The sequence below is a fragment of the Hyla sarda genome, chromosome 6, assembly GCF_029499605.1.
Source record: "Hyla sarda isolate aHylSar1 chromosome 6, aHylSar1.hap1, whole genome shotgun sequence".
Lineage (NCBI taxonomy): Eukaryota > Metazoa > Chordata > Amphibia > Anura > Hylidae > Hyla > Hyla sarda.
The window spans coordinates 202,476,610-202,927,458 of NC_079194.1; the positions used below are offsets into that span (position 1 = coordinate 202,476,610).

Genomic DNA, 450,849 nt, shown 5'->3' on the forward strand with positions numbered 1-450,849 from the left:
TGCTTTTGCTAAAATTGTGATATTAGTCTCAGTGTGTATCTCACGTAGTTAGATTCCAGGCCACAACACTCGTTCTAGTTTAAGCAATACTACAAGACTAGGGCTGGCATTTATCATTGTGTTTACCCTTTTTTACGGTTTATATTTAGTACTATTTTGGCCCTTTTTGCAACTTTTGGTTTACACATTTCTGATGATTTTGAGTTGGAATACACTGACTTCGGCAATACGCATGATATGGACGGGTTTTATGAACTGTGCCTTTTTGTGAAAAGGCGCAAAACCGCTGAAAAGCCTCTAAAGCTACACCCGCCCAGACACCGCTTAGCTTTTTGGTGTATGTGAAGACTGAAATTTCAGAAAATGTGACCTGCACTAAATTTATCAAATGCTCTGCATCCATTTAACTCCTTGGGGACGAAGGGCGTATGCATACGCCCTCACGTCCCGTCACTTAAGGACGGAGGGCGTATCCATACACCCTCCGCATTTCCGATCACCGCCGCTCACCGGGCGGTGATCGGACCGGGATGACTGCTGATATCTATCAGCAGGCATCCCGTGGCAATGCCTAGGCGGCTCCTGAGACCCCCCCATGTCAGCTATCGCGGCAAATCGTTGGTCAATTCAGACCAGCGATTTGCCCGCGATCCGGGCCAATCGGCTCTCTTGTGACCCGATTGCATGGAAAATAAGAATGATATCCTAAAGGACAGGAGCAAGGTGGCAGTGTTGCCACCCCCTCCTATCCCCTGCCATTGGTCGGTCAGGCTGACCACCAATGGCAGGAGAGCGGCGGGGGGGGGGGGTTAGAGTTAATTTCCCCCGCTCTGCCCACCAATCGAAGTCAGGGCAGAGCGGGGGGAACACGGGTGGCGAGGGGGAAACATGTCCCGGCTTACCTGGACCGGCGGAGGCATCCTGGACCAGCGGCAGCGGTGTAGGAGGAGCGGCCGGAAAGTGCGGCGGAGAAGGCTCCATCGAAGATCGCGGTAAGTGATCTTCTCTGTGGCCTTCTAAAAGCTGCAAAACTACAACTCCCAGCATGCCCACACAGCCAAGGCTGTCTGGGCATGCTGGGAGTTGTAGTTTTGCAACATCTGGAGGGTCACAGTTTGGAGACCACTGTGTAGTGGTCTCTAAACTGTGGTCCTCCAGATGTTGCAAAACTACAACTTTCGGCATGCACTGACTGTCTGGGCATGCCGGGAGTTGTAGTTTTGCAACATCTGAAGTGGCACAGTTTGGAGACCACTATATGGTGGTCTCCAATCTGTAGCCCTCCAGATGTTGCAAAACTACAACTCCCAGCATGACCAGACAATGGGGGATGCTGGGCATGTAGTTCTGCAATATCTGGCCCTTCATATGTTTCAGAACCACAACTCCAGCATGCCTGGACAGTCTGGGCATGCTTGGAGTTGTAGTTTTGCAACATCTGGAGGGCTACAGTTTGGAAACCACTACTTAGCGGTTCACAGTTCTTCCCCAGTTGTTGCATAACTACAACTCCTAGCATACCCAGACTGTCCAGGCATGCTGGGAGTTGTAGTTCTGCAACATCTGAAGGGCCAGATATTGCAGAACTACATGCCCAGCATCCTTGACTGTCTGGCCAAGCTGGGAATTGTAGTTTTGCAACAGCTGTAGGCTCACTGATTGGGAAGCACTGAGCTAGAGTCTGTTTCCTAACTCAGTGATTCCAACCAGTGTGCCTCAAGCTGTTGCAAAACTACAACTCCCAGAATGCACTGACAGACTGTACATGCTGGGAGTTGTAGTTTTGCAACAGCTGGAGGCACATTGGTTAGAATCACTAGCTAGAGTCTTTTTCCCCAACAGTGTGCCTACAGTTGTTGTAAAACTACAACTCCCAGCATGTACGGTCTGTCAGTGCATTCTGGCAGTTGTAATTTTGCCACAGCTGAAGGTTTGGGGCATCCCCCCTCATGTGAATTTACAGGGTACATTCACACGGGCAGGTTTACAGTGGGTTTCCTTCTACAAACTCCCAGCGGAAAAGTTACTGTGAACCCCTGCCTGTGTGAATGTACACTAAAAACACAACACTACACTAAAATATAATAAAAAGTAAAACACTACATATACACCCCCTTACACCTTACCCCCCCCCCCCCCCAATAAAAATGAAAAACGTCTCATACGGCAGTGTTTCCTAAACGGAGCCTCCAGCTGTTGAAAAACCACAACTCCCAGTATTGCCGGACAGCCATAGACTGTCCTGGCAGGCTGGGAGTCTTGCAACAGCGGGAGGCACCCTGTTTTGGAAACAATGCTGTAGGGTTTTACTGTAGGTAACCGGGTCCGCCCTTATTGCAAATTCCTTATTTAGGCCTCAAATGCGCATGGTGATCTCTCACTTCAGAGCCCTGTCGTATTTCAAGGCAACAGTTTAGGGCCACATATGGGGTATTTCCGTACTCGGGAGAAATTGCACTACAAATTTTGGGGGGATTTTTCTCCTTTTACCCCTTATGAAAAGGTAAAGTTGGGGGCCAAACCAGCATGTTAGTGTACAAAAATTAAGAAATTTTACACTAACATGCTGGTGTTGCCCCATACTTTTTATTTTCAAAAGAGGGGAAAATGACCCCCAAAATTTGTAATAAAAGGAGAAAATGACCCCCAAAATTTGTAACACAATTTCTTCTGAGTATGGAAATACCCCATATGTGTATGTAAAATGCTCTGCGGACGAACTACATGGCTCAGAAGTGAGAGAGCGCCATGTACATCTGAGGCTTAAATTGGCGATTTGCACAGGGGTGGCTGATCTGACATGAACGCAAAAAAAAAACCCACCCAAATGTGACCCCATTTTGGAAACTAAACCCCTCACGGAACGTAACAAGGGGTATAGTGAGCCTTAACACCCTTCAGGTCTTTGACAAATTTTTGTTAAACTTGGACATGAAAATTTAAAATGTTTTTTTTTTTCATGAAATGCTGGCGTTACCCCAAAATGTTCATTTTCACATGGGGTAATACGAAAAAAGCCCCCCAAAATTTGTAACCCCATTTCTTCTGAGTATATAAATACCCCATACGTGGAAGTTAAGTGCTCTTTGGGTGAACTACAATGCTCAGAAGAGAAGGAGTGCCATTGGTCTTTTTGAGAGAGAATTAGGCTGGAATGGAAGGCTGTGTGTGTTTTCAAAGACCCCATGGTGCCAGAACAGTGGACCCCCTCCACATGTGACCCCATTTTGGAAACTACACCCCTCATGGAATGTAACAAGGGGTACAGTGACCATTTACGCCCCACAGGTGTCTGACAGATTTTTTGAACAATCGTCCGTAAAAATAAAAAAATTTTATTTTTCATTTGCACAGCCCACTGTTCCAAAGATCTGTCAAATGCCTGTGGGGTGTAAATGCTCACTGCACCCCTTATTAAGTTTTGTGAGGGGTGTAGTTTCCAAAATAGTATGCAATGTGTTTTTTTTTTTGTTTTGTTTTTTTTACTCTTCTAGCATCATGGGGGCTTCCTAAATGCGAAATGCCCCCCAAAAACCATTTCAGCAAAATTCGCTCTCCAAAAGCCCAATGTTGCTCCTTCCCTTCTGAGCCCTCTAGTGCACCCACAGAGCACTTTACATACACATGAGGTATTTCCTTACTCGAGACAAATGGGGTTACAAATTTTGTGGGGCATTTTCTCCTATTACTCCTTGTGAAAATGAAAAGTTTTGGGTAACACCAGCATTTCAGTGTTAAAATTAAAATTTTTCATTTTCACGTCCCACTTTAACAAAAGTTCGTCAATCACTTGTGGTATGTTAAGGCTCACTGGACCCCTCGTTACGTGCCTTGAGGGGTGTAGTTTCCAAAATAGTATGCCATGTGTTTTTTTGTAGAGAAACTATAGAAAAAAAGAGGGAACAGAAAAAAAGCGCAGTGATGAGAGTAAATGTGAAGAAAAGCAGTTCTGGAGTGCTGCCACGTCACCTTCCCCGTCTTAGGATGATCCTAGGCAGTCTTGGGAATAGAGGGAACTGTGGTGTGCATTGCAGCAGAAAATGCCGGTGCGTTCAGGCGCTCTCCTCGCAAGTGTAGATCAATCCAGGGTCGGATGCAAATCAAATCCAGAATGGGAAATGATATATAGGCAAAAGGATTTTATTTATCATAAAAGAATAAAAATGAGGATAATGAAAAAGGCCGTAACATGGGGGGGTGGGACAACGCGTTTCGAAGGGCGTGATCCCTTCTTCGTCAGGTCCAATGGTTATGCAGATGGAGATGTCGTCATTTTTACTGGTGAGTAAAAGACCGTGAAAATTATACACAGGTGTTGCGGAACAGTAAATCTCTTAAAATGACATATCCTCAGTTCTAAAACAGTAGAAAATTAATAAAAATACAAAGGATTTTAACAAAACAGTTTGATGTTATAAAAAAACAATGAATAAAATATGCGATTGTATTTATAAAATTGTGCATAAATTCAATACTACAGTTCCTGATAGCCCTCTCTTCGTGCAGAACCTCGGTGTACTGGTATGCTAGGGAAAATGCGGACTCTGTTCAGTGCAACAGAATGGGACCTGTCCATTCTTAGCATGGGAGACTCCGGGAGGAAAAACAGAAAAAGCTGTATATCTATGTTGCACACATTCCAGATGGTATAAAACTATTTATATTTTTATGTATGATTATTTGTATTTTTGATATTTATATTTTTGGTATCGTATCTCAAGCAAAGCAAAGGGAATTTAGTATTATCTTAGTTTCATGCGCTGGCCAGATTTAGCGAATCAATTCGATCGCTTCATTAAGCCCGTGAGGTTGTAACGTTTGGAGATGGTAGATCCAATACATTTCCTTTTTTGCCAGAGCTTACAAATGGTTCCCACAATTTTCGGGGATATGGTCTATAGGTAAAATGGTTATGCTATCTTCGGTTCCTCCATGTTTTGTCGACAGGTGCCTGGAGAGACTATGGCACATGTAGTTCTTTTTGATATTACATCTATGTTGATTTAATCTAATGTGTAACTGTTGTGATGTCCGGCCCACATACTGTTTTTCACAGATACAGGTAACAAGATAAATGACAAATTTGATCTGACAGGTCATGTGGAACTTAATAGGAAATTTTTCTTTTGTGTACGAGCTAAAAAACTCTATACTTCCATCTTCGATTTTCCGACAGCAGTGGCATCTTCTCTTGCCGCATTTATAAACCCCTTTCTTATGTGAAGATTCTATTGTATTAACTTTTTTGTAGGTTTGTCTCTTCAATTTACTTGGAGCGATGATATTTTTTAAAGAAGGCACTCTCCTGAAGGTAAGTCCTGGATGGGATGGTATAATGTCCTTCAGGTATGGGTCACTTTTCAAAAGGTTCCAATGTTTGTTCAGGATGTTTTTTTATTTTATGGTGACCCATAGAGTAAGTAGTGATAAAATTGATATTATAATTGGCCTTCACTTTTTCTTCTATAGATTGAACATCTAGAAGTCCGTCAACAACTGGAAGCGAGCCGGGACCAGGCGACAGGCACTCCTCCTGGGTAAGTCCTCGTGCTTTATTATATGCATGATTTATAAGTGTTTTTGGGTAGCCCTTGGCTATAAAACGATTTTTTAGAATTATAGATTGTTTGGAAAAGGTACTTTACACAGAGCACTTTACATATACATATGAGGTATTTCCTTACTCGAGAGAAATGGGGTTACAAATTTTGTGGGGCATTTTCTCCTATTACTCCTTGTGAAAATGAAAAGTTTTGGGTAACACCAGCATTTCAGTGTTATAATTAAAATTTTTCATTTTCACGTCCCACTTTAACAAAAGTTCGTCAATCACTTGTTGTATGTTGAGGCTCACTGGACCCTTTGTTACGTGCCTTGAGGGGTGTAGTTTCCAAAATAGTATTTTGGGGGGCATTTTCTCCCATTACCCTTTGTAAAAATGGTTAATTTGGGGGGAAAAAACTTCACAAATTTTTTTTTTCATTTACACATCCGACTTTAGCGAAAAGTCGTCAAACACCTGTGGGATGTTAAGGCACACTGGACCCCTTGTTATGTGCCTTGAGGCGTGTAGTGTAGTTTCCAAAATAGTATGCCATGTGTTTTTTTTTTGCTGTTCTGGCACCATAGGGGCTTCCTAAATGTGACATGCCACCCAAAAACCATTTCAGAAAAATTCACTCTCCAAAATCCCATTGTCGCTCCTTCCCTTCTGAGCCCTCTATTGCACCCGCCGAACACTTGACGTACACATATGAGGTATTTTCTTACTCAAGAGAAATTGGGTTACACATTTTGGGGGGCTTTTTCTCCTATTACCACTTGTCAAAGTTCAAAAACTGAGTCTACAAGAACACGCGAGTGTAAAAAATGAAGATTTTGCATTTTCTCTTTCACTTTGCTGCTATTCCTGTGAAACACCTAAAAGGTTAACAAACTTTCTGAATGTCATTTTGAATACTTTGAGGGGTGCAGTTTTTATAATGCGGTCGTTTATGGGGAATTTCTAATATGAAGGCCCTTCAAATCCACTTCAAAACTGAACTGGTCCCTGAAAAATTCCGATTTTGAAAATTTTGTGAAAAATTTGAAAATTGCTGCTGAACTTTGAAGCCCTCTGATGTCTTCCAAAAGTAAAAACATGTCAACTTTATGATGCAAACATAAAGTAGACATATTGTATTTGTGAAGCAATATATAATTTATTTGGAATGTCTATTTTCCTTACATGCAGAGAGCTTCAAAGTTAGAAAAATGCTAAATTTTAAATCTTTTCATCAAATTTTTCATCAAAAAATTTACCACTAACATGAAGTAGAATATGTCACAAAAAAAAAAAAAAAAACAATCTCGGAATCAGAATGAAAAGTAAAAGCATCCCAGAGTTATTAATGCTTAAAGTGACAGTGGTCAGAATTGCAAAAAATGCTCCCGTCCTTAGGGTTATAATGGGCTCCGTCCCCAAGAAGTTAAAGGGGCACTCCACCCGTAGACATCTTATCCCCTATCCAAAGGATAGGGGATAAGATGTCAGATCGCCGGGGTCCCGCTGAGTCCATCTCGACCACCGGGACGGAAGATCGTGATGTCACGACTCCGCCCCCGTGTGACATCACACCCCGCCCCTCAATGCAAGTCTATGGGAGGGGCGGAGTCGTGATGTCATGATCTTCCATCCCGGTAGTCGAGATGGACTCAGCCTGAGGACCTCCAGCGGTTCCTGGAAGCCGCTGCAGGTGGGTGCTGCATGGTAGATCCAGGGGGTCCCCAGCAGCGGGACCCCGGCGATCTGACATCTTATCCCCTATCCTTTGGATAGGGGATAAGATGTCTAGGGGTGGAGTACCCCTTTAATAAATTTGGTGCTCCTACACATTACCAGCACACACAAAAAGGTGTCGAAAAATGCTTCACTTACACCTACAATGATAAATGCCGGCCTATGTCTTGTATAAGCAACATCCCAACACAGGCTCTAGTATAAGCAACACCATAGCAAAACACATACTATCAAAAACACTACTCCATAGGATATAGTGTCAGTAACACAATAACACAAAATCTGTTATCAGAAACAACACAATACAGGGCAATAATACTTCCAGTCTGGAGACACATGGGCTAGTGTGTTAGTCAGATATGATCAGAAATTCCATAATATACTTTCACAAGCTAGAAAAAATGTATTCATTCTGGTTGACTATCGATGGAGGCATATAGAAATCTATGGGCCAATACAATTATTTGTAATTTATTTGTGTAGTACAAATTATAGACCTTCAGTGCCCATAATATGGCTCTAGAGCATTGTATGACTCCAAGATTCTAGATTCACATTTTTTTCCCCATTTTCTGGCCTTGTGTTATCTGAGAGGGCAGTTTTATGACCTTGGAGCAGAGATTGTGGTGCATTTCAGTGAAAGGCAGCTCTTTGTCCATGTGCTCCACCCCAGCCTGGAGCAGATTAGTCTAATTGCAAACCACCCAAAATTGTTTTTTAGAAAAAGGGTTGAGCGTCTTAGGTAGATGACTTCCATTATGAGACACAGGCAGTGCTAGGCCTGTGGGAGCTGCAGCCAGGAGGAGACCCAAATCTGGTGAGACATGTGACATGTGATGTTGAGCACTAGGCTTAGAAAAAGATAGCTAGAGGCACTGTTGACGCTGTTAATATATAGTTCAGTTAGAGCTGTTTGACTTTGTGAATAAAGAATATAGCTGGCTGAGACCAGTATAAAGAAAAAAACATTGCTGTGTTGGAATGCAGTTTCTGGTGTGCCAGCCATCTTGGACTCAGGAGAAGTCAGAGGTTGCTTCTGCTTGACATACTTTACCAGAGAATACTAAAACTGCAGATGCTGACACAAATACAGTCTTGGGCAACAAGATAAAAGAATTCATAATATAGTGCTCATTCTGCAGCTTTGTATCCCCTCTCCACCAGTGTATAGAACCATATGATCACCTGTTCTTCATCACACTAGTGCACTGTATGTACCATGGACAACAGAGCTTGTAGCAGGGAAGAGAAGTAGCAGATAAGTGGTTAGTCTTATTTATGTGTGTGTGTGTGTGTGTGTGTGTGTGTGTGTGTATGTATGTATGTATATATATCTTACAGTGAAATCTCCCTTAGTGGATACCTCCCAATAGCGGACAGTTTTTAATTCCCCGGCACAGTCCCGTAAGACTTAATGTATTTGCACCCACCGAACAGGGGAATTCCCAATAGCAGACGCAGACCCACCCAATAGGGGACAAAACACTATTGGGTGGGTCTGCGTCTGCTATTGGGAATTCCCCTGTTCGGTGGGTGCAAATACATTAAGTCTTACGGGACTGTGCCGGGGAATTAAAAACTGTCCCGGCTATTGTGCCGGCCCTCACTTGCACACAGGGCTACTGTCAGGGGGTACAGCCAATACCCCAGAAAGGGGCCCGTGCCCCCCGCTGCATCCCCTGCAGAAGCCACAGCACCGAAGCAGGGAACCAATGTTTAAACAGTGGTCTTCTGCTTCTGTACCTTCACCAGCCACATCATTCATCCTCCTCCTTCCCTGATTCCCCCTTGCCACTTTATTCCCCCTGTGCCAAATCATTCCCCCCCCTTTATTACCCCCTGTGCCACATCATTTCCTCTTGATCCCCCTGTGCTATTTAATTCCCCCTTTATAGCCCTCCTTGCATTGAATTCCCCCCATTTATGCATGTGTATATATATATATATATATATATATATATATATTTGTAGACAAAACACTTCCATTAGGGGACAAAACAATCCCAATAGGGGACAACCAGGCTATTGAGCCGGCCCTCACTTGTACACAGGGCTACTGTCAGGGGGTACAGCCAATACCCCAGAAAGGGGCCCATGCCCCCCGCTGCACCCTCCTGCAGAAGCCACAGCACAGAAGCAGGGAACCAATGTTTAAACAGTGGTCTTCTGCTTCTGTACGTCCGCCAGCCACATCATTCATCCTCCTCCTTCCCCGATTCCCCCTTGCCACTTTATTCCCCCTGTGCCAAATCATCCCCCCCCCTTTATTACCCCTTGTGCCACATCATTTCCTCTTGATCCCCCCTTTGCTATTTAATTCCCCCTTTATAGCCCTCTTTGCAAATTCATAACCCCCTCTTTACCACCCCATGTGCCACATCATAAGGGGGGGGGGGGGATTGATTTACACAGAGGGTAATGAAGGGGGAATGAAATGGCATGGGGAGGGAGGATCAAGGGGAAATGATGTAGCACAGGGGGTAAGGGGGGTAATTTGGCACAATGCACGGGGGAATAAGATGGCACAGGGTATAATAGGGGGGATGAAATTATATACTACAGGGGGGGTGAGAGATAAGGGGAGTTTAAACGACACTGGGAGATTCTACTGTAATATTGCTTTTTATTGTGTTTTATAGGTAATTACACTCTGGAGTGAGTACAACACAGTATTCCGTCATTTAGGACGAATTATGAGCTTTTTCCCCATTAAGGGACATCTCTTCTTTATTCCCTGTGAGTGCTTTTTGGGAGATTCTACTGTTATATATATATATATATATATATATATATAAAACCAATAGTCCCGTTACTTAATATTCTATGTTGTATTTGCATCATAACAGGTCTGGACTGTACAAATTCCTCCTATACTTTGGAGGGCTCTATACAAATACATCAAGCAAAAAATAAAGCTTCAAACTCCAATTAAGAAATATACAAATGTTCTTCATCTTCATTTTTAAAATAAAACATGAGGTATAACAAACAATGACACTCCAATTAAACCACTCAGTGGGGTACTGAAAATACTACAATGTAAATTATAATGATGATAATGCAGTGTACACAGGACAATATATTTTGTATAAATGACTGCAGACTAGACATGTACACTGTGGGTAATAACCCATCTCTTGTCCACCTATAATCTACACAGCAACATGTACTCAATAACTGAGCAAGCATAGCATAGCATAATATTGCCCAGCATTTTGAAATCTTGTGTTCACTCACCTATGTTGGATTGTTGTCTGAACCCCTACAGCTACTGTTTCGGAAGGAACAAAGGGGGTGGACAGGGGTGGCAGAGGGTGCATTACCTTAATTAAGATGAGCTGAGCCGTCCTTCTGCGGGGGGCCAGGAAGAATCGGTGGACCGAGAAGAATCAGGCGTGCTGGGAAGATAATCCTGGGGGCCGGCGGGAGGATAGGCGGTCCGGTCCGAGGGGCTGGCGCACCATCCCCTGCATTTATCCCCTTCCTGGCCTGTGACTCACTCACGCTGTGTGCGCAGTGCGCATGTACACGCAATGCGCATGCAGGCTTCCCTTCCCCTCTGTGCCGCCTGATTCACACGCGCAGGCTGGGGTGGAATACCTGGCAGTTATCCCCGGTTGGGAATCACTGGTGTAGTTAGTGGCCCAAGTGCCGAGGGATTTGTTTGGCTTTGTTTGGTTATACCTGCAACCTAATAAACCTGGTGAGGAGCCAGTTCTTCACAAGGCAGCTGCTGTGGTGTGGTTACCCCTGCATGAAAAACGTGTCCTGAACGAAGTTGGGACAATCCCTGAGATAAAACCCCAATATATAATCTCACCATAACTATATATACAGTACAGAACAAAAGTTTGAACACACCTTCTCATTCAGAGTTTTCTTTATTTTCATGACTATGAAAATTGTAGATTCACACTGAAGGCATCAAAACTATGAATTAACACATGTGAAATTCTATACATAACAAAAAAGTGTGAAAATATGCCATCATCTAGGTTCTAGCCACCTTTTGCTTTTATTACTGCTTTGCACACTCTTGGCATTCTCTTAATGAGCTTTAAGAGGTAGTCACCTGAAATGGTCTTCCAACAGTCTTGAAGGAGTTCCCAGAGATGCTTAGCACTTGTTGGCCTTTTTTGCTTTCACTCTTCGGTCTAGCTCACCCCAAACCATCTCGATTGGGTTCAGGTCTGGTGACTGTGGAGGCCAGGTCATCTGGCACAGCACCCCATCACTTTCCTTCTTGGTCAAATAGCTCTTAGGCTGGGTTCACACCACGTTTTCTTAAATACGGTTCCCGTATACGGTTTGGAGGAGGGGGCGGGGCTTAATCGCGGCGCCCGCACTCAGCCGTATTCGGGAACCGTATTTAATACAAGTCTATGAGCCGACCGGAGTGAACCACAGCCTCCGGTCGGCTTCGTTTTCGGCCGTATGCGGTTTCCCGACCGCAGGCAAAAACGTGGTCGACCACGTTTTTGCCTGCGGTCGGGAAACCGCATACGGCCGAAAACGGTAGGGCTTATTTATTTACGGTATGTAAATTGAACAACATACATTGCCCCCCAACTCCCCTCCCCCCGCTGGTTTATCAGCCCAGTGCTGCACCCCACATCAGGGGACTAATCGTACCGTATGTCACCCGCGAGCGCTGCTTCTCTCCCCCCCAGCCAAATAATTATCAGCCGCTGCGCTGTACTTTGTATTCCTGTGCCCGGGCTGCTAATATTAAAAAACAAACTTTAACTTATTTGCGTCCTCCATTCCCCCGTTGCTAAGGAGCCAGCCTCATGGTCCCTCCGCTGTTCTTGCTGCTTCCTGGGGATGGGAACGTTACAGAGCCTTCAGCCTATCACCGGCCGCAGCAATGTCCCGCCTCTGCCGATGATAGGCTGAGCCCACTGTCATGTGAGAAGCCGGCCAGCTCCTTACATGACAGTAGGCTCAGCCTATCATCGGCAGAGGCGGGACATCGCTGGGGCCGGTGATAGGCTGAAGGCTCTGAGATGTCCCAACACCAGGAAGCAGCAAGAGCAGCAAGAGCAGCGGAGAACAGTGAGGCTGGTTCCTTAGCAACGGGGGAACGGAGGACGAAGTTAAGTTAATTAATTAAGTTAAGTTAATATTGCAGCCCACCCCGATAATCCAGCTAGGGCTTATTTTCGGGGTAGGGTGTATAAAGGTAAGGAGGAAAAAACGAAAGTGCAAAAATGGAAAAACCCTGAGTCCTTAAGGGATTAAACTTTTTGCACCATTTCACACCAACCCGGACCACACTTGGTGTGAAGCTACTTGCACCTCTTTCATAAATGTAGGGGAAGTAAAAATCATGTACAGTACACCCAGGCAAATGTGGATAAAAAGAACTTGACTTACCCCAATTTATCCCAAGTAGTGTGCTTCCAGCAATATAGCAACACATAAACCAGTGTTTCCCAACCAGGGTGCCTTTGGCTGTCCAGGCATGCTGGGAGCCGTAGTTTTGCAACATCTGGAGGCACCCTGGTTGGGAAACACTGACATAAGCAGTGCCCATCGGCTCTCACCCTCTCTGATGTTCCTCTTGCCCAGATAGCCTTTAGTGCCGGCCACTAGTTCACATGCATAGTTTTTCCGAAAGCAATAATCCAGCAGAAGAAAACTTCAGAAAAACAGGAAGGAACATCTTTAAAAACATGTACATCAAAGGACACAAGAACTATAAACTGACACGTTTCAGTCAATGCATGACCTTAACCCCTTAAGGACGCAGGGCGTATGCATACTCCCCCGTTTCCGAGTCCTTAAGGACTCAGGGCATATGGATACGCCCTGCATTCTTCCGGCCCCTGCCACTCGCCGGGTGGGGACCGGACCGGGATGCCTGCTGATATCGTTCAGCAGGCATCCCGGCATATCGCCCAGGGGGGTCCTGAGGTCCCCCCCATATCGGCGATCTCAGCAAATCGCTGGTCAATTCAGACCAGCGATTTTCTGTGATTCCGTTCCCCGACGCTCACCGGGCGGGCGGGTATCGGAGCCGGATGCCTGCTGAAATCATTGAGCAGGCATCCCAGCAGTGTGCCGAGGGGGATCCTGAGGATCCCCCATATCGGTGATTGCAGCAGCTCGTCGGTAAACACTAACCAGCGGTCTGCTGCGCTTCCGGGCCATCTGGGTCACGTGTGACCAGATGACCCGGAAAATGATGATGATGGGTGCTGCAATATACACCACCAATCATCATCCATAACATACTGGGGGGGCGGCACTGTTGCTATCCCCCACTACAGCAGTGATTGGGTGGCCGCAGTGACCGCACCAATCACTGCAGTATGGGGAGGGGGGAGGAGGGTGCAGGAGCACGCAGCTCCGCTCTGCCCACCATTTTCTTCTGAACTGGCTCCGTACTGCAATCTCCCCCCTCATACACTAAAAAGTGTTCAAAAGTGCCCCCTTTCTGTGGCCCCTTGGCACAGAAACAGTCAGGGAAAGCTGTAGATTAGGTAGGGACAGTTAGGGGTTAAAAAAAAAGATTTTTTTTTTGGCGCAATGTCTGTAGGTGTCCGTGGGACCGTAGCACCTTTAGCTGCGTGACCCAGGCCCTACAGGGTCACTGCCGTCTGCCCCCAGCTTTTTTTTTTTGGGGGGGGGGGGGCGCAGACCTTTTTTTTTTCAGCGTACTATCTGTTGGTGTCCGCAGGTCCGCAGCACCTTTACCTGCGTGACTCCAGCCCTACAGAGTCGCTGCGGTCTGCCCCCAGCGTTTTTTGGGGGTGCAGACCTTTTTTTTTTTTTTTTGCTAAATGTGTGGCCGGGCCCTCTTAGCTATAAAAGAGCGGTCCGCCACAGTTAGCTAAAGCTACCCGCCGCTGATCAGTCCCGTAGTACTGATCAGCGTTTATTTTGTGGTGAAGGCGCTTTTTCGGGATAAAGTATCTTTTTTTATTTTTATTTTTTGCACCTATAGGCGGCCCGTGCCACCAGTAACAGGCCTGTGCTGTGTGGACGGACCGTACCTGTGTGTGCGGCCTGCCCCACCGCTGTCAGTGATTTATCACTGATCAGCGTTTTTTTGGGGGGGTTCAAGCGGGTGCATTTTGTCGGGGTTAAGCGTTTTTTTATTTTACTTTTTGGGTTTTTTGTGTGGGGGTCTGTGTACGTGCCACCAGCCACTGTTCTGGGCTGAGTGGCCAGACCCTCCACTGACTTCTGTGCCCCCTGCCGCCACCAAGCGCTAATCAGTGTGCACACCACTGATTAGGTGAACGCTTTTTTTTTTTGGCGCAGGGTTTTTTGCACTAGAAGTCTTTTCTTTTTAAGTTTCTTTTTCTTTTCTTTTTTAGTTTAGTTTTATTTTATATTTTGATATTTCTGTTCTTAGGGCGGGTTAGTTAGGTTAGGGCAGGTTAGGGAGGTAGTATCGCACCACACCACACGCAGCACACACACCAATAAAGTCCCCCCACCCCACATTTATAAATTTCACCCCCCCATTAGAGTAGGGAAATGGCCAACAGGGAGCTTTCAGCGGAGGAGGCATATGCCATACTTGCCTCCGACTCTGAAAGTGTCTCAGAGGACGAGGAAGATCCCACCTTCCTTATTTCCTCGTCCTCCTCATCATCTTCTAATGATGAGCCACCAAGGCGGCGGAGATGCCGCCAAGCGAGGCCGCAAACCTCCTCTGCTCCTGACCCTGTGCCCGATGCTGGTATGAGTCCCCCTGGCGCTCATACTAGTCAAGCTCCCAGCCAAGTTCACTGGTGCCCCATACCGGCGAACTTGTCTGGACTCAGCCAGCGGACCACGAGCCCGTGATTCCTGAGTTTGTTGGCGACTCAGGAATCAAGATTGACATTGACGGGTCCACTGAAATGGACTATTTCAGTTTTTTTTTCAATGACGACTTTGTCAATCTGATGGTTAACCAGATGAACCTGTACGCCCAACAGTTCGTCGCCGCAAACCCGGGCTCATATTTAGCTAGACCCAATGGATGGTACGCCGTCAATGCGGCCGAAATGAGGACCTTTTGGGGCCTTGTGCTGCATATGGGTCTAGTTAAAAAAAACAGTGTCCGGCAATTCTGGAGTGGGGACGCCCTTTACCAGACCCCGCTCTACAGTATGGCCATGACACGTCCCCGGTTTGAGGCCATTCGGAAATGTTTGCATTATGCTGATAATGCGGCATGTTCGAGGCCAAATTTTGGGAGGCCTATGTCCCGGGGCGGGAGGCCGCTATTGATGAGTCTCTCATCAGCTTTAAGGGGAGACTCAGCTTTTGGCAATACATCCCTACCAAGCGAGCGCGGTATGGCGTGAAGATGTATACATTTTGCGAGAGTACCTCAGGGTACACTTGCAGGTTCATAGTGTATGAGGGACGAGATTTCCGTTTTGAACACCCAGAATGTCCCCCCACTCTGGGTGTTACCGGGAAAATCATTTGGGGCCTTTTGCACCCATTGCTAGATAAAGGTTACCACCTTTATGTGAATAATTTTTATACTAGTATCCCTCTCTTCACATCCCTCGCCACCAGATCCACATAAAAACCTGTTGCTGGTCAGGTATAAGGACAAGAGGGATGTCCTTATGCTCACCACTATTCATGGGAACGGTAGCACCCCTGTCCCTGTGCGAGGTACCGCAGGACCGGTCCTCAAGCCCGATTGTATTCTGGACTACAATCGGTATATGGGGGGAGTTGATCTTTCTGATCAAGTCCTCAAGCCATATGATGCCATGCGGAAAACACGGGTATGGTACAAAAAAGTTACGGTCTACATGGTACAGGTTGCCATATATAACTCTTTTGTACTGTCCCAGTACGCTGGCAACACAGAGACATTCCTGCAGTTTCAAGAGGTAGTTCTAAAGGCCCTCATCTTTGGTGACCGCCAAGGAGCGGGTCAGAGCACCTCTGGAACTTCAGTGCCCTGGATCGTCCCCAGCCAACACTTTCCAGGTGAGGTCCCCCACACTGGAAAGAATAGACGATCCCAGAAAAAATGCAGAGTGTGTCACAGGAGGGGGATTCGGAAGGACACCACCACTCAGTGTGACACTTGCCCCGATCATCTGGGCCTCTGCATTAAAAACTGCTTCAGGGAGTATCACACTTCCATGGAGCACTACATTTTTTATCCTTTTCCCTAATTTTAAGTCCCCAGAATTCGACTCCAATGTACCAGTCCAGAGTACATTGTCCTCCAAATTTTAAAACCAAACACCCCCCCCCCCCCCCCAAAAAAAAAAATAAATAAATAAATAAATCCCAATAGCCCTGATAAACAGGGTCATGGGACACAGAGTTAACAGCATTGAGGGTTTGCAGTTGCCTCAAATGCGCAGCGCTCTCTCCTCACCTGAGCGGGGTGCGCATTTGAGGTAACAGAATAGGGACGGCCACACATATCACATTCCCAGAATGATGATTCAGAGCATAGGGTTTGGGGCGGGCATCATTTTTACTTTCGGCTATACTCTGGGTCATCATTCTGGGAATTGGCATATCAGTACTAAAATTGCAATTTTCATCCCCCCCCAATAGTACACTTCATCCATTCCTGGAAAATAAATTTAGGGAACACCCGGCTGTTCGAAATCTCCACTTCACCCCTATACACCTTCCCTAGGGGGTGTACTGTTTGTAATGTTCTCACATGTGGGTGTTCCTTTCTTATATTTTCCTCTGAATGTATGTAACTGTTAGGTCCGTAACAAACATCGGCCTCAAATGTGAAGAGTTCTCACTCATGATCTCTGTCGTAGTTCCAGGCGACAATTCGGAGTCACATGTTAGTTGTTCCCAGAAAGATGAAGCAGAGTATAGGTTGAAAATTGCAATTTTCAAAAGCTACCATTCATCCATTCCTGGAAAATAAATTTAGGAAACACCCGTACGTTCAAAATATCCTCTTTACCCCTATACCCACTCCTCAGGGTGGGTACTTTCTGTAATGGTGTCACATGTGGGTGTTTCATTTTTGTATTTTCCTCTGAATGTATGTAACAGTCAGCTACTGATAGTAGCAAATTCCAGTATCGCTCTCTGCACCGACCAATTCCACTGCATCTTCGCACGGACACGCCGGTCCCGCCCTCGGCCTTGTGCAACTATAGAAGAAAAGGATTGTCCAGCACTGGGCTTGCAGATAAAAGCTTGTTCTTTATTTGAAAAATTCACAGAAATCACTTGACAGAGGACAACGTCTGACGCGTTTCACACGTGAGTGCTCAATCGTAGCACTACTATTAAGCACTCACGTGCAAAACGCGTCAGACGTTGTCCTCTGTCAAGTGATTTCTGTGAATTTTTCAAATAAAGAACAAGCTTTTATCCGCAAGCCCAGCGCTGGACAATCCTTTTCTTCTATAGTCAGCTACTGATATGCCATAGGCCTCAAATGCAAACAGACCTCTATGCCTTCTGAGCCTTGTTGTGCACCTGCCCCAACACATTACCCCATATGTGGATGTATTTCCATAGTCAGGAGAAAAAGCCCTCCAAAATTTGTAACCCAATCTCTCCAAATACCCCTTGTGAAAATGTAAAAAATTGGGTAACCCCAGCATTTTAGTGTAAAAAATACAATTTTTCATTTTACGGCCCACTGTTCATAAAACCTGTGAGGTGTAAGTACTCACTGTACCCCTTGTTATCTTCCTTGAGGGGTGTAGTTTCAAAATTGTGGTCACTTGCCAGGGTTTTTTTTTTTTTAGATTTTATGTCAGAACCTCAACCATTGCAGTTCAAAGCACCACTTTAGGCATCAAATCTCATTAGTGCTGTCTCACTCCTAAGCCCTGTTTTGCACCCGCATAGTGCTTTACCGCCATATATGGGGTATATCCTTATTCTGTAGAAATTGGGCTACAAATTTTGTGGAGCTTTTTTTCTCTTACTCCTTGTGAAACTAAAAAAATTTGGTTAATATCAGCAACTTAGTATTAAAAATCAATTTTTTCACTTTTACGGCCCACTGTTCAAACAACCTGTGAGGTGTAAGTACTCACTGTAACTCTTGTTACATTCCTGGAAGGGTCTAGTTTCCAAAATGGTTTCACATGTGGGGGGTTTCTGCTGTTCTGGCTCCATGGGAGGTTTGAAAATGCACATGACCCCCGACTTCAATTTCAACAAAATTCTCTCTCAAAAAGACTAATGGCGCTCCTTCTGTTCTGAGACCTGTAGTGTGCCAGCAGAACACTTAACATCCACATATGGGGCATTTTCTTAATCGGGAGAAATTGGGCTTCAAATTTCGGGGTCCATTTTCTCCAATTACACTTTGTGAAAATGAAAAATTTGGGGTAACACCATCATTTTAGTGTTAAAAATCGAATTTTCCATTTTCACGTCCAACTTCAACGCAAAGTCGTCAAACACCTGTGAGGTGTTAAGGGTCACTATATCCCTTGTTACGTTCCTTGAGGGGTGTAGTTTCCAAAATAGCATGCCATGTTTTTTTTTTTTTGCTGTTCTGGCACCATGGGGGCTTCCTAAATGCAACATGGCCCCCCAAAACCATGACAGCAAAATTTGTTTTAAAAAATCCCACAGTTGCTCTTTCCCTCTTGAGTCATGTTGTGAGCCAGCAGAGCACTTTATGTCAACATATGAGGTACTTCCATATTCGAGAGAAATTGGGCTACAAATTTTGGGGGGCTTTTTCACCTAATACCACTTTTAAAAATGAAAAAAATGGGGCTACAAGAACATGTTAGTGTAAAAAATGCAGATTTAGATTTTTCTCCTCCACTTTGCTGCTATTCTTGTGAAACACCTAAAGGGTTAACACACTTTTTGAATGTCATTTTGAATCCTTTGAGGGGTGTAGTTTCTATAATGGGGTATTTCTCACAGAAAGGCCCCTCAAATCCACTTCAAACTTAACTGGTCACTGAAAAATTCAGATTTTGAAATTTTTGTGAAAATTTTGAAAATTGCTGCTCTACTTTGAAGCCCTCTAATGTCTTCAAAAAGTAAAAACATGTCAACTTTATGATTTCAAGACAAAGTAGACATATTGTATATGTGAATCAATATAAAATGTATTTTAAATATCCATTTTCCTTACAAGCAGAGCGTTTCAAAGTTAGAAAAATGCGTAATTTTCAATTTTTTTCATCAAATTTTGGAATTGTTCACAAAGAAATGATGCAAGTATTGACAAAAATTTACCACTAACATAAAGTAGAATATGTCACGAAAAAACAATCTCGGAATCAGAATAATCGGTAAAAGCATCTTAGAGTTATTAATGCTTAAAGTGACAGTGGTCAGAATTGCAAAAAAGGGCTCAGTCCTTAAAGGACAACTGTATTGGTACACTTTTATATATGCCTGTGCACGGGCCTCAAAAATAAATAAAATAAACTCATACATACCTTACTACGAGCCCCCGTTGGTCCGGCACAGGCCTCACGGTCCGGCAGTGCTGACGTCATTCCACTTCCTAGGGATGGGGACGCTGCAGAGCCGTCGGCGTATCACTGGCCGTAGCGATGTCCCACCCGGTCGGTGATAGGCTGAGCCCACTGTCATGTAAGAAGCCGGCCCAGGCAGGGGCGGGACATAGCTACGGCCGGTGATACGCCGACGGCTCTGCGGCGTCCCCGTCCCCAGGAAGTGGAATGACGTCAGCACTGCCGGACCATGAGGCCTGTGCCGGACCAACGGGGGGGGGGGGGGGGGGGGGGGGGGGCGTAGGAAGGTATGTATGAGTATATTTTGTTTATTTTTGAGGCCCAGGCATGGGCATATATAAAAGTGTACCACTACAGTTGTCCTTTAAGGTGAAAAAGGGCTCAGTCCTTAAGGGGTTAATCATGATTAAGGTCACGAATTGACCAAAATGCGTCGGATTAGAGTTATTTTGTCCATGAATGTACTTTTTTTTTTTTTTTTTACAGAAGTTGTACTGAAGTTTCCTTCTGATGGATTATTACTTTTGGAAAAACTATGCAAGTGTGCCTCCAGCAGTTGCAAAACTACAACTGCCAGCATGTCCGGGCATGCTCAGAGTTGTACTTTTGCAACAGCTAGAGGACACTGGTGTCAACCACCGTTTTAGGTCCGGTAGAAAACCGCATACGGGTAAAAATGAGCCGACCGGTTCACTCTGGTCGGCTCATTGAAATGAATTACATATGGGACCGCATAGGGCAGGGATACAGGAGTGCAAGTTTTTAGCTCCCCCCAGCCGTATGCGGTCCCGTATAGGGAAAGACGTGATATGAACCCGGCCTAAATCAAGTTCTTTTTACCCTCATTTGTCCATTCACACCACGTTTTTGCAATTCAGTTCCAGTATACGTTTTCAATGTGAAAACCGTACGGAATCGTATTGAAAACCGTATGCATTGACTCTCCATTGAAAACCGTATGCCAAAAGATGCATCAGGTTGTGTCCGTCTTGCACCCTGTACAGTTTTGTCAGTTTTTTTCCCGTACCCAAAACTGTAGTCTACCATGGTTTTTGGTCCAGGTGAAAAACTGTATTAAACCGTATATGTTTTCTTAACATGGGAGTCAATGGGAACCGTACAGAACGGTATGTGCATATGGTTCCATCCGGTTTTCACCATACGGTTTTTGACTTTGCATAGTTTTTTTTCTTGGAATTTCAAACAAGTGAAACTTTATTCTAAATGGAGTGAAAAGTTAAAAAAGTATATGTTTTTTTCTTTAAAAAACAGATGCAACCGGACATCATTTTTCAAACCTTATATGGTTTTTAACTGTATACGGGTTGAAATTTGTACACACGTTTTGATACAGTTTAGTCTGGTTTTGAGGAATCTGTTTTTCATCAGAAACCTGATACGGGAACTGTATTGCAAAAACGTGGTGTGAGTGCACCCTAAAAGTGTACTTGCCTTTGGCTGTTCGGGCATGCTGGGAGTTGTAGTTGTACAACAGCTGGAGGCACCCTGGTTGGGAAACACTGATTTACAGAGACAATGATAAATTCTCTCCAAAGAAGATGTCGGATTTCCAGCACAAACGTGATGTCAGGTGACCCCGGTGTCCGGTACAGAGCAGTGTATTACCACCAGGTCAGGACAGTGCACCCCGGTTACACCGGCAGCTCCTCCTGATCCCTGACAGCTCGCATCACATGACGCGGGCAGGACGGTGGGCGGGGCCTCTCTTGAATCCAGAGCGCGCTCCTTCCCCCCTCCCGTGTCTGGCCGCTCCCGCGGACGCGCGCCCAGTGACGTCAGAGCGGCAGCGGAGAGACAGAGCCGGGAGATAGCGGGAGGGATACACCGAAAGCGACAGACTGACGGACGGACGGTGAGAAGCGGCGCTACACCTACCGGGAACTACTCCCTGCCGCCCTCCAGCCGGTTCTAGGAAACAAACCCACCTCCTCCTTCCCCCCCTCCCTTATCAACCGCCGGGAAAAAGGACCCGGGACCCCTCCGCCCCGCTCCCGCCGGACCCGGGACCCCCCGAGCAGTCATGGGCTGCACCCTGAGCGCGGAGGAGAGAGCTGCGCTGGAGAGAAGCAAACAGATCGAGAAGAATCTGAAGGAGGACGGGATCAGCGCGGCCAAGGATGTGAAGCTGCTGCTGCTGGGTGAGCCCCCCGTGCTGTGTGTGAGCCCCCTGTCATGTGTCAGCCATACATCCCTGCACACTATACAATGGAGTGCTCCCCCATCCCCTGCCCCCCCCCCCCTGATGTGCATGGACCCCTATGCCTGTGTGAATGTGGCTCTATGGCATCCTCTGTCACATCCATCAAGATGGTGACAGCTGTGTGTAATTCATGTGTCTGGGGAGGAGTGTGGTCACTGCTGTGTCTATGTCTGTGCTGGCCTCCATCTATTCATCCTGATGGAAAGTCTTTTTTCCTCTCTGACCCTACAGGGGCCGGGGAATCTGGGAAGAGCACCATTGTGAAGCAGATGAAGTAAGTTGCCTCCCCCTTCTCCTCCCCCTCTAATGCTGTGTGAGCCGCCATGTTTGTGCCTGGCCCTGTGCACTGATTGCAGGGAGCTGTTCACAGCCTGCGGTGCTGAATCTAGTAGTGAGTGCTCGTAGTGCTGGGTCGCTGGGATTTGGGGCCTCCCCTGGCAGCCATCGGTGCCCTGTATCTTCTTGTACATGTCACATGCATCTGATCCCCTATATGTAGAGATCGTCCATGACAGGGATCTCCCAGGGAGCCAGACTCCAGCGCCATCATTGTGAGCCCATTGTGGTCAGCAGGGGGAGACAGTGCGGCTGTGTGATAGGTGGGTGGGTACAGGGAAGGGGGGCTCTGTTGGCTTTTACTTGGAGATCGCCCTGAATACTGGCATCTGATCCCATGGTTAGGATATTGGTGTAGTTTGGTTATATATAATGGCACTGACAGGTTAATTCTAGTATAGCAGCTGCAGTGAATTCACTGTACTGGCCTAGTTAGCATTACATAAGCCATGTGTATATACCAGACCTGTTTGGATGTATGGCAGATACACCTCACATATATATATATATATATATATATATATATATATATATATATATATATATATATATTCCACTATAAGAGCAGTGTGCATCCCCCTTGTGCTACTGCATTGGAATTGCATGATAGGATCCTGTAGGGTGGTATCTTTTGGGTTATCAGAAGGACCATGTCTCTATCTATACCAGTGATCTTCAACCTGCAGACCTCCAGATGTTGCAAAACTACAACTCCCAGCATGCCCGGACAGCTGTTGGCTGTCCGGGCATGCTGGGAGTTGTAGTTTTCCAACATCTGGAGGTCTGCAGGTTGAAGACCACTGATCTCTACATTCATGTGTCTGGGTACTCTGCTGATCTAGAATGGTGTGGCTGAAGCTTTATCCCTGTAATCTAGGGAATGTGTGGCTAGCTCTGACATCTGGATCCCAGTGATCTGTGTCCTATATGTTGCTGGGTCCCAGTGACCTGGTTTCTATATATGACTGGTTCTATCAGCTGGATCTCTTTGATATGGGTTCTATGTGTGACTGGATCCCCGTGATCTGGGTTCTATGTGTGACTGGCTCAGACATCTGCATCCCTGTGATCTAGGTTCTATCTGTAGCTGGCTCTGATAGCTGGATCCCTGTTATCTGGGTCCTATATGTTACTGGCTCTGATTGCTGGATGCCTGTGATCTGGGTTCTATCAGAGCCAGTAACATATAGGACCCAGATCACAGGGATCCAGCTATCAATCAGAGCCAGTAACATATGGGACCCAGATCACAGGGATCCAGCTATCAGAACCAGTAACATATAGGCCCCAGATCACAGGGATCCAGCTATCAGAACCAGTAACATATAGGCCCCAGATCACAGGGATCCAGCTATCAGAACCAGTAACATATAGGCCCCAGATCACAGGGATCCAGCTATCAGAACCAGTAACATATAGGCCCCAGATCACAGGGATCCAGCTATCAGAACCAGTAACATATAGGCCCCAGATCACAGGGATCCAGCTATCAGAGCCAGTAACATATAGAACCCAGATCACAGGGATCCAGCTATCAGAACCAGTAACATATAGAACCCAGATCACAGGGATCCAGCAATCTGTGGCTAGCTCTAAGATGGATCCATGTGATCTGGGTTTTATGTGGGGCTCTCCCTGACAGCTGGATCCCTGGGATCTGGGTTTTATGTGGGGCTCTCCCTGACAGCTGGATCCATGTGATCTGGGTTTTATGTGTGGCTCTCCCTGACAGCTGGATCCAGGTGATCTGGATTTTATGTGGGGCTCTCCCCGACAGCTGGATCCAGGGGATCTGGGTTTTATGTGTGGCTCTCCCTGACAGCTGGATCCAGGTGATCTGGATTTTATGTGTGGCTTTCCCTGACAGCTGGATCCAGGTGATCTGGGTTTTATGTGTGGCTCTCCGACAGCTGGATCCAGGTGATCTGGGTTTTATGTGGGGCTCTCCCTGACAGCTGGATCCCTGTGATCTGGGGACTGTGTGGCTCTCCCTGACAGCTGGATCCAGGTGATCTGGGGACTGTGTGTGGCTCTCCCTGACAGCTGGATCCAGGTGATCTGGGGACTGTGTGGCTCTCCCTGACAGCTGGATCCAGGTGATCTGGGGACTGTGTGTGGCTCTCCCTGACAGCTGGATCCAGGTGATCTGGGGACTGTGTGGCTCTCCCTGACAGCTGGATCCAGGTGATCTGGATTTTATGTGGGGCTCTCCCTGACAGCTGGATCCAGGTGATCTGGGTTTTATGTGTGGCTCTCCGACAGCTGGATCCAGGTGATCTGGGTTTTATGTGGGGCTCTCCCTGACAGCTGGATCCCTGTGATCTGGGGACTGTGTGGCTCTCCCTGACAGCTGGATCCAGGTGATCTGGGGACTGTGTGTGGCTCTCCCTGACAGCTGGATCCAGGTGATCTGGGGACTGTGTGGCTCTCCCTGACAGCTGGATCCAGGTGATCTGGGGACTGTGTGTGGCTCTCCCTGACAGCTGGATCCAGGTGATCTGGGGACTGTGTGGCTCTCCCTGACAGCTGGATCCAGGTGATCTGGGGACTGTGTGGCTCTCCCTGACAGCTGGATCCCTGTGATCTGGGGACTGTGTAGCTGCTCGGTGATCCGATGGCCTTATTAAAGATGGCCGCCCGATGGATGTGGTTGTAGCCCTCGCCTGTCTGTAGGATAATGGTGGTGCTGCAGAGGCGGCTGAATGTAGTGGGGTGAAGTGCCGCTCCGGTGTGAAGCCGTGCTGTGTGGTCGGGGCCGATCGATGTCCGCTCCGGTCGGTTGTACAATGAATATAAAAGCCCATATAGCAGGATAATCGCTGCTGACTGCCCTCCTCCCCTCATGTATTTCTATTATATCTGGATCCGTTCTCCGGCGTTTTGCCGTGTCCCCGGTTCCCACGCTCCTTACACTCGCCGTATTGAAGCGGTTCAGGAGGTGGACAGCGCCCAAGCGGGATTCGGAAGGATTGTGGGTGGAGTGTGCACGGCTCGGCGGCTTTCGTGCAGTTCCGAGGAGGCTCCGGCTATTTCCGGAGGAGATCGGAAATCCCCGGCAGAGAAGTGTTCTCCGTCCTCCGTGTTACCTAAGAGGCGCCGGTAATTGTGTCATCTATCAGAGCGTTTGACAGCTGTCAGGGGCCGAGATTACAGCTGGGCCGGGGCTCAGGAGACCTTCTGTTTGTTCTGGCTATGTATATTGTTACTGTGCATTATCTCCTGGATTATTATTATCTTGGTTATTGCATTGGATTGTTATTAAAATACTAGGGAGGACCTCTCTCTCTGTACATCGGGATTAGTATGTGCACTTACCTAATCGGTGGGTGCAGGGCAGTAAACTGTCCCATAAAGAGGCATGGTGGGGCCCTGACATATGTGGGGGATCCCCTCTCCATCACCCCTCATAACAAAGTCTTGGTGACTCCTTAAATCAGGACTTGACCCATTTGTCTTGAATCCAGGAGCCAGTAAAACAGTTAAGAGCCACATTTTTTTTTATTTTTTATTTTTTCAAACAGCACAATTTTTTTTTAAAATAATTTTCTTTATAATTTTTTTTATGAGATGTTATGTGACCCCCCCCCCCAAAAAAAAATAAAAAAATAATAGCATTTAATTTTTTTTTTTTTCATTTATGTTATTGACTACGCAATATCAGGAATGGGGTAATTTAATAGTTTGGAAAATTCAGCATGCTGCGATACCAAGTATGTTTTTGGGTGATTTGAATTTTTATTGGGGGGAAAACATTTTAAAGGAAAACTGTCAGCTTGTTCACCCACATTAAACCCAATACACTGGGTGTGGGTGACCAGGATTCCATAGGGGGGTCACTTACTTAAATTGCTTCAGTAGGCTCTGAGATATCAGCTTCTGAAGTTCCCATTCTGTATTCAGGGAACTGCGCAGTGGGGGCAGGGCTTCTGTCTCCTCCCAATCCCACCTTTGCTATCTGAATATTCATAGTCTTCAACTCCACGTCCTAGTGATGTGGAGTCACCAGTCACATGAGGTTTAGTGTGGGTGAACAGGCTGACAGTTTTCCTCTAAAATTATAAAAAAAAAATATATATATATATATATATATGTGTGTATATATATTTTTATTTTTTTATTGCATGTTTAGAGCACTGCATAAGCATTACTTTGACCTATGAGATCAGCGCTCTATTGCTACAGCCTGCCTGAGTCAGGCTCTATCAGCTACCAGCTGACGGTCTACACTGACCGATGCCTAGTAAGGCCTTGGGCTGGGCTGAGAACTGATCAGCACCCTGTGGGCATGCGATCAGAACGCCTGGTATGCAATAGAGCGATGTCTGATGCCAGTCCTTACCGTCAGCTGCAGATAGCATGCCCTTGGCGTGTCCTTCTTCCCTCACCTGAATCATGATGTAAATGTGCGTCAGGGGTCAAGAAGGGGTTAATGAAAGGGCTGACAAAAACCTAGGTGCCAGGATGAAATTCTCAATTGATGTGATGTCCTGGTGCCTGGGATTTGTCCAGCCTTGCCTTAGAACTCCCAGAGAATAAGTTATGCTTACATTTTACATGTATGTAGGAATTCTCAGGTCTTCACCTTGATTTTCCCATTAATCCTTCTTGGCACTGCCAGTTAGCTGAGCATGCCCACTATATAGCAATTGGGACCCATAAATGGCCCCATAGGGGACAATCTTTAGTGACGTTTATTCCTGCAACTGTTCTTGTAGGACTTCCTCTAATGCATTTCAATCAGTAACTTTGCAGATAGACTTTATTAAAAATGTCTTATAGTTTTGTGTATATAGCCCCTATGCCAGTGGGGCTATATACACACCACCCTAGCACAACACGGGCTACAGGACGTCATACATTAATTGTTTTGTGGACCTGAGGAAGGCACATGCTAGTGCCGAAACGCGTTGTCCTATTGCTTTGAACCTTAATAAACTGTCCTGTGCTACAGTGGCGTCCTGAATCCTTTTCTCAATAGCAGTAGCGCTTGTTCATAACTCTCTTTTTCCTGTTTCCATCGTTTCCGTACCTTTTGCAAATTTCGAGCTGCACAACTGCCCCGACCGCCTTTCACTCCACCCACTTCCCAGGTGAGGTGCTGTCGATGCTGATAACCCCAGCAGGACATCACATTACTTTGGGTGCAGTGTTTTTTTTTTGCTGTCCAACCACTTCCCCACTATACCTGAGAGAGCGCCCCTACTTTTTTTTTTTTTACTTCTTTCTCACACTAGTTGTTACTTGTGTTCTGCTAACTTGTTGGCATTCATGAAATGGATGTGAAGTGACATCCCTCCCTCCGAGCTGGGTGTACGAGCCGCCGTGGGCACAGATCATTCAGGAGGTGCCGCTTATCTCTGGGGTATCTCATTACTCGCCCTCCTTTCTCTCCGCTCTCACACGATGGGGTTTGCATGCAATTATTCATCCATTTTTAAGCCTCAAATAGGAGATGCGAAAAGCAATTTTGCCTTTGACTTGCAGGTGCTCTGTAATACACTAAGGTTTGCCATCCAGGCTCTTCAATATTAATAGACGTAGTCTGCCTGCAGCCTGATTACTATGCCTTGTAAGTAAAAAGGGCATATAAATGGAGTATGTACTGCCAGATTATACTGCTCAATAGCTAGTAGAGTCATCACAAGAACAGATTTAGTCTTAGCAGATCTAGCCTTTCATCTGCTGTAAATCATTGACAGAATTCATTGATCTGCATGTGCCAACATTGCGCCCCTAGGCACTGCCCTTACTTGTATAATGACATCTGTGGGCATTGTGCAGGAAACGGGTGTGCGGAATTACGCAATGTACACTTCTGGTAGAGCCATTGATGCATTGATGCCATTTTCCTTCTGTAATATGTTGGACTTCCCTTGTCCTTGCTATTTAGTGAAATACATTAATGACAGAAGCTGCTTTCTAATGTTACTTTCATCTTGAGATGACAAGAGTCCCTGCTATATAGTAAAGTATCCTCCTTCCTCTGCCATTTCCTTCCCATGTGTTTTGGTATGGTTGGTATGTAGAATCATTTCCTATATATGTGTATGTTTTCCTTCTTGTGTTCTGATAGGGGTTCCCACTGGGATCCTAACAAATGATCTTTTAGATAAAATCCTGTAATAGGAACAATTTTCCTAAGAACGTGTTTAATGAAGCCAATTATCCCTATGGTGAACCAAGTAGTTAATGACATGGACCTTTGTGAATAAAGGCCTCTTAAGGATTCAGGATCAAGCTTTTTCATAGAATAAGTAGCTTTGTTACTCTTGGTAACCAATAAGAAATAAGCAATCTGTTTTATTTTATATAAAGGGGCTATATGTGGTCTAGACCATGTTTCCTCCATATGTGATTCCAGATCAATAGCAGTGAAATAAGGTTCCAGCCTACAGAACATCTGTCTGCAGACTGTACAGACAACAGGGGCTTCTTTGTATGTGAATGGAATGGTGACAATAGGCCATCTTCCACTGTGCAGTTAAGAATGTTACACCTTGAGAAAATGGCAAAGTCTTTATGCTGGTGTGAGAATAAGTGCTGAAATGGCCAGGGATGGAGAAGGCTTTCAATACAAGGGATTAAAGGGGTTTTACCCCAAAGATACATGGATCGAAAATGATGCATTATGAAAAATGAAGCATATTTTCAAGCATATCTAATAATGTACTGTTTGAGAGATATATACACTTACTAATCCCCGATGTGCCTTTTTTGTGTTGCCCTTGGTTACGACTGTCTTAGAGCCTGCACAGAGACGGTCAGGCATGCTTGGTTCACCTGTATATTGCGTGTTAGTCTCTACTGTTTATGCAATCATGGAGAATTGTGGGAAAATGTGGGCTATATTTCCTGGCAACAGCAGGGTCACAGTTCAGAGAGGAAACCAAGAAGTGATCATGGTGGATCAGAACAGTACAGGGATGTAGGCCATTTTAAAGGACAACTGTAGTGGTACACTTTTATATATGCCCATGCACTGGCCTCAAAAATAAACTCATACATACCTTCCAACGAGCCCCCATTGGTCCGGCACAGGCCTCACGGTCCGGCAGTGCTGATGTCATTCCACTTCCTGGGGACGGGGACGTAGCAGAGCCGTTGGCGTATCACCGGCCGCAGCGATGTCCCGCCCCGGCCTGTGATAGGCTGAGCCCACTGTCATGTAAGAAGCCGGCCAGAGCTCCTTACATGACAGTGGGCTCAACCTATCATCGACCGGGGCGGGACATCGCTGCGGCCGGTGATACGCCGACGGCTCTGTGGTGTCCCCGTCCCCAGGAAGTGGAATGACGTCAGCACTGCCGGACCGTGAGGCCTGTGCCGGACCAACGGGGGCTCGTAGGAAGGTATGTATGAGTTTATTTTGTTTGTTTTTGAGGCCCGGGCACGGGCATATGAAAAAGTGTACCACTACAGTTGTCCTTTAACTAAAACAGTATGTGTTCTCCTATCTATAATATATAATGTGTGGTACACAGCTGATTTTACCAACTTTGCTTCATGGAAAAACTCCTTTAGGGTGCATTCACACTGGGCAATTTAATCTGAATCTCCGCTCACAGAATTCAGCGGGTGGGGATTCAGTTTAGCAGCCACTTCTATAATTCTTCAGCGGTAGGACCGCGCAGCCATATGCCATCACCATTGATGGCTATGCAGAGCCTGCATGTTCCTTCCTTGCGCGAAACAATTTCAGCGAGCTGAAATTGCTCAGTGTGAACAGGTCTCATGGAAGACCCATTCACACTGATGTTAAAGTTCACCTCTTGTAATTCCTTTGTGGAATTATGTACTGTGAACGTACACTTAGGGTACGTTCACACGGGCGTATTTCTTTTCAAACTTGCAGTGTATTTCCTGCTGCAAGTTTGAAAAGGGGCAGGGTCTCCGCAGGCTATCCGCAGCAAATTTTCGGCAGCGAAATCTCCGCTGCTGAAAATCCACCACTGACCCCATTAAAGTTAATAGGGTCTACAGCGGATTTTCAACAGTAGAAACTCTGCTGCCAAAAATCTGCTGGGGATAGCCTGCAGAGACCCTGCCCCTTTTCAAACTCACAGCAGGAAATACACTGCAAGTTTGAAAAGAGGTACGCCAGTGTGAACGTACCCTTAGCGTAGGGTCACACGTGCCCTATGTTGCTGGCCATTTTCTGCAGCTGATTTTGCTTTCCATTGACTCTACTGGGTAGGAAAATATGCAGCTGCAAATACGCAACAAAATACAGCATGTGTGATTAGGGGTGTGAATCGCCAAGAATTTGGCGATTCGATTCGAATCGCGATACCAGTGTGGCGATTCGATATATCGCGATATATCGCGATACCGTCTAGGTGACGATACATCGCGATATATCGCCCACCTGGGAGCATTCATAGATCCCAATAGACGCCGCTGTCAGCTTTGACAGCGGCGATCTAGTACTCCGGCGTGCACTTTTCTCATGTTATCCCGTCCGGGCTGCAAAATAAAATAAAACGCACTTTATCTTACCTGCCAACGAGCCCGCGGAGCTCCGGTACAGTCCGGTACAGGTGTTCGGTCCCCGGGCTGTATTCTTCTTACTTCCTGTTAGTCCGGCACGTCACATGGAGCTTCAGCCTATCACCAGCCGCAGCGATGTCCCGCCTCCGCTGGTGATAGGCTGAAGCTCCATGTGACGTGCCGGACTAACAGGAAGTAAGAAGAATACAGCCCGGGGACCGAACACCTGTACCAGACTGTACCGGAGCTCCGCGGGCTCGTTGGCAGGTAAGATAAAGTGCGTTTTATTAAAAATTCCACATCCCTAAAAGAATCGATTCAAAAATATCTTGAATCGATTCTGTATCGGCAAATGAAAAATCGCGATTATCGCGAGAATCGATTTTTTCTTACATCCCTATGTGTGATCCTACGCTTAGGCTGCGTTCACACGACAGAAAATTGCGCATGTAATTGCGCATGAATTTCCCATGCCGAATTCATATTAACTTTATTGCGCATTAACTTTAATGTGATTCTGCAATTTCATTCACACAGCAGAATCAGGGTGTGAAGAAAAAAAAAAAAAAACTACTTGTCCAAAAACGAAGCACAATCTACTTGTCCCTCATGGCAATCCACTTGTCCTGGTACAAAATTTTTTTTTTTTTACCAGCAATACCAAATTTTGGTTTTTGTCATTTTTTTCTAATTAAAAAAAATTGCTAAACTTTTTAGAATAGTTTTTTTTAAATTGCCATTTTCTGACCCCTATAACATTATTATTTTTCTGTAAACTGGGCTGTGTGAGGGCTCATTTTATGTGCCATAATCTGCTGTTTGGTGTTGATCAGACTTTTAAATCACTTTTAACTTTTTTTTTCTTCTGGGATATGATGTTATAAAAAAAAAAAAAAACGCAATTCTATGGTTTGGTATGTTTTTACGTTAATGCCATAGACCTACTGGATAAATAATGTTATTTTATTTTTGTTATATTTACATTTTTTTAATATGGACATTGGCAAAAGGGGGGCGATGTGAACTTTAATATAGAAGGGGTTAAAGTGTGTGTGTTTGAAACTTTTGTTTATTTTTTTAAACTTTATTATTAGTCCCTTAGGGGAATTTAAAAATGAATCATTAGATTCCTCATACAGATCAATGAAGTTCCATAGAACTCCATTGATCTGTGTGCTCTGTGCTCATTTGGTTGAGCCTACACCAGGCTCAATATAAGTCTGGTCTTATATTTTTCCGCACTTTGGCTGTGGAATCCTATTAAAGTCAATGGGGCTGACTTTCGGCCTAATTTGTGCGGAATGCATGCAGATTACACATGGAATCTGCGCAAAAGTTGACTGTTTATTTAAATAAAGTCTATATTTTACTGAGCTGCGGAATCATGCATAATCTGTTCAGAAATGCCACACCGATTTTGCAAATGATAAAAAAATAAAAAATAAAACCCTGCGGAATTCTGCACAGAACCCATGCGGATGCAGAATTCATAGAGATATACCGATTTTCCGTCGGGTGAACGGGGTCTTCGGTTACGTTCACACGTACAGGATCTGCTGCATATTTTCTGCAGCTGATTTTGTTGTAATGGGTAGCAAAAATATGCAGCAGATCCTGTACGTGTAAACGTACCCTTTAAAGGGGTACTCCCCACCCCCCCCTAGACATCTTATCCCCTATCCAAAGGGACGCCGCCATGCCCCCTCCCATAGACTTGCATTGAGGGGGTCGGGTGTGACGTCACAAAGGGGCGGAGCCGTAACATCACAATACTCCGGCCCCTGTATCGTGAGTCATCAGGCACGGAGCGATCTTTGCTCCGTGCAGCTAATGACAAGTGGGTGCTGCAGTAGAGATTGCTGGGGTCCCCAGTGGCAAGACACCCGTGATCAGACATCTTATCCCCTATCCTTTGCTTTGGATAGGGGATAAGATATCTAGAGGCGGAGTACCCCTTTAAGGTAAACTGACAGGCTGTTCACCCACACTAAACCCAATACACTAGGGTTATATACTGGGTTATAGTGCAGGTAAACAGATGAAAAATGAACTATTACTTAAATTGGTTCCGCAGTTTTAAAGATATGGCCCCCGTTGCTAGAATGCCAATTAGGTTTAGTGCACAATTGAGGCGGGAGGCAACATGCCGAGCTTACCTGCTTCCTTTCTGTTTGCTGCGCTATGCCCGCCCATCTTATGCATTCATTATTCTTCATTCTCACTTCAGAGTAAAGATTAGCCAGTGGCGCATGCACTCTGCAAAAACACCAGCGTGCTCACACGTGCCGCAAGCTTTCACATCACTAGGACATGAGTGAAGAAAAATTATTATGCACAAGATGGGTGGAAATAAAATGGCAAAAGAAGAAAGGCCAATTGGGTTTGGCATTTTATAAATCCCTATTGACTTTCAGCCAACATCTGGCCGTAGCGTATTTTTTCGGCGAATAAACAGTGCCGTATTTGTGGTGTTTTTTTGGGCATTTTTAAAAACTCTGGCATTAAACCCAATACACAGGTTTATAGTGTGGGTGAGCTGAGTTAAAGGGGTTATCCAGGAAAAAACTTTTTTTATATATTAACTGGCTCCAGAAAGTTAAAGGGGTTGTGCGCTGCTCTGGCTTTCGGAGCTCCGCACGCAGCGTCTGGAAGTTCATTACTCCGAACACTGTGTGCGGGCTTCCGTTTTCGCGGCCGCCGGGCGTGACGTCACGCCCGACCCCTCTACCAAAGTCTATGGGAAGGGGGCGTGACAGCGGTCGCGCCCGCTTCCCATAGACTTTCGTTAAGGGGGCGGGCGTGACGTCACGAGGGGGCCGGGCGTGACGTCACGCCCGGCGGCCGCGAACATGGAAGCCCGCACACAGCGTTCGGAGTAATGAACTTCCGGACACTGCGTGCAGAGCTCCGAAAGCCAGGGAAGCGCACAACCCCTTTAAACAGATTTGTAAATTGGCAAAGTAAGAGATTGTCAGCTCACCCGGTCACCGCACGGCAGAATAGTCCTCCAAGATTAGAAGAAAGCAGGTAAATGCCAGCGGATAAGAAACTTCACCTTTATTTTCATAGCATTAAAAGCATGGACATGGAGAGACTTCAGTAAGACAAATGAATAAAAACCTTGGAATAAGCGCCAAGCATGACGCATTTCAGGTCATGTGACCTTTCATCAGATGCAGACTGAAGTCTCTCCATGTCCATGCTTTTAATGCGATAAAAATAAAGGTGACGTTTCTTATCCACTGGCATTTACCTGCTTTCTTCAGATTTGTAAATTACTTCTATTAAAAAATCTTAATCCTTTCAGTACTTATGAGCTTCTGAAGTTAAGGTTGTTCTTTTCTGTCTAAGTGCTCTCTGACACGTGTCTTGGGAACCCGCCCAGTTTAGAAGAGGTTTGCTATGGGGATTTGCTTCTAAACTGGACGGTTCCTGAGACACGTGTCATCAGAGAGCACTTAGACAGAAAAGAACAACCTTAACTTCAGAAGCTCATAAGTACTGAAAGGATTAAGATTTTTTAATAGAAGTAATTTTCAAATCTGTTTAACTTTCTGGAGCCAGTTGATAACCCGAATTCATGGTCCGATTCCAGAGATACATGCTATATTAACCCCTGTTGCTAATTTCGGAGGACAACTGTGGATGAACTGGATTTTTTTCCTTTTAATAAAATGGCATAGAGCGCTGTGGGGGAGTGTTTTTTTTTTTTTAAATAAAATATTTTTTTCAATGTGTCGTGTTTTTTTTATTTTTTTTAATTGAATTTTCAGACCTAGTAGTGGAAGCCATCTTATAGACAGAATCCATTACTAAGCTGGGGCTTAGCGTTAGCCCCAAAAACAGCTAGTGCTAACCCCCAATTATTACCCCGGTACCCACCGGGGTAACAGGGGTGCCGGGAAGAGCCGATACCAACAGGCCCAGATTGTGAAAAATGGCGCTCCTGGGCCTAGGTGGTAACAGGCTGGCGTTATTTAGGGTGGGGAGGGCCAGTAACAATGGTCCTCGCCCACTCTGGTAATGTCAGGCTGTTGCTGCTTGGTTGGGATCTGGCTGAGAATAAAAATACGGGGAACCTTATGCATTCTCTTTTTTTTTTTTTCATAAATAAATACATTTAAAAAAACGCATAGGGTTCCGGTATTTTTATTCACAGCCAGATACCAACCATGCAGCAACAGCCTGGGCTAGGACCATTGTTACTGGCCCTCTTCAGCCTAAATAACGCCAGCTTGTTGCCGCCTAGGCCCAGGAGCGCCATTTTTGATACTGCGGACCTGTTTGTACCTGCTCTTCCTGGCACCCCTGTGGCGGTGGGTACCGGGGTAACACTAGCTGTTTTTGGGGCTAACGCTAAGCCCCAGCTTAGTAATGGATTCCGTCAATAAGATGGCTTCCACTAATAAGCCTGAAAATTCTAGAAAAAAAAAAAAACACATTGGAAAAATAATTTTATTTAAAAAAAACACTCCCCCCACAGCCCTTGTTAGCCATTTTATTAAAAGGAAAAAAATCCAGTTTATCCGCAGTAGTCCTCCGAATCCGCCGTAATCCTCTGCATACACTGATCTGAAACGAGAAGGAAAAAGAAACACAAAAAATGGGTTAGGACATTTTTGGCGCTCTCCGCTGGGGAGAGCCCCCATAATGCAATGTCTTCCCAAACAGAGAGCCTCCAATTATTGAAAAACTACAACTCCCAGCATGCCCAGACAGCCTTTGAGTGTCTGGGCATGCTGGGAGTTGTAGTTTAGCGACAGCTGGATTCTCCCGGTCTGGGAAGACACTGGCAGAAGGTCTGTTCACAGTATACAAAATGTACAATGTGAACAGAGCCTCAGACTTACCACTCTTCCTCTGGTCTGTAGCTCTGCCCCCTAATGCTGTCATCACTAGGGTGCGGAGCTGCAGGGACCAGGAGTGTGGGAGGTAAGCAGACCTTGTCTTCTGTATACACTATATACAGCTATCTATAGATAGCTGTATATCCTGTATACCGCCCAAAGGGGCTATAGGAGCAGGGAGTCCTGTCAGTCTGGTGACAGGATTCCCGGCTCCTGTATAGTATACATGAGTACACTATGCACTCCTATATACTATACGGCTGGGGAGGTGAGTAGTGATGCTCTGCACCCTGTATACGCTATACATCACTCCCCACTTCCTTACACTCTGTGGACCGGGCGCTCAGCATCCTACCCACTGAGTGGTACCTGAAGACAGTGAGAAAACTGCCACAGGGGACAAAACTGTCTGTTTCCGCACACCAGGAAAAATGCCAATGTTTTTGCTGGTGGGAAAAAACCTTATTTGAATCCTAGCCTTCTACTATTACCTCTACAAGTCCGGTCTGGCTTTGGATCTGATGACTCAATCTGACAGCTGCCAGTTGAGGTCATCAGACCCTTGATGGGATGTGGACTGGTGGCTATATTACTCTATCCTAAAATCACCTTAGGTTGGATTAGGTTCGATTTTTGTGGTTTTGCAGCTGTTGTTTTTTATTTTCCTAACAAAACAAAATCCATCCAGAGTTTCAGAATGTGGCCAGCGTCAACTGAATCAATCGGGATTAGAATCGTGCGGACATTGCCACCTCCATGTTTGCTGAGCAGATTCCGAGTCATTCTTTTGGCAGTAGAATTTCAGTGGCGGTATGAAATGCTGTAATGTCCTTACTAACATATCAGGGCTTCAGGGGTTGACTCTTGGCCCATACATGTGATTCTATCCATGGTGTCAGGGAGTGTTTTCCAACCAGTGTGTCTCCTGCTTTTGCAAAGGTACAACTCCCAGAATTGGGTTTGACTGATATCTATTAGCTCCAAGTGCTTAAAGGGGTTATCCACCATAAGGTGAATTTAGGACGTACCTGGCAGACAGTAATGGACATGCTTAGGAAGGATCTGTGCTTGTCTTGAGGCTAAATGGCTATGTTGTGAGATTACCATAACACTGTGGCTAGTTTTTTGTGAACTGATATTTCCTGTCTTGACTTTTCTTTTTTTTTTTTTTTTTACTACAAATCCCACAATTCAATTTTCCTCCCTTCCACACATCAGCCACCCCACCCATTGAAACATAAATGAGCTGCATCCATCAAAAGACCTGTGGTTTTCACTTACAGCTGTTGCATTAGTTGCAGATTGATCCCTCCACCCATTGAAGCAGACAGGCTCCCTGTCATCAGCTGACTAGTGAGTCAGGTCTCGGCCGCATTGCAAGCTGGGAAAAATCTGAGACAACAGTCATTTTGTATGCTGTTAAAAATAAATAGTGGGGTGAAAATCACATAAGAATTGTGAGAAAACCATCACACACAGGTACAGACACTATATTATGAACTACACTAACTTTACAGCCCCTGTAGCATAGTCAAATAAAAAAAATTCCTGGAATACCCCTTTAATTTAGCTGAAGCTACCTGCAATAGCTGTTTGGCCTACAGATATCTTGGCTGTTTTACCTATACACATGACATTTGGCTTGACTGAATATTCATGTGTTCTGAATGGAGAACAGAGGGGTGACTTGCCAGACAGCTCTGTTGGCAGCTTATCCAACATGTCCTGGTCATTGACCTGGGGAGAGTTGGAAACCCTCCATGTTAGTGTAAGCTTCCATATAGGCAGGCGCTGCTGCTGAATTGGCATGGCCATTTCACTGGTAACCCCTGTGATACTCCAGGACCTGCACTGATTGTCTAGTATTACCTCTGTACAGTACACTGCAGGACTGCTTATTGTTCTGCTCTTTAGCTGAGGACAACTCAATGTTATATGTATTATATAGACACATTTGGTATTGTCGCATGCAAAATGTCTGAACTATTAAAATATAACGTTAAAGGGGTAAAGGGATGCTGCCTCCAAGACGGGGGTGTGACGCCACGCCACCTAGTGATGTCACACCACGCCCCCTCCATCCATGTCTATGGGTGGGGAATAGACATGGTTGGAGGGGGCGTGCTGTGACATCACTAGGGGGCGTGTCCGTGACGTCACACCCCCGTCTCAGAGGCAGCGCCTGGCACAGAAAGCCGGGGGCTGCACCAGATTGCGGCTTGACCCCTGTGACCATGCATTTTATCCTTTGGATACCACTTTTAATGATAATGTACGGTTGACTTAAAATTGCAGATTTTTGGTCATTTCACATACCAGAAAAAAAAAGGAATAAAAAGTGATGATATCCTCACGTGGTACGAATAAAAACTACAGATTACAGCTCGAAGAAAGAGCCCTCATACAGCAGTATGACTATTTGGTGACTTAAGAACCAGTTGCTGGGTTTCCGTACAGGTTTGGTCTTCTGGTACAATGTAGTCGGCTCAGAAATGGTTGTCCTAGCATGAATTGGTGTTGTAAGTCGCCTGTGTTCATATTGCACCTGAAAGAGACCGTTTGCTTGGTATGACACTGGGCATGTTCTGTATTTCGCAGCGCAGGTCCACCTTGTAGATGACGTGGTGTTGGGTGATCCTACTTCCATCAATCCTCTAGTGATCTACAGTGACAATTAAACCCTGTAAGTGCAATCTGTGCAATTATCTAGTGACAAGCCTGAACACGAGCCGGGATCAATGCTAACAGAATCAGCCCATTTGTGGAAAGGAGCATTCTCGTAAAATACTTTGAGACAACTCCACCAGCTGCCCGGATTTCAGGAGCATTTACTGGGGAGGGGGGTTCCTAAGCACAGCGCCATGAGTCACCCTAATGTTATTATTGGCACATAATGCTGAGTGTGCTTAGCCTGAGCCTGGCAGGTTGTACTGGGCGGTGCAACGTCCCTGAGCACCGCCACATCAAAGTGTATTATTTAGGTTTGCCTGGAGGGACAACAGTACTTTGAAAAACAATGTGTTTCTGTGCCTGTAGGGAAAGGGTTAATAACTGGTGTTTGTGACAGTAAGGGGAAGTTCCATTGATTTGTGTTCAGGATGTAGTTTAGCGTAAAGTGTTGAGGACTTCGATCACGCACAATACTGTCATGTTACTATGCTTCAATCTATTGCTGGCCAGTCAGGAGGGTGTGCGATTGATGAAGCTGTTGGCAGTAGATCGGGCTCTAGAAGGTGCCGTATATTAACTATAGATGGCCTGGCAAGGATGAAGAATGATATTATTAGAGGGAATTCTGAGTTACAGAATTTTAACAATTCTGCCCCCTAAGAAGAAATGTTTAGCCCCTGGAGATAAGCAGGTCCTCCCTTATTATTAGATAATTAGATTGCCAGGTGAGCCCAATTTAAGGAAAAACTACTAAAGGTGGGTGTTCCACATTATTAAGCAGACACCATTTTCAAGCAATATGGGGAAGAAAAAGGATCTCTCTGAAAACATTAGATATTTCACGAAAACTTAAGCAAGATCATTGCACTATTAAGAGATTTGTGGCTGATTCAGAGCACAGATGGGTTTGTGCAGATAAAGCCGAATTGAGGAAGATTTCTGCCAGATCCATGCATCGGATCAAGAAACAGGGAGGTGGAACTTGTATCACCCGACACCCGGGACATGAAGTTGATTTCTTCAGGCATTTAGCCCTGCTTTGGGCAAACAGCGCTAAATGCTGGAAGAATGCACACACGTCGGCACACACTGCTACTGTACCTATATCTCCCTGCTGTAGCCTATAACGAGCCTTCCTGGAGGGGTGCTGCGATTGGTGATGTCATGGCATCCGCAGCGTAGGACGCCGGGACGCTAAAGTCCTGCGTGGCGTGTGTGATGACGTCACCTATTGCTCGCATCCCCGCAAGAAAGGCTCGTTATAGGCTGCAGCAGGGAAACGTAAGTACTGTAGAGAGAAATAGCCGATAATTTATAGCGGAATATCGGTATAAATTATCGGCTATCGGTCTTAACCGCCACAGATTATCGTTATCGGCCCTAAAAAATCGATATCGGTCGATCCCTGGTGTCTGTACCTGTGACGGTTTTCTCACAATTCTTATGTAATTTTCACCCCAATATTTATTTTTAACAGCATACAAAACGACTGTTGTCTCAGATTTTTCCCAGGTTGCAATGCGGCCGTGGCCTGATTCTCTAGTCAGTTGATGACGGGAGCCTGTCTGCTTCAATGGGTGGAGGGATCGCTTGGTGGTAGAGAAATCAATCTGCAACTAATACAACAGCTGTAGGCACCCTGATTGAAAACCACAGGTCTTTTGAATGGATGCAGCTCATTTATGTTTCAATGGGTGGGGTGGCTGATGTGTGGGAGGGAGGAAAATGGAATTCTGGGATTTGTAGGCAAATAAGAAAACTCAAACAGGAAATACCAGTTCACAAAAAGCTAGCCACAGTGATATGGTAATCTCACAACTTAGCCATTTAGCCGCAAGACAAGCCCAGATCCTTCCTAAGCATGTCCATTACTGTCTGGCAGGTATACACTAAAATCACCCTATGGTGGATAACCCCTTTAAGATAAACAATCTGGATCAAGCATCTACTAGCACAGAGAAGGAACAAGCCAGCACATACGAGACTAAGAGCATGGAGAAACACAAGGAAGCACATAGAACTGACACTGATAAGCCTTTGACGGTGGTGCTCAGCCACAACAAGAATCCGGTAGTATAAAGAATAATGCAATAGACGGCCCTCACCAGGCAGGGGTAGATTTATTGACAACAGAGAAACATCTCACAGGTAGCAGGCAGGGGAGCATTGGTGGAAGACGGTGCTAGCCAGGTAGCCCTGTCCTCCACCATTGCTCCCCCGCCTGCTACCTGTGAGATGTTTCTCTGTTGTCAATAAATCTACCCCTGCCTGGTGAGTGCCGTCTATTGCATTATTCTTTATACTACCGGATCTAGCATGTTTAGTAGCTGGGTAAACATATAACCCTGCCCACATTAACTATTTTCCAGTAATCAACTACTGTTACGTGCCCTAATGTGCCTTATTAAATTACTATTATTTCTGTTTTGCGTTCTGAGAAATTTTTCTTCTTGCGGCCGCGTTTACGTGACATTGGGAGGCCCTCAGCTGTATCACTGGGCTCCACAGTCACTTCAGTGTTGGTAATCTCCTCTGTGATAGCTTCATTTTCCAATGATTGGAGCACCTCACAGGCTGCCGAGGTGGAAGGTCGGGCCTTTTTTCTGGACGTGCAGGGAGCGGTCATGTCTCACTCATGTCAACAGACAGCAGGACTGACTGAACCCGCAAAAGTTTTGAGGTAAACAATGCGAAAATCCGGGAATCTGCAGAAAGGTCTTAATAGAGTGTAAGCTAGAGCTTTTCCCGCCTGTGCAAAGCGGCGGGGAGTTCATCATCTACAGTACACAATTATGATAAATTTCACGCTGCAATAGAAAATATTTGACAGAAAAAACGGCGGTAAAAGAAAAGAGTAGGGTACACTTTGAATGATACATCTCCCCTACTGTGCGTAATAATTTGGAACAGTGCATTTAGTTTATGTTTAAAGGGGTACTCCGGTGGTTAATTTTTTTGACTATATGGCATCTTCTCTGTAAGTTTTTGTTTTTTTGTAATATACATGTGTTATATGTTTTGGCAGCATGTGTGTGTTTTTCTTACATGTTTGTTGGGCAGTAAGTTCTGTAGTTCAGAGGGTTTTCTTTTACTGTTGTCCACAGTTCTGAGTCTGTTGTGGACAAGATGTCACAGATTTTTTTTCCCCCTCTGTCTGCATGAGAGGAATAAGCCACGCCCCCTCATCTCATCCAGCTGAGTACACAGCTCCTCCCCTCCCCCCTGCTCTGTATTCTAAGGACGCAGGTCTGCACAGGAGAAGAAACACTGAGAAGATGAGTGTTATCTGAAGGGGAGGATGAGAAGGTGCAGGGGCTGGGGATGTATGGACTGCAGGGGAATAAATCTCATACTGGGAATGATCTCTATATGTAAAGGGGGAGGGGGGGACTCCTGAATGACACATGCTGGGAGTTGTAGTCCCTTTTGTGTGTGTATGACAGTGTATCCCAACCAGGGCTGATTATATTAGTGTGCTGTGTATAAGGGGGCTGACCCGGGAAAATAGTAGAATGGGTAAAGAGCGGAACAAACAAACAAGCAAAAAAAAGGAGCCGCCCCAAACCAGCAAGGCATGTGGCATGCTGGGATTTGTAGTTTTCAGCACAGCAAGAAACAGGAAATAGTGGGGGATAAAAAGACAACAAAGAACAGAAATAGAGTAGGCTAAACAACAAGAATAGAAATGAAACAAAACAAATAGGGTAAGTCAAAAACAGAAAAACACGTTGACCACCGGAGTACCCCTTTTAAAAACAATACTGTTAACATTAGGAGGTTTGTTCAATAAAATTTGAATTGTACTCTTAATAGTTGATAACATGATAATTATGGTGACTTTTTTTATTTACATCAATTATTTAGGTAAATGAGAAAATATATTTTGCATATTAATTTGGAACAGGGTGTAAAAGAGGACAATTTAGGCCTTCCCCCTAGAATGGTTAGTTGTGTGGCACTGCCAGGGCATAGGAACCCCTACGAATCAGGGGGGTGGACAGCATTTAAGTGGGTGTAGCAATGTTAGGGGGGAGTTACAAAAGGGAGGGGACAAAGGGGTGGGGCCATTCAATGTTGCATGATTCTATTAAAGGAAAACAGTCCTCTTCTTCACCCACCGATGAGGGGTCACCACCAAGACCGATGAGGGGTCACTGATTCCTATACGAACCTGCACTCCGGAGATCTGTCCCTACAAAGATCTGCTTCCATTTTCCGTTAATTGCGTGCTGGAGGCGTGGCCCGCTGGCTTAATTTGCATATTCATTGTCGCGGGGCATGTAAGCGCTGCGCCAACTGAGCGGTAACGTGACCCGAGACAATGAATATGCAAAATGAGTCGGCGGCCCGCCTCCAGCATGCAATTCACGGAAGATGGAAGCACATCTTCAGAGGGACAGATCTCCGAAGTGCAGGTACATATTGTGGATCGACCGATATCGGTATCGGCCCTAAAAAAAAACGATAATCGGTGAAGGTTAGGGCCGATAGCCGATAACTTATACCAATTTTCTGGTATAAGTTATCGGCTATTTATCCCCCCGCGGGCGGGCGCTTTAAATCAATGCACTGCAATGGCTTTTGCGGTGCCCTAGACCGCCGCCGCCACCCGTTTCTCTCCCCCTGCCTGTCCGGGGGTCCTGAGACCTATCACCGCCACCGCTCCCCCTGCCGCACCGCGCTGCGCCTAGGGGTGCCTCCAGCTGTTGCAAAACTACTACAAAAAAACTTGTAGTTTTGCAACAGCTGGAGGGCCTCAACAGCTGGAGGGCCTACTGTAGGTAGAGTATATTATACAGACCCCTGTCCATCCCAGAATCCTGACTCCCCTTCCCAGTTGCTGTAGGGACCGTCCGGGGAGGGTGGTCCGGGCCCTCCATCCTTCCTGTAGTGTCCAGCGGCATTCTGGGTGGAGGGTGAACCGGTCCGGGCTGTCCTTCTTCTCCGGGGGTCCTCTTCTCCACTCCGGGCAGGCTCCGGCCTAGTAACACTGCATAGACGCCGCTGCGCAGCGACGCACCTGACGTCACGGCGTAGCGGCGTCTATGCAGCGTACTAGGCCGGAGCCTGCCCGGAGTGGAGAAGAGGACCCCCGGAGAAGGACAGCCTGGACCGGTTCACCCTCCACCCGGAATGCCGCCGGACACTACAGGAAGGATGGATGGCCCGGACCACCCCCCATTACGGGTAAGTTTAATTTTTTTTTATTGACTCGGAGGATGAGGGAGGGGCCCGACCGGTATAGCGGTATGGGCAAAAATCCATACCGTGGGAGAAAAAAAATGGTATCCGGTTCATACCGGTATACTGCCCAGCACTACGGTGGGGGGTGCGACGCGGTGCGGTGGGTTGGGGGGCGGTCGCGGTGCAGCGGGGGGGGGGGGGGGTCTGCCGCGGTGCGGTGGGGGCGGTGCGGGGGGTGGGGCATTATCGGCTTATCGGCAAGGTAATTGCCGATACGGATAATGCCCAAAATCGTGGTTATTGGCCGATAATATCGGCCATACCAATAATCGGTCGATCCCTAGTACATATAGGAGTCAGCAACCCCTCATCGATCCTGTTCATCCACACTATAACCCAGTGTATTGGGTTTAGTGTGGGTGAACAGGATGACCGTTTTCCTTTAAAATTGAGCTTTAAGCTCCTCATTACAGGTACCATTGAGGAGCAGTGAATTCAGAAGACTGCAATTCAGGCAGAACTGTGGGAGGTAGGCTGTGTGTGTGAGGTCAGGGTGAGGGGCTCTTTATAGCCTGTGTAGGCGTCAATAAGTCAGCCATTGCTTATTTTGTCCTGATCCCAAGTTATATCCTGTATTATACTTCAGAGCTGCACTCACTATTCTGCTGGTGAGGTCACTGTGTACATACCTTACATTACTTATCCTGTACTGATCATGAGTTATATCTTAATAATTGAACTGTACTGTATCTGGTACAATCAATTAGTATCTCCTATCAGTACTGCACTATGTAGTCACCCAGAGTACGCAGGTCTTGAGCCGGGTGGGCATACTGTTTCGGTGCACCAGCACTTTACTGCTGGTGCACACTGACAGCCGGTGATCCTCCGACCATGACAGCGGCTCCAGCATTGTGACTGTGAGGCAGAAGTTTGGATGTGGCTCCTGCTCCACATCTGGCAGTTGCTGGGCTTATAAAATCTTCTCCCATTACTGTCTATACAGGGAGAGGTCATCACAACGTGCCAGGAATACAAATAGATGAGGCTCCTGTCTCCCTGCCTGATCAGAGTCCCCCCCGGATCGCTCTGTACCCCCAGACCCCTCTGTCCTCTTTAGATCCCTCTGTATCCCAGACCCCTCTGTCTATTCTGTCTGCCAGGACCTTCCTAATGATGTCATCGCAGGTCTTGGCAGATAGAATGTAAGTTCCTCTGCTGTCTATGGGCTTTGTGCAGCCTGGACAACTTTAGGTCCACATTCACACAACTGCATTTTGCAGTGAATTGTGTAAAACTGTGATTTTTTGCTCTGATTTTGCGCAAACTGCAGCCAAACTGACCGCAATTTATGTAAAATTTGGTAGTGTAAGTGTGGACCTAAAGCTGTCCAGGAGGCCCCCTTTGGATTGCCCAGGTTAAACTCCCCCCTAACACCTACCTTGCGCTTAATACTGGACACATTCTAAAGTCTCCTGTCTCTGCAAGCTTCTCCTCTTTGGCGTGTAGGGAGCGCCTAGCATGCACTTGGCTCTTAAAGTGGCAGCGGCTGTTGGGGGGGGATCCCTTCATCATTGGTTCCCCCTAAATAAATCCCCCCCCCCCGGTGCAAACCCTTGTGGGTATTGAGCACAGCTTGATCTGACTCTGCTCAAGTCTTCCTTGTTTCCTAGTATGGTTGGGCTTAGAGGGTCATGGACATAGATGAAGTGATATACAGGCTCCATCCCTGCCTCCATCTTTGTATTCATTCCTGTTTAGCATAAGACGTAGTGAAGGAGTGATTATTTTCCTGTGAGAAGACACCATGCTATAGTTTGATGGTATTGCGGTAACTCGGACTGGCTTCCATGGTGGTGCATTAGTGTTACGCTCTGTAATTGGAATAAGTGTGTGCATTAGAGTATGAAATCCAGGGCGGGGTATTTAGTGAGGATGCACTAATGCAGTATAATACTTGCTGATAAAGCTTTTGTGTATTACATCCAAATTGTCATAGCAGTTAGTGTATTTTGTAATGCACACTCATTGTAAGCGGATTACTGAGCATTCTCTGGATGACAGTGCGGCTGCATATGTGCACTATGTGTATGCTGTTGGTATAATGCAGAATTATTACTTGCTTTATGATCTTTTATTTAATGGAAATGTAGCTGTAAAGCAGACCAAGGATTTCAGTCCTACCGTCATTTCACTATGTATCTTTGGATTCCACAATGGCAGCTCAATGGTTTACCAGCCCTTAATACCATAGATACCTGTTGACTCTAATGGTTGTTAATCAGATCAAAGGCTATGTCGACACTGCAGAATTTCCTTGCTAAATTCTGCCGTAATTTACTGTCTATTGATTTGAGTTGGATCCGGCATTCAGACAGTAGAATTCTCGTGGCCAGCTTTTGGCAAAACAAAAAAACAAAAAAAACACCAGTCTTATATTTTGCGGATTCCTATTGAAGTCAATGGGTCTTGAATTTTGGCGGATATATGTTCTGAGAACACAGGAATTTCGGTAAAGTTCCGCTATTCTGTGGAATTTCTGTGGAATTACGGAAATTCCTCCATGTGAACCTACCCAAAGGGGTTGTCTCACCTTGTTGCTTCAGTTTCCATTCAGCTCCTGTCTGTCTTCGGCCGCAGGAGGTAGTCAGAAAAGCCAGACGCAGCCAGAACAGGGTAATTATGCAATTGACTGAGTTTAGCAAATGGTTTTGCTCAGTGAGCTACTCTGTTTATGTAACTCTGAGTTATCTAAACAGCAGAGCTCCTGGGGCTACATACCTGTTATACTACAATACACATTAAAGGGAAACTGACACCCACGATCAGACATCTTATCCCCTATCGTGACGTCACGGCTCCGCACCCTCATGACGTCACGCCCAGCTCACTCTATACAAGCCAATAGACTTGCATTGAGGGAGTGGGGCATGACGTCACGAGGGGGCGGGCCATGACATCACAATACCCCGGCCCCTGTATCACCAGTCATCAGCCACGGAGCGATCTTCACTCCGTGCAGCTCCTTTATATAAGGGATAAGATGCCTGGGGGCGGAGTACCCCTTTAAAGGGGTACTCCGGTGGAAAAAAAAAATTCAAATCAACTCGTGCCAGAAAGTTAAACAGATTTGTAAATTACTTATTTGAAAAAATCTTAATCTATTCAGTACTTATCTGCTGCTGTATGCTCCACAGGAAGTTCTGAAGTTCTTTTCAGTCTGACCACAGTGCTCTCTGCTGACTCTTCTGTCCATTTCAGGGACAGTCCAGAGCAGGAGAGGTTTGCTATGGGGATTTGCTCCTACTCTGGACAGTTCCTGACATGGACAGAGGTGTCAGTAGAGAGAGAGCACTGTGGTCAGACAAACAAGAACTCAACTTCCTCAGTAGTATACTGTACAGCAGCTTATAAGTACTGGAAGGATTAAGATTTTTTAATAGAAGTAATTCACAAATCTGTTTAACTTTCTAGAGCTAGTTGATTTGCAAAAAGTTGTTTTCCACTGGAGTACCCTTTTAAGTAAATAAAGCTTGTTTTTAGTGTTTTTAAAACCAGAAGAAACAGAAATAAAAGGTACCATTGTATCCTGAATTCAACATAGTACTATCAGCACCTAGTAATTCTGGATGCAGGGTTAACAGAAAACTTTTTTTTTTTTAAATGAACTGGTGCCAGAAAGTTAGGCAAATTTGTAAATTACTTTGATTAAACATTGTTTTATCCTTTCAGTACTTATTAGCAGCTGTATGCTACATAGATCAAATTAGACCAAAAGGGGACTAAAGAGGCCAAGAAACACAACTAATTACCTAACCCCAAGGCCGTAGCCTGGGGTGCAATACACCTCTAAGTAGTACCCCCTAAAACATAACTTTTATTGTATATCCAAATAAAATAAAATTTAATATAAACCCAGTGAGATCAATGTTAAAAATGGGATGTCAGGTAGGTTAGTGTTTGTACGATCTGAGCATCATTGCTCAACTATAAGGGGTTCTGCAGTAGCCCAATACGCCTACTCTGACATCAACTAAAAACGCTAGATTGCCGCCTCTACATGTTTCGCCGTCCCCACGGCGTTTTCAAGAGGCAAACTAGTGGCAACAACTAGTGCCACTAGTTTGCCTCTTGAAAACGCCGTGGGGACGGCGAAACATGTAGAGGCGGCAATCTAGCGTTTTTAGTTGATGTCAGAGTAGGCGTATTGGGCTACTGCAGAACCCCTTATAGTTGAGCAATGATGCTCAGATCGTACAAACACTAACTTACCTGACATCCCATTTTTAACATTGATCTCACTGGGTTTATATTAAATTTTATTTTATTTGGATATACAATAAAAGTTATGTTTTAGGGGGTACTACTTAGAGGTGTATTGCACCCCAGGCTACGGCCTTGGGGTTAGGTAATTAGTTGTATGCTACATAGGAAATAATTTGCTTTTTGAATTTCTTTGTTTTGCCCACAGTGCTCTCTGCTGACACGTCTGTCCGTGTCAGGAACTGTTCAGAGCAGCATAAGTTTGCTATGAGGATTTTCTCCTGCTCTGGACAGTTCCTGATACAGGCATCAGGTGTCAGCAGAGAGCACTGTGGATAAGACAAAAAAGAAATTCAAAAAGAAAAGAATTTCCTCTGTAGCAAACAGCTGCTTAAATGTACTGGAAGGATAAAGATCTCTTAATAGAAGTAATTTACAAATCTGTTTAACTTTCTGGCACCAGTTGATTAAAAGAAATGTTTTCCACCGGAGTACCCCTTTTAAGGTTAGAAGGGTCCTCCTAATGGGACTTGCAAGGATCAGCTGCAATCTGTGGGGAAAGCTGGCAGGAAGTATTCGGTTCCCCTGTAGCGCTATCTCCAGGGAAATTAAGCGTTACAAAGTGTCTATTGGAATAAATAGGCTGTTTGTGTCATTTCGAGATAGACTAAGCTCTACGCAGCAATAGTTACACTTTGGAGGCATTCATCGCTCTGACAAATGGGGACCTGAAGGCTTATTTCACACCAGTGAAAGTCAGAAGTGGATCCAGTAGGAAGGAGAAGGAGAAATCCTTCCTTTATATGTCCTATTCCTTTTGAATACACTTCTGGCTTTGGCTCAAATACTGCAGTGGCAGATATCCCCAAAAAATGCCCAAAAAGAACCTGTGTGGAAACCTGGCCTAATACAGGGGTCTGATCACCTCAACTGACGGCGTCAGAGGTCCTTACAATGCTTGCTATGTTGGTCAGACAGTTCGAGATCCCCCCCCCCCCGCTCCATTGCTAAGTGATCTATAGGCGACCTCTTCAAAATGGTTGTAGTTTTACACATATATTTGCTTAGATGATAGGTTACAGCACCAGACTGCCAAAAATGCTACAATGCATGACGACTGTAGGCACCTAATTCTTACCTTTCGGTGTCCTCATAAAATTCACCTAAAACTAGTTAAAAGAAGAACATGGCAACTGGTCAAGTGTACTGCCATTTCTTTTTTTTTCTATCTTTTTTTTCTTATTTCAACTAAGTTTTTATTGAAAAATGTTTCAGAAATATAAATCCAAAGGAAAGAAAAAGAGCATACAAATAATATCATGAAGGGCCGAGACCCAAAAACCGCCAGCATGTCATGGAGAGGATAAGTGACAATAAGGAGGACCACCGAAGGCAAAAAACACCATATGCATGTGAATAAAGGCCTCCGATACCGGGGTGCTAATAAAATAAAGATAACCATAACATTAAAGGGGTATCCCGGGCAAAAATATTTTATCCCCTATCTAGCGGATAAGGTGTCTGATTGCGCTGCTCAGACCCCCGCGATCTCCCTGCAGCACACGCATTCTATGCGGGTGCTGAATCTCCAGTTTCGGAAACCTCCAGGTTTCTGGGACTGGGGACGTGACGTCACTCCACACCCCCTCCATTCATGTCTATGGGAGGGGGCGTGGCGACAGTCACGCCCCCTCCCATAGACATGAATGGAGGGGGCATGGTGTGACGTCACATCCCCAGCCCCGGAAACCTGGAGGTTTCGGAAACTGGAGATTCAGCACCCCCCGCGATCAGACACCTTATCCCCTATCCTTTGGATAGGGGCTAAAATATTTTTGCCCGGAATACCCCTTTAACTGCAAAGATAATTAAGGAAGTGTAAGTACGCCTACCCACAAATACAAGCTGTGGGCCCAGAGGGCCTCAAACACAGGGAGGGGGGGAGGGAGAGCAGGGAAGGGGGAAACAAAATTGGACCACAAGACAAACACAGAACAAGCCACAAGACATGAGGAGGTGAGAGGGGAAGAGAGAGGGGTGTGCTGCCATATAATCCTTCTTTTTCTTGCACTGACCTTTCTATGAGGCCAGATCTATGCAGATGTGTACAGTACATAAGCCTGCTATTACTTGTCTTAGGTTTTCTAAATTTAACCTTAGCTGCAAAAAACAAAGCAATGTAATTCCTAATAAGGAATTCCAGAAAATGTGACATTTATATTGAAGGAAAGTGCTGTGTTCTCCTCCGTAATGTTCATCTAACTGTACATTGCCATTATCTGCACTTTGTCAACCTCTTTGGGACATACATAGTATTTTGGTCAGTATTTTTAGCCAAACCCTGTGTGTGTGTAAATGTTTCCATTATAGTCTTTCTTTGTGTTGATTCCTCTTCTGGTTTTGGCTAAAAATACAGTCCAAAAATACATTATGTCAGCCAAGCTTGGAAATGATGTGGATTCTCCGCAGTGTAAAATCTTCAGTATTTCTGCATGTAAAATCCAATGCAAAACGTGGGCTGGGTTCATGTGCGCAAACCGTGAAAATGAGATGCAAGACATTTATGTACACAGGCCCCATTGACTTTAATGGCCCAAACTTAGTCAGCTAGTAACTATGTTTTGGACATTTCCCAAATTTATATGTGTAAAAGTGGAGCACACCATGCATTTTGAGTCTGTAAATACGTGTGTGGGAAATAACCTGAACTTGGCATGCAGCTGATTTAAAGGGGTACTCTATTGGAAACTATTTTTTTTTTCAAATGAACTGGTGCCAGAAAGTTAAACAGATTTGTAAATTACTTCTATTTAAAAACCTTAATCCTTCCAGTACTTATCAGCTGCTGTATACTACAGAGGAAGTTTAGTGGGTTTAGTGTGGGAGAACAAACTGTTAGATTATCTTTAACAAGCCCAGGATCCCTGTCCCCAGCACGTGTTCCAGTTATTCTTTATGGGAGCGCTGAGGAGACCCTGAGTGCTGTGTTAGGGCTTCTCTGGTCCTCCCATAGAAAAGAAATGAATGGAGCCCGTGCCGTCCCCAGCATTTACTCCTCTGAGAGAACTGGGGACCCTTTCAGGAGATCGTGGGGAGTCCCAGTCGTCAGACCCTCCGCAATCAGACGCTTATCCCTTATCCTGTGGATAAGGGGATTAGTTATTTTACGCTGCACAACACCTTTAAAGGGGTATTCCAGGAAAAAACTTTTTTTTATATATCAACTGGCTCCAGATAGTTAAACAGATTTGTAAATTATTTCTATTAAAAAATACTAATCCTTTCAGTGCTTATGAGCTTCTGAAGTTGAGTTGTTCTTTTCTGACTAAGTGCTCTCTGATGACACGTGTCTCGGGAACCACCCAGTTTAGAAGAGGTTTGCTATGGGAATTTGCTTCTAAACTGGGCAGTTCCAGAGACACGTGTCATCAGAGAGCACTTAGACAGAAAAGAACAACCTTAACTTCAGAAGTTCATAAGTACTAAAAGGATTAAGATTTTTTAATAGAAGTAATTTACAATTATGTTTAACTTTCTGGAGCCAGTTGATATATATAAAAAAAAGTTTTTTCCTGGATAACCCCTTTAAGTAAATGGGCCAGTCAAGGGTGCGCCACTGTGTTTGTCAGAATACCTTCTTAAAGGTAACAACCAAACATGTTGTGAATGGGGCCATAGATTGGCCCACAATCTGTGGTCACATGTTGATATGTTTAAAAAAAAAAAAATAAAATCAGCACAATATATTTGTATCATGACTGGAAGAAAGTCCCAAATTTCCGAAGCTGGGATCAATTCCAAGCATTAACAAAATATGTTTATGTGAAACACTATGGTCAATTAAACCCGATCAATACAACCAACTAGGGGCTGAATGGCAAAAATCAATGGACAAAACCTTCTCCCCATTTACAGAAGATATGACTGATGCAATGCTATAGGAAAACATCATGGGTGACACAGTTTTACTGTAAATGTTATTACAGGGGTCTTCCTTATTTTAGTAGACTGGGGCAGTTTCTTTCTGGGAACTATAGTTTCTGTCCCATTTGTAGTAGGCCTTGTTCTAGTAGCTGTGTTATCTTTTATAGAAAACTATGCCCTAATTGCTGCAGATCATGATATGCACCCCAACCGCTGCATGCTTTCTGCAGGTGTTAGGCTAAGTTTCCACTTTATTTTTTTTTCTGGCAGTTTTTGGGATATCTGCCACTGCAGTTTTTGAGCCAAAGCCAGAAGTGTATTCAAAAGGAATAGGACATATAAAGGAAGGACTTACCGTATTTTTCGCCATATAAGACGCACTTTTAAAAGTCAGTTCGTCTTATACGGTGAATACACCCCTATCACGGCGGTCCCTGCGGCCATCAACGGCCGGGACCCGCGGCTAATACAGGACATCACCGATCGCGGTGATGCCCTGTATTAACCCTTCAGACGCGGTGATCAAAGCTGACCGCCGCATCTGAAGGAAAAGTGACACTAACCCGGCTGTTCAGTCGGGCTGTTCGGGACCGCTGCGATTTCACCGCGGTGGTCCCGAACAGCCCGACTGACTAGCCGGGTTAGTGCTTACAGGACACCGGGAGGGACCTTGCCTGCCTCCTCGGTGTCTTCTCCGTTCAGGGATCCCCTGTATGGCCGGCGCTCTCCTTCCTCGTCATCACGTCGTCGCGTACGTGCGTCGGCATGCGTAACGACGTGATGACGGCGACTGAGAGCGAGGATACCCGGCCGGCAGCAGAGACGTTCCGGAGCGACGGGGACACGGCGACAGCGATGGAGCGACATCCAGGGAGTGGTGACGGGTCCGGAGCGGCGGGGACACGTGAGTATTACCTCCTATGCAGTGGTCTTCAATCTGCGGACCTCCAGATGTTGCAAAACTACAACTCCCAGCATGCCCGGACAGCCAACGGCTGTACGGGCATGCTGGGAGTTATAGTTTTGCAACATCTGGAGGTCCGCAGGTTGAAGACCACTATTGGGTTCAAAATCTTTAATTTTTTAGATTTTGCACCTAAAAATAGGGTGCGTCTTATACGCCGGTGAGTCCTATAGGGCGAAAAATACGGTATACTTCTCCCTTATGGAGCCACTTCTGACTTTCCAAAAACTGCCAGAAAAAAACCCCAAGTGGAAACTTATCCTTATTCTGTAGTCAGTTCTTGAAGTTGAATTGTTGGAAGCAGAAATATGAGTGATTTTAGACTATTTCCAATACAGCAGGTCTAATGGGATAGTAGTTACCAAAGTCTGAGGAACAACTACTAGTAAAGTGGTGACAGGGTAAAGAGCACACAAGGCTTATTGATGAGAGTAAAGGCTAGTCCTTCTGGTCTGCTCTATGGTAGCACAAAACTCCAAAAAAGCTAATTCTGGCTATGATAGAAAGATGTCAGAACATACAGTGCATCAGAGCTGCAGACTGGTCAGTGACCCTGCTATCCTTCTTTACTATGTCCAATTGTATATAGTGACCATGATGCTCTGTGTAATGTACAGATAATGAAGAGTTTTTTTTTTTTTTTTTTATACTGTTGTGGCCTTAAAGGGGTACTCCGGTGGAAAAATATTTTTTTTTTCTTTTTTAAATCAACTGGTGCCAGAAAGTTAAACATATTTGTAAATTACTTCTATTAAAAAAATCTTAATCCTTCCAGTACTTATTAGCTGCTGAATGCTACAGAGGAAATTCCTTTCTTTTTGGAACACTGATGACATCACGACCACAGTGCTCTCTGCTGACATCTCTGTCTATTTTAGCAGCCGTGCATAGCAGATGTATGCTAAGGGCAGCATGGTGGCTCTGTGATTAGCACTGCTGCCTTGCAGTGCTGGGGCCTTGGGTTCAAATCCCACTAAGGACAACAATAAATAAATAAAGACTTATTATTATTATAATAACGTCAGCAGAGAGCAGTGTGTTTGTGATGTCATCAGAGAGCATTCCAAAAATAGAAAATAATTTCCTCTGTAGTATTCAGCAGCTAATAAATACAGGAAGGATTAAGATTTTTTAATTGAAGTAATTTACAAATATGTTTAACTTTCTGGCACCAGTTGATTTAAAAAAGAAAAAAAAAAGTTTTTCCACCGTAGTACCCCTTTAATGCGAGCAGTTAAACTGACAGTTGTTAATGGCATAGCACTGATCAGTATATGCAATCAGAAGATTGCATGGTATAGAAAAAAAAAAGCTACAAAAATAAAGTGTAAAAAAAATTGTTAATAAAAGTTAATTACCCCCTCCCCTATTAAAAGTTTAAATCACCCCCCTTTTCCCATTTTTTAAATAAAATCATGCCATAAAAAATGTGGTACCGCCGCGGGCGTAAATGTCCGACCTATTAAAATATAAGGTTAACTAAACCGCATGGTCGATGACGTACACGTGAGAAAATACCAAATTCCAAAATTGTGCATTTTTAAGATGACAATTTTAAACATGCTAATTTTGATTTTAAACATGCTAATGTTTTTAGGATTTTTTTTAAAGTAGTGAAATTAAATAAAACCTACATAAATTGGGTATCCTTGTAACCGTATGGACCTACAGAATAAAGATAAGGTGTCATTTTTACTGAAAAGTGCACTGCGTAGAAACGGAAGCCCCAAAAAGTAGCAAAATGGTGTTTTTGTTTTCTTTTTTTTTTGTTTTGTTTCACCACAGATTATGTTAGAAAATAAGTGATGACAGTACATCACTGTGTGTTAATGCTCTAATACCAGACCCCCACTCCGTGGCTGGCAATGTCAGCTTGTAGGCGTTCCATGCTGTTACCTCATCTTGTAGGAGTGATGTGATGACTGAAAGTGCTGGTTACATATCTACACTTCAGTCAGTGGGTCCACAAATGGTCATTTACTTCAAATAGTAGCACACCATAATTCTCCAAGGGAATCTGTAGCTGTTGCAAAACTACAACTCCCAGCATGCCCGGACAGCCTTTGGCTGTCCGGGCATGCTGGGAGTTGTAGTTTTGCAACAGCTGGAGGCACCTTGGTTGGGAAACACTCATATAGCAAGTCTGGTGTCACACACACTCGGTGTTTTGCCACTGCAGTTTTTTTTTTTTTTTGGGAAAAGCCAAAAGTGGATCCGTCAGTAAGGAGATGTAGAGCCTGGGTTCTCAACCCGTGGTACGCGTACCCCTAGGGGTACGCCACGGGTTGAGCGGGGGCACGCCAAAGTGCTGACAAATACCGGCCATGTATTGGCTGCGTCATTGACGGGGAGACGCGTGACCTCCCCTGACTTTGCGCAGAGGTGCCGCACAGCGCAGGAGGACGTCACACGAAGGAGCAGGCAACGGGAGCGCAGGAGGCCCAATAAAGTTAAAAAAAAGTGTATGGGATGGGGGGAGGGCATTAAGATGGGGGGGGGGGGGTTGTGTATGGGACGGAGCACAAGGCATTAAGATGGAGGGGGAGAGGGATAATGGCTGGTGGAGGAGGGGATGGGGAGAAATAAAGCACAATGCAAGGGGGTTAATATGGAGGGGGGAATAATGTTTTAAGGGGATCAAAGGGAGGGGGTTGATTATCCCCCCCCCCCCATCCATCTTAATCCCCTTGTGCCATAAATCCCCCCTCCCTCTGATCCCCTTTTGCCATATCGGATAATAATGGCACAAGGGGATAAAGATGGAGGGGGAATAATAGCACAAGGGGATTAAGTATCGCTTTAGTAAGGAAGTAAGGACACTCTTTTTGTCTGCGGGAACCCCTCATGCGTAGGTTCTGCTGGAGGGAGTACCCGCAGAAGTACTTTCAGCCTTTGGGGGGTACAGTCGCCAAAAAGGTTGAGAGGTTGTTCTTTTATAGTCCCTGTTCCTTTTCACTTTTCAGTTTACTCCCGGCTTTGATTCAAAGACAGAGTGAAAGATTTAATAGATTTAAATGAGTACTCTGCCCTTAGACATCTTAGTTAACTCCTATTCTGAACCTTAAAGGGGTATTCCAGGAAAAAACGTGTATATATATATATATATATATATATATATATATATATATATATATCAACCGGCTCCAGAAAGTTAAACAGATTTGTAAATTACTTCTATTAAAAAAAATCTTAATCCTTCCAATAATTATCAGCTGCTGAAGTTGAGTTGTTCTTTTCTGTCTGGCAACAGTGCTCTCTGCTGACACCTCTGCTTGTCTTGGGAACTGCACAGAGTAAACGAGGTTTGCTATGAGGATTTGCTTTTACTCTGGACAGTTCCCGAGACAGGTGTCATCAGAGAGCACCTAGACAGAAAAGAACAACTCGACTTCAGCAGCACATAAGTACTGAAAGGATTAAGATTTTTTTTATAGAAGTAATTTATTATAACCGTAATCTGTTTAACTCTCTGGAGCCAGTTTATATATATAAAAAAGGTAGTTTTTTCCTGGGTAACCCCTTTAATTCATTATATTCACCATACTCTCTTTGTATAGATGTATATGGGGATGGAAAAAAATAGCTGTTGGATCAATGAGTATTTGAGAGCAAACGAAAGGATCCCAAGGTAGGCCAAACGCAACAATTTTAGCACAGCCAGCCTACTATCTTATGTGTATTGGGCCCATTATACACCAAAAAGAGAAACAAGTAGGATATTATTCCTACAAACACCCGTAGGTGCAGTGCTATAGCAATACGTGTACCCCAAATGTCAACACTAACACCCAAAGTTTTTAATACGCAAGTCTTGCCAATATGTGTACAGACCCCAACATATGTTTCGCTCAAAACATGGTTTGAATGAAACATATGTTGGGGTCTGTACACATATTGGTAAGACTTGTGTATTTTGTAATGGATGCCGGGACATTTTCATTATTCTTTTCTGTTGTTGGTAGTTTTATCTTTGTATTAATATGTACTGTGCACTTTTATTAGGAATTGATTTGACTACTATTACCTCCTAAATCACATGAATTGTTATGATACATTTCTTGGTCCGTATATGATTATACTTATGTCACCTTTTTCTTATCAGTAGTATATTTCCAGTGGTGATTCGTGTTCTAGTGCCTATTGATGTATAATAAAAACTTACTTTATTCAAAACTTTGGTTATTAGTATTCCCATTTGGGGTGCATGTATTGGGCCCACCAAACTCTGCACAACAGATGATCTTGGGGAAAAGAAGCATCAGGTGTTGTATTTCCATGCCCAATCCGGTTGTTTCCCCTAGAGGTAAGCTGCTGCCAGAGGTGTCTTGCGTATGGACGAACTGGGAAATGTAGGCGGCTGCTGTTTTTTTTTATTGTTAGCAGGGTACAGTGCATTGTGGGAGTGCAGGTGATAGTAATGGAGTTACTTATTAAGATTGTAGGGATTCCCAATGATCCTAAGATTGAGAGACTCTCATTCCCATTAATTGGTGAGGTAGAAGTAGGTCATCTGTGGAAAGTGTAAAACCAGCCGAGTATGGACACTTTTTTGTTCCATGTCTCTTTTTCTTTTCTGCTAGTCCATGGTCCACACAGCTGTAGTAAACCTAATGGTGGCATTATATGCCAGTGATGGTAACCACCATAGTCATATAGGGCTTGTCTGGTTTAGGCAACTTCTGTTTAAATATCTGTTGTTGCATATTTTTGTAGTGAAGGGAAACTTTTATATTACAAATGGCCTATTTGTTTCAAGGAGCGTAAATGCTGATCATGGGTGGGGAGCACTCATAGTTTAAAGGATAACTGTCAGTAAACTCCCCCATACTAACCAGAGGTGCGGGGGACACTGATCAATATGTTGCCTACCATGCCCGGTCAGCCCCGCTGTTCGCCCGTTATCTTCATTCTTCTGGATATGCAAATGAGCTGCATATCCAGGATTAATATTCATAAGCCGGGCGGTGCGGCGGACAAGTGGCGCTGACGTCAGAGTGCCCGAAGGTGTCTTGTAACCCCGCCCGTGCCAGATAGCAGCTCATTTGCATATCCAAAAGAATGAAGATAACGGGCAAACGGCGGGGCGGATCTGGGCATGGTAGGCATCATATTGATCAGCGTCCCCCGCACTACCAGACAGTACCTCTGGTTAGTGCGGGGGGAGTTTACTGACAGTTTAACTTTTGCCCCTTCTCTGTAGGGGTGTAAATTTACACGAAGCTTCCACTGTACATAAGCACCGGTCAATAGAGACTGGGCCTTGTTACATCTTCACTTTACTCAGAAAACCCTTTATCAGGAAAAAGAAAACCATACATTTTCAAAAGAAACCTCCAAATTTACTAATGTTTCCACATTAAGGCTAAGTTCACACTACGGAATTTCCGCCTGCAATTCCGCTTTGAAATTGCAGGCGGAAATTCCACTTACTAAAATGTACTGTGTAGTGAATGGTTTTCCAATCACAAATTCACACTTCAGAATTTGTGAAGCGGAATTTGGGAATGGAAAATCTGCTTGAAAATTTCCGCCTGAAGAATGGTGTTGCTTGTTTTTCAGGTGGAAATACTCACGGAATATATTGCAGTCTATTGGAGACTGCAGTGTCCGCGCGATCCTATCACTGATTCAGTTGGCGCTGGCCGCACACGGAATCTCCGGGGGCGGAAATTTTCTGCCTGGAGATTCCGCAGTGTGAACCTAGTCTAAATGTTCTTATGGTGAAGAATGCTTGTCGCCCCTTTAGACTAAACCTTTTTTTCTCCAGACGGAGCGAGTGCCCCCTTGTCCTTTTTAGGTTTTACCTGGAACAGTTTATCTCCATATTTCTTAAGTTGATATTTGGTATTGAGCCTTTCAGGACATCTTTTGGGTTAATAAATGGTATTGTTGTTACCGGAGCAGGTTGTTTCTATCCACATTATGAGACTCGCGTATCGCCAGACAATAATAACCACAGCAGTCCACTCATTGTTAGTCATGTTGTGCTGATGAAGACCGATTATAATCAGTTCAATAAGAATATACAATGATGTTACACGCACACTCACACACACGCACACACACACACTAACACACACACTTAAAGGGGTTGTCTAGTATTATATTTGTTTGTTTATAAAAGTTGCTAGGAGTTTTGACAGGGCCCAGTAGGGTTGGGCGGTATGGCCAAATATGTGTATCGCGGTATTTTTGTAACGGCATATAATGGTATCTTCGCCCCCCCAAAATGTCATTATTAGCCCAGATCTGCGTTGTCCCCATTGGGGTAAATACTCACATCACCCGCAAGCGCTGCCCTCCTCGTCCTCCTGTTTGTTGCGGCCGCCGGCGCTGACACTCTATACGGTATCCCTATGCCAAGGCTGCAAAAGGTAAACAAAAATAAACTTTTAACGCATGTTCCTACATTGGCCTTATGCTCTTCCTGGGGACGTGAACGTCGGACAGCCGTCAGCCTATCACAGGTGGCAGCGATGTTCCGCCTTCGGCAGGTGATAGTCTGAGCCCACTGTCATGTAAGAAGCCGGCTTCTTACATGACAGTGCGCTCAACCTTTCACTGGCCGAGGCGGAACATCGCTGCTGACGGTGATAGGCTGACGGCTGTCCGACGTTCCCGTCTCAAGGAAGCAGGTCCGGACGGACGGGGAAGGTGCGTTAAAGTTTATTTTGTTTACCTTTTGCAGCCCGGGCATAGGGATACAGTATAGAGCAGTGGTCTTCAACCTGCGGACCTCCATATGTTGCAAAACTACAACTCCCAGCATGCCCGGACAGCCGTTGGCTGTCCGGGCATGCTGGGAGTTGTAGTTTTGCAACATCTGGAGGTTGAAGACCACTGGTATAGAGTGTCAGCGCTGGCGGCCGCAACAAACAGGAGGATGAGGAGGGCAGCATGCAGTAATTTTTCCGCCACGATGTCCCGTCGCTGTATAACGTCCGTAATGAATTACGGGCATATATGGGTGCAAACGGGCAGTTACAAAACCCCATAGGCTGTAATGTGATTTAGTCGCGGCCGTCAGGGGTTTTGTAACGGACGGTTTTCCCCGATATAGTGACGGAACTTCTGACGGAAGTTCCTAAACGGAACACTAATATAGTGTGAAAGGAGCCTAAGTGGAGATACTGAGCTTGGCTTCGCTAGGTCAAGGCAACTAAATGTATTGCATGGACCACCACATATTTTAGCATGCATGTGAGATAGTTGTTGACTAAACGCTCATTTAGCCATCAGCTATCTTGCCTGATTGCCCTACACATATGTACACTCCGCTTGGCTGTGCATGCATTTAATGGGGAAAAAGTTGAGAAACGCTCAGCTGGTCATCTGTGGAGAACAGATGGATCGGACAGTGGAAATACAACAGAGCTATCCTTAAAGGGGTTATCCAGAAATTGAAAAACAGAGCTGATTTCTTTCAAAACCTTCTTCCTGTCTGTCTCCAGATTGGATGTGGTTCTGCAGCTTAGTTCTATTGAAGTGAATGGAGCCAAGTTGTAATACAACACACAACCTGGAGACAGACAGACAATTTTTCAAAGAAATTAGCTGTGTTTTTCTATTTCGGGATAACCCCTTTAAGTTGAGAGACCAAACACATTAGATGGTGGGCTAGTCGTGCCCAAATCGGTGGCTTTGGCTGACATGTATCTAATATGTATGGCCAGCATTACTTTTGAACAGCACTTTGCTCTGTCTTTACTGGTAAAGTAATCCCTATATTTATGAATCGTCCTTTCAGATCTCCTTGATGTTTTTATACATAAGCAATAAATTTGTCTTTCTCCTCCCCATACTCTTCAGAATGTCTTTGTTTTCAGACACATTTGGAATTCATTAGGAATTAAAGGAGAGATGAAGGGTGTCGACTTCACGTTTGCAGTGTCCAGACATGGACATTTGACATTCACAATGTTCTTTACAGGCGATGAAAGTTTATAGTAATAAAAGATGATCATAGGCCGTGCAGCTGATTGTCTATTCTAACACCGCGCTCTTCATTGCTCTTCTGGTTTGTTTTATTGGGATTATTGTGTTGTGGTTTCATACTTGGCTTACACTTCACCTATGTCATTCATAAGTTATTATTCCTGGTGAACATGGCTTGAATGGATTTAAAGGGGTCCCTTCTGAATGCTTGGAAGGGGCGTTGTCACGTCACAGCCACGCCCCTTGCGAAGTCACACCACGCCCCTTCAATGCAAGGCTATGGGAGGGGGCGTGGCAGTTGCGAAGGGCGTGGCCGTGACGTCATGACCCCTGCCGTCCGCACCCATCGTTCTAAAAGAACGCTGAGTGCTGCACAGAGATCGTGGGGGTCCCAGCTGCAGGACCCCTGCGATCAGACATCTTATCCCCTATCCTTTGGCCCTATCCATTCTGACCTGGCTATTTAGGGTAACTGCAACCGGCCACAATATTGCTGCAGATCCCTGCAAAGCTGGGTGGCCGAGAATAAAAATAGTATTCTGACATTTGCTTTGGCATACTCATTGACTTCAATACATTTGTTTCCTGAATGTGGACTTTTTTTTGTGGGATTGAAAATATAGGCTACTACATAGTAAAAACACATAATAAGATTGGGGTATATGTAACGGGCAGGAATGATAGTCATTTTGGGCAGCTCTGTTTTGTGCCTCTGCCATATACCCATTCACATCAAGATATTTTGACTGTAAACTTGGGCATGAAACAAAAATCTATGTAATTTATGTTTCCTTTTGTCATCCAGTGCAGTTCTTATATTCTTCAGCTGGGGAACATGTGAGATGGTATAAAACTGTATCATTATTCCCTAATACATCTTCTGGGTATCGTAAAATGATCCATTTCATATCCATTCACAAGTTACGGTTCTCTTTTGTCTAGATGTGCGGTGTGGCTTTATGCCAGAGTGTACGGTTTCCATAAGAGGCATTATCACAATGTGAATCCGTCATAATGACCATAATGTCAAATTAGAGCCAAAATACTCAGAATATGGATTTGCCGGAAGTCCCATAGACTTGCATGGGACTTTCGGCAAATTTGTACCTTGACTGCTTTAGCAGCGGGCAAGTTTAGAGATTTGAAGTTGTCAGAAAATTTTAACAAGTATCTTGCCACTAGACCAGTGTTCCCCCAACCAGGGTGCCTTCAGTTGTTGCAAAACTACAACTCCCAGCATGCCCGCACAGCCTTTGGCTGTGCGGGCATGCAGGGAGTTGTAGTTTTGCAACAACTGAAGGCACCCTGGTTGGGGGAACACTGCACTGGACCAAATTGGAGTAATGCTTTAGGGTGCGTCCACACGGCCGTCTGTCCCCGTTTTTTGTTTTTTTTTTTATCCCCATTTCGGTTCTGTTCTTGCAGGCTGTAAACGGATTCAAAACGGTTTAAAAAATAAAAATCCCATTCATGTCAATGGGATTTTTTTCCAATCCGTTTACATCCGTTTGCACCCATCTGCACTCCTTTCTGTTTTTTTTGGACGGCAAAAAAAACGGCACATGCAGTATTTTTTCTTACGTCAAAAAAAAGGAAGAAAAAAGCGGATACAGTAAATTTAACATTGAAGTCTATGGAAAAAGGATGAACTTTTAAGGTCATCCGTTTGCATCCGTTTCAATCAGTTTTTTTGATCCGTTTTTACTTTTTGAGCATGCTCAGAACAAAGAAAAATATATTTTTTTGTTTATCAACTGAACAAAAACAGATACAAACGGATAACATGTTTTTTTTTAAGTCCGTTTTAAATTTTTACGGGAGAAGAACGGAACGGGTCTAGACAGCCGTGTGAACGCAGCCTTAAAGCGTTACTCCGCTCCCCAGCGTCCGCAATATTCCACCTCACGCCAGAACATTGAGTTCCTGGACGCTGTGTGCGGGCTTCCGTGTTCAGGCCCGAACCCTTGTGACATCACGGCCTGCCCCATCAATGAGTCAGTCACGCCCCCTCCCATAGACTTGCATTGAGGGGGCGGGACGCGACGTCATATGACGGGGCGTGACGTAACGAGGGGGCAGGCGTGAACACGGAAGCCCCGCACACAGCGTCCAGGAATTCAATGTTCCGGTGTGAGGTGGAATTTTGCGGACGCAGGGGAGCGGAGTAACCCTTCAAAGGAGTTGTCTGCTTTTTCTTGGGAGGGTCCCTTACAGGTGGGTCCAAATACAGGTGCAAATCTTTCTATTATAGTTTCTTTGCAGGAGATTTATCAAAACCTGTCCAGTGGAAAAGTTGCTGAGTTGCCCATAGCAACCAATCAGATTTCTTCTTTCATTTTTCACAGGCCTTTTCAAAAAATGAAAGAAGCGATCTGATTGGTTGCTATGGGCAACTCAGCAACTTTTCCTCAGGACAGGTTTTGATAAATCTCCCCCTTTGTGTCAGTCCCACTGTGTGTAACATGGCCTGTGTCAGTATTGTTTTCACAAATGAAAATGTCCAAGGTTACGTTGTTCATGAACTGTTCACTTGCTCAGTGTGGTGATTTCACAGAAGACCTATTTATGGTCAGCTACTGGGCGTAGGCCTAAAACTGGTAATGCTTATTGGAATAAAGCTAGCCATGCATATTAGAATAATGTTGGTCGACCCTACTGACTATGGCCATCATTTACTATTGCAAACCCCACATGTTTTGTCGGGTTGTGCGCCAGATTCTGTCTGCGCCAGAATTGAAAAAAACTCTGCATGTTGCTAAGAAAACCCCAAAAAGGGGCATGACCATCGGGAAAAGGGGGCGTGGTTTCCAAAAAGGGCGTGTTCCTGACATTTTCACAAAAAAACTACATATTTACTAAGGTTTCCTCATAAAATGTGGTGGATTTGAGCTGAGGAAAACCAGACAGATCAGAGCATGTGTAAAAAAAGCAAAGTGTAGGGAAAGTGGAAAATGTAGGGGAACTTTAGTAAATACCGTGGAAAATAAATTGTAGGGAATTAAAACCCACAAAGAAACCTACACAACACTCTTAGTAAATAAGGGCCTATATATGTGTATGGGGGCCCCTCAGTCCTGATTGCAAATGTCAAGAGAAGGATCCTCATACCTGTTTCTTTTGTTGTAGAGCGAGAGAACCTGAAAACATGCATGCTTGGTGCCTTTGTAGCAGGTTTCATCTAAAATACTAGCCAAAATAGCGCCTAAACACATGGAAATATACTGTTCAATTACCAGCTATAGCTCCTGGATGAAAAGGTCCTTGTGGTTATGTGATACTTCTCTGCAAGGGGATAGACTGTCCGCATCCTACGGAAAACCCATTCTTATTAGTAGGTGATCATACCAGAAGGTATTTCAGACCTGGACAAATGTTAGTAGTCAATGTGATGCTAGAGCTTATGTTTTTGTGAATGGGAAATTTGTGCTAAAAAAGTTGTGGTAAAATAGAAAAAATTACCTATCGGATATACTCGAGTATAAGCCGAGTTTTTCAGCACTTCGTGCTTATACTCGGCTTATACTCAAGTGAACTCTCCGCCTGTAAATCCCTTCTCAGTGGTCTTCAACCTGCGGACCTCCAGATGTTGCAAAACTACAACTCCCAGCATGCTCGGACAGCCATTGTCTGTCCGGGCATGCTGGGAATTGTAGTTTTGAAACATCTGGAGGTCTGCAGGTTGAAGACCACTGCTTCCTTCGTCATCATCCAGATCCCCCTTTAGTTTTCTACTCGCCTCCCCTCGGTGGGAAGGAAGGGTGAGCTGGTCTGGGCCATCTTTGCTGCAGGGACCGTCCGGTGGGGAGGGTTAGTCGTTCACCGGGAGATCCTCTTCTCCGGGCTGGCCCCGGATTAGTGACGTTGCCTTGACGACGACGCACAGGGACGTCATTGCGCAGCAGACGTCCCTGCGCATGATCGTCCCTGTGCGTCGTCGTCAAGGCAACGTTACTAGTCCGAGATTGACAGGCGGTGATGACGGGGGTGAAAATGACAGGGTGTTGATAACGGGGGTCTGGATGATGACATGGGAATGATGTATTTCCCACCCTAGGCTTATAGTCGCGTCAATAACTTTTCCTGGGTTTTTGGGGTGAAATTAAGGGCCTCGGCTTATATTCGGGTTGGCTTATACTCGAGTATATAGTATTTATTTCCAGTAATTTCTCATCCAAGAAAAAGTCTTGTAGTGGTTCAACTACTGTCCCCTAAGATTTCTAGTATATTTTTTCAGCCCTGCTATTCCATATATTATAATCCTCAGGGATATATTTTTATGTCATCCCTATGTCCCAGTTAAAGGGGTACTCCGGTGGAAAACCTTATTAAATTGACTGGTGCCAGAAAGTTTAAAGGGGTATTCCAGGCCAAAACTTTTTTTTATATATCAACTGGCTCCGGAAAGTTAAACAGATTTGTAAATTACTTCTTTAAAAAAATCTTAATCCTTCCAATAGTTATTAGCTTCTGAAGTTGAGTTGCTGTTTTCTGTCTAACTGCTTTCTGATGACTCACGTCTCGGGAGCTGTGCAGTTCCTATGGGGATATTCTCCCATCATGCACAGCTCCCGGGACGTGACATCATCATTGAGCAGTTAGACAGAAAACTTCAGAAGCTAATAACTATTGGAAGGATTAAGATTTTTTAATAGAAGTAATTTACAAATCAGTTTAACTTTCCGGAGCCAGTTGATATATATAAAAAAAGTTTTGGCCTGGATTACCCCTTTAACAGTTTTGTTAATTACTTCTATTCAAAATTCTTAATCCTTCCAGTACTCATTAGCAGCTGTATACTACAGAGGAAATTCTTTTCTTTTTGGATTTCTTTTCTGTCACGACCACAGTGCTCTCTGCTGACACCTCTGTCCATTTATGGAACTGTCCAGAGCAGCATATGCTTGCTATAGGGATTTTCTCCTGCTCTGAACAGTTCCTGACATGGACAGAGGTGTCAGGAGAGAGCACTGTGGTCGTGACAGAAAATAAATCCAAAAAGAAAGGAATTTCCTCTGTAGTATACAGCCGCTAATAAGTATTGGAAGGATGAAGATTTTTTAATAGAAGTAATTTACAAATCTGTTTAACTTTCTGGCACCACTTGATTAAAAAAAAAAAAAAAATATATATATATATAATATATATTCCCACCGGAGTACCCTTTTAAGTGTTTGCTAAAACCTCTCCAAAAGACCACCTCTTTATAAAACAAAAAACAACAGAGCGCTTCTGTGTGCGATCTTCCAGACCAAGTAGGATTATGTGGGTGAGTGAGGAACGCACTCACCTGGTCGGGTTGTGCATATTCCAGGCACAACGCTGATGTGGGCTTAATGTAACAACTGCTGCGGCTTCCCACGCTGGATCCACCGGCGTGTAAGAGACAGTGAAGGAGGAGGAAATCGGAAGCTGAGATTGCGCTGTTGCAGAAAAGGTTCAAGGATACTGATAGAAGTCTTAATTTCTTTTATTCTATTCACACAACGCGTTTCTGGATATTAATAATCCTTTCTTCAGGCGTGAAGAAAGGATTATTAATATCCAGAAACACGTTGTGTGAATAGAATAAAAGAAATTAAGACTTCTACCAGTATCCTTGAACCTTTTCTGCAACAGCGCGATCTCAGCTTCCGATTTCCTCCTCCTTCACTGTCTCTTTATAAAGACCACCCCCTTTTCCACACTTTTCCACCTTTTTATTCACCTTTTATTCGAGAAGAGCACCCCTATGGAAGACAAATTTTTGATGGAATTTTGGGTGGTCGTCTTAAAGAGGTTTCACTGTATTCTTCATGCATTTGAAACAAAATGAATGACCTTTTTTTTTTCCGTTGTATGCCCCATCTGATTTCCATTGACGGTTCTTGCCCTGACATGCGATAAATGGATTTCCTCTTTTTCAAGCTGCACTGATTTGCTTTTATCTGGCTTTTCTTATCAGGCTTGTCTTGCACAATGAATTGGAGTCATTACCTAAACCAATTTGGCGTGAGTGGACTACCTGCCTCATGGCCTGATAACAGGCAGATTGCTTAGGTTGGCTTCCATTCATTGGCTGTCCAGACGATCTGTCAGCCGCGAATCACGAACTAAAAGGAACTGTTCTCTATTCTTTGTAATTCTTCTTTACTTACATGTTTTATGACTTGTATACCTTAAAGGGATTGTCCACTTTGGTTTGACCTTATAAGAGTTCCCTGAGGGTAAGTTTATCATATGGTTTCTAGCTGCTGGTATCCCGAGGGATCCACTGAGGTCTGTGGGGAAAACCTGCCGTAAGTTTCCTTATTCCCTGCAGTGCCACCATAAGGAAAATAAAGCATTGCACGGTCTCCATCTAAAACAATGGGCTAATATTATTGATAATGTGAGGATCTTCTTGACACAGAGGTTTATGAACCAAAATTCAAGTTGGCTATTATAAAAAAAACAACATCAAAGACTAGAATTTGCTCATATATTTATTCATATTTCAATGATTTAACTTATATTTCCAATTCTATCTTGTTCTCCTACAAGAGATTTCTAAATTGACAACCAGGATTGACACCATTATTCTGACTAATAGATTTTTCCAGATAATTTTTCTACTTCGAGGTGGAAATGTTCTTTAATCGTATAACACATTCATAGGTGTGTAACCGTGTCTCGCTCTTAAAATGGATGTCTAGCCCTTTGTTCCTTTCAGCAGCTGCCCTTTCTAAAGAAGACACTTGATGAAAAGATTAGGACAAACTGTTATCTAAGTGTAAGGCAGCATCCATAAAAGGTACGACGGTCTACAAGGAATCTACGAGCTGCTCGGAGACGTTGTAACCGCCAGTTGATATCCCGTAGTTTTAGAGCAACACTTAATCAGCCAGATACTGTGTATAGGATTGTGTGCGGAGAGTCCTGTCATATGCTGATAAGTGGAGTGTGAATGAAGAGAGGTGGGTTTGCTCCACAATCCACCACAACTTTTCACCGTGTATAAATACTCCTTTCATACTGTGTCTTCAGCGTCCAAAGTTTTCGTCAAAAAGGATTTCCCATTGGAAACCTCATACACCCTGTTCTAAATTATTATGCAAATGATATTTTTCTCATTTACCTAAATAGTTGATGTAAATAACAGTCAGCATAATTTTTATGTTATCAACTATTAAAGGAAAATGGGGACCCGTTCACCCGCACTATAACCCGATACACTGGGTTATAGTGCGGGTGAACAGAAGACCAATGCAGGGTCTCGGACTGCTATACCTATCTGCAGTCCGGAGCCCCAATCCCCTGAAGGTCTCCCTCTACCAGCGCTGACTTGCGCTATGAGGCAGGCCCGCCGGCTGGATTTAAATATTCCTAAGCACTGGTCACGTGAGCGCTCGTGCCTACTGCCTCAAAGTGCAAGTCAGCGCTGGAAGAGGGGGCCCTTCGGGGAATCGGGTCGCTGGACTGCAGGTAGGTATAGCAGTCCGAGACCCCGCATTGGTCTTCTGTTCACCCGCACTATAACGTCATGCCCACCCCCGATATGTCAGTGCTGGGACCGCTGTGTGATTGACACACAGGTCCCAGCGCATGTGCCCTTCAGCTCACCTTTTTTGGCTGGTTATTATACTCGTGCCCATTATCTACTTTCTTCTCTCTGGTGGAGACGTTCGCACAAGCAGGACAGTTCCTGAAACTAGGGGCAGAGAGGAAGCGCCCTCTCTGCACCCAGCACTGCGCGGGCACATTGAGGAGGAAGACGGCGGCGAGAGTGAGCACTCGCTGGGGGAGTTAGCTCTTGCTTAGATGACACGCAGCGGCGCGCACGTTAGATGAGCTGAAGGGCGCATGTGCTGGGACCTGTGCGTCAATCACACAGCGGTCCCATCGCTGACATACAGGGGGTGGGCATGGCGGCGGGGCATCACATACCTCGCGCCACACCTATCCGACTGTCAGTGGCTTTGATCAAAAGCATTTTTGGGGGTCATTAAAGCCTGCAAATATTAGGTAAAAACATTGCTATACACACCACCTGCACACAGTACAAAGACATTTGCGCTTTATATAATAAAAAAAAAAAAAAAAAAAAAAAAAGGTTTCCCATCGGAGTACCCCTTAAAGTATCATGTGCATAATAATTTGGAACAGGGTGTATGTCTAAACAGACTTAAAGGGCAACTGTAGTGGTACACTTTTACATATGCCCGTTCCTCAAAAATAAACAAAATAAACTCATACATACCTTCCTACGAGCCCCTGTTGGTCCGGCAGTTCTGACGTCATTCCACTTCCTGGGGACGGGGACGCCGCAGAGCCGTCGGCGTATCACCGGTCGTAGCGATGTCCCGCCCCGGCTGGTGATAGGCTGAGCCCACTGTCATGTAAGGAGCTCTGGCCGGCTTCTTACATGACAGTGGGCTCAGCCTATCACACACCGACGGCTCTGCGGCGTCCCCGTCCCCAGGAAGTGGAATGACGTCAGCACTGCCGGACCGTGAGGCCTGTGCCGGACCAACAGGGGCTCGTAGGAAGGTATGTATAAGTTTATTTTGTTTATTTTTTAGGCCCGGGCACAGGCATATATAAAAGTGTACCACTACAGTTGTCCTTCAACTTACTGGCATCCTTTATCCATAGACTTCCAAACAAAAGGGGTAAATCATGCATTATTCTCTTGATGCCTTCGTATGTAAAAGTGCAGTGTTCTGGGATGTGACTTAAAACAAAAATGGCGATAATGAAGTAAAATGGATAAACAGAGGCAAAAGGACGCTCTGTTGACCTCCTTTGGATGATTTGAGGCATATGGCTCCCTTTAATGTTTGTATGAAGAGATTTCCTGGTACGTACGGCAAAGCAAATGACTGTGCTACCATCTCCATAGAGCTGCTGCAGGGTACCGTTTGAGAGATCGCAGGGGCCCATACGTTGGACCTCTGTGTTCACTTAAACAACTATACCCAAAAGAGCAGGTAAGGGGCCCTTAAACTACAAAACACCAAACCTCAGGCCGTAGCCTGGGGTGAAAAGCAACCCCTCATAATACTACCTCTAAAATGTAACTTTTATTTCATTATTAAAATGGTAAACACACCCTAATGAAAAACCAAGTACTGTAATAGAGTATGTATAATGTGTCACTTATTGAGTACAGTGTTCACTCCCTATTGTCACAGGTTGCACGGTACTGCAGTATACTGCTTATAAGCTCTATTACAGTGTTATATATATAAAAAAATATGTCATGCCCTGATAAGTACTGGAAGGCTTTAGATTTTTAAATAGAAGTAATTTGCAAATCCGTATAACTTTCTGCCACCAGTTGTAGAGAAAACAATTTATTTTTTAATACCCCTTTAATTTTTGACCGACATTCTCTAAGTATTAGGTAATGGTACAGCTATAAATGCAGAATTAAAGCAGACGTGCTTCAGATTTTACCTTTAGCAAAGGGAATAATCCACCGCAAGCTTGTGGCAAATTAGCATTTTAGTCTGGGTGTACTGTGCTGCCGCCATATATGAGGCCTCTAGGCCAGTGTTTCCCAACCAGGGTGACTCCAGCTGTTGCAAAACTACAATTCTGAGCATGCTGGGAGTTGTAGTTTTACAACAGCTGGTGGCATCCTCATTGGAAAACACTGCTCTAGGCGGTATTCCGGTGGCAAATTTTTTAAATTTTTAAATCAACTGGTGCCAGAAAGTTAAACAGATTTGTAAATTACTTCTATAAAAAATCTTAACCCTTCCAGGACTTATCAGCTGCTGTATAATACAGAGGAAGTTCTTTTCTTTTAGAACAGTGCTCTCTGCTGACACCTCTGTTCATGTCAGGAATTATCCAGAGCAGCATATGTTTGCTATGGGGAATTGTTCCTGCTCTGGACAGGTCTCAGCAGAGAGCACCGTGGTCAGACAGAAAAGAAATTCAAAAAGAAAAGAACTTCCTCTATATTATACAGCAGCTGATAAGTACTGGAAGGATTAGGATTTTTTAATAGAAGTGATTTACAAATCTTTTTCTCTATTTTCTTTTTCTCTACTTTTTGTTTTAATTTACAAATCTGATTAACTTTCTGGCACCAGTTTTCCACCGGAGTACCCCTTTAAATGGTCACTCATTAAACGAATTTTTGCTATTGCACTCCTTATGGTAAATATAAAAAAATATTTCTAATATACTTCGTTTAAAAAAAAAAAAAGAAAAAAAAATGAAGTTTTCTGTTTCACTTGTGCTTAAAAAAGCTCAAGAGCACATTTCCCCCCATCTCATACACAGACTTTGGACTGAAGCCCAAACACAGGAAGTGCAGCCTGGAGTGCTGAGGGGGTGTCCAGCCTCATCCAATCATAGCTCCTCTCACACTTAACTGCCATATGCTGTTGGTTGGACACACATCCTCAGCACTCCAGGCTGCACTTCCTGTGTTTGGGCTTCGGTCCAAAGTCTGTGTATGAGATGGGGGAAATGTGCTCTTGAGCTTTTTTAAGCACAAATAAAACATAGAAAACGTCTTTTTATTTAAACAAAGTATATTAGAAATATTTTTTATTTTCCATAAGGAGTGCAATAGCAAACATTTTTTTAATGAGTGCCCATTTAAAGGAGTACTTCGGGATATGAAAACATATCCTCTGTCCCCCGGCAGTCAGTGGCAAGGGGGCGTGTCCGACCACCGCATGATGCGGCAGCCAACACGCCCCCTCAAAACATTTCTATGGGAGGGCCGGATCGCTGCATTCAGCAGTCTCCGTCTCTGCCATAGAGATGTATTCAGGGGCGGGGCGGCCGCCACGTCTTGCGGTGGTCGAAGCGCACTATTTCGGCAAAGAGCCTAGGGCCCTGTATGGGAGATCATGGGGGGGGGGGGGGGTTGTCAGCGCGGTGGCACACCCTGCGAACTGGATAGGGTATAAGTTTTCATATCCCGGAGTACTCCTTTACTCCTGCTTGTCCATTAGTAGTAAGCAGTGCCATTGAAGAAGCTATCCCTATTTTTTACATTCAGAATTTTTCATCCCCCTTTCCTCCTGCATTCTAAATCTGTCCAGATACCATTGGTCTTTCAGTAGCATCTTCCTCGTCTACACATCAGCTCCCATAAGCATCAATTGGCCAAGCGTGTGCCGGCAGCCGGCAGAGCTATGTGTAATTTGTACTTCTCACCAGGGCACCACAATTGCAGGCTCAGGGCATAAATCATTATTTTCCTCCATGTCACGATGGGCAGACCTGCTGATTAGAGGCTTTGGCAGTCGGCTGCTTTTCTTGCTTTTATATTATCATGATTGCTCAATAAAACTGCAGTAAAAATGTAGATCATTTCCACATTAGGAATACATTGATTTGTGAGTTAAATTTCTTGCTGATGCAGCAAACATCAGCTCAGGTCCAGCGGGTGAAACCACAGAGCCGGCCAGAGATGTTGTTAATATTCATAGCTGAACAGGAGTCCATGGCGCTGCCCGTATAACGCTCCGCTGACTGAGTGCTCTGTGCTGTAATACCGTACAGACTTTGTACTGGTTTAACAGCTGACAGATTATTCTTACTAAGGCCCTTCACTAAATAACAAATCTTGCAAGTCACGGCCTGGAACCATTCATTCATGATAGTATTTAGGCTACGTGTACACAAAACAGGAGAAGATGTCAGCAACAAACAGTCGCTTCTATGACTATCCTCCTGTTATTTACTTAAAGGGGTATTCCCATCTCTTCATTTACATGTGAATATGCCCCAAATTAAAGAACAATAAACACACTAATAGGGAATTTCTGCTTCATTTCCCAGTGTTAATGTCTTCCCAATTTCTGTCAGGGTAAAACTAGTGCTTTAAAACATGCAGAATTGGGGGGGGGGGGGGGGGGGTGGAACTAGCTCTTCAATTTTGAGCCAAAGTCAGAGGTTTTTTCAAAAGGAATGGGAAATATAAAGAGGGACTTAGGGTGCGTTCACACGTTGGAATTCGAGGAGGAATTCGAGCAGAAAAAATTACGTCCGAAAAATCGAAATTTCATTCCGCGCGGAATGCGCACGGAAATGGGAGCAGAATTACTCGCGGAAAGGGGGAAGAAGGAAGGGGAGGGCTTGTGGGAGGGCCAAATCTGCCATTTTATGATTGTGCTAGTCAGAAATTAGTTTCTTAATAATTAATATCATAGTTTCGCTCATTTTTAACAGATTTTGGAAAGACAGCACTTTGCTCTGCTTCTATCTTGTCCTAAAATGGCTGACGAGTAAAAAAAAAAAAAAGGGTGGAGTGTGGGGTGGAGATTGGGTGTCATCCTTTTTCCATGGGCTGTCTCTTCTACATTTTTCCGCGCGCATTCCGCGTGGAAACTATCTCAGGCGTAAATTTTTTTCCCATTGACTTCAATTGAATTCTGCTAGCGGATTCTGCTTGAAGAATGAACATGCTCTTTCTTCAAGCGGAACGGAATTCAGCGTCGGAATTCCACTAGCGGAATTAATGCTGTGTGAACAGGACAGCAGAAATTACATTGAAGTCAATGGCAGAGGAGATGGCAATTCTTTTGGAGCGGATAATTCAAGAGGAATTACTCGAGTAAATTCCTCTTGAATTCCGACATGTGAACGGGCCCTTACACTTCTCCTTCCTGCTGTTCCACTTCTGACTTTGGCTCAAAAACTGCAGTGACTGTTTACAATAAAAACACACCAAATATGCCAGAAAAAAACTATGTGAAAACCTAGCCTTACTAGGGCCTTATGATAGAAAGGGTAGGGTTGGGTGAGCAGAGCTGGTATACACATAAAAATAGACAAGCGGTGATATTAGGTCGGTATATGTCCATGTATATTAGTTTTCATATAGTAAACTCTTTGCTGCTTCCTTTGAAGACTTTCTGCACACCTTTTTACCCAGATCCCTATAATTGTGTATTGTTCGGGTCATGTTGGGTCAGAGATATACTGTCTCTGGGATGACGGGAATAGCCTAATATGACACTTGACGATCTTGGTCAGTTTTCTATTTAGTGAATGGCATAGTAATGTGCGTGTGGGACTCTGGGCTTCCGTTCTTATGATTTGAGGGGATCCCAGCTGTCAGGCCCCCAACAATCACACATTTATAACCTATCCGGTAGATAGTTGACTATTGTTTGTGGACAATTTTTCTAAGGCTAGGTTTACATTGTTTATATATATATATATATATATATATATATATATATATATATATATATACCGTATATAAAAACTATGTGTGTGTGTGTGTTAAACAGATACTAAAAATGGAATCTGTTGTATGACATACATCAGAATCTATTTCCTATTGGAATACAGACGATCACACAAAATTCTAGGAGGGTGGTCTTCTTAAACGATGCACGATAAATGTAATGGTGAAAATCTGTCACAAAAAATCTGATCTGAATAAGGCTGCATTCACATGTGCAATTTTTAGCTGCAGATTTGCTGCTGCAGATTTTTTTGCCCATTGACATCAATGGGTAATAAAATCTGCAACCGCAAATCTGCAGCCGAAAATATGCACGTGTAAACGCACCCTAAGGGTTTTCCGCGGCGTATTTGAAAGGGGGCCCACTTTCAAATACGCAGCGGAAAACCCGCAAAAAAATCCGCTCGTGTGAACGTGCCGTAATTTGGTTCATATTTGCTACTGCGTATTTTCTTTCTCAATGAAGTCAATGGGTAGGAAAATCAACTGCGTATTTTGCTAGCCATTGACTTCAATGGGAAAGAAAATGCGCAGTAAAATACGCCATGTGTGAACGTGTCCTAATGCTGGGTTCACACAGGATAAAGGGGTTAGCCAGTAATAGAAAAAACAGAGTTTATTTATTTCAAAAAGAGCTCCATGGGGGAGATTTATCAAACCCTGTCCAGAGGAAAAGTTGCTGAGTTGCCTCTAGCAACCAATCAGATCGCTTCTTTCATTTTTAAAAAGGCCTCTGAAGAATGAAGGAAGCGATCTGATTGGTTGCTATGGACAACTCAGCAACTTTTCCTCTGGACAGGTTTTGATGTCTTTCCCCAGGTTGTGTGTGGTATTACAACTTTGCTCTATTCACTTCAATGGAACTGAGCTGCAGAAACCACATGCAACCTGGAGACAGATGGGGAGTGCTTAAAAAAAAAATAAGCTCTGTTGTTGTATTCCTGGTTGACCCCTTTAAATTTTATTAGAAGGTATTGTATTCTGCGTGGGGAGGTTCCCACAAAATGCAGGCACATTTTATTTTGTGAACACTTTTTAAAGATTACGGATGCATTTTGGGGTAAATAAAAAAATAAATAAAAAAAACGACCAATTTTACGGAGTATGAACCCAGGCTTAGGGGGTGGTCTTCTCAAAGATGTAGGGAGAGATTTATCAAAACCTGTCCAGAGGAAAAGTTGCCCAGTTGCCGATAGCAACCAATCAGCTCCCTTCTTAAATTTTTAACAAGGCCTCTGGAAAATAAAAGAAGCCATCTGGTTGCTATGGGCATGTTTGAAATGTTTCACTGTTTCTGACACAGTAGCCCAAACTCCGATGTTATCTCCCATTTATGTATAGGTTTCTATCCTTTTTAGGGGTGTCAAAATATGTATGTTAAATGTAAATCCAAAATGCACTTTAAACACTGCCTAAGGGGTAATACTGTATATTATTTTATGTTTTAGTTCTTATTTATTTATTTACTGTTTAGATATTTATGTTTATGTACAGTGCATTTAGAAAGTTTTCAGACATTTACTTTTTCACTAACATTAGTGTTATTATCTTCTTAAGCTCTGTCAGGTTGGATGGGGACCATCGGTGGAAGCCATATTTTGGGCTCTCCAGAGATATTTGATGGCTATGTGCATAATTTTCTTGTTGTAAGGTGAATGGTATGCCCAGTAGGTCCATTGCACTCTGGATCAGGTTTTCATTAAGAATATTTGTGTTTTCTCCTTTTAGCTTTCCCTCAACCCTATTAGCTACCAAACAACACCCACAGCTTAATGCTGCCACCACCATACTTCACTGTTGGAATGATATTTGGCAGGTTCTTTTAAGTCTATTTTTACTGAGGAGAGGCTTCTTTCTGACCACTATGCCATAAAGCCCAGATTGGTGGAGGCTGCAATGATTGTTGACCATCTGGAAGTTTCTCCCATCTGCCCACAGGATCTTTTTAAGTCCACCAGAATGAACATGGTCACCTTTCTTAGGGCTCGTTCACATACAGTCATGGCCGTAAATGTTGGCACTCCTGAAATTTTTCTAGAAAATGAAGTATTTCTCACAGAAAAGGATTGCAGTAACACATGTTTTGCTATACACATGTTTATTCCCTTTGTGTGTGTTGGAACTAAACCAAAAAAGGGAGGGAAAAGAGCAAATTGGACATAATGTCACACCAAACTCCAAAAATGAGCTGGACAAAATTGGCACCCTTTCAAAATTGTGGATGAATAAGATTGTTTCAAGCATGTGATGCTCCTTTAAATGCACTTGAGGCAAGTAACAGGTGTGGGCAATATAAAAATCACACCTGAAAGCAGATAAAAAGGAGAGAAGGTCAGTTAGTCTTTGCATTGTGTGTCTGTCTGTGCCACACTAAGCATGGACAACAGAAAGAGGAGAAGAGAACTGTCTGAGGACTTGAGAACCAAAATTGTGGAAAAATATCAACAATCTCAAGGTTACAAGTCTATGTCCAGAGATCTAGATTTGCCTTTGTCCACAGTGCGCAACATTATCAAGAAGTTTGCCACCCATGACACTGTAGCTAATCTCCCTGGGTGTGGACGGAAGAGAAAAATTTATGAAAGGTGTCAACGCAAGATAGTCTAAATGGTGGATAAGCAGCCCCAAACAAGTTCCAAAGATATTCAAGCTGTCCTGCAGGCTCAGGGAGCATCAGTGTCAGCGCAAACTATCCGTTGACATTTAAATGAAATGAAACGCTATGGCAGGAGACCCAGGAGGACCCCACTGTTGACACAGAGACATAAAAAGGCAAGACTACATTTTGCCAAAATGAACTTGAGTAAGCCAAAATCCTTCTGGGAAAACATCTTGTGCACAGATGAGACCAAAATAGAGGTTTTTCGTAAAGCACATCATTCTACTGTTTACCAAAAAAGGAATGGGCCTACAAAGAAAAAAAAAACACAGTACCTACAACAAAATATGCTAGAGGTTCAATTATTTTTTGGGGTTGTTATGTTGCCTCTGGCACTGGGTGCCTTGAATGTGTGCAAGGCTCATGAAATCTGAGGATTACCAATGGATTTTGGTACTGTACAGCCCAGTGTCAGAAAGCTGTGTTTGCGTCTGAGATCTTGGGTCTTCCAGCAGGACAATGACCCCAAACATACGTCAAAAAGCACCCAGAAATGGATGGCAACAAAGTGCAGGAGAGTTCTGAAGTGGCCAGCAATGAGTCCAGATCTAAATCCCATTGAACACCTGTGGTTCTTAAAATTGCTGTTGGGAAAAGGCATCCTTCCAATAGGAGAGACCTGGAGCAGTTTGCAAAGGAAGAGTGGTCCAACATTCCAGATAAGAGGTCTAAGAAGCTTATTGATGGTTATAGGAAGCGACTGATTTAAGTTATTTTTCCAAAGGGCGTGCAACTAAATATTACGTTAAGGGTGCCAATAATTTTGTCCAGACCATTTTTGGAGTTTGGTGTGACATTATGTCTAATTTGCTTTTTTTTTCCTCCCTTTTTTGGTAACGTTCCAATTCACACAAAGGGAATAAACGTGTATAGAAAAACATGTTACTGCAATCCTTTTCTGCGAGAAATACTTCATTTTCTAGAAAAATGTCAGGGGTGCCAACATTTATGGCCATGACTGTATGTACATTGTCAGTTATCTTTTCCCTCCAAGACTTGCTAAAAAGCACCGAAGGGAAACTGATTCTAGAAATCCCATTCATTTGAGTGGACAGTTCACATTTATCCGGCATCTCAATCGGACACTGGATGGTTGGACTCGACGGACCAACACCGAACAGGGGAGCGTAGCTTGCTGCATTCCCCTGTCCTGTGTTCAGAAACAATGGACACCGGGTACTACACAACTGATGACAACTGATGCAACTCATCAGTTGTGGCATCAGTCGCATCCAGATTTAAGCTGGGTTCGTTTATGTCGGACATATGTGAACCCAGCTTGACCAAGGCCCCTCTCTCCTGAATAGTTTGGTGGGGTGTCTTGGTGGTTCCAAACTACTTCTGTTTAAGAATGATGTAGGCCACTATGCTTTTAAAGGGGTACTCTGCAGCCTCTTCGTTCTGAATATTTTGTTCCGAACACTTGGAATGGGGGTCGTGACTTCTCGATCACGCCCCCTCTTGACGTCACACCACACCCTCAATGCAAGCTTATGAGAGCGGGCATGGAAAAAATGCTTACATTTTGTTTTCACATTCTCATTATGCGAAATTAAGTGCAGATGGGGACATATATATATTTTTTTCATTTTAGCACATGACCTCAACATAACAAAATGTGAAAAAAGTGAAAGGGTCTGAAGACTTTCTGAATGCATTGTAGCTACATGTATCAAAACAAAAAATGCCAAAAATAAAATAGTTTCATTGTTCTTCTCAAAAATCTTATAAATTGCATCATTACAATGATGGGCATTTGCATTAATGCTTATTGCTCAGTCAAATGTAAAATCTGAACAGACTCTGAAAGCACTGAAGAAGAATGCTCCAATGTCTTGAATTGACTTAATAATTGCCTATTGTTGGCTTGCTGCAGCGATCACGTTCCCTGTAGATCAGCAGAGCTCCGTGCTGCTGCACATCACATCCTGACTTGTCTGCTGCCTCTTTTTTTTCTTTCCCTTTGTCTGGATGTTGGGTGTGTCTCTCCTTTGTCCCTTCATAGATACAGTTTGTTCTTATCTGGTATATCTCAATGAAAGGATGGCGCTGAGGGGCACAGATGGTGTCTACATGATACTGACCGGCCCCTGTGGCCGCTACGGGGTGACCCTGTTAGCCCTCAGCCTTTTGTTGGCGGCTGCACTCTTGTATGGTCCTAGGTGGTTTAGTAGATGTAGGAACAAATAGAAAATGAATAATTATAATCCTTGAATTAAATACATTCGAAATGGAAATGTATTTTCACAGCTAGATCGTGTCCATGTCCGGTTATGACCTGCCATGGTGACTTGACTATGACCACCGCATCACAACCTTAGTTGACCGGCCAACTCCTCCTGTGAGTAACAACATACCTAAGATGCCCGCCATGTCAGTTGCCAAGAAAAACATCTTTCAGTCTTAGCACTGTGGGACAGCTCTTCCGTCCAACTACGAAATAACTGAGGCTATGTTCCCAAACAGAAAAAAAGGCTCAAAAATGGCTTTAAAAAACAGCCACATATAGACCAAAATCCATTTGGTCAGTTTTTTTAGTATGATAAGTACGAGTACAGATACTTGTTTTTTTTTTTTTTTTTTTCAAGTTACTTGCCAATACCAATTACTGATACTTTTTTCAATGTCATGTGACAGGGTTTTTCTTTTTTTTCTTATAAAGGGTACTCCAGTGGAAAACCATTTTGGGCCCTTTTTTTGTTTCCAAAATACTATGTGTGTGAACAAGGTCTCTTAGGTGGGACAAGCTGTCACTCAAAGCTGAGATGATGGGCTGTGGAAGAGCAATGTGATCACAGTTCTGGGCACTTAGCATAAGTACAGTGATCCCTCAACTTACAATGGCCTCAACATACAATAGTTTCAACATACAATGGTCTTTTCTGGACCATTGTAACTTGAAACCCGACTCAACATACAATGCTATGGAATCTTCGAAACGTGTTGATAGCTGGAAGAACCGACCAATCAGAATGGATATTTCACTGGTAAAACCCCTGTATTCCTGAAGTGCATGCACTGACTGGTGTCTGGTAGCGCCCCCTACAGTACAGGGAGGTATTACATGTTCTGTACTCTTTACCTGTATTACTGGAGTGTATGCACTGACTGGTGTCTGGTAGCGCCTCCTACAGTACAGGGAGGCATTACATGTTCTGTACTCTTTACCTGTATTACTGGAGTGTATGCACTGACTGGTGTCTGGTAGTGCCTCCTACAGTACAGGGAGGCATTACATGTTCTGTACTCTTTACCTGTATTACTGAAGTGTATGCAGTGACTGGTGTCTGGTAGCGCCTCCTACAGTACAGGGAGGTATTACATGTTCTGTACTCTTTACCTGTGCCAGAGTTAGCTGCTCCTTTGGACACCAGGTGAGGGTGGCTCCATTTTTCTTTCTTCCTTTTTTAAAGGAGTAGTCCAGTGGTGACTCAGTGGTTTACAACTTATCCCCTATCTTAAGGATAGGGGATAAGTTGCAGATCGCGGGGGGTCCGACCCCTGGGGCCCCCGCGATCTCCTGTACGGAGCCCCGACAGCCCGCGGGAAGGGGGCGTGTCGACCTCCGCACGAAGCGGCGGCCGACACGCCCCCTCCATACAACTCTATGGCAGAGCCGAAGCGCTGCCTTCGGCAATCTCCGGCTCTGCCATTGAGATGTATTGAGGGGGCGTGTCGGCCGCCGCCTCGTGCGGGGGTCGACACCCGCTATCTCGGCGGAGAGCTGGGGCCCCGTACAGAGAGATCGCGGGGGGCCCCAGCGGTCGGACCCCCCTCGATCTCAAACTTATCCCCTATCCTTAGGATAGGGGATAAATTTTTCACCACTGGACTACCCCTTTAAGGACATTGCGTGTACTGTACAGGACCCTGAAGAAGCTTCTTTCCTCTACATAGACCAGTGGTTCCCTAAAAGGGTGCCTCCAGCTGTTGCAAAACTATAACTACCAGCATGCCCGTACAGCCGAAGGCTGTCCGGGCATGCTGGGAGTTGTAGTTCTGCAACAGCTGGAGGAACCCTGGTTGGGAAACACTGACATAGACAGTGATTACAGCTCCCAGCAGATCTTTCTTACTTTCATATGTAAGGATTTGCTTTATCTGTATTAGTTATCTACTTATTTATCTTTAATCCTCCCTTTTTCCTATTTTTGGATGACATTTTGGGAGCTTCAGAACCAATTACCAGGTTTCCATAGAGTTTATGGTCTCAACATACAATGGTCGTCCTGGAACCAATTAATATTGTAACTTGAGGGACCACTGTATATAAAAAATCCCGGCACTCACAAAGTCTGCAGAAGCATTGTTAAAATTTATTTCCTGTCATGGAATCAAAACAGGACACATTTCGGCGGGACCTGACCCTCTACGAGCACCGCCACCAACGGAAATGCCGATCAACTGGGCACTTAGCATGACGAGGCAGCTTCCTGGGCACTTAGCATGACGAGGCAGCTTCCTGGGCACTTAGCATGACGAGGCAGCTTCCTGGGCACTTAGCATGACGAGGCAGCTTCCTGGGCACTTAGCATGACGAGGCAGCTTCCTGGGCACTTAGCATGACGAGGCAGCTTCCTGGGCACTTAGCATGACGAGGCAGCTTCCTGGGCACTTAGCATGACGAGGCAGCTTCCTGGGCACTTGAGAGGGTGATGCTTGGGACACGAAGACATCTGCAGTATAGACTGATGGGGTCGGCCTGTCTAAAGCCTATAGTCAATGTTATTAATATTTTTTTATTTAAGCTTTTTACTAGTTTCTTGAATCCTAGGGCTATGTAGAACAGCATGTCCTTGCATAGTTTCTGTTTACAGCTTTTTATTTCCTGTAAGACAGATCTGTGAACTATTCATTACGGTACATGTAGTAGTTGGGTAATACGCAGTATGTGTTATTTTCATCACAGTACTCTGGCCAGTACTTCCATAAGCATGCCTGTTTGTAATATGAAAGCTTCCGCACTTGCTAACATCAAAATAGATGTTTGCCATGGAGCTTTTCTACTTAATCTTGGACATGTGTCTTTATTTATTTGCACACATGGCACATATTACACAGACTGTTGCTTAAAGGACCACAAAACCCCCAATTTATGATAGCAGACAGCTTGCTAAAATGAATTAAAGGGATATTCCGAGCAAAAACATTTTATCCCCTATCCAAAGGATAGGGGATAAGATGTCTGATCGCGGGGGGCCCCGCTGCTGAGACCCTCCGCGATCTCCCTGCAGCACCAGCATTCTATGCGAGTGCTGAATCTCCAGTTTCTGAAACCTCCGGGTTTCCGGGACTGGGGATGTGACGTCACGCCACGCCCCCCTCCATTCATGTCTATGGGAGGGGGCATGACGGCCGTCACGCCCCCTCCCATAGACATGAATGGAGGGGGCGTGGCGTGACGTCACGTCCCCAGTCCCGGAAACCCAGAGGTTTACGAAACTAGAGATTTAGCAGGGAGATCGACGGGGGTCTCAGCAGCAGGGGATAGGGGGATAAAATGTTTTTGCCCGGAATACCCCTTTAAGTGTAAAGCCCAGGCCACAAGGCAATATGCAGTGTGGCATGTAGAAAGGCAATGAGTCACATCACACTTTACCTATCTCTGCACTAGAAATCCATATTGGTATAAAATGCTTCTTTTATTGACACCATTGGTACCCGTAAGGATTCATGCATACGTCCACAAGTCCACAATCGAAGCTTGATTGACACAGAATTTTACAGTGAAAGGAAGCATTGAAAATTAGTCCCATTGACCTTTCAGGGTGGATTCTGCCTTGAGATGGAAAGTCCTAGATAAAAAACTGGGAAAAAGTTTTTATTTTTTATTCCAATGCCATTTTTTCCTGAACAAAAGTTGAAAAAATTCAATATAATCCATATGGAATATGGATTATATTAATAATAATAATAATAAGTAATCTGTTTATAACATAATATTCGAGCTGTATACAATTTATACCTTCATAAAAAAAACACCTGAGAATCCTTACAAGTTCTCCAGTCTCACGTGAAGACAAGCAAATCCTGGAATACAATTTAAATACTGATAATGCATTTTTTAAAGAAGAGCAATATACATTTCTGCCTCTAGGGGAGCTGCAGGGAAAATGTTTGTTTAGTTTGGTGGTGGCTGGGCTCCATCTTGTTGGGATCGGGGTAGTTTATAGTTTCTGTCCTCTCAGATTATACAGAATGTGATTCCTATTAATGTTCTAGATAATGTTCTTTCCCATCACAGATGATGTTTGCCTCTTTTCTGACTAGTAAATTTGGTTTTATTACACCCTTCTCAGTAAAATGGTGAGACCAACATCCAGCATTGCAACAATTTTCGAAGTGTAAAACTACTTCACTCTTCTCTTTTTTTTTTCAGACCATTTCAGATTTCCCCCCAATAATAAACGTGTTTTTTTTTTTCCCATGGCTTCAAAATTTCCGAAAAATTTTTAATCTCTAAATTCTGTCAAAAGAATTAACATGTTCATTCTTTAAGTGGAATCTGGATCAGTGTGCATGTCACATAAGTGATGAGTATATCTAACCTTCTCTTTTATTCTGAAGATCACTCATTTCCCCTCAGAATGGATGTAAAAGGTTCTGTTATGTCAAAGTACCACAGAACTCTAGTTGGACAATATTGCCATAAGCTTTATTCACACAATGCTCTTTTTTGATGTTCTAAAACATTTGAAAAAATAGGCCATGAACTATAACAAGACATAAATGGAGGTGTATATTCTTGGCTGTTATGTTACCTCTTAAAGGGGTACTCCACTGCTCAGTGTTTGGAACACTGGAGCTTGTGATGCTATAGCCCTGCCCCATCATTATGTCATTCCCCGCACCCTCAATGCAAGTCTATGGGAGACATAGACTTGCATTGAGGGGGCGGGGCGTGACATCATGAGGGGGCGGGGAATGACATAATTTTGGGGCGGGGCTATGGCATCACAAGCTCCAATGTTCCAAACACTGAGCAGCAGAGTACCCCTTTAGGGTGCGTTCCCACCTGGCGTATATGCTGCGTATTCCTCGCTCACTATACACACAGGGCTTTCCGGCAGCAGCCCTATGTGTGTAGTGAGTTTTGGAGGCGGGGCCGTGTGACGGCGTGACTCTGACGCGTGGCTCTGCCTCCAAAACTCACTACACGCATAGGGCTGCTGCCGGAAAGCCTTGTGCGTATAGTGAGCGAGGAATACGCTGCGTATTTCCCGCTGATGCCGTAAATTTTGTGCAGCGTCAAATACGCTGCGCATACGCCGTGTGGGAACGCACCCTTAAGAGGTAACATAACAGCCAACAATATACACCTCCATTTATGTCTTGTTATAGTTCATGGCCAGCTCCAGCATTCAGAACAGTTTGTTCCAAACGCTGAGCAGCGGAGTACCCCTTTAAGCCTGTTCACCCACACTAAACCCAATACACTGGATTATAGTGTGGGTAAACAGTAGTCCGTTGAGGAATCACTGACTAAAATACGTACCTCCAGAGGTCTGTCCCACCGAAGCTACTCTGCTATATTCTGGGAATTGTGCAGGCCCATCGGCTCAGTTTGCATATTTATGTTCTGTGACTCCATGTCCTATTGACGTGGAGTCGCTGGTCACATGACTGCATGCGCCGACCCCTCATCGCACTCCTGTTGACCCACGCTATAACCAAGTGTATTGGGTTTAGTGTGGGACCGGTTTCCTTTAATTTTCGTCTTGAGCGACCGTGACTGTTGTTTCTTTCTTACTAACATTTGCTGTATTTTTTGTACAACAACAAAACCTAATTCTCTATTTTAGTACGGTCTCTTACTGCCAGTGTATAGATACAGCAACAAACACGGTTCTGTAAGGTTTTATATTATAAAAACCTTATATCGTCGCCATATTTATAAACTGTGATGTTAATGCAATGTAAGAAATGAAACCTGATTAAACAATAATTGAGACTTGGAATCCTTGATGTTCTTCTAGTTCTACTCAAACTTTCCTACATTGATAGATAGCTTGGGAATAATCTTGCCCGGCTGGTTGTCTGGATCTGTGGTGGTCACCTTTCTATCGGGGTGTACAGTGATCCCTCAACTTACAATGGCCTCAACATACAATAGTTTCAACATACAATGATCTTTTCTGGACTATTGTAACTTGAAACCAGACTCTACATACAATGCTATGGAATCTGCGAAACGTGTCAATGGCTGGAAGAACCGACCAATCAGAATGGATATTTCACTGGTAAAACCCCTGACTGGTGTCTGGTAGCGCCCTACAGTACAGGGAGATATTACATGTTCTGTACTCTTTATCTGTATTACTGAAGTGTATGCACTGACTGGTGTCTGGTAGCGCCCTACAGTACAGGGAGGTATTACATGTTCTGTACTCTTTATCTGTATTACTGAAGTGTATGCACTGACTGGTGTCTGGTAGCGCCCTACAGTACAGGGAGGTATTACATGTTCTGTACTCTTTACCTGTACCAGGGTTAGCTTCTCCTTTGGGCATCAGGTGAGGGCGGCTCCATTTTCCTTTTTTTTTTTTAGGACATTGCGTGTTCTGTACAGGACCCTGAAGAAGCTCCTGTCCTCTACAAAGACCAGTGTTTCCCAAAGAGGTTGCCTCCAGCTGTTGCAAAGCTACAACTCCCAGCATGCCCGGACAGCCGAAGGCTGTCCGGGCATGCTGGGAGTTGTAGTTTTGCAACAGCTGGAGGCCCCTGGTTGGGAAACACTGAAATAGACCGTGATTTACAGCTCCCAGCAGATCTTTCTTACTTTTATATGTAAGAATTTGCTTTATCTGTATTAGTTATCTATTTATTTTTCTTTAATCCTCACTTTTTCCTATTTTTGGATGACATTTTGGTGGCTTCAGAACCAATTACCAGGTTTCCATAGAGTTATGGTCTCAACATACGATGGTCGTCCCAGAACCAATTAGTATTGTAACTTGAGGGAGCACTGTATGGTCTGAATGGAGTGCCCCCACAGGCTGTAGTCATGTACTGATCACATCGTAATATCCTTTCCTAAGACAAAGACTCCTTCCCCACTTACATAAGTACCATTTCCTATAGACGGAGTTATCCCTGCCCGACACTGGATTTATCCCCCTGTGTTGTCACATCTCCTCTGTAAATGAATGACCTTAGTCAGTCCTGTTAGTGTATGATAACAATTGTATCGGCTGACCAGGGTAATATTAGGAATTTCCAGGACAGACTTGTAGAATATAGCGGCTCTCGTGTCATGTGAAAGGCGATCCAGGGCTGGATTAGAACAGACTCTTGTTGGGATTGTCTCTGTGCAATATGTCTGCACTGACCTATTTTCCTCCTTCCCTTCCTCTCTCCAGAGCTATGGGAGGGGAATGTCCGTGCTAATGGCCATGTTAACCCCTTAAGCGCTGGGGACGGCAGGTTCCTGGCAAAGCAGATTGGCTTCTGTCCTTCTGGCTGGTGTGGGCTTAACAGATCGCAAACGAATTATCCAGAATTTCTTTTGGCCGGGGTATTAGGAGAACAGCAGGGAAACTCATGTTTTAACATGCCACAGACGCATTCCAGGGAATGTCCGTCTTACTGCTGTCAAGCATCCAGGTCACCCTGTAACACAAAGGGATTGTCTACGAGCATTGAGGTTATTGTATTCGGAGATGTCAGGTTCTAGCTGTTACATACAATGGAGGGAAACGCTAAAATGTAGGAGAAGTGTATGTCTGATGCCCATAGGCCATGTAATGCGTCCTACTGTTTTTATTGAAGCAGAAGAAGCCCAGATGTAACCGTTCAGAGCCCATAATAGGGAATTACTGGGGGAGATAGAAAAGCATCACACAGTGTACATGGTGAATAGCATCTAACATTTTCTAAAATCATAATGGATCCGCCCAGTTATCCACACAGTTTTGTCATAGGCCCGATTCACACTGTGTCTTTGACGTGTAATTTAGGGTACCTATATACAGATGTAATGTGCCATAAGGGGGTTGGGGACTTTTGTTGATTTTCAGTGTACATTATGTGATGTATCCCTCCCTACTATGTATAATGTTATGTACCATGCTTACTCTCTCTGTCATGCATCTCGGGGTGTCACACCCCTACTTTGTAATTGATATTGTTATTTGAAAAAATGTATTTAAAAAAAATGTTTGTTTAAAAAAGCAAAAGACAAAAAAAATGACACATTCCATCGATTTTAGTTGAACACATGCGCCATAATTTACATTTAACATGTCAGCATGTATGAGAAAAACAATAAAGCAACATGTTCATTCTTTGTGTGTATTAGGGTATGTTTATACAGTATAACTTTTGCGGTTATATTTTATACACGCGTTTTTATATCGAATCATCAAAAGTAAAATACGTTGGTAAATTTTACACTTTGTGAACTAGGGATCGACTGATATCGTTTTTTAGGGCCGATACCGATAATCGGTGGAGGTTAGGGCCGATAGCCGATAACTTATACCGATATTCCGGTATAAGTTATCGGCTATTTATCCCCCTGCGACACCGCAGCAGATCATTGATTTAAGGCGGGCGCTTTAAATCAATGCACTGCAGTGGCTTTTGCGGTGCCATAGGCCGCCGCCGCCACCACCCGCTTCTCTCCCCCTACCTGGATGGTCCGGGCCATCCATCCTTCCTGTAGTGTCCGGGGGCGTTTCGGGTGAAGGGTGAACCGGTCCGGGCTGTCCTTCTTCTCCGGCAGTCATCTTCTCCACTCCGGGCAGGCTCTGGCCTAGTATGCTGCATAGATGCCGCTGCGCAGTGACGCCCGTGCGCAGCGACGCACCTGACGTCACGGCGTAGCGGCGTCTATGCAGCTACCAGGCCGGAGCCTGCCCGGAGTGGAGAAGATGACTGCCGGAGAAGAAGGACAGCCCGGACCGGTTCACCCTTCACCCGGAACGCCCCCGGACACTACAGGAAAGATGGATGTCCCGGACCACCCCCATTACGGGTAAGTTTATTCCTTTTTTTTTATTGACTCGGAGGGTGGGGGAGGGGCCCGACCGGTATAGCGGTATGGGCAAAAATCCATACCGGTATACCGCCCAGCACTACGGTAGGGGGTGCGATGCGGTGCGGTGGGTCTGTGGGGCAGTTGCGGTGCGGCGGGTCGGGGGGGGGGGGGGGGGGTGCGGGGGCGGGGCATTATCGGCTTATCGGCAAGGTAATTGCCGATACCGATAATGCCCAAAATCGTGATTATCGGCCGATAATATCGTCCATACCGATAATCGGTCGATCCCTATTGTGAACATACCCTTACGCTGCAAAGCTTCCATTACAATCAGTCAAAGCTCTAAAAAAAAAAAAAAATGCTCTTAATGCTCATGAAATGGGCACCAAAAATGTCTGCTAATGTAAAAGGGAAAAAAATGCTTTGGCGTATGAGCTACAGTACTAAAAACATTTTACTGACATGGTTAGATCCAGAGCTCCCAACCTTGCAGCTATTCTTTGGGAATTCTTTTTTTTAGTGGACTGGGTCAATGCCACCTTACAAAAAATAGCAGAGTTCAGTATTTCTTTGGTTTATGAAAACCCATAATACAAATCAAACTCCATAAATAAACAAGAATAAATGAATGCTTCCAAAACATCACATAGTACGTAAAACCATCTAATGCAATGTCTTCAGTGGACTGAAGTGCATAGTCTAGTCTGGATTTGGTTGCTCTGCATCTTCTCAATATCCCTCTTATTCCTGTCTATTCCCTTGTACCTTTTAAGGGGTACTCTGGTGCTCCAGTGTTCTCAACATTTTGTTCAGAATGCTCGGAACTGGAGGCCGTGATCTTTACATCACGGCCACACCCTTCTTTATGTCACGTCAAGCCCCCTCCATTCATGTCTATGAGAGGGGGCATGCTGGCCTGCAGACCCCCTCCCATAGACATGAATGGAGGGGATGTGGCGTGACATCACGAAGGGTGTGGTCGTGGCGTCACAACCACTGCAGCAGGGACCCAGCGTTTGTTTAGAACGCCGGGTGCTGCAGGAGATCGCAGGGGCCCCTTTGGGTAACAACGATCGCCATAAATGTACGTCCTGGTGCATTGGTTCTTAACTCACCAGGATGTACATTTACGTCCTAAGCATAACCGCGAGCATCGGAGCGATGACCGTATCATGCGCGGCAGGTCCCGGCTGCTGATCGCAGCCAGGGACCCGCCCGTAATGGCGGACAGCCGTGGGATTAACCCCTAAGATGCCGTGATCAATACAGATCACGGCATCTGCAGCATCGCGGTCACTTAAATGCATGATCGGATCGTCCGCAGCGCTGCCGCGGCGATCCGATCATCCTGCACGGCAGCCGGAGGTCCCCTCACCTGCCTCCGCTGCCTTCCAGGAGTCTTCTGCTCTGGTCTGCCTTCCCGCAGACCAGAGCAGAAGATGACTGATAACCCTGATCAGTGCTATGTCCTATACATAGCACTGAACAGGATTAGCAATCAAGTGATTGCTATATATAGTCCCCTATGGGGACTATTAGGCTAGGTTCACACTGCAGAATTTATGGGCAGAATTTCTGCCGGAGAATGAGCAGGGGGCGCTAGGACCGAGCACACTGCATTGCTGCTCCCATAGACTGCAATGCATTTCTGGGTGGATCTTTTGGGAGATCTGCTCAGAAATGCATTGCCATCTATGGGGACGGCAATGTAGTCCACGCGGTCCTAGTGCAGCCAACTCGATCTCCGGCAGAAATTAGGCCCAGAAATTCCACAGTGTGAACCTAGCCTTAAAGTGTAAAAAGAAAAGTAAAAAAGTAAAAAAAATAAAGTAAAAAAAATTTGAAAAACCCCCTCCCCCAATAAAAACGTAAATTGTCCCATTTTCCCTATTTCACCCTCAAAAAGTGTTAAAAAATATATTTTATATACATATTTGGTCTCGCCGCGTGCGTAAATATCCCTACTATTAAAATAAAATGTTAATGATACCGTACGGTGAACGGCATGAACATAAAAAAAAAAGTCCAAAAGAAATGATTTTTTATAACATTTTATTCCCAAAAAAATTTATAAAAAATTGATTAAAAGTTCTATATAAGCAAATATGGTATCAATAAAAAGTTGAGCCCTCATACCGCCGCTTATATGGAAAATGAAAAAGTTATAGGTCTTCAAAATAGGGGGATTTTAAACCTACTAGTTTGGTTAAAAAGTTTGCGATTTTTTTTAAGCGCAACAGTAACAGAAAAGTATGTTATCATGGATATAATTTTAATTGTATTGACCCAAAGAATAAAGAACACACGTCATTTTTACCGTAAATTGTACGGCGTGAAAACAAAACGTTCCAAAATTAGCAAAATTGTGGTTTTCTTTTTAATTTCACCACACAAATAGTATTTTTTTGGTTACGCCATACATTTAATGGTAAAGTGAGTGATGGCATTACAACGGACAACTGGTCGCACAAAAAACAAGCCCTCGTAATAGTCTGTGGATGGAAATATAAAAGAGTTATGATTTTTTGAAGGCGAGGAGGAAAAAACAAAAACCTAAAAATGTAATTGTCTGCGTCCTTAAGGCCCAAATGGGCTGCGTCCTTAAGGGGTTAAATGTCGCCCAAATCCTTAAGAACCTTTCTGAAAAAAGTAATGCTATTTAGACTAGAAAATGACATATACAGTAGAATATCCCAACAGCGGACACTCACGGGGAATAAAAAAGTGTCCGCTATTGAGAGATGTCCCAAAAAAGTCTCAAAAATCTTTCTAAATGACGGAATACTGTACTGTACTTACTCCAGAGTGTAATTACCTATAAAACATGATAAAAAGCAATAATACAGTAGAATCTCCCAGTGCTGTTTAATTACCCCTTTTCCCTCCCCCTGTTTCATTTCATCCCCCTTTATAACCTGTGCCACCTTATTCCCTCCCTGTGCATTGTGCCAAATTATCCCCCCCCCCCTTACCCCCGGTGCCACATAATTTCCCCTTGATCCCCCTGCACCATTTTATTCCCCCTTTATTACTCTGTGTAAATTCATCACATCCTCTTTATGAAGTGGCACAGGGGATAAAGGGAGAATTAAATGGCACGGGGGGGAGATGTGGCACAGGGGGTGGTAAAGAGGGGGGGATCAATTGGCACAGGGGGTAAAAAAGTGGGTGGAGGATAATTTGGCACAGGGGAAATAAAGTGCCACCGGAGGATCAGGGAAGGAGTGGGGTGTATGATGTGGCCGACAGACGTACAGAAGCAGGAGACCACTGTTTAGACAGCAATCTTCTGCTTCTGTGCTGGGGCTTCTGCAGGGGGGTGCACCCCTTACTGTGGGGTGTTGGCTGTACCCCCTGACGGCAATCCTGTGCACGTAAACCTGGTTGTCCCCTATTGGGAGTGTTTTGTTCCCTATTGGGAGTGTTTTGTCCCCTATTGGGAGTGTTTTGTCCCCTATTGGGAGTGTGTTGTCCCCTATTGGGAGTGTGTTGTCCCCTATTGGGAGTGTGTTGTCCCCTATTGGGAGTGTTTTGTTCCCTATTGGGAGTGTGTTGTCCCCTATTGGGAGTGTTTTGTTCCCTATTGGGAGTGTTTTGTCCCCTATTGGGAGTGTGTTGTCCCCTATTGGGAGTGTTTTGTCCCCTATTGGGAGTGTGTTGTCCCCTATTGGGAGTGTGTTGTCCCCTATTGGGAGTGTTTTGTTCCCTATTGGGAGTGTTTTGTTCCCTATTGGGAGTGTGTTGTCCCCTATTGGGAGTGTTTTGTTCCCTATTGGGAGTGTTTTGTCCCCTATTGGGAGTGTGTTGTCCCCTATTGGGAGTGTTTTGTCCCCTAATGGGAGTGTTTTGTCCCCTAATGGGAGTGTTTTATCCCATATTGTGTGTGTCCGCATCAGCTATTGGGAGTGTGCCCTATTTGGAGGGTGCAAATACATTGTCTTATGGGACTCTGCTGGGGAATTAAAAACTGTCTGCTACTGGGAGGTGTCTGCTAAGGGAGATTTCACTGTACAACGTCCACAAAACAAAAAGTTAATCTCAACCCTTAGAGATAAATTGGGGTAGAATTATCAAAACTTGCACAGAGGAGCAGTTGCCCATAGCAACCAGATTGTTCTGCTCCCCTGTTCCTCGGCAGAAGGTGTGATAAATCTCTGCCAAACTGACTATGTTTTTTCACAGCTAACCCTCAAACTACATGCGAAAAAAAGAAATGCTCTTAAAGGGGTTATCCAGGATTAGAAAAAACCTAGCTGCTGGCTTCTAGAAAGAGCACGGCACCTTTCCTCGGCTTGTGTGTGGGATTACAACTCGCCTCTATTCACTATACTAAAATTGATCCTCACTACCACTCACAACTTGGGGAAAAGAGTGCCACTGTTTCTGGAAGTAAGGAGCTAATCCGGGGTAGACCCCTTTAAAACTCACCCATCCTGCAAAGAAACTACTAAATCAATCCATGCTTATGGCTGGAGATGTCTTTTGGACTGTGAATAGTCCTCTTCCTGCACTTGTATTCAAAACTTTGTTAAATGAATGTAAAATGTAACAAAAAAAAACAAAACCTTTTTGAAAAAGGAGCATATAGTCCAACCTTTCTATAGTTTTTTTTTTATGGGGCTAAATGCCCCTTATGTATTTTTTTTTCCATCGAAGAGTTTAGCAATAGTTCCCTGTTTTATCCAGTGAGTTTAAATTCTTGACTGATGGGATAGCTGCATCCGTTTTTCTCATGGCCCCATGGGATAGGAAAATCCACTTCCTGGGTACTTTGGGGCATATCCTCATCTGTTCCATGATAACCCAGTGGCTTTAGTAGCTTTCATTCCCAATTGCCCAAGTGGTAATAACAGCTGCATCCTCTGTTGATTCAGAGCAGATAACAGCAACTTATCCCTGGTGGCCTAGTGGTAATTGCAACATCTGTTCCCTTGTGATCCAGTGCTATAGCAACCTCTACTCCTTGGTGACTTTCTAGCTCTCTTATGAACCTGCAGTGTATAGAATAGTGCCCCCGCCCACGTCTTCTATGGCCTCTTTTCTGTCTTATTATACACTGTCACAGGGGAGCCTGGGTGCTACCATTGTAAAATAATGTTCATTTAGATATCTAAAAAAGCAGCAAAGTCTGCAATTTGTGCAGACAAAGTCTAGAGGATCTACCTGGAGTCTAGGGGCAGGTACATGTGGTGCAGAAAGGAAGAAGCCACGATTTCTTTGCCTGGTCATTATTCAGATGCCTGACAAATATTAGTCAGTACCATGCTTACTTCATTTAATACACAGACATGTTGGCTTCATACCTGACTGTGACCTGTATTAAAGTGTATATTGCGTTGGCTAATATTCACATGTCTCTCTCTGATGCAAGAATTGGTCATTCACTCGGAATGAGTGGTAGCTGGCATACTGAAGCAAAAGCTTGGCGAGGCCCTTGTCCTACTTCTGTGTGGTAGCATTCATGAAAGCAGCCTTTATGGCCCAACATCTTCTGGACACAGCTTTGAGGTATGCCAGTAGATCACATACTACATGGTCGCCATTGAGCTAAGACAATGTATACTGTCCTCTTGTACCCTCAGAAATGTTTATGACCACAACTGTTCAGTATCTTGTTCTTTGGAATAAGGAATTACTAAAACTTATGTATCCCTGGGCTTAACAGTAGGTGTTGGTTTGTCAGTAGGCTTAAAGGGATACTCCACTGGAAAACTTTTTTTTTTTTCTTAAATCAACTGGTGCCAGAAAGTTAAACAGATTTGTAAATTATACAATACAAAATAGCAGAAACTGAGAGGGCACTCTAAAGTGTTACTGCACCTGAAGCACAACTGTTGCATAACATCAGTGGCCCATGTTAAGTCTCCTGCGGGGTGCACATATGAAGAAGATGAAGTATCAACAAATATAACAACAAAGGCATGTACGTGCACTCACTGCTCAGCGGAGACAGCTCGGCTTGAAGGTCCGGTCTACGGAAGGCTGGGTCACAGCATCGGTGCAGGTAAGTGGGTGCTCGGAGGCTACGCCGGCTGTTTCACACACGTATGCGTGCTTCTTCCGGCCTCTTGAGGCCGGAAGAAGCACGCATACACGTGTGAAACAGCCGGCGTAGCCTCCGAGCGCCCACTTACCTGCACCGATGCTGTGACCCAGCCTTCCGTAGACCGCACCTTCAAGCCGAGCTGTCTCCGCTGAGCAGTGAGTGCACGTACGTGCCTTTGTTGTTAGATTTGTAAATTACTTCTATTAAAAAATCTTAATCTTTCCAGTACTTATTAGCTTCTGTTATGCTCCACAGGAAGTTATTTTCTTTTTGAATTTCCTTTCTGCCTGACCACAGTGCTCTCTGCTGACACCTCTGTCCATTTTAGGAACTGTCAAGAGCAAAATTGGTTTTCTATGGGGATTTGCTCCTACTTTGGACAGTTTCCTAAAATGGACAGAGGTGTCAGCAGAGAGCACTGTGGTGAGGCAGAAAGGAAATTCAAAAAGAAAAGAACTTCCTGTGGATCATAACAGTAGCTGATAAGTACTGGAAGGATTAAGATTTTTTTAATAGAAGTAATTAACAAATCTGTTTAACTTTCTGGCACCTGTTGATTTAAAAAAAAAAAGTTTTCCAGTGAGTACCCCTTTAAAGTAATTATGGGTAGGCATCGGTGCTATCCAAATAAATACCTCTATCTATTTGGTGTGTTGTCTTGGTGGATGTGTTTTGAATTAGGGTATAAATGATGGCTGTGTTTTTGTAACAGATAAGGTCAAAGTACCCTCTTCTTGAGAGAGAATCCATCACGTTTTACATGTACCACATAATCATATGAACGGTAATTTAGTGGTATAGAAGAGAATGTTCAAATAGAGCGCCATGTTCACCAATGGTTAGACTTGATTCCTCAGTAAGTCCTTTGCACTCTTTGCCAATGTCAATGTATGTTCCCACAGCACTAATGCTGCATTTGAGTTTGACGTTGATAAAATACCTACCATGGTCTGCTGTTGCACTGCAGTTGTAGTTACTTTTGTATTGTCATATTAGACATCAGTTGTTATCCGTGCCAATCCTGCCCTCTGCGTTGAACTTGTGCAGTCATACCACTTGGGCATGTGCATTATTGTTTTATGAGACACCTGTCTGACTGTACCTGGGGAGCATTCATACAGATTCCCAAGGTCCCTCTCTTTATCATGGGATGTGCCATTAGGGATCTTTATCTTCCCATGAGAGGCTCAGAAGTTGCCTGAGCCCAGGGTACAAATGATCTTGAGGGACAATAAGATGACATCAACAACACATGCCTAGTCTTGCTGTTTCTGTACAAAAAGATCATGGAGAGGTGGTCGGTGTCTTTCTGTTTTCTTTACATGTATTTGTTTGAAATTGAGTATTTAAGGATAACACATGGATAATAAATCCATAGGCTACAGACATGCATCCTACATCTTCTACCAGATGTATAGCAAGGTCGGCCCTATGGGCTAAACGAAAACATCAAGGGGATTGCCCTTGGCTTCATCCATACCTCTCTTGTAAAGTCTGACATGTCTTTAGAATGTCCTTCTGTGGGACACGTATTACATTTCCACTATTTGTTCTACCGAATAAATCAGCCAAGACTGGATTAAGCATGGTTACTATTCTTGTAGCTACACAAACCTGACATTGAGTAGGTCTTCCATAGGTGTATGTTTCCCTTACAGAATATTCTTGATATGGCAGCCAAAAATACACCAAAATATTCATTTTAAAGCCCAATATCAAAACTGGAACAACAGTACAGGGTGGGCCATTTATATGGATACACCTTAATAAAATGGTAATGGTTGGTTATATTAACTTCCTGTTTGTGGCACATTAGTATATGTGAGGGGGGGAAACTTTTCAAGATGGGTAGTGACCATGGCGGCCATTTTGAATCCAACTTTTGTTTTTCAATAGGAAGAGGGTCATGTGACACATCAAACCTATTGGGAATTTCACAAGAAAAAACAATTATGTGCTTGGTTTTAATGTAACTTTATTCTTTCATGAGTTATTTACAAGTTTCTGACCACTTATAAAATGTGTTCAATGTGCTGCCCATTGTGTTGGATTGTCAATGCAACCCTCTTCTCCCACTCTTCACACACTGATAGCAACACCGCAGGAGAAATGCTAGCACAGGCTTCCAATATCCGTATACACTGCTATATACAACTATATACACCGCAGGAGAAATGCTAGCACAGGCTTCCAGTATCCGTATACACTGCTATATACAACTATATACACCGCAGGAGAAATGTTAGCACAGGCTTCCAGTATCCGTAGTTTCAGGTGCTGCAGAATGGGCAAAAGAAAAAATTGGAACAGGACCCTCAGTTTACGCAGAAGATTTTGTTCAGTGATGAGGAAAACTGTTATGTGAATGGTGAAGTTAACAAACAAAACCACCGCTATTGGTCTGACACTAACCCACATTGGATAGATTCCTCCAAGACTGTTGGAACGCAAAAATTGATGGTATGGTGTGGTATATGGGGTACAAAGATAGTGGGGCCATTCATCAATGGAAACCTCAAGGCCACTGGATATGCGAAATTGCTACTTGATGATGTGTTTCCCTCTTTATGCACTGAAGCTGGCACGTTCCCTAAGTTTTTCCAGCAAGACGGCGCACCACCACATTATGGGTATCAGGTCCGAGCATTCCTAGATGAACAGTTTCCTGGAAAGTAGATTGGTCATCGTGGGTCAGTTGAATGGCCCCCAAGGTCTCCCGATCTGACCCCCTTAGACTTTTATCTTTGGGGTCATCTGAAGGCAATTGTCTATGCTGTGAAGATATGAGATGTGCAGCACCTGAAACTACGGATACTGGAAGCCTGTGCTAGCATTTCTCCTGCGGTGTATATAGTTGTATATAGCAGTGTATATGGATACTGGAAGCCTGTGCTAGCATTTCTCCTGCAGTGTATATAGTATTATATAGTAGTGTATACGGATACTGGAAGCCTGTGCTAGCATTTCTCCTGCGGTGTTGCTATCAGTGTGTGAAGAGTGGGAGAAGAGGGTTGCATTGACAATCCAACACAATGGGCAGCACATTGAACACATTTTATAAGTGGTCAGAAACTTGTAAATAACTCATGAAAGAATAAACCTATGTTAAAACCAAGTACATAATTGTTTTTCTTGTGAAATTCCCCATAAATTTGATGTGTCACATGACCCTCTTCCTATTGAAAAAACAAAAGTTGGATTCAAAATGTCCGACTTCAAAATGGCCGCCATGGTCACCACCCATCTTGAAAAGTTTCCCCCCTCACATATACTAAAGTGCCACAAACAGGAAGTTAATATCACCAACCATTCCCATTTTATTAAGGTGTATCCATATAAATGGCCCACCCTCTAGAATGGCAATGCCAACTGGGCTGAACCTACCTGGGCACCTATTGAGCTGGGTATACCCCCTGGGCACTTGAACCACATTTGCATGTAAACAAAAAGGCTTATATCTCGGAGATGGAGAGGACTATTCAAATGAAAAAAGGTTTACCCAAATCATGATGACTAGCCCTTTCTAGCCATTGTTTTTTCTGATGGCAGGCCTGCTTGGAAACATTTGATCCAGTGACATACCTGTTTAACACAATGAGTGCTGGCTAGTTATAAAGGGGGAGCTGCATGAGCAACCTTGCACTACACCAGTCTTGTATATAACGTGTCCATATTATTCATGTTATATTTCTTTCTATGGTGTCACCCATTCTCTAAATACAACTTCCCCAATGATCAGCTGATCTAACCTATGTCTAGCGTATGTAGCGCTGTGTATGGAGAAGACAAGCACATTGGTTATGTCACTTGGGTCCGTGGTAACTTTAGGATCATTTATAGAAGTGAAGGAACAATTGTTAAGCATGAGAACACCATTTAGTTTTTAGCATCTCTTGGTCCTGTTCTTGACGACGTGTGATGATGTTACAGCTGAAATGAATCGAGCTTTCCTGCACCCTGGCACAATGCCACACAGTGCTTCTGTTATCCTTCTGTAGGCCGTTGGCGTGTTGGTGATAATCACATGCCATAAACTGCCTGAATCCTAAAAGCTCCCATATAATGGCTGCCTGGAAGCTTTGTGGTCTGCTCCACTCGCTTAATGTCTCTTAGTATTACCGAGAAACTCTGAAATCAGCCTCCCAGCGCTGACCAAATCTGTTCCTCTTTATAGATTTCTTTTTATGGGAGGAAGGCATTAAACACTTTTACTACCTCGCACAATCAAAACAATGAGCTGCCCGCATGAGAGGCTTTTATATCTGGAAGTCTGGGAGCGCCTCGGCCTACGTGTCTTTACCGATCTCTGTGTTTACACGGGGTTCCACAACGTAATGTGACGCCATGCTTCCTAGGAGGGAGTTATAGGGAATTGATCACCTGTATATTTTTTACTATTTCTTTACCAAATACTCATACATATTATTTTCTGAATGTAGATTTTTTTAAATCTATTTTCTGGACATGATTAGGGGGTCAGCCATCTTGCCTGAAGTGTATAAAGCTCTTTAATACACACTAGTATTCATAATTCAACCACTATTAAAATTAATACGCATTACAGTATATTTTCACCTTTTTAGCCTATTTCTTTACGTCTCTGCCGCTCTAGTCTCACTTTCTCTGGGTGGTTTCTTATATACGCTTTTACAATTGATTTAGACAATGTTTAAAATACAATAATGGTAAGTTAACATAAAAACGTAATTTAAAGAGAACCTGTTAGTTTATGCTAAATATAGCTACAGAGAGGCGGTGGTCTGATACTTATTCTAATACCTGCTGGGCAAGGAGTCATGGATATTCATGAGGGGCCACTAGGCCGGCCCATGGATCACTTGTCACACCCACACATTAATGATTGACAGGTTTCTCCCTATTAGTACACTCTCGTACATGCAGTTCTAGCGTCAGATCATTCCCGGTTGGTCCTAGGGTCGTCACTTTAAGCAGCGGCTAGGCACAGCCCGTGGTTATCTGCTCTAGTGGCCGATCCTAACAATAGCGATTGACTGATAATGGTGTCCTGTACCTAAACAAGTGGCTACTTAAAGTGACAACTCTAGGACCAGCCTGCAATGATCCTTAACATAGTGCTAGCTACAGCTGACCGGGCCATCATTAGTGGCTGAGCAGAGCCAATTGCATTATGGGTGGAGCTATTGGCCTTGTGGGTAGGGCTACATCATGCCTATAACCATGTTATGTTCCCCCAGTGACTAATGTAGCAGATGCCCTTTAAACAATAGGTCATTTTCTGTTTACACTTTAATTTTAAAAGCTGAAAATAAAAATCTTACAAGGTTCTGGCTGCTGTTCCCATCAGTACCCACTGATCAAATACTGATAGCCCATTCGAAGGATATGTTCACATGGACAAAAAGGGGCCAAAAATGTTGCACGTTTCCCACCTCCCATTAAAGGGGTATTGTGTTTCTTCTTTTTTTTTTTTTTTAAATATCAACTGGCTCCAAAAAGTTAAACATATTTGTAAATTGCTTCTATTAAAAAAATCTTAATTCTTCCAGTAGTTATCAGCTGCTGAAGTTGAGTTGTTCTTTTCTGCCTCACAACAGTGCTCTCTGATGACAATTCTGCTTGTCTCAGGAACTGACCAGATTAGAAGAAAATCCCCATAGAAAACCTCTAACGCTTTGTACAGTTCCTGAGACAAGCAGAGGTGTCAGCAGAGAGCACTGTTGTCAGAAAGAAAAGAACAACCCAACTTCAGCAGCTGATAACTACTGGAAGTATTAAGATTTTTTAATAGAAGTAATTTACAAATTTGTTTAACTTTCTGGAGCCAGTTGATATAAAAAAAATATATGTATAATAATTGTGTGGAATACCCCTTTAACTTAGGGGGAGAATGGGGAATGTTCAAAAAAGCATGTGATTTTCAAAAACCAGTGCTGAGAAAAGAAGTTGTCGCTTCTCAAGGCAGTACTGCTGGGAGTTGACTTTTAAATCAATGGAAGCTTGAAAAAAATGGCTGGAAAAACGACATCAGAATGTCTAAATTCTATCAATAAGGTGTCCTAACATACACTGCAGCTAAGGCTTCAGTAGACCAGATGTAATCTACCAGGTGAAAGTTGGGTATATGGATTAAGCTGGTATATGTATTATTAAGGTGCTTCTCTATCCTTCAACTAAAACACATATATGGACATTTATCAATGGGTTTAGTCAGGTTTTCTTTACTATAATTGTCGCAAAATTGTCGCAACTGCGACTACGCAATTTTTCGTGCGACATTTTGACTGGAAAGCGAGAAAAGCAAGTTTTCCAAAAATTAAAACTATGTAGTAATAATTTTAAAATGGACTACGGGTAGTCAGGTATTTATTAACTGCGACAGTCGCAACTGCGCAAAAAAAAGTCGCAACAGGGTTAAAAATTGACTAAATTTACTCCAGCTCAAACATGGAGCAGAAAAAGCTACTACCAAAGTAAAAAAAGGAAAAATTGCTTACGTGAAAGAAAATTATCAACAGGCTGAAAGCAGTTGATAAATAAGTCATACATAAGCAAAAAAAATTGTAAGGAAAAAATTACAAAAAAAAAGAATACATAAGCAAAGATTGATAAATGTCCCTCATAGTAATGTAAAGTACACCAGAGGTACTGCAAAGTATGTCTGATCTATTGTAAGGCTGTGTAGTGGTCATGCAGCAGTGCCAATGCAGTTCATTGTGATGGTGTTCAGATGCGTAACTGGAGATCATGATGTGACCAAACCTTAAAGAGGTCAAGCAATGGGAAATGTTATAAAAAACAAAACAAAAACAAAAGAAAACCTAAAAACTCACCATTGCTTACTTATTAACACATTGACAGGCTACGGCATACTATACATCTGGTATCCAAATCCTTCTCGTTGAATTACATTATAGTTTGTAATGGCGAATACGCTGGCACCAGAGCTGTACAAGTGGCATCACTTGCAGGTTTTGGCTGTATTCTAAAGCCATCATGCACTAAAATGGCTGGGATTGAGATATCTCTGATCACTGTTGTTTCACCACTTAGATTCAGAAGCAGGGCCGATAGGATTTCTGCTGGCATTACTCTGACGGGCATAATACAGAACTATATGAATTGTAGTGTATTATATAAGAGCTAAAGCAATTGTGTGGTATAATCCTCCGAGAACAGTGGTCTTCAAGCTATTGACAGCCACTATCGCTCCGGGCTTGCTGGGAGTTGACGTTTTGAAACCTTTGGAGGTCCACAGTTTGGAGACCCCAGTCTTAGTAGAACTAAGCAAACATGTTTGAATATATTAAATAAGAGAATAAAACAGCACAATATTTATTTTTCCTCATTTATGCTTTATTATTCAAAAAAAAAAAAAAAAAAAGTAGACATAATTGTTATTGCAGCATTCTATTTAACCTGCTTACACTGTAAAGCAATTTTTTTTCTGTCCCCCCCCCCTTTCATTCTGCATCTCAAAAAAAAAAAGTTGAATAATTTTAAAAAGTAGAACTCCACCCCGCAACCCCCAATAATAAATAACTTTAATCGACCCTTTTTCTGTCTAAAGTAAGCTCCAAAACATGTTGGTATTGCCACTTGCTGATATGACCAAAGTATTAAAATATAACATTATAACAGTAAATGGGGAAAATAATGCCCACCATCAGAATTGCTGATTTTTGATCACATCACGTAAAAAAAAAAAATCAAAAAGTCCTGTTTATACCATACTGATGCATAGGAAAACATCACAGCACTGCACAAAAAACAAGTCCGCACACAGCTGTTCACAGGATTTGAAAATAAATAAAATAGTTATAATGATTTCAAAATATAAAAAAATATATATAAATTGGGTGTTGCTGTAATCGTGGTGACTCAAAATGAAGTGTCTATTTGACCTCAAAGTGAACGTGTAAAAATAAAACTGCTGCAAATGTTTTTCATCTTCAAATTTTTCTTTCAACTTCATACCATATTATTTTTCTTTGGTTTCACAGTACATTTTATGGTTAAAGGGGTACTCCACAGTTTTTTTTTTTTTTTTTTTTTATAAATCAACTGGTGCCAGAAAGTTTAAACAGATTTGTAAACTACCACTATTAAAAAAACTTAATCCTTCCAGTACTTATCAGCTGCTGTATGATCCACAGGAAGTTCTTTCCTTTTTGAATTTCCTTTCTGCCTGACCACCGTTCTCTCTGCTGACACCTCTGTCCATTTTAGGAACTGTCCAGAGCAGGAGAAAAACCCCATAGATAATCTATCTTACTCTGGACAGTTCCTAAAATGGACAGAGGTGTCAGCAGAAAGGAAATAAAATAAAAAAAAGAACTTCCTGTGGATCATAACAGTAGCAGATAAGTACTGGGAGGAGGAAGCTTTAAGAGAAGTCATTTGCAATTTTTTTTTTACTTTCTGGCACTAGTTGATTAAAAAAAAAAATGTTTTCCAGTGGCGTACCCCTTTAAATGAAGGGTGTCTGTCAGTACAAAGTACAATTAATACAACAAGAAAAAAAAATGAATTGTGGTCCGGTAGATGGAAAGATAAGTGTTTAGAAGGTGAGGAGGGTTAATAGGGAAGGAATGGTTATTCTTTTATACTCTGACATTTCCTGTTGATAGAGTAAATTTGCTCCATCCCCGCTGAGGTCACCAGTTGTCTCCGGTCAGTGTGCTGTGCTCCTGGATTCTTACAGGCCACGTTGTTGGGTGTGATGGTAGGAAATTGGGTAATGACTCTAAAGCTATTGAATGTTTCCTGAAAGCCAGTCTCTCTTTCTTGTCTAACAATATATTTGTGGTTTTGAAAAATCTATACAGAAAAAGCGTCTTGCAGGGAGTCTGTAAATGATGAGGCAGAACATTAAACAGTTCGAGTGGTTTAGCCCAGTTCTTTTCAGCATTTCACTGATGGTTTTGTAATCTGGTGCTTGGCTGAATGTCAACTATCTTATTTGCAAAAAAAGAAAGTTTCCATTATGACCTAAGATGGTAGAGAACTGCTTGGCTCATGAAATATAAAACAAATGTTGACCTGGCCTGAGGTCTAGTGTAAAGAACTGGTGACAGCAGTGGAGGAGCTACAGTCCTCCTCCTTTTGGTGGAGGGAGTCATTCATACACTTATGTCAGCGACCTGTATTTTAAAAGGGTTATCCAGGAAAAAACTTTTTTTTATATATCAACTGGCTCCAGAAAGTTATACAGATTTGTAAATTACTTCTATAAAAAAAAAAAATCTTTCAGTACTTATGAGCTTCTGAAGTTGAGTTGTTCTTTTCTGACTAAGTGCTCTCTGATGACACGTGTCTCAGGAACTGCCCAGTTTAGAAGAGGTTTGCTATGGGGATTTGCTTCTAAACTGGGCGGATCCTGAGACACGTGTCATCAGAGAGGACTTAGACAGAAAAGAACAACCTTAACTTCAGAAGCTCAAAAATACTGAAAGGATTAAGATTTTTTAATAGAAGTAATTTACAAATCTGTTTCACTTTCTGGAGCCAGTTGAGATATATATATATATATATATATAATAAAGTTTTTTCCTGGATAACCCCTTTAACCCATCTTGGAGAAGGCTGATTTTCTCAAACCTTGCGGCTTCAGTTCTGCAGACTGATGCGGAAGTTTCTGTATAATATGTTTTAATGAGAAAACATTGCACTAGAGAATCTAATCTGCCTGTACTATATATATCGATGAATAAAAATAGCCCTGCGGAATTCCTCAAAGTGCGAGTTGGATAAAGCCACCACGTGCCAGCGGATCTTCTGTCTGCAACTGCATTTATGCCTGATGCTTCACGGACGTACCTAGAAGACACCTTATATAACTTATTATTTAATGCTACATTTCTTAAAGAACTGTGAATAAGCAGACAGTTGGCATCGCCCGTAAAATATCGTTTTATCTTTTTGCTGTTGTCCTGTTGAAAGCCTGACGATATTCAGATGGGATACAGTCAACAGGAAGGAAGGGGTTACAGCTGATGCCAGTCATGGGAAATAGAGGAACAGCCATTAGCATAGTCCTCCCCTTTACACACGGCCTGGGATGGTATTTATTTTGAGACACATTCCACAATATGAATGATTATGGCTTCTACAATGCACTGGCAGAAAAGTTTCCTTACAGCAGTGTTTGAGATGTGCTTGTTTTTTCCTCAGTTATATTTGCATATCTAGTACAATGCCAACACTAACCCTCCCGTAGGTAATTACCCCTGTATGTAGGACTGACCACGCCTCTTTACGCCAACAGCACTTATTTATGTATTTCGCTTTGTAGGGCTGGGCGGTATACCGGTTCATACAGAATACCAACATTTTTGTGCTACACGATATGAACTTTTCCCATACCGCAATACCGGTTTGGCCCCTCCCCCTCGGGAATTAATGAATTATCAGCGCTGCGCTGTCCCCACATCAGGGAACTAATCATATGTGATCCGCGAGCGCTGTTCTGCTCCTCTCCCCCCCCCCCCAATGAATTATTAGCCCAGCGCTACGCTGTCCCCATCGGGGTACTACTCACATATGTCACCCGCAAGCGCTGCCCTCCTTGTCCACCTGTTTGTTGCGCCCGCCGGCGCTGACACTCTATACCAGTGGTCTTCAACCTCCAGATGTTGCAAAACTACCACTCCCAGCATGCCCGGACAGCCAACGGCTGTCCGGGCATGCTGGGAGTTGTAGTTTTGCAACATCTGGAGGTCCGCAGGTTGAAGTCCACTGCTCTATACTGTATCCCTATGCCCGGGCTGCAAAAGGTAAACAATATAAACTTTAACTCACCTTCCCCGTCCGTCCGGACCTGCTTCCTGGAGACGTGAACGTCGGAAAGCCATCAGCCTATCACCTGCCGCAGTGATGTTCCGCCTTGGCCGGTGATAGGTTGAGCGCACTGTCATGTAAGAAGCCGGCTTCTTACATGACAGTGGGCTCATCCTATCACCGGCCTAGGCGGAACATCACTGCCACCTGTGATAGGCTGACGGCTGTCCGACGTTCACTTCTTCAGGAAGAGCGTAAGGCCGACGTAGGAACATGTGTTAAAATGTGTTTTTGTTTACCTTTTGCAGCCCGGGCATAGGGATACAGTATAGAGTGTCAGCGCCGGCGCAACAAACAGGAGGATGGAGGAGGGCAGCGCTTGCGGGTGACGTGCGGGTTGCGGGTCAGCGCAGCGCTGGGCTGATAATTCATTTTGGTGGTGGGGGAAATACTGTTACATACCGTGGAACCGCCATAAGTTACAAAAATGCCACGATACACATATTTGGCCATACTGCCCAGCCCTAGCGCTTTGTCTGTGGCCCGTTCTATGTAAAAATGTAGATTCACGGCTGTGTGCTGGCTGGACAGCTTCTTTGTCCATGAGGTATACACTATATCCACTGTGCCTGCACTCCCCACTTGAGCACAGTGTAATGCTATTGAGGAAGGAGAGAGTATCATCTTGTGCTCCTCCATAGGACACATTCTTATGGACTGGGAAGCTGTCCAGCCAACACATGGATGTAGGAGAATAGGGCTACATTCTTACAGAGAACAGGGCTGCAGGCGGCCATTGGCTTTGCAGCACACCGGTTGAGAAACGCAGATCTAGGCGCCAGGACAAAATTCTTAGACGCCATGGTAACCTGGTGCCTCAGATTTAATGAGCCCTGACTTAAAGTCATGGTAAAGTCTGTACACTACAAAACAGCTATCTGTTGCTATTAATATGGGAATACTTTGCAGGTGCTTTAATGTGCTGGTAACAGTTGTGGTTTCAGGTTCTATGGAGTTGCTGAACATCCAGCTACTATGGAGGAGATTTATCAAAACCTGTCCAGAGGAAAAGTTACTGAGTTGCCCATAGCAACCAATCAGATCGCTTCTTTCATTTTTCAGAGGCCTTTTCAAAAATTAAAGTGATCATATTGGTTGCTATGGGCAACTCAGCAACTTTTCCTCTGGGTAGGTTTTGATAAATCTCCTCCTATATTTTTTCACACTTTGACTCCAGCTCGGACTCCAGACTATCGTGACTTTCGTCACCTATGGAAATTTATTTTTTTTTTAAAGGGGTTTCCTGGACATTCAAAAGGTTTTACACTTGATTAGGGATACTGTTAGACTAAGGAAACAAACCATACATGTTTTTGGCACTGTTTCTCCCATTACTATCTTCCGTCACATAATAGTGGCCGTTAATAACAGGCGATAACTGGTTAAAAGGATAATGTAAAAATCCCATAGACTATAATATAGTATATGGCCGTTTAGGATTTTGTAAGGCTGCATTCCCATCTCGTTTTTGCACTACAGGTGCCGGATCCAGCTGGGGGAGGGGCAAACCGGGCTCTCCCGTACCCCCAGCTGGACCAGCGCTGAAATCCATTCACTTTAATGAGCCGACCGGAGTCAAACGGTGACTCCGGTCGGCTCATTTTTGACCCGTATGCGGTTTCCTGACCGGACCTAAAACCGTAGTTAGTATACTACGGTTTTAGGTCCGGTCACAAAACTGGATACGGGTCAAAAATGAGCCAACCGGAGTCACTGTTTGACTCCGGTCGGCTCATTAAAGTGAATGGAGTTCAGCGCTGGTCCGGCTGGGGTACGGGAGAGCCCGGTTTGCCCCTCCCCCAGCTGGATCCGGCACCTGTAGTGTAAAAACGAGATGGGAATGCAGCCTTACTGCCGTTTTACAGCCGATTTTCAGACGGAACTTTGAACGGATCTTTAAAACGGAGTAATTTTGTAGTGTGAAATGATCCTTATTCTTCCATTGCCAGCAAGCTGCAAAAAATACCTGTTGATGTACAAATAGCATGTTAGGTTGGCAGCTATGTGCTTGTTGTGACAACATCTTCATTTTCATGAATGGAAGATCTGAGCTCCTTGGTTGAGTAGGGAAAGTTCTATACCTATTTTAGAGCGGCTTGCTTATTAACAGCGGCAGTGTGCAGGTATCCAGACGTTGCAAAGGCCGCAGTAGATGAAGCTTTACTTTATAGCTGCCTTATGGCATACCATATATCACGGGTCTGGGCACTGGTGTGTAACATATAGAAATAGACCTTTTGTTTTGGGAAATAGCTATGAGGAAGAGAAGTGATGGTTCAGCAGGATTCATGCTGCCTCTGTTCCCAGGCAATCATTTCACATTGTCTTATTTTAGTGCAGTAATTCAGCTTTCAATTCATTGGCTACAATGTTGCTGGCTCTGAATAAGGAGTCTTATGAATTAAAATCTTGTAAAGGCTACAATAAAAAAATATATATGAAAACTGCTTTGTCCAGTGGAATATGTGGCAGGAATAGAACCAGTGTTATATAGTGCTAGTCATGTGGGGTTTTATTTGCAGAAATAGGGAATAAGTATTTACTCTATTTCATTATGTTGGAGCCCGTTGCACAGATATGTGTTATTGTTTGCTGATCTGCGGGTGTCAAGTTATAGAACAGAAATAGCTGAGCATGTTGATACATATCTACAATGTTTCAATAAAGCTCCTCATAAATTCATTTAATCCTCTTCTCGTCCTGTGCTTAGGAGTCCAGTGGGCGGACCTACTTGGTGATTGAGAGCATTTCCTGTTTGAGTAGGCATATAGAGATAGCTGTCAGTCACTGAGTAGGACTACCCATTGGAAGTGGCAGGGCCAGCAATTTCCCAAGATTTATTTATTTATTATTAATAAAGACAGAAAATAGTACATATTGTAGAACAAATCTATGGAAGCAGCTCTAAATACAGTATATGTGTTGCATTTCACAAAAAAAAATCTCTGACTAGTATAAAGACGTTTTACAAAAGGAACCAGAAAAGAATGTTGGGCATAAAAAAAATAAAAAAAAATTGTATTGCCCTAAAAGCAATTTCAAAGTGAAATTTTTCCACTGTATTCAGCTCGGAAATTCCGCCATGTGAACATGGATGGCCTAAACCTTTCCTTGCTTTACTGCTGCTGTTTATTTCCTTTCTACTTGTAGAACCTTGCAAATTCAGTATACCACTAACCCCTTCTCCCTACGCTAGTAGTGTACTGTTCAAATTGTCAGTGCCAGCCTGTTTAGTAACCCTTTCCTTGCTGCCCTGCTGTTTCTTTTATGTCTGCTTACACAACCTGTGTAAAAAAACATAGCCCCCTTTTTTTTTTTAATGAAATAAGTAATTTCATTGGTTGCTATGGGCAACTGGTCCATTTTACCTCTACAGAGGTTTTGATAAATCTTCTCATAGTGCTTTTCAAGCCTGTTCAGTTCATTTGTACTAGCACTATGTGATGACATAGTTAAGAGTGTGTAATGTGGCTGGCTAGAGAAGTAAGGGTGGAATTAACTGTGTGTGTACTACTGGCAAACAGCACAGCTCTGGTCCTGCTCCTTGAAATGGAGAGAATGAGTAATAGCTGTGCATCATGGAGGGTGTTCAGTAAAAACAGTGAGAACACAAAAATCACTTTGTCATCTCTAAAGGAGGGTCAATCTAAAACAATAGATTTGCTTTAAAGGGTTTGTCCAGCAATAGCCGAACAGATAATTTCTTCCAAAAACAGCAGCACACCTGTCCACAGATTGTGTGTGTGTGTTTGATATTACTACTTAGCTCCATTTACTTAGTAGAACTGAGCTGCAAAACCACACCCAATCTGCAGACAAAATGTGGTTCAGTTTTGTGAAAAAATCAGCTCTGGTTTTTCTAATGCTGGAGTACCCCTTTAAAGGGGTTCACCGCCCCTAGACATCTTATCCCCTATCCAAAGTATAGGTGATAAGATGTCTGATTGTGGGAACCACCACAATCTCCTTGCTGCACCTGGTGTTAGTTTAGAGCATCGGGTGCAGCGCCGTAGGCTCGTGATGTCACGGCCACGCCCCCTCAATGCAAGTCTATGGGAGGGGGCATGAAGGATGTCACACCCCATCCCATAGACTTGCATTGAGGGGGCGTGACCGTAACGTCACGAGCCTCCGCATTGCCAGTCATCCGGCACAGAGCGAAGTTCGCTCTGTGCACCGTATGTCTGGGGTGCCGCAGCCAAGATTGCGGGGGTCCTCACACGCGATCAGACGTCTTATTCCCTATTCTTTGGATAGGGGATAAGATGTCTAGATGTCGCCTTTAATATGCATCCATACTAATGTGAGATGAAGCATGCATTCCCCAACTGATACAAATACTAAAGTAATCACAAATGTCATAAAAAGCTAATGAGGATTCCATGCTGCAGCTTTCTTATTCCTTACACAGCAGCTTTTGCCATACAGTTAGTTTGCTGTACCCTGAGCTCCCCCCGCCCCAAAGTCAGTCTTTCATTTGTCCCAATAAATGCGAGTCACAAATGCAGTAAATCTATCCTATTGATCCGGTATTTGGATCACAGATACTGTTCTTCATTCCATCATTCGTCCGTCCAGTGATGCCCCTGAAAAAGCCTTGGAGAACCTCATTTGTGTCACATTTGCATGATGCAGACTAGAAGTGAGGCATTTTAGATTACTGGATTAACATTTAGATTACAGCAGTGTATGTTAATCGTTGTTTAATTATCTGAGATGCAGAATGATGAGGTGCAGGTGCCCATATACATTTCCAAGGGTGCATGTGGAATTTTGCTTGTATTGTGGAGGCTCTGGCTAGAACCTTCCTGGTGACAGATGATTGGGAAAGCTTATCTATGACTTTTCTGTAACAAAAACTAAAAGCCTATAAACCCAGCTACCTTCTTACAGCGAGATTTCTATCCATGTCTGCTTAATCCAGCTCCCAATTTCTGGCTGTATGCTATTCAAGCCCTATCAATCCTCTAAAGCCTTTTCCTCTATCAATCCCTCCCAGTTCTGCTATTATGCTCGGCCTATTGCCATCACCGCCATCCTTTGCTGGTCTTGTCCCACCCCCAGCTGTGAAGTATATCTATTGACAACCTCCTCTGTACACAGTATTCATTGTCATCACATCAAGGCCAGAAGATACTCTCTGGACTGAAAAGAATCAACATGACTAGCAGGATTCCACTTTTTTTTTAACATTTCAAAAATACCCAGATAATGGCTTTTCCTGCGCTATTGCTGACTTGTGAGCTTTTATTACAAAGGCGCTTTAAACTGGTTCTATCCCCCTAGACATCTTATCCCCTAGCCAAAGGATAGGGGATAAGATGTCTGATCGCGGGGGACCCTCGCAATCTCTGCTGCGGCACCCCAGACATACGGTGCACGGAGCGAATGTCACTCCGTCCGGATGACTGGCAATGCGGAGCGGAGGCTCGTGATGTCACAGCCTTGCCCCCTCAATGCAAGTCTATGGGAGGGGGCGTGACGGCCGTCACACCCCCTCCCATAGACTTGCATTGAGGGGGCTTGGCCGTGACATCACGAGCCTCTGACGCTGCACCCAGTGCTCTAAACGAACGCCAGGTGCAGCAGGGAGCTAGCGGGGTCCACCAGCGTTGGGACCCCTGCGATCAGACATCTTATCCCCTATCCTTTGTACAGGGGATAAGATGTCTAGGGGTGGAGTACCTCTTTAACTTGGTACCATGGTCTTCCAAGAGCTGTTGAATATGACACTAGTAAAGTTTGCTGCGTAGATGTCATTTGACTATTAGTAATATGTTAGTGCTAGACAAGATTGTTTGACTGTCAGTATGGCTGCATTCTCACCTCGTTTTTATGTTACGGGTGTCGGATCCGTCTGGGGGAGGGGCAACCCGGGCTCTCCTGTACCCCAGCCGGACCAGCGCTGAAATCCATTTACTTTAATGAGCTGACCGGAGTCAAACGGTGACTCGGCTCATTTTTGACCCATATCCAATTTTGTGACCGGACCTAAAACCGTAGTACAAGGGGGCATTTTTGCAGATGGACCCACTGGTCAAATTAATATATGCGACTGTTCCCTTTAATACTGCGGCCTCTCATTTAGCAGTCCAAACATAGAGATGATAGACAAACTCTGCAGTACAGTATCATCTACACTCATTCTTTATACCCTTAGTGTGTTAAAAACACTAAATTGAGAACCTAGACTATACAGAGTACATATTTATTGGTCTGGGGGGGGGGGTTGCTTTGTTCTAGGCTGGGATTATGGACATGGTGATGGAACTGTGCAATCTGATGACGCTGGTCAGACTACCAGTCCTCCCATGGTTAGTTATAGCTTCCAGTGGTCCTCACAAGTCTTTCACTCAGCCTGTTGTCCATGTCGCCCCTGTAAGCACCGAGCATCCTATGGCCTGTCACTGGAGGAGAAGACATTTGTCCGTCACTTGCCTGCAGTCTTCCTGTCTGAGCATTGTCTTAACTCCACATATGAATGTATGATTTCTATTGCTTCTCTAAATACTTATAAATCAAAGATTGACGTTTTAAGTGGTTTCAGAGCACTTACACCATGGCCATTAATCCATATTTCTAAAACCTCTTAACCCATAACGTTGATAGACTTAGCTTCCGGTAATCTGAGCATCTTCATTCAAGCACTTGGTATAATGGGGTGTCTGCCACAATTAATAATTCATACATAGCTTTATTATGGCTGCTGCAGAGGCAGCGCTCTGACTTCCTCTCATTTCATTGGAAGCCTTTTTATTGCTAGTTTGTCTACATCACTGAAACCTATACAGAAAACAAATCGGATATTATATGTCTGCTTTTGATAAAGTTCTTATAGTAAACCAATCTTTTACTATAATAGGTAATCTACCCTGTTCCTGCATGCCAGTGTTTTATACGTACAGTATATCGCATTAGGTTACTAAATCGTACTATGCTAGTTTGTATATTCTTGTTTATTAAAATGGGTTTTGTAATTTTGCAGAATTATCCACGAAGATGGCTTCTCAGGGGAAGATGTCAAGCAGTACAAGCCTGTGGTTTATAGTAACACTATCCAATCCCTGGCAGCCATTGTTCGTGCCATGGATACCTTGGGTATAGAGTATGGTGATAAGGAGCGAAGGGTAAGTTTTCTAATTTAATTCTGATTTAATTCCAATCTCCCTATTTATGTTAAAGGCCATCAACCTTTAGTTTATGATAAGTAACTTCAGTCTCCTTTAAAGACTACTTACATAATTTTTTTTGGAAAGATGTAAACTTATATCTTTGTTTAGTGTGTTAAATTTATTTCAAAAGTTTTTGTGCTTTTCAATGTAAAATAGACTCTGCAATTGGCAAACGTAAAAACTGAACTTCTAATTTTGGCTGTTAACAATTGGCTTTCACATTATTATGTATTTTGAAAAATGTATTTTGACCATCGAAAATAATTTTGCTGGACAAACTACTGGTAACTTTTGGCAATGTCGATTGCTCTAGGATCGGCAGTTATGTCCAGGCTTACTACTTATTAAGAGCAACCATTCTGGTTCTCTATAAACTATTACATACCATTTTAAAAGGTTTTGCCACATATATCATCCCAATTAAGCTTTTTTTTTTTTTTGTAACCTTGAGATCTAACATGAAAGGGAATAGTTAGGTGGGCAGATGTATCAATATGTCTGATAGTTAGTTATTCTCTGTTGCCTGTAACAACCAATCGGAGGTTAGCTTTTATTTTACCAGAGCAATATGGGAAATGAAAGCTGAGTTCTGATTGGTTGCTATGGACAGCAAAGAGAATCTCGCTATAAGACATTGTGATAAATCTCCCCTATGATGTATATTAACCACTCAGGTAGCCTGTCAGTTTACATAAGATGAAGAGAAGTAGATTTGGCATAGGGAATGAGGTGCTTGTGTATTGCTTTTAAACTGCAACCATAGGGAAAGAGAGCAACAAGAGGGTCAGAGTTATAGGATCCAGGGATCTGGATACCGTAAAAAGTTTTTTTTTTCCTTTACATTTTTAATTAGAAAATAAAAAGAAGTGATTTTATAGGGGGGTCCCTAGTTCAGGGAATAAGTCCCGAAGGGGCAATAGCCCTGAGGGGAAATAGGTGTTGATTGGTTATTAACCCTGGGAACCCCTTAGGATAATTATTGATGCTAGACAAATGTGCCAAAAACTAATCCAATTTATAGAAGATGCCAACTTAAAGGGGTACTCCGGGGAACTAAACTCATGGCTCATCCTTTCACTCTATTTGTATAAATATTCATTAGCTATATAGAGCATTTTCAGCTGTCACTTACATGCAGGGAGTGAGAGAAAGACATCATATTCTTCTCAGCACATAATGTTGCTCTTTTCCTTCTGTAGATCTTATTACTGACTGCTGCCATTCAGAGCATAGCATGATTTATTGCTGGGGGGAAGGATCATTTGAAAGAAAAGACAGTGTGTGCTGCTAACAACACAGCATGCACACTCATAGTAAAAGTAATTGGCTGGCAGCCATTACACAGAGCAGCAGCGACTGCTGGGTGTTGTAATCTGGGCTGCAAGCAAGGAAAATTTATATTTAGGAGACAACAAGGGGCCACAGGAGCTGGCAAAAATTACATGAATAACTACAGGGGACACAGAACAGCTATTGTGGTGGCATTGGGGCATTTTTGTTTTCTTAACTTCCCCAGAGTACCTCTTTAATCTAGATTGTTAAAAAGATGCACACCCTAGGACGCTGTCATAAATCTGGTGCATTCCTAGGGCCCTTTTACACGGCGATTACCATCAAAACTCCCTGTTTAATAGGGCCAGGAAATGCTTGTTCATCGGCCAATTGCAGGGTTTAAAAATCGTTGTTTGGCAGTTGCATGTTGCCCTCTGTAATAGGGCACGTGTGGCCGACAAATAACTTTTTAAAGGGTCACACAAATGATCTACCGATCTCGCCTGATACCGAGCTGGGTAATAGATCTTGTTTACTGAGCCTTAGACTGTCTAGTCTAAGCTTACACTGTCTGAGATTTACACAATTTTACTCTATTCCCCCACTGTATCAGAATCCATTACTCTCTCTATCCTGGTAAAAATAAAACAGAATAATTGGAGGTGCAAACTTTAGGTAGTTGTTTTTTAAACATTTTTGCTGTACAGTTCTGGTCTAAGCAGTCATATATATTATCTGTCATTATCATCCATTTCTAATAATAGAAATCCGCTCTCCATGAATAAACTGGATTTCCTAGGGACCACTGATATTTAAGATCTATTCTCCTTTCTACCGTTTATGGTTGTAATAACATAATAAAAGCAAGATATTTTTCTTTTATAGCGTTTATGGACTTTTTTTTTATTTTTATTGTGCCCCCTACTCTTGTCCTAACCTCAACGAATTTTCACAGGCACTCAGACCTCAGCCATTATAATGGATCTCCAGAAAAACATAAACCCATTCACTTTCTGTCTGATTTATCATTTGTTGGCCAAGACATGACCTCAATGTGTACCTTGCTCCCGATAGTTTCTTATGATGAAGTAGAATCCCTGATCCCATGGTATCCATTCTGCAATGAGATTTTCTAGACTTTATGGCACATTACCTCGGTTTACCTGCTCATAAATCCTATTCTTTCCTTCCTACTTGTGCTCTATATTTCACAATTCACCATGTGTAGAACAATTTCACAGCAGCTGTTGGCAGAGTTTTTATTCTTAGTCCTCTGGTAATCTCAAAGATTGCTAAATATATTCAGCTTGAGCTCCTATATTTATACACTGAGTTAATGTGAAAATAAGGCCCAACCATCTCAACAGAGAGACACACAAAAGGCTCATTTGGGGTTTAGAAAAAGAGCAATAAAGCTTTTGTTATGGCAAGTGGGTGAAATGATGTGGAAACCTGATAGACCTTTCAGCTGATATCTGCTATTTAACATTCTGTAAGGTGATACGTCTCGACATCCCACATTACTGTATTTGTGTTTTAGGCATAAATGTGAAACAATGCACAAAACCATTCTTTAGATGCTCTTCAAAAACACAAATTGCTATTATCTATATAGAAGAAATGGTTTAGGGCTTCAGTCATCCTGTATTTTACAGCCATAAATGTCAGAAAGGCAAATGGTCACCACTATTGCCTAACCTCTGTGCAGCCGGATGTGTGGCAGAGAATCTAGAATTACAATCAGTAGCTGTTATAATAAAATTAGAAGAGCATTTACAAGCCAATAGTCTGGCTTTGCATCTATAGTGCTGTCCTCTGGCTCGATTTCCGTATTAGCAACCGCTATATAATTCCTTGTCTAAACTTATCTACCCACAAAGTTGTAACTTCTGTTTCCATTGTTTTGGTGAAGTTAGGCAAAAATATTATTTAGTCTGTCTGAAACTCCTCTCAAATACTTTATTTTAATGGCTGCTTCAGAGCAAAGAAATGGAATGTAGGAATTGCATGAATGTAACGTAATAATATTGTAGCAGTGTAATTTGCTTTATCCCACGTCAGTTACATACAAATGTTTGGAACCCTTTTATTTTGGGCACCTAGGTCATGTGATCCCTAGTACTTGCACTTCTCTGTAGATAGGAAGTAACCTCTGTGTGTTGGAATTTCTTTTGGGTGCATTTACACGTACAGGATCTGCTGCATATTTTTGCAGCTTATGCAGCTGATTTTGCTACCATTGAAGTTAATGGGTAACAAAATTAACTGCACAAAATATACAGCAGATCCTGTGTATGTGATCCCTCCTGGCTGCAATCCGATACTTTCCCTCCTAGCTCTGCCCTGTTTCTCTGTATGCACCTTCTATACATGGAGTGCTGCTGCCCTAAGAGACCAGAAGTGCAGTGATATAGTAGGTAAGTCCATACAATGATTAGCTGCAGAGTCGCGCTTACACTGCCTGCCTCTGCTGTGTACTATGTGCAAAATCTCCAGTGTAGTTTAACCCCTTAACGACACCGTTAATGTATGTAAATGTACGTCCTGGTGAGCTGGTACTTAACGTACCAGGACGTACATTTACGTACTAAGCATAACCGCGAGCATCGGAGTGATGCCCGGATCATGCTCGGCAGGTTTCGGCTGCTGATCGCAGCCAGGGACCCGCCGGTAATGGCGGACATCCGTGATCCCGCGGATGTCCGCCATTAACCCCTCAGATGCCATTATCAATACAGATCACAGCATCTCACTAAAATGGAGGATCGCCCGCAGTGTTGCTGCGGCGATCCGATCCTCCAGCACAGCAGACGGAGGTCCCCTCACCTGCCTCAGCGGCCTTCCCGAGGTCTTCTGCTCTGATCTGCCTTCCCGCAGACCAGAGCAGAAGAGGACCGATAACACTGATCAGTGCTATGTCCTATACATAGCACTGAACAGTATTAGCAATCAAATGATTGCTATAAATAGTCCCCTATGGGGACTATTAAAGTGTAAAAATAAAAGTAAGAAAAATTTGAAAAATCCCCTCCCCCAATAAAAAACGTAAATTGTCCCATTTTCCCTATTTCACCCTCAAAAAGTGTTAAAAAAATATTTTATATACATATTTGGTATCACCGCTTGCTTAAATATCTGAACTATTAAAATAAAATGTTAATGATACCGTACGATGAACGGCGTGAAAGTAAAAAAAAAGTCCAAAATAGCTGCTTTTTTATAACATTTTATTCCCAAAAAAATGTATACAAGCAAATATGGTATCAATAAAAAGTACAGATCACGGCGCAAAAAATGAGCCCTCATACCGCCGCTTATACGGAAAAATGAAAAAGTTATAGGTCTTCAAAATAGGGGGATTTTAAATGTACTAATTTGGTTGCGATTTTTTTTAAGCACAACATTAATAGAAAAGTATGTTATCATGGGTATCATTTTAGTCATATTGACACAAAGAATAAAGAACACGTCATTTTTACAGTAAATTGCGGGTTTCTTTTTAATTTCCCCCACACAAATAGTATTTTTTTGGTTGCGCCATACATTTTATGGTAAAGTGAGTGATGGCATTACAACGGACAACTGGTTGCGCAAAAAACAAGCCCTTATACTAGTCAGTGGATCAAAATATAAAAGAGTTATGATTTTTTGAAGGCGAGGAGGAAAAAACAAAAACGTAAAAATAAAATTGGCCCAAATGGAGTCCTTAGGGGATTAATCCTGCCTTTACTGCCTCCTGCTTGTAAGTGCTTACAGGAAGAAACCTATCCCAACCAGAAGCAGGCTAAACATACTGTAGCTGTAATACTTAGGATACACTAAGGCTCTGTATTGTGAGTTGGGGACAGAAGTTTTATTCCACTCATCTGTCACTTGCTGCCCTTAGTTATCAGAATGAAGCATGTACAATGTAATGAGCCCCGCCCCCTCTGTATATGCAAAGCCAGAAGCTTTCTGTAGACTGCATTAAGGGGACCAAATAAGAGGGAAGAAGGAATCAAGATGGCAGACTACCTATTAATGACACATTGTCTAAAATGAATTACTCTTTGTTCAAAGCCTATATAGCTCTATATAGATCTTCTGCCATCTAGCGCAGTATTGTTAATGTCATTGGTTCTGTATACACAACAGTCCTATTCATCTTTAATGCAGCAAAAATGTAGATGATTTATTAATCACAATAATATATCTCTGTTTCTGTGATGTTGCACAAGAAGCTAGCTCTATTTAACTGGTTTTCATAATTTAATACTACAATGTACCCACTCACTATGAAAAAGAAAATGCACATTAAGAAGCATAACTTGAAGGCCTCAATGCTAAGACACCATTGACATCGTGTTTCGGGTCTGTGCCGCTGCTGCATGTCAGGATCTTATTAAAAAGCTATTCTAACATATAGTAACATAGTACATAAGGTTGAAAAAAGACCAGAGTCCATCAAGTTCAACCTATATCCCTAATGAGTCCCTACTGAGTTGATCCAGAGGAAGGCAAAAAACCCTCATACTAGAGGTAAAGAATTCCTTCCCGACTCCAAATATGGCAATCAGAATAAATCCCTGGATCAACGTTCTGTTCCTATAGATCTAGTATACATAACCAGCGATGTTATTATTCTCAAAAAATGCATCCAGACCCTTTTTGAATTCTTTTACAGAGTTAACCATGACCACCTCCTCAGGCAGAGAATTCCACAGTCTCACCGCTCTTACAGTAAAGAACCCCTGTCTGTGCTGGTGTAGAAACCTTCTTTCTTCTAGACGTAGAGGATGCCCCCTTGTTATAGATACAGTCCTGGGTATAAATAGATCATGGGAGAGATCTCTGTACTGTCCCCTGATATATTTATACCTAGTTATTAGGTCTCCCCTAAGCCTTCTTTTTTCTAAACTAAATAACCCTAATTCTGATAATCTTTCTGGATACTGTAGTCCTCCCATTCCCGTATTACTCTGCTTGCCCGTCTTTGAACCCTCTCCAGCTCCACTATATCTTTATTGTACACTGGTGCCCAGTACTGTACACAGTATTCTATGTGTGGTCTGACTAGTGATTTGTACAGCGGTAGAATGATATCCTTGTCATGGGCATCTATGCTCCTTTTGATGCACCCCATGATTTTATTTGCCTCTGCAGCAGCTGTCTGACACTGGTCACTACAGCTAAATTTACTAAAACTCCTAAGTCCTTTTCCACATCAGTTGTCCCAAGTGTTCTCCCATTAAATACATAATCCCAGCCCGGATTTTTCCTCCCCATGTGCATTACCTTACATTTATCAGTGTTGAACCTCATCTGCCACTTCCCAGCCCAAACCTCCAACCTACCCAGATCCACTGTCCTCTATAGTGTTTACTGCTTTACAGAGTTTAGTATCATCTGCATCTGCTACTTTACTATACAACCCCTCTACAAGGTCATTAACCCCTACAGGACCCATGACGTACCGGTACGTCATGAGTCAGCACCCGTTCTATAACACGTGGCCCCCCATCATAGCTGGTCGGGCGCGGCCTCTAACAACGGCCGGGACCCATGGCTAATAGCACGTGGCACTGATCGTGGTGCCGCACGCTTTTAACCCTTTAGATGCAGCGTTCAACTTTGTCTAAAGTGAAAGTAAATCATTGCCGGTTAGCTCAGGGGGCTGTTCAGGATGTCGGCGGTGAAATCGCAGCATCCCGAACAGCTGTGACACAGCAGGAGGGTCCCTTACCTTGCTTCCTGGTGTCGGATCGCCGAATGACTGCTCAGTGCCTGAGATCCAGGCATGAGCAGTCAAGCGGAAGAATCATCGATCAGTGGTTTCCTATGAGAAACCACTGATCAATGTAAAAGATCAGTGTGTGCAGTGTTATAGCTCCCTATGGGAGCTATAACATTGCAAAAAAAAAAAAAAAGGAGTGAATAAAGATAATTTAACCCCTTCCCTAATAAAAGTTTGAATCACCCCCCTTATATAAACATATGTGGTATCGCCACGTGCGGAAATGTCCGAATTATAAAAATATATCGTTAATTAAACTGCACGATCAATGGCGTACGCACAAAAAAATTCCAAAGCCCAAAATAGTGTCTTTTTGGTCACTTTTTATATCATGAAAAAATTAAGTCCTATGAATACAGAAATGGTACCACTAAAAACGTCAGATCACGGTGCAAAGTTATAGGGGGTCAGAAGATGACAATTTTAAACGTATACATTTTCCTGAATGTAGTTATGATTTTTTTCCAGAAGTAGGACAAAATCAAACCTATAAAAAATAGGGTATCATTTTAATTGTATGGACCTACAGAATAAAGAGAAGGTGTCATTTTCACCGAACAAATGTACTGTGTAGTAACAGAAGCCTCCAAAATTTACAAAATTGCTTTTTTCCCCAATTTTGTCTCACATTTATTTATTTTTTTCCGTTTCGCTGTAGATTTATGGGTAAAATGACTGATGTCATTACAAAGTAGAATTGGTGGCGCAAAAATTAAGCCATCATATGGATTTTTAGGTGCAAAATTGAAAGAGTTATGATTTTTTTTAAAGGTAAGGAGGAAAAAAAAAATACAAAAACTGAAAAACCCCTGGTCCTTAAGGGGTTAATGAATATATTAAATAGGACCCAATACTGACCCCTGTGGTACCCCACTAGTAACAGTCACCCAATCAGAATAAGTACCATTAATAACCACCCTCTGTTTCCTATCACTGAGCCAGTTTCTTACCCACTTACACACATTCTTACCCAGCCCAATCCTTCTCATTTGATGCACCAACCTTTTATGTGGCACTGTATCAAATGCTTTGGAAAAATCCAGATATTCGACATCCAGCGATTCCCCCTAGTCCAGTCTGGAGCTCACCTCCTCATAAAAGCTGATCAGGTAAGTTTGACAGGACCGATCCCTCATAAAGCCATGCTGATATGGAGTCATACATTTATTTTTATCAAGATATTCCAAAATGGCATCTCTTAGAAAACCCTCAAACAATTTACATACAACAGAGGTTAAACTAACAGGCCTATAATTCCCTATAACAGGCCTATAATTCCTTTTTAAATATTGGTACCAAAAGGTGACCCCGGGAATTATAGACCTGTTAGTTTAACATCTGTTTAACGTGGTGAACTCATCTACCCCCCCGTAAACTTGTTGAAGGAATTAACCGTCACCGTATCATATGGCAGAGAGCTCTATATAGTATCTCTGCTCTTACTGTAAATAATCTGTCCCTGTTGATGATAAAATAAATTTTTCCTCTAAATGCAGAGCATGGGCAGTTGTGGTGGTTGCAGACCTAGCTGTTAAAAGACCTTTGTACTGTCCATTTATATATTTTACCATGTTTGGTCCGCTAAATGCCAGTGTATTATACAACATCTTTGTGTCGTTCTTATAAAACATATACCATAGCAGACCAGACATAGTAATTAGCAAATCATTTTGAATCCATTAAACCTTTTTGGGCACACTGTAGTATATGTCAGAATACTTATTTGACAGTATTCCAATGTATGCTAGTGAAGCCTAACGTGAATGTGTCCTAAATATGTCATTATAATAAATTATAATACTGAATTCCTCATATAGGCCAAGAGGATCTATTCAGCACCCTCAGATTTAAGAGCCGAGGTGCAGTCTCAACCTCTGCACCCCCATAGTTGTGCTGCTGCATGCTTTTCATAATGTTGTGCCTATGATTTTGTATGCTTTTCTACCAGCTAGCTCGTAAGTGTAAATGGCTCATTACCTTCTATGAAAGATAGTGCTACATTTTATAGCTAATCATTGTTATTTATACAAGAACATACAGTCTGTGCTTCATTCACTAAGGCTGTGTGACTGACAAGAAAAAGGGTGCTTTGGGATCTTTTACCATCTAAGGCCACCATGTCCTAAATTCATTCTTTTGTACACTACTGTCCCCCCCCCCCCCTTTTAGATTATAGACATAAACATGAATTTATCAAAACCTGTCCAAAAATTGCTGAGTTGCCCATAGTAACCAATCAGATCGCTTCTTTCATTTTGCAGAGTTCTTGCTAAAAATAAAATAAGTGATCTGATTGGTTGCTATAGGTAACTGGGCAACTTTTCCTCTGGACAGGTTTTGATAAATCCCCCCCCCAAAGAAATTAAAAACCGGCAATTAGTAGATTCCGACTGACCTTATTCGGCACGAAAACTGGGATTGAGCACAAGGGGCATCATTCTGAAAGGTGGGGGCCGATGCTTCTGGGTAGGGAAATAATTGTGCTGAAGTCTTGCATCCGAGAACATTTGTTTATACTTTTTTTTTGTTAAATTTTACATTTGAACTAATTTATACAATCCTACAGTGACAAAGTATATTGATGGCAAGTATGTGACCAAGTTGTCATTTTGATAACGCCTTATCATGTTTATCAGTGTTGTCCATAAAAAAATGATTCCCTGAAAACATTCAGTTTTGAAGTGAGAAATATGCCTATACTGGGGGCTTAAGGGTGTGTTCTGGTATAGTTCTGTATAGTTAGTATAGTGCCTGTACCTGTGTCTGATGGCTGGTCTCGCAAATTCTTATGTGATCATTGCCCCAGATGTTCATTTTTAGCAGCATACAAAATAAGTGTTGCCTCAGGCCTTTCCCAGGTTGCTGAAAGGTAGCATATCTGTGCTTCAATGGGTGGAGCGACTACTGGGTGGGAGGGAGATCATTCTCTGCAGGGCATTGTAGTGTTAAGCACAGCTTGCATGGAAGCTGTGTTATAGTGGGTGAGGTGGTTGATGTGTGAGAGGTAGATGAGTCTCCGCCCACCTAGAAGCAAGGGATCCTGGGGCTTTTAGTTGGAGGTAGAGCACAAAAAACAGGAAATAGCCAGTTCACACAAACAAGCCGGCAGCGTGACGGGAAACATAGGGCATGGTCACTTACCACCAAACACAAACACAGATCCTTTGTATTCATGTCCATTACTGGCTGACAGGTAATTGGTAAAATCACCTTATGTTGGATAAATAAATAAAGAGCACTTTAATAAAGTAAGAGTTTATGCTTAAAGGAAATCTGTCATCAGTGTCACCTGCACTAACCTGTGATACTATTCGGTATCTTCAGCTTGACTTGGAGCATGGGCGGAGTTAGTGACGTCACCACTGCTGTTCTCTGCTGAGTCCCACTGCTAGCAAACAGCAGCAGTGACGTCACTAAGTTCGGTCAATGCTCCAAGTGGGGCCCGGAGCTGAAAATAAGGAAGAGGATAGCCGGAGAACCACAGCACGAACAGGACCAGGTAAGTATCATTGTCATCAGTGTCACCTGCACTACCTTTCTGTACTGACATGTTAGTACAGGTGACACTGATGACAGATTTCCTAATATCTGTTGATGACGCAGGGCGTACAGGTACGACCTGAATCCTGAGTCCTTCAGGACACAGGGGGTACCTGTACGCCCTGATCCCGTTAACTGGGTTTAACCCCTTAAGGACTCAGCGTTTTTCCGTTTTTGCATTTTAATTTTTTCCTCATCACCTTCTAAAAATCATAACGCTTTCAATTTTGCACATAAAATTCCATATGTGGCTTATTTTTTGCGCCACCAATTCTACTTTGCAGTGATATTAGTCATTTATCCAAAGAATCCACGGTGAAATGGGAAAAAAAAATCATTGTGCGACAAAATTGAAGAAAAAATTTCATTTTGTAACTTTTGGGGGCTTCCGTTTCTACGCGATGCATTTTTCGGTAAAAATGACACCTTATCATTATTCTGTAGGTCCATACGGTTAAAATGATACCCTACTTATATAGGTTTGATTTTGTTGCAGAAAAATTCTGAGCCCTATAACTTTTTTATTTTTCCGCATACGGGCAGGTATGAGGACTCATTTTTTTGCGCCGTGTTCTGAAGTTTTTATCGGTACCATTTTTGCATTGATCGGATTTTTTATTTTTTTTATGGTATAAAAAGTGACCAAAAATACGCTATTTTGGACTTTGGAATTTTTTTGCATGTACGCCATTGACGTGCGGTTTAACCCCTTATGGACCACAGGTTTTTCCGTTTTTGCACTTTTGTTTTTTCCTCCTCACCTTTTAAAAATCATAACCCTTTCAATTTTGCACCTAAAAATCCATATGATGGCTTATTTTTTGCGCCACCAATTCTACTTTGCAGTGACATCAGTCATTTTACCCAAAAATCTACAGCAAAACGGAAAAAAAAATCAATGTGCTACGAAATTGAAGAAAAAATGCCATTTTGTAACTTTTGGGGGCTTCCATTTCTACGCAGTACATAACAGACTGATAGTGACGTCACAACAGTACCCAGTGTGGGTCAATCTAACGCGTTTCGAAAATGACAATTTCCTTCCTCAGAGATGGTAGCCATAGGTATTCACTGTCGGTTCCAGCAATCCTTCTTATGATGCACAGGTGAGTGTGTTATTAACGTCCATTATTAGTATTTGATTCGTCCGTCAGTACACTGACGAGAATGTCCGCTATTATCTATGTTACATTGGGCGGTGGTTTGTGTCTAATACGTCCGTTAATAGAATGGATGATTTGTTCTTTGCAGGCATTCATTTGCATTAGTATTGTGTTGTACTTAAGAATGTTGGCAGGCTATGTTCTTAACAGGTTTTATTCTGATTTATCAGGTACCTAGAGACGACCGTGCAAAAAAAGAGCCCTTATATAGCCCCATATACGAAAAAATAAAAAAGTTATAGGGGTCAGAAGATGCCAATTTTAAACATACTAATTTTGGTGCATGTAGTTAATAATTTTTTAAAGTATTAAAATAAAATAAAACTCATATAACTTGGGTATCCTTGTAACCGTATGGATGTACAGAATAAAGATAATGTGTCATTTTTACCAAAAAGTGCCCTCTGTAGAAATGGGAGCCCCCAAAATTTACAAAATGGCGTTTTTTATTTTATTTCACCCCACAAATCATTCTTTTTGTTTTGCCGCAAATTATATTATTAAATAAGGGATGTAATTACAAAGTACAATTGGTGATGCAAAAAAACAAGACCGTATATGGGTCTGTAGCTGCAAAATTGAAGGGGAAGGGAATGCCAAACCGAAAATTTGCTGCATCCTTAAAGGAGTAGTCCAGTCCTGAAAAAACGCAGGATAGGGGATAAGTTTCAGATCACGGGGGTCCAACCGCTGGGGCCCTCCGCCGGGGCCCTGTACGAGAGATTGTGGGGGTCCCAGCGGTCGGACCCCCCGTGATCTGAAACTTATCCCCTATCCTTAGGATAGAGGATAAGTTTTTCAGGACTGGACTACTCCTTTAAGGTGAAAATGAGTCCTTAAAGGGGTACTCCACTGGAATACAAACATTTTTTTTTTAAATCAACTGGTGCCAGAAAGTTAAACAGATTTGTTAATTATTTCTATTTAAAAATATGAATCCTTCCAGTACTTATCAGCTTCTGTATGCTCCACAGGAAGTTATTTTCTTTTTGAATTTCCTTTCTGTCTGACCACAATGCTCTCTGCTGACACTTCTGTCCATTTTAGGAACTGTCCAGAGCAGGAGCAAAGCCCCATAGCAAACATATCCTGCTCCAGACAGTTTCTAAAATGGACTGAGGTGTCAGCAGGGAGCATTGTGGTCAGACAGAAAGGAAATTCAAAAAGAAAAGAACTTCCTGTGGAGCATATAGCAGCTGATAAGTACTAGAAGGATTAGGATTTTTAAATAGAAGTAATTTACAGATCTGTTTAACTTTCTTGCACCAGTTGATTATACAAAACTGTTTTCCAGGGGAGTACCCCTTTAAGGGGTTAATGTAGGATTGATGCTCCTTACACTCTACCTCATCAATCTTTTGGGGTATTTGAGGTGCAGGATATTTTTAAACAAATAGGATGTCCAATGCAAAGTAGTTTTACAGTTTTTAGGAAGAGGCTGAACAAATCCTGGGAGCCAAACAGTCAGAGCATCCATAGGTTTACTCTTGGCATCTAATCTTTTATGTAACTTCTTTTGATGCTTATGCAATGTTCTGTTTTTTTTGTCTACTAAATTAATTCAACTAGTCACCAGAATGGGCTAACAATGGTTTAAAGGGGTACTCTGCCCCTTGACATCTTATCCCCTATCCAAAGGATAGGGATAAGATATCAGATCGCCACGGTGCCGCTGCTGGGGATCCCCGGGATCCCTGCTGCGGCACTGCGCTATCATTGCTGCATAGAGCGAGTTCGCTCTGCACGTAATGACGGGCAATACAGGGGCCGGAGCATCGTTACGTCATGGCTCCGCCCCTCGTTACTTCACGGCCTGCCCCTTTCAATACAAGTCTATGGGAGGGGGATGGTGGTCGACACGCCCCCTCCCATAGACTTGCACGAGGGGACGAGCCATGACATCACGCTGCTCCGTCCCCTGTATCGCCCGTCATTACGCACAGAGCGAACTCGCTCTGTGCTGTAATGATAGCGCGGTGCTGCAGCGGGGATCCCAGGGCTCCCCAGCAGCGGGACCACGGCGATCTGACATCTTATCCCCTATCCTTTGGATAGGGGATAAGATGTCTAGGGGCGGAGTACCCCTTTAACCCCTTAACAACATAGGACATATACATTTACGTCCTGTACATGACGCCAGCACCAGAGCGGTGCTTGCTTCATGCATGGCAGGTCCCTGCTGCTATCAGCAGCCAGGGACCCACAGTAATGGCGGACATCAGTGATAGCGATGATGTCCGCCATTAACCCCTCAGATGCTGTGATCAATACTGATGCAGGCTTTGAAATGGATAATCCGATTCTCCTCTTTTCCATTTTACCCCAAAAAGCGTTAAAAAAAATTAACCTATTTGGTAATAATGCATGTGTAAGTGTCAGAACTGTCAGGTGCAAAATTGCTGCTTTTTTGTCACATCACATACCTAAAAAAAATATAAAAAGCAATTAAAAAGTCACAACTTTTCAAAGTACAATTCATATGCCTTCATATGGGTCTGTGGAGGGAAATATAAAAAGTGAATGTAAACATAAAATTGTCTGTGTCCTTTAAGAGGTTAAAGTGTGCAGTCGGAATATAAATATAATAGTACAAAACAAATGTTTTTTGGGTGGTGGTCACTATAGAACAATAGACTGTTGAGGGAATTTGCCGAGTTTAGTAGTGTTTGTCATTGAGAGAGAAGACGTATCATTTGACGCTGATGTTCTATCACTCAGCAGTTACTTTTAGCTTTTGCTTGAGGATAATTCAAGGCGTAGGTCACATGAAAGCTTTCCACTTATCTAGTAGCAATCACATACAGATAAAAAGATATTTCCTGTATGCTATTATTCTTTTTAATACATATTGTTCCTTTTGATTATATCACTTACGGTACTAATTATCTCTAGGACACCTTGTAATAAGAACAGGATTGAGAATTGACAAAGAGAAATGCTAGATCAGGGTAAACTTCATGCCCAGACTATTTACAACCCTACCATGTGTGTAAATTCTGAGCTTTTACTCTATGAAATGATCATTTGTTGTTACCAACCAAAAGACGAACTCGAAATATTTTGCAGAGCACATCCAAGTGTAGAACAATGGGAAAACCTGTTGAGTACTTTGCCACATACAAAACAGGAACTTGGTAAATGCCAGCAGATCCTGTTTTGACAAAAATAATCTTTCCTATAATGGTATATCCTGCTTTTTTCCTGCCTGTTTAGCCTTTTGCCCAATAAATAATTAAATAATGAATATTACCTTGGGACATTTTTTCTTTCTTTAAGGCGTGTTCCTGATGAGAACCTGAGACCTGTGCCTGCATAGGGAATCTTACCGCGGGTGCTTGCTGTAGGTTGTTATGGAACATGTGCTGGATTTTCAAACAGGGCTCAGAATGAACCCATATTTTGTTCAATGTGGGATAGAGCAAGAGGCATACCAAGTGGCAGCACTTCAGCAGCTTGGCACTAGAGACCTGTGCAGGACTCTCTTTTTTTTAATGCCGCTTCAATGTGTGTTCCGCTCCAGCAACAGGTGTCCAATCCCGCCTGCTTCTGCAAACATTTTGTCACAGCTTTTATAAATAGTACCCCCAATGCCATTTAATTCCCCCTCATGCCATTTCTTCACACCCGTTAATATGACTGAGCCTAAGCAGAAAATACCGAGAAATATCAAGGTAGAAAACTAAAAAAATAATAAAAATAAAGGCAGAGGGTGGTTTATCATGATGGGGGCAGTGAACTGGGAGGATTATAAAATGTATCAAGTTCATGAGGTGACATCTTCGGTTATAAATGGATGCATGTGATGGGGGAAATATCCTGTTAAAGATCTTCTGATGTAGGCTTGATCACATTTGATAAGGTCCATTGTAAGTAAGGGTCTGGTTACAGTAACTGGGTGACACTAACCACAGGAAGCACATGTACAAAGACTTAGTTGATAAGGCAATATATCTTAATATTACTGTGACTAGCACTTCTCTTTTCTTATATATATGACAATACAAAGACCATGTGGTAAACTATTGGTCTGTTAAAGGGTTACTCTGCTCACCAGCGTCCGGAACATTGAGTTCCTGAACGCTGTGTGCGGGCTTCCGTGTTCACAGCTGCCCCCTCATGCCATCACGCCCCCTCCCATAGACTTGCATTTAGGGGGCGGGACATGACGTCACATGACTGGGTGTGAGGTCAAGAGGGGGCGGGCGTGAACATGGAAGCCCGCACACAGCGTTTAGGAACTCAATGTTCCGGACGCTGGGGAGCGGAGTAACCCTATAAGACCAATAGCTGTGATTAAAGGGGGATCCTGTCCATAGGTGCAGCATGCCCAGTTAGGACATACAAGATGCCTGGATTAGATTTCCTATTTCTGCACCAGTAAAACTTTATCAGCTGAATGTTAGTTTCCATTTTCAGGTAGAAAATAAATTGCCCGAGCTTCCTGTCATTCTAGATTGACATAAGTTTTTAGGATAATGTCCGTATAAAATCTAATATAGGTCAGAGGCTGAGCTTTTTTTTTTTTTTTTTTTTTGCAGCAACTCAATGAAAATGTAGGGAAATCTCCATAGTCTAAGATGCCATTGGCAGTGTCAGGGTCCGGACTGGCGGCTGGTGAGGACACTGGAGGTGGATCCTCTGTGCCAGAGAGGCGATGACGCGGGTCGTACTGTGGAATCAGTTCTAAGCAGTTACTGGTGTTCACCAGAGCCCGCCGCAAAGCGGGATGAACTACCAGGTCGTGTTCCCCAGTAGCGACTTGACCCCTCTGGCAGCTGAGACTGGCGCGGTACACAAGGACTAAACAGAGGCAAGGTCAGACGTAGAAGAAGGTCAGGTCAGGGCAGGCAGTGAGGTTCGTAGTTAGGGGCAACAGCAGGAGGTCTAGGTACACAGGCTTGGGAACACACTATAACGCTTTCACAGGGCACAAGGCAACAAGATCCGGCAAGGAAGGAAGGGGAAGTGAGTATTTATGTGTAGGGAGGTGATTACACTGATTGGGCCAGGCACCAATTAGCGGTGCGCTGGCCCTTTAAATCTTAGAACATCGGCGCGCGTGCCCCGGGACGAGACAGCCAGAGGAGGAGGGTGAGTAGAACGGGGCGCGATCCGCGAGCGGGTCTGACCCGCGACGCGGATCGCGTCCCCGCCAGCATGAACACAGCAGCGCTCGTGGTCAGAGACAGAGACCGGAGCGCTGTTAGCAGAACGCCGCGAGCGCTCCGGGGAAGCCGCGGGACCCGGAGCGCTCGGCGTTACAGGCAGCACCATATAAACAGAGAAATATGCCACGAGTAAGGGTACATTCGTATTTAAGTAGAAAATAGTGTCCATGTGTGATCCATTTATTTATATATTTATGTGTGTGTGCAGTTAATTCCCTGGCAGAGTCCCATAAGATTTAATGTATTTGCACCCTCCAAATAGGGGACATTTCCAATAGCGGATGAGGACACACCCGATAGGGGACAAAACACTCCCAATAGGGGACAAAACATTCCCGATAGGGGACAACCAGGCTTATGTGCCGGCCCATACCTTGTACACAGGGCCGCTGTCGGGGGGTATAGCAAATACCCCAGTAAGGGGCCCATGCCTACACTGAACCCCTGCAGAAGCCCCATCACAGAAGCAGAAGACCGCGGTTTAAATAGTGGTCTCCTGCTACGGGACGTCCGCCGGCCACATCATTTGCCCCCCTCTGCCATTTCATTCCCCCTTTATTAACCTCTGTGCAAATTTATCACCCCCTCTTTACCATCCCCTGTGCCATTTCTCTCCCCCCACCATTTTATTCCCCCTTCATCCCCCTGTGCCACTTTATAAAGAGGGGGTGATGAATTTACTCAGAGGGTGATAAAGGAGGAAATAAATGGCACAGGGGGATCAACTGTAAATTATGTGGCACAGGGGGTAAGGGGGGGGGGTAATTTGGCACAAAGCACAGGGGAATAAGGTAGCACAGGTTATATAAAGGGGGGGGGGGGATGAAATGGTACAGGGGGTTGATAAGGGTGATTAAACAGCACTGGGAGGTTCTACTGTAGTTCTACATGTTTTATAGGTAATTACACTCTGGAGTAAGTACAGTACAGTAATCTGTCATTTAGAAAGTTATTGAGCCTTTTTTCCCAACAGGGGACATCTCTCAATAGCGGACACTTTTTTATATTCCCCGTGAGTGTTCGCTATTGGTAGATTCTACTGTAATACTGTATGTTTGTCAGTGTATCTTTTACACTTGAAATTGAATGGTTATATAGCGAAAAATAAATTGTAGATCTGATGGGCTTGTGTCCAGGGAAAAGCAGCCTGATCTCATATGACACTGTTCGGTTCAGCATATACAGTACTGTATTAGGCTATGTTCACAGGGTTATATAAACTGTCTGGAAAAACTGCCTCCAAAACAGCTTGCAAATCAGCATAGTTTTTACAAGTGATTTTCAAAAGTACAGATGTTTCTCCCCCAAGCACTTATTGACTTTAATGTGAGCTTCCAAGCAGAACTGCTCTGTAAAAGTAAGGATACATTCATACTACGGATACTCCTCCCGGAGACATTCTGAGCAGCGATTCCTTCTTCAGGCAGCGCAGCCAAAATCCATTGGCGTTGGGACCGTAAGGACCTGCGCTGTCACCATTGATGGCAATGCAGTCCACACAATATTCCACTGAAAGAATAAACAATTTAATTCTTTCTTCGGTTTCTGAGAAAATTCTACAGTGTGATTGGGTCAAAGGAAAACCCATTTACACCAATGTTTTCTTCATGCAGTGGAATTGCATTTGGAAATCCCTGAGTGTGAACATACCCTTACATGTCACCACTGTTCTCATACTGTTTGATCATTCTGCAGTGAAGTACATGGAAGCTGGAAACTGCTTTTTTTGAAGGTGTTACATTGTATTTTAAACAACTTTTAGACCAATCTATGTTATTTTGGTAACATTTTTGAGGAAAAAAGGAGCGCCCTTGTGTGATACCCAGGTAAAATGTGGTAACGCTTAATGTGAATTAGCGCTTACCAAGTGTGGTTGTACTCCAGCCAAGTACAACCATTTTGAGAGCGTATGTAGTAATAGGATCTCAGCAGCCGCCCCGCTTCACATAACCACAGATACAGTACAGATTTCCTCCAAAAAGGCAGAGATCATGAAGGCGCTGGAGATCAGGTAAAATGCAACTTTTTCTTTATTCCCACAATGCAGCGCGTTTCGCGGATGTTCCGCTTCATCAGGCGTGCCTGATGAAGCGGAACTTCCGTGAAACGCGTTGCATTGTGCGAATAAAGAAAAAGTTGCATTTTACCTGATCTCCAGCGCCTTCATGATCTCTGCCTTTTTTTAGGAAATCTGTACATTTTTGAGGAGGGTGGGTGTAGAATAATATTCTGGATGGCTGGTATATTACATAGAAGCACTTAATCTGTATATACCAGAAGATGGGACTTGGACCCCTCTATTTTAATAATAAAATTCTTGAAAACGGAGAGCATGAAAATTAAATTATTTTCCCTTTAGCATCGCACATTGGCAACTGCTAATGCACTTCTATTTTTATCTGGTTGAAATGGGATGACCGTTGAATATTCCATCACTGCAGAAATAAGTCCAGGGATCGGACATTTAGAATACGTACCGATGGACTGCGCTTTATCATTCAGAGACCGTGCTCAGATTATGGTTCTCCTCTTAGAGAGTGTCTTCTTCCTTACGTGAGACAGGAAAACAAGCCAAGGTTTTATTGCATTTGGGCATGAGAATTAAATAGCCCACATGGAATTACTTCCTTGTTGTTATACCTTATTTATATATTCCAATATCATATGTAATGCTTTACAAGGTTTCCAAGCAGAGCGGAGCTAGTCATATGGCACAGTTCAACACCATATTCTGATTTGTTAGTGATCTTACATAAAACTGAAGGTAAATCCGGGACCATTTACAGTATAACGAAACCCAAAGAGTTAAATATTAAGTTGTGTTCCCACACCTTATTTTAATCTGTAATTTTAGGTCCTCAAAACAGCTGTTTTCTTTTTATTAGTACAGTAACCCCCTGACATGCGATGGCCCCGACATATGAACAAATCGACATACGATGGCCTCTCAGAGGCTATCACATGTCGATGTCAGCATCAACATACGATGCTTTTATATGTCGGGGCCATCACATTAACTGCTATCCGACAGCGCAAAATGCTTAAGCTGCTGTCGGATAGCAGTTTAAATGGTCACTCTGATTAAAACTAATTTTTGCTATTGCACTCCTTATGGTAAATGAAAAATATTTCTAATATACTTTGTTTAAAAAAATGAAGTTTTCTATGTTTTATTTGTGCTTAAAAAAGCTCAAGAGCACATTTCCCCCCAACTCATACACAGACTTTGGACCAGAGTCCAAACACAGGAAGTGCCGCCTGGAGTGCTGAGGGGGGGGGGGGGGGGGGGGTTGGGTGTCCAACCAACAGCATATGGCAGTTATGTGTGAGAGGAGCTATGATTTGATGAGGCTGGACCCCCCCCCCCCCCTCAGCACTCCAGGCTGCACTTCCTGTGTTTGGGCTTCGGTCCAAAGTCTGTGTATGAGATGGGGGAAAATGTGCTCTTGAGCTTTTTTAAGCACAAATAAAACATAGAAAACTTTTTTTTTTTTTTTTTAAACAAAGTATATTAGAAATATTTTTCATTTACCATAAGGAGTGCAATAGCAAAGATTAGTTTTAATGAGAGTGACCCTTTAAGCATCCCGGACAGGTTCACTTACCTATCCCTGCTGCTCCGGGTCCACTTCGCGATCCTCCGGCATCTTCTGCATCTTCTCTGGGGTCCGGGCCTCACTTTCTGGCTTCGTTATTACGTTGCTGCGCACGCCGTCCCGGCGCAGCAACGTAATAACGTCACCAGAAAGCGAGGCCCGGACACCTGAGAAGATGCGGAAGAAGCCGGAGGATCCCGAAGAAAACGCCAGAACAGCGGGACAGCATCGGGAGCCCCTGGGACAGCATCGGGAGCAGTGAAGACGCGGTTGAGAGGCGGGGACAGGTGAGTATTAAATGCACTTTTTACATTGCACGAATCCCTCAACATACGATGGATTCGACAAACGAGGGGCGTTTGGAACGAATTACCATCGTATGTTGAGGGACCACTGTAAATGGCTGAACTTACAGATATATTTTTATTTATGTTGTTTACTTTTTTGGGATGCTTTTGGCTTTTTTCCCCCCACTTCTGTTGGGGACACTTTATGCAAAAGGCCTGTCTAAAGTGAACAAGCCCTTTAAACATTGAACATCCATTCCAAGTTCTACTTTTTCAAGTATATTATTATACGTATGTATGTATGTGGGGGAAATATGTGAAGTGCTTATAATGTGCATGGTCATGAAATCATCCTATGAGTACTGTATATTTATATCTACAGTGATCCCTCAACTTACATGGCCTCAACATACAATAGTTTCAACATACAATGGTCTTTTCTGGACCATTGTAACTTGAAACCAGACTCAACATACAATGCTACAAACAGCCCAGATCTGTGATACCTGTCAATGGCTGGAAGATCTGACCAATCAGAATGGGAATTCACTGGTAAAACCCTTGTATTACTGAAGCGTATGCGCCCCCCTACAGTACAGGGAGGTATTACATGTTCTGTACACTTTACCTGTACCAGGGATACCTGCTCCTTTGGACACCAGGTGAGGGCGACTCCATGTTACTTTTTTAGGACATTGTGTGTACTGTACAGGACCCCGAAGAAGCTCCTGTCCTCTGGCTGTCCGGCCTTTGGCTGTCCGGGCATGCTGGGAGTTGTAGTTTTGCAACAGCTGGAGGCTCCCTGCTTGGGAAACACTGACATAGACAGCGATTACAGCTCCCAGCAGATCTTTCTTACTTTTATATGTAAGGACTTGCTTTATCTATATTAGTTAGCTACTTATTTTTCTTTAATCCTCACTTTTTCCTATTTTGGGATGACATTTTTGTGCCTTTAGAACCAATTACCAGGTTTCCATAGAGTTCTGGTCTCAACATACAATGGTTGTCCTGGAGCCAATTAATATTGTAACTTGAGGGACCACTGTATATATATTTTGTTTGTCACATGCACAATGCATAGAGACCAAGAAGACCTCTTATCCCTCAGGGAAACATTCAACAGTCCTGGATTTCTGATCATACAGTTTCTATTGTTAGTTACTGATACTGTCCTTTAGATCATTACTTGGTGACAAAATCTGTCTAGAAGATATTCTATACAACAGTTAGAGCAGGTACAACATACTCAGTTATGACCTTCATTCCTTGAAGTATACCAAGACTCCTTCTAACAAGTATCTTGTGTTTGACGTTTGGGATCAAAGGGCGAATGGAACAGCTGGGTGAGCTTTTTGTAACCTGTATATTTCCAATATGTCCTCTGCGCCATAGGGAGGGGGGTATATGAACTGAATGTGGCAATGACATCACATCCTCTTCACCTTAACATTTCTCCATTTCTTGGTCAGATGGGCTTCGAGATTCCCAGCTGTGTCTGGTAATGAGGTGTCATTCTGAGGACTGAGCCAACATTGGGTTGCACGCTTTATTAGATTTCTCTTAAGCTTTCCTTATGCCAGTCTCTTCTATGTTTGGGAATAAAAATGTACCAGATACTAAAGTCATCTACCGTATATACTCAAGTATAAGCCGAGTTTTTCGTGCTGAAACCCCCCCTCGGCTTATACTCGAGTGAACTCTCCGCCTGTCAGTCCCTTCCAGTGGTCTTCAATCTGCGGACCTCCAGATGTTGCAAAACTACAACTCCCAGCATGCCCGGACAGCCTTCGTCCACTGCGGCCTTCGTCATCATCCAGAACCCCCTTTAGTTTTCTACTCGCCTCCCTTTGGTGGGATGGAAGGGTGAGGGTCCGGGCCATCTATGCTGCAGGGACCGTCCGGTGGGGACGGTTAGTCGTTCCTCGCTGTCCATTTTCACCAGGAGGCCATCTTCTCCGCTCTGGGCCGGCCCCGGACTAGTGACGTTGCCTTGACGAAGACGCACAGGGACGTCCGTGCGCAGCAGACGTACCTGCGTATGAACGTCCCTGTGCGTCGTCGTCAAGGCAACGTCACTAGTCCGGAACGACTAACGACGGAACTGGGAGTTGTAGTTTTGAAACATCTGGAGGTCCGTAGGTTGGAGACCACTGCCGGGCCTTCATCATCATTCAGACCCCCCTTTAGTTTTCTACTCGCCTCCCCTCGGTGGGAAGGAAGGGTGAGCTGGTCCAGGCCATTTATGCTGCAGGGACCGTCCGGTGGGGAGGGTTAGTCGTTCCGGGCTGTCCATTTTCACCGGGAGGCCCTCTTCTCCGCTTCGGGCCAGCCCCGGACTAGTGACGTTGCCTTGACGACGACGCACAGGGACATCCCTGCGCAGCCGATGGCTGTCCGGGCATGCTGGGAGTTGTAGTTCTGCAACATCTGGAGGTCCGCAGGTTGAAGACCACTGATTGAAGGGATTTACAGGCGGTGATGATGAAGGGGGGGATGATGACTGGGGGTCTGGATGATGACGGTGGTCTGGATGATGACAGGGGGGGGTGATGTATTTCCCACCCTAGGCTTATAGTCGAGTCAATAACTTTTCTTGGGTTTTTGGGGGTGAAATTAGGGGCCTCGGCTTATATTCGGGTCGGCTTATACTCGAGTATATACAGTATAACATCTCAAGCAGCCATGCACAACTCGGCTGTGTTGTGGTGTAGTTCACATACTTATACTTACTGATATTGTTTTGACATGCGAACAATCGTGAAGGCTTTTTTTTTTTTTTTTTTTTTTTTTAATAAGATCTGTATTATCAGGTATAGTTCGTGTTCCATATAGCTAAGAAAATCTCTGGATTGTAAAGCTTTTCTATTTTATTGCAAAGGTTTTTATTCTTTGTAATTCCCAGTTGAATTGTACATAACTCATGGCAGATTTCTCATATAGCCGTTTTTATCTGTTGCCTGTAGCAGTATATCCTCTTCTCCCTCTGTAGACCTTCAGCTCATGGTCATGTTCACGTTCTCTACTTGCACCTCCTATTCTCATGATTTTCATGTTCATATGCCTCCCTCCTCCCCAGCTGTCATGCCTGAATCCTCCTTGTCACAGTGCCATCTGCCAGATGAGCTCTACGTTGTCTTAGGTGAAGACGAGGAGATGTTTGCTCCCCTGCTTGTGCCCCCAGTAGGGGAAGGTACATATGTGCCCTGTCTCTCGCTAGGAGGGGCTTCTTTATAAAGAGGAGATGTCTGCTGGGATCCGCATAAGCAACTTACACATGCTAAAATTGGGGCACGTCCTTAGGTAAAAGGAGGGATCTGTCAGTGATGGTCATCCAGGCAGTGTTTTTGTTTAACCTCTTGAGGGCTGGTATAAGATGAAGTAGGTGGATCACTTTAGATTCCCATACTTATTTGGTTACCTCCTCTGTGACCTTGTGTTGGGTCCGAGAGTGTGCGGTGTCTCCTCACTGAATCATTATCAGCCATCTGCGTTTTAATCACTAGTCAAAACCCATTAGGTCAAAGCACGCCTGATGCTCCAATGTTGAAGCAGTTAAACCGTTCATAACTGTTGTAGGTGCAGACTCCTCCATTTGTAGCCCTTATGTAAACTCCTAGTCACGGCCCAGTATCTCCTCCTGTCAAGAATAAATGTAAATTGTTGGAGGTGCAGGAAGGAACAAGGTTCACTTATTCATATCTGGTGGGCTTGCCCACAAATACAGTTATTTTGGAAGGAAATCTATATTTTGTTAAATACCATATTGGGGAAGCAAATAAAATGGGGCCCTGCAGTAGCTCTTCTAAATATAGGATTGGAAGTTTTTTCCATATAAAGTTAGAATAATAAGCTTCCATTTATTATCAGTGGTCCGCACTGCAATGACTAGAAATTGGAAGTTATCTTAAATTCCAAATATAACAGAAATCTTGAATTCCTTAAGACCCGTGTGTACAATGGAAAGGCTGAGATTGGACAAAATTGAAAGTTCAGTATCACAGGATATTAATGGTAACATATGGGACTTCTGGATAAAGAAAATAGCCGAGATAAGAGAACAAAAATTTGTTTCATAATATGAAAGAATCGTGTGAGTGTTTAAAGATCGGAATGACTGGGTAGATTCTCGGATCACCCTTATGCTTCCCTGTTTCACCACTTAAGCGGTATATGAATGGTGGCTGGAAGGAGATAGATGCCGTGATTAAGTAGTAGAAGGTTACATTAGTGTTTTTGTTTTCCTCCCCTTCCTCTTCTTCTTTAATTCTTTGTCTTCTTGTGTGCCCCCTCCCCCTTTAGCTTTTTGAGTTGTTTCGAGGACTATATGGTATTAATCCATCTATAAGCTGTGTTTGTCCCCTTATATGTTTTCTTTAAAATAATTTTTTAATATATATATATATATATATATATATATATATATATATATATATATATAGCGAAAATAAGTTAAATAACAGCTTCTTCTGTATGTTTTACTATGCAATAAACTAAATTTTTAATTATTTAATAAATCATCTTTAATATTTTCAAGAATGAAGTGTAAAGGAAATTAAGCCCTAAACCGGAATCATAGACACTGGACAATATAGATGCCCTATTTCTATACAAGTGCAATAAGGACAGGTAGATCTGGAGCTTGCTCTCTAACAATCTCCAAAAGATGGAATCTAGAAGCACTTAACCAGGTTACATTCGAAAGACTGATATGCACAGCCCGATTCTGCTATAGGCACATGGTAGCTCGTCTGATGTGTACATCTGCAAGTCAAGGAAGTCTCCTGTTTCCTTACAGATCTGCAAATTTCCTTCTGTCCAAACAGACATTTGCAAGTGGTAAAGACTTGGTTAATAGTTGTGGTGTGCAGATCAGTGGATACCACAAGTTGAGATTAAGATCTTTGGTGCCAGTGGCTTTTGACCAGCCCTGTGAATGTACTAGTAAGTGTAGGCATCCCCACTTACCTCTGGACCACTTAGTGAATGTACAGTAGCAGGGACTCATTCAACAAAAGTCCCTGCTCCTGTATGTACTTCATCACTATGGGCGTAGGGCACCATGGAAGGTTCATGTATCTGGTCACTCACTAAACAGCAAAGCATACTCATGCTGCTCAGTTACTATTTACTGGGCCAGGTACAGAGAACTGAGTGATGAGGAATACAGTGTATGCGTGACCCACTCATCATACAGCTGCAAGGATTTTGTCATTAACTTAAAACAGATCACCCAAAATTTGGATTTGGCTGAACTTCATTTTTTCAAAATTGATAATTAATTTGATCAGGTAAGAATCCATTTGCCCACCTCTAGCTTACATATAGTTATTGAACTAAGCTAACTTAGGCTTCATTTGGATATATAGCTCCGTTCCCGATTTTGCACTGTACTCACAACCCCACCTGTATCCTACTAGTTTTCTTAAAACCAGGCCGGATGTATCTATCTTAGACAATTGACTGTATGACATTTTGCACTCTATACATCCCATTAGTTAAAAAAATAAAATGGACTGGGTCCATTTAAGCTCCCTTGGGATACCCACTTTACTGCTATTGTGTATGTATATTTTAGATATATGTATTGGGCTATAATGTATGAAGCACTCTCAGACTGAATCGATAACACAATCAATGCAATAATAAAACAATGGCCATAAAGGTAATAGGGCCCTGAGGGAAGATGTTATCTGCCATATGTATTTTAGATCCATTATTATTCACTGTATGCTTCTTTCAGTCATTATTATGGCACTTCTATCTTCCGTGTGCATCCATACTTTTCAAATGTGATGTAGTCCAAAGCAGCACATAAAGCTTTCATTTAGTGGGTTAAGGGAACAATTTTTGAACCAAGTATAGAAGTCCAAATAGAATCATCTTATTTATGTACATTTAATCTGAATAGGAACAACATTACATGTCCTTCATTTTTTTTTTACAAGCCCATATACACAGTATGGCCAAAAGTATCTCGTCAGCTGAAAAGTTCAGTAGAGTTAAGGTTCAGAGATCTGGGTAGATCAGTCAGGTTATCCAAATCTATATTGGGGGGTATATATCATTTCGATATCTTGTGCTTTGCATACGTTGCTAGAATGTTTTTTCTAGTGTGTGATTCATCATTGCTTCGATACCTTTTCTATTTTGTAGGAAGGGCAATGTTTGCTATGACTTTTTTAAAAATGACCAACATTTATTTTGGGGCGACATTTTTTTTTGCGCAGTTAAAAACTTGCAATTTATTACCGTATATACTCGAGTATAAGCTGAATTTTTCAGCACTATTTTTTTTGCTGAAAACGCCCCCCTCAGCTTATACTCGAGTGAACTCTCTGCCTGTCAATCCCTTCAGGGCCTTCGTCATCATCCAGACCCCCCTTTAGTTTTCTACTCGCCTCCCCTCAGTGGAAAGGAAGGGTGAGCTGGTCTGGGCCATCTATGCTGCAGTCACCGTCTGGTGGGAAGGGTTAGTCGTTTCAGGCTGTCCATCTTCACCGGGAGGCCCTCTTCTCTGGGCCGGGCTCGGACTAGTGACATTGCCTTGACCCCTTGGGACGTCCGTGCGCAGCAGATGTCCGTGATGTCCCTGCGCATGAACATCCCTGTGCGTCATCGTCAAGGCAACGTCACTAGTCCAGGGCCGACCCGGAGCGGAGAAGAGGGCCTCCCGGTGAAGATGGACAGCCCGTAACGACTAACCCTTCCCACCAGACTGTCCCTGCAGCATAGATGGCCCGGACCAGCTCACCCTTCCTTCCCACCGAGGGGAGGTGAGTAGAAAACTAAAGGGGGGGGGGGGGTCTGGATGATGACGAAAGCTGCAGTGGTCTTCAACCTGCGGACCTCCAGATGTGTCAAAACTACAACTCCCAGCATGCCCGGACAGCCAAAGGCTGTCCGGGCATGCTGGGAGTTGTAGTTTTGTAACATCTGGAGGTCCGCAGGTTGAAGACTGCTGATGAAGGGATTGACAGGCAGTGATGATGAAAGGGGGGGTGGGAATGATGACGAGGGGGGGATGATGACAGGGTGTTAATGACGGGGGTCTGGATGATGACAGGGGGGGGGGATGATAACATGGGGGGGGATGATGTATTTCCCACCCTAGGCTTATAGTCGAGTCAATAACTTCTTTCTGGGGTGAAATTAGGGGCCTTGGCTTATATTCAGGTCTGCTTATACTCGAGTATATACGATACATAGTGCAATGTAAACCATAGAGATGTGTACACCACATGTCAAGCCTTTATGTAATACAATATCTAAAGCGATGCAGCTGGCATTACTGCTTCCATTTACTATAAGTAGGCACAGAAATGACTGTATTGCGCATGTGCTGCCTTATAGTTTATCTGGTAACGAAGATACCACTAACTGCAGATGTATAATGCCTGCGCAGGTTAATGGCAATGCAGGGACATGACTGTCTTGGGGTCTATTCAAATGGGGGCTATTTACTATTAATACCCTCTATATTCAGCCCAATGTTTTTACTTGAATATAATAGCGCTTACAGCTGATCAAGGCACCACCCGAATGTCAAGTATTTGATAAAATGACTTGTTACAAGGTTGGCATCACATGGCACTGCCACACTGAAAGTCACTGGGCACTAGAGTACTTCTACAACCGTTTTTCTGTCTATAATTCATTTGTGAAGGACCTTGTGTTAGTACAGGGTATGGATGAAAAAAACGAAACCCACTAAGATAAAAAGCATGGACACCTATTGTTGGCCGTGCGGTGAACTGTACTAGAATCATCAGCTGAATTACATTGAGTATTTAGAGTGCTTCATGAATAATTTTATGGCCCTACCCCAGTTCTTTGTTAAGCAATCGCCCAAATATTCAGCATGGGGTTTAGCAGGGACTTTAAATGGTAAATTTGATCATAAGGGTTGTTCACACTGTGGATTTTTCATGCTGCACATTCTAGCTCCATTTAATGGGGATAATCTGCATTTGTCTTCCAAACATATCACTGCTCTTTTTTTCCACATTGTACCATAGCATGGATTCCTATCGAAATGTATTCAACATGGATATCGCCGCAATTCCAAGGCAGAATAGTGATGAAATTAACATAAAATAATCAATGTTGTCTGAACATACCTTAAAATTCTTCTCCTCTTGTTTATTCCCTAGTAATTCCACGGAACTTACTAGAGGAATAAGTAATAACTTAGATGTTGCTTTGTTTTTCATGCAGAAATTGGTGATTTCATGGTCTGGAGACATTCATTGACTGGCTTACTTTAAGGTTTCCGTAGACACGTGTGCTACAGTGACCTAAATCTACACTTGAAAGGGTTATACAGGAAAAACTTTTATATATTTCTGGCTCCAGAAAGTTAAACAGATTTGTAAATTACTTCTAATAAAAAATCTTAATCCTTTCAGTACTTATGAGCTTCTGAAGTTGAGTTGATTTTTTCTGTCTAAGTGCTCTCTGATGACACGTGTCTCGAGAACTGTCCAGAGTAGAAGCCAATCCCCATAGCAAACCTCTTGTACACTGTGCAGTTCCCGAAACAAGCAGAAATGTCAGCAGAGAGCACTGTTGTCAGACAGAAAAGAACAACTCAACTTCAGCAGCTGATAATTATTGGAAGGATTAAGATTTTTCAACAGAATTAATTTACAAATCTGCTTTCTGTAGCCAGTTGAGATATATATATATATATATATATATATATATATATATATATATATATATATATTAATTCCTGGATACCCCTTTAACACATAAAGGATATTATTTTGTAGCCTAATTTACTATCCTAATTGTATAAATAAACAGGACCTATACATTAAAAGACCTAATTTTAAAGGGGTACTCCATGGAAAACAAATGTAATCAACTGGTGCCAGAAAGTTAAACAGATTTATAAACTTCTTCTATTTAAAAATGATAATTCTTTCAGTACTTATCAGTTGCTATAAACTACAGAGGAAGTTCTTTTATTTTTGGATTTCTTTTCTGTCTGAACACAGTGCTCTCTGCGGACACCTCTGTTCGTCGAACTGTCCAGAGAGCACTGTGGTCAGACAGAAAAGAAATCCAAAATTAAAAGAACTTCCTCTGTAGTTTACAGCAGCTGATAAATATTGGAAGGCTTAGCATTTTTAAATAGAAGTAATTTATAAATCCGTTTAACAGAAAAGAACTACACAACTTCCTCTGGAGCATACAGCAGCTGATAAGTACTGGAGGGATTAAGATTTAAGATGTAAGTCATTTACAAATCTGTTTAACTTTCTGGCACCAGTTAATTTAAACATTTTCACTGGAGTACCCCTTTAAAGAATAACATTTTAGGATGCCTCAATAATGCTAAAGTATTTTCAGCAATATTTATCCTTAAATTGGATTAAACTGCTCAATTTACACCAATACGCCTAGGTAGTAGGGGTGTGAATCGCCAAGAATTTGGCGATTCGATTCGAATCGCGATACCAGTGTGGCGATTCGATATATCGCGATACCGTCTAGGTGACGATACATCGCGATATATCCCGATACATCGCCCACCTGGGAGCATTCATAGATCCCAATAGACGCCGCTGTCAGCTTTGACAGCGGCGATCTAGTACTCCGGTGCTCACTTTTCTCATGTTATCCCGTCCGGGCTGCAAAATAAAATAAAACGCACTTTATCTTACCTGCCAACGAGCCCCCGGAGCTCCGGTACAGGTGTTCGGTCCCCGGGCTGTATTCTTCTTACTTCCTCTTAGTCCGGCACGTCACATGGAGCTTCAGCCTATCACTGGCCGCAGCGATGTCCCGCCTCCGCTGGTGATAGGCTGAAGCTCCATGTGACGTGCCGGACTAAGAGGAAGTAAGAAGAATACAGCCCGGGGACCCAACACCTGTACCGGAGCTCCGGGGGCTCGTTGGCAGGTAAGATAAAGTGCGTTTTATTTTATTTTGCAGCCCGGACGGGATAACATGAGAAAAGTGCGCATCGGATACTCCTTTAATAGCCAGCCGCGGCGATTGCCGCATGCTGGCTATTAGCGGCGGCCCCCGGCTACTGAAATCAGCCGGGGGTCGCATAGTACGGAGTGGGCACGAGTCGGAGCCCGCTCCATACACCCAGAGCGCCACCGTGTCAGATCCGGCCTGCCCGGCTCCACAAATGTGGAACTTTTATCTCCTGATGCCCAGGACATGCTGTTCCAGGCGTCCGCAGATAAAAATTCCACATCCCTAAAAGAATCGATTCAAAAATATTTTGAATCGATTCTGTATCGGCAAATGAAAAAATCGCGATTATCGCGAGAATCGATTTTTTCTTACATCCTTACTAGGTAGTAGCTTCCTACTCTTAGAGCCCATTCACACTGCAGAATGTTCCTATTGACAGCAATGCGGTCCATGTTCATTCTTTCAGCGGAGCCCTGGAATCAGAATTTTCCCCACATCATATAGCATAAACGGAATATCGTGACATCATGGCTCCGCCCCCTTGTGATTTCATGCCACGCCCCCTCAATGCCAGACTTGCATTGAGGGAGCGGAGCCGTGGCGTAACGAGGGGCGGAGCCTTGACGTCACCATACTCCGTCCTCTGCACCGCCCGTTATCAGCCACAGCGTGATCCTCGCTCTGTGCAGCTGAAAAACGGGGGTGCTGCCGGAGAGATCGCGGGGGTCCCCAGCGGTGGGATCCCCGCGATCTAACATCTTATCCCCTATCCTTTTGATAGGGGATAAGATGTTTAGCGCCGGAGTACCCCTTTAAGGATTCAGAAAATTTTCATTTTTGCGTTTTAGTTTTCCTCCTTTCTTTTTAAAATCCATAACTTTTATTTTTCCACTTACAGACCCATATGAGGGCTTGTTTTTTGCGCAACGATTTGTACTTTGTAATGACACCTTACATTTTAACATATAAATTTCCACCCAAAAATAATTATTTTTTGGTTTTACGGTACATTTTAAGAAAACTGCAGTTTTGCAACTTTTGAAGGGGTTTGGTTTTTACTTAGTGCACTTCATGGTAAAATTGACACGTTATCTTTATTCTGTAGGTTAGTGGGATTAAAACGATCCCATTCCCAATTTATATATTTTTTCTATTATTGTACAGTGATCCCTCAACATACAACGGTAATTTGTTCCAAATGAACCATCGTTACTTGAATTTATCGTATATTGAGGGATCCGTGCGATAATAATAGACAAAGTTATACTCGCGTGTCCCCGTAGCTCCGGACCGTCACCCCTGCCCTGGATAGTCGCTCTCCATCACTGACGTCGTGTCGCCGCGCAAGCTGCTCCTATTGGATGACGGGAAGGCTCGCGGGTCACATGATTGGGGGGGAGGTTGAGAAATACCGTTAGGCACAATGTGGAGCCGCCATAAGTTACAAAAATACCGTGATACACATATTTGGTCATACCGTCCAGCTCTAGGGGTACGGAGGAGCGAGCGTGATGGGTAAGCACATTGGCACTTTAGGACATCTGTTTGCACTTTATACTTAATGGTAGCTTTGGCACTTTATATGACACAGAGCTTAGGACGGCTTGTGTTAATAATAGTATAGTGTTAGTAGGTGAGCTTGACTATTTGTTATAGCTCAGCCAGTTTGCATTGTGCAGTGTAGCATAAAGGTGCTCCCGAAAATAAGTTAATGGTCACATATATGCTCCTCTGTTTTTGCTCGACCTTATTTAGGGTCCAGAATTTGAGAGCTGATTTTATTATGATTATTAATAAAGTATATAGATTTTTATACAATTAAGCAGTGTGGTGTATACTATTTTAGTATTTGAGTTACTGCTGCATATTGCAGGATCAGTAGACACCATGGAGCTATGATGGCAATTGATGGTATAAGGTGTCAGGGCATTCCTGTGTTTTTGTTGCTTTTAGTAAAGGTCTATAGGATGATAAAGAAAGCATATGCTTTACCCTTTCTTTAAGGTCACATTTGAATGGAATATGTTTGCACCAAGTTGTTTATTAGGACTAATACAGGGTGCATTTATTCTGTATTTTGTTTTCTTCCCAGCTTCCCTTTGTACATGTTTTGTGCTTTTATCCTATTGTTTTAGGTTCTAGAGACTCCATTCGAGATGGACTCAAGATGTGTGGATAACCCTGATATTATTACTCACCGAACATTACTCCAGGTAGACATAGTGCCACAGTCTGCCCCTAATTTTAAAGCATCTTTTTTTTAATTCTTGACAGTCGTAGAATTCCTCTCTTTCTACAGATCAGAAGATATCCAGCATTTTATTGGTGCTTCTGTACAGAAGGCTTCCTTTTAAACCTCTGCGTATCCAGACACGGAGGATTAAGGAGGTTTAACAAGATTTGCCTAGAGTAAAAGGTTTACCCACAGTGCTTGTTTTCTGAGCAGGGAGATCTCCCCACCCCATTCTTGGCATCTGACATAGTTGCCGTTTCTCTTGGCCAATGAGCAACAAGCTTCATTGTACCCTTTCCAAATACAGATTCGATATAAGAAGTTGGCAAGGAGTCCATACTTTTTAGATTAGAAGGAAAGACAACATTCTTAGGAGTTCTGCATGGAAAATGGCTTCTTCTTAATGTTTGCAAGGCCCTATGGAAAGTCAGTGAGGTAACCAAGTAACCAAATCACTAAATAATAGGACACATTTTTCATATGATATGACAATAATCACATGATTTTTTAAAGAGACAATTACATTTTGCTGGGCATGTGTCCCACAAATAGCACTCATTATTCAATGGACCAGGAATGTAGGTTATTCTATTATAAAAAAAACAAGAAGTCAGATGCATTATTTATTACCTTCCATTAAATGCCCATTATTGTTAGCAGGTAGAAGAGAATGCACTGTAACACTGGATCATATTTAGTATAATGTGCACAAATAAGACAGAAAATGATAACCAAACTCTTCTGGTAATTTGATGTTATTTGTCCACAAACCCAGCGTCTGCTTCCTTATTGTGGCCACAGAATTTTTCCCGACTAATAGCATGACAGTGAAAGCTTCCTGTCCTATTATTATTGTCCTATATTTTTTTTTTTGGAAACTAAAAACTTCCATAAGCATTAATAGATAAGAAGATAAATGGGCACCAACAGCATGTTTCTAGGCACACTGCCTATATGACTCCTGGGATTTGTCTAACCTTGTCTTGGAGCACTACCTAAGGCATGGCTGCAGCTGATAAAAGTGTAGGGTATAACATTAATAATCTACAAAAAGGTTGCGTAAGTCTATTTATACTTTTACATTACATATCTTGATACAGGCTGTGCTTGAGGCACATGTAGTGAAAATGTTGCACTGTAGAATTTTTTCGTGTGAAAATGGAGCTATGTTACACAGTTTTAAACCTGTAGCTTGTTAGGGGTTACCCAGAAAGAAAACTTTTTTTGCTAAGTTGCATGGGCTGCTTTAAAATGAAAGGGTCCGTCTGTGACATCATCCAGTCTCCCACTTGTCCCTCCTATTTCCAAGATGGACTCTTCTGTGCAGTGATGGCCCGCTAAGCCAATCAGTAACTGAGACTCGACACTGCAGTGGACAGTGATTGGCTGAGGAGATGAGCGGGATGACGGCACAGTGGGAGCTGCAGTGGACCCTTAAGTATGTCTTTTTTTTGTTTGTTTTATAACAGCTCAAGCAAAATAGAATTTAGATTAAGATAACTCCTTTATTTTCGGTTGCTGATTTTTTACAAGAGCTTTTACCACTTTTAGGATATGTTCTATAAGTCATAAAAGTGCCCAAAAATACTTGGTTTAATTTTACAGCTATAATTGTTACGGACATAACATTTAGTATCTACACCTTTTTTTTAAATCTATTTATGTGCGAAAATTCAGCTTTAATATAGCTGTGTTTTTACATCTAATTTAGGGCGTATTTTGGGACAAAAATATCCTGACAAAATAGCCTTATTGGGATAAAACTTTTGATCTAGACCAAAAAGTCTAAACATACCACACAAAAAGGAAAAAAAAATAAAAATTATGAAAATGAAACGGTTTACCGAGCATTATACAGTGATGGCCTGTCCTTAGTATAGACCAAACATGTCTGTTTGGTGGAGTGCGAACTCCTGGCACTCCCGATGATTAGCTGTTCACCGAGTCTGCAACTGTGGCACATAAACATACAAACTACGGGGTCAGGAGCCGTACGCTGTTCATTGTGTATTCGTTTCCAGGTTACTGCAGTACAGCTTTTATTCACTACAGTTCTGGATTCATTTATTGTGGAAGTGCTGGAGCCGCAGCTCACCCAAACAGCTGATCGGAAGTGGTCCAGGGCATTGGCACCGTATTAATAAATCATAGATGGCCTATCCTGAGAATAGGCTATCGATTTATAATGCCCTGAAACCTCCTTTAAGTGTACGTTCAGAAGGGTGTATTTCTTGTCAAACTTGCAGCGGATTTCCCACTTCAAGTTTGAAAAGGGGTCTCCACACGCTACCTGCAGCAGATTTTCGCCAGTGGAATCTCCGCTGATGAAAATTTGCCGCAGACCCCATTGATGTCAATAGGGTCTGCGGCAGATTTTCAACAGCGGAGATTCCACTGACGAAAGTCTGCTGCGGGTGCTCGCAGCGGCAAATCAGTTTGAAAAGAAATACGCCCTTCAGCAGATACGGCATGTCATACCTGTGGATTGTACTGAAGGCTTGTGGTGGAATCTTCTGCATATGCACCTACATTTTAGTGTACTTTTGAATTGAAAACCAGTGTAGGGTTGTATTTGCATCATGTTCATGGATTTCTGTGTTATTCAGATGAATAGGACCGGTGATGACATTTTTGCAGTCAATCTGTTCTGTATGATTTCACCCTTCTGCTTGTGCGCACTGGGAGAGGAATTTGTAAAGGTCTGTACCTGATGCGGATCGACCAAAAGTAGTACATTTATGTGCAAATGCCCTGTACCTAAATTTAGCAAATGGCATGTGCTTGGAATTCTACACCGACCGTAGTTTACTTAAAGGAAAACTGTCACCAGTGGTACTGGCTGGTAGTGTGGGTGGCACTGATTAAAATAATGCCTATCACAAGTGGATCCATTGCTCTGTTATTCTTCGTTTTGTGATTATGCTATGGCTAGGTTCACATTGCCATTGAGCTCTGATAATGGGAGCTCTGTCGGCAATTCTGTAGAAACGACAGGAGTATAACAGAGAATAAAAATAGTGTATGCACTATTCTTTTTTTGCTCCGCTAAACTCTGGGAAATTACTGTATTCATTAAGTCAATGGGATCCACTGTGACCCGGTGAAGTCATCAGTGCTCCAACTCGTTTTGGGGGGCTATCGGCGCAAAAAAAAAAGCTGAACAGACTCAGAACAGGACGAAGCACATCATCAAATGTGAACCCAGCCTAATTAGCATCTTGGGGCATGGGCAGGGTTATGATCTCTCCTTCAGGCACACTGACATCAGCGATGTTGATTCAGCGCTTGGCCCTCTCATAAATATTTATATCATCCCTCTGCTGGCCCCTAGTGCGCATGCACCACTTCTTGGGTACACCTGGAAGCAGCTGCCATCTTGGACCTTGGGTATGAAACAGAGCAGGGAGGCAAAGGATGATATGAATATTTATGATACGAGAGATCATAACCCCGCCCATCCCCAAAGATGCTCATTAGCATAATTAGAAAAAGAAGAATAACAGAGTGACGGATCCACGTGTGGTAGGCAGAATTTTTATTTGTGTCAGCTGCACTACCAGCCAGTACCACTGGTTATTGCGGGTGACACTCGCCAGCACGTGAAATGTCTTAGTAGGTTTTCACCTGATTTATTTTTTTTTTTTTTAAACATGGATTCCAAATGGATTTCGACATGGATTTTACATCAAAATCTTCATGAAATCACATTGATTTCAGGGAAAAAAAATGTATATGCTTAAAGAACTTACATAGCAGTTTTTCCAATTAAAGCCAAAGGAATCTTGAAAATCCATTAAAAAACACATTAAAACTACAATAGTTTTTAAGCATCTATGTGGCTTTTCTTGCCAAACCATCTGAAATGTTATACTTTACGGAACTCACTCACCGCGGGTAAACAGCTGCAGGCCCGAGGTCCGGGATCATCGCGGCATAGACGGAGACGGTAAGGGGCGCTCAGAGGCTACACCGGCTGTTTCGGACGTAGGAACGTCCTTCTTCCGGCCTCCAGGAGGCCGGAAGAAGGACGTTCCTACGTCCGAAACAGCTGGCATAGCCTCTGAGCGCCCCTTACCGTCTCCGTCTATGCCGCGGTGATCCCGGACCTTGGGCTTGCAGCTGTTTATCCACGGTGAGTGCACGCTACTCTCTTTCATTGTATAATTTACAAATCTGTTTAACTTTCCGGAGCCAGTTGATATATAAAAAAAAGTTTTGGCCTGGAATACCCCTTTAAGGAGGCCTAGTAAGAAATGTCTGACCACAATGCTTACGGTAATAACTAGAAAACAGTAGGGATTGTGGCCAGACACCATCTTTACACATTTGGGGAGCAGAAACCTTGAGGTTAGTATATAATGTGTGACATGAGATTAACACGTACATCTGCCTCTTCAGATTGTCTGGATTAATATGTGTGTAATTGAAGTGATTGCATGTTTTTCCATAAATGATAGATAAATTGTGAATCTTTCATTGACAAGGACGTGTTCGAGATTAGAACCATTTACAAGTCAATTAGCCATGTTTTTATATAGGTCTTGTATGTGTCTCTATTTTGCATCAGTATAACATCATGTCTGTGCATAAATCTTAAAGGGGTACTCCACTGCCCCAACGTTTGGAACATTTTGTTCCGAACGTTGGGTGCGGGGGTTGTGACGTCACGGCCACTACTCCTGAGGGACCTCTACTCCTTATTGTTTACTGCTTTACCTGTAAGTAGTAGGTCTACAGTCTTCTATGTAAAATACGTTGACTGCACAACTACTTGGCTAGCTTTTCTGCATATAGCTTTTCGTAGAAATCTGAACCAGGTATGTGCACCCATAAATGTTCATGGTAAACAGAGGCATTTCTTGAAGTGCTTTTTTTTTATCTTATAAAGTCATAGCATATTGCTAGGATTGCTTATGATCAGTGGGGTAGCCCGATCTCACGGATCCTCACTAATGCTGAGAATGTAGATGGACAAATTGCTGAACCAGCTTTCCCTGCGCTTCTATTACACCTGGCCACCCAGCAATGCAGAGAACTGCAGCTGGCATCATTGACGTAAATGCAGATGAAGAAGAGTGAATGAGATGCAACGTTATACCAGTGCTGCATCTCCTTCATTCTCAAGAACCATGGGGGCTCCACATTTCGACCCCCCCCCCCATCAAGCATAAAGTGGTTGCACATCTTGTGCTCTGACACAGTTATTGAGCCTTAATATCCAGAAGAAGACAACATTATTTAGAACAGTCCCTTATTTTATTATAGAATGATTCACAGATCACTATGGATATGTCCTATGTGTCAATGAGAATAATAAAGTTTGCCAAGCAATAAAGATTGGACATAGGCATGTTCTATATAGATGCAGGTGCGTCTCAGAATCTCTTCCTTTGGGGGGCCCAAGGGCGTGTTGAAAATGCCTTTCACATGGCTCAATGTTCATGCAGGCAGGGATGGGTTGTTTATGCAGACCTTCACTTTCATCATTGTCGGCTGCACATCCCCCATTTGCACCTGGCAAAGTGCCATATATTAACAGTGATTGATTGTAGCCCTTTACATGGGTCAGCTATTGGGAGCAAACATTCCTGAAAAATGTCATTTTAATCTAATATTTGGCCCATATAAAAGGCCCTCAAGTATTTTTATAGAAGTAGTATTATTATTATTATCGGACTCGACGATTACAATAGTGACAGAAAATCCCTTTAAACTGAACCTACATTAAGAACATTCATGTTGGACCATATCTAGATAAATTATGCTGGTGCTTAACATTCTAGAAATTACTTCAGGGATCAGAGATTTGGCTCATTAAAGGGGTACTCCGTCCCTTGACACCTTATCCCCTATCCAAAGGATAGGATAGGGGATAAGATGTCTGATCGCGAGGGTCCCGCTGCTGGGGACCCCCGCGGTCTCTTTGCTGCATCTGGCGTTTGTTTAAAGCATTGGGTGAAGTGCCGGAGGCTCATGACATCATGGCCGCGCCCCGCTCGTTACGTCACAGCCATGCCCCCTCAATGCAAGTCTATGGGAGGGGGGCATGGCCATGAAGTAATGAGCGGGGTGCGGCCGTGACATCACGAGCCTCCATCCCGCATAGCCAGTCATCCGGCACGGAGCGAAGTTCGCTCCGTGCACCGGATGTCTGGGGTGCCGCAGCTGAGATCGTGCAGGGCCTTTTGGATTGGGGATTGGATGGCTAGGGGTCGAGTACCCCTTTAAGGCCTCCTTACTCCCTGAGGAAGCTTGTTGCGAAACAACGTTGTAGGGGTGGCGTTCTGTATTAGGGTAAGATGTCCGCTGTATGCCCTTGTGATGTGAGATGGGTGATTAATATTTGAGTCATTTACCAGGACCTTGGTGATTGCTGAACATTGGTGTATGGTTTAATCCCGGTTCCTGGGACTCTTTACTCTTTCACCCTTTTATCACTCTCATAATTGCATACTCTATTTTGTTCCGTGGTGCGGTCATATTTTTTCTCCCTGGGCATTGTGCAATACGGGATTTACATCTATATAGTTATCCTGAGTGTATATGTTTACATATGTTGGTATTTAATTGCTAGTATATTTTTGTACAGCCTATACCTTTTACATGTATATACACCCGGATGGGGGTCACTTCATTATCTCCCATTTCTTATTGATGTTCTGTAGCCCAGTTTTGCTTCTGTCCCTCATCCAGACGCCTTAGTAGTCTGTCCATTGTCGTTCCTTTTAAATTCTGTTTTTAAAAATCAGTCACTAATAATAAAGACTATATACTTTTTTCACTATTTTATGTCTCTGTGTAATTTTCTTGGGTATTACTTGTATTTCTCTGTATACCAGAGACAAGGTTGGACCATAGGTCAGTATTTTGTGCCCATCTTTTTTTGGTTATTATTCTTCTAAGGAATACGATGAATACATTGTAGTGTGTTTACTATAAGCAGAAGAAACACCAGGAAACGCACTTTTCCTCAAAGCGTTATGTCTTGCACCATCTTTACACTAAATCTTTTGACCCAATCTTGTAATAAAGAGATATATGTAGGAGCCAAATCTTCAAGTTATATCAGCAACTTTTGGTTTAATCAAATTTTAGTTGGTATTTGAAGCGTACACTAAATTGTAAACAACTTTACGTCTTATGAAGAATTTGAAATATGTAACAGGGAAGCCTGAAATAGGGAATCCTGATATTTCTGACTGTCATTTGCGGCTCATGCTAGGGGTGCTTCCCTTCGTTTTCCCTAAGAGTGGAGATTTGGTTAAGCACCAGATGACCTCTTGGGCACGGTAGGAAGGTTAATCACCAAAGTAAAATGACTAAAATTAATTACAAAAGGAGCGTATGCTGATTAATCTAGAGACCTTACATCTGTTCCACAAGTCTGACACCCCTCGGGCAGCATGTTTATCCACAAGACCAACTGATCGCAGTCTGTGAATTGTGTTCCTTCCAACATGTATTTTCTCCTATATTGCAGAATTTGGAGCTTTTTTACATTTGAGGGATGATTTTTATTTATTTATTTATTTGTATCCAAAATGATTTTAATTGGTTATATGATTTCTTACACATGGCACAGTCTCAAAAAAAAAATATATATATATATATATATATATATATTTTTTTTTTTTTTAAAGAAATCCTTTTAGTTGTTTTTTTCCTCACCAGTGGAATTACATAATAGGGAATACAGCTGGATTAAATAACACCAGAGTATTAATAGAGGGCATCTCCCAAAAGCTAAAACTTACTACTAAATCTGTCTAATAGCAAGTCTCTCTCATGCCATAAAAGCTGCACCACTTCACCAGTCCTGTCAACCCTCACAAAAATCAGTGTTAAATTATTGCTAGTTGCTTGTAATTAGCATAAGTGATTGGCGTGCCAGGGTGGGGACGTTGGAGAAACCGCTAATTATGGTTATTATCTGTTTTTTATTTAGCGCCAACATACTATGCAGCTCCTAGAAAAGAATACATCACTCCACATCATCGCCTACCCCGGTGGAGCTTACAATCTAAATTTTGACACCCAGCTGCTACTCATTAGTCTAACTTTGGCAAATTCCCATTATCCCATCTGCTTTGTTCGTAATCTAAGGAAGCAAAACCCAAAGTGTACTGTTCCCAATGGTACCCATGATGCTGGGGTACAACAATGCTGACCTCTTCCTCATGAGCTGGGTTAGCCATTGGCTGCTAAGAGCCGTTTCTTGATCTATACTTGTCAACACGACAGAATAAACTTTGTCTAAGGACAGATCTTAAAGGGGTACTCCGCCCCTAGACGACATCTTATCCCCTATCCAAAGTATAGGGGATAAAGATGTCTGATCGTGGGGGTCCCGCCGGATGACTGGCGTTGCGTGGCGGGGGCTCGTGATGTCATGGCCACGCCCAGCTTCCATAGACTTGCACTGAGGGGGCGTGGCCGTTTAGTTATGATCCTCCGGCACTGCACCTGACGCTCTATATGAACGATGAGGAAGCAGGGAGATCGTGGTCAGTTAGGGGATAAGATGTCTAGGGGCAGAGTATCCCTTTAAGTGAAAGCTGTCACAGGGTCTTGTGTTTTATTTTGGATATAATAAAATAGAAAGGTTATAATAATACCTATTGGGGAAAAAAATTAACAAATCATGTCTTGCTATGAAAGAACTCCCTTTAAAGTTTTTGATGAAAATAATAAACTATTGCCAAAAAATAATATCATAAGGGTTGGATGCCAGCCTAGCTGTTTGGTGTTCTGTTCTAAAGATCCTGTTAGGCCCCTTTCACACTACAGGTATCATCCTGCTTTTTTACTGCCGTTGTTATTTTACAATAATGGATAAAAAAATTAAAAAAAACAGATGCAATAACTGATGTACATAATTCGTTATCTTTAACCCCTTAAGGACCGGGGTTTTTTCCGTTTTTGCATTTTCTTTTTTGCTTTCCTTTAAAAAATCATAACTTTCAATTTTGCACCTAAAAATTTTTTGCGCCACCAATTCTACTTTGTAATGACATCAGTCATTTTACCCAAAAATCTACGGTGAAACGGAAAAAAAAATCATTGTGGGACAAAATTGGAAATAAAAAACACTGCTTTGTAAATTTTGGGGGCTTCCGTTTCTACGTAGTACATTTTTCGGTAAAAATGACACCTTATCTTTATTCTGTAGGTCCATACGATTAAAATGACCCCCTACTTATATAGGTTTGATTTTGTCGGACTTCTGGAAAAAATCATAACTTCATGCAGGAAAATTAATACGTTTAAAATTGTCATTTCTGACCCCTATAACTTTTTTATTTTTCCGCTTATGGGGCGGTATGAGGGCTCATTTTTTGCGCCGTGATCTGAAGTTTTTAACGGTAACATTTTTGCATTGATAGGACTTATTGATCGCTTTTTATTCATTTTTTCATGATATAAAAAGTGACCAAAAATGCACTATTTTGGACTTTGGAATTTTTTTGCACGTACACCATTGACCGTGCGGTTTAATTGACGATATATTTTTATAATTCGGACATTTCCTAACACGGTGTTACCATATATGTTTATTTTTATTTACACAGTTTTTTTTTTTTTATGGGAAAATGGGGGTGATTCAAACTTTTAATAGGGAAGGGGTTAAATGATCTTTATTCACTTTTTTTTTTTCCACTTTTTTTTGCGGTGTTATAGCTCCCATAGGGACCTATAACACTGCACACACTGATCTTTTACATTGATCACTGGTTTCTCATAAGAAACCAGTGATCGATGATTCTGCCGCTTTACTGCTCATGCCTGGATCTCAGGCACTGAGCAGTCATTCGGCGATCGGACAGCGAGGAGGCAGGAAGGGGCCCTCCCGCTGTCCTGTCAGCTGTTCGGGATGCCGCGATTTCGCCGCGGCTATCCCGAACAGCCCACTGAGCTAACCGGCATACTTTAACTTTAGGCACGGTGTTCAACTTTGAACGCTGTGTCTAAAGGGTTAATAGCGCGCGGCACCTCGATCACACCTTAAGGACACATGACGTACTGGAACGTCATGTGTCCGCTCCCGATCTATAACGCAGGGCCACGGCGTGGCCCCGCGTCATAGCGGGTCGGGCCCGGCCTCTAACAACGGCCGGGACCCGTGGCTAATAGCGCGCGGCATTGATCGAGGTGCCGCGCGCTATTGGCCACGGGTCCCGGCCGGGCCCGACCCGCTATGACGCGGGGCCATGCTGTTACCCTGCGTTATAGATCGGGAGCGAACACATGACATTCCAGTACGTCATGTGTCCTTAAGGGGTTAATGGTTTTTTTTCTTCAAAAACCGATGTTCTTCACCAGTTATTACCAGTTACATCCATTTTTTTTTTTTTTTTTAAATCAGGGTTTTTAACCCTTTTTTTTTTTTTTTTGTAGAGCTGTTCTGAGCATGCTCAGTACAAAAAACGGATGTTAAAAACCCTGACAATAACTCATAAAGGATGTATTATTTTTTTTTTTTTTTGCCAGACCAAAAATCAGTGCATGCCAAAAATTTGTGCATGCACCGTCTTTTGTGCTGGCAAAAATAAGTGACATTAGTAAAAACAGACATGCCTGATACACAATATGATGTTCAAAATATACTGTTGACATGAATGGGATTTTTTGACGCCCGTTTTCAGGACTTTTTGCCGGGAGTAATAATGAAGTTTTTTTTACAGGATGATACCTGTAGTGTTAAAGGGGCCTTAGAGCATAAGCAACCGTATCTTGTTGGCTAGAGTCCCCATATGGTAAATAAAGTAGCGTGTTTGTTACCATTAATTTAGCAGACCCACCTCAGCCAGAAGTTTAGTTCTATTTCTATTGTACATGGTGCCTTAGTGAGTCTCTTCTTCTTGCCCAAAATTTAGCTCCCGCGATCAGGCATCTTATCCTCTATCCTTTGGATAGGGGAAAAGATGTGTAAGCACCGGAGAACCCCTTTAATGGTAGGACTCGTGGCCAACAACAGTTTAAGTTGTAGATCACAAAATATTGCAAAAAGCATGACAAATCTACTCCTGCTCCTACATGCTATTTTGGCTTAGAAATATGGTGATATTAAATTGTCTTTAAGAGATATGTGTGCGTCTCAATAAATCTGGCACTTTGTACACCAGCCTACTTCGGTTGTAAGATTACCGTATGAAACACCAGTGTTCGTCTTCATTTTCTCTGGCTCCAATTACCAAAACTGCTGCTCTCACTGATCGCTTCTCCAGCATAAGTGACGTAGTATGATGTGATTTTAATTCTTCTTCTAGTTCCCTAGCAACTGACTGTCTTTACACTGGCTCCCGTGGGTTTAACTCAGAATAGCAGTCTTATCCAGTGATGGCATGTGGATGCAGGTCTTCAGGCCTCCTTCCTAGATTCTTCTTTTGCATTATATGCATTGCTCCGGATTTTACTGATGAACTTGTCCTTCTTATTTTCCTTCCTGACTGTTGTGATGTGGTAGCTTTGGAAGGCATTGGGAAATATAAAAGAACATAATGTCTGGTGTTTTATTGTACTTAAAGGGGTATTCCAGGAATTTTTTTTATTTGACTATACTACAGGGGCTGTAAAGTTAGTGTAGTTCATATTATAGTGTCTGTACCTGTGTGTTACGGTTTTCTCACAATTCTTCTGTGATTTTCACCCCAATATTTATTTTTACCAGCATACAAAATGGCTGTTGTCTCAGATTTTTCCCAGCTTGCAGTGTGTCTGAGACCTGACTCACTAGTCAGCTGATGACAGGGAGCCTGTCTACTTCAATGGGTGAAATGATCGCCTGGTGGGAGAGAGATCAATCTGCAACTAATGCAGCAGCTGTAGGCACCCTGATTGAAAACCACAGGTCTTTTGAATGGATGCAGCTCATTTATGTTTAAATGGGTGGGGTGGCTGATGTGTGGGAGAGAGGAAAATAGAATTCTGGGATTTGTAGGCAAAGAAGAAAAGTCAAACAGGAAATACCAGTTCACAAAAAGCTAGCCACAGTATTATGGTAATCTCACAACATAGCCATTTAGCCCCAAGACAAGCACAGATCCTTCCTAAGCATGTCCATTACTGTCTGCCAAGTACGTACTAAAATCTCCTTATGGTGGATAGCCCCTTTAAGCTGACATTAATGGTGCTATTTGTTGGGCTTCTAAAACCACATGTTTTACCGATCCCTCCTACATATGGATGAGGTGGTAACCAGTAAATTGTAACGTTGTGGCTTTGATGTGTCAGAGTCAATAATGAAATGACTAGGGGAAGTGGATCGTGCCTACTTCATCAGCCCAGATCTTCCAGGACTCTCTTGGTAGGATATGGTAAGTGATAGTGGCAGACTGTTTGTTCTTCATGGTCCAAATCATAGTTTTCAGGCGTTGGGTGGAGTAAACCTCTAATACTCAGATGTTTGGTTTCTAAGAGCATGTAATGTTCAGCCTATAACATTTGAATGCGTCTCCAAAGGACATATAAAACTGTTTTGTTATGGGAGGGATCCTTTTATGTGCTGGATCTCCATCCTTTTTCTAGCAATTCTAAACCCACAAATCTGTTCATTGTACATAATATTTGCAGAATGTCTCCCTCCCCTCAATTGCAAATGTTTTGGAGCCAATTTGAGGGATATCCCTGTGCAGGTTGACAATGGGCAAACACAGGCTGAAACCTTGTTTTAAGACCCATAGTAACCGCGTTGGCTGTCAGTGCGATACTCCTGCCCTTGATCCTGAAGAGGAAATGAAGGAGGGTTTACATATTATCATTTAACATACTGCAGTTTGATTGAAAATGTTATTATGTAGCATTTTGTAGCGACCAAGACAAGGCAAACTACAGAAAGGGTTGCGGAGTGTCCTTGAAGTGACTGAGGAGAGGCTTGGAGCAGCAAGATTTTCACTGACTCCTAGAAATAAAGGTTTGATTGGCATCGGAGCACTGGACCTTAAGGGATCATTCTACAGCTCCAAGATCAATTACACAACCTTGCTGTGCACACAGAACAGAACTGCCGCCTAAACAAATCTCTACATTACTTCTACATTGTAGTGTATTCTGTGAGGACTTGTGAAATGTACCCGTCATCGGCAAATAGTTTCGTTATCAGGTTTAAAACATTTTTCCCAAAAAATCTCAACACACCAGCACTTTTCATTTACCATGTGTCATTTCAGTAGGTTCTTACACAAGGAGATTTTAATTCTCCCCCGTAAATGATGCCACTTTTGTGTTTGGTTTTGGAGCTGATCCCCATTTAGGTGAATAGGCTGGGCAGCAATACCAGATACAACCTATAAACAAGAGGTGCAGTGTTTTTGGAAAAAAAGAAAATACTGCAATTTGTTTTTCTAATTCTGAATACCCCTTTAAATGTTCCTTGCTTCACACTAGAACACATTGTCTGTCTGACTGCATTTTCCAACTTTAGAACCTAGTAATATGTAACACCCTGCACCACGTGTTCCAAGATTTGGAAGTGGTCAGAAAGTGCTGAAAAATAGATTTTTACTTGGTGATGTGTAAACTTTGCAATACTAACCACTGTGTCATTCACAGAGAATTATTATGTGCCCGTCAAACAGGGCAGCCATTCATCTGCCAGTGTACTCAATGTCCTCTCCTGGGGCCTCCAGGCTAGTACAAGATTCTCACTCTTATGCCAAGTATGCATCCTGACAACATCCTTGTTTGGTTGTGCAGGATATGCCTCACCCTCTGAAGACCCACTAGGGTGCCTCTGTCACGTCAGCTCTAAAGGGGGCACTTTTTCTTAAAACGCTAAACAAAGGGGTACATCCTCCTTTAATGCCAGCGTGGATAGCATCCTGTCATTTTCTGTTATCCCTCCCTTTTGTCTTCAGGAGGTTTGGATTTCGTATATTTCTTTGTGTACTGTATAAGGTGGTGGTCTGTAATGGTGTTATTCTTCTTAGTGTCAAATGTTGAACATACTTTATGCTACTGAGATGGCTCCAAATGAAAGCCTTAGTAGCCAAGTGCCTGGTTGTGTGGTATTGTTGTGCTACAGCTTGTGGTGATAACAGTCTGTTATGGTCTTTCACTGCGCCTATTCTCCATCTTTCCCAGCCAATATACCCTGCTCATCTCTGTCCTATTTTGTCTTTTAGCTCTGCACTCGCAAGTTCAGTAAATGGGAAATTCTGTATGTGGTAAGGTGATATACATAGCCTGGTGCCCAAGCTGCCCCGACCACAGGGCAGTTCTTAGTTCCAGATATTAGTCATTAGGTCCATCCTGTAAATCCCTCTACCCTCCCTGCTTCTCACCCACGCATATGTTGTAGTCTAGCCGTCCATGTTCATAAATGTTTGTGTATGATAAAAACTAATAGGAACAGGTCATTAGGTGCGGCATCCTCATCAGTCTCCAACCAACTGAGCGAATGCATAGTGACGTGCGCCCGGGTGAGTCGTCCTGGCCTCAGAGAGCAGAGGCACTGCCTTTTGTGTTTTCATTCAAGGCCCCATTTCGGGGTTCATAATAGTAGTCTTCAGGGTTGTATAATGGTTGCAATGATGAGGCCAAACTCTGAATTTTTCTTTTATAGTGAAGGAGTTTACCTGTTCGGAAAACTCACTTAAAGGGGTACTCCAGTGGAAAACTTTTTTCAAGTCAACTGATGCCAGAAAGTTAAACAGATTTGTAAATTACTTCTATTAAAAATGTTTAGTACTTATTAGCGGCTGTATACTACAGAGGAAATTCTTTTCTTTTTGGTTTTCTTTTCTGTCACAACCACAGTGCTCTCTGCGGACACCACTGTCGATGTCAGAAACTTTCCAGAGCAGGCGTAAATCCCCATAGCAAACATGCTGCTCTGGACAGTTCCTAAAATGGAGAGAGGTGTCAGCAGAGAGAATGGAGGTTGTGACAGAAAAGAAATCCCAAAATAAAATGATTTCCTCTGTAGTATACAGCCACTAATAAGTACTGGAAGGATTAAGAATTTTTAATGGAAGTAATTTACAAATCTGTTTGACTTTCTGGCACCAGTTGATAAAAAAAAAAAAAAGTTTCCACTGGAGTACCCCTTTAAATTCAGTTTAGTTTAGCAAAGCCTGCTGAATGGAATTTGGGCAGAAGTTCTGTTTTCTCAGATTACAGAATTCTGTCGAAATTTAAGCCCTATTGACTTCTGCTAAATATACAGTCTTGGCAGTAAATGTAGGTACCCCTGAAATTTTTCTAGAAAATGAAATATTTCTCACAGAAAAGGATTGCAGTAGCACATGTTTTGCTATACACATTCATTCCTTTTGTGTGTATTGGAACTAAACCAAAAAAGGGAGGAAAAAAAGCAAATTGGGCATAATGTCACACCAAACTCCAAAAATCATCTGGACAAAATTATTGGCACCCTTTTAAAATTGTGGAAAAATAAGATTGTTTTTAAGCATTTGATGCTCCTTTAAACTCACCTGGGGCAAGTAACAGGTGTGGGCAATATAAAAATCACAACTGAAAGCAGATAAAAAGGAGAGAAGTTCACTTAGTCTTTGCATTGTGTGTCTGTGTTGTGCCTCACTAAGCATAGCCAACAGAAAGAGGAGAAGAGAACTGTCTGAGGACTTGAGAACCAAAATTGTGGAAAAATATCAACAATCTCAAGGTTACAAGTTCATCTCCAGAGATCTAGATTTGCATTTGTCCACAGTGCGCAACATTATCAAGAAGTTTGCAACCCATGCCACTGTAGCTAATCTCCCTGGGCGTGGACGGAAGAGAAAAATTGATTAATGGTGTCAACGCAAGATAGTCCGGATGGTGGATAAGCAGCCCCAAACAAGTTCCAAAGGTATTCAAGCTGTCCTGCAGGCTTAGGGAGAATCAGTGTCAGCACAAACTATCCGTCGACTTTTAAATAAAATGAAACGCTATAGCAGGAGACCCAGGAGGACCCTACTGCTGACACAGAAACATAAGAAAGCAATACTACATTTTGCCAAAATTAACTTGAGTAAGCCAAAATCCTTCTGGCAAAACATCTTGTGCACAGATGAGACCAAGATAGAGCTTTTTGGTAGAGCACATAATTCTACTGTTTACCGAAAATGGAATGGGGCCTACAAAGAACACAGTACCTACGGTGAAATATGGTGGAGGTTCAATGATGTTTTGGGGTTGTTTCGCTGCCTCTGGCACTGGGTGCCTTGAATGTGTGTAAGGCGTCATGAAATCTGAGGATTACCAACAGATTTTGGGTCACACTACAGCCCAGTGTCAGAAAGCTGGGTTTATGTCCGAGATCTTGGGTCTTCCAGCAGGACAATGACCCCAAACATATGAAGCACCCAGAAATGGATGGCAACAAAGCGCTGGAGAGTTCTGAAGTGGACAGCAATGAGTCCAGATCTAAATCCCATTGAACACCGTGGAGAGATCTTAAAATTGCTCTTGGGAAAAGGTGCCCTTCCAATAAGAGAGACCTGGAGCAGTTTGCAAAGGAAGAGTGGTCCAACATTCTGGCTGAGAGGTGTAAGAAGCTTATTGATGGCTATAGGAAGCCACTGATTTCAGTTATTTTTTTCAAAGGGTGTGCAACCAAATATTAAGTTAAGGGTGCCAATAATTTTGTCCAGACCATTTTTGGAGTTTGGTGTGACACGAAGTCTAATTAGCTTTTTTCCCTCCCTTTTTTGATTTAGTTCTGTGGTGTCCCGGTGCCGGATTGCATCCGTTACCTTGTGGTGGGGTCCCCAGGGTCAGAGTCCCTAGGTACCGGTGGGGTCCTCATCAATAGTTAGCCCCTTGTCACCCCTTTAATAGTTAAAATTATTCAAATTCAATGTGTAAATATGTTACCTTGTTGTGGTGTCGCAGGACCTGCGGGTCACGTGATGCGTTCCAAAAACTAGGGATCGACCGATATCGTTTTTTTAAGGGCCTATACCGATAATCGGTGGAGGTTAGGGCCGATAGCCGATAACTTATACCGATATTCCGGTATAAGTTATCGGCTATTTATCCCCCCGCGACACCGCTGCAGATCATTGATTTAAAGTGGGCGATTTAAATCAATGCACTGCAGTGGCTTTTGCGGTGCCATATGCCGCCGCCTCCACCTGCTTCTCTCCCCCTACCGGTCAGGGTGGTCCGGGCCATCCTTCCTTCCTGTAGTGTCCGGCGGCATTCCGGGTGGAGGGTGAACCGGTCCGGGCTGTACTTCTTCTCCGGGGGTCCTCTTCTCCACTCCGGGCAGGCTCCGGCCTAGTAACGCAGCATAGACGCCGCTGCGCAGTGACGCCCGTGCGCAGCAACGCACCTGACGTCACGGCGTAGCGGCGTCTATGCAGCGTACTAGGCCGGAGCCTGTCCGAAGTGGAGAAGAGGACCCCCGGAGAAGAAGGACAGCCCGGACCGGTTCACCCTCCACCCGGGATGCCGCCGGACACTACACAAAGGATGGATGGCCCGGACCACCCCCATTACGGGTAAGTTTAATTTTTTTTATTGACTCGGAGGGTGGGGAGGGGCCTGACCGGTATAGCGGTATGGGCAAAAATCCATACAGTGGGATAAAAAAAAAACGGTATCCGTTTCATACCGGTATACCGCCCAGCACTACGGTGGGGGGTGCGACGCGGTGCGTTGGGTTGGGGGGGGGGGCGGTCGCGGTGTGGGGGGCGGGGCATTATCGGCTTATCGGCAAGGTAATTGCCGATACCGATAATGCCCAAAATCGTGATTATCGGTATGGCCGATATTATCAGCCGATAATCGGTTGATCCCTACCAAAAACTCTATGGTTTTCTGGTTCAAGGACCTTTGGAGGAAGTCAGGTGATCGTCCACCATGCATTGTAATGGTGAGTGACAGCTGACACGGACCAATCCAAAACGGCCCTGCCCATATAAGGGAGCGGCGGCCATTAATCTCTACAGGAATTCATTAATAAACCAGGATTTTTCATAGGGTAGATATTGGGCCAATATATCAAAAGTCAAGTAGCTATACGTTTATATTAATGTGACCCTTGGATGTGTTTTTTTTTTTTTTTTGCCTTATTACAAGGCTTATTTACACAAAATCAGGGCTAATTCAATAGAATATGAACCAATGATCCAGAACCAGTTCTTGTGAACAACCTTCCCGAGCAGTAACCCTGAAGTAGATGAATAGAATGTCCAATGGCTTAGTTCACACTGACTCGGTAGTGTAGCGTTTAAGAGGTTATCCAGGAATATAAAAACAGCTAATTTCTTCAAAAATTTGCACCACACCTGTCCTCAGGTTGTGTGTGGTATTACAACTTGGCTCGTACGCGTCAATGGAACAGAGCTGCAGGACAACAAACAACCTGAGGACAGGTGTGGTGCTGTTTTTGGAAGACATCAGTTCTGTTTTTCTGATCGCGGATAACTCCTTTAACTAAAGAGAGGAAAATGTTTAAAAATAAGAAAAACATTTTTTTTTGTCTTTTAAATCCTTTGCCTTGCCAGTGCTGCTGCTGTTCTAGTCCTGCAGCCGTGAAGTCCATATGGCTTCCACAGTCAGTCACTGGCTCAAATGTCTTGTATCATAGCATCTCTACTAAGGCCAGTGATTGGCTGCAGCAGTCATGTGGATGTGCCACACCACCACTGCCTCTAGATCGCTAAAGATCCAGTGCTGGACCATTTTGCTCATATAGTGCAGCACAGGCTATTAGAGAATAGAGTAGGGGCTCTTGTGTATGCCTCATGTATACCTACCTATTTAAGATAATGTGGCATGCATGGGTTGTCTGACACCTTGATTCCTATTTCCCCTCATGTAGTCTGTATTTTCCATGGCGTCTCTGGCTTTGAAGAGACAGAAAATGTGAAGTCTTAGCATTGCACTTGCTCTCCTCCGAGTTATATGTAAGTGTAGCATTGATAGTTTAGTGACACAGATCTCTGTCCCCTAACTCACACTATAAAGGATCATACAACTGCAGTCACTTTCCTTGTAGAAGGTTGGAGTGCTTACACACAGGAGAGCAGTGTCAGGCTACATCACACAGGACACACTACAGAATATACAAACAGTGGGATCAGGAAAGGTGTAGACCTCAGTCTATGGACTTGCCTACTACTGTACATCACAGCACCCCCTTTTTTTCTCGGCAGATATATGATCTTCAGCAGCAGCAGCGTACAAAATGGAGGGGACCAATCAAGATCTGTGCAGAGGAATAGTGGATCAGTTGCCCAAAGCAACCAATCGGATTACTTTTTTCCATCTAAAAAAAAAAAACGATCTAATTGGTTGCTGTAGGTAATTGGTCAACTTTTCCTCTGCACAGGTTTTGATAAATCTCCCCAATAGAGATCAACAGGAAGGGTATATCTGGGTAGGGAGGGGTCTGATGATGTAATCCTGTACTTCACAAGAAGTCAGTAACACTTAGGCCCCCTTCAGTTGTCTGGCAGGGTTTCCCTCTGGTGTGAACCAGAGGGAAACTGATTTTGGAACTGATCCTATTCATTTGAATGGGACAGTTCACAATCATCTGGAGTCTCAGTTTGGTCGCTGGATGGTCGGACACACAGGACGGCATCGGACAGATGCTACACAACTGATGTACGTTGTCATCAATTGCATCAAGATTTAGGCTGAGTTCACCTATACCAGACACATGTGAACCCAGCCTTACTCCTCTACACATTAGATAGAACGTGTTAATTTTTGGTGGTGTGAGTGCAGGTTACATGATCTAGTGAAATGTATGGATGCAGCTGAGCTGAGATGAAACAAATTACACTACAGAAATACAACCATAGTGAACAGTGCTGACATTAGGAGATATGTGATTTTGGGTGCCTTGATGCCGCTCCTGAATGAAACGCTGTACATTACATTTTAAAGCCTGATGGGACAGGGCAATCCTACAACCACATAGGTAGATATGGTAGCCAAATTGGAACCCATTGCAAATATTGGCATGATCCCAGCCAATGCTAAGCAGTGTTCTCACACAGTAAAACGGATATCAGCAGTTGCCAGTCAGTTCAGTGACATAGGACAGATACAGCAATAAAGCCTGCTGCAGATATCAGCATTTCTCTATGCACTAGCTTATCATTGTCATAAGATGTAACCAGTATTCCCACACCATTACAATCTGATGGTTGTGGCATTGGTAGGGGGAGTCTGGTGACCGGGACCCTCACAATGCAGAGAAAGGTGCAGAAGTGGCCATGCATGTGAAAGTACTCTACTCTAAAATAATCGCTGCAATACTCGGTACACCTCTGACCCCCCATATAACTGCAGAGAACAGGCTGGGAATGAACCTTGCATCGGATACATCCAGTATTTCATCTAAGTTGCTGGAACACACCCTTCTTGTGGTTTGCATTTGATGCTGTTTTTCTCTGCCTCATTCCTCCTTGCTTTTTTATTTTTTTTTTCCCCCCCTCCCTTCTTCCCTTTCCTATTCATTTTTCACACATATCTTCCGCTGGGCTCGGGCGGCTGGGAGATGAAAAAGAAATGTTGCCATGGTAACGAAGCTCATTAATGGAGCTCCTCTTGTGTCTCCACCCACAGTGCTTTCTGGGGTGGAGGACAGAGAGGCCTGCTATTCAGCCACTGTGATTCAGAGGGGCCAGTCAGAACCCGCAGTCCTCAAACCCATTATATCCATATCATTTTATGCTACAGCTATATGCCCAGGAATTCCCAGATAGATGACTTCCCATATGTGGCTAAGTGTGGTCTGTACGTAATGGAGATGTAAGCTGGGAGCTTTAAATTACCTCTGATTCTTAAGAACTCACATGCTTAAATAAGGCATAACTAAACAACCAGATGAAGAGCAGTGAGACGACGCTGCCTCTAGTGGAGAACATTTTTATTGTTCTTACCCAGTGACCTGCCTGGATATAGATGACGCCTGCAGCACAGACGCTGCCCTGTGCAGAGCTGCATGCTGCAACAGGCACATCCTAGCTGGTATTTTGACGTTTCCCTGTTTATTTCTAATATTTTTCAATTCATGACTAGTTTCAAGATTTCTGCTTGCATTCAATGAATTGAGAGGGGAAAAACAGCTTGGATCTCATGACCTGTTAAAGGGGTATGCCAGTGGAAATATATCTTTTTTTTAAATCAACTGGTGGCAAAAAGTAAAACAGATTTGTAAATTACTTCTATTTAAAAATCTTAATCCTTCCAGTATTTATAAGTTGCTGTATGCTCCACAGGGAGCTCTATAGTTCTTTTCAGTCTGACCACAGTGCTCTCTGTTGACACCTCTGTCCATTTTAGGAACTGTACAGAGCAGGAACAAATCCTCATAGCAAACCTCTCCTGCTCCGGACAGTTTCTGACACTGACAGAGGTGTCAGCAGAGAGCACTGTGGTCAGACAGAAAAGAACAGCTCAACTTCCCATGGAGTATACAGGAGCTGGTAAGTACTGGTATTTAATTAAGGATTTAAGATTTGTATATGGAAGTAATTTACAGATCTGTTTACGGCATCAGTTGATTAGAAAAAAAAAAAGTGTTTTCCACTGGAGTACCCCTTTAAGTGTTCCTCATGTCTAGCATAAGCTTTGCAGTTAGAAATGATCAGGACAGCTTTTGGAGCCCTTGAGACCAGGAAGAGAATGAAACATAAAATATATATCACATATTTCAACAGTTTATTATGTTTCCTCATACTTAACATTTTTTCACCTTCTGATTCCTCAAAGATGTTGTTTGAGACTTTCTTCCCAGAAACAGCACCACTCTTGTCCTTGGACTGTGTCTGATATTGCAGCTCAGTGTTGTTCAAATCACTGGGCCGAAGCTACAATATCAGAGATAACCCATGGACAAGAGTCATGCTACTTCTAGGAAAATAAACGTTTCTTGTTTTCCTGGACAAGTCCCCTAAATACAGACCAGGCAAATAATCAGTATGTTTTACGGGGTCCAATTTCCAGACAAGTACCTGCAGTAAGGGAGGGGATATCCTTACATCCTTACTCTACACAGGGAATAAGGCACATTTTCACTTTACAGATCAGATCCATATGCCGGAGCAGACTTACTAGAATAAGTTCTCTTTCAGGCTGGGTTCACATCACGTTTTGTCCCATACGGGACCGCATACGGCAGGGGCAGCTGAAAACTTGCGCTCCCATATGCCTTCTTATGCGGTCCCATATGTAATTCATTTCAATGAGTTGACCGGAGTGAAACGCTGACTCCGGTCGGCTCATTTTTGCCCCGTATGTGGTTTTCCCACCGCACCTAAAATCATGGTTGACTACGATTTTAGGTCCGGTGGAAAACCGCATACGGGGCAAACATGAGCCGACCGGAGTCAGCCTTTCACTCCGGTCAGCTCATTGAAATGAATTACATACGGGACCGCATACGGGAGCACAAGTTTTCAGCTACCCCTGCCGTATGCGGTCCCGTATGGGACAAAACGTGATGTGAACCCAGCCTTAGGGGGACTTGCTTGTTTCCTGCTTTGCTCATGTATAAGCCACATTTTACAGAATCCCTCTAGTGCAGTGTTTCCCAACCAGGGTGCCTACAGGTGCAAAACCACAACTCCCAGAGGAAAACATTTTCTTGGTATGTAGTGTAGATGTGAACTCTCTTGGTATGTAGTGTAGTTGGGAACTCTCTTAGTATGTAGTGTAGTTGGGAACTCTCTTTGTATATAGTGTAGTTGGGATCTCTCTTGGTATGTAGTGTAGTTGGGAACTCTCTTGGTATGTAGTGTAGTTGGGAACTCTCTTGGTATGTAGTGTAGTTGGGAACTCTTGGTATGTAGTGTAGTTGGGAGCTCTCTTGGTATGTAGTGTAGATGGAAACTCTCTTGGTATGAAGTATAGTTGGGAACTCTTTTGGTATGTAGTGTAGTTGGGAACTCTCTTGGTATGTAGTGTAGTTGGGAGCTCTTGGTATGTAGTGTAGTTGGGGACTCTCTTGGTATGTAGTGTAGATGGGAACTCTCTTGGTATGTAGTGTAGTTGGGAACTCTCTTGGTTTGTAGTGTAGTTGGGAACTCTCTTGGCATTTGACTCTTTGTCTGAGAACAATGGATCATGGAGCCCTACGCTCTTAAATGGTCAATGAAGGCTACAAGTACTTTTTATTAACCATTAGGAAATGTGAGTACTATGTGGACTATTACACCACCTACCACAGGTGCTAAGCATGTGGGGCTTCATGGAAGAACACTTATGTGAACTTGTGGCTTCCTATGGAGATGATCCCTTATCTATTATTCTGTACTGATGTCTTAGCCTCGGTCACTCCCCTTCACTTTTGTCTCTCTTTCTTTGCATTACTCTTGCCCTCTATGAATATTATTCTTAACATTGTAATGGATTCATTGAGCTTTTATAAGATCAGTCAAATGGGTCTGCTTTTCCCTAGAAACACCACCTCTCTTGATCATGGTTTGTGAACTGTATTGCAGCTTATGTAAGTAACTGGAGCTAAACTTCAAAGCCTATAAAGAAGGGTGCGATTTTTTTTTTCTAGGAAAAAGCTGACTCTTTCACTGATCTTGAACAGTCCCTCTAAGTCTTCAATTTTAGTTTTCTATATGTTTCCAAGATCAAAGTAGTGTTAAGTAATAAAATAAAACAATGAATGAAGAACATCCCAGTTTGTATAATTCACAGTGAGGTGAGCTGTTTGTTATGGATTGCTTTAGACTAGTGCTTTCTATCAGCAGATCTGGCACTTTTAATACTTTCCATAAGGCCCTCCACAGAGGAGCGTATGGCATGCGCATTTTACCGTTCGTATAGTGGGCACACATTCCGGACTGACCGCGGGTCTGATGACCCCAATTGACAGCTGTTACAGACACTCCTCTATGGGGAGCCTAAAATGAATCTCCCTTGTGCTGTTTTATCCAAGTTCCTTCAGTTCATACCGTCTCACATTCTCTGTTGTATCTTTGTTTTTTCTGAGCTTTTCATTAAATGGACCCCATATTTGAAGAGGCTGGCAGACAGATGGCGGAGGCACATTCTGAGACACAGAATGATGACCCACAGGGGACAGGAAGCTGGAGATGAGGCCCAGTGCAAGACATATATTTCAAATGTAAATGATGCCCACTGTGCTCAGGGAGGGGGATTTGTGTTAAAGGTTATACCCAGCATGGAATCTGCCCCGCAGAGAGGAGAATTTGAGCTGTGCTGCTTACTCTCAATTAATTGGACTCTGGGATCTAATGATGCCACTCATTGAGGTATCAGCACTGGGAATTGGGGCTGGCGTTACGTCACTTAACTCACATCGCTGCCACACAGGTCCTACCTGTTGGATACAACATGATGTATTAATACTGGGCCCACAATCAATGTATACGGAAATGCATACATTTAAAGGGATTGTCTATTTATGTGATCCCACTGTACGACACTCTGATCTGGTCAACAGTAAGGTCCATTAAACCTTTTCCTCTCTGTAAGATACTTAATTCTTATGAAATTTGGGGGTACCTCTTGTTTACCAGCTGTATAGTATATTGGGCTAAATGGGCATGGCATTTTCAAGCATATCAGGTTCCCTGTACTTCATATCTTAAATCTTATTCAATATATGATATTTTTTCCTTTTGTAAGACATTTAAGGCTTGATTCACATAGTGTTTTGGTCCTTGTTTTTGAGCTTATTATTTTGTCACCAAAAAATTGCTATGCCAAACCTGTTTTAGAAAAATTGGAACAGAGTTCTTTATTAAAAATGTAAATAAACGCATAAAAAACATATAAAAAGATAATGAGCACCCGCCTTCCCCATACACAAGGAAACGGGGCAAAGTGGATACACGTAATTAGTGGACTGAGCCAACACTGCAAAAAGTGTGGGCTGTGCAGGAATACAGGGTTGGTAAGAGTTAGAGATGAGAGAGTCTCCTAGGACTGTATCCACCTTTTCCAGCCCACCGGAGCACCGGAAAGCTGAACTACCGTAATTTATGCAGGCTAAGTCGGCAACCGCCGAGCCACGAGGTTTGTATCGAATCGCTGTAACTTCGCTCATGTCTTGTAACAGTACAGAAAATCGTGGTGAAAATCGATATAAGGCATATACATTCATAAGTATAATAGTCTGTATACAGCATAAACAACACCTGAAAGAAAAAAAGAAAGCGGTCAGCCATATGTTATTTACCATCCACAGAGGCGTGTGACCCCTACGATTGTTTTGTTCACACTGAACTTTGTCAGGGGGCGTCAGGGTCCACATAGCTTATTATTTAGCCAAAACCAGAAGATGAACCAACATAAAGAAAAACTTTAATGGAAGATTTGCACATTGTTTTCCTGTGTTTTTGACCCACTCCAGTTTCTGGCCAAAATCAGCTCCAAAATGAGGACCAAATACAGAACCCAGCTTAGATATTCTTCTTCCACTTTAGGGTTTAGCTAAGGACAGACTTGGCATTAAGATTGCCAGCCCATCACATGCATGAAAAAATTGGGTCATTTGGAGCCTGGCTATGAAAGACAGTCTGTGAAAAATGAGGTCACTTGGGATCTGTTGTTACAGTGATGTAAACAGGTAGACATTGTGGACAGGTCCCTGATGATCACATTTTTCAGCGGATGTCCGGATACCACATTACTTGGTGCTAGTATAGCATGAGCTCTGTCATTTTACTTTTTAAGTGACAAGTGGTTAAACTATAGAATGAAGTAGAATTACTATCAAGTAGTGCCAGGTGTCCAGCTAGAGGGTGTCCGATGTCATGGTCAGAAAATATTTTAGGTGAAGAGCTGGTTGACGTTCATTGCTTTATATCTGAACATGGGTAATTTGGTAAGCGAAAACAGCTAAGAAAAATAGTAAACATCGGGATATCTGGATTAAACATGGGTATTTATGTATTTATAGCAAAAGAGTAGCAGAATAGCATATCCTTAGATCACAACTAATGAAAGGGTAGGGTCATAGACAGATTTAATGTAACAGCATATTTGTAGGCTATGATATCATTGCCCCTGTGGCCTCCAGCTTCCCAATTCAACCTGCAGCATGGAAGTTTGCTTGTTTTTAGGTTGTTACCATGTTACTTATATTGAATAATAACTTCTTCATAGTGTGTGTATATATATATACAAAAAACCTAGCCTTGTGGAAGCCTAGCCTTAGGGCCAAGTGTTTAGTGTTGTAAACGGGACCTGGCTCTTTTTGATCCTTCTACCTACCTGCATTTTAGGTAATAGTGCTTGTCTAAAAGAAAGAAAGAGACCTTTTTTTTTGTATAAACATTCCTTCTATGGAATTGTGAACCCAGTGTTAGGCCTTTTGTCACTGCCTGACTTTTAGTGACATATAATCTAAGGGGACTTGAGCGTCACATACAATGTACCAGGTGGTTGTCACACAGTGGGACTGCAGTATTGAGAGCTGTCGCACTGTGCTCAAAGTATTAGTTGTCAGTTTTAATCACATAGAAAACATGTGGTTAATGTAAGATCTGTATTTAATATACTTTGTTATATTCAGGTACTTGGCATAATTTTAGTGAAGATATTTATGAGATTTAGTGTGGATAGTCCTTACCCCTAACACATGAGCTCGGTCTTTTGGCCTAGCTCTCCCATGATATGTAACAGTATAAGGTATGAACAAGTATCTTTGTTCCACAGTTTGCATGGCCCTTGACCAGTATGGCCTCCAGAATGACCACATTCCTTGTGTAGTGAACCATAGCTTACGCTCTCATTTGTTTAGAGTATAAATATCTGTTTGACTGGAGATTTAGTTTATCAGATACAACGTTACTTCTCGAATTCCGTGCGGTTACAATATTTTCCGAGCGTATTGCTTTACAGCCAATTCATTTGGAAAATTATGCGCAATTATCTGACCTCCGTGGAATCCTCATACACTTTCCAGCTTGGTTTTCCCAGCTGAGTTTTGATAAGTGATCCACATTTTTCATGCTGCAACTCTTACAAACATGTTTACATGAGAAAGATTTAATGATGGAAAAACCTTAGAATGGTTTGTTGCCGGTCAATTATACATTTTCCAGGCTATGTTAATATGGCAGTTTAGTTTGGTCACAAGCTATGTTGCATTCCGTCATGGTTACAGCGTGTTTGCTGCTTGCTATAGATGGTTACCCCACACTCTTCTAGATTTATATGCTATAGATTTTTTCCCCTTGTGGTGGGTCCATGGGTTTTATATCACTGGTTGTTTTATTTCATTCTGTTTTTATGTTCTAGGCTGATGCCAAGATGGTCTGTGATGTAGTGAGTCGCATGGAAGACACAGAACCTTTCTCTCCTGAGCTCCTTTCAGCCATGATGAGACTGTGGGCAGATTCTGGAATCCAGGAGTGCTTCAACCGATCCAGGGAATATCAACTAAACGACTCTGCTAAATAGTACGTGATCTGTTCTGCTTGTGCTTTTCATGAGAAATGATCCAGCTATACTATAAGCAATCTCCCTCCCTTCATTGTTCCTTATAGGAGGTCATGTGTTGAGTTCCTTATAAACACAACCTGTGGTTGGTAGTTTATTTTTTCTTCTTCTTTTTATAAAGGAGATATGAATTCTAAGCTTAGGATGTGAGGGTACGAATCGGAGTGGTATATATCAGGATTGGGGGTGGAAAAATGAGCCTGAGGATGCATGAATCAGGCTTGGGGAGCGTGAATATGAGGTTGAGGAGGCATAAATTATTAGGAGGTATGAATATAAGGCTGAAGGGTCTGAATGTGGCTTGGGAAGTGTGAAAATAAGGATGAGTGAGTGCGCATCAGGCTGGGGTGTAAATATGAGGCTGAGAGGGCATGAATTTGGCTTAGAGGGTGTAAATATGATGCTGAGGGGGCATAAATCGGACTCGGATGGTGTAAATATGAGGCTGAGGGGGTATGATTCAGGCTTGTAGGGTTTAAATATGAGTCTTAAAGGGAACCAATCATCAGATTTTACCCTATATAAAGCTTGGCAAAGCGTTATATAGGGTAAAATCTTTATTTTCGCCATCCCCGGGGGATGCTGCTGCCCCCACGGATGGTGAAGATATGAAGTTATAAACTAGTCACCTCCGCGGCCGTAAGTAGTCACCTGGGCGGAGAGCTCTTCTCACCTACTCCGGTTCTTCGGCCGGAAGCGACGCCCCCTCCGCTTGATTGATGGGCCGCGTCATTGTTCCGCTCACTGAACAGACGGAGCAGCGGAGGGGGGCGTCGCTTCCGGCCGAAGAACGGGAGTAGGTGAGAAGAGCTCCCCGCCCAGGTGACTACTTACGGCGGCGGTGACTAGTTTATAACTTCATATCTTCACCATCCCTGGGGGCAGCAGCATCCCCCGGGAATGGCGAAAATAAAGATTTTACCCTATATAACGCTTTGCCAAGCGTTATATAGGGTAAAATCTGATGATTGGTTCCCTTTAAGTGTCATGAAACAGGCTAACACCCCCTTGAGGCTAGCTGTCACAACCCTTTTTAAAATCGTTTCCGCCCAGCTGACTATTCAGGGTAAAGTACAAAATGTCAGATGAAGATTTATTTATTTTTCTTGTGCACAAATCATTGCTTTGCATTTTGTGATTAATCGTTGCTTTATATTCATTGCTTTGCATCTTATGATTATTTTTAGGATTTTTAGGTTTTGTATAGGGCAGAAACCACCCCACAGTAAATGGGCCTTTAGAACACACAATATTATGTATGTGTAAGCATGAAAGAACAAGTAATTTACTTCAGGGAAGTTACATTTTCTGACGTGGTACAGACCAGGCTTATAAAAGTTGCTTTGAAGAAATGAAAAAATCGAGGTATTTGAATACGGAGGACATAATTTATTGTAAATGCACAGGAATGGAACCCTGCTGTAATCCTTGAAGATAACAGCGCCTCCATCATCCAACCACTCCCCTCAACACCACCCACGACTCTGAATCATCCTGCTACCCCTGCCCCCTCTTTCCTCCATTCTCCGGTCCTTTCCTCTTCACTTCCATTACCAGTACAGGCAGGGGTTACTAAGCTCGCAGCATTCACCATGATTGGGGGGAGGGGGCTCACTTTCCCATACTCCCCCTCCTGCGATACAAATAACATGGAGAAAGGCAATGGCTGCCCAGCTGCAGTATTTCCATGTTAGAGGCTGCCCCATTGCTCCGAGCCAATCCCTCAGCATCTCCATAAATCCCTGGTTTCCATAACAACCCTGAGATCTCTCGGTGGCTGTGCTGCTGAGAGATGAAGATCATATGAAAAGATGTGAATCTGTGTGCACATATGTTGGCGAGCTGTATCTCGTGTCATCAGCCTTTTACCTTCCATGTACATACAGATGATGCATGTTTTGGATCTGGCTTTCTATGTAGGACGTGTCCTCTAATTTAGGTAAAATAGAAGCTAAGCACTGTAGTAGAATAATAAATTCCCGGAAGCTTATGGTTGGGGGACCCCCCTCCCGAATTTCAGAAGGTTACAAAATAACAAAATGAAGCAGTGCTTAGCTTTTATATAGCACCAACGTATTCCACAACCCTTTTCAATACTCATTACATGGTACCAAACTAAGCTTTCACACATTAGGAGTTGATTGACTACATACATGTTGTATGTATCCACCAACTTGCCCAAAATGGATACTTTGAGACCCCCTCTAGTAAAGTATTGGACATCCTTTTTCCTTTAGAACTGCAGCAGTCTATTATGGCATAAATCTCACTACATCAGTGGTCTCCAAACTGTGGACCTCCAGCTGTTGCAAAACTACAACTCCCAGCATGCCCGGACAGCCAACGGCTGTCCGGGCATCCTGGGAGTTGTAGTTTTGCAACATCTGGAGGGGCATAATTTAGAGACCACCACAATACGTATTCAAAGCTTTCTGCAGAAAAGAGAAAAGCTTCTTGTAGTTGCCATATATTAGGTGCAGGAACTGACATGGCCTGCATAGCCTGTTTTACCTCATACCAAGGAGGCTATGGAGCCTTAAAGGGGTACTCCAGTAGTAAACACTTTTTTTTTTATCAACTGGTACCAGAAAGTTAAACAGATTTGTAAATTACTTCTATAAAAAAATCTTAATACTTCCAGTACTTATCAACTGCTGTATACTACGGAGGAAGTTCTTTTCTTTTTGAATTTCTTTTCTGTCTGTCCACAGTGCTCTCTGCTGACACCTCTAATAGCGCGCGGCATTGATCGTGGTGCCGCGCGCTATTAACCCTTTAGACGCGGCGTTCAAAGTTGAACACCACATCTAAAGTGAAAATGAAAGCATGCCGGTTAGCTCAGGGAGCTGTTCGGGATAGCCGCGGCGAAATCGCGGCATTCCCGAACAGCTTACAGGACAGCCGGAGGGTCCCTACCTGCCTCCTCGCTGTCCGATCACCGAATGACTGCTCAGTGCCTGAGATCCAGGTATGAGCAGTCAAGCGGCAGAATCATCGATCAGTGGTTTCCTATAAGAAACCAGTGATCAATGTAATAGATCAGTGTATGCAGTGTTATAGGTCCCTATGGGAGCTATAACACTGCAAAAAAAAAGTGAATAAAGATCATTTAATTCCTCCCCTATTAAAAGTTTGAATCACCCCCCTTTTCCCATAAAAAAAACCCAGTGTAAATAAAAATAAACATATATGGTATCACAGAGTGTGGAAATGTCCGAATTATAAAAATATATCGTTAATTAAACCGCACGGTCAATGGCGTACGCGCAAAAAAATTCAAAAGTCCAAAATAGTGCATTTTTGGTCACTTTTTATATCATGAAAAAATGTACAATCAATAAGTCCTATCAATGCAAAAATGGTACCGTTAAAAACTTCAGATCACGGTGCAAAAAATGAGTCCTCGTACCTCCCCATGCGCGGTAAAATAAAACAGTTATAGGGGTCAGAAAATGACAATTTTAAACGTATACATTTTCCTGCATGTAGTTATGATTTTTTCCAGAAGTACGACAAATTCAAACCTATATAAGTAGGGTATCATTTTAATCGTATGGACCTACAGAATAAAGATAAGGTGTCATTTTTACCGAAAAATATACTACGTAGAAACGGAAGCCCCCAAAAATTACAAAACTGCGTTTTTTCTTCTTCAATTTTGTCTCACAATTATTATTTTTTTCTGTTTTCTGTTTTTTGGGCAAAATTACTTTTGCGCAAAAAATAATCCATCATATGGATTTTTAGCTGCAAAATCGAAAGAGTTATGATTTTTTTAAAGGCAAGGAGTAAAAAACTAAATTGCAAAAACGGAAAAAAAAACGGGTCCTTAAGGGGTTAATAGAAGTAATTTACAAATCGGTTTACCTATCTGACACCAGTTGATTAAAAATAAAAAAATAAATGCTTTCCACCGGAGTACCCCTTTAAGATCTAGGGACTGTAAAGGCCAGGGAAGCAAGGGAAAACTTGCTGCCATGTTCCTAGATGTAATCCAGGTCTATTTATACCCCCTTTGTGACCTGGTACACTAAACATTTGGGCCTAGATTTATCAAACTGTGTGAGAGAAAAACTGGAGAGATTTTCCCACAGCAACCAATCACAGCTCAGATAATGAGCTGAGGTAAAGTGAAACCTGAGCTGTGATTGGTTGCTGTGGGAAAAACTCTCCAGTTTTTCTCTCACACAGTTTTATAAATCTAGGCCTAAATGTTTAGTGTATGTACTGACAGACCAATAACTTATTGTTAGGCTGGGTTCACACTGGGTCCAGCCATATGTTTGACCCATCAAAGCATATACTGTGATGCATTGCAGCGGACGGATGTAGCAGCCTGTACACATTTATTTTGCCGTACACTATTGAGTATAGTAAATATGAGCAGGAAGTGGCTTAAACATAGCCATTTGGTGACTATGTTCGGGCCAATAAAGTGAATAGGGCCTGATGCAGTGTGCCACAGTATACATTGCATCCCTGTTTGGACAGAATCCGACTTATAGCTGCATATAACACTGAGTGAACTTAGCCTTAGTGAAATGTGTGGCAAAACAGTGCCCTTTTGGCATATGTTTGGCCCTGTACCTTGGTATTCCTCATCCACTACATTTTTTATACGAGGGACTTCTACATAAAAGCATAGCTTATTGTGTACCCAAAGGGCTTTGTGAACCTAGCCGGAGCCATATTTATTAGGCACATTATTTCCCCCCTGATATTTCCTCACTTGGAATTTTCATATACCTCCTCTACATCTTTGGTATGTACTATTATATTACTGATAAGGAACAATGACCCTGTGGTCCATAGCAGCGAATCAGATTCTTGAATTCTTAGTGGCTGCTTTGGGCAACATGACCATCTTGCACTTGTTGTGGTATTTCTTATAGAGCTGCAACGATTAATCAATAAAATCGATTACATTCGATAACTGGATTCGTTGTCGACGAATCCCGTTATCGAATAATCGTCCGATGCGTTGTCCGCAGCCAGGAGGCTGCTGCAGTCAGGCGCGAGTCCCAAAAATCCTGCAGCAGCCTCAGTGACAGTGAGTCACTGTGGAAATTGTATCGACCGACACCGGGGACATGCAGTTTCAGGTTCCGGGCACGTGAATTCTTCAGGCACTTAGCCCTGCTTCGGGCAAGCAGGGCAAAATGCCTGAGGAATTTACATATAACGGGGCAATCTGTTTTGCCCTGTAACTAAACTCCTATAGGCTGCAGCTGTGCACTGCAGCCTATAGCGAACCGTGCAGAACGACAGCGTCCCAGCATAGGCGCGTGCGATCACATCACTCATCGCGCGCCCCTCCGAGGATGTGGTCCAGTACCAACAATGACCGCCGAGCCCCTGAACACATGGGGGCGGAATACAGGTAGCAGGGGATCAGAGAGGAGGGGAGGTTTGGTAATAATGTGGTACAGGAGAGGAGAGGGGGTTGGGATGAAATATCATGGCACAGGGGGCATCAGAGGAGGGGTATAATGACACAGGGGGCATCAGAGGGGGTGAATATAATGACACAGGAGTCATTAGAGGGGGTATAATGGCACAGGGGGCATCAGAGGGAGATAATATAATGGCCCTACTTAATAGTGTGTTCAGTGCACACTGCTTTACCCATGGGGTATGTGCAGAGCATTGCTCCTTTTGTGCCTGTAGTACAGATGCAAGGGTGCAATGCTCTGCACATACCCCCATGGGTAAAGCAGTGTGTATGTAGTACATATACACTCTGTACACATGGGAGTATGTGCATCCTAGTGTTTGTAGTACTACAGACATGGGTCGGGTGCAATGCTCTGCAGACTGCACATACTCTGATGTGTATAGGAGTGCTATAACAAGTAGGAAAAAAATGTAAATAAACCGTTCCACCAATAAAAATTAGCTCCCATTTTTCCTATTGCTGTACAAAAAAAGTTTAAAAAAAATAAAAAAAATGTTTACAAATCTGATACTGCCGCACGGCTAACTGTCTGAACTATTAAAATTAAATGTTAGTAAATCATTAACATTTTATTTTAATAGTTCGATAGTTACCCATGTGGCAATATCAAATTTATGCTAAATTTCCGTACAGGATCATTAATAATGATCCTGTACAGCAACCGACGTAAACGTAAAAAAAATAAAAAAAAATAAATAAATAAAAATAATTGCTGCTGTTTGGTCACATCACATGTTAGAAACTTTTAATATGGCCATTGTACATAATTTTTCAAGTAGAATCAGCTGAACCTCTTTTTTTTTTCTTTGGAATTTTGAATTTTTTTCCAATTAATTGATGAAATAATAGACAACTAATCGATTGTTAAAATTGTTAGCTGCAGCCCTAATTTCTTTTTTTTTTCTTTCTATACCATGAAATGTTATATTCTCCTTGTATAAAGTAGTTGCTGTCCGAGGGCTGTTCTCTATAACCCATGGTGTTTGTCATATATTTTTCACACATATATATAGCTCATTAGCAGCTTTGTCATGTTATTTATAGGAGTTATATCTCTTTATTAGATAAGAGCTCTTATAAGTGAATATTCAGGAAATCTATCATTGCAATATATATTACATATGCGCAGATGTAGCAGAGCTGAGTTTTTCGTTAGTGTATAAAGATAACACAGTCCTAGGGGAACTGACTGACAGAACATTATATGTATATGATATATTACAGCACAATGGCCCAGATTTACTGTGCCAGAATTGGGGCTCACAGCAACTGAGACGCAATAAAATATGTATAATGTGCCATAAAGAACAGTATAATATGCCATGCTCAATAAGGAAAAAGACATAGTGGAAAATAGGTGTGTTTTCACCTAAAAGGGGCATTGCTGAAAGGAAAAACTGTCAGCAAGTTCACCCAAACTAAACCCAATACATTGGGTTATAATGTGGGTGAACAGCAGTCTGTAACATGCTCGCTTACTTAGTAAAGTTTTGTTTTGGCCGAGTTTACGTCCTCTAAAGTGTCCGCCATCCATCCCGTTTCTGTGTGCAGCAGGCGGGTCCCCCGCCAGCAATCTTTGTGTTCCGGAGGCAGACGCCTAAAGCCCGCCCCCCTTGTTGCATATTCATTTTTGGTGAATACATACGCACATGACAATTTTCTGTTTCTAAACAATAGTTTAATTTATATATATTTCTCATTTCACTTCACCAACTTAGACTATTGTGTTCTGATCCATCACATAAAATTCAGATTAACAAAACATTGAACTTAAGGCTGTAATGTACCAAAATACGAAAAAAGTCAAAGGAGTGAATACTTTTGTAAGGCACTGTACATAGAGGTAGCACAGCTGAATCCAACATTGGGCACATTGGTCCATATACACTAGGGATCGACCGATATCGTTTTTTTAGGGCCGATACCGATAATCTGTGGCCTTTCAGGCCGATAACTTATACCGATATTCCAGTATAAGTTATCAGCTATTTCTCCAGCCCCGAAGAAGCCGCTGCAGATCATTGATTTAAAACGGGCGCTTTAAATCAATGAACTGCAGCGGCTTTGGCTGAATCAGAGACCACTGCCGCCACCCGCTTCTCTCCCCCTGCCTGTCCGGGGGTCATCCCAACCACCGCCGCCGCCCCCCCAGCCATCCCCCACCTACCCCCGCACCGCACGCCACCCCACCGCCGCCCCCATTGCCTCCCCTATCCCCGGTTTTATAATTACCTGTTCCCGGGGTCCGCGTTACTTCTGGCTCCCATCCTGAGCTGTCACTGTGCACACTGACGGTGACGTCACGTTGAGGACGTCACTGCGCTGCGCAGCGCACAGCGTAACGCAGGATGCAGCAGGAGCCACCTGTGTGTGTGTAATCAAGTCCCCGTATAAATCAGGGCTGTGGAGTCGGTAGATAAATGTTCCGACTCCACAGTTTTTTGTACCTCAGATTCCTCTGTATTAATATGCGAATGTATTTATAAACACAGTTGAATCCAAGAAGCTGTTCCACCAAGTTCTTCGAAGCTCTTCTAGCAGAGAGAGGTAGTTCGGCAGAAGCTGCTTCCTTCTCCTTTTTGTGTGCTGATCTGCTGCTGAAGATAGGGCAGTGGGAGGATCCAGGAAGGGGCATTTATTATAAAACATGATTTCCTTAGTAGAATCCCATAGTCATGTTTAAAGTTTAAAGGGCTACTCCGCCCCTAGACATCGTATCCCCTATCCAAAGGATTGGGGATAAGATGTCAGATCACCGGGGTCCTGCTGCTGGGGACCCCCGATATCGCCGCTGCGGCACCCCGATATCATTACTGCACAGAGCGAGTTCGCTCTGTGTGTAATGACGGGCGATACAGGGGACGGAGCAGCGTGACGTCATAGCCCGCCCCCTTAATGCAAGTCTATGGCAGGGGGCGTGATGACTGCCACGCCCCCCATAGACTTGTATTGAGGGGGCGGGCCGTGACATCACGAGGGGCGGAGCCGTGACGCAGTGATGCTCCTGCCCCTGTATTGCCCGTCATTACGCGCAGAGCAAACTCGCACTGTGCAGTAATGATAGCACGGTGCCGCAGCAGCGATCCCGGAGGTCCCCAGCAGCGGGACCCCGGCGATCTGACATCTTATCCCCTATCCTTTTGGATAGGGGATAAGATGTCTAGGGGCGGAGTACCCCTTTAAGCTAACAATCGGAGTTTACACGTTTTTATAGCCTTAGCTGAATGGCAGCAGTTTTTCCAATGGTTTACAGCTTCAGTCTTGAACTATTGACATTCCATTCCCTTTACTTATACAAGTGTCTCCAATCCTGCAAAAAACATATTTACTTAATCCCTTATCAGTGAGAGGCTAGGTTACCCATGGGTTCCCTGTAACAGCAGAACACAACACTATGGAAAGTATAAGTATTGCCGCTCCTAATTGTGCGTTGCGTGCCATATAGTGAAGCACATGAAAAGCATGCTTCTTCATGCATGCATTGGTCTTTATTCTTACAGTAGAGAAGTCATTAATTATAACTTTTTGTGAATTGTGACATTTAAACTTGCTTTTTTTTATTCCAATCTAAATTTAGTAGGAGTCTGAGTCGGTGCATTGTTTGCCGACTCCGACTCCAGGTACCCAAAATTTAGTCTGACTCTTCGACTCCAACTCCGCAGCCCTGGTATAAATGCACCTGCACTATGATAGTCTCAGAAGTCCATTTAAAGCACAGAGAGCATCATGAAGAACAAGGAACACACCACGCAGGTCCGAGATACTGTTGTGGAGAAGTTTAAAGCCGAATTTGGATACAAAAAGATTTCACAAGCTTTAAACATCCCAAGGAGCACTGTGCAAGTGATAATATTGAAATGGAAGGAGTATCAGACCACTGCAAATCTACGAAGACCTGGCCATCCCTCTAAACTTTCAGCTGATACAAGGAGAAGACTGATCAGAGATGCAGCCAAGAGGCCCATGATCACTTTGGATGAACTGCAGAGATCTACAGCTGAGGTGGGAGACTGTCCATAGGACAACAATCAGTCGTATACTGCACAAATCTGGCCTTTATGGAAGAGTGGCAAGAAGAAAGCCATTTCTTAAAGATATCCCTAAAAAGTGTCATTTAAAGTTTTCCACAAGCCACCTGGGAGACACACCAAACATGTGGAAGAAGGTGCTCTGGTCAGATGAAACCAAAATTAAACTTTTTGGCAACAATGCAAAACGTTATGTTTGGCGTAAAAGCAACACAGCTCATCACCCTGAACACACCATCCCCACTGTCAAACATGGTGGTGGCAGCATCATGGTTTGGGCCTGCTTTTCTTCAGCAGGGACAGGGAAGATGGTTAACATTGATGGGAAGTTGGATGGAGCCAAATACAGGACCATTCTGGAAGAAAACCTGATAGAGTCTGCAAAAGACCTGAGACTGGGACGGAGATTTATCTTCCAACAAGACAATGATCCAAACATAAAGCAAAATCTACAATGGAATGGTTCACAAATAAACATATCCAGGTGTTAGAATGGCCAAGTCAAAGTCCAGACCTGAATCCAATGGAGAATCTGTGGAAAGAACTGAAAACTGCTGTTCACAAACGCTCTCCATCCAACCTCACTGAGCTCGAGCTGTTTTGCAAGGAGGAATGGGCAAAAATTTCAGTCTCTCGATGTGCAAAACTGATAGACATACCCCAAGCGACTTACAGCTGTAATCGCAGCAAAATTTGGCACTACAAAGTATTAACTTAAGGGGGCTGAATAATTTTGCACGCCCAATTTTTCAGTTTTTTATTTGTTAAAGTTTGAAATATCCAATAAATTTCATTCCACTTCATGATTGTCTCCCACTTGTTGATTCTTCACAAACAATGTGTTTTATATCTTTATGTTTGAAGCCTGAAATGTGGCAAACGGTCTAAAAGTTCAAGGGGGCCGAATACTTTCACTATGCACTGTAAATACTCCTGTTCACCCACACTATAACCCAATGTATTGGGTTTAGTGTCGGTGAACTTGCTTACAGTTTTCCTTTAAAATGTGCCACTATGAGCCAGAGATGTGCCAACATTTTGTCGCACAGGTTTGGCTTAAAGTAAGTCAACTAATAGTTGGTCTAAACTTAGACAATACATGCACCAGATTTACAAAACCACCTCAACCACATAAATTTGGTGCATTTATAAACTGTCTAGTCTACTTTTACACTGTGTAAAAATTGGACAGTTTTAGTGTATATGGACCAATGTGCCCAATGTTAGATTCAGCTGTGCTACCTCGATGTACAGTGCCTTACAAAAGTATTCATCCCCTTGAATTTTTTCGTATTTTGGTACATTACAGCCTCAAGTTCAATGTTTTGTTAATCTGAATTGTATGTGATGGATCAGAACACAAAAGTCTTAGTTGGTGAAGTGAAATAAGAAAAATATATAAATTAAACTATTGTTTAGAACTAGAAACCAGAAAATTGTCATGTGCGTATGTATTCACCTCCTTTGTTAGGAAGCTCATAAAAAGCTCTGGTGCAACCAATTACCTTCAGAAATCACATAATTTTGGAAATGATGTCTACTTGTGTGCAATCTAAGTGTCACATGATCTGTCATTACATATACACACCTTTTTTGAAAGGCCCCAGAGGCTGCAACACTTAAGCAAGAGGCATCAGTAACCAAACACTGCCATGAAGACCAAGGAACTCTCCAAACAAGTGAGGGACAATGTTGTTGAGTACAAGTCAGGGTTAGGCTATAATAAAATATCCAAATCTTTGACGATCCCCAGGAGCACCATCAAATCTATCATAACCAAATGGAAAGAACATGGCACAACAGCAATCCTGCCAAGAGATGGCTGCCCACCAAAATTCACGGACCGGGCAAGGAGGGCATTAATGAGAGAGGCAGCACAGAGACCTAAGGTAACCCTGGAGGAGCTGCAGAGTTCCACAGCAGAGACTGGAGTATCTGTACAATAAGCCGTACGCTCCATAGAGTTGGGCTTTGTGGCCAGAAGAAAGCCATTACTTTCAGCTAAAAACAAAAAGGCATGTTGTGAGTTTGCCAAAAGGCATGTGGGAGCCTCCCAAAATGTATGGAGGAAGGTGCTCTGGTCTGATGAGACTAAAATTGAACTTTTCGGCCATCAAAGAAAACGCTATGTCTGACGCAAACCCAACAAATCACATGACCCAAAGAACACGACAGTGAAACGTGGTGGCAGCATCATGCTGTGGGGATGTTTTTTAGCAGCCAGAACTGGAAAACTGGTCAGAGTTGAGGGAAAGATGGATGGTGCTAAATACAGGGATATTCTTGAGCAAAACCTGTACCACTCTGCATGATTTGAGGCTAGGATGGAGGTTCACCTTCCATCAGGACAATGACCCCAAAACACACTGCTAAAGCAACACTTGAGTGGTTTAAGTGGAAGCATGTAAATGTGTTGGAAGGGCCTAGTCAAAGCCCAGATCTCAATCCAATTGAAAATCTGTGGTCAGACTTATAGATTGCTGTTCACAAGCGCAAACCATCCAACTTGAAGGAGCTGGAGCAGTTTTGCAAGGAGTAATGGGCAAAAATCCAAGTGGTAAGATGTGGCAAGCTCATAGAGGCTTATCCAAAGAGGGCTGTGATTGCTGCAAACGGTGGCTCTACAAAGTATTGACTTTAGGCACATTGACTTTTTCAGTTATTTTGTCCTATTTGTTGTTTGCTTCACAATTAAAAAAAAAAAAAAAAAAAAAAACATCTTCAAAGTTGTGGGTTTGTTCTGTAAATTAAAGGACATCTGCACTAAAATACAACTTATCCCCTTCTGCCGCGTCTCTCCTGTGCAGTGTGACGTCTTGGCCGGGAAGCCTCCTCCATGTATCTCTATGGGAGAGGCGGGGAGGCAGTATTCGTGCCTCCCCACCTCTCCCATAGAACTGTATGGGGAGGGGGGCGTACCGTCGACCTCAGAGGTCGACGCTACGTGCATTAGCTGCTCGCATAGAGCTGCAATGCGGGAGCCCCATTTGGTAGATCGCGGGGGGCCCCAGCGGTTGGACTCCCAGCAATCAGACATTTAGCCCCTATCCTGTGGAAAGGGGATAGGTTTATTTTGCTGCAGACGTCCTTTAAATGTTCAAAATCCTCAAACAATCCATGTTAATTTCAGGTTGTGAGGTACCAAAATTAGAAAAAATTCAGGGTGGGGGGGGGGAATACTTTTGCAAGGCACTGTACATACTGTGTAATGCTTTATAATGCTAGGGTTACACAGACAACAGTAAGGCACACAGTACTCTAACAATGTTCTAGCCTGCAGTGCTTTAAATAAGGCATTGTTCACATTGCATTCAAGCCTTTTGTTAGAAGGCATACCGCTGGAAGAATTCCAAGCATACCCTGAGCCTCCAATGGACGGCTTTGACATATACCACTATATAGGTGTGCAGTGGCATGTAAAAATCCCTACAATCTATGATCTTTTTTTTTTTTTCAATAATTACCCATTTTGTTATGAGTGTCATACCGCCAATCCTGCCATTACAAGTGTCATCCTCATCTTACTGACACTTGACAAGTAGATTGTAAATGGAAGAATTTTTCTGCCTCTGACCTTGTGTTCATATCACAATTGACATGAATGCAGCTACAAGGGCAATTCTTTCAGCAGCCAGCAAGCTACCAACTGCAAGCAATATCTTCTTAAAATCAGGCTCAGGGAGTATTTAGACTTAAATGTGGAATGGAACATGCATGCACATAAGTGCCTGGCCATCAGATTTTGTGCTGTCATACTAGACACAGACAGGAGTGGTACTGTTTCTGGACAGAAAAATGCAGGTAGTAGTGGTGTCGTAGTTCATTCCTGTGAGTACTTCTAAACTGTGCCAAAACCTAAGTGTATTAGCAGTAATAGAATGCATGTGAGCGCTATGTCTGAATATACAATTATATAGTTTATTTGATTATGCTTTAAACTAGAACATGTCCACACACTATAGAGTCATCATAAAGTAGTACTCACTAGGTAGTACATACATGTAGATAGAAGGAGCTAGGACGGCACCAAACGGGAGAAATGAGACAATCTAGGTGCAACAAGGTAAAAGACACAGCTGAGCTTGTTGCCTGGAGACTGGCCGGGTGGCGGTGCTAGGAGAAACGAAAAGGACAGCTAGCAATATGGTATGTACGGAGGAGAAAAAAAGCATATCCGCACTCACCACCGGGTTCGGCGTCAGACGTTCCTAAGTGGGAGACTCTACGGGATCAGAGAGACGACATAGCTGTGTGTGCTCAGAGGCGATAACCAGCTATTTCGCGCCTCGAAGGCCAGACGAAGCACAAGTGCGCGAAATAGCCGGTTATCGCCTCTGAGCACACACAGCGATGTCGTCTCTCTGATCCCGTGGAGTCCCCCACTTAGGAACGTCTGATGCCGAACCCGGTGGTGAGTGCGGCTATGCTTTTTTCTCCTCCGTACATACGACTCACTAGGTAGTTCTGGCACCAGTTTCCCACGAATGCATCATTTTTTAGAAATATATATGCATTAGGGCATCGCGATTTGGGGAAAATGTGCGATTATGGGGGTAAAAATATTGTGATTTCGATATGCGATTGAGATATAATAAACAGATGGTGAAACCCTTCCCCCCCATTTCCGTCCAATCGCCTCCATTTCATGCCAAATCTCCCCCCATTTCATAAAGCCATTTCACTTATTTTATCATAGTTATTCTCCTCATACTATGAGGGGAATGGCTGTATGAAATTAGGGGGGGAAAGGGCTTTATAACATGAGGGGAATGTGCTATAAGAGGGGGGTGTCTATAGGAGGGGAATGGGTTATAGGAGGGGAATATATCCATTCCCATGATTTCATATAACCCTTTACCCTCCTATAGACATTCCCATTCTGTTATATAGCCATTCCCCTCCTATAGCCATGAAATGGGGAGAAATTTATTTAACTCCTCCTCCATTTCATGTCATGACCGGCCTGTGGACACACTGTCCGGCGTTCTGTTGCTCCCTCCCATGCAGCTGCCATGACAACACCATAGAGCGCTGGGAGGAAATCACTTTAAATCACTTCCTCCCAGCACTAGGCACTGTTGGGAGGAGCAACGTTCCTCACCCTCGAGCAATCAGCTGGTACGCCGGAGCCGCATCACAAGAGTTGGGACACGGAAAGACGGGGCAAATTTCCACCGCTACCGTCACCAGAGCTGTCGGACTTGCCGGAGCCGGTGTGCCCGTGGTCGACTGTAATAATCACATTATTTACAATTATCGCAATTTGATATAGTTTGTGATATATCGTGCAGGCCTAATATGTATATATAAAATAGACAGAAAAATTGCACCAAAACTATTTGTACACTTTTTAAAGGAGTTATTCAGGAATAGAAAAACAGCAATTTTTTCCAAAAACAGCATCACCCTTGTCTCCAGGTTATGTGTGGTATTACACTTGGCTCCATTCATCATAATTTAACTGAGCTGCAATACCACACAGAACCTGAGGACAGGCGTGGTGTTGTTTTTACATTTTTTCTAATCCTGGATAACCCCTTTTAATATGAATAGTGTAGTTTATCCAGCACATTAAAAGAACACAGCAATGGAGTGACAATAGATCTGTCATTTGTCACAATTCAGTATGCAATTGTGGTATAGTTTAATCTGTGATTCTTGCATGCGGCTGCAAGGAAATATTTCGAAATATATTAACATGCTGAAAAATGTAGGCCCAAGGAGTTACATGAGTGTCTAGCTCTACTACATCCGTATGCAGTGCATCTCCCTGTAAGGCTGGGTTCACACTACGGTTTGTATTTACGGTTCCCGTATATGGCTGGGAGGAGGGGGGCGGGGCTTAGTCACGGCACCCGCACTCAGCCGTATTCGGGAACCGTATTTAATGCATGTCTATGAGCCGACCGGAGTGAACCGCAGCCTCCGGTCGACTGCTTTTTCGGCCGTATGCGGTTTCCCGACCGCAGGCAAAAACGTGGTCGACCGCGTTTTTGCCTACGGTCGGGAAACCGCATACGGCCAAAAACGCAGCCGACCAGAGGCTGCGGTTCACTCCGGTCGGCTCATAGACATGCATTAAATACGGTTCCCGAATACGGCTGAGTGCGGGCCCCGCGATTAAGCCCCGCCCCCTCCTCCCAGCCGTATACGGGAACCGTAAATACAAACCGTAGTGTGAACCTAGCCTAAGACAGCTTTGCTTGTTTCTATGGCTAGGAGCAGTAACAGCCATCTGGAGATGGTTCTGAAAATTATTTGTGTGGAAGAGAATTTGAATATGGACAATTCCAAGCTGAGGAAACATGCTTTTGTCTCGCCAAACGTTTTTCTCTGTGGTGTATTAGTGATATCTGTTCTGTTACATATTTAGAATATATTGATGTGTGATGCAAAGTAAAAAGGCTAATTTAATGCACTAATGTTCTGTCCACTGGACCTTTATGTACCAATGCTAGTATAACTATAAAGCATATCCTAAAATGTACTTTTATCATTGTAGCTACCTAGACAGCTTAGATCGGATCGGGGCACCAGACTACCAACCTACAGAGCAAGACATTCTGCGAACCAGAGTGAAGACCACTGGCATTGTAGAAACCCACTTCACCTTCAAAAACCTTCACTTCAGGTTAGTGGTGTGCACCGAGACATAAAATTCTATGATACAACAGTTTGTCAGTGGTTGATCACACCTTCAGGCCATGTTCAAATATAGCTGTATTTTCAGTTTTTTTGCCACAGCTAAAACGTGGCTACTTACTGTACGTTCAGAACACTGTGGCAAAAAACATGCCACTACTGAGGCACAACTGAAAAAAAAGTGAGCACTGCCTTAGTCAAGAAAAATCTGTACCTCACCCTACGGTAAGCTGCTCTTAAAGGCTACATTTTGGTATTCTGTTTCCTCACTTACAATATCACAGCAGTGATCCCTCTTCTTCCAAGTAGACATTCCGAGAAAAATACATTTCCAAGACGTACAAGATAGCCAATATGGTGCTACTGCCAGCGGAGAAACCCACCCAAATATACTGGAATATTACAACTTCTAAAGTATGATTAAACTGAATTCTAACATGCGTCAGCCACACAGACATGTCATTTGATTGGGATAAAGCCTAGTCTGGTCAATCCCTCTTTCCCCAATGTCAGGTGTTGATGGAGGATCTGCTGATAACCATAGACATGAGATTTCTGGCTGCTAACACCAAAATCAGAATAAAGTGGTTTGTCAATAAAAGATAATCATCAGTGTGTCCTACACTAACCTGTTGGTACAGTGCTGGTTACACTGATAAAAATTATACTTGCCTATGCCCAATCTGTCGCTCCATTAACTCATTATGGTTCTTATTTGGGCGGCGCTCCAGGAACACTCTGATATGTCAGCTGCCTCTTTATCAAGTCTGCATGCAGCCAGGCCAAGTAATAACGCAGCAGCGGTGGCATCAACGTGCTTCTGGAGCACCACCCATGCACCAAGCCTGCTGCCAAAATAAGGAGGAAACAGGTGGAGTGACAGATCAAGAAGTGGCAAGTATGATTTTCATCAGCATCACCCGCACTAGCAGCCTGTACCAACAGGTTAGTGTGGGTGACACAAATGAGATTCCCTTTAAGTGTGCACTGTCACGTCCAAAAACATTTGACATATTAATAGTTTTGGTTAGTGGGGTGTCATTTTATTAGTTAGTGGGGTGTCTGTGTTCAAACCACCACCGATTGCTAAAACAATCTGGCAGAATTGCACGCTAAGCACGTTCTCTCCCGGTTCTGTCTGTGCGGCTGTGACATACTCTTATGGGAAGTCTTGTGGCTCATCTCCTCATGGACGCATTCAGCAGCATGATTCTCCCCACTTGTTTTAGCGATCGGTGGAGTCTATGCACCCAGACGCCCACCAATGAAAATGTTTGACATGTCTTTTGAGCATTTAAAAAGTTTTTGGAAAGGACAGGTACATTTTAAAAGACCTTTCTATATGCTGTTCTGTTGAAGTCAAAGTAATACAATATTTAAAGAATGAATCATGCCTAGTTCTATGGAGGTCTACAACATGTACAGTTGACTGACATTAATTATGTGTACGTGGCTAGCCAATGATTTAATGGAAATTCACAGCTGGTTCACCCTAATAGCAGACTTCACTTAATGGAAACGGGACCCAATACCAAGCATGCTGGTTCCTGTTCCATTGTGCAAACAGATCCACAGATCCAGAATAAAGCTGCTGATCTGGGTAAGGCCTGGTTCACACCATGATTTTACCATCCGATTAACAGACAGTAAAATCGGACAAAATCTGATTACCTGAAATCGTATACAATCGTATTTAAAACATTTTTGGTATGTGATTTAAAAATCGTATCTAAAAATCGTACAGCTTTCACCCGATTTTTCACAAAAAATCTGATCATGTTTGGAAAATTATATGTATGTCAACGTCAATAAAGTTTATTTAAAACTGCTACTGCGCATGTGTCAAAAGAAATCGTGTGAGATAAATCTGATGGAATCGCACAGTCACATGATTCAATACGATTTACATAGGCCATAATAATTAAAAAAATCGGACACAATTTCAATCCGATTTTGAATCTGGGTGAAAAATCGTGGTCAACCACAATTTTACCCCCGATCTAAAATCGTGCAAAAACGGATGCAGATGAAAATTGATGCACGTGTTGGATGGAATGGAAGTCAATGGATACGACTTGGCATGCAGATTTGTACAATTTGAAGGTAAAAAATCGTGAGGAAAAGTAGGATGGTAAAATCGAGATGTGAATGCACCCTTAATGATATCTTGTTGAAATCCTCCTCTATATCCATGTTTATTGGGTTTAGTGCAGGTGAAACAGCTGTCTGTTTCCCTTTAAAGCTGCCATATTTCCGCCGGACCTGCACCAAATCCCATTCATTTGAATGAGCAGAACGGAATCAGATTTTGGAACAGTATCAGTTTTATTGCCAGACTAAAAACCATGGCAGACCATGGTTTTCATTCTGGCAACAATACCGTATACGGTCCAAAAATGAGCTGACCGGAGTCACTATCTGACTCCGTCCGGCTCATTCAAGTGAATGGGGTGCGGTGGGGATGTGGCAGCGGACGTTTTTTTAAAGAAAATCTGTCATCAGTATCACCCGCACTAACCTGTCATACAGGCTTGTAGTGCGGGTGATACTGATCAAAATTATACTGACGGCGTCCCAAACCGCCATGCCGTTCCACCATAATTCCTCTTTTTCGGTATATGCAAATAAGGTTGTTAGGGCATGGGCGGAGCTACGAACTGAGCTTCAGTCATTCTGACGTCATCTTCTCCAGGAGCCAATTTCAGCCGAACGCCGTTTCTGGTGTACCCAGGAAACGGTGCATGCACTGTACAGTAACAAATCTGCGCGAGCAGGGAGAGGGATTAGGAATATGGATGGAGCGCCCGTCCGGTGAAGATGACATCAGAGTGCCTGGAGCTTGGTGAGTAGCTCCACCCATGCCCCAAGAACCTAATTTGTATATACAGAAAAAGAGGAATTACTGCGGAACGGTGTGAGGATTCGGGGCGCCGTAAACACCATTTTGATCAGTATCACCTGCACTACAAGCCTGTATGACAGGATAGTGTGGGTGAGGACAGACAGATTTGACAGATTTCCTTTAAATTCTCCCACCATATCCTTGGTGTGAATGCACCATAAGTCATATGTGACTATGAATGTACAGTCTGAGTGCATGGGACCTTACAATGAAGAGCGGCGATAGGCTATGGCTACATGGTGACATATGTTGTGTGTGTGAGTTTATGTAAAATTGTGGGATACTACAATGCTATATTTAGGTAACAATATCTCCTATAGTCTTAAAGCCCAAGTCCTACCATTTTACTGTTTAAGGTTTCTTGCACAGATGTTGCCATGTGGCCTTTTAGTCTTTCAAGGTGGTTAGTAGAAATAATTAAAAAGAAAACATTTTTAAATCTTTGAGGGTCTATTCGCACATACAGTATCCTCTGCATATTTGATGCTGCAGATTTGAAGCTGTGTTTAGTCATATAGTTTACAATGAGCTCTACAGCATAAAATATGCACAGGATACTGTCCTCGTGAATACACCCCACCACATGGCACTATGCACAGGGAGATCCCGGGCCTTGTTCTCTTATCTCCTTAAAGGGCAAAAACTATTTATCCCCTATCAAAAGGATAGGGGATAAGATTTCTAATCGTGGGGGGCCCGCTGCTGAGACCCCCCCCGCGATCTCCCTGAAATCTCCAGTTTTGGAATGCTCCAGGACTGGGGACGTGACGTCACGCCATGCCCCCTCCATTCATGTCTATGGGAGGGGGTGTGACGGCCGTCACGCCCCCTTCCATAGACATGAATGGAGGGGGTGTGGCGTGACGTCACGTCCCCAGTCCCGGAAACCCGGAGGTTTCCGAAACTGGAGATTCAGCACCCGCATAGAATGTGGGTGCTGCAGGGAGATCACGGGGGTTCTCAGCTGTGGGCCCCCCACAATTAGACATCTTATCCCCTTTCCATTGGATAGGGAATAAAATGTTTTCGGAATACCCCTTTAAGACAACTGAAATTGTTGAAATTCACAGAGGTTTTAATAATTTCCACTTTGTCATAATTGGTGCATTTGCAAACTAAAGGCGACTCCTTTCAAGCAGGATTTCTGCTATCAGACATTGTTATAAGTGTCATTAGATGGATGTAATCTTCTTTGCCTGACACATTAACTGATGCTAATGTCCTCTTTAAATGTCTTCTAAATAATCTTCACTTCAGCACATTGTAGGAAAAAAAAACTTCAGAGGATAGATTAATGCAACAATCATAGAACAAAGTATGATGTGTGATTCTTGTCCTTCACTGGACATAAGCACTTGTGCCCTCTAGTGGCCAAAAGGCTTATAGAAAAATGTATTCTTGTTTTTTAATGGATTTTTAGGGATATAACATACATATGCAAAATATCATTAGGGTGTGTCATAATGGTGTGACTTGTGGGGTCCGACCACTAGTACCTCGGCTGAGCAGTTGCCATACTTCAACAAGTACTGCAGCGCCCAGCAAAGTGATCATCCATGTTAATGCAACAGTGCCTGGTTCCTGCTACTCAGTTCCATTCAAGAGTATTATAAATATTATTATTATTATGGATTTTATTTAATAGATTACAATCCTGCATTTGGCAGTCAGAATCTATGGAATGAACAGTATCTAAGGGAATTTCAGGCTAACATAATGGAAGATCCATGTGACTCTAGATGAGGTAACTGGGATCCTGTTGATCTCCTAGGCTGTTTGATGTCGGGGGACAGCGATCAGAACGGAAGAAGTGGATTCACTGTTTTGAAGATGTGACAGCGATCATCTTTTGTGTGGCCCTGAGTGGGTACGATCAGGTTCTTCATGAAGATGAGACTACGGTGAGTGTTAGAATTAACATGACTTCCTGCTGATTTTTGCCCCTAAAATTGTTCACTGCTGTAAATCTAATGAATTTGTGTTGGCGCAGCATTTATTGGAATCAGGGGAAATTGCAAGATCGTTGCGAAGTATTAAGTTGTCTACATATTTCTTGTATGTCTGTTGTTGTTTCCTCTCCTGTTCGTGTACCTATAGTTTTTACACTTCTGCCGGTGCATACATGTGTGGTGGTCATCTCCTATGTTTGATTATTGCAATGCAATCCGCATAACCTCTGATTTACCAATGTGTTGTCATTGACCAAATTAATTTATTAAAGTATTTCCTAACAGGGTGGTGGGGAAGGGAAATTCTCTTTTCAATTATTGTTTGTTTTTTGTTTGTTTGTTTTTCAAATTTCCTGGTAAGTCTCTGAGCAAGTTGTAAAGTAAGTGCAAAAAACGTGTTCAAGCTGACGTTCCCAACCACCACAATTCTTTGCATTTTATATGCCTTGGGGTCCATTTCTGAGTCTATTGATTCAAGACACTTACAGAGCCAAGCTTATGTTGTAAACTACCTGGATTTCTATATAAAGATGTACTCCCTCTGTTTTGCAATCATGTATAATAATTAGATCTAATAATGCAGGGTTTATCAGGTTCACTTGTCATGGACTTCTTATCCTTCCTGCTTCTTCAGGCACTGACTTTTTTTATAGATTTCCTGCACTAGTGATTATATGCTCACTAACATTGTGTATAATCCAAAAACCACTGTTAGGTCTACAAAGGGTCTGTAACTTTGTGACACCATCAGCATCTTGGATCTACTAATAGAGGTAGCCTGGGTTCCTTGAATGGGACCTCAGGGCTATTTATTTTGGTGAACCCTGTAAGTTCACTTGGTATTGTTTTCATGGCTACATTAAAAAGGTTAAGGCCAAAGAGATGTTGCCTTGTTCTCACTGCAGTCACTTTATCCTCTATTAGAGTCCTAGCAAGACCCTCATCAATTTTTAAGAGAAAAACAGAGCTGCGCCTACTATAAAAATATATACAGTGGTCCCTCATGTTACAATATTAATTGGTTCCGGGACGACCATTGTATGTTGAAACCATTGTAGGTTGAGACCATAACTCTATGTAAACCTGGTTAAGTGGTTCTAAAGGCACCAAAATGTCATCCAAAAATAGGAAAAAGTGAGAATTAAAGAAAAATAAGTAGATAACTAATATAGATACAGCAAATCCTTACATATATAACTAGGAAAGATCTGCTGGGAGCTGTAAATCACTGTCTATGTCAGTGTTTCCCAAGCAGGGAGCCTCCAGCTGTTGCAAAACTACAACTCCCAGCATGCCCGGACAGCCAAAGGCTGTCCGGGCATGCTGGGAGTTGTAGTTTTGCAACAGCTGGAGGCTCCCTGCTTGGGAAACACTGGTCTTTGTAGAGGACAGATGCTTCTTCAGGGTCCTGTACAGTACACGCAATTTCCTAAAAAAGTAATGGAGTCGCCCTCACCTGGTGTCCGAAGGAGCAGCTAACCCTGGCACAGGTAAAGTGTACAGAACATGTAATACCTCCCTGTACTGTAGAGGGTGCTACCAGACACCAGTCAGTGCATACGCTTCAGTAATACAGGGGTTTTACCTATGAATGCCCATTCTGATTGGTCAGATCTTCCGGCCATTGACAGGTATCACAGATCTGGACTGTCTGTACATTGTATGTTGAGTCTGGTTTCAAGTTACAATGGTCCAGAAAAGACCATTGTATGTTGAAACTATTGTAAGTTGAGGGATCACTGAAGTAAAATGACTTTACTTTAAGAATGACCATAACCTAATAAATTTATATACAGGACAACACTAGCTATAGGTAGAAGGACATTAAATAGTCATTTGAAAATGGCCGGTTGCTTAGAGAGAAGAGAAAAGGGTTTTGTATTCCCTCGAAGGACTATGCAAATCCCTCAAATGGAATAGTGGATGGGCCCTGCATACTGATCTGTGTGAATCTGCAGTGGCACTTGTGATATGTGACAGAATAAAGAGGAATTTGGGAGTGAACACAGAGCAGTATGTGGCTGAACTCCAATTCTGGATCTGATTCATACAGTTTAACCTTTTCTTCTTCTTTTCCCTCTGCATGGATCTCGTGGGCCCAGGGCAGCTAATAGGTTTTATTACTTTGTCTTGTCGGGACAAAAATGCTAATGAATTTGGTCGTAATACTTTCCCATGGTCTGTACACTCTGTACTGAACTCATGTTAGGGTTGATGTCAAACAAGTAAGTCTTTACAAAGCTTGAAAATACCCAAAACAAAATACTATTACTTAGGCCTCACATCACATTTGGGGCTCCATCCATTTGGAATGCAACCGAAAAGTTATTCTGCCATGTACAGCAGAGGACCTGCTGGGCACCCATAGTCCACTAGATACTGCATTTAGTCTGGTTTATGAATGTATATTTTTGTTAATGGGACTCAAAAGTGTAGTAGTGTTATCTATTGAGTTCTACCTACAAAACATATATGTGTGGGAAACGGACCAGATGTAGTTACCACATGTACCAGTTCAATCACTAACACAAAGTTATCATACCATACATACTGTACCTCCAAAAATACATGCTATATTATACTGTGTATTATTTTAACACTTACTATAGAATAGGTGGAAAATAGTTCCTGGAGGTTCTGAGTCTCTGAGTTTTTTTTTTGTCACCCACATGTCTGTGGTTGAGAAGGTTTGGGGGAGCTAAAACATGGAAATAAATGTATTTGGTGGGAACCCCCCTTTAAGCCAGAATTTAACACATCTATATTAATAATTCTTGAGGAACTTTGTTGGTCTCCTGGTATAACCTGATGCCAGATTGTCCTGCTGCCGAGGCACCCAGAAGAAGTTAGCCGTCATTTGTTAGGGAACCTGCCAGGCAATTTGCAATTCCCCTGCAGCGCCACCACAGGGGGAAAAAACAATTACTCCGTGTTTTTTTTTTTTTTTTTTTTAATGGTTGGATTGCTCCTGTAATGCATGAACATGTCAGGTTCTCCAGAGAGAGACACTCTTTTACAATTTGCTTTTTTCCTCCCTTTTTTGGTTTAGTTCCAATACACACAAAGGGAATAAATGTGTGTAGCAAAATATATGTTACTGCCATCCTTTTCTGTGAGAAATACTTCATTTTCTTGAAAAATTTCCGGGATCAAAACATTCACGGCCATGACTGTATATTTCTGGCTCTTAGATGAGGGCCCCCATTATATGGTATTTGTACATGGAGCTTTTTAATTACACATCCACTTACAGGCAGTAACATAGGTCAGGTAAAACGTATCATTCTTTGCGAGCATTTTAATAGTTCAGTATTTAGTAGCTGTGTGCGTCTCAGACCTTTTTCTCTACATATAAGTCTATGCCAAGAAAAGGTCAGATCTCCCTGGACAGCCGGGGAGCGGAGTGCAATATCACCCACTTCCCCAGCTAATAACTCATGATCACAGCAGTTCTGAGGAGTGAGACAAGTGCGATCAACAACTTTTGACATGTCTGAGCGGCATGTCAAAAGTAGTTTTTCATGACTGTATTAAGAAATTATAAATTTTCACTTATCAACAAAATACTTGCTAAGTATCTAGCCAGTCTAATGACTTTCCCCACACCACCGAGAACACTGTTCTAACTACACTGCTCCAAAAAATAAAGGGAACACTTAAACACCACAATGTAACTCCAAGTCAATTACACTTCTGTGAAATCACACTCTCCACTCAGGAAGCAACACTGATTGACCATCAATTTCACCTGCTGTTGTGCAAATGGAACAGACAACAGGTGGAAATTATAGGCATTTAGCAAGACACCCCCAGTAAAGGAGTGGTTCTGCAGGTGGTGACCACAGACCACACTCAGTTCCTATTCTTCCTGGCTGATGTTTTGGTCACTTTTTAATGCTGGCGGTGCTTTCACTCTAGTGGTAGCATGAGACGGAGTCTACAACCCACACAAGTGGCTCAGGTAGTGCAGCTCATCCAGGATGGCACATCAATGCAAGCTGTGGCAAGAAAGTTTGCTGTGTCTGTCAGCGTAGTGTCCAGAGCATGGAGGCGCTACTAGGAGACAGGCCAGTACATCAGGAGACATGGAGGAGGCCATAGGAGGGCAACAACCCAGAAGCAGAACCGCTACATCCGCCTTGTGCAAGGAGGAGCAGGGGGAGCACTGACAGAGCCCTGCAAAATGACCTCCAGCAGGCAAAAAATGTGCATGTGTCCACTCAAATGGTCAAAAACAGACTCCATGAGGGTAGTATGAGGGCCCGACGTCCACAGTTGGGGGTTGTGCTTACAGCCCAACACCGTGCAGGACGTTTGGCATTTGCCAGAGAACACCAAGATTGGCAAATTTGCCACTGGCACCCTGTGCTCTTCCCAGATGAAAGCAGGTTCACACTGAGCACATGTGACAGACATGACAGAATCTGGAGACGCTGTGGAGAATGTTCTGCTGCCTGCAACATCCTCCAGAGTGACCGGTTTGGAGGTGGGTCAGTAATGGTGTGGGGGGGCCGCACAGCCCTCCACGTGCTTACCAGAGGTAGCCTGACTGCCATTAGGTACCGAGATGACATCCTCAGACCCCTTGTGAGACCATATGCTGGTGCGGTTGGCCCTGGGTTCCTCCAAGAGAAAGGCATTGATGCTATGGACTGGCCCACCTATTCCCCAGATTCCGATTGAGCACATCTGGGACATCATGTCTCGCTCCATCCACCAACGCCACGTTGCACCACAGACTGTCTAGGAGTTGGCTGATGCTTTAGTCCAGGTCTGGGAGGACATCCCTCAGGAGACCATCCACCACCTCATCAGGAGCATGCCCAGGCGTTGTAGGGAGGTCATACGGGCACTTGAAGGCCACACACACTACTGAGCCTCATTTTTACTTGTTTTAAGGGCATTATATCACAGTTGGATCAGCCTGTAGTGTGGTTTTCCACTTACATTTTGAGTGTGACTCCATATCCAGATCTCCATGGGATGATACATTTGATTTCCATTGATAATTTTTATTTGATTTTGTGGTCAGCACATTCAACTATGTGAAGACGAAAGTATTTCATACAATTAGTTCATTCATTCAGATCTAGGATGTGTTATCTTTGTGTTCCCTTTGTTTTTTGAGCAGTGTATCTTTGGCAGTCCCATAGTAGGTTAATAGAGTGTCAGCACACATGCTTGACCACTGCCTGCTACATTTACTATAGGAATAAGAAACAGTAGCAGGAATTTAAAGGGGTTAACCAGTTATCCCCTATCCACATCCAACTTATTTTCTGTCTGACTGCTGGGACTCCTGTGTGATCTCCAGAATGGGGAGAATGAATAAAAATCTATGCCATTTGGTAAAAAGCCTTAAGATGGACCGGTATGTATCTGGAAACAGCCATGCAAATGACCACTTAATAGTTTGTGTAGCCGTTCACTTCATAAGTTTTTAATCTGTCACTCAGTCATGCATGTTGTGTATGTAATATGAAGAATTACCCTGTAATAACTTGTATTGATAATGTTTTCATGATTAGTTTTTTTTTTTTTATCAATGCCAGAGGCTTGTTTTGTAGATGGTGTTCTTTGTATATCACAGGAGTTATATAAAAGTTTTAAGAGGAAAGAATGTGGGTTTTTCTCTGACACAGATCCCTTCTGCCTTCCTCTTGTCCTATTTACTGTTTCTTGGTAATGTTGACTTGCACCTTCCCTATTGTCAAGTGTTGTGCAGCAACTTGGCTGAGAAGTAAACAGGTCCTTTCGTCACTAACCGCACGCCGTAACTGTTCCCAGTGTGGCCTGCCGTCTGGTGTTAACCTCATGACTTTTTGGTTGCTTCGTGCCTCTGCTCACTTGCTTTCTGTTCTCGTGGTCCTGCTGGGGAGTAACTCGCACAGCCTGCACGGTTCTCTTTCTCCAAACACCTCTGCGTCTTCAGCACTTTTCTTCCTCTGCCGTCCAGTCCTTTCTAACACCGCTACCTATCCTGCAGACATTGAGAGACCCTTCAGATTCAGCAGGTATGAAGCTTCATGTTTAGATAGCAGTACATTGTACACAGTTGGGAGTGCCCTGTCCTGAAGGACCTTGTCTTGTGCTTATAGTCTGATTCCGCTTCTTGCTCTGGCATTAGTTCTATGAGCTCTTACTATAAATCTATGCTCAATCTACCATTCTGGTCATACCTTGTATATTCTCTTACCTATAGATCTATAATAAGAATCCTAAGACAAGGTTTTTGCCAGGTCACTCGACACCTGTCCAAGTTTCCATTAATATCAGGGCCTCAAATGTTCTGAATTAATGTTATCTTGCAGTAGTAAGGATCTACCTGGCCACTTTTTCCTTTAGGGTAGGGTCACACGTAACTGATCCGCGGCGTATTTTACGCTGCAGATCTGCCGGTGACCCGCCCCATTTTGTGCCTCCAGCTGTTGTCACGGAGCAGCCGCAATGTCTGAGTGCACTGCGCATTTGCAGTGTACACAGACATCGAGGCTGCTCCACGATGCCTGAGTGGACTTGGCGACTCGCAGGTCTCCTGTTTGGCTGCTCGTAGCGGCAGATTACCACTGTGAGCAGGCCAGGGGCAGAGCGAGATTGGGGAACGGGGGGTGGCAAAAGCTGCAGGCAAAAAAATGGGTCGAGTCGCCAGTGGATCCGCAGCGTAAAATACGTTGCATATCCGTTATGTGTGGCCCTATCCTTAGAAATCTACCACTGTTTTGCAATGCATGATGCATGCACTGATCCAGAAGAAACCCATCCCTATAACATTACATGTCATCCTCTATACTGCCCCTGTGGCTTTGTCATTATACACCTTCACTCGTGTTAGGAATATAAAATGATAGATGGTGAAATATGGAAGCGTAGAGCACAAAAAGGTAGCACATAGTTGTATAGAAGGTTTTGTAGAGCCAGAATATGTAAGTGTGAATAGCTGCAGTGTAATAGGCATAGAAAGAGACTTACAAGGCAGTATGGCTGGAGAGCAGAGTTAGCGAAATGGCTGAAAGCTTAATGTTGACGGATAAGGAAAAGAATATGAAACGAGGAGCCACAGAAGTATTAAAGAAAGCATGGTAAGGATCTAACACAAGATAGCTGCATGTCTATGATGGGATGGACCAAGTACATTGTGTGAATGATGGTAAGCGGCAGTGTGACTGGCCTAAAATAACACCACTGCAAATAGAGGAGTGGTCACAAGAGTGCAAGAGTACACCCAGAGCAGCATGAGTGGAGCACAAGATGACTTCAAGACCGCCAAACAGTACACACAGTGTAGAAAAAGCATGACTGAGTCCATACTAAGCATGAGCATGCAAACAGATATGGAGAGGGAAGAGACATTAGAGTAGAAGGGGGATGGACAGTGTGGGGCTGGGTATAGGTGCTGATGACACTACATTGCATGTGCTTAAAATATGAGTTTCTGCAGAGGAGCACATACATCATATTGTGCAGCTATAGCTGTCATGTCTGTGTGCACCTTGTGTACTCAGGGCAGACGCGTTCTGAGCCTGTGTGACATGCAGCTCTTATTTGTGTTACAGAACAGAATGCATGAATCCCTCAAACTGTTTGACTCCATCTGTAACAACAAGTGGTTCACTGACACTTCCATCATCCTGTTCCTGAATAAGAAAGATATCTTCCAGGACAAAATCCGAAAATCTCCACTTACTATCTGCTTTCCGGAATACACAGGTACACATACTGCCACAGTATAGACAGCATACGTCACATTATTCCTCCTGGCCAATGATGAATCTAGGTCACATGTAGGTTGTAGCCATAACTTTATGCTTTATGCTAAGAATGCTTTTTGTAGGTGGAAAATGACTTGTCAGCATTCTTCTACACATCGGCTCTGCCAATCATTTCTTTGTACCGACCTTACTGAAGAGCAAAACTTTAGTACAGTGGGGTGATCTAATGAATTTTAAGATTCATTTAATCTTGTGCAGTACTGGCCCCAGTGGCACAATTTTAAAAAAAAAAGTAATCCAAAATACAGCCAAAGACGTTACATAGTCAGATCTTTCCATGGGTTTAAAAACGACATGCCATCCTGCAATGTAGCAGGTACCCCTGCTTAGTTCCTTGGCCAGCTCTATGTGTATGTTGCCACGCACAGTGTGCTTCCTATCTACACAACCTTAAGCTTGACAAGCAAAGAGCATGTTTACCCAGATCACAATGGGTCAGCTTAGCCCAGTGGGCCTAGTTTTTCATGTGCTGACACTGCTCAGGTTTAGTGTAGATTCCTACCAGATAATGGTTAGGTAGCACAAGAATATTAACATTTTTGTTTCTGACCTAAGATACACTTTATGGAGAAAAAAATTGAGCCCCATGAACTAAGTAATATAGCAATATAAGCATCTGCTGTATAAGTTATAAGTTTATAAATGAGCTGAAGTTTCCTTTGGGCCAAGGTGATTTGACTCTATATGTTTGTACACATTGAAGACATATACAGTACTTCTGTATATTCTGTGTCTCCCAAACACCCCTCTGTCACATCTGTAGGGTTAGATATGCACAGTATGTTTTTCTCTCTTCTATTGCTGAATATGTATGATGGAACATATGTATGAAGAAACCTGCTGCTCTCTCCTCTCTTGCAGGTCCTAATTCATTTACTGAGGGTGTAGCCCACATTCAGCATCAATACGAAAGCCGGAACAAGTCTCCGAACAAGGAGATATACACGCACACCACCTGCGCTACTGACACCAACAATATCCAGTTTGTGTTTGATGCTGTTACAGATGTCATCATTGCCAATAACCTGCGTGGTTGTGGCTTGTACTGATCTGCTGTTCCTATGAAATGATTGCCTAGTGGGCACCTGTATGGAGATTATCTTTCCCTTCCTTGACCCAAACACGTTATGGACACCTCCAGTGGCACCTTGTGCTTTTTGACTATTAGTGCCATATACTTACATGCCTTAGATGACTATGCCCTAAACACTGTTGCTCAGGGCATGTACTTCACACCCACCGTGTGCAGCTTAGATACCTATTCACTTGTTTATCTAAGCATACGTTGTGCCTTATTTTTAAATGCTCTTCATTCAAGATGACTCTGTTTAAAGGCTTGTTTACATGAACTTCTGCCCAGATCTGAATACGGAGTACAGATGTCTTCAGAGATTATCTCCTATGATGTTCTTGAATGACTTAACTGATCATCCATACACTTTATTGCTCCATCAGTATGGTGTAAACAATAGTATTGAGGATCAGAGTAATACGGTGCTCTGTAACCTCTTCATGTAAATGTGCCTTTACAGTGCCTAGTATTCAACAATTTTATTCACCTATTTATATATTGTGAGGGTACAATGCCTACATGTGCCTCAGTAGTCTCTCCAACAATGATCTCCATATCGCATCAAACACCCTTTCTGAATATCCAGTTTCCTTTTAAATGAAGTGCCAAATTCTAGGTTGGATTCTGCTCTATCAATTCCTAGGTTCTTGCTCCAGCAAGCGGTGATCTAAGAAATTTAGTGGTTCGTATCGATACCTGCGCTTGCACAAATCCCCATCCCTTTTCCTCCACATCTACAGGGGAGTAGATTGGGACAGTGGATTGATGCTCCCGCCAATCTCCTACTGCTGCCAATTCTAAATTTATTATAACTTTATTTTTTAATTTGTGCGGAATTCCATGACACTTGTGAAATTCTGGCCATGTGTATGTTAATAAAGTTTTAAAACACTGCAATATAAAGAGTTTGATCTGTGTCTAATATTCGCGTCCCTGAGTGTTACCCGGTACTGAATGAATATTCTGCATATATTTGTTTTCTTCAACTGTAAGTACAAGACAGATGATTGTTCAGCATTTGTATGTGTTGGGGTGGGGGTGTAGTTTGTGACTTGTAATGTTTTATCTTCTATTTTATTACTTTTTGTGAATGATTGTAAAACAAGTGTACTAACCTTGGACTACACAGCTACTAAAGCCACCTATAGTCAGGCAGTGTGGCATAGTGACTGCACTATGGTATCATGTCATAGCTGCAACTATACCACAAGCTCTGGTAATAAAGTATAGCAGTGGGTGCAACAATGCTGGGACACATAGCTTGTGTGTTTTTTTTTCACTTTTCAGGTTATTCATAAACCTCAAATAGGTCCTAACAGAAAACCAACACCAGAAAGAACGCTTGTATTATATACCTTCCCCATGCTCTGTACGGAGTATAACAAAGTATCCAGTTAAATGGCAGTGCTCATTTTAAGGACACCTATCAGGTCCCCTAAACCCTTCCCAGTACCTTGTAGATATAGGGCACACCATTCAGACCATGTGCCCATACACTTCCCCTAATGCTGCACTAGAGAAAAGACAACTTTAATCCGCCAGGTAATTAGTCACGATGCCCCACCCTTCCTCCCAGCCACTCATTCTTGATGAACCCACCAACTTGTCACTATGACAGACCTAAGAAAACCAATTGACTCCAGAAAGTTAAACAGATTTGTAAATTACTTCTATAAAAAAAATCTTTATCCTACCAGTACTTTTCAGCTGCTAAAGTTGAGTTTTTCTTTTCTGTCTGTCTTTTCTGTCTGTCTCAGGAACTGTCCAGAGGACAGTTCCTGAGACAGACAGAGGTGTCAGCAGAGAGCACTGTGGTGAGACAGAAAAGAACAACAACTTCAGCAGCTGATAAGTACTGGTAAGATTAAGATTTTCTGGAGCCAGTTGATTAAAAAATATATATTTTTCACTGGAATACCCCTTTAAGTGCATGTCATGATTTCTTTTTAAAGCTGCTGACTTTCATGACTACATGACTGGGGTCATGTAATATAGCCGCTCATTGTCCACAACCAAGAAGTGCTCAGTAGCCCTTTTTGTTATTTTGTTGTTTGTTACATACAGTTACAATGACTCACATCGTCCTACTTAGGCTGCGTTCACACGGCTGTCTAGACCCGTTACGTTCTTCTCCCTTCAAAAATAAAAACGGACTTAAAAAAAAAAAAAGGACAATAACAGATGCATACGGATGTTATCCGTTTGTATCCATTTGTATCCGTTATTGTTCAGTTAATAAACAACATTTTTTTTGTTCTGAGCATGCTCAGCAGTAAAAACGGATTGAAAAAACAGATGCAAACGGATGACATTAAAGGCTCATTCGTTTTCCATACACTTCAATGTTAAATTTACTGTATCCCTTTTTTCTTCCGTTTTTTTTGACGGGAGAAAAAATACTTCAAGCACAGTCTTTTCCCGTTTCATGCTACCTGAACCCCAAGTCATCAGGGTGGTCCCCTGTGGCTTCTCACTGGCCCACCAGCCTTGATTGATCGCTCTCTCTCTTTGGATTTAGGTAGCGATCTATCAATAAATGCTGGTGGGGTGGGGAGTAGCCACCAGGGACCAGCTCTATGACTAGTGGTCCAGTCAGCAAATAATGTAAAGTTGCCTTTAAAAGAAAAGACTTGTTAGACACCTTGTATTTGCCATTTATTGCCCAGTATTAGCTCAGACTTGGTTAATTGGGCGTATCTGCATTTGCTGCAAAATAGTAGTAGCTGGGCAGATGATCAAGATGCTGAGATGCAGAATGCTGCATATTGATCCATCAGCAGTGTCTTGGCACCCATAGTGATCTACATGATCCGTCCGAAGTAGACTAGTATAAACTGCAGCTCTCGCTATAGGACTTCATACTATTTCAGGGGGATATGACATTTGACTCCTCTCTCGTGGTGCAAATTGATCTATGTTTGACTGGATTATACCAACAAAAAACTCTTAAAGTTCTAAAAACCACAAAAAATAAAACACATAACTCTGCAGATACCACCATAATGTATTCAGTCTTAATATCTACTGTTCTTGGCAGGTTTTATGCTTCAGTGTAGCTTACTAAAGACTGCATACTGCTGCCATATTGGACTATTACTGTTTGTTCATGTGTTTTTTATTTTATTAAACTTCACTGTTTTACAATGCATACAATAGATTATTTTACTGTAGAAAGTTCACTTGCCCAGTATGACTGTATTGGGCGCTGAGCTGTTCACTATTATAGCTAGAACCACCGATAATGATATAATTGCTTTTGCATGTTGTCTGCTGTGGCTTTTATCTGCTGTATTATTATTATGTTAACATTTACTATTAACTATTCAATATTTTTTTTCATATTTAGGTAACTCTTACTTTCTGGTGTTATTTTTGTGTTGCTTAGTCAACTCGTAAAGAAATCTTAGAGACTTTGGGGGAATTTAAGACCAGAAAGTATGTGAAAGTATGTTTTACTGCTATTACTAGTATCACATCATTAGTTACACATTATTATGTATACATATACATTAGTATGATATGTTTCAGTTAGCGCTTAGTGGACCACTTGGACCTTATGTACACTTAATGCAAGATTCTTGGAGGAAACTTTAGACTTTAATAATCAGGTTTTCCTTTTTTCTTTGTTTTACACTGGTAACCGTTCCTCTTTCCTCAGCCTAACTCCTTTTCTCCTTTTCTTTCTGTCTTCCACCTCCTGTCTCTCCTCCCTCCTTGCTGCAGAACCGAATGCACGAGTCGCTAATGCTCTTTGACTCCATTTGTAACAACAAGTTCTTCATTGACACATCGATCATCCTCTTCCTCAACAAGAAGGACCTGTTTGCTGAGAAGATCAAGAAATCCCCTCTGACTATCTGCTTCCCAGAGTACACAGGTGAGAACTGTGCCCTGTTTTTGAAAGACGGGTGGGGGGGGGGATATTGTAATAAATTAAATAATCATAAAGAATTGACTGTGAGTAGCTTGTAAATGAAAAACTTCACCCAACTTGTTCACAAAAAGGGGCACGGCTTAGTACATGCAAACTTTATTTCACACAATTTTAGATGCAAATTTCACGGAATCCAAGATCATAAAACCTTGCATTTTCTGTTGCATAGCTTACTCTTTTTTGGCATAGATTGTGGCACAGTTAGGCTAGGCTCACACTGCGGAATGTCCGCCTGGAGAGTCCGAGTGCGGCCAGCGCCAACTGAATCAGTGGGCGCTAGGACCGTTCAGACACTGCAGTCTCCAATAGACTGCAATGTGTTCTGCGAGTATTTCCGCCTGAAGAATGAGCAACCCCATTCTTCAGGCAGAAATTTGCGGATTTTCCTTTCACAAATTCCGCTTTACAAATTCAGAAGTGTGAATTTGTGAACGGAAACCCATACACTACACTATACATTTTAGAAAGCGGAATTTCTGCCTGCAATTTCAAAGCGGAATTGCAGGCGGAAATTCTGTAGTGCCTAGCCTTATACATAACAAACAATATGCCATCCCCCAAAACACCTCTGACATTTTAAAGGGGTATTCCAGGATTTTTGGTTATTAAAATGTAATAAAGGTACAAAGTTACTAATATACTTCACTTACCTATTTTTGGTGGCTGGTATGAAATTTCTTTGTCATTCTTTATTTTCTGCAGCCTACACAAGTCAGGTGCTAATAGGGGATTGGCTGCTTTGTCTGTTGTGTGTGAAGCCAGCCTCCTGATATTACCGATGCACATGTGCGTGCATTTATCATCACATAGATCCACAGCTTTGTGCTGTGCTGCAATGGGTGGGGGACTGATCTGTAGGAGGGAAATAAGTCACTTCCTACCTTGAAACTAAAGGATTGTACACAGGACATGGCCATTTACCACCAACACAAGCATAGATCCTTGGTAAGCATGTCCATTACTGTATGACAATTCCCAAAAACAAGCCAGCAGCATGATGAGGGACACAGGACATGGCCATTTACCACCAACACAAGCACAGATCCTTGGCAAACATGTCCATTACTGTATGACATTTAATTACTAGAGTCACCTTATGTAGAATAACCCTGTTAGGTACAAAAAATGAATAACAGTAAGGGTAGGTTGAAGAGGAATTATTTTGTCAGGGTAATCTTGTCATTTTTACTATTTTTCTCCCTCCAGAATTTTCATGAAATTTTCACGTGAAACTCATTATGTCAGTAAAAAAATCCCATTGACTTCAGTGGACTTTAAGCCACAGATTCCACCTGAAGAATGAACATGTTCATTTCTCAGGTGGAATAGAATTCAGCATGGGAATTCTGCTAGCAGAAATTCCTCAGTGTGAAAAGGGGCAGCAAAAAGCCCATAGAAGTCAAGAGAACCCTTATTTTGAGGATAAGTTGGAGCGGAATAAGTGAGCAGAATTACTAGAGTAAATTCATCTCCAATTCCTCAGTGTGAACATACCCTAATATTACTTTTCACCCAAATTGTTTATTTTTGTTTTCAAAATCTCTTCCTTTGAAAAATTTTTTTTTTTAACCAGTCCTGATAATCCCAGTTTCTGATTCGCTTGATCCACCAGAATAGGTGCATGTCTTTTTTTTTTTCTTGCCACAAATATGTGATACCTCAGTATGAGCTGCTAGGTGGGTCCCACTAGTTGATGCCTCTTCACCATCTAATTCTTGAGGAGTTTTATTACTACTGGCCACTTCATTCAGATTTTTAAGTAATCTTCCATCTGGCCATATCGCAGGCACTTGTAATTCCATTTTTTTTATATATCCCATTTTGCTTCTATGCAAGGGTTTTTCAGATACCTCAGGTTCTGCTTAGTTTGGAGACAACAATTAGACAGGAAAATGCTATTTAACAAAGATGTCTAACCAAAGATTAAAGCGATATGGCAGCTGGCTGTCAGATTTTGTGGCCATTTTTTACAGCTATAACCTCGTCCTTTTTCTCGCCCTGTTCTTGGTATAACAAGAATTGTCTGGTGTCTTGTGTAGTCCACATTGAGGTGACATGCTGAATGAAGGTCCTTTTTATAAAAAATTTTCTGCTTTACTGCAGCCTCTGTGTGGTTGTAAGTAATCTGGCCGTGTGTCCATATGGAAAAATAATCTGCTCTATTAGTATACACTTAAAGCGGTATTGCTATTTGTAAAGACTTTATGACATGTTTTAGTGTTGCACATGAGGCAAACCTGAGTACGGGTGGCCTCACCATGCTGTTTACGTAGTGTGTTAACTTTATTATATGGGTCTTTCAAAGTTGTGACAAAACCATATGTATTTTTCTTTTTGATGAAAAACTGACAATACAGTTTATTAGGCCATGGCAGGCTTGAGGGCCTTTGCCATGCCAACCGCAGGTATAACAGGGTTAACTCTAATCCTGGAATTTGACGTAGGGGCCAGACTGTTGATCACATCTGGGCTCCCATGGTTATAGCACAGCCCTTGCAATCAGAATGATGTTAACATAGTAACATAGTTCATAAGGATGAAAAAAGAGTCCATCAAGTTCAACCTATAACCCTAATGAATCCCTACTGAGTTGATCCAGAGGAAGGCAAAAAACACTCATACTCGAGGTAAAAATTCCTTCCCGACTCCAAATATGGCATCAGAATAAATCCCTGGATCAAAGTTCTGTCCCTATAAATCAAGTATCTTTAACCTGTAATGTTGTTATTCTCCAAGAATCCAAGAGTTCACCATGACCACCTCCTCAGGCAGAGAATTCCACAGTCTCACTGCTCTTACAGTAAAGAACCCCCATCTGTGCTGGTGTAGAAACCTTCTTTCCTCTAAACATAGAGGATGCCCCCTTGTTATAGATACAGTCCTGGGTATAAATAGATTATGGGAGAGATCTCTGTACAGTCCCCTGATATATTTATACATAGTTATTTGGTCTCCCCTAAACCTTTTTTTTTCTAAACTAAATAACCCCAAATCTGATAATCTTTCTGGGTACTGTAGTCCTCCCATTCCCTGCATTATTCTGGTTGCCCGTCTTTGCACCCTCTCCAGCTCCACTATATCTTTCTTGTACACTGGTGCCCAGTACTGTACACAGTATTCCATGTTTGGTCTGACTAGTGATTTGTACAGCGGTAGAATTATTTCCTTGTCGTGGGCATCTATGCCCCTATTGATGCACCCCATGATTTTATTTGCCTTGGCAGCAGCTGCCCAACACTGGTCACTACAGCTAAATTTACTGTTAACTAAGACTCCCAAGTCCTTTTCCACATCAGTTGTCCCATGTGTTCTTCCATTTAATACATAATCCCAGCCCAGATTTTTCCTCCCCATGTGCATTACCTTACATTTATCAGTGTTGAACCTCATCTGGCACTTCCCAGCCCAAACCTCCAACCTATCCAGATCCACTTGTAACAGTTCACTTTCCTCTATTGTGTTAACCACTTAACAGAGTTTATTATCATCTGTAAAGATTGCTACTTTATTATTCAACCCCTCTACAAGGTCATTAATGAATATATTAAATAGAACAGAACCCAAGACTAACGCCCGTGGTACCCCACTAGTAACAGTCTCCCAATCAGAATAAGTACCATTAATAACCACCCTCTGTTTCTTATCACTGAGCCAGTTACTTACCCACTTACACACATTCTCCCCCAGTCCAAGCATTCTCATTTTATGCACCAATCTTTTAAGTGGCACCATCAAATGCTTTAGAAAAATCCAGATATACGACATCCAGCGATTTCCCCCTGGTCCAGTCTGCAGCTCGCCGCCTCATAAAAGCTGATCAGGTTAGTACTTAAGGACCCAGGGCGTACCTGTACGCCCGTGGGAATTTCGGTCCCCGGACCGGGATGTCTGCTGAAATTATTCAGCAGGCATCCCGTGACAATGCCCAGGTGGGGTCCTGAGACCCCCTGTGTCGGCGATCCCCGCAAATCGCTGGTCAATTCAGACTGCTAATCTGCGGCAATTCTGAGTCATGCGGGTCTCCGGTGACCCGGAAAATAAGGGAGATCGAGGCTGTCCAAGACACCCACGATCCCCCTGAAGGGATAGGAGTAAGGTGTCAGAAGCGACCGACCAATAGCAGATCGGGGGGGGGGGGTGTTTAGAATTTGGTTCCCCCTTTCTGCCCACCCACAGTAGTCCGGGTAGAACGGGGGAACTGTCCTGTGACCGGCGCCGGAGGTCACTTACCATCGGCGGCAGCGGGCGGTGATGACGTGCGGCTGGCTCACTGGTGCAGACTACGGAAGCCAGTGAGTTGCCTAGCAACACCTGGAGGGCTACAGTTTGGAGACCACTATACAGTGGTCTCTAAATTGTAGCCCTCCAGATGTTGCAAAATTAAAACTCCCAGCATGCCCAGACAGCTGTTTGGGCATGCTGGGATTGGTTGTTTTGCAACAGCTGGAGGTCTACAGTTTGGAGATCTCTGTGCAGTGGTCTCTAAACCGAGGCCCTCTAGATCTTGCAAAACTACAACTCCCAGCATGCCCACACAGCAGTTTGCTGTCTGGGCATGCTGGGATTTGTAGTTTTGCAACACCTGGAGGGCCACATTTTGAAGATCACTGTGCTGTGGTTTCTAAACCATGGCCCTCTAAATCTTGCAAAACTACTACTCCCAGCATGCATAAACAGCAAACGACGGTCACTCCGTGCTGGGAGTTGTAGTTATACAACAGCTGGAAGTACGCAACTACATCTCCCAGCATGCCCTTTGGCGATCAGCACATGCTGGGAGTTGTAGTTTTGCAACAGCTGGAGGCACACCGGTTGGAAAATACTGGGTTAAATAACAGAACTTAACTGAAGGTTTTCCAACCAGTGTGCCTCCAGCTGTTACAAAAGTACAACTCCCAGAATGCACGATCTGTCAGTGCATGCTGGGAGTTGTAGTTTTAGAATAGAGGTCCGCAGTATTGTAAATACCCTACGGTAGGTATGATGCTCAAATATGCTTCCCAGCAATTATAGAAAAAATATAATAGGGAATGAAACCCATAGGAAGTGCTCTTAAAACATAGCCTTTACTAGTTTAGTTTAAAATACACTAATTTTGTGACCCATTAAAAAAATTGATAAAATTAGATTTGCGCAATGTACCAATATACATATAACCCAAGTGGAACAGCTATAGAGGTGTACAGTTACTCATCCGGTCTTGTATCCTAGACCAATAATACGAGATACAAAAAACAATAATAAATAGATAATCTTAGATGTTGCTTATTATTTATTGTAGTTTTGCAGCAGCTGGAGGTTTAATCCCCCCATGTGAATTTAGAGGGTACATTCACACGGGCGGGTTTACAGTGAGTTTTTTGCATCAAGTTTGAGCTCTGGCAAATTTTCCGCTGCAGCACAAATTCCTAGGTGGAAACTCACCGTAAACCCCCCGCCTGTGTGAATGTACCCTAAAAACACTACACTAACACATAATAAAGGGTAAAACACTACATATACACCCCCTTACACTGTCTCTCCCCCCAATAATAATGGAAAACGTATCGTACGGCAGTGTTTCCAAAACGGAGCCTCCAGCATTTCCGGACAGCCACTGACTGTTAAGGCATGCTAGGAGTTTAGCAACAGCTGGAGGCGCCCTGTTTGGGTATCACTAGCGTAGAATACTCCTATGTCCACCCCTATGCAATCCCTTATTTAGTCCTCCAATGCACATGGCGCTCTCACTTCGGATCCCTCTTGTATTTCAAGGAAACAGTTTTCCGTACTCGGGAGCAATTGCTTTACAAATTTTGGTGGGCTTTTTATCCTTTTACTCCTTATGTAAAGGAAAAGTTGGGGTCTACGCCAGCCTGCTAAAACATTTTTTTTACACTAACATGCTGTTGTTGCCCCATAATTTTTATTTTCACAAGAGGTAAAAGGATAAAAAGTCCCCCAAAATTTGTAACGCAATTTCTCCTGATTATGGAAATACCCCATATGTGGGGCGTAAAATGCTCTGCGGTCGCACAACACGGCTCAGGAGTGAGAGCGCACTATGTACATTTGAGGCCTAAATTGGTGATTTGCACAGGGGTGGCTGATTTTACAGCGGTTCTGACATAAACACAAAACAACTATAAATACCCACGTGTGACCCCATTTTGGAAACTACACCCCTCACGGAACGTCACAAGGTGTATAGTGAGCCTTAACACCCCACATGTGTTTGACGAATTTTTGTTGAAGTTGGATGGGAGGAAAATGAAAAAAAAATTAAAAAATTTGTTTACTAAAATGCTTTTTATTTTCACAAGGGAAAATAGGGAAAAAAAAGGCCCTCAAAATTTGTAATCCCATTTCTTCTGAGTAAGAACATACCCCATATGTGGATGTAAAGTGCTCTGCGGGAAAACTACAATGCCCAGAGGAGAGGGAGCACCATTGGGCTTTTTTAGAAAAAAATTATCTGGAATCGAAGGCCATGTGTGTTTACAAAGCCCCCATGGTGCCAGAACAATGGATCCCCCCCCCCCCCACATGTGTACCCATTTTCGAAACGACACCCCTCACGAAATGTAATAAGGGGTACAGTGAGCATTAACACCCCACAGGTGTCTGACAGATTTTTAGAACAGTGGTCTGTGAAAATGTAATTTTTTCATTTGCTTAGCCCACTGTTCCAAAGATCTGTCAAACGCCATTGGGGTGTAAATGCTCACTGCAGCCCTTATTAAATTCTGTGAGGGGTGTAGTTTCCAAAATGGGGTCACATGTGGGGGGTCCACAGGTTCTGGCACCACAGGGGGCTTTGTAAACGCACAAGGCCCCCTACTTCTATTCCAACCAAATTCTCTCTCTAAAAGCTCAATGGCGCTCCTACTCTTCTGAGCATTGTAGTGCCCCAGAAGAGCACTTGACGTCCACACATGGGTATATCCATACTCAGAAAAGATGGGGTTACAAATTTTGGGGTGCATTTCTCATATTACCCTTAAAATTTGGTGAAAAAACAGCATTATAGTGAAAAAAAAATATTTTTTTTCATTTACACATCCGACTTTAATGAAAAGTCGTTAAACACCTGTGGGGTGTTAAGGCTCACTGTACCCCTTATCTTCCTTGAGGGGTGTAGTTTCCAAAAGTATTATGCCATGTGGGTGTTTTTTTTTTGCTGTTCTGGTGCCATAGGGGCTTCCTAAATTTGACATGCCCCCCTAAAACCATTTCAGCTAAATTTTCTTTCAAAAAGCCAAATGTGACTCCTTCTCTTCCGAGCATTGTAGTGCGCCAGCAGTGCACTTGACGTCCACAAATGGGGTATTCCCATACTCAGAAGAGATGGGGTGACAGATTTTTGGGGACATTTTCTCCTATTAACCCTTGTAAAAATGTAAAATTTGGGGAAAAAACTGCATTTTAGTGAAAAATAAAAAATAAAATTTCATTTACACATCCAAATTTAACAAAAAGTCATCAAACACCTGCTCACTGTACCCCTTGTTACGTTCCTTGAGGGATGTAGTTTCCAAAATAGTATGCCATGTGTTTTTTTTTATTTTTTTTTTGCTGCTCTGGCACCATAGGGGCTTCCTAAATGTAACATGCCCCCCAAAAACCATTTGAGAAAAACTCACTCTCCACAATCCCATTGTCGCTCCTTCCCTTCTGAGCCCTCTAGTGCGCCCGCCGTACACTTGACATACACATATGAGGTATTTCCTTACTCAAGAGAAATTGGGTTACAAATTTTAGGGTAATTTCTCTCCTTTTACCCCTTGTAAAAAATTCAAAAACTGGGTCTACAAGAACATGCGAGTGTAATAAGTTGAAGATTTTGAAAATTTTCCTTCACTTAGATGCTATTCCGGAATCAGAATGAAAGGTAAAAGCATCCCAGAGTTATTAATACTTAAAGTGACAGTGGTCAGATGTGCAAAAAATGCCCGGGTCCTTAAGGTGAAAATGGGCTGGGTCCTTAAGGGGTTAAATATTGGCACCACATTTGCCATGCGCCAGTCCTGGATAACAGTCCTTGTTACTATAGAGTCCCTGAATATTAAAAATAGGGGTCTTTCTATTACACTAATTCCTTTGGAACACGGGGGTGAATGCCATCTGGACCTGGCAATTTGTCTATTTTGATTTTTTGTAGGCGGCACTGTACTTCTTCCCGGTTTAGGCTGGGTCCACACTACGTTTTGTCCCATACGGGAGCGCATACGGCAGGAGGGAGCTAAAAGCTCGCGCTCCCGTATGTAACCGTATGCGCTCCCGTATGTCATTCATTTCAATGAGCCGACCGGAGTGAAACGTTCGGTCCGGTCGGCTCATTTTTGCGCCGTATGCGCTTTTACAACCGGACCTAAAACTGTGGTCAACCACGGTTTTAGGTCCGGTTGTAAAAGCGCATACGGCGCAAAAATGAGCCGACCGGACCGAACGTTTCACTCCGGTCGGCTCATTGAAATGAATGACATACGGGAGCGCATACGGTTACATACGGGAGCGCGAGCTTTTAGCTCCCTCCTGCCGTATGCGCTCCCGTATGGGACAAAACGTAGTGTGGACCCAGCCTTAGACAGGTGACCTGTACTGGGGAGTTTACCTTATCTCCCTGTATTTCCCCTGGCATTTCATTTTCCTCGGTGAATACAGGGGAGAAGAATTTGTTTAATATATTTGCTTTTTTCCTGATCCCCGTCTATAATTTCTTCCTCATCATTTTTTAAAGGGCCAACACTTTCATTTTTGAACTGTTTGCTATTTATATAGTTAAAGAACATTTTGGGGTTAGTTGTTTTTTTTGGCAATGAATCTTTCTGTCTCTGTCTCTATTTTTGCGGCTTTTATCAGTTTTTTACATATTTAAATTTTTTTTCTATTGCTTTTTAATGCTTCTTCACTGCCGTCCTGTTTTAGTAGTTTAAATGCTTTATTCTTGTCATTTATTTCCCTCTTAAAATTTGTATTCATCCAAATTGGTTTTCTTTTTTTCCTGACCCTTTTATTCCCATAAGGTATATGCATCTTACAGTGAGAATTTTAAATATTCTTAAGTCTCCCATTAAGTGTCAGTATTCTTGTTTTTGGGGACATAATCACATTTTATATTGTTAAGGGCTTCTCTGAGTTGATCAAACTTTGCCTTCCTAAAGTTCTTTGTTTTTGTGGCCCCTCGCGAGATTCCCTTATTGAAGAACAAGTTATAATGTATTATATTATGATCACTATTTCCTAGGTGTCCTTCTATTTGCACTTTAGTTACTCTGTCAGGTACATTGTTTAATAATTAGTCTAGTAGGGTGCCCCCTCTGGTCAGGCCCTGTACCATTTGGGACAGATAATTGTCTTTAGCTATATTCAGAAACCTGTTTCCTTTATGAGATTCACAGGTCTCAGTCTCCCAGTTCATATCAGGATAGTTAACCCCTTAAGGACCCAGGGGTTTTCCGTTTTTGCACTGTCGTTTTTTCCTCCTTACCTTTAAAAAAAATCCTAATTCTTAAAATTCTTTAAAAAATCCATATTATGGCTTATTTTTTGAGCCACCGATTCTACTTTATAATGATGTCAGTCATTTTACCCAAAAATCTACGGCGAAACGGAAAAACAAATCATTGTGTGACAAAATTGAAGAAAAAACACCATTTTGTAACTTTTGGGGGTTTGTTACTACACAGTAAATTTTTCTGTAAAAATGACACATTCTCTTTATTCTATAGGTCCATACAATTAAAATGATATCCTACTTTTATAGGTTTGATTTTGTCGTACTTCTGAAAAAAATCTTAACTACATGCAGGAAAATGTATACATTTAAAATTGTCATTTTTGACCCCCATAACTTTTTTATTTTTCCGCATATGGGTCGGTATGAGGGCTCATTTTTTGCGCCGTGATCTGAAGTTTTTAGCGGTACCATTGTTGTACTGATCGGACTTATTGATGATTTATTAATTTTTTCATTATATAAAAAGTGACCAAAAATACGCTATTTTGGTCTTTGGGATTTTTTTGCGCGTACGCCATTGACCGTGCGGTTTAATTATATATTTTTATAATTTCCGCCCGCGGTGATACCACATGTTTTTTTTTTTGTTTGTTTTTTTATGGGAAAAGGGGGGTGATTCAAACTTTTATTAGGGAAGGGGTTAAATGATCTTTATTTTTATTTTTTTTCACTTTTCTTTTTTTTTTGCAATGTTATAGCTCCCATAGATGGCTATAACACTGCACACACTGATCTTTTACATTGATCAATGGTTTCTCAAAGGAAACCATTGATCAATTATTCTGCCGCTTGACTGCTCATGCCTGGATCTCAGGTACTGAGCAGTCATTTGGTGATCGGAGACCAGGAGGCAGGTAAGGGGATCCTCCTTGTGTCCTACAGCTGTTCGGGATGCCGCAATTTCACAGCGGCGGTCCCGAACAACCCCCTGAGCTAACCGGCATTGGTTTAGTTTCACTTTAGACGCGGCGATCAACTTGGAATGCCGCGTCTAAAGGGTTAATTGCACGCGGCACCGTGATCAGTGCCACGCGCAATTAGCCATGGGTACTGGCCGTTGTTAGAGGCCCTGGGCCGACCTGCCATGACAAGAGGCATTATCGGCAAGGTAATTGCCCATACTGATAACCTCCAAAATCATGAATATCGGCCGATAATATCGGCCAAACCGATAATCGGTCAATCCCTACTATTAACTATTCTAACCTCTCCCTCCGCTCCACCCCCAGGTACATTAATAAGTCCCCCCTCTCTATCTACTCTATACTCCCCCTGTATGTTGTAGTTTCCCTCCCCTAGTTTAAACACTCCCCCACCCTTCTAGCCATCTTCTCCCCAAGCACAGCTGCACCCTCATTGAGGTGCAGCCCGTCCCTACGGTAGAGCCGGTAACTGACAGCGAAGTCGACCCAGTTCTCCATGAACCCAAACCCCTCCTTCGTACATCAGCTTCTGAGCCACTTGTTTACCTCCCTAATCTCCTGCTGCCTCTCTGGTGTGGCTCGTGGTACAGGTAATATTTCAGAAAATATTACCTCGGAGGTCCTTGCCTTTAAGCTTGGGGCCTAAGTCCCTGAAATCTTTTTTAAGGACACTCCACCTACCTCTTACTTTGTCATTGGTGCCAATATGTACCATGACCACAGGGTCCTCTCCAGCTCCATCCAGCAACCTGTCAACCCGATACGTGGTGTGTCGAACTCGAGCGCCAGGAAAATAACACACTGTTCGGCGATCCCGGTCTTTGTGAAAGATCGCCCTGTCTGTCCCCCTGATAATTGAGTCCCCCACTACCAGTACCTGTCTGGTCTTCCCTGCACTCCTCCCTCCCTCCTTACTGGAGCAGACACCCCCCTGGCGGTCAGAAGCAGAGTCCTGCTGAAGTACTGCTAGCTCTGAAATGGCAGCCCCCTCATCTGCCAACAGGGCAAACTTGTTGGGGTGGGCCAGATCAGGACTAGCCTCCCTGACACTTTTCCCTCTACCCAGTTTTATAACTGTAACTCAGCTAGCTGCCTGACTGTCCTGCACCTCCGTCCCACTATCCTCCCCCACCTCTACCCCAGAGACTACTTGCTCAGTGAGCAGGAGACTCCTCTCCAAGTTGTCAATGCTTCTCAGTGTTGCCAGTTACTCCTCTAGATCCAGGATCTGGGCTTCCAAATGAACAACTCGCACACATCTCGCACAACAATATGCACCCTCAAACTGCTGTTCAAGGATTGCATACATTGTGCAAGATGCACACTGGACTGCCTTTTCCAACATGGAGGACATCTAGTTATGTAAAGTCCTGCTTTCAAAGTTCTGTTTTACAACTCTTTCAACTGCCTCTTTGAAAGCAACACTCAGACAGAGCAAGCCCAGAACTGAGTCCCAAACTAAGATTTAAGCACCTGTGACCAATCTACCCCTCCCCCTAGCGGCAGAGTAGACAAGAAAAAAAATGAAAAGAATTTAAATTCTATGAGTGATCCCTCTATGTGCAAATGTAAGTACTGACACAAGTCACTCCAGCTCCACAGATTCACTCCACACAGGAGATATCTCTAGCAGAATGTATTGCATTCTGTGTTAAGGGGTATCCCAGACATTGGACCCCATTGATTATAAACTGATGGAATAACCTATCGGTAGACTGTCACTTTTTTAAGGTGGAAATAACCCTTTAAAACTGATTTCAGGTTTTACAATATGTTACAGCAGCAGAATTATACATAGATTTTGAACATTAGAATAGTTTGTGCATTTAAAGATGAAATAGTGAAGTGCGTGATGTGGGATTTTACAGAATAGCTGCTTTTCTTGTAAGCATTACTAGTGCACAATAGCAAAGAGCCTGTAGATAGATGTACGCTGTAACAGCCCATTCAGATCAAGTTATTATGTGAAGAATCTCCTTTAGTCACTTCAAGGGATTATTTTCCTTCCCTCATGCACATTTACACATTATCCTGTAAAATATTTTTTAATCCAGAAATGGATTAGGCTTTCTGCTGGTTGAAGGCAAAGCACTTAATATTGACCAAAGTTCAAGTCTTCCACTACAGCCTGTGGACACAATCCTGGTGAGAGGCTTATACTTTCGTGTAAGCAAATTACTTAAAGGAAACTTGTCATCACTTTTTATTTTTGTTTTATCAACTGGTTCCAAAAAGTTATACAGATTTGTAAATTACTTCTATATAAAAATCTTAATCCTTCCAGTACTTATCAGATGCTGTATGCTTATCCTTTCTGTCTGACCACAGTGCTCTCTGCTGACACTTCTGTCCATGTCAGGCTCTGTCCAGAGCAGGAGTAAATCCCCATAGCAAACCTCTCCTGCTCCGGACAGTTCCTGGCATGGACAGAGGTGTCAGCAGAGAGCACTGTGGTGAGACAGAAAATAAATTAAAAAAAGAACCTCCTCTGGAGCATACAGCAGCTGATAAGTACTGGAAGGATTAAACTTTTTAAATAGAAGTAATTTACAAATCTTTTTAACTTTCTTGCACCAGTTGTTTTCCACCGGAGTACCCCGTTAACCCTTTCACCAACAACTGTGCCATTTAATTCACTTATGTGATTTATGTATGCTTCATTCTTTTTCATTAGACTCTTAAAGTACTTCTGATTATTTTCATCCCCATTGGTCAGCAGATTGAAGGGTGCCATACTGCTGAATTCTCTTCATTGTCTACCAGGCTAAGCTCCATGCACTACTGTGGCTGTGCCTGTGCCTGGTATTGCGTCTCTATTTGCTTGATTGCCTTCTGTCTTTGAAACCTGAGAAAGGAACTGTCATGGCTGCTAAACTCCATCTTAGAGTCCTTTCCCTAGCCAACCAGCTCCCTTTTCTATCAGCTAAAACAGTTGTCAATAGATGGCAGTCTTCTTTTGAAAATAAGACTCCCTACACTCTTTAATTAAAGTTAGTCCACACACAAGACACTCGGTTACAAGAAAAAAAGGGAAACTGACAGGCTGTTTACCCACACTAAACCAAATATACTGAGTTACAGTGCAGGTGAACAGCATTATAACAAGGCGTCACTTGGTTCTGCATTGGCAGAGCTATGGCAGTTTAATCCCCTTTTGCTATTGCACTTCTCTGCACAAAAGAGGCAGGGAGCCGACTGCCTTCTCAGTTATCATCAGTCTGCATGCCCCTTTAAAGGAGTAGTATAGTCAAAATTATCTTCATCCCATTGTGCTCGGGCTACAAAAAAGAAGAAAACAAATATTAACTCCCCTTCCTCCGTTCCTCCTGTTTGGTCCTGCAGTCCGGTCTTCTTCTGTGTGCACAGATCGTCACACTGGGATCAGCGTATCGCTGACTGCAGCGATGTCCTGCCTCGGCCAGTGATAGGCTGAGCACAGTGTTATGTAAGGAGCCTGGACCCCGCCTTCTCCGTGTTTTCCTTTTTTTTTTCCAGCTCATGTGGAAGCCCACTGGCGTGTGAGCACTTCTCTCTGAACATACAGAGTGAAGCGAGGCAGTGGCTCAGGGAGCAGAGCGCTCACACGCTGGCATGATCTGGATGTCCTAGTGACGTGAGAGTAAAGAATTTACCATATTCATTACAGGGGCAAGCGTAGCATATTGAGGAGGCAGGGAACACATCGAGCCAGCCTCCACCTCCATTGCTGCATTGGGGGGATTAGATGGACATAACTCTGCCAATACCATAACCAATTAAAGTAAGTGACCCCTCATTTTACTGCTGTTCACCTACACTATAGGTGACACCAGTGTACAGAGGAGACATTAACATATCCAAGTACTCAGGTCCTGGTACTAAAGGCCCGAGGCACAGGTATGCTCTGGTCCCGGCAACAGGGTTTAAACCATTCTCATTAGCGGAGACTGCTTTAAACCCAGTGGGCAGGCTGGAGCAGCAGAGCACCAATTGCACTGATCAATGCTATGCTAAAAAAAAAATGTAAAAAAAAAAGTTAATAAAAGAGAAATAACCCATTCCCTAATAAAAGTTTGAATCACCCCCATTTTCCCATGTTTTAAATAAAATAATGTACGTTAATAATACAGACATAATGACATGTGGTACCGCCACATGCATAAAAATGTCCAAATGATTAAAATATAAGGTTAATCAAACCTCATGGTCGATGGCGTATACGTAAAAAAAAAACACCAAAGTCAAAAACTGTGCATTTTTGATCACTTCATATACCATTAAAAAAAAACTAATAAAAAGCAATCAAAAAGTCCCATCAAAACAAAAATGGTACTGATAAAAACTACAGATCGTGGCTAAAAATGAGCCCTCATTTAGCCCTGTATACGGAAAAATAAAAAAATATAGGGGTCAGAAGATCACAATTTTAAACATACTAATTTTGGTGCATGTAGTTATAATTTTTTTAAAGTAGGAAAATAAAACCCAAATAAATTGGGTATTCTTGAAACCGTATGGACCTACAGAATAAAGATAAGGTGTAATTTTTACAGAAAATTGCACTGTGTAGAAACGGAACCCCCAATATTAACAAAATGGCGTTGTTTTTTTTTTTTTTGCTGTGGATTTTGTTATTAAATTATTGATGTCATTATATAGTACAATTGGTAACGCTAAAAACAAGCCCTCATATGGGTCTGTAGGTGCAATATTGAAAGAGTAATGTTTTTTTAGAAGGGGAGAAGGAAAAAACGAAAGTGCAGAAAACAAAATTTTTGTACATGTAGAAAAAAAAGAGAGACAGATGGCGCCTCGTGTATTACCCTAGGAGGTATGGAGAGATGTATATGGGGTATACCCCACAGAGCTTATAGGTGGCCGCTCACCTCGAGTTAGATAATAGAAGGCATGCAACCCCAGTAATAATGAGGTACCATTAGGTGTGAGTCACTGTCAGCCACTGGGTTGCAGAACCCGACTACGGTCATCATGAGGAACAACTGAAGAAATTGGAGAAAAATAATCCTTGGAGTATGGCGCTGCAGACTCATGGTGATGGAAGAAGCGAAGTCCAGATAATAGAGCTCCTCAGCGGGACCGTTTATTATGAAAAAAAATAAAAATAAAATGAAGGTGATTATGCGTTTCGGTTTGAGCCCTCCCTTCCTCAGATCAGGGTACAGTAGTAATGACACACAGAGCTATATGGGTGCCAAGGTAAAGGGGAGTGGTTTACAGTCCATAATCAAATATATACAGGTATATATAATACACTGACATACATTCAGAAATCAAAAGTGTACTAGTAAGGCACAGTTTCACTCAAAAACGAGGCATATTAACCAATTTTTTATTGATAAATATATCTTATGCACCGCTGTAGTACTGTGGTGGGCTGGAAGTAGGCCGCCGCAGTATATGTAAACATCTCACATGTGGGTGTTGCTGTGTGCACAGTTATAGTGGGCAGTGATCGCGCATGTCAAGCGTCTTTGACAGGTGGTGATCACGCATGCCTGGCACTTTCCAGGCATCCGGGCTCTCTCTATGGTAACCGGGGACGCGTTGCTTAGATGCGCCGGTCAAGTGGGAGGTCTTAAACCAATGAGCATTCAGTGTTTCTCCTTGATGCATTGCTGTGTATCAGAGAGGAGGCATATTATAATAGCACGGACCCAGCAGATGGGGAGATCAATGTGGATCATAAGTTCAGGACACCAGTGTGCTGTATGGGCATCAGTGTACAGAATAAAAGTAAATTATGGTCACAAGTAAAGCTTGTCGTCGTATAGAAATTGTAAGGCTGGCCGCTGATAGAGCCGACATATAAGGCAGCCCGGAGACCATATCAGAAATAAATATTAACACTATTTACAAAAGCATCAAGGCATGTCATAATACTGGTCTGTAGAATACTAGATAAAAAACACTGCAGTATGCCATGGGATGTGGTAAGCCCATAGGTGAACGTGGGTAATGCTGATGCGAAATATTGCATGTCACTGTGGCATTAAATGTGTGTATCTCTGTGTAGGTATATATATTTGATATACTGTAAATATAAATATAATAATAAATAAATAAAAATAATATAGGGATATAGATGTATTACATTCCAGCAGGACTAAAAAACGGAAAGGATTCAAATGATAAAGAAATATTACAGTCGATATGATGGAATAGATACGGTCCTACGGGAAAACAATAGGGTGGGGATAGGGTGATGAACAGAAACATTACAGTGCACATTCAGTCATTTTGTTGAGACCAGAGGGGACAAGTGTATGTAGTTTTCCAGTAGTTTTCTCTTCTGCGGAGGGTATTAAACCTCTATGGGTTATCTGTGGGTTTTCAATACGAAACTGGTTAATATGCCTCGTTTTTGAGTGAAACTGTACCTTAGTTGTACACTTTTGATTTGTGTATGTATGTAAGTGTATTATTATATATGCCTGTATATATTTGATTTTGGACTGTAAACTACTCCCCTTGACCTTGGTGCCCATTTTGGGTGCTATATAGCTCTGTGTGTCATTACTACTGTACCCTGATCTGAGGAAGGGAGGGCTCCTCCCGAAACTCGTAATCATCTTCATTTTATTGTTTTTTTTATAATAAACGGTCCTGCTGAGGACTTTTAACCATTATCTGGACTTCCCTTCTTCAATCACCAAGAGTCTGCAGCGCCATACTCCAGGGGTTCTTTTTCTCCAGTTTCTCCAAAAATGAAATTTGGCCTGGTCCTTAAGGTCAAAATAGGCTTAGTCCTTAAGGGGTTAAATGATGTTCACAGCTCAGGCTCCTTCTTCCCTGTGGAATGGCCTCTTCAAAGGTCACAGAGCATGCCCAGAAACCTTTCAAATTCATTTCTGTGGGACAGCTCCTGTATATTATGCCAAGTTCTATGGGGCTTGCTGTAAAACATACAGTCATGGCCGTAAGTGTTGGCACCCCTGAAATTTTTCAATAAAATTAAGTATTTCTCACAGAAAAGGATTGCAGTAACACATGTTTTGCTATACACATGTTTATATAAATAGCCGATAATGTATCCCGGAATATTGGTATAAGTTATCGGCTATCGGCCCTAACCTCCACAGATTATCGGTATCGGCCCTAAAAAAATCGATATCGGTCGATCCCTACTGGACTCATTGCTGGCCACTTCAGAACTCTCCAGCACTTTGTTGCCATCCATTTCTGGGTGCTTTTTGACATATGTTTTGGGGTCATTCTCCTCCTGGAAGACTCAAGATCTCGGACACAAACCCAGCTTTCTGACACTGGGCTGTACAGTGCGACCCAAAATCCTTGGTAATCCTCAGATTTCATGATGCCTTGCACACATTGAAGGCACCCAGTGCCAGAGGCAGCAAAACAACCCCAAAACATCATTGAGCCTCCACCATATTTCACTGTAGGTACTGTGTTTTTTTCTTTGTAGGCCTCATTCCGTTTTCGATAACCAGTAGAATTATGTGCTTTACCAAAAAGCTCTATCTTGGTCTCAACTGTCTACAAGACGTTTTCCCAGAAGGATTTTGGCTTACTCAAGTTCATTTTGGCAAAATGCAGTCTTGCTTTTTATGTCTCTGTGTCAGCAGTGGGGTCCTCCTGGGTCTCCTGCCATAGCTTTTCATTTAAATGTCGACGGATAGTTCGCGCTGACACTGAAGCTCCCTGAGCCTGCAGGACAGCTTGAATATCTTTGGAACTTGTTTGGGGCTGCTTATCCACCATCCGGACTATCCTGCATTGACACTTTTCATAAATTTTTCTCTTCTGTCCACGCCCCGGGAGATTAGCTACAGTGCCATGGGTCGCAAACCTCTTGATAATGTTGCGCACTGTGGACAAAGGCAAATCTAGATCTCTGGAGATGGAATTGTAACCTTGAGATTGTTGATATTTTTCCACAATTTTGGTTCTCAAATCCTCAGACAGTTCTCTTCTCCTCTTTCTGTTGTCCATGCTCAGTGTGGCACACACAGACACACAATGCAAAGACTAAGCGAACTTCCCTCCTTTTTACCTGCTTTCAGGTGTGATTTTTATACTGCCCACACCTGTTACTTGCCCCAGGTGAGTTTAATGGAACATCACATGCTTGAAACAATCTTATTTATCCACAATTTTGAAAGGGTGACAATAATTTTGTCCAGCCCATTTTTGGAGTTTGGTGTGACATTGTCCAATTTGCTTTTTTTCCTCCAGTTTTTGGTTTAGTTCCAATACACACAAAGAGAATAAACATGTGTATAGCAAAACATGTGCTACTGCAATCCTTTTCTGTGAGAAATACTTCATTTTCTTGAAAAATATCAGGGGTGCCAACATTTACAGCCATGACACTATCTCTAACTGTTAAAAACAGTTCAGGCAAGATAGCAGCCCTAAAAATAATGTACAAAAAATGAAATACAGACATTACAATCAGAAAATGCAAACCTATTGTAAAAAAGGGACATGTTTAAAAAAAAATTATAAAAAAGACTGGACAAGACATTTACTTTGTTTCACAGAAAGTGGCGCTGTTTTACTGTAGACAGCTATAAGGATATTAAGTGGTGTTGCAGTGGTGTCATCTGTCCCTGTGTTTAACCCGTACTATGATTCCAGTTCCACAACGCTATAATTAATCCTAATTCATTAATGTCACACTTTGCTGCTTATTAATCTTCTAATGATGAATGGCTTGATAAGAATTTCATCGTCCTTGAAAAGGACATGAAGCAACATTTTATAAAAATCACAATAAAAGTAGGAAACTTTAAAAGGCCCACATACACATTCAGGAAAACCCACCACTTTTGGTAGGACTAGCTTAGAGCCCTGCACAGAACTGTTTTGTTAAAGAGAATCTGACAGCTAGTTCACCCGCACTAAACCCAGCATACTGAGGTTAAGAGCTGTAAAATGAGAGGTTACTCACTGAAATGTGTTATACTAATAAGAGAGAGCAACACTGAAACACAGCAGCACACCAAAATGTTACAATAGCTGAAATCTTTATTGCACAAAATTCCTGTATACAGACAATATTCACATATATGAGGGAAATTCTAAAAGCAATTAAAAATGGCCCACAAGAGCCTAAGCACAACCCTAGGGAGGGGCCATGAACCCCCTCCCCTAGAGATTGGCACCTGTCCTTGGACAAGGAAATAAAGAATAACACTCCAGCCAATTATATAATAAGCCTTGCTAAGAAACTATTTTGCAATAATATATGTCCAGAAACATATAATGCCCTGCTAGAAGAGTACCAATGATTACAAATTAGCAGTAGGGGAATATGATTTAAAGTGCTACTGGAAAATATAATAATAATAATAAAGGTAATTGCACATGTGCCTAAAGTAACACAATGCAAACATATACAGAAAATACCTCTATGTATACCACAATCCTGCAGTTTACTCAGAGCACAGTAAATACTTGCAAATAATAGATGGTAAGGCTGGGTTCACATCACGTTTTTCAACTACGGTTCCCGCATACGTTTTCATTAGTGAAAATGTATGGAACGGTATTGAAAACGGTATACATAGGCAAAGCATTGCAAACCGTATACACCCTGATGCATACGGTTGCGTACGGTTTGCTTGCAATACGGTTTTTAACAGTACTCCAAACTGTGTTCAACCACGGTTTTGACTCCAGTTTAAAAATCATATTGCAACCGCATACCTTTTTTTTTTTTTTTTTTTAACATGGACGTCAATGGGAAACGCACATGTATACGGTTCCATACGGCAGAACCGTATGCGTTTTTTCTTTGCACATGCGCATTTGCATCCTAAAGTCCCCACCCAAGACCCCTCCAATTAAAAATGGACTGAATTTTCAAAAACGTATGTTTTTTTTTAAATATAAATGGACGGAACTGTATGCACTTTTAAAAACAGTATAATGTTTAAAAACGCATATGGTTTACTTTTTCCCCATACTGTTCCATCCGTTTTTTTCCCTTACGGTTTTTGATAGAAAACGTATGCGGGAACCGTAGTTGAAAAACGTGATGTGAACCCAGCCTAAGTAAGAAGCAAGCATCTCAGACTGGAGTAAAAAAAAACTTGATGATAATGAGGACCAATGACGGGGCCCCACGTGTTCCGTCATTGCCCTGGCAACTTCCTCGGGTGTGTTGTGCTCAGTGTCAACCCTCCGTAGTATATATACAGTTAGTAATAAGGCAGTAATACCTTGCAGATGGGAGCTCCGTAATTGCGTGTGCTTTCAGTGGTGAAACGCTGAGGCCACTTCCGGCCTCTAATGTGACGTAACTTCCGGCACTCACTATGTGCATATACTGGCCCAAGAATAGTGAAACGCATCACATGATCACAGTATTGAATATCCCCCATTTTGTGTTTTATTTGAAATACTGCTTAGTCCACCATATGTGCCTCATCCTGAGTATTTCTTATCCTATATGCCTATGTGTATATATATATATGTATATATCATTTTGGTTACATTGATGTGCGTGATTAATCTCTGTTGGGATGCTACCAACTGGTGGCACCATTATTATTATTAATTTTATTTTTAGGAAAACCGCACTATAGATGTTGCCATTTATATGGGATATATCGATACTGGGCTCTTGGTGTTGATGTTGGCACATTAGTTATTTGCGCCTACGCATGCGCACATTATACCTACATACTATACTCGCCAGACTGTGTAAACTCTTATGCGCTGCATTAAAGGATGGATGCGCACGCGCAGGATAAGAGAGACTGACGTTTGATGATCACGTGTTATGTTTTACATGTGCGTATCACCGATCATGTGATGCTTTTCACTATTCTTGGGCCAGTATATGCACATAGTGAGCGCCGGAAGTTACGTCACATTAGAAGCCGGATGTTGATTCAGCGTTTCACCACTGAAAGCACACGCAATTACTGAGCTCCCATCTGCAAGGTATTCCTGCCTTATTACTAACTGTATATATATACTACGGAGGGTTGACATTGAGCCCAACACCCCTGAGGAAGTTGCCAGGGCAACGACGGAACACGTGGGGCCCCGTCATTGGTCCTCATTATCACCAAGACGCTTGCTTCTTACTTACCATCTATTATTTGCAAGTATTTACTGTGCCCTGAGTGAACTGTGGGATTGTGGTATACATAGAGGTATTTTCTGTATATGTTTGCATTTCTTTCGGGACATGTGCAAATTCCTTTTATTTATTTTTTTTATTTTTTTCTAGTGGCACTTTATATCATATTCCCCTACTGCTATTTTGTAATCATTGGTACTCTTATAGCAGGGCATTTTATGTTTCTGGTCATTATTATATCATTGGCTGGAGTGTTATTCTTTGGCACCTGTCCTTGGACAAGGAAATAATCTCTAGGGGAGGGGGTTCCCTAGGGTTGTGCTTAGGCTCTTGTGGGCCATTTTTAATTGCTTTTAGAATTTCCCTCATACATGTGAAAATTGTCTGTATACAGGAATTTTGTGCGGTGCGGGGCAATATCGGATTATCAGCAAGGTAATTGCCAATACCGATAATGCCCAAAATCGTGATTATCGGCCGATAATATCGGCCAAACCGATAATCGGTCGATCCCTAGCTGCTGGGTTTCAATGTTGCTTTCTCTTATTAGTATAAGTTGTTCTTTATCACTGAGTAGCACCCAGTTGCTTTATATATACTTGCAATTTTGGATTGAGCCTCCCATCTTTTCTTTTTCTACTCACTGAAATATGTTCACTAGGAGCTGCATTCTACTTGTAAATAGTTTAATTCCTAATGCGCCCCAGCAGGCTTTGCAGGCTGGGAACTGGCTGGCCGAGTTCCCCTGTCTCCTACATAATCCCCCGTTGGCCCGCCCCTTCATTATATTATGCTAAAGAAGGCTGCAGGTGAACTCCCCTCTGTGTGTTCACCCACGGCTTTCATTAGAATTTCAGTGATTAACCCCTCATTTTACTGGGTTACAGTGCGGGTAAACTAGCTGTCAGATTCTCTTTATTCCCACTCCCGCTGGATTTCTGACTATTACTGTCCTCTCCTGCAAGGTGTGTGTTTCACTCACAGAACCCACTGTATGTTCTGAGACTGCCTGCTCCCACCCGCAACAACCTAATTACCGCCCGAAAGTTTTTTATTGGGTTCTGCGGGATCCCAATCCTGATGCAGGGCTCTAGACCGGCTCACTGTTTAATGTTCATGGGGCCTCTGGACTTCACCCTGAAGATGAGGTCAGGGAAGAGAAGACCTTGGTATGTTGAATTCAAACACCAGATCTGACCGTTTTTTTCTCCTTTCCCCACCAAATACAAATGAATGCTTGGCCAGCAGCTACTAAAGGTGTATGGCCACCTTAACAGATGAACCAAATTAGATCTGTAATGACCGCTAGCTACAATGAATTCAGAAAGTCTTCAAACCCTTTTTTCACATTTTGTTATTTTTCAGCCTTGTGCTAAAATAAAACAAAAGTCAAGTCTTCCCCATCATTCTGCACTCAATACCTTATAATAACAACATGAAAACCGTATAATAGAAATCTTTACTAATTTATTAAAAAGGAAAAACAATATTGCATTGACCATTCTCCCTTTCCCAGCCATTTAAAATCATCCCACAGTGTATTGCTGTGACCACCATGCTTCACTGTAGGGATGGTATTGGGCTGGAGGCGAGCAGTGCCTGGTTTCCTCCATGCATGAAGTTTAGAATTCAGACAAGAAAGGTTAATCCTGGATTATCTAGACCAGAAGCTGCAGGCAAGCTTTTATGTTTGTGTTACTGAGGAGCAGCTTCTTTCTGACCATTTTCCCATAAAACCTAGATTGGTGGAGTGCTGCAGTGATAGATTGACCTTCTGGAAGTTTCTCCCATCTGTACACAGGATTTTTGGAGCTAAGCCTAAGTGACCATTGGGTTCTTGGTCACCTCTCTTGCCAAGGCCTCCTTACCCTGTTTTTTAGTTTTGTGTGGCAGCCAGCTCTAGGAATGGTTTTGATTGTTCCAAACTTATTTTATGTTTACATGATAGAGGCCACTGGGCTCTTGGAAACTTGCAATGCAACTGAAATGTTTTTTGTACTCTTCTCCAGATCTGTACCTCCATGCAATCCTGTTTGAGCTTTACAGGCAGTTCTTTCCACCTTATGGCTTGATTGTTGCTCTGATATGTACTGTGAGACCCTATATAGACGTGTAATATGTATTTCCATATCATATCCATTCAGCTGAATTTATCACAGGTGACACCATGCAAGGTGTAGAAAAATCTCACAGATGGTCAAGAGAAATAGGAGGAGCCAGAGATAAAGATCAAGTGTCATAGCAAAGGGTCTGAACCTATGCCCATACAAAATTTTAGTTTTTCCTTTTTGTTATAATAAATTTGCAAACATTTATAAAATTCTATGGGGGAGATTTATCAAACTGTGTGAGAGAAAAAGTGGAGTGATTTCCCCACACCAACCAATCACAGCTCAGCTAGCGAGCTCTGGTAAAGTGAAAGCTGTGCTGTGATTGGTTGCTGTGGGGAAACCACTCCACTTTTTCTATCACACAGTTTGATAAATCTCCCCATATGTTCTTATTATGTTGTACAGATTGATGGGGAAAAACTTTTTAATTTTCTTGGTCACCTTATTGGGGAACACAGAGACAATGGGGGAGATTTATCAAACGATTTAGACTGGTTTTTCTTGTCTAAATTTGTCACACAGAAAGTCGCAGTCTAAATATGTGCGACTTTTCTGCGACTGTTGCCCTAGTGGATTTTAAGAACATGATGCATGCAAGTCTATTTTAGACGGAAATGCATTGGAAAATGCATTGGTGCTGAATTTATCAAAAGCGACTTTTCAGCGACAAGTTGCATAGGCTGAAAGTACGCCGAAATGTCAGACCATGTTGGAGCAGGTTTAAATATAGACTAAAGCATAGATCATGCAGTCTGTGCACAGAATTTATCAAGAGCTGTGCGCCATTTGATAAAAAAGGGCACAATAGACCAGACTAACCCTCTGTAGTTTGGTCTATATTGATGCGGGACATAGACAACTTTGATAAATATCCCCCAATGGGTATTACGCTGCTGTCCACTAGCAACAAAAAGAAGTCGGCTCCTCCCAGCAGGATATACCCCACAGGCACAGAGCTAATCAGTTTTAGCTTACTGTCAGCAGGAGGCAGACACAGGTCTGGAGCTCTCCAGACCTGGTCTTATTTCTTTATTTTTTTTCCTAGTTTCAGCTAAAGTTCAGTTTTTCTTTCCTTTTGTTGTTTTCTCTAGCGTGGGGCAACTGGAGCATGGGGATAGTCATCAGCTTGGCTTGCCATGCTATCCTTATCATTCCTTGGGGAATTCCAGAAAAACCTGGTAGCACCCTGTCGGCTTCCTTCTCCACCGCTCACTAGTGCCAAGTCTGCTGTGCCTGTAGTTCCGTTCTCTTCTACCTGTGCGAGGTAACTGTATGGGGTGCCATGGCGACAGAGTCTCTGAAGCTTCCATGAGCTAGTCCAATGTAAAATGGTGAGCAAGAGTAGACCACTGTACAATGGACTCTCTACGACTCCTAGGCAGTACGTGACGCCTGCCGCATCCGCGGCTCCAGTTCCGGTACCCCACTATGTGTGAGTGGACCGATGTAGGCTGGACACTTTGCGACGCCCATGGATGTGTGATGTCTACCACATCCGCAGTTCCGGCACTGCCCTGTGAGTGAGAGTTGCCGACGTACAATGGACCCTCTACGACTCCCAGGGAGTGCGTGATGCCTGCCGCATCCGCGGCTTCAGTTCCGGTACCCCACTATACGTGTGAGTGGACCGATGTAGTTGGGACCCTCTGTGACGTCCATGGACAGTGCGATGTCTGTCACATCCGCACTGGCAGTTCCGGTACCCCACTGCACGTGGGAGTTGCCGAAGGGGTGAGCTCACTCTGTAACGTCCAAGTGAGCGTACGGTCTGCCACATTTGCAGCTGATGTTCAGGTCCCTCACTACCTGTGGGAGGTGTCCAATGACTGTCCCTCCAGGTGCAATGTTCCACCTTCTCCATCAGCAGCGACCACTTTATCGCTGCCATGTGGATGTAACTGGTGTACAGTGGTGTCTACTATTGTCCTGGCCACAAGTCCATGCTCTGATTGCCTCACGGCGGTTCTAGTACCCTGCTACTGGTACGGGGGGCTCTGTAGAGTGACCCTGCATATTCTCCGGGCTCTGGACAGTCATGGCGTCCTTTTCCCCTTTCCTTACGTGAAATATCAGTGGTTTTCTAGCGGCAGTAGTATGTGGACTACCTGCTGTGGCTCTCACAGCCAGCATACTCCCCCCTTTTATAGAAAGGGCAGGTGTATAGTACCTGCATGGGTGACAACAGCCTTTTCGCTTCCCCCTTCCACGGGAGGAATCGTTCACTGCCATAGCGGGGTGATGCTGTATCCAGGTCAGGGCTTAGTGGATTTCGACTCTGGCTAGTCCAGGGTTCGCATTTCCCTTCCCAGAAAAGGCGTAATGGGGAGATTAATTACTCTACTGCTCTGGCTAGTTAGTCCATCACATTTTTATCCCATGGTCATTGCCTTTCTTCTCTTCTGGGCGTGTCTATGGCATGTCCAGCCATCTCGTTGACCCCTTCCGCTACCAGCCTCGGGGTGACTTGGTGGGCTGCCTGCTATCTGGATTTCTGCCATTCTGCTTCTCCTTCCTACATGGAGTTGTGCAGGTCTTGCACTGTTCCTGTTTTTGTTATATAAGCAGTCATGCTCCAGCCTCCTTGTCTTGGCTGGTTTATTTTGTTGGTGGCAGAGCATTGGTACATCAGTAGTACCTTTCTCCCCTGCCACGCGGGATGGCAGGGTTCGACTCCCGTCCTCAGCAGTGCTGCTCTTCGCCTTTTCTTCCTATCCTTTCAATCATCCTCTCACCTCCAGCGAGTGATGCTGGATTGGCTTAGTTGCGGCTGTTGCTCTCCTGGCGTTCACTTTGCCTTCTTTTGTGGCACTGCTGGGGTGGTTTCTGCCCCCACGGGTGTTGGCGCTCCTGGCGTGGTTTTTACTCTGATTACCCTGACCCTCATGTAGCACTTTCCTTTGGGGTAACTTGCTTAGATGACATCCGGGCAGTCCTTGCATGGTTCCTCTAGTTGTTTTCTTCAGTCTCCTCCCCCCTTTTCCTTTTGTGGGAGGGTATTCACGGTTTACTCTCTGCTCTTGCTATCCAGCGGTCTCCTTGCTTGGAGTGTCTGAAGACCTTCCTTTTTGTAGCTCTTCTGTGTGGGCTGCTCTTGGCTCCCTGAGGTTCGACATCAGTCGCAATGCGGCATGTCCTTCCTCTTTAGGGGTGTGTGGCAGTTGTTCCATGCCTGGAGTAGCTGGGTCCATTCTGTCTTACTCTCTGTGCCTTGCCTTCTGGACTGTCTCTCCTTGGAGTCATCCAGTTCATTCTGACAGATGGAATCCAATGCTTGTTCGACCTTGTCTAGCCTCTCGTCCCTTGTATCTGAGGGTGCTTGGGCTGCGCAGTGATCTCGGTGCTAGCGTTGCCTGTTGCTCTGCCTGCTGCTCCCTCATAGGGTATGCCACTTCTTTCGTGGTGGTCCCAGACTGTTTCAGGACCCTCTCCCTTGATGTTCTGCTTGTGCGGGACTTCTTTGCGTTGTGCTATCTTCCAGATGGCGGTTGCTCATCTCGCTCCCCGGGGTGGTTTCCCTATGCTTTTTTCGGCCTAGGGGTTCTTCACCTGGGGTGTTTCGCTCAGGCTTGGGGTTGCTTAGCTGCCTCTGGTGTGGGACCCCGTGGTGCCTCAACTTATTCCCAGATCTGGGAACCTCTGGTTCTCATGACGGCTGCTCCAGGGTTTCCGGACAGTTCTATCCTCCTCACCGGCCTTTTTGTATCCCATTGTCTCCCTCCGAGGGCCCTTCTGTCCTCCTGGTTACCTCTGTCTGGCAATTTCGCACCTAGATGCACATATCCGAGTTGTGGGTGAGCTGGTGTGCTGCCTGTTTCTGTTTTTTTCACCCGCACTATTACCCTGTTTATTGTGTTTAGTACAGGTAAACAAGGTGCCAGATTTGCTTTAACCCCTTAAGGACACAGCCCATTTTGACCTTAGGAACACAGACCATTTCATTTTTGCATTTCAATTTTCTCCTCCTCTCCTTCTAAGAAGTATAACTCTTTGCTTTTTTTTCCATCCACAGACCCATGTGAGGGCTTTTTTGTGTGACCAATTGTAATTACATCACTAATTTTACAATAAAATGCTGTACACTTTACGGTAACACATGATTTCTTTATTCTGTAGGTCAGTGTGATGATACCCATATGTTAAAATGATACCCATATTTACATGCTTTTCTATTATTGTATTGCTTTAAAAAAAAAAAAATCCCTGATTTACTGTGGTAAACCCGACCTGTTTTGTTGGGTTGTGAACCAGAATTTGGAGCATTGCGCCACAAATTGTGTCTGCGCCAGAATTTGTGGTGCAATGTGACAAAATTAAATCTACAAACCCAAAAAATGGGCTCGGTGGTCTGGAAAAGGAGGGTGGTTTCGCAACCCGACCTTTTTTTACTATTGAATTTACCAAAAATCCACCTAGAAAAAGCTGGTCAGCAAATGTTCCCGATCTGTGAATCCCCATAGTAAATAGAGAGGAATCCTGCAAGTCTAAAACAGCATTTCACACTAGTAAAAACCCGAAACCCGTAAATGAGGGCCAATAAAATAAGTATGTTTAAAATTGCCCAATTCTGACCCCCTATAACTTTCAAATTTTTCTGCATGCGAGGCTATATAAGGGATAATTTTTTGCGCTGTAATTTGTATTATTATTATTATTATTTTATTATTTGGACATTTATGCATGCGGCAATACCATATTTACAGCAATCTATTGATGCTAACACTGTTCAGTGCTATGCATGGCTAATGGCGGACATCAGTGGAATCAATGATGTCCACCCTTATCCATGGGGTCCCACGTACATGTACGTTGCTGTGCATTAAGTACTAGGGCACAGTGACATACATGTATGTTATTTAGGGATTAAGAGGCATAAACAAGAAAATCGAAAAATAAGTTGACTTAAGACTGGTGTGTGAATTCATCCCTTTAAGTCTGTATGAAGGAAGGGCCCCTTAGTAGCTGCTACTGGCAGACATAGTAACATAGTTCATAAGGTTGAAAAAAGACCATCAAAAAAGAGTCCATCAAGTTCAACCTGTAACCCTAATGAGTCCCTACTGAGTTGATCCAGAGGAAGGCAAAAAAAAACTCATACTAGAGGTAAAAATTCCTTCCCGACTCCAATATGGCAGTCTGAATAAATCCCTGGATCAACGTTCTGTCCCTATAAATCTAGTGCCCGACACTGGTCACTACAGCTAAATTTACTGTTAACTAAGACTCCCAAGTCCTTTTTTACGTCAGTCGTCCCAAGTGTTCTCCCATTTAATACATAATCCCAGCCCCGATTTTTCTTCCCCATGTGCATAAGCTTACATTTATCAGTGTTGAACCTCATCTGCCACTTCCCAGCCCAAACCTCCAACCTATCCAGATCGATTTAAAACATTGCACTGTCCTCTATTGTGTTTACCGACTTACAGAGTTTAGTATCATCTGCAAAGATTGCTACTTTACTATTCAACCTCTCTACAAGGTCATTAATGAATATATTAAATAGAACAGGACCCAAGACTGACCCCTGTGGTACCCCACTAGTAATAGTCACCCAATCAGAATAAGTACCATTAATAACCACCCTCTGTTTCCTATTCCAGACAGAATTTTATTTTACTCTAACACAGTCTGTACATTTGAATGGCATGTAAATACATTATGACCTACCATGCCGACCAATTATTTGTGATGTAAGAGGTAACACTGACTGCTGTGTCATTTTAGGTTTTAAATACATCTATATTTTCATCTGCTTCTATGTTTCCTTTATTGTGCAGGTCCCAACACATATGATGATGCAGCCGCTTACATTCAAGCACAATTTGAGAGCAAGAACCGCTCACCTAACAAGGAGATCTACTGCCACATGACCTGCGCTACAGATACAAATAATATCCAGGTGGTATTTGATGCCGTCACTGATATCATCATTGCCAACAACCTCAGAGGCTGCGGCTTGTACTGATTCCTCTGTATAGCAATTTATCTGCTGGTGAAACGAAAATAAATGCAAGTTGGTTTAACTGAGAAGGCAACATGACAAATATATATATAAATATATATATATATTAAACCAATCTTTTTAGTTTGTCTCAAAGAGCTGTGAACAGAACGGATCTCCTGGCAGCTCTGCACACCCTGTCCCCTACAAAGAAGAGTCTTTGTAAGACTCTTAAGGGCCCACAAAAAAAAAACTTTGTTGCTTCTGAGAGAGTTTGAGTTGCAATTTCAGCCTCTCTCCAGAACTGATGAAGTTTGAAGGAGATCATTGATAAAAGAAGTTCATCTATTTTAATCCTTTTTGAAGGATTTGTGTGTTGCTGTAAGGTCACACCTCCGGTAAATAAAACATCACAGGTATATCCTTTCTGTTCAGCTCTTGGATAACAAAACAGCAAAAGTAAAAAAATAAATAAAATAAAAAAAATCAAGATTTTTCAAACCAGGTAGAAGTGTTTGTGACACTTGCAGGACAGTGCGCTCAGCTTTTTTTTGTGTGGGTGCTGTAACTGTATGAGGGTCTGTGAGAGATCAGGGATTGCCCTTCTAGTCTGTACAAAGCAAAGTAGCGGGCCCCTATTTGTCTTGAAAAGGTTTCAGTGCCAACCCAAACTGCGGAGTAGGGGGGAACCATCTGCAATTATCAAGTGGGGAACATACCCCACCATCCCTCCTTTTTCCGCTCTGCTCTACGGACCCTCAAATTGACGTTCTGCTGGTAGCATGACCTTTGGCCTTTGTAAAAAAAAAATATATATATACAAAAAAACACAGCCTTCCTTAAAGTTGATGTGTAATGTTATCACCGAATTAGTGGCTGCATAGGATGCTGTAAATCTGGTTTAGCTAAGTCTGTACATTTAGAAACTAAACTGTTCTTTTTTCCCACGTGCTTGTAGCTTTATGACACCTTCCTTATATTATTGATACCACGTTTTTTTTTTTCTTGCACCAATTGTAAAGAGGCATCTTTTTAATTCTCTACGACCCCTTCACTGCCAGAGAGGTCTGCTCAGCCTCCAGCAAAGAATGGGATCATGGAATCCATGTTGTTTTGGGTGAATTGGGTTAATTTCTGTTGGACTTTGAAGCCCCACATAGAAAAAATAATTAAAGCTATACCTGAATAATGAAGAACTTTCTGGGGGAATAGAAATGTACAGATTTGATATCTGTGAAAGTTTCCTTGCTCTGGACTGTGTACCATGCACTCTCTGGGTTTGTATAGAAAAAGCACAGCTCTCACTAAACCTCCAGCTGCCGAAATAGGGATTTTTGCTCTCAATTCCATGTATAACAAATAGGCTTCTTTACTTTAAGTCTCCTTTATGTTCCCAAGTGAATGCTTAGTGCTGCTTCTCTCGCCCCTTCTCCTATTATCTCCTCCCTCCTCCTTTTTAGTGAATGGTGTTTTCCTCTCATGTGGGATGTTTGTGCTGCGAAAAAAAAAATGGAAAAAAAAGTGGAAAAAACAAAAAAACAAAAAAAAAACTAATTTAATCGAATGTAGTGTTTACATTAAATCCACAGTTTTCATGACCAAACCTTTGTCATTTCTACTTTGATTAGAAGTCAGACTTCTTCACCATTTCACTTGCGAACTGAAGAAGAGCGGTCACAAATGTTAAAGAAAAAACAAAAAAAAACATTGAAAAAAAAAAACTTAAATGATTCAATAAATGAGCGAGAAATGAAGCTGGAGTGTGTTCTTTGTATTGCCGAGCGCTCAGTTTGGTGCTGCCAGCCACTCTCGTAAACTAATGGAAACTCGTATGTAGCTTAATAAAGAGAATGTTTGTCTGTACACATTTGTCTCCTAAATTCTACTCTTTTACCAACCTGCGCCTCATATGAACTAAATCACTTGATCTCAACATATAATGTAGGAGTCCTGACTTCTTACACCAGTTAGCTTAAAGGGGTATTCTAATGTCTGGTAAGAAAAGATAAAATGGTACAGAAGCATTGCTTACCTGCCTGCCTCAGTTCTGAAACCACCAAAAATATGTTGTGCTCTCTCCCATATCATGTCAGAATGCTCAGTACTACAACTCACAAAGTGCATTCATTTCCCTCTGCTACTCCCTACAGCTCTACCATCCTGCCTACTCCTCTTCCACAATACTCCACACAGAGCTCCTGCAGAACATTGTGGGAGATTTATCAAAACCTGTGGACAGGGAAAATTGACCATTTGCCCATAGCAACCAATCAGATCGCTTCTTTAACTTTTCACAGGCCTTGTTAAGAATGAAAGAAGCGATCTGATTGGTTGCTATGGGCAACCTTACCGCTCCACAATTTTTGATAAATATCTCCCATTGTTTTTCACAGCAGAACAGTCTGTATAACCTGCTGTGCGCATTCCCTGTCTGCTCCATGTTGGCCACTGTTTGGCACCAGGCAGCATGCTGTAAACACACGTCATTTTACCCTGAGTGTCCCAGTAAAAATGCATATGTGTATGGGCAGGTAGATGGTGATGTAGCCTGAAAGGGCCGCTCAAAGGTGGTGACATCACTTGGGGGGGGGGGGGGGTCTGAGCTGAGACCCAAGATTCAGCCATGCCTTTTGACACAGCACAGGATAATGTGCTGCCTCAGGAGAGAGGGGGGAGCTAGGCTGATACAACACCACATTAAGAATCAAAGAACCACACAACTTCCGGTCGGTTGAATCACACAAAAGCATGCTGAAGCCAACACAATGTATGGGTGCGTATGTTATTTTATTTTGGGGTGATAGTCTTTGTATTAAAAAGTATATAATGACGAATAAAGAAATGTAGTCACACTCACCCAAGATTCTTGACATTCCAACGAAACTTGTTTATTCAAACAAGATGCAGCATACACAGAAATGTAAGTTATGCGGGGAGTGAGAGCAGCCACTCTCAGACGTGGGGGCACACCTATGGAGGATACTAGTTTCACGTCATTAGCTTCTTCTGGCCAAAGTGTACGCCTACCTAGAGTGGTGAGTATTCTTATATACACAATTAACCAAGGGTCACCATAGTGATGCAAACAAAAACCTCAAATGTGTAAAAAATTGTAAAATATACATTAAAACCACTTAGATAAATATGACTCACAAGAAAGATTGTTTCAGACACTTTTACTTATTTTACATTTTATGTTGTGAACTTATTGAAAAGGTTGATGGTCCCTCTTTTTCAGGTTTCTCCAGAGATGGTTCAAGTCTGGCCTGTGGCTTGGTCATTCAAGGACCAGGGAAGTGCACACATAAGAGCAAAACGGGGCTAGAGCCCCCTGCCCCCTTTCTGCACCTGCCCCTTTAGTGCCCTCACAAAAGGAGCTGCAGACTCAGAGTGACAGGTGCAGTAAAAGGATCTGTTGCTGAGGATTTGTATGTGAGTTTAATGCAGGGTGCTGTGCTCTCACAGCAGGAAGGGGGTGCCACTTACCCTGTCATTATCTGCTGTTTCTCTGCTCCTCTCCACAGAGAGGAGACCAGGGCAGAGAGAAGCCCCGCCCACAGTCTGTCCCGGCCAGAAACTCCATCCTGTGCAGAGAGGGATGGGGCCCTTACTGTAAGTAACTGCACTGCTGAAAAAATTAAGGGAACACTCAAACACAATATAACTCCAAGTCAATCACACTTCTGTGAAATCACACTGTCCACTCAGGAAGCAACACTGATTGACCATCAATTTCACATGCTGTTGTGCAAATGGAACAGACAACAGGTGGAAATTATAGGCAATTAGCAAGACACCCCCCCGAATAAAAAAAGTTCTCCAGGTGGTGACCACAGACCACTTCTAAGTTCTTATGCTTCCTGGCTGATGTTTTGGTCACTTTTGAATGCTGGTGGTGCTTTCACTCTAGTGGTAACATGAGACGGAGTCTACAACCCACACAAGTGGCTCAGGTAGTGCAGCTCATCCAGGATGGCACATCAATGCGAGCTATGGCAAGAAGGTTTGCTGTGTCTGTCAGCGTAGTGTCCAGAGCATGGAGTCACTACCAGGAGACAGGCCAGTACATCAGGAGACATATAGGAGGGCAACAACCCAGCAGCATGACCCCTACCTCTGCCTTTGTGTAAGGAGGGGCACTGCCAGAGCCCTGCAAAATGACCTTCAGCAGGCCACAAATGTGCATGTGTCCACTCAAACGGTCAAAAACATACTCCATGAGGGTGGTATGAGGGCGCGACGTCCACAGGTTGGGGTTGTGCTTACAGTCCAACACTGTGCAGGATGTTTGGTATTTGCCAAAGAACACCAAGATTGGTAAATTCGCCACTGGCACCCTGTGCCCTTCACAGATGAAAGCAGGTTCACACTGAGCACATGTGACAGAGTCTGGAGACACCGTGGAGAATGTTCTGCTGCCTGCATCCTCCAGCATGACCGGTTTGGTGGGGGTCAGTAATGGTGTGGGGTGGCATTTCTTTGGGGGGGGGGCGCACAGCCCTCCATATGCTTGCCAAAAGTAGCCTGAGATGAGATCCTCAGACCCCTTGTGAGACCATATGCTGATGTGGTTGGTCCTGGGTTCCTCCTAATGCAAGACAATGCTAGACCTCATATGGCTGGAGCGTGTCATCAGTTCCTGCAAGAGGAAGGCATTGATGCATTGGACTGGCCCGCTTGTTCCCCAGATCTGAATCCAATTGAGCACATCTGGGACATCATGTCTCGCTCCATCCATGAATGCCATGTTGCACCACAGACTGTCCAGGAGTTGGCGGATTCTTTAGTTTAGGTCTGGGAGGACATCCCTCAGGAGACCATCCGCCATCTCATCTGGAGCATGCCCAGGCGTTGAGGTCATACGGGCATGTGGAGGCCACACACACTACTGAGCCTCATTTTGAGTCGTTTTAAGGACATTACATCAAAGTTGGATCAGCCTGTAGTGTGGTTTTCCACTTTGATTTTGAGTTTGACTCCATATCCAGACCTCCATGGTTTGATAAATTTGATTTCCATTGATCATTTTTGTGTGATTTTGTTGTCAGCACATTCAACCATGTAAAGGTGAAAGTATTTCATACGATTAGTTCATTCATTCAGATCTAGGATGTGTTATCTTGGTGTTCCCTTAAATTTTTTTGAGCAGTGTATATATGTGAGTGTATGTGTGCTTGTCTGATGTGTCTACATATGTATGTGTGTGTGTGTGTGTACCTGTATGTATTTGCCTGTGCAGAGAGGCATGGGGCCATTGTACTTATTATGTGTATATATGTGGGTGAATGTGTGTGCATATCAGTGTTTTCCAACCAGTGTGCCTCCAGCTGTTGCAAAACTACAACTCCCAGCATGCCCGGACAGTCAAAGGCTGTCTGGGTATTCTGGGATTTGTAGTTTTGCAACAGCTGGAGACATCCTTGTTGGGAAACACTGGTATATAAATATGTGAGTGAATGTATGTGTGTACCTGTATGTATCTGTGTGTATATATGTGAATGTATGATATGTTTGTGTGTGTACCTGTATGTATTTGCCTGTGCAGGGAGGCCTGGTGCCCTTGCCGTAAGTAATTGATTGTATACATGTGAGTAAATGTATGTGTGTGTGTGTATATATATATATATATATATATATATATATATATATGCTAGCTGAATACCCGGTGTTGCACAGTTTTTCCTTCCTAATCCTTGTTGTGGAGGAAGCTTTTGACTTCATATCCCATCCAAATATATTCTTGTCATATCCCAACCCCATATCCCGACCTCGTATCTCAACCTCATATCCCGTCATCATATCTCAACCTCATATCCTGACCTCCTATCTTGTCCTCATATCCCGACCTCCTAGCTCTACCTCATATCCCGACCTCCTATCCCGTCCTCATATTCCATCCTCATATCTCAATCTCACATCCCATCCTCATATCCTGTCCTCATATCCCAACCTCCTATCTCTACTTCATTTCTCGACCTCCTATCTCGACCTCATATCCCGTCCTTATATGCCGACCTCATATTCCGTCTTTATGTCCCATCCTTATATCCTGTCCTCAGGTGGGACTGATTTGTGATGAAGTTATTGTAAGCTGAAAATAGAAGGGAACGTGGCTTTGTGGGACTGGGCGTGATTTGCAAGCCAGACCGATGCACAAAAAGGGTAGATAATAAAAGGGACGGGGCTTATTATGTGGGCGTGTCTTTGTGAGATGGGGTGGGGCTTGTAAGCCGGATTGACACATTCACCAGGAGATACAGAGCGGAGCTTGTGGAGTAAGGTACTGGAAGTCTCATACGTGCATGGGACTTGAAACAAAAACCCATCTTATATAAGATTGTATGTAAGGGTTAATTTAACTATCATATCTTTTTTATTTGACATGTGATAAGCCTATCAGGCTGTATTTGTGGTAGGGGCGAGGTTTCCGTTACGGCTGCAGGGCTGACTGCAGTACACGGATGCCGTCGCACATTTACTGTTGGTCATTTAATTTTATATGAAGTTTAAAAAAAAAATATATATATATAGAGAGAGAGAGAGAGAGAGAGAGAGGTGGTTGTGGATTCAATAGCTATGTTATGTTGGTAGGGGAATTCATAGATTCATAGCTGCAGATACAAGTACACGATCACGGTTAAGGTTGAAAAAAAAAAGCATGCTTATACGGTCCATACACTCGTAATATCATATATAGTGCATATAGTTATGGTGTTTTACAGTACATTCTTTTCCGTGTTATGTGCAGTATGTACAGTCATGGCTTGTGTATGGTACATTATACTCGTAATGGCTTTTGCAGCGGGTATGGTGGTATACAGTTCATATTGTCACAGTGTTTGCAGGTGTAGTGTTGTATACAGTACAGGAGAACAGTTTTATATGCAGAGGGTACAGTTATAGGTATGTATTCAGTACACACGTTTCATAGCAACATGTGGTCCATACGGTATAGTATTTGTCAATTGCAGTACATTTGGTTGTTTATAGGTGTTAATCTATATGTGGCATAACTATTATAGCAGTCATAAAATGTGTTTTTTCATGGTAGCATTTACAGTGCGTAAATTTCATTCAGGTAGTTTCACACGTTAGTATTTTTACCTTGGTAGATACATCATAGTATTGCAGTGCACATGCGTTTGTAGCATTGGGGCACACACGTTCGTTACATTAGTATTATACGTCTGTTTTGCATAGCTTTGGTAACATGTATCTTGTCAGGGTTTTCTGTGGGTATATGTATTGAGTACAATAGAGCTTTCAAATGTATAGGTGATGACATTTTTTGTTAAGCAGCTTTACGGTATTATGTCAATGCCTTATGGCATCCTATACTCGGCATACATGTTTGTTGATTGATACGCCCATGGCATTCATGTCCTGCATACACCCATGGAATTATACTGTTCATGGACACTTGTGATACGGTCGATACTCTCATGGCATCTATATTTGATACGCTAGGGGCTTCATTGTGCATACACTCATGACATTCATACTGTTCACACGTTCATAGAGTTATACTGTTCATACGCTCTGGGTGTTTGTACTGTTCACACGCCTGTTCATAATGTTCACACGCTCGGGGCAGGTATATGGTCATACTCTTATATCAATCATACTATCCATACGCTCTTAATATTTATATTGTTCACACGTTTATGGCATGTATACTTTTCATACGCTCATGGCATTTATACTATTCATTCGGGGCCACATACTGGTTATATGCTTGTGGTGGTTATGCTGTTTAGGCTCATTGCATTTATACTTTTTATACGCTCATGGCATTTACACGTTTATGGCATTTACACGTTTATGGCATTTATACTGTTCATTAGCCCACAGTATTTAGATTGTTCACCAGCTCATAGTACTTGTTATTACATGATCGGGCCATTGATACTGTTCATATGCTTATGGCAGTTATATTGTTCATGCAATTTTGGTGTTTACACGATTCTTATGCTCATGATATGCGTTTCATAGCCTTGTAGTTATTTATACTGTTTTTATACATTCATGGCGTTTCACTGTCCACAAGCTCGTGGCAGTTAAAATGCCCTTATGCTCTTGGCAATTATACAGATCATACGCTCACGGCACTCATTTCGTTATACGATATTGTTTACACGCTCGTAGCATCTATGCTGTTCACACATTCTTAGCCGTTACTGGTCAGGTACTCATGGCATTTGTGCTGTTCACATTCATGGTGGTTAGAGATGATCGAACTTACAGTAAATTCGATTTGTCACGAACTTCTCTGCTCGGCAGTTGATGACTTTTCCTGCATAAATTAGTTCAGCTTTCCGGTGCTCCGGTGGGCTGGAAAAAGTGGATACAGTCCTAGGAGACTCTTTCCTAGGAATGTATCCACCTTTTCCAGCCCACTGGAGCACATGAAGGCTGAACTAATTTACGCAGGAAAAGTCATCAACTGCCGAGCCGAGAAGTTCGTGACGAATCAAATTTACTTTAAGTTCGCTCATCGCTCATCTCTAATGGTGGTCATACATTCTTGCGATCAGGGTATTCACACTGTTCATATGCTCCCGTCCTTCATACACTCATAGCATTAATGCGGTACGTGTACTCGTGGTATTTACAGTTTATACGTTCATAGTATTACGGTTGTTTCCCATCATACCTGCCACTTCCGGATGGTGTCTTTCGACATGGTTGTTCATTTCTGACATATATTCAGAGCAACAGCATCACGACAAATAGGTGGAGTATACACCTCATACCTGCCAGGACTGAAGTGGGATACATTGCATAGTCATTGCTACTGACACGTTTTCAGAGTGACAACATCTCGACACGTAGGCGGTTGTATACCCAGTATACCTGCCACGTCTGCAGGGGGATACATTGCGTAGTGTTACTGACACGTTTTTCAGAGCAACAATATCACGTCACATAGGCGGTTGTATACCCTTCGTACATGCCACGTCTGCAGGGGTATGCACCGCGCTGTTGTTACTGACACGTCTTCAGAGCAACAACATTTCAACACATAAGTGGTGTATCCTTCCTACCTGCCACATCTGCAGGGGGATACATTGCATAGCCGTTTGTACTGACGCATCTTCAGGGCAACAACATCATGACACACAGGTGGTGGTTTATCCTTCGTACCTGACACCTGCAGGGGGATGCACTGCCCAGTTGTTGTCACTGACACGTCTTCAGAGCGACAACATCACCACACATAGGCGGTTGTATACCGATCACACGGCATACGGCTGCAGGGGATTTTGCTGAGCAGTTGTTATGGTCACGTCTTCAGTAGAATAAAATCACAACACATAGGCGGTAGTATACCCAACACACCAGCCACGTCTGCAGGGGGATACATTGCATAGTTGTTACTGACACATCTTCAGCGCGACAACATTACGATACATAGGCGGTGCTATACCCATTATACCTGCCACATCTGCAGGGGGACTCATTGCATAGTTGTTGTTACTGACACGTTTCCAGAGCGACAACACCACCACACATAGGTGGTTCTATACCGATCATATGTGATACAGCTGCAGGAAAATCCACTAAGCAGTTGTCATGGTCAAGCCTTCAGGACAATAACATCACGACACATAGGTGGTGGTATACCCATCATACCTGCCATGTCTGCAGGGGGATACATTGCATAGTTGTTATTGACATCTTTTCAGAGTGACAACATCACCGCACATAGGTGGTTGTATACCGATCATACGCGACTTGGCTGCAGGGGAATTCATGGAGCACTTATTACAGTCACGTCTCAGAACAATAACATCACGACACATAGGCGGTGGTATGTTCATCATACCTGCCACGTCTGCAAGGGATACAATGCATAGTTGTTGGTACTGATACATTTTCAGAGCGACGATATCACAACTCGGTAGACACAGATGGTATACACATCATACCTGCCTCGTGTCCAGAGGAATACACTGTGCAGTTGTTGTCACTGACACGTCTTCAGGGCAACAACATCACGACATACAGGTGGCTGTATACTCTATACATAACACGGCTGGAGGAGGATGCATTGTGGAGTTGTTGTTAATGACACGCTTTCAGAGCAACAACGGCATGGCGCATAAGGGTTGTAGTCCCGTCATACCTGCCACACCTGAAGTGGGATACACTGCGTAGTTATTGTCACTAACACGCTTTCTGAGCTATAGTTTCATGACACATGATGGTTATGCCAGACCTGTCACATGTACAGGCACGAGGGTTACTCAAAGAACTTTCACGCCTACAGGTATGATGATTACGAGATCTGTCACGTCTACAGGCACGACGGTTACGAAAAGACCTGGTAAAGGTTCAGGCATGGTGGTTCTCAAATAGAACTACAGGTTCCAGGGTTATGCAAAGCACTGTCACAGTTACAGGCACGATGGATATGAAGTGATCTGTCAATCACAGCAGGACGTCACCCCGGGGTTCAGTTTTGAGGCAGAAGTTCAGCGGTTTAAGGTTGGGTCAGTGTCCAGGTTGGGCTTATTTGAGTGTAGTCGATGGCACGTAAGACCTCTCAGATAGATAGGCACATTGTCTACGCATAGTCCTGGCCTGTCTAAAGGTACGATGGCGATGCAAGGTTCGATTACCCGCAACAGGCAAATGCTTCAGAGTTGATCGGTAGTTCATGGTATGGCCTTCAGCACAGTTTGGGTAGTCTTAAGGTAAGTTTCTTGAGCTTAGTTCTGGTTACTGGTAAATATGCATATCATGGTAAAGGTCTGTCATGGGGTCAGGTTACTTGTGTGTCAATTGGATAACAGTTTCTGTTTCTGGCTTCTAAAATAGGAATCGGATAGTGTAGTTAGGCCTGACAGGCAGGTATTAGTTTCATACATCAGTATATTTAGCTTGTATGCTAACATAGTCTAGAGCAGGGGTACTCAACTATTTTTAGCGAGGGTCCTCTTATTCAGGTCTTCCACTGGTAAAGGTCCAAGTAAAGCGCTGAGGCCTGGTTCACATCTAATGGCCGTAGTATTAATAAAATACTGCCGCATTGTGTACCTCCTGAAAAATACTGCCACATGGTGTACCCCTGAATATAATACTATCACACACTGTACCCCTGAATATAATACTGCCACACATTGTGCCCTCTGAATATAATACTGCCACACACTGTACCCCTGAATATAATACTGTCACACACTGTACCCCTGAATATAATACTGCCACACACTGTACCCCTGAATATAATACTGCCACATGCTGTGCCCGTGAATATAATACTGCCACATGCTGTGCCCCCGAATATATTATTTCTACACACTGTGCCCCTGGTATATTACTGCCACACATTTTGCCCCCCACAAAAAATTATGCCCCTGTGCCCCCCAGAATACACGATGCTGCTGTGCTACCACAAACTGTGCAACTGTAACTCTTCAGCCTCTGCAAACAACTACTCCCATCACATGCACAGACAGTCATGATGGGAGTTGTACTGTAACATCTGGAGAGTCACAGGTGGGGGAATGACTGTTCACCTGGGAAATTAGGAGGAATGTGGAGGATGGGGGGGGGGGGGGGCTGAGTAATGTGAAGGATGGGGGGGACTGAGTAGTGTGGAAGATGGGAGGAGGCTGTAGTAGTGTGGAGGATGGGAGGAGGCTGTAGCAGTGTGGAGGATGGGGGGGGGGCTGTAGCAGTGTGGAGGATGGGGGGCTGTAGCAGTGTGGAGTGTAGAGGATCCACACTGCTACAGCCCCCCCCCCCATCCTCCACACTACTACAGCCCCCCACCCCTCTGCTATCCTAAACTACGCATTTCCTTCCCACCCGAAACCAGCGCTTCCCCACCTCCATAGTGTCCGCACCTTATAGAAGCAGCAGCTCTCGGCGGCGGGGGATCTCCTTCTGCTAAGCCGGGGCAGGGACACGTCCGTGACGTCGGGTGTGCATACGCGTGGACGTTTTAAAGCGGCAGCGTCCCTGCCCCTGCTCACTTTACTTTGGGCCGTGGGACCAGCCGAAGTGGGGGTCTCACGGAGGGGGGAGTTGTTGGGAGCGGCCTGAACTGCATTTGTTTTATTGAAAAAATTGTCTGGGCAGATGGACAGCCCCCTGGGAAACCTATACAAGTGAAAGAGGAGGAAGTCGGCGGGCGGTCCGCATTGTTGGCGGCTGCAGTCTGGATCTGGACCGCGGTCCGCCAGTTGAGTACCCCTGGTCTAGAGTCAGTGCTGGCTTATTCTTCAGAGTAGGTATAATGGTCATAACCATCCATCACTAGGTAGAGCCTTCGTTCATAATTAGTTTGTTGATTCTACTGTCATAGGGACTGTATTAGGTTTTTCAGGGTCAGTGAAGTTAGGGTGTGGTGCTGTTTTTGAGGTTTATGCATTCTACCACTTAACCTACCAGGTCAGGTGTTTTGCATTCTAGAGGCCAGCTCCCGGTCGTGGCGATGGGCACAGTTCAGCGGTTGTTGTTAGGCTTAACCTTCCATGCAGGTACGTGGAATGTTTGTGACGTGAACACGATGGGAAGTTTGCTCTGACCACATTACAGTTCATTTCTCGCATAAGGTCATTGATCACCACTTTGGGAGGTTATCATTGAGAATTCTCAGGTCACTCTTTTCGCATTGGGGCAGCATCTGCAGCATCACGACACAACGTTCCCCCATACATTTTACAGAAGTTAGGCAGGTGGAAGTCAGGCTGCTGTGCTTCTTATGTCCCAAATCCCCACAATGAAATGGCTGATGTTGTCTGATACTTGGTATTGGAATTCCAATAAATTATTTTATTCCTGCACGGTTTTGTTTTTTCGCCCTCTAAAGCCTAATCCTCGGTCGCGTTTTTTGGGCACAGTTCAACCGCTTTACTTTACAGTGTTATGCATATGTGTTATTAGTTTCCTTACAAGAACCACTGGAGAAGTATTATCTACTGGTGTAGGTAAGTCTTGCCGGTCACGTGTGGAGCCCCGACCACAAATAAGTAATATGTGTACCAGGTATTATTGAAATATCTCCAGCCGTACAGAAGTTGAGGGAACATACATTTCCCATTGATTTGCATGGGACTTTAAACATAAACCCTGAACCTCATGAATGGGGGTAGTTAAGAGTTAAATTAACTACCCTATATTTTAAGTGGACATCTAAGTAACATGTGACCAAGTATTATCGAAATATCTCCAGCCGTTTGGAGGTTATGCAGTAACATATTTCCCATAGACTTGTATGGAACTGTAAACAAAAACCCCAACCCTCACAAATGGGGGTGAGTAAGAGTTAAATCACCTATCCTATGTTTGTTGTTGACATATAAGTAACATGTGTGCCAAGTTTCATGTTAATATCTTTACCCATTTGGATGTGATGCTGGAACATACATACATACACACACGTTGGAGGAGATTTATCATTATTTGTCTCCTAGCTGAGTACCCGGCATTGCCCGGTTTTTCCTTCTTAATCCTTGTTGGGAGGAAAATAAACAAAGGAGGAAGCTTTTGACTTCACATCCCATCCTCATATATTGTTGTCATATCCCGTCCTCCTATCGCGACCTCCTTTCCTGACCTCCTATCTTGACCTCCTATCTTGTCCTCCTATCTTGTCCTCCTATCCCGACCCATAATATGTTGCATGGGACTTTAAACAAAAACCCCGCCCCTGGCAAATAGGATAGGTGATTTAACCCTTACTCACGCGGTGTTGATGTTTAAAGTCCCATACAAGTCAATGGGAAATATATGTTACTGCATAACTTCCAAAGGGCTGGAGATATTTCGATAATACTTGGCACACATATTACTTATATGTCAACAACAGACATAGGATAGGTGATTTAACCCTTACTCACCCCCATGTTTGTTGTTGACATATAAGTAACATGTGTGCCAAGTTTCATGTTAATATCTTTAGCACTTTGGAAGTGATGCTGGAACATACACACGTTGAGTTTTATAGATATATTGTATACACAGATCTACTCCTTTACACTTCTTGTCTACTCTTGCTCAGAATTTACAAAGGCTGTACACTCCTTGTGATAAATCTTGTTCAAATATAGAAGCACCTCCCTCGCTCTAACGTACACTCCTTCTCTACCTCACAGGAAAAGTGGATGTAGGGATTTTGTTCTATTGCTTTGAGGCCAGGATTCCATTGAGGTTTTTTGTCCATCATAAAAAACACCAGAAAAACTGTCCCAGCTTTTTCCTGCGTTTTTTTCCTTGCATTTTTGCTGGTGTGTGGTAACGAAAAAATGTCCAAAACTTTAGATACGTGAATGTGGAGGACTATGTCAGATTTTGTGGATTGAAACGATGAACACCGTTTTTTAAAAACATTTCAATAAAAGGGTTAACGATGGCTGTAGGGGGAGTGTTTTTTTAAATAAAATATTTTTTTTCAATGTGTTGTGTTTTTTTATAATTGAATTTTCAGGCTTAGTAGTGGAAGGCATCTTGTAGACATAATCTATTCCTAGGCTAGCGCCCACCGCCAAAGGGGTTCCGGGAAGAGCTGGTACCAACAGGCCCGGAGCATCAAAAATGGTGCTCCTGGGCCTAGGCGGTAAAAGGCCAGCATTATTTAGGCTGGGGAGGGCCAGTAACAATGGTCCTTGCCCACCCTGGTAACGTCAGGCTGTTGCTTCTTGGTTGGCATGTTGGCTGAAAAATTAGGGAACCACACACTTATATATATATATATATATATATAAAAACGCATAGTTTTCCCCCTATTTTTAGTATCAGCCAGATACCAACCAAGCAGCAAACGCCTGATGTTACATGGGTGGGTGAGGACCATTGTTACTGGCTCTCCCCAGCCTAAATAACGCCAGCCTGTTACCACCGAGTTGGTACCGGCTCTTCCCGGCACCCCTGTGGTGGTGGGTACCGTGGTAATAATTGGGGGTTAGCGCTAGCTGATTTTGGGGGTAACGCTAAGCCAGGGCTTAGTAATGGATTCCGTCTATAAGACAGCTTCCACTATTAACCCTGAAAATTCAATTATAAAAAAAACAAGACACATTGAAAAAAAAATTTTATTTAAAAAATACTCCCCCACAGCCCTCGTTAACCATTTTATTGAAATAAAAAAAAAAAACGCTGGTCATCGTCACAGTCCACCGAATCTGACGTAGTCCTCCGCAATCACGTATCTGAAATGAGAAGAAAAGAAAAACAAGAAATATGGGTTAGTAATTTTTTTTTTTGCTCTCCCCCTAAACAGGGAGCCTTGTTGCTAAACTACAACTCCCATCATGGGGGCTGTAATTAAGCAACAGCTGGAGTCTCCCTGTTTGGGAACACACTGCCAGAAAGGCTCTGTTCCCATTATGCAAAATGCATAATGTGAACAGAGATCTGTCCCTCTGCCCTTGGTCTACTACTCCTATCATGGGACTGAGCCTGTCCCATAATGGGAGTAGTTGTAGTACCGCAGCCCTGCTGAGGGATGGCGCTTGCACATCCCCCGGCTGGGGGACTTTTAGGACTACTACTCCCATCATGGACAGACTCTGTCCATGATGGGAGTTATAGTCCAGGGGCTGAGGTGCAGATCGCACCAAGTCATTCTGCAGAGACCCGCTGCGATCCGCATTTAAGTTAACAAGCCGGCGGTACATGCATCTACACTGCGCTGCTGCCGGCTTCTATATACACTGTAATAATTCATAATCCCCGCCGCCAGGAGAGGGGAGCTCTGATTGGTCAATAGCTATCCACCAATCAGAGCTCCCGTGTTCCAGTGGCGGGATTATGAATTATGATAGTGTATATAGGAGTCGTCGGGGAGCGCGATGTAGATGCATGTAAGGCCGGCTTGTATAGTTAATAAATGCGGATCGCAACAGATCTCCCGAGAATGATCTAATGTGATCCGCATTTAAGTTAAAAAGCCATCGGTACATGCAGCTACACTGCGCTCCTATATACACTGACATAATTCATAATCCCCTCCGGATCACGTGAGCTCTGATTAGTGAATAGCTATTGACCAATCAGAGCTCCCCTTTCCTGGTGACAGGGATTATGAATTATGAGCGGTGTATATAGAAGCTGGCGGGCAGGGCATTGTAGCCGCATGTACCGCCAGCTTATCTTAATAAATGCGGATCACAGAGGGTCTCTGCAGAATGGCCCGGTGCGATCTGCACCTCAGCCCCTGGACTATAACTCCCATCATGGGCAGAGTCTGTCCATGATGGGAGTAGTAGTCCTAAAAGTCCTGCAGCCGGGGGATGTGCAAGTGCCATCCCTCAGCAGCGCTGCGGTACCACAACTACTCCCATCATGGGACAGACTCTGTCCCATAATAGGAGTAGTCCAAGGGCAGATCACTCTCCTGCGATCCACATTTACTAACTATACAAGACAGCGGTACATGCGTCTCTACTGCACTGCCGCGGGCTCCTATATACAGTTCTTAATAATTCCTAATCCCCGCTGGGAGAGGGGAGCTCTGATTGGTGGCTAGCTATTGACCAATCAGAGCTCCCGTGTTCCAGCGGTGGGAATTAGGAATTATGACAGTGTATACAAGAGCGGCGGGAAGCAGTGTAGCCGCATTTACCGCCGGCTTGTATAGTTAATAAATGCAGATCGCAGCGGGTCTCTAGATAATGACCTGCTGCGATCTACACCTCAGCCCCCTGGACTACAACTCCCATCATGGGCAGAGTCTGTCCATGATCGGAGTAGCAGTCCTTACTGTGTCAAAATAGACACTTTGGTACGTGTCCTCCGAGGTGGTGTATATTTGCGCAAGAAATTGCCGTTTGCACTTTTTTTTTTTCGCAAAAAAAAAAATAAAAAGCACAATTAGTAAATTCGATTCTACAGTAGAAAGTGCTCTATGGTAAACTTAACTGTAGACAAGGGGATGAAAAATTCTATCAAAATTTGCGCAAAAAACTGACACAAAACAGCTGTATATACAATGATAAATTCCCACCATTGTGTTCAGATTCTATACAAGGAGTAATACGTGTCTTGGTATCATCTGTCCCAGCAGACCGGGCAAGAGAAGTGGCACTAGGCATTCCTCAAAAGAAATACAAAAGGTTAAAATAATGTTTTTAGTCTTTATCTAATCTAAGCTGCTCACAGAAAAAGCAAAGTCATCAGGATTTTACACAACAGAGGTGAATCTAATCTATGATAGCATTAACCAGTACTCAGTGGACTTAAAAGGGACACTCCAGTGAAAAACTTTTTTTTTTTTTCATATCAGCTGGCTCCAGAAAGATAAACAGATTTGTAAATTACTTCTATTAAAAATGTTAACCCTTCCAGTACTTATCAGCTGCTGTATGCTCCAGAGGAAGTTGAGTTGTATTTTTCTGCATGACCACAGTGCTCCCTGCTGACACCTCTGTCCATGTCAGAAACTGTCCAGAGCAGGAGAGGTTTTTGCTTTGGGGATTTTCTCCTGCTCTGGACAGTTCCTGGCATGGACAGAGGTGGCAGCAGAGAACACTGTGGTCAGACTGAAAAGAACAACTCAACTTCCACTGGAGCATACAGCAGCAGATACGCACTGGAAGGGTCAAGATTTTTTAGAAGAAGTAATTTACAAATCTGTTTAACTTTTTGGCACCAGTTGATTTGAAATAAAAAAATAAATAATGTTCCACTGGATTACCCCTGCAAAAGCCGTCATGCCGCCTCCCATAGACTTGCATTGAGGGGGGCGGGGCGTGACATCACACGGGGGCAGAGTCGTGACATCACGATACTCTGGCCCCGTGCTGCACACTCTGAGCCTCCAGCACTGTGGAGAACTCGCAAACATGGGTGCTGAATGACAGATTGAGGGGGTCCCCAGCAGTGGGACCCCCGCAATCAGACATCTTATCCCCTATCCTTTGGACAAATGTGTTGATAAATGTGTTCTGTCCCTCCCAACTCTAGCTAAATGGTCTTGTCAGGATCTCTGCTGTACTTTCCCTCTCTCACTCCTCCTCCTTCTGAGCCAGTCTGCCTCTGCAGCACAGCCTCTAAGAGAATGTTCACACAGCAGAATTTCCTAGTGAAATACCGTGGGAATATTCTGCTTGAGGGTGCATTCGCAGACAGTCAGCAAATCTGACACTATTGCGGACTGTCAAATCAATGGTAGTGTAACTTTCAGCAGGTTTCCCGCAGCATGAAACCCGCTGCTAGTAATAGCGTGTGAACGCTCCCTGAAAGTTCCGCTGCTTTCAGTGGGATTCTGCTGCACTGTGCACATGGCTGAATTTCTGTGGCAGATGTTTCCGCCGCAGAAATCCCCATTCCAGCATCTTCAGAAACATTGAACCAATTCCGTTCGGAAATGCTTTGCCGTCTATGGAAAGGCACATTTCCGAGTGGTCCTTGTGCCACTGCATCAAGTAAATGTGTGGAACATCTGCCTGTATTTTTCCCACAGACATTCTGCTCCTTTCCAGCCGTGTGAACATGCCTCAATACAGAACTTCCCTCACTTGTCTGGGTTACAAATCCAACACCTTTGTGAATTCCTACAGCAGGGTATGTGTAAATGTGTAAAGAATAAAAAAAAATAAAGTATTGGCTAAATTTTATATAGTGTTCTTATACAGTATGTACAGAATATGTATGCAGGGTTGTACTTGCCTCTAAGTTCTGGAGGACCAGTACCTAATGTGGCACTTTAAGGGAGGAACAGCAGACAGTTATTTTTTTTCCCAGTAACCCTCCCTTGTCTCTGTTGCACTTGCTTATTATTCCAGCATGTTTTGGAGGTTGGGGCAAAGCAACACAGGACAGTCCCTTAGCTGGCAGTAGGGGGGGGGGGGGGGTGTCGCAGCATTGTACAGGCTTCTTTATCAGATAGATGAATGCAAGCAAGTTATTACATAGAGAGTACACAGGAATACTCTCTTTTTTGGGCCCTGCACTTAGGTTCCCCTTGTTTTCATTGCTGCCTTTCTGGACCCCCATAGTCACCCCAGGGGTTGTCCAGTTATAAAGGAACAGAGCTGATTACTTCAAAAAACAGCACCAGACCGGTCCTTAGGTTGGTGTGTGTGTGTGTGTGTGTGTGTGTGTGTGTGTGTGTGTGTGTGTGTGTGTGTGTGTGTGTGTGTGTGTGTTACTGCAGCTCAGTTACATTGAAGTAAATGGATGAAGTTGTAATACCACACACAACCTGAGGACAGGTGTGGTGCTATTTTTGAAAATATTAGCTCTATTTTTCTATTCCTGGATAACCTCTTTAGGAGCAAAGGGGGCTCTCAGTAATCCAGCAGGCTGCCATGTATTTTTTTTTTATTAACTGGTGCCAGAAAGTTAAACAGATTTGTAAATTACCTACATATAAAAAACTTAATCCTTCCAGTATTTATCAGCTGCGGTATACTACAGAGGAAGTTCTTTTCTAATTTTTTTTCTGTCTGACAGTCGGTCACTGCTGACACCTCTGTCTGTATCAGGAACTGTCCAGAGCAGGAGAGGTTTGCTATGGGGATTTGTTCTGGACAGTTCCCGACAGGTGTCAGCAGAGAGCACTGTAGTCAGACAGAAAAGAAATTCAAAAAGAAAAGAACTTCCTCTAAAGCATACAACGGCTGATAAGTACTGGAAGGATTAACATTTTTTTATAAAAATAATTTTCAAATCTGTTCAACTTTCTGGCACCAGTTTATTTAAAAAATAAATAAATAAAATAAACACACGTTTTCCACCGGTGTACCCCGTTAAAATGCTGAACACTTGCACTGTATATTAACATGTACATGCATACAGTTATGTGTCGTGTGTGTGTGTGTGTGTGTACACGTATGTGTCTACTGTATGTTTATACAGGTACAATGCATTTGGAAAGTTTTCACATAGTATGTTGTGGCCTTGTGCAACTATAAAAAAAAAATAAAAAATAAAAAAAAAGTTAATGTTTTCCCCCCAATATTCTGCACTCCGTGATCCATAATAACAAAGTAAAAACAAAATATTAGACATTTTTGCAAATAAAAAAAAAGAAATGCTAACATTTCACATGGAGTATTCAGACCCTTAATGACATCTGAATGCAGCTCAAGGGCCTCCTATTTCTATGGATCATCTCTGAGATGCTTCTACACCCTGATTGGCGTCACTTGTGGTAAATTCAGGTTATTGGACAGGATCTGTAAAGAGACATCCATGTCTATATAAAATCTCACAGCTGACAATGCATATCAAAGCAAAAGCCATGAAGTGGAAAAACTGCCTGTAAAACCCAGAGGCAGGATTGTGTAGTCACAAATCTGGAAAAGGGTACAAATACATTTCTGCTGAACTAAAAGTTTTCAAGAGTACAGTGGCCTCCATAATTAATCAGGGGGAAAAGACCTTGGTAAGAGAGCAATCATTTAATGGTCACTCTGGCAGAGCTCCAAAGATCCTGTGCACAGATGGGGAGGAAACTTCTAGATGGTCAACCATCACTAAGGGACCTTTAGGCCTTGTTCACACTACGGAATCTCCGCTCGCTGTATTCCGCGAGCGGAGTTTCCGCCTGGCGGACGCCACGGAGGTTCCTTCGGAACTAGGGCCGCGGGGCACTGAGCTGTCACCATTGACGGCTATGCAGTGCTTGCAGAATCCACGCAAAGAATGAACATGTTCTTTCTTTGCGCGGAACAATTTCAGCGGAGGAATTGTCCGCTGCGAAAATTCCACAGTGTGAACAGGTCTCGCGGAGACCCATTCACACTAATGTTATGTTCACACCGCGGAGTTCCATAGTGTGAATATACCCTTATACATACTTGAGCAATATAATTACCTAATTGGTTGCAGGCACCCTACTCTTACCAAACCAATTTTTCCACCCTTTACTGTTTGGGACACCAAGAAGGTATTATTACTGTTTGGGGCACTCTAGGTGCTGGAAAAGTGTGGAGCCTACAATGTTAATATCGCAGGTTCAGCAGAGACGAGACGTGGCTGGAAAAAATTGTCATGACCGTCTGGGCTGAATGGAGAATAAAAGTGAACGACTCTAGAGAAGACATCACTTGCGAGTCACCGGATGTAACTACTATAATCACTTATATGGTCTGAAAAGCCCATGTAGAGCTGAAGTCTACTAGAGATGAGCGAACTTACAGTAAATTTGATTCGTCTCGAACTTCTCGGCTCGGCAGTTGATGACTTATCCTGCGTAAATTATTTCAGCTTTCAGGTGCTCGGGTGGGCTGGAAAAGGTGTATACATTCCTAGGAAAGAGTCTCCTAGGACTGTATCCACCTTTTCCAGCCCACCGGAGCACCTGAAAGCTGAACTAAGTTATGCAGGAAAAGTCATCAATTGCCGAGCCGAGAAGTTCATGACGAATCGAATTTACTGTAAGTTCACTCATCTCTAATGTCTACCACTATATAGTCACTGTCTGAGAGGAAAATTTCTGCGCTGCAGGCTTCATCTCTAATTTACAGTTCTCCTTGTTCTAGTAAGTGGAGCCTAGCCTCTATGACAGTATTATCAAACTCCGTGCAGAGGACAATTTGTGCAGTTGCCCATAACAATCAGATTGCTCTCTTATAATTTTTTTTTTTTTTTAAGGCTTTTGAAAAAAAATAAAAGCAATCTGATTGGTTGCTATGGGCATCTGTACCACTTTTCCCACAGCACAGGCTTTGATAATTCTCCCCCTGGATCTTTTAGCATGTTCTCTGTACATATCTCTATCTCCTCCTTCGCCATAGTAATGCCGGTAATTCATCTCTGAAGTCAGATTTTCAGCAGCTTCATAAAGTGAATGATAAGTTTAAAGGAAAGCAGGACAGAAGTATGATAAGTGGAGAAAGGGGAGTTTTACCTCTAATAAAATACATTCAAAATGTTCTTTTTATATTTGCTGCAACTATTGCCCTATGCAAGGTTTATTAAAAGTGCTATGCCGGTTTAGTTTAGGCTCTGTACAGGACTGTTAAATGGCTTTCATAGATTTATTATATTCATCTTTTGTGTTGTATCATCACTTTATAGTGCTATAATGATTGAAAGGGGAGTATGTAATGTCATCATTATGCCCACATTGGCTGCATGTTAAAGGAGAACTCCAGTGGAAAAAAAGTTTTCAAATCATCTGGTGCCAGAAAGTTAATCAGATTTGTAAATTACTTCCATTTAAAAATCTTAATCCTTCCAGTACTTATCAGCTGCTGTATACTACAGATTTACTACAAGGAAATTAGTGAATTTCTTTCCAGTCTCACCACAGTGCTCTCTGCCGACACCTCTGTCCTGAACAGGAGAGGTTTTCTATGGGGATATGCTAATTTGGACAGTTCCTGATATAGACAGAGGTGTCAGCAGAGAGCACTGTTTTCAGACTGAAAATAACTGCACAATTTTCTCTGTAGTATACAGCAGCTGATAAGTACTGGAATGCTTAAGATTTTAAATAGAAAGTTAAACAGATTTGTAAATTACTTCTGGCACAAGTTGATTTGAGTTCCCCTTTAAGGCTTGTTGTCGACTCAGAATAAGCTTCACAGCTGTCATTGTGCAAGACAGCATTTTGTAAATCATTATTGCTCTAAAGTTCTCATCTGAAAACATATTAGTAATGTTGGATATAACACAAGTCCAAGCATCTGTCACTAATATCTGTACAGCATGTTCTAAAGCTAGTAAACTTGCAATAGGTATTTGCACACAACTAATGTACTGGGAATTAGGGTTGTCCAGCCAACAGTACTTCAATGCATTCTGTGCACAAAAGCCTTAAAGTAGGGGGGCCTTTACATCACAATTTTTCTATACGGTTGCAGTATACAATTTTAATTTGAAAAACTTTTTCCCCCCATGCACAAAACGGTTGTCTACTATAGTTTTGTGCATGGTTCTGCACTTTTAAAAAAAACTATATTTTACACCACAGCCGCCAGAGACTCCTGCAGTGCTGCGGTACTACTACTACTCCTATCATGGAACAGACTCGTTTCCATGATAGTAGTAGGTCTGTGGGCAACTGGGGAGACTACAGTAGCGATTGTACTACTACTCCCATTATGAAACAGTCTATTCCATGTTGGAGGTAGTAGTACAGGTGCTGAGGGATTGATTGCATCAGGTCTCAATTCTGATACCTGCTGCGATCATAACTTATTAACCAGGTGAGCAGGCAGCAAGCTGTGCGGCTTCTCTACCTAGCGATGTATATTTTCAACTCACATCTTCATATACAAATACCCCGGCAGGAGTCCTCAATGGTTGGCACCGAGTGGCCATTCATGGCTCTTGGTGGGGTTTGTTAAATTATACAGTGATTTTCATAGAACCTTCCAGCCGGGAACACAGCACAATACTGCCCGCTTTCCCGGCAGGAGCCGTCCATCCTACTACTGCTCCCACAATGGCAACCAATCACAGTTTTACTTTGATTTTCAGTCTCAGGCCACTTACCACTGATGTTAATGTATTTCTAGACCCAAGAACATTTTTTTTTTTTTACATTTTCACGATAGATAACCCATCCATAATATCAGATTGGCTGGATGGCAACAGGCACTTCAGATGATCAGCTATTTGGCAGAGCTCCAGTGCCTGGATTTATACAGCTCCAGCTCCACTCATTGCCTAGCGGCCATGCTGGGTTCCTGCAATTCAGCTTCTATTTCCTTACTAGGAGCAGAGCTGTATTAACTCGGCATGGCCACTATACAATGTACAAAGCCAGGGCTTTCCAGCTCTGTTCACTGTATAGACCAGGGCTCTGTTGAACAGCTGATAGCTTGGGGTGCCAGGAACCAATAAGATATTCAAGGCTTATCTTAAAGGGGTACTCTGCCCCTAGATATCTTATCCACTATCCAAAGGATGGGAGATAAGATGTCTGATCATGGGGAAGCTGCCGCAATCTCAGCTGCGGCACCCCAGGATCCTTAAAGGGGTACTCTTTGATGATGGATCCTTAAAGGGTACCCCTTTAAGGATCCATCATCAATTACCAGTCTCCAATAACCCCTTTAACAACACCGTGAAATCAAAATAAGCCCCCTGTCACATAAAAACAAGACATTTACCACTTGAAAGCTGGCACAGACCTAATCCATCTTAAAGCTGAGAGATTTTATAGTTGTATCCATTGTAGACAGTTCTCTGTAAGGCCCATTTCTCATCTCACATATGGGAAGATGTCTGAAATATGGACATATTACAGATTAAATATCAGTATTGCATTGGTATTTCTGTACAATAAAAGGCAAGAAATTAAACTAACAAATGCTGAATAAATACTTCTGAAATACAAATCCCTCTCCATAGATTTTACTGGGGATTTTCCTTCTGCAAAGTGCATGAAATAGGTGCATATTTTATACACCATTGTGAGCCCCATATGTTAAGTTAACATTCATATTACAGTCCAAAAAATACGGACGTATATGAATGCTTGAGTAAAAGCTGCTTTAGATCATTTTCACACTGCTTCTGACTAAAGTATATATCTGTAATTGTATGAAATATAGCTATATGGGAACATCCATCATAGATTATCAAAAGTGATGTTATAGTAAGGAAAAGTAGTCAGCAAACTTTTTCGGTTAGTAGACATAAGGGTACTTTCCCTTGTTTAAATTGCAGCCACTGTAGTGGCATAATTAAATGAGAAAAGTTCAACCACCATTCAAAAGGTCATTTTATTATGCATAAAGGTTTTTATACCTGTACAACTAAAAATGTTATATACATGCTCAAATGTCCATGTGGACTGAAGTCTGTCAAACAGCTAAGATGATCAAAACCCATCTCCCTGAACACAAGTCTATTATTAGGAAATTTCTTGGTACAGAAAAAATTGAGGCATCGGGTTATGGAGAGAGCACTGTTGCTAAACATTTTCGTGAATGTGGTCATTCTATTACAGCACTTAAATAGTTAATACTTGAGGAGATTCCAGAGTCGGCAAACGAGTGTCTTAATAAAAGGCGCCTACTGCAGAGAGAATGCTACTGGATTACAGAATTGGATAGTGTTTTTCCACATGGATTGAACAAAATATGTAGTTTAAAATCATTTTTATAGCATGATAGCACTTTGTTTAATGTGAATTGACTTTGAAATAATTGCATGCTATTTTTCTCATTGTTACTATGTCTGTGTGAACAGGTGTCTATTTTGCTATATAACCCTTCCCCTCCCCACACCTGGTATGCATGACTAAGGGGGGATGCCCCCGAAATGCCGTCACATCCAAGGTGTAGAGCAGGAGGAAGATCTCAGCTCAGATCGGTCTGTTGATATGTCAAGCTCCACTTTATTTATAAGATCCATGATGAAGTTTCAAAAATAAAAGCTCCTGAATAAACTTGAAACGAACATCGTAATCATGAGTTACTACCCGGCTTGGTCTATATTAGATGGACATGTCTTAAATGTCTCTATATCCCAGTGTGTGTGATTATATAACATCCATCATAGATTATGCCATATGAAAAGTGTTCTTTTAACTACAGCCTTCCCGATTCCATGCAACATAAATGGAAACCACCCAATATGAAACATTTTTTTCCTAGTCATGTAATGGTGGTCTTTGCATAGATTCACTGTGTATACTGGAAAATTACCTAACACATATGACAAACCTGATGTGAAAATAGCCTTTGTCAAGCTGGACTCCAGGCTGATCGTTTGTTTCACTGTTTTGGAGAAGGTAGAAGCAGGATAGAAGATTTGTATTGCTTATATATCTAGATCACAGAGGCGTTTCCAAATTTGATAAAACTCAGTAGTAAAGCAGTATTAGGTCCATGTGTGTTTTTTAGCCTCTGGTTACAAACATGAATACTTCCATTCAACGGCAGAAAGTGGATATCTTGAAAATGGTGAGGAACTGCATACAGTTTTACACAATATAAAGCTTTAATGATGTAAAAACTGTGCGCACACCTCTGCAAAAGGTGTCCATGAACCATAAGCTCTTATTGCAAGAAAACAAGTAACACTGATTAAAAGTTTATTATTTTTATAAGAATAAAATCCAGAAATTGCAGTAGCCAAACACAAGGCATCCTGTGATGGCAAAAGGCATCTGAAAACAAAACAAAAAAAAATGTTCCTAGCAGCTAGGCTCAGTCTCAAACGCACATCCATCCATACATTAGCGCTTGCTGCTGCTTAGGCTATGTGCACACATGCTTGGAGAACATTAATCCGAAGGATTTTGTTGAAGAAAACTGGTAACAATTGTCTCAAATTTCAGCAAAGCATGGTGTAAGATTGAAGTATCCATCAGTCATTTTATAATGTTTTAATTCTTTTCTTGGTACCCATTGAGAAACAGGAAAAAAAATGAATGAAGAGAAAGCTATTTGCTAATCTTTCCCTATGGGAGTCCAATAAACTTCTGGTCCATTACTGCCCCACAAATGCAGCATAATGTGCTTTCTTGAGATGCCCCAAAAAAACAACAAATACACACATGGTAACAAAGCCTTAGTCACACAGCATGAGTACAGCAAGTTAAAGGAACACTCCGGGCAAAAGTGATACCCTGCATTTGCCTAATGCAGAGTCTGAAGGGTGATTCACGACACGGGTATTCTTCCTTAGTGGTGTCTGAATCCTGGCAAGTTGCCTTGTCCCCTCAGGCCCTGCACTTAGAATATATCAGTCCAGCCCAGTGTATTTTTTAAGGACAAAATGTCATACGTCTCCTGTAACAGATACAACAATGTACAAAGCCTATTGGGGAAACTGTTAAAAAGAATCACACAAATGGATCATGATCTGCAATAGTCCATGCGGAATAAAGATCAAATGGAGTTAACAGAAAACCAGAAGTTCTGTTCAAAGGACATTAGGGATTTCTGTTTATACTAGAAACATAAACCACAGCCAAAGAAAGTGACCCTGCAAAAGCAGAACCACATCTCTATGAAGCCATAATGCACAAAAAAATCCTTATTACTCACCTGCCATCTTAACTTTGCTATCACTATCTTGCATAAATTGCCCCTATACAATTTGACAAAATATTGCACTATATTTTGCCATTAAGCACTGAAACTCCTCAAACACTTGTAAACACAAAACATGTGGCAGATCATGAGCCATCAAGTCTTCACCAAAGCGTTGCATATCCATTACTCTTGCTCAGAATCTAATGGATGTGCAAGGTTCTCTTTTCTCACCAAAGCAGGACCTGCATTTTATTAAACATATTTAATCTGCAAAAAATGTAAACAAATGCCATCAATATGGGACAGCCATGGGTACAGATGGCATGGTCCTCATCTACAAACACTGCCAATACGTTAGTTGCTGAGGAGAAAATGCATAAGAGGAGGATGGATGATTTTTTTTTTCCTTGAATGTTAATTACTTTTATGATCTAGAGGTTTCAGAGGCTTTTTCCTCTGTCTAAAATACTGTCAGGTTTCTCATTGGTTTTCCTGGTTGTAAGATCTAGCCAACATCAGAGCTTAATATCAGCCCCTATTGAAAAAAAAAAAACAAGGCCTGCAAGGAAGAAAAACATAGAAATTACAAAAATTAATTCTGTCCAATAAGCTGGAACAGCTCTTGAGGAAGGTGCTGGGTCAGAACAAGTCTGTGTGTGCATTGTGTGCACAAAGCGCAAGGCCAGGTGATGTGTGCGCTCTGGTCACTATTGAGGCGGCTGCTGCAACTGAATCCTGCGCTCAGCAGCGGCTGCCAGCATACGACGGCGGAGGGCAACAAAGTCCGACACCTCGTCTGATGACGTAGAAGATCCATCATCTGGAGTTCTGTTCAGATAACGCCTGGTAGAACACCCCAAAAGAGAGAGAGAAATGTTTGTATACACATATTGTGAGTAGTAGAAACAGCTGTAATGATAGGCTCATTATGCGTGTTCTGCCTTAAGACCCTGTACTTTATTTGCATTTCAGCTGAACATCACTTGACACTAGGCTAGTGGTTACTTTATGTGCTTTTTAGTGCCACAAAACATAATTTCATTTATACAGCAGAGTAATAAAAATCTCTTTATATTCCACTGTGCAAAACTAACGTAAAGTAGTCAACTCAAACATCTATGACTTGGCCACTAGATGGTGCCATTTGTGTTTATGGATTACGGTACTTCTGTCTTCACAAAAGCAGCAGTTTTTAATTTTTATTAATAACTTGGATTCTGGCTGAACAATCATTAGTTATATTCTGTTAATTCTATACACTAAAGAAAACATATTTGCAGTAAAGAAAACAGTACACCTCTGTGGACAGTGTCTGACAGGGTACGGTTGCTGCTGCACAAAAAGATCATTGTCAATGGATAAAGAAAATTACATCATGAATAGAAGGCTTTTGACGGCTATTGAAAAGAAGGGTGGCTATATTGGTCATTGATTTCGTACTTTTTTTATTTTTTATTTACACGTTTTTTTTTGTTTTTTTTTGTAAACTTAAGTAGTTTGTTATTCTCACTTTGGCAGATGAAAATAAACAAGGACAATGGGAAAAGGTTTGTATTTCATTTAGATGCATAATAATTCTTCACACAAATATTCCCCTAAGAAAGCCAAAACCTTACTTTTACTTTCTTAAATATTTAAGTTTAAGATTTCAAAACATTTTGGATTTACAGAGAGCATTGTAGTTGTTCAATGATAAAATTAATCCTCAAAATATAACTTGTCTAATAATTGTGCACACAGTGTATGTAACTATATTATGCATAAAGGCTAGGTTTCCTTTTTTTTTTTTTTTTTTTTTCTTTTAATACTGCCACTGCAGTTTTTGAGGCAAAGTCGGAAGCGGATCCAACAGGAAGAAGTATAAGTCTAAGTCTTTTATATTTCCCATTCCTTTAAAATACACTTCTGGCTTTGGCACAAAAACTGTAGTGGCAGTCCCCCCAAAAAGTGCCCAAAAAAAAAAAAAAAAAAAACCTGTAGAAACCTACCCTAAAGAGAAGATAAATGAATTGGCTTACCCTTAAATAACTGTCGGTCAGCAGCACTACTAGAGTTAACTGACATCAATGACTGGAGGAGGGAGGCTGACTGACAAGACCGTAGTGCCACCAAGATGTTTTTCAGAAGACTATGAAGGCAGCTTATAGCCTCTAAACTCTGATTAAGGGGGTTATGTACATTTTTCAACACAATATTCTAAATGTCATAGGCTTCTTATATTTTTTAGGGCCACTGCCTTTTGATCCCACACACCCTTCTGTATTTACACAGGAAGTAAATCAAAGCTTTTAAAGCAGAAAAATGATCACAAAGAAAAAGTATAATAGGCCAATCTTTATGCTATGTTACCTTCTTGCCAGCTGCACCATGTCCTCCTTTCTTTGGCTTAGCATTCGTTGCCTTTCGTCTGCAGACTTGGAGAACCGGCTGCCCCTGGCCTCAAAGTCTTCTGCATCTGTGGGCTGTGCCTCCACTTCACTGAAGTCTCCATATTCCTCCATATTTTGAGTCAAATTTAATGGAACCCGCTCAGTCTGAAAAGAAGACAACACATATAGAACAGAGTAACCTGAATATATCTGCTGAGACTGCTGTGTTCATCTTTTCCTCTGGTTCACAACTTACCTGGGCATCTCCATTAGTTTCTTGCTCCTCATTAGAATCAGGAAAACCATCAGGTCTGGGTTCATCAGACCTCTGCATGACAAACAAATACAGCTTTACCATCACCATCATCAAATGTATTATCATAACATATTATACAATTGTGGATTTTTAATTGCTGACCTGTGTGGGAAAAGGCACTTGAATGCGTCCCTCTAAAATATTGTCTGTAGTGATCTCCACAGAGCGAGTTATCTGCAGATCCTGCAAGACCAGGTGATATGGGACTTGAGGAAACATGTCTAAAACCTGTCGCGCCTGTGGAGATAGGTGCACATATGTAATGTCTCACAACACGAGAGGCCATTACTCTCACTATACTTTCAGTAAAGTCATAACTAAATTATTTTGCACCAAACAAATAAATCAGATCTTTGCACTCTATACATACCATGGCATTTAGCTGAGAGTTACTTGCTTGGGCAATTCCTAGAATATTTGTTGTGTGCATCACTTCAACTGAGAAACTCGGCAGCCAACTTGCAAACCTTGAACCTGTATTTGTAAGAGAAGTTACTAATTCCTAAAGTTTCTTGTAAAAACTGTAAAGTTTCACTGTTTAAAAAAAAAAAAAAAAACTTGACATGTCAAAATTTTTTATCTGTCAGGATTTGAACACTCTAGACACCGGCCAATCAAAACTTTTCACATGTGTCTAGTTTTTTATAAAGTGACAAACACTTTAATAATTGCTAGAACAAGCAGGGAGAGAAGCCCATGGCTGAGCCTGCGACTGAGACAACATGTAAGAGAGAACATGCTTAAAGGGGTATTCCAGGGAATTTTTTTTTGTTATATATCAACTGGCTCCAGAAAGTTAAACAGATTTGTAAATTACTTTTATTAAAAAAAATCTTAATCCTTCCAATAATTATTAGCTGCTTAAGTTGAGTTGTTGTTTTCTGTCTGGCAAGAGTGCTCTCTGCTGACATCTCTGCTTGTCTCGGGAACTGCACAGAGTAGAAGAGGTTTGCTATGGGATTTGGTTCTAAACTGGGCGGTTCCTGAGACACGTGTCATCAGAGAGCACTTAGACAGAAAAGAACAACTCAACTTCATTAGCTCATAAGTACTGAAAGGATTGAGATTTTTTAATAGAAGTAATTTACAAATCTGTTTAACTTTCTGGAGCCAGTTGATATATAAAAAAAAAAAAACTTTTTTTTCCTGGATAACCCCTTTAACCCCTTAAGTAGCCAGCCAATTTTCACTGTAGGACCCGGCCATTATTTGCACATCTGACCACTGTCACTTTAAACATTAACCCCTTAAGGACGAGGCCATTTTACACCTTAGGACCAGAGCGTTTTTTGAACATCTGACCACTGTCACTTTAAGCATTAATAACTCTAAGACGCTTTTACCTATCGTTCTGATTCCGAGATTGTTTTTTCGTGACATATTCTACTTTATGTTATTGGTAAAATTTTGTCGATACTTGCATCGTTTCTTAGTGAAAAATTCCAAAATTTGATGAAAAAATTGAAAATTTTGCATTTTTCTAACTTTGAAGCTCTCTGCTTGTAAGGAAAATGGATATTCCAAATAATTTTTTTTTTAAATTCACATATACAATATGTCCACTTTATGTTTGCATCATAAAATTTACGAGTTTTTACTTTTGGAAGACACCAGAGGGCTTCAAAGTTCAGAAGCAATTTTCCAGTTTTTCACAAAATTTCCAAAATCACAATTTTTCAGGGACCAGTTCAGGTTTGAAGTGGATTTGAAGGGTCTTCATCTTAGAAATACCCCATAAATGACCCCATTATAAAAACTGCACCCCCCAAAGTATTCAAAATGACATTCAGTCAGCGTTTTAACCCTTTAGGTGTTTCACAGGAATAGCAGCAAAGTGAAGGAGAAAATTCACAATCTTCATTTTTTACACTTGCATGTTCTTGTAGACCCAATTTTTGAATTTTTACAAGGGGTAAAAGGAGAAAATGTATACTTATATTTGTAGCCCAATTTCTCTTGAGTAAGCACATACCTCATATGTCTATGTAAATTGTTCGGCGGGCGCAGTAGAGGGCTCAGAAGCGAAGGAGCGACGAGGGGATTTTGGAGAGTACGTTTTTCTGAAATGGTTTTTGGGGGGCATGTTGCATTTAGGAAGCCCCTATGGTGCCAGAACAGGAAAAAATACCCACATGCCATACCATTTTGGAAACTAGACCCCTTGAGGAACGTGACAAGGAATAAAGTGAGCCTTAATACCCCACAGGTGTTTCACGACTTTTGCATATGTAAAAAAATGTTTAAAAAATTTCACTAAAATGTGTGTTTCCCCCGAAATTTCACATTTATGCAAGGGTTAATAGCAGAAAATACCCCACAAAATTTGTAACCCCATCTCTTCTGAGTATGGAGGTACCCCATAAGTTGACCTGAAGTGCACTACGGGCGAACTACAATGCTCAGAAGAGAAGGAGTGATATTTGGCTTTTTGAGAGCAAATTTTGCTCGGGGGCATGTCGCATTTAGGAAGCCCCTATGGTGCCAGGACAGCAAAAAATATCTACATGGCATACCATTTTGGAAACTAGACCCCTTGAGGAACGTAACAAGGAATAAAGTGAGCCTTAATACCCCACAGGGGTTTCACGACTTTTGCATGAGTAAAAAAAAAAATGTCACTAAAATGTGTGTTTCCCCCCCCCAAAGAGTGGGCTGTACAAAATTTTTTATTTGCACAGCCCACTGTTCCAAAGATCTGTCAGACACCAGTGGGGTGTAAATTCTCACTGCACCCCTCATTACATTCCGTGAGGGGTGTAGTTTCTGAAATGGGGTCACATGTGGGGTTTTTTTTTGCGTTTGTCAAAACCGCTGTAACAATCAGCCACCCCTGTGCAAATCACCTCAAATGTACATGGTGCACTCTCCCTTCTGGGCCTTGTTGTGCGCCCCCAGAGCACTTTGCGCCCACTTATGGGGTATCTCTGTAGTCGGGAGAAATTGCATTACAAATTTTGGGGGGCGTTTTTCCCTTTTACCTCTTGTCAAAATGAAAAGTATGGGGCAACACCAGCATGTTAGTGTAAACTATTTTTTTTTTACACTAACATGCTGGTGTACACCCCCAACTTCACCTTTTCATAAGGGGTGAAAGGAGAAAAAGCCCCCCAAATTTGTTAGGCAATTTCTCCCGAGTACGGCGATACCCCATATGTGGCCCTAAACTGTTGCCTTGAAATACGACAGGGCTCCAAAGTGAGAGCGCCATGCACATTTGAGGCCTGAATTAGGGATTTGCATAGGGGTGGACATAGGGGTATTCTACGCCAGTGATTCCCAAACAGGGTGCCTCCAGCTGTTGCAAAACTCCCAGCATGCTTGGACAGTCAACGGCTGTCCAGCAATACTGGGAGTTGTTGTTTTGCAACAGCTGGAGGCTCCATTTTGGAAACAGTGGCGTACCAGACGCTTTCATTTTTATTGGGGAGGGGAAGGGGGCTGTGTAGGGGTATGTGTACATGTAGTGTTTTTTATTTTATTTTGTGTTAGTGTAGTGTAGTGTTTTTAGGGTACAGTCACACGGGCGGGGGATTACAGCGAGTTTGAGCTGCCGCGCAAAATTTGCTGCATCGCAAACTTGCAGCCTGATACTCACTGTAAGCCCCCTGCCCATGTGAATGTATCCTGTACATTCACAGGGGGGGGGGGGACCTCCAGCTGTTGCAAAACCACAACTCCCAGCATGCACAGTCCATCAGTGCATGCTGGTAGTTATAGTTTTGCAACAGCTGGAGGCACACGGGTTGGGAAACACTGAGTTAGGAAACAGACAATGTTTCCCAACCAGTGTGCCTCCAGATGTTGCCGAACTACAACTCCCAGCATGCTTGGAGTTGTAGTTTTGCAACATCTGGAGGACTACAGTTTGCAGACCACTAATACAGTGGTTCCCAATCTGTGCCCTTCCAGATGTTGCAAAACTACAACTCCCAGTATGCCAAAACTGTCCAGGCATGCTGGGAGTTGTAGTTCTGCAACATCTGAAGGGCCAGATGTTACAGAACTACAACTCCCAGCATGCCTGGACAGTAAGGGCATGCTGAGGATGTGTAGTTTTGCATCTGGAAGGGCACAGTGGTCTCCAAACTGTGGACCTCCAGATGTTGCAAAACTGCAACTCCCAGCATGCCCAGATGCCAAGGGCTGTCTGGGCATGCTGGGAGTAGTAGTTTACAGGGTCCCATTACAGCAATGCATGTCGCTTTACGGCGACGTGCATTGCTGTAAAGGGCCCGACCGCGGCTGAAGATCAGCTCACCTGTCGCCGCTGCCGCCGTCTTCTTCGCCGGGATCCGGGTCTTCAGGGACGAGGTAAGTACCGGGGCCGGTCCCCAGCATTCCCCCGTCCCCCGCCGCGTCCTCCGGTCTTCCTCCCGTCCTCTCCGGACTTTCAGGGGCCGGGCAGGGCGGGAGGAAGTAACCGCCCCCCCTGCGATTGGTCGGTTAACTAACCGACGGATCGCAGGGGATCGGAGGAGGTGGCTCCAGCATGGTCCTGGCTGTGACAGCCGGGATCATGCGAAATTACCGGGCGGTCGGGTCCCAGAGACCCGATCAGCCCGGTATCGCAATCGATTTCCCTTGCGATTTGCGGCGATCGCCGACATGGGGGGCCTACATGGCCCCCCTCGGTGTTTGCCCTGGATGCCTGCTGAAGGATTTCAGCAGGCATCCAGTTCCGATCTCTGCCCGGCGAGCTGCAGAGACCGGAAAACGCCATGACGTTGTGGAATGTCATTGGTCCTTAAAGCCCCTTAAGAGGTTAATAACTCTGGGATGCTTTTACCTTTCATTCTGATTCCGAGATAGTTTTTTCCTGACATATTCTACTTTATGTTAGTGGTAAAATTTTGTCGATACTTTCATTATTTCTTGGTGAATTTATTTATTTTTTTACTTTGAAGCTCTCTGCTTATAAGGAAAATGGATATTCCAAATAAATTATATATTGATTCACATATACAATATATCTACTTTATGTTTCCATCATAAAGTTGACATGTTTTTACTTTTGGAAGAAATCAGAGGGCTTCAAAGTTCAGCAGCAATTTTGCAATTTTTCACAAAATTTTCAAAATCGAAATTTTTAGGGACCAGTTCTGTTTTGAAGTGGATTTGAAGGGCCTTCATGTTAGAAATACCCCACAAATGACCACATAAAAACTGCACCCCTCAAAGTATTCAAAAGGTTTGTTAACACTTTAGGTGTAATAATAGCAGCAAATTAAAGGAGAAAATTCTAAATCTTGGCATGTTCTTGTAGACCCAGTTATTGAATTTTTACAAGGGGTAAAAGGAGAGAAATCTTCCTAAAATGTGTAACCCAATTTCTCTCGAGTTAACAAATAACTCACATGTGTATGTCAAGTGTTCGGCGAGCGCAGTAGAGGGCTCAGAAGGGAAGGAGCGACAGTGGGATTTTGGAGAGTGAGTTTTTCTGAAATGGTTTTTGGGGGGCATGTCACATTTAGGAAGCCCCTATGGTGCCAGAACAGCAAAAAAAAAAAAAAAAAACATGGCATACTATTTTGGAAACTACACCCCTCAAGGCACCTGTGAGCCTTAACACCCCACAGGTGTTTGATAACTTTTCATTAAAGTTGGATGTTTACATTTTTTTTTTTTTTTTTTTTTCACTAAAATGCTAGTTTTCCCTCAAATTTTGATTTTTTTTTAAAAAGGGATAATAGGACAAAATGCCCCCCCAAAATTTGTAACCCCATCTCTTCTGAGTGTGGAAATACCCCATGTGTGGACGTCAAGCGCTCTGCAGGCGCACTACAATGCTCAGAAGAGGAGTGCCATTGAGCTTTTGGGAAAAAAAATTGTTTGGAATGGTAGTCAGGGGCCATGTACGTTTAAAAAGTCCCCCGTGCTGCCAGAACAGTGGACCCCCCCACATGTGACCCTATTTTGGAAACTACACCCCTCACAGAATTTAATAAGGGGTGCAGTGAGTATTTACACCCCAATGGCGTTTGACAGATCTTTGGAACAGTGGACTGTGCAAATGAAAAATTTATTTTTCATTTTCACGGACCACTGTTCCAAAGATCTGTCAGACACCTGTGGGGCATAAATGCTCACTCCATTGTTCTGGCACTACGGGGGCTTTGTAAACACACGTGGCCTTCAATTGCGGACAAATTTTCTCTTCAAAAGCCCAATGGCGCTCCTCTTCTGAGCATTGTAGTTTGCCCACAGAGCACTTTACATCCACACAAGGGGTATGCTCTTACTCAGAAGAAATTGGGTTCCAAATTTTGGGGGGCTTTTGTACTACTTTCCCTTGTGAAAATGAAAAATTTAGGGTAACACCAGCATTTTACTGAAAAAAATTTTTTTTTATTTTTTTTTCATCCAATTTTGAAGAATTTTCATTAAACACCTGTGGGGTGTTAAGGCTCACTATACCCCTTGTTACGTTCCATGAGGTGTGTAGTTTCCAAAATTGGGTCACATGTGGGTATTTTTTTTTGAGTTTATGTCAGAACCGCTGTAAAATCAGCCACCCCTGTGCAAATCACCAATTTAGGCCTCAAATGTACATAGTGCGCTCTCACTCCTGAGCCTTGTTCTGCACCCGCAGAGCATTTTACGCCCACATATGGGGTATTTCCGTACTCAGGAGTGAAAATAAAAAGCATGGGGCAACACCGGCATGTTAGTGTAAAAACTTTTCATAAGGGGTAAAAGGAGAAAAAGCCCCCCAAAATTTGTAGTGCAATTTCTCCCGAGTACGGAAATACCCCATATTCCTTTGGATTGGGGATAAGATGGCGTAAACGTAACTTTTATTTTTTTTTTAAGTCCAAAAATGCTGCTTTGTCACATTTTATTCAAATTATTTTTTTTTATAAAAAGTGATCTTAAGTTTTATATATGCAAATGTGGTATCAATAAAAAGTACAGATGACGGTGCAAAAAAGGAGCCCTCATACTGCCCTATATACAGAAAAATGAAAAAGTTATAGGTGGTCAAAATAGGCTATTTTATATTACTGATTTTGTACAAAAAGTTTGAGATTTTTTTTTTAAAGTATCTAGCCATGGGTATGAATTTAATCGTATTGACCCAGAGAATAAAGAACACGTAATTTTTACCATAAGGTGTACAGTAAGAAAACAAATGCCTTCAAAGTGTGCAAAATTGTGTTTTTCCATTTAAGTTTCCTAAAAAAATTATTCTTTGGGCTCGCCGTACATTTTATGGTAAAATGGTCACGCAAAAAACAAACCCTCATTTGGGTCTGTAGATGGAAACATAAAAAAGAGTTATGGATTTTAGAAGGCGAGGAGGACAAAACGAAAACGCTAAAATAAAATTGGCCTGGTCCTTAAGGTCAAAATGGGCTTGGTCCTTAAGGGGTTGTCTCATCTTCACATTTAGATGACATCTCAGAACCACATTATGAACAATAAGGAAAAACTTAAAGAGTACCTATTACCTAAAAAAACTTTTTATATTTTGTTAATCAATGTATTAGAAACAACTTTCTAATAACAGGTGATTAACAAAAATGTATTTTTATAATTTTTTTTTTACTTAAAAAAATAAAATAAAAAAAAAACACACATTAGCGGTCCCCCTACATGCCCCAGCGCATAGATTTCAGACTCATGCCGGCCTGGCAGCATGAGTCCGAAACCTCAGTGGAGCCGGACACAAGAGCACAGCGCAGCTCCCCGCCTGTCAATCAGACAGGTGGGAGCAAGCGCTGTGACCACAGCATGGGCGCTCCTGACCTTGCAAAATGTCAGTGTAACGTACGGCTACACAGAAGAGGATCAGGTCCGCCTCTCCTAAGTATGATCGTGGTCTTGCTTACGGCTGCACTGAAGAGGATCGGGTCTGCCTCTACTGAGTCTGATCAAGGTCTTCAGCAGAGAGCAGCAAGGTAATGGGCATTATATATTTTGTGTGTGTGTGTGTTGCAGGTCACAGCACAAAAGCAGCAGACTCTAATATGTGAAAGAAGGTTGTGATCTTTTATTGGTTACCAGCAGAGCAACGTTTCAGCTATAACCTAGCCTTTGTCATGCTTGGAGTAGGGACAGTTTAGTTGACTATAGGTACTCTTTAACTCCTTAAGGAATGAGCCTTTTTTGCAATTCTGACCACTGTCACTTTATGCATTAATAACTCTTTTACCGTTTATTCTGATTCTGAGATTGTTTTTTCATGACATTCTACTTTAACATAGAGGTAAATTTTCGTCCTTACTTCCATCCTTTCTTGGTGAAAAATCCCAAGATTTCATGAAAATGTAGAACATTTTGCATTTTCTAACTTTGAAACTCTCTGCTTGTAAGGAAAATGGATATTCCTAATAAATTTTATTTTGAATCACAAATACAATATGTCTATTTTATGTTGGCATTAGAAAGTTGACGTGTTTTTACTTTTTGAAGACATTAGAGGGCTTCAAAGTAGAGCAGCAATTTTCAAAATTTTCACGACAATTTCAAAATCTGAATGTTTCTGGGACCAGTTAAGTTTGAAGCGGATTTGAGGGGCCTTTCTGCAAGAAATACCCCATAAATGACCTCATTATAGAAACTACACCCCTCAAAGTATTCAAAATGACATTCAGAAAGTTTGTTAACCCTTTAGGTGTTTCACAAGAATAATCAAAATCTGCATGTTCTTGTAGCTCCATTTTTTTTCATTTTTAAAAGTTGTATAAGGAGAAAAAGCCCCCCAAAATTTGGAGCCCAATTTCTATCAATTATGGAAATACCTCATATGTTGACATAAAGTGCTCAGCGGGCTCACAATATGGCTCAAGAGGGAAAGAGCAACTGTGGGATTTTTTAAAACAAATTTTGCTGCCAGAACAGAAAAAAAATAAAAATAAAAAAACCCACATGGCATACTATTTTGGAAACTACACCCCTCAAGGAACGTAACAAGGGGTACAGAGAGCCTTAACACCTCACAGGTGTTTGCCAACTTTGCATTGAAGTTGGACATGTAAATGGAAAATTAGATTTTTAAACACTAAAATTATGGTGTTACCCCAAATTACTCTTTTTTACAAGGGGTAATAGGAGAAAATGGACCCCAAAATTTGAAGCCCAATTTCTCCCGATTAAGAAAACGCCCCATATGTGGATGTTAAGTGCTCTTCTGGCGCACTACAGGTCTCAGAACAGGAGGAGCGCCATTGGACTTTTGGAGAGAGAATTTTGCTGAAATTCAAGTCGGGAGCCATGTGCATTTACAAGCCTCCCGTGGTGCCAGAACAGCAAGAACCCCCACATGTGACACCACTTTGAAAACTACACCCCTAACAGAATTTAATAAGGGGTGCAGTGAGCATTTACACCCCACTGGCATTTGACAGATCTTTGGAACAGAGGGCTGTGCAAATGAAAAATTTTCACGGATCACTGTTCCAAAAATCTGTCAGACACCTTTGGGGTGTCAATGCTCACTGCACCCCTTTTTACATTCCGTGAGGGGTGTAGTTTCCAAAATTGGGTCACATGTGGGGGGTGGGGTCCATTGTTCTGGCACTATGGGGGCTTTGTAAACACACATGGCCTTCAATTCCGGACAAAATTTTCTCTCCAAAAGCCCAATGGCATTCCTTTTCTTCAGAGCACTTTACATCCATATATGGGGTATGTTCTTACTCAGAAGAAACTGGGCTACAAATTTTGGGGGGGCTTTATTTTCCGTTGTGAAAATGAAAAATTTAGGGTAACACCAGCATTTTATTTAAGAAAAAAATTCTCATTTTCCCATCCAACTTTAACGAAAATTCGTCAAACACATGTGGGGTGTTCAGGTTCACTATACCCCTTGTTAAGTTCCATGAGGGGTGTAGTTTCCAAAATGGAGTCACATGTGGGTGTTTTTTTTTTTCCCGTTTATGTCAGAACCACTGTAACTATACGCACCCCCTGTGCAAATCACCTCAAATGTACATGGTGCTCTCACTCCTGAGCGTTGTTGTGTGCCCGCAGAGCATTTTACATCCACATAAGGGGTATTTCCACACTCAGAAGAAATTGCGCTACAAATTTAGTTTTTTGTTTTTTTTTCCTTTTACTCCTTGTGAAAATGAAAAGTATGGGGCAACACCAGCATGTTGGTGTAAAAAATATATAAATATTTTTTTTACATAAACATGCTGGAGTAGACCAACTTTTTCTCCTTTCACCCCTTATGAAAAGGTAAAGTCCCCCAAAATTTGTAATGCAATTTCTCCCGAGTACAGAAATACCCCATATGTGGCCCTAAACTGTTGCCTTGAAATACGACAGGGCTCCGAAGTGAGAGAGCGCCATGCGCTGGATGAGGGATTTGCATTGGGACGGACCCAGATGCAAGAATTACACTTGTCTCCGATAGCAAAATTACCCTACGGCAGTGTTTTGTGTAGGTGTAGTGTAGTGTTTTTAGGGTACATTCACATGGGCGGGGGTTCACAGCGAGTTTCCCTCTGGGAGTATGAGCTGCAGCAGAAAATTTTCTGCATCTCAAACTTGTAGCGAGAAACTCACTGTACACCCCCGCCCGCCAGCTGTTGCAGAACTACAACTCCTAGCATGCCCTTTGGCTGTCCGTGCATGCTGGGGGTTGTAGTTATGCAACAGCTGGAAGCAAACTAGTTGCAAAACACAGAGTTTGTTACTTAACTCAGTATTTCCCAACCTGTGTGCCTCCAGCTGTTGCAAAAGTACAACTCCAAGCATGTACAGACAGCCAGGAGGCATGCTGGGAGTTGTAGTTTGCAACAGCTGGAGGCACACTGGTTGCGAAACATTGAGTTAGGCAACAAACTGTGTTTCGCAACCAATGTGCCTTCATCTGTTGCAAAAACTACAACTCTCAGCATGCAGTGACAGCAGAATGGCATGTTGGGACTTGTATTGATGCAACAGCTGGAGGCACACTGGTGGCCAAACACAGAGTTTGTTACTTAAGTCAGTGTTTCCCAACCAGTGGGCCTCCAGTTGTTGCAGAACTACAGATCTCAACATGCCCAGACAGCCGAAGGGCATGTTGGGAGTTGTAGTTATGCAACAACTGGAAGAGGACAGTTTGGAGACCACTGTGTAGTAGTGTCCAAACTGTAGCCCTCCAGATGTTGCCGAACTACAACTCACAGCATGCCTGGGACGTCTGGGCATGCTTGGAGATGTAGTTTTGCAACATCTTGAGTGCTACAGTTTGAACTCCACTGTATAGTGGTCTCCAAACTGTGCTCTTCCAGAGTTTGCAAAACTACAACTCCCAGCATGCTGAGACTGTCCATTCATGCTGGGAGTTGTAGTTTAGCAACATCTGAAGAGGCAGAGGGAGGAATATTGATGAGCTGGGCGGTGCTGCGGACGAGCAGCGCTGACATCAGACTGCCTGTAACCCCGCCTGTGCCAGTTAGCACCTAATTAGCATATACAAGATTTCAGTCCAACTGTGGGGTGGATTCAGGCACAGTAGGCATCAAACTGATCAGCGTCCCCCACACTACCAACTAGTACCGCTGGTTGGTGCTGGGGGAGCAAGCTGACAGTTTTCCTTTCAAGGAAAACTGTCAGCAAGTTTACCCACACTAAACCCAATACACTGGGTTATAGTGTGGGTGAACAGGAGTCCATACAGGGGTCACATTTTTTCTGTACGGTTTCCGCCAAGTTTTTGTCCAGTAATTCACCCCCTTTAGTTGTGCTCTGCAGGAGTGTCCCCCTTCGGCAGTCATACTTTGGGTCCCAGAGGAAGGTGCCTAAACCCGCGCCCCCCACCCCCCTTATTTGCATATGCATTTTCTTCAACTCCACATCCTAGTGACGTGGAGTCACACACTCCCTAAGCGCTGCACTTTGTATGCAGAGCGCAAGGGCTGAAGTTTTTACGCAGCTTTCACGTCCTGATGATGGGAGAGCTGTGCCTCCCCGGAGAGTGATCTGCGCAGTGTAACTGCGCATAATCCAGGCCCTCGCTACTCCTGACTTCTGTAGCGAGGTCAAAAAATGTAAGTGACCCCTGTATGGACTCCTTTTCACCCACACTATAACCCAGTGAATTGGGTTTAGTGTGGTTGAACTAGCTCACAGTTTTCCTTTAAGCAGCAGCATTTGCTCTGGTGGGCCTAAGCCATCCCACATATTGTATAAACAGCTATTAGTATAGATGCATGTATTACTTCTGCTACAGAATAATAGCATCAAATAATTTATTCCTACCATCAAAATGGAAGAAGTGATTATGTTGATTGAGGCGGGGTCGCCCCTCTGTCACAGTTAGTGGGATCATATTTTGATCTATGTTGTCTCTTGGCTGCTCTCCGCGAGGTCTGGTGCCATCAGCCATATTGAGAGACATTCTACAAGTTGGACAAGAAGTGTCCTGTTCCAGCCAAGAGCGGAGGCACGAGCTGTGAAGAGAGAAATCAGAAGTTTTGTTTAAGAATTTAAAAGGGCACTATCGTTTCAAACAACTGGAAAAATGAATAGCAGATGTGATAACATTTGCAATATATTTTTAATGTGCCTTTAAGTAGAAAAATCATTGCATACATATGGCCACTACGGAGGTCTCAATGCTGTCGAGTCTCCCTCACTAATGCCATTTCGTATCTAGAAACAGATATTGAGAATCGGAATGGAGAATGTAATGTCAGGCCACCCTATGCACTGTGTGTGATCGCTTCTACCTTACTGTTGATAAGGTTGACAGGTAGTCTGAAACAGTACAGGCCACGCAAGCTAGCCTATCAGAAGGATATCTTTGTGCGCCATGCAGATAGGAGGGGGAAACGCAGCAAGAATTGTGACATTTTGCTTAAGGTAAGCTAAGACAGCCTAGGGAAATGCAGCACATTATGCCAATTAGTCGGCGAGTGTGCACATTCCCATGCACTGCTCTAGCTCATCCAAGTGAGGGAACTTCCATTCTCTCATGTGCAGTATGAAGACATGAAAAAAAATAACCACCAAGAAAACTTTCTATCATAGATAAGAGTGAAATTAAAGCCTCGCATCCTGTGATGTGTGTGTGGGGGGTCAGGTACACTTTAAAGCTTTTAAAAGAAAATGTGAAAGGGTCAAAACCACGACATTGGCTTCTTAACCCCTTAACGACGCCGGACGTAAATGTACGTCCCGGTGAGCTGGTACTTAACGCACTAGGACATACATTTACATCCTATGCATAACCGCAAGCATCAGAGCGGTGCTCGGGTCATGTGCGGCAGGTTTCGGCTGCTAATGGCAGCCAGGGACCCGCCGGTAATGGTGGACATCCGTGATCCCGCAAATGTCCGCCATTAACCCCTCAGATGCCATGATCAATACAGATCAAGGCATCTGCAGCATCGCGGTCACTAAAATGGATGATCGGATCGCCTACAGCGCTGCTGCGGCGATCCGATCATCCAGAACGGCAGACTGAGGTCACCTCACCTGCCTACGCTGCCTTCCACTGGTCTTCTGCTCTGATCGAGCAGACCAGAGTAGAAGATGACCGATAATACTGATCAGTGCTATGTCCTATGCATAGCACTAAACAGTATTAGCAATTGAATGATTGCTATAAATAGTCCCCTATGATTGGGGGGGGGGGGGGGGAGGACTATTAAAGTGTAAAAAAAAGTTTTAAAAAAATAAAAAAGTACAAAAAAAAGATAAAATAAAAAAAAAACCCTCCCCCAATAAAAACGTAAATTGTCCCATTTTCCCTATTTTACCCCCAGAAAGAGGAGTAAAAAAAAAAAATGTTTTGTACATATTTGGTATTGCCGCATGCGTAAATATCCGACCTATTAAAATAGAATGTTCATGATATCGTACAGTGAACAGTGTGAACGTAAAAAATTAAAATAAAAAAGTCCAAAATAGCTGCTTTTGTATAATTTAAAAGTTTTATATAAGCAAATATGGTATCAATAAAAGTAAAGATCACAGCACAAAAAATGAGCCCTCATACCGCCACTTATACGGAAAAATGAAAAAAAGTTATAGGTCTTCAAAATAGGGGGATTTTAAACGTACTAATTTGGTTGAAAAGTGTGCGTTTTTTTTTTGTTTTTTTTTTTTAAATGGGCACTGTCACCAACTTTTACTTTTGATATGTTGTAGTACTTATGTACAACAACATCTCTCTAATATAGTTTAATTATTATTTTTTTTATTAACAGAGTGTATTTTACGTTTGAAAACCGGCCACTAGGGGTCTCCCTCCTAGTGGCCGGCTGCAGCCTGGCGTGACGTCACGCTTGAATTCGGACCGATGCCAGCCGGACAATCGGCCTGAATTCATTCAGGGTACGCTCGCTCCCTGCCAGTCAATCAGACAGGCGGGAGCGAGCACTGAGAACAGAAGAAGCGCGCATTGGCTCCCCCGCTCCCTGGCCTCGCACGCCGGCATCCCGTCGCTGCACTGTCCTGGTATGTCTGGGGGGAGGGGGGGCGTGGGCTTGAAAAGCAGGGTTAGGGTGGCGGGGTTCGGGTAGCGGGGTACAACTCCCAGCATGCCCTGACAGCAAATAGATGTCAGGGCAAGCTGTGAGTTGTAGTGGTGAAACAGCTGGAGGCACCCTGTATAGATGAACTAAGGGTGGAAGTCAGCCCCAGCAGGCATTAGTGATGTCTGCCTGCTGTGGAAGTCTGCCTGGTAGTGAGCACACTACCAGGCAGACAAAACTGCATTTTCTAAATAGTAAAAAAAAAAAAATGTAAGGCAGGGAGGGGGTTAGGGATAGATGGGAAATAGGCAGGGACAGAGAGGGGAAAAAAATAGTAATAGTGTGTAATCATGGGTATCATTTTAATTGTATTGACCCAAAGAATAAAGAACACATATCATTTTTACCGTAAATTGTACGGCGTGAAAACGAAGCCTTCCAAAATTAGCAAAATTGCGGTTTTCTTTTTAATTTCCCCACACAAATAGTATTTTTTTGGTAGCGCCATATGGTAAAGTGAGTGATGGCATTACAACGGACAACTGGTCACGCAAAAAACAAGCCCTCATACTAGTCTGTGGATGAAAATATAAAAGAGCTATCATTTTTTTAAGGCGAGGAGGAAAAAACAAAAATGTAAAAATAAGTCCTTAAGGGGTTAAAAGGCATTTTACCAAATAAAGAAAAAACATTTGATGAAGCAATACAGCACCTACTTGTGAAACAGGTGTCCACAGGGTAGTTTGCGTGCAGCTTGCATTGAATCCCAGCAGATGGCGCAATCATCATTATTGGCCTCCAGTTCCTCAGCAGTGGCTATTGCAAAGCTATTAATGTAAAAAATGATGTTAGTTACATTTGTAACACAGGGGAACTATTAAGATTTTGTGTGTACCAGGATCAAATATAATTAATTTATACACACACACACACACCTTACATATTGTAAATATTTTATTATAGCTTTTCATGTAACAACAACGAAGAAATGTCACTTTCCTATGATGATAACAACCAACCCCAAACACACGACAACCAAGACAACCACTGCCTTGCTAATGAAGATGAGGGTAAAAGGTGATGATGGACTGGCAAAGCAGGTCTCCAGACCTAAACCCTATTGAGGGGCATCTTCAAACGGAAGGTGGGGGTGCACAAGGTTTCCAACATCCACCAGCTCCGTGGAACATCTTCATTCTTTTGACAGAGAGACACACACAGTGATGTGGAAATCCTATCACTTGATGCCTGGGACATGCTGTTCCGGGCACCCTACAAGTAAATTCTTTAGGCATTTAGCCCTGCTTGGGGCTTTGTGCTCTGGGATTCAGGACCCACATCCCGCATGTCCCAAGCGAGTGCCGCTTTAACCCGATAACTACCATGGACGTGTATGCTCATCCAATGGCCGTTAACTGGGTATGAAGCGGGCTCCCGACTCGAGCACGCGTCATACCAGCCAGCCCCCAGCTTCCTGTAGCTGGGGGGCGGCGTTAACAGCCGACAAGCCGCGGCCGGCTATTAACCCTTTAGATCGCCGCTGTCAAAGTTGACAGCGGCTTCTAAAGGGGGGGTCAATCCACTACTGAGGTAGCCTGAGGGCTTACCTCTCCTGCTGCGGCGGCTCCAGTGCTCACAACGACAATTGAGCGCAGAGCACACAGATCAATGGGATTGTATGTAATCCCATTGATCTGTATGAGGAATCAAATGATTCCTCCTAAAAGTCCCCTAAAGGGACCAAAATTTAAAAAAATTTCCTTGGTAAATGTTTAAATCACCCCCCCTTTTCCCAAATTCCATATAAAAAATATATAAGCATAATAAAAATAAACATATATGGTATTGCCACGTGCGTAAATGTCCGAACTATAAAAATATATCGTAAATTAAACCACATGGTCATTGGCATACGCGCAAAAGAATTCCAAATTAGCGTATTTTTGGTCACTTCATACCATAAAAAAAAAGGAATAAAAAGCGATCAAAAAAATCCAATGAAAACAAAAATGGTAATTAAAACTTCAGATCACGGCGCAAAAAATTTGCCCTCATACCGCCCCATACGCGGAATTTTTTTTTTATAGGGGGGGTCAGAAAAGGACAATTTTAAATGTATTAATTTTCGTGCATGAAGTTATGATTTTTTCCAAAAGTACGACAAAATCAAACCTATATAAGTAGGGTATCATTTTAATCGTATGAACCTACAGAATAAAGATAAGGTGTCATTTTTACCAAAAAAATGTACGGTGTAGAAACGGAAGCCCCCAAAATTGACAAAGTTGTGTTTTTATTTCAATTTTGTCGCACAATGATTTTCTTTTCCGTTTCGCCATAGATTTTTAGGTAAAATGACTGAGTAGAATTGGTGGCACAAAAAATAAGCCCTCATATGGATTTTTAGGTGCAAAATTGAAAGGGTTATGATTTTAAAAGGTGAGGAGGAAAAAACCAAAAGTAAAGTGAGTTGTGTTTTTTTTTTTTTTTTTATTTTTTTTTTGGGGGGGGGGGGGGGGTTTGTTTCTATTACAAATGTAATCAACCCCTTAAGTACTGAGCCTTTTTTTGCAATTCTGACCACTGTCACTTTATGCATTAACCTCTTCAGGACGCCGGGCGTATGCATACGCCCTGCATCCCGAGTCCTTAAGGACGTGGGGCGTATGCATATACCCGTGGGAATTCCAGTCCCCGCCGCTAGCCGGTTCGGGACTGGACCGGGAAGCCTTCAGCAGGCATCCCGGCACATCGCCAAGGGGGGTCCTGAGACCCCCCCCTCCATGTCGGCGATCTCATAAAATTGCATGTCAATTCAGACATGCGATTTTCTCCTATTCCGGGCTGATCGGGTCTCTGGTGACCCGATCACCCGGAAAATAGGGATGATCGGAGCTGTCAGTGACACCCCCGATCATCCTGAGGGATAGGAGCAAGGTCACAGTGCTGCGATCTCCTTCTATCCCCTGCCATTGGTCAGAACTGATTCTGACCAATGGCAGCGCAGGACAGTGGGTTGCCATGGCAACCCCCTGTCCTGCCCACCTGCCCACCCCTGGATGTCGTGGGGAACGTGGGGAGAAGATGGAGGCCAGTACCTGGAGGAGAAGATGCGTGTGGACCGCCGATCGTCGCTGGAGACAGGCGCAGGTAGGGAAAGGACGGTGGGGGGGGAAGGAAAAGGGCAGTAAGTGATATTTACTGCTGCCCTTCCTAGTTGGTGCCAAACTGCAACTCCCAGCATGCCTAGACAGCCAAAGGCTGTCTGGGCATGCTGGGAGCTGTAGTTTTGCAACATCTGGAGGGTCACAGTTTGGAGACCACTGTTACAGTGGTGCCCAAACGGTAGCCCTCCAGATGTTGCCAAACTACAACTCTCAGCATGCCTAGACTGCCCATGCTGGGAGTTGTAGTTCTGTAACATCTGTCCCTTCAGATTTTGCAATTTTCATGAGATTTTTGAAAATTGCTGCTCTACTTTGAAGCCCTCTAATTTTTTCAAAAAGTTAAAATATGTCCATTTTATGATGCCAACATTAAGTGGATATATTGTATTTGTGAATAAAAATAAAATTTGCAATATCCATTTTCCTTACAAGCAGAGAGCTTCAAAGTTAGAAAAATGCAAAATTTTCTAAATTTTCATGAAATTTTGGGATTTGTCACCAAAAAAGGATGCAAGTAACACCGAAAATTAACCACCAAAATAAAGTAGAATATGTCCCGAAAAAAATCTCAGAATCAGAATATTCGGTAAAAGCGTTTGAGTTATTAATGCGTAAAACGACGGTGGTCAGAATTGCAAAAAAGGGCTCAGTCCTTAAGGTGAAAAAGGGCTGCGTCCTTAAGGGGTTAATAACTCTGGGATGCTTTAACATATCGGCAAATTTTTGTCGCTACTTGCATGCTTTCTTGGTGAAAAATCTAAAAATTTTATGAAAATTTTGAAAATTTAGCATTTTTCTAACTTTGAAGCTCTCTGATTGTAAGGAAAATGGATATTCACAATAAATGTTATATTGAATCACATATACAATATGTCTATTTTTGCATCAGAAAATTTACCTATTTTTACTTTTTGAAGACATTAGAGGGCTTCAAATTATAGCAGCAATTTTCATAATTTTCATGAAAATTTCTAAATCTGAATTTTTCAGGGACCAGTTAAGTTTAAACCGGATTTGAGGGGCCATTCTGTGAGAAATACCCCCTAAATGACCTCATTATAGAAACTACACCCCTCAAAGGATTCAAAATGACTTTCAAAAAGTGTGTTAACCCTTTAGGTGTTTCACATGAATTGCAGCAAAGTAGAGGAGAAAAATCAAAACCTGCGTTTTTTACACTAACATGTTCTTGTAGCCCCCTTTTTTCATTTTTAACCCCTTAAGGACCAAGGACGTACTGGTACGCCCTTGGTACTGCTCTTCTGATATAACGCGGGGTTACACAGTAACCCCGCGTCATATGACGGCGGGCCCGGCGTCATAGTGAAGCCGGGACCGCCTCTAATAGCGCGCAGCGCCGATCGCGGCGCCGCGCGCTATTAACCCTTTAGCCGCGCGGCTAAAAGTGAAAGTTCCCGGCTAGCTCAGTCGGGCTGTTCGGGATAGCCGCGGCTAGTCGCAGCATCCCGAACAGCTGACAGGACCTTCCTGCCTCCTCGCTGTTCGATCGCCGGAATGACTGCTCAGTGCCCGAGATCCAGGCATGAGCAGTCATGCTGCAGAATCGTTGATCACTGGTTTCTTATGAGAAACTACTGATCAATGATGAAGATCAGTGTGTGCACTGTTATAGGTCCCTATGGGACCTATAACACTGCAAAAAAAAAAGTGAAAAAAAAAAGTGAATAAAGATCATTTAACTCCTCCCCTATTAAAAGTTTGAATCACCCCCCTTTTCCAATAAAAAAAAAAAAAACACAGTTTAAATAAAAATAAAAACATATATGGTATCACCGCGTGCGGAAATGTCCGAATTATAAAAATATATCATTATTAAACCGCTCAGTCAATGGCGTGCGCGCAAAAAAATTCCATCAATTGATCGATCAATAAGTCCTATCAATGCAAAAATGGTACCGTTAAAAACTTCAGATCACGGCGCAAAAAATGAGCCCTCATACCGCCCCATACACGGAAAAATAAAAAAGTTGTAGGGGTCAGAAGATGACAATTTTAAACGTATTAATTTTCCTTCATGTAGTTATGATTTTTTCCAGAAGTACGACAAAATCTAACCTATATAAGTAGGGTATCATTTTAATCGTATGGACCTACAGAATAAATATCAGGTGTCCTTTTTACCGAAAAATGTACTACGTAGAAACGGAAGCCCCCAAATTTACAAAACAGCGTTTTTCTTTCAATTTTGTCGCACAAAGATTTTTTTTTCCCGTTTCACCGTAGATTTTTGGGCAAAATGACTGACGTCATTACAAAGTAGAATTGGTGGCGCAAAAAATAAGCCATCATATGGATTTTTAGGTGCAAAATTGAAAGAGTTATGATTTTTTAAAGGCAAGGAGCAAAAAGCGAAAATGCAAAAACGGAAAAACCCCCGGTCCTTAAGGGGTTAAAAATGGTAAAAGGAGAAAAAGCCCCCCAAAATTTGTAGCCCAATTTCTCTAGAGTACATAAATACCTCATATGTTGACAAAGTGCTCAGCGGGCTCACAACATTCAAGAGGCAAAGAGCAACTGTAGGATTTTTTTTTTTTTAATTTGCTGTCATGGTTTTTGGGGGCCACGGCATACTATTTTGGAAACTAGACCCCTCAAGGAACATAACTGGTATAGTGAGCCTTAACACCCCACAGGTGTTTGACGACTTTGCATTAAAGTTAGACGTGAAAATGGAAAATTAGAATTTTAACACTAAAATGATGGTGTTACCCCAAATTTATCTTTTTCACAAGGGATGATAGGAGAAAACGGACACCAAAATTTGAAGCCCAATTTCTCCTGATTAAGAAAACGCCCCATAGGTGGACGTTAAGTGCTCTGCTGGCGCACTACAGTGTTCAGAAAAGAAGGAGCAAAATTTTGCTTTTTGAAACTGAATTTTGCTGAAATTGTTTTTGGGGGGCATGTTGCATTTAGAAAGTCCCCAGGGTGCCAGAACAGCAAAAATCCCCCCACATGGCATCCTATTTTGGAAACTACACCCCTCAGGGAACGTAACAAAGGGTACAGGGAGCCTTAACATCTCACAGGTGTTTGACGACTTTGCGTTGAAGTTGGACATGGAAAATTAGATTTTTAACACTAAAATTATGGTGTTACTCCAAATTTTTCATTTTCACATGGTGTAATAGGAGAAAGTGGACCCCACAATATGAAGCACAATTTCTCCCGGTTAAGAAAACACCCCATATGGGGATGTTAAGTGCTCTTCTGGCTCCATACAGGTCTCGGAACAGTAGGAGCGCCATTGGAGATAGAATTTTGCTGGAATTGAAGTCGGGGGCCATATACATTTACAAACCTCCCATGATGCCAGAACAGCAGAAACCCCCACATGTGACCCGATTTTGGAAACTATACCCCTCACAGAATGTAATAAGGGGTGCAGTGAACATTTACAACCCCTGGCGTTTGACAGATTTTTCATTTTCACGGACCTCTGTTCCAAAAATCTGTCAGACACCTGTGGGGAGTAAATGCTCACTGTACCCCTTTATTACATTCCGTGAGGGGTGTAGTTTACAAAATGGGGTCACATGTGGGGAAGTTACACTGTTCTGGCACTATGGGGGCTATGTAAACACACGTGGCCTTCAATTCCAGACACATTCTCTCTCCAAAAGCCCAATGGCACTCCTTCTGAGCATTTTAGTGCGCCCACAGAGCCCTTTACGTCCACATATGGGGCATTTATATACTCAGAAAAAAATGGTGTTACAAATTTTGGGGGGCTTTTTCCTATTTCTCCTTGTGAAAATGAAAAATTTGGGATAACACCAGCTCCAGGCCTGAGTCGGGTCCGCGCTGCTCCAGGCCTCCGTCGTTGCTATGCGCTGAAAGGCGCGGCGCATGACGTCAGAGCGCCGCGCCGTGCATAGCAACGACGCTGGGGACCAGCATCGTTTCTATGCGCGGCGCTCTGACGTGATGCGCCGCGCCGTTCAGCGCATAGCAACGACGGAGGCCTGGAGCAGCGGAGCAGCGCGGACCCGACTCAGGTAATTATGCCACTGGGGATGGGGGGAGGCAACGGGGCAGCGGCAATGGGTGCCACTGCCCCTTCTCTCCCCCTGGCTGTCGGCGCCGCTTCTCTCCCCCTGGCTATCGGCGCCGGCACTGATAGTCAGGGGGACAGAATGGGCAGCGGCGCCGATAACCAGGGGGTGAAAAGGGCCGACAGCAGCGCTCTAGACCCCAGGAAAGGCAGGGGGAGAGAAGCGGGCAGCGACGGCCTCTCTCCCCCTGCCTTTCCTGGGGGGGTATCGGCGTATAACACGCACACAGACTTTAGGCTAAAAATTTTAGCCTAAAAAGTGCGTGTTATACGCCGATAAATACGGTATATACATATACATACACACACACACATATACATACACACATACACAGGGTTATGGAAATAAAAAACTGTATATATATTATTAAAACTATGAGCTAATGTTATGTTATATTATATATATATATATATATATATATATATATATATATATATATATATATATATATATATATATATATATATATATATATATACACACACACATATATATATATATACATATATATATATATATATATATATATATATATATATATATATATACATACACATACATACACACACACCTATAAATATTAGACATTGCAGTCTATTGAGAAGGCAAATGTCCACGTCGTCCTAGTGCCAGTAACAGCACTCGGAATCTCCACGTGAACCCGCCCAAAATCCCCCTCGGTCAGGGGCTCCATTCAAGATTTCACCTTGTTGAGTTTCAATGATCATGAAAACAGTGAGAAGTCTTGCCAGAACTAAACAGGAAGATCTTGTCAATGATCTCAGGGTAGCTGGGACTAAAGTCGCCAAGAAAATAATTTGTAACAAACCATGTCATTAATGACTGAAATCTTACAGCGCCCAGAAGGTTCCCCTGCTCAAGTAAAACATGTACAGGTCCATCTGAAGTTTGCTAATAAACAGCTGAATGATTGGGAGGTTCATTGGCAAACTTCAGACAGGCCTGTACCTGGGCTTTCTTGAGCAGGGGGGCCTCGTGGGCGCTTCAGGATTTCAGTCCTTCATGGAGTAGTGTGTTATCCACTATTTGTTAATTTGTGTTTCTTTTATTTGGGAATAATCACACCAACTGATGTAAAACTTGTCACTAAGCTGCTTGGTGATAATCTTGTAGCCCATTCCAGCCTTGTGTAGGTCAACAATCTTGTCCCTGACAACCCTGGACAGCTCTTTGGCCGTAGCCATGGTGGAGAGTTTGGAATCTAATCAATTGCTTTTGTGGACAGGTCTCTATTGTACGAGTAAAAAAAATGATATAAGGACCACTCCATTGAAGGCCACATTCACATGGTGTAAAATAGAGAACATGTGCAAACATTCTGCACATTTGAAAAAAATCAGTGGGCGCTAAGCCCACATGAAAATGCGCCATCTCATACGGCAATGGATTTACAAGAAAAATCCACAAAAAGAATAGACAAGTCTATTCTTTTTGTGGATGCGAGAATAGAGATTTCTGCGGCGGATGTTTTTGCCGGGTAAATTCCACCGTGTGAACAGTGCAGCAGAATCCCATTGAAATCAATTTTTTCCTTTACTGTATACATATACACACACACACACACACACACACACAATACGGTATCCAAGAGACATATTTATATGAAATTTCAAATCCATAAACTAAAACTTACTGAGCCTCCATGTTTCCAACAACCCGTAAATAATTTTTGTGTCGGCGAAGTCTGCGTTGTAGTTCATGAAAAAGGTGACGCAGTTGCATGAAGATGACCAGGCTTGCCATGGAAAGCCAAATGTTGCCAAATAACTAGCAGACAAAAAGAAATAAAATAAAAATAAATAAGAATAAAAAATAAAAAAAACAATAAGCAACTAGCAAGAACCATTACAGGTCAATTTTAATATTTGTTTACAATTTTAGATTTAGAAGAAGACAAAATGCTTACCAACATATGAATGTGATGCATGAGGTCCATAGAAAGATGACTGAGCTCCATTACAAAATCTGTGTAATAAACATAAGTCCCTTTGCCTTCCCACGTTCCGTCATGGTTAAGATCCCAAAGGTGAATCACATAACTGCAACAAAAAAATAAAATGCTTTTTTATTTATTTATATTGTATTTAACATAGTAACAGCATGTAGTATTCATATGTACTCACTGCAAAAGACATTTTTAAGCCATGTTCACACAGCAGAATTTCCAGGTGGAATCTGCCAGAAAAATTCAGCTTGCAAATTCTGTTGATTTGAATGGGATTCTGCTGCACTGTGCAAACGGCGGAATTCACAATTTTGGTATCAGCAGTAACAACAAACAGGTTCATTGTTTCTGCGGATTCTGCTCAGAAATGCATTGCCACCAATTTTTGGCAAATTTTTGAGCGATTCTAGTACTGGCAAAACATGTAAGTGTGCAGAATGCCTGCCTATGTTTTTGGGAGCACACGTTACGCATATTTCCCAACATGTGAAAATAGCCTTAATAGCATGTGGATTCTGTGGGGCAAATTTACAACTGCAAACTCTCCAGAATTCCTTTGTACTTTGCACGTAAAGCTGGGGTGCACGCCTTGCATTATTTTAACAATTTTCTTTATATTTTCATACTTTGTCCGACAAAGAGCTGTGGCTTAGCGATAAAAACTTTTGATGTGACATTAATGTACAGCAACCATTAAAAGAGATATCCTACTGGAATATCCTGGAATAGGGTATATAGAAGTTATGTTGTAAAGGGTTACTGTGCATGAGATCCCCTCTATTAGTAAACACAGAAAGCTGCTGCAAATGGCTAATTACCATACAAACCATATTTCTCCTGCAGCTTTACTCACTGGCCCTACTCCTCCGCTTCTGCACTCCGACACCACCCAGCCCCAACATCACTGGAACCAAGAAGCAGAAAATAACTGCAAGGACCGTCCGTGTCAGAAGCGCCAAAAGCAAAGGAGTGGGAGCTGTTTTTTTTTTTATTATTTCTTCACTGCACCTGGAGGTATCAGCTAAGAATACTTTTAACTGAATGAACTCATTGTTTCCATCTGTAAATCAATAAAATCAGTATGGCACCCCAACAACCAATGCTTTGTCAATTATTAGGCAGCACACTTTACATTGTGTAACAACAAACACACAAACAGCTAAATAATGCAAGTAGAAGTACACTACACACTATGATACATCCAATGTGAACCATACAGGAGGAAGCTACCCTACTACTCACCGCAAGACAACATGGGCTGTTCTTGTTGTCACCAGCATACACTACACAAGGAAAGAAGGCAGGTGTTAGAGTATGAATGACCTGATGTAACATAGAAAGATACTATAATGAATGCACAGTGTCACTTGGCAGTATGAATGACCTGATGTAACATAGAAAGATACTATAATGAATGCACAGTGCCATTTGGCAGCAATGGTACTACTAAATTATTGCAATTTAACAGATGCAACTGTAAACTGAATGAAGTAATCGTCATGACTAATAAACCAGCATAAGGGAATCATATTACAATACAAGTTAATAGTTTTATAATGGTATTACAAGCTCACAACGAAGTCCACCTTGCAATAACTACACAATAAACGTGATCATTTATCAAAACCGCAATGTAATGTGTGACATCATGGGCACTAGATTCAGGCTGGCAGCAGATCTCTGTTCATTTAGAATTGGTAGCGAATGTATGGTATCAATATACAGTGGATTAAGACTGAGATGGGGGGGGGGCACAAAGATTTTTTCCTATAGAGTTAGTAAACCAATAATGTTTGGACATGGAAGGCATAATATTGTCTGTGGGGCACTTAGGGGGCATCATACTGTTAGAAGCCATTATATAGTGTGGGGACACTAAGGGAGGTATTATAATATGTGAGGCCCATAAGGGGGGGGTGTAATGAGGCTGGGCACTTTATAAGAAATAACCCAAGCCAAAATTGAATGTTGTGACATTTAAAAAGAGCATGGCCTAAAATAATCATTTATTGGATGTAATCAAGAATAAATGTTAAATTAATCGTGTGATTTTGATTTAGGTTTGCCTAAATCAGCTGTGCCTCCAATGCCCCTCATCTGTGGGGGTCTGAATGTCAGAGATTCAGGATGAAAAACACTGTTCATTTAGGCTCCTCATTTTAGGCTGCTGTCACACTTATTTTTCTACCTATCCTTTCTTTTAAACCCACTGATGCTTTTAATTAAAAACTGCATCAAACAATGGCAATGTGTGATTTTGAAACAAGTGTAACGACAAAAATCTGGCCTCCAGAAATGTCCATTAGATGACTTGTAACAAAACGGGCTGGTTTTAGACTCCATGAACCAACAGTATCAACAAGTGACAAGAAGTCTGAGAGACAATAGCGGTCACACTGCCCTACGAAATGGTAGACTAAACAAGAATACATTTACATCACATACAAATAATTTCTTTACTTGCCTCAGCAGCCATGAAGGCCAGTGTGTGCATCCCGTGGGCATATCCAGCAAACATACATAGCACAGCCAAGCAGCAGCACACCCCAAGCATGGCAGAGAGAAGAACTAACACACGAATATGGCAGCTCATTGGGGTGGTGGGTGAAAAGGACAACTAAAGGGTAATAAAAAGAAATATTTAACTCAGAAACAAGTATTACAGACATTCACCAAGCTTTATGTTTGTTGTACGTACGTATTCAAATCTGTCTCTGCACAGCTGCACCATGAGATGAAGGAAGACCAAGCCTGCAAACCACAAGAACCACAGAACAACCTCCTCCACAGTCTGCACATTCAAGACTCCGAAGATGAAGATGAACTTGTAAAAGATAAAATTCCAAAACTTGTCCTTCAGATGCTGCAAAGACAGGAAATGGCAGTGAGACAAGGTAGGCACCTACCAACAAAAAGAGAATGCATAAATCGGAAAATTACCGTTGTTAAAAAGCAAGATTTTATGTTAAATACACTGTTCAAAAAATAAAGGGAACACTAACACAATGTAACTCCAAGTCAATGACACTTCTGTGAAATCACACTGTCCACTCAGGAAGTAACACTGATTGACAATCAATTTCACATGCTGTTGTGCAAATGGAACAGAAAACAGGTGGAAATTATAGGCAATTAGCAAGCCACCCCCTATAAAGGAGTGGTTCTGCAGGTGGTGACCACAGACCGCTTCTCAGTTCCTATGCTTACTGGCTGATGTTTTGGTCACTTTTTAATGCTGGCGGTGCTTTCACTCTAGTGGTAGCATGAGACGGAGTCTACAACCCACACAAATGGCTCAGGTAGTGCAGCTTATCCAGGATGGCACATCAATGCGAGCTGTGGCAATAAGGTTTGCTGTGTGTCAGCGTAGTGTCCAGAACATGGAGGCGCTACAAGGAGACAGGCCCGTACTTCAGGAGACGTGGAGGAGGCCGAAGGGCAAAAACCCAGCAGCAGGACCGCTACCTCTGCCTTTGTGCAAGGAGGAGCACTGCCAGAGCCCTGCAAAATGACATCCAGCAGGCCACAAATGTGCATGTGTCCACTCAAACGGTCATAAACAGACTTCATGAGGGTGGTAGGAGGGCCCAACACCGTGCAGGACATTTGGCATTTGCCAGAGAACACCAAGATTGGCAAATTCACCACCGACACCCTGTGCTCTTCACAGATGAAAGCAGGTTCCCACTGAGCACGTGACAGATATGACAGAGTCTGGAGACGCCGTGGAGAATGTTCTGCTGCCTGCAACATCCTCCAGCATGCCCGGTTTGGCGGTGGGTCATTAATGGTGCGGGGTGGCATTTCTTCGGGGAGGGGGGGCGGACAGCCCTCCATGTGCTTGCCAGAGGTAGCCTGACTGCCATTAGATACCGAGATGAGATCCTCAGACCTCTTGTGAGACCATATGCTGGTGCGGTTGGTCCTAGGTTCCTCCTAATGCAAGACAGTGCTAGACCTCATGTGGCTGGAGTATGTCATCAGTACCTGCAAGAGGAACGCATTGATGCTATGGACTGGCCCGCCCGTTCCCCAGACCTGAATCCGATTGAGCACATCATGTCTCGCTCCATCCACCAACGCCACGTTGCACCACAGACTGCCTCAGGAGACCATCTGCCACCTCATCAGTAGCATGCCCAGGAGTTGTAGGGTTGATTACCATTGATAATTTGTGTGTGATTTTGTTGTCAGCACATTCAACTATGTAAAGACAAAAGTATTTCATACAATTAGTTCATTCGTTCAGATCTAGGATTTGTTATCTTGGTGTTCCCTTTGAGCAGTGTATATTTTTAAGAATTTTTGGTGATTTTTTTTAATTTTCCATTTTACTATCTATATTTTTAAATAATCTTGAAATCGAGCAGTTGACTGAGGTGCACATAATAGCTGTTGTTCACAGAACATCCCCCCCCCTCCCTTTAGAATGACCTCTGAAAAGTTTACCAAGCGTGCGCAGAGGCCTTACCCGTTTATCCTAATATGACAGCTTTAATACACTGTTGCCTAGGTCCATGAGGGCTGGTATAAAGCATCTCTCTAAATGCTGTAAAAAAGCTCAGGCAAGGTGCTGGTCCCACATGTACAAAAAAAAAAAAAATACTGTAAAAAGTTTGCAGGGCTCGCCAAACTTTTGGGAAAATGTTAGGTTCACAGCAAAACAAGTTCTCTGAACTGTCAGTGAAATAAGCTTTTAAAACATGAGTATATCTAGCAAATTTTGTATTGTTATTAACTCTAAAATAAAAGATGCATAAAGTGGCACTTTATGTTGGCAGATACCTGCCTGTGTAAAAATGCACAGAGGTAGAAGAAGATGCAATGGCTTTTTCCAAGCTTTCCAAAAATGATCACTTTTTGTGCCTCAAATTGGTAAAAAACCTGTCAGTAGTGAAGAAATTGTGGTAGCTGTAGCCAGCAGGCATTGGTGGACGAGTGGTAGCTGTAGCCAGCAGACAGCAGAAAGCAGGCATTGGTGGACTAGTGGTAGCTGTAGCCAGTGGACAGCAGTGAACTAGCAGTAGCTGTAGCAAACAGTCATTAATGGACTAGTTTTAGCCTTTTGAAGCTGCTCCATGTGCTTACATAGAGCCGTAATTCCTAAACTCAGACCTTGGCTATGCCTTACTTTCTTTTTGCAGAGATGGCTCTGTGTTTGGTTTGTTGCATATGGTAAAATCTTTCTCAGAGGATCTATTGGGGGGGGGGGGGGGGGAATACAAAGACCGTGGGTATATGCTGCCGCTACTAGTAGGCTGACACTAGGCAACTAAAAGAAAGCCGGCCCCTCCCACAGACCCGCCTACAGACTCTGAGCTATCAGTTTAGTCCCAAAGAAGTAGGAGAGGACTGACAGGGGTAGGAGAGGACTGGCAGGGAAAGAAAAAACAGCAACTGTCGGAGGAAACCACAGACAAAAAATAACCGTACCAACCCTCGGACAGGCAACCGAACCAAGGACACCAGAACAAAATGGGTCCCACAATGGATCCTGCGAGAAAGATTTTACGGTAAGCATAAAAATCTACTTTTCTTGTTTGGCTCCATTGGGGGACACGGAGACAGTGGGACGTACCAAAACAGTCCCCGGAGTGGGATAAAACTCAAACTCAGGTGGAAGGCTGGGCCACAGCCGTATGTAACACCTTGCGACCCAAACCAGCGTCAGCGGATGAAAAGGGTAGGCACCTTGCAAAGTTTTGTAAACGTGTGCAAGGACGACCAGGTGGCTGCCTTACAGACTTGCAAGGCCGAAGTCCTGTTGCAAAGAGCCCAGGAGAGAACAGCAGCGGTGACATCAGTAAGCTCCGCCCATCCCCCAAGCCAGATGCCCAGAGCGGAGCTAACGGAGGAGATTACTGAAGATCCCCGCCACGGAACGGGACAAGGAGAGTACGGATGTAATCAGCGTCACCTGCACTCTGTCGATATCGACAGGTTAGTGCAGGTGACAGATTTCCTTTAAATATTAACCCCTTAAGGACCGAGCCCTTTTTCACCTTAAGGACCAGAGCATTTTTTGCAATTCTGACCACTGTCACTTTAAACATTAATAACTCTGGAATGCTTTTAGTTATCATTCTGATTCCGAGACTGTTTTTTCGTGACATATTCTACTTTAACTTAGTGGTAAAATTTTGTGGTATCTTGCATCCTTTCTTGATGAAAAATCCCCAAATTTGATGAAAAAAATGAAAATTTTGCATTTTTCTAACTTTGAAGCTCTCTGATTGTAAGGAAAATGGATATTCAAAATAATTTTTTTTTGGGTTCACATATACAATATGTCTACTTTATGTTTGCATCATAAAATGTATGAGTTTTTACTTTTGGAAGACACCAGAGGGCTTCAAAGTTCAGCAGCAATTTTGAAATTTTTCACAAAATTTTCAAACTCGCTATTTTTCATGGACCAGTTCAGGTTTGAAGTGGATTTGAAGGGTCTTCATATTAGAAATACCCCATAAATGACCCCATTATAAAAACTGCACCCCCCAAAGTATTCAAAATGACATTCAGTAAGTGTATTAACCCTTTAGGTGTTTCACAGGAATAGCAGCAAAGTGAAGGAGAAAATTCAAAATCTTCATTTTTTACATTCGCATGTTCTTGTAGACCCAATTTTTGAATTTTTGCAAGGGGTAAAAAGGAGAAAATTTTTACTTGTATTTGAAACCCAATTTCTCTCGAGTAAGCACATACCTCATATGTCTATGTTAATTGTTCGGCGGGCGCAGTAGAGGGCTCAGAAGGGAAGGAGCGACAAATGGTTTTTGGGGGGCATGTCACCTTTAGGAAGCCCCTATGGTGCCAGGACAGCCAAAAAAAAAAACATGGCATACCATTTTGGAAACTAGACCCCTCAGGGAACGTAACAAGGGGTAACGTTAACCTTAATACCCTACAGGTGTTTCACGACTTTTGCATATGTAAAAAAAATAATTTTTTTTTTTACCTAAAATGCTTGGTTTCCCAAAAATTTTACATTTTTAAAAAGGGCAATAGCAGAAAATACCCCCCAAAATTTGAAACCCAATTTCTCCCGATTCAGAAAACACCCCATATGGGGGTGAAAATTGCTCTGCTGGCGCACTACAGGTCTCAGAAGAGAAGGAGTCACATTTGGCTTTTTGAAAGCAAATTTTGCTCTGGGGGCATGCCGCATTTAGGAAGCCCCTATGGTGCCAGAACAGCAAAAAAAAAAAAACACATGGCATACCATTTTGGAAACTAGACCCCTCGGGGAACGTAACAAGGGGTTAAGTGAACCTTAATACCCCACAGGTGTTTCATGACTTTTGTATATGTAAAAAAAAAATTTTTTTTTACCTAAAATGCTTGTTTTCCCAAAAATTTTACATTTTTAAAAAGGGTAATAGCAGAAAATCCCCCCCAAAATTTGAAGCCCAATTTCTCCCGAGTACGGCGATACCCCATATGTGACCCTAAACTGTTGCCTTGAAATACGACAGGGCTCCAAAGTGAGAGCGCCATGCGCATTTGAGGCCTAAATTAGGGACTTGCATAGGGGTGGACATAGGGGTATTCTACGCCAGTGATTCCCAAACAGGGGGCCTCCAGCTGTTGTAAAACTCCCAGCATGCCTAGACAGTCAGTGGCTATCTGGCAATACTGAGAGTAGTTGTTTTGCAACAGCTGGAGGCTCCGTTCTGGAAACAGTGGCGTACCAGACGTTTTTCATTTTTATTGGGGAGGGGGGCTGTGTAGGGGTATGTGTATATGTAGTGTTTTTTACTTTTTATTTTGTGTTAGTGTAGTGTAGTGTTTTTAGGGTACAGTCACACGGGCGGGGGGTTCACAGTAGTTTCTCGCTGGCAGTTTGAGCAGCGGCAGAAAATTTGCCGCAACTCAAACTTGCAGCCTGATACTTACTGTAATCCTCCGCCCATGTGAGTGTACCCTGTACGTTCACATGGAGGGGGGGGGGGGGGGGAAATACCTCCAGCTGTTGCAAAACTACAACTCCCAGCATGTACGGTCTATCAGGGCATGCTGGAAGTTGTAGTTTTGCAACAGCTGGAGACACACAGGTTGTGAAACACCGAGTTTGGTAACAAACTCAGTGTTTTGCAACCAGTGTGCCTTCAGCTGTTGCAAAAGCTACAACCCCCAGCATGTACAGACAGCGGAAGGGCATGCTGGGTCTTGTAGTTATGCAACAGCCGGAGGCATACTACATTGGCTGGGGATGCTGGGGATTGTAGTTATGCAACAGATGGAGACACACTGGTTTGCTACTTAACTCAGTGTGCCTTCAGCTGTTGCAAAACTACAACTCTCAGCAGTCACCGACAGCCAACGGGCATGCTGGGAGTTGTAGTTATGCAACCACCAGATGCACCACTACAACTCCCAGCATGCACTTTAGCTGATTGGGAGTTGTAGTTATACAACAGCTGAAGGTACACTTTTCCATAGAAAGAATGTGCCTACAGCTGTTGCAAAACTACAAGTCCCAGCATGCCCATAAGGGCATGCTGGGAGTTGTGGTGGTCTGCCTCCTGCTGTTGCATAACTACAGCTCCCAGCATGCCCTTTTTGCATGCTGGGAGCTGTTGCTAAGCAACAGCAGGAGGCTGTCACTCACCTCCTGCTGCTGCTCAACGATGCCGCCGCACACGTCAGTCCCTCGCCGCCACCGTCGCTCCTGGGGCCCCGATCCCAACAGGGACGCCGGGGATCGGGGTCCCCAGCACCGGGGGGGTCGTCTTCCCGCACCCGCTCACGTCCTCCCCTCCGGAAGAGGGGCGGAGCGGGTTGCGGGAGTGACACCCGCAGCAGGCACCCTGATTGGTCGGCCGGGAATCCGGCCGACGAATCAGGGCGATCGTGAGGTGGCACCAGTGCCACCTCACCCCTGCTGGCTCTGGCTGTTCGGGGCCGTCTCTGACGGCCCCGATCAGCCAGTAATTCCGGGTCATCGGGTCACTGGAGACCCGATTGACCCGGAATCCGCCGCAGATCGCTGGACTGAATTGTCCAGCGATCTGCGGCAATCGCCGACATGAGGGGACATAATGACCCCCCTGGGCGATATGCCGGGATGCCTGCTGAACGATTTCAGCAGGCATCCGGCCCCGGCTCCCCTCCGGCTAGCGGCGGGGGCCGGAAATGCTCAGGGCGTATCCATACGCCCTCGGTCCTTAAGGACTTGGAAACGGGGGCGTATGGATACGCCCTATGTCCTTAAGGGGTTAAAGGACAACTGCAGCGGAAAACACTTATCCCCTACCCACAGGATAGGGGATGTGTTTGATCGTGGGGGGTCCGAACACTGGGACCCCCCACGATCTCCTGCATGGGGCCACGGCTCCTCCATGTAACTCTATGGGAGAGGCGGGGAAGCAGCGATCGTGCCTCTCCCATAGAACTGTATGGGGATGGGGCAGGGAGGGGGTGTAACTGTCAACCTCTCAGACCGACGCTACGCACATTAGCGCTTACACTGAGCGCTAATGCCAGGGCCCCGTGTAGGAGATCATGGGGCGGTCCAAGTGATCGGGCCCCCGTGATCAAACACTTATGCCCTATTCTGTGGATAAGGGATAAGTGTTTTCTGCTGCAGTTGTCCTTTAATAGCCTATCCCAAGGAAAGGCCATTAGCTTAAAAATCCTGGATAACCATTCTAGTCTACTTATCACAATGACAAAATAAGATTTACACTATACTCACCTGTCTCTCGCTGACACGTAATGGACCAAACACCACATGTTGAATTACTTTAGCAACAAGCATTAGCAAGCAGCACACGGTATTCACCAGGACCTACATAGAGAGAAAAGACATGTTCAGCCTGTGCGATACTGCATACAGAATTTTTAGGAATTGTTTACACATTGCTCTTACTGGTAGTTTTCATTGAGTTTTGGGGCAACAGCAAGAAAACCATTTAATTTAAAAGAGAACTATTAAGTGCCTATTCACACTACCTAATCTACCTAGTGTGAATGGTGCAGCAGAATGGGAAACTGCTGTAATAGAACGCTGTTGTGGAATTCCTCTCAGATAATATGTAGGGGTTCTTATACTACTACTTATTGTAGAGCTGATTTGTGGCTTTGGCTTAAAAACAGCAGTGGCTTTTTCATTAAACTTTTGCAGTTGTTTTATAAGGTCAAATTCACATGTAGTGGATATGTGGCAGCAATTTTGCTTTGCAAGTCAGTTCTAGTAAATGGGGTTGTTTCAACAGCAACATATGGATGAAAGATCAATAAAGATGAATACGAGAAATTTCTGAAACAAAAGCTGCTGCAACAAAACAACAACTCATTCACATCCATTCATTTACAAACAAATGTATGTGTTACCTTCTGTGTCTCATTGCAAGCTTTGTGCCTAAATGCTATTTTAGGATTAATGTCTGTACTGTTTATCCGTGTAGGTAAAAACATATCAAGCTACAGAAGTGTCCAACAAACGGCCTATAGCCTTACGGGAGCTCTGCTGAGCTCTTGCAGTATTTATTTATTTTTGTTTCTCCCACCTGCTGTAACCCTCCTTCGAAAAAATTACTTTAACAAATCTATCAAGTCAGGAAACCATGCTCGTGTAGTGCTGGATTATGGCTGGTGGAGACCCAAAGACGGGAAAAAAAAAAAAACAACAACATCTTCAAGGACTTTGCTCTTCCCATGCTTAAATATTTATTACACAGGGAAAACAAAGTAGGATTTGAAGCCAGAACCCCAGTGCTGCAAGGAAGCAGTGCTTACCACCAAACCGCTGGCATGCATATGTCTCTTATATTTCTCTTTTGTATTTGAAAGAAAATAAAATTATATATACACACACATACATAGACTTCAACAAAGAACATCAGGGCTTCAAGGAAACAGAACCACCATGCTGCCCTACAGACAGCATACACTTGTAGTCACACTGGAGTCCTGTTTTCCCTGCGTGGTGGTAGAATTAGTGGAGCTACATTCAGAGGAGGGTGTGGATCAGGAGGGTTGCAAAGCTGACTGTGATGGAAGCATTGCCAACCCCTGTGACTCGGATAGGACATCAATAGGAAGTTCTTTATGTAAATAAACAAGTAAAGCTGCCCTGAGGCACAGAGGGGAGAAAGGTGGGACCTCCTCGGATCTCTTATACAGGGCCCCAGCAACTTACCCATCCTTGGCGTGCTCCATCCCCCACATTCTTAGACAGTGACGGGCCGCTCAAGCAGGACATTGCTGCGGCCAGTGACTGTCAGAGGGTGGTCACTTGTGCTCCTCCAGGAAGGTAGGGGCTGCACCACGCCAAGAATGGCTAAGTAGCCAGGGCCCTGTACAGGAGATCACGGAGGTCTCAGCGGTCAGACCCCTGGCGATTAAACACATCATGTGGATAGGGGATACATCTCTAAAAAGTTTAGTTCCCCAGAGTGTCTTTTTAACTTTGAATTTGTCATTCAAATTGGTAGTTAAGGGAACCATAATATTACTCTCTGACAGCTATGGCCAGCAGCACAGGTCACGTCTTGCACACAGAGGTGAGGTAGCTATTTTTAAGGGACAGCATCTTAAAATAGTTCACTAAAGCTACTGCTCTTCTGCTGTGTTACAGTTTGCTTCTTCTGACACCAGTTACTGGATCTGTACACATATCACTGTAGAGCTTTCTGCAACTAATTTACAGCCCTAATGGTGGTGAATAAGTATAATAAGCTCATAATCTTAACCCCTTAAGGACCAAGCCCATTTTGACCTTAAGGACCAGACCAACTTTATTTTTTAGTTTTCATTTTTTCCTTCTCGCCTTCTAAAATCCATAACTGTTATATTTCAATCCACAGACCAATATAAGGGCTTGTTTTTGGCGTGACCAATTATACTTTGTAATGACACCTCTCATTTTACCATAAAATGTACAGCGAACCCCAAAAAAATTTTTAGGGAAGAAATTTTAATGAAAATGACATGTTTTCTTTATTCTGTGGGTCAATATGATCAAAATGATAACCACGGCTAGATACTTTTCTATTATACTGCTTAAAAAATCTCAAACTTTTTGAACCTTTTTTATTATTTTATTTTATTTTTTATAAAATGTGACAAAAAAAACAGCAATTTGGGACTTTTCACGTTTACGCCGTTCACCGTACGGGATCATTAACATTATATATATTGATAGTTCGGACATTTACGCACTCAGCGATACCAAATATGTTTTTTTTACTCTTTTTGGGGGACAATTTCCATTTTATTGGGGTAGGGGATTTTTCTATTTTTAACTGTTTATTTTTGCATTTTTTTAAATACTTTTTATGTCTTCATAAAGGGACTATCTATAGCAATCACTTGATTGTTAATACGGTTCAGTGCTATGCTCTGGTCTGCTCGATATCAGACCAGAGCAGGAGACGACCGGAGGCAGGTGAGCGGACCTCCGGCCGCCATTTTAGATGATCGGATCCCCACGCAGCGCCGCAGGTGATCCGATCATCTATTTAACGCCTTAACAACCACAGACGTAAATGTATGTCCTGGTGCTGCAGTACTTCACGCACCAGGAGATACATTTACGTACTATACATGGCCGCATGCATCGGAGAGATGCTTGGGTCATGCGCTGCAGGTAGCAGCCAGGGGTCTATGGTAATGGACGACTACCGCGATTGCGCGGATATCCGCCATTAACCCATCAGATGCCGTGATCAATACAGATCACGGCATCTGCAGCTACAGTTTTGGCTGATCTGATAGCCCGCAACATGGCCGCAGGGATCAGACCAGCTAACATGGCGGTCGGAGGTCCCCTCACCTGCCTCGGCCGCCTTACCGGCGTCTTCTGCACTCATCTGCCTTCCAGCAGACCAAGATCGCCGATAACATTGTTCAGTGCTTATGCCCTATGCATAGCAATGAACACTATTAGCAGTAAGGAAGGGGGCAGTAAGCGATATTTACTGCTGCCCTTCCTAGTGGGTGCCAAACTGCAACTCCCAGCATGCCCAGACAGCCAAAGGCTGTCTGGGCATGCTGGGAGTAGTAGTTTTGCCATTGCAACATCTGGAGGGTCACAGTTTGGAGACCACTGTTACAGTGGTTCCCAAACGGTAGCCCTCCAGATGTTGCCAAACTACAACTCTCAGCATGCCTAGACTGCCCAGGCATGCTGGGAGTTGTAGTTCTGTAACATCTGTCGCTTCAGATTTTGCAATTTACATGAAATTTTTGAAAATTGCTGCTCTACTTTGAAGCCCTCTAATTTTTTCAAAAAGCAAAAATATGTCCATTTTATGATGCCAACATAAAGTGGACATATTGTATTTGTGAATAAAAATTAAATTTATTTGGAATATCCATTTTCCTTACAAATAGAGAGCTTCAAAGTTAGAAAAATGCTACATTTTCAAAATTTTCATGACATTTTTGGATTTTTCACCAAGAAAGGATGCAAGCAACGCCGAAAATTTACCACCAAAATAAAGTAGAATAGGTCACGAAAAAACAATCTCAGAATCAGAATATTCGGTAAAAGCGTTTGAGTTATTAATTGGTGGTGGTCAGATATGCGAAAAAGGGCTGCGTCCTTAAGGGGTTAATCGTATTGACCCCCAGAATAAAGAAAAGATTACATTTTTACCGTATATCGTACGGTCTGAAAACAAAACCTTCCAAAATTTGCTAAGTTGCGGTTTTCTTTTCAATTTCCCCATACAAATAGTATTTTTTTGGTTGTGCCATACATTTTATGATAAAATGAGTGATGTCACTAAAATAAGTGATGTGCAAAAAACAAGCCCTCATACTAGTCTATGGATGAAAATGTAAAAGTTATGATTTTTAGAAGACGAGGAAAAAAATTATAATAAAAAAAATAATAAAATACATACAATTGGCCTGGTCCTTAAGGTCAAAATGGGCTTGGTCCTTAAGGGGTCAAACATGCTCATTGCCGCAGATGCCGTGATTTGTATTGATCAAGGCATCTGAGGGGTTAATGGCAGGTTGATGTCTGCCATTACCGGAGGGTCCCTGGCTGCTGCTAGCAGTCAGGACCTGCCGTGTATGACGCGAGCAACGCTTCGATGCTCGGGGGTCATACATAGAACGTAAATGTATGTCCTGGTGCGTGAAGTACCTCTGCACGAGGACGAACATTTACGTCAATGGGCGTTAAGGGGGTTAAAGGAAAAGTTTCCCATAGCAACCAATCACATTGCTTCTTTCAATTTTCAGAGGCCTTTTCAAAAATAAAAGAAGCGATCTGATTGGTTGCTATGGGCAACTAAGAAACTTTTTGATAAGGTTTTGATAACTCTGCCCCATAGTGTCCATCTGAGAACAAAGTGAAAAATCCAATCAGTAGCCACACCCCTAAATATAGTGTATCTGTGTAAAGTAACCATGTGGTCGTCCCAACCAAAGGAAGCCCCCTTCAATATTTAATGGCCATACAGACAAAATGCCGTGCCTGTGTAAAGTGGTATCTGAGGACTATTTATTATGCTCATACACCTTCCCAATCCCCCATTGTTTTGCTGGAGCCAAGCCCCACTGCTCATCACTTGCTGGTGTCTTCCAGTTATTTGCTTAGTAACCACTACCCTGCGCCAAAATCAGGGAGTGCTGGACAACAGTACTGGCACCGGCAGAGGATTAGGAAAGGAGAGTACAGTTTTTAACTCCAACATGATTATTACTTATTTAATGTAGTCCCCGAAACACCCCTTTAAAAGTAACACCCCTTTGAGAGTAAATTAGTTATATTTAAACCCTTCCAGTACCTATCAGTTGCTGTATACTACAGAGGAAGTTCTTTTCTTTTTAAATTTCTCTCCTGTCTGACCACAGTGTTCTCTGCTGACACCTCTGTCCATGTCAGGAACTGTCGAGAGCAGGAAAAGTTTGCTATGGGGATTTGCTCCTACTCTAGACAGTTCCTGAGACAGACAGAGGTGTCAGCAGAGAGCACTGTGGTCAAACAAAGGAAATTCAAAAAGAAAAGAACTTCCTCTTGAACATACAGCAGCTGATAAGTACTGGAAGGATTAAGATTTTTAAACAGAAGTCATTTACAAATCTATTTAACTTTCTACCACCAGTTGATTTAAAGATAAATGTTTTCCAGTGGAGTAACCATTTAATGTTATGGCCCCTAAAAACCCCCAAACTAGAGGGAGATTTCTGAGTCACGAACATCAGTAAATAATATCTGCTCTCTACTACAGCTGGTAAGAGTGGAGGGCAACCGTTTCGGACATTACCTGGGAAAGCTCATCTGAATGGGCAGCACAAGATGCTTTATTTCTCCTGTTGTTCCTACAGATCATAACTTCTTATTCTGTTCCTGCTAGGACCTAACCACTAAGAATAGTATGATGCCTGGGCCTTACCAATGGTTACAAAAAGTATTTAAAAATAAATAAATAAATAAAAAAGTCAGTGATGTTCAAACCGAGGCTGGTACCATCAGCACTAGAGATGAGCGAACTTGCAGTAAATTCGATTCGTCATGAACTTCTCGGCTCGGCAGTTGATGACTTATCCTGCATAAATTAGTTCAGCTTTCCGGTGGGCTGGAAAAGGTGGATACAGTCCTAGGAAAGAGTCTCCTAGGACTGTATCCACCTTTTTCAGCCCACGGGAGCACCTGAAAGCTGAACTCATTTATGCAGGATAAGTCATCAACTGCCGAGCAGAGAAGTTCGTGACGAATTGAATTTACTGTAAGTTCACTCATCTCTAATCAGCACCAATTAGACAGGGTACCTTCAAGACTTCATTCACACTGCATTTCCTGCAGCTGTAGATGTCAAATACAAATGATTGAGTGAAAATGTTTATATGGTACAGCTATGTGCTGTTCCATAGAAGTAGTTCTTAAAAATATATATATAAATTAATAAATAAAAACACAAACTTTGTTACTATTATAGATTATTTTTACATACAGTATGTCAAAACTCTTCACAATCATATAAGAACAATAAACAGGAGAAACTTGGCTGATCTTTGCTCTAGTGCCCCAGATATCATGTGGCCTGACTCTAAACACATTGTAGACAGATGACAAGCGTCCAATAAGAGCGTAGGACTAATCTAAAAAGCCTATGGAGTGACCAAACACCGGGGCGGGACGTGATAATCTCCAGGAGCTCGGGGATAACTCAGGTGCCCTCTAGTTACAATGTACTCTGAACACACACGCTGGACACTGTGCTGTTACTGTTGTAAAAAGTAACGCAAACAAATATATTTATGTCAATAAACAATGATATAACCAAAACAAAACATCTATTTTTGGGTGCCACCAGTATATGAATGAGTCTATGAGGGGGTATGGGGAAAAAATGGATCACACAATTATGTTTTTATCCCCCGTGAAGAGCAGTTATCACTATGGCAGACTCAAGCCGTGCATTAGATAGTTGGCTATACATCTAAATAATAGTTCGTCACACACACACTATATGGCAGGGCTTGACTAATCCTGGATGCCAGGTCGACAACGTGATTAAGATTTTCATAGTGGAGCCCAGGTTTTGGTCATTTACATTTATTTATTTTTTTTCAATCCATGTTGGTCCAAAAAAAAAAAAAAAAAAAAAAACATCACAGAGGCAGAATTGCCTTTGTTTGTTGATCCAATCTCCTAGCAAATTGTGATCCAAAAAATCAAAGCCACATGTATCTAAGGCTACATTCATTATTATTATTTTTGGGGCCAATTTTGGCACTTAAAATAGCCTAAATAAACTATTTTAGGTTTTGTTTTTTGAGTTGTAAAATATGGTCCAAACAAGGTAGTGTACATATAGCCTAAGCAGGTCTGATTTTTTTTTTTTAAATAACATATACACACACATATACACACATACAGAACAGGTGTCATGTGTAGAGTACACAGAACAGACATGTATATACAGGTGTAATGTGTGTAGAGTATACATGTATTCAAACACAGATGTCATGGATAAAGCAGAGGTGTAGACTATAGATAGTATATATAGGTGTCATGAGTATATACATGTGACATGTAGAGTAAAGAGAGTAGATTAATATATACAGATGTCACTTGAAGAGTAAACGCACACACACATACAGGCAGGTCATACACGTCTATACACACACATATACAGGCAGGTCATACACGTCTATACACACATACAGGCAGGTCATACACGTCTATACACACAGGCAGGTCATACACGTCTATACACACAGGCAGGTCATACACGTCTATACACACAGGCAGGTCATACACGTCTATACACATACAGGCAGGTCATACACACACACACATACAGGCAGGTCATACACGTCTATACACATACAGGCAGGTCATACACGTCTATACATACAGGCAGGTCATACACGTCTATACACACACATACAGGCAGGTCATACACGTCTATACACACACATACAGGCAGGTCATACACGTCTATACACACACATACAGGCAGGTCATACACGTCTATACACACACATACAGGCAGGTCATACACGTCTATACACATACAGGCAGGTCATACACGTCTATACACACACATACAGGCAGGTCATACACGTCTATACACATACAGGCAGGTCATACACGTCTATACACATACAGGCAGGTCATACACGTCTATACACACATACAGGCAGGTCATACACGTCTATACACACACATACAGGCAGGTCATACACGTCTATACACACACATACAGGCAGGTCATACACGTCTATACACACACATACAGGCAGGTCATACACGTCTATACACACACATACAGGCAGGTCATACACGTCTATACATACAGGCAGGTCATACACGTCTATACATACAGGCAGGTCATACACGTCTATACACATACAGGCAGGTCATACACGTCTATACACATACAGGCAGGTCATACACGTCTATACACATACAGGCAGGTCATACACGTCTATACACATACAGGCAGGTCATACACGTCTATACACATACAGGCAGGTCATACACGTCTATACACATACAGGCAGGTCATACACGTCTATACACATACAGGCAGGTCATACACGTCTATACACACAGGCAGGTCATACACGTCTATACACATACAGGCAGGTCATACACGTCTATACACATACAGGCAGGTCATACACGTCTATACACATACAGGCAGGTCATACACGTCTATACACATACAGGCAGGTCATACACGTCTATACACATACAGGCAGGTCATACACGTCTATACACATACAGGCAGGTCATACACGTCTATACACATACAGGCAGGTCATACACGTCTATACACACACATACAGGCAGGTCATACACGTCTATACACACACATACAGGCAGGTCATACACGTCTATACACACACATACAGGCAGGTCATACACGTCTATACACACACATACAGGCAGGTCATACACGTCTATACACACACATACAGGCAGGTCATACACGTCTATACACACACATACAGGCAGGTCATACACGTCTATACACACACATACAGGCAGGTCATACACGTCTATACACACACATACAGGCAGGTCATACACGTCTATACACACACATACAGGCAGGTCATACACGTCTATACACACACATACAGGCAGGTCATACACGTCTATACACACACATACAGGCAGGTCATACACGTCTATACACACACATACAGGCAGGTCATACACGTCTATACACACACATACAGGCAGGTCATACACGTCTATACACACATACAGGCAGGTCATACACGTCTATACACACATACAGGCAGGTCATACACGTCTATACACACATACAGGCAGGTCATACACGTCTATACACACATACAGGCAGGTCATACACGTCTATACACACATACAGGCAGGTCATACACGTCTATACACACATACAGGCAGGTCATACACGTCTATACACACATACAGGCAGGTCATACACGTCTATACACACATACAGGCAGGTCATACACGTCTATACACACATACAGGCAGGTCATACACGTCTATACACACATACAGGCAGGTCATACACGTCTATACACACACATACAGGCAGGTCATACACGTCTATACACACACATACAGGCAGGTCATACACGTCTATACACACACATACAGGCAGGTCATACACGTCTATACACACACATACAGGCAGGTCATACACGTCTATACACACACATACAGGCAGGTCATACACGTCTATACACACACACAGGCAGGTCATACACGTCTATACACACAGGCAGGTCATACACGTCTATACACACAGGCAGGTCATACACTTCTATACACACAGGCAGGTCATACACGTCTATACACACAGGCAGGTCATACACGTCTATACACACATACAGGCAGGTCATACACGTCTATACACATACAGGCAGGTCATACACGTCTATACACATACAGGCAGGTCATACACGTCTATACACATACAGGCAGGTCATACACGTCTATACACATACAGGCAGGTCATACACGTCTATACACATACAGGCAGGTCATACACGTCTATACACATACAGGCAGGTCATACACGTCTATACACATACAGGCAGGTCATACACGTCTATACACATACAGGCAGGTCATACACGTCTATACACATACAGGCAGGTCATACACGTCTATACACATACAGGCAGGTCATACACGTCTATACACATACAGGCAGGTCATACACGTCTATACACATACAGGCAGGTCATACACGTCTATACACATACAGGCAGGTTATACACGTCTATATACATACAGGCAGGTCATACACGTCTATACACACACACACACACACAGGCAGGTCATACACGTCTATACACACACACACACACACACATACAGGCAGGTCATACACGTCTATACATACAGGCAGGTCATACACGTCTATACACATACAGGCAGGTCATACACGTCTATACACACACACACATACAGGCAGGCAGGTCATACACGTCTATACACACACACACATACAGGCAGGTCATACACGTCTATACATACATACATACAGGCAGGTCATACACGTCTATACATACATACATACATACAGGCAGGTCATACACGTCTATACATACATACAGGCAGGTCATACACGTCTATACATACATACAGGCAGGTCATACACGTCTATACATACAGGCAGGTCATACACGTCTATACACACACATACAGGCAGGTCATACACGTCTATACATACAGGCAGGTCATACACGTCTATACACACATACAGGCAGGTCATACACGTCTATACATACATACAGGCAGGTCATACACGTCTATACACATACAGGCAGGTCATACACACACACACACATACAGGCAGGTCATACACGTCTATACACACACACACACATACAGGCAGGTCATACACGTCTATACATACAGGCAGGTCATACACGTCTATACATACAGGCAGGTCATACACGTCTATACACATACAGGCAGGTCATACACGTCTATACACACACACACACACACACAGGCAGGCAGGTCATACACGTCTATACACACACACACATACAGGCAGGTCATACACGTCTATACACACACACACATACAGGCAGGTCATACACGTCTATACACACACATACAGGCAGGTCATACACGTCTATACACACACATACAGGCAGGTCATACACGTCTATACACACACATACAGGCAGGTCATACACGTCTATACACACACATACAGGCAGGTCATACACGTCTATACACACACATACAGGCAGGTCATACACGTCTATACACATACAGGCAGGTCATACACGTCTATACACATACAGGCAGGTCATACACGTCTATACACATACAGGCAGGTCATACACGTCTATACACATACAGGCAGGTCATACACGTCTATACACATACAGGCAAGTCATACACGTCTATACACATACAGGCAGGTCATACACGTCTATACACACACATACAGGCAGGTCATACACGTCTATACATACAGGCAGGTCATACACGTCTATACATACAGGCAGGCAGGTCATACACGTCTATACACATACAGGCAGGTCATACACGTCTATACATACATACAGGCAGGTCATATACGTCTATACACACACATACATACAGGCAGGCAGGTCATACACGTCTATACACACACATACAGGCAGGTCATACACGTCTATACACACACATACAGGCAGGTCATACACGTCTATACACACACATACAGGCAGGTCATACACGTCTATACACACACATACAGGCAGGTCATACACGTCTATACACACACATACAGGCAGGTCATACACGTCTATACACACATACAGGCAGGTCATACACGTCTATACACATACAGGCAGGTCATACACGTCTATACACACATACAGGCAGGTCATACACGTCTATACACATACAGGCAGGTCATACACGTCTATACATACAGGCAGGTCATACACGTCTATACACACACATACAGGCAGGTCATACACGTCTATACACACACATACAGGCAGGTCATACACGTCTATACACACACATACAGGCAGGTCATACACGTCTATACACACACATACAGGCAGGTCATACACGTCTATACACACATACAGGCAGGTCATACACGTCTATACACATACAGGCAGGTCATACACGTCTATACACACATACAGGCAGGTCATACACGTCTACACACATACAGGCAGGTCATACACGTCTATACACATACAGGCAGGTCATACACGTCTATACACATACAGGCAGGTCATACACGTCTATACACAGGCGGTCACACTCACCCACACGCCCAGGCTGTCGGTCACCAGGTAGCGGCCGATCTCTCCCGCCACCTCCCAGGCGTCCCCGGACAGTGGCCCCCGGTTGTCTTCCGCCTCCCCCGGGCCTGTCTCTCCTTCCTCGTCCAGCTCCCCGTTTAGGCTTCGGTAGGCGCTCAGCAGACTGAGGCCCAGCAGTAGGCCGCTTAGGCCGGTGTAAGTCCGTAGGCTGGGCCAGGGGAAGCGCTCCAGAAACAGAAGAGGCATTTCTAGGAGAGCCCGAGGCCCCCGTGGGCCTGGTGCAGCGTATGGAGCAGTTGTCTGTGTCGCAGTACTGGAGGCCAGGCGGTGTCACACTGTAAGCGGGGCCGCTCTCGCTCAGTCTCTCTTGGGCGGCCCGTTCTCCGGTCAAACACTTAGCTACGGCGATGTCTTCCGTATATTGGTCGGTGTGACAGCGCCATCTGTTGGTGGCGGGGCGCACTTACCCAGAAACTTCTAGGTCAGAGCTGTTCGCAGACCCGCGCGCTGCCGCTAGGTTCTGCAGGTGCGTCTGCTGTCCTTAGGAGATACATAACCAGCTATAGACTGATGGCCACTTCAGGTAAACCTTGACCGTCTGCACATGAAGAGACTCTTCCGTTCCACCACATCCTAAAGGTGCTCTGTTGCAGTGGTTCTCTACCTATTTCGTGACTGTACCCTCATAGGGTGAAAAGTATGTCCTTGGGTACCCCTTGCGCAGAATTTAGGTGTGAGGGGTACCCGCGGACAATATAAATCATAAAAGTACTTAATTTCATGATGGCGTGTGTTTACCTTTCTAATGCGATATTTAATCCCATTTTGCCATTACCCCCCCCCCCCCTCCATCTTAATCCCCCTGTGCCATTATTCCCCCCTCCATCTTAATCCCCCTGTGCCATTTTTCCCCCTCCATCTTAATCCCCCTGTGCCATTATACCCCCTCCATCTTAATCCCCTTGTGCCATTTTTCCCCCTCCATCTTAATCCCCCTGTGCCATTATTCCCCCCTCCATCTTAATCCCCTGTGCCATTATTCCCCCTCCATCTTAATCCCCTGTGCCATTATTCCCCCTCCATCTTAATCCCCTTGTGCCATTATTCCCCCTCCATCTTAATCCCCTTGTGCCATTATTCCCCCTCCATCTTAATCCCCTTGTGCCATTATTCCCCCTGCATCTTAATCCCCTTGTGCCATTATTCCCCCTCCATCTTAATCCCTTGTGCCATTATTCCCCCTTCCATTTTAATCCCCTGTGCCATTATTCCCCCTTCCTTCTTAATCCCCTGTGCCATTATTCCCACCTCCATTTTAATCCCCTTGTGCCATTATTCCCACCTCCATTTTAATCCCCTTGTGCCATTATTCCCACCTCCATTTTAATCCCCCCTGTGCCATTATTCCCCCCTCCATCTTAATCCCTTTGTGCCATTATTCCCCCTCCATTTGAATCCCCTGTGCCATTATTCCCCCCTCCATCTTAATCCCTTTGTGCCATTATTCCCCCTCCATTTGAATCCCCTGTGCCATTATTCCCACCTCCATTTTAATCCCCCTGTGCCATTATTCCCCCTCCATCTTAATCCCCCTGTCAGGCCCAAGGCCTGATTATTAAAATCCTATATGTGTATTATAATTATAACTGTGTGACGTATTATCCAAGCCATGGGTGAGAGGTCATTCAGACTGTGGGTTTGTGTATTGCATTTTATTGGGGGGTCTGGCTGTTTGTTTACATCTCCTTTGAAGTCAAAGGCTTTTTTGAAGTCATGCACTCTGGTCCCATCCTATAATCAAACAGATAAGGGGCCAGGAAGAGAGAAGACGCCCTGGTGGGATCAGAGGGGAGAGGGGAATGGAGTCTCCCTCCCAAGAAAGCAGATATGATATTTAAAACAATGCTAGACTGAGGGTGTTCAAGGCTGTGCCCAAAGCTGATAAGACCATCCTAAGAACATCTGGACTCTGACTCTCATGGACTGCTATATCATCATGCTGTAAGAACTTCATCTTTTGTTTTCTGAGCTTGTCTTGCAAAACTCTTTTATATATTTTTGTAACTGTATGTCATTTGTTTCTGTATTTTTATATAGTCAGCACTGTGATACCTTTTATCAGATTAAATGTTTAATTAATCAGCTCTGGTCTTTGATCTCTAAATATATGAGCTCACCTTTCTGAAGGCAGCTCTGGTGGAAACACGTTTATCTAAGGGTTAATTTGGGGACTTGCTGGGACTAGTAGTGGATACCCAGAGGTCTGGCGGCTTTAACCCTTGCACCATCACACTCTCTCTAATGTCTTGGCTGGACTGATAGGGTGTGATTGTGACACCCCCTGTGCCATTATTCCCACCTCCATTTTAATCCCCCTGTGCCATTATTCCCCCCTCCATCTTAATCCCTTTGTGCCATTATTCCCCCTCCATTTTAATCCCCTGTGCCATTATTCCCCCTCCATCTTAATCCCTTGTGCCATTATTCCCCCCTCCATCTTTATCCCCTTGTGCCATTATTCCCCCTCCATCTTAATCCCTTGTGCCATTATTCCCCCCTCCATCTTTATCCCCTTGTGCCATTATTCCCCCCTCCATCTTTATCCCCTTGTGCCATTATTCCCCCTCCATCTTTATCCCCTTGTGCCATTATTCCCCCCTCCATCTTAATCCCTTGTGCCATTATTTCCCCCTCCATCTTTATCCCCTTGTGCCATTATTCCCCCCTCCATCTTAATCCCCTTGTGCCATTATTCCCCCCTCCATCTTTATCCCCTTGTGCCATTATTCCCCCTCCATCTTAATCCCTTGTGCCATTATTCCCCCCTCCATCTTAATCCCTTGTGCCATTATTTCCCCTCCATCTTTATCCCCTTGTGCCATTATTCTCCCTCCATCTTAATCCCTTGTGCCATTATTCCCCCCTACATCTTAATCCCTTGTGCCATTATTTCCCCCTCCATCTTTATCCCCTTGTGCCATTATTCCCCCTCCATCTTAATCCCCTTGTGCCATTATTCCCCCCTCCATCTTTATCCCCTTGTGCCATTATTCCCCCCTCCATCTTAATCCCTTGTGCCATTATTTCCCCCTCCATCTTTATCCCCTTGTGCCATTATTCCCCCTCCATCTTAATCCCTTGTGCCATTATTACCCCCTCCATTTTAATCCCCTGTGCTAGTATTCCCCTTCCATCTTAATCCTTGTGCAATTATTCCCCCCTCCATCTTAATCCTTGTGCCATTATTCCTCCTCCATCTTAATCCCCTTGTGCCATTATTCCCCCCTCCATCTTTATCCTCCTGTGCCATTATTCCTCCCTCCAATGCCCCTGGGCCAATATATGAGATACCTACAATAACACCCTCCCATACTGCAGTGTTACACTTAGTTTAACGTGCTTACCAGGCCTGTGTCTATCCCGTTCGGCAGAAGTCGGATGGCCACACTGACGGTGACGTCCTTCTGCGATGTGCCGACACCTCCGCTCAACGTCAGGGACGTCTCCCGTCAGGCCCGGCAGCCACTGCAGCTCACGTAAAGGGACCGCAGCTCTGGCCGCGGTACAATATAGTGAGCTGCTGCAACATCCAGTCCCTGCTCTGCGCTGACAAATACTGACCAATGCATGGCCAGTATTTGTCAGCGAATTGCCGAACCCCCGCTTAACCCTTGGCGTACCCTGGTTGAGAACCCCTGCTCTATTGGATTCTGTGACCATGTATGAGATGATGTGATCTTTGTGACATGGTAGATGTTTCTGCTGGAACTAGCCATGAGTAGGCAGGTACATTGTGGTCATAAAGGGATGACCTGTTCACCTCCTGCTGTTGCTTAGAAACAACTCTCAGCATGCAAAGCCAAAGGGCATGCTGGGAGTTGTAGTTTTGCAACAGCTGGAGTTCCAACTACAACTCCCAGCATGCCCTTTGGTAGTCTGTGCATGCTGAGGGTTGTAGTTATGCAACAGCTGGAGGCACATTTTTTTTCTATGAAAAAGTGTGCATCCAGCTGTTGCATAACTACAACTCCCAAAATGCACAGACTACCAAAGGGCATGCTGGGAGTTGTAGCAGTGTGCCTCCAGCTGTTGCAAAACAACAACTCCCAGCATTTCCGGACAGCCACTGACTGTCCAGGCATGCTAGGAATTTAGCAACAGCTGGAGGCACCCTGTTTGGGAATCACTGGCATAGAATACCCCTATGTCCACCCCTATGCAATCCCTAATTTTGTCTTCAAATGCGCATGGCGCTCTCTCACTTCAGAGCCCTGTCGTATTTCAAGGAAACAGTTTAGGCCCACATATGGGGTATCTCCGTACTCTGAAGAAATTGTGTTACAAATTTTGGGGGGCTTTTTCTCCTTTTACCCCTTATGAAAAGGGTAAAGTTGGGGTCTACACCAGCATGTTAGTGTAAAAAAATAATAACATTTTATACTAACATGCTGGTGTTGCCCCATACTTTTAATTTTCACAAGCGGTAAAAGGAAAAAAAGACCCCCAAAATTTGTAACGCAATTTCTCCTGAGTACAGAACTATCCCATATGTGGGTGTAAAGTGCTCTGTGGACGCACAACAAGGCTCAGGAGTGAGAGTGCACTATGTACATTTGAGGTCTAAATTGGTGATTTGCACAGGGGTGGCTGATTTTACAGCGGTTCTGACATAAACACAAAACAATAAATACCCAGATGTGACCCCATTTTGGAAACCACACCCCTCATGGAACATAACAAGGGGTATAGTGAGCCTTAACACCCCACAAATGTTTGACGAATTTTCATTAAAGTTGGATGTGAAAATAAAAAATAAAAAATTTTCACAAAAATTCTGGTGTTACCCTACATTTTTCATTTTCACAAGGGACAATGAGAAAAAGAAAAAAATGGTTGTATCCCCATTTCTTCTGAGTAAGAACATACCCCATATGTGGATGTAAAGTGCTCTGTGGGCGACCTACAATGCTCAGAAGAGAAGGAGCAGCACAAAGCTCTGCGAGCGCACAACAAGGCTCAGGAGTGAGAGCGCACCATGTACATTTGAGGTCTAAATTGGTGATTTGCACAGGGGTGGCAGATTTTACAGCGGTTCTGACATAAACCCCCCCCCCAAAAAAAATACCCACATGTGACCCCATTTTGGAAACTACACCCCTCACGTAATGTAATAAGGGGTACAGTGAGCATTTATACCCCACAGGTGTCTGACAGATTTTTGGAACAGTGGTCCGTGAAAAAAAAAATTTTTCATTTGCACAGCTCACTGTTCCAAAGATCTGTCAAACGCCAGTGGGGTGTAAATGTTCACTGCACCCCTTATTAAATTCTGTGAGGGGTGTTTTTTCCAAAATGGGGTCCACTGTTGTGGCACCACGGGGGGCTTTGTAAACGCACATGGCCTCCCACTTCTATTCCAACCAAATTCTCTCACCAAAAGCTCAATGGCGCTCCTTCTCTTCTGAGCATTGTAGTTCGCCTGCAGAGCAGTTTACATCCACATATGCGGTATTTCCATACTCAGAAAATGGGGTTACAAAATTTGGGAGGCTTTTTCTCCAATTACCCCTTGTGAAAATGAAAAATCAGGGGTAACACCAGCATTTTGTTGTCAAGCACCTGTGGGGTGTTAAGGCTCACTGTACCCCTTGTTACGTTCCTTGAGGAGTGTAGTTTCCAAAATAGTATGCCGTTTTTTTTGTTTTTTTTTTGCTGTTCTGGCACCATAGGGGCTTCCTAAATGCGACATGCTCCCCAAAAACCATTTCAGCTAAATTTGCTTTCCAAAAGCCAAATGTGACTTCTTCTCTTCTAAGCATTGTAGTGCGCCCGCAGTGCACTTGATGTCCACACATGGGGTTTTTCCATACTCAGAAGAGATGGGGTTACAAATTTTGGGGGGCATTTTCTCCTATAACCCCTTGTAAAAATAAAACATTTGGAGGAAAACCAGCAGTTTAGTGAAAAATAAAAAAATCATTTACACGTCTGATTTTAATGAAAAGTCTGTGGGGTGTTAAGGCTCACTGGACCCCTTGTTACGTTCCTTGAGGGGAGTAGTTTCCAAAATAGTATGCCATGTTGTTTTTTTTGCTGTTCTGGCACCATAGGGGCTTCCTAAATATGACATACCCCCCAAAAAACAATTTCAGAAAAACTCGCTCTCCAAAATCCCATTGTCGCTCCTTCCCTTCTGACCCCTCTAGTGCATCCACAGAGCACTTTACATCGACATATGAGGTATTTCCTTACTCAAGAGAAATATGGGTTACACATTTTGGGGGTCTTTTTCTCCTTTTACCCCTTGTAAAATTTCAAAAACTGGGTCTATAAGAACATTCGAGTGTAAAAAATGAAGATTTTGAATTTTCTCCTTCACCTTGCTGCTATTCCTGTGAAACACCTAAAGGGTTAACACACTTTCTGAATGTCATTTTGAATACTTTGGGGGTGATGTTTTTATAATGGGGTCATTTATGGGGTATTTCTAATATGAAGACCCCTCAAATCCACTTCAAAACTGAACTGGTCCCTGAAAAATTTCGATTTTGAAAATTTTGTGAAAAATTTTAAAATTGCTGCTGAACTTTGAAGCCCGCTAATGTCTTCTAAAAGTAGAAACATGTAAACTTTATGATGCAACCATAAAGTAGACATATTGTATATGTGAATCAATATATCATTTATTTGGAATATCCATTTTCCTTACAAGCAGAGAGTTTCAAATTTAGAAAAATGCTACATTTTCATGACATTTTGTGATTTTTCACCAAGAAAAGGATGCAAGTAACGACGAAAATTTACCACTATGTTAAAGTAGAATATATCACGAAAAAACAGACTTGGAATCAAAATAATCGGTGAAAGCATCCCAGAGTTATTAATGCATAAAGTGACAGTGGTCAGAATTGCAAAAAGGGCTCAGTCCTTAAGGTGAAAAAGGGCTCAGTCCTTAAAGGGGTTCTCCGGTGCTTACACATCTTATCCCCTATCCAAAGGATAGGGGATAAGATGCCTGATCGCGGGAGTACCGCAGCTGGGGATGCCCGCAATCATGCACTCGGCACCCCGTTTGTAATCAGTCCCTGGAACGTGTTCGCTCCGGGTCTGATTACGGGTGACTACAGGGCCTCCGCCCCCGTGTGACATCACGCTCCGCCCCTCAATGCAAGCCGATGGGAGGGGGCGTGATCCTCTGTGCTCTTACCTGTCTGATAGCACTCCTCTGTGCTCTCTCCTGTCTGATAGGACTCTTCTGTGCTCTCTCCTGTCTGATAGCACTCCTCTATGCTCTCTCCTGTTTGATAGCACTCCTCTGTGCTCTCTCCTATCTGATAGGACTCCTCTGTGCTCTCTCCTGTCTGATAGACTCCTGTGTGCCCTCTCCTGTCTGATAGGACTTCTCTGTGCTCTCTCCTGTCTGATAGGACTCCTCTGTGCTCTCTCCTGTCTGATAGGACTCCTCTGTGCTCTCTCCTGTCTGATAGGACTCCTCTGTGCTCTCTCCTGTCTGATAGAACTCCTCTGTGCTCTCTCCTGTCTGATAGGACTTCTCTGTGCTCTCTCCTGTCTGATAGTACTCCTCCGTGCTCTCTCCTGTCTGATAGCACTCCTCCGTGCTCTCTCCTGTCTGATAGCACTCCTCCGTGCTCTCTCCTGTCTGATAGGACTCCTCTGTGCTCTCTCCTGTCTGATATCACTCCTCTGTGCTCTCTCCTGTCTGATAGCACTACTCTCTGCTCTCTCCTGTCTGATAGGACTCCTTTGTGCTCTCTCCTGTCCTATAGAAACACCCATATGTGACCCCAGTACAGAAAATACCTTTCCTGGGGAAGGTGTATAAGGGTGAAGTGGACATTTGGAATGGATGGGTGTTTCCTAAATTTATTTTCCAGGAATGGATGAAGTGAAATTTATAAAAAAAAAATTAATTGCAATTTACCTACTGATATACCAATTATGTACCCAGAATAATGACCCAGAGCATTGCCAAAAGTAAAACTTGTGCCCGCCCCCCAAACTCTATGCTCTGCTTTATCGGGGAAGGTTTTATATGTGGCTGTCCCTAAACTGTTGCCTGCAAGTATGACAGTGCTCAGGGGGGAAGAGAGCACTTGAGGCAACTTGAAAACCCCCAATGCATGTGACTCGGTGACCCATGACCCATTTTTTGGAAAAAATACCCCAAGAGGTGTTGCCAGCGTACTGGGACAGTACAAAAGAGTTGTACATGGCAACCTGGACCATGTAGACTGCAGCTTATTTGTACCATGTCTGGGCTTTACGCTTGGCTTTATATGGCTTGAGGACTTGATCAGAGAGATCAACTGCCCCCATATACTGATTGTAGTCTAGAATACAATCAGGTTTGAGGACCATTGTTGTGGTCCCTCTCACAGGAACAGGGGTGCTGCCATTACCATGAATTGTGGTCAGCATAAGGACATCCTTCTTGTCCTTATACCTGACCAGCAACAGGTTTTCACTGGTAAGGGCCCTGCTCTCACCCCTGGGGATAGGTGTCTGGAGTGGATAGGTCGGGAGGTTCAAGGAGGGAATCCTTCCCCTCATACACTCTAAACTTGTAAGTGTACTCTGAGGTTTCATGCCTTACCTCGCCCGCTTTGTGGGAATATATTGGCAGAAAATAAGTCTTCCTTCAAAGCTGATTTGAGATTCATCAATAGAAGCCTCCCTTTTGGGTATGTAGGCCTCCAAAACTTTTGCCCCAAAATGATTGATGACTGGCCTGATTTTGTACAGGATCACTTTGGGGGTGGTGGTGGGGGTACATGCTGCTTCATTATCAGCATAATGCAGGCATTTCTGTATGGCCTCAAAATGTCCCCATGTCATGATCATACTGTAGAGTGGGGTCTGGTGGAGGATGTCCACACTCCAGTATTGCCTGATACTGGGTTTTTTGACTAGGCTCGTGCAGCATGAGGCCCCAATACGTCCTCATCTCGGCTGCAGTGACGGGGGTCCATCCATTGGGCCTAGCCAAAAGGGAATCCGGGTGCTGCGCGACAAACTGTGGGGCGTACATGTTTTTCTCCCCCACCATCAGATTGACAAAGTCTTCACTGAAAAAATAACTAAAAAAGTTCATTTCAGTGAAGCTGACAATGTCAATCTAGATTCCTGGGTTGGCAACAAACCTAGGAATCACAGGCTGATAGTCCTCTAGGACAGTCCAGACAAGTTCACCTGTAAGGGGTACAGGTAAACTTGACTTGTGGGCCGGACAACTAGTACGGGCACCTGGGTCATTAACATGGGGGGTTTGTGGCCAAGCATGGTGGCGGCGATGGCAACACCTTCTAGGGGGCCCATCATCACTAGATGATGATGAGGAGCACGAGTAGGACAGCAGGAAAGTGGGGTGTTCCTCGTCCTCACTGGCACTTTCGGTGTTGGAGAGCATCAGGGTGCATGGCTTCTCTACCGAAAAAACCCTGCGGGCCATTTTTAAATTTTTATGAAGGGGTGTGCGTGTGTGCTCAAAAAAGTGCCTGCACCCCGAAAAACCACTGATCAGTGTAACTGTGGGGTGGGCGATTCGCTAACAGTGAGCGGCCGCTATTTTATATAGAAAAGGTCTGTCCCCCAAAAAAGGTTGGGAGCGTACCGCAGCACTCTAAAGTAGGGCCCGGGCCACACAGCTAAAGGTGCTGTGGACCCTCGGACACCTACTGTGGGGGGCAGCTGCAGAAAAAAACTTTTTTAGCTCCTAAACTATCCCTGCTTAATCTAAATCTCTCCCTATACTAACCATGCCGGATGGCGCACAGAGTGCCTAGATGGGCATGGGTGGCACAAGGGGGGGGGGGGCTCACTATACAGAACAGGCACAAGCTCTGCTCGCCAACTTCCTTGTGTGGGGGCGGACACACCGATCACCCTCCTTTTCTGGAAGATCGGGTCACTGGAGACCGGAGTGCCCCAAAATCGCTGCGATTCACAGATATGGGCGGGTCTCAGGACCTCCCTGGGCATTGACACAGGCATACAGGTACGCCCTTGTTCCTTAAAGGATAACTGCAGCGGCATTACACTTATCCCCTATCCACAGTCTGAATAATAATATAATATCCGGTTAATGAAATTGTTGTCAACTATTTTTATAATTGATTAAATCGGTTGGAAGGTTAATTGGGCAGTCTATTTTCAAATTTTACATATACATAGCGATTATCACTGTGTATATATATATATATATATATATATATATATATGCAGTTGTGGTCCCCGGTAACCTGGGTAGTGGAGAGGGGTCCCAGCATACACGATCGTCCACTTCCTGTAGCCACTCTATGCACCATCATAAATCCCCAGCTGTTAGGCTCTGTGCAACAGGCTGGACTTGCAAAGTGCAAGATTATGTGTGCTGGGCCCCCCTCTTCACTAAACAGGCTTCTGGGCCACATGGGATGTCACTGGACCACCAGGGAATGTGCCACCCCTCTCTGGCCACAGTTAAGAAACAGGGAGGGAAAAATAGACCATATATAGAAAGAAAAAAAATATTATATATAGTATTGTGGTGAGGGTGTGATGAGGGCAGATGTTATTGCCCTAGGGGCAGATGGCATTTACCCCTTGTATTCGTGATGCCAGGGCATGGTTAACCTCTGCACCACCCGAGGTATAGCCGCTGGATCCTGGGATAGGCGCGGGGCAAATAATGACTCTGATACCAATTTACGGAACAACAGCAGCTTTACTGAGGCAGACAGATGGAATAGTCTGTACAGCTCAGTTAGGCCCAAGGAGGTGACCAGTGACTTTAGAGACTTGCGGGCTCACTGGGACTTGTAGTGAAATTGGACAGAATGCTGCAGAATCACGCTGAATTTAGACAGACTTGACTGCTTTGACTAGGATTGACTAGACTTCACTCCTTGTGTAGCTTAGCAGGCTTTGACGTTCACCTGTGGGGCACTTGGTGATGGAAGCATGGGTGCTTGACTAGGCCTTGGGTCTCTTCAGAGCACCAGACACTCTCAGGTCTTGACTGTACCTCAGCATGCTCTAAACTGAACCTAACTAGATCCTCCCTGGGTTGATAAGGGAGCAATTTGGAGTGGTCCTGTAGGTCACCCACCATACAAGTCACCTGGTCACTGACACCTTTCATGGTTACATGACTTGGTAACAACATTTAAAGGCACATGAACTTTATAAAGACAATCTCATACATAACATAAGGCACTTATAAACCATTTGAGATATATACAATAAGGGTAGACTCAGGGGACACTGAGATAGAGTCCGCCACACAGGACAGAAAGGGTACAGGAGTGCAAATCCTGTACTGGGCCACCACAGTATAATTTGGAATTATGGAAATAATAAATAGTTGCAGCCCTGTAATAAATACAGCATTGTCAGCACAGGGTTAATGAATACAGTGACGTCACAGCACAGGGAGAATAAACACTGAGGTCACAGTACAGAAAAAAGAAATATAGTGATGATAGTTATATTAGTGAGTAAGGATAACAAAGATAGTGATGTCACAGCACGAGTTATACCAATAGAAATAATGTGCACAGTGATGTCACAGAACAGGAATAATGACACATAGATGTCACAGTATATAGATAAAAAACAGTATCATAATACAGGAATAATGAATACAGCTATGCCACAGTACAAAGGTTATAAGCACAGTAATTTGACAGTACAAGGATCCCATGGAACATTGCACGGCCTATATTAGTCTTAATATGCCAGTATTCTGGTCTCCCCAAGAGGACACATAGAGTACAGTTGTGTTGTGCTTAAGAAAGTCTAGGTTGTGCGCACTCAGTTTCTAGGGCCTAGGTGCAACTGCACCTTCCGTAGCTTTTCCCCTGTGCATAAGTGATTCATATTATGTATGTTCATATGTTAACCCCTTGGGGACGGAGCCCATTATGACCCTAAGGACGGGAGCATTTTTTGCAAATCTGACCACTGTCACTTTAAGCATAAATAACTCTGGGATGCTTTTACTTATAAATTTGATTCCGAGATTGTTTTTTCGTGACATATTCTGCTTTATGGTAGTGGTAAATTTTCGTTGATACTTGCATCATTTCTTGGTGAAAAATTCAAAAATGTTCTAACTTTCAAGCTCTCTGTTCTTAAGGAAAATAGACATTCCAAATAAATTATATATTGATTCACAAATACAATATGTCTACTTTATGTTTGCATCATAAAGTTGACATGTTTTTACTTTTGGAAGACATCAGAGGGCTTCAAAGTTCAGCAGCAACTATCCAATTTTTCAGAAAATTTTCAAAATCGGAAATTTTCAGGGACCAGTTCAGTTTTGAAGTGGATTTGAAGGGCCTTCCTATTAGAAATACCCCACAAATGACCCCATTATAAAAACTACACCCCTCAAAGTATCCAAAACGACATTCAGTAAGTTTGTTAACCCTTTAGGTGTTTCACAGGAATAGCAGGAAAGTGAAGGAGAAAATTCTAAATCCTTATTTTTTACGCTCGTATGTTCTTATAGACCCAGTTTTAAAATTTTTACAAGTAGTAATAGGAGAAAAAGCCCCCCAAAATTTTTAACCCAATTTCTCTCGATTAAGGAAATACCTCATTTGTGTATGTCAAGTGTTCGGTGGGCGCAGTAGAGGGCTGGTTTAGCCCCCAACTTTTCCTTTTCATAAGGGGTAAAAGGTGAAAAAGCCCCCCAAAATTTGCAGTGCAATTTCTCTCGAGTACGGAAATACCCCATATGTGGCCCTAAACTGTTTCCTTGAAATACGACAGGGCTCTGAAGTGAGAGAGCGCCATGCGCATTTGAGGACTAAATTAGGGATTGCATAGGGGTGGACATAGGGGTATTCTACACCAGTGATTCCCAAACAGGGTGCCTCCAGCTGTTGCTAAATTCCCAGCATGCCTGGACAGTCAGTGGCTGTCCAGAAATGCTGGGAGCTGTTGTTTTGCAACAGCTGGAGGCTCCGTTTTGGAAACACTGCCGTACAATAAGTTTTTCATTTTTATTGGGGGGGGGGGGGACACAGTGTAAGGGAGTGTTTATGTAGTGTTTTACCCTTTATTATGTGTTAGTGTAGTGTAGTGTTTTTAGGGTACATTCACACTGGCGGAGGTTTACAGTGAGTTCCCTGCTAGGAGTTTGCGCTGCGGCGAAAAAACTTGAACCAGAAAACTTACTGTAAACCTGCCCGTGTGAATGTACCCTGTACGTTCACATGGGGGGCAAACCTCCAGCTGTTTCAAAACTACAACTCCCAGCATGTACTGAGGAGTTGTACTTTTGCAACAGCTGGAGGCACACTGGTTGGTAAACCTTCAGTTAGGTTCTGTTACCTAACTCAGTATTTTCCAACCAATGTGCCTCCAGCTGTTGCAAAACTACAACTCCCAGCATGTACTGACAGACTGTGCATGCTGGGAGTTGTACTTTTGCAACAGCTGGAGGCACACTTGTTGGAAAACCTTGAGTTAGGTTCTGTTACCTAACTCAGTATTTTCCAACCAGTGTGCCTCCAGCTGTTGAAAAACTACAACTCCCAGCATGTACTGATCGCCAAAGGGCATGCTGGGAGATGTAGTTATGCAACAGCTGGAGGTACGTAGCTACAACTCCCAGCATGTCGAGACAGCTGTTTGGGCATGCTGGGATTTGCAGTTTTGTAACATCTGGAGTGCTACAGTTTATAGACCACTGCCCAGTGATCTCCAAACTGTGACCCTCCAGATGTTGCAAAACTACAAATCCCAGCATGCCCAGACAGCAAAGAGCTGTTTGGGCATGCTAGGAGTTGTAATTTTGCACGATCTGGAGGGATTCACTTGCGATTTGCGCCGATCGCCGACATGGGGGGTCTGATGACCCCCCCTAGGCATTTGCGCGGGGTGCCTGCTGATAGATATCAGCAGTCACCCCGGTTCGGTCCCCGCCCGGCACGCGGCAGGGACCGAAATTCCCATGGGCGTATGGATACGCCCTTCGTCCTTAAGTACCAGGACGCAAGGGCGTATGCATACGCCCTTCGTCCCCAACAGGTTAAAGGGGTACTCCTGTGGAAAACTATTTTTATTTTCTTTATATATATCTTCTGGCTACAGAAAGTTTAACAGATTTGTAAATTACTTCTATTAAAGAATATTAACCCTTCCAGTACCTATCAGCTGCTGTATGCTAAAGAGGAAGTTGAGTTGTTCTTTTCTGTGTGACCACAGTGCACTCTGCTCACACCTCTGTCCATTTTAGGTACTGTCCCCATAGCAAACCTATACTGCTCTGGACAGTTCCTGACACAGACAGAGGTGTCAACAGAGAGCATGATTGTTCGGTAGGAATGAGAGCGCAGAAGAAATCAGGACAATGCCCTCAGCATTCTCCCATGAATTTGCAACTTGCATGCCATGGATTTGGCGGTAGGTTAGTCCCATTTAAAGAGTACCTTTCATGATCTTGTTAAATTTTATAATGCTCCAAGTTCACTGCCCCCATCATGATAAACCATCCCCTGCTTTTATTTTTATTATTTTTTAGTTTTCTAGCTTGATATTCACAGACTGGGAACCGGCGTTCCACAGCAGCCTTGACATCATTTGGAGCCATACAGAGGAGAACTTCCTCCCTCACTCTGCTACACACAGCTCAGAGCAGTTCAGTATGTGGGATGACACACACACATCCCTCAGCACTCCAGACTGCATTTCCTGATTTTGGACTTTCACCAGCCCAGCAGGAGTCCTAAGTCTGTGCAAAAGATTGGGGGGGGGGGGGGGATGTGCTCTGGACTAGTAGGGAGACACCTAGTGGCAGCTTTTTTAAACACAAATAAAACATAGAAAAATTATTTTAAATAAAGTACAGGGTGGGCCATTTATATGGATACACCTTAACCCCTTAAGGACCCAGCCATTTTACACCTTAGGACCTGGCATTTTTTGAACATCTGACCACTGTGACTTTAAACATTAATAACTCTGGAATGTTTTTAGTTATCATTCTGATTCCGAGATTGCTTTTTCGTGACAAATTTAGTGGTAAAATTTTGTGGTAACTTGCATCCTTTCTTGGTGAAAAATGCCAATATTTTATGAAAAATGTGAAAATTTAGCATTTTTCTAACTTTGAAGCTCTCTGCTTGTAAGGAAAATGGATATTCCCAATAATTTTTTTTAAATTCACATTTCCAATAGGTCTACTTTATGTTTGCATCATAAAATTGACGTGTTTTTACTTTTGGAAGACACCAGAGGGCTTCAAAGTTTAGCAGCAATTTTCCAATTTTTCACAAAATTTTCAAACTCACTATTTTTCAGGGACCAGTTCAGGTTTGAAGTGGATTTGAAGGGTCTTCATATTAGAAATACCCCATTATAAAAACTGCACCCCCCCCCCCCCCCCAAAGTATTCAAAATGACATTCAGTAAGTGTTTTAACCCTTTAGGTGTTTCACAGGAAAAGCAGCAAAGTGAAGTAGAAAATTCAAAATCTTCATTTTTTACACTCGCATGTTCTTGTAGACCCAATTTTTGAATTTTTACAAGGGGTAAAAGGAGAAAATGTATACTTATATTTGTAGCCCAATTTTTCTCGAGTAAGCACATACCTCATATGTCTATGTAAAGTGTTCAGCGGACGCAGTAGAGGGCTCAGAAGCGAAGGAGCAACAAGGGGATTTTGGAGAGTATGTTTTTCTGAAATGGTTTTTGGGGGGCATGTTGCATTTGGTGCCAGAACAGCAAAAAAAAAAACAAAAAAAAACACATGTCATACCATTTTGGAAACTAGACCCCTTGAGGAACGTAACAAGGAACTAAGTGAGCCTTAATACCCCACATGTGTTTCACGACTTTTGCATATGTAAAAAAAAAATAATTTTTTCACTAAAATGTGTGTTTCCCCCCAAATTTCACATTTTTGCAAGGGTTAATAGCAGAAAAGACCCCCCAAAATTTGTAACCCCATCTCTTCTGAGTATGGAGGTACCCCATAAGTTGACATAAAGCGCACTGCAGGCGAACTACAATGCTCAGAAGAGAAGGAGCCATATTTGGCTTTTTGAGAGCAAATTTTGCTCGAGGGACATGTCGCATTTAGGAAGCCCCTATGGTGCCAGGACTGCAAAAAAAAAACACATGGCATACCATTTTGGAAACTAGACCCCTTGAGGAACGTAACAAGGAATAAAATGAGCCTTAATACCCCACAGGGGTTTCACAACTTTTGCATATGTAAAAAAAATGTATTTCTTTTTCACTAAAATGTGTGTTTCCCCCCCCCCCCCCAAATTTCTCATTTTTGCAAGGGTTAATAGCAGAAAATACCCCCCAAAATTTGTAACCCCATCTCTTCTGAGTATGGAGGTATTCCATAAGTTGACCTGAAGCGCACTGCGGGCGAACTACAATGCTCAGAAGAGAAGGAGTCATATTTGGCTTTTTGAGAGCAAATTTTGCTCGGGGGGCATGTCGCATTTAGGAAGCCAATATGGTGCCAGGACAGCAAAAAAAAAAAAACACATGGCATACCATTTTGGAAACTAGACCCCTTGAGGAACTTAACAAGAAATAAAATGAGCCTTAATACCCCACAAGGGTTTCACGACTTTTGCATATGTAAAAAAAAAATTATTGATTTTTTACTAAAATGTGTGTTTCCCCCCCAAATTTCACATTTTTGTAAGGGTTAATAGCAGAAAAGACCCCCCATACAGCGCCCGCTTCGAGGGAAAACTGATGAGAGACTCATCTACCGAGAGGTCCCTGAGCGGTACGTAGGCCTCCAAAAATTTGGCCCCAAAGTGATCGATGACCGGCCACACTTTGTAAAGCCGGTCATGGGCGGGATCACCTCGGGGGCGGACATGCCGTATTATCTGCATAATGCAGGCATTTCTGAATTGCCTCGTACCGCTTCTGTGTCATCGCCATACTGTAAAGCGGCGGGGGGGGGGGGGGGGGGCGGGGAAGTGTGTATGTGGTGCTTGGTATATCACAGTATATAACGGTGTGTGATTATCAACCACACACCGTTATTATATATAAAAAAAAAAAAAGCTGCGGCCAAAAAAAAGGGGGGTGGCAAACGCAGCTCCCTGAACCCCTAATAGGACCCGGGGTAAGGGATCAGACCCTAATAGGCCCCTGGGGGACCTATAAGGTGGTCAGGGGGGGGAATTTTTTGTTACTTTTTTTTAACCCTTTTTATCAGGGGAAAAAAAAGCTGCGGCCCAAAAAAAAAAAGGGATGGCGCATGCAGCTCCCTGAACCCCTAATAGGGCCCGGGGTCAGGGATCAAGCCCTAATAGGACCCTTGGGGACCTATTAGGGGGGGAGGGGGGTTACTTTTTTTATTTACTTTTTTTTACTTTATTATACTTTATTACACCTACCTGTCCCTGCAAGCCTCTGTCCCTATTCTAACGGCTACTGAGGGGGCTCCAGAGCTCCGAGGGGGGATCAGTGGTCCTCTTCCTGCTGCTGCACCCGCTGACTGAACACAGAGAGGGGGTACAGTGGCGGGAACGACCAATAGCAGCGTTGCTGGGGCGGTGACAGTATTGTCACCGCTCCCCAGCAACAGCAGGTGATTGGCGGTGTATTGTACACCGCTGATCACCTTGTATTTGCGGATCATCGGGTCACAAGTGACCCGAATCGCCGAAGATCCCCCCAAGTGACCCCCCCCCCCGATGAGCAGCAGAGACCGGAAAACGCCATGACGTACTCATACGTCATGGGTCCTTAAAGCCCTCGGTGCGGAGACGTATGCATACGTCATAGGTCCTTAAGGGGTTAATAAAATGGTAATGGTTGGGGATATTAACTTCCTGTTTGTGGCACATTAGTATATGTGAGGGGGGAAACTTTTCAAGATGGATGGTGACCATGGTGGCCATTTGAAGTCGGCCATTTTGAATCCAACTTTTGTTTTTTCAATAGGAAGAGGTTCATGTGACACATCAAACTTATTGGGAATTTCACAAGAAAAACAATTATGTGCTTGGTTTTAACCTAACTTTATTCTTTCATGAGTTATTTACAAGTTTCTGACCACTTATAAAGTGTGTTCAATGTGCTGCCCATTGTGTTGGATTGTCAATGCAACCATCTTCTCCCACTCTTCACACGCTGATAGCAACACCGCAGGAGAAATGCTAGCACAGGCTTCCAGTATCCGCATACACTGCTATATACAACTATATACACCACTGGAGAAATGCTAGCACAGGCTTCCAGTATCTGTAGTTTCAGGTGCTGCAGAATGGGCAAAACAAAAATTGGAACAGGACCATCAGTTTAGGCAGAAGATTTTGTTCAGTGATGAGGCAAACTTTTATGTGAATGGTAAAGTTAACAAACAAAACCACTGCTATTGGTCTGACACTAACCCACATTGGATAGATCCCTCCAAGACTGTTGGAACACAAAAATTGATAGTATGGTGTTGTATATGGGGTACAAAGATAGTGGGGCCATTCTTCATCAATGGAAACCTCAAGGCCACTGGATATGCGAAATTGCTACATGATGATGTGTTTCCCTCTCTATGCGCTAAAGCTGGCACGTTCCCTGAGTTTTTCTAGCAAGATGGGGACCACCACATTATGGGTATCAGGTCCGAGCATTCCTAGATGAACAGTTTCCTGGAAAGTGGATTGGTCATCGTGGGCCAGTTGAATGGCCCCCAAGGTCTCCCGATCTGACCCCCTTAGACTTTATCTTTGGGGTCATCTGAAGGCAATTGTCTATGCTGTGAAGATACGAGATGTGCAGCACCTGAAAATACGGATACTGGAAGCCTGTGCTAGCATTTCTCCTGCGGTGTATATAGTTGTATATAGCAGTGTATACGGATACTGGAAGCCTGTGCTAGCATTTCTCCTGCGCTGTTGCTATCAGTGTGTGAAGAGTGGGAGAAGAGGGTTGCATTGACAATCCAACACAATGGGCAGCACATTGAACACATTTTATAAGTGGTCAGAAACTTGTAAATAACTCATGAAAGAATAACGTTACGTTAAAACCAAGCATATCATTGTTTTTCTTGTGAAATTCCCAATACGTTTGATGTGTCACATGACCCTCTTCCTATTGAAAAAACCAAAGTTGGATTCAAAATGGCCGCCATGGTCACCACCCATCTTGAAAAGTTTCCTCCCTCACATATACTAATGTGCCACAAACAGGAAGTTAATATCACCAACCATTCCCATTTTATTAAGGTGTATCCATATAAATGGCCCACCCTGTACATTAGAAAGATTTTTTATTTACCATAAGAATTGCAATAGAAAAAATGTGTTTTAATGAGAGTGCTCATTTATTGTTAATTTGTGTCTAGGCTACTGACTCCACAAGAAATGTGTGTCAAGAATTGCTCTATAGCACTGTCTTCCTCTAAAAGCAGTGGGATGCAGTGTTTATGTCATGTGATAGGTGTTATTTGTTTCTGATTCAAGCCGTATCAGGTGTTTACACATGCCATGATTCAAATTTAAATAAACTCATAAAATCCATCAGACAACTTTCTTGTTGATGTTCTCTAAACATTTATTTTATACATTTTTTTCTATACTTCAAATTAAGAAACTGTAAAACAGGAAAAACCGCTCAAAATTATAGTGAAGGTAAATGACAAAGATGTACGTTTTACAAATGTTGATTTTGTAACCAATGGTAATTAAAGGTTAAGGTTTACTTTACTACTAAAGCTACACAGCAATTTTGGTCATGTGACAAGAATATTACAGTGTGGCATTGCCACATTGCCTTTAATGATTGCTAATATGGAGACCTTACATAACTTACAACTGTTGCAAAATATCCGAAGCTGTTGAATTTTTTGTCGTAGTTTGCAAGTAACTTTTCCAGCAGTCCAAATCATGTGCTCATGTGTGCTTGCTGCAACTCAGCAATGATGGCAATGCATTTCTTTGTGGACTCTGCAGAAAGACTAGACTTGTCTATTCTTTCTGTGGATGCCAAAATCAGAATTTCTGCTGCAGAAACATCTGCTGAGAGTAGCAGAGGGGGGGAAGCTGCGGGGTCTGGCTGTAGCCGCAGCGCTTGTGCCATCACACTAAAGAGAACGGTGTTAGATACACAATATAGATGGTCACGTGACATGGGCACTGGGACCTGTACTGACACTAGGAAGTGATGCTGAGATTTGTAGTTCCCTAGGGAGGTGATATTGTGCCATGTAGTCACACTGGGTAAAGCTGGGACTTATAGTAGCAGGAATCAGGTGCGCGGACTCAAAGGAGGGCAGTTGAGCAGGGCAGGCCTTCTTCTCCCAGGGTGCTAAGAGTGGTTCACTAACTGCACCACAAGATCAGCTTCTTCCCAGGGGAGATCATGTTCCCGCCACTCGCCACCGCCTGAGCAGTGCCCGACTCCTGCAACATGATGATCAGTGGTGTATCATTGGCAGGCAGCATTTCTGCCACCCTCTTAAAGGGAACCAAGCATTAGATTTTAACATGTATATCGATTGGCAAGGCATTATATATGGTAAAATCTTTATCCTGACGATACCCAGGGGTGTTTTTGCCCCCTGGAATGGTAAGGATATGAAGTTATAAAGTCTCCCCTGCCACCCTTGGGCGGGGAGCTGTACTTGGTCCCGTGCTCCAGCAGTAGTGACGCCCACTTGGCGTAATTGACCGCCTGCATTGCCACTGTGCTCCATCTGCTTAGGCAGTAGAGCAATGGCACGGGGAGTCACTGCAGCTGGAGCAATGGCACCAAGTAAGTACAGCTCCCCTCCCAAGGGACGACTTCCTGGGCGGCGGGGGAAACTTTATAACTTTATATCCTTTTGGGGGGATGGTGAAGAATAAAGATTTTACCACATACAGTGGGGCAAAAAAGTATTTAGTCAGCCAGCAATTGTTCAAGTTCTCCCACTTAAAAAGATGAGAGAGGCCTGTAATTTTACTCATAGGTATACCTCAACTATGAGAGACATAATGAGAAAAAAAATCCATAAAATCACATTGTCTGATTCTTAAAGAATGTATTTGCAAATTATGGCGGAAAATAAATATTTGGTCAATAACAAAAGTTTATCTCAGCACTTTGTTATATACCCTTTGTTGGCAATGACAGAGGTCAAACATTTTCTGTAAGTCTTCACAAGGTTTTAAAACACTGTTGCTGGTATTTTGGCCCATTCTTCCATGCAGATCTCCTCTGGGCAACACAGACTTTCAACTCCCTCCAAAGGTTTTCAATGGAGTTGAGATCTGGAGACTGGCCAGGCCACTCCAGGACCTTGAAATGCTTCTTAACAAAGCCACTCCTTCATTGCCCGGGCGGTGTGGTTGAGATCATTGTCATGATGAAAGACCCAGCCACGTTTCATCTTCAATGCTCTTGCTGATGGAAGGAGGTTTTCACTAAAAATCTCACGATACATGGCCCCATTCATTCTTTCCTTTACACAGATCAGTCGTCCTGGTCCCTTAGCAGAAAAACAGCCTCAAAGTATGATGTTTCCACCCCCATACTACACAGTAGGTATGGTGTTCTTTGGAAGCAACTCAGCATTCTTTCTCCTCCAAACACGACAAGTTGAGTTTTTACCAAACAGTTCTACTTTGGTTTCATCTGACCATATGAAATTCTCCCGATACTCTTCTGGATCATCCAAATGCTCTCTAGCAAACTTCAGACAGGCTTGGACATGCACTGGCTTAAGCAGGGGGACACGTCTGGCACTGCATGATTTGAGCCCCTTGCGGCGTAGTTTGTTACTGATGGTAGCCTTTGTTACTTTGGTCCTAGCTTTCTGCAGGTCATTCACTAGGTCCTCCCGTGTGGTTCTGGTATTTTTGCTCATCATTCTTGTGATCATTTTGACACCACTGGGTGAGATCTTGTGTGGAGCCCCAGATTATCAGAGGTCTTGTATGTCTTCAATTTTCTAATAATTGCTCCCACAGTTGATTTCTTCACACCAAGCTGCTTGCCTATTGCAGATTCAGTCTTCCCAGCCTGGTGCAGGTCTACAATTTTGTTTCTGGTGTCCTTTGACAGCTCTTTGGTCTTGGCCATAATGGAGTTTGGAGTGTGACTCTTTGAGGTTGTACACTTTGTGGTAAAAATTACATGTTTTCTTTATTCTGTGGGTTAATATGATTAAAATGATACCCATATTATATGCTTTTCTATAATTGTACCGCTTAAAAAAAAAATCTCTAACTATTTTAACAAAATTAGTATGTTTGAAATTGCCCTATTTTGACCACTTATAACTGTGCGCGCGGTCAAGACGGAGTGTAAATGTACGTCATAGTGCCACGGTACTTAGCGCACCATGATGTACATTTACGCTTAATTGTCATTAAGGGGTTAAAGAAGAAGTTACAGGTTGAAAATACTTATTTTCAACCATAATTTGCAAATAAGTTCTTTAACACCTTAAGGACCAATACAAGTAAACCTGTACTTCCCTGAAAGACCAGGCCTGTTTTTTCAAATCAGGGACGTCTGATTTTATTAGAGAATAACTCTGGTAACGTTTTGCCAATCACCATAATTCTGACATTTATTTTTTTTATCACAAGTTGTCCTTCATGTACATAGTAAAAGTAAGCCGATATCATTTGTAGTTTTTTTTTTTTTTTTACCATTCAAAAAATCATGAAATTTAAAAAAAAAAAAGATTTTTTGCTATTTTAACACTAATAGGTTGCATATATTTATGCTTTCTGACCAAATAGTTTATGAAACTTATATTTTCAGATGTCTACTTTATTTTTAAAGCATTTCTTTTGTTTTTAATTAAATGACATCTGTAGTGGTACACTTTTATATATGCCCGTGCCCTGGCCTCAAAAATAAACAAAAGAAACTCATACATACCTTCCTATGAGGCCTGTGCCGGACCAACGGGCACTTTTAGGCTCGAGCACGGGCATATATAAAAGTGTACCACTACAGTTGTCCTTTAACACTTTAAATTAAGTAGAAGCCTAACGGTTTAACTTAAAATTTTCTAAATTTGAAAAGTACATCTTTTTTTTTATATGTGCTATGCAAGGTTTGCAAAAATTTGATTGTGGTAGAACATAGGAACGGGCCCCAGACCCCAGGAACAGGTAATTGTCAGGATTCGGCAGGCTGGAGGTGGATCCACTGTGTCAGAGAGGGATTGGCGTGGACCGTGTCGGTGGACCGGTTCTAAGTTGCTACTGGTTTTCACCAGAGCCCGCCGCAAAGCGGGATGGTCTTGTAGCGGCGGTAGCAACCAGGTCATATCCACCGGCAACGGCTCAACCTCTCTGACTGCTGAGATAGGCGCGGTACAAGGGATTAGACAAGAGCAGGGTCGGACGTAGCAGAAGGTCAGGGCAGGCAGCAAGGATCGTAGTCAGGGGCAACGGCAAGAGGTCTGGAACACTGGCTAGGGATACACAAGGAACGCTTTCACTGGCACAATGGCAACAAGATCCGGCCAGGAAGTGCAGGGGAAGTGAGGTAATATAGGGAAGTGCACAGGTGAACACACTAATTAAAAACCATGCGCCAATCAGTGGCGCACCGGCCCTTTAAATCGCAAAGAACCAGCGCGCGCGCGCCCTAGGGAGCGGGGCCGCGCGCGCCAGGACAGCACAGACGGGGAGCGAGTCTGGTAAGCAGGTCGTCCCGCATCGCGAATCGCATCCCGGCTAGGGACATTATCACAGCGCACCCAGTCAGCGGGTCTGACCGGGGCACTGCAAACAGGAGAACGCTGTGAGTGCTATAGGGAGGATCGGGGACCCGGAGCGCTCGGCGTAACAGTACCCCCCCCTTGGGTCTCCCCCTCTTTTTAGAACCTGAAAATTTGTAGATAAGGTCCTTGTCAAGGATGTTGTCCTCGGGTTCCCATGACCTCTCCTCCGGGCCGCAATTCTCCCAATCTACAAGAATTTTTTTTTACCTCTGACCGTCTTGGATGCCAGAATTTCTTTAACCGAGAAGATGTCTGAGGACCCGGAGACAGGAATAGGAGCAACAACCTTAGGAGAGAAGCGGTTAAGGATAAGTGGTTTGAGGAGAGAGACATGAAAAGCATTGGGAATACGGAGAGAAGGAGGAAGAAGGAGTTTGTAGGAGACAGGGTTGATTTGGCATTTGATTTTAAAAGGTCCAAGATAACGTGTTCCCAGTTTATAACTGGGGACACGGAAGCGGATATACTTGGCGGAGAGCCACACTTTGTCTCCAGGAGAAAAGACAGGGGGAGTTCTTCTTTTTTTGTCGGCATGTTTCTTCATCCGGGATGAGGCCTGTATGAGAGATTTTTGAGTCTCTTTCCAGATGGTGGAGAAGTCCCGAGTCACCTCATCAACAGCGGGCAAACCAGAAGGCGTGGGAGTGGGGGAAGAGGGTGACGGCCGTACACCACAAAGAATGGGGATTTAGCGGAGGACTCAGAGACTTTGAAATTGTACGAGAATTCGGCCCATGGTAGGAGATCAGCCCAGTCATCCTGGCGGGAGGAAACAAAATGTCGCAAATAGTCACCAAGAACCTGATTAACTCTCTCCACTTGCCCATTGGATTGGGGATGATAGGAAGACGAGAAGTTTAATTTGATTTTAAGGTGATTACAGAGGGCCCTCCAGAATTTCGACACAAATTGAACGCCTCTATCCGAGACGATATGCGTAGGAAACCCGTGAAGGCGAAAAACGTGCACAAAAAAATAGTTTCGCCAACTGTGGCGCAGAAGGAAGACCTGGAAGAGGAATAAAATGTGCCATCTTGGAGAAACGATCAACGACCACCCAAATAACTGTGTTGCTATGGGATAAAGGTAAGTCTGTAATAAAGTCCATAGCAATCTGAGACCATGGTAGCTCAGGAAAAGGCAGAGGATGAAGGAGACCGGCAGGCTTCTGGCGAGGAGTCTTGTCCCGGGCACAGACTGTACAAGCCCGAACAAAATCAGCAACATCTGCTTCCAGGGTAGGCCACCAATAAAAACGAGAGATGAGCTGGACGGATTTTTTGACGCCAGCATGGCCGGCGAGGTGTGAGGAGTGTCCCCACCTGAGAATCCTGAGGCGCTGGCGTGGAGGGACGAAGGTCTTTCCAGGAGGAGTTTGTCTGATGGAAGCTGGGGAAGCAGAGATCAGACAGTCAGGAGGAATAATGTGTTGCAGGGAGGCTTCCATTTCAGAGGCATCCAAGGAACGAAAGAGGGCGTCAGCCCTAATGTTCTTGTCAGCGGGGCGAAAATGAATCTCAAAGTTAAAACGGAACAACGACCACCTAGCCTGGCGAGGGTTCAGCCGTTGGGCAGACTGAAGATAAGAGAGATTCTTGTGATCAGTGTATATAATAACTGGGTATTTGGACCCCTCCAGCAGGTGCCTCCATTCCTCGAGGGCCAGTTTTATGGCCAGTAGTTCTCGATCACCAATGGAGTAGTTTTTCTCCGCCGGAGAGAAGGTCCTAGAAAAGAAACCACAAGTAACACCATGTCCGGAAGAATTTTTCTGTAGGAGTACAGCTCCAGTTCCCACCGAGGAGGCGTCTACCTCCAGTGAGAAGGGTTTAGATGGATCAGGTCTGGAGAGCACGGGAGCAGAAGAAAAGGCAGTTTTGAGATGGTTGAACGCCTCTTCCGCTTGAGGAGGCCAGGACTTAGGGTTGGCGTTTTTCTTGTTTAGGGCCACAATTGGGGCCACAATGGTGGAAAAATGTGGAATAAATTGTCTGTAATAATTGGCAAACCCCAAGAAACGTTGGATAGCTCGGAGTCCGGAGGGGCGTGGCCAATCCAACACGGCTGATAGTTTGTCCGGGTCCATTTGGAGTCCCTGGCCAGAGACTAAATATCCTAGGAAGGGAAGAGATTGGCATTCAAAGAGACATTTCTCCATCTTGGCATATAACTGATTGTCTCGGAGTCTCTGAAGAACCATGCGGACATGCCGGCGGTGTTCTTCTAGGTTAGAAGAAAAAATCAAAATATCGTCCAGGTAGACCACAACACAGGTATATAATAAATCACGAAAAAGTCCTGGAAGACGGCAGGGGTGTTGCAAAGCCCAAAGGGCATAACCAGATATTCAAAGTGTCCATCTCTGGTGTTAAACACGGTCTTCCACTCGTCCCCTTCCCTGATGCGGATGAGATTATATGCACCTCTTAAATCCAATTTGGTAAAGATGTTGGCGCCACGTAGGCGGTCAAAGAGTTCCGAGATAAGAGGCAGGGGATAGCGGTTTTTTTATAGTGATTTTATTAAGACCCCGGTAATCAATGCATGGTCGTAAGGAACCGTCTTTTTTGGAGACAAAGAAGAACCCTGCTCCGGCAGGGGAGGAAGACTTGCGGATAAATCCCCTTTTTAAATTTTCTTGGATGTACTCCGTCATGGCTTGTGTTTCCGGAGCAGACAGAGGATAGATTCTGCCCCGGGGTGGAGTAGTACCAGGGAGGAGATCAATAGGACAGTAATAAGGCCTGTGAGGAGGCAAAGTCTCTGCTTGTTTTTTGCAAAAAACATCAGCATAGTCCAGATAGGCCTTGGGGAGACCTGGTATCGGAGGAGCCATAGGGAGGAGAAAGGGGGTGCTGCGGCCTATTCTAAATACCCGGAGAGGGAAGTCCTTGAGGCTTCTGACCGGGAAGGAATCCGGCGGGGGATTTAAAAGGAGGGGCGCCCAGCCAGTCCAGTACCTCTCCAGGATCCAGGAGAGGTGCTTGGTCCAGGTCAGTGACTTATGGAACAAGCGACCCGCATTGAAATGGAGCCTGCTGTGACAGCCGAACCGGTACTATGGTGGGGTAAGGGGACACCTGTCCCATGAAGTCTTTTTTTGCAACCTTTTAATGGTAGTTTTTGTTCATTGTTTTAGGCTAAGGAAACGCCTAGGAAGGCTAAATATAAAAGTAAAGAGTGTGTTCTTTGTAGAAAGAAGTTGGATCCAAATTATTTAAGTTCACATTGTGAAGCCTGTGGTAAAAGGATTGTGGAGGATGTGTCTCCGTCTTTCTCCAAAAGTATGCAGGAGGTAGTCAGAGAAGAGATGAAGGCCTGTATGTCTACTTGGTCATCCGTGCAGCCAGAGCCTAGTTATTCCACTATAGCCATCCATTCTTCTGTACCTGGTTGTTCAGAGCAAAGAGATTTTTTTGAATTTGAAGAGGGTGATTTGGATGAAGAGTCAGAAATTTTGGAGGAAGTTCATAGCGGTGCTCTTTTTCCTACTGAAAATGTGGATGGTCTAGTCAGAGTGGTTAGATCTACCATGAAGCTTGATGATAGGATTGAGCCTTTATCTGTGCAAGATCGCATGTATGAAGGCCTTGCACCCCGCAAAATGATTGGTTTTCCAGTGCATGACTCTTTGACCTCTATTATAAAGTCTGAATGGCAAAGACCAGATAAGAGATATGCTATAGTACCGAGCATTATTAAGAGAAAATATCCTTTTCAGGAAGAATTCACCGTCAATTGGGATAGGTCCCCTAGAATTGATCCACCTGTAGCTAAGATTTCTAAAAAAGCAGCCCTACCCTTTGAGGATGCCTGCTCTCTAAAGGAACCAATGGATAGAAGGGCTGATGGATTTATTAAAAGTGCCCGGGAAGCAGCAGCAGGCTCCTTCAGACCAATTATTGCTACCACATCTGTGGCAAGATCTTTAAAGGTCTGGATTAATCAGCTGGAGGAGCAGATCAGGGATGGTGCTCCTAGAAACCAATTGCTTCAATCAATCCCTACCTTGGCAGCAGCGGCAGACTTTATATCGGATGCTTCTGCAGACACCCTAAGACTATCCCCTAAAGTCTCGGCCTGTGCCAACTCTACCAGACGGGCTATTTGGGTTAAAGAGTGGAAAGGAGGTGATCTTACCTCCAAATCTAAATTATGTGCTATACCCTGTGAAGGTTCCTTTCTTTTTGGGACTGATTTAGATCTAGTCTTAGAGAAAGCAGCAGAGAGGAAGGCCTTTCCCTTAATCCCTTCCTTCCCTATCCAGAACAAAATGCCCTTTCGTGGAAGAGGAAGGGTGGAATTTCGGAGAGGTTCATACAGGGCCAGGCAGTGGCGAGGCCAGAGAAGAAGCAGAGGTTTCATGTTCACTACCCTGGAAACCTCCAAGAAGTCCAGTCAGCAATGACTTAAGGTTCCTAGTGGGGGGGCAGGTTGTCTCATTTTCTGCAAAAATAGTTTTTTCAGGTCTCCCGACTCCCAGATTTGTTCCAACAGATCTCCGAAGGTTTCCAGAGAAACAGGCTGCCCTGGAGAAAGAAGTTTTCTCCTTGATTCAGAAGAGAGTTCTGGTTCAGGTTCCGGAAGAAGAGCGAGGTCTGGGATACTACTCCACGCTCTTCCTGGTAAGAAAGCCCAATGGCTCCTCCCGCACTATAATAAATCTCAAGCTATTGAATCGTTTCCTGAAGTACCACAAATTTCGGATGGAATGATTCAATCAGCTATCCTGAACCTGAACCAGAACTGTTTTATGGTCACCTTGGACTTGAGGGACGCATATTAGCATGTCACCATTTTCAAGGTCATCAAAAATATTTAAGGGTGGCGGTAGTCTTGGGAACCTGTCTGTTCCACCTCCAGTTTCAGGCGCTTCCCTTTGGCCTATCACAGGCTCCCCGAGTCTTCACCAAACTTATGGCCGAGGTGATGGCCCATGTAAGAGAACAGAATATAGTCATAGTTCCGTACTTAGACGATTTCCTTTTGGTGTCAGATTCGGAGGAGCTCTTGATTCGGCAGGTTCTTCAGACTCAAAAAATTCTGTTGAACCTAGGGTGGGAAGTGAATCTAGACAAATCCCACCTGGTCCCTTCTCAGGTATGCACATTCCTGGGGATAGGCCTGGATTCCACCCGTCAAATCTCCTTTCTTCCCCAATCCAAGGTGATTTTGGTCAGGCAGAAGGTATCTCAGCTACTGAAACTAAAGGAGCTCCCCATAAGGGAGGCCATGTCTGTCCTGGGCCTGTTAACTTCTTGTATCCCAGTGGTTTTATGGGCTCAGTACCATTCAAGGAGGCTACAGGGACAAATCCTGAGTCAGTGGGATGGAGTCCCCGATTCATTAGACACTTACATGACCCTTTCAGCCCAAGTAAAGAGGTCCCTTCTCTGGTGGGTAGATCTGGCGAATCTAGAAAAGGGCATTTATTGGGTAAAAAAGAACGAATTTTGCCTTACTACAGACGCAAGCCCATGGAGAATCCTTAATCCTTCAGGGTCAATGGAGTCAGGAGATTTCCAGGGAATCTCAGAACCTAAGGGAATTGAAGGCAGTCCTGTTCGCCATCTCTCAATGCGTTCCTCTGCTTGACGGAAAACACCTAAATTTTCTGTCAGACAATTCCACAGTAGTTGCCTACTTAAATGATCAGGGGGGTACCAGATCTCCTTCCCTCATGAGGACTTGTCATCACATCTTCAGACTGGCAGAGATGCATCTCAGCTCCTTGTTTGCTCTCCATCTAAAGGGGTCCCAAAATCAGGTGGCGGAATATCTCAGCAGACATGGCCTGAACCAAGGGGATTGGGAGACTTTGTCTATACCTACCTTATTTGATGTATGAAAAATGTGTTTTTAAATGTCACATGTATCTCGTTTACAAACAGTGTTTACACGCTCTAAGTGCGCCGGCCACGTCACTGAACGGCGCTGTTCACACGGGGCGGTCCGGTTCACTCGCGGGCTTTTTTTAGCTTTAAAAACCACCCACAGACAAATGATGTTAGAAGCCTATGTTTTATTGAGAAAGAGGTTGCATCCTCGAAACGCGTCTAAAATCTGGCAATAAAGAAGAATTATACCCACACTGAATACTGAACATTATTACGGCATGCGCCAACAGATCCCGGCTTTTTCTCCTATCTCTACCCGATTGTCTAGATGTTAGGAGATGTCTTCTTCATTATTTGGAGATATCTAAAGATTGGCGCCTATCGCCTAAGTTGTTACTTCAATTCCAGGGGCTGAACAAAGGTAGAGCAGCTGCTCCTAGCACTGTGGCAAGGTGGATAAAACAATCCATCCAGCTAGCATACACTTCTGCAAATCTAAATCGCCCTTCAGGGTTTAGTGCTCATTCTACCAGATCAGTTTCTACATCCTGGGCAGAAAGAGCCTCAGCTTCTATTCAGCAGATCTGCAGAGCAGCCACCTGGAGTTCACCACATACCTTTTACAAACACAACAGGTTGAATCAAATGAGACATGAGGAACTTTCATTTAGTCGTAAAGCGATAGGGAAAACATAAATTACTCTTACCGGTAATTGTTTTTCGTTGAGCCCATGATGGCACCTACTAATTCCATCCCATGTTATATAAAAAAAAAAAAAAAAAAAGGGGGGAGATATATCAATATTTCCTAGCTATGTATGTAGGTTGTGGTTGATTATTATTCATTGATAATTCCTTTTGGGTTGTTACTCCTTGATACTTGCTTAAGAACTGGGGAATAGCAGCTCCTATGGTCCTTATATGCAAACTGTTTCCAGTTCCTGTTTCCTGTCCTGAGGAAGGAGGCGGTCTCTTCAAAGGTGCCATCATGGTCTCAACGAAAAACAATTACCGGTAAGAGTAATTTATGTTTTTCATGATATAAAAAGTGACCAAAAATACGCTATTTTGGACTTTGGAAATTTTTTGCGTGTACGCCATTGACCGTGCGGACATTTACACACGCGGCGATACCACATATGTTTATTTTTATTTTGGTTACATATTTTTATATGGAATTTGGGAAAAGGGGGTTGATTTAAACTTTTAATAAGGAAGGGGTTAATGGGTGTTTTTTTTTTTTTTACACTTTTAGTGCCCTTAGAGGACTTTTGGGTATGTTCACACTGAGGAATTCAAGAGTAATTCACGAGGGATAATTTCAGTCAGGAAATTGTTGCCTTCTCCAGCAAGCGGAATTCGAGCGGAATTCAAGCGGAATTTTCATGCGGAAATGAAGAGGAATGAAGGAGGAGGCTATTTAATCTACTTTTCTGAATTCCGCTCGAATACGATGTTGGGCAGAATATTTTTTTACCATTGACTTTTATTGGATTCTGCTTGCGGATTCCGCTTGAAGAATGAACATGTTCTTTCTTCAAGCAGAAAGGAATTCAGCGTCGGAATTCTGCTAGCAGAATTTCTGCAGTGTGAACAGGACAGCAGAAATAACATTAAAGTCAATGGGCAGAGGAGATGTGCATTAATTCGGAGCGGAGAATTCAAGAGGAATTACTCAAGTAAATTCCTCGAATTACTCAGTGTGAACGGGGCCTAATGAGGAATCATTAGATTCCTCATTCAGATCAATGTGGTTTCATAGAACCACATTGATCTGTGTGCTATGCGCTGGATTGATAAAGCCTGGTCCTTATCATTCACAGCGCAGCAGCCAGCACAGGACGTGAGGTAAGCCCTCCGGCTACCTCAGCAGTGGATCTAAAGGGCTAATAGCCAGTCGCCGCAATTGCTGCATTTTGGCTATTAATGCCGGCCCCCAGCTACAGGAATCAGCTGGGGGCTGGCTGGTATGAGGCGGGCTCGAGTCGGGAGCCTGCGCCATACAACGGTTGCTGTCTCAGGATGAGCCGGCAATCGGTTTGAGCAGTGTATTTCATACGATTAGTTCATTCATTCAGATTTAGGATGTATTATCTTAGTGTTCCCTTTATTTTTTTGAGCAGTGTATAAGGCTGGGTTTCACCTTTTACTGTGCATAACGGTCCTAGTGCCGGCAGAACAGGAACATTTGCAGACTTTCTCCTTGTTTTGGCTTAACATAATTATCATAACAAGCTCCAAAATGAGGACCAAATACAGAACAAAAGACTATTGGGGAAATTGATCAATGTGTGTGCTGTGTGGATGCTTTTTGGCACTGTTTTTAGTTGTGATGAATTTGAGGTACTTGCCCCAAATTTATCCAACAGGTGCACTATGTATGATAAATTTGGAGCAACCCACAAAACACCCAGGAAAATGGTTTCACTCCTCCAGTGTTCAGTCAACTTCTGTTTCTTCTCTCAGCTTCTGTATCGTTTGCTTTTGTTGGTCATAAATTCCAAATATGTCTATTTCTTTGTCTTTTTGTAACGGTTTAAAGGGGTACTCCGCTGCCCTGCTTCCGGAGTTCCGCTCCCCAGCGTCCGGAAGTTTATTGTTCCGAATGGCTGTGTGCGGGCTTCCGTGTTCAGGGGGGGGGGGGGGGGGCGTGACGTCACAAGGGGCGGTCCTGAACACGGAAGCCTGCACACAGCCTTTCGGAACAATAAACTTCCGGACACTGGGGAGCGGAGCTCCGAAAGCAGGGCAGCGGAGTACCCCTTTAAAGCCCTCTAGAACATACCCATACCAAAAATGCTACTATAACCAGAGACAATTTTAACTTAATAGTTAAAGATAAGCAATAAATAACTACATTATTTACATTACACATCTACATTAAAAAAACTAAAAAAGTTAAACAAGGCTAACACAGTGTAGGTTAAAGGGGTACTCCGGTGGAATATATATATATATATTTTTTTAAATCAACTGGTCTAATAAAGTTAAACAGATTTGTATATTTCTTCAAGTAAAAAATCTTAATCCTTCCAGTACTTATTAGCTGCTGAATACTATAGAGCAGTGGTTCTTAACCTGGGTTCGATCGAACCCCAGGGGTTCGGTGAGTCAGTCCTGGGGGTTCGGTGGGGAGGTCGCAACCTGACAGGGCCGTCACGCCCCCTTCCCATAGACTTTCGTTGAGGGGGGTGGTCCTGAACACAGAAGCCCACACACAGCCGTTCGGAACAATAAACTTCCGGACGCTGCGGAGCGGAGTACCCCTTTAAAGTCCTCTAGAACATACCCATACCAAAAATGCTACTATAACCAGAGACAATTTTAACTTAATAGTTAAAGATAAGCAATAAATAACTACAATATTTACATTACACATCTACATTACAAAAACTAAAAAAGTTCAACAAGGCTAACATAGTGTAGGTACTCCGGTGGAAAACATTTTTTTTTTTAAATCAACTGGTGCCATAAAGTTAAATGGATTTTTAAATTACTTCAATTAAAAAATCTTAATCCTTCCAGTACTTATTAGCTGCTGAATACTATAGAGCAGTGGTTCTTAACCTGGCTTCGATGAGTCAGTCCCGGGGGTTCGGCAGGGGAGATCGCAACCGGACAATTCCCCCCCCCCGCAATCACTATTAACTCCCTGCGGCCCCGCGTTAAGTTTAAAAACGCAGGGCCGCAGGGACATAGCGCATAGTACGTGCACCCATGGAAACTAAGGACCAGAGGATAGAGAAGGAGGAAGACGCGCGCTGGCCAGCTTGGTAAGTGACCAGCGGCACGTCATCTTTGGTGCTCCGACCACCGGTCCCGAGACCTACTGCTATAGCCACTCCGTTGGTCGGAGCACTGAAGTGGGCAGTACACAGGCATACAGCCTCCAGCCATACACTGTATATGGCTGGAGGCTGTATGTCTGTGGGGGAACACTGCCTACATCAGTGGTCTTCAACCTGTGGACCTCCAGATGTTGCAAAACTACAACTCCCAGCATGCCCGTACAGCCGTTTGCTGTCCGGGCATCCTGGGAGTTGTAGTTTTGCAACATCTGGAGGTCCGCAGGTTGAAGACCACTGGCCTACATAATGTGGGAGAGCACTGCCTGCCTAATGTGGGAGAGCACTGCCTGCCTAATGTGGGGGAACACTGCCTGCCTAACGTGGGGGAACACTGCCTGCCTAACGTTGGGGAACTCTGCCTGCCTAACGTGGGGGAACACTGCATGCGCCTAATGTGTGGGGGAACACTGCCTGTGCCTAATGTGTGGGGGAACACTGCCTGCCTAACGTGGGGGAACACTGCCTGCCTAACGTGGGGGGAACACTGCATGCGCCTAATGTGTGGGGGAACACTGCCTGCGCCTAATGTGTCTTAATGGTTTTGTTCTTTAATGGTTTTGTTCATTTTGTGCACCTATGTATAAATATATACTTAAATATATACCTCCTAAGTTTTGAATTTGAAAAAATCATATTTTATTTTTCCAATTAAGAGGGGTTCGGTGAATGCGCATATGAAACTGGTGAGGGGCCAGTACCTCCAACAAGGTTAAGAACCACTGCTATAGAGGAAATTCTATTCTATTTGGATTTCCTTTTTGCCTGTCCACAGTGCTCTCTGCTGACACCTCTGTCCATGTCAGGAACTGTCCAGAGCAGCATATGTTTGCTATGGGGATTTTCTCCTGCTCTGGATAGTTCCTGACATGGACAGAGGTGTCAGCAGAGAGCACTGTGGATAGACAGAAAAGAAATCCAAAAACATAAGAATTTCCTCTGTAGTATACAACAGCAAATAAGTACTGAAAAAAACTTTTCCACCGGAGTACCCCTTTAAAAAGTGTCTGTGAAATAGACTAGTTTGTAAGTGTAATCCTTGGCTGGTGTAGCTTTGCACAAAAATTTTGCCCCCCAAAAAATAAATGATGATTACTTTTCACAATACAAAAAGATTTCTAAATTCAATGAAAAATCTGTGTGTGCACCTAGCCTTAGTCTGAAAAGTGTCACTGGATATATCCAAGTAGTCGCATCACTCTTATAAAATGTCAGTAATTTGAAGAGAGGTGTGAGCAATGTCTGGGTGTAGGTTATAAACAATATTAAGATGACTGAGGTAGATAAGATCACGTGTTACGGGAGACTCTCGATTAATACTTACCGACACTTCTACTTATGTTGTAACACCCTGTTCTTTATGATAATTAACTGTAAATGACACCGATTTCTAATGGGACTGCAAAGTATATTAAAGTTGAACTTTACCTTAAAGGGGTACTCCACAGTTTTTTTTTTTATGTTTCTATTCTGCCCTGGATGCAAAAATAAACTTTAACTCACCTTCTGCTGCTCCCTCTATGTGAAAAAATTGCTCTCCAGCCTCGGTTTTCCTCCGCATTCTTGGACCAGATGGTTCACACTGCACTGAGCTCATCACAGCAGCAGTTTCATGTAACAGGCCCAGGCCCTGCCTTCTTCCTGGTGGCCGGGCCTGTTACACCACAGTGCCACTTAGCGTATAACTGGCTGAGGACATCGTTGTGGCTGACAATAAGCTCAGCACAGTGTGACCTGTCAGGCCCCAGAATGTGGAAGAAGACCGGGGCCTAGAAGATGGGAGACCGATATCTGCACACTAGGAGCACAGCAGCAGGTAAGTTAAAGTTTGTTATTTTTCTTTTTGCAGCCCGAGCAGAATGGGGAAAGCCATGATAATCCTCAAAGTTTTTGGTAAATGGCATCTGCATTGAGTTTAGGCTCTTGGGCAACTGCTGATAATGGGATTGACTAGGAGTTGAATGTGGTGGAGCTGCAATACCACATAACCCATGGACAGACATTTTTTTTTAGAAAGTTTTTCAAATTCTAGACGACTTTAAAAATAATTTTTTTTACACTCAAGGACATTCACAGAGTTGTCCTTAAAGAGGTACTTCGCCGCTGGACAGGTTATCCCCTATCCAAAAGGTACTTCACGGCTGGACCCCCCCCCCCCACGAACAGACATGTTATCCCCATGTCTAGGGGCAGAGTACCCCTTTAAGGCAGCTGGGGACCTGCTGGTAATGGCGGACATCATTGATCACGTTGATGTCCGGCATTAACCCTTCAGATGCTGTCATCAATACTGATCATTACAGTTGAAGCATTTTGGGGGCTTTTAAGATTTATTGGACCACCCCTGGTATGACCGCGGGAGTCTGATGAGCCAAAATGGCAGCCAGAGGTCTCTTCACCTGCTTCATGCAGCTCAGTTGCAGTCTTTTTTCAGAAGGCAGACTAGAGAAGTAGATCGCAGATTATACTCATCAGTGCTATGCCTATAAATAGCACTAAACAGTATAAGCAATTAATAGATTCCTATAAATAGTCCCCTAAGGCGACATAAAAAATGTAAAATAAATGGTAAAAATAAATAAAAAATGCAGAATAAGCCCCTCTCCCAATAAAAATAGAAATTAACGCTTTTTCCCATTTTACAAAAAAGTGTTTAAAAAAAAAAAAAGACATATTTGGTATTTGCAGTGTACGTAAATGTCTGAACTATTAAAATACAATATTAATAACCCGATGTCGTGAATGGCGTAAAACGGTAAAAAAATAAAAAATAAAAGTCCAAAAAATATAAGCCCTCATACAGCCCTGTATATGGAAAAATTTTAAAGTTATAGGTGCTCAGAAAAGGGCAATTTTAAGTAAAAAAAAATAAAAATAAGCGGTATAATAATAAGGCATGTAAACATAGGTATCATTTTATTAACCACTTAAGGATCCAGGGCATACCTGTACACCCTGAGTCCGCTCCTTTCCTTTAACGCGGGGCCACGGAATAGCCCCACATCATAGCGGGTTGGGCCCGGCCTCTAACAACAGCCAGGACCCATGGCTAATAGCGCGCGGCACTGATCGCGGTACCGTGTGCTATTAACCCTATAGACGCTGCGTTCAAAATTGATCGGCGCGTCTAAAAGTTAAAGTATTTTTAAACAAACAAATGCCCCAGGAGTTGTGCTAGGGTACTATAAACCAAAATATCCAAACCCTACACCTAGAGGCTGCTCCAGGTGGGGGTGCAAAACCCTATTTAAAGCACCCTCCCTAAAACTTCACTTTTATTTCAAATGCATATTAAAATGTATTTGGGGTGTACTGAAAAGTTTAAAAACCCAGCTGATCTTGTCCAACTGATATAATTATATTGCTATTTGGTATTCCAAATCATGTATCTCCTGTGCCTGCAGTGCTACAGGATCTATATTAATCTAATATTAATTTAATATAGATCCTGTAGCACTGCAGGCACAGGAGATACATGATTTGGAATACCAAATAGCAATATAATTATATCAGTTGGACAAGATCAGCTGGGTTTTTAAACTTTTCTGTACACCCCAAATACATTTTAATATGCATTTGAAATAAAAGTGAAGATTTTGGTTAAAAGTGAAAGTAGACTTCTCCCGGCTAGTTCAGTGGGCTGTTTGGGACAGCCGCCGCAACCAGGAGGATCCCTACCTGCCTCCTGGTGTCCGATCGCCGAATTACTTCTCAGTGCCTGAGATCCAGGCATAAGCAGTGAAGCGACAGAATCATTGATCAATGTTATCCTATGGGATAACAATGATCAATGTAAAAGATCAGTGCGTGCAGTGTTAAAGCCCCCTATGGGGAAAAATAAAAAAGTTATAGGGGTCAGAAGATGACAATTTTAAACGTATACATTTTCCTGCATGTAGTTATGATTTTTTTCAGAAGTACGACAAAATTAAACCTATATAAGTAAGGTGTCATTTTAATCATATGGACCTACAGAATAAAGAGAAGGTATCGTTTTTACTACATAGAAACGGAAACCCCCAAAAGTTACAAAATGGCGTATTTTCTTCAATTTTGTCGCACCATGATTTTTTTTTTCGTTTCGCTGTAGATTTTTGGGTAAAATGACTGATGTCATTACAAAGTAGAATTGGTGATGCAAAAAATAAGCCATCATGGATTTTTAGGTGCAAAATTTAAAATTATGTTTTTTAAAGGTAAGCAGGAAAAAACGAAAGTACAAAAACGGAAAAACCCCGGGTCCTTAAGGATTCTGTGGAAAAAAAAAAGAGGGAGACCGATACCGGCGCCTAGTGCATTACCCTTGGTAACAAGAGTCATGGGTTGGCCAAAAGAACCATATAGATGGCCGCTCACCTTGGATAAAATAATTGAAAGCCTATCACCCCAGTGATAATGGGGTACTGAGTGTAGGTGGAGTCGCTGCTAGCCCTCTGGGTTGCAGGAAACAACTGCACCGCTGTCCTGTAGATGAAGATAAGCTGAGTGGAAAAGAACCCTTTGGAGAAGGCGCTGTGGTTCCTCAGGAAATAATGAAGATGGACTGAGTATATTTTAAAAGGTTCGCAGTGGAACCATTTTTATTCAATATAAGTTAAAATAAAAAAATGGGGATGACGCGTTTCGGGAGGTGCCCTCCCTTCCTTAGATCCCGGGTCTTTAAGGGGTTAATCGTAATAGAACATGTCAGTTTACAGTAAAGAGTATGCACAAATAAATATATATATATATATATATATTTTTTTTTTGCTATACATTGTAAAATGAGTAATGTACGATTGGTCCCAAAAAAAACAAGCCTCATATGGGTCTGTGGATGGAAATATAAGAGTGAGGGTCTATTCACACAGCAGTGTTTCCACTTGCGGAATTCTGCCTCAAATTTAAGTCCATAGACTTCTATAGGATTCCGCACTCCCATTCACACTTCTGAATTTCCGCTTGTACAAGCGGAAATTCAGAAGTGTAAGTGGGAGTGTGGAATCCCATAGAAGACTATGGGCATTAATTTGAAGCGGAATTCCGCAAGCGGAAATTCAGCAGTGTGAATAGACCCTTATGGCTCCTAGAAAGTGAGGAGGAAAAAAATGTAAATGCTAATATGAAATTGTGTGTCCTAAAGGCAAACTAGGCTGTGTCCTTTATGGAGAACTCTGCCCCTAGACATTTTATCCCCTATCCAAAGAATAGGGGATAAGATGTCTGATAGCGGGGGTGGGGTCTGGCCGCTTGGTTGCTCGGCACACCCCCTTCCATAGACATGAATGGAGGGAGTGTGGCGTAATTTCATAACCACGGCCGCCCGAACCCGGAATTCTGAATATAAGTGTTCAGAACACCATGGTACTGGCCCGGAGTAATGACTCATTACTCCATTGCTTGCATAGTGCATTGGTGGTAACATAGGTTTACATACATATAATTTCTGACAAAGCTCGTGGGAGGTCCCATAATTTAACATTTTAAAGTCATAAAATGATTTTAATGCCACCTGCTGTAAATGGACTTTTACTACTATGGCATATTTTGCCATTACAAAAGTGTTGTAAAATCTAAATAATATATTATGGCACACAAGACCTTATTTAATATAAGAGGCATAAAAAGATCAAACAGTAGACGTTAACCTGCTTGGTGATAGTTCTCAAGTAAAAAAAAAAAAAAAAAAAGAATTATATTCTGGTATATTACTATAATTTCTATGTAACTGGTAGTAAATGCTAATTTCTGCCAGTTCCATCCATCAGGGAGTATTCTTAACGTATATTCTTCTGCTGCAACAACAACATTATGGTTACCCTTTATGGCAGTGTTTCCCAAGCAGGGTGCCTCCAGGTTTTGCAAAACTACAACTCCTGGAATGCTGGGAGTTGTAGTTTTGCAACATCTGAAGGCACCCTGCTTGGGAAACACTGCTTTATGGGCATATGCCGATTCCCTTATCTCTAGTTATTACAGTAAAATACTTTTCAACATTGTGTGTTTTCCTCTGCATGTTTTGATGCTACCAAGCTGTCAATGACTGACTGTATTAGAACTTACATTCATAAAATGAGCCGCACATGTTGACTACTTGACTAAGTTCGGCCCATTAATACAAACCTTTTTGACAGGTTACCAAATGGAAGGGACAGTGCGGCATGAACCTAGCCTTATAAGTACCTAATAGGCATAATAATAATCAGCCAGCATGGTCTGCTATGTCATTGTGTAAATGGCAACCTTCTATGCTTCTACCTTTGTGCAGTTATAATAAACAGCTACCCCCTTATGAATAGGTGGCGTGTGAGTAGCTGTGATTGCACTTGTGTGACCTCCCCCTATGTAGCATTGTGGAATTGGTATGGCTTTTTTTCAGTGATTTTACAGCAGCACAATCACGATTTTACTGACCACAGGCAATGGTTTGGGCTGTACCCTGATCCCTCAACTTACAATGGCCTCAACATACAATAGTTTCAACAAAAAATGGTCTTTTCTGGACCATTGTAACTTGAAACCAGACTCAACATACAATGCTATGGAATCTGCGAAACGTGTCAAGGGCTGGATGAAGCGACAAATCAGAATGGACATTCACTGGTAAAACCCCTGTATTACTGAAGTGTATGCACTGACTGGTGTCTGGTAGAGCCCCCTACAGTACAGGGAGGTATTACATGTTATGTACACTTTACCTGTACCAGAGTTAGCTGCTCCTTTGGACATCAGGTGAGGGCGGCTCCATTTTATTTTTTATTTTTATTTTTTTTTAGGACATTGCGTGTTCTGTACAGGACCCTAAAGAAGCTTCTTTCCTCTACATAGACCAGTGTTTCCCAAAGAGGGTGCCTCCAACTGTTGCAAAACTACAACTCCCAGCATGCCCGGACAGCCGAAGGCTGTCCGGGCATGCTGGGAGTTGTAGTTTTGCAACAGCTGGAGGCACCCTCTTTGGGAAACACTGAAATAGACATGGAGTTACAGCTCCCAGCAGCTCTTTATAACTTTTATATGTAAGGATTTGCTTTATCTATATTAGTTATCTACTTATTTTCTTTAATCTTCACTTTTTTCCTATTTTTGGATGACATTTTGGGGCTTCAGAACCAATTACCAGGTTTCCATAGAGTTCTGGTCTCAACATACAATGGTCGTTCTGGAACCAATTAATATTGTTACTTGAGGGACCACTGTATAGATCTCTTCAATAGGAGACAGAGGGGGGGCGCCCCCCCACCACCACCACTGAATGTGATAGACAAGTTAAAGCCAATACAGTTGGTCTGTATAATCAAAATATCAAAGAAAACCCTTTCTGTTTTAAATTCACCTGTCACGTCCATGTGTTGAGCCTTCACAACAAGATATTACCAACCAAATAAAAACAGATACACACCCATGTATAATTTATACCAGTATATTTTTACAGTGCAAGGATCAGTCCTTCCACTTAAGCTTTTAATGGCTATGTAAAGAGTAAACAGGATTCCATCATAATTATAATGCAGCCAATGTCTATTATGTTTAACAAATAAAATGCATAGTCCAAGCAAGAGCATGTGTACAAAATATCTCTTGCTTGGAATATGCATAGTGTAAACCAAGGGAATTTACAAGATGCTAATGAACAGTTAATCTAGTGCCTACTATATAGTGATTTAGTGCTTAAACTGCTGTATACTAAACGCAATGGACAGCTGTAAAGAGGACCTTTGGACAAAGCGCTGTATACGAATCCCTGCCTGTGGCTGTCAATCAGCACTGCATACAGACCTTGAATGCTGATAGGCTTTAAAGACATGCTTAAAGGGGAATCTGTCATCAGTGTCACCCACACTATGTTGGTACAGGCTTGTAGTGCAGGTTGACACTGATCTAAATGATACTTACTGTTCCTCACTGCGTGCTTTGGTAATCCATGGACTTCTGGATATGCTAATGATCCTGCTTGGTGCACAGGGGGCATGGTGACGTTCGACCAGCATCTTTATTGTAAGACTGAGGATTACCAAAGAATGAACGCACGAGCAAGGAACACTAAGCATCATTTTCATCAGTGTCACCTGCACTACAAGTCTGTACCAACAGGTTAGTATGGGTGATACTGATGACCGATACCTTTTAAGGAATGTATTGTCAATCTTATTGCAGCACTATGTTCAGGCATTAAAGGGTACCACTAATGGTCCTTCCAATGGCAAGATATGTCCAAAAATATTGGGGCAGCTTCTGATCCGGGGACCTTTACTTACCTCCCGAGTTCCTGCAGTGCCTCCGCTTTGTTATATATACAATATGTATTCATACATAAAACAAACCTTTACTTACCTCCCGAGTTCTTGCAGTGCCTCCGCTTTGTTATATATACATTATGTATTCATACATACATACATACATAAAACAAACCTTTACTTACCTCCCGAGTTCTTGCAGTGCCTCCGCTTTGTTATATATACATTATGTATTCATACATACATACATACATAAAACAAACCTTTACTTACCTCCCGAGTTCTTGCAGTGCCTCCGCTTTGTTATATATACAATATGTATTCATACATACATAAAACAAACCTTTACTTACCTCCCGAGTTCCTGCAGTGCCTCCGCTTTGTTATATATACAATATGTATTCATACATACATACAACAAACCTTTACTTACCTCCCGAGTTCCTGCAGTGCCTCCGCTTTGTTATATACGGTATACAATATGTATTCATACATACATAAAAAACAAACCTTTACTTACCTCCAAAGTTCCCACAGTGCCTCCGATGTACAGCTCCAGTCCCAGCTGCAACTCAGCCAATCATTGGGTGCAGCAATGTCCTGCCACAGCCAAAGATTGGTTGAGAGACAGCATGACACTCCAACGTCACGATTTCTGGGAGGAAAACTATTGCAGCACAACACAGGAGGCACTGCAGGAACGCTGGAAATAAGTAAAGGATTTTTATAAGTTGTGAAAAAAAACCTCCCACTGGATAAGTCCTTTAAAGCTGTATGGTTACCTAAGCAACTGCTGGAAGACACAGTTTGCTGCATAAGCTGAGCTAACACATTGCACATCTGTTGCAGATTTTCACAGATATAAAGCTTATGTATTGTATACACAAGGGGACTAACCATGATATCATCTTACCATCAAACACAAAAATAATGCTGTTTTAATAAAGAGGCAATAGAGTTGTGCTTTTCTGCTTCATTCAAACTCTACTGAACTGTCAAAGATAGCAGAATACAGTTTTCCGCAGTCCTATAGAGTTTGGATGGAGTGGCAGTGTGAATACTCAACTTCTGCACCATTTAAACAGGGGCACTCATTCTCATGATCGATGGAGAAGTCTTTTGGGACCTTTTTATGTATTCCGTGGATAGTTAAAAAGTTATTTCCTTTATTGTCAAATGGTCTGCCTGGGGGCATCTCATGCTTGATCTCCTTACTTTTGGCAGCCAGAATTGTGATCCCTCTTTTCTGAAAGTCTACTACACCACCGACTATTTCATCCTGGTTTAGGGAAGCATCATATGTTCACAGAATGGAAGAGCTAACAGCTGACTCTACTCACGAACTATACCATGACATGGTCGCCTGGGAACACTTTTCTATCTTTTTCTGACTACACTAGTCTACATCTCACGAACTGAGGCATCTTGCTGATTTTACTTATTCCAGGCACTTCCCTCCCACTTCAGTCTCCCAAACAATGCCCTGGTTTCTTGGATCTTGCTGACTTGACATGCCCGGGTGTTGTGGAGGTCGATGGCTGGTCCCGCTCACAAGGCAAGCACACTCTCTCCTACTTCTATTCCTGAACTCTCTCTCTCTCTATATCCCCTCTACCGTTTCCCTCTTTTTCCCTTTCCTTTGTTCTGTTGTACTTTCCCCATTACCCACTTGCTGGTTGTCACATAATATTGATTGGACTCGTTGATTGTAAACACTTCCTTCATAATATTTCCCCCTTCTCTAGACAAGGTGGGTTCAGTGCCTTATTTCTTGTAATATGACATGTTAAACACTGCCCTTCTCAGTTTAGGAAGTTATGTTCTTGTATTGCCTTTTATTCCCCTATGAGGGGCTCTCATATTGTGAAAACCAATTTATGCTGACCAGCTTGCTATGATATTGGTTTATTACTACTATTGTGCTGTTTTATTACAAAACGTAATACATTTTTATTATGGGGGGGGGGGGGGGGGAATTATTATAGGAAAAGCCCTTTAAAGGGTTACTCCCCCATCTCAGATATTCATGGTTGAGATGAGAATACCAATCAAAATTCAGGAGCCAGAAACGGCCATGGTTACGAAAGCAGCTGAGCTCGCTGTATGCTGCAATGTCCGAGATGAGAATAGCCCTTAAAGGGGTATTCCAGGCCAAAACTTTTTTCTATATATCAACTGGCTCCGGAAGGTTAAACAGATTTGTAAATTACTTCTATTAAAAAATCTTAATCCTTCCAATAGTTATTAGCTTCTGAAGTTGAGTTGTTGTTTTCGGTCTAACTGCTCTCTGATGACTCACGTCCCAGGAGCTGTGCAGTTCCTATGGGGATATTCTCCCATCATGCACAGCTCCCGGGACGTGACATCATCATTGAGCAGTTAGACAGAAAACTTCAGATGCTAATAACTATTGGAAGGATTAAGATTTTTTAATAGAAGTAATTTACAAATCTGTTTAACTTTCCAGAGCCAGTTGATATATATATATAATATATATAAAAAAGTTTTTGCCTGGAATACCCCTTTAATTTAGCCAAATGCAGGCATTTATAGTATAACCACATTCACAGGCAGAGAATGAGAGTATGATGGATGAAAGGTTTGACTGTGGAAGTGGCCAAGCCCACATTTTACTTCCAGGTTGTGCCCTATTTTTATAAACCTTTTATTATATTATAACAGTCTACCATTAGTTAGTTTCCTTTCACAATCACATAATATTTCAGTGCTAGGCATGGATTCATCCCAGTCTTTCGAATGTGTAACAATGAGATAAAGTCATTCACCCACTTCTCAGAGCAAGGCACACACAATGTTATGACTTCCATAGACCATATGAAGGGTTTCCTTAGAATCTTTCTCATCTGTTCAGGTCTTAAGATGGAGGACTCAAACCTTCTTTAGTAAATGCTCATACATTTGCTTTTTTTCTTCTATATTTAAAAGCTGTATTTGTATTTAAAGTAAAAAAAGGAAAAAAAAAGGAGATAATTAATGTTTTCCGCTTTGTATTTTGAGAATACTCTCAATAGCTATGAATACAAAGACATGATTATAAGCTGGTGTAGCAACCTTCGGGAGATTCCACAGTATGTGTTATCTATACGCTCTATTTTGCTAATAACACCTGACATTACATGTGACTGCCATATTGCATCTGAAGAGGCAAGCTTAGGCTACATTCACACTACCGTTGCACCACATCAATAACTGACGTCAAACTTTTTAAAATGTATTTATAAATTTTTTTAGTTTGAGGGGTCGCAACGGGCGATAACAGGTCCCGACGGACCCCATTATAGTCAATGGAGTCCGTCGGACGCTGCTATTTTCAGAGAGAATAGCAGGAGAAAAAGACTGTGCAAGCACTATTTTTCTCCCGCAATTCTCCCTGACGGTCCTGATGGCCATCACACTACCGGGTCATAACGGAAGTGTGAAAGGGACCTACGCCTTGAAATATGTTATGCTTGACTTTTTATCCCAATAAAGACCAGTGGTTTGCGATGAGACTCTGGGAATATTTCTTATAGCCTTCTGCACATCGGCTGGTCCAGACTATTGCCAACCCCCAGAAGGCTGCACCAAGCACTAAGATTACCTACATATGTTGTTGTGTCATGTACACAACAACCACAGGTGAGCAAACCCCTACAGGGGGCATTGGTTTGGGCACATGTACTGCCCCATGAGAAGCGCTCTTGTATTTTTATCTACAAGCATTTTAATGCAACATAACCATCTTCTCAAAAGAATAAAACATTACCTTTCTTAGCAAGGTCAGGTAAGGAAAACGGTGTCAATTATTTACTGGCTACCAATCTTTAACCTGACTTTCAAAAATGTAACTTTATGAGTAGCCAGACCATAAAACAGAGACTCAATACCACTCCTCAAGCTCGACCCCCCACCCTACATTAAGAAAACATAACCTAATAGGGGTGCTTAAAATCTGATTCATATAAAAGGCTTACTTAGTGTATTTTGCAACCAAATTCATTGTCTGGGGGAAACACCTTGTACAGCAGCATCGGAGTGGACTGAAGAGGTTAAAGGAAGTGATCTGCTGTACAGGACACCACATCTCCATGCTCTTACTGGGCTCCATAAGAAAATTTCACAAGAATTAACAGCGTAGACTGTGTGTTCTGTTATCTGCGCTGAAGAGGAGACCCAATGAAAACATTAACCAGCAAGTGGACATATGTACACTTTAAAAAGAATAATCATTTCATATTTGGTAACAAAGTGACAGGTGTAGGAAAAAAAGTCATTTAATTGTGTAAGAAAACAAAATGGTACATGAAAATAAAAATAAAAACAATAACACATCTTGCTGCTGTGTATGTTGGTACAGTCTATCTATTGTGACAGCAACAAGTTCGGTAAACTTCAAAGAAAATATTGATACGCCACAGTTCCCTCATTATAAAGCTGTTCTCACAGAGACCGCTTCACCCACACCTTGTTAACCCAGAGTTCACGTGATCAGTTGTAGATAAAGTTGAACCTGTGGGAGAAAGGAGACATTGATATTGGACATAATGCTATGGATTTGCTTTATCACATATTTGCTTGTACAACAGAGGATCAACAAGAGACCACCTGACATGTCGTATAAACATGGTGCCAGTTTAATTCTACGTAATACTGTACGCCAAGCAACTATGACCTTAAAACCACTTGCCTAAAATTATGTATGTCTTCAGTGGTGCCAACAGAACAGCTCTGACCCATTACAATGTAAACCCTAAAAGACTTCTGAAGGTTTCCCACGGTATCTTACCAGTAGATCCTGTAACGTGACATGAACCCCCACTGGATTGAACTTTATTTTCTAGCGCCTCTCACATATGCTTGATCTCAGTTCACTGTCATATACCTTTTATACAGCAATAGCTAGGTAGGTGGTATGTCATGGCCAAGGTTTCTCAGCAGGAGATCTCCCAGAGCATCACACTGCCTCTGCCAGCTTGTCTTCTTCCCAAATGTTTCTTTTCCCCCAGGTAAGCAACACACACACACACCTGGCCTTCCAGTTTATGTAAAAGAAAACCTGATTCATCAGACCAGGAAAGCTTATAGCACTGTTCCAATCCAGTTTTGATATCCAAATGCCCATTGTATGTGCTTTCTCTGGTGGAATCAGCATGGCTAGTCTGACCAATCTACAGGTATTCAGCCCCCTATGGCCCAAGCTGCACAGCACCATGTATTTTTACAATTTTTAATTTTTTTTATATTATAGCCAACATTAACTTGTTCAGCAATTTGTGCTGCAGTAGCCCAGCTATGTGATCAGACAATACAGGCTATCCTTACCTCCCCAGGCAAAGTCCTGGATATCCATGATCTTGTTGTCCTTTCTTTGACCAGTATTCCATTGTATACAAAGAACACCCCTCAAGACCTACCATTCTGATAATACTGTGACCTACCTATCACAGTTTTCCACTTGTGCCCTTTTCCTGCTTTCAATACATCAACTTCAAGAACTGACCTTACAGCCTAATCCATACCATGGCAGGTGCCATTTTTATGGCTGATCGGTATGCATTCATGTTTTGCTAATTATTAAAGAGTACCTGTCACCAAATAGAACTTTTAATATAGTGTTACTTGTATAATTAGCAGACACTTTCCCATTCACTTGCTTTTAAAATTATCAACATAAATATGTTTAAAATGTGATAGAAAAAACGGCCACTTGGTGGCTCTGTTCTGTTCCCTGCCACAATTAAGGCTGGGTTCACACCACGTTTTAGGCAATGCGGGACCACATACGGCTGGGGGGGGGGGGGGGGGGGGGGGGAGCTAAAACCCGGTTCTCTTGTATCTCTCCCGTATGTAATGTATTTCAATGAACCGACCGGAGTGAAGCGCTGACTCCGGTCGGCTAATTTTTGCCCTGTATGCAGTTTTCCCGCATATGGGGCAAAAATTAGCCTACCGGAGTCAGCATTTCACTCCGGTCTGCTCATTGAAGGTGTGAAGAGTGTTAGGAGTAGTTAGGGAACATAGTCTGAGTAAGTTTAGAAATGTTTATTTGGTGACAGGTACGTTTTAAATATGGGGTAACTATGGACATATTTACAGCCATAAAAAGTAGAAGAAGACTTTAGGTAAGTAGTTACCTGCTAAGAAGCTGTGGAAGGCTGGAAATGATGGGTCCGTAACCAGGGGCATTGTCATACAATTCAAACAAAGGGGCAGCAACAAGTTTGTAATTTTTTGGAACTGCAAATAATGCTAAGAAAAAGAAAGAAGTTGTGATTAAATCTTAAAATCATTTTCTACATAAATTACTGATGAATGTGTCCTTGGCATAAAAGAAAGGCAAGCAAGATACAAAAACCATGGACTGAACGCAGGGAACAAACAAGGTAAGCCCCATCAATGCCACGCAATTGATAACCAGATACAAAACATTCAACAATGCCCTTGTCAAAAAGCTAGATGACTTAAAGGGGTACTCTGGTGGAATTTTTTTTTTTTTTTTATAAATTGGTGCTGGTGCCAGAAAGTTAAACAGATTTGTAAATTACTTCTATTAAAAAACGTAATCCTTCCAGTACTTATCTGCTGAATACTACAGAAGAAATTATTTTCTTTTTGGAACACAGAGCTCTCTGCTGAATCACGAGCACAGTGCTCTCTGCTGACATCTCTGTCTACTTTAAGAACTGTCCAGAGTAGGAGAAAATCCCCATAGCAAACATATGCTGCTCTGGACAGTTCCTAAAATGGACAGAGATGTCAGCAGAGAGCACTGTGTTCCAAAAATAAAAGTATTTCCTCTTTAGTATTCTGCAGCTAATAAGTACTGGAAGGATTAAGATTTTTTAAATAGAAGTAATTTACAAATCTGTTTAACTTTCTGGCACCAGTTGATAAAAAAAAAAAAAAAGTTTTCCACCGGAGTACCCCTTTAAGGATTATGTTAGTCCTAGTGGAATATATAGACATGGCTTCTCCTAATTGGATAACTTTTTTAACGATTCCCACTTAAATTCACAGAACCTCAGCAGATTATATCCGAATTGTGATGCCCTTACCAATAACCAGCCAGACGATTTTTATTTTCAACTTAACCCCAATCATAAAAGTAACTTGTATCATACAAGTCTTTAACCATTGTTGGGGAAAATTTCAGTTTTTGAAAAGGCCAAAATCCAAAGAACTGTACCTATTTAATATGCAATTGGAGTCCATCAACCCAGATAAACAGAGTGTACATAAGCTTATTAACTCACACGTGACAAATTGACATATTTCAAAATCAGCGCCTAAATCCCTCTAGGTGGCATCACTCTCTCTACCGGTTATAACCTAATTAAAAGATGAAGCTTCTCAGTCTGCTTCCAGCGCCAATAGAATCACACTACACAGGGCAGTGTTTCCCAACCAGTGTGCCTCCAGCTGTTGCAAAACTACAACTCCCAGCATGCCCAGACAGCCTTCGGCTGTCTGGGCATACTGGGAGTTGTAGTTTTGCAACAGCTGGAGGCACACTGGTTGGGAAACACTGACACAGGGTCTCACACTAGAGATGGCTGCTACGGGGATGGAGCAAGAAGCTTCGTCTCCTAATGAACAATGATATGTAGTAAGAGTGAGGAGAATGACGACAAATTTGAAATGCATAAGTGATGATGTAATTTGACTAAAGACACTAGACCTACCTCTTAATGTAGTAAGCTGTACTCATGAACAAGGCCTAAGACTAGGTTTACATCCGTCAGTTGTGTCAGGGTCAGTTTTATTTTTTATTTTTAACATAAATTATTCACAACTGATGTTCATAAAGTACATAAATGGTCATCATTCAAAACCATCAGCTGCCTGACAGGAATATGCGGCATGGGGGGGGGGGGGGGGGGACACGCAGAAAGATGCGTTCTTTTGTCTGTGCTGGTCCGGCAAGTCAAATCATCCGGCGTCTAAACTGAGAAGCCTGATGATTGTGAACGGTCCCATTCAAATGAATGGGATCAGTTCTGGCTTCATTTTTCCTCTGGCGCATTTTTTTGCAGCGCTGGAGGGAAAAGAAAACTGACATATGTAAAGGGGGCCTTAGGCAAATGACTAAGTGCTGATGTCATATGTCTAAAAAGACACTAGTCCTACCCTTTTATGTAGTAAGCTGTACTCATGAACAAGGCTTAACTGTTCTAAGAAAACCGCTTGACTGAAAAACAAAATGATAATGACATCTATAATCTCTATGGGATTCAGAGATGGATTTATCAGCTCTTACCCTTTTCCTGAAGTTGCACAAGGAACAGCTTCTTATGTTCTTTTGGCTTTGTAATATGTGCAGGAATATATGGATACTGAAGAGACAAGCAGATATGATCAGCACAAGGACATAATGTATGCCTGCAGAACTTAATTTAACTTGGAATTTGGAAAAACAAACCTGTGGTGGTTCAAAGTTTGGCCTCCACCAGTTACCAATACAGTCATCAATGACCCAATCCTGCTGCACCCCATCCTGACGGCCAAGGATCTACAAGACAAATGATGCCTGCTTAAAGACTTATTTATAACACATAATTAGGGGCTTTAAAGTAGCAAAGAAAGTAAGTTTGTTCCTAAGGTCTCATTAAAGGAGAACTTCAGAATATAAAAATTGTCCCCCATACTGCCGGCAGTAAAAAAAATAAAGATGTACATACCTTACTCCGCTCACCCGGGGCCTCCAGTAACCGTCTTCGGTCTCTGCCGCGATCTTCTTCCTGGTTGCCGGTGAGTCATACTGCACTCAGCCAATCACCGGCCGCAGTGAAGTCCCGACTCGGCCGGCGATAGGCTGAGCGGCAGTGTGACGTTTTCAGCCCCGGAAGCAGGTGCCGGTGTAGTGAAGAATTTTGTGTCCTGAAGCGTTCTCACACTGCCGCTCAGCCTATCGCCGGCCGAGTCAGGACTTCACTGCGGCCGATGATTGTCTGAGCGCAGTATGACTCGCCGACCACCAGGAAGAGGATTGCGGCAGAGACCGGAGCCGGTTACCACAGGCCCCGGGGGAGCGGAGGAAGGTATGTACATCTTTATTTTTTTTACTGCCGGCAGTATGGGGGACAAATTTTAATATTCTGGAGTTCTCCTTTAACACACAATACATAAAATACACAGCTAAATACAATCATGTTTTCCTTATTTAGTTGTGCACCTGAAAAGTCTAACATGTCATAGAAATAGAAGGCCTTACTGCTAAGATGCCCAAGGGGTTAAAGGGGTATTCCGGGCAAAAACATTTTATCCCCTATCCAAAGGATAGGGGATAAGATGTCTGATCGCGGGGGGCCTGCTGCTGAGACCCCCCCCCCCCCCCCCCCGCGATCTCCCTGTAGCACCCGCATTCAATGCGGGTGCTGAATCTCCAGTTTCGGAAACCTCCAAGTTTCCAGGACTGGGGACGTGACGTCACTCCACACCCCCTCCATTCATGTCTATGGATAGGATCAGTTATCCAAAGGATAGGGGATAAAATGTTTTTGCCCAGAATACCCCTTTAAAACACCTGGATAACTGCTGTGCCCCTATATGGCCCTCAAGCACAGCTAAGTAAGTCACATATAAAGTATATATAAAATGCTCTCCAAGGCCAACACAAGCTGAAGGGGCACACCTCTTATGCTATGTTCACACAGCGGAATTTCTGCACGGAATTCTTCAGCACATTCCATTCAATGGAAATTCTGCAGAAGAAATTTTGCTGTGTGAATCTGACAGTGGAATCCCATTGAAGTGTATTGGCTATAGATTCATGCTGAATTTTCTTACAGAATTCCATGGAGAAATTCTGGCACGTGAACATAGTATTAGTCAAGTGCTTGCACCCCTTTAATCTAATGAACTATGGGGATTTCAGCAACTGGATTCCTATTGATCAGAACTCAGCTCTCATCTCCTTTAGGAAATACTTATCTTGGAATACAATTCCCTTTGCCTGATTTAGAACGTGCTGTCTGACATTTATTTATACATTTCTATAAGAAATAACAAAAGAAGCTGGAGCGTTGTCATTTCATGTAGAATACAATTATCAACTAAAACCCTCTGAGGACAGCTGACAGGTCCTTTGTGAAACAGGTATAATTGTATTACTTTGTCTCCTGATGGAGCACGGTGTGTGTCTAAAAACGCAGAATGTGTATAGAAATATGGGTAAGAGTTCTACTTATTGACATGAACTCAGTATTCTGAACCAGTACAATCTTAATTAAACAATACTCCTCACCACCCCCAACACACGTCCATTAGTAAGTAATACATACTTCCGTCATAAGGCGCTTTAACCCTTCTACCTCATCCTCTCCAGGGTTGAGTTCTCCCCCGGGCCTGGAAAGAAACACTGTAGTTAACGGCTGATATAATAAACATAGGGGGAGGTGGTTCATCTGACAAACCAGAGCACAGAACCGTCCAAACGCTGACCAGTGAAGTACCCCTTTAAGAAACTTGGTGCACGCAGAGCGTTCTTAAGCCTCAAGTGCACTGTGACATCCATACAAAAGTCTTCACAGTAACTTCCTCCCCCTGTGTTAATCCTCTACTCTGCTGTGAAATCTGTCTTGCAAACAGAGATTTTACTTCATATTGCCTGTGCCCAGCTGTGCACGTGGAGGAGAGGTGTCTAAATGCAGAGTGGAGCTCTATTCTGTCACAGAAGGATCAGCACAGGGGAGGGGGTGTTGCTAAGAGGATGCCAGTCAGATGTCACAGTGCACTTAGGGCTTGGGAACGCCCAGCGTGCACCAACCTTCTTAATCTGCACATCCAGGAAACTGGAATAACGGAGGAATGGAGGCACCGATCAACAATTGGTAAGAATGACAGTCTCCTGCACTACAGGCATTTACCAATAGGTTAGTGAGGGTGATGCAGATGATACCTGTCCCCTGGGCAGTATAACACATGACCTGAGCAGCTTCATATAAAGTTTTGAGAAAAGATTTAGTATAAATGTATTGATTTTCAGTGGATGTTAGGTTAATCTGACGCACTATAAGGACATCAGCAACAGGTGTGTATCCCTAGTGGCCAAAATGGCAAAAAAAAATGGTTTAAAAAAATAAAGTGTTTAAATATAGTGAGCTGATAGTTAAAGGGTACCTTTCATCAAAAAAACTTTTGATATATTATAGATTAATGTATGCAGATGAAATGACCACTAGGGGTCTCCCTACCAGTCCTGGCAGCAAGCATTTCAGACTCATGCTGGAGTCCTAAACACTACGAGCTGCCAGTCTGCTTTGTTCACAAAGGAGAACACTCAGAGCTGCCAGCCTGCTTTGTTCACAGCCGGTTTGGCTGTGAACAAAGCAGGCTGGCAGCTCTGAGTGTTTAGGACTCCAGCATGAGTCAGAAATGCTTGCTGACAGGACTGATCGGGGAAAAATACAATAGAAAGAAGCATATTTTTCATTAACATGCTATTGGAAAGTTATTCAACATTCATTCATCTAAAATATATCAAAAGTTTATTTGATGAGAGGTACCCTTTAAGAGACTGGTGCACCACCTTGCCCTTCAGGTAGAAAACGGACTGGCTGCAGTGTACACATACCAACCACTGCCCAGGGGGCTGGAGAGGGGCTCTTCTAACCTCATGAATACAATGGGTTCATAACTATGAGTCCACTTTTTTGTACTGTTTAAAAAGTCCAGAGGATATTATTTTTTGTTGTTTTTACTCCTAGCAGTAGTGACCTGTAGCTTTATCCTGCTATAATATAGGGCAATATATTCAGCTGAATGATCCGCTTTACCCCCATGCTCTTTCTATGCCTTTTATTATTATTATTTTTTTTAATCAGATAATTTTTATTGAAGTTTTTTTTTTTTGTTTAAACACAAAGACTATAACATACATACAAACAACCCAAAGCCCAGCCACCCCTGCTCTTTGTATGCTTAGGAGTCTAGCAGGCTGTTGGTCTTAATTCAAATGTAAGTGCACATGCTGAGATAGCTGTCAATCACGAGTAGGGCCGCCCCATGGTGCCCGAACAGTAAAATGAGCAGAGATATCATTTAATAGAATTGCATTGCTTCATATTTCATATGTATCTACTCCACTCCATCTGCTCCATAACAAGATGCTGGCAGACCTGGCTGCATGACAGGAAGATAAAAGATTAGAGTGCAGAACTTTCTACTAACAAACTAAATCTAGATAAACCCCAGTAGATGGGAACGTGTGAAGTAACCACCAATACACCCTGGAAAGTCAGGAAAGTGATAAATGTCCAACTTACAGTTTAAAAAATGTGGTTCCCAGCTGCAATAACAGAACATGGGGTAATCTGTGTTCATGTACGATCAGGACACCCTCCACAGTGCGCCTCATGCCAATCTTATCAAACTCTTCCCGCATTCGCTGGAATCGAGCCGCCACAGAGCTGTCCTTCTCATACAGGGGCTCCTTGGTTCCAAATGTGTAGTTAGTCAGAGGATACCTAAAGACAAATGGACCAAAAGTATTAAACAAATGTGAGCATAAGATAGCCAAGTTTGCATACTCTCAGTAGCAGAAGACGCTGGTGTCAGGAGTCAAAATGCTAATTTTTGCAAACGGCGCGTTTTGTGCAATCAGGTGTAAACTGTTACTGCTATCACAGAAAGAATAAACCTAAAATATTACTTTTTAGATATTTAAAAACACATGAGGATGGCTGCTATAGGGAGTATGGCAACACTTAAAGGGGTATTCCAGGAAAAAAAACACTTTTTTTTTTATATATCAACTGGCTCCAGAAAGTTAAACAGATTTGTAAATTACTTCTATTAAAAAATCTTAATCCTTTCAGTACTTATGAGCTTCTGAAGTTAATGTTGTTATTTTCTGTCTAAGTGCTCTCTGATGACACCTGTCTCGGGAACCGCCCAGTTTAGAAGAGGTTTGCTATGGGGATTTGCTTCTAAACTGGGCGGTTCCCGAGACACGTGTCATCAGAGAGTACTTAGACAGAAAATAAAAAGGAACTACTCAGGGAAAAATATAGGCCGAAACCCTACCTGAAATCTATGCCAGTTCTGGGTTGTCCACACAGACATAGAAGGGCATCAACTCAGCAGCAGAACCAGTATCCATTACTCTTTGCAAGGAGGAACAGGAAGAGCACTGCCAAAGGTCTACAAAATGACCTCAAGTGGGCTACTGGTGTGTGTTTCTGTCAGATACAGACTTCATGAGGGTGGAATAAGAACCCAATATCCTCTGGTAGAACTGGTGCTCACAGACCAACAATGTTCAGCTCTGTAGCTTTGGGACATTATGTTGCAGTGCATCCAATTTCACCAAGTAGTGCCACACTGTCCAGGAGATCACTGATGCCCTGAACCAGGATTAGCTGAAAATCTCCCAGAAAACCATCTGCCATTTCCAGACCTTGTCAGACGTACATACAAACATGTGGGGCCATAGGTAAGGAATAACTGGCTAAACATGGGGGTCCAACCACTAGGGCCACCTCTGACCTTGAGAAAGGGAACCCAGGTGTCCTGTTAGAATGAAGTGGTGTTATGCGCATGTACACCACTGTCCCATTCATCTTCTATGGGGGCTGTGGAAACAGCCACACAGTGTATTTTGCTGTTTCTGAGGCTCTGATAGAGAATGAATGGAGTATGCAGCATGTGCGCATGACCCTTTACTCCATTCTAACGGGACACTGGGGTGCTGTTCTCAAGACTGTGGAAGGCACCAATGGTCCTATAGCCCTTGATAAAAGCCACTGCTTGTGCATTTTGTTCTTTCCTTCTGAGGGGGCGTGTCCATCTCTCTCCCTCAATGTGAGGACTCATCTGGCAGTCTGCAAATCACTGCACAGTAGTTTTTATGCATACATTTTCTATCTGTTCCTAGTAAAGTTGGATGCTAATCAACATAGCTGTCACCATGTTTGTCATTCAGCTTTCAAAGACTCCTGAGTGTCTGATCAGCTTCTTTGTCATTCAGGAGTCAGAAAGCTTTGGCTGTTCGAGCATGCTGGGAGTTGTAGTTTTGCATTGCAACAGCTGGAGCTGCAGTGTTTGTAAAGCACTGTTAGAGCAGTGTTGCATTTAGTTGTTGCAAAACTACAACTCCCAGCATGCCCACACATCCTTTGTCTGTAGTTTTGCAGGAGCTGGAGACACACAGCAGGATAATACACATCTCTAAAACAGTTTTACAAAGACTGTACCCCAGCTGCTGTAAAACTACAACTCCCATCATGGGAGTTGTAGTTTAGGAAAAGCTGAAGGCTGTAGTGGTGCAGCAGTGATCTCCTATACTGGATACCAAAATGCTTTACAGCCGGTATCCAGTATGCTGAAAAATACAGAGTAGTCTGTCTGCATAAAAATAGATGATCCCTATTGGTGGCTATTTTCATTTTAAATTTTTTTTTTTTTTTAATAAAATTGAATTTTTTTAAAAATAAATATATATTTAACCCCTTAAGGACCAAGCACTTTTCTGTTTTTGCACTCTAGTTTTTTTCCTCCTTACCTTTTAAAAATTATAACCCTTTAAATTTTGCACCTAAAAATCCATATGATGGTTTATTTTTTGCACCACCAATTCTACTTTGTATTGACATCAGTCATTTTACCCAAAAATCTAAGGCAAAACGAAAAAAAAAAATTATTGTGCGACAAAATTGAAGAAAAAAAACACCATTTTGTAAATTTTGGGGGCTTCCGTTTCTACGCCGTAAATTTTCGGTAAAAATGACACTCTCTCTTTATTCTGTAGGTCCATACAATGAAAATGATACCCTACTTATATAGGTTTGATTTTGTCATACTTTTGGAAAAAATCATAACTACATGCACGAAAATTAATACATTTAAAATTGTCACCTTCTGACCCCTATAACTATTTTATTTTTCCGCGTATGGGGTGGTGTGGGACATTTTGATCGCCTTTTACTCCTTGTTTAATGGTATGAAAAGTGACTAAAAATACGTTATTTTGGACTTAGGCTTTATCATTCTGAGCACGGGAGCAGTCGCAGCAGGAGAGGTAAGCCCTCAGGCTACTTCAGTAGTGGATCGCCCAGCCCCAGCCCCCTGCAATCACGCTGCGGGGGGGGGGGGACGGGATACAGGCACCTTTAGACGCCGCTGTCAACTTTCGATCGCCACATGTTGGCTATTAACGCCGGCCCCCAGCTACAGGAATCAGCTGAGGGCCGGCCAGTATGACGCGGGCTCGAATCGGGAGCCCGTATCATACCCAGTTAACGGCCATTGGATGAGCTTAGACGTCCATGGTCATCTTATTAGTAGTTCTAAAAAATATGAAAAGTTTTTCACAATGACAAAGCCTCTTTAAGCTTACTCACTTTGTTTAAAGGAGTACTCCGGCGCGCACTTTTTTCATTTTACCCTGTCTGGGCTGCAAAATAAAAGAAAACACACTTTTTCTCTTACCTGCCAACGAGCCCCCGGAGCTCTGGTACAGGTGTTCGGTCCCCGGACTGTATTCTTCTTACTTCCTGTTAGCACGTCACACGGAGCTTCAGCCTATCACCGGCCGCAGCGATGTCCCGCCACAGCCAGTGATAGGCTGAAGCTCCGTGTGACGTGCCGGGCTAACAGGAAGTAAGAAGAATACAGCCCGGGGACCGAGCACCTGTACCGGAGTGAACCGGAGCTCCGGGGGCTCGTTGGCAGGTAAGAGAAAGTTTGTTTTCTTTTGTTTTGCAGCCCGGACGGGATAAAATGAAAAAAGTGCGCTCCGGACTACTCCTTTAAATGGGCACTGTCAAGATTCAAAAACATTTTATTTGTTGTAAATATTGGCAATACATTAACCTTTCTAATATACTTCATAAGAAAAAATGCTTTCCTTTTAATAGAAATCATGGCTTATAAAATCATGGCTCTGTCCAAGCTGAAGAAGAGGCATCGACAAAGCCCAGTAAGTGAGGTGGGCTAGCGCTCCTCCGTGCTCTCCCCTGTCTGATAGCGCTCCTCCGTGCTCTCCCCTGTCTGATAGCGCTCCTCCGTGCTCTCCCCTGTCTGATAGCGCTCCTCCGTGCTCTCCCCTGTCTGATAGCGCTCCTCCGTGCTCTCCCCTGTCTGATAGCGCTCCTCCGTGCTCTCCCCTGTCTGATAGCGCTCCTCCGTGCTCTCCCCTGTCTGATAGCGCTCCTCCGTGCTCTCCCCTGTCTGATAGCGCTCCTCCGTGCTCTCCCCTGTCTGATAGCGCTCCTCCGTGCTCTCCCCTGTCTGATAGCGCTCCTCCGTGCTCTCCCCTGTCTGATAGCGCTCCTCCGTGCTCTCCCCTGTCTGATAGCGCTCCTCCGTGCTCTCCCCTGTCTGATAGCGCTCCTCCGTGCTCTCCCCTGTCTGATAGCGCTCCTCCGTGCTCTCCCCTGTCTGATAGCGCTCCTCCGTGCTCTCCCCTGTCTGATAGCGCTCCTCCGTGCTCTCCCCTGTCTGATAGCGCTCCTCCGTGCTCTCCCCTGTCTGATAGCGCTCCTCCGTGCTCTCCCCTGTCTGATAGCGCTCCTCCGTGCTCTCCCCTGTCTGATAGCGCTCCTCCGTGCTCTCCCCTGTCTGATAGCGCTCCTCCGTGCTCTCCCCTGTCTGATAGCGCTCCTCCGTGCTCTCCCCTGTCTGATAGCGCTCCTCCGTGCTCTCCCCTGTCTGATAGCGCTCCTCCGTGCTCTCCCCTGTCTGATAGCGCTCCTCCGTGCTCTCCCCTGTCTGATAGCGCTCCTCCGTGCTCTCCCCTGTCTGATAGCGCTCCTCCGTGCTCTCCCCTGTCTGATAGCGCTCCTCCGTGCTCTCCCCTGTCTGATAGCGCTCCTCCGTGCTCTCCCCTGTCTGATAGCGCTCCTCCGTGCTCTCCCCTGTCTGATAGCGCTCCTCCGTGCTCTCCCCTGTCTGATAGCGCTCCTCCGTGCTCTCCCCTGTCTGATAGCGCTCCTCCGTGCTCTCTCCTGTCTGATAGCGCTCCTCCGTGCTCTCTCCTGTCTGATAGCGCTCCTCCGTGCTCTCTCCTGTCTGATAGCGCTCCTCCGTGCTCTCTCCTGTCTGATAGCGCTCCTCCGTGCTCTCTCCTGTCTGATAGCGCTCCTCCGTGCTCTCTCCTGTCTGATAGCGCTCCTCCGTGCTCTCTCCTGTCTGATAGCGCTCCTCCGTGCTCTCTCCTGTCTGATAGCGCTCCTCCGTGCTCTCTCCTGTCTGATAGCGCTCCTCCGTGCTCTCTCCTGTCTGATAGCGCTCCTCCGTGCTCTCTCCTGTCTGATAGCGCTCCTCCGTGCTCTCTCCTGTCTGATAGCTCTCCTCCGTGCTCTCTCCTGTCCTATCAGAGTGCTAGCCCACCCTCACTCACTGGACTTCAGCTTGGACAAAGTCCTGGTTTTATAAGCCATGATTTCTATAAAAACAAAATAACTTTTTTTTATGAGCAAACCAGGTGTGTTCCAGCTCACGTACTGGAGCGGACCAGCTCCCAAGATCCAAACAGAACAAAGATGTCCAGCACAGTTGAGCTCGGTGCAAAATATTAGTCCTTTATTCAAAACAAACAGACATGGAGGATAACATGTTACCCTCCATGTCTGTTTGTTTTGAATAAAGGACTAAGATTTTACACTGACCTTCAACTGCGCTGGACATCTCTTTGTAACATTTTAATTTTTTTATGAAGTATATTAGAATGGTTAATGTTTTGCCAAGATGTACAACATATAAAAGGTTTTTGGATCCGACAGTGCCCATTTGGATTTTTTTTTCATGCAGCACAATAATAGAAAAGCATGTAACTATCGGTATCATATTAATCGTATAGACCCACAGAATAAATAAACTGTAAAGTGCACCCCCATATGTTGTCTTTATACACGCCCCAATATTTTTTTGTTGAGTAGCACATTCTTTAGGTAAAATAAACGGATTACAAAGTACAAATGGTCACACACAAAAAACATGCCTTATATCGGTCTGTGGATGAAAAAAAAAGTTATGACTCTTAAAAAGGTGAAGAGGAAAAACCAAAACGCAAAAATGAGAACTACAACACTTTACAATCCATGGGGCAGCTACCATAAGCACTGCTGTATACCAAATGGAGAGCTATACACATGCATCGCTGCCCATATACAGTAGGCGCCCGACCCCAGCAGCCCCCAGCTCACAGGTTTATGGTCCTCTCCAGGGTCAGGGGCTTGGTCTGTGACAGGTACTTGTTCCCAAACTGATTGACTCCTCTCGGCCACCCGGTCTGAGAACGATTGGGAGGAATCACCGACATCCTGCCACCCGTCAATGCCCCCCGGTATCTTTGCGATGTCTACGTGATCTTCCCCCAGACCGATTCCCAAACGATAATGAGCAAGACAACGGGTGTGCAGAAAGCGATCGCGTCACTTCCGGTTACGACAGGAAGCTGTCGTCATAGCACTGCGACGCTTTCCTGAAGGCTCATGGGAAGTGTAGTTCTGGTGTAGAGCTAGAATTCTTTCACTTGGGACATGAGTGGAAAGAGACTGCAGCAGCTAGGAGACAAGGGTGGAGGGAGTAAGAGAGGCAAGCGAGAGGTGAAGGCTGAGCTGTCCGCTGCTCTTAAGGTGCAGGCTGGACGTGACGAGGCCAGGAGAGCCTGGGAAAAGAGGGAGGCTGCCCAGTGTGGTGAGTATTGACACGTGTGGCTCTACTGTACTACAAGGGACTGGGTCACTTCTATGTCGCTGCACGAATAGACATTGGGATAAATGGTCCAGATTGGGATTAGGGGGGGGGGGGGACACACTCAGTGACAATAGGTTGTAGTGTAAACATAAAACCATAAAAAAGGACACCAACACATTGAGGAGATATGCATGGGGTAGACTAGTGTATCCAGCCAGGGTGCCTCTAGCTGTTACAAGACTACAACTACCAAGGCTGTCTGGACATGCTAGGAGTTGTAGTTTTGCAACAGCTGGTATGCCCTATAGAAAAAAAAATCCATGCACCAACATGACACTGGATACTGATATAACTGCAGGTAAAACAAGAGGGAAGAGCGCTCCATAGCGTAAAACCGCCACTGTAAGGTTCAGATAAGCGTAATGAAAGACCCTTACCAAAGGAGGTCACACACAACAATGGTCTGCGTGGGTGAGAGAACAAGCTTGGTCTGCAGCCTTCCCAACCTCGACGTGATACACTGGGAGAAGGACTTCCACAAGGCGGTAGGAGATGTCGGCGCTGATCAAGATCAGACACGTCCGATGAGTAAAAGAACTTTTGTTATTGTTCAAATGCAACGCGTTTCACCACGCTTGCGCGGTTTTATCAGATTCCTGATGAAGCCGCACAAGCGCGGTGAAACGCGTTGCATTTGAAAAATAAAAAAAGTTATTTTACTCATCGGACGTGTCTGATCTTGGTCAGCGCCGACGCCTTGTGGAAGTCCTTCTCCCGGTGTATAACTGCAGGTAAAGCGTCCTGTAGAGGAATGTATGTTGGGGTATTTATAGCAGCATTTTGGGCTGTAAAACCTGTCAGCAAGCCCCTTTATCTATTTAATGAGGTCTGGGCCTCTGATGGCTGCGCTGCATGATATATGGACTGAGTGAATATTAATTGTGTCATTCTGTTCTCTCCTAGGTTCTGTTGTCTTGCATTCTGTCCCCTTCCAACATTGCATTATCCATTCCTTTTTTGAAAACACCAAATTCCTCGATGGGTTAAAGGAAGAATTACTGACCTTGAGGTTCCATGAAAAATCTAATGATCTGTACAAATTCCAACAGGTACAATAACAAGCAACATCTGGTCAATGGGGGAAATTCATCAAAATCTGCGCTGAGGATCAGATCACTTCAGAAATGAAAGTTGACTGGTTGCTATGGACAACTTGTCGACTTTTCCTCAGCACAAGTTTTAATGAATCTCCTAAATGTGTCCATGTTTTCTGCAGAGCGATTGTTTTTACCTAGGCTACAACCATTAGATTTTTTGTATTATGGAAGTAGAAACTATATCTTCTATTGGCAAGGGAGTGCTGCCACCACATGGCTAAACCTGACATTGCAAGAGTTTTTTTTTCTTTTTCCCAAATGTTAATAAGGCAAACCTTTATTGGAACATACTTCTTTACAATAATAACAGTGCACTAGGAAATGCAATTTTAGCTGCTATACAACTTGCCACATTTGCTAATATGACACTGGTTAAATCACTCTATACAGCCATGCAAGTGATCATGTAAAGAAAAAGAGTCCTGTTTCTAACAAGTCAGGGAGTTGGATGAGCTTCCTTTTTGTCCTGATTGGCATATTAGGTTCCTTTAGTTCATCTTTAACAAGACATTATGAAATAGGAATATGTCCTTTAATTTGCATGACTTTTATATTTATTCGTTTTGTAGTCTGAGGATCTGAAGAGCAGGAACGAACCACACATCAGTGCACTCAGGTGAGATGACTCTATTGCTTACATCTTGATATCATATATTGGAACTCTTTTTATCTTGAGAGCTTAAAGGGGTATTCCGGGCAAGAACATTCTATCCCCTATCCAAAGGATAGGGGATAAGATGTCTGATCGCGGGTGGCCGCTGCTGAGACCCCCCGCGATCTCCCTGCACACCCGCTTTCTATGCGGGTGCTGAATCTCCAGTTTCAGAAACCTCTGGGTTTCCGGGACTGGGGACATGACGTCACGCCACGCCCCCTCCATTCATGTCTATTGGAGGGGGCGTGACGGCTGTCACGCCCCCTCCCATAGACATGAATGGAGGGGGCGTGGCGTGACGTCATGTCCCCAGTCCCGGAAACCCAGAGGTTTCTGAAACTGGAGATTCTGCACCCACATTCTACTGGTATATCGCGGGGGGTCTCAGCAGCGGGCTCCCCGCGATCAGAAAATGTTTTTGCCAAGAATACCCCTTAAATTACTTTTTCTTGCCTATAACTGTATTCTGCACTTCAGCCACTTCCACCTAGGCAACAGACAGTCTCTTGATTCCCGTCCGGTAATCCAGAGCGGCTATTGGTGGCCAAATATTGGAGACAAAGTGGAGAGCTGGTCTAGTACAGAAAGACATTTCCTGTTTTAGTCTATGGGAAATATACCAGTATGCTTAGGCTGCGTTCACACCGGCGTTGTCTTTATCCATTGTTCTGCTTTATAAATGGAGACAGCAGATCTGTTACAAACCGGATATCATTACTTTATTGGGGTCTGTCTGGCTTTTAGTATGACGTCCGGAACTTAACCAGACAAAATGGTGCAACATGCTGCACCCAACTGAGCTCCCAACTCAGGTGAGAACCCAATCTTATTCTCCATTTTATCTCATTTGCGACCTCTACATTAGATTGCAAATTGAAGCTCAAGGTTTCCCTTTTGGCCATACTTGGGAATCCAGAGGTGGCATATCTTCTGGATGCGTTACATATGTCTGTAGTTAGAATACCCCTTTGCTTCATGTATTTCCAGCCCCCATTGCTTTGGCACGCTACCATATCACTCTTGTCTGGTTGTCCTCTTGTTTAGGGATGTCTTGTTTGTGGATTTTCGGCAATGGCTTTCAGAGGTGACAGGTGTCGAGTTGGAGAGAACTGTAGACGTATCCTGCGCTCAGTACAACTACACAGGTAAGTGATGGGCACGTCATGCATCACCAGTCTATATAGGAATATGATGTTTTAAATTACATTTTAAGAAAAACTGTCCCTATATAAAGGAAGTGTTATATGTGTAGTACTAACAAATGATTCCTGACCCTCGAAGACCGAAGGACAGTATATGCTGAAAAATCATTGACCCTCTGTAAAATAGTTTTTGTATGTGGTATTTACAAAACTTTCTATTAAATGCTATTTCTTTGTGACATCGCACAGATACTCTGCTGTGCCACGATGATGAACTTGAAGGGAGGAGATTTGCTTTCATCTTGTATCTGGTTCCTGAGTGGTCTGAGGCAGATGGGGGAACTCTTGACCTCTACAACACTGATGGTATGGATTTTTGCTTAGTATTGTATCTACAGGTTAAGGGTTTTGCAGTATTGTGATTTCTGAATGTATACCATTAGTTTTTTGATTAGATATATCCTGTGTAATGTAAGCTGATTCTTTTTTGAAAACTAGATACAAGAGCCAGGTAAAAAAATCATATTTAAAATAAAAAACAAAAAAAATCAAAACAGATTGTTAGTCCTTTCCAAAAGACCTAATTTCTTCTCTTAACACACCATGCTAGAAGGCCTCACAAGGGTCCAGTTAAAGTGGCACTCTTAAATATAGTTCAGGGCAAACCTATCAGTGCCCTTGGACTTGCCTAGGCTACCTCCCAAAATACTTCATGGTTCCCAAAAAGGAGGAAATTGGACATATAAAGTTCCTTGGGATAAGCATACATGCATAGTAAAGGCACTGGGGGAGATTTGTCAAAACCTGTGCAGAAAAGTGGCCCAAAGCAACCAATCAGATTGCTTCTTTAATTTTTATCAAGGTCTCTGTAAAATGAAAGCGAACTGATTGGTTGCTATGGGCAACTGGACATCTTTTCCTTTGCACAGGTTTTGATAAATCTCCCCCACTGTGACATAATGGTGCTAGTATACCAAGCTAAAAGGTAAATCAGAAGTGAATGAGAAAATAAAGTGCATCCAAATATTCTGTGATTTATCACAGTGATTTCAGGCACCCCTGGGTCACCACTCCTTAAAGGGGTACTCCACCCCTAGACATCTTATCCCATATCCAAAGGTCGTGGGGGTCCCGCCGCTGGGGACCCCCGCAGTATAGCATGCAGCACCCACCTGTTTCTGCTCTGGAAGCGCTGGAGGGTCTGGGTCCCGACCACAGGAACGGAAGTTCGTGACGTCACGCCCCCACCCCCTCAATGCAAGTCTATGGGGGGGAGGTGTGACGGCCGCCACGCCCCCTCCCATAGACTTGCATTGAGGGGACGGGGCGTGACATCACATGGGGGCAGAGTCGTGACATCACGAACTTCCGTTCCGGTGGTCAGGACCCAGACCCTCCAGCGCTTCCGGAGCAGAAACAGGTGGGTGCTGCATGCTATATTGCCGGGGTCCCCAGCAATCAGACATCTTATACCCTAACCTTTTGGATAGGGGATAAGATGTCTAGGGGTGGAGTACCCCTTTAAGGACCTCTGCACCTCAGACTTTAACACTATTACTATCACAGCGGAATAAGTGATATAGTATTTCGCATAAGTGAGTTTGAAGGTGGGCTCGTGCATCATAGTCACGTCAACTCTCTCAGACCAGTTTCACACCTTACTTCCCATATAGGGCAGCGGAAGGGAAAGCCCTGCATTCCAGCAAAATTCCACAGTGTATTTCCTGCAACGTGACATATACCGCAGATGCACTACCCTACCCATATAGATATTTAAAATTAGGGGAATTTTGATGACCGCCATCAATCTGGAGAAAGTAATGAGTACCTCATGTCTGACTAATATGTACTGTACCCATTTGTCATATTCTTTTACAGAGAGGACACAACCCGGATTTATTGTCAAGTCTCTTGTTCCATCTTGGAATACATTGGCTTTCTTTGAGGTCTCTCCAGTTTCTTTCCATCAGGTAGGAAATCTAAGATGTCCGAGCAAGTTGAGCAATAACATACATACTTTTGATAATTATGTGATATATCCGTCCTAAAGGGGGTTTGGCATGCTCTAACAAATACTTTTATGCAGCGTTAAAGGGGTACTCCGGATAGCAAAAATGATGCATATTTTGTCCTCTCATGGTTATACCAACACCGTACACTTTTTACCTGTAATGGGTCATTTTTCCTGTTGGAATATGCTTTGACAGGAAGAAAGTGAAGAAAAACCTGCCATCCTCTGTCCACTTTGTCCCCCTCAACATAGATCAAGATCATGTGACACGTTGTCCTAGCTTTGTGTCCTTGCCTTGTAAGCCACACCCCTTTCTAATGTCATACCAATAAGCCATGCCCCTCTCTATCATAGCTTCTATGCCCCTTATGACAGCCTTTTTTATCAGTCTTGGCAGTGAAGAATTCAGTTTTAATAGGGTGTGCAGCAGGGCTCAAGTCCTGCAGGAATGCATGGGAACGGAGTTCCTGCACTTTTTCCGGAGCAGGAACACTGTTCCCATTAGCAGGAGTCCTGCAGGACCAGCCCTTGAGTGGAAATCTTGGGTGAGTTTTTTTTTCTCAGGATTTGACCCCTGGTGTGCAGGAGGAAGAGGCAGAAAATGGGGCAGAGGATGGCGGTGCATTGGGGAGCAGTTATAATGCAGCCAATCTATCATCAGTGGGATCTTTCATACAAACAATTCCACCAGTAACATGCCAAACTAAACCGTAATATTGAAGATTTTTATTACAGAATACAGTGAGTTTACACAAATTTACATTTTTGGCAGATAGTAGTATGCTATTGGCCATCACAATCAATTTTCCATGTATAATTATTAAAAAATAATTTGCCATAATGGCTTTTATCTCATGTGTATGGGCAGTTTGCCCTCTCAATGTCTTATTTACCTTGGTGCTGCTTTTTAAGAGTTATTGTTCCACATAGCTGACCATTTTCAGTTGGGTTTGTGGTCTAATTTTTGCCAATTTGGGGTTACCCCTACACATAATTGTTTCCTGTTTTTAGTGTGTATAAGTTATCATTGTTTTGCAGGTTTCAGAAGTGTTAACTGAAGAAAAGTGTCGTCTGTCAGTCAGTGGATGGTTTCATGGACCATCTGTGGAGCGGCCCCTACGATGTCTGGACCCTGCACCTATCCGTAATCCCCATATCCCTCGTGATGTAAGATTGGAAAATTGTTATGTGATCATCTTATTGACTTTTAAATGAAATGTGTCACCAGAAAATAACCTGTTACTTCAATCAGGTTTTTATGTTTACCATATTTTTTTTAAGAACTTGTGGCAATGTTTTTTTCCAATTTCCATTTTTATAATAATCCTGAAATCTTGCCATATCCATTCTGGTAACTAAGCCTTGCGTCCCTTGACAAAGCTAGTTTACTAGCGGAACATTGTTAAGGCTAGTTAATGTGTTAACCCAGACAGCAATTCTAAGTATCACCTCCATGTTCCAGCATCATGTCCAAACGGCTAAAGATACAAAAATGTTTGTTTAAAGTCCCATACAAGTCTATGGGAAATATATGTTACTGCATAACTTCCAAACGTCTGGAGATATTTCAATACCTGATACACATATTACGGGTTGGGATAGGAGGTCGGGATAGGAGGAATTAGGAAGGAAAAACCGGGCAACGCCGGGTACTCAGCTAGTCCTATATAAAAAACGGAATCCACCCTGAACGTTCAGTATCATTCACAGTACTACTGGAATTGCACTTCAACACCACCTAGTGGGCAAAATATAGATTACACTCAGTATACTGTCTGAACATTTTAATACGTTTGTGTTTGTCTATAGGGTAATTCCCACTTAAATAGGATATAATAAAAGTGAAGGGTCTCTAGCAGAGGGTTTTTTCCCCGCAGGGGGGTAATCCCCAAAAGGATTGGTAATTGTTCCATTCTGGTACTAGGCCCAAAACTTGGCTGAGACTTTCTATTCTGTACAGTCTTGGGTCTCAAACTCAAATTATCTGGGGGCCACTGGAGGTAGCGGCTGGGTGAGGCTGGGCCACATGCGCCCCTCACATATAATGCCCCCATCATGCGCCCCTCACATATAATGCCCCCATCATGCTCTGAATTTAACCCTGTCACACACTGTGTCCTATAAATAGAATACTGTCACACACTGCGCCCTTTGAATTTATACACATTTCAATGGTTCACGCCTTCACCTCCCTTTCCCTCCATTACTGTGCCTCCTGCCTGCACCTCCTTCATAACTGTGCAAGATTGTGGAACTGTAATGGAGAGGAAGGGGGGATTCAGGCATGAGGCACTTTCCTCACACCCTTTCACTGTGCCATATTCCTGCACTCCCTCACCCCCTTCTCTATATTACATGCCCCACCCACCCTAAAACAACCACTATGTAACAGGCTCGTGTGGCTCCACTGCTGATGTTTGGCCGTCTTCAGTGCGGCGCAGCTAGACTCCGCCCACCGAAGTACAAGCATACAAGCTCTACATCCGATGTGCGGCAGCGGTCACACCACTATAAGCTCTATTAACATTGTTCTGTGACCGCGGTCGCAGCAGCAGATGCAGTGCCACACCTGGTGGCCTATGCAGCAGGCCACCTATGCAGGCCTCTGGACCTATTTTAACATGGGGGCCTGGAGCTGGAGCTCCATCCGGCCCTGTGCATAGGGCAGAACAATGTGTTTCAACGCAAGGACTAGCGTCTTCATCAGTTTCAGAATCTAGTCCTGGCGTTGAAACGCGTTGTTCTTATCAATAAATCATCTGAACAATACCTCCTACCATTGACTGGAATCCTGTTGCACTGGTGTATAATCCTTACGGAGAGTTGAAGTGGTTGAAGATTGTTATACGCCTATAAGGTGGAGGGATCGGCTGCATTTGGAATACTCCCTATGCCTACATCAGTGTTGTGCCTGTATATTGCACAACCTAGCGGGTAAGCGCTTCCAGTATATTTTAACCCCTTAGCGACGCAGGACGTAAATGTACGTCCTGGTGAGCTGGTACTTAACGCACCAGGACGTACATTTACGTCCTATGCATAACCGTGAGCATCAGCGTGATACTCGTGTCATGCGCGGCAGGTCCCGGCTGCTGATAGCAGCCAGGGACCTGCCGGTAATGGCTGACATCCGCGATCGTGCGGATGTCCGCCATTAACCCCTCAAATGCCGTGATCAATACAGATCACTGCATCTGAAGCTTTATGGACACTAAAATGGATAATCGGATGGCCCGCAGCACTGCCGTGGCGATCCAATCATCCAGCATGGCAGCCGGAGGCCCCCTCACAAGCCTCCGCTGCCTTCCACCGGTCTTCTGTTCTGGTCTGCGATCAAGCAGACCAGAGCAGAAGATGACCGATAATACTGATCAGTGCTATGTCCTATGCATAGCACTGAACAGTATTAGCAATCAAATGATTGCTATAAATAGTCCCCTATGGGGACTATTAAAGTGTAAAAATAAAAGTATAAAAAATTTGAAAAACCCCCTCCCCCAATAAAAATGTAAATTGTCCGATTTTCCATATTTCACCCCAAAAAGTGTAAAAAAAAATTGTATACACATATTTGGTATCGCCGCGTGCGTAAATATCCTACTATTAAAATAAAATGTTAATGATTCCATACGGTGAACGGCGTGAACGTTAAAAAAATAAATAAAAAAAATAAAGTCCAAAAGAGCTGCTTTTTTTTATAACCTTTTATTGCAAAAAAAAAAAGAAAAGGTACCGTATTTAAAAGTTTTATATAAGCAAATATTGTATCAATAAAAAGTACAGATCACGGCGCAAAAAATGAGCCCTCATACCGCCGCTTATACGGAAAAATGAAAAAGTTATAGGTCTTCAAAATAGGGGGATTTTAAACGTACTAATTTGGTTTGCAATTTTTGCAACAGTTTGCAATTTTTTTCTTTTTTAGCGCAACAATAATAAAGTATGTTATCATGGGTATCATTTTAATCGTATTGACCCAAAGAATAAAGAACACATGTCATTTTTATTGTGAAAATGAAACCTATTGCAGTTTTCTTTTTAATTTCCCCACACAAATAGTATTTATTTTGGTTGCGCCATACATTTTATGGTAAAGTGAGTGATGGCATTACAACAGAGAACTGGTCGCGCAAAAAACAAGCCCTTATACTAGTCAGTGGATGAAAATATAAAAGAGTTATGATTTTTTGAAGGCGAGGACGAAAAAACGAAAACGTAAAAAGGAAATTGTCCTTAACCCCTTCACGATGAGCGACATACATGTACGGCGCCGCGAAGTGTAACTTGGTACATGTACGTCGCGGGGTTCCAGGAGCCCCACGTCACCGGTAGCGGTGATCAGGCCGGGATGACTGCTGTTATCTAACAGCAGGCATCCCAGCACATGGACCCCCAGCAGCAGGGACCCCCCCATGACCGCGATGGGCGCAAATCGCAGGTCAATTCAGACCTGCGATCTGCGCGATTCCGGGTCATACGGGTCACTGGTGACTCGGTGACCCGGAAAATAAGAGGGATTGGGGGTGTCCGAGACACCCTCGATCCCCCTGGAGGGATAGGAGTTTGGTGGCAGGGGTGCCACCCCTCCTATCCCTGCTATTGGTCGGCCGAGCGACCGACCGGTAGCAGACCGGGGGAGGGGAGGTTAAAGTTTGGTTCCCCCGCTTTGCCCACCTATCGGTGTCCGGGCAAAACGGGGGAACTGTCCAGGGAAGGTCGGCGCCGAAGGTCCCTTACCTGGATCCCGGAGCGCGATCCTCCATGCGGGGATCCCCCACGTGCGGCGGCGGCAGCATACATCCGGGTCCTGCTAGGTGAGTTGTTGCCTAGCAACATCCGGAGGGCCACAGTTTACAGTGGTCTCTAAACCGTGGCCCTCCAGATGTTGCAAACCTACAACTCCCAGTATGCCCAGACAGCTGTTTGCTGTGTGGGCATGCTGGGACTTGTAGTTTTGCAATATTTAGAGGGGTTCAGGTTGTAGATCACTAAGTGGTCTCAAACTGTAGCCCTCCAGATGTTGCAAAACTACAACTCTCACCATGCCCAGACAGCAGTTTGGGCTGAGTTCTTAAGGGGTTAAACGTCTGAATCTCAGATAATTGCACTTTGAAGCACTTCCCCTTTTTGTTTTTTTCTTCAAATATTAGACAGGAGCACAGTGAAAGGTGACTCCATTAAGATAGATACACAAAATGATTTACTAAGAGTGTTGTGTAGGTTTCTTTGTGGGTTTTCATTCCCTACAGTTTTTTTTTCCACAGTATTTACTAAGGTTTTCCTACATTTTGCACTTTTCCCTACATTTTGCTTTCTTTACACATGTTCTGATCTGTCTGGTTTTCCATAGTAAATATGTTAGGTTTTTGTGAAAATGTCGGACATGCCCCTTTTCGGCAGCCACACCCACTCCTCCCGGCAGCCACACCCCTTTTTCGGGTTTCCTCAGTAAGGGAGTGTTCACACGCTATTACTAGCAGCGGGTTTCATGCTGCGGGAAACCTGCTGCGAGTTACACTACCATTGATTTGAATGGGTCCACAGACAGTCCGCAATAGTGTCAGATTTGTGGACTGTACGCGGACCCATTTATATCAATGGTAGAGTAACTCGCAGTGGGTTTACTGCAGCGGGAAACTTGCTGCTCGCTACTAGCGTGTGAACGCACCCTTAAATGGAGAGTTAGTCGGGTTTTTTTTCAATTCTGGTGCAATGCTCGAGAATCTGGCGCACAACCCGTCAAAACATGTCGGGTTTACATTAGTAAATCAGGGCCAATAGATTTTGCTTAGGGAACAGCCTTCCCCTCCCTGAAAAGGTCACAATTCATCTGAATGGGACAGGTCCTGTGCATTGTCGTCTATGTCCTTGGGTCCTGCCGTAAAGTACATCACTAAATGCAGTTAGAAACAGCTTAGGTAAAATTGCTGCCCCTAATAATAATGAAAAAAAAATTTACAATCAGAAAATGGAAACAAATATAAAAAAAAATAAAAAAAAGTTTCAGTATCTGGCTCTAATCGGGAAAATAATCTAAGTGACACATTCCCTTTATTTTCTTTCTGAATTATTCTTCTCGTTGACAGCATGAAATCCTGTATGAATGGATAAATCCAGCGTACCTGTCGTTTGAATATCAATCACAAATTCAAGAAGAATTTGAAGAGTCGTCAGAAATTCTTTTGAAAGACTTTCTTAAGGTTTGTTTTACAACTGTTGGGAAATAAAATAATTTAAAGGGGTATTCCAGACAATGCTGTATGCCCTGCAAGAAGCTCCCTGCTATTACCTCTGTCCATTTCAGGAACTGTCCAGAGAAGAAAAGTTTGATAAAGGGGTACTCTTCCACTCTTCTTCTACACAGGTTTTGATGAATCTCCCCTGTTATATTTTCAATTTAGGTGTTATAAGAAGGAAAAAGGAGACCTACCTGATGCATTATCTGCGTGCATGGAACTCCTGCAATCTGAAGCCTTCTTCTTGTTGCTTTCCCACCTTTCTGGTCTCAAGCTGCATTTCTTAGCTCCAGACAATGGAGATTCTGATGAAGGTGAAAGCTCTTCTGGAGGCAATGCACAGTGCTCCCTGCTATTACCTCTGTCCATGAAAGGTTTGAAAAAGGGGGAACTCTGGTGGTAAAAAAAATTTTTTAAATCAACTGGTACCAGAAAGTTAAACAGATTTGTAAATTACTTTTTGTTTAAAAATCTTAATCCTTCCAGTACTTATCAGCTGCTGTATGCTTCACAGGAAGTTTTATTTCCTTCTGGAGTTCTTTCCAGTCTGACCACAGTGCTCTCTGCTGACACCTCTGTCCATGTCAGGAACTGTCCGGAGCAGGAGAGGTTTGCTATGGGGATTTGCTTCTACTCTGGACAGGTCCGGACATGGACAGAGGTTTCAGCAGAGAGCACTGTGATCAGACTGAAAGGAAATTCAAAAGGAAAAGAGCTTCCTCTGGAACATACAGCAGCTGATAAGTACTGGAAAGATTAAGATTAAGTAATTTACAAATCTGTATAACTTTCTGGCACCAGTTGATTAAAAAAAAAAAAAAAAAATTCCTTTAACCCCTTGCCGCAAAATGCAGTTTATAAATGGCGCTGAGCTCGCATCATACCCGCATGGTCCCCACTGCTATCAGCAGCCAGAACCCGTGGCTAAAGCTTCCCGGCAGCTCGGTCTGGCTGATCGGGACTATCGCGGTAAAATCGCTATGTTCAGACCAGCTAGGACGCAGCAGGAGGTTACCTTACCTGCCTCCTGCTCTTCCGATGGGTGATTGAAATCCAGGCTTGAGCAAACAGCCACTGATAACACTGATCAATGCATTGCAATGGCAGTGATCAGTGTATTGACTCAATGTACTGCATGTTATAGTCCCCTATGGAAGCTATAACACTGCAAAAAAAAAAAAAAAGTTAATAAAGAGGATTTAACCCCTTCCCTAATAAGTTTGAATCACCCCCCTTTTCCCATAAAAAAAAAAAACTGTAAATAAAAATAAACGTGATATCGCCGCGTGTGGAAATGTCCGAATTATAAAAATATATAGTTAATTAAACCGCACGGTCAATGCTGTATGCGCAAAAAAATTCCAAAGTTGTTATACCATAAAAAAAATGAATAAAAAGTGATCAAAAAGTCCGATCAAAACAAAAATGGTACCTATAAAAACTTCAGATCACGGTGCAAAAAATTTGCCCTCATACCGCCCCATACGTGGAAAAATAAAGTTCTAGGGGTCAGAAAATGACAATTTTACACGTATACATTTTCCTGCATGTAGTTATGATTTTTTTCAGAAGTAATACAAAATAAAACCTATAAAAGTAGACTATCATCATACGGACCTACAGGATAAAGATAAGGAGTAATTTTTACCTAAAAATGTACTGCATAGAAACGGAAGCCCCCAAAAGTTACAAAATTGCGTTTTTTCTTCCATTTTGTCACACGATTTTTTTTCCCCATTTTGCCGTAGATTTTTGGGTAAAATGACTGATGTCATTACAGAGTAGAATTGGTGGCGCAACAATTAAGCCATAATATGGATTTTTAGGTGCAAAATTTAAAGGGTTATGATTTTTAAAAGGTAAGGAGGAAAAAATGAAAGTGGAAAAACGCTATGTCCTTAAGGGGTTAAGGGGATTTGTTACTGCTCTGAAATGGACAGAGGTGGTACAGAGCACTGTGTCGGACTGGAAAGAGCTGCATGACTTCCTTCTGAGTATACAGCAGCTGATACATACTGGGAGGCTTACCACATCTGTAAATCTTTCTGGTACCATTTGATTTCAATTATCTCTCTACAGACTAAAAAATAAGAAAAGTGTTAGGGGTCAAAAGGGGACAATTTTAAGCAAAACATTTTTTTCATAAAATAAAGCCTATATAAATTGGGTATCATAATTGTATGAACCTAGAGATTAAAGACGATGGCCCAGATTTATCAAACTGTGTGAGAGAAAAAAAATTTAGTGATTTTCCATAGCAACCAATCACAGCTCAGGTAACGAGCTCTGGTAAAGTGAAAGCTGAGCTGTGATTGGTTGCTGTGGGAAAATTACCCCATATTTTCTCTCACACAGTTTGATAAATCTGGGCCAATATGTAATTTTTACCAAAAGTGCACTGCGTAGAAATAGAAGACCCCCCCCCCCCCCAAAATGCTAAATGGCATTTGTTTCACCCCACAAATAAGTCATATGTGTCTTGTTAGGCAAAGTCAGCTTTCTCAGTGTTTTCTTTTAAAGAGAAACTAACAAGTAACCTGAGTAAAAAGATGTTTTACTTACCAAAATTGGTTGAAATAGCCCCTGTTGCTAGTATGCAAATTTCCAACTCCGCACAATGGAGGCGGGAGCCAGCTTGCCAACCTTTTCTTAACTTCGTTCCCTTTGCTCTTCGTTCCCTATGTCTGCAAATCTTGATAATATTTATAATTCTTCACTCTCATGGCATTACGACGTGGGAGGAAAGTGTGCTCTCTCCGAAGAGCGGAACGATCGCATGGGCACAGGCTCTCGCATCACTAGGACGTGATTGAAGAATTATCAATATGTAATAATTTATATTCCATTACTTTTAAGAGTCATGTAAGAAAAATGTTTCATTTTCAGGAGGAGAAGTTTAGGGCTGTTTGTTCAGCCCTGGAGACCCACAACATTGATTGGGAACTGCTAGGCCCACCCAACAGAAGGTGAACATATGGATTTTGGAAATCTGTTTCTGTTATTTGTTTGTACTCCATATACAATGGGGAAGATACTGTATATCAAAACCGGTGTAGAGGAAAAGTAGTGCAGTTGCCTATAGCAACCAATCAGATCACTGCTTTAATTTTTCAGGTCTTTTTTAAAAATGAAAGAAGAAATCTGATTGGTTGCTATGGGAAACTGCACCACTCTCCTTCTACACGTTTTGATGAATCTCCCCCGTTATCTTTTTGATTTAGGTGTTATAAGAAGGCAAAAGGAGAATTACCTGATGCATTATCTGCGTGCATGGAACTCCTGCAATCTGAAGCCTTCTTCTTGTTTCTTTCCAACCTTTCGGGTCTCAAGCTGCATTTCTTAGCTCCAGACAATGAAGATTCTGATGAAGGTGAAAGTTCTTCTGGAGACAATGCAAGGTCCTCATCACAAAGAGATGGAGCGGAGAACGCTGGTCCTGCTGCGGAGTCAGAAGGTGAGTAGAGGAGCTATTGACCTTATTTGCCATGCAATGGAATTATACTTCACCTCTACAGTTTACGCCTTGCAAGAGTTTTAACAGAGATGTGCACTAGAGCCCTGCATGGGACTATTTTCTCAAGTCCACTCCGGCTGGATTTCTGACCATTACTGCCCTCTCCTGCAAGATGTGTGTTCCGCTCCCGCAACATGGGTGTCCATTCCCGCCTGCACACACTAAGATCTGTCAGAGCTTTTAGAGATATGAGCCCCCTGTGGCATTTCAGAGGCTTACAGGATTTTGCGGGACCTGCTATAGGTTCTGTGACCGACGGCAGCAAGCTCATTACAGCCCCCTAAGAAAGCAGCGAATGCGCACGTTTGAGGTCCAGGCTTCACTCGGTTTCTTCAGCATGGGTAAGCTATAGGCAGCATTATATGTCACTTATTATTACTCTTGGATGTATGGATGATTGGCAGGAAAGGGGAGAATAGGGTCCAGAATCTTGGATGCCATGACTAACTGTGGTTTATGATGTGTGTATGATCCCCTATATAATCTGCATTCTTAATTATTCTACAGTTTTTCAGTTCCTGATTGTTGTGCACTCACTATATGATATGAGCTGCCCATACTGTTGTATCCACTATGGTAATAAGTGTTGTGGTGGTTTGCACATCTGATCTCTACTTTGCATCTCCTATTGGAATTGTATTGTCTCTTTAAATAGTGATATTCAGTATAAGTAATTATATTTTATATAGTTACGTGTGGGTTGTAAATGCTCGTTTTTCTAAGTGTACAAATAAACACTCATGTACGGCATAAGGCGTTTTTTCTCCCGACTTTGTCTCATGTGATCAAGACAAACTTGCCATATGAGTATATGAGAGTGTCTCGAACACGTGACACAGGGGGGGGGGGGGATTCACTGGGTGAGACTTGGTCAGAGGAGGATGTTGGGAATTTGGCTCAGTTTACTTTTTGTGTTAATGACAGCATCAGAATGTGACAGATGCAGGTGTCATAGTGCAGGCTGGTGGAGGTAGCGTAATGGTGTTAGGAATGTCTTCTTGGCACACCCTGGGTCATTTCATACCTGTGGATTGACATTGGGTGTATAGTAGCTCTCAATTATACAGTATACATCTTCTGTACTGTTTTTTTAATCTGTACTAGGATGAGCCGCTACCTTGTAGTTGTCCACAGCCTGGTTTGAATTAATAAATTCATGACTATTGCAAAAAGTTAACCAGACTATGGCATACCTACACAAAAAAAAAAAAAAAAAAAGCTTCTAAAGCAAAAGTCACAATGAAAAGTTTCTAAGCAGCAACTTAGCCAAAGAAACACCACACAAACAGGGTGAAACCAATGATAAGTTGCCCCCATTGTATCTTAAAGAACGACAGCATGTATGGTTTATGTGTTTCTTTGTATATTTCTCTGTTAAAGGTGACAAAGTTCCTACATGCACTGGAGAACTAAGACACTGGGAGCATGGGCACTACACCATGATACATGACAATGATCCTGAGCGACAGGAGTTTGCTTTAGACCTGCTGCTGTTTTGTGGATGTGAAGGTAAGTGGTTGTGGCACAATGACTGGGGCTACGTTGTGATTTGAATTGTTCCTTATGGTGGGGGGAAAAAAGTCAAACAATTCCTTCCACTTAGCTGCTCCTTACTGATAACTGCTGTCATATCTAGATATATTACCATTTCACCACTGTTTTGGGGAAGAAATGTATTTCACCTTTTAACATCTTTTCATTTTCTGCTCCAGACTGGGAAACCGAGTATGGAGGATTCACTTCTTACATTGCCAAGGAGGAAGATGAAGAGGTAAATATGGGTGGTTTCCTGGGAATAATATCTGCCCTAAGAGTTTACTAGTCAAAAAGGAAACAAGCCTGATAGAAATTCTTAGCATGTTGTCTGTCACTGTCATGATGTGGGTTATTCTGCTCTGAGTCCCATTGATTTTAATTGGATTGTTCTGCACCGTGCACATGAAGCAATTTCCCATTTCCGGCATCTGCAGAAACATCGAACCATTCAATTTTTCTGCATATTCGGCTCATTGCCATGTATAAAGACAGCACATTTCCAAGTGGTCCTAGTACCGCCTAATCCAGCAAATGGGGAATGTCCATGTGTTTTTGTTTTTTTTTCCGGTGGCAAATAAAAAAAAAAATTTTTGGTGGCTAATTTATGCTTGGAGAATCTTCTCCTCATATATGGTCCGCTTCAGCTGTATCTCAGATTGTGAACTTTAAAGAGTCTGTCATCTCTGAAAGACCCCTGAAACTACATCAGTTAGTAAATAGCTTTAAAGGGGTTGTGCGCTGCCCTGCAGTTCGGAGCTCCACTCACAGCGTCCGGAAGTTCATTACTCCGAACGCTGTTGTGTGCGGGCTTCCGTGTTCACGGCCGGCGGGCGTGACGTCACACCCGGCCCCTTCGTGACGTCTCGCCCGCCCCCCCCCCCTTCCCATAGACTTTCATTGAGGGGGCGGGCGGGACGTCACGAAGGGGCCGGGCGTGACGTCACGCCCGCCGGCCGCGAACACGGAAGCCCGCACACAGCGTTCGGAGTAATGAACTTCCGGACGCTGTGAGCGGAGCTCCGAACTGCGGGGCAGCGCACAACCCCTTTAAAGACACCAAGTCTGAATCTGTAGTTGTTATCTTTCTCACGCAACTTATCGGGGGGGGGGGGGGGGGGCACAGGTACAATAGTTATAGGCTGCTGACACTAATTTAAAAAAAATTATAATTGCCCTTACCAGCAGGCTTCACCCGCCCACTGGCACTTAACTAACCAATTTTAGTTATTTGTCAGCAGGAGGTAGACACAGGTTTCTCCAGATTACTTTCTGCTTTCAATTGTAGCTAGTTAGGCTTTTTTCTTTCTAAAGGATGGGTATGGTGGGTACTCTAGACCCACTCTGCTTCCCATGCAACCAGTGCACAACCTATATTATAGAAGCACTGTTTACACTAGGACACCACTTGTCTGACCCACCTCTGTGTGAAAACAGATAAGCTTGGCTGTGCTTTTGCCCTCATTTTCTTGTTTGGCTTCTCCTACTGCTTTTTTACCGACTGATTAGTTTAGTGCCGGAGGGGCCGACTGTTTATTTTTTTTTTATTTTTTTTTATTTGTGGCAGCAGCCTTTACTCATGGTACCGGTGTCCCTCAATAAAGATTACAAAAGAGATTTTACTTAAGTGAAAATCCTCTTTTCTACTCAAACTACTGCATTTGCAGGCTTACAGTAAGTATTCCTGTCCAGTATATTACTGAGCTTATTAGTCCTCCCAATGCAAGATAGTAAAAAGATTTATTAAAGGAAAACGGTCAGTAAACTCCCCACACACTAACCAGAGGTACTAGCTGATAGTGCGTGGACACTGATCAATTTGCTGCCTACCATGCCCAGATCCGTCCCGCCGTTCACCCGTTATCTTCATTCTTCTGGCTATGCAAATGAGCTTCTAACTGGCACTTCTAACTGGACACCTTCGGGCACTCGGATGTCAGTGCCGCTCATTTGCATATCCACAAAAAAGGATAACTGGCGAATGGCGGGACAAATCCGGGCATGGTAGGCAGCAAATTGATCAGCGTCCCCCACACTAGTGTGGGGGGAGTTTACTGACAGTTTTCCTTTAAACTGATTCAGAATCAGCATCTATTATCCTATATGGTGATTACGGTAGTTTATTGGTGGTAGAGGTGACAGAGTCCCCTCATGTGATTTCCTATATGACCTTGCATGTTTACTCCACACTGTGCTGGAGCTTGTCCCATGTTTCTTTCCCCTCCTGTGAAATTTTCATATTTGCTTCTAGCTAATCCTACTACTAAGCCCTTGTCTATCCACAGCTCCTTACAGTCTACCCAGAGAACAACTGCCTGGCCTTGGTTTACAGAGATAAAGAAACTATGAGATTTGTGAAACATATCAACCATAAGAGTCTAAAAAGAGATGCTAATCGCTGCAACCGCACAGGATTCTGGGATTTCGCTTTTGTGTACTATGAATGATAAGTCTGACTCGGTACATACTGTAGATTCTCTTCATGACTTTATTGATCCTAGTCAGGATGTAACCAGACCTCACTGATATGGGGCCGTGTTTTATAAGGTTCCCACTCCATGCAAATATGAAATCTAGTTTTTATCTAAATCTAATATTTAGGTTTCTAAAAAGTAAAGCAGTTCTAGGAAATAATGGTGATTTTTTTTCCTTGACATGTTTATTTTCATTGAGGTCATAGGGGCAGCAGAAATGTTTAGAAAATGTTTGTTTGAACTCAGCCTTCTGTAGGTGTTCCTCTTAATAAACATTTTTGTCATTATTATATCGGGCAACATTTGGGGCATAAAATAGTGGAACAGCAATATTTGTAACTTGTTACATCCACATATGGGAATAAGTGTCTGATCGCAGGATTCAACCGCTGGGACCACACTGCTCTAGCCGGCATCCTGCTTGGATGTAATGACAGGTACTTACAAAGTAAGTGCAGGGTAATGAGCCCCACCTCTTCTGTCTCTGCAGAGTCAAAGGTTTCATATAGACTGCATTAGGGGGACCAAATCATAGGAAAAGACGGAATTCAGAAGTTTGTACATGCTGCTGTGAGCAAGACAGTTAGTAAACTCTTGCACAAGAGGACATATTTACTATAGTATGAACCCAGTCCATGAACAAGAGTGCTAATATAATTCTATGAATGTGAATGTTTAGGCACACTTTAACATCAAAGTATTGCAATTAAGTTTGCCAATGGCAGTATGTTTGGTGTGAGGTCCTGGCATGTGGAGGACAGGTCTTAACCTCTTTCTCTTCACACAGCTCTAGCCTAATAATTCCTCTATAAAAGCTTCTTACAACAGACCAACATGGAAATTAAATCAGTGCTTTTATTCTTGTAGTGTCACACAAAGTGAAGATCTGTCATCTCCCTTTCATTGTTAAGTTCATTTCTGTAAGATCAAAAGGGAAGGGACGCGGCTTGGTGGGAACAGGTTTAATTAAAAGTAGACCTTATGTCTAAAGGGGATGTATCATCAGAAAATCATACAAGATTTTTACTTTAGTATCTGTTGGAAAGTGGCTTTGATCAATGATTCTTTCTAATATGAATTAGAAATTGAGGGGGGTATTAAAGGAAGTTTAAAAGAATTTAGATGTCTGCAACATCTGTATATGCTGTGTATATATATATATATATATATATATATATATATATATATATATACACACACACACACACAGTCATGGCCATAAATGTTGACATCACTGAAATTTTTCAAGAAATTAAAGTATCTCTCACAGAAAAGGATTGCAGTAACACATGTTTTGCTATACACATGTTTATTCCCTTTGTGTGTATTGGAATTAAACAAAAAAAAGGGAGGAAAAAAAGCAAATTGTACATAATGTCACACCAAACTCCCAAAAAAAGGTCTGTACAAAATTATTGGCACCCTTAACTTAATATTTGGTTGCACACCATTTGGAAAAAATAACTGAAATCAGTCGCTTCCTATAACCATTAATAAGCTTCTTACACCTCTCAGACGAAATGTTGGACCACTCTTCCTTTGCAAACTGCTCCAGGTCTCTCTTATTGGAAAGGCGCCTTTTCCCAACAGCAATTTTAAGATCTCTCCACAGGGTTCAATGGGATTTAGATCGGGACTCATTGCTGCCACTTCAGAACTCTCAAGTACTTTGTTGCCATCCATTTCTGGGTGCTTTTTGACGTATGTTTGGGGTCATTGTCCTGCTGGAAGACCCAAGATCTCGGATGCAAACCCAGCTTTCTGACACTGGGCTGTACAGTGCGACCCAAAATTCGTTGGTAATCCTCAGATTTCATGATGCCTTGCACACATTCAAGGCACCCAGTGCCAGAGGCAGCAAAACAACCCCAAAACATCATTGAACCTGCACCATATTTCACTGTAGGTACTGTGTTCTTTACTTTGTAGGTCTCATTCAGTTTTCGGTTAACAGTAGAATGATGTGCTTTACCAAAAAGCTCTATATTGGTCTCATCTGTCCACAAGACTGTTTCCCAGAAGGATTTTGGCTTACTCAAGTTCCTTTTGGCAAAATTTAGTCTTTTTTTATGTCTGTGTTAGCAGTAGGGTCCTCCTGGGTCTCCTGCCATAGCGTTTCATTTCATTTAAATGTCGAAGGATAGTTTGCACTGATGCTCCCGGAGCCTGCAGGACAGCTTGAATATCTTTGGAACTGGTTTGGGGCTGCTTATCCACCATCCGGACTATCCTGTGTTGTCACCTTTCATCAATTTTTCTCTTCTGTCCACGCTCAGGAAGATTAGCAACAGTGCCATGGGCTGCAAACTTATTGATAATGTTGCGCACTGTGGACAAAGGAAAATCTAAATATCTGGAGATGGACTTGTAACCTTGAGATTGTTGATATTTTTCCACAATTTTGGTTCTCAAGTCCTCAGACAGTTCTCTTCTCTTTCTGTTGTCCATGCTTAGTGTAGCACACACAGACATGCAATGCAAAGACTAAGTGAACTTCTCTCCTTTTTATCTGCTTTCAGGTGTGATTTTTATATTGCCCACACCTGTTACTTGCCTCAGGTGAGTTTAAAGGAGCATCACATGCTTGAAAATCTTATTTTTCCACAATTTTGAAAGGGTGTCAATAAATTTTGTCCAGCCCATTTTTGGAGTTTGGTGTGACATTATGTCCAATTTGCTTCTTTCCTACCCATTTTGGTTTAGTTCCAATACACACAAAGGGAATAAACACGTGTATAGCAAAACATGTGTTACTGCAATCCTTTTCTGTGAGAAATACTTCATTTTCTTGAAACATTTCAGGGGTGCTATATATAAATATAATTTATTTTCTACATTGACTGTAAAGCAAATTAAAGCTCTGTCGAAAAAGAAAAATGAAATACCAATATCTGTAAAGACAAAACTTTAATGAACAATGTGACTATAAAAGCTATAAATATTCAAAAAATGAATTAAGATCCACAGGTGTAAAGCTCTGTAAAACCCAGATGAATGATTGTCTGTGTCAAAGAGGAGACAACTTACAGTGTTACAGTTGGAGTCTGGTTGCGGACACCGTCACTGATCATTAGAACCTGTGGAGAGAAGCACTTGGCTAAGCTCTTCTCTCCCTGTTGAAGGAGATGGACTTCAGAGACCTACTATAGAATTAGTTCCTGCAGCAAGGAAAGAAGCACTTAGTGGAGCACTTCTCCCTGCTTGTTTTAGTGATTGGTAGGGGTCTGTGCACCCAGAACCTGATTAATCAAAACTTTCACATTTGACATGTCATAAGTTTGGTTAAAATGGTAGTAACACTTTAAAGGAACCCTACGGCTAAAATTGAGTTATGCCTATTGCGCAGCCTAAGAAGTCGGTGCATGACGCATGGATTTGAAGACTACTAATGATATGTAATGCACCACACTTTACACCCTGCCCTAGGGATATCAGTATAGTCCAGAGTGCTCCTTTAATATGAAAACCTACTATACTAAAGAGGTACTCCGGTGGAATATATATATATTTTTTTAAATGAACTGGTGCCAGAAAGTTAAACAGATTTGTAAATTACTTCTATTAAAAAAATCTTAATCCTTTCAGTACTTTTTAGCAGCTGTTTGCTACAGAGGAAAATCTTTATTTTTTGAGTTTCCTTTTTGTGTTGTCCACAGTGCTCTCTGCTGACACCTGATGACTGTATCAGGAACTGTCCAGAGCAGGAGAAAATCCCCATAGCAAACCTATGCTGCTCTGGACAGTTCCTGACACAGACAGAGGTGTCAGCAGAGAGCTCTGTGGACAACATAAAAAAGAAATTAAAAAAGTAAAGAATTACCGCTGTAGCATACAGCTGCTAAAAAGTACTAAAAGGATTAAGATTTTTTTAATAGATGTAATTTACAAATCTGTTTAACTTTCTGGCACCAGTTCATTTAAAAAAAATAAAATAAAAAATAAAAAAAGTTTTCCACTGGAGTACCCCTTTAAATACACCACAAACAGACATGGAGCATTCCTTTATCCAGAATCCCCAGACTATCTGCTTTTTAGTGTACACACAGTCTATTCATCTTGCCTGAAGGAAACAGTTACACCCACATAAATCTGTAATCCTTATGTCAGAATAAAGACCGTCTCACAATCCTTTGGTCTTTGTGTCTGCTGGTTCACAGTCATCCTGAATGTCTCCACTAGGATGGAGTAGCACCCACACGCATGATTCTCAACAAGGCATTGATGTTATTGCTTCGGATTGCGTCCCTGCATGCTGTGATCACCTGGGCTTTGGGTTTGCCAACTAGGAAAAAGGACAGGTTTTGCATGTCAGCAATAATACAATAATGTTTTTCATATTCTATTGTAATTATAATTAATAAAATGTTAAAGGCACTTTCCCAATATACTTTTTTTTTACTCAGGGAAACATGCAGATTTACTGTCTGCAAATAAAAGGGTTATTTATATACATGTAAGATTTCACACAGATTTCAGCATGGGTTCCATGCTTACGTCCATATGAAATATGCTAATATTGTGTCCCACTAATTTCTTTAGGAAATCTGCATCTTAACCTGCCGCATCTGAACAATAAAAAAAATAGACATGTCACTTATTGATGCAGATACCCTTACTCCCTTTGCCCATCTCTTATGGGTGGGGCTCTCTGTGTGATCACCTGCTTTGAATGAAGATGATACAGGCACCAGAGCCATCTAGCTCTAGGGGGTGTGAGATGAGCTCACAGTACAGAACACACTGGGCAGAGTTGATCACGTTCTGTACAGTGCCCTGGTTACTGACCTCCCTGAACAGAGTCCAACAAGGACAAAACCCACATTGGCTTGATATCAGCATGGGTCATTTCAACACACAGTGGGGATGCCAGACTACAGTCACTGATAACCTAGGAGACACTTTTGGGTGATGCACTGACTAGTCTGTGGTTCCCAAAATATGGATACTTACAGAGTCCCCTCCATGCTGATTGAGCTGCAGTTTCAGACACAAACAGATATTCTGTTGAGTGTCAGACCCCCACAGATCAGACACAGACGACCGAATGTTGTGTGTCCAAAATGCATTTTATGGGTTTATCAAGCACTCCTCTTTTTTTTCTGAGGTGTTGCGTCTCTCCAGCATAAAGTGCCAACCTTATCACTTTCAAGATATTGCTTACTGAACACTTACATGTGTGGAACTGCCTTATATTATATTTTAAGTTGGCTGTAGGTGCAGGAATGCAGGACCAGCTTACAAAAATGGCCAAAAACACTTTATATCTCCAGGTTTGCTTAGCTCTTATGTACCTCTTAAACGTCCAGCTCGCTGTATAGCCTGGTTTACACACTTCAGATTGTTGAGTAGTTCTGTATGGTTGTTACAACGAATCTTGTATCGATTGATCAGGTCTTTGTTGAGGTCATAAAGTTCTGTGTAACGCTTTTTCATGTTCTTCCTGTATGATTAACAAGACTTTAATTGATCTTAAAAGCAGCAGAACCATTGAAATTAATAGAAGATAAAAAGGAGAGCGCTCCATAGCGTAAAACCACCTTAAGGTAAGCTAGTAATATAACTAGGAACTCTTACCATCGGTGGTTGTGTGACCTCACACACAACAATGGTAAGGGTGGAGAGTTAGTAATGCCGGGTCTGCAGCCTTTCCAATCACAAGAGCAGTAGTGGAGAATAAACTTCCAAGGGGTGGATGGCTTTGAACGGCGCTGACTAAGACCGGAAGCGTGGAGTAAAAGTAACAGGTTTATTCGGATTTCCAATAATGAAAGGCGCTTGCACGGCTTCATCAGGCACCAAGCGCGGTGAAACGTGTTGCATTGTTTGAAATCCGAATAAACCTGTTACCTTTACTCCACACTTCTGGTCTTGGTCAGCGCCGTTCAAAGCCATCCACCCCCTGGAAGTCTATTCTCCACTACTGAAATGAATAGGGCTGAGTTTCTCCACCACACAACTTGTGGACAGGAGTGGCAATGTTTTTCCATAGGAGAGGTGATAAGTCTCTGATTGCTGGGGGTCCACCAACAATGGGACAAAGAAAACCAAATACAACAACACTCGCCTATCACTGTAAGTCCCACATTCTTTTACATGGAGCAGCAGCGTGCATGTTTGACTGCCCCTCTATTTGAATTCCTGACAGCAGTTCTGTGGTAAAGTGGAATGTGAGATATGGGAACCCTGTTATAATGATTGTGTTGGTACCAGCAGTGGAGCCCACCTATCTTCGATCCTAAATGTTGATTTTGTGAAATTTCTAAAACAAGTTTTCACTGGAAATTAACTTTTACTGAGCTCTTATATTCTCCCGTAGAGTCCGTGCTGATGCTGCTGTGATCCCAGGATTTATTAACTTTTAACAATTTCTTTCTACAGACCAACAGCTTGTAACTCTCTGGTTGGGAAAGATATTAAATATATTCTCTCATTTACCCATGCTCACTTTCTGTAGGTTTGCTTTAGATCAGGGGTCTCAAACTCAAATTATCTGGGGGCCACTGGAGGTAGCAGCTGGGTGAGGCTGGGCCGCATGCGCCCCTTACATATAATGCCCCCATCATGTGCCCCTCATCATCCACCAGCAACCCCCCATTCCCCCTACCCCCGTGTGGTAATAGCATGAATTGACAGATGATGGGAGTGCCACTTCTGGGGGTTCCCCACATTAGGCAGCATTGTCGTCGCCCCCCCCCACTCTCACACAGACAGACAGACACCCACACATGGATACACTTAACTGTCCCTCGCTGCGCTTCTCTCCGGCGGCCGCCTGACAAGTGGCGTCCTCCTGTGCGGGTCTGCGGAGGGACGTCACATGCGCGATGTCCCTCATCAGACTCGGGCAGGCCGACCAACCGGAGACTGGGAGGAAGAGGGTGGAGTAAGTGAAGCCTTCCGGCATTTAGCGCTGCTTGCCCAAAGCAGGGCTAAATGCCTGAAGAAGTTACCTGCTCGGCGCCTGGAACTGCATGCCCCGGGCGTCGGGCAATACAAATTACACATACCTGGTGTGGGACACAAATTTTCGTTCCGCAGGCCGCAAATGGCCCGCGGGCCGGGAGTTTGAGACCCCTGCTTTAGATAGATAAAGACAAAAACCTTTTGAAAGCAATAAACACAATGTTCCTGAATGTTAAAAAGGAAACTTAAAACAGATATGCAGATGGATATGACCCATTGTTTTCTATTAGCAGCCACATACACATATAAGCACATACGCTGCACTTTTATAAATGTTGCACCTTACATTAGATTTTAAAAGACCACTAGTACCGTGTTTCCCCGAAAATAGTACCTACCCCGAAAATAGGCCCCAGCCGGATTATCGGGGTGGACTGCAATATAAGCCCTACCCCGATAATAAGACCTAGACCAGTGATCTCCAACCTGCGGACCTCCAGATGTTGCAAATGTGTGCAACATCTGGAGGTCCGCAGGTTGAAGACCACTGACCTAGACAATGCCCGGGCTGCAAATATTAAAAAGCAATCTTTAACTTACCTTCGTCTTCCGTTCCCCCGTTGCTAAGGAACCGGCCTCGCTGTCCTCCGCTGTTCTCGCTCGCCGGCCGCCTTCTTACATGACACTCGGCTCAGCCTATCATCAGCCGAGGCGGGACATCGCTGCGGCCTGTGATAGGCTGAAGGCTCTGAGACGTCACAACACCAGGAAGCAGCAAGAACAGCGGAGGGACCATGAGGCCGGTGCCTTAGCAACAGGGGAACGGAGGACGAAGGTAAGTTAAAGATTGCTTTTTAATATTTGCAGCCCGGGCACAGGAATAGATACAGCGCAGCGGCTGATAATTATTTGTCAGGGGGGGAGAGAAGCTGCGCTCGCGGGTGACAAATGATCAGGGTCTTAAATACCGTGGAACCGCCATGTTGTTCAATGTGCATACCCTGAAAATTAGCCCTAGTGTGTTTTTTTAGGCTAAAATTAATATAAGACCCGGTCCTATTTTCGGAGAAACACGGTACTAAAGCTTAGCAATACAACGATAAGGTGCAGAATTCTGGAAACTGATCTGTACAGTAATACAAAGAAAGACTGCCCCAGGAAATAAAGGAACAAATAGCAACTTAGCCTCCCCCTTTCCTGTAGAAGAACCTCTGCCCAGGTCACAGAACAAGTCTGCCTTAGGGTACGTTCACACAAGCGGATTTACAGCGTATTTTACGCTGCGGATCCGCTGGTGAAGGCCCGCTCTATGCTGTCTTTACATGTGCCTACTCGTAGCGGCAATACGCCAAGACAAGCAGACACACTGCAGCGATGTGCGTGGTGTAACCGCACATCGCAGCCACTCTCCCTGCTCTGAGCTAGGCAGAGAGCTCCCGCGATGTGCGAGTACACTGCGTATTGCCGCTACCAGCAGGCACATGTAAAGACAGCATAGAGCGGGCCTTCACCAGCGGATCCGCAGCCGCTGCGAAAATCCGCTCGTGTGAACGTACCCTTATAATGTACAAGGAATTGGGTCTGGAAAAGTTCATGGGACTTGCTGTAAACCATATAACTTAATGCTGTTAAAAGATGGCTTCCCCCCATAATACATGTACTTAAAATAAAACAAAATAACTAATGAGAAAATAGTCATTCACTCTCACTGCTATCGAAGGGGACGTGGCTCCCCTAAACACGTCTAGCCCGAGAAGTCACCTACTATGAACCCCACTGTGGACTCACGGAAGGACTTATACCCTAGGAGCCTCTGATTAAAGAAACACGCTCCATCAGGAACTCTTTCTGCTCCTCTGGCCAGCCGCAGCTAGGATGACTGCATCCAGCCCACGATCGGCATAGCCGTTAAGAGGCGCACAGGCAAACTCACATTGCGCTCGGAGCCTCGCATACCTGACACCGCCGGGTGATAGCGAGGTTTCCGAAGCGGAGGATTACAATAACTGTGGACAACCAGCTACAACCCCCGCTGAGTTTGAAGCCACTCATACTGTAGCCCTGGGCAGTCAGGGTAGAGTGGGCTCCAAACAGGGGGCATCCAGCACTGCCAAACACTACGACGAAATATTATCTACTGCTAACTAACTTATTTTGGCATGGTGCCGTCCCTGCAAAGCTATTGACTATACACAATCCATCTCCAGTTGCGGAGGAAATATCCATATTTGTAGCACCTCATATAGCGCAAATACTTTCCTATTTTTATTTATTTTATTACTCTTTGCATTTTTTTCTTCTGTTCTTTCTCCCATCTCTCACCCCTAGCCTAGTAGGACTGTTTCCCATTTTTTTCTCCACTTGCATTTTTTTTTTTGGCACATTGGGTTTTTTGTGCAACACAGTATCCTCGGCTTGAGCAATCATTGAGCTCCCATTTATTTTTAACTAGAAAATAGAAACAAATTAGGAAAAAAACAGGTTTGCGTATCCTGCACTAATCATTTAAAAAAATAAAAATAAATTGGCAATACACTCACTTTAAATACTTCATTGACTTAGAACAATCAGGAGTTTACACAGTAAGAAAGAATGGCAGTATTGTTATGCAAAAGGATTCCTTTTGCTATCCGGCTCACAAAAACAATTTATCAGTTTGGCTAGTTTAACACTCTAACCAAAATCCTATCAGACATTCATAGCATTGTCTCGGGTGACAGTTTATGAAAGGCCACATCTATAAATTTACTAGAAGAAAGGAATAAAGACTTACATGTCCCTCATGAGGCGCGAGTCCTCGGCCTGCACTAGCATGCTGCGGACTAGGTTAGACTGATCTGCCATGTCTGCAGTTAGCTTTTGATGTACCGAGTGGGAGTCGTCTACCTGTGAGGAAAAACGAGATTTCAAATATAGCCTTCACACTTGCATATTTTTGCTGCCCACTAATGGGTAGCAAAATTTGCCACCCCAAGAATACGTTCATACGTGCAAATTTTTGCTGCAGATTTTGCTGCCCATTGACTTCAGGTAGCAAAATCTGCTACAGCAAATCTGCAGCAGAAAATACACACATGTAAATGCACCCTAGGGGCTCGTTTACATGAGAAGATTTTTGTGCTGATTTTCCGCAGCTGATCTGCTGCTTATTTTCAGCTGCTTGTTTTCTGCTGCTCTCATCACTGACTTACCAGCAAAAAGAAGCAACAGAATAAAAGCTATAGAAAGCAAGCAGCTGAAAATCCGCATTAAAATACACAACAAAATCCACTCGTGTGATCAAGCCCTAAAGGTGCGTTCACATGTATGTATTGCTGCTGCAGATTTGAGCCAGTAGATTTTTCTGCCCATTGTAGTCAATGGGCAGCAAGATCTGCAGCAAAAATATGCATGTGTAAACGTACCCTTAGAGCTTGTTCACACAAGCCAATTTTTGTCTGGATTTACCACAGCTGATCTTCTGCTTTTTATTTTCTGCTGCTTATTTTCTGCTACTTATTTTCTCATTGACCAGCAAAAAATAAGCAGCAGAAAAAAAGCTGTAGAAGATAAGCAGCTGAAAATCTGCACAAAAATTTGCAGCAAGATCCGCTCGTGTGAACAAGCCCTTAGACAGATTTTCAACTACTTTAGTAATAAGTAGAAACACGTGAGAAAATCCAATACCAAATGTTCTTGCTCTGTGGTTTATTTAATGCTAAAACAGACATCTATAAAATACATGATCACAGGATAAGAACTGACGCGTTTCAGCTTAATCAGCCTTAGTCACAGATATAATACATGGTAACACTAGACTTCTATGTACCATGATATGTCAAGTGTCATTTAGTCTTTTTTATTTGCAACTAGCTGAGTACTGACGTTGCCCGGTTTTTCCTACCTAATACTTGTGGGGGAGGAAAAGAAACATAGGAGGAAGTACTTGTCCTCATATCCCGACCTCATATGCGGACCTCATAAGCCGAACCCCTATCCCTTCCTCATATCCCGTCCTCATCTCCCACCCTCATATCTCGTCCTCAGGTGGGGCTGAGTTGTGATGAAGAGATTGTAGGCCGAAAATAGGAGGCGTGGTTTTGTAGAAGTGGGCATGACTTGCAAGCCGGACTAATGCACAAAAAGGGTAGAAAATAAAAGGGGTGTCACTTTGAGATGGGGTGTGGTCGGATTGATGCACTCACCAGGAGATGCAGAGCTTTGAGTAAGGTACTGGAAGTCCTATATACAAAAACTCCATCCTTCACGTAAGGGGGTAGGGTTAGGGTTAATTTATCATATATTTTTATTTGACCAAAAAAAAAAAAAAGTAACGTTTACTAAGTTTCATCAAAATATCTCCAGCCGTTTGGAAGTTTTGCTGGAACATACATTTTCATAGACTAGCATGGGACTTTGAACAAAAACCCAGACTCTAGCAAATGGGGTGTGTAAGGGTTAATTTATCTATCCTATGTTTGTAGTTGACACATAAGTAATGTGTACCAAGTTTCATGGAAAGATCTCCATTTGGAAGTGATGCTGGAACATACATTGGCCCAGATTTATCAAACCTTGGGAGAGAAAAAAGTGGAGGGATTTTCCCACAGCAACCAATCACAGCTCAGATAATGAGCTGAGGTAAAGTGAAAGCTGAGCTGTGATTGGTTGCTATGGGAAAATCCCTCCACTTTTTCTCTCACACAGTTTGATAAATCTGGGCCATTGAGATACATATATTTTGTGTTGTTCACACATTTTGTCATGGGCATGGTACATTATAGGTCACTTTGTATGCAAACAAAATAATAGACTAGGTGAATGTTTGGTAACTAGGGTCTGAGTTTTAAAGAATACTACTTCAACTCAATCTTTTCTAAATGGAATCTGTGTATCTTGCATTAAAAAAGTACTTTAAGATTGGGGGAGGGGGGGGGGGGGTTCAGTGACATTCCAATTATGTTAGGGGGGCATTGTTCCTATTATAATCGAAGGGGACTATCTGTATACCATTCAGAGCTAATTCTATGGCTTCTGGCACTACCTACACCAGTGGTCTCCAACTTGCGGACCTCCAGATGTTGCAAAACTACAACTCCCAGCATGCCCGGACAGCCGTTGGCTGTCCGGGCATGCTGGGAGTTGTAGTTTTGCAACATCTGGAGGTCCGTAGGTTGGAGACCACTGACCTACACTATACTATCTGCCGGGAGAGAGTTCATACAGTTAGAAAACCATAAAGTGGACTGTGCTTTAGTGGGTCTTTTCATATGTCTCTGCAGTCAATTGTCATGTTTTGAGGACATAATGTACCATACAGTGGTAACATATTGCACCATTCTGCTCTCTATACTGTCAACTGTCTTTCACTTAGCCCACACTTAGTTTCCAAAGTGTCTTACCCCACACTTTCTTCTGGCATTTTACTTTAACCAAAAAACAGGATAATTGTCCGGCCTATCCTCTGAAAATGCCCTTTGAAAAGACTTTTCGGCAAAAAATTACCATAAATCAAAAAAAGAAGTGCCATTAAAACATGACTTTATTGGGTTTAATTAAAATACACCCCAAAACAATGTGTTGATTATAGATATTAACATTACTCCATGAAAGTCCAACAAGTAGACCAACAAATCACAATACTATACACAGGCAGCCACCACAATCATGAAATCTCTCAATAAAAATATATGTAGCCTCTCGACGTGTTTCTGCCAGCTGTTATGTCGGCTTCCTCAGGAGAGATAATAGAGAGTAACAAATGCCATAATATTACAACTATGCCCTTGTGTCACGGTACAGTGATCACCCACAAGGACATACAAATCTCTATCCAAGATGGAGTAAGAGAACTTACATAAGGTGCCAGGCAGTGTGAGTCATTGCAAAGAATTAGTGCACAAAGTTATTGCACAGGATTATTGCACATCAGATCTATTGCACAAATGATCAACAGTAAACAATCCCACACTTGTTATTGCACATAAAACACCTTATTGCACATACCCAAAGCAGACAAAGAAAACACAGTACTTTGAAAATTACATATTGCACAGCCACACATTCATTGGTCATATGCAGCTAAATAAAATAAACGTGTCACTCCACTTGCGGTGCAAAGTAGACAATATTTATTGTGCAATCCAATATACAAGTTAAGGTAACGTTTCGGTTAATTAGACCTTCATCAGACCGGATTGCTGCGGAATAGGAAGTTAAAGGGGTACTCCAGTGGAAATCATCTTTTTTTTTATTTTTTTATTTTTTTTTTTTTTTAAATCAACTGGTGCCAGAAAGTTTTAACAGATTTGTAAATTACTTCTATTAAAAATAAAAAAAATCTTAATCCTTCCAGTACTTAGCTGCTGTATAGTACAGAGGAAGTTCTTTTCTGTCCTCAGTGCTCTCTGCTGACACCTCTGTTCATGTCAGGAACTGTCCAGAGCAGTAGAGGTTTCCTATGGGGAATTGTTCCTGCTCTGGACAGTTCCTGACATGAACATAGGTGTCAGCAGAGAGCACCGTAGACAGAAAAGAAATTCAAAAATAAATGAACTTCCTCTGTATTATACAACTGCTGATAAGTACTGTAAGGATTAAGATTTTTAAATAGAAGTAATTTATAAATCTGTTTAACTTTCTGGCACCAGTTGATTTTTATTATTATTATTATTATTTTATTTATTTTTTTATGTTTTCCACCGGAGTACCCCTTTAAGGGTAAAGAACAGTCAAGTACCGTGGCCTTGGTCAGTGGTATAGCGACCACTGTCTCCTTGGTCGCTATACCACTGACCAAGGTCACTATATGTTTTAATAGTAAAATTACAATACACTAAAACTATGGGAGAATGTGAAGGATGTGCAAATTGCATCTAGCACAAACAATCCCTCTGACCTGCCTAGCCGGTAGGGGGACCCCATGACAGAAAATGACTTTGGGGGGGCCCCTAGGCCTACTATTCCCTAAGTATACCTACACTAGAGCCCTAGACCTAGGTGGGGTGGTCGTCCTTAAAAGGGCGGTCCAACACAGGAACCTAACCCCCGAAAACCCTATTTCACAGTCGATATCAGGTTCCCCCACTACTGACTCCCATCTACCGTAGATGGTGTATCCTAGATAAAGTAAGTATAATTAATATTTTCAATCATCCTTATCAGGGATAGGCTGTCTAGTTCAAAGATCCATTTACTTTATTTCTGCAATAGTTATTTATCCAGATTTTCCCCTCTTGGGGACTGGCGGACACTCTCTATCCTCTGGAATTTCAATACTCTGGGGTTTCCTCCATGGTGTTGAACCACATGTTTAGCCAATGGCTTATCTCTCAGGTTTCTCACATCACCCTCGTGTTCCAGGATCCTTTTCTTTAGTTCCCTGATAGTTTTTCCCACATACTGCTTGGGCAAGGACATGTTGCCACATATAAGACTGCCTTTGAGCTGCAAATAATTTAGTTCCTCATGGGATAACTTCTCCCCGTATGTAGATTATCTACTGTTTGAGTTTTCATCATGAATTTGCAGGCTTTACAATGGCCGCAGCAGTAGTTGCCTTTAGTTTCCTTTCTCCCCAGCCACATACTGACACTGCTGGGTGTACTACTTAAAGGGGTATTCCAGGCCAAAACTTTTTTTTTTATATATCAACTGGCTCCGGAAAGTTAAACAGATTTGTAAATGACTTCTATTAAAAAATCTTAATCCTTCCAATAGTTATTAGCTTCTGAAGTTAAGTTGTTGTTTTCTGTCTAACTGCTCTCTGGTGACTCACGTCCCGGGAGCTGTGCAGTTCCTATGGGGATATTCTCCCATCATGCAGAGCTCCCGGGATGTGACATCATCATTGAGCAGTTAGACAGAAAACTTCAGAAGCTAATAACTATTGGAAGGATTAAGATTTTTTAATAGAAGTAATATGGCCGGACAAAGCACACCAAGTGTGCGAAACTAGAGCTCGGTCTCCACCACTTGTCCCCCCACCACCCCTCCCTTCTGTACCCCGCATGTGAGTAGGTCTCAATAAAGAAGACCTTGCAGTCCCACTGGTGAGTGCAGATATTTCATTTCTCTTTACGGACATCATAATTTACAAATCTGTTTAACTTTCCGGAGCCAGTTGATATATATAAAAAAAGGTTTTGCCTGGAATACCCCTTTAAGGAAGTAAAGTGACTAGCTTTCAATCTGTGACTTAATTTCCTTCCCCGTCTGTAAGGGATCTGTGGGTAATCACCTATAAAGTCTTCGAGGTCACGGTCCAAAGATTTCCCAGTGTTTTTTGAAATATCGAGCGTTCTTGGGGAGCGGCCTTGTTACATGTTCCTATAATACGCACCGTACATTTACCTTCTTCTTTCAACTTTGGACTGAGCAATTTATCTCTTGGGGTATCTAAGGCTGTTCTATATGTTTTTTTTCAAAATATAATCAGGATACCCCCTATTCAAGAATCTATTTCTGAGATCCTCAGCCTTCCATTTGAATTCCCCCCAAATCCGAACAGTTCCTCCTCAGACGGAGATACTTCCCTTAGGGATCCCCTCTTAAGGGGGACCGGGTGGCAGCTCTCCCATCTCAGTTTTCTTCCTGTACAATGTGGTCTCTAGATTACCGACATTATCTTTAGATATGAGGAGGTCTAAAAAGGGCAGCGTTAAGCAATTTATTTCATATGTAAAATGTAACCCTATGTCATTATGGTTTAATGACTCAACAAAGAATTTAAAATCATATTGTGAGCCCGCCCATAAAATCAGCACGTCATCGATAAATCTAGACTAGTTTCTAGCATGTGATGTGACCACCGGTTGCTGCACAGGATTATTATTAATGATCCTGTACAGAAACCAGCGTAAATTTGATATTGCCACATGGGTAACTATCTGAACTATTAAAATAAAATGTTAATGATTTACTAACATTTAATAGTTCAGACAGTTAGCTATGCGGCAGTATCAGATATGTAAAAAAAAATTTTGTATAACAATAGGAAAAGAGGGAGCTAATTTTTATTGGTGGAGCGCTTTATTTACATTTTTTTTACTTTTTTATATAGCACTCCTATACACATGGGGGTATGTGCAGACTGCAGAGCATTGCACCCGACCCATGTCTGTAGTACAGACTCTGTAGTACTACAAACACTAGGATGCAATGCTCTGCACAAACTACCATGTGTATAGCAGTGTATATGTACTACATACACACTGCTTTACCCATGGGGGTATGTGCAGAGCATTGCACCCTTGTGTCTGCACTACAGGCACAAGGGTGCAATGCTCTGCACATACCCCCATGGGTAAAGCGGTGTGCACTGCACACACTTTATTAAGTAGATGCCCAATCTTTCATTATATTCCCCCCTTCCCCCCTCTGATGCCCAGTGTCATTATACCCCTCCGATGCCCGAAGCAGGTCTAAATGCCTTAAGAATTCACCTGTCTGGCACCCGGAACTGCATGTCCAGGACATGGGGCGATACAATTTCCACAGTGACTCACTGCTGCAGACAATGAATAGGGCGATTATTTGATAACTGGATTCGTCAACAACGAATCCCGTTACCGAATTTAATAGATTTTATTGATTAATCATTGCAGCTCTAATCTAGACCATAAAAGCGTGTATACCTCGAAGACCTCCCGTTCACCATGAAAAACCAGGGTCGCTTCCCACCAGCCCAGGACCAGATTTGTATACATGGGGGCACACGGGCTCTCAATCGCAGTGCCCCTGCACTGGTGGTAGAAGCGACCATTAAAAAAGAAATAGTTCCTAGTTAAGATACACAAGATAAAGCTATTATGGTTTCTATATTGCACACCCTGTGAGGCTAAGTAATATTCCACCGCTTTCAAACCTTGTGTATGGGGTATAGACGAGTAAAGTGCCTTGACATACAAAACTCCTGAGCACATTATCCACATAACAAGGTTGTGTGACAACCCACCAATCCCTAAAACAATCGGCCTTCCCTTTAGCGGGGGTTAGGCCATTGTGAACCTTAGGTAAGGCGTAAAATACTGGTGTGATGAGTGCTGTTGGTAGCAGATAATCAAATTCTTCAGTGCTCAGGATTTATTTGATCAATTCTCTCCAATATTCAGACATGGGGTCATTTGGTAACACCTCATATGTTTCTGTGTCACCCAATACACATTTCCATATACAGTCATGGCCGTAAATGTTGGCACCCTTGAAATTTTTCTGGAAAATTAAGTATTTCTTACAGAAAAGGATTGCAGTAACACATGTTTTGCTATACACGTGTTTATTCCCTTTGTGTGTATTGGAACCAAACCAAAAAAGGGAGGAAAATGTCCCACCAAACTCCAAAAATGGGCTGGACAAAATTATTGGCACCCTTTCAAAATTGTGGGAAAATAAGATTGTTTCAAGCATGTGATGCTCCTTTAAACTCACATGGGGCAAGTAACAGGTGTGGGCAATATAAAAATCACAATTGAAAGCAGATAAAAAGGAGAGAAGTTCACTTAGTCTTTGCATTGCGTGTCTGTGTGTGCCACACTAAGCATGGATTTAATCTCAAGGATACAAGTCCATCTCCAGAGATCTAGATTTGCCTTAGTCCACAGTGCGCAACATTATCAAGAAGTTTGCAACCCATGGCACTGTAGCTAATCTCCCAGGGTGTGGACAAAAGTGAAAAATTTATAAAAGGTGTCAACGCAGGATAGTCCGGATGGTGGATAAGCAGCCCCAAACAAGTTCCAAAGATATTCAAGCTGTCCTGCAGGCTCAGGGAGTATCAGTGTCAGCGCAAACTATCCGTCGACATTTAAATGAAATGAAACGCTATAGCAGGAGACCCAGGAGGACCCCACTGCTGATACAGACATAAAAAAACAAGACTACATTTTGCCAAAATGAACTTGAGTAAGCCAACATCATTCTGGGAAAACGTCTTGTGGACAGATGAGACCCAGATAGAGCTTTTTGGTAAAGCACATCATTCTACTGTTTACCGAAAATGGAATGAGGCCTACAAAGAAAAGAACACAGTACCTACAGAGAAATATGGTGGAGGTTCAATGATGTTTTGGGGTTGTTCTGCTGCCTCTGGCACTGGGTGCCTTGAATGTGTGCAAGGCATCATGAAATCTGAGAATTACCAACAGATTTTGGATCGCACTGTACAGCCCAGTGTCAGAAAGGCGGGTTCGCGTCCAAGATCTTGGGTCTTCCAGCAGGACAATGACCCCAAACATACGTTAAAAAGCACCCAGAAATGGATGGCAACAAAGTGCTGGAGTGGTCCAAAATTCCAGCTGAGAGGTGTAAGAAGCTTATTGATGGTTATAGGAAGTGACTGATTTCAGTTATTTTTTCCAAAGGGTGTGCAACCAAATATTAATAATTTTGTCCAGCCCATTATTGGAGTTTGGTGTGACATTAAGTCCAATTTGCTTTTTTTCTCTCCCTTTTTTAGTTTAGTTACAATACACAAAAAGGGAATGAACATGTGTATAGCAAAACATGTGTTACTGCAATCCTTTTCTGTGAGAAATACTTCATTTTCTAGAAAAATTTCAGGGGAGCCAACATTTATGGCCATGACTCTATGTGCAATAGATCTGATGTGCAATAATCCTGTGCAATAACTTTGTGCACTAATTCTTTGCAATGACTCACACTGCCTGGCACCTTATGTAAGTTCTCTTACTCCATCTTGGATAGAGATTTGTATGTCCTTGTGCGTGATCACTGTACCGTGACACAAGGGCATAGTTGTAATATTATGGCATTTGTTACTTTCTATTATCTCTCCTGAGGAAGCCGACATAACAGCTGGCAGAAACGTGTCGAGAGATTACATATATTTTTATTGAGAGATTTCATGCTACCAGGCAGTTCATGATTGTGGTGGCTGCCTGTGTATAGTATTGTGATTTGTTGGTCCACGGTTTGTTCAATACAATTGTACAACCAGGCACTACTTGCTGGACTTTCGTGGAGTAATTTTAAGATCTATAATCAACACATTGCTTTGGGGTGTATTTTAATTAAACCCAATAAAGGCATGTTTTAATGGCACTTCTTTTTTTGGTTTATGGCATTTTACTTCAGTATAATGCGTGTCTGGATTATTGATATGTAACCAGTAGATAGCATGTGCACTATATGTTGCCAGCCTTACCTGCCTTTTACTAGCAATATTGGACTACGGTATACTACGGTTTTAAGTCCGATCACAAAACCGGATACGGAGCAAGAATGAGCTGACCAGAGTCACTCTCTGACTCCAGTCGGCTCATTAAAGTGATTGGGTTTCCGCACCGGTCTAGCTGGGATACAGGAGCTCCCGGTTTTGACATTTCCCAGCCGGATCCGGCAGCCCTACGTAGGGAGGGAACGTAGTGTGAATGCAGCCTTTCACTAAGCAAAGCCACAACTTTGTGCAGTGAACCACAGACCTAGAACACCACATGGTTGTTACTGCAGATGCCTTGGAGGAAGTTAAGAAGTGCTTTACAGAACAAGACAAACATATGGAGGCTCTGGAACTCAAATTTGAGACTCTTTAAAACTGCTTCTGCAGGGCCAACATCTCTAAAAGACACAATCTCTAACCTTACCTCAACATGACCAGGATGTCTTTCATATGCACTGGACAATCTGAAAAAACATGACCTCCTTAGGGTAGGGTCACAAGTAATTGTGACCCTACCCTAAGGAGGTCAAGTTTTTTTGCAGGAGGTTGGAATCCGCATCGTATTTGACGTTACAGATCCGCCAGTGACCCGACCCATATTGTGCCTCCTGCTGTTGCGCAAACCACCCGCTCCCCTCGCCTCACCCCCTTGCCTGCTCACAGAGCCAATCCGCCGCTCTGAGCAGCCACACTGGGGGCCTGCGAGTCGCTGTGTGCACTCAGACATCGTGGTGTAGCCGCGATGTCTGAGTACACTACGCATGTGCTTGAGCAGTGTACACAGACATTGCGGATGCTCCGCGATGTCTGAGTGCACACTCGGCGACCCGCAGGCCCACAGTGTGGCTGCTTAGGGAGGCGGATTGCCGCTGCGAGCAGGCCAAGGGGCAGGGCGGGTGGATTCGGCAATAGCAAGATGCACAAAATGGGTCAGGTCACCGGCGGATCCGCACAGTTTCAGTTACTCTGCTACAGTACCCAGAGGCCATAGACCTGATATTGGCAGCTGCCCACTGGTGTAAGGCACGAGATCTGTCCAACTTTCCTAGATCTGTCCAACTAATGTCAGCCCAGCTACTCTGGCTTTGCTGTTTCCTTCTTTAGGGTATGTTCACACAGAACAATTACAGCAAGTTTCCCGCTGCAACTTTGAGCTGCGATGGGTTTTACTTTGCTGTGGATTTTTTCCTGTGGAGATCCTGCTGCATAATATTCACTACGGTTCAAACTCGCAGGGGAAACTCTCTGTAAACCCACCATTATGAACATACCCTTAAGCTACTTAGGTTATGGTTGAACAGAATAGTTTTCTTCACTACTATGTTACCTGCCTAGTTATTAGTTATTTTTCTCATCTCAAATCTTGTGAGATGCGATAATGAGCATTGTATTACCCATTGTATGTTTGTTGGCTTAACACTGTTCAAGAAACTATCTCTGTACAGCAAACCAAGGTATTTCCATTCCCAGTACCAAAGCTACTTCTAATCAATAGACCAGAGAAAAAATTCAAGGAGTGGCAATTTTCATGAAAAAAAAATAAAAAATGATCACACAGAAAATCAATGAGTCTGAGGGGTGCTTTATTCTTCAAGAGACGTACCTTTCTCCCACTTTATGGATAGTCAATAGCTACACACCACCTACCCACCCCTTCTCAATCTTCTGGCCTTCATCTAGTACACGACTCATCTGGGCAGAAGACTTTAATTTTGCCATAGACAAGTTCCCAAAGCCCTTTCTCAGATCTGACTAGTAGTGAGCGGCTTAGTCTGCACTCTTTAATGAGGGACCATCTGTTAGCTGACACTTGGAGGTAATTTAACCCGCACACTGAAGATACTTTTTTCCCCCATCATAGTTACTTGCATTTTTATGGTACAAACATTGGCAACGTGAATTTGTCTATACTTTTCTTTATATTTGTACATATATTTTCAATACTAATTTTGTTATGTTGCTATTAGTAGCACGGGATCTTCCTGTGCAGGTCACTTCAAGTTCTTTTGGAATTTTAGTTCTTAATCTACCCTTGCAAGTTAAGTTTCTTTTGGCAGAACTGGAATAAATCGAAAATAATTTTGTAGATCAGAAAAAAAAAAAAAACCTGACCGAACAGTAAAAGAATATATATTTAAGTTTTAAAGGGTTATTTTAGTGAGATGAAATTACAGATAAGTTCCATTTCCTGATAATTTACACAATGTGGACAGTAAGGGGTTAAATGCAATGCCACCTGCACCTATATTTACTTTGTCCTTATTTTTATGTAAATCAAAAATGCAAGTAGATATAATGCAATACTGAATCTGTTACCATTATGTATTTGGGTATTATACCTTTTATAGACTGAAATATTTAAGTGGAATAAAGTTTGTGCATTGAAAGTTCATTTTCACCATAAAAATGTCTGTTTAGTTTATAAATCCCCAGTATAGGTGCCCTATTAGAGGGAGGAGGGCTGGAAAACCAATGTGGCTCATTTATTCTAGAGATTGAAGTAAGTTTTGGGAGCATTTGTTGGCATTAGACATGAAAAGAAAACAATGTTTTGGAACAATGCATTTTGTGGGGGAAACTCCACCTTTACAGCAGAACGCACCTGTATGAGCACCTTCCGTAGCTGATCAAAGTATTTGGGGAAATTGGCCTCTACTGGGAGATCTTCTATAGCCAGAAAGGCTGCCAATGACTGAATAATATCTCCGGCAAGGTCAATGTCATCTGTTCGTAATGTGATCTGCCAAAACAGAACATTAACAGTGAAACAGGATAGTAAATGCTCTAGATGTGACATAGCACCTCTTCATCGCATTCACCTCTCCATTGGGCTTCATGCTAAGTAGGAGGGTTCCTGAATCACGAAGTGAAGTAAAACAAATCTGAAATGGAGCGCTCTGCACCTCTGTGTCCTCCGGTAACAGAAAGTTCTGGTTCAACCAAAGTACAACCTTACCATAAGAAAAAAGAAAAACATTTACTAACTGTTAACATTAGCATTTAATGCATATTCTGACAGATTAAATCAAATACTTGGATGTCCGGACTATCTTCTGTCTTCTTAAAGAGGACCAGTGGTTGCTATTTATTAATTTAATTGAAGGGATAATCCAGAGGGAAGAGGGGTTCCTAACTATGCCCATTGTGTGGAATATATATATATATATATATATATATATATATATATATATATCTACACCGTATATATATATATATATATATATATATATATATATATATATATATATATATATATATATAAAACGAAAATAAAAAAACCTTTACGTACCTCCAGCACTCCCCCACAGTGCCTCTGATGGCCTGCTCCAGTCCCCCGATGCCATAGTCTTTCTGAGCTGCAGTGTGACTATCGGGCCTGGGAAGCACTGAGTCACTGACTAAAGTGGGACATCAGTGCAGCAATAGATCGCTAAGCAGCAATATGACACATTGGACTTGTAATATACCTAATACAGCCCACAAGTATTTTTAGTGGGACCCACGAGATCCCAACCCCAATGCAGTCCTCTAGTGCAGAGCGATATATCTCTGGAAATGGGGTGCTGGAGAACCGGTATGGGATCAGTTCCCCCTCGCCTGCCTATTTAATGCCCTTTGTTCAATTTGATAAAAGTGAGATCACTGGCCCTCTTTAGAAGAGAACATTTGGCCTTTCCTGATCTGCCTGTTTTGATCAATACTTGTATTCCCCATTAAATACAGAATCTAGAACATCTTTACTTGGAACTGTCCAGTGTTCAATTCCTGTTATTTGTCCTGGAAATTAACAAATTGACAGGTGGGCAATGTTGGACTTTTGAAGGGAAACACCAGTGTCAATTTCTTTAAACATTTCCTGGAAGAATAACTAGGCCAAAACAGCATAGAGTTCTGGGAAAGAATGATTCAGAATTGCTGTTTTCTGGGTAATAAAAACATTTAATTAAACAGATATATAAAGAACTCTCTGAGCAGACTATTTTTAGTTTATCAATTATATGGCTGACTATTAGGGACATCAAAACCTGTTAAAATCTGTCCAGAGGAAACATTTCTGAGTTGCCCATAGCAACCAATCAGATTGCTTCTTCAAACTCAGCAACTTTTCCTCTGGACAGGTTTGCATAAATCTCCCCCATCCTCCTTAAGAGCACCCACACAATGTAGCACTTCTAACTTTACTGAGAACAGAATCTAGTGACAGCACAACACATACCCTTTGAACACGTTCACTCATGGTGAAGGTGACATGGCTGGAAGGCTCTGGGGCACTGTCAGGGTTACTAAGCACATACATGGAAAAGCGAGGAAGCTGTCTTGTCAGTTCAAAGACATGGAAGTGTGCACTATTTACAGGAGAAAAAGCCAATGGTTAGCGATAATAAATACTCAATTTAAGAATTTTTCTAAAGGGGTCTTCCATAAAAAAACTAATTTCTATCTAACTGCTTATGGTCAGGTTATAGAAAACAAATCCTATACCCGCCTTCCTCGCTCCCCCGCTGTCGTTACTGTGTCGGTCCCAAAGCTTAGCACTTCTTTGTACCACTGTTGGCACAATGACCTACTCAGTAAACCAGTGGCTTAAGGTGAGGCACCAAGTATCTGAGCTGGTAGGTCCTTGTGCCTAGATTGACTCAATTAAGTGATTTGCAGCGGGGAACACAGTGTGACAGCTTGAGAGTGAGGAGGGTAGGTGTATATGATTTTTTTTTTAAATCTATTTAACTACCCCCTTAGCAAGTAAGATAAAAAAAAAAAAACATTCTCAAATTCTCTCATGGTATTCTAAACATTTTAACCATATTCCTCCATGATTGCTGGTTTTATCTTACCTGCTTTTGTACCCCACAAAAGCTTTTATGTGCAAATCCACAGGGACATCTTTCGGAGGGCAAATGGGAACTCGAATACGACCAGTGAGATGTTGGGCACTGGGGTGTACAACATGGCTCTCGCCCTCAAATATTCCTTCAGCAAAAATAAGTACTGCACGTATAATTGTGTCTACGGAAAAACAAACATTTTGTAAGGTTTAAAGTGTTAAACGAGTACTGTGGTGCAGTAAAACTAATACCCTGTCCAAAGGATGGGCTTAAGTGTCAGATCGCAGGGGTCTGACAGCTGAGATCCCTAAGCGATCTCTTGCATGGCGCCCCAGCTCTACCCAGCAATGGAGCGCATCGACCGTGGCAAAAAGCGGCAACCGACAAGCCCCCTCCATGCATTTCTATATGAGAACTGGAAATACTTGAGCGCTGTATCTCTGGCTCTCCCATAGAGACCCCTGTGATCTGACACTTATCTCCATCCTTTGGATAGGGGATACATTTTACTGCACCACAGTACTCCTTTAAATACAGATGTATCATATTTCTATCACAAGCTCAAAATTGTTATTTTGCAGTATTTATTGCTCTAATCATGGGGGCTTCGCAGCTTTTTTTTTGGTAGCGCAGCCATGACAGTCACTTTGGATCTATTATGTTAGGTTTTGGAATTAACCTTAATGGGGGTATTACATTTTCATTGAATGTTGTTGATGGTTTGAAAGTTAACACAATCTTTCTAAATAAATTTTGTTTGCCGTCATTAGGAACTTTCCTTCTTCACTTCTAGGGGGCAAAAATCTGTCCTGGTCATGTGATGATCACACATAAGTAAGCAGATATTTGCAGGAGAGCCTATACCCTTAATTTTTTCATACTCACCATTTGATGTAGAAATGCTGAGCTCCACATGCGCAGACTGAGTCTCTGAACCCAGGTTTACAGACAGAGCTGTCTGTAGCTGTGTGTTTGCTGGAATCACCCCCATTTGCCCATCAGGCTCAGTGACTTGAACCCGTAGTTCTGCCTGCTACAAAAAACAATCGGCCATCAACTCAGTCTACTGCAGTAGCTTTGTGCACTGTAGCATAAATAAAACACACACACACACACACACATATATGTATATATATATATATATATATATATATATATATATATACACAGGGGTCAAGTGCTGGGAAAAAAAAGTGTGGGAACTCACGCTAGATTTCCACTTAAAGGGGTACTAGACATCTTATACCCTATCCAAAGGAAAGGGGATAAGATGTCTGATCCCGGGGGTCCCCCACGTTCTCCCTGCTGCTCCCGGCTTTCGTTTAGAGCGTTGGGTGCAGCGACAGAGGCTCATGACTCACGTTCACGGCCCTTCAATGCAAGTCTATGGGAGGGGGCGTGACGGCTGTCCCGCCGCCTCCCATAGACTTGCATTGAGGGGCATTACTGTGACATCACGAACCTCTGCCCTGCATCACCAGTCATCCGGCGCGGAGCGAAGTTTGCTCCGTTCACCGGATGTCTGGGGTGCCGCAGCAGAGACCCCCGTGATCAGATATCTTATCCCCTATCCTTTGTATAGGGTATAACATGTCTAGGGGTGGAGTAACCCTTTAAGGGCTAGTCCGGCAGGACTCCTGCTAATGTGAATTGCGTTCCTGCTGTGGAAAAAGTGCAGGAACTCCGTTCCCATGAGTTCCTGCAGGACTTGAGCCCTGTATATATATCTATGCACACAAATTTTATAATGAACCTTTGAATTCTCCTGATAGTTCTTCAGTTCCAGCAATAGGTTCTGCTTCTTCTGACTGAGTTCTCTGACGAGTTCCTGCTCCACACTTGTATCCATGAGACTCCCAGCAGTTTCCTGACTAGAAGGAAGGTAGCCTCTCACTGCAGGCGAAAAAGACAAATCGGAAGTCATTTACCAAATGATCAGGATTTCTATACTAAGGCTAGCCATACACAGTGGACAGCTGTCAGTCTGTCTACATGGCAGCTATTTGTCCAGACATTCCCATACACAGGCAAGTTCAGCTCGGCTAAGCATACATGTGTTCTAATTGGGTAGAGGGGAGTCCACTGACAGAAAACAGGGATGTTGAAATGGTTTAGAAAATAAAATACAATATGAAAGTATACTGAAAATTCCCAGAACCCTTTATTGCACATTAAAAAGTGTTCCTATAATCTTGATCTGTCATATGTAACCCTGACGTGATTAGAGTCTTGTACACGCAGTGTCAAGCAAACCATACAAAACTTAGAGAGTATAATGCGCAGGTCCTATTTATTAGAATAGGATCTCTGCATCTAGCAGTCATGGTTTCATGTTGTCCACTATGACATAGCAAAGATGGTGCTAAATGTAATTGTATTAGTACATTTCATTTCCCCCCGTTTTGTTTGTTTCAGGAGCTTGCCAAGTATTGTAAGATGTTCTTCTCATTCATTTTACTGATCCAATCATCATTAATCCTTTTATAAGCTATGAGAATGTTGACATGACATTTATCCTGCCCACATGCCCAAGGGATAAAACCTAGCCAAATGATAAAAGGCTTTTGTGTTCTTGTAATATTATACCAGCTACCTATACTCTCCAGGCCAATAATAAATACTTTCATAAAGTGGGCATTAGACGAGACTCGGTGTGCTGCTGAATAACATAGCATGTTATGGACATACCCTTGCCCGGACATATACAGTGGTCCCTCAAGTTACAATATTAATTGGTTCTGGGACGACCATTGTATGTTGAAACTATTGTATGTTGAGACCAGAACTCTATGGAAACCTGGTAATTGGTTCTGAAGCCACCAAAATGTCATCCAGGATTAAAGAAAAATAAGTAGATAACTGATACAGATAAAGCAAATCTTTACATATAAAAGTAAGAAAGTGGATCTGCTGGGAGCTGTAAATCACTGTCTATTTCAGTGTTTTCTAACCAGGGTGCCTCCAGATGTTGCAAAACTACAACTCCCAGCATGCCCGGACAGCCTACGGCTGTCCGGGCATGCTGGGAGTTGTAGTTTTGCAACAGCTGGAGGCACCCTCTTTGGGAAACACTGGTCTATGTAGAGGACAGGAGCTTCTTCAGGGTCCTGTACAGAACACGTAATGTCCTAAAGAAAAAGGAAAATGGAGCCGCCCTCAACTGATGTACAAAGGAACAGCTAACAGGTACAGGTAAAGAGTACAGAACATGTAATACCTCCCTGTACTGTAGGGGGCGCTACCAGACTCCAGTCAGTGCATACACTTCAGTAATACAGGTAAAGAGTACAGAACATATAATACCTCCCTGTACTGTAGGAGGCGCTACCAGACACCAGTCAGTGCATGCACTTCAGTAATACAGGTAAAGAGTACAGAACATGTAATACCTCCCTGTACTCCAGGAGGCGCTACCAGACACCAGTCACTGCATACACTTCAGTAATACAGGTAAAGAGTACAGAACATGTAATACCTCCCTGTACTGTAGGAGGCGCTACCAGACACCGGTCACTGCATGCACTTCAGTAATACAGGTAAAGAGTACAGAACATGTAATGCCTCCCTGTACTGTAGAAGGCGCTACCAGACATCAGTCAGTGCATGCACTTTAGGAATACAGGGGTTTTACCAGTGAAATGTCCATTCTGATTGGTCGGTTCTTCCAGCCATTGACACGTTTCGCAGATTCCATAGCATTGTATGTTGAGTCTGGTTTCAAGTTACAATGGTCCAGAAAAGACCATCATATGTTGAGACTATTGTATGTTGAGGCCATTGTAAGTTGAGGGATCACTGTACTGGTCTGGTGTATTTAGGATTATTTCCTGCACCTTCTCAATAAATATGCCTTGGTCTTCCTGTTGGGTGACACATGAACTACCACTAGATGATGATGGTAAAGCGCCTTTCGATGGTTTGTTGTACATTGCTAGGAAGCTTATCGCTCAGTATTGGATACAGGTCGCACAACTCTGGTTAAAACAGGAATTTATTAAAGTGAATACTCTCTTATGTTGGAAGAAAGCCGTACATCAGCATAAAAATGCATTTTCATGATATTCCCAGTGGTTGACTGTCACTGCAAGTATCAGTATACATCATAGATGGAGATACCCCAAGACCCTAACTGCTTGTATTATTGTGTATATTTTCAATTAAAAAAATACTTTATTAAAAATAAAAAAATAACAGAGGATGATAGCTGATAAAGGGAATCAGAAAGAATCTTATAGTCAGTTACCACCACCCTTAGATTATACGCTGGGTGCGCATAAAAGGTTCCCACCCATTCTTGCACCATAAGTACCATTATATGCTCACCTTCTCCATCTATAGAGCAGCAGATAAGTTGGGTTTTTCCATCCATGCGGTAATCTCCCTCTACCACTCCAGCAATAGATGATGAGAAGTTATCTTTAAAGATCACCTCTCCTGTGCGGTCGCTGCGGGCATCAACCTTAAAAACATCCCCAGTGATAAACAAAAGAATACTAGCTTTCTAGCAACAGGTATGGACATATAGGGATTATATTGCTATAAGAGATAAGAAACACACCAAAATGTACCACTTTGTAGTTTACAGTGTATTAGTTTTAAGTGAAAAAAGGTCAGTATCTGGAGCCATTACTTGAGGGTTTAGCTGTATGCTTGCGATGCCCACTGCAAGTTAAAGAACACTATCTTGGACAGGGTCAGTTTCTCATATACACATTTCTTGTACACTGTAGGGACAATTTTTCATAGAGAGCCACTTTTCTCTAATGTAGGAGGAAACTAAAGAACTTGGAGGAAAGTCACGCAGCACTCACAAGGAGAACATACAAACCCCATGCAAGACAGACGATCGGGAGGAGATGTTATTGGGGGGCATTTTTAAATTTGGCATATTTCAAAAAGACTATAGTAATAGACACTGGTATTCTGGGTCATATTTGTAATACAAAGCCCACAGATCCAAGGTAAAATTTAAAACAGGAAAATGTGGGAAACTTACCTTTCCGTTGGACCATCCTGTTATCAACTCACATACGCCATCAGAATTAAGGTCAAAGGCATGTATGCTCATTGCAAGGTTTTTAGACTGAAAAAGGAAATATGTAGACATATAGAACATTGATGCAGGAGTTCATGTTCAGGTTACAATCACTATATTTTTCTATATTGGACAGCTAGTACAAGTTGTAAGGGCCAGTGAACTTAAAACAAAGTGAACTTGAAAATAAAACAAAAATGTGTGCAGCTCACCGCTAAAAAGTCTGAGGTTGATATGGTTGATTACAGATACCCTACGGTATAGATTAAAATAAATACCGCATATACTCGAGTATAAGCCGAGTTTTTCAGCACGATTTTTCGTGCAGAAAACGCCTGCCTCAGCTTATACTCGAGTGAACTCTCCACCTGTTAATCCCTTCTCAGTGGTCTTCAACCTGCGGACCTCCAGATTTTGCAAAACTACAACTCCCAGCATGCCCGGACAGCCATCGGCTGTCCGGGCATGCTGGGAGTTGTAGTTTTGTAAAATCTGGAGGTCCACAGGTTGAAGATCACTGCGGCCTTCGTCATCATCTAGACCCCCCCCCCTTTAGTTTTCTACTCACCTCCCCTCGGTGGGAAGGAAGGGTGAGCTGGTCCGGGCCATCTATGCTGCAGGGACTGTCTGGTGGGGAGGGTTAGAAGTTGTTCCGGGCTGTCCTTTTTCATCGGGAGGCCCTCTTCTCCGCGCCGGGCCAGCCCCGGCATAGTGACGTTGCCTTGACGATGTCCCTGTACATGAACGTCCCTGTGCGTCGTCAAGGCAACGTCACTAGTCCGGGGCCGGCCCGGAGCAGAGAAGAGGGCCGATGGCTGTCCGGGCATGCTGGGAGTTGTAGTTTTGCAACATCTGGAGGTCCGCAGGTTGAAGACCACTGAGATTGACAGGCGGTGATGATGAAGGGGGGGATGATGACGGGGGTGAAGATGACAGGGTGATGACAGGGGGGGAATGATGACAGGGGGGAGGGGATGATGTATTTCCCACCCTAGGCTTATAGTCGAGTCAATAACTTTTCCTGGGTTTTTGGGGTAAAATTAGGGGCCTCGGCTTATATTCAGGTCGGCTTATACTCGAGTATATACAGTATGTACAAAAAAGACAACAAACCTCATGAACGCCACCATTAAAAATGATTATACATTATGCACCATTTTTGATAATGGAGTCCATTGAACTCTCTCACTGCAAAAAGAAATGCCATTGATGGTGTGGGCAGCAGGATATGTGTTCACATTTTTGCACCTCCACCCAAAAACAACATTCAATCTTTGAATTCAGTCTATGGGACTAAATGCTAAATCTATAGATTAAATGCTGTAGTCTCACACAAGTCTCTCAAAGCCGCAAATATCCTGCTGCCCTAGTCATCCTTTGAGTTGCGCTTTGAAGCTCATTACTATAAATTTCACATATTCAAATTCTTTATCAATCTTTACATTATAAAGATTGATACACATCCCCTATATCTGAACTATGATTAACACTGGTCATCAAATGGAAAAACGTAAACGTAAATTTTTGTAAAAAATTCTGATTTTGCATTTGCTGACTAGTATTAGTCAAATTTCAAATTTGGTGGATGTTAATAGTCCTTTAAATCATTGTCTGTTTGGCTATTTATGTATATTTTCCCAATTCATTTTACTTTGTTCCTAGGTTAAAACAAGATGTTATAGTCAGTAAATGTTTCTTTGTGAAATGGAGTGAGCGCTCAGTGCATCATGGCACATAAATACATAAACACCTGCAGTTTACTAGAACACCAACAATCATACAGTCTCATTAAAAAGCAGGGAAACAGGGTAGAGAATCTAAGATCATGTTCACACAGTGTGAAACGAATAGCAAAATGCATCTGTCAATTAGGATGTGTGTTTAAACTAATAACGTGCACAATAAAAGCAAATAAAAAAGATCTGGAAGTAAACACATAGGGGGAGATTTATCAAAACCTGTCCAGAGGAAAAGTCGCCCAGAGCAACCAATCAGATCGCTTCTTTCATTTTTGAAAAGGCCTGTGAAAAATGAAAGCAGCGATCTGATTAGTTGCTATGGGAAACTATTCCTCTGGACAGGTTTTGATAAATCTCCCCCATTGTGGAAAATAAATGTCTCCAATACCAAAGTTAGAATTGCAGAAGCTTTTTGTCTGCACAGTCTCACATTGTCCAGTCAATGCTGGCAGTGTCAGACCGTGTAGGGACACAACCTTTCAACAACAGGAACAACACCACCCAGTTGACAACTTATGAATAAATATTTAGGATAAATAACAGATAAATGGCAAAATGCAGAGTTGTAAAGTCAGAAGAGTAGACTAATCCTCTTTAACTCAATGTCTGACAGATTAATATACATACTTTTATTCTCCAGTACCGTGACATCCGTTCATACACTCCAACTGTGCCATTAGACAGTGCGTACCCAAATCGGCTGGAATACATGGGGCACATTGATGTGATCGTCTAAAAAGAGATTTGTTTTTTTTAAGTCTTTTATTAAAACTGACTTATAGTTTCTGAGACACTGACAATATCCTAAACACAATGCCAATGATTTAAAGGAGATCAGTAGCTGCATATAACTTATCCCCTATCCGGCTGCTGGAACCCCCCCTGCGATCTCCTGTACGGGCCCCCGGCTCTGTCGTGGCTCTCTCTGTGCAGGAGACGTGCTGGCCATAGCATGACGCTGCGGCTGACATGCCCCCTCCATGTATCTCTATGGGAGAGGCGGAGATGCAGCGTTCATGCATCCCCGCCTCTCCCACAGAGCTAAATGGAGGGGGCATGTCTGTCAAGGTGGATGACGTGCACTAGCAGAGCAGAGCCGCGGCAGTGCCAGGTTCCGTATGGGAGATCGCAGGAGGTCCCAGCTGTCAGACCCCCCACGATCAAACACTTGTCCCCTATCCTGCAGATAGGGCATAAGTTATATACCGTTGCAGTACTCCTTTAAATAGTCCACTGACTAATGTTTCATTGAATTTGCTGTGATAGAGATCTCTACGCTGTGTCAAAAGGGTTTGATCACTCTATGTGGTTGGCTCTCTTGTATGGCTGACAGATTACTTTGACTGGACCACTCCTTTTAAAAGGGGTACTCCGCTGCTCAGCTTTTGGAACAAACTGTTCCGAATGCTGGAGCCGGCGCCGGGAGCTCGTGACGTCATAGCCCTGCCCCCTCATGACGTCACGCCCCTGTCCCCTCAATGCAAGTCTATGGGAGGGGGCGTGACAGCTGTCACGCCCCCTCCCATAGACTTGCATTGAGGGGGCGGGGCCTGAGCAGCGGAGTACCCCTTTAAAGGCCAGCATGATTTGTTATAGTACACAAGGTTGTGCCTGCATTTCATGCTATGCATGCACCTCATTCTTGCTTCATCCATACAGTGAGCTGCAATGCAAAAAGATCAATGCAGTCATGATATATACTCTGGTATAGCAACACATGCTGCCTATACAGCAACATCTTTACAATCTTTTAGATCTCAGGTTAGAAAACAGATATTTTAAAGAGTCTTTAAAAAAAAAAAAAAACACAACGTTTCATATTTTGGCTTCCGACCTGAGAAGACAACTTCTAATGAAGACAACTCAGGAAACTTAGGAAGACATTTAGGAAACAAAAACAATAAAAATGTCTTTAAATTCAATCTAACATTATAAAGCATTTGAAAGGAAATCTAGTCTCCTGACAAGTGTAGACTTGAATAAAAGTTAACATATTTATGTGTAATATAACTTTATGGGCTTGTTAAAAAAGTGAAATAGTTCTAAGACAGATCCCATAATGCACCACTGGGAAGCCAATTACAGACAATTACAAGCCACAAGATTACACTAATCTCTATGTTGCCTTTTCATCCAATGCTTTCAATGAAATATATAAATATTCTTTCATCCATTCAGCATGTATGCTCATGCCTGATGTAAATGTAGTGTCTAGATTTTTGTTCACTGATGAAACCAGTTACTGAAACATGTTGGCGGGGATTCATCAATGGTTTATATGTTAGCACATATGCAAGATTTATCAATTTGCGCAAACTGACTTCAGCCTGCAGAAGAAGACTTCTCTTGTCATGCTGGTTTTCTAGCTTAGAGGCATATACCATATTTTTCGCCCTATAGGACGCTATGGCATATAAGACGCACCCAATTTTAAATGAGGAAAATCTAGAATACAATGTAAAGTATAGGTCACAGTGATCTTCAACCAGCGGACCTCCAGATGTTGCAAAACTAGGAGTTGTAGTTTTGCAACATCTGGAGGTCCGCAGGTTGAAGACCACTGGAGGAGGTAGTACTCACGTGTCCCTGCCCCTCCGGACCCGTCACCGCTACCCTGGATGTTGCCCTCCACCGCTGTTGCCGCGTCCCCGGGGTGTCCCCGTCGCTCCGGAACGTCTCTGCTGCCGGGTAGCCTCGCGCTCCGTTGCCGCCATCACGTCGCTATGCACGCTGCTACGCACACCGCTCCTATTGGATGACGGGGCGGCGTGCGCGATGACGTGATGACGACGAAGGAGAGCGCCGGCCACGCAGGAGACGAAGGAGACGACGAAGGAGATCCCGGCACGGAGCAGACACCGAGGAGGTAGGTAAGGTCCCTCCCGGTGCAGCCGGGTTAGTGTCACTGTCCTGTATTAGCTGCGGGTCCCGGCCGTTGATGGCCGCAGGAAACGCCGCGATAGGTGTACTTTCGCCGTACAAGATGCACCAACTTCCCCCCCCCAGTTTTGGGGAAGAAAAAGTGTGTCTTATACGGCGAAAAATACGGTACATAGATGCAACAAATATATAAAACAGTGTGCCATAGTTTGAGAAATTTGTTGCATATATGCAAGACAAAAACAGGCATTTTAAGAGATCCACAAATGGCATTATGAATTCCATAAATTATGACCCCCTCCCCCCCTAATCCCCAATTTAAGCAATAGGTCATTTTCCAATGACCCATTCCCCTTTAAAAGAAATACAGCCACACTTACCTCAGTTTCTGTCATTTCAGCAACAATCTCATCTTCTTTGAACACTCTTATATCAAAGTCTTCAGATCCAACAAGAAGCTGTAATAAAGCAGGAATAAACCTGTATAGTACAACTATAATCATATGAAGGCACATACAAAATGGGGCTTTTTCAGGGACCTGGACCTGAACTGATCCACTGAAAAGAGGACCTCAGTTATAAATCCGTCCCCACCACAATGCAATAAAGAGGAGATCTGCATCTCTTTTACAGTTACACTGAGCTGCCGCACACATTCTCCTATATCCATACAAATCCCTTTTACTTCAGATATAGAGGTGTGAAGAGAGAGGAGAGTTAGGTCCCCTGTTCTAAGAATTCAGAAAGGGCCCCAGAGGTCCAACATTTCTGCAACTGTCCATTTCATCTGAAAGCAGAAACCTATGCACGTGCTGCAGACACAAGACTATTCACATGAATGGAATGAATTTCCAGGTACATACATGTGTAAAACAAATCTGCCACATCTAAAAATACCCAAACATAGCTCTTTCATGTAGTATGATCTGATAATGTAACACCTGAATGCCTTTGCCTAGATAAATTCATCTAAAACAGGGCCTCTAAAGCTTTTTCTACTGGGATCTCATCAGCCAGGACATAATAAACTAGGTTTCACAAGTGGTTGTAGTCTACTGCAAAGTATAATGGTCCATGCACACAACAGAATCTCCACCCAGATAAACTGGAGATTCCGAGGGCGACCGTTGCCGAATGGATTAGTTGGTGCTAGGACCTCACGGACATTGCCGGTGTAGTGCCATATTTTGTATTTTGCCATGGAACCCATGTAAAACACTGCAAAGTGCTGAGTCATGTAACATATTCCATGGCAAAACACAAAATATGGCACTACACCAGCCAGTCAGCAAAAGAATGGACTCTACTGCACGGAAAGTTCCAAGCGGAATGTTTCTACTCAGAAATTCTGCAGTGTGCATAGACCCTTATTGGATATATGTTTTAGGTTGTCCTTGAGCTAAGTAGAACAATAAAATAAGCAAAAATAAATAAAAAATAAACACACAGTATGATGCCAATCCAGAGATTGCTGCAGCCATTCTATCAAAACTGCCACCATAGCTTCACACACTTACCTCTTTTTTGCCATCTCCATCAAAATCACACAAAGCTAGGGAGCGCACATTGTCCCCTGTAACCTAAAATAGATTTATCATGGGATATTACACAGTGCAGTGTAAAATGCATGTAATGATTTTTACAGACAGAAAAAAGTCATGTCAAGGATTATTCCCCTGTGGAGCCCTATGGAACTAACATAGCAAAGGGGCATTCTACTAAGCAGAATGGAGGTATTCCTCAATGAGCATTTACTGAACTGTCACACCAGATCCACTTGAAAACCACTTTATTTTAAAAATATATCCATAATCTAAATAAAAATCAAGTAACTTTGTCAATGTATTGCATTACTCATCTCATACTGATCCTAAATTACTGCTGGTATTATACGTCAATGATGCATTGATGGTTCTGCTGGTTTTACAAGAAACAGAGAACCAACTTGCGGGTACCAAAGCCCAATAAAGATATTCCGCCCTTGGTGGAATTATAAAGATTCCAAACCACTTATTAAACACCAATTAGGCTAGATTTAAAACTTAGCTTTTACTTAATATGATAAATAATACAAATTCTTAAAGTACATACCATGGGTAGAGGCGAGAGAATAAGGGTAACATGTGAGGCCCTAATCTATAGTCCCTATACATAAAAAAAACTCCTAAATTCTAAGTGTGGAAATCGGGAGAGGTAAGATAAGATATGTGGTACAATAATTTACACTAATGTGGTAGGCCTCTTTTGCCCAAGAGGCCTACCCCATTAGTGTAAATTATTGCACCACATATCTTACCTTCCCTCTCCCGATTTCCACACTTAGAATTTAGGAGTTTTTTTTATGTATAGGGACTATAGATTAGGGCCTCACCTGTTACCCTTATTCTCTCGCCTCTACCCATGGTGTGTACTTTAAGAATTTGGTTTACAGGAAACAGTCAACACAATTGTTGTTAAACATGACCCAGTAGCTTAGATATTATATATATGTTATAAGGCAGAAGGAAAATTTGTTACTGTAATTGGTATCTGGTGTAAAGACTAAACCTCCCAGAAGACAAACACTGAAGAAGCAGGGGATCCTGTGAGACTTCAGCTGTACAGTTTGTAGAAGTGATATTGTAGATCTGGAGTATAACACAGGCTGTAACTTGGGATAAGAACAAGATAATCTATGGAATGTCTTTGTAATGTTCATAAACTTTACTACATAGAGCCATATGTTTGTGAAGAGTTAGAAGAGCACTGTCAGATTCAAAAACCTTTTATTTGTTGTACATCTTGGCAAAACATTAACCTTTCTAATACACTTCATATGAAAATTGTATTTCCTTTTTATAGAAATCATGGGTTTATCCAAGCTGAAGCACAGGCATGGACAAAGTCCAGTAAGTGAGGGTGGGCTAACACTCCTCTGTCTGATAATACTCCTCTGTGCTCTCTCCTGTCTGATGGCACTCCTCTGTGCTCTCTCCTGTCTGATAATACTCCTCTGTGCTCTCTCCTGTCTGATGGCACTCCTCTGTGCTCTCTCCTGTCTGATAGGACTCCTCTGTGTTCTCTCCTGTCTGATAGCACTCCTCTGTGCTCTCTCCTGTCTGATAGCACTCCTCTGTGATCTCTCCTGTCTGATAGGACTTCTCTGTACTCTCTCCTGTCTGATAGCACTCCTCTGTGCTCTCTCCTGTCTGATAGCACTCCTCTGTGCTCTCTCCTGTCTGATAGCACTCCTCTGTGCTCTCTCCTGTCTGATAGCACTCCTCTGTGCTCTCTCCTGTCTGATAGCACTCCTCTGTGCTCTCTCCTGTCTGATAGCACTCCTCTGTGCTCTCTCCTGTCTGATAGCACTCCTCTGTGCTCTCTCCTGTCTGATAGCACTCCTCTGTGCTCTCTTCTGTCTGATAGCACTCCTCTGTGCTCTCTCCTGTCTGATAGCACTCCTCTGTGCTCTCCCCTGTCTGATAGCACTCCTCTGTGCTCTCCCCTGTCTGATAGCACTCCTCTGTGCTCTCCCCTGTCTGATAGCACTCCTCTGTGCTCTTTCCTGTCCTATCAGACAGAGAAGTGCTAGCCCACCCTCACTTACTGGACTTTGTCCATGCCTGTGCTTAAGCTTGGACAAAGCCATGATTTCTCCATAAAGGAAAGATAATTTTCTTAGGAGGTATATTAGAAAGGTTAATGTTTTACCAAGATGTACAAAATATAAAAAGTTTTTGTATCTGACAGTGCCCATTTAAATGCCGTTTAAAGGTAAGAGTATGCATTGAGATAAATGAAGATGACAAAGGCTAAAAACAGCATTTGTAATAAACTTAACTATTTGACCCAAAGCAATGCTGTATAACAGGATTTAAGAGCTTATGGAGCAGAAATAATATCTTTGTATAAATGGTCATACATGGTGAAACCTCAATGGCACTTCAATGAGCTCCTCCAAACTAAGTTGGTGGCATTGGCAACACAGGGGGGCGGTATCAGATACCAATTTTTGTCATATCACCCGATGACCTGCTGGACAATCTAATATTTTATTGAATCACTTTAGTCTACTGAAGAAAAGGCAAATACATTTCCTGTAATTTGCCATCTCCAGTAAAAAAATGAGACTATATTGTCCTACCGTCCAAAACATGTCATTCCCTTTACAGTCAAATCCTTGCAAGGCACAGTTTCCTCCAATAATAGCAAGGGGACAAGGGACATCGCCTAAGGATCCAAGGACGACTGCATTGGCTCCATCTGCAATCTAAACAATTTTAGAAGAGACATAAATTAAAGACACTGTTGTTATTATCAGACACATGCTGCAGCTCTGTCCAATCTGACTGAAATAAGAGCCATAGTTCATGTAAACTTTTATGCTATGTTTGATGCGCAGGATTTGAAGCGGTGTTCAGTCATTTAGTTTACATTGAACTCTGCAGCTACTAATCCTGCACAACAAATATGCACAGGATACTTTATGTGTTAATAGACCCTTAAAAGGAATAATCCACCAAAAAATGACCAATTGTTTACATGAGGTTTTGATGATAAAGGGTTTTGTTGTGTTTTTTTAATCTTGGTGGATTTTTCTAAATTTTCAATTTTCCTATCTAGATTGTAAAGTAATACTAAAATCTTGTGGTTTGCAGTCTGGCCACTAAACCTTATGTTAAGCTGAGACTTCCTGTCCTATAGAGATAATTTCCAACACTGTCCTCATCACAGACAGGACTATAGTGAAAACAGGATATAGAAAAGGCACCATTCACAATAGAGGATGTTTACAGCTCAGCCATGTAGAATGACATCTGCACAGGTCACAAAGCATGCTTAGAAAACTCTCCTATCCTAGTGGTTGGTGTGTGGGCCAGTCCCAGTCTATTGTGTCAAGTCCACAGGGCTTTCTGTAAATGCTGTTGGAAAAAAAAAATATCAGTAATAATGTTCTAAAATAAAACAGAAAATAAAAGCATTATGAGGATAAAAAGGAGTTTGACAAATTCTCAAGGTCAATATGTAAAGGTGCAGTAATGTTGATTAAAATTGCAAATGCTGAAAAGTGGTAAGTGGTTACCACTTTTCAGCATTTGCAATTTTAACCAACATTACTGCACCTATACATATTGACCTTGAGAATTTGTCAAACTCCTTTTTATCCTCATAATACTATCATCCCGGGTGTAATTGGGATCACACCCTGACTGGAGTTCTCGGTCACCTCAACAGATTGAGCACACCTCAAAACCCCTTTTGTTCCTTTTTACTAGAAAATAAAAGCAGTTTAGAAACAAAAAAATAAATAAATAACATGTTCCAGTAATTGTCTCTAATCAGTAAACAAATAAAAAATAAATAAAGCCTATGTGTTCACTTTAAGGAGGCACTCAGAGTGGAAGGAGTACTTTTTAATTTTTGCTTGTTTACTGATACTATTCAAATACTACTGATTTATTAAAAGTTGTATATAACTGGTTGTACAATGTAATGTGCAGAATTTGAAGAATGATTTGAAGAGAATCTATCAGCATGGTCCCCTATAGTATCCTGCTGCTATCTGCTAATAGTGCTTGTGCCACTGATCACATTAATAGCAATATGTAAATGAGCAAATATCATGCATGTACCCTTTTAAAAATCAAAGGAGAGCGCTCCATAGTGTGAAACCGCCTTCAGGTAATCTAGTATAATAACTAGAAGCTCTTACCATCGGTGGTTGCGTGACCCCACACACAACAATGGTAAGTGTGGAGGGGTAATGATGTCCGGTCTGCAGCCTTCCCAATCACAGAGCTAAAATGAAGAAAGGACTTCCAAGAGATGAATGGCTTTGAACGGCGCTGACCAGGAGCAAAAGCATGAAGTAAAAACAGCAGGTTTACTTGGATTTCCCACAATGCAACGCGTTTCACCGCACCTGGGCTGCTTCATCAGGCATCTGCCTGATGAAGCCGCCCAGGTGTGGTGAAACGCGTTGCATTGTGGGAAATCCAAATAAACCTGCTGTTTTTACTTCATGCTTTTGCTCCTGGTCAGTGCCGTTCAAAGCCATTCATCCCTTGGAAGTCCTTTCTCCATTTTAGCCCTTTTAAAAATAACAGGGCCTGTGTATAATACCCGCTGGGCATTGCATGATTGCTAAGAGTACCATCCTTTGAGCAGTTTTGTCTCCCCACAGTGTCAGATTGGCTGGGAGAGAATGCACAAATGTTGGCATCAGCAATGCAATGCTGCAGGAGTGTTCCTTTTTTAAAGGATCTCCCCCAAGCACAACAAAACCTTATGCTAACTGCAGTTAAACAAAAGTATCTATAATCTATTAAACCAACAACTACCCCTACCTCATAGATTTGTATCTTTTGAAGCTTGAGGACTGACACTAGTCCTTTCCATATGGTATGGTGAAGTTAGATATGACCCAACCACTCCCCCAATGGGTTATATAACTTAATTTGCCATTCAGCTTTCTCTGGTTGATATCACTTCACATGCTTGAAGTTTACTTTCGGCAACTTAAGTATAAATCTATTTACCCACTCTTTTCTATAAGCAATTAATTCACTCATCTAGACATGGTGAAGAGCTGACAGCAAGAGAAGACAACCAGCTGCTATAGAAATCAAGTCTTTACAGTTACCTCTTTAAAAAACAGGTCAGAGTTGTTATGAACATCATAGGCTAAGAGGTTGGTTTGGGTTCCCACTATAAGCGAGTCACAACCCAGTTGAGGGTCCAGCAAACCAGCAGTTAGACAGCTGACACTTTGGTTAATGTTTAGCAGAGAGATATCCGAGTCCTGCGTGCTCTGCACTAAGCGATTTGCAGGAAAACGGTGGCTGCGGGCATGAGGATTATGTATGAAAACCTAGAAGAAACACATAGAAACTTGTCACATGTATACAGAATACAACAAACCACGCATTCATTCTAGCTAACACCCCTTCCTGTCTTCCCAGCCCCCCAGCATGGTTCATCAGGTTGAATGGTTAAAAAAAAGCCCACTTATGTCCAATGAAAATAAGAGATTGGCATGTTTAATCCAATATCTCCAATCCTTCTACTTCTCACTGCAGACAAAAGGACAGCTGTGCTGCCCCGAAAAACGTTAACTCAAAGGGATCTGTCTACAATGTTTATGGCCAGTTTAAATGTCCATATATATTTCCACTTATGACCCCTCTTAAAGGGGTTATCCAAGAAAAAACCTTTTTTTTATATATCAACTGGCTCCAGAAAGTGAAACAGATTTGTAAATTACTTCTATTAAAAAATCTTAATCCTTTCAGTACTTATGAGCTGATGAAGATGAGTTGTTCTTTTCTGTCTAAGTGCTCTCTGATGACACGTGTCTCGGGAACCGCACAGTTTAGAAGCAAATCCCCATAGCAAACCTCTTCTACTCTGTGCAGTTCCCGAGACAAACAGAGATATCAGCAGAGAGCACTGTTGCCAGACAGAAAACAACAACTCAACTTCAGCAGCTGATAATTATTGAAATGATTAAGATTTTTTAATAGAAGTAATTTACAAATCTGTTTAACTTTCTGGAGCCAGATGATTAAAAAAATAAAAACATTTTTTTCCTGGAATACCCCTTTAACCCCTTAAGGACTCAGCCCATTTTGGCCTTAAGGACAATTTAATTTTTACGTTTTCATTTTTTCCTCCTCGCCTTCTAAAAATCATAACTCTTTTATATTTTCATCCACAGACTAGTATGAGGGCTTGTTTTTTGCGCGACCAGTTGTCCTTTGTAATGACATAACTCATTATATCATAAAATGTATGGCGCAACCAAAAAACACTATTTTTGTGGGGAAATTAAAACGAAAAACGCAATTTTGCTAATTTTGGAAGGTTTCGTTTTCATGCCGTACAATTTATGGTAAAAATGACGTGTGTTCTTTATTCTGAGGGTCAATACGATTAAAATGATACCCATTATTACATACTTTTATATTATTGTTGCGCTTAAAAAAAATCACAAACTTTTTAACCAAATTAGTACGTTTATAATCCCTTTATTTTGATGACCTCTAACTTTTTTATTTTTCCGTATAAGTGGCGGTATGGGGGCTCATTTTTTGCGCCATGATCTGTACTTTTTTTTATACCACATTTGCATATAAAAAAACTTTTAATACATTTTTTATCATTTTTTTTTTATAAAATGTATTAAAAAAGTAGGAATTTTAGACTTTTTTTTTTTTTTTCGTTCACGCCGTTAACCGTACGGGATCATTAACATTTTATTTTAATAGTTCGAACATTTACGCACGCGGCGATACCAAATATGTCTATAAAAAAAAATTTTACGCTTTTTAGGGGTAAAATAGGAAAAAACGGACGTTTTACTTTTTTATTGGGGGAGGGGATTTTTCCCTTTTTTTTTTTTTTTTTTACTTTTACATTTTTTTACATTTTTTTTTTTACACTTGAATAGTCCCCATAGGGGACTATTCATAGCAATACCATGATTGCTAATACTGATCTGTTCTATGTATAGGACATAGAACAGATCAGTATTATCGGTCATCTTCTGCTCTGGTCTGCTCGATCACAGACCAGAGCAGGAGACGCCGGGAGCCGCACGGAGGAAGGAGAGGGGACCTCCGTGCGGCGTTATGAATGATCGGATTCCCGCAGCAGCTCTGCGGGCGATCCGATCATTCATTCAAATCGCGCACTGCCGCAGATGCCGGGATCTGTATTGATCCCGGCACCTGAGTGGTTAATGGCGGACGCCCGCGAGATCGCGGGCGTCGGCCATTGCCGGCGGGTCCCTGGCTGCAATCAGCAGCCGGGATCAGCCGCGCATGACACGGGCATCGCTCCGATGCCCGCGGTTATGCACAGGACGTAAATGTACGTCCTGGTGCGTTAAGTACCACCACACCAGGACGTACATTTACGTCCTGCGTCCTTAAGGGGTTAATAAAACAGAATGGAGAACTGCTTTGTAAGAACGGCTGCCATACTGATTATTTTTGTTGTCAATACATTACATAAACAACCATTTATCTTAATGGCTGCCAATAATACTATACTGCCAGTGCCGCTACTTCTGTAAAGCTTCTGAGGGCTGTAGTGGTTACTCCACATCATACAGTACCAAATAAGCTACAAGCATCTGGTCCCTATGGACTGTAGCAGAATTTGTCAATTCAGATGGGGACTCCATATCTATGAAAAAACATATGTAAACAGATACTGTCCTAAAAGGGGTACTCTGCTGGAAAAATTACTATTATTATTTTTAAATCAACTGTTGTCAGAAAGTTAAACAGATTTGTAAATTACTTCTATTTTTAAATCTTTATCCTTCCAGTACTTATCAGCTGCTATATGCTCCTCTGGAGCATACAGCAGCTGATAAGTACTGGAAGGATTAAGATTTTTAAATAGAAGTAATTTAAAAATCTGTTTAACTTTCTGGCATCAGTTGATTTAAAAAAATAAATAAAAAAAAGTACCCCTTTAATTACCATTCTGGATGGTAGACATGGTGTGGACTGATGCCTAAAGCATGAACCAGCAGATGAAGAGGGCATAGTGTCGCATGATGCCACTTATGCCCTGTGACAGACTCATACGTCATGAATATCACAGTTTTTTTTCTTATACCTTTCCAGCTTGGGTGGCTGCAGTCAAACATGGGTGCGTCCCATCGTATTTCCCCACAGTAACCATGCGAGGGTTGATTTTGTGATTCAGCTTCAGGGTAAATATTGGAACAAGCATGTTGACTCCTACAAAAAATAAAATATTAATCATATAAAGTACTGTAGGATCATTGTATAGCTCTGGAAACACAATGGTTAATTGGGTGTCTTAGGTCACTGTTTCCCAACCAGGGTGCCTCCAGATGTTGCAAAACTACAACTCCCAGCATGCCCGGACAGCCTTTGGCTGTCCGGGTATGCTGGGAGTTGTAGTTTTGCAACACCTGGAGGCACGCTGGTTGGGAAACACTGGTCTAGGTTAATCTAATAAAAAGCAGAAAAATTCGAGTTAAAGGGGTTATCCAGGAAAAAACTTTTTTTTATATATATCAACTGGCTCCAGAAAGTTAAACAGATTTGTAAATTACTTCTATTAAAAAATCTTAATCCTTTCAGTACTTATGAGCTTCTGAAGTTTAGGTTGTTCTTTTCTGTCTAAGTAATCTCTGATGACACGTGTCTCGGGAACCGGCCAGTTTAGAAGAGGTTTGCTATGGGAATTTGCTTCTAAACTGGGCAGTTCCCGAGACAGGTGTCATCAGATTTTTTAATAGAAGTAATTTACAAATCTGTTTAACTTTCTGGAACCAGTTGATATATAAAAAAAATAGTTTTTCCTGGAATACCCCTTTAAGAAATGAATTTCCAAATATCAAAATCAATGGCGTTGTTGTAGTTTTGAAAAAAATATCCAAACGGCATGACTATTGCATATGTATGATGTATGGCATCTGGGCTAAATCCAAAATATGGGGGTGCCTGGTTCCCCTAAGGCTATGTTCACATGGTGAAATGTCTGCACGGAAAGTTTCCATGCGGACATTCCACCACCAACGGAGCACTAGCAGAACATGCCGGAGCTAAGACCGCTCAGAAATGCGCTGCCTCATAGACGTGTCTTTTCTCTCTGTGAACTCCGGAATCAGGATTTCCGCTGTATGCACAGTGCCGTAGAATCCTATTAAAATCAATAAGACTCTGCTGCAGCAGAATGTCCGCACGGAATTCTGCATGTAAATTCAATGGTGTGAACATGGCCTTAGATTAACTCTTGGATTCCACGAACAGATCTCATTCAACCTGACAGAGCTTGATAGAATCTGCGGAGAAGAATGGTAGAAAATAACCAACCAGGAGATTTTCCTCTATAGACAAATACATGGTGCTCATGTAACTGGGAGAGTTCTGTGGGTTGCCTGGGTCCCAAATGTCGGACTCCCCCACAATTAGAAACATATTCCTTATCCTTGAATACGCCTTTCAGGGTAAGGTCATTCATAGTTCATCCTCAGTGAATTTCACACTGCGGATCCGCCGGCAGTCACAAGAACGAGCTCCCTGCTGCAGCCGGGTAGCTCTGTGTATCTGCTCTTAGCTGCACTATGAGCAGGCGCTTTGTCTACAGCAGGAAATCCACTACTACCAGTGGATACACAGACCTACCCAGTCGCAGCAGGGAGGTCGCGTTTGTGACTGCCGTCCATGCATCTGCAGTGTGAAATACACTGTGGATGCGCTATGTGCGACCCTACCCTAAAGAAAGCTCTATGTAAAACCTATTTATTGCGTCACGTCTAGTGCTGGGCTGAGGGCAGGACATCTGGGCACCCCTAGATTCACTAGTGGTCCCGCAGTAGACTTCCTCAACAATTACATCTCAAACACAATTCAGAATATGCCTAAAGCTTTATCTACATGAGTCACTTTGAGAAGACAAGTCACTGTGAAATAATTGTGTGCGACCTGACTGCAGTGTGTGAACAGGAGGCACGTGAAAATCATTTTCATTATAATAGTGAATCACAATGGGGGAGATTTATCAAAACCTGTGCAGAGGAAGAGTGGTGCAGCTGCCCATAGCAACCAATCAGATTGCTTCTTTCATTTTCCACAGGCCTCTTTAGAGGCCTGTGGAAAATGAAAGAAGCAATCTGATTGGTTGCTATGGGCAACTGCACCACGCTTCCTCTGCACAGGTTTTGATAAATCTCCCCCAATGTTCTTGAACCCCAAAAACAAAGGAGGTCATCTAATGCCTTATCCAGGGGTTATCTAGAAAAGGAATAACAGAGCTGATTTCTTCCCAAATCTTCTGATTTCTTCTATTCCTGGATTTAACATTAAAATAGAATTAGAAGTAATAGACTTGGATTTTTTATGGACTAAATAAAAGCAAAGCTAAATAGGTGATTTTAAAAACGGTCACTTGATCTCATATGATGTCCTATTGATCACCCTAAAAAATTGGATGAGGGGTCAAGAATGCAGATACAGTGATGTAACATCTATTAATACCTCATTACTGAATAGCATCTGACATCCCCAGAACTGAGATCTATACAGATGTCTGCAGTCATGTGGATTACACACAAAGCAGCTATGCAGTCTGCACTGGATCACGTTAGGAGCTAAAGCTGTGTCCCTCTGTCTCCATGGCAACCCAACCCAACCTGGCTGCGCCTCTCTCCCTCTCCTGTCCCTGTAAGTGTGTCCTCCCGGCTTGTACACCGCCCCCTCTCCTCTTCTATCACTTGTCACCCGCCGATCTCAGGGTGATATTACCTCGTACATAAACTCACCGTTATTAGATGCTAGAGCTTGGTGGGCTAAAGGACCTTCGATGATGTCATGATCACGTGACTAGTCACATGTATGGGAGGAGTCAGGATTTGGCTTGTGTGATATGCCTGTACACTAGCTAGTGATGGGAAATTAATTTTTAGCTTTTCTTAGTAAGATAGGTCATGTGGCTCCAGCTTTCTCGCCTGTGTTTACTTCCACGTCTGGCCTTTATTTTTAGGTAGGTGCAGGTGACCCTCCTGGGGAGATGACTGAGGATGGTGGCATCAGGAGGAGGGCAGGACCAGTGATAGGTCAGGAGGGGGGCGGGACCAGTGATAGGTCAGGAGGAGGGCGGACCAGTGATAGGTCAGGAGGGGGGCGGACCAGTGATAGGTCAGGAGGAGGGCAGGACCAGTAATAGGTCAGGAGGGGGGCGGACCAGTGATAGGTCAGGAGGAAGGCAGGATCAGTGATAGGTCAGGAGGGGGGCTGGACCAGTGATAGGTCAGGAGGAAGGCAGGACCAGTGATAGGTCAGGAGGGGGGCAGACCAGTAATAGGTCAGGAGGAGGGCAGGACCAGTGATAGGTCAGGAGGAGGGCAGGACCAGTGATAGGTCAGGAGGGTGGCAGGACCAGTGATAGGTCAGGAGGAGGGTAGGACCAGTGATAGATAGGTCAGGAGGGGGGCTGGACCAGTGATAGGTCAGGAGGGGGGGCTGGACCAGTGATAGATCAGGAGGGGGGGCTGGACCAGTGATAGGTCAGAAGGAGGGTAGGACCAGTGATAGGTCATGAGGAGGGCAGGACCAGTGATAGGTCAAGAGGAGGGCAGGATCAGTGATAGGTCAGGAGGCGGGCTGGATCAGTGATAGGTCAGGAGGGGGGCTGGACCAGTGATAGGTCAGGAGGGGGGCAGACCAGTAATAGGTCAGGAGGAGGGCAGGACCAGTGATAGGTCAGGAGGAGGGCAGGACCAGTGATAGGTCAGGAGGGTGGCGGGACCAGTGATAGGTCAGGAGGAGGGCAGGACCAGTGATAGATAGGTCAGGAGGGGGGCTGGACCAGTGATAGGTCAGGAGGGGGGGCTGGACCAGTGATAGGTCAGGAGGGGGGCAGACCAGTGATAGGTCAGAAGGAGGGCAGGACCAGTGATAGGTCAGGAGGGTGGCGGGACCAGTGATGGGTCAGGAGGAAGGCAGGACCAGTGATAGGTCAGGAGGAGGGCAGGACCAGTGATAGTTCAGGAGGGGGGCAAACCAGTGATAGGTCAGGAGGAGGGCAGGACCAGTGATAGGTCAGGAGGAGGGCAGGACCAGTGATAGGTCAGGAGGAGGGCAGGACCAGTGATAGGTCAGGTGGGGGGCGAACCAGTGATAGGTCATGAGAAGGGCAGGACCAGTGATAGGTCGGAAGGAGGGCAGACCAGTGATAGGTCATGAGGAGGGCAGGACCAGTGATAACCAGTGATAGGTCATGAGGAGGGCGGACCAGTGATAGGTCATGAGGGGGGCGGACCAGTGATAGGTCATGAGGGGGGGCGAACCAGTGATAGGTCAGGAGGAGGGCGGACCAGTGATAGGTCAGGAGGGGGGGCTGGACCAGTGATAGGTCAGGAGGGGGGCAGACCAGTGATAGGTCAGAAGGAGGGCAGGACCAGTGATAGGTCAGGAGGGTGGCGGGACCAGTGATGGGTCAGGAGGAAGGCAGGACCAGTGATAGGTCAGGAGGAGGGCAGGACCAGTGATAGTTCAGGAGGGGGGCAAACCAGTGATAGGTCAGGAGGAGGGCAGGACCAGTGATAGGTCAGGAGGAGGGCAGGACCAGTGATAGGTCAGGAGGAGGGCAGGACCAGTGATAGGTCAGGTGGGGGGCGAACCAGTGATAGGTCATGAGAAGGGCAGGACCAGTGATAGGGCGGAAGGAGGGCAGACCAGTGATAGGTCATGAGGAGGGCAGGACCAGTGATAACCAGTGATAGGTCATGAGGAGGGCGGACCAGTGATAGGTCATGAGGGGGGCGGACCAGTGATAGGTCATGAGGGGGGGCGAACCAGTGATAGGTCAGGAGGAGGGCGGACCAGTGATAGGTCATGAGGAGGGCAGGACCAGTGATAGGTCAGGAGGAGGGCGGGACCAGTGATAGGTCAGGAGGAGGGCAAAACCAGTGATAGGTCAGGAGAAGGGCAGGACCAGTAATAGGTCAGGAGGAGGGCAGGACCAGTGATAGGTCAGGAGGAAGGCAGGACCAGTGATAGGTCAGGAGGAGGGCAGGACCAGTAATAGGTCAGGAGGAGGGCAGAACCAGTGATAGGTCAGGAGGAAGGCAGGACCAGTGATAGGTCAGGAGGGGGGCAGGACCAGTGATAGGTCAGGAGGAGGGCAGGACCAGTGATAGGTCAGGAGGAAGGCAGGACCAGTGATAGGTCAGGAGGGGGGCAGGACCAGTGATAGGTCAGGAGGAGGGCGAACCAGTGATAACCAGTGATAGGTCATGAGGAGGGCAGGACCAGTGATAGGTCAGGAGGAGGGCGGACCAGTGATAACCAGTGATAGGTCATGAGAAGGGCAGGACCAGTGATAACCAGTGATAGGTCATGAGGAGGGCAGGACCAGTGATAGGTCAGGAGGGGGGCGGACCAGTGATAGGTCAGGTGGAGGGCGGACCAGTGATAGGTCAGGAGGGGGGCGGACCAGTGATAGGTCAAGAGGAGGGCAGGATCAGTGATAGGTCAGGAGGGGGGCTGGATCAGTGATAGGTCAGGAGGGGGGCTGGACCAGTGATAGGTCAGGAGGGGGGCAGACCAGTAATAGGTCAGGAGGAGGGCAGGACCAGTGATAGGTCAGGAGGAGGGCAGGACCAGTGATAGGTCAGGAGGGTGGCGGGACCAGTGATAGGTCAGGAGGAGGGCAGGACCAGTGATAGATAGGTCAGGAGGGGGGCTGGACCAGTGATAGGTCAGGAGGGGGGGCTGGACCAGTGATAGGTCAGGAGGGGGGCAGACCAGTGATAGGTCAGAAGGAGGGCAGGACCAGTGATAGGTCAGGAGGGTGGCGGGACCAGTGATGGGTCAGGAGGAAGGCAGGACCAGTGATAGGTCAGGAGGAGGGCAGGAACAGTGATAGTTCAGGAGGGGGGCAAACCAGTGATAGGTCAGGAGGAGGGCAGGACCAGTGATAGGTCAGGAGGAGGGCAGGACCAGTGATAGGTCAGGTGGGGGGCGAACCAGTGATAGGTCATGAGAAGGGCAGGACCAGTGATAGGTCGGAAGGAGGGCAGACCAGTGATAACCAGTGATAGGTCATGAGGAGGGCAGGACCAGTGATAACCAGTGATAGGTCATGAGGAGGGCGGACCAGTGATAGGTCATGAGGGGGGCGGACCAGTGATAGGTCATGAGGGGGGGCGAACCAGTGATAGGTCAGGAGGAGGGCGGACCAGTGATAGGTCATGAGGAGGGCAGGACCAGTGATAGGTCAGGAGGAGGGCGGGACCAGTGATAGGTCAGGAGGAGGGCAAGACCAGTGATAGGTCAGGAGGAGGGCAGGACCAGTAATAGGTCAGGAGGAGGGCAGGACCAGTGATAGGTCAGGAGGAAGGCAGGACCAGTGATAGGTCAGGAGGGGGGCAGGACCAGTGATAGGTCAGGAGGAGGGCAGGACCAGTGATAGGTCAGGAGGAAGGCAGGACCAGTGATAGGTCAGGAGGGGGGCAGGACCAGTGATAGGTCAGGAGGAGGGCAGGACCAGTGATAGGTCAGGAGGAAGGCAGGACCAGTGATAGGTCAGGAGGAGGGCGGACCAGTGATAGGTCAGGAGGGGGGCGAACCAGTGATAACCAGTGATAGGTCATGAGGAGGGCAGGACCAGTGATAGGTCAGGAGGAGGGCGGACCAGTGATAACCAGTGATAGGTCATGAGGAGGGCAGAACCAGTGATAACCAGTGATAGGTCATGAGGAGGGCAGGACCAGTGATAGGTCAGGAGGGGGGCGGACCAGTGATAGGTCAGGTGGAGGGCGGACCAGTGATAGGTCATGAGGAGGGCAGGACCAGTGATAGGTCAGGAGGAGGGCGTACCAGTGATAGGTCAGGAGGAGGGCAGGACCAGTGATAGGTCAGGAGGAGGGCGGGACCAGTGATAGGTCAGGAGGGGGGCAGACCAGTGATAGGTCAGAAGGAGGGCAGGACCAGTGATAGGTCAGGAGGGTGGCGGGACCAGTGATGGGTCAGGAGGAAGGCAGGACCAGTGATAGGTCAGGAGGAGGGCAGGACCAGTGATAGTTCAGGAGGGGGGCAAACCAGTGATAGGTCAGGAGGAGGGCAGGACCAGTGATAGGTCAGGAGGAGGGCAGGACCAGTGATAGGTCAGGTGGGGGGCGAACCAGTGATAGGTCATGAGAAGGGCAGGACCAGTGATAGGTCGGAAGGAGGGCAGACCAGTGATAACCAGTGATAGGTCATGAGGAGGGCAGGACCAGTGATAACCAGTGATAGGTCATGAGGAGGGCGGACCAGTGATAGGTCATGAGGGGGGCGGACCAGTGATAGGTCATGAGGGGGGGCGAACCAGTGATAGGTCAGGAGGAGGGCGGACCAGTGATAGGTCAGGAGGAGGGCAGGACCAGTGATAGGTCAGGAGGAGGGCAAGACCAGTGATAGGTCAGGAGGAGGGCAGGACCAGTAATAGGTCAGGAGGAGGGCAGGACCAGTGATAGGTCAGGAGGAAGGCAGGACCAGTGATAGGTCAGGAGGGGGGCAGGACCAGTGATAGGTCAGGAGGAGGGCAGGACCAGTGATAGGTCAGGAGGAAGGCAGGACCAGTGATAGGTCAGGAGGGGGGCAGGACCAGTGATAGGTCAGGAGGAGGGCAGGACCAGTGATAGGTCAGGAGGAAGGCAGGACCAGTGATAGGTCAGGAGGAGGGCGGACCAGTGATAGGTCAGGAGGGGGGCGAACCAGTGATAACCAGTGATAGGTCATGAGGAGGGCAGGACCAGTGATAGGTCAGGAGGAGGGCGGACCAGTGATAACCAGTGATAGGTCATGAGGAGGGCAGAACCAGTGATAACCAGTGATAGGTCATGAGGAGGGCAGGACCAGTGATAGGTCAGGAGGGGGGCGGACCAGTGATAGGTCAGGTGGAGGGCGGACCAGTGATAGGTCATGAGGAGGGCAGGACCAGTGATAGGTCAGGAGGAGGGCGTACCAGTGATAGGTCATGAGGAGGGCAGGACCAGTGATAGGTCAGGAGGAGGGCGGGACCAGTGATAGGTCAGGAGGGGGGCAGACCAGTGATAGGTCAGAAGGAGGGCAGGACCAGTGATAGGTCAGGAGGGTGGCGGGACCAGTGATGGGTCAGGAGGAAGGCAGGACCAGTGATAGGTCAGGAGGAGGGCAGGACCAGTGATAGTTCAGGAGGGGGGCAAACCAGTGATAGGTCAGGAGGAGGGCAGGACCAGTGATAGGTCAGGAGGAGGGCAGGACCAGTGATAGGTCAGGTGGGGGGCGAACCAGTGATAGGTCATGAGAAGGGCAGGACCAGTGATAGGTCGGAAGGAGGGCAGACCAATGATAACCAGTGATAGGTCATGAGGAGGGCAGGACCAGTGATAACCAGTGATAGGTCATGAGGAGGGCGGACCAGTGATAGGTCATGAGGGGGGCGGACCAGTGATAGGTCATGAGGGGGGGGGGCGAACCAGTGATAGGTCAGGAGGAGGGCGGACCAGTGATAGGTCATGAGGAGGGCAGGACCAGTGATAGGTCATGAGGAGGGCGGGACCAGTGATAGGTCAGGAGGAGGGCAAGACCAGTGATAGGTCAGGAGGAGGGCAGGACCAGTAATAGGTCAGGAGGAGGGCAGGACCAGTGATAGGTCAGGAGGAAGGCAGGACCAGTGATAGGTCAGGAGGAGGGCGGACCAGTGATAGGTCAGGAGGGGGGCGAACCAGTGATAATCAGTGATAGGTCATGAGGAGGGCAGGACCAGTGATAGGTCAGGAGGAGGGCAGGACCAGTGATAGGTCAGGAGGAAGGCAGGACCAGTGATAGGTCAGGAGGGGGGCAGGACCAGTGATAGGTCAGGAGGAGGGCAGGACCAGTGATAGGTCAGGAGGAAGGCAGGACCAGTGATAGGTCAGGAGGAGGGCGGACCAGTGATAGGTCAGGAGGGGGGCGAACCAGTGATAACCAGTGATAGGTCATGAGGAGGGCAGGACCAGTGATAGGTCAGGAGGAGGGCGGACCAGTGATAACCAGTGATAGGTCATGAGGAGGGCAGAACCAGTGATAACCAGTGATAGGTCATGAGGAGGGCAGGACCAGTGATAGGTCAGGAGGGGGGCGGACCAGTGATAGGTCAGGTGGAGGGCGGACCAGTGATAGGTCATGAGGAGGGCAGGACCAGTGATAGGTCAGGAGGAGGGCGTACCAGTGATAGGTCATGAGGAGGGCAGGACCAGTGATAGGTCAGGAGGAGGGCGGGACCAGTGATAGGTCAGGAGGAGGGCAAAACCAGTGATAGGTCAGGAGGAGGGCAGGACCAGTAATAGGTCAGGAGGAGGGCAGGACCAGTGATAGATAGGTCAGGAGGGGGGCTGGACCAGTGATAGGTCAGGAGGGGGGGCTGGACCAGTGATAGGTCAGGAGGGGGGCAGACCAGTGATAGGTCAGAAGGAGGGCAGGACCAGTGATAGGTCAGGAGGGTGGCGGGACCAGTGATGGGTCAGGAGGGGGGCGGACCAGTGATAGGTCAGGTGGAGGGCGGACCAGTGATAGGTCATGAGGAGGGCAGGACCAGTGATAGGTCAGGAGGAGGGCGTACCAGTGATAGGTCATGAGGAGGGCAGGACCAGTGATAGGTCAGGAGGAGGGCAGGACCAGTGATAGGTCAGGAGGAGGGCAAAACCAGTGATAGGTCAGGAGGAGGGCAGGACCAGTAATAGGTCAGGAGGAGGGCAGGACCAGTGATAGGTCAGGAGGAAGGCAGGACCAGTGATAGGTCAGGAGGAGGGCAGGACCAGTAATAGGTCAGAAGGAGGGCAGGACCAGTGATAGGTCAGGAGGAAGGCAGGACCAGTGATAGGTCAGGAGGGGGGCAGGACCAGTGATAGGTCAGGAGGAGGGCAGGACCAGTGATAGGTCAGGAGGAGGGCAGGACCAGTGATAGGTCAGGAGGGTGGCGGGACCAGTGATAGGTCAGGAGGAGGGCAGGACCAGTGATAGATAGGTCAGGAGGGGGGCTGGACCAGTGATAGGTCAGGAGGGGGGGCTGGACCAGTGATAGGTCAGGAGGGGGGCAGACCAGTGATAGGTCAGAAGGGTGGCGGGACCAGTGATGGGTCAGGAGGGGGGCGGACCAGTGATAGGTCAGGTGGAGGGCGGACCAGTGATAGGTCATGAGGAGGGCAGGACCAGTGATAGATAGGTCAGGAGGGGGGCTGGACCAGTGATAGGTCAGGAGGGGGGGATGGACCAGTGATAGGTCAGGAGGGGGGCAGACCAGTGATAGGTCAGAAGGAGGGCAGGACCAGTGATAGGTCAGGAGGGTGGCGGGACCAGTGATGGGTCAGGAGGGGGGCGGACCAGTGATAGGTCAGGTGGAGGGCGGACCAGTGATAGGTCATGAGGAGGGCAGGACCAGTGATAGGTCAGGAGGAGGGCGTACCAGTGATAGGTCATGAGGAGGGCAGGACCAGTGATAGGTCAGGAGGAGGGCAGGACCAGTGATAGGTCAGGAGGAGGGCAAAACCAGTGATAGGTCAGGAGGAGGGCAGGACCAGTAATAGGTCAGGAGGAGGGCAGGACCAGTGAAATGTCAGGAGGAAGGCAGGACCAGTGATAGGTCAGGAGGAGGGCAGGACCAGTAATAGGTCAGAAGGAGGGCAGGACCAGTGATAGGTCAGGAGGAAGGCAGGACCAGTGATAGGTCAGGAGGGGGGCAGGACCAGTGATAGGTCAGGAGGAGGGCAGGACCAGTGATAGGTCAGGAGGAGGGCAGGACCAGTGATAGGTCAGGAGGGTGGCGGGACCAGTGATAGGTCAGGAGGAGGGCAGGACCAGTGATAGATAGGTCAGGAGGGGGGCTGGACCAGTGATAGGTCAGGAGGGGGGGCTGGACCAGTGATAGGTCAGGAGGGGGGCAGACCAGTGATAGGTCAGAAGGAGGGCAGGACCAGTGATAGGTCAGGAGGGTGGCGGGACCAGTGATGGGTCAGGAGGAAGGCAGGACCAGTGATAGGTCAGGAGGAGGGCAGGACCAGTGATAGTTCAGGAAGGGGGCAAACCAGTGATAGGTCAGGAGGAGGGCAGGACCAGTGATAGGTCAGGAGGAGGGCAGGACCAGTGATAGGTCAGGAGGAGGGCAGGACCAGTGATAGGTCAGGTGGGGGGCGAACCAGTGATAGGTCATGAGAAGGGCAGGACCAGTGATAGGTCGGAAGGAGGGCAGACCAGTGATAACCAGTGATAGGTCATGAGGAGGGCAGGACCAGTGATAGGTCATGAGGAGGGCAGACCAGTGATAGGTCATGAGGGGGGCGGACCAGTGATAGGTCATGAGGGGGGGCGAACCAGTGATAGGTCAGGAGGAGGGCGGACCAGTGATAGGTCATGAGGAGGGCAGGACCAGTGATAGGTCAGGAGGAGGGCGGGACCAGTGATAGGTCAGGAGGAGGGCAAGACCAGTGATAGGTCAGGAGGAGGGCAGACCAGTGATGGGTCAGGAGGAGGGCAGGACCAGTGATAGGTCAGGAGGGTGGCGAACCAGTGATAGGTCATGAGGAGGGCAGGACCAGTGATAGGTCGGAAGGAGGGCAGACCAGTGATAACCAGTGATAGGTCATGAGGAGGGCAGGACCAGTGATAACCAGTGATAGGTCATGAGGAGGGCGGACCAGTGATTGGTCATGAGGAAGGCGCACCAGTGATAGGTCATGAGGAGGGCAGGACCAGTGATAGGTCGGAAGGAGGGCAGACCAGTGATAACCAGTGATAGGTCATGAGGAGGCAGGACCAGTGATAACCAGTGATCGGTCATGAGGAGGGCGGACCAGTGATTGGTCATGAGGAAGGCGGACCAGTGATAGGTCATGAGGGGGGCGAACCAGTGATAGCTCATGAGGAGGGCGGACCAGTGATAGGTCAGGAGGAGGGCAAGACCAGTGAAAGGTCAGGAGGAGGGCAAGACCAGTGATAGGTCAGGAGGAGGGCGGACCAGTGATAGGTCAGGAGGGGGGCGGGACCAGTGATAGGTTAGGAGGGGGGCGGGACCAGTGATAGGTCAGGAGGGGGGCGGGACCAGTGATAGGTCAGAAGGAGGGCAGGACCAGTGATAGGTCAGGAGGAGGGCAGGACCAGTGATAGGTCAGGAGGGGGGGTGGACCAGTGATAGGTCAGGAGGGGGGCGGGACCATTGATAGGCCAGGAGGGGGACGGGACCAGTGATAGGTCAGGAGGGGGGGGCGGGACCAGTGATAGGTCAGGAGGGGGGCGGACCAGTGATAGGTCAAAAGGGGGGGCAGGACCAGTGATAGGTCAGGAGGGGGGCGGGACCAGTGATAGGTCAGGAGGGGGGCGGGACCAGTGATAGGTCAGGAGGGGGGTGGGACAAGTGATAGGTCAGGAGGGGGGCGGGACCAGTGATAGGTCAGGAGGGGGGCGGACCAGTGATAGGTCAGGAGGGGGGCGGGACCAGTGATAGGTCAGGAGGGGGGCGGGACCAGTGATAGGTCAGGAGGGGGGCGGGACCAGTGATAGGTCAGGAGGGGGCAGGACCAGTGATAGGTCAGGAGGGGGGCAGGACCAGTGATAGGTCAGGAGGGGGCGGGACATAACTCCTGTCCGGATTTGCAAGCCCCATAGAGAATTAATGTTTTGGCTATGCAGGCACTTTAATTATTAAAGGTTTTTTTACCTCCATTCTCAGGATCAGTGGGGAGCTCAGCAGTCTGACCTCCACTAATCAGCTTGTTACTTCCTATGGTATAAACAGGGGATAACTTTATATGTTGGGAATACCCCATTAGGGCAGGATCACACAGGGTGCATCCACAGCGTATTTCACACTGCGGATGTGTTGACGGCAGTCACAGAGGAACTGCATATTGTGATCCTGACTGCAGCTGGGTAGTTCTGTGTGTCCACTTGGAGTGGTGCATTTCCTGCTGTAGATATACACTACCCCAAATTACACTCTGTTGGCCTCTGTCAGTTAATGGGGGTGGGGATCTATTTATTGATATGTTACTGTGTACACTGGGAAACTTGCCTGATGCATGTGGTAAATGTACTGTACACTGCTAACAGTGTTAGAGCCTAACATGCAGTTCCCAGTGTAGTTGTTTTGCTTCTAGTCACAGCAGGACTCTCTGTAATACTCTCCACATAACATATTATTACTTCATATACCGTTCTTCCTGCTTTGTCCACAATTCGTCTTTGAGCTCTAGAGGGTGAGAAAATGTCAGGGACTTGCTGGCCCATTAAGCCCTGTGATTCACTGTGCCATGATCCCAGCACTGGGCATTTTTCCTGCTTTCTTCCTGCTGCCTAGTGACACACACAATAATGGCTACGAATCATTGAAGCAGGAACCGTGTGCAGAGACTCTGAGGAGAGAGCCGGGTGCAGAAAGGGGATTTTATTCTAACAGATCTAACTCAATGATGTCAGATTTGGTATTGTGACACATCTATAAAACCCATTCTATATCCTGATACTTGTTGTACACATGGGAGCATCCCCGGCCATTTATTTAGGTGGCAATATTAGCTTATATTAGCAGAAATTGATTTTACTCTGCTTTATTTTCTTAAAACAACGTCCCTTTTGTCTATGTGCTGTGTCTGATATTTCACCCCAAAAACACAGGAAAAATTTGTCTAAACCTGTGCCGAGGAAAAAGTGTAGCAGCTGCCCATAGCAACTAATTAGATTAAAAAGCTCTTTGAATTATCAAATTTGTTTGGTTGCTATGGGCAACTGCTCCACTTTTCCTCTGGACAAGTTTGATAAATCTCCTTTCACATGATTACAGAGCTGTATAATATGCTCCGTAAATTTACGCAGCAGCTTGGGTTTTGTAATAGGGCCCCCTAAGACTGTGTTTACATGTAGCGTTTACTGCTATTTTCCCAAATCACAAATTTTTTTTTTACACCTAAAAAACACCAGAAAACCTGACACAGCTTTTTCCTACGTTTTGGCGTTTTTTCTGGCGTTTTTGCCTTTGAGTGGAAATAGCATTTTTGCCCCCTTTGGTGTTTTTTTCTAAATTTGTTGGGTACAAAATTGTTTTTTTTATACATTTTTAATAAAGTGTGTGTGTTTCACTTTTTTTTTCTTTATCTTTTTTTAGGTAGTACTGCTACTCCCAGCATGGAACAGACTGTTCCATGATGGGGAGTAGTAGTACCTCTACTAATAGAAAGATCGCCCCAGGTGTCACTCCTGACACCCGATGCGATCGTCCTATCTATTGCAGAGATGCGGATCGGCTCTATACAGCGATCGCATCAATGCTCTGTACGACGGCCAGTGATGTGAATAGAAATTCACATCACTGATTCATATTTTCCACCCAGAGTGGGGATTGGCTGGATGGTTGCAGCCAATCCCCGCTCTCAGCGGGAAATATAAATGGTAATGGCTGGCCGGAGTACAGAGCAGAGATGCAAGCACTGTAGAGAGCCGCTCCACCTCTGCAATAGATAGGACAATCGCATCGGGTGTCAGGAGTGACACCTGCTGTAATCTGTCCTTAACTGCAGGTACTACTACTCCCAACATGGAGCACACTCTACTCCATGCTGAGAGCTGTAGTGCCTTCATTAATAGACAGATCGCAGCGAGTGTAACTTCTGACAACCGATGTGATTGTCCTTTATAATGTATAGATGCGGGAAGCCACTCTTCTATGGTCAACAGAGAGTTGTGATTGGCTGGAACCATCTGGCCAATCACAGGTCTCTGCGGCAAATATGAATAGGTTTATATATATGTCAGTGCAGGGGACATTAGAAGAGCAGCCGGCCCCATCTATAATTTTATACAGATGGATCACAACGGACCTGGGGCAATCTGTCAATTAGTACAGGTACGACTACTCCCATCATGGAACAGTGTTCCATGCTGAGAGTAGTAGTACTACCTAAAAAAAAGTGAAAACACACACTACATATTTATTATTGTCGGCTACCTTTTTTGTGCCCTGCCCGCACACATAAATTGATCACTGTTTAAAGATTAATAAAAAATGTAGTTATAATAAAGATACATTTCATTAAATACAATTTATCCCATCACTACTGTATCTTTTTTATAATTTTTTTTTTTTTACGGTACCCTACGAAATAACTTTTCCGGATCGCTAAAGTCCAAAAAAGAATAAAAATCTTCGGCAAAAACACCAAAGTTAAAACCCACATGGCATTTTTCTTGGCGTTTTTTTTTAACTCCCATAGACTTCTATGGGAGGAAAACGCCAACATTTTCCTTAAAAAAACGCCAAAGTCTCAACAAGAGGTCGTTTTTGAAAAACTGCCAAGGGGCCAAAAATAAAAAAGGGAAACGCCAAAAGGATTAAAAAAATGCCAAACTGAAAAACGCCAAGTGGATATGGCATTTTGCAGTTCCGTACTGACTTGCAGCTAACATCTCGCTGCAGCGTTTTTTCGCAAAAAAAAAAAAACGCCATATGCGTCAGAATGGGCGTTTTTATGTGTTTTTTTTTAAATAAAAAAAAAAACAAGTGGAAACCTAGCCTAACCATAGCATAATATTATTGCGATTTGCATATTGATTGTGCGATTATAAAAACTGCACTATTTTTACAGTGACCTCAAACAATAGCTAATTAAACAACATGTAAACACAGCCTTATGGTTCAATAACAGGGGTATTCCAGGAAAATACTTTTTATATATATATATATATATATATATATATATATATATATATATATATATATATCAACTGGCTCCAGAAAGTTAAACAGATTTGTAAATTACTTCTATTAAAAAATCTTAATCCTTTCAATAATTATCAGCTGCTGAAGTTGAGTTGTTGTTTTCTGTCTGGCAACAGTGCTCTCTCTGCTTGTCTCGGGAACTGCACAGAGTAGAAGAGGTTTGCTATGGGGATTTGCTTCTAAACTGGGTGGTTCCCGAGACATGTCTTCAGAGAGCACTTAGACAGAAAAGAACGACTCAACTTCAGCAGCTCATAAGTACTGAAAGGATTAAGATTTTTTTTTATAGAAGTAATTTACAAATCTGTTTAACTTTCTGGAGTAGGTTGATACATAAAAAATAGTTTTTCCCTGGATAACCCCTTTAATATATACAGAACCAAGAATGGATTTGTAAAGCGAAGTCCCAGTCTTTATACGTGTCCTTAAAGGGGTACTCTGCTGCTCAGCGTTTGGAACAAACTGTTCCGAACGCTGGAGCTGGCGCCGGCGCCAGCTCCAGCGTTCGGAACAGTTTGTTCCAAATGCTGAGCAGCGGAGTACTCCTTTAATTTATGATCTCCTCCTGGCTTTTCATTCAATAAATGCAATTAAAAACCTAAATGTGTGAACACAGCCCTACTGGCAGCAGCAAAGGTTTTAAAAAACAAACATACAACAGTACCCACCTTCTTAATTAACCGTACATCCGTTTTCTGTTTTTATTTATTTATTTGCTTTACTTTTATGTGATGACCTTGTGGTTTTTTTTTGCATCCAGAATTAGAAGCGACTGCAAGAGCTGATGGATGTTGGTATAATTGTGATTGGGAAAAAGACAAATACGTAAAATATCCATTGACTAATTTATAGTCGTAATAGAGATTTCCACCAAAAAAATAGAACGCAGTTCTTTTTAAGCACACGGACTCCTGGGATCTGTGCAGTGCTTGTTTACAGCTTTCTGAGCCGTGTGCAGGCAGACGTCTGAAGCTTTGGCTCTCTCTGCCGGAGCCGTGTGCACACATTCCCCCCTCCTCCCAACCATTCACTCCATAATAGCACAAGCTGCTGGCCTCATTACTGGATAAACAAGAATGGCTCATGCATTTTGAGTTATTTTCCAGTAGTCTTTCAGTTTCCTTGTATTCAGTGATAGAAAAATCTATAACAAGCTGCAGTATAAAATATAAAGATTTTATTATAACTCATATGAAATCGCGGTAAACAGAACAGACCTGTTATACAGATGTATGCAAAACAGAGGTGGATGTAAGTAATGTAGGGCACCTGTGCAGAACAGTATATGGGTATTTGATCAGTGGGGACATCTCAGCGCTAAGACCCCCACCGATCAGGAGAACGAGCAGGGAGAAGTGTGTGACAGTGCAATTCACTCCCCAGCTCACAGCGATCTCCACCCAGCTTAAAGGGGTACTCCCGTGCCCCAGCGTTCTAAACATTTTGTTCAGAACGCTTAGAGCGGGTGGCCGTGATCGTGACATCATGCAACACCCCCTCCATTCATGTCTATGGAAGGGGGTGTGACGACCATCACGCCCCCTCCTATAGACATAATTGGAGGGGGTGTTGAGGGGCATGGCCGTGACGTCACGATCACGGCCGTCTGCTCCAAGTTGTTCAGAATGCTGGGGCATGGGACTACCCCTTTAACTGGACAGCTCTATAGACTTGTCATAGGGCTGTCTAGTGAAGCTGTACACAGATCACTGAAAGCCAGGAAGTGACTTGTTTGAGGGTACGATCACACTGCGTTCTTGCCCCCGTTAATTGTATCCATCATCATCCCATTGAAAGGGGGTGCCGACATATACTGTTAACAGGAGCAACGGACCCCATTCACCTCTATGGCCGAGCAAAGTCACCTCTAGGGACTCTGCTTGGGATATATTCCCTATTTTAAGCAGCTAACCTATCCCTATGCCATATATCAAATGGATTTGGCTTTACACTTCTTCATGCAGTGTGGAAAGACCTTACATGTCTCATTTTGTGTACATGCCCTCTACTTGAATCTCCCCGAATCTATCATGACTCTTCATCTGTCATTAACAGTCCTCTGCTGACAAAGATAAGCATGCTCACTTCCTGGAATATTTCATTTCTGCATATATAATAAAATATATCATTCTATAAGCTAAAGATGGTTGAATGTTATGCACTTATATTTTATAGTCAAGTTAAATGGTTATTTTGGGAAAAACTGGAAAATCTGGTTTTGCCAGGAGTGTTGGCACGCTGCCTTCCTAGCTACTTGAAACTCTTACTACTTTGGTACCCAGTCCATAAATTTTATTCAAGGCATGTAATAGCAAGTGGGATGGCTCATAATACAGGCAAATTTAGATTATTTGAGCACAGAGTAATGAGGCAGCCTGTATTACATTGCAGTGCATGTGGCCTGCGGAGGAGGTCTGAGCCATCAATCATGTAGAGTGCGCACTGTGAGCCATAGTAAAGATACAGTCTGTTACATCTAGTGACCCACAAGTGACTTCTCTAATCAAAGTCACCCTCTTCTCTTCTCCATCTGGCCCAAACCATCATGGCAAATTTTCCCATCCACACCTCAATAATGCAGAATTTTCCACACAAACATAGTACAGCCAAATAATGTACCCCTTGGTGACCTGAACACAGGGCCGAACTGGGACTGAAAATAGGCCTGGGCATTTTGGACTAAGAAGCTTATTTTGGTAATGTGGCTATGTGAAGGCGGATCAACAAAGGGGAGGGGCCAAATGTAAAAAAATAATTATATATATATATATATATATATATATATATATAATTAATATAGGTTACACAATTCCTCCCGATAAACACATGTACCTCTAAATAAAGCATATAGTGTAGTTACGAAATAACACCGGTATATAAGGAGGAATATTAATACCATACATATTACCATCATACTGTTACTGACCAAATCCTATATACTAAAACCAATATTACCAATAATACCAGTATACAAGGAGGAATGTTGGCACAATACATATTACCATCATACTGTTACTGCTCAAATCCTGTATACTAAGACCAATATTACTAATAATACCAGTATACAAGGAGGACTATTATGACCATACATATCACCATCATACTGTTACTGACCAAATCCTGTATACTGAGACCAATATTACCAATAATATTAGTATACAAGGAGGAATATCATCACCAAACATATTACC

General features: G+C 43.3%; 5 protein-coding genes and 1 long non-coding RNA gene across 14 annotated transcripts; 2 read left to right on the plus strand and 4 right to left on the minus strand.

Annotated features, from left to right (window-relative positions):
- Window positions 1–21,460: 21,460 nt before the first annotated feature.
- Window positions 21,461–236,872, plus strand: GNAO1 (G protein subunit alpha o1). Of its 2 annotated transcripts, none has more exons than XM_056526266.1 (8): window positions 21,461–21,854; window positions 22,148–22,190; window positions 111,193–111,334; window positions 171,534–171,694; window positions 187,720–187,848; window positions 192,533–192,662; window positions 200,264–200,417; window positions 201,341–202,461. In XM_056526266.1, exons 1-8 carry the CDS (start codon window positions 21,737–21,739, stop codon window positions 201,526–201,528), a joined length of 1,065 nt encoding a protein of 354 aa, XP_056382241.1. In that variant the 5' UTR covers window positions 21,461–21,736; the 3' UTR covers window positions 201,529–202,461. The 2 variants fall into 2 exon arrangements, with proteins under 2 accessions (XP_056382241.1, XP_056382242.1); XM_056526267.1 differs by lacking the exons at window positions 200,264–200,417; window positions 201,341–202,461 and adding exons at window positions 205,275–205,428; window positions 234,846–236,872 and having other exon boundaries at window positions 21,469–21,854.
- Window positions 236,873–243,843: 6,971 nt separating this feature from the next.
- Window positions 243,844–310,663, minus strand: AMFR (autocrine motility factor receptor). 4 transcript variants are annotated; one of them, XM_056526263.1, is made up of 15 exons: window positions 309,914–310,662; window positions 297,909–298,001; window positions 290,910–291,074; window positions 290,676–290,828; window positions 289,454–289,494; window positions 288,173–288,305; window positions 287,900–288,033; window positions 279,719–279,829; window positions 276,784–276,974; window positions 264,959–265,062; window positions 264,691–264,825; window positions 264,529–264,600; window positions 264,253–264,437; window positions 259,048–259,141; window positions 243,844–243,862 (listed from the first exon to the last, which is right to left on the minus strand). In XM_056526263.1, exons 1-14 carry the CDS (start codon window positions 310,154–310,156, stop codon window positions 259,048–259,050), a joined length of 1,854 nt encoding a protein of 617 aa, XP_056382238.1. In that variant the 5' UTR covers window positions 310,157–310,662; the 3' UTR covers window positions 243,844–243,862. The 4 variants fall into 4 exon arrangements, with proteins under 4 accessions (XP_056382238.1, XP_056382237.1, XP_056382240.1 ...); XM_056526262.1 differs by lacking the exon at window positions 243,844–243,862 and having other exon boundaries at window positions 259,017–259,141; window positions 309,914–310,663; XM_056526265.1 differs by lacking the exons at window positions 243,844–243,862; window positions 259,048–259,141 and adding an exon at window positions 260,945–262,746 and having other exon boundaries at window positions 264,691–264,771; window positions 309,914–310,660.
- A 45,058-nt stretch (window positions 310,664–355,721) lies between these two features.
- On the minus strand, window positions 355,722–369,920 carry NUDT21 (nudix hydrolase 21). The gene is made up of 7 exons (XM_056526270.1): window positions 369,668–369,920; window positions 363,788–363,988; window positions 361,805–361,868; window positions 359,944–360,033; window positions 359,782–359,857; window positions 357,659–357,773; window positions 355,722–356,034 (listed from the first exon to the last, which is right to left on the minus strand). Exons 1-7 carry the CDS (start codon window positions 369,781–369,783, stop codon window positions 356,013–356,015), a joined length of 684 nt encoding a protein of 227 aa, XP_056382245.1. The 5' UTR covers window positions 369,784–369,920; the 3' UTR covers window positions 355,722–356,012.
- Window positions 369,921–369,926: 6 nt separating this feature from the next.
- Window positions 369,927–390,011, plus strand: OGFOD1 (2-oxoglutarate and iron dependent oxygenase domain containing 1). Of its 2 annotated transcripts, XM_056526268.1 has the most exons (13): window positions 369,927–370,160; window positions 371,124–371,269; window positions 371,887–371,933; window positions 373,017–373,117; window positions 373,364–373,480; window positions 374,993–375,084; window positions 376,164–376,292; window positions 381,212–381,325; window positions 384,248–384,327; window positions 384,583–384,815; window positions 386,256–386,384; window positions 386,588–386,646; window positions 388,694–390,011. In XM_056526268.1, the coding sequence occupies exons 1-13, from the start codon at window positions 370,004–370,006 to the stop codon at window positions 388,853–388,855; spliced, it is 1,566 nt and encodes a 521-aa protein (XP_056382243.1). In that variant the 5' UTR covers window positions 369,927–370,003; the 3' UTR covers window positions 388,856–390,011. The 2 variants fall into 2 exon arrangements, with proteins under 2 accessions (XP_056382243.1, XP_056382244.1); XM_056526269.1 differs by lacking the exon at window positions 384,248–384,327 and having other exon boundaries at window positions 384,692–384,815.
- On the minus strand, window positions 382,152–388,332 carry LOC130276630 (uncharacterized). Its single transcript, XR_008845196.1, has 4 exons — window positions 388,239–388,332; window positions 384,612–384,800; window positions 383,924–384,159; window positions 382,152–383,441 (listed from the first exon to the last, which is right to left on the minus strand). It is a non-coding gene; the product is annotated as an uncharacterized LOC130276630 (long non-coding RNA).
- Window positions 390,012–392,766: 2,755 nt separating the features above from the next.
- BBS2 (Bardet-Biedl syndrome 2) lies at window positions 392,767–448,790 on the minus strand. 4 transcript variants are annotated; one of them, XM_056526274.1, is made up of 18 exons: window positions 448,327–448,790; window positions 432,032–432,156; window positions 429,045–429,272; window positions 426,546–426,671; window positions 423,940–424,002; window positions 422,803–422,880; window positions 420,170–420,274; window positions 417,765–417,851; window positions 417,092–417,227; window positions 414,522–414,661; window positions 413,654–413,801; window positions 412,778–412,949; window positions 412,159–412,288; window positions 410,762–410,893; window positions 410,545–410,682; window positions 398,559–398,671; window positions 394,174–394,322; window positions 392,767–393,164 (listed from the first exon to the last, which is right to left on the minus strand). In XM_056526274.1, the coding sequence occupies exons 2-18, from the start codon at window positions 432,146–432,148 to the stop codon at window positions 393,058–393,060; spliced, it is 2,169 nt and encodes a 722-aa protein (XP_056382249.1). In that variant the 5' UTR covers window positions 432,149–432,156; window positions 448,327–448,790; the 3' UTR covers window positions 392,767–393,057. The 4 variants fall into 4 exon arrangements, with proteins under 4 accessions (XP_056382249.1, XP_056382248.1, XP_056382246.1 ...); XM_056526273.1 differs by lacking the exon at window positions 448,327–448,790 and adding an exon at window positions 434,709–434,987; XM_056526271.1 differs by lacking the exon at window positions 448,327–448,790 and adding an exon at window positions 434,425–434,651.
- Between the last annotated feature and the right edge of the window lie 2,059 nt (window positions 448,791–450,849).

What these genes read in the sequence shown, in the direction of transcription:
- NUDT21 (XM_056526270.1), bottom strand. Translation starts at nt 369,783, where the DNA reads ATGTCGGTGATTCCTCCCAATCGTTCTCAGACCGGGTGGCCGAGAGGA. An exon ending in GGAACCACATTTTTTAAACT is followed by an intron (nt 361,869 to 363,787) that starts GTAAGTTGGACA and finishes GTTTCTTTCCAG; the next exon opens with GCCCGGGGGAGAACTCAACC. An exon ending in CAAACTTTGAACCACCACAG is followed by an intron (nt 359,858 to 359,943) that starts GTTTGTTTTTCC and finishes TTGTCTCTTCAG; the next exon opens with TATCCATATATTCCTGCACA.
- OGFOD1 (XM_056526268.1), top strand. Translation starts at nt 370,004, where the DNA reads ATGAGTGGAAAGAGACTGCAGCAGCTAGGAGACAAGGGTGGAGGGAGT. An exon ending in ATCTGTACAAATTCCAACAG is followed by an intron (nt 371,270 to 371,886) that starts GTACAATAACAA and finishes TTCGTTTTGTAG; the next exon opens with TCTGAGGATCTGAAGAGCAG. An exon ending in TTTTGAAAGACTTTCTTAAG is followed by an intron (nt 381,326 to 384,247) that starts GTTTGTTTTACA and finishes TTTCATTTTCAG; the next exon opens with GAGGAGAAGTTTAGGGCTGT.
- GNAO1 (XM_056526266.1), top strand. Translation starts at nt 21,737, where the DNA reads ATGGGCTGCACCCTGAGCGCGGAGGAGAGAGCTGCGCTGGAGAGAAGC. An exon ending in ACCATTGTGAAGCAGATGAA is followed by an intron (nt 22,191 to 111,192) that starts GTAAGTTGCCTC and finishes GTAATTTTGCAG; the next exon opens with AATTATCCACGAAGATGGCT. An exon ending in CTAAACGACTCTGCTAAATA is followed by an intron (nt 171,695 to 187,719) that starts GTACGTGATCTG and finishes TTATCATTGTAG; the next exon opens with CTACCTAGACAGCTTAGATC.
- AMFR (XM_056526261.1), bottom strand. Translation starts at nt 310,156, where the DNA reads ATGCCTCTTCTGTTTCTGGAGCGCTTCCCCTGGCCCAGCCTACGGACT. An exon ending in TGGCCTTCATGGCTGCTGAG is followed by an intron (nt 289,495 to 290,675) that starts GCAAGTAAAGAA and finishes TTCCTTGTGTAG; the next exon opens with TGTATGCTGGTGACAACAAG. An exon ending in ACAGCCCATGTTGTCTTGCG is followed by an intron (nt 288,306 to 289,453) that starts GTGAGTAGTAGG and finishes TTTTTGTTGCAG; the next exon opens with TTATGTGATTCACCTTTGGG.
- BBS2 (XM_056526274.1), bottom strand. Translation starts at nt 432,148, where the DNA reads ATGCTTGTTCCAATATTTACCCTGAAGCTGAATCACAAAATCAACCCT. An exon ending in GCATGAAGCCCAATGGAGAG is followed by an intron (nt 410,683 to 410,761) that starts GTGAATGCGATG and finishes CTGTTTTGGCAG; the next exon opens with ATCACATTACGAACAGATGA. An exon ending in TCGCGCCTCATGAGGGACAT is followed by an intron (nt 394,323 to 398,558) that starts GTAAGTCTTTAT and finishes TTAATCATACAG; the next exon opens with GAAGAACATGAAAAAGCGTT.